This window comes from Ovis aries, chromosome 1 (assembly GCF_016772045.2).
Source record: "Ovis aries strain OAR_USU_Benz2616 breed Rambouillet chromosome 1, ARS-UI_Ramb_v3.0, whole genome shotgun sequence".
In the NCBI taxonomy this organism is placed as follows: domain Eukaryota; kingdom Metazoa; phylum Chordata; class Mammalia; order Artiodactyla; family Bovidae; genus Ovis; species Ovis aries.
In genome coordinates, this window is record NC_056054.1 from 228,011,910 (window position 1) to 228,564,408 (window position 552,499).

The 552,499-nt window shown below is 42.6% G+C and overlaps 4 protein-coding genes, 2 long non-coding RNA genes, 1 other non-coding gene and 2 pseudogenes across 22 annotated transcripts; 4 read left to right on the top strand and 5 right to left on the bottom strand.

Annotated features, from left to right (window-relative positions):
• The first annotated feature begins 50,098 nt into the window (after positions 1-50,098).
• Positions 50,099-94,598, top strand: LOC105611838 (uncharacterized). Its single transcript, XM_027963882.1, has 18 exons — positions 50,099-50,137; positions 51,972-52,345; positions 64,613-64,644; positions 66,534-66,578; positions 73,998-74,039; positions 74,385-74,414; positions 77,764-77,808; positions 78,937-78,978; positions 79,137-79,183; positions 79,280-79,329; positions 79,858-80,075; positions 80,189-80,439; positions 83,749-83,883; positions 86,620-86,758; positions 88,151-88,204; positions 88,462-88,542; positions 91,037-91,309; positions 93,120-94,598. The coding sequence occupies exons 1-18, from the start codon at positions 50,099-50,101 to the stop codon at positions 93,137-93,139; spliced, it is 1,917 nt and encodes a 638-aa protein (XP_027819683.1). The 3' UTR covers positions 93,140-94,598.
• Positions 94,599-100,563: 5,965 nt separating this feature from the next.
• On the bottom strand, positions 100,564-107,887 carry IL12A (interleukin 12A). 2 transcript variants are annotated; one of them, NM_001009736.1, is made up of 7 exons: positions 107,558-107,573; positions 106,791-106,942; positions 103,781-103,894; positions 103,384-103,425; positions 103,266-103,307; positions 103,022-103,165; positions 101,125-101,280 (listed from the first exon to the last, which is right to left on the bottom strand). In NM_001009736.1, the coding sequence occupies exons 1-7, from the start codon at positions 107,571-107,573 to the stop codon at positions 101,125-101,127; spliced, it is 666 nt and encodes a 221-aa protein (NP_001009736.1). The 2 variants fall into 2 exon arrangements, with proteins under 2 accessions (XP_012001722.2, NP_001009736.1); XM_012146332.5 differs by having other exon boundaries at positions 100,564-101,280; positions 106,791-107,887.
• Positions 107,511-136,072, top strand: LOC132658485 (uncharacterized). Of its 2 annotated transcripts, none has more exons than XR_009598175.1 (3): positions 107,511-107,626; positions 107,764-108,465; positions 135,247-136,072. It is a non-coding gene; the product is annotated as an uncharacterized LOC132658485 (long non-coding RNA). The 2 variants fall into 2 exon arrangements; XR_009598174.1 differs by having other exon boundaries at positions 107,527-107,639.
• Positions 117,127-118,071, bottom strand: LOC114112778 (small ribosomal subunit protein bS18m-like; annotated as a pseudogene).
• A 23,428-nt stretch (positions 136,073-159,500) lies between the features above and the next one.
• LOC105603649 (uncharacterized) lies at positions 159,501-166,310 on the top strand. Its single transcript, XR_001022896.5, has 2 exons — positions 159,501-159,659; positions 165,905-166,310. It is a non-coding gene; the product is annotated as an uncharacterized LOC105603649 (long non-coding RNA).
• An 11,774-nt stretch (positions 166,311-178,084) lies between these two features.
• On the bottom strand, positions 178,085-178,180 carry LOC114111201 (U6 spliceosomal RNA; annotated as a pseudogene).
• A 42,279-nt stretch (positions 178,181-220,459) lies between these two features.
• On the bottom strand, positions 220,460-407,063 carry SCHIP1 (schwannomin interacting protein 1). Of its 14 annotated transcripts, none has more exons than XM_042235034.1 (9): positions 406,997-407,063; positions 371,693-372,385; positions 255,732-255,850; positions 232,311-232,428; positions 229,797-229,994; positions 228,739-228,862; positions 226,137-226,230; positions 223,045-223,082; positions 220,460-221,100 (listed from the first exon to the last, which is right to left on the bottom strand). In XM_042235034.1, exons 2-9 carry the CDS (start codon positions 372,365-372,367, stop codon positions 221,018-221,020), a joined length of 1,449 nt encoding a protein of 482 aa, XP_042090968.1. In that variant the 5' UTR covers positions 372,368-372,385; positions 406,997-407,063; the 3' UTR covers positions 220,460-221,017. The 14 variants fall into 14 exon arrangements, with proteins under 14 accessions (XP_042090968.1, XP_042090952.1, XP_042090974.1 ...); XM_042235018.1 differs by lacking the exon at positions 406,997-407,063 and adding an exon at positions 373,524-373,638; XM_042235040.2 differs by lacking the exon at positions 406,997-407,063 and adding an exon at positions 372,910-373,072.
• Positions 404,597-470,303, bottom strand: LOC106990363 (cytochrome c-like). The gene is made up of 3 exons (XM_027963888.3): positions 470,221-470,303; positions 406,997-407,081; positions 404,597-405,010 (listed from the first exon to the last, which is right to left on the bottom strand). Exons 1-3 carry the CDS (start codon positions 470,301-470,303, stop codon positions 404,681-404,683), a joined length of 498 nt encoding a protein of 165 aa, XP_027819689.1. The 3' UTR covers positions 404,597-404,680.
• TRNAR-GCG (transfer RNA arginine (anticodon GCG)) lies at positions 425,264-425,335 on the top strand. The gene has a single exon. It is a non-coding gene; the product is annotated as a tRNA-Arg (tRNA).
• Positions 470,304-552,499: the final 82,196 nt, after the last annotated feature.

The following is a 552,499-nucleotide window of genomic DNA, read 5'->3' on the forward strand; positions in this document are numbered from 1 at the left end:
AGATTAGAATAAGGACAGTCCCTGAAGCAACTGTTAGTGGTGCCCACTCAAACACCATCCAGTGAGAAGAGTGCCTAGCCAGGGTGCAGGACAGAAATGACTATTGTAGAACTGGTCCAGTGAGTCACTCGTATCTGCTGGGACCAAGCCTTCAACTCAGGTAACTCCCAGCCCTTGCTCTGAAGCCATGCTGACCAAGTAACCACCATCACTTTGCTGACAAAGTTCCGTCTTGTCAAAGCTATGGTTTTTCCAGTGATCATATATGGATTTGAGAGTTGGACCATAAAGAAGGCCAAAGAAATGATTCTTTCCAACTGTGGTGCTGGAGAAGACTCTTGAGATTTCCTTGGACAAGTGAGGAGATCAAACCCATCAGTCCTAAAGGAAATCAACCCTGAATATTCACTGGAAGGACTGATGCTGAATCTGAAGCTCCAATACTTTGTCCGCCTGATGTGAAGAGCCAAGTCATTTGGAAAGACCCTGATGCTGGAAAAGATTGAAGGAAGGAGGAGAAGGGAATGACAGAGGATGAGATGGTTGAATGGCATCACCAACTCAATGGACATGAGTCTGAGCAAACTCTGGGCATAGTGAAGGGCAGGGAGGCCTGGCATGCTGCAGTCCATGGGGTCACAAAGAATCGGACAAGACCGAGTAACTGAACAATAACAACACATTGACTTCTCTTGCTTCTGGGGAACAACAGCTGCTTGAGCTGACATGCACATTGGACCACTATAGAGTTCTACTTCTCACTGGAAATTACTAACTGAACATGTACATCAGCTTCTGTGAACATGAGTCAAACTTCAGTCAAATCTGGGACCCTCCCAAGACTGAAGGTCTGACCCCTTGAGGCTGAAGTCAGGGCCTTGGGTCACTGTAAATCACTGCAAATCATGGAAAATGACACCTATGGGGCTGAGTGACACACCCACTTCCTTCAAATGCTTAAACCTAACAGCAAATGCTGGTTGGTTGATTCACTATCCTAGCGGGGAGACTTGGAGGAAGATCAGGTTTTACCTTTGCCTGCCAGAGCCTAAGCACCCTGTAATTTTAGCTGTCGTTGTTGTTGCCACTGTTTCATAAAACAGAATGACCAAGGCCATGACATTTGACAAGGGAAACCTAAGGACGATCATTTGAACAAACACATTTAGTCACAATCGTTATTTGGTGGGAAATGTCTTTGCTCAGTATTTGATGTTGTTTTCTTTCTTTTTTATGATTTTTTTTTGATGTATGCCATTTTTAACGTCTTTATTGAATTTGTTGCAGTATAACTTCTGTTGTTTATGTTCTGTTTTTTTTGGCCACAAGGCATGTGGGAACATAACTCCCAAGTGAGGGATTGAACCAGTACTCCCTGCATTGGAAGGTGATGTCTTAACTACTGGACCACCAGGGATGTTCCTGATGTTATTTTCAAAAGCTAGCCTTACTCATCTATTTTAATTCTTTAAAAAAAAATTATTTGGCTGCACTGGGTCTTCCTTTCTGCTCAAGGACTTTCTCTAGTTGTGGTGAGTGGGTGCTTCTCTCTCGTTGAAATGGCTTCTCTTGTTGTGGAGCACATGCTCTAGAGTGTGGGCTCAATAATTGTGGTGCATGGGCTTAGTTGCCATCAGGCATGTGGGATCTTTCCAGACAAGGGATTGAACCTATGTCCCCCGCATTGGCAGGCAGATTCTCAACCACTAGACTACCAGGGAAGTCCTACTGAATCCAGCTCCAATTCTGCAACTTCAACAAGAAGCTGTCTGCAGAGATGGAGCTGTCCACTGAAGTCCCTGTTTCATTGTCATATGGCTTAACTGTGCAGGGGTAGGATAAAGGTGTTCTGTTTTTATGTGTGGGTTTTTGTCACTATTTATATAAATTTTATGACTTATGTGAACTTGTATGTTTTATAGAAGTTCACTGAAACTATGGAGCCTCATTTATTCAAAGAAGAAATATCTACCTGAGTCCATGGAGACTGCTGTAGGTCACCTTGAACAATAAATTGGCCTTTTGAGGAGAGGACTCTATGCAAATGCATAAAGCTATACACTTGTGGCTAGAATTAATGATAGCTAATGAGTAACTTGCATTAAGATCTCTTCTCAGAATCATACAAGGGTATCTGTTTTTAGGCACAAAATTGGAATGAGCTGTGAAGATTAAAGAAAGTTCAGAATTGTCTACACTACATACTGTGTTCTAGGAGGGAAAAATTAGGATCAGGTTGAGTTAAATTACCTTAATTCTATTATCCAGACTATGTTCATTGGTAGACTCTTCCTTCCAATTGTAGACTAATTGAATATAAATCCCATTAAAAGACATTGGATTCATTTTTCATTTGAATGAAAGGAGCTCAATTTCCTACAAATCTGACTGCAGAGAATATCTAATACACCACTCAAAATGCTTAGAATTTGCAATTGAAATCCCAGAGGATACCAAGTCTCAGGTAACAGGTACAGGCACCCATGTGCACATGCACGTTCACGCGCGTGCGCGCGCGCACACACACACACACAGACTCACACTCACATAATGAGTTAAAATTGTAAGGCTTTACATTATGAAATAAATTAGTTGTTAGGATCTTGTTATTTTCTTATTATCAATTACAAACCCTCTGAATAGGAAAGTCTAATTTAAGAGCTTCCTTCTTTCCTCCTAGCTACTGGCTTAAGCTTATGAAGGATGCACTAAGGAAATACAGTTTAAGGTATGATTGTTAGACTTCAAACAACTGGAAGACACATAAAAGGGAGGATTAAAAAAACACATGCTAGGTCTTAGAGGGGTGGGATGTGGGGGTTGGGAGCCAGGATCAGAAGTGAGGGAATATATGTACACTTATGACTGATTCGTGTTGTACGGCAGAAAACAATACAATATTGTTAAGCAATTATCCTCCAATCAAAAAATAAATTAAAAGACATATTCTAATATTATCTAACTGACAGGGTATTAATGTGAAATCTAAAAAATACAACAAAATAGTGAATATAACAAAAACAAGCAGTCATAGATAGAACAAACTAGTGGTTACCAGTTGGGGTTGGGGAGTGGGAGGTACCAACTACTGGGTGTAGGATAGGCTCAGGGATGTACTGTACAACACAGAGAATATAGCCATACTCAAAATTACAATTTATAATAATTGTGAATGGAGTGTAACCTTTGCAAGTTGCATAAAAAACTAAAAAAAAATTCTTAATATAAAAGTCAAAAGATTGACGTTTTCACTGGGAGAATATTTGAAGAGGTAAAATCTTAGTATAAATATTGGTAAACTTAAAATTTACATTGACATCAAATCCTAGTGGGTAACACTATCACTTGCCACTCCGTGTCGTTTAACTTTCTTTTTTAATGTAAGATTTATGTTATAACAAAAGAAAAAAATACATATTGTTCTTTCATTCACCCATGAAGCCTAAAGCTGTGTCTCTTCTTTGAACATTTGTCACCAAAGTGTCTGAGTTGGACGTACAATTATCTAATGCTCTTTCCATATAAAGTCCTCCTAGGTCCCTTCCACTCAAACAGATGAAAGAGTTTCTATGTACATTGCTAGCTGGGACCCCACAGTCCTGTTCTTTGTTTTGCTTCTGAGTGAGTCATGCAAATCAGGATACTTGGGGTGAAGAATCTCTAGATGCCATAGACAGCAACTGAGTAGAGTTGCAGAATCCAGCTTGGATGATAATACATAAGTCTGGACTGTTTCACCCACTGTCTTGTTGCTAATCCACAGGGAGGCTAGACTTCTAACCTGGGAGTTGAGGAACAACTTCTGGTCCAAGTCCACAGTGTTCCTCTGCACCATCCTGACCCCTACACCATTTGCCCCAAACCTGGTAGGCCTTGAACTCCTGGGTGATCAGGGTTTCTCCAGCCTGAACCTTCACTTCCATTGCTTCTTGGCCCTCTTGGTCTTGTCCTTGACATCTCTGCCCTCCCTGCTCCTCTTTATTTCAGCCTTCACAAATAAGATCTTGGGAACCATGCTATCTGTTAAGATTGGGAGAAAAGGGACTAGCCTGTTTTGGGCTCAGAAATACTGGACAGATGTTTCCTTCTTTCTTGCCTCCTCCCCAGGAAAGGAGGAGGGAGTGTTTGAAATTTTATTTGGACAAGTGAAAATAGTACAAAAGCTAGTGAGGATTTGGGGATGAACTCTTGGAGACTTCTTTTAATTAATTATTGCCTGTGCTGGGTTGCTGCATAAGCTTTCTCTGGCTGCAGAGAGTGGGGGTTACTCTCTAGTGGCTATGCTTGGGTTTCTCCTTGTGGTGGCCTCTCTTGTTGCAGAGCACAGGCTCTAGGGCACATGGGCTGAGCAGCTGTGGCACACAGGCTTAGCTGCCCCGCAGCATGAGGGATCTTCCTGGACCAGGGATCAAACCCATGTCCCCTGTATCGGCAGGCAGACTCTTACCACTGGACCACAGGGGAAGTCTCTTTGGAAACTTGGCAGAGGGTCATGGGAGATTGCTATTGGATGGGAGGTTTGGGGCAGTGTCTCTGGTAGGTGGCTCAGGCGTGAAGAAGCTGAGAACAGGCTCCTTAGGTCCTGGGCTCCAGAAATGAAGAGAGCTTCTTGATTTCCTTCCTAGAGGTTTCATCCATTTCCCAAGCCTGGATGAGGGGCAAGAATCCTGGGAAAATCCTGGTCCTGGGTCTTCCTGTGGGTTTTATTTTTCAGGATCCTGAGCAACTACTTGTAGTGTTAGAAAGAAGGAAATCCTAAGGTGTGCAGAAGAGGAAAAAATTTTTCTCCACCTCTTGGGGTCACTGGCTGAGACTGAAAATTAGACGGATGAATGCAGATTAACAGGGGAAATGCATATGCATTTATTAATATAAGTTTTATCAGATGTGGACTCTTTTATAAGGAAATAAAGACCCAAAGAAACAGCCAGACCTCTATTTTATGGTAGGTTTTGATGAAGAGTGGGCTGCCGTGTATATATGATTGATTAAGGAACATGAGGTAATGATAGTAAACTGAGCGGAATGTTAGCAAGGCAGACTGGTTAGGATTCTCCTTAGCATCCCTTCATCTTTGAAGATTAGGATGCTTTTTTCCTAGACATAAGGAGAGCACTTCTCATGTGAGGGTTTTATGACTTGTTTCAGGGAAGAAGGGTGACAAGGGTTGGGGGACAAGGTCAGGGTGACCTTCTTGCTTCTGCCATTTTCTCAAACACCTTCAGATTAAAATATTAACAAAAATGCCAAGGTACCATATTTTGCGGAGAAGGCAATGGCACCCCACTCCAGTACTCTTGCCTGGAAAATCCCATGGGTGGAGGAGCTTTGGGGTAGTGTGTGCTGAACCCTAGCAGCAGTAATGACTTCCACTTCCCAGCGGTCTGTAGGATTGTCAATTGTGTCTCTAAATCTCCTCACCTTTACCTGACTCCCAATGGAGTGATCTTCCAAACGAAGTACCGTCAGGTGTTCATTGCCCAGCATTGTCCTAAACCACTGTCCCCTCTCAAATGCCTGCATCATGCCTCTAATGTCAACCAAGTCTCTTCATCACCCATCTGGCATGCCACCTGTCCTACGAGTCCAGAACTTTGTAAGAACCATTTCTATCCCTCTTTAGCCACAGACAGAAGAAAAGTTGATATCAGATATGATATTCCTGAAGCCAACCCCAGCTGTTTGCAAGCTCCCCTAACTCCTGACCTCCTGAGGGGAGTTCGCATTGGACTTTTCACTTTTATTCAGTGTGGAGCTTCCCTGGTGGTTCAGATGGTAAAGAATCTGCCTGCAATGCAGGAGAACCGGGTTTGATCCTTGGTCAGGAAGATCTTCTGGAGAAGGGAATGGCTAGCCACACCAGTATTCTTGCCTGGAAAATTCCATGGACAGAGGAGCCTTGTGGGCTACAGTCCATGGGGCCAGAGTCAGACATGACTGAGCAACTAACACTTCACCTTTTCAACAGGGGCCACAGGGGCTTCTGGGAAGTACTCTGTCAGCAGACCCCAAAGTCCCCTGCCACCACGGCCAAGGAAGGCTGCAGGGTAGGGCCTATTACTTCACTCCAGTTGTTCTCACTGATTCTTGGCTATTGCAGACTCCCCTACGAGGAATGCCTTCTGATCATACATCTGCTGGAAGCTTGAGCTCAAGTGTGCAGGGCCCATTTTGCACCCCTGAAGTTGTCAGAGCACACACGTGAGTCCTCTGGGGGCATTCAGTCATGACAGCTCCTCAGCCAGTCTTCACTTCACCAGGCAGACAAATTACTTTTATTTTAATAGCATTTATGCTTCGGTTCATTTCAATGTGATGTGTAACTGCTGAGCCACTGCAGAACTAATAGATACCGCATAACAACGTCCAAGCTTTCAAAGGGTTTAGCAGAAAAGTGCTTACAGACTCTTGAACGCTTCTCCAGCATTGCTGTTGCTAAGTCGCTTCAGTCGTGTCCTACTCTGTGCGACCCCATAGACAGCAGCCCACCAGGCTCCGCCGTCCCTGGGATTCCCCAGGCAAGAACACTGGAGTGGGTTGCCATTTCCTTCTCCAATGCATGAAAGTGAAAAGTGAAAGTGAAGTCGCTCAGTTGTGTCCAACTCCTAGCGACCCCATGGACTGTAGCCTACCAGGCTCCTCCATCCACGGGATTTTCCAGGCAAGAGTATTGGAGTGGGGTGCCATTGCCTTCTCCGTCTCCAGCATTAAGAGCATGTAAAGTGTTGAAACTATGATCATGGCATCATTCCCATCACTCATGGCAAATATATGGGGAAACAGTGGAAACAATGGCTGACTTTATTTTGGGGGGCTCTAAGATCACTGCAGATGGTGATTACAGCCATGAAATTAAAAGACGCTTACTCCTTGGAAGGAAAGCTATGACCGACCTAGACAGAATATTAAAAAGCAGAGACATTACTTTGTCAACAAAGGTCTGTCTAGTCAAGGCTCTGGTTTTTCCAGTGATCATGTATGGGTGTAAGAGTTGGGACTATAAAGAAAGCTGAGCACCAAAGAATTGATGCTTTAGAACTGTGGTGTTGGAGAAGACTCTGAGAGTCCCTTGGACTGCAAGGAGATCCAACCAGTCCATTCTGAAGGAGATCAGCCCTGGGATTTCTTTGGAAGGACTGATGTTGAAGCTGAAACTTCAATACTTTGGCCACCTCATGCGAAGAGCTGACTCATTTAAAAAGACCCTGATGCTGGGAAAGATTGTAGGCAGGAGGAGAAGGGGACAACAGAGGATGAGATGGTCGATTGGCATCACTGACTCAATGGACATGAGTTTGGGTAAACTTCTGAAATTGGTGATGGACAGGGAGGCCTGGCGTGTTGTGGTTCATGGGGTTGCAAAGATTTGGACATGACTGAGTGACTGAACTGAACTATACTGAAAGGGTTGAAGGGAGCAGAGACAGAAAGCTGGGGAGTGGATGTTTGGAAATTCACTTTAGGTTCACTGGGTATTTGATCCCAGGCAAGCGATAAGGATTGCTTCCATCTCAAGTCCAGTGCAAGGGGCCTCAGGAGAGCTACATGGGGGTCTTTACAGTTGGGTCACAGCGATCTGGGGTCAACTCTGGCCTGAGAAGTGAATCTCATTGCTGAATGATAGGCTAGCCAACAGCATTGTTGGTATGCAAAAGGGGGTCAGGTTGGAATCGGACGTCACTTACAGACCCTGGAAAGGCTAAGAACACACATTACCTGTGTGCCAAGTGTAGGTCACAACACTAGAGAGAGCTGGCATGAGTCATCTTTAGTCCTATCCCAGAGATCCAGTGAGGGGCAAACAGAGCTGAGAGGAGACGAGGGTCTGGTTGCATTCCTAGGGCCAGTTAATATCTTAGGTCAAGTACCAGTGGAAATGAGTTGAATTCACCCAGGGCAAGATAACTGCATGTTGAATAATCTATGCTTTCTTATGAGGGGGAACAAAGCTCTCTGAAGAACCCACAAAATATTCATGAAAGGAAGAATTGACTTTAAACCCCTGCCATATTCAAAAGCTTGGAGCCAGCAGATAACAGATCCAGTCAGCTCAGAACTTTCCTGTGACCCTAAGACCCTGAAGAGATCAGAAACTCTGGTGGGCTACACAGAGGAGGCAGAAACCATCAAGGCAGGAGCAAAGAAAAGAGAAGCACCGTCTTTCCCTACATCGAGACTTTCTGTTGTCATCAGATCCTGGGCAGCCACCTGCCCAAGGAGAAAAATTCAACTTTAATTTACATTGGAGTTTCACCTTGTATATCAGTTTACATATGTTAAATACTGAATTTGAGACTGGGTTTGTGACTTGAGAGGTGGACAAAGAAGTTATAGGACCTGCCTGACTTTTTTTTAACACGGGCACAGAGAGAACTAGTGTCACCAGAGAAATCTATAGAGACACAGCAAGCAAAATGAGGATGCTCTATGACTGCCATCTAGAAGTCCCTTGTTTTTAATGTGCCAGTAACATGAAATGCCTTGCTTCATACAGTCAGCATGCATTTAATGAGTTACACCTGGCAATGGGGAGACAAAGATGGAAGAGCCAGGGTCCTTGATCCTGAGGAGCTCAGTCTTGTCAGTGGAGTGGACATCATCCCTACAATGAGATGTAGAGACTTGAGTCATCTCCAACTGTATTGTATTTACTAGGGCTACACACAAAGGCTGAGAAGGCTGAATCAAACAGGGAACCCAAGGAGGCTCACTCTCTCCAAAGCTCTAGTTCATGGCACCCTAACTGAGAAGGACGCATCTCAGGATATGGGGTTTGCCATTATTTCCATCCTTATCTCCATCATGCTTAAAAGGTGCTTGCTCCTTGGAAGAAAAGCTATGACAAACATAGACAGTGTATTAAAAAGCAGGGACATTACTTTGCCGACAAAGGTTCGTATAGTCAAAGATACAGTTTTTCCAGCAGTCATGTATTGACATGAGAGTTGGACTATAAAGAAAGCTGAGTGCCAAAGAATTGTTGCTTTTGAACTGTGGTGTTGGAGAAGACTCTTGAGAGTCCCTTGGACTACAAGGAAATCAAACCAGCCAATCTTAAGGGAAATCAACCTTGAATATTCATTAGAAGGACTGATGCTGAAGCTGAAGTGCCAATACTTCGGCCACTTGATGAGAAGAGCCAGCTCTTTGGAAAAGACCCTGATGCTGGGAAAGATCGAAGGCACGAGGAGAAGGGGATGACAAAGGATGAGATGGTTGGATGGCATCACTGACTCAATGGACATGAGTTTAAGTAAGCTTTGGGAGATGGTGAAAGACAGGGAAACCTGGCGTGCTGCCGTCCATGGGGTCACAAAGAGATGGACAAGACTGAGTGACTGAGCAATAAGTGACAATAACTGACTTACGAAACATTATCTCCACCCTAGTAGGTATATAGTTTTATCCCCCTGTAGTTTTTATTTGTGTGTCCTGATGACTAATGACGTTAAACTTTTTTTTTTTTTTTTGATTTGCTTTTTGGTCATTGGTTTATCTTCTTTTCTGAAGTATTTGCTAGCTGATAATATTTTAAACTGAAAATTATGTTTTGAACAATATTCTCAAGATTGTTGATCACAGAAAAAGAGACAACTGAGAGTTCTCTTTTATTTTTTGTTATTTATTTATTTTTGCTGTGCTGCATGGCATGTGGGATCTTAGTTCCCTGACCGGGGATCAAACCCATGCCTCCTGCAGTGGAAGGAGGGAGTCCTAACCACTGGACCACCGGGGAAGTCCTTGGACTGCTCTTAAAGACCCAACTTTGCCATGCTGAAAATAGCACTACTTCATCATTTCAAGTTCCACTGGTTACCCCTGATGGTCCCTTCTATATGTCTACATTGAATTGGCTCACTTACTAATGAAATAATTTTTTATTAGTTTTGCAGGTGGATTGCATACCTGTTCTCTTCAAATGGGAAATTTTGCACAAGATGGAAGCTCTATGACCTGTTTGAACAAGTCTGCTTAACGTTCAGTGATTCTATAACCAGATTTTATTTTATTTTTATCTTTAGGGAGGATGAATATAGACGGGATGGAAGGAATTGAGGAAGGCAGGAAATGGTTAGAAAAACATCTCCTCAGTTTGAAATTGTCATTTTATGCTCTGGGGGCCTCCTGTTAGTTCTTGGCACTGATTTTGCTGTAGGCTTGGGTGCAATTGCTCTTCACTAGGCTCTAGAGAAAACTAAACAGATGAGGGATCGAGGTTAGCTGAGAACTGGGACATGTGTGTTCAGCTCAGCTGCCTGCCAGTGAACACATGCCAAGCTGGGTCCCTGAAGAGTCTGGAGTAGGGAGCAGGAAAATTGAAAAACTATTAGGAAAATACAAGCAGCAAGATAGAAGAAAAGGAAGGGGCTTACCAAGAAGACTTATTAAGGGAGGAGAGTGTGAGCCATGCAAATGGTAGGAACTTGACTGTGTGGCTGAAGTAGGGCAAAATTGTTTTGCTAATGATGGATAACCAACCAAGGGTTGGCAAAATTATGTATTCCAAATAGTTACAGAGGGACATTACAGTGGGGAAGAAGAATGTTTATCACAATTTCATGTGACTAAATATAGGGCTAGGAAAATTAAGCCTCAGTTCAGTTCAGTTCAGTTGCTCAGTTGTGTCCGACTTTGCAACTCCATGAATCGCAGCACTCCAGGCCTCCCTGTCCATCACCAACTCCCGGAGTTCACTCAAACTCATGTCCATCGAGTCAGTGATGCCATCCAGCCATCTCATTCTCTGTCATCCCCTTCTCCTCCTGCCCCCAATCCCTCCCAGCATCAGAGTCTTTTCCAATGAGTCAACTCTTTACATGAGGTGGCCAAAGTATTGGAGTTTCAGCTTCAGCATCAGTTCTTCCAGTGAACACCCAGGGCTGATCTCCTTTAGAACGGACTGGTTGGATCTCCTTGCAGTCCAAGGGACTCTCAACAGTCTTCTGCAACACCACAGTTCAAAAGCATCAATTCTTCAGCACTCAGCTTTCTTCACAGTCCAACTCTCACATCCATACATGACCACTGGAAAAACCACAGCCTTGACTAGATGGACCTTTGTTGGCAAAGTCATGTCTCTGCTTTTGAATATGCTGCCTTGGTTGGTCATAACTTTCCTTCCAAGGAGTAAGCATCTTTTAATTTCATGGCTGCAGTCACTATCAGCAGTGATTTTGGAGCCCCCAAAAATAAAGTCTGACACTGTTTCCCTAGCTACTTTCCATGAAGTGATGGGACCAGATGCCATGATCTTTGTTGTCTGAATGTTGAGCTTGAAGCCAACTTTTTCACTCTCCTCTTTCACTTTCATCAAGAGGCTTTTTAGTTCCTCTTCATTTTCTGCCATAAGGGCGGTGTCATCAGCATATCTGAGGTTACTGATATTTCTCCTGGCAATCTTGATTCCAGCTTGTGCTTCTTCCAGCTCAGTGTTTCTCATGATGTACTCTGCATAGAAGTTAAATAAGCAGGGTGACAATATTCAGCCAAGAAAATGTAAAAGGAATATCGAGGGAGGAAGAAAAGAACTTTCCACCCTGGTTTGACTCTGGGCTAAACTTCCGAGAGCACAGTGGCCACAGCTCTGGAATTCAATACTCCAGGAGTTATGCAACTTCTCCTTGGGCCACTGGAGAGTGGATGTTTTTGACCTTTGCCCTGGGCTGTCCCTGGTGACTGAGCAGGGCTAGTGGATCTCTAGTGTTTTGGGAAGCCCAGCACTCAGAGCTTCCTTTAGTAAAATTGTTTGTGTTTGTGGGGCTACAAATCATGTCTCCTCACTTCCACCTCAAGCAGGGTGCATGTGTGTGACCCTACTTCTAGATCAGTTAGACTCCTGGTCACACTTACAGTAAGCTATTTGTCAGGAGGTATTCTTAGGGCTTCAAGTATATTAATTCATTTAATCCTCAGAACAACCCAATGAAGAAGGTATATTTTACAGATGAACAAACAGAGGGCAAGAGACTTCAGTGACTCACTCAGGATCACACAGGTAGGAAGACACAAAGTCAGATTTGAACTTGGGCAGTCTGGTTCTTGTTGGCTGCAGGACAGAAAGAGAGAGAGAGGTTGTTTTAGCTTTTACAGCCTCTAAAGTGGGAACAGGCAAGAAAAGAAGGGGTTGGGACATATTGAATGAGTCACCTATAATGCTTGCCAAATCTGGTCAGTTTTCTGTGTTATTAACTGCTTCCTCCTTCCTGTCGCGGCTTTGTACGTGATTCAAACTGTTCTCCAATGTCAGACTCAGTGCTTCACGAACCTTCATCTTTTAGAAGTCTTGCAATTTCATTTTGCAATTGATTTCTTTGTAGTCTTCCTAGTCACAGATGTCATTGAAAATGGCAGATCCCTTTACAGTTTCTGACAGCTGATGAGAGTCTGACCTCAAGTCTTTGACTGATGGCTGATATGGATACTAGTGTGTTTGGAGAGGATGCTTGAGTGAGGGGTAATTTAAAGAAAAAGGCAGTGAAAGAGGGCTTTTTTTTTTTAAATTGTAAGATATTTGCTTTCCTACGTAACCTGGTATCCCATGTTCTTGTATAATGAGTACTAGGATAATGAGAATTCCTTGAATATAGCACAAGGTAACCTAACCTTGAGCTTTCCAGATGGCACTAGTAGTAAAGAACCCGCCTGCCAATGCAAGTGAGTTTGATCCCTAGGTCGGGAAGACCCCTGGAGAAGGAAATGGAAACCCACTCCAATACTCTTGCCTGGGAAATGCCATGGATTGAGAAGTCTGGCAGGCTGCAGTCCATGGAGCTGCAAAGAGACACAACTGAAGCGACTTAGCACGTATGCACACAGCCTAAAGCTTGATGCCCTCATCTGCCTTCAGGAGGTTATTCAAAGAATGTGGGTAACACTACCAGTGACGACAAGAAAAACCTGTATGTCTAAGTCCCGCTGAGATCTCAGGCTCATGCTTTCCTCCGCGTTCCGTTTCTGCTTTGTCCAGGCTGGGGCTAATGTCCATCAGAGTCCTTCAGTGTCAGCCACGGATTTGGCTCTTCCCAACCCAATGCTGCCACGTCAGAGAACCTGACTGCTCTTGCAGCCCCACTTCTGACTTCCCTGGGGACCCTCTGCCTTTTGATGCTGACAGGGGGTGTCTGTTGACTTGCTTGCGCTGCCTATCTAGTGAAGAAGCTTTCCTCCACTAATAATGTTTCACAACTCATAAAATCCTGAAATAGTGACATTACTCCCTTGGCCTCCTGCAACTCCCTGAAGATTCTGAAACAATTTCTCTCTGGGTTGATTTGGAAGATATTTGTGTGGGGTGGGGTCAGACAGTATCTTACTCTCTATTTAAAGATTATTAAAGTTAAAATCATGCCACATGCACCACACGTACACACACACACACGTAAGTATGTGTGTTATGATGTGTGTGTACAGCATGATTTTAATGTTAATTATCTTTTACACATGTGTATATGACTTATATATTATATATACATATTTATATTGTGTATATATTATAAATTTATATAAATACATATATACATTGTTAACGTACATATATATGTTAAAGGGCTTCCCTGGTGGCTCAGCGGTAAAGAATCTGCCTGCAGTGCAGGAGATGCAGGAGACATGGGTTCGATCCCTAGGTGGGGAAGATCCCCTGGAGGTGGGGATGGCAACCCGCTCCAGTATTCTTGCCTGGAAAACCCCCTGGACAGAGGAGCCTGGTGGGCTACGGTCCATAGGGTCTCAAAGAGTCAGACATGACTGAAGCGACTGAGCATGCACGCACGTATATATGTTAAAGATTTTATTTTACTCATTAATCAATGAAGGAACCAGATAGGCATTGTAATTCAAAGAAGAGACATATTTATAGACCAGAAATATTGAAATGAACATGTAAATGGAAGCAAACTGATTTTTCCACAGGGGATAGGGAAATCAATTGAACCTCTACCAGACAGGGCAGAATTTGCACATCTGTGTAAACCATCTTGCATTACTATCAATTACTTACAACTGGAAAGGTTGTAAAATAGCTCAAAGGCAATGAAAGATTAGAATCAGATAACCCAAGGGCTGTCCTCTAGATAATATCTAGCTTTCCAGTAAAGCACAGTTCTTTTTCTACAACCTCTAACTGAAGCACCATTTATATTGGGATAGCCTTAAATGCCAGGGTTTCTGGGATTAATACTGGCGCCAACACTTCTTTTTCCCTTCTTTTGTTTCTCTCACGGTCATTTGGTCCTTATGGAAACAGGGCTCCTGGAGACCTGCCTTGGCCTGCCAGGGTTCCAACGAGAAATGCAGAGGTTAAGCTCCTCTGGGACCCTTCCCTTGCCATAATGACAAATGCTTCATTTCTATTGCTGTAATGGGCAGGGGTTGAGCGGTGGTGCCGTGGATGTTGAAGCTTGAAGACTGGTGGGGAGAAGCTGCAGCAAAGACAGGATAGGATCAAGTGGCAAACCGTCTTCTGAGCCACGCTAAGGATTTCAATCTTGACCTCAAAGGCAATGGAGAACAACCACAGTCTTCTGAAAGGGTCAGTGAAGTGATCAGGGCTGGACCTCCTTAGATAACTGAAGAGGGCATGAAAGACACACCACAGTAAGAAAACTGAAGATGTTTCAGGAGATAGCAGAGGGAAGGTGAAATGGAGAGATAGCATGTCTTGGCTTGTGGAATTTTCTTGAATAAATGACTTTTAGAGGAATTTCTACGCATCACAAAGATACACCTCTCACTCTTCTCCAGTTAAAATAAATAAATTTATATTTAAAAAATAAAATAAAATCTCTCCCGCTGTGTCTTGCTATCCCTTCCCATCTCCTTAGGGCTTTGTTTCTTACAGCAGCCTCAGCCTCTGATCTAGGAGAACACTCAGCCACCAACCTCTGTCAGCACTGACTCACTCATGTTTCCAATGCTTAACTGCTGGGAACCATCCATAAGGAGGGCCCAGCAGTGTTGATGGCATCTGGTGGAGGAGCAGCAGCCTTGTGGAGGGGTTGACTGAATGGCCAAGGCTTACCCAGTTGCCTGGCCCACGTTGGAAGCCAGGTGTCTGGGACTGTGCCTGCCCTTGCTGGGAACCACACCATCTCGCTTCCATTCTGGTCCCAAACCTCCTCTTCTATTAACAGAAGAATCAGAGGGGCTGGATGTTACATGGGAGAGTCATCATTTTCTCTCTCAATTCTAAAATTCTGGACAGCTTTTCTAATTTTACTTACAATTCCCCAGAGCCATTTAGCAGGTTTGTAGGTTGCATCCTAGCTTACTTATTTTAGGAAATGAAGTTTTATATTTACGCTCAAGTTAGTCATCTGTTTTTTTTCATGAGGTGTTGTCTCCCAAGGTGCAGAATCTGAAATGACTATCAGTATCTTAAATGAGATGAAGGTGGAGAATAGACTAAAACAGGAATAGTGGTTCTTTTTTGGTCATCTGGCCAAGCAGTAAGACAGAAATCGATTATAAGTAATAGTGACTTTTAATTCATTGAGCTGACTTTTCCCTATGTTTTTGTTCAGTCGTTAGGTAGTGTCCAACTCTTTGCGATCCCACAGACTGAAGCACTCGAGGCTTCCCAGACCTTCACTAGCTCCCGGAGCTTGCTCATACTCATGTTCATTGAGTCAGTGATGCCATCCAACCATTTCATCCTCTGTCATCCCCTTCTCCTCCTGCCTTTAATCTTTCCCAGCATCAGGGTCTTTTCCAATGAGTTAGCTCTTCACGTTAGGTGTCTGAAGTATTCTCTTATTATCAAGATAAAACTCAAGTTGAAGATGGCTAGAGATAGGATAAATTTTAATTTGCAGAAGGGCCTTTTCAGCCATCACACAGATAAAAGATGGTTTCCCACCTAGTTCTCTGATTTATCTAGCTATTGATGTTATTAACTGAAATTAGAGATCCCCAGAAAGCCTCGAAAAGTGGCCTTTTAAAAAGTACATGTTATTGAGTGGGAGCGTCTTATACTCTTTCATATTCTCTGGGTTCCTGTTGAAACTTTTATAGTTAACACATGTGACAAGATAATGATACTAACTCCAGTGGTTTATGTATTTCCTTTGGCCTTGCTTTGCTAGGAGAATTTTATTCTTCCATAGTGTGTGAGTAAAAGAATAAAAGTTTGGACATCTGGGAAGACAGCCAAGAAATGTCGCCCAGAGAAAAACAAAAACCACGGGAATAAAAAGGATGACATTAACTAACTTCTGAGGAAATAGCACATTTAAGTGATGATGGGTAAGTGAGAAGCATTAGACCAGGGCAAGATTACAATTCAAAGTGAATTGTAAAGAGAAGCCTACTAGAAAGAGTTCCATGACCAAATACTTTCTGCAGATACTGAACTAAATCATGTTGAAACGCATATCATAGCACTTCTTGAACCATTAATATGTTAAAGTACATGATGTACTTCTAAGAGAAGCTATGATGTGTGGTATTTTCCAAATGTGTTTTATCACAGAATTTTTTTTTCTTGTAAAGAAATCTACTTTGGCAAACTCCATGCTTTACAGCATTGTTACAATAGCCGGGACATTGAAGCAACCTAAATGTCCATCAACAGAAGAAAGGACGAAGAGGATACGGTACATATATACAATATATGCAATGGAATATTACTCAACCACTAAAAGAAATGAAACGGAGTCATCTGAAGAAATGTGGATGGACTTGGAGACTGTCATAAAGAATAGCATGGCTTTTTAATTTCAACAAGGGATTCTAATTATCTGCTTATATATAGTTCTACAAAAAGATTTATTTCTATGAATAAGTTTATAAAAATTAATTTGCACAAATGAATTAAACATATCTCAGGATATGCTGTGATTACAGAGGAAAACAGAAGAAACAGGAGCAGGAAGAATTTTTCTCAGGCTTACTAGGCATTTCTTTACAGTTGAGGGTGCTATTTGCTCGGGCTGCCATGACAATGTATCATACACTGGGTGGCTTAAACAGCAGAAATTTATTTTCTCGTAGTTCTGGAAACTGCAAGTCCAAAGTCAAGGTATTAGCAGAATTGGCTTCTTCTGTCCCGTCTCCTTGGCTTGCAGGTGTCTTCCCCCTCCCTGTGTCTTCCTGTGGTCTTCCTTCTGTGCTTGTCTGTGTACTTTCTCCTCTTCTCATAAGGACATAGTTGTCCTGAAAAAGAGTAGCTGTGATGACTTCATTTTACCTTAATTATCTCTTTAAAACCTCATCTTGAAATACAGTCACCTGCTGGGGTTAGGATGAATTTTGAGAGGACTCAGTTCAGTTCCTAATGGCGTGTGCATGCATGCATGCTAAGTCGCTTCAGTCCTTCTCTGTGTGACCCTAGGGACTGAGCCCCACCAGGCTCCTCTGTTCATGGGGATTCTCCAGGCAAGAGAACTGGAGTGGGTTGCCATGCCCTCCTCCAGGGGATCTTCCTGACCCAGGGATCGAAACTGCGTCTATGTCTCTTGTACTGGCAGGCAGGTTCCTTACCACTAGTGCCACCTAGGAAGCCCTCAGTTCCTAACAGCGGGGTGCAAACATAAATTACCAAGAGCTCACTACATATTCTATCAAGACCATAACATTCTTTGCACTCTATCCCAATCATTCTTGAGCAGTCTTCTGAACCTAAGATGGTTTCCCCAAGAATGTTCCGACTGGAAGAAACCAGCCTCACAGCCAGAGATAGTCTCTTTGACCATCATATTTCCCAAGAAACTTAATACACATCACCTTGCTGGTTTGTGAGCTAATCTCTTGAAAGTTTGGCTGAGGTGCCTCAGTTTCCCTGGCCCTGATCACGCCTAACTGGATGGATAAAATATGGTTTTTAAACTAACAAAGCTATGGATGAGGTATTGCCCTGTGATGCTTCTACCTCTGGGGGTAGGGGGTGGGGGAGCAAGAGAAGGGAAGTCACCAACTGAAAGTCAGCTATGCAGCAGGGACTCTGGCTCACATGACCCGAATGGCATTGGACGCTTTACATCATTTTATGATCTCATGTATTGCCGGGAGCCAGCATGAGGAATTTCACCCGTGACAAGGTCATGCGGCAAGAGCTCTGATGGCAAGGATAATCAGATCTCAGGTTTTCCCCCTGGAATTTCCTGAGCATCCACCCCCCAAAAATAAGAATCTGCCGGCCTTTGTACTCTGCTTTTCCACTTTTCTGATATTCTCTGGAAAAAAGTCAACTCAGGGCTTTAGTCTTCTGCATTTGAAAGGGATGTTTCAGTTAAACCCCCTCTGATTGCTCTCTAGCTTGCCTAACAGGTTCCCCGGACCTCTTACAGCTTGTGAATTGCCTACAGCCCCCCAACTGCGAGAGGCACAAAGCTTAAAAGCATCTTAAAGATACGGAGCGTTTTCTAAAGAGTTAAAAATCATATTGGTGGCGGGTTTTCACTGTTGACTCAATGACTGCTGCCAGGCCTCCATATTCTTTATCTTTTAGGCACCTGGGAGGATGTTAATCAATGTAAACGGGATATGGAAAAGATATATAATAGTTTTGATGTTAGCAACACTAGACTTTTGAGTTAATTACTTTTCTCTTTGTTATATATCACTGCACTCCTCTTGTGTCCTTGCTATGTAAGAATGTAACTTTATTTAGTGCTTTCTGAGAATGGCACCAGACTTTGGGAAGATCAACACAAATAAGTCTTCTGGTTGACAAACCCTTATCAGAAAAAAGGCTGTAAAATGTTACTTGGCCCTTTTTGGCCAGAAGATGATGTAAATCACCTAAGACTTGTGTATACAGTTAGGTATGCAGAGAGAAAAGCCTGGTTTTGATAAGAGTCTGGACTGCTAACGCTGCATAACTTTGTGTTACCCATTGATCTCCATGTTTATCAAAAGTATGAAAAGCCTTCTAAACAATAGAAAACGGAGCCAGTCACTGGACTGGTTTCCCCGTGTCTCTCTCTCTCTCTCTCCTTTTCTCCCTTTCCCTCCCTCTCCTCTCCTCTTTAATTTCAGGCTGAATTCCCATCTGGGGCGCAGAGGCTCGCCAAGTCTACTTACTTGCCCTGGCTGTTAAGACCCGCGCGAAAGGGAGCCTAAGGCAAGGCACCCTTAGATATTCAAGTGAGCGCCGGTGGCCCAACGTAGATGGTGCAAATTCCTTGTCTGGAATTTTATTGGTCTTCCGGGTAATCCAAGTTATTCAGCCCTCTTCGTCCACTTAATTTTCCTACTACACTATTTCTTTCTAATCGAATCTTACATTAATAAATAAATAAGTTTTTTCCTTGCCGACTCCGTCCACCCTTCGAATTCCCTGGATCCACTGAGGCTGGACCCCGGCAATGTATTGCTTATAACATCTGCTTGAGATAAAAGTACTATTATTCCATCTAGATTTTAGATGAAGAAACAAAATTCTAAAGAAGATATTTACTACGGTCATACAAATAGGGAATAATTTGAAGCTTCCTGAGCTCTTATTATAATTTGACATAGTTTCTATGCTCTCACTTGACTTTATAAGGGAACATAAACTGTTTTTCTACCTTCTTAGGTTCTGTACCTCAGTTCAGTTGTTCAGTTGTGACCGACTCTTTGCAATGCCGTGAATCGCAGCATGCTAGGCCTCCCTGTCTATCACCAACTCCTGGAGTTCATTCAAACTCACGTCCATCCAGTTGGTGATGCCATCCAGCCATCTCATCCTCTGTTGTCCCTTTTTCCTCCTGCCCCCAGTCCCTCCGAGCATCAGAGTCTTTTCCAATAGGTCAACTCTTCGCATGAGGTGGCCAAAGTACTGGAATTTCAGTTTTAGCATCATTCCTTCCAAAGAACACCCAGGACTGATCGCCTCTAGAATGGACTGGCTGTATCTCCTTGCAGTCCAAGGGACTCTCAAGAGTCTTCTCCAACACCACACTTCAAAAGCATCAATTCTTTGGTGCTCAGCTTTCTTCACAGTCCCACTCTCACATGACTACTGGAAAAACCATAGCCTTGACTAGACAGACCTTTGTTGGCAAAGTAATGAATGTCTCTGCTTTTGAATGTGCTATCTAGGTTGGTCATAACTTTCCTTCCAAGGAGTAAGCATCTTTTAATTTCATGGCTGCAGTCACCGTCTGCAGTGATTTTGGAGCTCAAAAAAATAAAGTCTGACACTGTGTCCACTGTTTCCCCATCTATTTGCCATGAAGTGATGGGACCAGATGCCATGAACTTCATTTTCTGAATGTTGAGTTTTAAGCCAACTTTTTCACTCTCCTCTTTCACTTTCATCAAGAGGCTTTTTAGTTCCTCCTCACTTTCTGCCATAAGGGTGGAGCATTTTCTGAGGTTACTGATATTTTTCCTGGCAATCTTGATTCCAGCTTGTGCTTCTTCCAGCTCAGCGTTTCTCATGATGTACTCTGCATATAAGTTAAATAAGCAGGGTGACAATATACAGCCTTGACACCTTTTCCTATTTGGAACCAGTCTGTTGTTCCATGTCCAGTTCTAACTGTTGCTTCCTGACCTGTGTATAGGTTTCCCAAGAGGCAGATCAGGTGGTCTTTTCCACAGTTTATTGTGATCCACACAGTCAAAGGCTTTGGCATAACCAATAAAGCAGAAATAGATGGTTTTCTGGAACTCTTGCCTTTGCCGACTAAGGTCCGTCTAGTCAAGGCTATGGTTTTTCCTGTGGTCATGTATGGATGTGAGAGTTGGACTGTGAAGAAAGCTGAGCACTGAAGAATTGATGCTTTTGAACTGTGGTGTTGGAGAAGACTCTTGAGAGTCCCTTGGACAGCAAGGAGATACAACCAGTCCATTCTGAAGGAGATCAGCCCTGGGTGTTCTTTGGAAGGAATGATGCTAAAGCTGAAGCTCCAGTACTTTGGCCACGTCATGTGAAGAGTTGATTCATTGGAAAAGACTCTGATGCTGGGAGGGATTGGGGCAGGAGGAGAAGGGGACGACTGAGGATAAGATGGCTGGATGGCATCACAGACTTGATGGACGTGAGTCTGAGTGAACTCCGGGAGTTGGTGACGGATGGGGAGGCCTGGCATGCTGCAATTCATGGGGTCGCAGAGAGTCGGACATGACTGAGCGACTAAACTGAACTGAACTAAACTGAACTTGCTTTTTCTGTGATCCAGCGGATGCTGGCAATTTGACCTCTGGTTCCTCTGCCTTTTCTAAAACCAGCTTGAACGTCTGGAAGTTCACTGTTCATGTATTGCTGAAGCCTGGCTTGGAGAATTTTGAGTATTACTTTCCTAGCATGTGAGATGAGTGTAATTGTGCGGTAGTTTGAGCATTCTTTTCCATTGCCTTTCTTTGGGATTGGAATGAAAACTGACCTTTTCCAGTCCTGTGGCCACTGCTGAGTTTTCCAAATTTGCTGGCATATTGAGTGCAGCACTTTCACAGCATCATCTTTCAGGATTTGAAATAGCTCAACTGGAATTCCATCACCTCCGCTAGCTTTGTTCATAGTGATGCTTTCTAAGGCCCACTTGACTTCACATTCCAGGATGTCTGGCTCTAGATGAGTGATCACACCATTGTGATTATCTCGGTTGTGAACATCTTTTTTGTACAGTTCTTCCGTGTATTCTTGCCACCTCTTCTTAATATCTTCTGCCTCCGTTTGGTCCATACCATTTCTGTCCTTTATTGAGCCCATCTTTGCATGAAATGTTCCCTTGGTATCTCTGATTTTCTTGAAGAGATCTCTAGTCTTTCCCATTCTGTTCTTTTCCTCTATTTCTTTGCATTGATTGCTGAGGAAGGCTTTCTTATCTCTCCTTGCTCTTCTTTGGAACTTTGCATTCAGATGCTTGTATCTTTCCTTTTCTCTTTTGCTTTTTGCTTCTCTTCTTTCCACAGCTATTTGTAAGGCCTCCTCAGACAGCCATTTTGCTTTTTTGCATTTCTTTTCCATGGGGATGGCCTTGATCCCTGTCTCCTGTACAATGTCATGAACCTCAGTCCATAGTTCATCAGGCACTCTATCTATCAGATCTAGGCCCTTAAATCTATTTCTCACTTCCACTGTATAATCATAAGGGATTTGATTTAGGTCATACCTGAATGGTCTAGTGGTTTTCCCTACGTTCTTCAATTTAAGTCTGAATTTGGCAGTAAGGAGCTCATGATCTGAGCCACAGTCAACTCCCGGTCTTCTTTTTGGTGACTGTATAGAGCTTCTCCATCTTTGGCTACAAAGATTATAATCAATCTGTACCTAGGGCCTGTTATTTAAACTGACAAAAAACAGAATATTGGAAGAAGAGACAGATTTTTCTTAGTTTTTTACATGCATGGGATGCTTCCCAGATGGTGTTAATGGTAAAGAATCCACCAGCCAATGCAGGAGATGCCACTGATGTGGGTTTGATCCTTGGGTTGAGAAGACCCCCTGGAGTAGGAAATGGCAACTCACTTCTGTATTCTTGCTTGAGAAATCCCATGGACAGAGAGGCCTAGTGGGCTACAGTCCATGGGGTTAGAAAAGAGTCAGACACGACTTAGCAACTAAACAGCTTACACGCATGGCGGCTTCACAGAAGAGAAGTGGAAACCCAAAGACATGGTAAGATTTGAGGGTTTACATATCATTTTAACAAAGAGTGATGAACTGTGAAGAGTGATTAGATAAACAAAAGAGGGTTGCGGCTCCTTGGTGGGGGTTGTGGGGTGGTAAGTTGTGGGAAGCAAACTGGGAAATGAACAATAGATAAGAGTTTTTTAGTAAGATTTGTTATGCTGACTCTGACCCTCTCCAGTAATTAAGCTAGTTCTCTTTCTAGTTTGGGGGCAAGGAATATCCTTACAAAAGGAAATTTATGCCCTGATTTTAGGCAGAAAGGGAGAGGGCAGAGAGGTCTTTCTATTCTGACTGCTGTTTCCTAATTGCCTTTAGCATAAACTAATCAGAATAATCAGCTCTATGCCAAAGAGCTGTGTTTGGGGATGACGTATTTGGATCCCCTTCACTTTCACTTTTCACTTTCCTGCATTGGAGAAGGAAACGGCACCCCACTCCAGCGTTCTTGCCTGGAGAATCCCAGGGACGGGGATGCCTGGTGGGCTGCCGTCTATGGGGTCGCACAGAGTCGGACACGACTGAGCAACTTCACTTTCACTTTTCACTTTTCACTTTCCTGCATTGGAGAAGGAAACGGCAACCCACTCCAGTGTTCTTGCCTGGAGAATCCCAGGGACGGGGGTGCCTGGTGGGCTGCCGTCTCTATGGGGTTGCACAGAGTCGGACATGACTGAAGTGACGTAGCAGCAGCAGCAGGAATAAGAGGGCAGTGGTACCCCATTCCAGTACTCTTGCCTGGAAAATTCCATGGACGGAGGAGCCTGGTGGGCTGCAGTCCATGGCGTCGCACAGAGTCGGACACGACTGAAGCGACTTAGCAGCTGCAGCAGCAGATTCTACAACACTTAGAGTTGAGGTAAATGAAGGCAAGAAGCATCCAGGGTTACAAAGCTGATGAGATGAAATTAGATTCTAAATTGAGCTCTCTGACTTCAAACCCACTAGTGTATGGACCACATAAATAGAATTTTTAAAAATAAACTTTTAGTTTTAGAACGGTTTTAGATTCACAGAAAAACTGCAAAGAGGATACAGAGGGTTGTTAATTACTGCGTCCCTGTTACGAACATTTCACATCAGTATGGTACAGTTGTGACAAATGATGAATCACTAACGATGCATTATTATTAACTGAAGTGCCACACTTTACTCCGATTTCCTTAGTTGTTATCTAATGTCTTTTTTCTCTTCAGTGATCCCACCCAGGATGCAATATTACAGATAGTTGTCATGTCTCTTTAGGCTCCTCTTGTCTGTGACACTTTCTCAAACTTTCCTTGTGTTTGATGGCCTTGACAGTTTTGAGGACTGGTCAGGCATTTTAATAGAATGTCTCTCAATTGGGATTTGGCTGATGTTTTTCTGTTGACTAGACTGGGGTTATGTGTTTTGGGGATAGACCACAGAAGTAACAGAGCATAATTTTCATCACATCCTATCAAGGGTACCTACCATTAACATGACATCACTGTTGATGTTGACCTTGATCTTCTGGCTGAGGTAGCGTTTGTCAGGTTTCTCCACTGTAAATAAATAGACTATTTTATCTGTCTCTACCCGCTCCTCACCCCCAAGTTTGCTGTTCTTTCACTCCCACAGTCCTGCCTTGCTTTTGTCTTTCACGCTGTGTTTTCAGGTTACTCTACATATTTCCATTGTGCCCATGCAGCATGTAGTAAACGCTTGTCATTATACCATTTAGATGAGGGATTTGTTCTTGCTTGTGTGGGTAAGGATACGTGTGTGTGCACGTGCGTGCGTGTGTGTGCGTGTGTGTAGAAGGAAATAGGTGGCTTGTTGAGGGGTTTTTAATTTGATCTAAGGATCCCACTGACCAAAATTGTTGCCACTAAGAGGGCTGCAGGGCAGTACTGGAGCACTGGCCAGCAGAGGGTACTTAGCAAGTGACCAGACTGAGGCTCTGAGGGCAGACAGGAAGTTTAGAAACTAGAGGATAAGGTGGAGGAAAAGTTAGATTCTGTGAATTCTAAGGTCGCTTCTCACTTTGAAACTGAGGATCTGGAATCTGCAGGTAGAAAACTAAAACAAGTTCTCCTGTATCCACTTTCTTTCTTTAATAGCTCATCACAAGCTGAAGCATTCAAAAGAATCCCGATTCCTAGTCCCTGGAGGCATTTCTCTGGCTCAAGTCACTGATTTAATGAAAGTATAAACATTTCTTGTGGGAACAGATCCCAGCTCATTACTTTGCCCACACTTGCTTCCATGAAGTTCGGCCCTGTTTCTACTGTGTTTTCTACCGTTTTTCTGGCTACTTTGCATCCAGCTATGGCGAGATAAACAGCAGTAAAAGGTTTATTATTGATTCTCCTGGAGCTCTTTAGTAAATACAGGTGAGAACTCAGTATACAACCCCCTTTTTGGCCAAAGCTGTAATCCATTTCTGTATTTCTCTTAGGGTAAACGGGTCTGGAAAATTTTTTTCTTGCTTTGTGAACTTGAGAAAAATCACAGTTCGTTATTTGTATCTTTGGTCATTTGCCACAAGACTTTTTAAAAAATGAAATTTATGCTGATACTTCTTTTCAACCTTCTTTAATTAAACCCTATATGTTAACTTAATCACACTAAATATTTACTGTATCTTGTTGCCATATTTCCTTCTTCTTCTTTTTTTCTTGATAAAGTATCCTAACATTCTTCTATTCAACAGTTAACTTTTGCAGGTTAGCGACTTGCCCATTTGTAATAGGCATCTGTAATATGTTATTTTTTGCCTCCAGGTAGAAAATGAAAACTCTAGGAAGATTTCATCATGCCTCAATTTGTCTTGACTCATTTCTCCTCCTCGGAAAAGGAGAATTAAGCCTATTTTCCTATCAATTTTTCTTTGTTTTTCTGTAGTCCTATTTAAGAAAAAAAACTTTCAGTTTGTGCGCTGTCAATACCCTTGGGTTCACTTACATCAGCTTTGGCTGGGTTGATGTTTAAAACATTTTCAGAAGGGTAAATAATTTATTTGAAAGCTGGTGGAGAAAGGCACTAAAAAAAAAAAAATTAAACCGAGTGAGTGGAATTGAAGGAAAAAATGTTACTGGGAACCAAAATATGTGGCTTAAAGAGGAGGAGACGGTTCCATTTCAAAAGCGAAAGTAAATGTCACTTAAGCGTTGCCTTCATACATATTAATCTATGTATCTTGTTTGAGCGTATCCATGCAGATGCAAATACGTCTGAATTAGCAAACATGTCTTTAAAAGGTTGGTTTGAAGAAATGTTCCTAAGCTTTGATACTATCTTGTGACTTATGTTTATATCACATTACAATTGTGAACAGATTCACTAGCTCTGTAATGTAAATAAATATCACTCAGGCTCTATTTCCACAAGTTCTCTAGGATTTTGAAAAACTATCCTGCTTTATTTTTATTCTACACTCTACTTTGATTATGTCCAGAACGGCTTCTGCCGAATTTAACAAGGTTTTCTAGTTTCTAGCAACTTTCATGGAAGGCCTATCCTCAAAGTTCTGCAGAAAACATTCTTGTTGATAAGCCAAAAAAATAACCTGAGACCCTGAAGGGAGGACTTATCCCACTGAACTCAGAGGAAGAGCTAGAAATAAAAACCAGGAGGCTTGTTGGACTGTTTGTGAACCAATTACTCACACTGGGTGTCCACTAGTTCCTTAGTAGGTGCCACCAGGGCTGGGAAACTGGAGGGTGGACCCTGCCCCTTGCCTTCGAGAACTTACAATTTAGTATGCTCTGCTTCTCACTTTAGATTCGCTGGTAGCTCAGCTGATGAAGAATCTGTCTGCAGTGCAGGAGACCCTGGTTCAATCCTGGGTTGGGAAGATCCCCTGGAGAAGGAATAGGCTTCCCACTCCAGCATTCTTGGGCTTCCCTTGTCGTTCAGCTGGTAAAGAATCTGCCTGCAATGCAGGAGACCTGGGTTTGATCCCTGGGTTGGGAAGCTTCTGTCAAAGATTATTTATTTTTTAAAAAGTCCCAAAGACCTGAAAGAGAATATATATATATATATATATATATATATATATATATATATATATAAATATTTGTTATTTATTTATTTAGGTATCTGAATCACTTGGCTATACACCAGAAACTAAGGCAACATTGTAATCAACTATACTTCAAAAAAAGAAAAAAAAAATTCCCAAAGGATCAAAACTATTGAAAGGTAATGGATTTTACTGTATTTTATAACTTGGGGTCTAGCCTGTGAAAGGATAAAAGATGTAGTCAAAATCTGTTCAGCTCAAGGTTTTGGCTACAGCCTGGCAAACCCGAGGGAAGGAGAATTGGTTCAAATCTGTCCTCTCCCCTCTTTGCCTCCCACAAGACAGGTAGTATCCACCAGCCTCCTCTCTCCTTCTGCGGACCAACTATGGCCAAACCTGTCCTGAGTCCCCAGGCTCAAAGGCATCAATGCTGGATTGGGACCTACTTTGTCTGCCAGCTCTCCTGAGGCAGCAGATCCCATGCCTTATAGAACTTTCTGGATAGCCTTTTCAAAATACAGATTCCTGGGGACTTCCCTGGTGGTCCAATGGCTAAGACTCAATGCAGGGAACCTGGGTTCGATCCCTGGTAGGGGAACTAGATCCCATGTGTTACAACTAAGAGTTCCCATGTTGTAACTAAAGATTCCATGTGCTGAAACTAAGACCTGGTGCAGCCAAATAAATACATGTTTTTTTAATGTTAAAAAGCAAACCAACAAAAAAACAAAGCCCTAATGCTACCTAATGCAGAGATATTCTGCTTAAGATCTTCCTGGGACAGGGGCCTGGAAATCTCTATTTTGAAAAGTTTCTCAGACGATTCTGATGCTTAACCTGGTTCCAAGGATCGATGTTTCAAGGGATATGGCGTTTAGCAATCAAAGGAGTAAAGCTGAGAAAGCAGCTACCAACTCTTCTAGCAGGAACAGAGAAGGGAGATGTTTATGGGCTTGTTTAGCAAGGACAAATTTCTGTAATACTTGATTTCAAATTAAGCTGTGTTTGTAATAATAATACATCCACAGATTTAAAAAAAAAGTCAAATACAGGTTTGGATATAAAATGAAGAGTAACTTCCCACCCTACTTTTAGGAACTGGTCTGTTTTGTACAGGACAGAGGTTCTCCCTCCTGACTGCAGTCTATGGAGATCTGAAGAGATACACATGTCTGGGACTTCCCTGGTAGTCCAGTAGGCTAAGACTTCATGCTTCCAGTGCAGGGGGCGTGGGTTCAGTCTCTGGTTGGGGAACTGTAATCCCACATGCCACACAGGGCAACAACAACAACAACAACAACAACAAAAAAAAAACAAAAATACCCTGGCACAATCGAATAAATAGTTTTTTAAAAATGAAGAATTACAGATGTCTGGCCTCTTCCCTAGAATTACTGAATCAAAAGACCTGGGAATTGGAGCAGCTGTATTTTAAGCAGGTAATTTTAAAGGTAATTAAAATAACCTTGAAGGTAATTCTGACCTACAGCTAGATTTTCCCTCCTATGGTTCATATGCTCCTTTAGTTTATTACTTATGTATAACTTTATCAGTGTTTTTTTTTTTTTTAACTGGAAGTCTTTATTTTTAACTTACAATCCCTCAAATTCTGGCCTCTCATCTTGGTCTCTAGAGGGAATCCACACAAATCTGAGTAAGAACCTGCTTATATCACAACTGCTTTTGTACAACACCAAATCTTTTTGGCTCTAGAGGAAGCATCATGCAGGGAACATTTGTGAAAATGTGGTTGTGAAATCATGGCAATAGTAGCACAGCAACATAAGTCAGAGGAAAAGAAAAAAAATTTACCCATAAACCCTTCATCTACCCCTATAAATCAAACTACCTTCATTTTGTCTGTGATTTTTTTTTCTATCCTTGTAAGTGTGGCTATGTAAACAATGGAAAACTTGATGTGATTCTCAGTGTATGCTTGCATCTCCCAGAGGTCAGACCAAAATGAGTTGATATTTCCAGATGCTTAAGCAATTACCCCCAAATTATCTGGCTTTGAACATTCTAAAGAAATAAAAATATTTTTCAGACATCGTCTACCAGAAGCTAAATGTGGCAGTATTTTATTCTCAACTAGCTACTTAAAAATCCTCAAAGAATGTATTTTAAAACTCTTTCAAAAGAACATGTTTTCCCAAAGTGTCAAATCTATATTTTTTCTTTCTTTTATGAGAAGTTGATAAGTGTCAAAATAACGATAAAATGTTGGAAGTTTTGTCTTAAAGTATGCAGTTTGGGGTTTTTTTTGGCATTTGGTTTCAAATATGAACGTTTCAATTTATCTGCTTGTCGTTCCCAACAGATGAAAGTGACAATAAATATTTTTAAGACCTAGAATTTAATTTTTTCTTTATTGTTTGCAAGTTTTAGTATCTTTCATAATTGGAGTCTTCTGCAGTGTGCTTATGTTTTATTATCCTTGAACATATGGCTAAGCAACTTGACAAAACCCACAAGGCTTTTACGTAATGTGAGCCTCTGTGACTCCCTCAGGTTCTTTTTGGCGCCATCAATATTTCATTGTTTACCATTTACTTCATGGTTTGGAATGCTTCCTGTCCTCCTCCCAACCCCATAAAACTCTGCAGCTTAAGCAGCAGCTTCAGGGAATGAGGGAGGCAAGATTGGTTGGGGTCTTCTGAAACCAGAGGACAGGTATAGGAGCCTAAAGCTACTTTAAAATGAACTTGGACCTTTAAGCCCATGAAAGAGAGTTTTAGGAGTTGAAATATAGGAGACAGGCCATTTTATATTGTCTGAAAGTTATCTTCTGATTCACATGGAGCTTCAGTGTTGCTGACATAAAATTCTTACCCTCAAAAAAAAAAAAAAATTCAAACTGCACACAATTATGTTTAAGAATGTATAAGCAGGCTTCCCTGGTGGCTCAAAATCTGCCTGCCAAAGTAGGAAATAGGTTCAATCCCTGGTCTGGGAAGATGCCACATGCTGTGGAGCAACTAAGCCCGTGCGTCACAACTATTGAGCCCGTGCTCTAGAGCCCACGTGCCACAACCACTGAAACCCTATAGCCTGCGCTGCACAAGAGAAGCCACTGCAATGAGAAGCCCGTGTACCACAACCGGAGAGTAGCCCCTGCTCACTGCAAGTAAAGAAAAGCGCCCGCAGCAGTGAAGACCCAGTGCAGTCAAAAAAAAGAATGTATAAGCATGTTCTTGGCACAGATCTAAAAGCAATCAGTCAGTTCATTTCAGTTGCTGAGTCATGTCCAACTCTTTGCGACCCCATGGACTGCAGCACGCCAGGCCTCCCTGTCTATCACCAAGTCCCGGAGCTTGCACAAAGTCACGTCCATCGAAGCAGTGACATCATCCAACAATCTCACCCAATGTCATACCCTTCTCCTCCCACCTTCAGTCTTTCCCAGCATCAGGGTCTTTTCCATTGAGTCAGTTCTTTGCATCAGATGGCCAAAGTATTGGAGTTTCAGCTTCAGCGTGAGTCCTTCCAAGGAATATTCAGGACTGATTTCCTTTAGGATGGACTGGTTGGATCTCCTTGCAGTCCAAGGAACTCTCCAGAGTCTTCTCCAACACCACAGTTCACAAGCATCAATTATTTCGGCACTCAGCTTTCTTTTTAGTCCAACTCTCACATCCATATACGATTACTAGAAAAACCATAGCTTTGACTAGATGGACCTTTGTTGGCAAAGTAATGTCTCTGTTTTCTAATATGCTGTCTAGGTTGGTCATAGCTTTTCTTCCAAGGAGCAAGTGTCTTTTAATTTCATGGCGCAGTCACCATCTGCAGTGATTCTGGAGCCCACGAAAAGAAAATCTGTTACTGTTTCCATTGTTTTTCCATCTATTTCCCATGAAGTGATGGGACCGGATGCCATTATCTTAGTTTTCTGAATGTTGAGTTTTAAGCCAACTTTTTCACTCTCCTCTTTCACTTTCATCAAGAGGCTCTTTAGTTCTTCGATTTCTGCCATAAGGGTGGTGTCATCTGCATATCTGAGGTTATTGACATTTTTCCTGGCAATCTTGATTCCAGCTTGTGAATCATCCAGCCCACCATTTCGTATGACGTACTCTGCATAGAAGTTAAATAAGCAGGGTGACAATATACAGCCTTGACGTACTCCTTTCTTGATTTGGGAACCAGTCTATTGTTCCATGTCCAATTCTAACTGATGCTTCTTGACCTGCATACAGATTTCTGAGGAGGCAGGTAAGGTGGTCTGGTATTCCCATCTCTTTAAGAATTTTCCACAGTTTGTTGTGATCCACACAGTCAAAGACTTTGGCATAGTAAGTAAAGCAAAAGTAGACATTTTTCTGGAACTCTCTTGCTTTTTGAATGATCCAACAGATGTTGGCAATTTGACCTCCGGTTCCTCTGCCTTTTCTAAATCCAGCTTGAACATCTGGAAGCTCACGGTTCACGTATTGCTGAAGCCTGGCTTGGAGAATTTTGAGCATTACTTTACTGGCGTGTGAGATGAGTGCAATTGTGCAGTAGTTTGAGCATTCTCTGGCATTGCCTTTCTTTGGGATTGGAATGAAAACTGGCCTTTTTTAGTTCTGTGGCCACTGCTGAGTTTTCCAAATGTACTGGCATATTGAGTGCAGCACTTTTACAGCATCATCTTTTAGGATTTGAAACAGTTCTACTGGAATTCCATCACCTCCACTAGATTTGTTCATAGTGATGCTTCCTAAGGCTAACTTGACTTCGCATTCCAGGATGTCTGGCTTTAGTTGAGTGATCACACCATTGTGATTATCTTGGTCATGAAGATCTTTTTTATGGAGTTCTTCTGTGCGTTCTTGCCACCTCTTCTTAATATCTTCTGTTTCTCTTAGGTCCATACCATTTCTGTCTTTTATTGTGCTCATCTTTGCATGAAACGTTTCCTTCGTATCTCTAATTTTCTTGAAGAGATCTCTAGTCTTTCCCATTCTATTGTTCTCCTCTATTTCTTTGCATTGATCACTGAGGAAGGCTTTCTTACCTCTCCTTGCTATTCTTTGGAACTCTGCATTCAAATGGGAATGTCTTTCTTTTTCTCCTTTGCCTTTAGCTTCTCTTCTTTTCATAGCTATTTGTAAGGCCTCCTCAGACAACCATTTTTGCCTTTTGGCATTTCTTTTTCTTGGAGATGGTCTTGATCACTGCCTCCTGTACAATGTTACAAACCTCCGTCCATAGTTCTTCAGGTACTCTGTCTATCAGATCTAATTCCTTGAATCTGTTTGTCACTTCAACTGTATAATCATAAGGGATTTGATTTAGGTCATACCTCAATGGTCTGGTCTGGAGAAGGAAATGGCAACCCATTCCAGTATTCATGCCTGGAAAATACCATGGACCGAGGAGCCTGGTGGGCTACAGTCCATGGGGTTGCAAAGAGTCGGACACGATTGAGGGACTTCTCTTCTCTCAATGGGCTAGTGGTTTTCCTTACTTTCTTCAATTTAAGTCTGAATTTTGCAATGAGTAGTTCATTATCTGACCCATAGTCATTTCCCAGTCTTGTTTTTGCTGACTGTATTGAGCTTCATTTTATAAATTTAAGGGGCATGTTGTTTGGTTTAGTTCAGTTCAGTTGCTCAGTCGTGTCTGACTCTTTGCGACCCCGCGAGTCGCAGCACACCAGGCCTCCCTGTCCATCACCATCTCCCGGAGTTCACTCAAACTCACATCCATCAAGTCGGTGATGCCATCCAGCCATCCCATCCTCTGTCACACCTTTTTCCTCCTGCCCCCAATCCCTCCCAGCATCAGAGTCTTTTCCAATGAGTCAACTCTTCTCATGAGGTGGCCAAAGTACTGGAGTTTCAGCTTTAGCATCATTCCTTCCAAAGAAAACCCAGGGCTGATCTGGTTGGATCTCCTTGCAGTCCAAGGGACTCTCAAGAGTCTTCTCCAACACCACAGTTCAAAAGCATCAATTCTTCGGCGCTCAGCCTTCTTCACAGTCCAACTCTCACATCCATACATGACCACTGGAAAAACCATAGCCTTGACTAGATGGACCTTTGTTGGCAAAGTAATGTCTCTGCTTTTCAATATGCTATCTAGGTTGGTCATAACTTTTCTTCCAAGGAGTTAAGTGTCTTTTAATTTTTTTGGTTACTTGCCCAATAAAAAGTGGGATTTTTATTTTGTTATTTTTTCTAATAAAATTTTTATTTATTTATTTAATATTTATTTATTTTGCTGAGCTGGGTCTTAGTTGCAGCACTTGGGATCTAGTTCCCTGATCAGAGATTGAATCCAGGCCCCCTGCATTGGGAGTGTGGAGTCTTAGGCACTGGCTCACCAGGGAAATCCTGGATTTCATTTTGAAGTTGCTTTTGACATTCAATAAAAGTGTATTCTAATTTTCAGTGACATGGATGGACTTTGTCCCCATGTACTACATAATGGGCCTAAAGAGGCTAGCTTTCATGCTAATGATAAAACTCTATTGTTTTACTCTGAATCCTGCTCCTCATTAAAAGCAAATTGGCTTACAGCAAAGTGATTCAGTTATACATATACATATATTTATTCTTTTCCAGATTCTTCTCCCATATAGGTTATTAAGGAATATTGAGTAGAGTTTGCTGTGCTATATAGTAGGTCCTTTTGACTAACTACTTATATAGGTAGTATGGATATGTTTCTGTACACCTGAAACTAACATAATATTATGAATCAACTATGAAAAGTAAAAGTGAGTGTTAGTCACTTAGTTGTGTTTGACTCTTTGTGACCCCATGGACTGTAACCTACCAGGCTCTTCTGTCTGTGTGATTTTCCAAGTGAGAATACTGGAGTGGGTAGCCATTCCTTTCTCCAGGGGATCTTCCTGACCCAAGGATTGAACCTGGGTCTCATTCAACGCAGACAGATTCTTTACTGTGTGAGCACCAACTATTAGATCAGGTCAGATCAGATCAGCCGCTCAGTCGTGTCCGACTCTTTGCGACCTCATGAATCGCAGCACGCCAGGCCTCCCTGTCCATCACCAACTCCCGGAGTTCACTCCAACTCACGTCCATCGAGTCAGTGACGCCATCCAGCCATCTCATCCTCGGTCGTCTCCTTCTCCTCCTGCCCTCAATCCCTCCCAGCATCAGAGTCTTTTCCAACGAGTCAACTCTTCTCATGAGGTGGCCAAAATACTGGAGTTTCAGCTTTAGCATCATTCCTTCCAAAGAAATCCCAGGGCTGATCTCCTACAGAATGGATTGGTTGGATCTCCTTGTAGTCCAAGGGACTCTCAAGAGTCTTCTCCAACACCACACTTCAAAAGCATCAATTCTTCGGCGCTTAGCTTTCTTCATAGTCCAACTATACTCCTATACAAAATTAAAAATTTTTTTAATGGTTGAAAAAAAAAGAAAAAGTAAAGAGAGAGAAAGCAAACTGGTTTATTCCATGGTTCCTAGACTGGTACCTGTCTCCCCTAAGGCCCTGTTTCGTCTTGCAGGTCAGTGTTGAATCCACCACGCATGTTGCCGTCACTGTGTACTGATGGCCTAACTGCAGATATGATACGTGTTTCGTACTCAAAAATATTGAGTCCTCATACCAGGGTTGGATGAGTGATTGTCATACCTCAGCACTGTTTAGTCTTGATTATGCCGTTAGACATCTCATAGCCTTATTCATCTGGGGAGTAGGGTGTTCCCCAGAGGAACTCAGATCAATTGTCTGAAGCCTTCTGCTTTATTCCCATCAGAAACTCAGTGTCAGGACTTCCTTGGTGGTCCAGTGGCTAAGATTCCAAGCTCCTAATGCAGGGAGCCCAGATTAGGGAACTAGATCCCACATGCCACAACTAAGACCAGGCACAGTCAAATAAATAAATATTTTTAAAAAGAAAGAAAGAAATCATTGTCTATCTCTATCCTATTCTACAGCTTCCCACCCATAAAAAGGGGCTTTCTGGTGGCTCAGTGTTTAAAGAATCTGCTTGCAATGCAGGAGACCCAGGCAGATGCAGGTTTGATCCCTGGTTGGGAAGATTCCCTGGAGGAGGACATGGCAACACACTCCTGTATTTTGTTCTTGCATGGAGAACCCCATGGACAGAAGAGCCTGGGAGGGCTACAGTCCATAGGGCAGCAAAGAGTCAGACATGACTGAAGCGACTGAGCACGCCCGCATCCACATAAACAAGGGGAATATGTATTTGTGCATGGTACACTGTGGGGAGGGCATGACATTCTATATTTGACTGTTAGAATTGTAGACTTTTATTAATATAAGCATTTGATCATCAAGGCTTATTGTTACACAGCATGCCAGAAGCTATACAATACATGGCCCAATAGCCCAGTGGGAGATGTTTCCTGGAAATGTCTATTTTGATATCCTCTGTAGTAGATGTGACCTGGAAAAAAAAAAAAGAGCCAAAAGATGCTGGAACATACTAGAGTTCTACTCAGTCATGGATAGTCAGTTTGGTTCATCATTATACTGTATGACTAAAATGTCTCCCAGAGCAATACCTCTCAGGTTTGCAGATTCCAAAAGCTGAGCATACGGCTTTACTCTTTCAGGCGTCTGATATAGTCATGCTAAGAAACAATGTCCTTCTGTTGTTCTGAGCCTCTCTAGAGGCAACAATGCAATATTGGATTTCCCTTGTTGCATAATCCATTTATTCATTCCTCTACTCCCAGTTATTATTTCTCCTTCTCACCACTTGTCTTTATTTTAACACAAATTTTTCCAGCTTTTGAAAGGATAGTAGGTTCAGCCACTGCGCAGGTCCAGATTTCTGGCAGTAGTACCAGCTTATCCTATCAAGTGCCTCCCCTTAGTCCACCCCTGTTCGTATAGGGTATGGTCACATCGCAACATGACTGCACTCATTGTCACCTTAAATTTTACTAGATAGAGTGAAGGCACGATGCAGCTCATGAGGCCCTTAGGAATTCTGGCGCAAAGTTTTAGAAGGTATAGTTACAATTTCTTGCTTAAGGATCACGTCTATTTTATCCTGCTTCAATGACCCATGGTTGCACCCATGGTCCCAGAATACTGAGTCAGTTAGGAATAAAGAAAGTTGAGGTGATGTGGGGAATAATTGTATAGTTATACTAGCATCCTCCATATGCCCCTTCCCTTAACCAACCCCCTCCAAAAAAAAAAACAGAGGAAATCTATTGAGTGTGAGCACACACTCAGGAAAATACATGAAACCAGCTCTGCATACCGTTATCTCCCACAAGTTTTGCAGTAAATGTTTCAATTGTCCCTGCCAATTCTCTACCAAACCACTACTCTGAGGATGATAAGCAATATGATACATCCATTAAATATGATATCTCTTTGCACACTGCTGCACACTATGAGCTGTAAAGTGTGTTCCTTGGTCTGAAGAAACGTAACTCATTTCCTGGTCCAAATTGGTATTGTATCTTCTGCTCCATTCCTTCCATGGTGTTCTGAGCATTGACATCTACCACTGGGTATGCAAAGTCCAGCGTGAAGTGTCTATTTCCATCAGGACCTCTGTATAACCTCCTGGGGCTACTGGGCAGTGGCCCCATATATTCTACTTACCAGTTATACTTGAGGGTCTTCTCTCCGGGACTACGCCTCACAGCCGCCTGCAGTCCCTGTCTTGTTGGCAGACAGGACAGTTCTGGCTGGCCCTTTGTGCCTCTCAAGTGAAGAAGGATTGTGTAGACAGTCAGCCCATCTCAGCACTGCTGCAGCTCCCCCAGGGCCACTCATTTCATAGACCCAGTTGAACATCTTAAGAGAGTGCACCAAGATACCCACTTGTTGGTTTCTATCACAGTGAAATCTGGTAAACAGATTCTCCTCCTGGACATTGATGTGTCCTGTTTAATTGTGCTGAATTGTACTCAGTCGTGTCCTACTCTTTGTGACCCCATGGACTGTAGTCCGCCAGGCTCCTCTGTTCATGGGATATCCCAGGCAAGAATACTGGAGTGGGTTGCCATTTCCTTCTCCAGGGGATCTTCCCCACCCCGGGACTGAAGCTGTGCCTCCTGCCTCTCCTGCATTAGCAGGGAGATTCTTTACCTCTGAGCCACCTGAGAAGCCCTATGTACATATATAAAAGGTAATTAAAATCATGCCACACACACATATAAGCATATTATCAATCCAAATTATGGCAGTCAGCTGGTAAATCCAAATAACCCTGGGGCTTTACAGCAAATGTGAATTGTGATCCTTCTCACATGAAGGTAAACAGTAGTTGGCTCCTTTTTTAGACTGTGGTTAAGAAAAAAGCTGCAGATGACACTACTTTATTCAAGCCTTGATAATCTACTAGAAGTCTCTATGAGCCATCCAACCTTTTCATGAGCCACACAGGACTAGTGCACAGAGAATTTGTTGGCACCAGCACTCCAACTTCCAATATGTCATTAATTAAAGTGGAAATCGTTTCGTGTCCACTAGGCATCCAGTACTGTGTCAAGTTAACAGCCTCTGTGTGGGCAAGCAAATCTATGGGTTCTCATTTAGTATGTTCAAGTAATGAGAGCCAAAGGCAAACTTACATGCCTTCAGTTTTACAGTATAAGATACAGAAAGGGTTCCCCTGTCAGACGTAATATCCATCTCAGCAATACATTCAAGTGGAGGAAAAACAACCACTTCACATTAAGTCTGTTCAAACATTCCAATTTTGATCCTAAGTTTCACCTTAATCCCATCATTGCTGCATCTCCATATGTGCCCAAGCTAACTGTGGCCTTCTTTAGATTTTGAGCTCACCCAGAATATTTTGTGTCCACCTTCTGGTCACTTTACTCACACATATGAACATGGCCTTGGGTCCCCAGCTAGGGATCAGACCGAGGGACCCTGACCCTTTTTGTTATTCTTCACCCAGATTAATTTGCTGGCTCTAACCCCCAAGGATACAAAGTTGGGTTTTTCAATGCTGTCTTTGCCTTTCAGCTTAAAAAATTTCTTTAGAATTTTAAAACTAGAGTAAATAAAATGGATTTGTTTAGGACCCTTTCATGTTGGAGCACCAGCAGGAGTGCCATCAGTCCACTCAGCCTCTAGCAGTGCCTCATGTTTTGACCCCATCAGTGTCCTCCATATTCTTCCCATTTCTTAGTAACTTAATGAAGATTTCCACCTTGGTGGGACTAACCCCTTGACTATCCCTCTTTCCTCCATTATGCTTTTGTGAATGATTCCATTTTCTTAGACTAAGGGTAGTAAGTAAAAGTAAAGTCACTCAGTTGTGTCCGACTCTTTGCAACCCCATGGACTGTAGCCCACCAGGCTCCTCTGTCCATGGGATTTTCTAGGCAATAGTACTGGAGTGGATTGCCAAGACTAAGGGTAAGCTAAGATAAAAATTCTGATACGATTTCTGGGACTGTTGCTTGGTTTTGCAGAAGTAAGTTTATATGGGGTGCCTGTGCAAAAGGGGCTCTCTTAGTCATAGCATTTGCTATAAACTAAGTAAGGAGTATATTATGTGGACACACACCCCAGTCATCAGCCAATTCAGCATATGAGCTGCCTCATCTGGGGAGTTCCATTCAGCATTTAAGGAGAGGAGACATCAGTTAACATTCTCAGTGAATATAAACCGTGCAGTGGCTTTTGTCCAGTCTCTCAGTTTAGCTGTCCCTTCAGAAACAACCTACTGTTTGTTTAGATTATATATGGACCTCTGATTGTTCAGCCGTAAGCTATGGGTCCTGCATCAATCAAACGTGCCCTTATTCTCTGCAGCATTCAAAGCCAAGAAGACTGCTCCTAAGTTAAGTCACATGCATTGAGGTGGGAGCGGCTTCCCAAGTGGCCCTAGTGACAAAGAACCATATGCCAATGCAGGAGACGTAAGAGATTTCTGGGTCAGGGAATATTCCGTAGAGCATGGCGATCCGCTTCCATATTCTTGCCTGGAGAATCCCATGGACAGAGGAGCATGATGGGCTAAGGTCTGTATGGTCGCAAGAAGTCGAACACTACTGAACTGACTTAGTATGTACGCACGTTACCCATTTTAGTGAAAGTTCAGGAAGCTGATGATATTGATCTACAAAATGAAATTGCTTCTTCAGACTATATCCTTTGGTTTCATAGTTTCTTGGTTTTGCACAGCCACTTCCCTTCACCCTCTGGACTACTTCCTTTAGGGACTGTAGAGGTATTATCTGATGTGCCAGCAACATTTGTCCCTTTGGTAGTAGTCCCGAGGGCAGCAACCATAGCTCTGACCCACTGGGGCAAATCCAAGTACGGCACAGTGCCAGGATCTGCTCCTTTTACTTTCATTTTAGTAATTACAGGTAAAAATAACCAAGGGATTGTATATTTAATTTGTTTCTCATTGTTTTGCTCTTTTCCCCTGGGAATCCAGTTAGCCAACTCTCTGGGAATTGGATCTATCATCTCTGATTTCCATTTGTAACCTTTATCTCTGTAACTGACAGGAGTGTGCCTGGTATTTCATCTCTATTTTCAGAGATGAGGGAACTAAAGTGCAGAGAGGTTATGTAGCTTGTCCAAGGTTACACGGCAAAAGAATGACAGAGCCAGCGTTTGAAACCAGGCCTCTTTGACTTCATGGCCTTACCTTTAACCATTAGAAACACTTCCTTTATTAGCAGATTCTAAACCTTAAAAACTAGACTTGTGGACACAGTTGGGGAAGCAGAGGGTGGGACTAATTGAGAGAATAGCTTAGATACATATACATTACCTTATGTAAAATAGCCAGTGGGAATTTGCTGCATGACACAGATACAGCTCAAACTGGTACTCTGTGACAACAGAGAGGGATGGGATGGGGTGGGAGTCAGGAGGGAGGGGGAATTCAAGAGGGAGGGGACATATGAATGCCTGTGGCTTATTCATGTTGATGTATGGCAAAAACCAACACAATATTATAAAGTAATTATCCTTTAATTAAAAAGAAATAAATTAAAAAAAATTCTAATGCCCAGATTCACTTTCTAAGGAGACTGATTTAGAGATTTCCCTGGTGGTTCAGTGGATAAGACTCCACACTCCCAGTACCAAAGGGCCCAGGTTCAATCTCTGGTTGGGGAACTAGATCCTGCATACATGCAGAAACTAAGATTTCGAGCATCACAGTGAAGATCCCACAAGCCATAGCTGAGACTCAGAGCAGTCAAAATAAATAAATAAAAAATATCAAAAGAGCCTGATTTAATTGGTTGATTTCTGTCTTAGTCTTTTTGGGCTGCTTTAACAAAATACCATAGACTGGGTGACTTACAAAGAACAGAAACGTTCTGAAGGCTGGGAAGTCCAAGATCCAGGTGCCAGCAACTTGGCATCTGGTGAGAACCCACTTGTTTTTTAAAAAAAATTATGTATATATCTTAAAAATTTCTTATTGGAATATAATTATTTTACAAGATTGTGCTGGTTTGTGCCATACATCAATATGAATTGGCCATAGGTATACACATGTCTCCTCCGTCTTGAACTCCTCTCCCATCTCCCACCATATCCCATCCCTCTAGTTTGTCCAGAGCTCTGGGTTGAGCTCCCTGTGTCACACAGCAAATTCCCGCTGGCCATCTCTTTTACATATGGCAATGTATGTATTTCCATGCTCTGCCTCAGTTCACCCCACCCTGTCCTTCCCAGACTGTATCCACAAGTCTGCATCTCCATTGCTGCCCTGCAAATAGGTTCATCAGTACCATCTTTCTAGATTCCATACACATGTGGTAATATACGTGTTTGTTTTTCTTATTCTGACCTACTTCACTCTGCAACAGGCTCTAGGTTCATCCACCTCATTAAGACTGACTCAAATGCATTTTTTATAGCTGAGTAGTATTCCATCGTATATATGTACAACAATTTCTGTATCCGTTCATCTGTTGATAAACATCTAGATTGCTTGCATGTCCTAGCTATTGTAAAAAAGTGCTCCAATGAACACTGGGGTACATGCATCTCTTTCAATTATGGTTTTCTCAGGGTATCATATGGTAGTTCTATTCCTAGTTTTTAAAGGAAATTCCATACTGGAGAACCACTTTTTAGTTTATAAATAGCCTATCTTGCTGAGTCCTTACCTGGTGAAAAGGGTGAGGAAGCTCTTTGAAGCTTCTTTTATAAGGCAGTTAATACCATTCATGAGGGCTCCACCCTCAAGGCCCAATCACCTCCCGAAGGCCCCACTTCCAAATAACTGCACACTGGGGATTAGGTTTCAGCAAATGAATTTTAGGAGGACAGAAACATCTAGTCTATAGCAATTATCAGTGGGTTGCACAGCAACAAATACCCAGCACAGCCATAAATAAATAAATAAATATTTTAAAAAATTATTAGTGGGCTGAACAGTTACTCCCCAAAAGGTATATTCACTTCCTAGAACCTGTGAATGTAGCCTTCTTTGGAAAAAGCGTCTTCACAGATGCAGTGAAGTTGAGGATGCTGTGATGAGATCATCTTGGATTTACTCCAGTAGGGCATAATTCTAACAAGCATCCTTACAAGAGACATTCAGAGAAGAGAGACCTGAATAAGAGGAAAGAACCCTGTGAAGATGGAGGCAGTTATACAACCACAGCCCGGGAACATCTGGAGCCACCAGAAGCTGAAGGAGACAAGGAAAATCCACTCAAGCCTTCAAAGGCAACCTTCAATGGCAACCCTTCTGACACCTTGATTTCAAACTTCCAGACTCCAGAATTGTGAGAGAATCGGTTTCTATTGTGTGAAACCTCTGTGTTTCTGCTGATTTGTTGCACTCACAGGAAATTAATACAGTTGGGGCATGGCCTGGGCAGCATATGTTTTAATCCCTGGGTGATTCTAAGGCACAGCCAGGGTGGGAATCCCTGGATTAGGGAATTTTGGAAGCATGTCCCCTAGCAGTTTTCCTCAGCTCTGGGGGTAAGTGCTTTTTGCAATATTGTGGTGTCTTTTTACTTAAGCTTTTATTATTTTTTAGCAGAGCAAAAGGATAACAAAGTTTATGGTGCGTAAAAAGATACACAGGGATTCCCAGATGGCTCAGTGGTAAAGAATCTGCCTGCCAATGCAGGAGACGCAAGAGACACACATTTGATCCCTGGGTCAGGAAGATCCCCTGGAGAAGGAAATGGCAACCCACTCCTAATCCCATGGGCAGGGGAGCCTGGCTGGGCTATAGTCCATGGGGTCGCAAAAGAATCGGAGTCACTGAGTACTGAGTCACTGAGCACATAGGCACAAAGGGCTTTGCTCTGTGTGGTCCTTACTCAGGGGCTTAGGTTGACAGAGCCTGCACTGCCTAGATGTTGCCAGCGCCAGAGCAAGAGGAAGGAAATATGGAGAATTACATACTGATTCTTTTTTTTAATTTTATTTTTAAATTTATATTTTATTATTATCTAGTTGAAATATAGTTAATTTACTATGTCGTGTTGGTTTCAAGTGTATAGCAAAGTGATTGTTGTACACACACATATATCTATTCATTTTCAGGTTCTTTTTCCTTGTAGGTTATTACAAAACATTGAGTATAGTTCCCTGTGCTTTATGGTAGGTCCTTGTCGTTTACCTATTTTATGTACAGTACTGTGTATCTGTTGGTCCCAAATTCCTAATTTATCCCTCCCCCATCCTCCCCATACTGGTGCTTACATGCATCTTTTCCATTCATGTTTTATTGGACTGAGCAAGTCACACGGGCATCACCTGACCTCACAGGAGCAGAGAAGTGTCCTCCCTCCTGCTAGGAGGTAGAGGGGAACAGGAAGTGGGTGGACAATTGTAATGCCTGTCGCGCCCACTCTCACCCGGAGACAGCAGTGTGGTAGGGCTCACAAGGTGCCCTCTGCTGGAGGAGGATGAGCAACTGTCCCTTTTTGCCTGAGGAGTTTCCTCAGCACATGGCACTTTCTGTGCTAAAGCCGGGTGAGTTTCAGGCCAGTTGAGATAGTGGGTCACCCGTGCTAGATTCTACCTTGGGTTGCTCATCCTGAGGAGGGAGATTGGAGGCATCTCTCTGCCTGCTAATGCCTCATAAGGCTGATGTGGGGACTAAGCAAGACAACGCATGCAAAAGAGCTCAGCACTGTTGCCAACTGTAGTATAAAAAGCAGTAAAAATTGAGCCAATTCGTTGGAGAGGACCGTGATGCTCAAAGATTGAAGGCAAAAGGAGAAGGGGGTCGCAGAGGGTGAGATGGTAAGATAGCGTCACTGATTCAATGGACATGAATTTGGGCAAGAAGGCCAGGGAAGCCTGGCGTGCTGCAGTCCATGAGGTTGCAAAAAGTCAGACAAAACTTAGGGAGTGACCACCACCACCACCACCATTATTGTAAATATTCAACTGTATAATCAACTGCAGAGTGTTGATAATATTGTTGATAGTACCAAAGGGGATTTAAGATAATATATTTTATTTATTAAGTTTTGGCTGCACTGAGTGGCTTGTGGGATCTTAGTTCCCCCATCAGGGACTGAACCCATGCCCTTGGCAGTGAAAGTGCGGAGTCCTAACCTCTGAATTGCTAGGGAGTTTCCAAATAATATAATTAAATACTTGGCATAATCTTTAGGGAACAATAGGCACAACCACAAATGGCGGTTATTATCAATACGTATATATTCCAAATAGAAAAGAACCCCTTTCCCCACAAAAAAGGCAAGGAAATAAATGTGAATAAATATATTTCAGTTTAGATAGAATGGTGTTAATATGTATTTTTCATCATCTACTTGCAGAGCAGGGATTAGAAAAATAAAAAAAAAAATAATGTTTCCCTTCTCTACTACTGTAACTGAAAATCTATTTCCTTGAGTAGGCTATGCAAAGACATTTGACCTTGAGACCTTGCCCAATTTAGAACTCTGTTGAAAAGACTTTCACTTAAATGTAACATCAGTGACAAAGAAAGGAGGAGAATTAGTGGAATTCATAACAGATGATAAAAGAAACGTAGGTTGTGACCTACTGTTAAGAGACAGATGAAAGGAAATTATTGTGTTTTTCTTGAGGAAAATATAGAAGAGATTCATTATTTGAAAAACCCAAAATAAACATTGATTTTGAGAGCAGAATGCCTGAATCCTGGTCTTATCATTTTCCTGGTCCTTTAGCTGCCTTGGAACCTCCTTGGATTGGTCATAGGAACTTGTTGAAGAATGTGAAAAAAATGAGGATAAATAACAAATAATTGAAGTGGTCATGATTTTATTTCTTCAAAATAGTTCTGAGGAAACATGTAAGGCTTTCTCAGTTACTTCCTGCAGAAGACTCTGAACAATGAAACAACGCAAGGGTGATTAGTGTTCTCCATCTGGGTTGCTGGGGTTTCCTTTATTGCTCATTCATATGCAAATCATCACTGATATTAATTATTAGCTTATCTTGGTAATAGTTTTACCACAACGCAAGGAGAGAAGGGCGGTTGCTGATCCTGGGACCACTATCTTGGTGGGTGAGTCAGTTCAGATTGCTGTGTGTTTGTGGAATGTTACTAGAGTAATAAGGAACACCTTTTATTGGGAGAAAGTGTTACAGTTTTCAGTTTATCTTCACACATGTAAACTCATGTGGCTGTGGTTCCAGGGTCATAGGACAAGGGCTTGAAGCTCTGTGGTCTCAGCACTCTCAGGCAGGTCACTCTGTGTCTCTCTCTTTTCCAGTTTGTGAAATGGAGGTAACACTACTGTGTTCATCTATTGCATGGAATTGCTCTGTTAGCTCACATGAAAATATATGCCTTGCCGACTATAAAGTTCTGTGTCAATAGAAACTATCCTGTTAAAGATGAGGAAATCAAGGCTGAGAAATGTCCCTGCACTTGCTAACGGTGGCTGGGCAGGTGATGATAGAGTTGGACTCCACCATTCTTCTTAAAGAAAAAAAAAACATAGGGAGGGGCAGTCTGTTGTTTTGTTGGCCACCCAGCAGCTGAACCCTCTTGCCTATGTTTTGAAGATGCCCTCCCTCTCAGAGGCATAGCCCTCCTCTCATCATGTAAATGCTCACTAATTAAACTGAAAATGCTACTGCTTTACCTGGCCTCACTTAAACTGGGTGGCAGACTGTGACCTGGGCCCCAAGGTGGCTGTCCTCACTGAGCCCCTCTGAGGACTGACTTGGGTTTTGCTCCTGATGTTAACATCCCAAATTTGACTCTTCTGAAGGAGAGTCTGTGAACTAGCCAGTATCTTTATTTATTTAAATATTACACATTAATATTAATTATTAAAATAATAAAATTCAATATTAAATAATAATTTATTTAAAAATTTTATTTAGCTGCACCAGGTCTTATTTGTGGCACACGGGATCTTTCATCTAGTTTCCCCATAGCACTGGGATCTTAGTTTGCTGACCATGAATCAAACCCAGGTTCCCTGTGTTGCAAGGTAGATTCTTAACCACTGGACCACCAAGGAAATCCCATTCCTAGTATCTTTAAAACCAGTACGCCTCAAAGTGTAAGATGCACACAAATCACCATACGTGTGTGTGTGTGCTCAGTTGTGTCTGACTCTTTGTGGGCCCGTGGACTGTAGCTCACCAAGCTCTTCTGTCCACGGGATTTTCCAGGCAAGAATACTGGAGTGAGTTGCTATTTCGTCCTCCAGGGGATCTTTCCAACCCAGGCATCAAACCATATCTCTCGAGTCTCCTGCATTGGCAGGAGGATTCTTTACCACTGTGCTGTCTGGGAAGCCCTACAAATCACTGCTGCTGCTGCTGCTAAGTCGCTTCAGTCGTGTCCGACTCTGTGCGACCCCATAGACGGCAGCCCACCAGGCTCCCCTGTCCCTGGGATTCTCCAGGCAAGAACACTGGAGTGGGTTGCCATTTCCTTCTCCGATGCATGAAAGTGAAAAGTGAAAGTGAATTCACTCAGTCGCGTCTGACTCTTAGTGACCCCATGGACTGCAGCCTACCAGGCTCCTCCATCCATGGGATATTCCAGCAAGAGTACTGGAGTGGGGTGCCATTGCCTTCTCCGTACAAATCACTATATTACAATGTGGAATGGGACTCAAGAGCTCTGGATGGGACTGAGATTCTGCATTTCTAACAAGCTCCCAGGTGAAGCTGCAGCTGCTGCCGCTGTTGAGGACCTCACTTTGTGCAGCATGCTTTTTCTATTTTGTTTGCAGCTTAACAAATATCTTGACTAATACTTGTAGATTCTGTCATCAATAATGGGTGGGGGGGCATGGTTTATATACAAACCAATACTGAAACACACAAAAAGGAAAATTTTCAATTTTTCTGGGATGACAATTATTCTATTTATTCTATTGTTTTCTAGGGAAAAGGCTGGATGATGCTTAATTTTAAAAATTAAGGTGAGTCCAAATTGTGTTGAGTGATATTTTATTGTTTTGTAGTAGCCTTTAGAGCTAATTGAAGCGATGTATCCTAAAACTAGATTTGGAAACCATTCTGTGAGGTATTTACATCTTTGGGTGCATGATTAGAGTGGGGGTATAAGGGGTGTAGGAGGCAGAAACAACAACTTCCTGACTAAATTCACTTTCCCAGAATCTTTTCCTCATGCACTGTCTCTTTAAATAACTGAGACAAAGAGAATTCAGCTAGATAAAGGCAGAAGCAGAGTGCGTGTATGCTGAGTCGCTTTAGTCGTGTCGGACTCTTTGTGACCCCATGGACTGTAGCCCACCAAGCTCCTCTGTCCATGGGATTCTCCAGGCAAGAATATTGGAGTGGATTGCCAGGCCCTTCGCCAGGGGATCTTCCTGACCCAGGGATCGAACCCACATCTCTTGTGTCTCCTGCATTGGCAGGTGGGTTCTTACCACTAGCACCACCTTCTTGGGAAGCCAAGAAGCAGAGTAGCCCTCCCCAAATTATGGTAACAGGTAGATACAGGTAACAATAGAGGCCTAAAGACTAGTGTCTAAGTCATCTCAAGCTGCCATAACAAAACACCATAGCCTTGGTGGCTTAGACAGACATTACTCTCTCACAATTGTAGAGACCAGCTGATTTGGAATTTGGTAAGGGACAGATGGCTGACTTCTTGCCATTTCTTCACATGATGGAGAAAGACAGTTCTGGTGTCTCTCTTCTTACAAGGACATGAATCTCATTTTGGAGGCCTCACTATCATGACCTCATCTGAATCTAATTACCTTCTAAGGGCCCCACCACTTAATGCCATCACATCAGTTGGGTTAGAGTTTCAACATATGCATTTGTAAGGGGTAGGGAAACAGACATTCAGCCCACTACAACTAGATAAAGACTCTTCTAGATAAATGATTTAGCTTTGGTGCTAGGAGTCTGTCAGTTCTGGGCAGAGTTCCCTGTTACCAGTGGTGGCGTGTTTTTGCTGCAATGTACATGTGCCCGTGGGGAGCTTTGATCGACAGCAGAGCAGTGGGCAACACCTGCTTTCCTGTGGAGCCTGGAGGATGGCAGTGTTCTGTCAGTTGGAGAAGGAGATGCTTAACAAGCCCTGGGAGGCCATGGATAGTACCTTAGACAAAAAATGGATGCTCTGGTTCTAGAAAACAAACAAGGCAAGCTCCAAGGTAGCTCAGAACACAAGAGAGTATATCAAATGGACTTTAGGAAGAAAACCAAGAGTTGTGTGAATACACCAAGATTTCCCCTGGCTCATGCCAGCATCCAAAGAACATCTTACTGTTGGTTTCTTGGCTGCACGTGCCTTTCCAAGGCAGAAACAGAAAGACAAAAATCTACAACGCAGAGAAAACAGACATGGAGAGAAAACTGAGTAGTTTTTGCCATAATTAAGTCAGAAAATGGCTAGCCCTCCCTTATTCACAGCTTACATAAGCAATTCTCACTCTGGTATTGTAATATTTAAGGACTTCTCCAAGATGTCTTCAGGAAATCTCTCTTCAGATCTCTCTCCACTAACACCCCTTCTAAAAAATTTAATATAAATAAACTCACATTTTAAATCTGAAAACATACATGACTCACATACAAATTTCATATAGTACATTAGGTATCAAAATGAGATAATTTAACTATTTTAATGGAATAGAGCTAAAAAATAAATAGTGCTAATAATAAATAAAAGAATAGCAAAATTTGTAGCTAAGATGGATAGAGATTTGAGATATATTGTGGCATAAAAACAAATTGAAAAATAGTGCATATATCACACAATTTTGAGGGAAACACACACAATTTTTTAAATAATATATATGAAGATGTAAGGAAAATGGTCTGGAAGAGACATTTCCATCTGAGATGAGTAATTATCCTAGCAAAGGATTAAACAATAACAACTACACACAAAAATCCAAGCATGGACCTTACCTAGAGAGACCCCAAAGAACAAGCCCTATTTGGGCCTCAGAGAGAGAAGACACACCATTTTTGTGGATTTAATCAAATGTGTTAGGCAAAATCGTTCACCAATGTATTTACTTATTCTTAAAATTTTGAAAGCATCATACTTTTATTTTTCTTTATTTGGCTGTGTCATGAGCAGCATGCAGGATATTAGTTCCCCCACCAGGGATCAAACCTGTGCCCCTTGTGGTGGAAGCACAGAGTCTTAACCACTGGACCACAGGGAAGTCCCACACCAATATACTTAAATAGAAGCAGAAGGAGAATTATCTCATTGCCCTCCTCCCCACTCAAATAATGCCTTAGATTCCACTCTCTCAGGCAAAAAGAGGCCAAAACTAAAAAAGTGAAACAAAACAAAGAGGAAGAAGTTAGTTCTGGGTCAGGTCATCCCAGTCATTTGTGGGGCCCTGGGCTAGAGTACAAATGGACATCCACGTGTAGTATGTCTAAACATGTAAGTTATAAGTCAAGCAAACACGCTGTTACATGAAATATATTGTGTCTTCCTGCTTTGACAAATATTCCTGCCAAATGAATAACTGACAGGAGGGACAGGTCAAGCGAGAACTGTCAGAGCCGGACACCAGCAAGAGGCAGCATTTGGAGAGCCAACTTGTGGTCCGTGGGTCTTGTTCTTGGTTTTCTGCTGCTGGCCTGTGTGGCAAGGGGCTCTGTGCATGTGTGGACCACTAGGCTTGCACAGACAATCTCCATCTGCATCCCTTTAAACAGCTACATCTGGTCTCCCCTGGCCCTGCTATGTCCCAGCCTTGGAGAGTTGGAGCTGGTGAAGGTTGGACTGGGGAAAGGCCTATTGTGGGCCCTGGAAGAGAACTTAGGGCATTTGGAGAGGAATGTGGGATCTCTCTTCCCCTGAGCTTGGTTTAGAAGTGGAGACAGGACAAAAGCTATGGAAGGGCACATCCCTTGGGCCTCATGGACTCCTTAGCCCATGGCAAGTGTAATTGGATGACAGCTGTGGAAGGGTCCTCTGAAGCCAGGGTCCTGGGTTTGGGTCCCCTCTTACACTGATCTAAAGTCAGTGCTATTTTTGATTTGGGGATGTTCTGAGCTCAGGTCCTGATGAGTTAAGGGGTTTCAAGTGTCATTTTGATTATGTTATATATAGAATCTAAGTTAGTGAATCATTCTTTTCACTTTGTGCCAAACATGGATATTAAAAAATACAGGCAACATAGCCAGTATCAAGACTTTCATCTCTGTGAGAGATACCCAGGAGTGAATCAGAGACTGACAGATAAAACCAGCCCCACCTCTCTCAACTCCTCCTCTCATTTCACTGGAGTAACAGGCAGAATTGTTGACACTGTAAACTGTTTTCTCTCCTGCTTTTGCAGAGTGAATATGGTTAAATGTACCTTAAAGTGCATTCTACTGTACTGACTATGGGATCGTATTTCCTTTGTATTATTTTTTTGCTGCATAACAAATTACCCCCCAAATATAACAGCTTAAAACAACAAATATTTATTATTTCAGAGTTTGTGTGGGTCAGGAATCTGTAAATGGCTTAGCTGGGTGGTTGTGGCTCAAGGTCTGTCATGAGATTGTAGGCAAGCTGTCCACCAGGGCTGTGGTGGTCCAAAGACTCAGGTGAGGCTGAAGGATCCAATACAAGTTCACTCACATGTTTTTTTCAGGCTTTAGTTCATTTGCTTATCATATTATATCAGCCTCCTGGAAGCCAAAAAACTTCTGGAAGGTGAGAAGAGTCAAGTGACATAGTAACATTTGGAAAAGGGGACTTCAGATCTGCCAGATGCAAGGTAACTTCCAAAACCAGGGTCTGCCAACAGGTGCTGTGTTGGGCCACCTGGGGAGTTTATGAAAAATATACCAGTAGTATACACATCCTTATAGTTAATAACACTGTATTATATAATTGAAAGTTGCTTAGAGATTATATCTTAAAAGTTCTTGGCATAAGAACAAAATTTTTGTAACCAGGTGTGGTGATGGGTATGAACTAGACTTATTATGGTGAGCATTTCACATATATACACCTACCAAATCATTATATTGTACATCTGAAACTAATAAGATGGTGTATATCTAAATAAAAATTACCTGTTTCTAGGTCTACTTTTTTTTTTCTTTTGAAAGGAAGGTAAACTCAAGAGAGTTAAATGACTTGCTCAAATGCCCATAGCTAGAAAAGGGCTGAGCTGGGGCTGGAACTGAGTTACTGGGAGAAGGTAGCATACCAGCCTGGCTCCCCTCAAACCCATGTGAACATGAAGCCTGCCACTCCCTTGACAGCCAGGCAGCCCTGTGTGAGTTGTTATAGAATCTGTTTGAACCCCAGTTAGTTTATATGTGAAGAGGGTGTAATAGTTACTTTGTGCTGTTATTGTGATGACTGAGATATTTTTTAATGCTCCCTTGCCAAAGAACACTAGGAATATTTCCTATCGTTTTAAGAGTTGAATTTATTACTCATTGCACTGAGGGAAATGCATACCATGGGAAACCCTGGAGGTGTGTTAGTGAGAAGGTATTAGAAAATATTATTAAAGGATTTTTTTGTTAGCTGATTGCAGGGGGGCTCAGGACACCAGAGTTCATTCTACAAATGTATATCTTTGTAAATCTGATTCTTAGAAGGGCAGACCAGAGGGAAACTAAGGCTATAATTGGCAAAGAGGCCCTAACTGGCCAGAATGGCTGTGTGTCCACTGTGGCTTGGACGACGTTCATATTTTGTCTGTGTTTAGACATGATTAAGGAGTCTTGCTCTTGTCTTCGTACATCGTGGTCACAGAGGGGCCTTGTCTGATGCTGATGTTCTGAGAACTTGTTCATGTTTATGTCAAACAGAAGAACACCAAGGCCCAGTGATGGTACCAAGGCCGTCTCTTTCCCAGGTATAAACCATCTAGTCATAGTGCTGGACTCAGCTGGTGTTCCAGGCCCTGAGCCATGACTTTATTGTGCTCTCCCACACTGTCAGCACTGGACCTCTGAGTCACAGTGAGACAGACAGGGGTGTTCTGAGGTGCAGACATTTTGCAGGAAACTAAAAGACAGATGTCCCTTCAAAAGCAATGACTCCTTTTCTTCCCCAGCTTCAGGCATGCTGCTGCTGCTGCTGCTGCTGCGGCTGCTAAGTCACTTCAGTCATGTCCGCCTCTGTGCGACCCCATAGACGGCAGCCCACCAGGCTCCCCCGTCCCTGGGATTCTCCAGGCAAGAACACTGGAGTGGGTTGCCATGTCCTTCTCCAATGCGTGAAAGTGAAAAGTGAAAGTGAAGTCGCTCAGTCGTGCCCAACTTGTAGCGACCCCATGGACTGCAGCCTACCAGGCTCCTCCATCCACAGGATTTTCCAGCAAGAGTGCTGGAGGGTGCCATTGCCTTCTCCGGCTTCAGGCATGACATGAAGCCATTTCCATGAGGTCAAGGGTATTTCAGTCTGTGGAGAATTTCAGAAAGAGAAAAGATGGGGCTGCAAGGTGGAGGGCGCATCCTGGACTCTGCCTTAGCTTCCTTCCTGCAGTAGAGGTGTACTCTGCACTTACTGTGAGTCAGACCTGGGCTTGATGCTGTGACAGCCACCACTACGTGGAAAATAGACAAGCAAAGGATCACGCTGAGAAATGGGGTAAAAGAAGACAGGGTACCACAAGGACTACTGGCAGTCTAAGCAGTGGTTCCTATACTTTTCTGAATATTGGAATCATCTGGATCTTTAACAAATATGAGTGACTGGATCCTAGTGCACTAATCTAATTCATCTGGGATACCACTCTGAGCATTTTAAAAACTTGGAGATTTTAAAAACTCCCTGGGTAATCAAATGTGCAGCAAAGTTGGGAAATCATTGGTTTAGCCCATCCATCCTTATAGTTTAGGGTGGAGGGGCCGGGGTTATAAAGCTGTTTAACCATATGAAAGCTGCGGTCCCATTCTAGACACTTGGATTTAGATATAAAATCTGAAAATAAATTTCGATGGGCTTTCAGACCCTAGGAAAAGAATCTGGGAATTCCTCGAGGGAGGCGGGTCGTCTCGTGAAAACCCCCCAATCAGGGTGATATGAGCTCCCCGCAGAATGGCGCTGGCCCTGCTCTTTCACAGAAGCCCCGGCATTAGTGTCACCAAACCTAGCTCCCGCAGGGAGGTAAGCAAGCCACCGAGCGGCCGGTGTGCGCACGTGTGAGAGTGTGCCCGCCGGCGTGCACGCGCGGGGCAGCCGGCGAGAGTGCGTTTCCGTTCGGGAGCCCGGGCGGCCTCCGGCTGCGGCTGCAGCAGCGCGCCCGGCGCCCCCTCCCGCCCAGTCCCCTCCCCCGGTGGCTCTCGCTCGCCCTCGTCCCTCCCCCGGCAGCGTCCGCCGCCTCCGGGTGCGCAGGGCAGCGCACGGCACGCGAACCCCTCCTGCAGGCACCCGGGCGCTACTCGAGCGCCGAGCCCCGGGCGCGCCTGGCGCCCCCTCCCAGACGCCTAACGACGATGAGCCAAGACTCAGGGGTCGCGGAGAGCAGGTGAGCGCAGCCGCGGGGCTGGGTGGGGGTCGGGGTTTGGGAAGGAGGACGGGCAGAGCGGGGGTGGGGTGCGGCTGGCCCCGACATCGCCGCGTGGAGAAGGGGCTTTGCGGTCTTCAGCACCCTCTACCGCGGGCTCTGCTTTTCCCGTTTTCCGGACGGGGCGGGGGCTCCACTCCCGCCCCAGCATCCCCGCTCGAGCTGCACAAACAAAGCACCCTTCGGTGGCGGCGCCTGCCTGGCGCGGGTATGGAGCGTGGGGGTAGCGACTCGCCGTCTAGCCCGGACTCCGATTCCCTACCCGCCGGCAGGCCCCGGGCGGCTGCACCTGGGTCGGGCGCGCTGCTCCGGGGTCGCGCGCAGGTGCTCGCGCGGGAAGCGGTGGCGCGCGGCTCCGAGGCCCCGGGCGCCCGGCCAGGAGGAGGAGCTACGGCCGGAGCTACTGCCCCCTGCCGTCGCGGCTTGCCGGCGCCAGCAACCGGCCCCTCGGCAGCGGCGGCGCAAAGGCGGCAGCAGGTGGGCCCGATTTGTCCCCGTCCACCCGGCGGCAGCGTGTGGAGGGGCTGATCGCCCTGTGGCATCCCCTTTGCTCCCAGCGCGAGTGGACTCGCGCCCTTCCCGCCTCCGCGCTGACTCCCCGCCGCCCAGGCCGGCTTCTGCTGTCCTCGTCTGCTCCCGTCTCTCGAGCTTCAGCTCTCCGGATCCCCTGCGCCCACTGCACCCGGGTCTGGGAGGACTTGGGTAGTTTTTCTGAACACCACCGGCGCTTTGGCCCCTTGACTTTCAAATGGTTTGAGCCGAGAGCGGGATTATTTCCGTAATCCCCTTTTGCCCATGCGTGGAACACCCCCATCATCCCCCTGCGCCAGTCATCCCTTCTACCCTCCCATGAGCCCTAATAGTGTCTTTAGCACAGAAGGCACGAGATCAACATTGCTTTTAGGATATCTGCTGTTGTAAAGGTAGCCAATGCCTCTGTTTGTCATCAGCGTCCCACGTTCCTTTAAAGGCAGCCTCTCGTAACGTGGGACTGTGTATTCAGAGCTGGCTTGGGCTGTAGTGGTCGAGTTCTCCAGAGCTCTCATCTGCAGAAGCAGACTTTTGGCACTGGATGCAGTTTCAGCACAAGACACGTGACGGCTTGTTTGTGAAATGTATCCTTTAGGTAATTCTCTCATTGCTGTAAGCACATGCAGGAAGCCCGCCCAAAGCAGTGCAGAAACCCTGGGCAAAGATTCAGACTGCAGAGAACTTGCTTATGGGACAGTCCCTGCCACATCACAGTTTATGCACGATCAACTAGAGAATACGGAGCTTTACAATGTTTCACGACTTCAGTGTTTCGTGGATTATTCGTTGAACATTAGGCTCATAATCTTTTGGGAAGAAGGGAAGGATTTTTTTGTTTTATGTGTGATATATATATATTTTTTCTTTTTGCCTCTGTTCTTTAAAACACTGTTGCAATCAGGAAGACAGTGTCGAAAAGTTTGTTGTGGCTAGGTTCTGCTGTTGAATTTCTTGACATTAGCAAGAAATGTCAAGAATTTGCTTTGAGGAATTAGGGTGAACAGTTTCACCTTGGGTGAAACTGGGTCCACTTGGGTCATCAAAAACACTTCCTTAGAGATGGTCAGTTAGCAGGGAGACTTGCAAATGGTGGTTACAGTGAATTTTGAATCAATCAAATACAGCAAAAGTAAAGTTTTGTTCTAAAAGAAAAGGGAAGCGAAGTATAGTGTGTGAAATTAGCATGCACGGTTATTTACACAAACAAAGCAGAGCTAACTCAACTTCTTCCTACTCCTTCCTAGTTCAGTTCAGTCGCTCAGTCGTGTTTGACTCTTTGTGACCCCATTACTCTGAAATATGGGTCCTCCCTACCTCTTTACATAAAAGCTTGCTAGCCTGCAATCGCTGATCTTTCTGGTCTCTTCAGTAAAACTTACTAATGAGTCATTTGCTCGTTTCAGTGTGGCAGCAAAGTCTGTATAATTGTGTGTCAAACAAGAGGGAGGTGTAATTCTTAGTAAACTCTAAAGCACCCTACAGATGTTTGCTACTGTTGCTTGTAATTTTTAGTAGCTGCACAGTATGCCACTCTGATACTTAGTCATTACCATATTTTTTGCCATTTAAAATGTTATTACTGATTTTTAAATACTAAGGAGGTCTCTATATCTAGGGACTTCCCAGATGGCTCAATGGAAAAGAATCTGCCTGCCAATACAGGAGGTGTGGGTTCAATCCCTGGTCCAGAAGAATCCCATGGAGAAGGAAATGGCAACCCACCCCAGTATTCTTGCTTGGAAAATCCCATGGACAGAGGAACCTGGTGGGCTACAGTCCATGGGGTCGAAAAAGAGTCGGATATGACTTAGCAACAGCAACTTTATATCTAATTACTACATTGTTTCTGTCATTTATCCAGTGAACCTTTTTTTTTTTTTAATAGTGCAAACTATATGCCAGACAATGTGTTAGATGCTGAGGATGTGGAATCCTTTGCTGCACACACACACACACACACACACACACACACACACACACACACACTTCTCTTGTTCTCTAGTACACATACACACACACTTCTCTTGTTCTCTAGTACACATACACACACACTTCTCTTGTTCTCTAGTACACACACATACACTACTCTTGTTCTCTAGTATACACACACACACACACTCTCTCTCTCTCTCTCTTCTCTTGTTTTCTAGTTCCCAAGAGTTATAAACGACTTACAAAGTACAGTGTGCATGCGTGCTCCGTTGTGTCTGACTCTTTGCAACGCCATGGACTGTAGCCTGCCAGGCTCCTCTGTCCATGCGATTTTCCAGGCAAGAATACTGGAGTGGATTGCCATTTCCTGCTCCAGGGGATCTTCACTATTCAGAGGTTGAACCTGTGTCTCTTGCATCTCTTAGGCAGCACAATAAAGCCATTAATTTAGGTGTGCATCAGAGCAGGGCTCAGGGAGGGGAGTAGAAAGGGATCCCTTCAACTGGGCTGAGAAATGGGAATCACCCCACCTCATCCATTCTCAGTCAGGCGAACTCTCCTTCTTGCCTGCCCTGGGCACTTGTGATTTCATTCTTTTCCCTCTTCTTCCTCCTGTCCTTGACCCCTCACTGATAGAAGTGTTCCAATTGCCTCCTTTCTCCCTTAAGGCAGCTCAGTTCCAACTTTTCCTCTTGGTCCCACTTCCCTTTGGAGTACAGTATGCAGAGATTTTATTGACAGTTAGTTATAGGAGAAAGAAGGAAGTAGACTTTGAAACTGTTCACTGTAATTCCTGTCACCCCACAGCTACCATTTGGGCCATATCCCGAATGCAGTCATCTCTTCACTTTGCCCCCTACCACCCAGGGTCATTCTCCATTCATAAATGTGGCCCACAAAGCTAAAGGCCTATGTACTTTTCCTTTCCCATGATGCTGAAAACCCTTCCTTGAAGGGTTTTGTGTGCATGTACAGTCATACAGAAAACACAGCATTTAAAATGTACAGCTGATAAAATTATCACCAAGTGAACACATCTGTGTAACTGCCACCCAGGTCAAGAAATAGAACCTGGCATCCTAAAAGCCCCCGTCCTTTTCCTCCTCCTTTCCTATCCCTTCATCCCAAAGGGACCAGAGATAGTTTTGCTAGTTTGTAAACTTTATAAACATGGACTCACACAGCATATGCCCTTTTGTGTCTGACTTCTTTTGTGCTGTTGTGTTTGTGAGATTCATCCTCCCAGTTGCGTGTAAGCAGTTTTGCATTCTGTGGCTTACAGGACTATTTTATGATGGAATCACATTTTGTTCATCCATTTTTCTCCTGATGAACATGGCAGTTGTTTCCAGGTTTTGCCTGTTACAACTAATGATGGGTGAATCCTTTAGCCTTTTGATATCCAAAAACCTACCTGTTTGACCACTATTTTTTTTTTTTTTCCTGCTGGTATAACTGAAGAAAAGGAAGGGAGGGAATAGATGAAGGAGCCAGCCTGGAGAGCTAGGCCTGTGAATTTTTACCTTTGCTGGCACTAAATGTTTTCCAAAGCATTTAAGGCTGTGCTCTCATTCTGGGACCTGGACATAGAAGAAAAACGTGATGGGATGGCTTACATCCCAGGTGAACTGATTATAGGTGGTGGTTATGGGGTGCTTAGAATAAAGGAAACTTGGTGATGATGGGAAGCCTGCCCAGCTTGGGAAGTGTCCCTTGGGAGAACTGACAGCTGGTGGCTCATGATGCCCACATCTCTCCTCCGCCTTCCCTCACCTGTCTGCCACTTTCCCCTATGGAGTCTTTCACCCCCCTCCCCTACCCTTCCCCACCCCACTGCTCCTCCCCCACCCCAGCCTGGTCCCAGAGGGCTTGGAGTATAGGAGATCCTTCTGTCCCTACGCAAGGGGCTGTGTAGTTGGCTTCCAGATCTCAAGTCTGTGAAGACAGTTTCCTTGGAGTATGCTTTAAAGTTTCCTAGCCTCCTGAGGGGTGTTTGTCATCTGGTACTACAGCTTCTTGGGCAGGGAGGTCTGGCTTTTGTGGCCTGGAGACTGAGATTTTCTTTGGGGAAATGCTTGGATCTTTTGGGCTCAACCCAGGCAGTGTCTGAGCCTGTAGGCTATCAGGGTTGCACAGGGTCAAGCATTCCCCATGAGAGATGTTGACGACAGCAGATTCTGGAACCCTGCATTGTTGACTTCCTCCTTTGCGCTCAAACTTCAGATCTTCCCAAGAGGGAAGATACAGAGACTACTCGGTGGACCAGATGATCTCCATTCAGCATCCTGGGGTTGCCATAGGCTTGGTTTCAGAGTTGGAGTCTCTCCACCTCCCTGTCTTCCCTCACTCCTCCCTTTCTCCCTCTGATCACACTTGCTTTCCTCCTGTTCCTGGATCATGATCAGTTCCTTCCTGCCTCAGACAGAAGCTGTGTGACCTCTTCTCCCCCGGCCCCAATTCTTCTCTTGCCTATTCCTGCTTGTCCTTTGTGGCTGAATTTAAAGGTCACTTCCTCAGGAAGCTGCCCCCCTACCCCCACCCCCAATTCTTCAATCTTAGTCAGCACTTCCTTTCTCAGATGCAAGTAGACAGTCTTCCCCATCAGGCTGGTGGGTGTTTGAAGCTGCAGTGCCAGTTGCTTTATTCACTCACGCCTGGCACACAGTCCACCTGTGTTTGTTAAATGGATGAGTTGATGGGTAAACCAGGAGACCTGAGACAGGTTGTAAGATTGTCTCTGCTTCTAACTTGCTGTGTGGTCTTGGGTGTTTATTAGTTTCACCTCTCCCAGAGTGCCCTCCCTCTGTAAAATAATGCATCAGGCTGGAAGATCTTTATAGGTTCCTTTCCATTTCATTATTTTCTGAGTCTAACAGTGAGGATCCTGAGAGGTGGTAGCTTTCTCTGAAAATGCAAAAGCTGACCTTACCATTGAGGTTTAAGCGGTCTTAAGTTTCATGTCTGTTCTTAGCATGAGAGCTGCATTCTTCCCAGTTCACCATAGCCTGCTCTGGGCTAAAATGATAGCTTATATTGCTTTTATTGTGCTCTTCGCACATCACATACATTTTATTTCCTGATCTGTCTTCTCTTCCGCTAGTGTGCCCCTTGGGACCAGGTTCCTGTGTCACGTGTCACTTTTATATCCCCTCTGCTTATCACAGCAACTGTGAGTTGATTTCAGTTGATGAAAAGAGATCTGTGTTATAGAGAATAGTATTTTCATCCAGTTTATTCTCTGGAAAGTATAACTGTTTTATGATTATGCAGATTAACTTTAGTTTGTGACTAGCATAGACTCTTTTCCACTTTCTTAACCCATTTAACTTTTTTTGACGTATTTCCTGAAGGTTGATAGGAGCTAAAAGAAGTAAAACACTAGTTGGTTTCATTAGGGGAGGATTTGGGCCTCATTATAGGTTTGTGCACATGCATGCTCAGTCACTTCAGTTGTGTCTGACTCTGTGACCCTGTGCTGTATAACCCACCAGACTCCTCTGTCCATGGGCTTCTCCAGGCAAGAGAATTGGAGCAGGTTGCCGTGCCCTCCCCGAGGGGATCTTCCTGACCCAGGGACTGAACCTGTACCTCTTGTGGCTCCAGCATTGCAGGTCGATTCTTCACCTGAATCGACCCATTACGGGTTTAATTATGTCTAATAACTTTTTGGACTTCCCTGGTGGCTCAGACGGTAAAGCATCTGTCTACAATACGGGAGACCCGGGTTCAATCTCTGGGTTGGGAAGATCCCTTGGAGAAGGAAATGGCAATCCACTCCATACTATTGCCTGGAGAATCCCACGGACAGAGGAGCCTGGTAGGCTACAGTCCATGGGGTTGCAAAGAATCGGACATGACTGCGGGACTTCACTTTCACTTTCACTTTCAATAACTTTCAATATTTACTACAAGGTGACTCTAGTTGACAATTACCTTCACAGACAGTGGCACCTTAGGAACAGAGACTAGAAAGTACAAGTGTTTTGTCTTTACCTGCTTGGCAGAATTTTAAGCTTTTTGTTGTGAAGTGTACTGATAAAAGCTTGGGCTCTGCAGTCAGATGGACTGGGTTTGTGAATAAGTTACCCATGCCTTGTTTCCTCATCTGTGAAATGGGAATGATACTAGTTCAGCATCAGGCACTAAAAAGTTCATTGCAATGAGCCCATTGATGCCTGCCAGGTCCTTGGCTCAGGTTCGGGCACACAGTAAATACTTAAAAAAAAATTAGCTATTATATTATGGTTTATATGATAACATATTATATTAGTAATTATATATAATATATTAATTATTATATGTATTATGTACATATAATATATATTATATACTATAATGCGTATATATTATATATATTAATGTATTATATATATTATATGGTGTGCTACAGTCCATGGGGTCGTGAAGAGTTGGGCACAACTTGGCAACTGAACAACAACAATTATGGTTTTATTTTCACTTTAAGGATTGTTAAAATCTTTAACTGGAGAATTATTACTCAAGGAGGCAGATTTGATTGAAACCCTTCTGGCGCCTACTATCCACCTGTCTAGGCTGCAGTCAGGCCCAGGTGCAGAGGTGGGAGGAAGGCTCCCTCTGGTTGGATTTTACAGTGCCAAGATGCAGCGTTTTTCTCCTCCCACTAAGGGAAAGAGGCCTGCACTAGGCAGGGCCTGGGAGCTGGTAGGCATAAGGCATTTTTCTCCTCTCACTAAGGGAAAGAGGCCTCTACTAGGCAGGGCCTGGGAGCTGGTAGGTATAAGGCAGTGTTGACAGTACACCTAGTCATCACGATTGAGTTGGGATGAAAATATAAGGAATTTTAAAAGTGATACTAAGTAAATGTCCACTTCCATTCCCTACTGATCTTCAGCCCCTAAATTACACTGGGAACATCTGGAATGGGTCCTCCCTCTCCATGATTACTTTAGTTTTCCTTTTAACAAACCACATGGAAAAGCAGACAGGAAGAAGATGTGGGGCACTGGCATTCACGTGGCCTGTCAGAGAGGAAGAAAACCTTCCTCCACCCTTCTGGATTCTTCTGGTCTAAGGATTAAATTGACATGTGTCAGATTAAAGGAGAAAAACATACAAAAGTTTTAATAACTGGTGTACATGGAAGAGGGGCTTCCCGGGTAGTGCTAGTGGTAAAGAATTCACCTGCCAGCGCAGGAGACCTAAGAGAGCCCAGTTTGATCCCTGGGATGGGAAGATCCCCTGGAGGAGGAAATGGAAATATCTCCAGAGTTCTTGCCTGGAGAAGCCCATGGACAGAGGAGTCTGACAGGCTACAGTCCATGAGGTTGCAAAAGAGTCACGCATGACTTAGCAACAACAGCCATATATGGGAGATACCAAGGAAAACTTGAGTAACTCTCCAAAATGGCCAAATACCGTCTCACTGTAAATACCGTCCTCAGCAGGCAGACAAGGATGTTGAGGGTGGGGAGAGTCAGTTCTGGGAGGTCCCTAGGAAGAGCACTGTAAACCTGGTGAGGTTGTCCTGAGATTTCTGTCCCTGCCCTTTCACTGATAAGATACAGATTTGGACACCCTTACACATGGAGATTTCCCATACAAATGTTAATGTTTCTTCCAAAAGGCTATCTCCTGCTGGGTTTTCAATGTGTTTCCTTTGCCTGCTGTTTCTTAGAGAATAACCAGCTTAAAATAATTAATATGCCAAAGAGACATATTTTAGGGAAGCAGATTCTGTTACCGCTAAAGCAGATTCTGTTACGGCTAAAGCAGATTCTAGAGCCAGTGCAAGGGCTCTGTGGGTCCCCTGGGTTACTTTCTTCACTGGGCTGTGACTTTGGTGTAGCCCAGTGGGCGACTCCTTCACCTCGGGCTAGCCCCTTCCCCCGTAACTGTTGAGTGTTTTGATACAGAGAGCTGACCCTCTACCCTGCAGCCTCATTATGTGGTGAAAATAAAGGTTTTCCATAAAGGTTTTCTGGTTTTTAGCAGAAGTTCTGATATCTATGCACATGCATACACATCTGGAAATAAAGATAAACAGCTGCAGAAAGGGGACTATGAAAGGAACAGTCAAGAGAAGTTTGTCACTGTTTTAAGCAGACATATTTTTTACAGTAAGGATGTATAACTCTTAATACATATTCTCATCAGTCTAGTTCAGTTGCTTCAACTCTTTGCAACAGTTCAGTCATGTCCAACTCTTTGCAGCCGCATAGACTGCAGCATGCCAGGCTTCCCTGTCCATCACCAACTCCTGAAGCTTGCTCAAAATCACGTCCATTGAGTCGGTGATGCCATCTAACCATCTCATCCTCTTTCGTCCCCTTCTGCTCCTGACTTCAATCTTTCCCAGCATCAGGGTCTTTTCTAATGAGTCAGTTCTTCACATCAGGTGGCCAATGTATTGGAATCAGCATCAGTCCTTCCAGTGAATATTCAGGATTGATTTCCTTTAGGATTGACTAGTTTGATCTCCTTGCAGTCCAACGGACTCTCAAGAGTCTTCTCCAATACCACAGTTCAAAAACATAATTCTTCGGCGCTCAGCTCTCTTTATAGTTCAACTCTCACATCCATACATGACTACTGGAGAAAGCATAGCTTCGACTAGACGAACCTTTGTTGGCAAAGTAATGTCTCTGCTTTTTAATATGCTGTCTAGGTCGGTCATAGATTTTCTTCCAAGGATCAGGTGTCTTTTTAATTTCATGGCTGCAGTCACCATCTGCAATGATTTTGGAGCCCAAGAAAATAAAGTCTCTCACTGTTTCCATTGTTTTCCCATCTGTTTGCCATGAAGTGGCAGGCTTCAACAGTACGTGAACTCTGAACTTCCTGATGTTCAAGCTGGATTTAGAAAAGGCAGAGGAACCAGAGATCAAATTGCCAACATCCATTGGATCATTGAGAAAGCAAGAGAGTTCCAGAAAAACATCTACTTCTACTTTATTGACAGAATAAATTCTTCAAGAGATGGGAATACCAGACCACCTTACCTGCCTCCTCAGAAATCTGTATGCAGGCTAAGAAGCAACAGTTAGAACTGGACATAGAACAACAGACTCGTTCCAAATTGGGAAAGGAAAATATGTCAAGGCTGTATGTTGTCACCCTGCTTATTTATCTTATATGCAGAGTACATCATGCAAAATGCCAGGCTGGATGAAGCACAAGCTGGAATCAAGATTGCTGGGAGAAATAGCAATAACCTCAGATACACGAATTACACCACCCTTATGGCAGAAAGCAAAGGACTAAAGAGCCTCTTGATGAAAGTAAAAGAAGAGAGTAAAAAAGCTGGCTTGAAACTCAACATTCAAAAAACTAAGATCATGGCATCCAGTCCCATTACATGTTCTCATAATTACTTTTAAATTAAAAGGTACAGTGACTGCATTATAAGGGTATGAGTCTGGAGAAAAACGACGCAATGGCTGGCTTGTTCTTGTATGCATTTCATTGGGAACCATGTTTTAGTCTTTCTTAATTTCTTGGAACATTTCCTAATTTCAGGCTTACCACCACTCTCTGACCTTCTGAGCCAGAGGTTAAGATTAAAAAGTAAGAAGACTTGGGTCTGAAAATGAAAATGCATAGTTTTCGTAGGACATGGAGCTTGGGAAATACCAAATACTTGGGAATGTTTATCAGAAAAAACCTTGAGTCAGGGAGGTTTTCAAAATCTGGAGGCTCCTGACTGACTTGACTGAAGAAGGGAAAGGAAGGGACTAGCAGTCAGTCCACTGCTTTTGTTCTTTTCTTCCTCAGTTTTCTGTCACTGCCAGGGCTGGGGTCAGCCGGTGAAGTGGTGGGGCGTGAAGGAAGACATGGTCCCAGGGGCTTTGAAGTCTTAATGGCCCAGGGTCAGGTGCTCCTTTTCTGTTTGTTAGCTGTGTGACCTCAAGAAAGTTAATGAACCTCTCTGAGCTCCAGTCTCTGCATTTGTCAAATGGCCTTCATAGGCTTATTGGGATGAGTCAATGAGAAAATCCAGAAAGATTTTAAACACTCATAAGTGCAAATAACACCATTGTTGTTTTCTTCCTGGTTTTTCATTTATTCATCAGATTCTGATTTGATGGGCCCAGAAGAATGGTTTTTAGAAGGCTGTCTGAGAGTTCTAATGTCTTCAAGTCTACAACTTGTGAAACGCTGTTCCTGAGGGATAAGGAGCAGTTTGGGCATCATGGTGGAGGGCAGGGCTCTTACTTATATGCACAAACTCTACGTGTCCAATGGGGCACACATAGCTGAGCTGCATAGCTGCAAGGCTCCTGGCAGTGACTCTTTTCTGGGGAGGGTGCAGAGCGTGGTGTGTATATGTGTGTCTGTGTTATGCAGGGTGTGCTTGGGACACTGAAGAACATTCCTTCTGGGGGAGCAGGAAGGGTGGGCGACAAGGGAGAAGGGTGGGGGTCCATGCGTGCGGTGCCAGGGAGCTCAGGCCAGGAAGCAGTGAGAAGCCACAGAAGGGCAAAGACATGATAAGGTCCTGCAGAGGAACAGACCGAGAGAGTGAGACAGTAATTGTTAGAGAGTGCGAGAAGCTTGCAGGCAGGCAGAAGCGGTGTGCAGTGAGGAGGGGAGAAGTTTGAGAGGTGGGTTGGAGGAAGCATGGGAGGAGTCTGATTGTGCTGCTTGCCAACAAAGAGGGAGCAAGAGTTAGTGATGACTGAGAGGTTCCAGTTAGGTGACCTGGTGATTCTATGTGAAGACAGGTTGGGAGGATCAGGTTTTCTTGGAGAGGAAAAGGCAAGGACTAGTTTGTGCTGACTGTATGTAAAGTGCTGAAGTGACCCTTGGGCCTTAAGTACCTGGAAGTCAGGGAGGAGGCCTGGGAAGGGGTCAGAGATCTGGGATCTGAAGCTTTGGCCTGAAGGCGGGCCTGAGGCAGCGTGTGGAGGGCGCACTGAGGCGGTCTTGGGACAAAGCGAATCGCCAGGAGCTGATGGAGCTGGGAAATGAAGCACCTGGAGGCGGGAGAGGCCACCGAGCCGAGGGGAGGGAAGAGACCAGGTGAGGGACGCTGGAAGCCACCATGGAGCCTGTCACCTGCTTCATCGAAAGGGAGGTGGCCCCTAAGGATGGAGAGGGCCCCTTGGGTTTGTTGGGCAGGGGTCCTCGGTGTCTCTAGCTCGAGTGGTTTCCGTACGTGGGAAAAAGCAAAAGGCTGGTGGCTTTGAGTCTGGGGGAGGACGGGGAGTGGGAAGTGGAGGTGGGGAGTTCTCCCTTGAGACCTCCCGTGGGACTGAGCAGGGCAGAGCCGGGGTGGGGATGCAAACACCAGGTCAGGCAGTGGAAGGACCAGTTAATTGAATGGGGGAGCTGTCCAGGCCCTTGATTTCCTGGAAGTGCTCTATGGGAGGGAGGAGGCTGGAGAAGCAGGTGAGAAGACCTTGGAGCATGCGGGCGAGCAGCCCTCTGTAGGAACCAGGAGGAGGGACTGGAAGCCAGTGTGGCGGGGCGAGGTGGATGGATGGGCTGGAGACGTGCGGTGTGGGGATTCAGCGCAGTGACCCTGTGCACGGTACTGCTGGTACCCAGGGTGTGAGCGGACCGGCAGGGCTTCACTTGCACACTTCAAAGTCACCTCTATCCCTGTGGTTTTGAGTCTGATTGGAGTGGGGAGTGAGGGGGCAGGAAGAGCCTTGAGGAGGGAGAGAGTTATTCCACCTGCCAACATTTCTGGAGAAACATAGTATGATCATTTTGAAGACTTTCATAATTATTTGTATAAAATTAGTATCCGTTTATAAAACTGTTTTTCTCTTCTTGTTCTAGTGATGATCACCAAGGCTCTTTAGAAGAAAAAGGTATGAACTCTAAGTCAACATTGAGTAACTGAAAAACTTAAGCTGCACGGTGTGGAAATTTGCATTTTTAGAAAATGATTTCTTTATTCATTTTATTTATGGGCTGCAATTGCCTCATTACATTCATGCAGTCACCAGCTTACAGAAATGTGTTGAAATAATCAGTAGGTTAGGATGATGAGATAATGACAGTTTTTCAGAAGTTTCTTTAAGATTATTTGTCAACAGATATTTAAAACAATGAAATGTAAAGAATTCATACCTTTGTGGTTTTTATAACTTAAGAATAGAAAACAAATAATCTTACATCTCTTTCCTTTTAAACTCTGCCTCTAATGTTCTTTTTAACCTTATTTTAAATTTAGTAAAATAAGAATAGAGAAGTATTGTCAATGGAATTCTATAATTGTTCTATGCACGAGCAGATATTTTCTTTAGTACTTCAGTGTTATCATCAATTCTAGATACTTAATGAAAATAGCAACACCTAATTCTGTCCCTGAAACTGGATCAAGTAAAACCTCTGCTGTTAAAAGAAGGTCATGGTCTAGGTTTAGGGGTTGCTGAGGCTTGAGTCCCTTCTCTCAGTTTCTCTCTCTGACCAGCAAAGTACTGGCGCCTTCCTTAATTTCATATTGTCCTAATTTCGTTTGTCTGTTGCATGGTCTTCCTTGTCCTCACACATGCTATGGGCTAGGACATGGATTTTCTCCTAATTGCTGCAGAGTGCCCATCGCACAGTGGACAGTAAGTCAGCGAAGGGACAGTAGTCTCTGTCTGCACCGAGCGGAAGCAGTCAACCAGTAATCGAGCCCCTTCTGTTCACCAGCCTGGCATGGGTGAATGTTCCAGACAAATGAAATGGAAGAGTGCTAGGTCCATGAGCCATCTAATTGAGCATGGCATAAATACAGATGAGGGGCATGGTAACTAAGTGGCAGTCCTTCCCTACACAGAAATACTCTTGCTCTAGTTGATGTTGTTGGTAACTTCTGCAGCAGTTACCCCTTCTCCTTTACTATAATATCTCCATTCCCATGCACCTACACGGGCCTCAGCTCTTATCACTTCATCGCTGAATCTCTGCAGCAGAGTTTTAGACTCTCTGGAGTCTAATGCATCCTGAACAACAGTACCTCCCGCCCCCTCTCTCCGCTGCCCCCCGCCCAAAGTCCGCCAGCATCTTTGGGAACACCACGGCCCATTTCAGCTTGAAGCACTCATGTAATTCTGCATCTCCACATCATTCCCTGTAGGAGAAACACCCCCCAAGGCCAGTTCTTCTCAATTGCGTTTGAAGTCCTCCCTAGTCTGGTCCCAACTTATCTGAATCCTCACCTCTAACCTGTCTGTGTCATTTCACTAAATCAGTGATGGTTGTTTGCATGAGTTGACTGTTCAGTGGGAAAGGACTCTGAGTCTTTTCTATAGAAACACCATCATTTGCTCTTCAGTTACAAAATCTAAAACCAGGTGCTTTTTTTCCCTTTCTGGTGTCAAGTTACTTAATCACCAGGGATGTTTTTAGAGAGCAGCTAAGTTGATCAAAGAGTGCCACTCCTTTGGCACAGAACCAAGAGGTTGCCAGGGACCCAGCCAAAGGTCATTATAAAGTTTATTGGCTTTCTGTTTGCCTTCTCTTGGAAAAGGCTTAAGGTTGCTTGGTCTAAATCTTTTATCCTTTGAGAATATGGCCTTGCTTACCATTGGTAACTGGGTGTTAATTTGACTTTCAGTGCTGCTTTGGGTTTAAAGAGGTAATTCAGTTTATAGAAGAGGATACTTCTGTTATTTTTGGTTTAGCATTTTTTTTTTACAAAAATGAACACAGTCTTCTATTTTATCCTGGTATTTATACTACTAAACTTGATTTCTTTCTCAAAATTTAGATTTCCCCAGCCCCAACCTAGATACTTCAGGGGACTCTAAATCAGGTAAGAGATATGATTAACATTGGTAAATGCCCCAATGAAATTTTTATAAAATAGCCAATTTATCTCAAGATAAATAACAATTAATTTTTCTGTTTTACTTCATGCAATCTGTATGAAAGATAGGAACTTTCATTTTTCTACTTGAAAGAGCTGATTAAATTTTAAACTTTCATGGTTACCTAGCCTAGTGAAATCAGTAACTTAAAATTCAGTGATGAAGCTGTGCTTAATGAAACTGAGAATTTATCTGATGAGGCAACTGGACCATTTTCTAGATTGGTTTCACTAACCTAGTACAGGGTCCTCTGCGAGCCAAACCAGGTGGTGGATACTTGGCTGGGGTAGTCCTGGGAGGTTTCCCTGAGGAGGTGATGGTTGACTTGAACTCTGAAGGATGCATTACAGTAACAGCGCAAAGGTGGGGACAAGAGTTATCTGAGTTCAAAAGACTTGCAGGTGTAAATGTACATGTCCCCATGTGGGAAAGTGCACAGCGCTTGTTTGCAGAGACTGAAGAAGGTCAGATGACTAGAATCAGAGAGTGCGGGGAAGGGTGGCAGGGCCAAAGTGTGTCTGTAGAGACAGGTGGGGGCTGGATTTCATAGGACCTTTGGGTTAAAAAATCTTTTCTCCAGAGTAGATGTACAATGCCCAATAAGCACATGAAAGATGCTCAATATTATTTCAGGGAAATACAATTCAAACCCACAGAGATATGCCATTTCACAGCCACTAGGGTGGCTACAATGAAAATTGTCAAGGATGTGGAGAAATTTGAACCCTCATACACAAGCTCAACATTCAGAAAACTGAGATCATGGCATCCGGTCCCATCACTTCATGGGAAATAGATGGGGAAACAGTGTCAGACTTTATTTTGGGGGGCTCCAAAATCACTGCACATGGTGACTGCAGCCATGAAATTAAAAGATGCTTACTCCTTGGAAGGGAAGTTATGACCAACCTAGATAGCATATTAAAAAGCAGAGATATTACTTTGCCAACAAAGGTCCGTCTAGTCAAGGCTATGGTTTTTCCAGTGGTCGTGTATGGATGTGAGTGTTGGACTGTGAAGAAAGCTGAGCGCCGAAGAACTGATGCTTTTGAACTGTGGTGCTGGAGAAGACTCTTGCAAGTCCCTTGTACTGCAAGGAGATCCAGCCAGTCCATTCTAAAGGAGATCAGCCCTGGGTGTTCATTGGAAGGACTGATGCTGAAGCTGAAACTCCAATACTTTGGCCACCTCATGTGAAATGCTTTTCCAATGCTGACTCATTGGAAAAGACCCTGATGCTGGGAGGGATTGGGGGCAGGAGGAGAAGGGGACAACCAAGGATGAGATGGCTGGATGGCATCACCGACTCGATGCACATGAGTCTGAGTAAACTCTGGGAGTTGGTGATGGACAGGGAGGCCTGGAGTGCTGCAGTTCATGGGGTCGCAGAGAGTCAGACACGACTGAGCAACTGAACTGAACTGAACTGAACTGAACTGAACTGAACTGACGCTGCTGATGGAGGCTTCCCCAGTGGCTCAGTAATAAAGAACCCTCCTTCAGTGTAGGGGATGCAGAAGATGTGGGTTCAATCCCTGGGTTGGGAAGATCCCCTGGAGGAGGAAATGGCAGCTCACTGTAGTATTCTTGCCTGGAAAAAACCACCAGAGGAGCCTGATGGGCTACAATCCATAGGGTCACAGAGAGTCAGACACGATTGAACACCCACACCCACCCACACTGCTGATAGGAATGTAGATTGACACAGCCACCTGGGAAAACAGTTTGGTAGTCCTCAAATAGTTAAAGATAATTGCCATTTGACCCAGCAGTTTCTCTCCCGTGCATATAGCCAAGAGAAATGGAACCATATCTCTACAAAAGAACTTGTGCACGAATGTTCACAGCAACATTATTCATGATATTTGAAAGTTGGAAACAACCCAAAAGTCCATCAAGTTTTAAACTCATAAGCAAAATGTGGTGTACCCATTTGTGTTTGTTTGCTGCGACTGCTGTAAGAAAGGGCCATAGACTGGGGAGCTTAACCAGCAGAAGTATGTTCTTTCACATTCTGGGGGCTAAATGTGAGTCAGGATGTTGGCAGGGTTGGTTCTCTTGGAAGACTAGGAGGGAAGGTCTGTTCTAGATTTCTTTCCTGGCTTTGTAGGTAGCCATCATCATGATCTCATGATGTTCTCCCTGTGGTGTGTCTCTGGGTCTGAATTTCCCCTTTTTGTAAGGACACCAGTCATCTTGGATTAGTGTCCACCCTGATGACCTCATTTTACGTAAAAGTAAATACTTCTGTGAAGACTGTATCTCCACATAAGGTCATATTCTAAGGTGGATTATGACTTAAAATGTGAAATTTTTGTTGGACACAATTCAATATTATAACACCATACAATGGAATATTATTCAGCCATAAAAAAGAATGAAGTGGTGATATATACTACAACATGGTGAAACCTTGGAAACATGCTCAGTGAGAAAAGCCAGGTACAAAAGCCCATCTATTATGTAATTCCATTTATGGGATTTATCTGGACATTTATGGAATGTCTAGAATATGCAAATCTATTCAGGCAGGAAATAGAGTATTGGTTATCTAGGTCTAGGGGGAATGGGGACATTGAAAGTGGTAGTTAAAATGTACAGGGGATTTTAGGGGATGTTTAAAATGAAAAATTGATTGTTGTGATGGATGTACAGTTGTTGTTGCTGAATTGCTCAGTCATATCCGACTCTTTGCGAACCCATGAACTGTAGCCTTCCAGGCTCCTTGGTCCATGGTGCTTCTCTAGGCAAGAATGCTGGAGTGGGTTGCCATGCCCTCCTCCAGGGGATCTTCCCAACCCAGGGATCAAACCCAGTTCTCCCTCATTGCAGGCAGATTCTTTACCGTCGAAGCCACCAGAGAACTGTGAATATATGAAAAGCTATTGAGTTGTACACTCTGAATTATGTAGTGTATGGACCTCAATGTGGGAGACCTGGGTTTGATCCCTGGGTTGGGAAGATCCTCTGAAGAAGGAAATGGCAAATGGCAATCCACTCCAGTATCTTGCCTGGAAAATCTCATGGACAGAGGAGCATGGTAGGCTCCTACAGTCCATGGGATTGCCAAGAGTCGGGCACAACTGAGCAACTTCACTCACTCACTCACTCACTCACTCACTCACTCAAGGTTGTTATAGAAAAATAAAAAAAGTTATATCAGAAGAAAAAAATTCAAAGCTTGTCATCCAGGAAAAAAATCCATGTTTTCTTGAAAAAACTTAAACTCAAAAAACTTAAATCACAGAAATCACAGGGCCGTTTGTCCTGAACCATTTTCTGGGACTGTGGTCTTCGCATGCTTGATTTACTCCTGTGATTATGTGCAACAGAATGTATTTAGGACAGACAAGTAGCAAAAGTTGTCCCTCTAATTTGTTTCCTGCCCTTGTCATTTCTGAAAACAGGGCCACCTGGCAATCTTGTTGCCAGATGGGAGCTTTTATCTTTATATCTGGAAGATTAAGTATGAAGTGAAAGTGAAAGAAAGTGAAAGTGAAGTCGCTCAGTCGTGTCCGACTCCTTGCGACCCCATGGACTGTAGCCCACCAGGCTCCTCCCTTCCATGGGATTCTCCAGGCAAGAATACTGGAGTGGGTTGCCATTTCCTTCTCCAGGGGATCTTCCCGACCCAGGGATCGAACTCAGGTCTCCAGTATTCCAGGCAGATACTTTAACCTCTGAGCCACCAGGGAAGCCCAAGATTAAGGATATTTCCCCCTTTTTCATCAAGGTAATTTTGTACTGGTTTGATGATTACATCAGTTATCTTTATGAGGTTTCCGTGTTGCTAGTGACTAAAGACGATTGGTCCCTAAAGTTGTGCTAAGTACCCTTTGGTTTTAATGTCAAATAAAAAAGTAGGAGAAAGATGGTTTCGTAATAAGCGACCAAAATGAAGATTAGAAGGAGACTGTGCAAGGACCGCTGTCTAAGGAAGGGGGAGAAAGCCTGCTGCTGGCAGCAGTGTCTGAAGTTGAGAGTTAAAAATGCTTGAATGCAGAGTATGGTAGGTAATTCAGATTCTCGGGCTAGGGGAGAGACACTTGAGGTCAGAGTGGGGTGGAGCCTTCTCAACTGGATAAAGGGAGGCTGGTCAGGAAGTGTAGGTGGGAATCCCCTGGTGGTCCGGTGGCTAGGACTCCACACTTCAATGCTGAGGACCGGGCTTCTAGCCTGGGGAATGCACGGGGCCTGGGATTTCAGTTTGCCTGCTGCCACACTTCCTCTGTTCCCTTTCTCACCTTTCTGTCCTTCCTTTCATTTTTTTTTTAAGGTTTATTTTTAAAAGTTTTTAAAAATATAGTGGAATGAAATGGGTCAAAGGGGTGTAGGTTTTGTCTGCATCTAGGCTGGCATTCAGGACAGCTGGGTGTGGTGAAGGTGGAACCCACCAGGATGAGAAAATGAGAGAAAAGAAACTCAGAGTTCGGGGCTGTTTGCATGCTAGCTTCCCCAAACAGGGATCCTGCTGCCAGAGCTCTAACCTATGCAAACGTGGGGAGGGTTTAGGGCTGGGGGTAGCAGGCTTGGGCTGGCCTGTTACTAGAGTTTAGGAGTGTGACCTGTTAGTAAAAATTGCTACCCCTTAAACATCGTGACTACTGTGTATGAGGCCCCGGGCTGGTCACTCTTCACAGACATCTTATTTAGTTCTCAAATATGTGCCATGAGACAGAAAGATGGTCCTGGGGGCTTGAGGGGGCAGGGAAGCAGAAATAGAATAAGGAGTCTTAGGCCCCAAACCAGAGGGAAGGTGAATTGAAGGGATGGCCCCAGACTCTGCTTCCCAAGGACCTGGAGCAGAAGGTGGGCCTCACCTGGGGCTGGCCCAGGCAGAATTACATCCCTGCAGAGGTCCTAGGGGCTTCCTAGGTGGCGCTAGTGGTAAAGAACCCGCCTGTCAATGCAGGAGACATAAGAGATGCAGGTTTGATCCTTGGGTCAGGAAGATCACCTAGAGGAGGGCACAGCAGCCCACTCCAGAGATCTTGCCTGGAGAATTCCATGGACTGAGGAGCCTGGCTACAGTCCATGGGGTCTCAGAAAGTTGGACCCACCTTAGCACGCACGGGCGCACACAGATACACGCCAAGTCCCATACTGCGAGGGAACTGGCAGAGTAGAGACATGGTAGGGGCTGCTCGGCTCTTTAAATCTGGGCAAAGCATTTGTTCATTCACACAGTCATCACTCATGGAGCATCTAGGGATGGGTGTGGGGGGATCAGGGTGGTGAGACACTTCTCATCTGACTTGGTGTGGCAGAGGGAGTCGGTCAGCAGAAGTGACTTTGGGCTGGCTTCTCATGGATACCCGGGGGTCTGGAGGTGGGGTCTGGGGAAGGGCTATCCAGGCAGTGGGGTGGCGTGTCTGAGACTTGGAGGAAGGAGTGGCAGTCACGCTGGGTACAGCTGGGGGAACGAGGAAGTGATTATGGTGGGTTGGTTTTAGTCCATGGTTCTCAGCCCTGGCTGTACATTCCAGTTATCTGGGGCCCTTTACCACAAATGCTAGCCCCGATTAGTTAATCAGTAACCCCCAAGGAAGCCAGAATCCCAGGCATGGCTGGGTGTGTGTGGAAAGCTCCCTAGGTGGCATCAGTGTGCAGCCAAGGTTGAGAACCACAGCTCTGTGCTTCGAGCCCTGGAGGACCAAGGCCGTGTCTTACCACTTCTGATCTCCCAGCCCCTGCTTCAGTGCCTCGCCTTCCACTCAGGTGAACCTGCCTCCTCCTCCCCTTCTTCCCACTCATCCTATCCATCACCAGCTCCTGGGTGTTAAACTGCTGAAGCAATAAGAAGCATGTTTGCAAGTGAAACAGCATGGATAAGAATGCAAGTTCAAGCTGGATTACCCGAGTTGATATCTTAGCTTCCACTCCCTGGGTGGAGAATAGGGGTAGTGGGGCTGGTGGTGGTGGTGGTCTTACATGAGGAAATTAACTGACCTCAGCCTGCCTCATTGGGCAGTTGTGAGGGCTAATGTGTTAACATATGTAAAGCTCTTACATAAATATATGTAAATATAGATGTGCAAAATGAGTACATAAAGGTAGTTGATGAATACATGTAAATGAGTAAGTATATATACTGTATAGTGCCTGCCACATGGTGAACTCCCCAGAAAAGCTGCTCTTAGCTGCTCTATTATTGTTCTCATCTTTATTATCAACTCTTTTCTTTCCTCCATATAGCTGTTGCCCGTCCTTGGTTTTGGTTGGTAGTGTGTGTGTATCGAGGGACGATCTGAGAATCATATTAATAGCTTTCCACACACTTACTCAGGGGATCCCAAGCAGGGTGAAGCAGGAGGAGCAGTTGAAGAGGGCGGGTGAGGGAGAGCGAGGTGCCTCCGCTTGTCTGGTCTGTCAGGAGCAGGTCAGGGCGCCCTTGGAGGTGGGGGTTGGAATCCGCTTTGGGAGGTAGGTGATAGGCCCTTATGGGGCTCTCAAGGTAGGAAGAAGGCTGGGTGTGTGTGGGAAGTGGGGCCTGGGTATTAGTAGTTGGGTGGGCTTCCCTGGTGGCTCTGATGGGAAAGAATCCGCCTGCAGTGCAGGAGACTGGGGTTTGATCGCTGGGTGGGAAGATCCCGTCGAGGAGGGCATGGCAACCCACTCCAGTATTCTTGCCTGGAGAATCCCTAAGGACAGAGGAACCTGGCGGGCTACGGTCCATGGGGTGGCAAACAGTTGGACACGACTGAGCACGGAGCACGCACAGTAGGGCAGATGGAAGACATGCAGAGGTGGGTGGAGAACCAGAATAGATGGGAGAGCTGTGTGGACAGGAAGGGCTGGTAGATGCCTGTACCTCTGGGAACTATGGATCTGTCCCATGGGTCTGGGGTTAGTGGGCCTTTGGGGACATTGGGGAAAGAATTCCAAGCTAACTGTGGGAACAGAAGCCTGATTGCAGTGGACAGACGGGCTGAGTTGGGGGTGAGGAAAGGGAGAGAACGTTCTTGGGGTGCTTCAGGGAAATGGCATTTTGCATTACAGATTTCTGCACTGTTGTATCATTGAACTTGTGCATGGAACCTTCTAGATGCACAGTGCAGAGGCAAGATGGGAGCAGTAGAGGCAGGCCAGGCTGGATGAGACTTGGATGACACCCAAGTAAAGTGGTTATTGCAGCCGAAGTATGATTTGGGCTCATATTTAAGTAATTAAAGTATATTTCATCCAGCTCCAAAGAAAGATAAGCCTTCTTTTTCGTAAACCAGACTAGTTTGGGACTCAGAATGGAGTAAAAGGAGGAAATTAGTTGAGTTTGGGTCTGTTTTATTATATGTATAATTTTAAAAAATGGTTCCTACTTTTTTATTCATTGTGTGCTTCTGTGTATCCTTTTTTTTTTTTTTAAGGTGAGGACAGCAGTTTTGAGAGCGGTTCTGAAGCTGAATCTGGTGAGTTATCTGTGTATGTTTTTCTTTAATAACAGAATTCTAGTTAAACATGGACACCTTTATTTTTATTTTAATGTAAAGCCCATGTCACTGATATTGCTTGAGGACATAGTAATTACAAGTGTCCTTTTGTTGAAGTACCGAAAAGTACTTACATGGTAAATAATTTCTAGTTGGCAAGTAAAGTGGCAAAACAGGATGAGCTGAGGAAGAAAGACAGGAAATGGTTGCTATTGGTGAGAGGCAGACACTTTACCTATTCTTCCATTAGCCTGTGTGTTTTTTTCTTAGTTGTCATATGAATTTCATATGACATGATTTCAACCTTTTTTTTTTTTTTTGTAGATAATGAGGAGGCAAAACCAGAAAAAACAAGTGAGTATATCCTTCCTTCCTCTGACTTTCTTTTTTTGTTACTGAAAGGAAGAAAGAACGATAGGCTTTGAGATTTTTAAGTTGCAAGTTGCTTGTTCGTGATCTTTTTCCATGTCAGATTGGGCTCAACACTGGGAAATGAATAAGCATTTTGAAAATTTGAGCTCAGTACACTTGGAATACAAGGGATGTGTTCCTGGTCTGCACTGATGCCAAGACTCTGCGTGTGCGGCTTTGCTCTGTGGTTCCCAGAGGAGAAGAGATTGAGGGACTGACCAAAATCTACAGCCACAGTCTCTGCTTCCTCCCGTGGTGGGCGCTGCTCACAGTTAATCACAGACTAGACTGTTCACTGCTGAAAATGTGGTACCATTTGTGGTTTAAAGTTTCTGGCTTGCTGTTCTGGCTGTTTATGAACATCTTGAGTCATTAAACCACTTTAAAGACATAGATTCTAAATATAAAATTTGCTTTTGGTCTAAAGTTTCGTGAAATACTGAAGTTGCATGACTAAGCCTTTATTTTAACTGATTTTATTATGCTTTAGGATTTTTTGCCCTCCCAGTTCTTAGAATATAATCTGCTTATGAACACAAATACTTAACAAGGCAGTCAGGGGGTGTCTTTATAATATTTTAAAATAAATGAAGTCTTTTCACTCAGAAGTCCTGTATTTAATCTAATTCTCTCTGCAGTTTCCCAGTGGGGAACCCATGAAGGTAACTGTAAGCTCCTTGCAGTCATGTTGTGTATAGATAAGAACCTGTAGTCATTTCTGTATCACACTCATGCAGTTGATGTCACCATCTGATACCCATAAGGAATAATGTATGCCAGCCTTTCTACTTCCAGTCCTCCTTATACATAATAAGGATTATTTCATCCAATTAAATGCAATCAAAAAAAAATGCAATCAGAAGTCCAGCCTCCGTAGCTTGGACTAGAATAGAAATGAAGTCAGAGGCTCTTTCTTGGGATCTGTTCTTTGTTGTTCCTGGTTAATAACTGAGTAAATGGCCATGGAGACAGGGATCCAGAGGCAGGGCCCCCAGGGTCCTGGCAGCCAGGTTTGGCCCAGGGCCTCGTCAGGGTGGCAACCAGGTGGAAGGCATTTGGAGTCCGTGAAGCTCAAGATAGGCTCAGATCTGGATGGGAGGCTCGAGTCAGTGCTGTCAGACAGGGCACATGTAGGTCAGGGAGCTGCTGGACCTGGCCCTTGGCCATGTGAGACACCTGGATGTCCAAGGCTGTCCACAGGGCCCTGCCTTTCCCGGAGGTTAGTCTCTTTGTTAAAAGACCTTTTATCCTCCACCTTGGGGAAAAGGTCAAAAAGATACCCCCCATTCACTACCATTCTCAGGTCAGATGGGAGGACCAAATAGGCTACCCTGGGATGCTTGCTTCTCTCTGGGTGGGCCAACTGGCGGTGCAGGCCCACCTGTCATCCTTCTGATTGGATATACCTTCTGTTCTGAGCCCTGAAGTCACCTGAATCGCATGGATTAAAGAGAAGCCGAGAGTTATGTATTGGAGAGAAGTGCATCAGTTTCTCTGCTTTGGCTGGGAAGACCTGGTGGGAGACTGTGCTGGGCGGTTAGGCTTCTCTAATAACTCGTTTTCTCAGTTCCCCAGGCAAATCGCAAGACACAAAAACATGGGATGTGGGTGAAATGCAGTGTAGATGATAGTCATTAAATAATAAGAATTTTGTGATGCTTTTTAGGATAGCAACTGTGGAATAGGATTGAAAGATTTTCTGGTGCAGGACTTGGATCGGTGTTTCAGAACCTTCAGATCTATGGTATTCTGAGTCCAAAATTCTGAATACGTTTAGTCTCTATTTTCTATTTCATTTTAATGCTGTTTTTTAAATCTGGTTCTGTCTTGCAACCCCTGGTCCCCATGTAATGTCCTGAGAGCAGGCAGCTTGTGTAGCAAGGACTGGAGCCAGGGTCCTGGGGGCGCGGAGAGGAGGTCCACTGCTTCTGGGCATTGGTGGTGGCCTGGACCTTCCATGTGTGCTCAAGATGCCTGGTCTTACTAATGGGACTCATCCTCCCAAAGGTTCTTCAGATCTTTCAAATATAAAACCAAGTATTCAACACATTAGGTCATCTCCCAAGTGAAAGGTTATTGTCTGCTTCAGAATTATTAATGTTTTTGAGTTTCACACATCACCCATAGCAAAATAATAGCTAGCACTCACTGACTGCTTGCTGAGTACCAGACGCAATCCCTCAGTTCAGTTCAGTTGCTCAGTCGTGTCCAACTCTTTGCGACCCCATGAATTGCAGCACGCCAGGCCTCCCTGTCCATCACCAACTCCTGGAGTTCACTCAGACTCACGTCCATCGAGTCAGTGATGCCATCCAGCCATCTCATCCTCTGTCATCTCCTTCTCCTCCTGCCCCCAATCCCTCCCAGCATCAGAGTCTTTTCCAATGAGTCAACTACCCATAATTTAATTTTCTGTCTTTCTGGGGAGTGGTATTATGTTAATTCTCATTTAACAGATGAGGAAGGTAATAGACAAAGATTTCGTACGTAACTAAAGAGCCTAAACTCATGCAACTAGTAGCCAGTGTAGATAACAGGAAAATTCACCACTGTTCCCTTTCATAATGTATTTTTGTATTCTGCGATTCTAGTCATTCAGAAAATGAATGCTTACCAGGCCCTGGGATTAGTCCTTGTGAAACTTACATTCTAGTGGGGAGAGAGACAGGAAGCAGAAACACTGAGCTTATCATGGGTGAGGTGGTGAGCAGTACCCTGATGAGCATGAAAGGGGGAAGAGATGTGTCAGGCAGGCCCTGCTTTGGGAGAGAGGTGGGGCGTCATGAAAGCCGCTCTGATAAGGTGACATTTGAGCAGAGACAGCAGGGATGTGACTGGGTGAGCAATGTGGATATTCAGCCTGGGAGACAGTGATGCAAAGGGCCTGAGGCAGGAGCATGCTTTGGCGGGGAGAGTGGTTCAGAGTGACTGGAGGGCAGTAAATGCAGGGAGGCAGACCAGAGGCGAGTGGTGGGGAGCCAGTGGAAAGAGCCCACATGCTAAATCAGAGACTCTTACAAGACAGTTCCGGCTTAAACATGCCCAAAATCAGACGTCAGTTCCTCTCTTACTGCTCCGCTGATCTCTAACTATACTAACCTGAAGGGCTGATGCCAGTCAGGCTCTGTCTTGGGGATAACGACTCCGGCTTAGTTACCAACTTCTGACCACTCTGAGGGACTCTTCATTGGGGCCTGTGGCTGTCCAGCTGAGACACTGGTCTAGCTGAGGAGTGACTGGTGAAGAGCTCGTCCATGACCACCTGTGCCCTGAGCTCTTTTTGTCTCCGCAGATGGGGAACTAGGAGAGTCTTCCACCGAGGAAGCGTCTGCTCAGGGTAAGAGTGAGGCAGTGCCCTTGCCCTCTTATCTCCTCTAATGTATCCTGTTCACCCTGTGCCTGTGTGAGATGAGAGAGCTATTGTTTCAGTGTCAGAAGATCAGCTAAAGACTTAATGTGCCAACGTGGGGTGCATGGAAACTTTCACATTCAAGCTTATTTTCCTGCTTCATATCAGAGGTCCCCAACCCCGGGGCTGCTGTCTAGTACCATTAGGAACCAGGCCACACAGCAGGCGGTGAGTGGTGAGCTAGCGAGCGAAGCTTCATCTGTATTTACAGCCACTCTCCATCACTTGCATTACCGCCTAAGTGCCACCTCCTGTCAGATGAGCGGTGGGCTAGCGAGCGAAGCTTCATCTGTATTTACAGCCACTTTCCATCACTTGCATTACCGTCTAAGTGCCACCTCCTGTCAGATCAGCGGTGGGACAAGATTCTCATGGGAATACAGACCCTACTGTGAACTACCCATGGATCTAGGTTGCCCACTCCTTATGAGACTTTACTGCCTGATGATCTGATTCTGCCATGTGATGTGTTATATCATTATTTCATTATATATCACAATGTCATAAAAATAGAAATGAAGTATACAATAAATGTAATGCACTTGAATAATCCCAACCCACGCCCCTCCCCCCACCGCCCTCTAGTCCATGGAAAAATTGTCTTCTGTGAAACCAGTCCCTGGTGCCAAAAAGTTTGGGGACTGCTGCCTTATACCTGCAGCGAGACTCACAAACAGAATGTGTCATGTATTACCGAATCCACTCAAAGAGATGTTTAATATACGTTTAAGGTTCCTGTTGGGCTTGCCCAATGGTAAAGAGTCCGCCTGCAATGCAGGAGACACAGGAGACCCGGGTTCAGTCCCTGGGTTGGGACCATCTTCTGGAGCAGGAAGTGGCAACCCACTCCAGTATTCTTGCCTGGAGAATCCCATGGACAGTGAACCTGGCAGGCCTCAGTCCATAGGGTCCCAAAGAGTCAGACACGACTGAAGTGATTTAGCACAAGGTTCTTATTGGTGTGAAGCTGGGTGTGTGTGTGTAGGGGGGGGCTGGTTAACTGATTTACCCTGTGACTGACTTATGCCAATACATGTGTGACAATATCTTTTACAGTTGAAGAATGGGAGGATAAAGAATTGCCCACAAATAATTCAGGTATGAACTTACATTCTCCAAAATAGTCTCATTATTGCTGAGGGGGCCTATATCTTTGGATTTTGTGATATGGTCATATCATATATATTTGTCAAAAAAATTTTGTCTGAAAATGCCTGTCACATTCCTGCAAGTAAAATTTTTTCTCTATCATTTAGAATCTAATAAGATCCAAGCTCACTGTGAACACTGTAATGCTGAAAATGTGAGTATGTTTTTAATTATAAAGGATGATTCTTTAATTTGCTTTATTTAAGAAAATGACATTTACTTATATGTTATATCTGTGCTTTTTCTCCAGAAACACAATGAACTCGTGACCCCCAGGCTTCTTTCCCGAGGACAGTTTTTGTGAGTCATTGGGAATTGAGGAGACATGATACCATTAGTAATTTATCTGCCTATGTAAAAATAACCCCAAGTTGGGGAAACACAAAACAGCATAACTTAACTTCACACATTTTGTGTTCTTTCTTGGATTGTTTTCTTTTTATATATATATATAATTTTATTTATTTGTTTTGGCTGTGCCGAGTCTTTGTAGCTGTGCGGGCTTTTATCTAGTTGCGAGGAGTGGGGGCTACCTTCCTGTGGCACACAGGCTTAGTTGCTCCGAGGTAGGTGGGATCTTCCCAGATGAGAAATCAAATCTGTGTCTCCTGCACTGGCAGGAGAATTCTTTACTACTGAGCCACCAGGAAAAACCTTAGATTGCTTCCTTTGATTGTGATGCTGCTTCAAAATGTTATGGAGTTCTCTCAGTGCTTTTGAGTGAAATTAAACAACAAAATAAAATGAGTTAAAAAAAATTTTTTTTAAAGAAATCCTCTCCTACACAAACATCAGGACTTGACAGGTGTTCTTCTCTGTCCGATGCAGGCTGAAGGTGGATGGAGAGGGAACTTACCAGTGCACGGAGACTGGTCTGATATTTGAGGTTAACAGGAAAGTTGATATCAAGTATTGCGTCTTGTCCTGGAGCAAATATTCAGACCTCATTGAGAAGCCCTGGGCCGTCGGTGGACCCTTGTTTGATGTTAAATGTGACCCGCTCTGTCTTACCTCCATTCAGTTTCCACATTCCCTCTGCTTGGGTCGTGAGTACTTGTTTGCTAAAAGTTTGATTGGCGTGTGCATGTGTGGACGTGTGAGAGTATGTGTGCAACGTATGCAACGCCCAGAACACTAATTCACCTTCCTGTGTTAACAGACCGAGATACCAACATGACGTTCAAAGTCTTCCATGTTAAAAGTACTGGGGCCTCATTAGAATATACTGTGGACCATTCTGCAACCCACGTCAAATGGCGTGTGAGCTCTCTTTCTCCTGTGGGACCCGTTATTCAAAGCGAAGAGACGGTATTCCACCACGGGGCGGTGATTCTGTACAAAGCCATCGACCATAACCCGTCCTTGTCTTTCCGAGTGTACGTAGCAACCAATAATGAATCCTTCATCAAGGTAAAGCCAATGAAAGTGAATACTAAATGTTGAATACTGTGTGTTCAGACTTTATACAAGGTCTGGGTGATGTCTGTTGATTTAAGATCTGGTTGTCTCTGTTGGTTTAATTGTCTCCCCATGGTGGGTCTGATGTCATGCTCACTCACAGAAGTTATAAGATCAGTGCCAGGCCCTCAGAGCCATGGAACATGGGTGTTTATACATGTGAACAGCGTCGGGAGGAGAGCAGATAGGAAAATAGCTCTCTAGAGGTGGGTGTGGCATGATCCAGCAGGCCTGGCCTTGGAGACGGTTGCCTGGAGAACAGCCAAGGCCATCTGTTCTCTACAGCCTTGCTGCTGAACATGTGATTTGGGGACCAGGGAACCAGGAGCAGCTGGTTGCCGTCAGCAAGGGTGCTCCTTAAAATGCCAAATCTCAGCGTCGCCCCGACCTGCAGACTCAGAGCCTGCCCTGCTTAGTATTCCCAGGTGACTGGGACATTACAATTGGTGAGGCACCTGCTCTGGATATACTGGGGGGCCGTTTCGGGTCTTTGGGTCAAACATAGGGAGACTGGAGATTCCTCCTTGGCTTAAAGCTCTGCCAGTAAGACATACCTCATTAGGGTAACTCATTCCAGAATAATTTTTTGGATAAAAGTTGACATTTGGTTCATGGGTTCAACATTCTGGGTTTTGTAGCAGCAAATATTCATGAAGCACCCAGTATGTTTAAGGTAGAATGACCTGAGGGGAAGGGTTTGGATATTCATAATGGAACCCGTTTGCCAGAATGCAGAATAAATCTATGTTGTAGCCCATGTTCTGAACTATATCATTGAAAACAGAGGATCGAATCTCCGTTTATACCCTGACTCACTGTCAGTACAGTTATAATGACTTAGAGGTGGGTGGAGCACTGACAAAAGATAAAGCAGTGACTCAAAATTATCCTTTCAGATTCAAAATCGGGGTTTGACCGATGCGGAAAAAAAAAAGAAAAAAAGCATTCAGTTCAGTTCAGTCACTCAGTCGTGTCTGAGTCTGCGACCCTATGAACCGCAGCACGCCAGACCTCTCTGTCCATCACCAACTCCCAGAGTTTACCCAAACCCATGTCCATTGAGTCGGTGATGCCATCCAACCATCTCATCCTCTGTTGCCCCCTTCTCCTCCTGCCCTCAATCTTTCCCAGCATCAGGGTCTTTTCAAATGAGTCAGCTCTTCGTATCAGATTGCCAAAGTATTGGAGTTTCAGCTTCAACATCAGTCCTTCCAATGAACACTCAGGACTGATCTCCTTTAGAATGGACTGGTTGGATCTCTTTGCAGTCCAAGGGACTCTCAAGAGTCTTCTCCAACACCACAGTTCAAAAGCATCAGTTCTTCGGTGCTCAGCCTTCTTTTTAGTCCAACTCTCACATCCATACATGACTACTGGAAAAACCGTAGCCTTGACTAGATGGACCTTTGTTGACAAAGTAATGTCTCTGCTTTTTAATATGCTGTCTAGGTTGGTCCTAAGTTTCCTTCCAAGGAGTAAGCGTCTTTTAATATCATGGCTACAGTCACCATCTGCAGTGATTTTGGAGCCCAGAAAAATAAAGTCAGCCACTGTTTCCACTGTTTCCCCATCTGTTTGCCATGAAGTGGTGCCATGATCTTAGTTTTCTGAATGTTGAGCTGAAGGCAACTTTTTTACTCTCCTCTTTCACTTTCATCAAGAGGCTCTTTAGTTCTTCACTTTCTGCCATAAGGGTGGTGTCATCTGCATATCAGAGGTTATTGATATTTCTCCTGGCAATCTTGATTCCAGCTTGTGCTTCCTCCAGCCCAGCATTTCTCATGATGTGCTCTGCATATAAGTTAAATAAGCAGGGTGACAATATACAGCCTTGACATACTCCTTTTCCTATTTGGAACCAGTCTGTTCCATGTCCAGTTCTAACTGTTGCTTTCTGACCTGCATACAGGTTTCCCAAGAGGCAGGTCAGGTGGTCTGGTATTCCCATCTCCTTCAGAATTTTCCACAGTTTATTGTGATCCACACAGCTATTGTAAAGTATACTACTTTGTGAATTATAATTTGAGTTACAGAATTTATATCAAGCTACCCACTCCCAGGGGTTTTAGGTTGTAGTATTTGCATGCTTTAAAAATGTTATACAGATTATAACTAGCAATATGTATTAAAATGTAAAAACTTTAATAATAGATTTTTTTGTTTCCTCCTAAGAAAGCAAAATATGCTTCCTGTAATCTCACTAAAGATACTTTCAGTTGGGAAAGTAGCCTTCAAAGTGGTATAAAAATAACTGCACCTAAAGTATAATTCTTGGAGGAGGAAATGGCAACCCACTCCAGTATTCTTGCTTAGAAAATCCCATGGACAGAGGAGCCTGGTGGACTATAGCCCATGGGGTCACGAAGAGTTGGATGACTGAGCGACTGAACACACATACATATAAAGTAGAATTAGCATAGATTTGGAAAAAGCACTATTATTTAATGAACCTTATATTTTAAAAGTAAATTCAGTTAACTGAAAGAGCATTATCCAGACTTCCTGGGAAGCTGGGGTCAGGAGCTGATTACATCAGCAGATGTGGAGAAGGCTGCCATCAGGACAATGGAGAGCGTGGCATGGGGACGGCAGGATATCCTTCCTGGCTAGTGTTTTATTTTTACGCCTTCTCCAGTTGGTTTTTTTTTCCTGTGTAGGAAAAGATTTCCTTGAACTCTGTCTCAAGAAACCTAAATTTCATATTCAGCCATACAGCTACTTTACCAAAGGACCTTGGGCCAGAGATTACATTCACCTCTTGGGGGGCATTGGAACAATACATGTAAAATCGGGGTCCCCTCTAGGGCCATGTCAGAAAGAGAATTGTGACAGCAAGGATGGGAACATGTCAGGTGTGGAGCAGAGACAAACTTTGAGTCAGCTGGAACCACTTCCAGTAAAAGAGGTGCTCTCTGTTCACGTGATGGGCATGGAATTAGTACCCATATGCAAGTGCTCCTGTAATGTTCTCAGACCCTTCAGAAGCAAATTGGTGGTGCCACACAGGGTATAAGTGACACTTTTGGCTGTAGTGCTTTTGTGGGAAGATGTTTGGCTATGTGACAGGTGTGTAGAACAAAGGTGCCTCAACATCTGGGCCATTTTCCCCTTGTGATCACTGTGGGACATCCTCCCTGGCCGTCATTTCTGTAGGAGGACATGAAAATAATACAACTGGCACACACACTGCCCAGTTCTTGACTTCAACTCTCACAGTTGTTGGTGATGTATTTCAAAACCCAGACCTATTTCCACCTTTAGGATATTTCCAAGTCTATAAAGCACTCCTGTAAGAAATTCATGAAAATCGACAAGCCTCCGGTTTGCCAGAAGTTGCTGCAGAATGGGAAGAAGTACAGGCTGATCAGTGAGCCAGAAGCTGAGATCACCCCAGAGGTAGACACTGTAAAAAATCAACTTGGAGTAGCAGTGGGGGGAGCGTGTAGATTTCTTAGATAGAGCATTTTGAAGATATTTAAAAATAATGCATTTTGTTCTCCTTTTTTATTTCCCAGTGTCTAAGAAAGCAGTTGTTTTGTTAAACTTGCAGTTTATTCCAAAGATGCTGTTGAATTTCAGGGTTCATCTGCAGTCATCAAAAAATAGACTCTCCATTTCTCTTTCCCTTTGAAAAGGTTTTCAGTTTTCTTGCATTTTAAATGAAGTTATTCAAATAATTTTAGCTTCAAAGTAATACAAAACTGAAGTTTAAGTCATTAAGTCATGCAAAGCATTAAAGGTTAGTGGAAAAGAGTTGCTAACAAAGGATACTGGAATGCATTTGAAAAATAGTTATGGGAATAAATTGTTAGATTTGAAGCATTCACTGTACACACCACGACACTTGTAAGTGATTTTGGCTTGTCAGAAATGACTTGGTTATTTTTAAAGTTTATTTTCATTATGTGCCCTGGGTGTATGCCATAGCTTATCTAGTCTGGACATCTGTGTGGAAATTCCTTTGGTCTACCTCCTTTGTCTGTTTTACAGTTTATGAAAAGTTGAAAACATGTTTTGATTCCATTAAATTAAAAGTGGGAGGCAAGAGAGCTAATGGCAATGGTCCACGTTGCATTGTTTTATTATATTGGTATTATCAGGGCCTTGTGCCCAGTAGAAGCAGTCAAGTTGATGAGGACAGTCTTCCTTCCTTTTCAGTTTCAAAGCGTCTCTGCACATGCTTTGAACCATTTGAGCCATACAATAACACGGCTGAGGAAACCGGTGTGTAAAGCAGGCAGGCGCTCTGCCCAGGCCACACATGAGAGCCGAGCTCACCCGTGGCCCTGGCTCCTGAAGCTGCCATCTCCCCACTGGTTATCTGAGACGTTGATTTTCGTCCCTTCCATACCGATCAGGCCCCAGCAGGTGGCACATCAAGAGAATCACGGGAATCAAACTGCAGCCTTGTCTGGGCAGTGGAACTAAATGAAAAGGGTGTGCTTTTGAGTGGCCTGTGCAGCATAATGAATTTCCCTGGGGAGCTTTAAAAAAAAATTCGGTGGCCTGGGTCCCACCTCCAGAGATGCTGACTTAATTAGTCTGGGAATGGCCCAGGCACTGGACTTGTTAAAGCTCCCAAGGTGACTATAATGTGCTGCCAAGGTTAAGAGCCACTAGGAGAGGGAAGAATACGTATTGAATGGGTGGATGTTCCCAGAAAGAGACCGAGGGGATCCCAGGAGTTGTTTCTTACTAAAGATGTTGATAGCCAGAGGGCTTTAAATAGTCTGCTTTCTAGTGCATAGTCACATAGTTACTGTAGTCTGTCACTAACTGTGGGCTCCCTCTTAACCAAATTTCTGGCCTATAAAATGGGGATAATCGCCCAAGATTGCTGTAAGGATCATATAAAGTAATGGTTTGGGGCACTCCTGAGAGTTGTAAAACTCCGTGTAAATATAAGGTGCTCTTATTAGTTTTATACCATTAATGATTTGCTTAGCTGACATCAGATGTGCCTATTACCAGCCAGCCTGATAAGAGCTAGGAATTAAAAAATAAGTAAGTCACAGTCTTTTCCCTCAAAGATGCCAGTGTAGTGAGGGAAATGCTCCATTTATGTAGAGAAATAATTTTACTATAACATGGTGTTCCTTTAGAGATGAGTACCAAGTGCAGTGGGTTTCCAGGAAGGCTTTCTCGTGGGTGATGTTGGCTCTGGGTTTGAAGGGTGAGGGATTCCCTGGGAGAGACAAGCTTTCCCAGGCTGTCCTGGGAGAGGTGGCCCCAGGTGCCTAAGGAGGGCACGGGACCCTGCAACTGGGCTGAGCCGCAGGAGAGTTCGGGGGAAATGAACCTGGAGGGATTTAGGAGAGTGGGGGCAGGGGAGGCGCTGTCTCAGGTTTGTAGACCTTGGTGACTGACTCTTGGAAGGTTAGGAGGATAATACTGGTGACTTGAAACAGAAAGGAAGAGGAACAGATTAAGAGCATTAGTTTGTGATGGTGACACCCAGTGCAGTTCACTGATGTTTTTTTAAAGATGTGTTTCTTGCTAGCCAGTCTGGAGAGAAGCAGAGGCAGGGAAGCCAGGAGACAGTCGGATAGTGGCTAAGAGCTCAGACTTTGGAGTCACAGGTATGGATTCCAATTCCAGTTCCACCACTAAGATGTGGACTTGGGCAAATTCATTCACTTCTCTGGGATCCTTTATGCCTAAAATAGTGATAAAAGGATTTGTTGGGGGAAGATGGTGTTCAGTGAGGGAAGGTGGACACAACGCCGCACATAGTGTAAATGTGAAATCAGGTGGACAGATCGAGAATGATCTAAGAGAAAGGTGGTAAGGAGCTTAAAGTGCCTGGGAGAGGGTGGCTGATGGCTGAGCACAGGTTCCATTTGGGGAACAAGAAATATTGGAAGTCAGGAAAGGGCTGAACTTGGAAGACAAGGGCCATGGAGCTAGAAGCTTCAATGAGGTGGAAAACAGTTCTGAGTAAAAGTAAGGAGGGGCTGAAAGCAGGAGAGTGAGAAGAGGTGTGGTTAAAGAATGGATTTACAAGGTCAGAATTTCAGCGGGCATCCGCTGAAGCACTAACCCTTCTCATTGTCTTTATTCCTTATCTGACATTTTATGTGGTTAATTAATGCAACTTGTAAATTTAAGAAAACCACCTTTTTTTTTTTTAAGGAAATTGAATTTGTGGATGGTTCACTTTTAAAATTGAAAAGTTATATTGAAGTGTATCTGGAGCAACCAGTGGAGTTTAAATTACTCTTGGTTGAAATGGATTCTGAGGAAATTGTATGGAAGGCAAAATTGAGAGAGTGTGAGTATCTTGCATCTTGAATTAAAACTCTGTTTGGCACGTGGGGTTTGGGGAGGGTTAGGGGGAGTGGCTCGGGTGGAAAGCAAATAGAGTGTCTGTCCCATCACCATAACATCAAAAAATTCGATTAAGAGAAGCAGAGGCCCCAGTTCGTGGGACGGATGCACCGGCTCTGGTTCTCAGGCTCCCACTGTCAAATCCCCACATTCAGCAGGTGCACAGAGCCCATATTTGCTATTGAGGCTTTCTACTCCAGAAACAAAACCCAATCTAATCCATTTGGGATTCTGTCCTAGTTTAAGGTGGAAGCTTTTGTATAGGTGTGATTCCTGTTCTCAATATTATACCCTTAAATTAGCCAGTTTGAAACAGGCCCTTTTATCCAAACTACACTTACTTACCCCAGAGGAGTCCTAGTTTTGGGATTCTGTATTGGGGATTGTATTATTTAATTTGCTCAAATAAGTGAACCTGAAAGATGTTGCCTTTTAATCATAGCAAATGCCTCAGTAGTAAAGATATTTAATATGTATCAACCTGAATAACAGATGTTCTTCCGGACTAAATCTCTTTGCAGTTTTAAAGACCACCTTTTAAGACTGTTTTTAAAACTTAATTAATAATATTCTGCCTCATAAGATGGTTCTGGTTTCTATTATTTTGGGGAGGCCTATCCTAACGATGAATGGAAATTGCCCATCACTCATAAGACGTCTTCACTCAAGCGACCTGTGGAAGGCCTGCCCAACATATAGGCATCTGTTAGAGCGGGGCTGAACTCACGGGGCAGGTGGTGTCAAATCGTAATGAAGTTTCTGCAAAGAACCCTCCAAGTATACATAATGATAATACATATATGAGATTCTTTTACGTGTGTGTATATTTGTGTGTGTGTGTGTTAGTTGCTTAGCCATGTCCGACTTTTTGTGACCCCATGGACTGTAGCCCACTAGATTCCTCTGTCCATGGAATTCTCCAGTCAAGAATAGTGGAGTGGGGTACATATAAATACACTTAAAATTTAAAGATGTTATTTATTTTTTAAAAAATGTTTAAGGCTTCCTTCTCCATATGGCAGATGATGCCAATGTTCTATTTATAGTAATTTTAGATTTCGAGAAATGCGGAAGGAATGACGTTTCACCTGACCTCTGGGTGTGGCAGATACCATGTCAGCAGTATGCAGATGACTGAAATGTGGGAAACACTGGTCCCACCAGACATGCTGGAAGGAGTTCAAGCTCAGGGTATTTGCATACATACAAGTTAAAACCCACATTTGAATTTGAGAGAGATTACCAAAACCCTAGAGCTTCACGTGCTTTCACACATCGATGCTTTAATTCCAATTTCATACCGCCTTTCCGACTGCTGCTTGTTGTACCTTACCAGGTGACTGGGTTCAGCATCATCAGAACCAGAACATTTCAAAAAGCAGCACAAGTGGTAAGTGCTTGTAAGTGGACATTAAACTCGTCTCTTCCTTCCATCCACTAGAATGTTAATTCTGCTTTGCAAATCCAGTAACGTTCAGGATCTGTTAAGTGTTCCATAACTCTTAATCATCTGAATGAGTTTTGAATCCTTTTTTAATCTGTTCTGTCAGAATGATGATTTTTAAATGATTTTTTAAAAGTCCAGCTTGAAGATGGCTGGATAATAAAACCATAAGGGAAAGCCAATTTGTTGTTGTTTTTTTAAAGGTAACAGGCGACGAAAAATGAGTAGCAGCTTGCCTGATGAGACGGTCTATGATAAAAGAATGAAGCAGATTGACAGTTCAGGTTTGTAAAAATGTCCTCTGTGGCCATCAGTCACCTCCTCTGGTCTCCCCCAGGATGTTCATCAGGCACATGTTCTTCTTGGGTCAGTCTTCCTGGAGCCATATCCTGGGTGTGCCTGCTCTCCCAGCTACCTTCCCTGTGTCCAAGCTTCTCAGGCTGGGATAAAGGTCCTACGTGGTCTGCCCCAGCCTGCTTTTCCACCTTGACTGCCCACTCCTCCCCTGCACTTGGTGAAAGTAGAATTGGGGGTCGAGGGAAGGTCTTGCAGCCTGTAGGGTCAGTGGCTGTGGCCCGTCCATCTGTGCGTTTCCTATAGCACTGAGCCTGCAGCCTCTGATATAGACGATGAGTGTTCACTGAAGAAGTGGCTAGTGAGTGTGCATGTGTGCGTTCACTGACTTCTCAGTTATTAACTATATTTGCGGGGAGGGAGCCACCAGCTCAGTTATTAGAAATAAAGGTCAAGTTAATTTCTTCCATTTAAATGGCAGAGACCAAGGCTTGATAGCTGTGAAAATACAGTAGAGATTTAAGCACTAACAACAGTACTCCAAGGAGCCAGAAGATGGGGTATGTACCTAAAAATTCAAGTCCAACCAGAATTCACAAACTGAAGTTAGAAAACCCAGACTCAAATTACACAAGACAAGATCTTAAGGCTTTGGGGGCCTCATGTAGATGAACCCTTTCATCAAAATACCTTTTATTATTGTAAGAAGGTGTGAATCTAAAAGCAGATAAACTCTAAAGACTAAAATGAGATGTTATTCGTTTGGAGTTGAAGAGGATGGTGTATGTCTGATTTCACTGTTTGTCACTAGAGAATTGTTTATTATTTCTATTAAATGAACATCAAAATAAATGAGGCTCTGGAATTATTTTTAAAACCTAACCAAATTAGGATACATATTTCTTTCATTTTCATTGAGATATAGTTGACAAATAAAAATTGGATATAAGTACACAATGGGATGCTTTGAAGTGTGCATACATTGTGAAATATTTACCAATCGGATTAATTAGCACACCTATCACCTCACACAGCCACCTTTTTTTTGGTGGTAGAACTCATAAGACCTTCTCTTAGCAAATCTCAAGAGTATAGCATAGTATTTATTATTAACTGTAGTCATCATATTGTATATTAGATCCTCAAAAATTATTCACTTATAACTGAATGGGACACATAGGAAAATTTTTTCTTTTTGCAGTTATTTGGCTATTTAAAATTAGCTCCAAGAACAAGTAGCTAGACATAGAATAAAATGACCAAATACTACCTAGAAAATTAAGGATTCCCAGCCTTTTTAGAGTTGACAATGTGGTAGCAAATAAATTAATAATGCTTTACTTTTGTTTAGGTATTTTCACAACATTTTTAAAGATACTGAGTCATTATCCTGATAGTTTGAGGCTCAGCATATCACCATATTGCTTTTTAAAATATAGTCATCTCTTAACTCTGAGTCACTTTGAGATCTTGTTAAAATTTAGATACAGAATCTGACACAGTAGGTTTAGGGATGATCCTGAGAACTTGCATCTTTGATGGATGGATTCCCTGTGTGGTTTCTCTTGTAGCAGTTTGGGAGAGGAACACAAGCCACATGCGTTAGAAGACCACTAGGGGGCAGTGGCCATCCTTTAGAAACCATGCTTGAGTTAAGGGAGTTAGGGTTCAATATAAATGTTAGGTTCCCTTCATTAGACTGTTGGCTCTAGATGAGCAAAGTGTTATGGTTCTGGAGGAGGGGCAGGAAGGATTCTTCCTCTTACCCTCTTCTCATGGCACCTCCAGGGTTTGTAAGGCCTGATCCTTAATGAGACTCTACACCTGGTGAGCTTTGATGCATCATAGCACAACCATCTGAAAAGTGTGAACATAGAACACCCAGCTGGGGCTGGTATTTTGTATTGGGGCACTGGTTTGTATTGGAAACATAATCCCTTCCAGAATGATGACACGGTTTCTTAGTGAACAACAGATACTGATATTACAGACACTGTGCCCTGACTTTTCTGTGGATTATGCTCTTCCCCCTAATGCCAGGAGATGGCAGAATGGAGACTGCAGTTCATATCTCTTGCTGCCCTCTTTAGTGACCACTAAAGGTAGCACTTTGTATGTGAAGATGCAGAGATGGGCAAGGAGAAATGTATGTTTTTCTTTTTGAGCCACATAAATTATTTTTGATGCCTGATTTTTTTTTTCTCCTCCAGCCTAATTTGTGCAGCTTTGTAAAACAATTTCATTCCCTGAATCACTGAACTATCCTTGTGAGCGTTATACCCCAGTTCAACCTTATGTGTAATCATTCCCTTTTCTTCTAATAGTTTGGAAAGCAGGGATTTTTTTGGCACTTAAATTTATTTTAAAAGCAGTTGAAGTTTCAAATCATGGTATCCTTTTTTATATAAAGAGAATACGTTTTCATAGTCGATGACTATAAATGAAGTGTTGAGAGGAACTACTGAATTCTTCATGTGCTTTTAGATGGGGTGAAGACTAAAGCCCTGTTAACAGACACTCAGTTGTTTAACCTTGCTGAGAAGCTGGGGAAGGAGTGGTTAAAGATTGCCATTGCCAACCTGAAGCTGAATATTAGCGAAATCGATGCGATCCGGGAGAAGGAAGACAATGTTACGATCAGTAAGTTTAAGATGCTGAAGAAGTGGCAAGAAAAGGAGCAGAATAATGCCACAGCTCAGAATTTATGTAACTGCTTAAAAAATGTTGATTCAGTTGAAGTCCAAGATGTGCTGAGAGGTAAGCAGAATATCTGAGTCATTTACTGGGGGTCAAGCTGTGTCTTTGCAAATAGCAAATTTATACTCTAGAATGTGTTAGTCACCTCTAAGCTCAGGTTCAGAAGATTGTGTAAATGCTCCACAGTAAGCACGTGGGTCACAGTCTAAGTAAAGGTGATTCACGTGTGGCATCAGAAGAAGCATTTGAATACCATCTCAAGTGATGGCTAGGTTTGTGACCAAGCAGATTTGTTTTTCTTTTTAATTGACGTATACATGATACACAGTAAGGTACAGGTGTACAAAGTAGTGTTTCACAGTTTTTATAGGTTATATTCTATTTACAGTTCTAAAATATTGGCTATATTCCCTGTGTTGTGCAGTATATCTATGACTAAGCAAATTCCTTACCTAAAGCCTCTATATTCTCATCTGTCAAATGGATGCGAAACTTCCAATATCCTAGGTCTCTTGTGAGAATGAAAAGAGATAATGCATGTAAAAGCTCTAGGTTCAGGCAGTGAGACTCAGGCAAGAGTAGATAATGTCCTTTGTTGTTGTTCAGCTGCTCAGTCATGTCCGACTCTTGCAGACCCCATGAGCGACTGCATGCCAGGCTTCCCTGCCTTTCACTGTCTCCTGGAGTCTGCTCAAACTCATGTCCATTGATAATGTCCTTAACGGGAGACCTAACTGGAAGCCTTGAGCCTTCCAGACTTTCTGTGGTGTTGATGCAGTGCTCCACTTGGTGGCACTAGTGAGCCTCCAGCAGCAAAGATGGGAACAGAGAGCTAAAGCGAGTTGTTTCTGGTCTCAGTCCAGAAAACCACAGGGTTCCTTCCTTTGTTTTGAAGCACTTCTTTTTTTTTTTTTGTGGCTTGACTTAGCATATTGTTAGACCCAAGGTCAAACCAATTCACAGCTTGGATTTTTATTAATATGTACTGTTACCATGATTAACAAATGCTGTGTTACTTCTCAGAAGCAAGTCAGAGAGAGGTTTACATTTGGCATTCTATTCGGACTTTTTGTTCCTTAAAGAATGTAAAAGTGTGTCAGCCACCCCAAAAGCTTATATGAAAAGTTAAAGTCTGGGGTGACCACTCAGGATGATGTCAGGTGTGGAGGGCGAACTTTCTGAACGCCCCCACCAGTTCGGATGCAAGAGCTGCAAGGCAATAGAATAGCCAGTTTCAATATCAAATTTCTTTTTCTTGAATATGTTGAAATTATGTAAATCACCGAGGCCCACATGTGGAAATCTCCTTATTTGCATATAGGCATTTCTGCCTGTTGCTGTACTGGCCTCTGCTGTGAGAAGGAAACAATCATAGCCTCTTCCATCAAAGGAAGGCTTGGAAATCTGACGTCTCACAGATCCTGTAGAATGGGTGGTTATTTGTCGTTTTGTTTTTATCTGCTCTTCACTTTGCTAGACGCTTGACTTGCCGCCACATAAAGCTGAATAAGGATTTGTGACATTTTTTGGCAGTGAAATGGATCATAAAAGCTTATTAGTCCAACTTGTCATTGAATAGGAGAAAAATCTTCAGTAAGTTACAAATGAACAAAAAGCCAGAAATTTTCCAGTGTTTTCTGCCTACCTGTAGTCAAAATATCTGGGTGATTGACTGACTTTTGTGTCTTTATCAGGGCATTTTAGTGTCTTATAACTGCAGCCTTAAAAAATTGGACTGGTTTATCTTCATCTCAGGAAAACCCAGCCACTCCAGCAGTTCCTTTTTGAAACGGACAAGTGACTTTCTTTAAACGCATGTGCTCTTTCCCCACAACAATGAATCCCTGAATTTGTTTCTCTCCCTTGTTAGGCTTCTTACAGGAAACCTGAGGTTTGAAAGATGAGCTGGAAAAGGAAGCCTCAGGAACTTCTGCCTTTAAAGACTGTCTCCGTGGTAATAAGGCACAGACTTCGGGACCTAGAGCTACACAGCCTGTGGAAGACCACTTGCAGCTCACATTATTCAGGGGCAAAGGGAATGTGAAATATTTGGAAACCTTGAGGAGGAGAAAAAAAAACCTCTATAATATCAAGAATTTTTTTTTGGTACCTCCCACTCTCACCATCCCACCCGGCTTCCCCACCCAAACACATACACTTATAAAGGGTGCCTAACATGACTCAGCAGTCAGGCGAGAAATGTGGTAATTTTCCTACTGGAGTCTGTGAACTATGAAATTCATATCAAGCGTTTGGAACATTTTTTTTTTTAGCAATTAGGTGGTGGAGTACTTAAATTGCACCGATTTCACTTAGCTTTTTTTTTCTCGTGTCACTAATGAGGAAGAGAGGTTCCTATTCTTTCAGCTCCTACACAGTCAGATACGCACGTGCTGCGGGGTCCAGTATGTCTTTTTATGTGAGGTGTGATTTCCATGTCTTATTACTAACCAGTCTGGCTGGTGGTCTGTTAAACCATTAAATCAATCATGTTACCTGGCCCTAGGGTCATTAGAAAGGATTATAATCCTCTCCCCATCCATGTTGGTGCAAACACTCACAGGTGGTGGCCTCATCTCACTGGGGAAGTTCACCTGGGGCCATCGTCAGAGTCCCTGAAGATTTCATCAACCTTCTGAAATCACCAAACACTGCATTTCTTGACCTTGACCCTGGATTGTTTACTTCTGGGAGAGTTGTGGGGGTGGCAGTGCGGGAATGCCACTTAGAAATAGCCTTAGTCAGGACCAAGGAACATTGTCATCTCTTCTCGAAGAGGACTTGCCCCAGGGAATCATGGGCCATATTGGCTCTTGTTACTGGGTGAAATCTTTGTTTTTTAATGTGTATAGATATTGTCGCTCTCCCAGAATCATGCGTGTGGTGATTAACATTTTGGATATGTTTTGTTAACTTATTTGAAGAAACTATAAATTACCATTAGTCTCCTGTAGACAGTAGCTGAAGAGTAAATTCAATCTTAATGAATTAATCAGAGAAACATACTTTAATGCTTTGCCTGTGAAGAACAAATTCATTTTATAGGGAAGAACGTATTGATATTAATGATCAGGGATCCAGTGGAATTCAAATCAGTGTCACTTTATGAGTTTTTTTTTTTTAATTGTTGTGTATTTCAGGAAACACATGGAGTTTTAACATTCAGAAGTGTAAAATACTTAAAGGTCTTGACTTTTTAAAGTGTTTATTATTTTTTGTAAGTTGTTTTCCAAAGAAAATCATAATTTCAGAGGTGCTTTGTATATAAGCTGGTTTCCTAACAATTTCCAGCCTTTTTCCTACTGTGGATAAAGGGAAGAACAATAAATCTGCATTTGTACAGTGCAAATGTGTCTTCTTTGTGTTATTATTTACTTACAGATTACTGTGTCTTCTTTGTGTTATTATTTACTTACAGATTACTGTGTCTTCTTTGTGTTATTATTTACTTACAGATTACTTTTTAAAGCATCATCTCACTTGATTGTTATTATCTGGGCTGTTTGGGCATTAGGTGGTTTTGCTCCCAGACCCAGTTCTTGGAGTAAAGTTGAGTGAGGGTAAAGCAGGGGCAACTAACCCAGGAGTTTTCACAGATTCAGGAGCACCCCCACATCCCCTAACCTTTCTCCCTCCAGGAATGACTCCAGGAATGAGTGTTCTCCCACCTGTGCATAGGAGGGTATTTTTTATTTAAAACCAGGTGTATTCATAATGAGCTCCTTACCTGTGTGTCTCTGTTAACAGGGTTTTCCTGCACATTGGGACATGTTTTGTTATTTTGGGGGGCGGCTTTAGGGGACAGGCTTTCTCCCCTGCTTTGTCAAGTAGAAGTGTTTTCCCTCCATTTTCTAAAGAGGACACCGTCTTTGCTGAATTGAAGTGTGTTCTCATGAGGATGGTTGTTTTCAGCAGTCGGTCCAGCCTGTTGCCATTGCTGGAAGTCCTCAGGGTGAAGCAGCCTGCTGCTTGCTGAAGGTGGCGATCCCAACTGCTGGGAGTGCCTCTCTTCCAGCCTACACACCAGGGTTTGAGGGTTTCTGATAATGGTTCTGTGGCTGCTGCTACTCAACAGAGGCCCTGGGGTAGAATTCTGAGTGCAGAGTTCTGAAGTTCTTCCTGCCTTTTTTAACTGAGACCTCCAGCCTGGAGCCTCCAGAGGACTCAGATCCAATCTACTCCAGTCATGTTGTAAATTCCTAGTTAAGCAGCCTTGGAGTTAGGCTGCCGTCTTTATTCTGCAGAAGTCCATTCTTGCTGTGCGCTTTAACCTTTGGCATGAGCTTCATTTTTAGAAGGGGGTCTTATCTGTGCATTTATAGCAGTGTTTTGTTTTCAAGCAAATTGGGAAATCTTAAAGATGGTTTGTGACATAAAAACTGGAGGGAGGGGCTTGGATGAGTTCCATGTTTTCTTTAGCTGGAGGACCGTTTTGTGAAAGGAAGTCTCACCTGGAAGCTACATTGGTGAAACATTCAGAAGTGGCGCTGCTCTGGTTCGGGGGGTTACTGAGGGCTGATGCGGGGTTGTTGAGGCGCCCTGCTGGACCCCTGACTGGCTCCTGTTGAGTAGTGTGTGAACGAACCAGCCATTGAGATGACTGCTGTTGAGATGGCTGGGTCTCTCGTAGCTTGTATCTATGACATCTGCAGTGGGAAGTAACCCCATTTCCAGTTCACTGGTAATACTTCCGTGGCACATTGTTCCTGATGGGCCGCAGAGTCCCAGACCATAGATATGTCAATTACTTAAATCATCCACCCAGAGCATGTGACAGCTGATGCTCCATCAGCCTGGGTTCCAGAAGAGAACAGCAGAGCAGAGCCCCCAGCCGATCCACAGTGAGCCTGTTCCTCAAGCAAGAAATAGACCTTTGTTTTAAGCCAGGAAGCCAAAACTAGGAAGAGCCTTGGTGACTTTTACCAGTGTTCTCCCATTCTGAGCAGGTATAATTGTTTTGAGCCAAGAGAACATATGCATTTAAAAATTTTTTCATGTGATTTTTAAAAGACTTTCTTATTTATTCATAGGTTAAAAATGAGAAATGTGGGAACTCATGAAAATTTGCCTTTTTCTACCATTTTTAAGTGCCAGGGCCTAAGTACACAAATACATGAGTGACATGACCTTTCCTGTACTTGTGTCTCTCACAGTGTAGTGAGGGAGAGAGAAGCATAAGTAACTTTAATGCTGTTTGCATGGTTATGATGACTTACTGTGACCCGAATTATTGTTTAGTTGCTAAGTCGTGTCCAGCTCTTTTGCGGCCCTATGGACTGTAGCCCACCAGATTCCTCTGTCCATGGGATTTCCCAGGCAAGAATACTGGAGTGGGTTGCCATTTCCTTCTCCAGGGGATTGACCCAGGGATCGAACCCAGAAGTCTCCTGTGGCTTCTGCATTGCAGACAGATTCTTTACCACTTAGCCACCAGGGAAACCAGTGACCTGATTATGAGAAGCAAAGGATACGGGTTGCAAGCACAGGCCAGAACCAGGCTGCCTGGGCTCAGATCCCAGCGTCTATTACTGAGTAAGCCTCTATGGTCTCTTGCTTTATTTCCTCATCCATAAAAAGAGGAAGGCAATGGTGCCTCCTCACAGGGTTTTTGAGAGGATTCTGTGCATTTGTGGTATAAACACTTGTAGAAACACGCTTGGTACTTAGTAAGCACGGAGTAAGCATTAGTTCCTGTTGCTTCTAGAAAAAGGTTACTTAAGTGTATTGTCTCTGATGTTACATTGATGTCATAATTTATACTCATAATTTAAATATCATACTAAAAGATACATACAAATAACTAAAAGTTTTGAGTTGTTCTGACCTAATACATGCCAACTGAAAAGTTGATACAATTCAATTTTTGAAAAATATGGTTGGACTTTCTTCCTTATTTAAAAGTTTTCTCAGTCAGCTCAGAATGCTACAACAAAATACCACAGACTGAATGGCTTAAACAACAGAAGTATGTTCCTCAAAGTTCTGGAAGTCGGGAAGTCCGAGGTCAGGGTGCTGGTGGATTTGGTGTCTGGTGAAAACTTTCCCAGGTTTGCAGCAGGTCAATTTATTACTGTGTCCTCACACTGGGGTTGGGGGAGACCTCTCCAAGTCTCTATTTTTTTTTTTTAACTTTATTAACACAAGCCTTTTTTTTTTTTTTTTTTCTTTTGCCACACTGCAAGTCACATGGGATCTTAATTCCCTGACTAGGGATCCAACCTGTGCCTTCTGCATTGGAAGACAGAGTCTTAACCGCTGGACCGCTAGGGAAGTCCCCTCCGAGTCTCTTCTTACAAGGGCCCTAATCCCACTATGACCTAACCTCCTAAAGGCCTAATACCATCACACTGGGGATCAGGGATTCCATATATGACTTTTGAAGGAACGCAGACGTTCAGTCCACAGCAGTATTGTAGGTGCACTTTGCCTTAAAACAGGAAGCCACAGTTATGCTAGCCAGAACCAACATTTAGTCCTCAACCAGGGACAACTGCGTGGCCCAGCTGACACAGCCACAGGGACTTCTGGCCTCTGTCCCTTCTGGCTTTAGACAAAGCCGGTGTTCTCCTCTTTTGACTCCCAGGCTTTCTTTCCTCATTAGGGTGTCTAAGGCCCTTGTGCATCTCTTGAATTGTAACATACCCACCTGTGGCTATCTGGCCAGATCACTCTGCAGAACTGACCCCCTTTCCCCAAAGCTCTGGGCCTTCAGTGGGCCTCTGTCAGCTGTTTTTTTATGTTAATTCTCAGATTCAGTCATTCTTATTTCATTTTTAAAAAGTGATCTGTTACCAAATTTCTCTAATGAGCTAAATCTGATGCCTAATTTTAGGAGGGGCCTCAGGCTTCCTAAGTTACTTGCTCCCCACCCTCTGCTCTGGGAAGGTAGAAGCCTGCTTGTTTGCCATCGTGTCTTGTGCCAGACCGTCTCCTCTGCTGAACTCCCCTAGTAGGCAAACCTGGCAGGACAAGGCCTCACTGAGGTCTTCAAGCAAATGATCTAACAATTTTAAAACCTTGGTGTTGAGTGCAAACTAGAGGCCAGCACTGTACTGAGTCATTCAGTCTTCACAATAGCGCTGTGAAATAGGGCTACAGTTTTCTGAATTTCACAGATGAAAATAGCAAAGAGCAAACCCATTTGGCCCATCACCAAACCTAAGGGCTAATAATCATGATCAAAAATTGCTTCCATTTATTGTGTACATATTACATGCCAGGTGCACTGGTAATGCTTTGTAGGAGTTGCTGCATGTAACCCTTGATCTGATCCTTTGAGGTAGGTTCTAGTATTATCTTCACTTTTTAGGGGTCATGTGCCACACAGCTTACAGGATCTTAGTTCCCTGACCAGGGACTGATCTGGTAGCCCCGGCAATGGAAGCACACAGCCCTAACAATTGGACTACCAGAGAAGTCCCTATCTTCACTTTTTAGAAGAGAAAATGGGTAGGGAGAGGTCAGACCAGCATGGTCACGTCATACAAGTTGTAAATGGCAGACTAGGCTTAAATAAGAAAAACCAGAAAACTGGTCAAGTAGTGAAGAATGGACTTTGTTGTGAAGATATTTCTTGGGCTAGTGATGTTTTTGAAGGATGAATTGAATTGAATTGAAGTTGCTCAGTCGTGTCCAACTCTTTGCAACCCCATGGGCTGTAGCCTATCAGGCTCCTCCGTCCATGGGATTCTCCAGGCAAGAGTACTGGAGTAGGTTGCCATTTCCTTCTCCAGGGGATCTTCCCGACCCCGGGATCGAACCCAGGTCTCCCGCATTCCAGGCAGACGCTTTAACCTCTGAGCCACCAGGGAAGCCCATGGTAATTTCTGGAACCAAGGAGACACCTGTGATCCTGTGTATAAAGCCAGTCTATAACAAGTTGACAGTCTTGTCTGTCCTCGTCTCCAGGCACAGACAACCGGCCAGACAACCTTGCCATTCCAAGGACTGGAATGGGCTGGGCTGGGCTGGGATGCCAGCAACTCAACGGCACCGGTCCATCAAAGCCACTGAGTTCTTGCCATGATCAAAGCCGGCCGCCCCAAACCTAGTACTCAGAGGCAGGAAACTCCTATCTGTGAATCACCTGCTGGCCGTCCAAGCTTGAGGAGGAGTCCCTAAAGAACAGGAGGCATGTGATGGGATCTTAGCTTGATGATTTCTATCTGATTGTACATCAATTTGGTGGGGGGAGACTCTGAAAAACAAGTACGTCTCTCCACAGGTGAGGACCTGTGGTGGCCATATACACTCCCCTCCCTGTTCACTGGAATACGAATTGAGTTCTGAGGGAAGGATTCACCTGAGAAAAGACAGGGGGGACAGGGATGGACTCTGAATATTCCATTCTTTATGGCCTTTTCATATTAAGGAAGAATGCGATTAACAGAGTTCGAAAATTACATGGTATTCCATCAGGTAAATCTTTAAAAATTCTCATTGTTTAAAGAATTAAAAAGCACATCTCTCAAGCCAGAGCAAGGCTATTACCCATGTGCCACGTGGAGCAAGGCTATTACCCATGTGGTCTGGGCAGGAGTTCTATATCATTCAAAGCAAAGGGAGAATTTTCTTATTGTAATTTAGAAACAGTTCTCCCCTGAGAGACCAAGGGGTCACAAAAATTAGAATAATGTAACTAGAAAGCCTCTCAATGATGCTTTTCCCAGTTGGAGGATGCTATTATGTATTTGGCTAATGCACAGTGTGTTACTGAGCTGTGGTTAATAGGGAAAAACATTTTTATGTGTTTTAGAGTCAGATGTTGCACAAAAATAATAAAGTATATACTCACAGGCTGTAACTTCACTCAAACGGCCTCAGAATTAAAGTCTATCAGGCTTACGAGGCTTCCTTTAAAATATGAGGTTAAAGGACTTCCCTAGTGGTCCAGTGGTTAAGAATCTGCCTGCCAATGCATGGGACATGGGTTCGATCCCTGGGTCTGGAAAAATTCAGATTACACGCCACACAGGAACTAAACCCACTCTCCCCAACTACTGAGCCCGTGCTCTAGAGCCTGTGATCCACAACAGGAGAAGCCACGGCAAGGAGAAGCCTGTGTACCGCAGCTAGAGGGTAGCCCCTGGCCACTTGCTGCAACTAGAGAAAACTCACACGCAGAAACCAAGACCCAGCAGAGCCAATAAATAAATAATAAAATTCTTAGAGATGTTACAAAAATAAAATATGGGATTAAAGGAACTAGTAAGTGGGCAAGGATATCGTGGCATTCTTTCTAAGGTGATTGTTTTCAAATTTCACCAGTTTTCAGTTTTCCCACAATGTGTATTTTAGCATTCAAAGCATTCCAATCACATTAGAAAAACAGAATTACTTTTTCTTTTAATTCATTCATTTTATTTTTAGAACAACATAAGATATATCTCAAATCCACTTGGCAATAAATATCTTAATAAATATAACATAAATAAATATAAATTAGTTCACATGCTTTCATGAACATAAAATTATATAAATAAATACTTTAAAATAAATTATGTTTGAGTGTTTGTTTCTACAAACACTTTGGTACTAAAATAGCTTATAATTCCTTCTCTTTTAAAGGGAGAAAAAAGGAAACACGTTCTGTGAGGACATTTTCCCTCATCAATTTGCTCATGAAAACTTATGAAAATAACTTATGCCTAGTAAATACGAAATAGACTTGATCAAAAGAATCATGTGGATAGAACAGTCACATTCTGCAAGTCTGGAGAGATGACTCATGGAAACAAGCATGAGAATTCTGTCCAGCTTCAGTAGGGACAGGTCTAGCCACCCCCTCCCCAGTTCTTAACCCATGCCCTATTACAATCTCTTTGGTTCCAATTTTTCTAAAAAATGATTTGAAGGTTAGGAGAGACCTCAGCATTCTAGGAAGAACTCAGATAGCTCATCATTCTGTCGATGGTCACCGCACGAATTCTGAAGGCGTGAAGAAGGATGCAGAGCTTGACTTTTGTCTTATAAAAATCCAGTTCTTCCAGGGAGGGTTTCTGTGGCACAGTCTCACTGTCGAAATTCAGGGCCTAGGAGAATAAATATTGAGCATGTCATAGACGGTATTCCAAAATTAAAACGTTCATCTGTAAAAACGGGTGAAGCCAATACACGTCTCAGAGCCTGCAACCCACTCCCTCATCCCTTCTCCTAAACCCAATGCGAATCCACTCCCAGCCAGATGGGCAGGCAGAACCTGAGAGAAGAAGTGCTCATTATCCAAGCACATGGATCTTCAGTGAGCTCTGAAAAGACCCTGAAAGCTATTTAGAAAATCATCAGTGGGAGTTGCATTTTAGAAAGGAACAATTCTGTTAAGAGACATCTGCTGTGATATCCAATTAATTTTTGTACGTTACATTAAGAAGCTATGTCCTTTTCAGAACAGGGAGGTGATGGATTGCTACTGATCAGAAACTGTCTGTCAGTATCAGACCTGCTGACTACAGATACTCAGTCGTCTGAAATAAATAAATCTGGCACTGGGTCTCCCAGTTTGAGCCCTTTAATTTGATAACACAATGCAAGACCATGTGTGCGCAGTTGCTCAGTTGTGTCCGACTCTTTGTGACCCCATGGACTCTAGCCCATCAGGCGCCTCTGTCCATGGGACTATCCAGGCAAGAATACTGGAGTGGGTAGCTATTTCCTCTGCCAGGGGATCTTCCTGACTCAGGGATAGATCTTGGGTCTCCTGCATTGGCAGTCAGGTTCTTACTGCTGAGCCACTTGGGAAGCCCATATATTTGCACAACGTTCAGCACTTTTGCTTGTACTTCCTCACAAAAAGTCTAAAAGAAATGTAGAGTGGGTCATCACCCCATTTCACAGAGGAAGAAACTGAGGCACAGAGGTGCAGAATGTCTGGGCATAGTTGTCTGATTACTGGTGGAACTGACTCCATTCTTGGTCCCTGAAAATAAAATGTCGTCTACAGCTGTCTAGATGGTAACATTCTTTGATACTTGCATGATGTTCACTGCTTTTCAAACAAGTAATTTGGCACCAAAAAAAAAAAAAAAAAGAAAAAAGAATGAATGACATAAAAATAAATTTCTTTTCAGATAATCATTCTTGACGCTGTATTTATCCCATGCTCTGGTCACCACAGCAGCACCCTGCTCTTTCTTAAGTGGTTATTTCTATGTTTCATATTAGCATCATGTGTTCTGGTTATTCAGGAAATTACAAAGCAAGTTCTTGTCTCTGAGTAACACTGTGGACGTCCCCAGGGCATTTCTTTCTTTCATCCACATTTTGGTTCCGGATGGGTCCTATCCAGGCACTAGACTAGTATGTCTTTACTAACAGTATTTGCAGATGTGCATGCTGGCCCCTGTCAGGTACATCGCAGAGGTTTTAGAGATGTGTGAGAAGATGAGTGGAGTGGAATCCTTTTTTGGAGGTTTAAATACTACCTCTGCCATTTCCAAGCCGTGTGACCTCGGACAAGCGAATAACCCTCTAAGCATGGGATTCTTCCTTTCCACAGACCCCATGTGGTTGCCGTGGGGACAGCACACATATGAACATCTTTGCCCAGAGCCTGGGGCACATCGCATGATCAACAAGCAGGAGGCTGCTTTCCTTCATGTGATCGGCTCATGTTGCCCTCTCACTAGAGGGCGCCCTCAAGACTGTCTCCCCTACTATGTAACTGGCTTTGAAGGGGGCATTTCAGGCCTCCCTCAATCCAGGAAGGGCTGACAGTGGAGCCTTTCATCAGGGACCCTGGCTGGCTGTCTTAGCATGAAGGACGGGAGGTCTTACCTGCATTAGCTCAGCAATAGCTGCCAGCATGTTCTGGTCTAGAAAGACTTGCCTCTTAGGATCCATCAGAAGCTTTGCATTCATGGCCTGGAACTCCATGTGATACATCTTCAAGTCCTTGTAGATACTTCTAAGGCACAGGGTCTGGGTGATACAATGAAGTGGGGAAGGAACCATTGAGATGGGCTAAAAACATCCCCACCTACCCCAACGTTGCATTTGAAGAAAGAATCTTGTGTCTTACTGTCATAAAAGAGGTCTTTCCAGAAGACAGACAATGCCCATTCTAGAAGAAAAAAATAATGAGATATCAATGATATGAATTCATAATATGAGCTGAAACTTTCAATTTTCTGACTTACAGTTATTAAAGAGGTCTCTCTGGAAGCCAGGCAACTCTCATTCTAGAGCAAAAAAAAAAAAAAAAAAATCACACATCAAAAAGATACTAATTTTTAATATAAATTTTTTTGACTTCTCAAATATATCAAATTTTTTCACTGTGGTAAAAAACTCACATAACTATTTATCATCTTAACTATTTTAAAGTGTATAGTTCAGTAGTGTTATGTATATTTCACACTGTTGTAAAAAACCACATATTTTTACACATTTTGTTTCAAGTTGAACTTCTACAGTGGCGCCTGTTGCCATCCCATGAGGACAGAGCCCAGAAGCATGCACATTTTTGGAAGAAGATGAGGTCTGATGTACAGCCCTTAACCATGTTATAAGCTTTGGGAGGAAAATCCTCTATACCGTGGCTAATTCCAGTGGTAAACAGGCCTCCACTGTGCTGGTTTTATCTTTGGTGATATCTTCATGATCAATCTCCTCAGAAGTGCAGGAGTAAAATTCTAGGGTTTGTCTGGCCTGTGAAATATAAAAAAAAAAAAACTCAGCTTATGATATTAATAAGGCACCAGGCTCCCCATAACACTGGCACCAAAGCAAGAGTTGGCTGCCTTTGACTGCCATCTCTGACCTGTAGAAAATTCAAAGTCTTCATAAGACCAAAGAAACTGGTCATTGACACTCTCTCCCTCTCCCTCCTCTCCTTTTGCTTACAACATGTTTCTCCGGATGATATGTTTTTCCGTTATGTAAATACTATAAATCATTTCAACAGGCTGTGCTAATCAGCCTCTACACCATGCTGGGACACTTGCTTCTGGTGAAAACAGTTTATTTTCCTTTTGCCAAAGCATCTGTGTTTTATGAATATCTTTTTCAAATATAGCTTCTAGAGGGGGATTGTTAAGGTCACCACTTGATGGATATAACAAGCATGCAACCGTGAAAACAAGTGGAGATTTCATGTGTGGTATACACACACACACACATCATCTTACAAGCATGCTGAACACATTTATGAAATTTAGCTTAATAAGCCAATGATTTGTTGATTGAAGATCGAGATCATTTTTCCATTCAACAAGCCTGATATATGCTATGCTAGGTACTAAGGACTGTGAGAAAGAAGGGGACTGCATTATTCCCACCAGGATTCCCAGTTCAGCTGTGGAGACAGGCCAGTGCCCCAGTGACCAGGGGACACGCCGGCAGGTGAGAAGGGCTGAAGTGAAGGGTCAGAGGGCTCTAAGAAGGGAGTGGAAAGAGATGAAAAGGTTTCCCAGAGATGGGACATCCTCAGAGGAGGGGGATCGTCAGGCAGAGGGAACAGCATGGGCCTTGAATCAAAGCTTGAGAGTACAGGACACGTGTGGGCAACAAGTAGCAAAGCTTGCGACCCTGTCTGGGGTAGGAAGAAAAATGCCTCCGCCAGAGATATTCACCTCCCAATCCCTAGAACCTGAGACTATGTCACGTTATGTGGCAAAGGGGAATTAGGTTGCAGATGAAATTAAGGTCGCTAATCAGCTGACTTTGAAATAGATTATCCTGGAGTATCTGGGTGGGTCTAGTGTAATCTCTGGGTCCTTGTAAATGGAAGAGAGAGGCTGGAGAGTCAAGGTCAGAGAGATGAAGCCTGAGAAAGACTCATTTGTTGGCTTTGAGGATGGAAGGGGGCCACCAAGGAATGTGGACTGTTTCTACATGCTGGAAACGGCAAGAAAATGAATTCTTCTCTAGAGTCTCCAGAAAGAGATACAGCTCTGCTGACACCTTAATTTTAGACCAGTGAGACCCATTGTGGATGTCTAACCTCCAGGGCTGTATGATAATAAGTTTGTGTTGTTTAAAGCCATTAAGTTTGTGGTAATTTGTTACAGCGGCAATAGAAAATGCTCCTGGAGGCCTGAGCAGGTTGTAAAAAGTTAGATTTGCAACTACACTGCAACAAGAAAAAGAAAAAAGTCTCCAAATAAGACAATACTTTTATTTCTGTGATAATTGCCTTCCTTTATTCCAAAATGAAACAGTGACTGTCTATATTAGTACGGCATTGTTAAAAAAGATGAATCTATGAAATAGTGCCTGGCATACAGTAGGCACTCAATAAGTAATTTTTAAATGAAAAAATGAATAAATAGAGCAAAAAGGCAATGTGAGTCCAACTACTAAAGTTCTTCAAATCTTTTCAGGAGAAGCTAGACATCTGGATTCTTATATGACAGGTCTACTTTTTCAATGACATCAAACTCAAAAATTAAAATAAAATATAAAAGACACTGGCCAAACTTTACAGATCTGTGGGCTGGATACGGCCTCTGAATCACATGCATTTGCTACCTCTGTTTTCTCTACAAGTAGCCAGCTGATTTGTTCTGGCAAATTTGACACAGGAATCATATTAAAAAATCAAATTGAGTTCTCTGATCTTCTGACCTTTGGTGCTGCCTCTGGGAGGAGGAGAGTCAAATTTTTCACATGAAGCATCTATTTAAATCAGAGCTCCTAAATTTTACCCATATCATACTTTTCTTTAGGAATCAAAGGACTTATCTCTTCAGTTTTCACTTGGTGAGCTGCCTTTTTAATTAAGATGGATTGAACTGTAAGGAACAATGGTCAGCCCATTATAAAAGGTTGGAGGTGGGGAGAGTTCCTTAAGGAGAACTTGTGGCACTGAGCTTACTTTAAGATATTCATAAAGCAACAAGCTAGAAATATTCAAGAAAGATTTACTAGAGAGCAGGAAGGTCAAAGGACATCTTTTAAAATATCAGTTTAGGCTGTTGCAGCCAAAGAAATAGATGTTGGAAAGTTTTTAAAGGAAGAAGAAAAAGAAATTTTTTGCATTAAAATATGAAAGCTAAAAAAAAAAAATGACTGAAGCTTTAAATAAAATTAGATAACTCGCCCTCTAGAAAAGGAAGCCTGGACATGCACTGTCACAAGCCCCCAGAAATGTGTTACTGTCAACAAACAGAGCCACCAGACTGGAAGCTGGCGAGGACTGTGTGGGGCAGGGCCGATTCATCTTGGTAGCCCCCAGAGCACAGAGGCTGCCCCTAATAACAGTTTCCTGGATTGATAAGTTGTCAGAGGAAAAGTGTGGGCCTGACACAATTCCATCTCTGTTGGCAGGCTACAGGGAACACTGTAAATATCCACTTTCCACTGTGTAGGCACAGCCAAAACGAATGCCATTGTAATTTATGACCTCTCCTGCCTTCTCTGGAGACACAATTTCATTGAGACTCTTTAGCTAATAGTTGAGCCATTTGTAAAGTTCCCTCTTTCTCTCTTGACAGCTCCTGATTAACTTCCACAATTTCCCTGCAGTTCCTTCAGGTGACCGGGGTTCAGAGATGTCCCTTCACTAGACAGACTGCAGTGGGAACAAGGACAATGAAAAGCTCACCTTCTGCAGCGTGTTGCTGACGGCCCTCAGCAGGTTTTGGGAGTAGTCAAGGCAACTCGTTCCTGGGCCTGCTGTGGTGGTGGGCAGGCTCCTGCCCAAACTGAGGTGGGGCAGGTGGTGGAGGAGAACCAGGGTGGATATGAGGAGGAGGCCTGCAAGGGAATCCAGGGGAAGAATGAGCAGGCCGGCCTCCACCTTCCATCTCTTCTGGACATCTCCGCCCATCTCCTTCTGGGCACCAACCTCCCACTGATCTTTCAGCAACTAAGAGATGACGAATTAAGCTCTTGAAGGGCAGTGCTCTGTTCTAGGGCTGGAAACCAACTCACAGACACTATTGCCTTGTGAGTTCAGACCAGGGTGCAGGGCAGAGTTCACCCAGAAAAAGTCTCCATTTCAGGAGGAGGGAAAGCGAGGCCAGGAGGGGAAGCCACCCACTGTTTAGAGACAGCCTTGCTTTGAAGCCGACTAGCTAGGATCTGTCTTTCCTCTTAATGGTGTCGCCAAGGGAGCCTGGGCAAGAAATTATCTTGCGGGGCCTCAGTTTCTCATCCTTGAAGTGGGGCGGTTGTAATTTATGAGCTCCTGGGGCTGTACCACAGTTAAAAAAGAGGATGTCTTATTGGGCGCAGGATAAGCCCGCAGTGTCTCCCCGCGTCCTTCCTCCTCTGCACGAGATTGCGGTCTTCCAGTCTCCACGTAGCCCATCCCAAGTTTCTGCCTCCCGGCCGCGGTCCCCCAACCCGAGCGCGAGGCTGGTTACTCACTGCGAAGCGGGCACATGCTGAGCGGAGCGGCGAGGACGCGGAACCGAGCCGGCAGCTGGACGCAGACGGGTGCGCGCGGCAGGTGAGGGTGGTGGTTGGGAGGCCAACCCAGGGGTCACATTTTTATAATTGCCCGAGGCGCGGCAGGACTTTCCCGGGACTCTGATCTCTTGCTTGCTTTCTCTCTCTGTCTCTCTCTACATCAGCTTCTCGATGACACGTGGAGTCTAGCCCGCGGGGCTGGAGCGCTTTCGGATTAACTCCCCGTGCGCCCGGCCGCAGTCGTTCCGGGACGGCCCCGCCGCCTCCGGCCTGGCCCAAAACGAAAGTGAAATTCGGCTCAGCGTCGCGGCGCGGGGTCCCCGGGCAAGCCCGACCCCTGCCTCACCCTCCTCGGACGCCCCCCGCCCCCAGCTACCCAACCCTGGCCCCGTCGCCCCGCAGCGCCCCCTCCCGACGGAACACCGAGTAAGGCCACCCCCTGTCCATGCAAATTTAGGATGAGATCTGACCTCTCGCCTAGTTCTGGATGCGGGTAGGCAAATCATTCAATCATCATTCATTTTTTTCATATAGTCCACGGTGTGCCAGGGCGACACTGAGGGGCACCCAGCAGTGAACTGGTCACTTTCGGCTCACTCCCACACCATATCTGACTCAATGTGTTTTATTCTTGGGTACCATCTTAAATACAAAAAGGGGTGAAACCAGACTGGCTGTGCAATAACTACTCTTAGAAAATCCGGTTTCTTACAGCGTCCAGGAGAGAATCGTTAGAGTTTAGTGGGATGGATGTACAGAGTCCTGGGAGGAGAGGTCAGAGAAAGGTCCTTTCATCAAGGAGCATTGGAGTTGAGGAGGCAGCAAAAGTGCCCAGAAGGAGGGAGCTGCGGCCTGATTGTTGACAGGTGAGTAGACGTTAGACCGCTGCGGGTGAAATGGGATGCAAGTTCTAGGTCGAGGGAACAGGGATCAGACACACGGTTGGGGAAGGTAGAGGAAGGGGGTGATCTAGCACTCCTGTACAGTGTGTGAGGCTGGGAAGGGTGAGGGTGCTGTGCTTGAGGGCAGTAGGGTCCCTGCTGGGAAGTGTACTTTCTGCTGAGAGGGTTTTAGGCAGGAGATGCGGTTGCATTTGCATGATGGGAAAATCAGCAGTAGTGTGGAGGATGGGGGCTTCCCTGGTGGCTCAAAGGTAAAGAATATGCCTGCAGTGGAGGAAACCTGGGTTCAATCCCCTGGAGGAGGAGGGCATGGCAACCCACTCAGTATTCTTGCCTGCAGAATTCCATGGACAGAGGAGCCTGGTGGGCTACAGTCCATGGGGTCACAAAGAGTCAGACATAACTGAGTGACTAACACACACATACACATGAGGGATGGGTCGCAGGGGTCAGGAGTGGAGGGCATGACCAAGCCCTATTCAGATTGGAGACTCAAGGGTGGGCAATGGAATCCTCAGGATGGGGAGGGACCAAGACTTGGTAACTCCTCAGCTGAGCAGGATAGGAAGGTGCTAAGGATGGCTGAAGAGAGGTGGTTATGGTTCCTGCACAGGGGTTACTGTAAGAGGGGAGTGAGTTTGGAGGAGACACTGAGAAGTTCCATTTTGGATGTGTTGGGTTTGAGGTTCCTGTGGGACTTTTCAGTTCACTCATTTCTACCATGAGCGTTAGTCACCCTGGGTATGTATGAAAGGGAAGGGTGTGTTTGATCATCCACTCAGAGCCTCTAATGGATCTGACTGCACTATGGCCCCAGGACTTCAGTGTCCAATATCCACCTTTGGGCAGATGCACTCATGTTGTAGAGGGATAAGCCTTTTGGAGTACAGGAGAGAAGAGTGGTGCTTCCTTTGAATCCCTGTTGAAGTCTGGATGGATGAGGTCATAGTAAGCCTTGAGATGTTGCCGTGAATGCAAGGCAGGGCCAACCTTTACTAAAGATGTGGTGATGAAACCAATTAGGAGAAAGCTGTGTTAACCTCTTCTCTGATTCCAGCTCTCTGCTTTATTGGTATCAGTCTCCTTAGCAGATCATCTGCTATGAGGTACCCACCATAGGGACTTTTAGATGTGTGTAAAATGAGACCAACAGTTGATCTCTAAGGCTCCTTCCAACACTGTGGTCTAAGAATTAGAGAGCAATGCATTGTCAGAAACAGTTGCATCTGCAGGTTGTGTGAAGCAAATAAGGGGTGCTGAGCTGTACTGTTGCCATAGGGATTTAGGATGGAGTTATGTATACTTGAAGTCAGAATGAAGTCAAGTTTAGCTGAGCCATTTCTCCTTTGGGAGGGCTGTCTCCTATGAAAAAGAATTTCTGAAGCGTAAATGAACATAGGGCCTATGCTCAGAATAGATTCTTGGCCACCAGACATTGTTTCTAACCTGTACTTTAGTGAAACAGTTCTCTGATGTGCTGCACATTCTGTAGCCAAGATAAAAGGACAGCTTTCTTCTGAGATAACATTACTTTTCTATAAGAGACATTCTTTGCCCGTGATCGCTATTACATGGTGTCTAGCACTATATTGGAAGTCTTGGCCAATGAGATAAGGAAAGAAAAAGAAATGAGAGATTTAAAATTGGAAAGTAAAAGACAAAATCTCATTATTTACAGTTGATATATAAAAAAACAACAGAAAGAATAGATCAAATACTAAACTAATAAGAGAATTAATCTGTACAGACTCTATCTATAAACTTCATTGGATACAAATACTAACTTTCAAAAATCAACCAAATTTCTTTACATCTGTAACAACATTTTATAAAATATAATAAAAATAATGTACCAGATAATAAATAGACAATAATAAAAAGAAGATACCATTCACAATAGCAGCCAAACTATAAAGTAACTGCCTGTTGATGGGGAAGCAGTACATGGACTCTAGACTGTTTGAATCCAGGTTCTGTTAGTTACTTGCTGTGTGTTCTTGTGCAAATTACCTATCTGTCTGAGCTCAGTTTCCTTATCTGAAAAATTATGATAATAAAGGTACTGTAGGGTGGTTGTGATTATTACACGAGTTAATGTAAGCATAAAATCATCTTTAGGGAAAATTCAGTCAAGAACATAGAGTGATTTAATTTAAATGGAAACGCATAACCTTGGGTGGAAGATCTTAAGATACAAATAGCTCAAGTCTCTTTTAGTTAATTCACATATTCAATGCAATCCCAATACAAATTACAAATAACTTTTCTGAGGAACTTAATAATAAGCCTAATCTAAAATATATAAGAATAAAAGCCCATGAATATCTAAGTTAAACCTGTAAAGAAATAATAGAGACAGGCAAATAGCCCTACCAGATATAAAGATATAGTTCAGAGCAATAGTAATAAAAATAACATTTGGCAATAGGATAGTCAAACGCACCTTTCAAACAAAACAGAAAGTTATAGACAGACTCATATGTATGTATATGTAGTATAAAGGTATGATGGCACTTAGATCAATCAGGGAAGCATGGATTGTTTAGTAGAAAATGTTATCACACACAAGTGGAGCCACTTAGAAGTAGGTTCAAGACTAAATGTGAAAAGTAAAAGTATTACAATAGTAGAAGAAAATGTAGGACACTATCTTCATCATTCAAGAGTGGGAATGGCCTCTTAAAAACACGAAAGCCCCAAGCCGTAAGTGAAACACTCATAGATTTGATTACATAAAATTAAAAATTTCTGTAGTATGATTTCCTGTTAACTATGAACAAAGTTAACAGATAGCTGACAGACTGGGAGAAAATATTGTGCAGTGTCTAAAACCAACAGGAAAGTATAGACGGTATAGAAGTATAGAAGACTAAAAGTCAGTAAGAAAAATAAACCCCAATGACAATGGGCAAAACTTATGAACAGGCAACAATATACAGAGAGGAAACATCAAAGGCTAACCAGCTTGAGGAGATGCTCAAATATAGTATAATCTGAAAACTACAACAGCAAAGAAGAATAATGTATCACTTTGACCTTTTAGACCACCAAAAAAAAAAAAAATGAGTACATTGGACACTGACAAGTGTTGGTTAAAATGTAGGATCCTAGGTTCTTTTATATAATGCAAGTAGGCTGATGCAGCTATACTGGAGGGCGTTTTGGCATCTGGTTCCAGTTGGCTTAAGTATATGCATACCTGATTATCCAGTGTTCTAGCTTGGGTATACATCCTAAAGAGATATAGATGCCAAGGTCCATGAAAGGGCGTGTATGAAGATGTTCATACATGTTAAGTCATTGGTTGTAGTGGTGGGAGTTGGAGACCATCTAGCTGCCCACCAGTGGGGAAATGAATAGATAGAACGTGAGGGATCTGCTTCCTGGAGTATTCTGCAACATTTAGAAGTAGTGGACACATCAATATGAGTATATCTTTAAAACGTAATACTAGGTAAAAACATAAAGATAAAACCAGAATAAGTTCTGTGTATAATACTAGACACAGACAGTTAAACCTCTTGCAGTCAGGTTTGTTTAGGAATACAAAAAAAAAAAAATTGGATTTTAGAAAAAGAAAAGGCAGCATCTCATGATTAAACACAATATTTCTGCAGCAAAATGTAGGAATGGGTTACATTAAGTGGATAAAGGCTACAAATAGCCTCATGTCCCATGCATCAGATTTTGCTAAGTGAGTTTAAGGAAAAACTTTTGGGGTCCAGAGCTATGAGGTTTCAGAGTTGTGGATAAGCAATGGCAGACTTGTGTTTACTTTAATGAGAAGAATATATTCAAAATGGTACATGTTATACAAGGACACTTGCAAACAAATGAAATGTGTTAAAAATATTAGGATAGATCCCACTGAGGAGTGATGAGATGAGAATGAGGAATGGGGATAAAAAATATATATAAATATAAGTATGTGTGTGTGTTAGTCTCTCAGTCAGTCTGACCCTTTGCAACCCCATAGATTGTAGCCTGCCAGGCTTCTCTGTCCATGGAATTTTCCAGGCAAGAATACTGGAGTGGGTTGTTTGCAAACTTTAATTGTAGTTTGGTACATTCAGATAGTTTTTCTATTAGTCATTCTTTTCCCACTGAGTTTGAGCAGTGGACCAATCTGAGATCTCATCTAATAGATCCATCACTGGTAATCAGAGGTCTTTTCAGATATTTGGCAGAATGTTTTAAGGTCTTGTATCACTGTTTCTCAGCTGGACGTGGTCTTGTTCCCCAGAGGACATTTGGCAAAGTCTGGAAAATTTTTTGTTGTTATGATAGAGACAGGGATTGCTACTGGCATCTAGTGGGTGGAGAAATGATGCCACGTACTACTCAAGATCCTATAGTACACAGGATGGCTTCTCCCACCCCCAAACTGAAATAAGTTACACTGTCCAAATTATCAGTGGTGCTGGATACCTGCAGCTGTACCAAATAATCAGTAGTTGCTCAGACTACGTGCCTTTGTTGTTATTCTCCTTGGGAGACAAGTTCACAGTCATAGGCTCTGAACTGAAGACTTAGCACTGTATCTTTGGTGCCATGATTTAGAGTGGCAGCCGATTCTTGGAAGAAGTGAGGTTCCAAAGAGGTTTGTGATCTGTGTGTCAATGTGAATCTGTAAGTAGGTATTGTAAACACCAGGGTCCTTCATAACATAGTGAGGAATTTGCTGTCAGTTTTCCTGAAGTTCTGTTCTATAGAGATCATTGAGTTTGAGCATAAATCAGGTGGTGTTCTCACGCCTCACCTGACAGAGTGGGGTCCAGTACAGCTCTGCTCCTGAAAGGTGACCTGTCAGGGTAAGAAGCAGAGCCTTATATTCCTGTTACGTGCCGAAGGATTGATGCTTTTGAACTGAGGTGTTGGAGAAGACTCTTGAGAGTCCCTTGGACTACAAGGAGATCCAAACAGTCCATCCTAGAGGAAATCAGTCCTGAATATTCATTGGAGGGACTGATGCTGATGCTGAAGCCCCAATACTTTGGCCACCTGATGTGAAGAACTGACTCATTGGAAAAGATACTGATGCTGGGAAAGATTGAGGGCAGGAGGAGAAGGGGGATGGCAGAGGATGAGATGGTTTGGCATCACCGACTCGATGAACGTGAGTTTGAGCAACCTCCAGGAGTTGGTGATGGACAGGGAAGCCTGGTGTTCGGCAGTCCATGGGGTCACAAAGAGTCTGACATGACTGAGCGACTAAACTGAACTGAACTGAATAGGCAAGCTTCAGGCATGACATGTTAATGAGGCTGGTTCCATGGAGCAATTATTTTTTGGCAGTGAAGTGTTTCAGCAGCAGGGAGAAAAGTAGTGAGCTGAGCCAGAAAGACTGACTTTGCATCTACGATCAAAAGACCTTAATTCTAGCTGCCTTCTGCTACTTGGTAGCTGTATAAACTAAGACAGGCCACTGCCTTTCCTAATTTTCATATCTGCAAAATGGAGATGGTAATGCTTGGTTGCCTAGTTTAGTCATGTGGATCATATTATATCTATCAATCACCAGGTAAGTATTTTGTAAAGTTGAAGAGAGTCATCACTATGAAATACCACTACACAGTGAGAGGAGTAGTTAAGATTTTTGGATTAAGGCACAGGGTCACTAGTTTCTTCCATAGCTGCCTCTTGGCACTCTTAAATGTTAAGTGGCAACTTCCCAATGAGGGGAAAGGGGAGTCCTAACCGTTCATAGTATTGTTTCTATAAGCAACATTTATATGTTATCATACTGTCTTCAGTTCAGTTTAGTCGCTCAGTCGTGTCCAACTCTTTGCGACCCCATGAATCGCAGCACGCCAGGCCTCCCTGTCCATCACCAACTCCCGGAGTTCGCTCAGATTCATGTCCATCGAGTCGGTGATGCCATCCAGCCATCTCATCCTTGGTCGTCCCCTTCTCCTCCTGCCCCCAATCCCTCCCAGCATCAGGGTCTTTTCCAATGAGTCAACTCTTCACATGAGGTGGCCAAAGTACTGGAGTTTCAGTTTCAGCATCATTCCTTTCAAAGAACACCCAGGACTGATCTCCTTCATAATGGACTGGTTGGATCTCCTTGCAGTCCAAGGGACTCTCAAGAGTCTTCTCCAACACCACAGTTCAAAAGCATCAATTCTTCAGTGCTCAGCTTTCTTCTCAGTCCAACTCTCACATCCATACATGACCACTGGAAAAACCATAGCCTTGACTAGATGGACTTTTGTTGGCAAAGTAATGTCTCTGCCTTTGAATGTGCTATCTAGGTTGGTCATAACTTTCCTTCCAAGGAGTAAGCGTCTTTTAATTTCATGGCTGCAATCACCATCTGGAGTGATTTTGGAGCCCCCAAAATAAAGTCTGACACTGTTTCCACTATTTCCCCATCTATTTCCCATACTGTCTTAAATAACCTCAAAAATACTGACAGTGGTCTTCAAGAAAAAATTTCCAGAAAAGATGTTATTATTGCTCATTGATGCTCCAGAATAAAGGTTTTTATGAATATTATTGCAAATTTTTCTGGAACTTGAGATAGTTTAACAAACAAACAAGCAAAAATGATACGGCTCCTGGCCATTGCAGCCTCATGCCTGATGAGATCACCTGATGCTTAGACATGAAAAAGAAAAAGATGATAAATTTGATTATATAAAGAACAAACATTTCTACAACAAAAGGATACCATAGATAACATTTAAGACAAATGATAACCTAGAAAAAAAACATTTGCAACAGTATGTGACAGATCAAGGGCTCATCTCCTTAGTATATGAGTATGAATATTAAAAAGGAAAAAGTCAACAATCCAATAAAAAAATGGGCAAAGGATATGAATAGACATTTTGAAGAAAGAAAAATATAAATTACTTAGAAACATATGACAAATAGCTGCACTTAAAATTAGATAAATGCAAATTAAAATGATTAGATATGGTTTTTAGCCTTATACTTCACAGAACTAAAAAGTTTGATGATTTATGGGTATGTTGAAATTGGTTGCCATATTATGTTGGTGGGAGTGTAATCTAGTGCAATCTATTGGAAGCATTAGTTGGCCATAGCTATTAAAATTAAAAAAATACACATGTACTTTTGCTCAGCATTTCTATGTCCAAGAATTTATCCTATACACTATTTGCACATATTGGAGAAGGAAATGTCAACCCATTCCAGTATTTTTGCCTGGAGAATCCCATGGACAGAGGAGCCTGGCGGGTTACAGTCCATGGGGTTGAAAGGAGTTGGACACAACTGAGCTACTAACACTTTCACATATATATGAGGACTTAATTCCATGGAAAGTATTATTTTTAATATCAAAGACCTAGAACACTCTAAATGTCCATTAATAGGGGCTTATTTCATTAAAAGATGGTTCGTCTTTTCAATGGACTCTTCAGTGTAGCTTGAGTTAGATTTTTATGTGTGATAGGAACAATCTTCATTATATGAAAATTCATGTGAGGAAATTCCCTAGCAGTCCAGTGGTTAAGACTTCACCTTCCAATGCAGGGAGTGTGGGTTTGACCCCTGGTCAGGCAGTTAAGATCCCCCAGGCCTCGTGACCAAAAAATCCAAAAGACATAAAACAGAAGCAGTGTTGTAACAAATTCAACAAAGACTTTAAGAATGGTTCACATTTGAAAAAAATAGTTATGTGAAAAATCAAGGTTCAGGGACTTCCCTGGAGGACAAGTGGTTAAGACTCCGCACTTCAAATGCAAGGTGTGATGGTTCTGTCCCTGGTCGGGAAAATAACATCCCACATGCTGTGAGCCATGGCCAAAAAAAATAATTAAGGCTCAGTGTCCACTGTGTAGTATGCTTCTGTTTGTGCAAGGAAAAAGTATATACTTATATATTTATACGCACATATGTATGTATACATAGATGTAGGTGTAGTATCAACATAGACCTACATTCATAAGAGCATAGAAAATCAATCAACCATTTCCACTAGAGGAGATTGAATCTTTGAAGTACCGAGAAAATCTGCTTTTTATTGAATAGCCTCTTTATTGTTTGAATTATTTAACATTCAAATATATTGCAGCTTTATTTATTTTTGTTTTGCTTTATTTGTCTTTTAAAAGGTCACCTACTGGCAGGTGAAGTGAACTTCCCAGAGAGCTGCTGGGCCCATTCTGATAGCTCTTAAAAACATTTTTTAATTGAAACATTTACACTGTTGTGTAATCTCTGGGGTTTCTCAGGTGGCACAGTGATAAAGAATCCACCTGTCAATGCAGGAGATACTAGAGACTCGGGTTCCATCTCTAGATTGGGAAGATCCCTGGAGAAGGAAATGATAACCTACTCCAGTATTCTTGCCTGGAAAATGCCATGGACAGAGGAGCCTGGTGGGCCAGAGGTCCATGGTGTCACAAAGAGTCAAACACGACTGGGCACACATGTGCGAGCATTCAGTCCATTCATCATCCATCCATCCCTTTATCATTTCACTCTGTTTTGAAGAATACTCTGCACATGTGCTACACATCTTTAGATCTTCTCTTTCAACTATTATGTGACTCTCTTTCACTGGCTGGAGCCTTTCTAGCCTCTGGCCTGGTACAGTGGAAAGACCATGGGCTTTGCAGAACTGATTAAAAATCTAAACCTCCATCACTTTCTTTCTTTTTTTTTAATTGCAAAGTAAGTTTACTGATGACAACTTTATATAATTTACTCCCTATATTTGATGTTACAAACTTTAGGGTCTTTGAGATATGCAGGATCCTTATATGTAACTGGCATGCTGCTGCTGTTGCTAAGTCGCTTCAGTCGTGTCCGACTCTGTGTGACCCCATAGACGGCAGCCCACCAGACTCCCCCGTCCCTGAGATTCTCCAGGCAAGAACACTGGAGTGGGTTACCATTGCCTTCTCTTACTAAGAACCCTGCTACTGCTGCTGCTAAGTCGCTTCAGTCGTGTCCGACTCTGTGCGACCCCAGAGACGGCAGCCCACCAGGCTCCCCAGTCCCTGGGATTCTGCAGGCAAGAACACTGGAATGGGTTGCCATTTCCTTCTTCAGTGCATGAGAGTGAAAAGTGAAAGTGAAGTCACTCAGTCGTGTCTGACTCTTAGTGATCCCATGAACTGTAGCCCACCAGGCTCCTCCATCCATGGGATTTTCCAGGCAAGAATACTGGAGTGGGGTGCCATTGCCTTTCTCTCCATGTAACTGGCATAAGCTTCTATATTTGAGCTCTCTTAATTCTTTTTGTGATTTCTTTTTATTCCCACAAAGACCTGTTATGTGCCTCCCATATATGCATCCAGTAAATGGAGACATAAACTGGGATAAAAGTTGTATATTCTTATAATCTACATGGTTTCCACACAAGATATAATTTTTCAGAGGCTCTTTATAAGGATTTTCCATTGGAGCAGGCAGGTCCTCCTTGCTTGTTATCTTTTTGTATTGTGAACAACTTCTTCACAGCACTGCATGAGTCCCGGAATTTGTGAGGCAGACAGCACCTGTCACGAAAGGCGTCAACTTTCTCCTCCCTAGCCTACTGCAAGAGCTACCACAGAGGCCATGGTTCCTTGCTCCTCCCCTTCCCTCCATCATTTTCTAACTGTACAGTTTTTGGTTATTTCATTAACTTTTCTGAACTCCTATAAAACAGGAAGAAAAACACCTACCTGCTGGGATTGTTGGGACAATTTATTGGGATCATGTACATACAGCTGGGCAATGGGTGAGGCCCTGTAACACAGCAGCCTTGCCCTTAGTATGTTAGAGCATGTTGCTAGTTTCCTTTTGTGGGGCTGGTTTCTAAACAGTGATTGATGAGGCTTTAAATAACCCCTGGAGGGCCCATCACAAGCCCTATTCTTCAGTGAGTAGAAGGGCTGAGGTTAGTTTTTTGATGCTGTATGGCCCCTCATGTGGAAGGAAACAGAATATTCCTAGTTAAGACAATCCTTTTTTGATTCTTAAAAAACAGTGAAATTTTCTCAACATACAAGACCTGAAAAGCAGGCTAGCTCGTACTAGCTTTTTAAAGTCTCCAAATAGTCATTTTTATAGTTTATATAGTCATTCTTCATGTTTATTTTCCATTGTTTTTTATTCCTCCACATTTTTATGATCTTATACCAGAGACAATTGTTCTTTCTGCCTAAAGGGCTCCTTTTAGATTTCTTTGTTTTAAAGCACAGGTTTGCTGGCAACAAACCCTCTTACTTTTTGTCTTAAATGTCTTTATTTCGCCTTAATATTTGAAATATACTTTTGCTTGGCCGTTATTTTCTTTTAGCGTTTAGGAGATGTTATCCCAGAGTCCTCTGGCTTCCATTGCTTCTGTTTCTCATTGTTCTCCTGAGGGTAATATGGAAGATAGTCTGACTGATTTTAGGGAGGATTTTCTTTTTTTGTCTTGTTTTCCTAAAAATTTGGTTATACTATTCCTAAATGTGTTTTCCTTTGTATTTATCTTGCTCAAGGTTTGTAGTACTTCTTGAATCTATAACTTGATCCCTTCAAATTAATTTTGAAAAATTCTCAAATATTGCCCCTATTGCTCCAATTCAGTTTCGCTCTAGAACCCTTCTGGAATTTTAATTACACATATGTTTTACCTTTTCGCAATGTCTTACATATGTTTATGCTATTTTCTGTATTTTTCACCTTTTTCTTCTTTTTTTGATTTGAATGCTTCCATTTGGGTATTTTCTGGTAAACAATCTTCTGAATCGCTAATGCATTTTTCATCTATCTAAACTGTTGTTAAATTCATTTATTGAACTTTAATTTCATCTGTCTAAACTGCTATTAAATTCATTTATTATATTTTGCAGTTTTGGAATTTATATTTGGCTTTTTATTTTTAATGCATAGATTTCAAATCTCTGATGAAATTCTCCATCTTGTCATCTATTTTCTTGAACATGTTGATTACAGTTATTTTGCATTCTGTGACAGATAATTCTAGTGTCTGGATCGTCTCTGTATCTGTTTCTATTGTGTATTTTTTCTCTTGCCCCGCCCCTTTGTATGTCTGGTAATTTTTGATTGGATGCCAGACATTGCTTATGAAAAGTTGTAAAAACTCTCAGTGATGTTAACTCTGGCAAATGGTCAGATTAAAAGCAGAATACCTTAAATTAATAAGGGAATAAGCTGACTGGAGCTTGGGTTTACAAGGCTGATCTGTATCTATTTACCCTTATTTCTAGAATGTAGTTCAATCATTCAGGAATGATTCAATCAAATCAGGAAGTGTTTACAAAACCCACTCTGCTTTGCTAGGCTCTGAGTGCTAATGTTTATTTATCCAGCACTATGGTACTGTCTGGAGAAGGCGATGGCACCCCACTCCAGTACTCTTGCCTGGAAAATCCCATGGATGGAGGAGCCTGGTGGGCTGCCATCTATGGGGTCGCACAGAGTCGGACACGACTGAAGCGATTTAGCAGCAGCAGCAGCAGCATGGTACTGTCATTAGCTCTGTTTAGCTTCTCAGTCTCTTAATAGCCTTTTGTTTTTCCTCTCTAACTCTTAGTCTCCTCTGCTTACTAATTGGCAAATATGTAGAGGCAAAATCTAGATAATTCTATTTAAATCAGTTCTCTGCACTTTCGTTCCTTCCAAAATTTTAGCATCTCAAGTCCTGGTTGTTTCGGTGGCCCTGAGCTTCAATATTTGTCTCTCCAATGAGTCTGCCAAAACTCCTGCTCACCTTTTCTGCTTTTTAAAAGCCATTCTCTGCTCAGCTTCTCTACCCTCTATCCATTATGCATGTGAGTCAGCAGATACTCAGTAGGGATTGTAGAATATCAGGTTTATCCCAGTGAGTTTGCCTTCTTTTAGGGATATTGACTTGACTCTTCAAGCCCTGGCTACCTCAGTGGCTCTTCAATGTTTTCAGACAATAACATTTTTTTTTAAATTTAGTTCTTCTAGCTATTTTCATAGGAAGATTTTTTTTTTTTTTTAACTACAAGCCAGCCTGCCATGGCTAGAAATAGAAACCAAATAGCCCTTTTAAATACAGGGTCTGCTAGGCATTCCGAAGTTAAAGCTTAAATTCAGAGTGATTATGACAACAGATGGAATTCTTCTTTTTAAAAATAATATACTATCCTTGGCACTAGAAGAGCTGTGATGAACACAAAGTAATAGGAATGACCTTTGGGACTTCCCAGGTGGCGCTAATGTTAAAGAACCTGCCTGTCAATGCAGGAGATATAAGAGATGTGGGTTAATATATAAGAGACCCCTGGATTGGGAAGATACCCTGGAGAAGGAAATGGCAGCTCACTCCAGCATTCTTGCCTGGAGAAGTCCATGGACAGAGGAGCCTGGGAGTCTACAGTCTGTGGGGTTGCAAAGAGTTGGACATGACTGACGCTACTTAGCACAGGCTCCCCTGGTACCCCAGCTGGTAAAGAATCCACCTGCAATGCAGGAGGCCCCTGTTGGATTCCCGGGTCAGGAAGATCCCCTGAAGAAGGCATAGGCTACCCACTTCAGTATTCTTGGGCTTCCTTGGTGGCATAGGTGGTAAAGAATTCGCCTGCAGTGCTGGAGACCTGAGTTTGATCCCTGAGTTGGGAAGATTCCCTGGAGAAGGGGATGGCTACCCACTCCAGTATTCTGGCCTGGAGAATTCCATGGACAGAGGAGTCTGGAAGGCTACAGTGTATAGGTGGCAAAAAGTTGGACATGACTGAGCAACTTTCACTTTCAGTTTTCACTTAGCATAGCACAGCATATAACATAGGTATTACTACTATCATCCCCATTTTTGTAGATGAGGAGATTGAGGAACAGGACATCTTAGTGAGTCACTATTTAGCAAGGAACGGTACTGGGATTTGAATCTATGTGGGCTCTGATATTCTTAGCAGAAGCTTAGAACTTTAAACAAGTCTTTTGGACTCTGTGGGAGAGGGCGAGGGTGGGATGATTTGGGAGAATGGCATTGAAACATGTATAATATCATATATAAAACGAATAGCCAGTCCAGGTTCGATGCATGATACTGGATGCTTGGGGCTGGTGCACTGAGATGACGTAGAGGGATGCTATGGGGAGGGAGGAGGGAGGGGGGGTTCAGGATGGGGAACGCGTGTATACCTGTGATGGATTCATGTTGAGGTATGGCAAAACCGATACAATATTGTAAAGTAATTAACCTCCAATTAAAATAAATTTATTTTTTTAAAAAACAAGGTTTTATTATTGAGAAGGTAATATGATAATCTTTCTCTTCTATAACAGATAATGAGAAATATACAGAGACCTTTATACCATAGCATCCTTCAGGAACTCATTGCATCCTTCTTTTCCATTTGTATTGCCTGCATGCCTTGCACAGAGATGGGCACATGCAGAATCACAATAAAACCTTCTGATTTCCTGGTTGGAGCTGAGATCTGAAGTTATATTTTATCATTTGTCCTCTTGCTTTTCTTATGTTACTGTTAAGAATTCAGCAACACACATGGCACTTGTGAAAATGAAGTTTAGGGTTACGCAGTATGATTGTGTAGGCCAAAGAGATAGTTTCGAGCAAAATCTACCCTGCACTTTGCTTGTCAAACTAAGTGATAGCCACTGCAGCAAGGAAGAAGGAGTGCCTTTCTCTTACTCAGATTCTGGACAATTCTAAGAATTTTTCCTTGTCTATCTCACAAAAGGCATTACCCATCTTTTCTGGGCAAAACAGTTGGACAGAAAGACATCTAAACCCAACTGCTTGTTATCATATACTTCTGTTTATTTGGGACCCACTGCAAGGGAAATTTACAGGGTCTGATAACACTGATCTCAGAGCAGGGAGAAGGAAACTAGGACAGGGAAACACTGGCCATATTTGTACTTCAGAAAGGGAAGAGTTGAATCAGTTTTCTGTCCCCAGATGCTACCTTTGGTATCAGACCAGAATAGATTTCCAGAGAAGAAACTCCAGGTGAAAGCAGCAGTCAGGACCTTTTCTGATATCCTACAATTTCATTTCCTCTGTCGTTTTCACAGCATGAAATGCCCCAGTGTTTCTTTCCTAATCAATGGTGTAAATTTACCCAGCGTCAAGGAACTTCAAAGAACTTGGTGGTGGTAGTGGTTTAGTTGCTAAGTCGTGTCCGTATCTTGCGATCCCATGGACTGAAGTCTGCCAGGCTCCTCTGTCCATGGGATTCTCCAGGCAAGAATACTGGAGTGGATTGCCATTTCCTTCTCCAGGGGATCTTCCTGACCCAGGACTCAAATCCAGGTCACCTGCATTGCAAGCAGCTGATTTACTAACCGAGCTATGAGGGAAGCCCGAGGAACTTAAAACTGTATATTTACTCTACTGATAGTAATAGCCTTTTAGACAGTGGACACAGAGTACTATTGAGCAGTTTCTCTCCATCAGCTGAGAACTAGTGTTTTCACACCCAGTAAATATTTAGCTCTATAGAAAGATTAATCAAATATATTCCCATAAAGCACTTGAAATTTATCTATTTTGGATTAAATAGAGCTAAACTAATTTCCTGCACCAATTTTAGGATATCTATCTAATATACAAGTTTCTACAGTTGATTTCATTTATTAATACCTTGGGATCATCTGAACCAAAGAGTCTGAGAATAGTCAAATTAAAAACTCACTGAATTCTAAGCAAAGTTCCAGAGGACCTTTCAGATTATTAAATAATTAGAATAACTTTTTCTTTGCTAAGTTTTTCAGGGACTTAAAAAAAAAAAAGACATTGATCTCTTTTGAGAGGCTATGACCAAAACATAATAGATTGAAGGTTATGAGGTCTGTTTATAATGATGAATTACAAGGCTGTTTATGTTGATTCCTTCTTTTGCTGGAAAAAAAAAATCCAAATTTGAGCCATTGACACTTAAATAAATATTTCCCTTGGAAAAATAAAGAAGAACATACCATTGTTAAAATAACATATAGAGGGTAGATAACACCTTTCAGTAGACCGTTTTTGCTTCCAGGTGGAAACCAAATAGGTGAGTATTTTTAGAATACTGAGGCTTTGTGTATGGATACAATAATTGAGTGACTTCAGCTATTTCAACAGGGAAGCTTGGTACTTTTTATGACTGTGTTTAGGGGATTTTGCACCCAAATATTGCTCTGGTTAGCAGTAATTTGGGGAAGGGTGATATTACTGGTTACTGGTAACATTGACTGCTGCTGGTATTGACTACCTGATACATTCTAGGAACTGTACTAAGCAATTCTATGTTATTTAATTTAACCCTCACAACAATTCTTTGAGCTAGATAACCATTACTATCCCTGATTTACAAATGAGGACACTGAGCTTTAGTGAGGTTAAGTAACTTCCCTAAGATAGTAGAGCTGGGATTTGGACCCAGCATCTCTTTGCTACTCTCTTAAAATACTGTGGCATGAGCAGGATGGTTGAGAGTAACGGGAGGGGAGTGTAAGTTAATATAAACTTTTTGGAAAGCAGTTTTGAAATACTTATCAAAAGACTTTTAAAATGTCATATGTTTGACCAAGTAATTATACTTCTGAGGGTCTAGTTTAGGACATTGTTTAGAGATTTAAATAATGGTTATGTATATGGATGTTCACTGAAACATTATTTATAAGAGTTTATAATATAGATTGAACACTAATGTTCTCTAGCCCCTACTAATTGTAATGGACACATAATATAAATTATGACAAAGGCATAGTTGGAACATTGTGTCTCTTTTAGTAATAATATTAAAAAATGTATTTGGGGGAAAAGGTTCAGAATTTGTTGTCAGGTGAAAAAGAGAGATGTAAAACTGTACATATATAGTATGACCATAGTGATGTTTAGAAGGAAGGAAATCCAGCAAAATGTCATCTGTGAATAATGAATTATGAGTAGTTTTTATTTTCTCCTTTATGCTCTTTGATATTTAAAATATTTTTCTAGAATGAGTACAAAGTACTTTCATAACCAGAAGAAAATGCTATTATTAATTTTGTTTAAAGAACAGTAAATTCGCCAACATTGCAATTTCCATTGTCAGCAAATCACCTTTTTTCTTTGAATTAAAAAAAAATTCTTTTGCTCTTAGTCTTATTTTTTGCTGTGCAATTTCTATGCTATCACTGGAGAAGAAATCCTTATCCTAGGCAGATAATTACCTTGGGAAAGAGTAAAGCCCTGTGTTTACTCAAACCTTGCCCTAAACACTGTCTGTCGGTGCTCTCCTTGTGTCCAATTCTTTGTGACCCCACAGACTGGGCCCATCAGGCTCCGCTGTCCATGGGATTCTCCTGGCAAGAATAGTGGAGTGGGTTGCCGTTTCCTCCTCCAGGGGATCTTCCCGATCAAACCCATGTCTCCTGTCTCCTGCACTGGCAAGAAGATTCTTTATCACTGAACCACCTGGGATCCCTAAAGTATTTATTGGGCTGCTCTGGGTGTTAGTAGTGGTATGTGGGATCTAGTTCCTGGACCAGGGATCAAACCCAATCTCCCTAAATTGGAAATGTAGAATCTTAACCACTGAACCACCAGGGAAGTCCCAAGCTCTCTTTGGACGCATTTAAATCCCCTGAACCTTCCCAGCAGATGGTAGGGAGACACCCAAAGGCAGGGCCCAGGGAACTGTAATCAAAGTGCATCAGAACTGAAGAACGTGGTCAGAATGTGTCCACTGAAACGGACACTAATCAAAATAATATGATAGAGCTTCTTCCTACAAAGCAAAGGTGCCTTCAGAGGAAAATTGTGAATATTCTTTTGCTTATCCAGCATATATTTATAGATCACCTTCCATGTTAAAAATTCTGTGTTAGGAGGACTTGGGAAAGTTCATATGGATTTAAATCAGCCGTGATGAGCCCACGAGGCTGCCTGAGTTTTTATTAACATGATAGAGCTCTCCAATCATGGGAGCAGGGAATCTCTCAGCTTAGTTAAGATGCCAGCAAAAAGAGTTTTCAGATCTCATTGAAGTTGGGAGATATCCTAAGACTTCATAATAAGACCTGCATAATGGACGCTTAAATCACTTTCCATATACATAGTCCTACGTGTGTTCCATCCTTGCCAGACCCTAGTCATAAGTGGGAAAGTGGAGTTGGGAGAGGGGAAGAAGGAATGCAGACATCCATTAAGCAGTGTTTAGTGAATAGAAGACTGAACAGTGGTAAAACACAGCTAAAACAGACCCAGTTCCATCCTTCTTCTCCATTTAGTAGTCTCAGGCTAGAGTCTCATTCCTTTAGCCAATATCATAATGAGTTGGAACACCTCTACAAGTGCCCATCCCTAATTCTCTGGTCTGACCTGGCCACCTCTCCATCTGGATTTCCCACCACTCTCCCTCTTGTTCCTGTCTCTCCAGAGACACTGCCTTTTTGGCCATGATACATGCCAGCCGTGTTCCCACGTCAGATGTTTTGGCTTCCCTGTTCCCTCTCTGTACTGCTGTCCCCACGGGCATGCGCATGTCTGATATCCTGTCTCTTCCTAATAGTCCCTTCCCCACCATCTTATGTAAAACACTCTATTTCCTCCCCTGACCTCCTGGGACTCTCCACCCCTGTACTCAGTTTTATTGTGCTTTTGTAACACCACTATTTGACAATATATGTTTAGTTTTTTGTTTATTGTCCTACATTAGAATGTACATTCCATGAAGGCAGAGACTTTGTCCATTTTATTCACTATTGTATTTCCAGCACATAGAACAGTGTTTGGTACATAGTAAGTGCTCAAAAAATAGTTATTGTGTAAATGAATAAACATACTTTTCTGGAGGGTGGTTTGGGAATATGTGTCAGAGCATAAAATGATATATACCTTTGATCTAGCTAGTCCAACTTCTTAGATTTACATTAAGGAGATAATCATACAGTTGAAAAACAATATACACAATGAAGTTAATCACAGGATTGTTTAGAGCAACACACAGAATGAGAATCCAAATATCCATTAGTGGAACCTTGTGATAGAGGCAAAATGATTGACATCATTATGTGTAGATCAATATTTATCGGAATGGAAAAATGTTCACAACATATTAGGGGGTGAGGAAAATTAGCTCTGGAAGAGCTTGTATGGAATAATTGCATCTAATAAGATTCTATCATACTTTGTATGTATCTGTGTATAGAATAATGTGAGGGCAAGTATTCACCAAAATAATAACAGTAATCTTGGTGGCTGGGAGTGGGATTTGGGGTAATTTTTACTTATCCTGTATACTTTGTGTATTTTTAAAAATAAATGACCTTGTATATTTCTGAAACAAATTTAAACAAAGTTAATAGAGCTCTTCTATAAAGTTTTTTCTACTTCAGAGTCGATTTTAGTTTGCCCTGTGTCTCAGTAGCGCCCAGGTGACTGACTCGCGATGCCTGAAGAAGTACAGCAGGTTCATCCCGGTTCCTGCAGGAATGGTTCGCTGAGCTTCTAGATATTTTGATGCCTTTTCCGCATAGCCCTGCCACTGCCCTAATAAACACTCCTTCCTGGTTACACGGCCCTGATAGCAGCTGCCTCCCTATTCCTGCCCCCTCCTGTCTGTCTTCTCCAATGGAGCAAACTATAGTGGTTCCCCATGACCACAATGGACTCCGCACTCTGGGCTGGTCATCCGGAGCCGTCCGCGGACACAGCCCCAGCTTCTTTCCCTAACCTCGTCCTCAGCTACTCCATTATTCTGCCATTTCATCTGCCTGGTGTCTTGGGCTGTGTCCTAATGCCAGCCTTTCTTTTTCTCTGAAATTCCTTCTCTTTTGGCCCATTTCACCTTTGTCTTTTTCAATCAAAACCCTACAGAATGACCTTCCAGAAAACCTATAGTACCTAAAAATCTGTGTTAATCCTTTGCCTCTTAGGAAGTGAGTTTCTTTTGGTTTATGTAATGGGTACGTATGACTGGTAAGCTCTTCGGAGGCAGGAAGTAGCTTATGCTTCCTCACATTATGCATTGAATCTGTTTATTCATTCAGCAGATTTTTGTTAAGCACCTGCTGTTTACATGACCTTGGGCTAGGTTCTTCTTTTTTGTGTGTGTGATAGGTTCTTGAAGAAAACAGTGAACACACAGGTACTTCTAGTCCAGGATGCCACTATGGAGGGCCTTACTCATCTTCAATCTCTTGAGTGATAAGCTTCCTTATAAACTGCACATCTACCAGTAATGCAGATATGCCTTCAACAAGGGAATGGTTTGTAAGGAAGAGGGATCAGTAACTTACACTTGATTCTCTCTATTACCAATAAGGACTAACAGAAAGGTTTTTGAAAAGAAATAGTCTCTTCTCTTGGTCCTTCAGGCACTATAGACCCTAGACTGTATAGAAGGAAACCTTCATCAGATTTCTTTTTTTTTTTAATATGTGTTTGGCTTTTTGTTATTACTATGTTTTAATAAACATTTATTTACTTATGGCTGTGCTGCATCTTCATTGCTGAGCGAGGGTTTTCTCTGGTTGCAGTGAGTGGGAACTACTCTCTACTGCAGTGTGTCAGCTTCTCATTGTGGTGATTTCTCTGATTGCAGAGCATAAGTTCTAGGACTCATTCAGTAGTTATGGTGCATAGGTTTAGCTGCTTTAAGCATGTGGGATCTTCCCAGATCAGGGATCCACCCTGTGTCTCCTGTGTTGGATTCTTTAATCACTGGACCACCAGGGAAATCCTCCATCAGATTTCTTGATGAACAAAGTCTATTGAACCAGGCAAGCTTCCTGCTGAAGAGAGGACTGTCATAATACTAGAAGTGAGATCCTGAATGTTCCCAGACCTTTGTGAACTGTCAAATGGATCATTCTAGGATATAATTTCCTCTGTGAACTGGAGCAATTATGTAATATCATACCATGTACTTCCTAAGTTTTTCATGATATTAGAAACCATGAGGTTAAATTTAAGAATGTTGAGTCTACTGGTTTTTTTTTTTTTTAATTTAAAATATAAAGTTATTAGGTTTCCCTGGCAGTCCAGTGGTTAAGACTCTGACCTTCCATTATAGTGGCAAGGGTTCAATCCCTGTTTGGGGAACTAAGATCCCACATGCCTCACAGTGTGGTTAAAAAAAAAAAATTGAAGTTATCATCAATAAGTTGGAAAAGTTGCAAAAATATGAGTAAGAAATCAAAGATCTCAGCAGCTAAATTAATGAAATTCACACATCTCAGTACTTACCCTAGGTGTTTTAGGGGGATTCTTGGTCAATAATTCCCCTTGCTTTGCCAGGCCACAAATTAAGTAGTTAATTCATTTTATTGAGAAGTAAATGAAAGATTCAGAACTCTGAGAGACAAACATAATTTAAAAGGCATTTTCAATAGAATCCCTTTTGCTCTCTACTCAAGGTAACATTAAATATTGATCAGTAATGTTATTGCTAGATTTTTTTTCTTTTGTCTCAAAAGTCTCAATGGGTATAGTTGTCTAACCCCTTTCTTTAAAACCAAGATGATTCTCAATAGACATCCAATTATGACATTTCCTTTCTCATTTAGACGCTGAAAAGTCAACATTATTTTAATAGAAATATCACAAAGTAGCCTGTATCTGCAATTTTTGAAGACAGAACAAATGTAGGATTTTTCAAAAGTATCTTTTTCTCTTTTTCTTCTATTAGGAAAAATGGCCATAAAGATGACCATGTATTATATTTTTAAAATTTTTTGTTTTTTAATTTTTACAATGTTGTGTTGGTTTCTGCCATACAACAAAGTGAATCAGCCATAATTATACATATATCCTCTCTATCTTGAGCCTTCCTCTCTTCTCCCCATCATATCCCTCTAGGGCATCTCAGACTGGGCTCCCTCTGCTATGCAACAACTTCTCATCAGCTAACCATGTATCATTATACATGACAGTGTGTATTAGGGCTTCCTTGGTGCTCAGATGGTAAAGAATCTGCCCGCAATACAGGAGACCTGGGTTCAATCCCTGGGCTGGGAAGATCCCCCAGAGGAGGACATGGCAACCTACTCCAGTATTCTTGCCTGGAGAATCCCATGGACAGAGGAGCCTGGTGGGCTACAGTCCATGGGGTGACAAAAGAGTCGGACACGACTGAGCAACTAAGCACAGCACAGCAGAGTGTATGTACACATTGATGCTACTTTCTCCATTCGTCCCACTCACTCACTCCCTTTCCTACTATGTCCACAAGTTCATTCTCTAGACCTGAGTCTCCATTTCTTCCCTGCAAATTGGTTTATCAATACCACTTTTTCTAGATTCCATATATATATGCATTATAGACTGTATTTGTTATTCTCTTTCTGACTTCACTCTGTATAACAGGCTCTAGAAGGATGTAAATATTGGTATTCTTTAAGAGGCAAAGGTCAATAAAATAGACAGTTCTCTGGATCACTTTCCTAACAATGTGGGTTGAAGCAGCCAGGGTGGGTTTGGTGGCTACATGGGATTACGGATCAGGCTTCTTCAGTCTTCTTGCTACATCATGACTTGCGGCTTCTACTCTGTGGGCCAACAGGACTGTTCTGGCTTCAGTCAGCACATCTGCATTTCAGCTGGTGGGAAGGGGATAGATGGAAGGAGAGAGCGCACTTCTCTCTGTGAAGGGTAAGACCCCAAATTTGCATACATCATTCTAATCATTCTATTTACCTCCCACTGGCCAAAACTTAGCCACATGGCTATACCAAGCTACAAGGGTGGCTAAGAAATATCAACTTTACTTATGCGGCATTATGATGAACTAAAAACTCTATTTATGTATAAGAAGATGAGAATGGAAATAAGGGGACAACTGGCAGTCCCATTCCCATGTATAAACAAGAAGGGAAAGGAAAGAAAAATGAAAATTGGAGAAGTTAAGAAAGGGAGAAAGAGAAGGAAAAGTCAAGGGTTGTTTTGGTAAAGGTAGACTGTATTTTATGGTGTTTTCTTATTTGCTGTTGTTCAATTGATTCTGGTTGTCCAAATTTATTTCTCGTCGCTGCAATTTGCAATGCTATATAACAGACTTAAACTTCTTTTTATCTCTTTTTAGTAGCTCTTAATTATGGAATTCCTTTCAAAGAATAAATATTTGTGAGTGCTTTCTACAAACCTGAAACTGTAGTAGGTATCAGACATACAGTGAAGAATAAGAGAGATGAGTCCCTACTTTCCAAGAATGATATGAAAGCATGAGGTGGGGGAACAGATACTAACTGAGTAATGGAAGTGATGAATGATAAAAATGAGGGGCACAGGGAGCTATGGTAGCATAAGGGTAAGCACCCAGGCTTTGCTGGGGAGGGAATGATTTCTCCTCTTAAATGCCTTTTGAGTAAGACACCCACAGAAGCCTATTAGAAAGTGAAAATTATTTTTCACCTTTCAATTCTTTTGATCCCAAGAATGTTACATGTGAGCATGCTAAGTCACTTTAGTCATATCCGACTCTTAGTGACCTTATGGACTGTAGCCTGCCAGGCTCCTCTGTCCATGGGATTCTCCAGGCAAGAATACTGGAATAGGTTGCCATGTCCTCCTCCGGGGGATCTTCCTGACCCAGGGATCAAGCCCATGTCTTTTATATCTCCTGCATTGGTAGATGGGTTCTTTACCACTAGCACCACCTGGGAAGCCTAGAGGCTAAATAGTCAAGTCCATTTACTTGAACCTAATGAAACAACCATGTCGTCAGTATCCACTGTGTCTGAGATACTGGACCAGACACTCTGGGGGCTACAAAGGAGAACAAGAGAGGGTCTCACATCTTAAGTAGCTCATGCTCTAGTGAAGGAGATAACAGTGCAACTCAAGGCATTGTGGTCAAAAGCTACGGTAGAGATGTCCACGAGGCCTAAAGGGAAAGGGAGATGAATGCTAACTTGCTGTGGGCTCAGTTTCAGGGAGAACATGTCATGCTAGCTAAGCCTTGAATACTGTGATTTGGTAGAAGGGTCTTTTAGGAGGACACAGCTGGAACAAAAGGCACAAATTGCAGGATATGTGTAAGGACTGACCTTTAGTCAAAGGTAGCTGCTGGAGTATTGGGGACAGAGAGTTGTCATGTGACCCTAGACGTGGAAGGTTAGAATAGATGCAGGGAGGCCTGGATCACAGCACTAAGGACTTTCTTCCGTAGGCCAGGGGAATTTGATAATCAGTTGTACTCTGCTTTTAGATGCTAACCACAGAGAGGGGAAATCTGAGGCAAGAAAGCCAGAAGGGAGGGCTTTAGTTTTTAATTTTATTTTTTATTTTGGGCTGCACTGGGTTTTCGTTGCTTCACGGGCTTTCTCTAGTCGTGGTGAGCAGGGACTGCTCTGTTGTGGTGCATGGGCTTCTCCTTAAGGGGGCTTCTTTTGTTGCAGAGCACAGGCTCTAGAGCATGTGGGCTTCGGTAGTTGTGGTACATGGACTTAGTTGCCCCTCGGCATGTGGGATCTTCCTAGACCAGGGATCAAGCCCATGTCCCCTGCATTGGCAGGAGGATTCTTAACTTTTGGACCACCAGGGACCTATGAAAGGTGGGCTTTAAAATGTAAGGATGAAGGAGAGATGTCTTAGTGAGGGGCTGAGCATCTGTTTGGATGTTTGCAGGAGTGAAGATGGGGAGGAAAATCACAGAGGAGAAGAAAAGTCTGAAGTTTTAAACCTGAGCAATTGGGAGGAGGTTGCTGACATTTAGTGCTTCAGGGAAGAAAAAGAGACAAGAAGCATTGGCTAAACACTCCTGGCTGTCTGCCCAACAGCCATGTCACTGCTCTTCACAGAGCCTGATTTTGTCAAATGTCAACCATTCTCAGCCCCTTAGGAGTGTCCTAATTGGTGTAAGCCAGTCAGCTCAAGGCATTGCCCCTGCAGACTGTCAATGGTTTAGGGGTGGACATGGCCCTTAATTGGCCCTACCCTATTGAGTGCATATTCCAGGTTTGGGAACGCACACTTCATGTAGCAAGTATACAGCAGAGTCAGGTAGCTAGACACTGAGATGGAAAAGGGAAGCCCCAGGGAACTGAAAAGAAGGTGATCTTAAAGAGAAAAGAGCAGAGGAAATCAACCCCATCAAGTTGTTTATGAGCCCCCTCACCCTTGACCTGTACATGTATAGACCGGGCCCTAAATGAGAACTGAACTATGTGACAGGCCACCATGCTGGTCTCACGCTGGTCCCTGGATGGCACATACAGTAGCCCTGCAAACTCAGAGAATTCAACTGTCATTACAATCGCAACCCACAGAGGACTGGTCAGAACCTGTGACCTGAACCCAACCAGATCAATTGCCTGCTAAGACAGAAATATAAAAATGCTCCATAGGATTTAAACAAGATCCTGAGCCTCATTACCTAAAAATCAAAACATCAAATCTACAATCCAAAATTACCATCACACAAAGAAACAGGGAAATGTCAACTCACAGGAGACAAGGTGACAGAAGCCAACAGATTATGGAATTATAACTTTAAAAATTATTCATTTATTTATGGCTTCGCAGGCCTTCTCTAGTTTCAGAGAGCTGAGGCTACTTGAGTGGGCTTCTCATTTTGGTGGCTTCTCTTGTTGCAAAAGATGGGCTCAGTAGTTGTGGTGCAGCAGCTTAGTTGCCATTGGAGAAGGAAATGGCAACCCACTCCAGTGTTCTTGCCTGGAGAATTCCAGGGACGGTAGAGCCTGGTGGGCTGCCGTCTATGGGGTCGCACAGAGTCAGACACGACTGAAGCGACTTAGCAGCAGCAGTAGCTTAGTTGCCATGGGGCATGTGGAATCTTCCTAGACCAGGGACTGAACTTGAGGCCCCTGTACTGGCAGAAGAATTCTCTTTTTTAAAAAATTATTTTATTTTTAATTAGAATATAATTGGTGTTGGAGAAGACTCCTGAGAGTTCCTTGGACTGCAAGGAGATCCAGCCAGTCAATCCTAGAGAAAATCACTCCTGAATATTCATTGGAAGGACTGATGCTGAGGCTGAAACTCCAATACTTTGGCCACCTGATGCAAAGAATTGACTCATTGGAAAAGACCCTGATGCTGGGAAAGACTGAAGGCAGAAGGAGTAGGGGGCGACAGAGGATGAGATGGTTGGATGGCATCACCGACTCAATGGACATGAGTTTGAGCAAGCTCCAGGAATTGGTGATGGACAGGGAAGCCTGGCGTGCTGCTGTCCATGGGGTCTCAGAGAGTCGGACATGACTGAGCGAGTGGACTGGACTGAGAAGATAATTACTTCACAATATTGGGATGGCTTCTGCCATGTCTCTCAGTCGTGTCCGACTCTTTGCGACCCCATGGGCTGTAGCCTACCAAGCTCCTCTGTCCATGGGATTTTCCAGGCAATAGTACTGGAGTGGATTGCCGTTTCCTTCCCCAGAGGATCTTCCCAACCCAGGGATCGAATCTGGGTTTCCCGCATTGTAGACAGACACTTTACCATCTGAGCCACCAGGGAAGTCTGTCATACATCAACATGAATCAACCATAGGTATAATATGTCCCCTCCCTCTTAAACCTCGCTCCCACCTCTGTCCCATCTCACCCCTGTAGGTTATTACAGAGCACTGACTTGAGTTCCTGCATCATATAGCAAATTCCCACTGGCTGTCTATAACCACTGGACTACTGCGGAAGTCCTGGAATTATAATTTTTACGTGGCTCTTATATAAATGCTCTAAGAAGTAAAGGTAATCATTCTTAAAATGAATGGAAAGATAGAAAGTCTCAGCAAAGAAATAGAGGATATAAAAAGACCAGATGGGAATTTCTGAACTAAAAAAAATAAAGAGCCAAAATAAAAAGCTCCCCAGATGGACTGACTAGCAGAATGGATATAACAGAAGAGTCAGTACATTAAAAGAAAAGTCAATAAAAATTATCCATTACGAATAACAGAAAAAAAAAAAAGATTTGGCAAGGGTAGGGAGAGCATAACCCCTCTTTCTCCTGTGGGAGTATATCAAAAGGTCTAACATTCATGTTATCACAGTCCCAGAAAGAGAGTAGAAGAAAGAAACTTAAAAAATATTTGAAAGAATAATGACTGAAAATTTCCTTAATTTTGAAAATGAGCAACAGAAATACAGGATAAAGAACAAGGCAAACAAAATGTCATAGAAGACAACCAGGGACTGAAAAGATTCTGGTCATATGAATGCCCACTACTGCTCCTTACTTACTGTGAGACCTTGGGGAATTTTGCTTATCTTTCTGAGTCTCAGTTTTTTCATCTGTAAAATAGATAGAGTAAGACCTACCTAAAATAAGGCTATTGTGAAGATTGAATCCAGTGTTCTAAATAAAAGATTTAGCACAATTCCTGACTCACAGGAGGTGCTGAATGAATAATAGTTTTTAAAAAAGAGAAACAGAGTGGGCAGCAAAGAAGCCGAGGATGATGAGGACTGAAAAGAGACGATAGGGTTATGCACAAGGGAGATGATCACCTGAGATGATTTTGGTAGCATGACCAGAGCAGGAAGCAGACTATTGTGAGAGTCTGAAGGTGAGAGCTAGAAAGATTGCTTGCGAATCCAAAGTTGGTGGACTATTCCTTCCTTTTTCAAGACGGAGAATTTGATCCTGTTTCTTTAAACTGAAGAGAAAGTGCCCAAGAGAGAAAGTGATTAATGACTAAGGAGAAAAGTAGGACGCCTGATAGCACATGGCCTTGGAGAAGACAGAAAGTAATTGGATCAAACTCACAGTTGTTTTTGTGTGTGTGTGTGTGGTGCGTGTGTGTGTGTGTAAGTTTTTGTTGTTGCAATAGCTTAAAGCAGAAATAACAAGCTTATTATAAAAGGAGGTGCATGGTTATCATGGTTTGCTTATTGTTCTAAAACAGAAGCTCCAGTACTCTGGCCACCTGATGAGAAGAGCTGACTCACTAGAAAAGACCCTGATGCTGGGAAAGACTGAGGGCAGGAGGAGAATGGGTAGCAGAAGATGAGATGACTGGATGGCATCATCGACTCAATGGACATAAGTTTGAGCAAACTCTGGGAGATAGTGAAGGACAGGGAAGCCTGGTGTGCTTCAGTCCATGGGGTCACAAAGAGTTGGACATGACTGAGTGCCTGAAGAACTAAAACAGAGATTCTCAGTCCTTTTTCACAGTATGGTTCTTGGAGAAAATGATAATATTATCATATATAATGATAAGATATATTGGAATAAACCATAGAAGGCTGGAGACAATCTTCTATAGCTTGGTGAAAAAATTTTAGTGTGTTTTTATATTATACAATTATGATAATAAAATTAAAATGTAATGTATTAGGGAAGATATTCAATATTGAATTTATATAAAACTTCCATGTAAAATAGTCTTGAATTATTTACCTAGAAACGTAGGCTTCCTTCTCTGAACATAACTTTAAGATTATATGCCTGGACTTCGCTGGTGGTACAGTGGATAAGAATCCGCCTGCCAGTACAGGGGACATAGGTTCAATCCCTGGTCTGGGAAGATTCCACATGCCTCGGATCAACTAAATCCAAATGTGCAACTACTGAAGCCCGTGTGCCTAGAGCTTGTGTTCCCCAGCAAACGAAGCCACTGTAATGAGATGTCTGTACACTGCAACGAAGAGTAGCCCCTGATCACTGCACCTAGGGAAAGCCCTCACACAGCAATGAAGACCCAGCACAGCATAAATAAATAATATTTTTAAAAAGATTGTATGCCTGAGTTATCAATATCTCTTTGTGTTGACTTTTTAATGATCACATCTTATCAGTTAACATGAATGAGAAATTTTGTTCATAGAATTTGCTAATTTTAAATATTTAGTTTTTAACCTTTAAAATGTATAACAGCTGCCAAGAGAATCTAACAGCTCTTTCATTCTTTCATAGACAAATGTGATACTGAAATTTGCTGTAATGATGCAAATAGATTTTTCAAATCAGTGTAGCTTTTTTGTATCATGTGCTTCAAGAAGTGATGAAGCTCTTTAATGTGAAGAGAAAGACTGGTGTTATCTGAGCAGTCACCTTGCAAGTAGTTTGAATGTTGTTAAAATAATCCATCGGCACAAATACGTGGCTGCATCTCCTGTGTGTCAGGGCCAAGATTTCAAGCTGCTGGCTGGTGAAGTGCCTGCCCTGAGCCCCTTTGGTCTGTGATCTGGGCCCATGGGCACTTGGTACCCAAACCCTTCCAGCAGCTCCATGATCCCAGGGCTACAAGGCAGAGATGTGCTCTTCCCTGGATAGAAGGCACCCCTTGGGTTGGTTTAACAGATTGGCACAAAGCAAGGTGTGTGGGATGTGGCCGGTTGTGCTCATTGCTAATAGTGATCTCATAATCAGAATTGTTCTGCTTGAGATTCTCTCTTGAGTCTCCAAGGAGCCTCTTGATTGTAGGTGACTAGCTACAAGTGGCCGCACCAGACCTTCCCTGACTGATGCAGTCAGTATTTTACAGAGCACCTGAGTCCCACTCTCAGCGCAACAGTGGATGGCACGAGGCACACCATGGAAAGCTCCAGTCTAGAAAGCCCAAGGAAGAAAGTATTGACATTAATAAAAGAGTGAAAAGAATGACTTAATATATGAAAGATACACATATATAGGGGGCTTCTCAGCTAGCTCAGTGGTAAAGAACCTACCTGGCAATGCAGGAGATGCAAGAGACACACGTTTAGTCCCTAGGTTGGGGAGAGCCCTTGGAGTAGGAAATGGCAACCCACTCCAGTATTCTTGCCTGGAGAATTCCATGGACAGAGTTGCCTGGTGGGCTATAGTCCACGGGGTCGCAAAGAGTCAGACATGACTGAGCGACTGAGGACACCTGTATACACGCACACATGCACATATATGTTAAGATAAATATCTGAAAATTACTGGATTTTCTATTTACTAACAATAACTAGTGATGAAACACAATGAGAAAAATATTGCATTCCCAATAGCAACAAAAGAGATGAAATACCTAGGAATAACTTAACAAGAACTATGAAAGATTCATATGAAAAAATGACAAGATTTTACTACAAGATATAAAAGAAGACTTCAATAAATAGAACCATACTGTGTTCTTGGATGGGAGAACTGAATATTATTAAAAAAATGTCAATTTCCTGCCAAATTAATTTATAGTTATAATATAACTCCAATCAAAATCCCAATAGGGTTATTTTTGGAATATGACAAAATCATTTTAAAATGCAGCTGGAGGACAACAGGCAATAGTAACTAACATATTTTGAGAAAACAAAACAAAACAGGTGGATGGCAGAGAGGGATTAGTTTTCCCAGAAAGTGAAAGACAACAGAAGAACAATAATACTTTCAATTTGTTTCTATTACTAGTATAGTTTAGTGAAACAGAATAGATAGGCCAGAAACAGACCAAGGTTCCATCACCGGGTAGGGAAGATGCCCTGGAGGAGGGCATGGCAACCCACTCTAGTATGCTTGCCTGGAGAATCCCATGGACAGAGGAGCCTGGAGGGCTATGTCCACAGGGTCTCTAAGAGTCCAACATGACTGAAGCGACTTAGCACAGCAGGGCCTGAGTTCACATGATGATATGATGATGATAAAGATGGTGTCACAGAAAGGACTCAAGTGGAAGATTCTCCGATGGAGGGTGCTAGATATTTATTGGTGTGGGTGGGAGGGGTTGGAGAAAGGAAGGGAGAGAAATTGTTCCTTAATGTGTGTTTCTGTGCACAGAGTCTTCAGCTCGAGTCCCATGCCCCACTTCTCTCCCGAGTCCTCACTTTCTCCTCCCTAGGATGAGAGGAGGGAAATACTTCACGGATGAATTCCGAAGAAGAAATAGAGTGTTAAGTGGCCCAGGCTCCTCCCCTCTTGGATCCGCTGGGCTGCAGACAGCTGTTCTGCCCTTTCTCTGTGGCCCCTTATTGAGGAAGTTCTTGCTCCTGTCCGAAGGGAATTCACTGGGGTCTAGCACAACGCGCTTCCTAGGTGGCGCTAGTGGTAAAGAACTTGCCTGCCAAAGCAGGACACATAAGAGACTAGGGTTCCATCCCTGGGTCTGGAAGATCTCCTGGGGAAAGGCATGGCAACCCATTCTGGTATTCTTACCTGGAGAATCCCATGGACAGAGGAGGCTGGTAGGCTACAGTCCATAGGGTCTCAAAGAATTGGACATGGCTGAATTGACTCAGAAGGGCCTGAGTTCACGCGACTCCAACAGTTTAGTCCAGGAGTGAGGTGTGCTAAGTCACTTCAGTCGTGTCGGACTCTTTGTGACCCCATAGATGGCAGCCCACCAGGCTCCCCCGTCCCTGGGATTCTCCAGGCAAGAACACTGGAGTGGGTGCCATTTCCTTCTCCAGTGCATGGAAGTGAAAGGTGAAAGTGAAGTCGCTCAGTCATGTCTGACTCAGCAACCCCATGGACTGCAGCCTACCAGGCTCCTCCATCCATGGGATTTTCCAGGTAAGAGTACGGGAGTGGGGTGCCATTGCCTTCTCTGAGGAGTGAGGTGTATTAACAGGTTATTCTGGCCGTTTATCTAAAATTACATGTTCTAGTCAGCTTTACCCAGAAATAAAGAAGACAACATCTGGCTGCATTGTGCATTGTGTCTTTATCCCTTAATAGGTTTCCAACTCATGATAGGGAAAGGATATTATTTGTTGATCCAACTAAAACTCCAAAATTGGACCAAATGGTTGACTGTTTGGGGGGGAAATTCATATCATAGCACATGCAAATATATGAAGAATAGCTTTTATAAATGACAAACTATTAGAAACACAAACTGGAAAATTATATAAAATTTCTGGATCAGAGAAGACTCTCCATGGTTACAAACAAATGCAAAGATCCCAAAGGCAAAGATACAAAGCTCTAACAAGATTTAAAAATGGTGTGTACATATTAAGAAGAAAAAAATGAATGAAAAGGCTATTTTCAAGCCAGAAAATTATTTCTAGCAAACATTACACACAATTACTGCAATAGATTTCTCAATAACAGAGACAAAATGACCAAGAACATGAATATCTCAACGGATGAATGGGGAGAGATATTTAATAGGCAATCCACAAAAGGAAAAGTACATATAGCTAATGAATATATGAAAAATATCGTATCACAAATGATCAAAGAGATGCAATTAACATGAAACACTATTCTTTGTGTATTCAGTTGAAAAAAAAAGATAAAACAAAAATACTAGTACTGGCCAGGGTATAATGAAGTGATCACTGTGACTAATAGAAGCATAAATCAATACCTTTTTTCTGAAAAGAAATTTGGCTACATTTATCATGAGTCTTAAAATGCTTAGAACTTTTGACTCCAATAAATCTAGGAATCTACTGTTAAGAAATTGCAGAAATGTCAAATAAAGATTTATGTGCCTAGGCTTTTATGATAAAATAAATGGAAAAACATATGTAAGTCCCACATTAGTGAAAGTAAGTATATTATCATAGAATATTATACGACCATCAAAATTAATCTACAAGGTACGAAGTGCTTTAAAATTACCTAAGAAACTAAAAGACATCAACAACAAACTTAAAACCCTATTGAAACAAAATCATTTAAGTCTGCTTGTGAGTAGATTTAAAATTCAGCAAGATTGCCTAAGTTAGAAGTAGGTGAGGGAAAGAGGCCAAAAGAGTAGGGACAAAATAGAGTTGGAAAGAACCTATTACAAAAATGAAAACAATTGCTCAAGTCTGAACATTGGCTGTGGTTGGGCAACAAGTCTGACTCTACACAGATACAAAAGGGAAAGATGTTTTGGAACATCACACTGTGGAATTTGCTAGGGAGGCAACTTGAGATAAATACAAAGATTGTTGTTAGTTGCTAAGTCCTATCGAACTCTTTTATGACCCCATGGACTCTAGCCTGCCAGGCTCCTCTGTCCATGGGATTCTTCAGGCAAGAATACTGGAGTGGTTTGCCGTTCCCTTCTCCAGAGGATCTTCTTGACCCAGGGATTGAACCCATGTCTCCTGCTTGGCAGGTGGATTTTTTACCCCTGAGCTACCTGGGAAGCCCACAGAGATTGTTAGTCATGATTAAAGTCACATATGAGGTCAGCAATATGATTTTGTGGAGGATCTCCTTGGCAGACCTCTGTGATTTTTCTCCAGCGACTCTCAGCAGGTTGAAAATATCAGAAGCCAGAGCATCAGGGGCTGAGAAAATGACTGTTGGGTAGATTCAAGTTTGAAAATGGACACAATGAAGGTGGGAGAAAACCAGGGTGGTAAAAGCATCTGGGGTGCTGGGTTAAGAAATCATTTATTAAAAAAAAAAAAGAAATCATTTATTCACTCAAAAAAAGTTGCACTTTTGGACACATACTGTGTGCCAGGCACTGTCCTAGTGATTCTTGGACACATCAGTGAACATAATTTTAAGGTCTCTCTATATGAGAGTGGGTGGGGAGGGGACACAGCATAAATAATAATCACAATAGCACTGCTATGCTCAGTCAGGTCCGACTCCTTGCGACCCCCTGGGCTGTAGCCAGCCAAGCTTCTCAGTCCTGGAGTTCTTCAGGTAAGAATATTGGAGTGGGTTGCCAGTCCATTCTCTAGGGGATCTTTCTGACCCAGGGATAGAACCCTGGTCTCCTGCATTGCAAGCAGATTCTTTACCATGTGAGCCACCAGGGAATCCCCAATAATCACAAGACATGTGCATAATTAAGAACAACAGAAGTGACTGGGCAGAGTGTAGGGCACTAGGAGTGTGGGCTAGGACTGGGGAAGGGTGTGTGATCCGGCAGTGAGACTTAGTGGAGGTGAGGGCTGAGTCAGGAAGATGCCTGGACCACCAGAGTCTGGAACAGGCAGTGAGGAAAGAGAGATGAGACAGGGACCTAGGTCTTAGATGGAGAGAGTGAGAAGGGCTGGGCACAGTTCATGTGGGAAAGAGAGAGAAATCACAAAGCTGTCCCAGGAGTGGGGAATTCCTGAGCTTGGAATCTTAGCTATTCACAACTCTTAAGCTCATTTTCCTTACAGAATTATCAATATGTTAAGATTTTCCAGTTACTCTTTTCTTTCTTTGTTTCTTCTTGTTTGACTTTTATAATGGCTGAAGACTCTTTACTTAAATATAGGCTAGGTTACCCCGACTCAGTTTTGGTTTAACAAGTTCAGAACAAGTCAGAAATTTCCAAGGGAAAATTCTTCAGGAATACGATTTGATAAATACCTGATGTCTCCAAACATCTTGAGAAGAATTTAGAAGACTGATGGAAAATGTGTGGTCAAATTGTTAGAAAGCATGTTGGGAAATAATCAAATAAAAATAGATAATTATTCACTTTAGAGGATACACAAAGCTGTACAGAAAAGGGCATATAAATCATAGTTCAACTTCTGATTCAGTGTGAATAATGTCATCAGAATGAGTGAGCAAGAGGAACTCACTAAGGAGGAGGCAGCGGTCAGACCCCACTCAGACCCAGTGCCTGGGAGCTGTCTGAACCATGCACAAAGGGGAACATGGGCCAGCTTGGCACCAAAGCAAGAAAGAGTCTAATTCTCCCAGTATAACCACCACTGGCCTGCCACCCTTTACAGAGATTTCATTTGCTTGCTAAAGAATTGGTCCAAAATGGCTTGCAAAAAATATCCCAGCGAGTTCTTGACAAACCCCCAAATGGGATTGGAAAGAGTTAAACAGGATTGGATTGTCAATAAATGATATGTAAGAACATCAACATAAAAAGCTTTCATGTCTGTCTCAGTTATTTAATCTCTGACAGTTCAGATGTTTATCTTCCCCGACTCAGTGTTAATAAACACTGACATCTGAAGTGAAGTGAGCTATTTCCACATTCTTCAGAAATGGAAATGGAGGTGTTGAGGGAGTGTAGATGAATTCAGCTCTTTTTAGCTATTTCCAGCAGGAAGTTGGTCCAAATAACCTGTGACATTACCAGAAATAGGAGAGGTTGCAAGGGTTTTTTTTTTACATGAAGTGAGGATTCCAGGGGGAATAATCAGAAGTTTTCTTAGAAGAAAAAAGTTACAATGGATGATAATGGAGGGAGATGGTGAAAGATATTCTAAGGAATATAGAATTAAGAATATGTGAGATACCAGAAACCAAGAGAGGCTTGCCTAATGGACTATGGTTTAGGGGTATAAGGAATTATGGTATTAACTGGTCTCTAGCTTCCAGAGAGGAAAGGCAAAGACCCTCAGTGATATCAGTCTAATAACTGGTCACACTTAGAGACTGGGGCTACAGGCACCATCTTTACTGGTAATACAGCAAAGCTCTACAAATCCATGATTCTCTGTGATCCTGGGGGCTCCTCTTCCTGCAAGATTAGGAAGGGAACTCTTTGGTTCCAAGAATGCTCATGTCTTGCAAAAATTAGCAGTGGTGCTTACTGGCTTGGAAGTCTCTGTGTAGTCGTTGTAATTTGGGATACTGTCTATGATAGGAATAATGAACATCACCCATTTAAAAAGACTATTCATTTTATCATTTCAAGTAGTCGTAGAAGTTTATAGTTATAACTTGGTTTTATTTCACATCATTGTGGCCCCTGTGATGTACGAAATGCTGAAATTCAGAGAGAAGACAACCTCAATTATAAATTTCCCTAGGGGAAAATAGGTTGTGCTTTTTAATGTAATTACAGCTATATTCACATATATGTATGCTCAGTCATTTCTGACTCTTTGCGACCCTGTGGACTGTGGCCCATCAAGCTCCTCTGTCCATAGGATTTCCCAGGCAAGAATACTGGAGTGGGTTGCTATGCCCTTCTCCAGGGGATCTTCCTGACCCAAGGATCAAAACCATGTCTCTTGGGTCTCCTGAATTGGCACACCGATTCATTGCCACTAATGCCACATATACAGTAAGAAAATCCCTAAGAAAACATCAACTATTGACAGTGAATTTTTCATTGTTCCTTCAGAAGTTTCTTTGCTTTCTAAAATGTATACAATAAGCATAAATTATTTTATAATATAAAACAACAAAGGTAGTCTTGGAACAGAAACACAGAACTTTCTTCTCTACAGCTGAATCAGAACAATCCCCAGATTCTCTGTCATGCGGGATAAGAATGCAATTACACCATAATTTTAAAATAGAAAATACTGAAGAGTAAGTTCTTGGGATATGGGAGGAAGTGTCTTCAGTTCCTAGGTGTTGGAAATAAGGTCGAACGCTAGCAGTTCACAGGAAATGTGGCTGCTGTCTTGTCTACAAGAATTCGGTTTGCCTGGAAGTAGTCACCCATCAATTGTAAGCTACCCCAGATTTATGAAATGCAGAAGAAGCTTTGATTGCTTCACTCACTTTGTCTGGAAGGTTCTTCTGGATAGGAGCCCTGACCTTGTCTTGGTACTGAAAACCAAGAGAGAGAGTGCAAGCCTAACTTTCTTCTTGCCTCAGTCTTGCTTTATAGATGCACTTGATGGAAACATGTTCTTCAGGTAAAGTGTAAATATTTTAAATACTCATGGGTCAGACATTACCAGTGCTTTAATTTTCAAAAATTCATTTATTTTTAGCTGTTCTGGGTCTTCATTGTGGCGTGCAGGCTTAGCTGCCCTGCAGCACAGACAATCTTAGTTCCCTGACCAGGGGTTGAACTTGTGTCCCCTGCACTGGAAGGCAGATTCTTACCAACTAGACCACCAGGAAAGTCCACCATCACTGCTTTCAGATCAGCTTTTGGAAATGAAAATTTCAGAGTCCTATTTGGTAAGATAGAGGGTTCTACTTTGGTTCCCTCCAGCAATTCAATGAACAGCAGTTATATTAGGACCTTTACAGTTGACTTGGCTCTGTATCGTCCTAGTGACTTTAGGAGAATCACCTTGGTCTCTGCTTCTGACATCTGGTTGCTTCTCTTCCAGATGACCCCCAATATTTTCTGCCTTCTCCTATCCATACCCTCGGATAGTCCCCTCCCACTCTGTACCAGGTAAATAAATGGGTATTTTAATGTATATTCTATATGCAAGAAACTGAGCCTCAAAGGAGTTAAGTACCTAGATTAGTATAATGGGCTAAAGCTGATATCAAACCCAAGACTTAGTTCACCTTCTCATGATGCTATTCCTTGAAAGGAGAGGAAATGAAATGAATGAAATCAGGTGTTTTCCATTGATTCAAATGGTTGCTCACAGGGTTAAGCAGTGCTCTCCCGCTCAGTGGCAATATACAAACACATATTTACCCTTCAAAATTCTTTTCAATTAAATACATTAATGAATGATGTGTAACATCAAGAGGCATGTGTACCTTACCTCCCATCCTCCTCTGTCTTTTTAATTAATCAACCTACCCCCTCTTATGTTGGTACAGAGATAGATTTACATAATATCCTTGTTGCCATGGCTGATATTGCCCTTTGTTAGTTAACTCTTAAAGGGGGAGTCCTGTAAAAGCCTGTAAATGACCGCATGAATTATGCATAAGGGCTCAACTCAAGTCATGCATATAAAATGGGCATTAAGATCGCAACCTTTACTATCTTATCCTTGTGTAAAGATCTCCACACAGGGCTTGCTAGCCTAGGCTGCAGCTCTCTCGTGGCACAAAATGGAGTTTGATTTATTGGTTTGAACTAATTTACAAAATGGAGACCAGTAACCAAGAAAATCAAGTTGCATAGACACAGTTGGCATCAGGCAAATGATAATTATACACTTTTTAAAGTTTCCTTGTACCTTGTAGAGCATTATATAAAATTCTGTGGGCACAGTGAGTGATGAAATCTAATTCCCTTTCCTCCTGCCCAGCCAAGAAGAACCAGTTTGAGACTGGTGAATGGATATGCTGGAAAGTTCAGAAGGTACTAGAGGAGATTCATATTCAAACGTCATCTCCTGTTCTCCAAACTTAATCTCCGTGAAGCCTTTGAAGATCAAACTGAGGGACAGTCCATTGCTAACTTTAGAAAGATGGTGATACAATTAGTTCAAACCCATCTTCTTACGAAATGCTTAGGCTCTTAAAGATTCAAGGATATCTCACCAACGGTGTCTTGTCTGTTCTTTTGTCCGAGACTCTTAACTAAACTCTGGGCTTCCCAGGTGGCACTAGGGATAAAGAACTCACTTGCCAATGCAGGAGACACAAGAGATACAGGTTTGATCTCTGGGTTGTGAGGATCCCATGGAGGAGGAAATGGCAACACGCTCCTGTATTCTTGCCTGGAGAATCCCATGGACAGAGGAACCTGGCGGGCCATGGTTTGTAGGGTCACAAAGAGTCAGACACGACTGATTGACTTAGCATGCACACTAACTAAACTGTAGCGTGGCCTGTTGGAAAAGGGCATCCTGGCGTGGTTTGATTGGATCTTGTTTGGGAGAATTTGGTTTTGTTTTTCAACCTAAGTATAGCTTGTTGATGCTTTCTGATGACGGTAATGGAAAAATCAAGATTTGGGTCAGCTGGCAAGCATGCCTAGTATAAGCCATGGCCATCCTCACCAGGCTTCCTGTCCCTGATGTGGTCTCCCTGCCTCCCTGCTCACTCCTGCCCATTTCCACACAGCAGCTGAAACCACCGATGGCTTCCTGTCACACTTAGCAAAAAGTCCAAGCCGCTCACCCTGGTCTGTGATGCCTCTATGATACGGCACCCCCTGGCTTTCCTAACTAATGTTGTACTACCCTCCCCTTGCCCATCACTTTCCAGCCTCTGTTTCTTTTCAGTTTTTTGAACATATTAAGCTTGCTTCTACCTTCGGCCTTGTTCCTTTTGCCTGGCATGACCCCAATGCCATGTCATTGCCTTTCCAGCTCCTTCCTGTCATTTCCATTTCTTATTAAAAGTCACTTCTCTGGAGCACCCTTCCCTGACGACTCAATCTGAATTAGTAATTTGAGCACAGAACTTGGTTTCATTTTCGTCTTATTATGTCCTGAAATTTCCTTGTTTATCCAATCTATTTTCGTGTCTGGCTTTCCCCTACCAAACTATAAGCTCCAAAAGCAGGAACCTGCTATGCGGAGCTCTGGCTGGCACTAGCAGACGCTCAGTGTTTGTTGAGTGAGCAAATGAATGAATAAATGCCTTTGCTTTCGTTTGCATCAGTCATTTTGGAAAAATATGTTGGTCTCTTTTGATTTGAATTGAGTTCAATCGTTTTGTAAAAACTAATCTTTCCCGGTTAAAATCAATTCATAGTTTAATAAAAACAACTACAGGAGCCAGCTCAAGCTTCCATAAATTAGTGTGGGCTTCCCAGGTGGCTCAGTGGGTAGAGAATCCACCTGCAGTGCAGGAGACGCAAGAGATGCCAGTTCGATCCCTGGGTCGAGAAGATCCCCTGGAGGAGGGCGTGGTAATCCACTCCAGGATTCTTGCTTGGAGAACCCCATGGACAGAGGCGCCTGGTGGCTACAGTTCATAGAGTCACAAAGAGTTGGATATGACTGAGCACACACCTCTCACATGTACAATTCAAATCTCTGACTCAGATGCTTGCAAGCACCATTCGAGTTACAAAGACTGGTTCTGAGACTGCCTTCCTTTGCCTTCGTGAAGGCTCCAATGACCCAACACAAGTCCTGTGTTTTCTGTAAGTTTATTGACCCACAGGATTGCTGTCCTCCTGAACTCCCTCCTCCTTTGATAGTACTGAGTATTCCACTCATCATCCCTTAGAGATGATAATTAGCTATTAGATAATCTCTGCTCTGTTGAGGGGTGGGATTTGCAGGTAGGTTGGTAACTCTTTGAAGATGGCATGAGGGTCTTTGTCCCTTTCTTTCTCCTGAGCTTCTGTCTTAGACCCTTTCACACTATGCTTGTCCTATGGATAGTCTGTTGACCTGCAGAACCCAACTCCAGTGGCTTTTCCTCCAGCTTCGTTTATTGTTAAGTGACTGTCAACTCTTGGCAGTGGTGGGGTCCCAGGACAGTGTGCCCCTAGTTTTGGCCATGATCTATGGCAGTAGGCAGGGCAGAGTTCAAAGTGGGGATTGAATAGTAGAGTGCTTCCCCTTTTCCTTGTGGTTGAGAACACCCAGTGAGTGAAGTCATTCTTAGCTAGAAATGGGTTGTAAAAAGGCAACAACTAGATTCCTTTATCTCCCAGAATAGCTTTTCCCGAAAGAGGGAGATCTTTGCAGCTGAGGTAAAGCCTAATTTTAGCTGATGCTGCTGAGCATCATTTGGGCACCCTGGACCATGACATTCTCCCTCCATAGCCAGGGACCCATGAGCATCCCTTGCCAGATAAATGATGAAGCGTTAACAACTGACTCCAGACATCTTCTTCCCTTGGAAAGGGGTTTGAATCTTGAAATAAACCATGTCCTTAGTATAAAGATACGTGTTGCAGTCCGTGGGGTTGCAAATAGTTGGATACGACTGAGCAACTGAACAACAATAAAATGGTGAAAATCTCACTTTTCTTCACAGAAGACAAAATTTCCTCTCTCCGTAGGAAAACTGTTACTCTTAAGTGATTCTTTTTTTAAAGACATTTGGCAGGAGGGTGGGCATCTGAGTTATAATCTTAGGTCCTGGCACTGTCTTCTAAGGAAGGTACGTTCCAACAATTAAAAAAGCACAAGGACAATTCCTTTGCCCAGCTCTTTCTCACTGGCAAGGTGTTTCTTCTCTCCTACAGATTAATCCTTTCATCTTAAAAGCCTTTCTGCCTTTCTGTACTGTACTTTTATTAAAACATAACTCTCCCTGACAGGGATGGACCCAAAGACGTCCATCAAGGGATAGGTTATGGATGTGGTCCTTCGTGTACGCTGCTTGGAGTCCTGTAATAATATATAACAATCCTATAGTATAGAATTGACCACATTACTTTTTTCACGATTGTCATCCCACCAAGTAGACAGGGACCCTAGAGAGCAGACACCTTATCTTAGCCATCTTTTCACCCCCAGGGCCTAGTCCAGTGCCTGGCACACAAAGGGTCCTTAAGAAACATTTCTGAATGAATGACCCACAGCGGTAGATGCTTCCGCGTCTAGAAGCCAGCTGGACTGAAGAGTATCACACAGATGCCAGCACAGAGTAGCGGGGAGGGGTCTCCAAAAACAAAGGGAAGAGGGCCCCAAGACCCCAGAGTCGTCTGCCCGTGGTGACACACAACGCAGACTGTAACGAGGAGAGCGGCCTCAGTAGGGAGAGAGTGAAGCTTCTTGAGAGACGCCTCTGTCCTACTGACAAGCCCAGGCCCCTCCTTCTGTGACTGTGACGACTGAGTGAAGCTGTTTCATCTCCTCACTCATCAGTAAGATTCTTCCTTGGCTACAGCATTTGGCGTGTGAATTCTAAAGATAACCCTGGGAACAACACCTTCACTAAACCGAGGGAATTAATCTGGGCTTCAGGATGGGCTGTGCCTGAGATAATGGCAACTTGATTTTCTCAGGTCAAATCTCCCCCTGAAAGGTGAAAACCGTACTTCCTTGTCGACCCCATGCTGAGGGCTGAGGCTGGTAGTGGCTGCTGCCCGGCCACAAGACGGTCCCCATGGTGCATAGGATGATAGAACAGTGGGCCCCTGTATAGCCACCCCCACCCCATGGCTTCCCACATGGAGTGAGCCAGGATCCTGGGGGCTTGGCTGGGATGGATTGTCCCCTAAAGCACAAGACAGTCAGTGTCACAGTAGGCATTTCAAAACAAGTTTCCAGCATGCTGTCAAGATGCGTACTTGTCACCGAGCGGTGTGTGGGTTCCTCTGGCAATTTTCTTGCTAGGAGCCATTGCTGCTTCTGTGATGACAACAGCAACAACTAATCTTCTTAGGAAACACTCAGTTTGTGCGAGGCATAGTTCTAAACAGCTGTGCACGCACATGTGTGCACGTGTGCTCAGCCCCTTTGTCGCGTCTGCCTCTTTGAGACCCCATGGACGGTAGCCCCCCAGGACCCTCTGTCCATGGGATTCTCCAGGCAAGAGTACTGGAGTGGGTTGCTGTTTTCTTACTCCAGGGGTATCTTCCCAACTCAGGGATTGAACGCTCTTCTCTTGTGTCTCTTGCTTTGGCACGAGGATTCTTTACCACTAGTGCCACCTGGGAAGCCGCAAGTGATCGTTCATGTATGAATTCACCTAATCCTCATAGCACCCCTGTGAGGCAAGGACTGTAAGCTTCCCGATTCACAGATGGGGACAGATAAAGATGGGCACTGTTTCAGGGCTGTATCTTAGGGGTCCTTTTCCTATTTGAGAGCAATGTTTGTACAACAAGGCTGGGCTTTTGGGTTTCCCATCTCAGGGAATCTCTGTCTGCCTGGTTCCACCTCCTGCCTGGCTACCCTCTTTGTGGCCCCCTTACCTTGACCTTTCATTTCCACTGAATGTCTGACAGTCAATTCTGAGTTCTGAGTGCCCTGGGCTCATATCACAAACCAGCCCTGCCTCACCCCAGCACACAAAAAGCTGGCCTCTGGGATCCCTGCCTGGGCTCCTATGGGTGGTTCCACAGGCTGCTGGGCTCCAGAGGTAAAGCGCACGGTGGGGCAGAAATACCAGGTCCTCTTGGGAAAGCAGATGCGCAGCCGCGGGCAGGGCTTCCTGTGGAGGCAAAGGACGCACACGCCCGTTCCATTTCTATCATGGGGAGTGCTCTCCAGCTGCTGAGGCTTTGGAGGACAACCTCAAGTTCATTGCATGGGCATCAAGTGTTCTAATATTGGATGGAGGACTTCCTTAAAATTGGCCGCCTCCGTTACTGCCTGCCTCTCTTCTATACAATCTAAATCTGGACTGACCTCCTACTTGTTCTTTTAGACTTTATTTTCAGGCCGTCACAGACTTAAACACACATGCTCACTGATTTGGCTGCCTCAGGTCTTAGTTGCATCACGTGGGATCTCCGTTGCTGTGTTCGGGCTCTAGTTGCGCTAGGCAGGCTCACTGGCTGTGCCTTGTGGACTTAGTTGCTCTGAGGCATATGGGATCTTACTCCCCTGGACAGGGATTGAACCCATGTCCCCTGCATTGGAGGGCAGATTCTCAACCATGGGACCACCAGGGAAGTCCCTTCATAGACTTTTTTAAAGAGCAGTCTTAAATTCGGTGCAAAACTGAGTAGAAAGTACAGAGCTTCCCGGTCTATCCTCTTTCCCTGTGTATGCCCTTCTTTCCTCCACTATGAGCATCCTGCACCAGAGAGGTACATGCGTTAAAATCAGCGAACCTAGATTAACACACCGTGATCACCCAGAAGCCATAGCTTGCATTAGGGTTCACTCTCAGTGTTGTGGTCTGTGGGTTTAGATGACTACTTAATGACATTGTCCATCACTAACAGTATTGCCCTAAATAACCTCTGTGCTCTGCCTGTTCATCCCTCCTTTGCCCTAAACCGTTGGCAACCACCAATCTTTTTATCATCCCCAGAGTTTTGCCTTTTCCAGAATGTTATAGAGTTGGAATGATTCAGGATGAAGCCTTTTCAGAGTCAACCTTCTACTTTTCATCTTTCTATTACTTCCTTTCTCAGACCCTTTTCAAATTCAAAGTTTGGGTCCTTGGTCGTCTTGGGTAGTCACATAGTGAGCACAGCCGGTAGGGCATCTACGTAAAGAAAAAGACCGGGGAACACAAGGGATCTTCAATGGCCAGAAATTCCCCTCCCACTCTACCTTCTGTTGAGACTGCCCTTTCAGTTAAGATTTTGAAGTTCCCTGTTAAAATACAAACGTGGTATCTGAAGGGGTGATTATTATTAAATTATTAAACAATAACATACTGACTCAATAGCTAAAGGATAACAAGAATCTGGGTGAATGTGCCCAAAAGGTAGGGCTTCTGGGAGCCAAGGAACTGACTAAGGAGTTTCTTGGGTTTGTGTAGTTGCACAGTCTGGACGCCTGGAAAAGTGGAGAAAGATAGAAAAATGTGTTGGTGTCATGGAAGGAAAACACACTTGGGAGTCAAAGAACAGAATAAAGTATTCCCTAGTATCTTAGTTATCTATTTCTGTGTTGCAAATTACCCCCCCAAACTTAGCGGCTTGAAAAAATAAGTATCTCACAGTTTCTATGCATCAGAAATTTGGGAGCCACTTAGCTGGTAGGTTCTGGCTTACAGTCTCTCGTGAACATGTAGTCAAGATGTTAGCTGAGGATGCAGTCATCTGAACACCTGACTGGGTTTAGATCCTTTTCCAGGGTGGCTTACTCACAAAGCTTTTGCTAGGAGCCTCTTTGCTTTGCTGCCTGTTGGAGGGGGGCCTTAGTTCTCTCCACAGGGCTGCTTGAGTGGCCTTACAACATGGTCACTGACTTCCCCAAGGGTGATGAGGTCAAACAGGGAGAAGGCCACAATGCTTTTTATGACCTGGTTACTATATAGTCATTTCTGCCATATTCTTTTTTATTAAACATCAGTTACTAAGTCCATTTCATGCTGAAAGAAAGAGGAATTAGTAGATTCTACTTATTTTAAGAAGTAGTTTTGGAGAATCTGTGGACATATTTTAAAACTTCTCTATTTTTTTTTTTTCATGCTGTATGTATTTACACAGCCAGAACTCCTGGAAAAGTGGAGAGAGAGAGAAACGTGGTATAGTGGGGAGGATAATCTATTTGGCATCGAAGCCCTGGGTTGAGTTCTGGCTTTTCCATTCACCAGCTGGTGACTCCTAGGAAATCACCAGTACTCTGAACCTTCCTTTCCATTATCAGAATTAGGTGGACAATATGCCTTCCTTACAATCTGTAAGCCTTCTAGAGGCTGAGTGTGATGTGTGTGAAAATCTATTTGTGCATCATAAAATGTTGCGCAGACTTACGCTGCTTTGATTTTTTATTATTACTATTTTTAATTTTGGCCACTCTAGTCTGTTTTAGTGTGCAGGCTTTCTGTTGTGGTATATGGGCTTTTCTTGTTACAGAATACGGGCTCTAGAGCATGCGCTCAGAGGTTTCCATGCGAGGGCTTAATTGCCCTATGGCATGTGGGATCTTAGTTCCCCAACCAGGAGTCAGAACCATAGCCACTGCACTGGAAGGTGGATTTTCAGCCACTGGACCACCAGGGAAGTCCCAGCTTACTCTATTTTCATATTTGGGCTGGTTTTACATGTGGTAAAGCAAAATTTACCCTCTTCTCTTATGGGCAGAACCCAAACATCTGCCCCTTTCTCATCATAAAGTGATGGTCACAGAGTTCTTACCCAGTTTTCTTTCAGGAGCAGGGTTTTAGGTTTCAGGGAATTCATGGGGTTAGGGCTTCTTGTTACTTCAGTTCAGTCAGTTCAGTCGCTCAGTCGTGTCTGACTCTTTGTGACCCCATGTATCGCAGCACACCAGGCCTCCCTGTCCATCACCAACTCCCGGAGTTCACTCAGACTCATGTCCATCGAGTTGGTGATGCCATCCAGCTGTCTCATCCTCTGCCATCCCCTTTTCCTCTGGCCCCCAATCCCTCCCAGAGTCAGAGTCCTTTCCAATGAGACAACTCTTTGCATGAGGTGGCTAAAGTACTGGAGTTTCAGCTTTAGCATCATTCCTTCCAAAGAACATCCAGGGTTGATCTCCTTTAGAATGGACTGGTTGGATCTCCTTGCAGTCCAAGGGACTCTCAAGAGTCTTCTCCAACACCACAGTTCAAAAGCATCAGTTCTTCAGCACTCAGCTTTCTTCACAGTCCAACTTTCACATCCATACATGACTACTGGAAAAACCATGGCCTTGACTAGATGGACCTTTGTTGGCAAAGTAATGTCTCTGCTTTTGAATATGCTATCTAGGTTGGTCATAACTTTCCTTCCAAGGAGTAAGCGTCTTTTAATTTCATGGCTGCAATTACCATCTGGAGTGATTTTGGAGCCTAAAAAAATAAAGTCTGACATTGTTTCCATTGTTTCCCCATTGTAATGGGACCGGATGCCATGATCTTCGTTTTCTGAATGTTGTGCTTTAAGCCAACTTTTTCACTCTCCTCTTTCACTTTTATTAAGAGGCCTTTTAGTTCCTCTTCACTTTCTGCCATAAGGGTGGTGTCATCTGCATATCTGAGGTTATTTATATTTCTCCCGGCAATCTTGATTCTAGCTTGTGCTTCTTCCAGCCCAGTGTTTCTCATGATGTACTCTGCATAGAAGTTAAATAAGCAGGGTGACAATATACAGCCTTAACGTACTCCTTTCCCTGTTTGGAACCAGTCTGTTGCTCCATGTCCAGTTCTAACTGTTGCTTCTTGACCTGCATATAGGTTTCTTACTCTTTCCCAAATTCCTCTGGAGGCCTGGGTGAAACATTCTATGAAGACTTCAGTCCCATTTCTTGTAGAAGCAAGTTGAAGACATCTCTAATTAGGATCAGATAGACTCCAATTCAGAAAACAGATGCATTTTTGTACCAACAGAACATTTTATATAGAACCCATTCTCCCTATTGCTAAGCCATGCTTTATTTTCCGTTTAGTTATGTGATAGCAAATTTTCATTGAAATGATATAAAAACAGATTTGTGTGTTGAGGATGGTGTAATTTTCTTTCCTTTAACCTCATTTCCATTGGTTATTGCACCCTTTTTAAAAGAATTCTTTGCGTTTGAGTCACTAAGCACTGAAAACTGTAGACCTTACACAACAGACTGGTTCCAAATAGGAAAAGGAGTCCATCAAGGCTGTATATTGTCACCCTGCTTATTTAACTTATATGCAGAGTACATCATGAGAAACGATGGGCTGGAAGAAGCACAAGCTGGAATCAAGGTTGCCGGGAGAAATATAAATAACCTCAGATATGTAGATGACACCACCCTTATGGCAGAAAGTGAAGAGGAACTAAAAGCCTCTTGATGAAAGTGAAAGAGGAGAGTGAAAAAGTTGGCTTAAAGCTCAACATTCAGAAAACGAAGATCATGGCATCTGGTCCCATCACTTCATGGAAAATAGATGGGGAAACAGTGTCAGACTTTATTTTTGGGGCTCCAAAATCACTGCAGATGGCGATTGCAGCCATAAAATTAAAAGATGCTTACTCCTTGGAAGGAAAGTTATGACCAAGCTAGATAGCATATTCGAAAGCAGAGACATTACTTTGCCAACAAAAGTCCGTCTAGTCAAGGCTATGGTTTTTCCTGTGGTCATGTATGGATGTGAGAGAGTTGGACTGTGAAGAAAGCTGAGTGCTGAAGAATTGATGCTTTTGAACTGTGGTGTTGGAGAAGACTCTTGAGAGTCCCTTGGACTGCAAGGAGATCCAACCAGTCCATTCTAAAGGAGATCAACCCTGGGTGTTCCTTGGAAGGACTGATGCTGAAGCTGAAACTCCTATATTTTGGTCACCTCATGCTAAGAGTCGACTCATTGGAAAAGACCCTGATGCTGGGAGGGATTGGGGGCAGGAGGAGAAGAGAACGACAGAAGATGAGACAGCTGGGTAGCATCACCGACTCAATGGACATGAGTTTGGGTAAACTCCGGGAGTTGGTGATGGACAGGGAGGCCTGGTGTGCTGCGATTCATGAGGTCGCAAAGAGTCGGACATGGCTGAGTGACTGAAGTGAAGGCTTGTAATGATGTCAAATGATGTGCTTGTTCCAAGGGACCCTGTGATTTCCACTTTTACCTCCTAAAAACTTTCTGTGTTGGGAACGATCTTGGAATTGTAAAAGATTGTAGACATTTAGATTTTATGGAGTAATCTGTGAAATCAGTTTTAGGAGTGTAGCCATTCAAACAAGTATCATCCAAAATATTTTCTAGGTGGATGGTTAAGAGGGAAGGAAATACATCTTGAAAACTGGAAATGGGCTCCTGCAAAATTCACTGTAACCTTTATATTTCAACCAGGCCAGAACTACCAACCAATCAGGACTTCCCTGGTGGTCCAGTGGTTAAGAATCTGCCTTCCAAAGCAGGGGAGGCAGGTTTGATCCCTGGTTGGGGAACTACGGTTCCACATGCTGCAGGGCAACTAAGCTTGTGTATCATAACCAGAGAGAAGCCCAAGTGCTTCAGCTGAGACTCGACACAGCTCTCCCTCCCCCCACCAAAATCTACCAGCCAATCATGTGTGGCTTTCTCTGTGTGATGACTGAATGTGAGTCTGTTTTTTAGGGTCTTGGTCCACGTAACATTTCCACTCTTTTGGAACATGATGGACCCAAGCAGACTGAGCCCAGATTATCTTTAGGGCAAGTCTCCCCTTCAACCCAGTCACAGGGGATTCCTGTTATCTCAAGGTACTTAACACTCTTCCAGTAAAGTCAGTTTAAATTCTCTAGAAAGTATTTAATAATGGATGATAGATATATTTTTTAACCAAAAGATTGGGGAAAGTAGAGGAAGATAGGGATGAGTATGGCTCCAAACTGGAAATGATTCATTTCCTACACAAGCCCCTTTCTTCACTATGGCAGAGATTGCCAATTGTCAAAGGGTCAGATCTTTCCCTTTACTCTCCAGAATCTACAGAAACATGCCTCTAGTTTTTAATGGAATAATTTAACTTCAAATATTTATTTATTTATTTGGCATGCCAGTTCTTAGCTATGGCCCACTGGGTCTTTGATCTTTGTTGCAGCACATGGGATCTTTAAGCTATGGCATGTGAACACTTAGTTGCACCATGTAGGATCTGTCTCCCTGACTAGGGATCAGGCCAGGGTCCCTTGCATTGGAAGCATGGAGTCTTAGCCACTGAACCCTCAAGGAAGTCCCATGCCTCTAGTTTTTAGCTGGACACAAGGTCATCCAACATCACTTGCAGCTAGGTACACTGTGTACTGAAGTTCTGCGTGGTGGTACATTAAATAGAAATAGGGTCTGCACTTCCCAGGAAGTTTTCTTGAAAAGTGGGGCTCTTGCTCCTCCCTTTTTCCTCTTCTAGTGACTGGAATGCAGATACGATGGCTAGAACTGGAGCTGTCATCTTGGATTGGGAGGTGATGTTAGAAATGGGAACCACATCCAGCAGAGTCATAGAATAAAAAGAGCCAGGCCACCCTTTAACCTCCACACATCCACTGAAAGTTTGTCCAGCTGGCATCTTTGCCTCAACATGTTGCCTCATGATGCTGTGACCATAGGAAGAGTGTTACCTGGTGGTTAAGAATGCCAGCTTTCCAAGTCAGGTGATTTGGGTTGAAATCCTGGCTTTATAGCTGTGTGACCTTGGGCCAAAATGGCAACCCACTCCAGGATTCTTGCCTGGAGAATCCCATGGACAGAGGAGGCTGGTGGGCTATAGTCCATAGGGTTGCAAAAAGTCAAACACGACTGAAGTAGTTTAGCACAGCACATGATCATGTCGTGCCAGGTGACAGATTCTTCCCATTTTGCATACTGGTACATTTAAGTCAGAAATTTAGATAGGGCATATCAGGACAGTTGGTCTCTGCTATCTGGTGTCTGGGGCCTTAGCTGGAAACTCATAGGCTGAGGGGGGTAGCTCTGCAGCTGGGGGCTGACATCATCTGAAAGTTCCTTCACTCCCACTTCTAGCTGTTGAGGCTGGCTGGCAGCTGAAACCTCAGCTGAGACTATCAGCCAGAGAACTGCACACAGCTTCTTCAAATGGCTTGGGCTTCTTCTCCATGGTGGTTATACTCCGACAGCAAATGTCCCGAGAAAGACAAGTGAAAACCGAATCACTTTGCTGAAAAAGTGAAAGTCGTTCAGTCATGTCTGACTCTTTGCAAGCACATGCCATGTAATTCTCCAGGCCAGAATGCTGGATTGGGTAGCCTTTCTCTTCTCCAGGCAGTCTTCCTAACCCAGGGATCAAACCCAGGTTTCCCGCAGTGCAGGCAGATTCTTTACCAGCTGAGCCACAAGGGAAGCCCACTTTGCTGACCTAGTCCCCGAAGTCACACAGCATCGCTTCTGTCACATTCTGCTCATTGAGACAGTCACACAGCCCTTCACCCTCACCCCCCAGGTTCTAGGGGAGCGGGGCTGGATGCCAACTCTGATGGGGCAGTGACAAGGTTCTGGTAGAGCATGTGTCCTTGGAACTATTATTGGAGCTAATTTTGGAAAAGAGAGTGCCATACTGTCTTAAGCTTCCTGTTCTTCATCTGCAAATGAGGATAACCATATCTACCACATAAGGTAGCAGAGACACTGAAAATATGTAATCAGGAGTATAGCCTGGACACTTACCAATCACAACAGTCACCAGCATGAGACCTTTAGTCTAGAGGACAGTCCTGGATGTCCCCAGAGAAAAGGAAGGCTGGAGAGAATGTTGTGAACATGGGAGGAGGGCTGTCACTCAGTGGTCGCAGGGCAGTGCATACTTCACCAACCAGTAAAGAAGTATTTCAGGACTTCCCTGGTGGCTCAGATGGTAAAGCATCTGTCTACAATGTGAGAGACCTGGGTTTGATCCCTGGGTTGGGAAGCTTCCCTGGAGAAAGAAACGGCAACCCACTCCAGTACTCTTGCCTTGAAAATCTCATGGACAGAGGAGCTTGGTGCAGGCTACTGTCCATGGGGTCACAAAGAGTCGGGCATGACTGAGCAACTTCACTTTCTTAAAGAAGTATTTCAGTAGCTTAAAAATCTACTGAAGGCTGAATGTCAGCTCTGCTTGTAAGGTTGTTTCGAGGATTAAATAAGACACTGCATATAAAGTGCTTCAGTTCAGTTCAGTTCAGTTCAGTCGCTCAGTCGTGTATGACTCTTTGCGACCCCATGAATCACAGCACGCCAGGCCTCCCTGTCCATCACCAACTCCCGGAGTTCACTCAGACTCATGTCCATCGAGTCAGTGATGCCATCCAGCCATCTCATCCTCGGTCGTCCCCTTCTCCTCCTGCCCCCAATCCCTCCCAGCATCAGAGTCTTTTCCAATGAGTCAACTCTTTGCATGAGGTGGCCAAAGTACTGGAGTTTCAGCTTTAGCATCATTCCTTCTAAAGAAATCCCAGGGCTGATCTCCTTCAGAATGGACTGGTTGGATCTCCTTGCAGTCCAAGGGACTCTCAAGAGTCTTCTCCAACACCACAGTTCAAAGGCATCAATTCTTCGGCACTCAGCCTTCTTCACAGTCCAACTCTCACATCCATACATGACCACTGGAAAAACCATAGCCTTGACTAGACGGACCTTAGTCGGCAAAGTAATGTCTCTGCTTTTGAATATGCTATCTAGGTTAGTCATAACTTTTCTTCCAAGGAGTAAGCATCTTTTAATTTCATGGCTGCAGTCACCATCTGCAGTGATTTTGGAGCCCCCCAAAATAAAGTCTGACACTGTTTCCACTGTTTCCCCATCTATTTTCCATGAAGTGATGGGACCGGATGCCATGATCTTAGTTTTCTGAATGTTGAGCTTTAAGCCAACTTTTTCACTCTCCTGGCACATGGTAAATAAACAGAATAGACAGCAGCCATTATTGTTATATCTGGTTTTGGTACTTTTCCATTCTAACATGCAATGTGAAGATTAAAAGCTTAAAAACATGAGACCCCTCTGTATTGTTTCTCTTTCCTTTAACATGAGGACTCACTGTCTTTACCTCCCCATGAGCTTATAGGCCCTGTGAACATCCAAGGTCTTTGACAAAACAAATGGATGACCTTTTAATGGATAGATTTTTTTTTAAGAAATAAGGAGCCTGTTTTTTTTTTTTTTTTCCTTCTTACTGGAAACCATGAGTCAATGATAGCATTGCTCTGTATAAGTCTCTTCAACAGCTGTACAAAGCTTGAGATTTTCCTCCGTGTTTTGGTTATGCCTTGTCTGCGAATTGACCTGGTGACGGAATAGAAACAAAAGAGTATTGCCCGGCTGTAATTTCAGAAGGGATTTCTGTGGCTTCATAGAGAAGTGTGCTTTGCACCATGGAACCTCATATCCTAAATTTAGAATAGGCTGAGAGAGACAGAGTTCAGAGCTGTAGTTCCTCATAGCATAGGAACCTTCTTTAATAATGAAATTAGGCTCCCAGAACCTGACTCACTAGCACATTTCCTGGACATGAAAGAGCTCTCCGGAGCTGGGCTGGCAGATATCTGAATTCTCTGGAAAAAGGCTGATTGATGGTGAAGGATTTTCCACAATGCTGGGGAGCCACATTTTCTTCCACATCAGCTGAGAAGGTTCAAATGAAAGCTGATAAATGCTGACAGGAAGGAAAGCTAACTTTAGCTTTGCACAGCTACACAACAGTCTAGGCCAGAACACCCAGATATCTCCTTTGTTCTGTCTCTGAGCCACTCCATAGTTCTCTGGGCTGCTATTCAGTGTGTTTCTGCTGCGGGAGTAGGCTCCACACTGTTCCTGCCGGAGTCTGGTCAGACCTGCAGCCATGATCTTCTCCACCCTGAGGCAGTCTCTGGGATGCCATGAATGCTGGGATTTCACCCTGTGTGGACTGAGGTGTGTGTGCGTGTGTGCTCAGTTGCTCAGTTGTATCCGAAACTTTGTGAGCCCTGTAGCCTGCCAGGCTCCACTGTCTATGGGATTCTCCGTCCGTGGGATTCTCCAGGCAGGTATACTGGAGTGGGTTGCCATTTCCTACTCCAGGGGATCTTCCCAATTCGGGATTGAGCCTGCGTTTCTTGAGTCTCCTGCACTGGCAGGTGGATTCTTCACCATCTGAGCAGCTGGGAAGCCTGTGTGGACTGAGGTGGGAGACAGTAACTCCCCCATAGCTCCTGAATTAGTACAGGAAGGGTGCTGTACGACACTAAACTCCCCTGGGCAAAATTGAGGGAGGGACTGCTGAAAGGCGGTGTGTACGTGGCACCCGGAAATTTGCTTCCTCACCTGTCTTCACTGGTTTGCGGTGTGGCACTCCACCGTCTTCTCGGGCTTCTAGGTGAGCTCCTGGGCCATCAGGGTTCTCCTGGAGTGGCTGGGTCTGCCTCTGCCCATTCCTTCTCCGTTTTTCTGTTTGTAGCCCAAACACGGAACCCTTCTTCCTCTCCCAGGTGTTATTTATTTGCTTTCACAGGCAAATAACTGGCCTCTTGGCAATGCGCACTGGGGCCACCATATATGAGATGGGAACACGTATCTCCTAGTTGTTTTACTGTGACCTGGAGACCTTCACTTAACCCTGTTAATCAGAGGAAGACGAATTTTAATTGGGTTCTAATCCAGTCATCCACTATGAAAGCAAATTTCATTAACCTCTTGGTTAATGAAAGGCCTTAACAAAGCTACACGTACTTCACCCAGCTGATCTTTACTGATAGCAGATTCATTCTCTTTTATTTATTTATTTTTTATTCACCAAACACTTACAGAGTACCTATTGCATACAGGGCACTGAGTTGTGGGGAGGCAAGGACAGTAAATAGTTCCAAGCACGAGGCATCCCACTTTGGTGAGAGACAAATGGAGAGATGAGGTGGGGGCAGAGTGGGGTCACTCACTCAGCCTGGGCTCACTGGAGTCTGCTTCCCAAACTCAGCGCCCCCCTGGCAACATGATCAGAAACTTAAGACCGTTGGAAAGCTTTTTTGGTGGGTAGGATAAAGCGTTCAGGAAATAGCTGCTCGTGTGTTTTCTCAGCTCCTGAGAACCACGGAGAGAGAGGGGATCTTGAAGACACACAGAACAAACCTGAAAAGCTCTCAAATGTCTCCACTGAGCTCCGCCAGGTGGGCAGCAAGGAAAACTTTGGAAGGGTTTCTGTTTAGTCCGGTCATTATGGAAACTCAATAGTCTACATTTTGAAGAAACTTTTTATTTCGAAGATCAAAGCCAGTGTTTCTCAAGTGTTTTTAGAGTAGGATTTCTACATCATGTTCCAGTAACCCTATATATTTAAAAAATGATTTCCACCTGAAACTTGTTTCACAAGATAATACTTAAACTGTGTGGAATGCACTCTATTTTCTCTCTTTTTCTTTTCCCTTCTCCTCCCTTCCTCCTCTCTCCTTTCCTTCCTTCCTCTCTTCCTTCTTTTTCTCTTTCCCTCCTCTCCCCATCTCCCTCTTCTGCTGGTAACTACCCACTTAAATAATTTAACAGATAACTAACGAGTTTTTAATGCTCAGCTCTAGAACCCTGAGGGCTTCCCTGATAGCTCAGTTGGTAAAGACCATATCTTTGGCTCTGCCCATCATGTCTGCAAGAAAGGCACTTAGAGGTCAAAGTGGGAGCCCTGGCTGGGACAGGAAGGCTCACCAGAGCAACATTTTGCTGTGCACAATTGAGTGAGTTTATTTTTCTTCCTGTGACTTTTGAAGCTTTCAAGATTGGCTACAGCAGCTCTTGCTGCACCATAGAACAACTTTTTTTCTATAATCCTCAGAGCTTTCTGAACCTAATAAATCTAAACACTTGGAAATGACTTCAAATTGTTAATTGGAGTCATTTTAGAAACATCATCAATTAGTTCATGCTCATAAAGAATACTCAGCTCACATTTAATAGTGTTATTTCTTGGATCTGAGTAGTTGTTAGAAAAACCCTATTCAGTGTGGTTCAGTGGTTGGGGTTCCTGCTGGAAGTCAGACATGTCACTAAATAGATGGTGCCCCAGTTTGTTCATCCATTAAATGGAGGTAATAGGGGAGCTCCCTGATGGTGAAGTGGTTACGACTGCACCTTCCAGTGCAGGGGGTTCAGGTTAGGGAGCTAAGATTACATATACCTTTCAGCCAAAACCCAAAACATAAAACAGAGACAATATTATAACAAATTCAATAAAGACTTAAAAAATGGTCCACATAAAAAAATCTTTAAAAATAAATGGGGTCAATAAGTCCTGCTTTCGTAGGAGTGTTGTGAGAATTAAAGGGTAGCAGGCTGTCATGCTCTTCACAGAATTCCCGGCTTAGGGCAGGTGCACAGTGGTAGCTGAGGTTCGGTAGTGCTGCCCCCCAGCAAGCCGACTCCAAACTCATCGCCGTATCCACCTTGCTCAAGTCAGCAGTCCCTGCCCATAGCTCTAGGAGATGGTTTTGCTGAGATATATACTAGGCATATTGAGATTTCTTTGTTTAGACCCTGCTTGATTCCCCCTAGATGACCTGCCTCACTTGTTGGAAGATAGGAGAGCACTTGACTACAACAAGGAAGTGAAACTCTCCACTGCTTTTCAGAAGGATGCATAAGTGAGGCTGTCCCTATGCATGCATACTCAGTTGCTCAGTCAGTCCGACTCTTTGGGACCCTTTATTGACCATAGCCCACCAGGCTCCTCTGTCCGTGGGATTTTCTAGGCAAGAATACAGGAGTGGGTTGCAATGACCTTCTCCAGGGGATCTTCCCAACCTAGGGATTGAACATGGGTCTGTTAAACATCTCTTGCATTGCCAGGTGGGTTCTTTACCACTAGTGCCACCTGGCACGTCCCCAGACTTCCCATAACTATCTATTTTTGTGGGGATGTCCTCCATGCAGAAGACTCACCCTTAAGGGAGAGACACAGACAAGACTCCCAAATGTGACTGAGTTTGGATTAAAGAGTGACAACCATGATCTGTGATTTGGGAAAGGGGAGAATGGGGACAGAGAGGGAATCCCATGGACAACTGAAACCTGGAAAGCATTTACTATAAAACATGTATTTTGCACCTACTGTTCACACTACCCTGTACCAAAACACACAGACCACCAAGAGCTTGCTAACTAATTGAGAGTTAAAATACATTTGTAGATTCACTTTCAAAACTGACGAGAACTCATGGGCCACTGAAGAATGAGGCTCCATGCCTATTATTTTTATCACAATGCGTATGTAATGCATTCTGGACATTTTCCAGATAGGCCCCATGGAGGAGGCTGGACTGAAGCTGAGTCCTCCTAGGGATAAACTCCAGATGAGTGAATAGGATGAGGGGAAGACCATAAAGTCGAAGAGAGTGATTTGGGGAGAAACTGAGTGTCCCAGTGGGAGTAGAATGGAGCACAGGGGTGTGCACATGTAAGAAAAAAGATTGAACAGTTAGACAGGAGCCAGATTGTACTTGCTACCCAAGGTGCCTTTTACCCAGCTGTTTCATGTTCAGCCTTTCACCAGATTGCTAACAAGTAATGGAAGGACCAGGGCTAGATTAAGGTCAATCTATGCAGCCATGAAATTAAAAGACGCTTACTCCTTGGAAGGAAAGTTATGACCAACCTAGATAGTATATTCAAAAGCAGAGACATTACTTTGCCGACTAAGGTCCATCTAGTCAAGGCCATGGTTTTTCCTGTGGTCATGTATGGATGTGAGAGTTGGACTGTGAAGAAGGCTGAGCGCCGAAGAATTGATGCTTTTGAATTGTGGTGTTGGAGAAGACTCTTGAGAGTCCCTTGGACTGCAAGGAGATCCAACCAGTCCATTCTGAAGGAGATCAGCCCTGGGATTTCTTTAGAAGGAATGATGCTAAAGCTGAAACTCCAGTACTTTGGCCACCTCATGCGAAGAGTTGACTCATTGGAAAAGACTCTGATGCTGGGAGGGATTGGGGGCAGGAGGAGAAGGGGATGACCAAGGATGAGATGGCTGGATGGCATCACTGACTCGATGGACTTGAGTCTGAGCGAACTCCGGGAGATGGTGATGGACAGGGAGGCCTGGTGCGCTGCGATTCATGGGGTCGCAAAGAGTCAGACACGACTGAGTGACTGAACTGAGCTGATGACCTAAACACAGACCCACAATGATGCCTCCTTGGGTGGTCCATCACTTGAAATAAAGGATCTGTTACATAAATCAGCTGAGGAGTTAAATGCTAGTCAGACCTAGCTCTTCTGTTTATGCTGGACGGAATGAAGCTCTCCCACTGTGAGATGGAAACAAATGACCTATCTGATGACACCTTCAAATCAGACTTAAAATTTAGTCACTTGGTGAGTCAAAGAAAATTATTTTTTAATGATTTTGATTGAAATTGAGCATAAGTGGATAATGACAATTACAAAAAATTCAACTCGGATCTAGAGGGGCAGTGAAGAGTTAAAGGCATGAGCTAGAGGTGCCCTCTCCTTCGGGCAATGAAGGACATGCTAATTTTTGCTTCATATTTAATGCAGGACTAAAGAGAACAAGAAAAAGAAGAAAGGGCATGGGTACTTCCCCAGGCTTATGTAAGGTTAACTGGGAGGGGATGGCTGTGAGCATATTGAGGCATTTTTGTCCCCAGGTGTGACCCAGGATCTGTCACATAGAATTCACATGAACAAACATTTATTGACTGTCTACTATGTGCCGGTGTTTCAAACTAGCAGTAAAAAAATGACCAAGACTGGGTCCTTCCTTGAAGGTATTCATAGCCTGGTGAGGGAGGCATGCAGTGAGTAGGTGAAATATACTGTGATCACAAATAAGATAGCCCCGTCACTGACTCAATGGACATGAACTTAAGTAAACTCTGGGAGATAGTGAAGGACAGGGAAGTCAGTCCAAGGGGTCACAAAGAGCCAGACATAACTTAGCAACTGAACAACAACAAGGAAATGGTGTGTAGGCTGCCTTTGGAGGAGAGGAGAAAGCAAAGGGTTTTTGCTAAGAGGAAAATAAAAGGCATTTTAGGCAAATCTGACTCATTGAAGGAGATCAATGCATACTTGTTGAATGAATGGAGTGATTAAAGAGCATGTGGCCAGGCATAGCACAATGCACTAGCATAGGGTAATACACACACAATCCAGAGGGAGACAGTGCGTCATTTGCAGTAAGTTTCATACACAAGGAAACACTAAGAAAGCCAGGCCTGACCTAAGATGTGTACTGCTGCAGAAGTTGTTGCAAATGGTTTCCCTGTACAGCATCCTGGTAGAGAACTAGTTAGTTAGGTATTTCGGTTGGCCCATCAATAGAAAGACATCAAAGGAGCTATGAAAGCACAGGTGTTCATAATTCTAGTGAAAGGATTGGCTGGATACCAATACAAACTCCAGATTTTATATGTTTATATCTATATTTTATACACATATTATGTATATATTTTATATGTGTATGTATGGATATGTTTTGTATGTGTATGTATATATATTTGTATATGTATAAATATGTATGTATATGTAATGAGGCTTCCCAGATGGTGCAGTGGTAAAGAATCCGCCTGCCAATGCAGGAGACTTGAGTTTGATTCCTGGGTCAGAAAGATCCCCTGGAATAAGAAATGGCAACCCACTCCAGTATTCTTGCCTGGAAAACTCCATGGACAGAGGAGCCTGGAGGGCTACAGCCCATGGGGTTGCAGAGAGTCAGACATGACTGACCAACTGAGCATGCACAGAACGCATGTATATATAATATGTATATATCTTATGTACAAATACATTTTTAGGAGCAATATATGGAGCAATATAGAATCACATTATTTTGCCCCATCCTTCCCAAGGGGGATTGTTTCAGAGTTGAGAGGTCAGCCAGATGTACAGGGATGGAGCGTTGCTAGTTTTCCTGGGAAAGGACTGGCATGAACGTGGCCAGGCTCATAAGAATGCGTGCACATTGCTGTTTTCGCAAGGCCTTCAGGGGCTTTTCTAAGAGTCTTTCCCCTGATCTCATGACCATGTTTACCGTGTGCTTAGTTGGAACCTTCTCCCCACTGCTAATAATATGCCTTGTGTTATGTAATAATGTAATAATATAGCCCCTCTCAGAGCACTAGTATTCATATTATCGCATCTGAAACTGACAGAAGCCCTTGTTCTGTGCTTTCTTTTTACAGATGCAGCCCAGATCTCTGCACTTTAAAAGGCCTCTGCATTGAACAAGCCTGTGTGACTTGGCCAGGAAGCCACAGGGAGATGCAGATGCCAATACACATGGAAATGGGGCTCCTTTTTTTTCCCTAAAGAAAACAGGCTTCATTTTTCCTTAGTGCCACTGAAACGAAATGCTTGAGCCTGTTTTTATATGCAGAAATATCCCCAGTTCAAAAAGAAATAAAGTTAATTCAAGAAGCAAATGTCCACCTACAGGTATCTGAAACAAACATGACCAGGTAACCCAGATTTCAAAGGAAAAATCCCAATTGCTAATGCTTAGTAATTGTATAGCTGATTTTATATAAATATAAATTGCTAAATTTCTTTGAATTTTGCCTAAATAAAGATGTGTTGTACGCCACTAAATGTGAGACACAAATCATATAATGATTTATTATCAGATTTTATGTCCTAATTTTTGTTTTTGAAAAATAGAGTCACCATTCTTAAAGGAAAACAGTATCAGCCTTCAAATTAGTGTCCTAAAGTAGACTGACCCCAAACTGACTTCATCAGGAACCAGACTGGTATAAGGCAGGGCTATATCTTCAGACCACAGCAAAACTCAGTGATGGACACTGGGGTACAACCATCAAAGCAGTGTGAGGCTAAACCACATAGGGACTGGTCCAGAGCTCCTTACCCTGCCTGTGCCTTCCAAGAAGGATTACTTCCAGATACGAGACATAAGCCAGACTTACAGGTATAAAGAGATAGAACCCAAGGCTATCAGAACAAAAGGGATGAGGGGTTAAACAGATCACTGTGGTAAGGCCATTTGTCCATTATGCTAAAGAATATCAGACATTTAAAAAATTTTTTAGAATTTTAAATTTGTTCCTAAATTTTTAAACAAGTTCTTAAACTTGTTACAATTATGTGTGAGATAAAAATAAGTTGGCTCTCATAAGAAAGAATGCCATTTGACTATTTGTAGCAACATGGATGAACTTGGAGTGGAATAAGTCAAAGACAAATGCTGTATGGTATCACTTATATGTGGAATCTAGACAATAAAGCAAAGTAGTGAATATAACAACAACAACAACAAAAAATGAAGCAGACTCACAGATAGAGAGAACAAACTAGCGGTTACCAGTGGGGAAGGGCAATACGGGGTGGAGGAGTGGGAGGTACAAACTGTTGGGTAGTCTCAAGAATGGATTATATATGTGGAATATTGCCAATATTTTATAATAACTGTAAATGGAAAATAACCTGCAAAAACTGTATTAAAATGTTTATTTTTTCTAATTTTTATTTTTACTTTATGTTACTTTACAATACTGTATTGGTTTTGCCGTACATGAATCCACCACAGGTGTACATGAATTCCAAAACACGAACCCCCCTCCCACCTCCCTGCCCATAACATCTCTCTGGGTCATCCCCATGCACCAGCCCCAAGCATCCTGTATCCTGCATCAGACATAGACTGGCGATTTGTTTCTTACATGATAGTATACATGTTTCAGTGCCATTCTCCCAAATCATCCCACCCTCTCCCTCTCCTTAAAAATTTAGAAGTTTTCCAAGTGATTACAAAAACAAAGTTGGCTCTGAGTGAAAATATGAGAATCATTACAGTGAGGAAGGTATGTAAACTTCAGGGCAAAGCCATGAAATAGGTGTTTCTTTTGGCTACTCTAACACCTTTCCAATTTCATATTTTCTTTCTGCTCCTGATCAGTAATTTCATGGTAGATAAACTGTTGTTATAATTAACTGCAAATACATATAAAGCACAGATGCATGAAAAGTTGTAGCTTCTTTACATTTATTGGCTAGGCATTTATATATACATATATATATATATATATAAATTTTCAGGCATACAGCATTATGCTTTGACATCTGTATACACTAAAAAGTGATCAACACAATAGGCCATGAGTCTTGTTACTATGGCTGAAGGAGGTCAGCTGACCTCCTTCAGCCATTTCACCCACTCCCAATCCCCTTCCCTTCCAGTAACCATTAATCTGATCTCTGAGTTTGTTTTTGTCTTGTTTGTTCATTTGTTTTATTTTTAGGTTTCACATATGATTGAAATCATATGGTATTTGTCTTTGTCTGTCTGACTTATTTCACTTAGAATAACTTCAAGGTCCACCCATGTTGTTGTTAATGGCAGGATTTCATACCTACTTTCTGGCTGAGTAGTATTCTACTATGTGTGTATACCACATCTTCTTTATTCCTTCATCCATTGATGGACACTTAGGTAGTTTCCATAGCTCGACTATTGTAAATAATGCTGCAATGAACATAGGAATGTATATATCTTTTCAAATGAATGTTTTCGTATTCTTTGGATAAATACCCAGAAGTGGAATGCTAGGCCATATGATAGTTCTATTTTTAATTTTTTGAGAAATCGCCATACTGTTTTCTATAGTGGCTGCACCAATTTTCAGTCCTGCCAACCACAGATGAGGGTTCTCTTTTCTCCAAACCCTCTATAACATATGTTATTTCTCGCTTTTTCAGTAATAGCCATCCTAACAGGTGTGAAGTGATATCTTATTGTGGTATTGGTTGGTGTTTCCCTGATAATTGGTGACATAGAACATCTTTTCATGTGCCTGTTGGCCATCTGTATGTCTTCTTGGAAGAAAAAATATCTATTCATATCTGCTGCCTATTTTTTAATTAGATTTTTGTTGTTGTTGAGCTTATGAGTGACTCGGGCATTGTCTCAGCATCCGCAGAAGGCAGGAGGAAAGAGATGTCTCATGAAGCAGGAAAAATTGAGGCACAGCTATGTTGAATGCTATCTGGCACTCCAACTTGTAGGAAAAATAACCTTCAATTTAAAGCTATTGCATGAAAATCATACTGACGTTAAAACTTTAGGTACTCAATTTTAGTTGAATCAGGTATTTTTGGCTAGAAACTAGCAAAAGCAAATCACCAAAGAGATTATTTCTTGGGATTCAGCCAATCACTTAAGATCTTTAATGCATATGGCTCCTCTCAAGGGCCATCATTCTCTCCTGTGGTGCTCCTTTGGGAGACTACATATAAAACTGATTCCACAGCTAGGAAACTCTCTTTTGTGGTTTGGAGGAAAATATGCAATATGAAAAATAGTCATTTATTCTTTAAGTAGCTTTGGCTTCAAAGATATGACTGGTAAAAACAGTAGATAAATCACATTGGAGGGGAAAAAGAAAATAGGTTATCATTTCCCAAACTGGGCTCCTCTGTATAATAGTGTCTCCGAAATGTTGATTGGTGTTTAGTGAAAAATAAGAGAGGGATCCCTGTGGCAGTTCTGAGCAAATTGTCACCCTCTTGGAGATTTGTAATGCACATCAGCACTTTAACGGTTTTGAGAAGACCTGTAGATACTATTTAATTCACATATTCAATCAACAATACTTATTGTATATTTCTTGTGCGTCAGGTACTTTCTGGGCTTCCCTGGTGGCTCAGCGGTAAAAGAATTCGCCTGCCAGTGCAGAAGACTGGGTTAGGAAGATTCCCATGGAGAAAGAAATGACAATTCATGCCTGAAGAATCCCATGGACAGAGGAGCCTGGCAGGCTATAGCCCATGTCGTCCCAAAGAGTAGAACATGACTGAGCGACTAAATACCAACAACAAGTACTTTCTAGGTACTGAGACAGGGTGATCAACTTAGCCCCAGCAGTTCCCCTGCTTACATCTGACTATGCAATCCTGACGTTAGCGTAATCCACTAACAGGGCTTGTTGCTAAAAATGCCATTTATGAGACGTTGGCTGGGTCTCCCTAAGCTTATGTGAGCCTCCAGCCAACAGCACTTGAGGCTTCCTCCCTCTTGAGAATACAAACTTCTTCAGGGAGATGAACTGTGGAGCTGACAAATAACATTGGGTGGGATTTGCCCATAGACTGTCAACTGTGAAACCGAAGATGAGATGGTAAAAGAACTTGGGCTGAAACAAAAAAGAAAACCAAAATTTCAGGACAGCTGAATCATCCATCCAGAGGCCCTGTGGAGACTCCAGGTTTGAGGCAACCGAATGGTATCTTAGGAAACCAGACTCAAGTGGGAGGGCTTGAATCCAAATGTGAGAAAAGCCAACAGTTCTTAAAATCTTTGAGGCCTGTTTATCATCATTTTTATAAGGCACCTATGACCTTGGCCAAGGGGAAGGAGGGGACTTTTAAGGACAGAAGTGATAGCTGAGAGAATGTGGCTACTCGTATGAAATCTTGTATTTTACTAATGATCTCATATTCTGTTCAACAGGGATCAATATTTGTTTGGCAGCTCTTTTGAAAAAGGATAGCTAGAAAGATAAAGTCATAGGATCAGTGAAAAGTATGTGTGGCCTTGAAACACAAACTCCCAGATTCTCTGCATAGCTTTGGGAGCAGAGGATAACAGTTGGGGAAGGGTTACAGGACTGAGTGTCTAGTTATGTGTATTTTCTCATTTTTCCCCTGTGGATCTGAAAAGACCTTACTCACATCTTCCACATAACTTTTAATATATCTGATGACTGTTATCAAATGCCCTGCTCCGCAAAGTCCCATCAGCTTCCCCAGGCTTTTCTTCTTCAGTCTATTTATTCGGACTAAAAAACGACCTCAATTTCTGTAGCCTTCCCACACAATGATCACTTTTCCAGCCCATTTATCATTTTCATTGATCACCGAAGAATCTCTTGGTTTCCAAACTTATTTAGAATCTGGACTTCCCCAGAACTGGTCTATGCAAGTCCATCTGCATCAAGAGGCACTCTTCTGTCAAAGCCCAGGGCCTGGGTGGACTCCAAACCCCACTTGAGATGTGGTGTTAGAGGTGAGAAGATGTGCTTCCAGGGGATGATATTTATTTTACACACATCTCTAAAAATAACTGCTAGTTTCTTGCTTGAAAAAGGATGTTCAATCAACACATGATTATATTTACACGTCAAATTTTCATCAGCCTTTTCACAATGGCCTTTCAAGGGAAAAGACTGATGGGAACTTTTGAACACTAACACCTCATTTCTTTCTGAGGGTCTTCTGAGGATGGAGCCCAGGCAGACCCAGAACACTATGCTCCTGAATCATTACTTTATGGGACGACCCTGTGGGTTCAGTGATTGAGAATCCACCTTGCAATGAAGGAGACATGGGTTCCATCCCTGGTCAGGAACTAAGATTCCCACATGCTATGGGGCAACTAGAAAGCCCATGAGCCACAGCAAAGACTCAGCACAGCCCCACCCCACCCCCCAAAAGATTTCCTTGGTGGTGCAGTAGATAGGAGTCCCAATTTATCTACTGCCAATGCAGGAGGCGAGGGTTCGGTCCCTGGTCTGGGAAGATTCCATGTGCTGCCGATTGGCTGGGTCATTGCGAAACAGCTGTTAAGCTCAAATTCTGGAGCCTGCAAGCTGCAACTACTGAGCCCAAAGCGCTGGAGCTATCAAAGTCTTAGTGGCTGGAGCCTGTGCTCCATAGCAGGGAAAGCTGCAAGGATGAGAGCCTCCCGCACTGCAACAAAGAGTGGTCCCCCTCTCGCCGTAACTAGAGAAAACCCGTGCACAGCAGTGAAGACACGGTGCAGTCAGAAATAAAATTGGAAAAAAAAAAAAAAAAGGAATTCTCTCTTTCTGTCTTGGAGACCTGCCTCATGAAACCCTCCTTCCTGCAGAGCAAGAGGAAATTCCGCTCACCCTGACTCCACTCACATTTGTGGGATTTTTCATTTTCCTCTTTCCGAGGTAACTGTCTTTCTTCCAACCAACCCACTCTGTGTTGGCACCTCTTCTTTATTTTGGTTTCTGAGATCAGTGCGGGTCCTGCTCTCACAGGGGGCCCCACCCCCACCCCATGAGCTCACAGGGCTCCGCCTCTCTCACTTCTCTCACCGTTACTGCTAAGCCCTGTGGGGTTTTTAAACCCTCAGTGTTGAGTAACGAGACTCTGTCCGGGTGGTTTGTTGTGAGAGTAATGCTGTTTCTGGAGAAAAGGCTCAGTATTTTGGTCTTGCTATTCATACCTGCTTGAGGCCAAGAGAAAATGAAAGTTTGTGTTTACCCTTTTATGAGAAACGCCCACAAACGCCTCAAACCTCTTCCTCAAAGGCCCCGCTCTGGTTCCCTCTGGTGTTCACTTTCGAGAGGGAGTCCCTGACCTTTACGGAACTGGCTTCAGTGAAGAGCTTCTACCCTTTGAACATGAGTCAGGAGTCTCATTTTCCAAGAGCTCCAGCTGACTGAGATCTCTGAATCCCTCTTTAGAATTCAGCCCAGTCAGGTCCCAGGGCTTCTCAGTCTTAGTCGAAACGTCCAACCTTTACTCAAGCCAGAGCTTTGACCCTCCTCCCTGTGGAAGCTGGGTCTTCAAACAAAGCCTTTCTGAGGAAGTGACATATGAGCTGAAGGGCCAGATCACTTGAATCACAGCCAGAGAAATGACGAAAGGTTAGCCAGACACACTCTTGCTTACATAAAATCAAATCAAGGCCTCCATTGTCTTCATAAATCCAGCTTTGACCTTGGTCTACAGCTCTCTGTAATCTCTCCAGCCTTTCTTCACATTCCATGACCATCCTTTCCACATATTCTTCACAACATGATTTCTCAAAAGCCAAGGGCTTCCTCTCGTGAAGGCCTCGGCATATATTCTTCTCTCTACCTCGAATACTTTAAAAAAGAGATTTATTTATTTTCTGGCTGTGGTGAGTCTTCATTGCTGCATGTGGGCTTTTTCGAGTTGTGGTGAGGGGGGGCTACTCTTCTTTGTGGTGCAAAGGCTTCTCATTGTAGTGACTTCTCTTGTTGAGGAGCACAGGCTCTACAGCACGAGGGTTCAGTAGTTATGACTCCCGAACTCTAGAGCAAAGGATCAGGACTTGTATGGGGCACGGGCTTTGTTGCTCTGTGGCATGTGAGATCTTCCAGGAGCAGAGAATGAACCTGTTTCCCCTGCATGAGCAGGCAGATTCTTAAACCATTAAATCACTAGAGAAGCCCCTCAAATACATTTTCACCCATTTCTCCTTCCTTTTACTTCTGCTTAATTCAGTTCAGTTCAGTTCAATCGCTCAGTCGTGTCTGACTCTGCAACCCCATGGACTGCAGCACGTCAGGCCTCCCTGTCCATCACCAACTCCTGGAACTTACTCAAACTCATGTACATTGAGTTAGTGATGCCATCCAACCATTTCATCCTCTGTCGTCCCCTTCTCCTCCAGCCTTCAATCTTTCCCAGCATCAGGATCTTTTCCAGTGAGTCAGTTCTTCGTATCAGGTGGCCAAAGTATTGGAGTTTTAGCTTCAGCATCATTCCTTCCAAAGAAATCCCAGGGCTGATCTCCTTCAGAATGGACTGGTTGGATCTCCTTGCAGTCCAAGGGACTCTCAAGAGTCTTCTCCAACACCACAGTTCAAAAGCATCAATTCTTTGGTGTTCAGCTTTCTTTATAGGCCAACTCTCACATCCATACACGACTACTGGAAAAATCACAGCTTTGACTAGACAGACCTTTGTTGGCAAAGTAATGTCTCTGCTTTTTAGTATGCTGTCTAGATCGGTCATAACTTTCCTTCCAAGGAGAAAGCATCTTTTAATTTCATGGCTGCAATCATCATCTGTAGTGATTTTGGAGCCCCCCAAAATAAAGTCAGCCACTGTTTCCACTGTTTCCCCATCTATTTGCCATGAAGTGATAGGACTAGATGCCATGATCTTTATTTTCTCGATGTTGAGTTTTCACTCTCTTCTTTCACTTTCATCAAGATGCTCTAGCTCTTCTTCACTTTCTGCCATAAGGGTGGTGTCATTTGCATATCTGAGGTTATTGATCTTTCTCCCAGCAATCTTGATTCCGGCTTGTGCTTCCTCCAGCCCAGCGTTTCTCATGATGTACTCTGCATATAAGTTAAGTAAGCAGAGTGACAATATACAGCCTTGATGTACTCCTTTCCCGATTTGGAACTAGTCTGTTATTCCATGTCCAGTTGTAACCATTGCTTCTTGACCTGCATACAGATTTCTCAGGAGGCAAGTCAAGTGCTCTGGTATTCCCATCTCTTTCAGAATTTTCCACAGTTTATAGTGATCCACACAGTCAAAGGCTTTGGCGTAGCCAATAAAGCAAAAGTAGATATTTTTCTGGAACTCTCTTGCTTTTTCAATGATCCAGCAGATGTTGGCAATTTGGTCTCAGGTTCCTCTGCCTTTTCTAAATCCAGCTTGAACATCTGGAAGTTCATGGTTCACGTACTGTTGGAGCCTGGCTTGGAGAATTTTGAGCATTGCTTTACTAGCGTGTGCTGCTGCTGCTGCTAAGTCGCTTCAGTCGTGTCCGACTCTGTGAGACCCCATAGACGGGGGCCCACTGTCTCTGGGATTCTCCAGGCAAGAACACTAGCGTGTGAGATAAGGGCAATTGTGCAATAGTTTGAGCCTTCTTTGGCATTGCCTTTCTTTGGGATTGGAATGAACACTGACCTTTTCCAGTCCTGTGGCCACTGTTGAGTTTTCCAAATATGTTGGCATATTGAGTGCAGCACTTTCACAGCATCATCTTTTGGGATTTGAAATAGCTCAACTGGAATTTCATCACCTCCTTTTGCTTTGTTCGTCATGATGCCCACTTGACTTTGCATTCCAGGATGTCTGGCTCTAGGTGAGTGATCATACCATCATGATTATCTGCGTCATGAAGATCTTTCTTGTATAGTTCTGTGTATTCTTGCCACCTCTTCTTAATATCTGTTGCTTCTATTAGGTCCATACCATTTCTGTCCTTTATTGTGCCCATCTTTGCATGATATATTCCCTTGGTAGCTCTAATTTTCTTGAAGAGATCTATAGTCTTTTCCATTCTATTTTGCTCCTCTATTTCTTTGCACTGATTATTGAGGAAGGCTTTCTTTATCTCCTTGCTATTCTTTGGAACTTTGCATTCAAATGGGTATATCTTTTCTTTTCTCCTTTGCTTTTCACTTCTGTTCTTTTCACAGCTATTTGTAAGACTTCCTCAGACAGCCATTTTGCCTTTTTGCATTTCTTTATCTTGAGGATGGTCTTGATCCCTGCCTTCTGTACAATGTCACGAACCTCCGTCCACAGTTCTTCAGGTACTCTGTCTATCAGATCTAATCCCTTGAATCTATTTGTCACTCTGTATAATCATAAGGGATTTGATTTAGGCCATACCTGAATGGTTGAGTGGTTTTCCCTACTTTCTTCAATTTAAGTCTGAATTTGGCAATAAGGAGTTCATGATCTGAGCCAGTCAGCTCCCCAGTCTTGTTTTTGCTGGCTATATAGAGCTTCTCCACTGGATCATCGAAAAAGCAAGAGAGCTCCAGAAAATAAAAACATCTATTTCTCCTTTATTGACTATGCCAAAGCCTTTCCAATAAACTGTGCAAAATTCTGAAAGAGATGGGAATACCAGACCACCTGACCTGCCTTTTGGGAAACCTGTATGCAGGTCAGGAAGCAACAGTTAGAACTGGACATGGAACAACAGACTGGTTCCAAATAGGGAAAGGAGTACATCAAGGCTATATATTGTTACCCTGCTTATTTAACTTATATGCAGAGTACATCATGAGAAATGCTAGACTGGAGGAAGCACAAGCTAGAATCAAGATTGCCGGGAGAAAGATCAATAACCTCAGATATGCAAATGACACCACCCTTATGGCAGAAAGTGAAGAGGAACTAAAGAGCCTCTTGATGAAAGTGAAAGAGGAGAGTGAAAAAGTTGGCTTAAAACTCAACATTCAGAAAACTAAGATCACGGCATCTGGTCCCATCATTTCATGGCAAATAGATGGGGAAACAGTGGAAACAGTGTCAGACTTTATTTTTTTGGGCTCCAAAATCACTGCAAATGGTGATTGCAGCCATGAAATTAAAAGATGCTTGCTTCTTGGAAGGAAAGTTATGGCCAACCTAGTCAGCGTATTAAAAAGCAGAGACATTACTTTGCCAACAAAGGTCCATCTAGTCAAGGCTATGGTTTTTCCAGTGGTCATGTATGGATGTGAGAGTTGGACTGTGAAGAAAGCTGAGCACTGAAGAATTGATGCTTTTGAACTGTGGTGTTGGAGAAGACTCTTGAGAGTCCCTTGGACTGCAAAGAGATCCTACCAGTCCATCCTAAAGGAGATCAGTCCTGGGTGTTCATTGGAAGGACTGATGTTGAAGCTGAAACTCCAGTACTTTGGCCACCTGATGCGAAGAGCTGACTCATTTGAAAAGATCCTGATGCTGGGAAAGATTGAGGGCAGGAGGAGAAAGGGATGACAGAGGATGAGATGGTTGGATGGTATCACCGACACAATGGACATGAGTCTGAGTGAACTCTGGGAGTTGGTGATGGACAGAGAGGCCTGGCATGCTGCGGTTCATGGGGTTGCAAAGAGTTGGACATGACTGAGCAACTGAGCTGAACCAATAGAGCTTCTCCAACTTTGGCTGCAAAGAATGTAATCAACCTGATTTCGGTATTGACCATCTGATGATGTCCATGTGTAGAGGCTTCTCTTCTGTTGTTGGAAGAGGGTGTTTGCCATGACCAGTGCATTCTCTTAGCAAAACTCTGTTGGCCTTTGACCTACTTCATTCTGTACTCCAAAGCCAAATTTGCCTGTTACTCCAGGTATTTCTTGATTTCCTACTTTTGCATTCCAGTCCCCTATAATGAAAAGGACATGTTGAGCTTCCTTGGTGGCTCAAATGTTAAAGAATCTGCTAAGATAATCTTTGCTAATTCTTCAGATCTTAGATTAGATATTTCTTCTTTCAGGAAGACTTCCCTGACCACCCAGTTGGAGCTATGTTCTGTAGCCCTGTACTTGTTAGACCTTGTGATTGCTAACCCACTGGACTGTGAATTCCTTAAAGGCAGGGGTCATATTTGCCTTATTCACACCTTGATCTCTGACATTGAGCACAATGCCTGGCACATAGTAAAGGCTCTGTAAGTATGGGAACAACGATGGCTTGAAAGCAATTGTGAGATTCTGAAAGCAGCTGCAGAGTTTGGAGCCTTTTCAGACCAATTTCCCTATGCTGCAGGAGTATGAGTGGTGCTGATACTGATGCATCTGGGACATGGAAACCTCAGCACCGAGGAAACCAAAGTCTGTTCCTCTCTGGCAGCAGGAAGGAGCTGTGAACATGTACTGATGTGGGGGAAGAGAGTGTCTCCGCAAGCACGAATTGAGGCTGGCAGGCTTGAGGCCTCTATCTGGATGCCACAGGTCTGCTCTTCCCAGGGCCAGCTGGAGTGCTTTGCCTGGCAGCCCGCTGCAGGGGGCTTTGATGCCACATTTCGCAAGCTGCCTGGATCCAATCAGCAGATCTGTCTCAACACATCTGTTGACGTTCTTCCTCTGAAATATCAGCCCTCACTGAATACTGATGATTTGTCCTTTCAAAGTCAGGTCAAGGGCAAAGGAGGCCAAAGGATTTGAGAGAGAAGGGCGGAGAGGGCTTAGCTGGGAGGGAGGCCAGAGGTACTGTTTGCTTGGTTTCCATTGCCTTGGGGCTTTTCTTTGTGACCAGAGATGCTGGGAAACCAACCACTTCAGCCTGATAAGGGTTGGAAAAATAGAGGACAAACTCCTCTCTGGTGTGTCCTCAGAGTTGCCACTGATAGCATCTCTGCTGTCTTACTCAAGACAGGGCCAGATCTGGCCTGCCAGATGATTGGGGGACCATCCTCATCGATGTGGGGAGAAGGCTTGCAGCCTGGCAGAGGGGCCAGCATCCTACTCTCTGCTCAGTGAGGCAGGTTCAGAGTGTGGATGCTGAAGCTAGACTATCTGGGTGTGAAGACAAGCTCTGCCGTTTCTTCCTGGCTATGTGATCTTAGGGCTTCCCTTGTGGCTTGGTGGTAAAGAATCTGTCAGCCAATGTAGAAGACGCAAGAGATGCGGGTTTAATCCCTGGGTCAGGAAGATTCCCTGGAGTAGGAAATGGGAACCCACTCTAGTATTCCTGCCTGGGAAATCCCATGGTCAGAGGAGCCTGGTGGGCTACAGTCCACGGCGTTGCAAAGAGTCAGACGTGACTGAGCACAAACATGTGATCTTAGGTACATTACTTAAAAGTTCATTTTTGTTTTGTACCTATTCCACATTTTATCTTCCATCTTCCTAACATACATTTTATCTTGTATTATGTATAAAAATATGGAATGCTTCAAGAATTTTCATGTCATCCTTGCACAGGCGCCATGATAATCTACTCTGTATCTGAACAGAGCAGGACCTGATGGTCCTTGCAGCCCCTCTATGTCCTCTGCCTGCCTTTTGTGGTGGAAAACTTTAGTCAAAGAGTTAGTTTAATCAGAGAAATGAGGACATGTAGAAAAGTGGAAGTGTTAGTCACTCAGTCATGTCTGATTCTTTGCAACCCTGTGGACTGTAGCCCACCAGGCTCCTCTGTCCATGGGATTTCCCAGGCAAGAATACTGGAGTGGGTTGCCATTTCCTTCTCCAGGGGATCTTCTCAATGCAGAGGACATGTAAAAACAAAGGAAAACTGTTGAAGGAGACCAAAAAATAATAATGTACTCATTAAGCATAGTCAAGAACCTTTAGTTCCTTCTCAAAGACTGTTGATAATATTCTGGTCCATATCCTGAGAGCTGTCTTATAGATACTGAAACCCCAGGTGGAAGAAGTTAACTACCTGATAACCAGACTGTACCCATGACATAAACTGCCACAATTCCAAGAACTGGCCTCAAAGAAATGGGAACAAATGGACCTTGGAACTGAAGATTAACTGTACCTAAAACAATCAAGATGACGCTGTTCAGACCACTGATGACCAGTTTGAAGATGACTGTCAGAGTCTACTGTGCTGCCTCTGCATGTAGTCCCCCTATCTCACCCCACTTTCCAGCATCTGAAATAAAGCAAACTTTCCTTTCCACCAACCTGACCTGTTTATTGGCTTTTGAGCAGCGAGCAGCCGGACACCACACACCTTGCGGTAACATATCGTTCCAATTTTAGTATATGTGTTGTCGAAGTGAGCACCTATTTCACGGTTTTAAAGTCTTTAGAATACTGCCTGACACCTAATAAATATGGAAGCAGCATTTTCAGTTGTAAAATTGGAGAACTGGACCCAATGAACTCCAAGAATCCTTTCAATATAAAATTCATAACCACTAACATTGTAAATCAACTATACTCAGTATAAAATAAAAAAACCCAACAACTCATAACCTGCTTGAGTTCAAGTCCTAACTCCACCATATAGGATTTCTCAAGGCCAGGGACTGGCCATACCTGGCTCAACTTTGTCCACTCCAAAAGGCCTGGGCCAGTACCTGACACGTAGTAGGTACTCAGGACATTTTGAATGTGTGCATGAACTGTTTGGTGGGGATCCTATAAAGAGGAGTAAGGACTTGTATGGGGACTTCTCTGGTGGTTCAGTGGTTAGGACTCTGTGCTGCCAGTGCAGGGGAGTGGGTTTGACTCCTGGTTGGGGAACTAAGATCCCACATACCACTCTGTGTAGCCAAAAGATAAAAAGTAAAATAAAGATTAAAAGAAGACTTGTTATGAAGCATAAGTGCTGCTCTAACAGCTGGACTAACTGCCCAGGAAGGGCCCTTCATGAAGGGGATGAGGCCTTCTGTCCTAACAGCTGGATTTGTGGTCTTGAAGAGCTCTGAAGCCGTGAAGAAAAGAGAACCAGAATTCGGGGGACCCAGAGAAAAAGAGGAAACTCACAGTTCTCTATGGTGTGGGCCTTGGAACAGGGAAACTGGCTCCAGCTGACCTGGAACCCAGCTGTCCAGCAAAATGGTAAAACTAGTGGCCCTGCTCTACTCTATTGTGTGCCTTGGGGCAGAGCACATGCTATGTCCGACAACCAATGTTAATAAGCTGGTCAATGAATGTTAAAGCATTTCTCACAATATGGAGAGAAGGGATGGCTGCGGGCATGCTCAGTCGCTTCAGTCCACGTCTGACTCTTTGCAACCCTATGAACTGCAGCCCACCAGGCTCCTCTGTCCATGGGATTCTCCAGGCAAGAATGCTAGAGTGGGTTGCTGTGCCCTCCTGCAGGGGATCTTCCTGACCCAGGGACTGAACCCACATCTCTTGCATCTTCTGCATCGCAGGTGGATTCTTTACCCTCTGAGTCACCTGGAAAGCCCAGAGATGGCTAGTTGTTGTTCAGTTGCTCAGTCGTGTCTGACCCTTAGTAACTCCATGGACTGTAGCATGCCGAGCTTCCCTGCCCTTTCCCAGGGATGGCTAGATGCATCTCTCAATATATTCTCTCTTCCTTTCTAAGGAAGTCAAATTATGTAATTTCTCCACAGAAATGTTTAGTTATGGAAGTGCTTTGAACGTACCTTTCCATTCGCAGAACACCCCTGCAGGGCAGAACCCTTCCTTCTGCCAGTTTTGGAGATTTGATTCACAGTGGTTGCTAAGACCTCCTAACTAGTTGATCTCAGATTTGCAGACTGTGAATCTTGTTGTTTTTCTCTCTCCTTTGCCTCCCAGTGTGCGCAAATCTCCAAGATTAATATGAGACCTTTCGGATGACTGAATAAGGAAGAAATCTGGAGAACATATATGTGGGGCTCCAACGTTCGATCTGGCACCACTGCTACTGTTTACTGGAGACAGAGCACGAGGACCCAGCACTGGCTGGCGCAGCTGCAAACCCTGGAAGGTGTTCAGGTCACCCATGAGTGAGGTGTTTAAGAGGGTGCTGGCTACTGAGACAAGGTAGATGTTGAGGTCACAATAGGCAAATTCTTCTGTAGGAGGGAAAGCACTAGTTTTTCAGCTTGTTGCAAGATCTTGATATTTAATGCCTTCATAAAGAAAAACGTAACTATATCACAAATTTGTTTCATGAATGTATTTCCCAAATGTTTCTCAATATAGTTTCTTTTGTAATGCTGTGAATTTTATTTTATGCATTTAAAAACCTTAAAGTGATCTATACTTTTACTACGCTATCAAATGATGCAAAATAGGTTAAGAATTCTTGAGCTAGAGGGAGATTATATGTGAAACTAACCAAGTTTAAGCTTCAAGGTCTTTCACTTTACCATGGTTTTCTGGACTCTGTTCCTAAACTTCTATTTGTCACTTTTTATTATTTTTTAAAATGATTCCAACATTTGTACATGTTTCACACTCCATAGTACAAAACTTTTATCCACGAAGCATTTAGCTTGGTAGTGGGCACATAGTAGGCATTCAATAGCAATTTTTGGTAAATAGGTTTTGGGAAATTTATTATTCTTTTGGTATTAAATCCACTGTGGTTTATTATACTTACTGATGTTCAGATTTTGATCTTTTTTTTTTTTTTTGCCAGTAAGAACCTCTTCAATTTGGCTTGTTGTTTAGTCGCTAAGTCATGTCCAACTCTTATGTGATGCCATGTACTATAGACCACTAGACTCCTCTGTCCATGGGATTCTCCAGGCAAGATTACTGGAGTGGGTTGCCATTTCCTTCTCCAGGGGATCTTCCTGACCCAGAGATTAAGCCTGCATCTCCTGCATTGCAGCCAGATTCCTGACCACTCAGCCATCAGGAGGCCCCTCAATTTGGTAACTGGGTCCTTTTATAAAATTGTATCTTATAGAAATATAAAATGCACATAGAAAATGTACCTATCATTCAGAGTATAACTCACTGAATTTTCACAAATTTGGTTCTGGGAAATTTAAATCGTCCTTGAAATGTATCTTGAAATCTTGCAGACCACAGCTTGATCTCTTCCACTCTCTGTGAGGGCTAGGGTGTGGGTGGTTGGGGTACGGACTGACTACAAAAGTGAGCTTGGAGGGCTGAGAGATGAGGAAAAAAATCGTGATGGAGAGAAAGCCCTGGAGGAGAATGTGTACAACTGCTTCTCATTTGGGGCCTCTAGCAGCGCAGACATAGGTGTCTCTAGAGAGTATCCTCTTAAGTTTTCAAGGAAGATTTGAGAACTTGGTTTGAGGATATGAAGCCCAGCATGAGTGGAGAGATCTTTTACATTTCTTCACAAGATCTTCACCAGCCAACTCCATACCCCATGCTGAGCATTGTCCCAGGTGCTTAGGGGCTATAAAGTTGATGCAGGTATAGTCCCTGACCTTGAGGAACTCCCAGTAACTGGGTGCTATAGTCAGGATTTGAACCCAGGCCTTCTGACTCCCTGTTCTGTGTTCTAAATTAACACTATGTTGTCCAGTTAGAAAATGCACAAGTCAGCCTGGAGCAATCAAGAAAGTCGTCTAAGAAGAGGTGTCATTTTTTAGCTGAGTTGAATTCAGTAAGTGAACGAAGAAGGAAGCCTGTTCTAGGGAAACTAAACAATATGTTCAAAGGCTCAAAGGTGTAAGGTGAGAAAGGCATATTCAAGCAACTGCAAATTATGGGGAATGGCAAAAAGTAACAATAATAATGATGAAATGAGGGTAAAATATGCATAGGAAGTAGGAGGAGATGAAGCTGGGAAATAAAGTGGGGCCCAAACCATAAAGACTCCAAGCTACTTTGCAGTGTGTCTCAGTGGCATTGATCAGTGGCTGATGTTTCAGGCAGGATGATGGCTTCATCAGCACTGTGATGCGGGGTACTGGGGGATCTTCCAGGACAATGTTTCCCAAGCCCAGTCGTTTACCTACTAATGTAACCATTTTTTCTTCTTTGAACCCACTTTTTCTCTAGCCTTTCTCACCATGGTAAATGGTACCCACAGATTTCTGTGCCTTGGGTCAAATATCAAAGGTTAGTTATCCTTGATTCCTCCTTTCCTGCACCATCTCCATCCAACCCATCAACAGTTCTTTCTGTTCTGCCTCTAAGATGCATCCCAAGTCTATTCATTGTTCCCCACAGCCATCATCTCTGGCCTGGATGACTGTATTTGCTTTGTCATGAGCTTCCTGCCCTCTTGCAGTCTAGACTCTGTGTGGCAGCTAGAGGGATCTTTGGGAAAATCAGATGTCAAAGCCCTCCTTCAGTTCAGTTCAGTTGATCAGTTTAGTTCAGTTCAGTTCAGTCGCTCAGTCATGTCTGACTCTTTGCAACCCCATAAACTGCAGCATGCCAGGCCTCCCTGTCCATCATCAACTCCTAGAGTTCACCCAAACCCACGTCCATTGAGTCAGTGATGCCATCCAGCCATCTCATCTTCTGTTGTTCCCTTTTTCTCCTGCCCCCAATACCTCCCAGCATCAGAGTCTTTTCCAATGAGTCAACTCTTCACATGAGGTGGCCAAAGTATTGGAGTTTCAGCTTCAACATCATTCCATTCAAAGAACACCCAGGACTGATCTCCTTCAGAATGGACTGGTTGGATCTCCTTGCAGTCCAAGGGACTCTCAAGAGTCTTCTCCAACACCACAGTTCAAAAGCATCAATTCTTTGGCACTCAGCTTTCTTCACAGTCCAGCTCTCACATCCATACATGACTACTGGAAAAACCATAGCCTTGACTAGATGGACCTTTGTTGGCAAAGTAATGTCTCTGCTTTCGAACATGCTATTTAGGTTGGTCATAACTTTCCTTCCAAGGAGTAAGCGTCTTTTAATTTCATGGTTGCAATCACCATTTGCAGTGATTTTGGAGCCCCCCAAAATAAAGTCACCCACTGTTTCCACTGTTTCCCCACCTATTTCCCATGAAGTGAAGGGACCAGATGCCATGATCTTAATTTCTGAATGTTGAGCTTTAAGCCAACTTTTTCGCTCTCCTCTTTCACTTTCATCAAGAGGCGTTTTAGTTCCTCTTTGCTTTCTGCCATAAGGGTGGTGTCATCTGCATATCTGAGGTTATTGATATTTCTTCCGGCAATCTTGATTCCAGCTTGTGCTTCTTCCAGCCTCAGCATTTCTCAGTTGCTCAGTCATGTCCAACTCTTCGCGACCCCATGGACTACAGCATGCCAACCTTCCCTGTCCATCACCAACTCCTGGAGCTTACTCATACTCATGTCCATCAAGTCGGTGATGCCATCCAACCATGTCATCCTCTGTCATCCCCTTCTCCTCTCGCCTGTCTTTCCCAGCATCAGGGTCTTTTCCAATGAGTCAGTTCTTCGCATCAGTGGCCAAAGTATTGGAGTTTCAGCTTCAGCATCAGTCCTTCCAAAGAATATTCAGGACTGATTTCCTTTAAGATGGACTGGTTGGATCTCCTTGCAGTCCAAGGGACTCTCAAGAGTCTTCTCCAACACTACAGTTCAAAAGCATCTATTCATCAGAGCTCAGCTTTCTTTATAGTCCAACTCTCACATCTATACATGAGTACTGGAAACACCCAAGCTTTGACTAGACAGACCTTTGTTGGCAAAGTAATGTCTCTGCTTTTTAATATGCTGTCTAGGTTGGTCATAGCTTTTCTTCCAAGGAGCAAATGTCTTTTAATTTCATGGCTGCAGTCACCATCTGCAGTGATTTTGAAGCACAAGAAAATAAAGTCTTTCGCTGTTTCCATTGTTACCCCATCTATTTTCCATGAAATGATGGGACCGGATGCCATGATCTTCGTTTTCTGAGTGTTGAGCTTTAAGCCAACTTTTCCCCTCTCCTCTTTCACTTTCATCAAGAAGCTCTTTAGTTCTTCTTTGCTTTCTGCCATAAGGGTGGTGTCATCTGCATATCTGAGGTTACTGATAATCCTCCCAATAATCTTGATTCCAGCTTGTGCTTCTTCCAGCCTGGCATTTCACATGATGTACTCTGAATATAAGTTAAATAAGCAGGGTAGCAGTATACAGCCTTGATGTACTCCTTTCCCTATTTGGAACCAGTCTGTTGTTCCATGTCCAGTTCTAACTGTTGTTTCTCGACCTGCATACAGATTTCTCAGAAAGGAGATCAGGTGGTCTGGTATTCCCATCTCTTGAATAATTTTCCACAGTTTGTGATCCACATAGTCAAAGGCTTTGGCGTAGTCAATAAAGCAAAAGTAGATGTTTTTCTGGAACTCTCTTACTTTTTCGATGATCCAATGGATGTTGGCAATTTGGTCTCTGGTTCCTCTGCCTTTTCTAAAACCAACTTGAACATCTAGAAGTTCACAGTTCATGTACTGTTGAAGCCTGGCTTGGAGAATTTTGAGCATTACTTTTCTAGTCTGTGAGATGAGTGCAATTGTGTGGTAGTTTAAGCGTTTTGGGGCATTGCCTTTCTTTAGGATTGAATGAACACTGACCTTTTCCAGTCCTGTGGCCACTGCTTAGTTTTCCAAATATGCTGGCATATTGAGTGCAGCACTTTCATAGCATCATCTTTTAGGATTTGAAATAGCTCAACTGGAATTTTATCACGTCCTCTAGCTTTGTTCATAGTGATGCTTCATAAGGCCCACTTGACTTTGCATTCCAAGATGCCTGGCTCTAGGTGAGTGATCACAGCATTGTGGTTATCTGGGTTGTGAAGATCTTTTTTGTATGGTTCTTCTGTGTATTCTTGCCACCTCTCCTTAATATCTTCTGCTTCTGTTAGGTCCATACCATTTCTGTCCTTTATTGTGTCCATCTTTGCATGAAATGTTCCCTTTGTACCTCTAATTTTCTTGAAGAGATCTCTAGTCTTTCCCATTCTATTTCTTTCCCCTATTTCTTTGCATTGATTGCTGAGGAATGCTTTCTTATCTCTCCTTGCTGTTCCTTGGAACCCTGCATTCAAATAGGCATATCTTTCCTTTTCTCCTTTGCCTTTAGCTTCTCTTCTTTTCTCAACTATTTGTAAGGCCTCCTCAGACAACCATTTTGCCTTTTTGCATTTCTTTATCTTGGGGATGGTCTTGATCACTGCCTCCTGTACAATGTCACGAACTTCCTTCCATAGTTCTTCAGGCACCCTGTCTGTCAAATTTGATCCCTTGAATCTATTTGTCACTTCCACTGCATAATCGTAAGGGGTTTGATTTAGGTTATACCTGAATGATCTAGTGGTTTTCCCCACTTTCTTCAATTTAAGTATGAATTTGGCAATAAGGAGTTCATGATCTGAGCCAAAGTCACCTCCTGGTCTTGTTTTTGCTGACTGTACAGAGCTTCTCCACCTTTGGCTGCAAAGAATATAATCATTCTGATTTTGGTATTGACCATCTGGTGATGTCCATGTGTAGAGCCTTCTCTTGTGTTGTTAGAAGAGGATGTTTGCCACAACCAGTGTTTTCTCTTGGCAAAACTGTTAGCCTTTGACCTGCTTCATTCTGTACTCCAAGGCCAAATTTGCCTGTTATTCCAGGTAGCTCTTGACTTCCTACTTTTGCATTCTAGTCCCCTATAATGAAGAGGACATCTTTCTTTGGGTGTTAATTCTGGAAGGTCTTGTAGGTCTTCATAGAACTGTTTAACTTCAGTTTCTTCAGCATTACTGGTAGGGGCATAGACTTGAATTACTGTGATATTGAATGGTTTGCCTTGGAAACGCACACAAATCATTTTGTCATTTTTGAGACTGCATCCAAGTACTACATTTCAGACTCTTGTTGACTATGAGGGCTACTCCATTTCTTCTAAGGGATTCTTGCCTATAGTAGTAGATATAATGGTCATCAGAGTTAAATTCACCCATTCCCGTCCATTTTAGTTCACTGATTCCTAAAATCCTGATGTTCACTCTTGCCATCTCCTGTTTGACTACTTCCAATTTGCCTTGATTCATGGACCTAACATTCCAGGTTCTTATGCAATATTGATCTTTACAGCATCAGAGTTTATTTCAATCACCAATCATATCCACAGCTGGATGTTGTTTTTGCTTTGGTTCCAGCTCTTCATCCTTTCTGGAGTTATTTCTCCATTCTTCTCAGGTAGCATATCGGGCACCTACTGACCTGGGGAATTCATCTTTCAGTGTCCCATCTTTTTGCCTTTTCATACTGTTCATGGCAAGAATACTCTCAAGGCAAGAATACTGAAGTGGTTTGCCATTCCCTTCTCCAGTGGACCATGTTTTATCAGAATTCTCCACCATGGCATGACTGTCTTGGGTGGCCCTACACAGCATGGCTCATAGTTTCATTGAGCTAGACAAGGCTGCGGTCCATCTGTTGAGTTTGGTTAGTTTACTGTGATTGTGGTTTTCATTCTGTCTGCCCTCTGATGGATAAGGACAGATCCTCTTTACACCCCTTAAAAAACAGCTTCTTGTTGTCCTTGGAACAAGATCCAAGCTCCTCATGGTGGCCATCAGAGTCCCAGCCCATCTCCAGGAATCTCAGACTTAGTTTACTCACCCTGCTGTTTGCAGGCCCTGGCCAGCTGGCCCTCTGACGGTTTCTAGGACTTGCCAGATTCTTCCTGACTAATTATTTTGACTTCTATTTCCTCTTCCTAGAACATCCTTCCTTGAGTGATTCTGGTCACCTACTTCTCGTCCACTTTCCAGCCTAAATATAATTTTTAGAGGGGCCTCCACATACCTCTTAAAGTTATTCATTATCACAGCACATGGTGCCTTTCTGTCATAGTTCATTAGAAATAAAAATAAAAGAGACCTCCCTGGTGGTCCAGTGGTTAAGAATCTGCCTTTCAATGCAAGGGACACAGGTTCCATCCCAGGTCAGGGAACTAAGTATGATCATACATGTCATGGGGCAACTAAGCCCAGGTGCCCCAACTACTGGGCCTCCAACTACTGAACTCATGCTCTGCAACCAGAGAGTCACATACTGCAGGAAAGATCCTGTGTGATGCAATGGAGATCTCATGTGCTGCAACTAAGACCCAACATAGTCAAATAAATTAATTAATGAAAAAATTAGTTTAAAACATATAATCTTTCCCACCTAAATGTGGCTTATTATGCTTACTTATTTGAGGTCTGTCCTATCCTGAGAGAATGCCTATCCTTCACCATGGTGCCCCTTGGCCTCCCACAGGGGCTAGAGACTGGAGAACTCAATAAGCATTCGTTGACAAAGTGACCGAATGAATAAACCAGTGTAATTTATTCTTTCAGAGCAAGACTTCTTTCTTGTTTCTCTCTCTCCTTCTAATAAGGGAAGTGATGCTAAGTGGAAAAACAAAAAAACCAGCTTATTTCCCCTAGTCTCCTCCTTTTCCTTGGCCACACTTCACTTACTGGTTATGGAGATAAATTTCTGAAGCTATTTTTTTCCCTAAGGCACTCTTCAATGTGCTGACTGCTGAGGCCTAAGGTGACAGCTTATCAAGTCTAGGAGGTGTTGCTTGTCAGAAAACACCAAGTCAGAGCAAGAGAGTAGAAATGAAGTCAACCCATTGTTCCATGCAAATCCCAGAGTAGAAGGGATAGGAGAGCCCGTCTTGGGCTCAGCTCCTTTGTTGTATAAATGAGCAAACTGAAGCTTCGAGAAATCAAGGAAACAAAATCTTGTCCTGTTTCTCCTGACTGTCCCCCCATCACCACCTCTGCCTGCCCCTAGTAAGAACCTGGATCTGCATGAGGTCATCATTCTGTGGTCTGTTCCTCGCAGGGTCTGTTCTGATAGAGATGCAGAGGGCTGTGTTGTCAACAGCCTGCTTGTCCTTCTTGAGCAGTTAAGGATGTCTGACATCTTGGAGAGTCCTCCACAAATTTGGTTCCATTTTCATGAATTTAATGAGACTTTGTTTTCATTCTCAACCCAAGTCATGCCCTAGAGGTTAATGATGTTTCTAACTCTGTGACTTACAGTGTAGGTGTACGACTTTTCTTCATGAATCTTCAACTTACTTCTTGCAAGATCTGAGGCAGGGACACTCCAGGCAACTTGAGGGTCTCACATGACTCGAGTGTCTCATGGACCTGCAGGTATTCTCTGTTGAACTCCCACAACTAATTTGAATTAGTTGTCAAGATTAAAAATTGGGTAATTTTATATAATAATCTGAGATTACAGCCTCTCCTGGAAAAATACAAATACCCAGAAGTTCTGGGCCACAGTTCTTCATGGTAATAGTTGACTGGAGGTGGGGAGAGGTTGCCCCACATAGACCTGGGGACACTCCCTCTTTTAACACAGAGTCACCCCCACTCTCAGTTGCCTTACATACAGCTGGCTTCATTCTCTTACTTGCTCAACTGTTAATTGTGTGTGTGTGTGTGTGTGTGTGTGTGTGTGTTTTGAGTGTGCAACCCCTAGACTAGCTTTCCCACAGAATTCTGGATCCTGAGGTCTACTGTCACGGTCATGATGATGTAGACCTTCACACAGCATGTTCCAGCCTCGGTCATCCCAGGGTGAAAACAGCTCCCAGGACCACGGCTGGTGCTCTGCACTGGAGTGTGGTTATTAGGTGCTTTTGCCAGAACAACTGTGAAATCTACAGCAAAAGTTAGTCCAGAGGGATTTGGGGGAAGGATGCAGGAGAAACTCAAGATAAGGTGTTAACTATATTAAATTAGGAAAAGGATAGGTTCAGAGAGACTTCCCCCCACCCCTGCCATGCTCATTTACTGAATATTTTTAAAGGTCTTACTATATTCCTGGTACAAAGAGCTAAAAATATAGGTCATTCCCATCTACTTTCTTCCATTGTTATCTGCTTATGGTCCTCCCACTCTTCTGACATAGCTCTCTCAAAGGGCATTCACAGTCTCTGCCATGGACTGAACTGTTCCCCCAGCCACTCACCCAAATTCACATTTTTAAGACTTAACCTCCAATGTGATGATATTGGAGATGGAGCCTTTGGGAGGTAATTATGTCTAGGTGGGATCATGATTGTGGGCCACCAGATTGGTGAGTTTATAAGAAGAGATGCTAGAGAGCCCCCCCTGCCCACAACCCACATACTACTATGCTATGTGAGAAGACAGGGAGAAGAGAGCTGTCTGCAAACCAAGAAAGAGCTCTCACTAGAACCTCACCATGCTAGCACCGTGACCTTGGATTTCCAGCCTTCAGAATTGAGAGAAAATAAATTTGTGTTGTTAAACCACTCATCTATGATGTTTTGTTAATTTGGGTATTCTGCAGCCCGAGCTGACTGAGGAAGGGGGAAGTTCCATCCTTGATCTTATCCCTTTTGCTCTGATGCTTTTTTCCTGGGAAATTTCATCTTTTTCTAATGGTTTCAAACTCTTTTCTGAGCTCTAAACCCATATCTCCATTCCTCTGTGTGTGTGTGTGTGTGTGTGTGTGTGTGTGAAGTTGAGTCATGTCTGACTCTTTGAGACCCTATGAACTATAGCCTGGAAGGTTCCTCTATCCATGGGATTCCTCAGGCAAGAATACTGGAGTGGGTTGCCACACCCTCCTCCAGGGGATATTCTTGATCCAGGGAATGAATCCGTGTCTCTTACGTCTCCTGCACTGGCAAGCAGGTTCTTTGCCACTAGTGCCACCTGAGAAGCCCAGCACCAACATCTCCACTCACAGACATGTAAGCCACAATGACTCAAATAAACCACTGCACTTCTGCCCATGAATTGATCTCCCTCTTATGATTTTGCTTATTCATGTCACCCTTGAATCTATCTTTCAACCTAGAAACTTGAAGTCATACATGATATATTCATTAGATGGTTGTTTTCTGAGCGCTTACTATGTGCCAGGAATTGGTTTAAATGCCAAGGGTACAGTAATGTGCAAACTTCCCCATCCTCATGGGGCTGCCATTCTGGGGGGCTGCTCCTGCCCCCATGTCATGTTGGTTTCTATGTCCTTGGTGCTTAAAACCTCTTCAGTCGGATCCTCCCCATTCCCTTGTCCCTCACCCCTGCTGCTTTCCTCATCCTCTCATCACCTCTTATCTGGATGCTTCATGGCTTCCTAACTGGCCCCTGATACCAACCCGCTGCCACTAGCCACCAGGTTGACCTAGAAAAGATCAAAACTACTCCACAGCCAAAGACTCTATCTCCCTTTCCGCCAAGGAAAGGAACCCTTTTGTTTGGTTTAAGGCACATTTTCTTTTCTGATCTGGCTTTTTCTGACTTCTCTAGCATTTTTCCTATGAAGTATGCAATATATATGGACTAGTACTTATGGTGTAAATAATCAAGGTGAACTTTTTACCCTTACCCGAACACGTCAGGTTCTTTCCTGATGTTTCATTATCTTTGCATTCACTCTTCCCTCAACCAGCAGGGTCCTTCCCCTACTTCTTCTTGGCCTGAAGTTTGAAGACCCGGTTCTCTTTTTAAAAAATTATTTTGGCTGTGCAGCACGCAGCCAGCAGACTTTGTTGCAGCACGCAGACTTCTCTAGCTGAGGGTATGGGCTTAGTTGTGGCATGCAGGATCTTAGTTCCCCAGCCAGGGATCGAACCTGTCCTGCCTGCACTGGAGGCACCAGGGAAGTCCCTTGAAGAGCCACTTCTGATGCTATGTTCTTTCTGAAACTTGCCTAATTTTTCAAGGTTGTTTTCAAGGCTAGTTGCTCCTATGCCTTTCCTCTTCCCTTCCAAACTCCCACAGAACTCTGTTGGTGTACCATTGAAATGCTTATTGAATTCTACTCTTATTATCTGTCTACCTGCTTTGAGGACAGGATCCATGTCTATTTCTAAATCTCAACACCTGCATCTGCCACATCATTACTAAAGATGCAGTCTCCCATCTCAAAGAAACTTTCTCCTGATAGAGAAGCCAGGCCTGGGTGCACACATCTGGGAGTCCATGTCAATGCTGTATACTGTGAGATTTGTTCTTAAGTATCTCAAGTGTTTGCTGATTTGAGAAGAGGAACTTTTTCTCATTACACCTTTTAATTCGTTTCTTCTGGTGGGTTCCATAGGACTGTGCATTAGTTTCCCACGGCTGCTGTAACAAATATCTAAAAGCTTGACGGCTGAAGACAACAGGAATCTATTCTCATGGTTCTGGAGGCCAGAAGCACACAATTGGTACCGCTGGGTGGAGATGAAGCTGTGCGTGGGGCTGCTCTCCCTCCAGAGGCCTTGTGAAAGGATCAGTTCCTCAAGTCTTCCAGTTTCTGGTGGTTCCTGGTGTTCCTTGATTTGTGGTTGCATCATGCTAATCTTCAGGGTCAGTCTTCACATCCTCCTCTGCTTTGTCTTCATATTGCCTTCTCCTGTGTGTATGTGTAACCTCCCTTCTGTGATATAAGTGATTGTATTCAAGATCTACCTGAATAGTTCAGGATCAAATCCCCACCCCAAGATCCTTAATTTAATCATATATGCAAAAATCCTTCTCCAAGTAAGACATTTATTAAATTCCAGGGATTAGGACCTGATATCACTGGAGGCCATTACTAGGCCTAGGAAAGAACGTTCCAATGTTGGTGTGTTCAGGAACTTTTAGTGTTTGTCTGAAGAGTTGCCTTTTCTTATACAGGCAATTAACAGTTTTGTGTTTTCTTACTGATTCAAAGAATTTTTTTCCCCCTGGCTGTGCCATGTGGCATGTGTATCAGAGCTCCCTGATCAGGGGATTGAACCTGCACCCTCCTCCATTGGAAGGTGAAGTCTTAACCTCTGGACAACAAGGAAAATTCCTCAAAGAATTTTATTCTTCCTTTTCATTTTCTCTCCCACTTTCTGTGTACCACCCTCTTTGCATTCTTCTTCTTTTTCTTCTTTTCTACTTTACTTTGGTCTTATTTTCTTATTTTTAAATAATTCAAATAATTTTCAAATAATTCTTTTCCTTTTGTGTTTGTAACAGCTTTATTGAGACATAATTCACATACAGTTTACCATTTCAGTTGTAAAAGTCAACTGAAACTATCACCCTTGGTGGCTCAGTGGTAAAAAATCTGCCTGCCAGTGCAGGAGACACAGGAGACAGAGATCAATCCCTGGGTTGAGAAGATCCTCTGGAGAAGGAAATGTCAACCCACTCCAGTATTCTTGCCTGGAGAATCTCATGGACAGAGGAGCCTGGTGGCCACAGTCCATGGGGCCACAAAAAGTCAGAGGTGACTGAGCATGCATGCATGCAGCCACCATCACAATCCATTTCAGAACATTCCTCATCACTCCAGAAAAAATGCTACTTATCCTTGAGCCATCCGTCCTCAGTCCATACCTCCCCACAAGCCAAGTCAATGGTGCAACCTTACTTCAGCTTTTCTTCTTTGTTTCAACCTTCTCTCTCTCATTTCTGCTTCCTGAGATCTTGTTCCAAATAAACTACTTACATGCAAGCCTGTGTCTCAGGCTCTGTCTCAGGGAAACCCAGAAGACAGTTTTGTCTGACAAAACAAGTTGGTAGCCATTTAAAAAAAAAAATTCTATAGTAGTTATTTTTTCTTTTTTATTTAAATTTTTAATTTTTGGCTGTAGCATGTGGGATATTAGTTTCCCAACCAAAGATAGAATTGGGGTCCCCTGCGTTGGAAGTGCAGAGTCTTAACCACTAGACTGCCCCAGAAGTCCCTCTTACTTTTCTTGGTCACTGTAGTCAGGACTTTATTTATTGTCTCTTTGAAGGATTGGCTTTTAGTTTTAATGATCATCATTAACTTCTACTGTTGTATTTATTATTTTTTCCTGCTTTCTTTGAGTTTGCTGTGCTGTGCTGTACTTAGTCACTCAGCCATGTCCAACTTTTTGTCGCCTTATGGACTGTAGCCCACCAGTCTCCTCTGTCCATGAGATTCTCCAGGCAAGAATACTGGAGTGGGTTGACATTTCCTTCTCTAGGGGATTTCCCCGGCCGAGGAACCAGGGTCTCCTGCATTGTAGGTGGATTCTTTATCAGTTGAGCTACCAGGAAAGCCTCTCTCTTGAGTCAAAGGCTTCCTGAGTTAACTCATTTATTTTCTTAAAATGTTTTAATATATGAGATATTCCAAACACCCAGAAAGCCAAAAAACACTCCCCATTAATATATATGTAATAAACATCAATGTAACTAAAATCTGGGAACAATTCTGCACTTAATTCCAGTGTGTGGGGATCTGGGAGGAGGGTTTCCCACACCAGAACAAAACTCTCCAACACCAACTGAATGTTCAGCAATTCAACACAATTCTTATACTCTCCACTTGGAAAGAGCATCAGATTCCACAGGTTAAGGAATTCAGTCTCATAAGAATGCCCTCTCCACCCCCATTGCTTCAGATGCTGCTTGTGACTATAGATGGGAGTTTCAACACCTTCCTTAGGTTTGATTAATTTCCTAGAGCAGCACAGAACTCAGACATTTCACTTACTAGATCACCAACTTATTATCAAAGGCTATAACTCAGGAAAACCCAGATGGAGGAGATGCATGGGGGCAAGGTATGGGAAAGGGCTCAAAGCATCCTTGCCTTCTCCTGGCACACCACCGTCCCCCAATCTCCACGTGCTCACTGATGTGGAAGCTCTCTGAACCCTGTCTTTTGAGTTTTTGATTGGTGGTTTTGTCGCTTAGTCGTGTCAGACTCTTGCGACCCCCAGGCTCCTCTGTCCATGGGATTCTCTAGGCAAGAATACTGGAGTGGGTTGCCATTTCTTTCTACAGAGGATCTTCCTGACCCAGGAATTGAACCAGGGTCTCTTGCATTGCAGGCAGATGATTTACCAACTAAGCTGTGAGGGAAGCCCAAAGGCTGGCTTGTCAGGAGTGGGATTCGAACCCATGCCTCCAGAGGAGACTGCAATTGTAATATAGTGCCTTAGACAGCTTGGCCATCCATCCTTGAGTCTTTACAGGGGTTTCATTAAGTAGTTATGATTGATTAAATCATGGGCCATTGATAATTGATTCAAGTTTTAGGCACTGCCCCTTCCAGGAGGTCAAGGGGTGGGATTAAAAGTTCCAACCATTTAATCCTTTTGTTGTTATTCTCTGGTGAGAAATCTCCCATCCTCAGGTGACCCAGGGACTTTCCAAAAGTCACCTTATTAACATAATAAAAGACATCTTGATAGCTCTCAACACTTGTGAAACTCGAAGGGTTTTAGGAGCTCTGTGCCAGAAACTAGAAGGAAGATCAAATGTATATTTCTTTCTATAAATCACAGTATCATGCCTAGATTTTAAAAATCAGATTTTTTCAATCTTATTGACTGAAGACTTCTTGTTTATTAATAAAAGCATTTACGACTACGCATTTCCATACAAATATGACATTCATTGCACCTTGATTTTTGTTGTTTGGATTATCTTTTGTTTACCAATATTTTGAATTTTTCTTGCAATTTCTTCTCGTATTCATACATTATTAGAATGATGTCTTTAAAATCCCAAGTGTATTTTCTCCCTGTCTTTTCATATTGATCTCTAATTTTATTGCTCTGTGGACAGAGGATATTAAATCTATTTTTTTATATTAGTTGATATTTCTTTTATCGATTTGGAAAAGATGCTTATGACATATTGTTGAGAGAAAGCATCATGTTAAAACTGATTGTACTGGGCAGAAACAGTGTGTACATGCTTGCAGGAAGAAAGGGAATTTAAGCCCAAATATTTATCTGCCAAATAGTTATAGCCAAAGTGAAAGGAGACTATGAAAGGTGTTTTTTTTTTTAATGATTCATTTCACTTCTTGAACCTTCAATAATTTCTGCAGTGAACATATATTCTCTTAAAAAATTAAAAAACAGTTTAGAGTTTTTAAAAAGTATCTTTCCTTGTGAAAATAAACTCTGCCATTCAAAAAACTTAAAAACAGAGAAATGTGTACTATAGAAAGTTCTTTCTCAATTTCTAGGCATACAGAGCATGTGTTTATTAATGTTGAAAACGGTGTTATATGTAAATATATGTATTACTTATGTATATACAGATATTCCTACAACTTGCTTTCATCCCTTAAAATTACATTGTGGAAACTTTGCTTCGATATAGCAGGCTGGCCACATGGTTTACACACTTATTCTCCTTAAATCTCATTGAAATGACAGCACAAAGGTATCCCTAAAGAGACCAAATCATGAAAATAATTTTTGAAAAGAGTAATGAAAAATAAAACATAAAGAGTCTCAGGAAATGGTGATACCCAGGAAGGTAGGGAGAGGTGGCAGGGGAAACAAATATATTATATTTGGGGGAGCAGATAACCTCCACTTCCTTCTTGGCTGCAGTCAAGAGTTTATTCTTTAGAAAAATGGATCAGGGATGCTCTTAACTTGGGGATACCAGACATAAACATGTCTCCAGGATTTAAAAAGTGAAACAAAGAAACACTGTAGAACAATACACATGTACTAATCCCTTGTATGAATTTCCTTAGTGGTTCAGTGGTAAAGAATCCACCTGTCAAAGCAAGAGATGGGGTTTTGACCCTCGGGTCAGAAAGATCCCCTGGAGAAAGAAATGGCAACCCACTTCAGTATTCTTGCCTGAGGAATCCCATGGACATAGGAGCCTGGTGGGCCTCAGTCCATGGGTTTGCAAAAGAGTCAGACATGACTTAGGGACTAAAAAACAACATTAGGCCCAGTAAAGCTTACGGAACATTGATGGGAGTTTTTCCAGCTGGCTTTGAACCTTAGAGAAAGAAAGGTCTTGAAGCATTCTTGCCATAGGCTGCACCAGTTCACACTGCCACCAAACGGCCACTGAAAGTGGAAGTGTTAGTCACTCACTTGTGTTCAACTCTTTGCGCCCCCCTGAACTATATACCCTGCCAGGCTCCTCTGTCCATGGAATCCTCCAGGCAAGATTACTGGAGTGGGTTGCCATTCCCTTCTCCAGGGGATCTTCCTGACTCAGGGACTGAACTCTGGTCTCCTGCATTGTAGGCAGATTCTTTACTGTCTAAGTTACCAGGGAAGTCCTAGTCTTAGCTATTATCAATTATTCATTTTTCTCTTTGCCAGTGTCGTGGGAATAAATGTATCTAGCTCAAGTAATGTCTATTATTAGTGAGGTTGAGGGTCTTTCCATATTATACAGTCATTTGTATTTCTTTTATAAATTGCTTATTCTCTTCTGTCATTTATAAATTGAAATGTTAGTCTGTTTCTAATGATAAGTAAAATGTTTTAAGATGTGATTATGTCTTTTTATGTGTCATAAATATATTTGGATACAGTTTTAAACAGCTCTTCTTTGTGTGTGTGTTCACAGCTACGATTTATTATGATAAAAGGATGCAAAGCAAAATCGGCAAAGAGAAGAGGTACATGGGACAGAGACCAGAGGAAACCAGGTGTTGGCTTTCAAGACTTAATTCCATTGGAGTCACTGAACCCATTAAAATTTCTCCAGCCACAAATTGAGACAACAGGTATGAATGTTGTCTACCAGGGGAGCTCATTAAGACTCAGTGATCAGGGTTTTTACTGGGAGTTGGTCATGTAGGCACATGCTGCCAGAATTCCAGACTCTTAGAAAGAGGACAAATATTCAGGGTAAGCCTCACTGTTGGCACGATGAAGCACTCTTGTTGAAAGAATAATTTTCTAGTTATTTTAGTGCTGTTAGTGATGCTGAGTGTGTTTTGGGATAGTCACTAATCTACCAAGTCTACAAATTTACACCAGAATGAAAGAATGTAGCAAGCTCTTTCTGAGTACTTATTCTCCTAGAAATGTGTCCCCACACTGGCTTAGTATGGATTGGTAAAATATGAAAATTCTCCTACTCAGGCTCTTAAATCTTTGAAAGCAGAGACTATATTCTTCTTAACATTTTTAGTAAAAAAACAAAGCATTTGAATCATAATTTTTCCTTTTTTTAATTTTGTCATCGAAAATACAAGTTGCATCGAACACACTGACATATATAATTTTCTTTATTGATTAAGAGTCCTGTGAGCTTTTGGTCTTAAGAATTAAGTGCATTCAGTGGTAGGTTTTTGTGGCCTCTTTGAGTTCTCTGGCACCAGCAGTTAGGAAATGCTGAATTATCTGGTCAGCGAATAATAGGATAAGAATTAGAACAGATAATGAACAGCTAACCTCTATAGTGAAAGTGAAAGTCGCTCAGTCGTGTCCAACTCTTTGCAACCCCATGTACTATACAGCCCACAGGATTCTTCAGGCCAGAATACTGGAGTGGGTAGGTGTTCCCTTCTCCAGGGATCTTCCCAATCCAGGGATTGAACCCAAGTCTCCCGCATTGGGGGCAAATTCTTCACCAGCTGAGCCACCAGGAAACCCACCAGGGAAGCCCCCAGAGAAGCCCTGAGCCTCTATAAGCAGCAACAATGTGGCACTGTCCAAGGTGTGCTACATGCATTATGCCCTTTATTTCTGAAAACAACCCCATGGGACAGGTACTACAACGACCCCTATTTTCCAGATGAAGGAGTAGGTGCTGGGAGGGCAGTCAGATTGTCCAGGCTCATGCGGTTACCTGGGCAAGAGCAAGTCTTTGAAAGCAGGCAGGCTGTGCTCATCGGCCACACTTGAATCCATTACACACACACACTGCCTTCTGAGCGCTTTGTTTTATTTTATTTTGATTTGATTGTCTTCACCTTTGTTTTCTCATTTAAACCCATGTGGTGTAGATCTTAGTTTACATGGCATGAAAGTGGGAAATCAATGTAAAGACTCTTAGTGTGTTTAACACTGAACTCTCCAAATAGCATTGGCCGTATGTTTCTAAGACATTAAGAATCACTGAAAATATTCTGTGGTATTTCATGTAGCCCTAAGCAAGAACTGAAGTCAGATTTTGGAATAATTATAATTTTGACCCATACCCAGAATATGAAATATATATATATATATACACATATTAATATATATGTATACATATACATAGGGCTTCCCTGCATAGAACAAAATATGTCAGTCCCCAAATCAAGGAAGAACCAAAGAGCCTCTTGATGAAAGTGAAAGAGGAGAGTGAAAAAGTTGGCTTAAAACTCAACATTCAGAAAACAAAGATCATGGCATCTCATCCCATCAGTTCAGTTCAGTCGCTCACTCGTGTCCGACTCTGCGACCCCATGAATCACAGCACGCCAGGCCTCCCTGTCCATCACCAACTCCCAGAGTTTACTCAGACTCATGTCCATTGAGTCAGTGATGCCATCCAGCCATCTCATTCTCTGTCATCCCCTTCTGCTCCTGTCCCCAATCCCTCCCAGCATCAGAGTCTTTTCCAATGAGTCAACTCTTTGCATGAGGTGGCCGAAGTACTGGAGTTTCAGCTTTAGCGTCATTCCTTCTAAAGAAATCCCAGGGCTGATCTCCTTCAGAATGGATTGGTTGGATCTCCTTGCAGTCCAAGGGACTCTCAAGAGTCTTCTCCAACACCACAGTTCAAAAGCATCAATTCTTTGGTGCTCAGCCTTCTTTACAGTCCAACTCTCACATCCATACATGACCACAGGAAAAACCATAGCCTTGACTAGACGGACCTTAGTCGGCAAAGTAATGTCTCTGCTTTTGAATATGCTGTCTAGGTTGATCATAACTTTTCTTCCAAGGAGTAAGCATCTTTTAATTTCATGGCTGCAGTCACCATCTGCAGTGATTTTGGAGCCCCAAAAAATAAAGTCTGACACTGTTTCCACTGTTTCCTCATCTATTCTCCATCTGGTCCCATCACTTCATGGCAAATAGGTGGAAAAACAATGGAAACAGTGAGAGACTTTATTTTCTTGAGCTCCAAAATCACTGCAGATGGTGACTGCAGCCATGAAATTAAAAGACGCTTGCTCCTTGGAAGAAAAGCTATGACCAACCTAGACAGCATATTAAAAAGCAGAGACATTACTTTGCCAACAAAAGTCTGTCTAGTCAAAGCTTTGGTTTTTCCAGTAGTCATGTATGGATGTGAGAGTTGAACTATAAAGAAAGCTGAACGCCAAAGAATTGATGCTTTTGAACTGTGGTGTTGGAGAAGACTCTTGAGAGTCCCTTGAACAGCAAGGAGATCCAACCAGTCCATCCTAAAATAAATCAGTCCTGAATATTCATTGGAAGGACTGATGCTGAAACTGAAACTTCAATACTTTGGCTACCTGATGATAAGAACTGGCTCATTGGAAAAGACCCGGATGCTGGGAAAGATTGAGGGTGGGAGGAGAAGGGGATGACAGAGGACGAGATGGTTGGATGGCATCACTGACTCAATGGACATGAGTTTGAGTAAGTTCCAGGAGTTGGTGATGAACAGGGAGGCCTGGCATGCAACAGTCCATGGGGTTGCAAAGAGTCGGACATGACTGAGTGACTGAACTGAACTGAAACAGTAACTTCTTTCAGTCCTACAGTCTTCTCTCAGAATTCTAGCTGTGCACAGTCCTGTATGGGGTTGTCTTTTGTCCTAAGGTCTTCATCTTTGGACTTTCCAGATTGGGGAAGGGTTCAGTTCTCAGCTTTCAAGTGACAAAAGGAGGTTTTACTACTCTATCTGTAGTTAAGACATTTTTTTTTTTTTCACTTCTGTTTTCTTTTCCTAACTGGCTCATTTAGCACATCAAGTTGCTTCTGAAGAATCAAGACAATCTGTATGCTGAGTGATGTTCAGTCACCTCCTGAGTAGCAGGTCTGGCTGGCACAGTGATGTTGAGTCCAGGCTCCCTTCCAAAGGCATTGTTATTTATAGGAGAGTGTCCACTGAAGCCAAGGATCAATGCTGCTGGAACACTAAGAAGCCAAATAGAAGTAAACTGCTCATCTTAAAACCCAAGCTCCAGACTTCCAGTAGGGAAAAGTAAGCAAGTCAGCAATCATCTCCCTAGAAAATAATGATAAAATGAGAACAGCACCCATTTCAGGGCTCTGGAAATTGACTAAAGGCAAACAACAAGCTGGAAAGTGTTTTGTTTTGTTTCTTCTTCATAAAGAACTTCTATATCTTATTAAGAATAATGGAGTTCTTTGGCATTCTTGCCTGGGACTGCTCCCAGCCAGTCCTGTGCCAGCTCAGTGAGAAGGTTCTAGCAGGACTGGACATACTGAAAAAGCCTGCAGCTTCAGTCCTGGTGCTCATTAGCTCAGTCATGTTCAACTCTGTGAGAACCCATGGATTCTAGCCCACCTGGTCCCTCTGTCCATGGGATTTTGCTGGCAAGAATACTGGAGCAGGTTGCCATGCCTTTCTCCAGGGGATCTTCCTGATCCAGGGATGGAATCTGCATCTCCTGCATTGGGAGGCGGATTCTTTACCACTGAGCCACCTGGGAAGCCATTAATGCTGGAGGGCATGCAACTGAGTTTCGGTAGAAAACCCAGCCCTGGTTGTGTTAAAGGAATGATCCTGGTGGCAAGTGAACAAGGAAAGCCAGCACTTTGTTGACCTGAGGCTGCAGTCCAGGAAAAAGCAATATTATGGGTGACAATCCAGGCATTGAATAGGGAGATCCTAGAAATGAGACACTACAGAGCAGCTTGAACAATTACCCCAGATCCCCCAGCTGTCTTCTGAGCATGTGCAGGGCAGGGTGGTGGGGGATCAGAGGTGATACAAGCTATTCACCCATCCCCAGCTAACTGATGTCATGAACTTGCAGAGATGTGGATGGGCATGAGAAAATCTTACTGGGTTGATAGAAATGTTCTAAAACTGGATTGTGGTGCTGTTTGCTCAACTCTATAAATTTATCCCAAATCACTCATTTTATACTCAAAACAGATTTTAAGGTATGTGAATTACATATACATCAATAAATCTGTTAAAAACATTCAAGTTCTAATAAATACCTCTAAAAAATGTTTTATTTTCTTTTGGTATATTATAACACTTCAAAATTAACTTCTGTCAGACAATAATCAACTATTTTTGGCAATAGGTATTGGTCATCTACAATGAATTCTTCAGCACTCTGTTCTGCTAAAGAGCTGAGAAGACTTTAAATACCTAAGATCATCAATACACAAGGCTCACTTGAAAACCATATATTAAAAAAGATGTAAGCTCATAATGTGTCAACATTTATTAAGCTTGAAGTTTGCTACAGAGGCTAATAGTCATGCTATTTAAATTGGACTACCCTCAAGGAACATACACTGTAACAGTTGTAACTTAACATATAAAACTATGTTAAAGGTAAATGTTATATTAGTATTACTGGGGTGGGGCTGGGGAAAAAAGATGCAACCAATAATACTTGATAAATTATAAAAGACCTATTGCACTCACTACTGAATTTAATCCTTATAACAAAGGATTTGACAAAGGGCCAGAAAACTTGTTCAAGATTATATACCTCATGCCCAAGCTGAGATTTGAATCCATGTGGTTGATTCTCAAACAAATGTTGGCAGGTATCTGGGTAATTGGTACTCATACACCATTAAGAAGGGCATGAACTGGTAAATTTTCCAAGGAAGATAACTTGGTCATACCTATCAAATGACAACTGCATATGGTTTTTGTCTGGAATTTCATTTCTAGGATGTTTGTATTATAGTAGAAAAGGGCATCCATTAGAAATTAGTTAAATTAGACCCAATTTATAAAATGGAATCCTATTTAGTCATTAAGAAAGAGATGTATCTGAATATAGAATATGAGTAGCATTATCTGCAAGATACATTATTAAGCTAAAAAAAATAGCTGTTCCCCACACTTTTTGTATGCGTGTATTGTTTAAAAGGGACTGTCTGCCTAAAGAGATGGGGGAATTTTGAATACTGTCATGAAGCCAATTACACAATTTTAAACTGAGGTCTGTGGTTAATTTTTAACTGGTGCCTGTGGTTTCCATATTTGCAAGCAGCAAAGTAGTGAGTTGTCAACTAGGATATGGGACTGCCTTGTAATAGTGATGGGTTTTACGGTATTAGTGTTCTTGAATTCAAGTTAGTGTGCCCAACACATAGTGAAATGTCAGTGTTTGGAGCAGAGAAAAAAGTCTCTTGAAGAACTGAGCAAGGAAGACTAGGTGGTTCGTGCTCAAAAGATCCAAACTCCGGCCTGGGTTTTAGGGAAGAAGTTTTTATGGGCAAAATGTGGGGGGAGGGCTGCAGAATGTATAACCCTCCTCTGATTGGTTAGTGGTGAGGTATACTAACAAGGTGGTGTTCCAGGAATCTCAGTCATCAGCCTGCTGGTTCCTACTTGTCTGGGAGTCCATGTGCTTGTGTTCAGCCTGAAGTTACCATCCTTCACCAGGGTGGGGCCTTAGTTCCTGAAGAGGACCTCAGAAATATGTATCAGATTGCTCTCCCCTCATCCTCCACCCTAGCCTATGAGCAGCTGGGACCTTGGCCCATCACTGCACTGGTGTTGCTTTCTGCATCCCCTCGCTTCCCTAATGAGTAACTGAATCTGCCCTTTGGAAATCAGGGAAGGTCTAAGAGGCCGAAGCCTTTATCCTAAAAACAGGAAAAGGGACATGGAAAGGTCTTTGTGCTCAGGGTTTTATTAGTTAGAAGGAATTCTTCCTAACTTTTCTTCTTAAATTCTGGAAGCACTTTTTTCTGATTTGGCCTACCTACATCTTCACAGTTAGAAAGAAACTTAGAAATATAGTAGCTCAGTATTTAATAACAGCAGGATTTCAGTCTCCTAATGAGTCTTATCATCAATTTTGTGGGTCACAATTAATATTATTTCAATCATTAAAAATATAAAAATTAAGTGATATGTAAAAAACAAAGTATCAGACTACATCATATATAAAAGGCTGCATTTCATACTTGGAAACTTTGCATTTTACAATATGTTTTGTGTGTACATATATGTATTTGTGTGTAGCATGTGAGTTCATGTGTGTGTGTGTGGCTTGCATATGCATATGTTTTTTGTGTGTACATTTTTGTGTGTGCTATGTGCTTATGCATATATGTGTCTATGTGATGGTTTAAGTGTATTATTTACTGTTGTTGCTGCTGCTAAGTCGCTTCAGCGGTTGCTGCTAAGTCACTTCAGTTGTGTCCGACTCTGTGCAACCCCATAGACGGCAGCCCATCAGGCTCCCCCATCCCTTGGATTCTCCAGGCAAGAACACTGGAGTGGGTTGCCATTTCCTTCTCCAATGCATGAAGGTGAAAATTGAAAGTGAAGTCGCTCAGTCGTGTCCAGCTCTTAGCGACCCCATGAACTGCAGCTTACCAGGCTCCTCCATCCATGAGATTTACCAGACAAGAGTACTGGAGTGTTGTTCCTGGGCTAAAAGCTTTAAATCTATTGTCCTAGTGCAAAATACCTTATTTTGTGGGTAAAGAAATGGAGGCTCATACAGGCTGTGTGACTTGCCCAAGATGAGTAACAGGGCTAGGATTCCTGCTCCTGTGTCTAGACTTACAGGTTTCCTCCTTGCTACATCTTATTTCATAGATGCCTCTGTGGCCAGAGCCACTGAAGGACTTTGCAGAGGGGAAAGGTAATTGCATTTGCTTTTCTGAAAGAGCATAAGGAATGATGTGCTGGATGGATTGGAGGGACCATTGTGGAGGCTAGAACTCTCGGGAAGGTTTTATATCAGCCCTGACGAGAACTTGGGACTCATTCCACTAAGGCATTTGCTCTAGGCCTGCAGAGGAGGAAAAAGGTGTGAAATGGATTTAGAAGGCAGCCATGACAGGGCTGGGCTTCCCTGGTGGCTCAGGTGGTGAAGAAGAAACTGCCTGCAATGTGGGAGACTTAGGCTCAATCCCTAGGTCAGGAAGACCCTCTGGAGAAGGGACTGACTGGCTACCCACTCCAGTATTATTGCCTGGAGAATTCTATGGACAGAGGAGCCTGGTAGGCTACAGTCTATGGGGTCAGCAAAGAGTCAGACACAACTGTGAGACAGCTCACTAACATGACAGAATCTGGTGATGAATTTGAATTTGAAGTGGTTTAAGAGAAAGAGTCAAGAAGTTCCAAGTTTAAGGCTGGAGTACCTGGATAAATGGCAGGGTTGTCTGCTAAACAAGAGAAAATAGGAGCGGGAGCAGTTTCAGGGGCAAAGATAATGAGGATGGGCTTGAGATATCTTGGGAAGCTTTGAATACAGACTTCCAGAGGGGTGAGAAATCCAACTTGGGACATGGGAGCGAGCTCAAGAACGGAGTGCCTTACCTGGGTGTCATGTGAAATGATAACTGTGAAATGATCTCTTTTTTGGGATTTGCCGGTCCCTACCCCTGAGTGTGGTTTCCAGGGTTTCTTATTGGAAAGCCATGAGCAGAAACTTCTCACGGCACATCACCTCAATCAAACGCCACAGAAATGCAAAATGAAACCACTGGGGACACACCCAGAAACCAAACCATCAAACCCCTCTCAGAAGCTCTTCCTTTATTTACTTCTTTGGTTTCCATTTGTACCAGAATAATAAAACAACTCTTTTTTTTTCTTTTACTTGGAACCTCTTTATTCAGCCACCGGGGACTTCCCTTTTGTGGGGGCAGCACCCATCCCAAGGACTTACCCCAGAGACCTCAAAACAGAAGCAATTGCATTTCCACTCCAGCTGCTCTTTCTCTGTCTAAGGAATCTTCCTCACCAACAATCCTGCTAACCATTTATGGGAAATTTGGCCTTGGGGCTCCATTTACAGATATTAAATTCACAGTGAAACTGTAGAAGACTCTCATTCATTAGAAATTCCATTCATGCTCTCCAAGCTAAAAAACAGAAACCACATTTTGGGTTGTAGAAGTAGCCACTTTAAATGACCCAATTAACCAATTGTTTCTGTTATGAGATATATATTTTTTTGTGAATTCCAAGGGAATTCATGAAATAGCAGGAGAAATATTTTCTTATTTCACTTTTTATATAGATGCTAAGGCTTTGTTGGGAACTTACAGGGGTACAGGGCAGGGACATTTCTCAGTGGCAACTATCAAACTGGGGCAATTTTAAAGAAAAGTAGATGCAGGTTTTACCTGAATTGAAGGTATCCAGAGATTTTCCACTGGCCACAAATATAACATCTGTCACTGACTGGATTCATGAACTTGACAAACTGCTTCCCCTTCCCAGGCTTAAATTTTCTTCTTTAAGAAAAGGCAAAACGTTCTTTCCACACTAGCCAGAGAGGGGTCCATATGGCGGCATGTTCTGGGCTCCTGCTTGTAACTTAAAGGGAGAATTTCACAATATCTGGAGTCCTTGATGTCCTGCAAATGAAGGAGGGGGATGTCCTCAAATCCTTCACAGAGGAACCCACTAAGGAGCACTAACCCTGACTTCCAAATGGAACAGCATGTCTACAAAAGGAAGAGTAATGGCCCATTACCTGGCGTGCTGCAGTCCATGGGGTTGCAAAGAGTCGACATGACTGAGTGATTGAACTGAACTGAACTAAACTGAACTACCTAATTAATCTGAAGTGGACCTGGGAAAAACTCATGCCATTGTTGATGCTGAAAACCCAGCTGATGCCAGTGTCTTCTGCTCCAGGAATGCTGGCCATTCAGCCAAGCTGTGCTAAAGTTTGCTGCTGCCATGGGCGCGACTCCCACTGTGGGGCACTTCATCTGCTCCTGTAAGCATCACTGACTTACAGAGTAGAAAGCTTCTGCCCTACCTTCTGTGGCGACAGATCCTAGGGGTGACCACCAGTCTCACAGAGGAGTCTTATGGTAACCCACTTACTGTTGCTCCAGGTCACCCAGACTCCCCAGTGCTGTGTGGGCACTGCTGCCTCTGCAGCAAGAGGGGAGCTCCCGGGGTCTGATGTGGCCATGCTGGCCCAGGGGTTCTGTGCCTGCGCGGCTCCATCTCAGGTGCGCACTCATGGGAGGTCAAGCGCTGTCTCTGCTTCTACAGGGATCATGAAGAGACTAAAAATGAAGAGTAGGCAGCTGTGAAAAGGCTGAGACTCAGGAGGAATTTCAGGGTGAATGAATCGCTCCAGGTCCTGAGTTTATTTCTACTCAACCCCAAGTTGCAGACGGGTCTGCAGGGACAGGGTCTGCAGGCAGAGGTGGCCTCGGTGCCTTCCCGCAGCTCCTCCTGGAGGACCACGGCACTCTGCCCGCCTCTGAAGGCTGGTCTACAGCTGCCGCAGCTCAGGCCACTGACCTGGGAGGAACAGCCACAGTGGTCTTACATGGCTCCTTCACATACTCTTAAACAGAAAACGAAAATAAGGCTGATGGAAAATAAACAGTTTATTTAAAAATAGAAGAGAAGGAATCAGCTGGTTACTGAATTTTCTTCTAGATCTAAAAAGGCTTAGATTTTATGAATGGTTCTACAGTAATTCCCCTTTAAAGGACAATAGTGTCAGACATTTTGGAAACATAAGTACAATTTCTTTGACTTGCAATTACACTCAGCTAATTAGTCAAATTTGCATGGAGAGCCTGTTATGTGCCTGGTACTCTGCCTGGTGCAGGGGAAACTTAGGATGAAGGTCCCAGTACCCTCTGCCCTTGCAGGTTACAGGGGAGGCAAGACAGCAGTATTTGAGGATCAGCGATAGCCTGAGCTTACCATTTCTGACTGCCATGTCCATGCCATGTCATGCTCAGTGTGAAACAGTTTCAAATTCTGATAATTTATTGTCTGTCTCCTCCACTAGTGTGGAAGGCAGGAATTTTGTCTTTTTTGGATGCTGTTGGCCCAAGAATTGGAAGAATGTCCACATATTGTTGATGATTGACATACAAGGTATAAGGATGGGGCACAAACTTGAAGGATATATTTAAAAGTGGTAGAAGAATGAGCTAACACAGTGGTCTTCAAGGACTTCCCCGGTGGTTCAGCAGTAAAGAATCTCCCTGCAATGCAGGAGCCGAAGGAGACGTGGGTTCTGTCCCTGGATAAGGAAGATCCCCTGGAGGAGGAGGTGGCAACCCACTCCAGCATTCTTGTCTGGAGAGTCCCATGGACAGAGGAGCCTGGTGAGCCACAGTCCATAAGGTCGCACAGTTGGACACAACTGAAGTGACTCAGCATGCACTGTGGTCTTCAAACTGCAGTATGCTTATGCCAAAAGGCTTTACAAAGACTTTCCAAGAGATGGCTGGGCACGGATAGCTTTAGGGAACCAATTTCTAGATCCTCAACTTCCCTATGAGTCATTTCTCAAATTTGATCTGCCTGAGGGGCACCGAGAAAGTTGTCCTGCTGGTTTCTTTTCCATCTTCCTTTTTCCAATCTTTCTCCTCTTACTTAACAAATGAATGGCATTTCTCACCAGTCTCACTGAGACACATTCCCCCATGTGGTAAAAAATCACCTGTGAAGAAACCTGGGTGGTATAGGAACAAGTATGAAACAGTATATAGGTCTAATCACTGGCTAGCAATTTGTTGCAAGCCAAGGGGTTTCCAGCACTTTGCTGTCAACGATATTCAAGAACTAATGGAGTTGTCATCTGAAAGATCACTAAAAGTAATTTTTGATGATAGACCATGGCAAGTTTTTGGCATATAATTCAAAGGGAACTCAAAGAATTGATTGACAGCGACATACAAGACTCCTTCCACTCCTACTCACTTAATTATGAATAGGCGTTTTTCAAGATTTACATCCTTAAATACAAATAATGGGAATAGAAATGATGGAGAACTCTGTCTCATTCTATCAATAAGTAATGTTTATTGGTAGATACATGAATTAATTGGAAAAGACCGTCTCAATAAAATGGCCATTTCCAGTACAATTTCTCTTTTTAGTCTATAATTGTTCATCAAAGTTTATAATATAATTTTGTTGCTTTAATTAACTGATTAATAATAATAATTGTAATAGTAACAAATATAGAAGAATTTTGTTACTTAAAACTTTGTGGTCACAGGAAACTTAAAAATTTAAATTGATATTTATGTGTGAAGAAGTATGATAGGGTGATAAATAAAACATTTTAAAATGTTTAAATGTCAATAAAACATTAAAAAAAAAACCTAAAAATATGTTAGTACTAAATTTTAAGAGGAATTAAAATGGAATATAAGTTCGAGAATGAATAAGGGGCTTCTCTGGTGGTCCAGTGGTTAAGAATCCACCTTGAAATGCAAGGGACACCGGTTCGGTCCCTGGTCTGGGAAGACTTCACATTTGGCAGAGCAACTAAGCTTATGCACCACAACTACTGAGCCAACACGCTAGAGTCTGAAGAGACACAGCTACTGAGCCCACACGCTGCACCTCCTGAAGCCCGAACACCTAGTGCTTGCGCTCTGAAACAAGCGAAGTCACCGCACTGAGAAGCTCACACACTGCAGTGAAGAGCAGGCCCTCTCACCACAGGTAGAGAGAGCCCAAGTGCAGCAACGAAGACCCAGCACAGCCAATGAGCAAAGAATTGTAAGAAACAATAAAGCATAGCTTACTCACCTATCTTTTTAAAAATGTATATGACAGTCAAATGGACTTGGTATTTAAATTCTATTGGATACATTTAAAAGATGAATTCTACTGGGTATAGCAGATATATATTTTTCATTTATTTATTTTTAATTGAGGGCTGATTGCTTTACAATATTGTGTTGGTTTCTGCTATACACCAACATGAATCAGTTATAGGTGTACACATGTCCCCTCCCTCTTGAATCTCCCTCCCACCTCTCATCCCATCCCACCACTCTAGGTTGTCATGCAGCCCCCGTTTGAATTCCCTAAAAGAAACATTTTAAATGTTTATATTTAGAAAGTTCTGGAAATGATTTTTTGGCAATTCCTTAAATATATGATGGACAAATTTTGAAGTAACTTTAAAAATGTATGAGGAGGGCAGGGTTTTAACCATTTTTCTGGGGGCTCTGTGAGTGACTAAGTTTGAAGACCACTGGGCTAATACTGTAAGTGTGACATTCTAATCCTGGCTGCACAGTTATTATCAACTCTTGGGAAATCCCTTCTTAATCACTCTATATCCATTTCTCTTTCTGCAAAATAAAAAGCATACCTGCTTGCTTTCCCTTATTCTCAGGAATGTTCTGAGATCATATGAGATAATGAACTAATGAAAAAGGTCCAGATTATTTCCTGAGGGCAAGTTGGACAACTCTGGGAAGTTTCAATAACCTTTTCAGGTTAACAGGATACTGTTAGTTCCCCAGAAAACATAAATGAAAGGTATTCTTATTACTACCTTGACTTTACTGTGGCCTCCCATTTCCCCTGGTTTAGATTCAGCGGTTGAAACTTTGCGAAAGAGATCTAACATCATTACGGGGTAGTTTCTGCATCACTGGATCACAGGATTAGCAAGAAGGGACCCTAACTCTATTTCAGGGCTCAGCCCAAGGTTTGACTCTAATGGTCAGTAAGAGAAATCAAAAACTACACAACAGGAAAGCCAACAAGACTAAACTCTCTTCCCACAGGTATTTTTAGCTCAGAGAACATTGACTCAGGTTCTGAGTGTTGTCACTGTTAACACCTATTCAGGTGACTGAATAAAAAGCCTTGAACATCATGCAGACAGTTTCTATTTTATATATGGGTGACAGATTTTAAGACACTGAGCAAATGTTACAATCAGATGTTTCTTAGAAACATTACAAGATCACTCAGCCATGTGGAGGATGGGTTGAGGTGATAGGAACAGGGCCACAAGATCAGAGACGAAAGTACAGTTAGGACTCCTTCTATCTTGACAGAAATCTGACTCAACTAGTATAAGTAAAATGGGATACTATTGACTGCTATAACAAAATGTCCAGGGGTGGATCTGGCTTCAGGCTAAATCCAAACTCATATGAAGGGTTAATAGGGTAGCAGAGATGTGCCTGCAAACGGGTCTCTCTGGTCAGGCTGAGCGTCCTTGCATACGAGGCATTCTGCCAAAGAGTCTGGACACAGCCTTGAGTTTAATGGGCCCTTGCAAATGAGGGAGCATTCCCTTCTTGAGATAAGAAGGAGATGAGGGCTTTGTGCAGACTCTGCAGTAGACAGAGATTTCACTCCCCTTTGCTATACGATAACATGTATGCACCTGCACTGTACTGAAAAGGCTTATTCTTACAGTCTGGAATTCTGCCTAAGGAGGGCTTTATAATAATAAACTGGGCAATTAGTTTGCCCAGTTGTTCCTCTGGCCAGAGTGGTGTCCTGTCTGTCTTTTGTATGTCTTGTATGTTTTACGTCATTTCACTAATAATCTCCAGAAATCTCCTACATTCATAGGATGTCATCAAGGTTTTTTCATTCTCCGCCACCACTGCTTGACTCTGCTGCTCTCCTTAGCTTCTTCTTTCTTTAAAAAAAGTTTAATTAATTTATTTGGCTGTGCAAGGTCTATCTGCAGCATGCGGGATCTTTAGTTGCAGCCTGTGGGATCTAGTTCCCTGACCAGGGATCAAACCCAGGCCCCCTGCCTTAGGAGCATGGAACCACTGGACCACCAGGGAAGTCCTCTATCCTTAGGTTCTGATGCAAGCTCTCTCTCCACATAGTATACAAGAGGGATGCCAGGCTTTTATTTTCTCAGTTGAGAAAGTTCAGTATCTGTATATCAATTCCAGGGAAGCTTCTGACTGGTGCTGCTGGGGTCACATGGACATTAATGAGACCATGGAGGGTGGCAGAATGGGTATTCCTTTGGGTTTGACTGCCTAGGTCACTTTGGTGATAGAGGAAGCTGGCAGCAAGTCTTACAGCCTTGGCAGAACCACATAGAGTTGTCAGAGAGATCCCCAAAGAAGCCAGAAGAATGGTAACATGCACTGAGAATACAAAGGCCATAGTTATTAATACCACTGACTGAAAGAGCAGCATCTGATTACAATAGAATACTGGAAATATGAATGAGAAGAGGCACCAAAGAGATTTGGGATGTAGGTAAAGTTGACATCAAGACTGGTTTTTATTGACTTGATCTAAAACAAAATAGATTTCCATCTTTGGCAACTACCTGGAGATTCTGCCACTGGGAGGAGGAGTTTCTAGGTTTTGGTAGCCAGAGAAAGTTAAATAAATATGGAGAGATGAATATATGTGTTTGTTGCTCAGTCACGTCCAACTCTTTGCGACCCCATGGACTCTAGCCCACCAGGTTCCTCTCTCCACAGAATTCTCTAGGCAAGAATACTGGAGTGGGTAGCTGTTCTCTTCTTCAGGAGATCTTCCCAACCCAGGGATCAAACCTAGGTCTCCCGTATTGCAGGCAGATTCTTTACTATATGAGCCACCAGAAAATATATAGATTAGAATATATAGACAGGGATATAATTAAATATAAAGATATTTATTTGGTTATGATACTTTTTTGGTTCCTCAAAAGAATCTGAAGCAACTTACAGGGATTGGATCCCCTGGAGAAGGGAGCAGCTACCCACACCAGTATTCTGGCCTGGAGAATTCCATGGATTGTATAGTCCATGGGGTTGCAGAGAGTTGGACACGACTGAGTAACTTTCACTTCACAGGGATAATAAAGTAACTTAAGAGTTAAACCATCCCAAGTTCTTAACTAATTTGTCATATGTGGGCTTCGGAACTTGGAAAGTAAAGTTTCATTGTTCAGTCGCTAAGTCAAGTTCAACTCTTTGCAGCTCCATGGACTAGCACACAGGCTTTTCTGTCCTCCACTCTCTCTCAGATTTTGCTCAGATTCATGCCCATTGAGCTGATGATGCTATCTAACCATCTCATCCTCTGCTACCCCCTTCTCCTTTTGCCTTCAATCTTCCCCAGCATCAGGGTTTTTCCAATGAGTTGGCTCTTTGTATCAGGTGGCCAAATATTGGAGCTTTAGCAATAATCCTTCCAGTGAATATTCAGGGTTGATTTCCTTTTAGATTGACTGGTTTGATTTCCTTGCTGTCCAAGGGACTCTCAAGAGTCTTCTCCAGCACCACAGTTTGAAAGCATCAGTTCTTGAGCAGTCAGCCTTCTTTTGGACCAACTCTCATATCTGTACATGATGAATGGAAGAAACCATAGCTTTGACTAAAAGGACCATTTGACTAAATGGTAAAGCTATCATTTTCCTAAAGACCTGGCACCTCCACTTGCAGTGTCGTGAGACTGGTCCATGTTTTGGATGGTTTGTATGACCGGCCTGGAAAGTGAAGCCAAAGGAATTCCCAGTGAAAACGCTTTCATCTTGAGCCAAGAAGCCTGAGTAACTTTGAGCTGGGAATGACCATAAGTACTTGTCTCAGAAATCTGAAATGGCCCTAAGATTTGGCTTTCATTTTCTTGTGTGATGTAAGAGCAATGCTGCTTGCCCAATTAATTGGTGGTAGAGGAAAATCCATGCAAGCACCTGAAATGAAAGTAATTTGTATGAGAACTTCCTGCTTTCTTTGAAATTCAAAATTCTGAGGATGCGTGAGTATATTTGGCCACAACTTGTATGTATAGAGGCTCTTAAGATATGAAATCAAAACAACTTCGATGCTTTAAAGGAGCAGTTAACTGCCTCAGATAAAAGTAACTTTTGAATGATTTTATAGTCCAGAATTCTTGACAATGAGTATAATTTGGGAAGTGATACACATATGTGTACTTTTGCAAAGAGGAAGTGGGCACTGAGACTTTTTAGTTCCATGAGTTGAGGAGGGCATTGTTGGTATGATATTGGCACACCAGTTATGCAGATCAGGGGACTGGGCTGATTATAATGGAAACAAGAAATAGAGAAAATAACACTTGAAAGGGGCGCTCAGGGCTGGTGCACTGGGATGACCCAGAGGAATGGGATGGGGAGGGAGTGTGGGAGGGGGGTTCATGTTGGGGAACACATGTACACCCGTGGCAGATTCATGTCAATGTATGGCAAGACCACTACAATATTGTAAAGTCATTAGCCTCCAATTAAAATAAATAAGTTTATTAAAAAACAAAGAACAAAAGGGGCAAATGAACATCAAATTTCAAGTGTGGTCAAAAGGGGAATAATTTCAAACTATTATGTTTTATTTTTTACTGTTGGATTGACCCCTTCCTTTTAAAGCCTATTAATTTGTATTTCATGAGTGACTCTTACAAATACAATCTTGCTTAATGTTTGTGAGGGAAGAAGCCCTCAGATCAGCTTGGAAAGTAGAGGAAATGCAGATGAGGTTTTTAACTGTTTATGTATTGCCTATAGAACTCAGAAAACCTTAGCAGTTCAGTTCCTGCAAGGCTGCCTTTGCTAAATTGCCAAACCCCTTCTAGGCCTCAGAACTCCTTCAGGTGGGCCTGGCGCTGAGCTTCAGTGAGTCCCACTGGAGCCTGAAGAATGTCCTCAAGAGACACTGTGGGTCCCCTGCAAGGCACGCCAGGCAGTTCTCTAACTCTGACTCTCACAGAGGAAACACCCACAGGAGACGGCCTGGCAAATGTGTTCCAGCACCGCAGAGTCGTCGTGGGAAGGCCTGCGGCAGAGGCGCCGGGGTCTGCAGACACTGCCTCGGCCCCTAGCTGCTCGCTGAGGCGTTCCCACCGTCTGTCCTCACGTTCGCCTTTCCTGCTCTGGGCCTCGGCCCTGGAAGTGAAAGCTGCCGTCTCTCTGAAGACCCAGCACCACCCCCCAGCTCCGCTTGCCTTGTGGTGAGACTGTTTGGGAACTCCGAAAAGACTCATGTTCTGTTTTCCTCCCACTCTTAGTTTAGCCAGAACTGCAGGGAGTCGGATTTATTTCTCCGGTATGAAATATCCCCGCACGGAATTATTCTTCCTGAGGCGTTTATTACTTCCCTTAGAAAATTAGCCTGACAGAGCTGCCTGGCGCCCCGCTCTCAATCTGATTTGCATCTGAGGCAACGACACATCTTAGAATCAGCCTCCTTAAGCAGCAGGGACACGAGTCCACATTACTGGAAAGAGGAAACGGATGCTTTGTGATAAATAGTGAAGTCCTCTCTCTCTGTTGCCTGTGAGAGTCCACACGTTGAACTCTCACATCTGAATTGCTACTGAAGTGAACCCATAGTTGTCTTTCAAATGTCATTTCTAGTATGTGGGGGATGCTCTGTGACCTAAAAAGCCCCCTCACAAGGTGACTGTAATTTCTACTGAGAACTAACAGACATCTGGAAGGAAGTAACTTTATGAGGCAGAAAATTAAAGAACTCACTTGCAGCCTTGTCTATACTTTACCAGAATCAGGATACATGCTACTATTGTCTGCAAAGCCAGAAAGCAAATAAGGTATTGATTGAATATAAAAGAAAAAAGTCTCCAGTAGTAAATAATCACTGAGAAAGTTTGAATGCCTAGCCTGGTGGGTGAAAATAAAATCTGTTTTACCGTTAGTACTGCTCTTCTACCTTGTGCTTTTAATACAGTGTGCAGAGCAGTGGATTCAGTAGTTTTAAAAACAAGGGACACGTTATGAACATAGGCAGAGCATTGTTCTCAAACAGGGATGTTCAGAGAGAAGGATGCTATGGCAAAGCGTTACTTAAACTAATTAATTAGTCTTGGTAAGTCATTTCCTACCAAAGCTACGAAATGAAAGGACTATTTCTGAGGAGTGAGACTTTTCATTCTGCGGAGCTAGGGCGTTGCAAAGAGTCGGACATGACTGAGCGACTAAGCAGAGAGAGAGACCATTAGTTCATAAATTATTAAATATAATACTAATTTATACCAACAACTGACTATAAGCCTCAATTAAAATATCCTGGAAAACTCATTACCCATCAACCTATCTCATAATGAATATGTCATATCCTATTTAGAAACAAATGAACGTCAGTGCAAAAGGTAATTGCATTTCTAAGCATCAGAATTCAGCTGGGGTGGTAATGGTTGAAGCGTGGTGCTAAGGACTGCAGACAACCATGGCTTTTCCAGAGGATGCCAAAGTAGTCTCCTGTAGTCACTTGATAAACATTTGTGTTTCTGACATCATAATAAAATCCAGGTTCTTTTTTCTGGCATGAACTGATTGTTTGCTCATGATGAACCTTATTTTGACCTGATCTGGTTTCTGTCCTGGTGGCTAAAGGAAAATATAGACTGGACGACAGGATTTAAGCTGAACTGAAGAGGTCCATGAATTGGGTGAGTCACTGACCTAGAAGAGATTTTCTAGAGGGAAGAAGCAGAGCCTCTAGCAATGTGGCGTGGCGACTAAGAAAATGGAATTTGTCTTCAGAGACCTGGCTTGTGTTCCAGATCTCTTGTAAAGGACTATGGCTGTCCTCGTTAAGGACTTGCATCAGCTATGGTAATGCTAGTTGTGGTGACAAAGAGACTTAATGCAGTATAATGGCTCAAACATAGTCAGAGTTTGTTTCTTACTTCTGCAACCACCTGAGGCAAACCCTACTCTACAGCAGGCAGCTCTTGTTCAGTGGACTCAGGAACCCCAACACCTTCCATATGGTGGCTCTGCCTTCCTCTAGGTCTTTGGGATTGTGGCTGGTGCAAGGAGAGAAAAAGCATGGAGATGGCAAGTCCCTTCTTCAAAGCCTTGCTTGGAATTAAGACACATCATACGTATTTCACTCCATTGGTGAAAATCAGGCATCAGTTATAGCTATATGCAAAGGGATGGTGGGTCTGAAACCAGTCTCTGTTTAGCGGCTTCCTAGGAACAACTCTGTTACAACTTTGTAATTCTCTGTAAGAACATGGAGGAGAGGGATGAATTTCAGCAGATGAATTACCTGCCAGAGGGCTGTCTGTCAGAGACAGCAGAGATGACATTCTGCGGAAGGAAAGTCTTTGGGATCATAGATCCAAAACTTGAAAAGGGAGGGACTTAAGGAAGAGTCAACCGAACAGGGGGTTTCAAGCTTGAAAGCAGTGAGATTAAACCTGAGTGAAAGTCAGGCCAAGGATCTCCTCCCGAAGCTAAGAGGAGGGGTGTTAAGCATCAGGAAGAGTAGGGTCACACCCGTTAGCAAAAGCACTGAGAGGGCGGGTCCCAGTGGTCAGCATTTCGCTTCAAGAGAGATTCTGCCTGCTTCTGTGCTGAGGGCTACCGTTACAAAGATGGCTGAGGTTTGCCTCTACCCTCAAAGAGGAAACAGAGAAAAGTCGGTATTCAGGAAGCAGCTGATAATCCTTGGAGCCTAAGTGTGGGTATATGTGTGTGTGTGTGTGTAATAGACAGAAACAGTTGCGTCAAGGAAGTGACAGCTATGTGCTACAAATGAATTGGTGTTAGTCAGATTGGGGGTGGGGGGGTGGCCCAATTATTTTTTAAGAAATTGAACTTCTCTACAATAGACTCATCTGGTCTTCCCCACCTTAATTAGCTCTCTGTACTCTAAAGTGGGCTTCCTAGGTGGCTCAGTGGTGAAGAACCTGCCCCCCAAAGCAAGAGATGTAAAGAGATCCAGGTTTGATCCCTGGGTCAGGAAGATCCCCTGGAGGAGGGCATGGTGACCCACTCCAGTATTCTGGCCTGGAAAACTCTATGGATAGGGGAGCCTGGCAGAATACAGTCCATGGGGTCGCAAGAGCCAGAAATGAATGAGCACACAGCACGCACTATGAAGTATCTAAACAAAACACCAAGTAATAGGTAAAGAAAAAAGGAGGTAATCACAGAATTAAAGCACAGGAGATATAACTACATTCATGTTTATTGCATCACTGTTTTTAGCGGTGGAGATCTGGAAAGATCCTTAATGTCCATCATTAAAGGGAATGACAAGTAAAGTATATTCCATCATACTGGGCATTACCATACAGCTTTTAAAAATAGCTTAGGTCTGTATGTACTGATTTGGAAGGGTGTCCAAGGATAAAGCTGGTTGCAAAGCACTGAGCTGTATGTGACCCCACCTTTGTATAACAAATCAAAACAAAACCAAAATGTGTGGATCCACTTGTACAGGTGCTGAGAAAGGTGTGTAAGGATACATTTGGAGTTGTCCATCAATATTTAGAGGAGGGAGGGGTGCTGGAAGATTGAAGTGAATTTCTTCTTTAAGCATCTGCTTTATAAATGAATGATTAATAAACAAGAAAAAAAAAAGCCTACAAGGATGTGTTAAATCTCAAAACTGGTAAAATACAGAATGCCTCCTAAACCTATTGGGTATCTACTGGGTGCCAGGGGCTTCCCAGGTAGCTCAGTGATAAAGAATCCTCCTGCCAATGCAGGAGGCCCAGGAGGTGCAGATTCAATCCCTGGGTTGGGAAGATACCCTGGAGGAGGAAATGGCAACCCACTCCCGTATTCTTGCCTGGAGAATCCTTCGGACAGAGGAGCCTCGCAGGCTGCAGTCCAAGGTGTTGCAACGAGTCAGACATGACCGAGTGCACATGCACACACGTGCTGGGTACCAGTTATTTGATGGAGACCTTTTTATTCAATCTTTAGAGTAACCCAAGAGATCCTATGTGCAGGAAGTAAACTAAGGTAACATAGAGCTTTAGTGACTTGCTTAACGTCTAATTACTGGGAAGACAGTGGAATCAGCCTTGTGCCCAGTCCCTCTGTCCCCAGAATCCATGCATTCTCACTTACACCTCTTTCTCTTAAAATTGGGAGGAGAGGCAGCCCAATTTTTAGGTCAGGAATTCTAGCATCTACCTGAGCCAGGTAAACTAGTAAGAGTCCTAGCTAATGCATGGAGGGGTGACCTAGAGCAGATAAGAATCCTTTCGGGAATAATCCCAGTCCTTGCTGAAAAAGCAAAGGGACTGAAAATTTTCAAAGAATCCTCTTGGAGGTGAGTCACTTGGTGACGTCTCTACCAGGGGTAGGGAAGTGTGACATGGGACACTGGTACAACTTCTTTTGAGGGTCTTCGGGTAGTGGGGGAAACTTCTCTACTTTCAGCTGGCTTTGCCCCCAGAAGTGTTTTGAAGGGTCCCTGTGGGTGTAATCTTCTTTTTTTTAAATTTACTTGTTTATTTAGCTGTGCCAGGTGCTAGTTGCAGCATTTAAGATCTAGTTCTCTGACCAGGGATTGAACCTGGGCCCCCTGCATTGGGAGCTCAGAGTTTAAGCCACTGGACCACCAGGCAAGTCCCTCTTCCTTCTCAAGTAAGGGGATCTTCAGTTATAATTATGGGCTTCTAACAACTGAAGGGTTTCAAGGCTATGAATTTCTTCAGAATGTATTTCAAGCCAGAGAGACTGCATTGCTTAAGACAAAGAAAGCTCACTTCTAAATTTTTATTGGAAAGGGCAGTTCTGACAAGGATTTAAAAAAAATGAAGATCGTCTTTCTTGGTGGGCCAAGTTTTAGTGTCAGGATTTCAGGTTGCAGGTGTCACTGTAGGAAGTTTAGGTCACTGCACCTCTCTCACTTGGGCCCAGGCATTTTTGTGGCACTCATCCTTGGTTGGCTTTCCCCCAGAGTTCCAAATTAATAGGAATATACTAATAGATACTAAAAATGATTTAAGAAAAGCTAAAAAGAAGGAAGTTCAAGGCCATGGTTCTTAACATTAGTGTCACAAAGGGAACTTGAATAAATCCTGATGCCCACGCCACATCCTGGACCAATTAAATCAGTGTCTGTGGAGGTGGGATGCAGGTGCCCGTGGTTTCTGAAGTTCCCCAAGTGACTCCACTGTGCTGCTGAAGATGAGAACCACTGGCTTAGTGACTAATATCCTCACCCAGCTGGAGCAGCAAAGCTCCAGCAGCTATGCCTGGATTTTCAGGGCTGGGGTCACCTCAGGGGAGTGCTGAGCCAGTGCAGGGCTCTGGGGCTCATTAGAGACCTTGACAAAGGGAAGACTTGGGGCTCCCCCTGCCAGCCCAGTGGTGAGCACCCTGCTCCACTCAACAGTCAACTCTGAAAAACCAAATATAATTATGGGCTGCATTATTTTTTTATTCCAAATGAAAATAATCTGATTGAGACCCATAAAGAAATGATGAGTGTTTCAATGTAAGATGGCCTATTTTAATAAATAAGAAGGCTCTGAAACCTGGCAACTCTTGAATTACTTAATACTTATCGGAATATTTTTAAAAAAGGAAAACGGAAACAGTGGATTAACCTTCTATCTTTGGATTAGATCATGGACCTTATAGTGAAAACAGGTGGTCTGTGGGTGGTTCTGGAATGCTGACTGCTCGTCTCTGCTTTAGTTTATGATTCTCTAACACCTACACGGACATTCGCTGATGACATTGATTTTCTGAAGTGTGTTAGTCGCTTAGCTGTGTCTGACTCTCTGTGACCTTATGGACTGTAGTCCGCCAGGCTCCTCTGTCCATAAAATTCTCCAAGCAAGAATATTGGCGCGAGCAGCCATCTCCTCCTCCAGGGGATCTTGCCAACTCAGGGATGGAACGTGGGTCTCCTGCATTGCAGGCAAATTCTTTACTGTCGGAGCCACTGAAACTACCTACTGAGGAACACTCTGTAATTGCGTTAGACTTGGCATTTTTCTTCAAGTGACCAAAAGAAGTGATCGAAATGTGGAAAATGGCACCAATTAGCTTGGGAAAAGTGTAAACGCAGGTGTCATTTGTTCACGCGGCAAATGCGGTTGGGATGCAGTCACTGGCTCTGGCCAGTCCAGCAGCTATTAACTCATGCGTATGTGTTAGGTGCTTCAGTAGTGTCTGATTCTTTGTGACCCCATGAACTACAGCCCGAGAGGTTCCTCTGTCCGTGGGATTCTCCAGGCAGGAACTGGAGTGGGTTGCCATTTCCTTCTCCAGGGGATCTTCCTGACCCAAGGATCACACTCACCTCTCTTACGTCTCCTGCATGGGCAGGCAGGTTCCTTACCACTGAGCCACAAGTGTTGAAATTACAACAGATAACTTTAAGCAGGAACAAACGTGCTGGCTCTGATGTTGATATTGCCTTCTTCGGACCACACACATGCACACACACACTCACACACACTCGCACACAGGCTCCCAACACTCCACAATCTTCCTGGCAATTCCCTGCATTGCCTGTTCTCTGGAGCCCTTTGTTTTTCACTGATAAAGGCTTCCCAGTGCGCGATTTCAGTTGAGGAAGAGTGAAGACAGACATATATAGCCAGCGTAGGGCTTGCTAGTGAGCAAAAAGACATATCCTATGAAACAAAGTTTTAATCTTTATTTTACATATTTATACATAAAACTTTTAAGGAACCCTCTGAATCCAACAGAATGTTAATAGCACATCTAAAAATGAACTTCAGGTAGTCAACATTCACAAAATGTTGAAAACTGATTAAAATATACATATTACGGAGAGCTACAACTTCACTACGAGGCAGGCATGTATTTTTTGACTTGGATAGCACCGTCATTTACAGTTCTTCTTTAAAACTACAGTGAAGAATGACAGCAGTCAATGGTAAAATACTGCTCCAACTCATAATCTCTAAACAAATAAAAATAAAGTTAAAACTACCCTCTTTGATTAATCATGACTTGTGGTGGTGTAAGTACTATACATTTTTTTGTAACAATATTTTATTAAAATGCCTGATATTGAGTGGCACAGTAAAAAAATTAAAATAAATTAAGAAGCAAAGGCCAATCACTGGACATTAAGCTTCAGACATTATCAATGACTAACACTGATATTTGTTTGTTTCTGTGCCACCTTTAGCAACAGCATTTTTACAACCACAGAAGCAAAAGAAAGTCTAGCTTGTCCTCTGGTTGGATGGCTTCTTTTCACTTTGCAGGCATTTTCTCGGCCAGGTGCTTCTGTTGACTCTCGGCATGTCTGTGGAATGAATAACACAATTATTTAACGCTGAGGAGGAAGATCCAAACTACTTTTCCACTGGCAGCTAAAACATCCTCCATAGTAAAATCATGGGAATCAAGAAACAGTACTTAATTCAAAAAAAGAGAAAAAAAGAAAAAGAAACAGTACTTATGAGCCTTCTTTTGATTTTTTTCATGGCAAAGCTGCCTGGCATGCAGGATCTGACCAGGAATTGAACCTGGGGCCCCCTGCATTGGGAGCATGGTTTTAACCACTGGATCCCCAGGGAAGTCCCTAACTATGGATGGTGATGGATCTTAGTTGTCCAACCAGGGACTGAAGCTGTGCCCTCAGCAGTGAAAGGGTGGAGTCCTGACCACTAGACTGCCAGGGAATTCCCTTCAATTTTTATATTCTATGTATGATTCCTTTTATCTAGTAAGTCACTGGATTAGCCTGAGACATGTAGATGCCATTTATCTTTGAGAAGAAAAGTGTCGTGTTTAAAAACAAAAAGGGAAAATTAACTAGGATAATTTATTCAGCAAATGTTTAATATGGCCTTCTCTGTGCCAGGCACACTGCTTCTGGTGATGGGGATTTGGTGGTGAGCAGACAATGAACTCTTTGTTCTCATGGGGCATATATTTCAATGGAAAGAGACAAGAAAGGAACAGACAGCAAACAAGGAGACAGCAGACAGAAAATAAGTGCTAAGCAAAAAAGTCAGAACAAGCTATTGTGACAGAAAGTTAACTGCATGACTACTTTATCTAAATATGCACAAAGAAGCAAATTTAAGTATTAACAAGGCTCCTGTTAATAATACAATAATCCAATATCATTCTTACAAAGGTTAGAAATGTCTTTAGAACAAATGATAGGCTTTGGTGGATGAAAAGAGTATGTGATACTCTTCCCCCCCTCAATTAGTCCTAAGGGCATGACTGGGTCAGTGAGGGTGGGGACAGGGCTGGGTAAACTTTCTTACTCATCAAGTCCTATCATGGCCTGTGAGCCCAAAGGCGGCCAACCCAGCAGCTGGCCAGTGGAGATGGAGACAGGGGAATGGCCAAGCTGTTGATATCACTCAAATAGGCACTAATCAAACGTCTTCTGGGAGAGTGGTAGGGTCTGAAGGCTGCAAGAAATAAACGTTTTGAAGGATGATCTCAGGAAATTATAAATTGGGCAAGAGAAAAGTTATCTAATGCTGTGCTTTCCAGCTGTAATCAAAGGTTCAGGGGCGATTTCTGTGTACTGCCTTGACTTGGGCAGTCAATGACATCAAGCGTAACTCACTGGTATTAATGATGCAGAATGTTTCACATCTATGGCACAGGGAAGACAAACCACAAATATTTTCAGAAAAGGGAAGTGACAGTAGTGTCCTTGCCACATGCAGCAGCCCACAAATAATATTCCCATATTCACTGAACACTAAAGGGACTCAGGAAAAAAAGGTAACAATAGCACTGTATCCCCAAGAAAAATCATGCCTTTTAGCAGATCATCTTTTTTAGGTGTGTAAAAGAATCTTGATTATTTTCATAAAGTAGCTCAAAGGCCTCACTTGAACAAACTCAGCTCAAGAAATATTTTGATACCCAGTGGCTAAGATTCCATGTAGCTAATTAAATTATGGTTCTTATAGCAGCTTTAAATATGTATCTCTTTGTGTGAGTGTGTTGTGCAAACCTACAACATGAGGTTTTCTGAGAGACAAGGAAAGAACAGATAGGTAATAGCTTCAGAAAATATTGAAAGTTGGGTGTTATTTTTGAGACACCCATACAAGGGTGAATTTCACTAAAATTTTAAACAAAGGAGGGAAAGAGTTTCAGTTTATAAAACTAAAAGGTTCTCATCAACTATTTATATGAAAGTCTTTAGTAGAATTAATTTCACTCAAGCCCTACAAGAACTCCTTTACATCAACAATCACTTTTGAGGACTTACTATGTGCTTGGCAGCCCCTGTCTGAGGCTCTGAGGACTCTGAAATGAACAAAAATAAGCATTGTGTCTAAAGCTGAAGATCTAATACTTTGGCCACCTGATGTGAAGAACTGACTCATTGGAAAACACCCTGATGCTGGGAAAGATTGAAGGCAGGAGGACAAGGGGGTGACAGAGGATGAGATGGCTGGATGGCATCATGGAGTCAAAGGACATGAGTTTGAGCAAGCTCGGGGAGATAGTAGAGGTCAGGGAAGCCTGATGTGCTGCAGTCTCTGGAGTCGCAAAGAGTTGGACATGATATAGCGACTGAACAACAACACAGCCAGGCTGGGAGAGACAGCAAACAAATATAACACAATATGATCAGGCCCCACTTGGGAGGAACGCAATGCTGCCAGAAGCACAAAGAGGGTCCTAGGTCAGTCTTGGGGGTTCAGGGAGCACTACTCCAAAGAAGTATCTAAACCTGTGGTTTTCGAATTAGGCCGTGTATTGGAGTCATCAGGAAAGCTTTAAAAAACTTCTAATGCACAGAAGTCCCTGTCTCACAGAATAGTTAAATCAGAACCTTTGGGAGTGAGACCCAGGCATCAATATTTTAAAAGCTCCCCAGGTGATTCCAATGTGCAACTGAAATTGAGAACCATGGACCTGAACTGACACCTGAATGGTAGGAGCTGGACAGGTAAAGGGAGGTGAGCAGGGCTTCCTGGTGGCCATGCTCTCAGCCTCTGGGATCTGGCAGCAACATTCTGGCATGGCCACCTTTGGGGAAGTTGAAGTATATTTAGATTCCACCCCCCATGAGCAAAATTATATTTTTGCAGCCAGAAATGGACATAGAAACTACTCCCCACCTGCTCTTGTTTCAAGGGTTCCTCCAACACCTTTAAATAAGTGACTCCTCTCCTCTAAACCCATGGTTCTGCCCTCCCTGTCTCCCACCATCATACCATCTGCAGTATAAACATAGTACAGTGCAGACCTAAGTAACAGCTGAACATTCTGAGGAAAGGGAGGGGCCTCTGAATGTCTTCTTTGCACCAAGGAGTGCCAGCACTGCTCTGAGGGACAGAGAAACTGTCCTCTGTTACCACTGGCAAGTCACAGAATTGATGAAAGGATTTACATATTTTTCAGAAGATGCATGTCCTTATACAGTTCACTACTGATTTCCCAGAATCTTTTTTTTAAAAAATAATTTTATTTATTTATTAGCTGTGCTGGATCTTTTGTTACTGCTTGTGCTTTTGTCTAGTTGTGGGGAGCAGGGGTTACTCTTTAGTTGCCTCGTGCGGGCTTCTCATCATGGTGGCTTCTCTTATTGTGGAGCACAGGCTCTAGCGCACTGCTGATGCTGCTGCTAAGTCGCTTCAGTTGTGTCCGACTCTGTGCGACCCCATAGACGGCAGCCTACCAGGCTCCACCATAGGGCACTGGTCTGCAGTAATTGCGGCTCACGGGCTCTAGAGCAGAGGCTCAACACATGTGGCTCAGGGAATTAGTTGCTCCGAGGCTCCTGGACCAGGGGTTGAACCCCCGGCTCCTGAATTGGCAGGTGGATTTCTTTACCTGTGGGCCACAAAGGAAGCCCCTGATTTCCCATAATCTTAACCCCTATATGCAAAGTTCTTAGCCAAAAAGGGAGGTGTCTTACAATTGCTGGTGCAGTGCCTGAATATATCTGTAGGGGGCAGTAACAATACTTGAGTGGTACCAGCTAAGACGGTATGAGAAGACCTTCTGGTTTTTTGTGTGTTTTTGTTACGAGCAATGGCAATAACATCCAAAGCATACAAAACAGAGTGCTGCCCATAGGTCTTTAAAAACAAGCTTTAAACATAGTTCTGCAGTCTTCATTTTGTTACCTGAGCTATTTTTATAACATTGCATTTGGGAAAATATTTTACGCAGTGTCTCACACAGAGAAGAGGTCCCTGTGGTGAGTGCTGAGAGCACTGTCACTACATATGTTGTCAAGCTTCCCTTGGATGGTTCTGGATCACATGGTTAATTCCTTATGTTATTGTGACAGCAGTTTTCTTTCTTTCTTTGGGAGCCTCTACTCTCTGAATACCATTTCTGGGATTAATAGTAATTGTTGCCTTGTGGCTTAAAGACTTCCTATAAACTGACTCAGAAAAGGTGTCATAAGACCGTAGGAATGCTCACAGTATTTTCATGCACTTCACATACTTATTGTGAGAGGCTTTTCCACGAAGGAAATGACAAAGAAATGCAAGATCTTGACCAGCATTAGTCTAGTTTCCCTATTCCCCAGGGAAGGAGGCATTCTTCACCTCTTTACAGAGAGGGGGCCTGGAGCCAGGCCCAGCTATAAACTCAAGTCTTGGAGTCTCCCCATGCTGAGAGCAATCTGGTGGAAAGATGCTGTGGAAAGATGCCAGGGTCCTTGCCTTCTGGGCATGGCAGATGTCATCAGGAGTTGGGTCAGATAACAGCAAGTGCCACTTGGGGGCACCCACCATGTGCTGGAAGCATGCCAGCATGGAAGGGCTTAGGGACAACTCCCCAGAGGATGGTCCTTCAGGATAAAGTTCTTAGGCCAGAACTGCTGACCAGATTGAGGTGGGGGTGTTCCAATGCACTGACAATCCATCACGAGGGGAGAATGGTTGAGAAGAAGCAAAGCATTTGGGTGGGAGCAGTTCTGGCTACTTGCACGCATGCTCAGTCACTCAACCATGGCCGACTCTTTGAGATCCGTGGACCGTTTCCCTCCATCTAAATAGCTGACACCAGCAGAGATTAGGTGAGTTACTCGTGGAAGTAAAGGAAGAAATTCTCGACAGCTCCATGTGTGTGTCAGTCCCTCAGTTGTGTCTGACTCTTTGCAACCCCATGGACTATAGCCCTCCAGGCTCCTCTGTCCATGGGATTCTCCAGGCAATAATACTGGCGTGGGTTGCCATTTCCTTCTCCAGGGGATCTTCCTGACCCAGGGATCAAACCCTCATCTCCTGTGTTGGCAGGCAGGTTCTTTACCACTAGCGCCACCTCACTCCTGCCTTAATTCTTAATTCATCCCGGGCTTCTTTCCTTCTTTGGGAAGGGTGAGGCCCCACTGACCTGGTCAAGTCCTCGATGTCCACCAGCATGGCGTCCTGCTCCGTGTGCAGCTCATCTCGGATAAGGAGCAGCTGGACCAGCTCTTCATTCAAGCCTGGGATAAAGGAAAAAGAGCAATAGAAATAGATAAAGCTGCATCAAAGTCAGGATATGAAACTACGTATGGACCATTGTATGTGTACCACACACACACACACATATATACAAACAGCTAAACACAGTAGGAAAGTATTTTTGCTGAAATGTTAGGGTTCTCATTAGCTTCTCAGAAGCTCAGAAGTCACCCATTTGAGAGCACTAGTTTGCCTACTGATAGACATGTTGGAAGAAAAGGAGTATGAAGTAAATCCAGTTACATTCACATTAAAGTGGGAAAAGAAGTGGTTAGCTGTTAGGAAAGTAGCTTGTTAGAAGACGTGGGAGTTTATTTTGAAGATATGTAAAAAGTCTGGGGCATGTCGAGTTTTCCACTGTTCATCTTCAGAGGGCTCCAGCCACACTGAGAGCTGAAGGGGCCGCCGCACCTGATGGGCACCACATTCTAATGCCCAACCGGAGAGGGAGGGGCCCAAGGATGCTCAAAGGTTACCTGGGGCCACGAGGAGGAGCAGCCCAACGTGCAGGCTGTTCAAAGAAAGAGTAACATCTAAAGATGTGGGAGAACGAAATAGGAAAGACCTGAAGAAATAACACCTGGTGTCCAGGCAACAGGTGCTGAGGAAAAGACTCCTTAGGATTTATACTGGGAATACAATAGATGGAAACATGGCTCGTCTTGCTGAAATCTGTGCACTGGGTTAATCTGGCTTCTGCCATTGGAAAATATAAACAATCCTGGGGCTGCTTCTTGCTTTTTCCCCTCATACTGACTTAGAACAAAAGCTTCTAGGTCTGAAAACGTGGACACGTGGGGAGAGCATTCACTTGGCAAGAGCTCTATGCCCAGCAACAAAAGAAAGGAAGAGGGTACTCAGCAAGGTCCTCCTTGAAAACGCTGGATTCAGACCTGAAATGATGCATTTACCTGCCTTTAGTTTAGATTTGTTTCCAATTTTAAAAAGGAGAAAAAAAAATCATACAAAGAAATCTAAAACTTCCTCTACTCCTGAAAAGGACTAGCTGGCAATGTTATTTAAGTCTAAGGAAGATATTTCGATGGTAAGAGATCAGAAAGCCTTTTAAATCCTTCAAAGGAAAATACTCCTAGTAATTTATTCTCAATGAAAATTAAAATGTAGTAGAACTTCAAAAAAAATCCTATGAATCTATAGTTTCCTAATTAAAATGTAAACCTTTTCTTTTGATTTTAAAATACTGAAGGTATTGGGTTAAGAGGTTAAGACTCCTTGCTTGCACTGCTGTGGCTGTGAGTTCGACCCCTCGTTGGGGAACTAAGATCCCTCATGCTGCCTGGTGTGGTTGCCCCACCTCCCCAAAATACTGAAGGTATTAAGTTGCCACTGCGCCTTCTCTTTTTTTCTAGTGAGTTCTTAGGGCAGCCTTCTATATTGCCATAGCACATGGGAAGGTCTTTTCTATATGAAGTTTAAAATTTTTTATTATGGACATTTTCAAAGTGATATAAAAACAAAGAGACTTGTTTAATGAATCCCCTTGCCCTATACATCCAATCAGCTGCAAAAATAATCAACTCCTGGCCAGTCGTAACTGACCTTTCTCCCCTTCTCCAGTGAGGTCATTTTAAAGTGAATTTCAGACATCCTATTGTTTCATACATAAATGCTTCACGATGCATCTCTAAAGACAGGGCTCTTTTTTTTTTTTAATTAACATAACCATAATGCCTTTATTGTACCTGAATAAGTCAATACATCTTTAATAAAACATTTAGTCAGTGTTTGAATTTCCCCACTTGGTTCCCAAATGCTTTTTTATAGTTGGTTTGCATTGGGCTGGCATGTCTCTTAGGTGGTTTTAATCTATCAGCCATGGACTTTATGGACTCATATGTTTCAAGGCTGGAGGGTGAGAGTTCATCTGGACTCAGCAAGATGCCCTAATGACTGAGCTCTCTCTGTTACTGGCCCAGCACGCGCCCTTCTCTGCAAAACCAGCTGAGTGAATGCCACTCACGCACCGCAACTCCCTGCACACTTCCGGTAGAGGTCCTTCTTTATTCTGGGGGTAAAAGGCCCACTCCTTCTCACCCTAAAATTTTCACCTATCGGTCCTATACACTTTCGCCACCTGAAGTCCCACAACAGAAGCTGTATTGGATCTGATGAGCTAAAATAAATGTATATACAAATAAAGCTGAGCATATAATTGTATATGTATAATGCATATACAAATATATATAAATATAATAAAAGACCTGGAACTACTAAACTGTATTCTACAAACAGGTGTTGTGACCCAAGTATACGCCAGGCACTGTGCTAGAAGCTGGGGATTTCAGATGAATAAAAAGGACCTTTAATCTCTGTGAAAGTTTCTCAACATTTTGTAGGGAAAAAACAAAGGAAAAAAGAGAGCATCGATTCTCTTCCTTTCCTTGCAAGGACATAGGAGGACCCCAAGGAAACGTGATATCCCATATTTAACACTTTAAATCCCATTTTCCAGAGTATCTTACACTTACTTTCTATCTGGGAATGGAGATCATTGACTATCACTTGTAGCTGCCCAATAGTCATGTCTCTCAGGTCAGTGGGCTTTAAACTTCTTTTCATCAAGCATTCACTTATATGAGGCAAGTGTGGCAGCTGAAGACACAAAGGGAAGAAACAGAGATGAGAGCAGAGCAGTAAGCATACTGAATACAGGACCAAGTTTTCTCCTAAAAAACGCACCTTCATTCACCCACTTCAGGGTCCTCACTGAAAAGCTTTCCCTGTCTGACTTTTCCAATGCAAGGCCCTCCATTCACACATCACACATTCTCAAATGTTATCAGCATCATAATGGGACACTACTCAAATCAAAAGCTTTTGGACTGGTCTACAACTTAGTCAATAATTAGATCCACAAATGAATTACCAGAGAGCTCAAGCAGTATCACTTACATAGATTAAATGACTAAGATCCATTATTTATTAATTTATAGCATGCTACAAGCACTGTGCCACTGTGCCAAGCACTACACACTTTTTCCACTGAATTCTCACAATCATGCTCTGACACAGGTGTTATTATTATCCCCATTTTGTAGATGAGAAAACTGAGACTTGCCCAGAGCCCCACAGTAGATCAATGGCAGGGCTCGTCTTAAGCTCCAAAGGCCAGGACCTTTATCCACCATATCATACTGTCTTCACTCAACAGTAGGAACAAAGAGTTAAAGCAATCGTGAGTTTGCCACAGCAACGGGTTCTTAAACTGAGACCGCTTTAAAGGAATTAAAATATTCTCACAACAGCTAATACTGCCCCGAAGACACAGAGTAGATAGATATGAATGGGGAGCAAAGTTTATGTTTGTGAAATCTGTAGCTTATGCATCCTTCTGTGATACAGTAGGAAGGAAAAAGAAACAGACTTAAAAATTTCTCAATGACGTTTTACACAGTGCCTTCTAGAAACCCAAGTTTGCATAACTCTGGGAAAGGACTGTCAGCCTCAACCATTTGCAGCCACCACTAGCCAGCCAGCCACCACACGCAAGCCCCCAGTCAGTTGCGTTTCGGCGCTCGCTGCTTACGAGATCAGCGACGGGAGACTTCTTCCTGTTCTGTTTTTCCACTTCTACTTGCATTTTGGCCATTGGTTTGGCCATGGCAAGGGCCATTTTGGCTTCGGCTTGCAATTTCTTCTGCCTTGTGAGGAAATCCATGTCATCCAGGGATTCGGATTCTTCTTCAGTAGTGTCTCTATCTGAATAGGAAGAGCTCTGTTTGCTCTGTGAAGGGAAAAAAAAAAAACAGCACCTGAGCTTTGTGTGCTGGGTACCACCTATGAGGATGGACTATAGCCTTCCCTGAGCCCTCTCTCAGCACAGCCAAGAATCCCCTCCATCAACACAACTCAACTCTTGATTTGATCTGTACCAATCACAAATAACTTTTATTGAATGATTATTTATTTACCATTAGCATTTAGTGGGTCAGGAAATTCCCCTGGAGGAGGGCATGGCAACCCACTCCAGTATTCTTGCCTGGAGAATCCCATGGGAGGCTACAGTCCAGAAGGTCAAAAAGAGTCGGACAGGACAGAAGCAGCTTAGCACACAGCATTTAATGGGAATAATGTGCTAGCATTGTTCTGAGTTCTTTGCATATTACTTTTTGCATTTATTTTCTACTTTACATTTAATAACTGTATTTCAATATGATTATTTTTTACCTTTTTAATTAATTTTCATTGGCATATAGTTCCTTTACTATGTGGTGTTGATTTTTGCTGTACAGCAAAGTGAATCAGGTATATATGTGTGTTTGTGTGTATGTGTATATATATATATATATACACTCCTCTTTTTCAGCAAGTAACACTTTCAAAGGTAGTTTATCTCCACAGTATCAATAAAAGGCTGATTTTAGCATAAAAAGTAACAGAATAATAGGGAGAATATATATTTATAACAAACTTGAGACTTTTCTTTGATTCTCACTCTCAAAACTTTCTTGAAGTGAACAGACTACAGCAAACCATTTCACCCAGAGCTAAGATGGTGTGTTACTCCCCGAGTGGACAGGATCTCAGCTATCCAAAGAAGTTCTCATGTGGCACTGTACTCAACAACTAATTCAGTTTCCTGTTAGTTGGTCTTCGATAAGAAAGGTGCGGGACAGACCTCCCAGAGAGGAAAGACATTCAGGAACAAGCACTCAGGATCATCGAGTCATCTTTTATAGATGTGTGCAAGGAAAAGTGTTGTTTAGTTGCTAAGTCGAGTCCCACTCGTTGCGACACCATGGGCTGTAGCCCGCCAGTCTTCTCCATCCACAGGCAAGAATCCTGGAGTGGGTTGTCATTTCCTTCTCCAGGGGATCTTCCTGACCCAGACATCTGACCTTTGTTTCCAGCTTGGCAAGCGGACTCTTTACCACTGAGCCACCAGGGAAACTCCGCAAGGAAAGTAAGCAGTGCTTAACTCACATTATCTTGCTGGTTTTTCTGAGCGGTATCTTTTAAGTGCTAGCCCTCCCACCCCCTGTCAGGACTCTATCCCCCATCTTTTAAAATGTGTCCACTGCTAGTCTATGCTCATATTTCTAAGACCAATGGGGAAGAATGGTATATAGCACATTTTCTATTTTTTTATTTACCACATGCAATTCTTTTTTTAAAATTAATTTTTATTGGCATATAGTTGCTTTACAATATTGTGTTAGTTTCTGCCCTATAGCAAAGTGAATCAGCGATATGTTTACATATATCCCCTCCTTTTCGGATTCCTTTTCCATTTAGGTCACCATGGAGCAGTGAGTAGAGTTCCTTGTGCTATACAGTAGGTTCTCAGTTATCTATTCCACACCTAGCAGTGTATATATATCAACCCCAATCTCCCAAATCATCACCCCCTCTTTTTCCTTTCCCCTCCAGCATCCAGATGTTCTCTACATCTGTGTCTCTATTTCTGTGCTGCAATAAGATAATCGATACCATTTTTCTAGATTCCACATATATGTGTTAATAATATATGATATTTGTTTTTCCCTTTCTGACTATTTCAGTCTTATGACAGTCTCTAGGTCCATCCACGTCTCTGCAAACGGCACCATTTCATTCCCTTTTATAACATATTTTCTTTTATAATTTTTAGGGTCTATGTGATTTTCCTGATGATTTAATATGAAAGTAGCTGCTAACTTTAACAAAACTTATGTGTCCTCAGATCACAGTTTTAAGTTTTCAATCACTCAAATTTTAGGAGCATCTCACATTAAGAAGGCCTTCCCCAATGGCTCAGACAATAAAGAATCTCCTGCAGTGCAGGAGACAGGGAGATCCCCTGGAGAAGGGAATGGCCACCCACTCCCATATTCTCGCCTGGAGAATCCCATGGACAGAGGAGCCTGGTGGGCTACATACAGTCCACGGGGTTGCAAAGAATCAGACACGACTGAGTGACTTTCACACTTCACATGGTAAGAAATGTCGCGAGACATCTCGTTTTAAATCTCTGCAATGTTAGTTCCTGATCAACAACAGAAGAGAAGCTAAGTGACCAGGAAAGCACACTCTGAACCTCAGTGGCAGCTCGGAGACTCACCATGGGAGACAAGGGGGTGTCCAGGCTGGTTTCGGTCTTGCTGTCATCAGCATCGCTGTCCTTATCACTGCCGCTGTCGTTGACAAAGCAAATCTGCAGGTTCATCCCACTCTGCAGGCTGGGCAGAAGCAAATAGAACACTAATTCCACTCGGCTATTTGTTACCCGGCAGCATCCTCAAACAGTCTGGTTTTGCTAGAGAAAGTAGTTTAATGTGTTCTTCACGGGGAGCAGTGAGTGATCAATATTATGTCTAGTTCATAAATGGTAACTTCTACTAGAGGATAAGAAAGATACATTGATGAACAGTAAGGTGATAACTTTTAACTCCTATTGTAGTAGCTTTTTTCCACACAGAAATTCATGTTGTTTGAAAACTAATTTCAAGCCACATTATAGCACCTGGCACAATACCAAACACATAGTTGGTACACGATAAAAACGTGTTGAGACACTGAGTTTACATTTTTGTCGATGAAGATGAATGGATCCTCAGCCAAACAGGGCTGCCTGGTGTCATCTAATGTCCTGCCTCACGGGGACAATCCAAAGATGCTCATTAAAGCCAGCATCCCGGGGCGAGAGCTCTCAGAAAAAAAGACTCGTTTTTTTTTTTTTTTTTTGCCTCAAATAGAAAAAGGTCAGCTATCAGACGAGTTGATCTTTGCATCTCTCACAGTGACAATAATGCCAAAGCTTATTTGGTGTTAGGAAAATATTATTTGAGGCAGTTGCCAAAAGTCTACTGAGGGAGCTCATTTATGTCATTAAGGAAAAAAAAAAAAAACCACACCAGAGGTTCACCCTAGAGAAACTTAAGGAAGCTTCCAACCTAGTTATAAAGGCACAACGCTGGAACACAGCAAGGCTCTGCAGACCACCTGGCGCACCGAGCCTCAGAGGCAGAGATGTCTTGGGAGTTCATTATGTTTGTGGCGAATCCGGGAGGCTCCAGGAGGGATGTTTCTGGAAATGTGGTCACAAAGGGCCGCCAGGCTGTGTATCTGCCACATACACAGCCAGGCTGAGGATCCAACTCTGTGTCCTAATGCTCATCTGAAGGCGAACATGTTTCATGACTGTTGACAACAAAGAGTTTTTCAAGAAGCACTTTCTGTTTTCTATTTGAGGCTAAAAGAAGCATCCCTGGGGTCTCCAGCCTGTGTGTAAGCTTTGAGAAAGAAAAAGCAGAAGGAAACTCCTTAAGCAGCAGGGGGTCCTAAGGAGGGTAGTGTAAGCCAGGTTTAGAACAGTGGATGTCGAATCTGCTCTGGCATTATTGTCACACTGAGAGACACAAAGATCAACTCGTCTGATAGCTGACATTTGCATTTTTTAAAAATTCCAGTGGGTAGGGATGCTCTGTACAAAATGCTCAGATGACTCACTTGAAGCACTTGTTTGATTGAAAACAATACAGAAGTCAGAAAAAGTACTGATTTAACACAGGCACCACTGTTACGTGCATGTACTGCCACCTGTTGTTAACTTCAGTGATTACTGAGAGTTCCAACTTATTTCCCCAGGAAGGAAATGCAGCCTTTCTCTCCGGAGGTCCAATTCTGTTGCTCCCCACCTTCCTGTGCAGGCCAGCAGAGTCAGGCCCAGGGCTGGCTGCAGAAGGTGACAGGTTCTTCTGTGATCAGCTGAGGGTGCTTGGAATCAGCAGGACTTAGGTTTGAATTCTCACTTCATTCCCTAAGTACAATACTCAATCTGTATCCTCATCTGTAAAACAGGGTGTATAATTCAGTACTTTGTAAGAAGGAAGCTCCAATACTTTGGCCACCTGATGCAAAGGCCTGACTCACTGGAAAAGACTGGGATGCTGGGAAAGATTGAAGGCAAGAGGAGAAGGGGATGACAGAGGACGAGATGGTTGGATGGCATCACCGACTCAAATGGACATGCGTTGGTGGACTCAATGGATTCAAGCAAACTCCAAGAGATAGTGGAGCACAGGGAATCCTGGCGTGGTGCAGTCCGTGGGGTCACAGAGGGTTGGATGTGACTGAGCAATAGAAAGATTGAAGGCAGGAGGAGAAGGGGACAACAGAGGATGAGATGGTTGGATGGCATCACCGACTCAATGGACATGAGTGAGTAAACTCTGGGAGTTGGTGATGGACAGGGAGGCCTGGCGTGCTGCAGTCCATGGGGTCGCAAAGAGTTGGACACGACTGAGTGACTGAACTGAACCGAGTGACAGAACAACAAAGAAAGATGAGAGGATTTAGCTCAGAGCTGGCATAGGACAGGTGCTTTGTACACAGTCATCCTCCTCTCTACTTTCTGAAAGCCTACACAAAGGAACACAGGATTTTAAAGGTGATGCAACTTTGTAAAGAGGCCCTTGAAGTCACATACTTGAACACCTGGCCTGTCACGGCAATTCCTGATACACAACTGACTCTCTGAGAGCGTCCTGAGCTGACTTGAACTGTTAGGCAGCTTGAACATTTATTGAGATGGAACTTGTCTCCTTTCAATTTTCTTCCATTAGAATATTTTTTTTTCTGGAGTAATCTAATATGTTATGGTTACCCTTTGATCCCATATAAATTAAGCTTTAAAATTCATTGTTTGTAGTTGGTAAAAAATTTTTAAAAAGTCAACCATTTTTAACAATAAAACTCAAGATCCATGGATTGGACAATAGTGGGAAATAAAAGTGCAAATTAAAAACAGACATATTTTAAAATAAAGACATTTCAAATTAAACCTAATTTGAATCTAGAATTATATCAGTTCAGTTCAGTTCAGTCGCTCAGTCCTGTCCGACTCTCTGTAACCCCATGAATTACAGCACGCCAGGCCTCCCTGTCCATCACCAACTCCCGGAATTTCCTCAAACTCATGTCCATCGAGTCGGTTATGCCATCTAGCCATCTCATCTTCTGTTGTCCCCTTCTCCTCCTGCCCCCAATCCCTCCCAGCATCAGAGTCTTTTCCAATGAGTCAACTCTTTGCATGAGGTCGCCAAAGTATTGGAGTTTCAGCTTTAGCATCAGTCCTTCCAATGAATACCCAGGACTGATCTACTTTAGAATTATATATATTTCCTATTTATAGAATAAAGTCTTGAAGAGAAGATGATACTACATAAACAGATTATAAACACACAAAATTACTGATAACACAGCAAAATAAAGTTTAAAACATCCAAAGAAATACATTTCATTCTGCAGAAAGCTTGATCATAAATTCTGATGTTTTGCCCCCAAACTGACCTTTGTGCTAAGGACCTTAGACCTAAATCAACCATCCCACACAGCGTTTCTAACTCAGGAAAGGCAAAGAAAAAAAACAGGGAAGGATTTAGTAGTTGGAGCAAAGTGAAAAAAACACCTCAGGTAGAAATTCAGAAAATCGCCTTAGTAACACATTATCACCGTGGGAAACTGCGCAGACCTTCTTACAGGGCGAGCCTAATAATTCCTTGTAGCGGTAATCATCAAGAATGTTACTCTCAGGAAAAGGAAATTATATGACACAGCAGCTAATAGTTCAGCGGGGATTTTAGTAAAGACATCTTAAAACAGACTCAGGTTTCAAGGAGGATTTGTTTGCCTTCAGCCTTTAAGCAGGTTTAAGATGAAGGCAGCTTTTAGGAAGACTCGACTGCAGCTCCCAAGCAGCGGCCAGGCTGTAGGGTGAGTGGGCTCCCCTGGTGCTGCTGAGAGTCTCTGGGCTGCAGGGTCGGGGACCATGACCCCTGTTCGGGGCCCCTTCCCACCTTGGGGAGGCATGGCCGCCCTGAGGCTCTTCCTCTGGCTGCCTGGAGCCCAGGCCTCTGTCCTCCCCACTACTGTGGGGCCTCACTCACAACAAGGCGACACAGTCTTGGGGGATTCCAGCAGTTGGGGGGCTAATTTGCCTGGATCTCTCCAGCACAGTCTGAGGTGAAAACAAAACTCCGTCCTCTTCTTGTTAATTAGTGTATAATTGAAAGCATCTAATTCGAGGTTACTTGATGTTTGGAGTGGTGCTTGGCAGACTGGTACGTGCAAAAAGCTGCTTGACATGTGTCTTGCCTTGGATTTGATTTCTGGAAGGTCTGTGTCCTGGTCACCCCAGGAACTGCTTCTCCTTATGCCACGAACAACCACACTGTTGCCCAGGGTTACTGACAGGGAGCCAAGCGCCTGAGAAGGGGCTGTCCTAGATGAAGAAGGCCCAGAAATGCAAAGAAATAAAAAGACTAAGTGTGTCTTCTGGACGTCTCTGTGACTTCATGTGGCTTTTTGAGTGCCAGTTCCTATCACCCAGAATTAGGAAGGCATCTAGTTGAGAGGCTGTTCAGCCTCAGTGTCCTCTTGGCATTTATAGTGAGGGAAACTGTTACTTGGGACTTCCTGGGTGGCTCAATGGTAAAGAATCTGCCTGTAATTCAGGAGACTCAGGTTCGATCCCTGAGGGTTGGGAAGATCCCCTGGAGGAGGGCATGGCAACCCACTCCAGAATTCTGCCCTGGAGAATCCCTGTGGTCAGAGGAGCCTGGCGGTCTATAGTTCATGGGGCTGCAAACAGTCCAACATGACTGAGTGACCAAGCATCCCATAGCATTTACATATATAGGGCTTCCCAGGTGGCTAAGTGGAAAGAATTCCCGTGTAGTGCAGCAGACCTGGGTTCAGTCCCTGGGTCAGGAAGATCCCCTGGAGGAGGGCATGGCAACCCACTCCAGTATTCTTGCCTGGAGAATCCTATGGACAGAGGAGCCTGGTGGGCTACAATCCATGAGGTCGCAAAGACCTGGACATGACTGAAGTGACTAAGCAGCAGCAAACTGTTACTCAGAAAATGTTTGCACTGATTTCTCACTACCATCACCAGACGTATTATGAAATAACACACAGAACTGAGAGAATGATGGAGTAGCAAAGATCTTACCTCCTAAGAAACTTAGCTATCTGGTGATAACATTTGGTAGAAAGATAATACTTTTTTTCTTTTCATAATACAAGGAAAAAGCCAGTTCACTCCCTGGAAGAAGTGATGGCTGGTCCTAAAGTCTGCTGTGATTCTACTGGGGGCAGCAGCATTGGAAACCCAGCCTTTGCTCTGGCCTTGGGTTTCGATGACTGAGAGTGGGCTGATGTGATGGCCAGCTCCAAAACCCAGAACTAATTTGGTGTTTCTCGATTTTAGAAACAGGAATCTCCCAGCACCAGCTGAAACTGCCCGCATTCACACAGAAATGTTTAAGATTCTTCGGTGCTATACCCTACACCACTCCTGAAACTTCACTTGTACAGCTGCATTAAGTGTGAGTTTAAAAGTATGTTCACTACTTTCTTGCCCTGGGTTGAACAACCATCTATGGATTATGGGCAAGCTGTGCTCAGTCACTCAGTCATGTCCAACTCTTTGCGACCCTATGGACTGCAGCCCGCCAGGCTCCTCTGTCCATGAGATCTTCCAGGCAAGAATACTGCAGTGGGTTGCCATTTCCCTCTCCAGGGATGGGCAAGACAGGGGTTACTTAAAGAACTCAGATAACTTGCCCCCGATCTGTGACAGCCTGATTATTAAAATGTCCCAATTCTTCTCTTCCCTCTGTCTGGTCCCTCTGTAATAAGACTGTGGCTTCTCCATCCAGAGGTAGAGTCTATTTCCTGATCCCTGGGCTGCCCTTCTGATCTACTATGGCCAACAGCGTGCAGAGGAAGTGATGGCGTTAGCGTTCTGAGTTTCCCCCTGCGGGGAAAGCTGCCACTGCCCAGGTCCAGCTCGGCCTGCTGGCAGAAGACAGACTTTGCAGCACAGAGCTCAACTGGCAATTGTCCCAACTGAGGCCCCAGGCACCTGAGAGAGCTCAGTGAAGAGCAGTAGAGGCACCTTGCCAACCCATAGCTGACCACAGACCAGGAGGAAGCCCCATGTGCACCCAGGTCTGACCAGCAGTAGAAATCAATGCTTATCATCTGACGCCACTGATGTGGGTGGGTTTTTATTATATATCATCACTGTGGCAGCAGATAACTGGTGAAAGGTTACAGAGCAAGAGGCTACAGGCTGTACCTCCAATGGCCTTTCCCCCATACTGCACTTAATCTCAGGTGTGGATTTATCAAGTCTTGCCTGTGATGGCAATATAATTTTAAGTGCATATACCTCCCGTTGTTGTTTTTTGTTTAGTTGCTAAACCGTGTCCGACTCTTTTCTGATCCCATTGTCTGCAGCCCACCATGCTCCTCTGTCCATGAGATTTCCCAAGCAAGAATACTGGAGCAGGTGGTCATTCTCTTCTCCAGGGGATCTTCCTGACCCCTGGAGCAAACCCGAGTCTCCTGCATTGGCCTGCAGATTCTTTACAGCTGAGCCACCAGGGAAGCCCATGTACTAATCCTGTAGTTGCCCATAATTTCAAGGCAACTGTATGGTTTCCTTAAGAAACAGAGTAAAAGGGAACTTCAAAACGCCTAGGCATTTCAAACATGCATTGCTCACCTTCTGTCCAAAACCACTGTGGTTATGAGAGCCTCTGGCTTTGCTGTTACTCATTGCTCAGTATGTGAGCAATCCCAGACTAGCAATCCCAACTAGTCTGTGGCTGGGCTGTTAAAATATATTACCTCTATTTATTTTAATGGATCTTTGATGCATTATTCAAAGGCTTTCTACATAAAGCCTTTCTATATTTGCTGTTGTATGAGAATTTCAAAGGAGATAGACTATAAAATGTATGCTGTAATTAACCAAGGATAGCTATAAACACGTTTCACTTTTCTAAGAATTTGTCATGAAGAAGGAGTGGGGGAACACCTGAGCTCTGGGTAAGTTTTAGATACACAGGGTGTATGATGGTGTCTATACAGGATGCACTGAGGTGGGTTAAAATGAAGCGCTGCTAGGGACTTCCCTGGAGGCCCAGTGGTTAAGACTCGGAACTCCCACTGCAGGTGGCATGGGTTTGATCTCTGGTCTGGGAACTTGATGCTTTTGAACTTGGTGTTGGGAAAGACTCTTGAGAGTCCCTTGGACAGCAAGGAGATCCAACCAGTCCATCCTAAAGGAGATCAGCCCTGAATATTCATTGGAAGGACTGATGCTGAAGCTGAAACTCCAATACTTTGGCCACCTGATTCGAAGAACTGATTCATTTGAAAAGACCCTGATGCTGGGAAAGATTGAGGGCAGGAGGAGAAGGGGACGACAGAGGATGAGGTGGTTGGATGGCATCAGTGACTCGATGGACATGAGTCTGAGCAAGCTCCGGGAATTGGTGATGGACAGGGAAGCCTGGGGTGCTGCAGTCCATGGTTTTGCAAAGAGTTGGACAGGACTGAGCGACTGAACTGACCTGAACTGGGAACCAACATTCTGCATGCCATGCAGCATGACCAAAAAAACCAGAAAAAAATTGTGAAACACCTTTGCCATTTCCCAAACCTTGCTCTTCACTCTTCTTTTCCCTACTGACTCTTTCATATTGACATTTACCATGAGATTTACAGAATTACTATTCAGAAAAGGAAAGGCAAAGTTTCTGTTTCCCAATGTTATTGTGAAAGTATACTATTTCTTATTTTACTTTAGTGGGACTGTGTTAACTTCCTTTTGCTAAAGACTGTGTAATGCATGGGGTAATCATTTGACTTTTAAAAAATTTAAAATTGAAGTATAGTTGCTGTACAGTATTATATGTTACAGGAGTGTAATATAGTGATTCACAATTTTTAAAGGTTATACTCTTCTTACAGTTACTATAAAAATACTGGCTCTATTTCCCGTTGTACGCTACATCCCTGTAGCTTATTTTACACCAAATAGTTCGTACTTCTTACTCCCCTCCCCCTCTGATGCCTCTCTCTCTTACCGCTCCCCACCGCCATCTCTCAGAGGTACCCAATGTGGTAACCACTAGTTTGTCCTCTATAACTGTGAGTCTGTTTCTTTTTTGTTATATTCACTAGTTTGCTGTATTTGGTAAGATTCCACATATAAGTGATATCATACAGTATTTATCTTCCTTTGTCTGACAATTTCATTGAACCTAATGCGCTCCAAGTCCATCCACGTTGCTGCAAGTGATAACATCTCATTCCTCCTTAAGGGCTGAGTTAAGCTGACTTTTTGAAGAGTGATATTCATACAACAGGTTCAAATACTGCTGGTCTAACATATAACATCACACACACAGTGATGCTTGTAAGTATATCAGAAAAAAGGGGGTGTTTAACTATTCATTCATTCATTCAGTGATCAGGCAAGAACATCTCTGAAAACCCCATAGCACTGGTCAGCCAGTGCTGAGCCTAAGACCCCCACTATTCCTCTCTTCCCCACACCTCCACAGGCCAGGACACAGGCCTTCTAGTTCCCTACAGTCCCACCTATTGCCTTTTATCTGGGCAACCTCATTCCTTCAAGCTTCTTCCTGGCCCCTGCAGGCATTTTATAGTTCATGACCCCTGTATTGAATGGATGCATGGAAGTAGTTGATCTAGGAAGAGAAACCAGGTCTTTGAACAGGTACCAAATGCTTGGATCATTAAATCACAATATACAAACAGAAATGTGGAATATATAAAGCACTGGGACAAAACTGAAAAACACTTACTAGACACTCCTTATCCTACATATGAGAAAAGAAACACTTTCACTTAACCTGAACGTTAATTAGCAAGTAAGGTGTTAACCGAGAAGAGTGAATGAGCTGGGAGCTAACTGCAGAAGAAAGGCCATTGGCCACTGGAGGTGGGGTGAGCAAATGCAGAGAGGGATGGAAAGCCGACCCTCCAGCAGTTATGTGTCAGAGACGGTAAGGGTTGTTTCAAACTGTGTGCTAGAGACAGGACTGGGGGACAGGGCCATCATGTCTCTTCATGTCCTGTCCTGTCCTGACCCCGCATCTTACAGGACTCAGGCTTCCGGGGGTGGGAGAGTGTGGACGGCCCTCTCTGGGTTTTCTTCTCCCAGTTCCGGGCAGACCTCTTGTCTTCTCTCTTTTCTAACGCTCGTTAGTTCTGGACCTTCCATCTGTATGTGTTCACATGAGGGCTGGTGGGCATCCAACTCCACAGAGTCTTCTCACTACTTAAGAGGCTAGGGGTGGACTAGCACTCACCAGCTTTTCTCTGGTGAAGTGCCAGCCTCTGGAACCTAGCCTGATTCTTCAGGGAGCCATAAACACCTGCATTCCTAAGACAGCTGCTGGTTCTAATTCCACATCAGTATCCAGTCCCTTCACTAATGACCACTTACATGTAATTAAATTTGGAATTATAGGGTCTTAATGTTAAAAAATGCATTTTCACCAGAAATATTTTCTGCATGAACTGAAGACTAGAATGAGACCTCTTCTGATACTGCAATAATGATGGAATAAAACAGTCATCTCTCCTAAGTGCCAAATGTGGTACACTTTCATCTTAATTAAAGCCAAATGATTTCTAAGTCATCTACATCCTCAAATACAAAGTTACCACTTTTGAGCATCTACTATGTTGTAGGCACTTAATAAGTATTATCTCTAATTCTCAGATACACATAAAACAAGTATGATGAACTCCACTTTACATATAAGAAAATCAAGGCTCACAGATTAAATTATACAAGGTCACAAAGCTGGCATTCTATTATAAGAGAGTGTGGTGAGAAGCCAGGCACTTTAACAAGGCTAGAATAAATTCATGAATGGAAGAATAAAAGACAAGATGAAAAAATAAAAGCAAAACAAAACACAAAAAATGGGGAACAACTTCAATGTCTAACGATAAGCGATTCAAGTATATTATGGTGAAATACATGATTGGCCATTATGCGGCTGGCAAAAAATATGAACAGTTATGAAATGGGCAAATGGTCTTGATGTATTGTTAAGTCAAAAAGAAAAACCAAACTCTAAAACAATAGGTATAGTATGATTCCAACTCTGTAAACAAAAATGTGGAGATACATGTACAGAAAAAGTGGCAGGAAATACACCTAGATATTTTTTGATGGAAGAAATTCAGCTGACTTTTAACTTCTCTCTTTTGAGTGCCTCTAAATTGCCAACATCCGCTGGATCATCGAAAAAGCAAGAGGGTTCCAGAAAAATGTTTATTTCTGCTTACAAAGCCTTTGACTGTGTGGATCACAAAAAACTGTGGAAAATTCTGAAAGAGATGGGAATACCAGACCACCTGACCTGCCTCTTGGGAAACCTGTATGCAGGGCAGGAAGCAACAGTTAGAACTGGACATGGAACAATGGACTGGTTCCAAATAGGAAAAGGAGTACGTCAAGGCTGTATATTGTCACCCTGCTTATTTAACTTCTATGCAGAGTATATCATGAGAAACGCTGGGCTGGAGGAAGCACAAGCTGGAATCAAGATTGCCGGGAGAAATATCAATAACCTCAGATATGCAGATGACACCACCCTTATGGCAGAAAGTGAAGAACTAAAGAGCCTCTTGATGAAAGTGAAAGAGGAGAGTGAAAAAGTTTTCTTAAAACTCAACATTCAGAAAACTAAGATCATGGCATCTGGTCCCATCACTTCATGGGAAACAGATGGGGAAACAGTGGAAACAGTGGCTGACTTTATTTTTCTAGGCTCCAAAATCACTGAGAAGACTCTTGAGAGTCCCTTGGGCTGCAAGGAGATCCAACCAGTCCATCCTGAAGGAGATCAGTCCTGGGTGTTCATTGGTAGGACTGATGTTAAAGCTGAAACTCCAATACTTTGGCCAACTGATGCGAAGAGCTGACTCATTTGAAAAGACCCTGATGCTGGGAAAGATTGCGGGCAGGAGGAAAAGGGGATGGCAGAGGATGAGATGGTCGGATGGCATCACTGACTCGATGGACGTGGGTTTGTGGACTCTGGGAGCTGGTGATAGACAGGGAGGCCTGGCATGCTGTGGCTCATGGGGTCGGACACGACTGAGCGACTGAACTGAAGTTGCTATGTGTGGGCATTTAGCAGGATTAAAAAAGGAAAAGGAGAGAAAATGGGTGAGTTGATTAGCATTTGTTTGTTGGAGAAAGGTGAGTAGGATTAGATATTTGACAGCTGGAAGAGGACCACTGTGTGTGTGACTCAGATGGTATCTATGCAGAGACCATGACTCACACATGAGTCAGGCTGGCTTTTGTTTCTGGCAGGGGGCCGAGGTGGGGGTGGTGCAACATCCTCTTTGAGGGCAGTGAGAAACGTATCTTCTTGCAAGTGGACATTTCTGTGGATGGATTCTTTGATTCAACTGTTGTCATCCCTCCCCAGCCTAGCCCTAACCTCCTTCTCCTTTTTGCATCTGCACAAATAACAGACTCTTAAGCGATGGATATACATGTAACTGTTTGTATTTTTCTTTTTTTTTGAACTTTGCCTTAAAAAATTTTTTTTTTTTGACTGTGCCACACTGGGATCTTAGTTCCCTGACCAGGGATCAAACCCATCTCCTGAAGTGGAATATCCCTTGGAGTTGAAGCATGGAGTCTTAACCACACGACTGCCAGGGAAGTCCCTCACTGAATTTTTAAAGCCAGCCTGCCTATTGATTCTGCTCAGCCCAGGTGGAGTTTAAACTTGTATCTGCCTGACCTACTGATGATTTTCAGCTGCTGGAGCTCAAGTTCAGCTCATACCCCTTCCAGACCTGTGATAAGGTCTGTGCTGCTGCTGCTGTTTAGCTGCTTAGTCATGTCCAACAATCTGCGACCCCATGGACTGTAGCCCACAAGGCTCCTCCATCCGTTAATACTGTAGTGGGTTTGCCATTTCTTCTCCAGGGGACATTCCCGACCCAGGGGTTGAACCCTCATCTCCTGCTTGGCAGGTGAATTCTTTACCACTGAGCCACCTGGGAAGCCCTAAGGTCTGTGAGGTTAGGTTAAAGATAGGGCAGTTGAAGACTCAGTGCCTGTGGATGTTTTTGAGTGGTATGCTTGGATTTGGTGCAAATTTTAACTGCAAATTCTTTTATTCCCTTGAACATTGAATTACTGCTTTCACCACTTTTCATGTTTATGTTTTAAAAAACACTGGGGCTACCATTTAGGCTTGGTCCCATAGTAAGCTTTATCTCAGAGACTTTCTGTTTCATGATTTAATTTGTGGTCATCTGATTCCATTCAGTCATTGGGAGAATGCAGTAGATTTACTGAATTGTGCTAATTCTGTGACACTTGGTTATTCATCTTGGGCCATCTTTTAAAGCCTGGATATGTCTCACGATCTCAGTCACCCACATAGCTGGCGGCATAACTGTTCTACTAGGCAGTAGTCCCATTAGCCAACAAACCGTATGAGGACCGATAAGAAGGAGGTAGGCTCTGGAAGTTGGCTATCCATACCTTCTGAAGGAAACATGCAGAATGGGGGTTGGCTTGGAAGGTGATATGCAGCAGCTCCTGATGGCACAAGGGGTGACACTGCGGGGAAAGAGGGACACCTCCAAGGGAAACTGGTTAAAGGAGGATTGAATTGTGAATGTGAAAAGGGTGTAGGACTACCGTAACCAATTTCCCCTTTTCTTATTTTTTTGTAAGCACAAAAGACACATGTGACAAAAATGTATATCCAAATAAACCTGAAAGAGGTTTTCAATAAAACAAAAATTCTGGAATTCCCTGAAAATCCAGTGGTCAGGATTCTGAGCTTCCACCGCAAGGGACACAGGTTTGATCCTTGGAAACTAAGATTCCACACGTACAGGGCACAGCTCCCCCTGCCCCCCTGCTGCCCTGATTAACAACAAAAAAATAAAATTCTATGCGTTAAGGAGGCATGTGTCACCATTTAACTGACAGTGATTTTCTGAAATATCTTGCATGGGTTTTTAATGCATGTGATAATCTGATTGAGCTATGGTTTTTCCAGTAGTCCAGGATATGAGAGTTGGATCATAAAGAAGGCTGAGTGCTGAAGAACTGATGCTTTCAAATTGTGGTGCTACAGAAGACTCTTGAGAGTCGCTTGGACAGCAGAGAGATCAAACCAGTCAATCCTAAAGGAAATCAACCCCAAATATTCACTGGGAGGACTGTTGCTGAAGCTGAAGCTCCAATATCTTGGCTACCTGATGCGAAGGGCCAACTCATTGAAAAAGACTGATGCTGGGAAAGATTGAAGGCAAAAGGAGAAGGGGCAGCAGAGGATAAAATGGTTAGATGGCATCACTGACTCAATGGACATGAACTGAGCAAACTCCAGGAGATAGTGAAAGACAGAGGAGCCTGGCTTTCTATAGACCAAGAGGTCACAAAGGGTCAGACATGACTTAGCAACTGAACAACAACAATCTGAATGAGAATAAAGGGGCACAAAAATTTTGATAACAAAATCAAACAAAAGGATTGTGTTAAACCTCCAGATGACAGAGCTCCTTTGCAGTCAGTGAGGCTTTTTTCTCGTAGCAGCGAGTGCTTATATAAAGAAAGTTTCAAAGAATCTGGTCCTCATATAAGCTGTGTGTGTCCAGGTACATGGGAGGGACCATAGTCTGTAGGGAGTGCAAATGGCAATAATAAAGTCATGATAACTTGTCAAAGATGATGCGCCAATGAAAAATCATTTCTAGAAGTTCTTTTAATTAAACATTTGGCTGTCCACTGGAACCATTTTTAAATATAAAATGCCAGCCCTGTGGCCTTTTTCTCCCCATCTCCCACCCTTCTGCAGTAGCTCTGACAATTGAATTCTCACTGGTGATAATAATAAAATTCATAAGACAGAGTAGAGCTAGTTATGCCTCCAGCAAGATGTCAAATTTCACTTGCACAAAATTAATTGCACCTAATTAAACTGGGGTCATTGGCATTACCGTAAAGTGAGGCTATTTATTAGACAAAGAAAATTTCACAAATATCAATTTGCTGTCCTTTCAGGTTTGTAAAAGAGAAGAATTGCTTACATAATTAAATTTGTTTTGCCATTTTAATAGTATTAGTCCTCAAAAGATCCTCTTCAAATTTTCCTTTACTTTTGAAATTGTGTAATATTTTAGAATACTGGAGGTAATTCTTGGAGGAGGGCATAAAAAATAATAAGAGTTTTCTGCAGAGTACCCAATGACTTTTCAAATAGTATATTAAAAAAAAGAATTTGTAAACTATCATTTGCAATGGCATGTACCTTGGAATTACTCATATGAAGGAAATTCTATGCAAATTAATAGTGTGCTTGTGTGAGATTAATATGAAGTTTAAAAGATATGTCACACGTTATAAATAGGTTGCTGGAGTATGTACCTATTACTTAAGGAAAGCAAATTTCACTGCATTAGAATAGGACAACCTCTTCTCACCCATGCTGGGTATATATGACCACTGTGCTTACTTCTAGGAATTTATGCAAACATTATTACTGTCAGAGACCAAAGGATGATTTACTTTACTGGCAAAATGATGCTGCTTTGACCTGTGATTCCATGGCAGATTATATATTCAGATTCTCAATTCTGAGAATTCAAAGCTCCTATGAATCCAGTTTCTTTAAAGGTGCTCTGCTGCTGCTGCTGCTAAGTCACTTCAGTCGTGTCCGACTCTGTGCGACCCCATAGATGGCAGCCCACCAGGCTCCCCCATCCCTAGGATTCTCCAGGCAAGAACACTGGAGTGGGTTGCCATTTCCTTCTCCAATGTATGAAAGTGAAAAGTGAAAGTGAAGTCACTCAGTTGTGTCCGACCCTCAGCAACCCCATGGACTACAGTCCATTAGGCTCCTCCATCCATGGGATTTTCCAGGCAAGAGTACTGGAGTGGGGTGCCATTGTCTTCTCCAAAAGGTGCTCTAGATCACTGTTATCTGTCCCACTAATACAACTCTCTGGGCTATATAGTGCCTCCCTTCTCTCCCTCCCCTCCACCTGGCCCAAACACAAAAGAAGGTGGTGAGTTATTTTATTGGTCTTGTCTCAGTCATTCACCAATAAACCTGCAAGAACAAGAAAGAAATGCATTTTGATTTGGGGATGTTAGAATGGCTGAGACAAGTAAACAGTAATCATTATTCAAACCAGCATCTCAAAAACTCTCTGGGGAACTTCTGTTTTTCATAATCTTCACACTGCATGGAGAGAGGGGTATATAACCTTTTCTAGGTTACAACATCCCACTGCATATTTTATGAAATAGACTACATTAAATTGTAATTATATTTATATGCGTGTAAATAAAATCTGAGCTTCCCTGTTGGCTCAGTGGTAAAGAATCCACCTGCCAATACAGGAGCCTTGGGTTGGATACCCACAGAAGATCGGGAAGATCCCCTGGAGAAGGAAATGGCAATCCACTCCAATATTTTTGCCTGAGAAATTCCATGGACAGAGGAGTCTGGTGGACTATAGCCCATGAGCTAGAGATGGCTTAGCTACTAAACAACAACAACAACAACAACAAATAAAATCTATCTAGGGTAAGGGAAGAAGAAGAGCAGGGGTCAGATTTATTTTGTGTCTACTCTGAGAAAAGGAGAATGGAAAAGGCAGAAATAGCTTCCTCTACAATGTCCAAACAGGGTGTCCTGTTTGAAAGATGAAAGATTTCCTAGATGTCTATTACTAATGACCACTTTGTCTTGTATTTTCATAGCAGCCAAGCCAGTTTCCATTCCTTTGATATTAATAACATTATGCTATGTAAACTTAGAATCCAAAATATAATGCTGATTCAAAATTAATTTGGTCAATGAGAAAAATTTTATAGCAAATTATACTAGTCATAAGAGAAAATGAATATTTTTTGAGAACATGAGTAATTTCTTAGAAAGCTTATTTCAAAAATAGGTAATTCGTTTTCCTCATTTCCTTTTAAGCTTTTAGCGGAAGCATTTTCAAATAGAAAAAACCGACAAAGGTCATACGAGCTCCATTTGAAAAGGCTGATTATGTGTGGATTAGCAAATTTGGAAGAAAAATATGGCACTTCCTGTACTTGCCACCTTTCAGTATAAGTCAAATTTAATTACTTGAGTTATGAAGCAATATCAAAAATTCTTTTGCTGCAGTATTGGGCATGAAACGTCTTTATGGGATTATAGTAAGCCTAGCTTACGTTTAATAACTTGTCATTCTTTTAAAAAGTGCTTTAGGAGATAGCACCAATTAGAAAAATTCAGTGGGGCTGAAACCCAAAGGCCAACTGAGAAGGACTTACATTTGCAGTAGCAGCTTCATAAGCACGTCTTCCCAAGGGACCTTCATGCCACTTCACAATTTCTCACATAATAAGTATGAAGTTAATTTTTACAGGTAGTCACACACCCTTTAAAATGCATACATAGAACTCTATTATTTTGCCAAAGGATCCTACTTAACCAGGTAAGCCCTGCCTTAAAAGAAAGCTTAGCACTTCAAAAACCCGTTGCTTGGTCAATTAATTTTAAGTCCTCAGCATCATTTAGAATTGAGTACTGAGCTCCGTAAAGTAGTAAATTCATCTAATATTTACCTGGTTTTGATTATTTAACTAATTCAGCACATGTGCTTAGGCACATTTTCGAGTGCCACATCCTGACCTCAGAGTTCTAACATCCATTAAGTACTTCTGTAACGAAGAGGTAAGGTATTTCCAGCTTAATGAAGAATTTCAGGAACTGTAATACATTAGAACATTAATTCTAATAGGGATGAAGAATATGGGTTACACAATTGCAACTGAACATCTCCTCAGGCTTTTCTCCTACAGTATTACTGAGCAAAGGGAATGGCAGTCAGTCTTTGCAGACTTAAAATTTACAGGGATAAAGTGATATTTCTTAGAAACATTAAGTATCACTATTAACCATCATCCAAAAAGTCATCATGTTCTCAGAGAGGATGATCTCATCCCAGGATGAAAACATCTGAAAGAACAGGATATAAATAATCTTCCTTATGGCGAGTCAACAAGGGTAGCTTGTTCCGAGCTCCTGTGAAGTACATACGTGTTTAGAGAGCTGTGCCTCCAAAGGGCGTGGATGACTCACTGATTCTCAAATGATGCTCTGCTAGAAGAGTGTCAGGTGGGCTCTGAGGGTTTACAGGGGAGGGGTGGTGAGGGGCAGTGAGGGTGGAATAGAGGGGCACTGAACGGAAGTGGTGGGGGAGGCATATTCTGGGCAGGGTTATCCCAACCCCTCTCCTTCAGTCCTCCTGAACCAGAGGTTAGCTTTGTTTTACACACATGGTTTCAGCACACAATTTTATCTGCAAAGATATTTCTTCTATTAAAAATAATGAAAACCTTTTGGGACTTCCCTGGCAGTCCTGTAGGTTAAGACTTCGCCTTCCAGTGGGTAAGGGGGCAAATTAGATTCCTGGTCAGGGAGATCTCACATGTCTCATGGCCAAAAAACCAAAACACAAAACAGAAACAATATTGTAACAAATTAAATAAAACCTTTAAAAATGGTCCAGATAAAAAAAAATCTTCAAAAGATAATGAAAATCTTTATGAGACATCTAGTTACAAATGGCATATGGAACACAGGTATTTATCTACTCTCACTTCTGAAATCCTGCTGTTAGGGAAAGCACACTGACTGAAACCGCCCACCCTAGCCAGGCACCATAGTAACCATTTGCATGAGTTGTTTTATGACAGGAGATCCTGGTAAGGAATACGGAACTAATAAGCCACCACCAACCGGAAGAGTTCAGGAAAGGTCTAAAGGAGACACCGCGTGTCCGTCCACTTCCCAGAATCCCTCTCGCTACCGTCCATCTTGGCTGAGCGATGCATGCGCCACCAGGAAAGACACTGAATTAGAGTGATTGGCCAAAGACCACCCAGAAACTAATTCCATCACCATAAAACCCGAGACTGCGAGCCATGCGGCAGAGCAGTTCTCCTGGGTTCCCTTACCCTACTGCTCTCCACCCGGGTGCCCTTTCCCAATAAAGTCTCTTGCTTTGTCAGCACATGTGTCTCCTCGGACAATTCATTTCCGAGCGTTAGACAAGAGCCCAGTTTCGGGCCCTGGAAGGGGTCTGCCTTCCTGAAACACTACTAAAATAATATAAAAGGAAGAAAGAAAGGTATAAACCTACAGGGATGAAGAAAATGGAAAAGGAGACAATGGCACACAAGAGAGTTAGGGAAAAAACAAAACACAGATGGATGAGCGGCGTCTGACTTTATTTCAATTTGCTACATGCCTGCAGGGGTGGCTGGTGGAGGAAGCAAGTGCATTTTCACGGCAGGATCCTGGAAATGCTCAGGTACATCTGAAGCTGGGAGAGTGGGGTAGACTGTATGTGGAGGAAGATTGATTAAGCAACTGAAAGAAAAATCTGGACCTTCTAACTTGCCCTGTCTACCGGTGGTCTGGCAGAATGAGAAAGTATACTACCCAGAGAGGCTGAATCAGAGGAGTTCCAGGCTGGGGCTCCCTCAGGCACAGCTGAGGCGGCAATGAAAGGCCTTATTGAAATCACGGGAATTAAGTAAATAACGAATCGTCGACCATTAGCCTGCTCGAGTCTTACTAGCAGCCAGGCTTAAAATTCCTTAGGACGAAGTTGGAGAGGTTGTCTCTGGGTAACTTACAGCCCAAGAGAAAAGAGATTTAGATACTTTAAATTGGATTCATCCTAACAAAATAGTTGTGTTTTCACCTGACCATTCTAAACTGAAGTTTGTGCGTGCGTGCTAGGTCACTTCAGTTGTGTCCATCTCTTTGCAACCCTGTGGACTGTAGCCCACCAGGCTCCTATGGGATTCTCCAGGGTGAGAATACTGATGTGGGTTGCCATTTCCTTCTCCAGGGGATCTTTCTGACTCAGAGATGGAACCGGTGTCTCTTACATCTCCTGCATTGGCAGGCAGGTTCTTTACTACCAGCACCACCTGGGAAGCCCAAAGTGAAGTTCATCATTCATTAATTCAGTAACTATTCAGTGACTGACTATTAGACACTATCTAATAGTTATGACGGTGAACAAAACAAAGATCTGCTCTCTTGAGGTTAATATTTTAGTACTAGAGAAAGACAAAGAACAAGTTAAAAGCATATTTAATACAATGTCAGGTAATGATAAGGGTCACAAAGAAAAACGAATCAGGGTAAGAGGCTGGGTGTTCACTTTCCAACTGGGTGATCAAGGCATGTCTCTGAGAAATCAGGATATGGCTAACAGGCCCTAACCAGAGAGTTTAGTGTTAGGGCTTGGAGCTAACAGCTCTTAAAGAGTTTTATACCTAATTATTAACAAAAATGAAAACAAACAAAAAAATAAACTCAGAAGAAAAATCGTGGGCCTACAGAAATCAGAAGAAAACATTTTGAACAATTTAACTAAAATTAATACCTTTAGTGAATAAATCCACACACATATGGACACCTTATCTTTGACAAAGGAGGCAAGAATATACAATGGAGTAAAGACAATCTCTTTAACAAGTGGTGCTGGGAAAACTGGTCAACCACTTGTAAAAGAATGAAACTAGATCACTTCCTAACACCGCACACAAAAATAAACTCAAAATGGATTAAAGATCTAAATGTAAGATCAGAAACTATAAAACTCCTAGAGGAGAACATAGGCAAAACACTCTCAGACATAAATCACAGCAGGATCCTCTATGATCCACCTCCCAGAATTCTGGAAATAAAAGCAAAAATAAACAAATGGGATCTAATTAAAATTAAAAGCTTCTGCACAACAAAGGAAAATACAAGCAAGGTGAAAAGACAGCCTTCTGAATGGGAGAAAATAATAGCAAATGAAGCAACTGACAAACAACTAATCTCAAAAATATGCAAGCAACTTCTGCAGCTCAATTCCAGAAAAATAAACGACCCAATCAAAAAATGGGCCAAAGAACTAAATAGACATTTCTCCAAAGAAGACATACGGATGGCTAACAAACACATGAAAAGATGCTCAACATCACTCATTATTAGAGAAATGCAAATCAAAACCACAATGAGGTACCACTTCACACCAGTCAGAATGGCTGCGATCCAAAAATCTGCAAGCAATAAATGCTGGAGAGGGTGTGGAGAAAAGGGAACCCTCCTACACTGTTGGTGGGAATGCAAACTAGTACAGCCACTATGGAGAACAGTGTGGAGATTCCTTAAAAAATTGCAAATAGAACTACCTTATGACCCAGCAATCCTACTTCTGGGCATACACACCGAGGAAACCAGAATTGAAAGAGACACATGTACCCCAATGTTCATCGCAGCACTGTTTATAATAGCCAGGACATGGAAACAACCTAGATGTCCATCAGCAGATGAATGGATAAGAAAGCTGTGGTACATATACACAATGGAGTATTACTCAGCCGTAAAAAAGAATTCATTTGAATCAGTTCTGATGAGATGGATGAAACTGGAGCCGATTATACAGAGTGAAGTAAGCCAGAAAGAAAAACACCAATACAGTATAGTAACACATATATATGGAATTTAGGAAGATGGCAATGACGACCCTGTATGCAAGACAGGGAAAGAGACACAGATGTGTATAACGGACCTTTGGACTCAGAGGGAGAGGGAGAGGGTGGGATGATTTGGGAGAATGACATTCTAACATGTATACTATCATGTAAGAAATGAATCGCCAGTCTATGTCTGACGCAGGATGCAGCATGCTTGGGGCTGGTGCATGGGGATGACCCAGAGAGATGTTATGGGGAGGGAGGTGGGAGGGGGTTCATGTTTGGGAACACATGTAAGAATTAAAGATATTAAAATTAAAAAAAATAAAAAAATAAAAATAAAATTAATACCTTTAGTGAAATGAGAAAGCATGATGTGAAAAATTTTGAAAACATAAACAAAATGGATAACTTCTTTAAAAATACAACTTACCAGAACTGACTTAACAAATAAAAAGTATGTACAATCTTAAAATCACTTAAAAAACGGAAGCAGTTAAATCAAACGTACAAAGTAGGCACCAGGCCCAGAGGGTTATACAGGTGAGAAACAGCTCATTCCAATATTATGTACAATGAAAACAGCATAAAGAATCCAACAGAAATTTGAACATAAGGCCCAAATAGACATACCACAGAAAATAAAACAAAGAGAGTTAATAAGCATGATGAAATACCATTGAATACATATGCAGTTAAAAAATATAAAAGAAATTAGCAATATTGAGTGTTAGAAAGGCTATGGATCTATAGGATCTTTGAACTACTGCTGGTAGGAGTGTAACTTGTGCAATTGTTTTGGAGAACAGTTTGGCATTATTTTCTAAGTAGGAATATTCCTGTATTTTCCTAGGAATTCCACTCCTAGGAATGTACCAAGAGAACTTGCACACAGATGGCAGAAGACATGCACAGGGATGTTTAGAAGCAGCACTATTTATAAGAGCAAAACCTTTGGAACAACTTTTGAAGCAAGCCAATGCCTTTCATCAGAAGAGTGGCTCCATGAATTGGGATGCATTCACACAGTGGAATGTAACAGGGCACGCCAACTATGGACTGGCAAAGGGAAAAATGGGGCAATTAAAATTTCAGAATAAAAAATAAAATTTCTTAAGTAATCATAGCTTACTACATGGCTCAAAGTGAATAATATACAATCTTAATAATGTAAAATCAAACAGTTATTTTACCCCAAATTCTGAAAAAATTACAGGGGGAGGATGGGGGGATATATAGATATGTCTGTGGGAGGGCTGTAAAAGAGAGTTAAACCCCAGCTTTCTGTTATTTGGTAGTCAAAAGATGGCTTAAAAGTAAAAGCTAAGAAGATCAGCATTTTATTCAGAGACATAAACACCAGCAATAGCTAAGGAGTTAAACACTATTATTTCTGGAGAGTGAGCTAGGATAGACAGGGATAGGAGCAAGGACTGTTACTTTTATTTTGTGTTGTTATTATATACTCTGTAGTTAATTCTACTTTACTTTTAAAGCCATGTAACACACACACACACTTTGATTCTGAAACCCAGACCTCCTCCCATTTGGACCAGATGGATATGACATGGCTGAGCAGAGAGATGGGATTTCTAAAAGAAAACTTTTGGGGGCTTTGGGGAAAGAATAGTAACAGAGATCTAGAAGACCATCTATGGAGTCTACTCTCCTCATTTTACAAAAACGAGGAAACTGAGGTATGGTAAAACTAAGTACATTGTTCAAGTCTCAGAGTTAGAAGCTGACTAGGATGAGCCCTCAGATGTCCAGGTTCCTAGGCCAGAGTCCTCCTGCCACTTCCCACTGGGAGGGGAAAGAGGTGCTTCTACAGCAAAGGCGAAGGCTTCCAGCTCTGAAATGACATATGAAGAGATCGAGGGAATCCTCTGAGCCTGTGCTGGCCCCACACCCACCGAGGAGGACATGCCTGAACACTGTGTGGCCAGGTCTCAGCTCCTGACTCCAGGCACTAACCCACTGGCAGTAACTCCTTATATGCACACATACAGAAGTATGAGGCTTACTGAAAGCCAGATAAAATAGATACCAAAGTGTCTAATTCTGGACCTCATAGGAAGGAAAGAGTGGAAATTAACTGGCTGAACAAATGCATGAATGCTATTATTTGTCTCCCATACTTGGTTTATCATGGTAAGAATACCTAGTATTTATATAGGGGATATCTGCTCTTAAGAGAGTCCAAAGGAAGAGAGATATTTTGACAAGAAACAGATATCTGGGGAGGGATCAAGAGAATGCTGATGCATCTTCAGTTACTACCATCTTTTAAAAACAGTGTTCTCTGTGCTTTCACCACTTGGAATACCTGTACTCGTAACAGTTAATTTTGCAAACTGTCTATACCCTCTCAAACAAAGTGTGACCTATGGACTGGCAGAGGAACATCAGCTGGGAGCTTGTAAGAAATACAGAATCTTAAGCCCCACCCAGACCTACTGAATCAGAATCAGCATTTTAACAAAATCCCCATGTGACACATTTGCACATTAAAGTTTGAGAAGCTCTGGTCTACAGTCCTATTTTCCAGGTAGAATTATAATTTTAACATATTTTCATTGGAATCAGAAGCTATGCAAATAATCAATGATACCCTGAAATCAAGATTAAAACAAAACAAAACAAAACACCTTGCAAGACAGGTTAAGCTAGCAGTAAATGTTCAATGATCAAAGTGGGAATTGTATTTCTCAGTTACCAGTATTCACTGTTATCAAATGCATTAGAGGGGTGAGTCTGGATGTTTTGGGATTGCTTAATGGCAAATCTGGTGGTCTGCCACACGTTCCAAACATCAGTCGGCTTGCTTAAGAGTGTAGCTTGATTTCCCCATCACAAAGTAAAATCAGTACTGTGTCTAAAAATGAAATATAGAAATCTGACCTCAAATGGGCCCCAAATCCCCAAAATTAAAACCCAAAAAACCAACCCAACAAACAGGTGGGGAGAGATCTGTCTAGCACACAAATAAAGGTGGTAGTGTTATGGGGGGAAAATACTCAAGGATTTAAAGGATATCTCATTAAACATACAGTCAGATGACAAAATCCATTAGGTACATATTAAAAAAAAAAATCAATTCAAAACAGCACTCACCGGGAGGAAAGGCTTGGCTTCCCGCTTTTGCTACAGCTGGTATAAATTCCTGGGCCATCATCAAAGAAGCTTCCCAGTGCCAACTTCTGTCGGATAGATTCCCTCTCATTTTTCTGTGCCTAAAATTTCAGGAAAATAAAACATGCCGATAAGCAGGCACATACATCACAACCAGAGGCAATCTAACTGCTAGGTCTCTTAGAACTGTAATATTAGACAAAAACAAAATAAAACAGGCCACAGCACAAGAGCATTTGAATTAATAAGAGCTGAAATGCAATCTGTCATTCCTGACTCCGAGTCTGTGAGTTAATTTCAGTTCTTCAGAGCCCATTACGATCACTAGTCTAGGAAATCACCCTCATGGTACTAAATGGTAGTCATCAGGATGGAACTACAGCTGACTCTTGAACAACATGGGTTTGAACTGCTCAGATCCAGTTACAGAAGACTTTTTTCAATAGTAAATACTATAGTACTTCACGATCCATGACTCGTTGAATCTGTGAACCGCACACAGGCATGGCTGACTATAAGTTACAGGCAGATTCTCTACTGTCCTGAGGGTTGATACCCCTAACCCCTTGTTAAAGGGTCACCTGTAGATTATTTGGTGCTTTCATCTTTCTTCTTACCTGCTAGATATGACAAGAGTAAGAGAGTAAAGGACAAGCACTTTGTCCTAAATCAAATCGCTTTTATCTTAAATGAGGGCTCATGTCTTTTGCCTTCTTTACATGGTCCCTTTCAGGCCACTTTCTCTTTGGCAGGAACATTAATTCATTCAACTGACAGGCACCAAGCCTCTATGAGAGGCAGGAGCCATACTGTGACGCTGGAAGCACGGCTCAGGATGGATAGACAGAGCCTCTGCCCCTACCCAGCTTACAGTCTTGGTGGGGACATTTGTTTTTGTTCAATATCCTGATCTCACCGGGTTTAGAATGTGAGAAATCCTAACACAGTGCTTGGAATAGCTGGAGGATTCTCACTGGACCCATCTGTTTCATATTTTGAAGGGAGGTCAGGTCCATGTGCATAGGAACAGAATTTGGTAAACTACACTACTGGGATAATTTGGATATGTTTACAACCCTTGGTTTCCCATAAAAGTCCCATAAAAACTCACCATGCTGAACTTCTAAACCCTTTAAACAACAGGAGAGGAGATTAGACATGATTTCCTTAGTTAAAAACAAACCCACAAAAAACAAATATAATGAGTTGGATATCCTGGGGTGAGAATGAGATTTAGGTTTTCTGTTTTTGTGGGGTGAGGGGGGCTGTGAGAAGCACCATTTTAAGTTTTGAGCAGGGAGCTGAAGACGATGCTGACCAAATTATATTACACAACACAACTCAGGTGATGGGGTGTGGTCACAGAACACCCCATCACCCTGATTCTCCCAGGAGGAGGTCCTGGAGCCACATTTGCTGCCACCAGTACCCACAAGTTACAGAGGAAGCTCTGATCCACCATCTGAGCATCACTGTCACAGTAATGACATGTACAACCTATCATAAGGGCAGGCTGAAAAATGGCTTCATTTCATCCCCAAGTGAAGGGCAATATACTATAGGCTAAGGAGGCTATTTACATGGTAATTACTAGTCACATGTAGCTATTTACGTTCAAATTTAAAATTAATTCAAATAAAAAATTCAGTTTCTCCAGTCATACTACTGCATTTCAAGAGCTCCAGAGCCACAGGTGGCTCTAGCAGATACCATATTGGAAGCTCAGAATAAAATATACGACAGCGCAGCCCTGCTAAGACAGCGTTAGCTTCAACAGTCTGCATCAGAATTTCCTGTAGAGACTTAAAAATGCACATTCCCATCACTTCTGAGCCGTCTGGCTAAGATCAAGTGTAAAATACACACTCCTAGTCTCTAGCACCGGATATTTAGTTTCAATAGGCTTTCCTTCTAGTTCAAGGAAAGCTCATCCTTATTTTCCTTTTCTCTAACATTTAAAAATTCTTGGACACTATAACCATTCTTTCAACTTTCATATTTAGCAATTATATTTAAATCTATCCATCTACTCAGATATCTTCCTATTTTGTCACGTATCCATGGAATTGTGTCATACTAGCAGCTATAGAGTGTGCGTGTGTGTGTGTGTGTCATACTAGCAGCTATAGAGTGTGCGTGTGTGTGTGTGTCTTACTAGCAGCTATAGAGTGTGCGTGTGTGTGTGTGTGTCATACTAGCAGCTATAGAGTGTGCGTGTGTGTGTGTGTCATACTAGCAGCTATAGAGTGTGCGTGTGTGTGTGTGTGTCATACTAGCAGCTATAGAGTGTGCGTGTGTGTGTGTGTCATACTAGCAGCTATAGAGTGTGCGTGTGTGTGTGTGTGTGTCATACTAGCAGCTATAGAGTGTGTGTGTGTGAGACACAGCCACAAGATGAACAATTCTTCGTACAGTTACAGATGTGATGCTGATCTCATCTGATTACTGGGCTAGTATAGCACTGAGCCCTGAGAAGGTAACCACAAGGCTGTAAAGGGAAGTAAAGAATGCTCTTAATTTCACTAACCACTTGCAACTGTATTTTTGGAAACCTTAGTTAAAGCAACCCACCCTTCCAAATATGCGGGGCTGGTACTTAACTGGTGATCGTCCTGCCAAAATAGAACCACACTTGACATCTTTACTTAAAACAAATTCACTTCAAAATCCCAAAATCTGCTATGCAGATTTAACATAATCAGTGAACTTATTTCTGAATCCATGTAACAGACAAGAGAGATTATTACTTAATGTCCTCTACAGTCAGAAAACTGTTGAGTGGAATGAAATATCCAAATATAAAATCGGTAGATCATAAATGAGTGTTAATGACCAATATTGTCCAACATTATCCTGGGGTCTGGAAGAAGTTGTCTTTACAGAAAACACCTATCCCGGGTGTAAAGGTGTTAATATACCCTTGATTCCATGTCTGTCTCTCCTGATTTACTTGGTATGTTAAAGTGATAGATAGTGGAGAAGGTCTTAAAAATATTCTTATCCATGTTAATTCCAATTTTAATACCAGAATACTTAATAACTGTTTAAAGAGGTCTGTTTTATAAATGGGTAAAGAACTTGTGGTACATTTATACAAAGAAATATTACTCAGCCATAAAAAGGAACAAATTTGAGTCAGTTGCAGTGAGGTGGATGAACCTAGAGCCTCTTATACAGAGTGAAGTCAGAAAAAGAAAAACAAGTATTGGATATTAATGCATATATTTGGAATCTAGATAAATGCTACTGATAAACCTAGTAGAGAACACACTTGTGGACACAGTAGGGGAAGATGAGGGTGGGATGAATTGAGGAAGTAGCATTGATACACACACACACACACACATATACTATCATGTGTAAAGTAGTGGAAAGTTGCTAAATAACACAGGGAGCCCAGGCAGGCACTCTGTGATAACCTAGCCGGGTGGCATGGGGGAGGGGAGGGAGGTTCAGGAGAGAAGGGATATATATATATATATATATATATATAAATATATATATAAACTGATTACATTGTTGTCAGAGAAGGCGATGGCACCCCACTCCAGTACTCTTGCCTGGAAAATCCCATGGACGGGGGAGCCTGGTGGGCTGCAGTTCATGGGGTCGCGAAGAGTCAGACACGACTGAGCGACTTCCCTTTCACTTTTCACTTTCATGCATTGGAGAAGGAAATGGCAACCCCCTCCAGTGTTCTTGCCTGGAGAATCCCGGGGACGGGGGAGCCTGGTGGGTTGTCTATTGGGTCGCACAGAGTTGGACACGACTGAAGCGACTTAGCAGCAGCAGCATGTTGTTGTAGGGCAGAAACCAACATAAAATGTAAAGTAACTTTTCACCAATTAAAAAAAATAAAATTTAAGAAAATGAAGAGGACTATTTTGTAATACACAAATGTCCCCTCCTTATCCTCTTCTCTCTCTGGATCAAGAAAAGTACAGGGGCTTCCTTGGTGGCTCAGTGGCAAAGAATCCACCTGCCAATGAAGGGGACATGGGTCTGATGCCTGAGCTAGGAAGACCCTACACGCCACAGGGCAACTAAGCCCAAGAAACACGACGACTGAGCCTGTGCCCTAGAGCTCTGGAAAGGCAACTCCTGAAGCCTGCGCCCTAGAACCTGTGCTCTGCAACAGAAGAAGCCACTGTAATGAGAAGCCTGGGCACCAAAATGAAGAGCAGCCCTCACTTGCCACAACTAGAGAAAAGCCCATGAAGCACTGAAGACCCCAAACAGCCACAAATTAACAAATAAATAAAATAATAAATTAAAAAAGAAAAGTATGAAGAATATAAAAGTCGCCATAATCCCACCACTGAGACACAGACCACTGCTAACATTCTGGTATATTTCCTTTTAGTTTTTTTCTAATCTTATGTGTATATTTTTCTCTTTTTTATAAAATTGAGATCACATTGTTTATTATACTTTGAGAACGCCCTCATTCATTCAAAATCCTTTAAAGATACAATTGTAAATGGCTGCATGCCATTCTATCCTCTGGAGTTATCTTCTATTGTTACCCATTTGGGTTGTATCCAATTAAAAATGACATAGAAGCTAGCATTTTTACATCAGTCCTTGCCCACATGTCTGATTATTTCCTCAGGATAAGTTCCTGGAAGTGGAATTACCAGATCAGCTGAGGGTGAACATTTGTTGAGGCGCTTGACACATTTTGTCACATTGCTCGAGAGGAAATCTGTTCCAATTTACATGCCCACCAGCAACGTGAAAGGGTGCAGCTTTCACTATATCCTGGCTAACACTGAGTATTTTCACTTAAAAAATGCTATCGTTTTTAATTTGATGGGAAAAAGGGCTATCCTTTTTATTTTCTTTGATTACCAGTGAGATGAAATATTTACATTTTTTCAGTTAACATACTAGCTTTTCTGGAAACTACTTACTATGAGTTTTGCTTATTTTTCTATATAGGTCTGAGAGTTCTGCAGATTTTATAGTAAGCATATGATTCATCTTTTTGAGTTTGCAACCTAAGTGTTACATAGTTCAGTCAATAGTGCACTCCGTCTGAAGTGTCTGCTGGCTCTGTGCTTGGAAAATCCTTCCCAGTCCAGAAGTAAGGGCTCCCACTTGATGTTGGAGGATTCAGTGAGAAAACTTATGTGAACTGCTTAGTAGCAGTGTCACGAGAGTGTGTGTTCCTCGGTTCTTTGTCTCGTAACAACAAAGATTTGGAGCGACGGACATAAAAGCCCTCTGTGCGTCACAGCTCTCGGGTCTTGGACAAACCGTGTTATAGCTCTTAGGCAAATCAGTGTTACAGCTCTATTTTATTTAGAAGATAGCAGGAGAATCCATCCTTGAAGCGTGAGGGCATGCCAGCCCAAAGACTTGAAGGGAAGAGAGTGGAGGAGTGTGTAGGGGAGGGGGAGACAGAGAGGGAGAGAGAGAGAAAGAGCGCACGCACGTGGGAGAGGGAGAGAGACAGAAAGTGCTTTGGCTCCTCCTTTTATAAGTATTTCCTCCCCCCGGGCCTGCCCTGTGCAAATTGGCCTCAGCCAGGAGTGCTGTTTGTTCTGCCTGAAGTCTTCACTCTGGTCCTCGGACCTTCTTTTGTTCTATTTTTGCGGGCTTTTCCCCTCCTTGTCTTTTAGCCACCACCATTTTGGACTCCTTTTCCCTATTCTACCTACCTACCAGTAGTACCTGCCCTATGGTAATGTAAATCTGCAGTAAACAGTAGCTGTTATGATTAATCCTCCAACCATTCTTGCTCTGAAGATGGAACAGAGGCTGAAGGAGGGTTACCCTACTATTAGATAGAAGAGCAAGGATTCAAGTCCATCTTTCTGGGGCCACATCTCCCGGCCCCTCTTCCACACGGATTAGTCGAGTGTCCAGGCGGACACCAAGCTGGAGACAGATATGTATCAACTTCTTTCCTGAAATGGATGTGACGCTTTCTCAGAAAAGGAGAACACACCTGACTTTAAAACATACACTCTGCATGGCTAATCATAACCACAAACATTTACAACACAAACATCTTCTCATTGGAGCCACTCTCTTGTCATCACTGCTCAATCTTCCTTCTGGAACAAATGTGATTCCTAACATTTCAAATTACTATATTCAACTGACTAGTAAAACAGTTTTTCTCTTAAACTTCAACAATTGAAACCCAATTTCCTTCCAGTTGCCCACATGTATAATGTATAATGTGTGTGTATGTGAAATGGAATATTCCTTGCCATATCAGTAAACAAAGGATACCATAGTCCTCAGCAATTGCGGCCCTCTAACATGAGTTGGTGAGCCTTGAGGAGACTCAGGAAGGAAAGAATTATCTGCCACCTAGCAGCCATCAGACTGCAGCCACTCCCTACGCTGAGCCCTAGGGAAACTCGGGAAGTGAACTGGCCCCAGGTAGCTGAGGTGCATATCAAAGGAATGATTTGAGTGAGCCTAGACTCTAGCATCTTCCCATATACAGAAAAGTGCTAAATTCCTTAATTTGGGATATCTGGTTTTCTTTAATTAACAGTCATCTTTTGCTGTTCAGCTCATCTGCCCTTTACTGCAAAACTTTTCTTTTTAATTGAAGGATAATTGCTGTATTGCATTGGTTTCTACCAAACATCAACATGAATCAGCTGTAAGTTTACCCATTTCCCCTCCTAACTGAACATCCCTCCTGCCTCTCTCCCTATCCCACCACTCTAGGTTGTTACTGAGCCCCAGTTTCAGTTCCCTGAGTCATATAGCAAATTTCCATTGGCTGTCTATTTTACATATGGAACAGAACTTCCCCTCAATGCCTCCTTGGAGCAGTTCTCTCAGGGTTACTTGAGATGCTGACTACTGGGCTTAAAGTCCTAAAAATTCCCACCAAATAAAACATAACTCTCAACTTCGAGGTTGTATTTTTTAGGTCTCCATGTGTGTGCACGTATAGTTCCGAGGTTCTTTTGTTCTCTAAGGAATTATACCTGTAGGGCAATTATGTCCTCTAAGCCACCAAAGCCCAAAGATGCCCCAGGGTGGAGAGCAGCAAAGTGCACAGGAAAAGGAGGAGGCTAGCACACTCTCCGACTGTGTTTATGGCAAGTTGAGTCACGTCCACTCCTAAAACAGCCTTGGGAAATACAGTCATAAAACCAAAGTGAGACATCTAAAATCGATGTTGCTAGCAAAATGCAAGAGGGCACCTGAGGAGGAGCGGCTCATCACTATGAGACAGAATGGCTCCCACGAACCTCATCAAGAGTGAAAATGCTCTCACAGATTCACCACTGTCCAGTCACAGGCAGTTTTTGTCCTCGCCTGTCACCGAATTTCCCACTGCCACCCTCTGAGCCTGGGCAGATAAGGCTCAGAGTGGCTTTTGAGGGCATCCCGCGAGCAGAGATCTCAGAACATGGACCACTGAGCCCCCTCAACATTCCAAACACTGGGGCTCAGCCTTTCCCATTGTGTTCTGTTGTAATTCCCCAAACTCGACAAGAATCAAGACGAGTGTTTGGTAAAAGTAGTGCTCAGTCATGTCCAACTCTTTTGCGACCCCATGGACTGTTCAGTTCAGTTCAGTTCAGTCGCTCAGTCGTGTTCGACTCTTTGTGACTCCATGAATCGCAGCACGCCAGGCCTCCCTGTCCATCACCAACTCCCGGAGTTCACTCAGAGTCGCATCCAACGAGTCAGTGATGCCATCCAGCCATCTCACCCTTGGTCGTCCCCTTCTCCTCCTGCCCCCAGTCCCTCCCAGCATCAGAGTCTTTTCCAATGAGTCAACTCTTCGCATGAGGTGGCCAAAGTACTGGAGCTTCAGCTTTAGCATCAATCCTTCCAAAGAAATCCCAGGGTTGATCTCCTTGCAGTCCAAGGGACCCTCAAGAGTCTTCTCCAACACCACAGTTCAAATGCATCAATTCTTTGGCGCTCAGCCTTCTTCACAGTCCAACTCTCACATTCGTACATGACCACTGGAAAAACCATAGCCTTGACTAGAAGGACCTTAGTCGGCAAAGTAATGTCTCTGCTTTTGAATATGCTATCTAGGTTGCTCATAACTTTTCTTCCAAAGAGTAAGCGTCTTTTAATTTCATGGCTGCAGTTACCATCTGCAGTGATTTTGGAGCCCCCCAAAATAAAGTCTGACATTGTTTCTACTGTTTCCCATCTATTTCCCATGAAGTGATGGGACCAGATGCCATGATCTTCGTTTTCTGAATGCTGAGCTTTAAGCTAACCTTTTCACTCTCCTCTTTCATTTTCATCAAGAGGCTTTTTAGTTCCTCTTCACTTTCTGCCATAAGGGTGGTGTCATCTGCATATCTGAGGTTATTGATATTTCTTCCAGCAATCTTGATTCCAGCTTGTGTTTCTTCCAGTCCAGCGTTTCTCATGATGTACTCTGCATATAAGTTAAATAAGCAGGGTGACAATATACAGCCTTGACGAATTCCTTTTCCTATTTGGAACCAGTCTGTTGTTCCATGTCCAGTTCTAACTGTTGCTTCCTGACCTGCATACAGATTTCTCAAGAGGCAGGTTAGGTGGTCTGGTATTCCCATCTCTTTCAGAATTTTCCACAGTTTATTGTGATCCACACAGTCAAAGGTTTGGCATACTCAAGAAAGCAGAAATAGATGTCCTTCTGGAACTCTCTTGCTTTTTCCATGATCCAGCGGATGTTGGCAATTTGATCTCTGGTTCCTCTGCCTTTCTTCTCCCCATGGACTGTAGTCTGCCAGTATCCTCTGTCCATGGAATTAATTTTCCCAGGCAAGAATACTGGAGTGGGTTGCCATATCCTCCTTCAAGGGATCTTCCCATCCCAGGGATTGAACTTGTGTCTCCCTGCACTGGCAGGCAGATTCTTTCCATCTCCAAATGTGGCCCATCCCAAGTTCTTTTCATACTTTCTTTGGGATGTGGCTGCACCCAGTCCTTACATACCTGTTACCCACACCCCTCCTCTGATCCTGTCTTTGTCTCTTTCAGTTCTGTTCACCTTGCTTGTAGTGTCTGGTCACTGATGCAGGAGCTACCTAGTTTTCCACATGCTGATCTTATAAATTTATAAGCACAAAATTGCACATTTCTAAACTTTATTTGACAAACTATTTTTGTGAGGGCAGCTGCAGGCCCACCAGGGTTCTCAGAAACACACAACATCCTGTGCCTAAGCCTATAGCCAGCTGGTGCTCAGGACACTGCCAGCAGCTGCTTCCTTCTGACCTCTCCACAGATGCTGGTCCCATGGAGCCAGAAAGCGCCTGACCCAGAGGAAGGGGTTCCTTAAACTCCCTAAAGCAGGAAGACACGTAAGGAAGCTTGGCTTAGAGAATCAGGGAGAACAGTTGATGCAAATGATTCAGCGGCACTTTGGGAACAAAGGCAGATGTGAGCTTAGGCGCAGTGACAACCTGAGTCTGGATGGGATTCAGTTATGGGGAAGGAAGTAGGGGAAAGGAAAGCATTTCTCCCTGGTTTGTTGTTTTCCATCTCTTTCCTGAGTTGATCTTCCCCTCCTCCCCAGCTCCATGGTTTCCTACTTCTACCTGTTCACTATGGGAACAGAAATGGCCTGTTATTATTGGATGTGCTTATTTTACCATGCTGTCTCAGTACAATTCACTATAAATCCTGTAAGATACCACTTCCAGCAGCCTCCTTCCTGCCTTGCTAAGATTGTTAACTCTGCCAGGGCTTCTTATACCTCAGGGTGCATACCAATCACCTGGGGACGTACATTCTGATTTAGGGCCGGGCTGGAGAGCTTGAATTTCTTTTTCTTTTTTAAAATTGAGGTATAGTTGCTTTGGGCTTACCAGGTGGCACCAGCGGTAAAGAACCCGCCTGCCAATGCAGGAGATGTAAAAGATGCGGGTTTGATCCCTCGGTTGGGGAGATCCCCTGGAGGAGGAAGTGGTAATCCACTCCAGTATTCTTCCCTGGAGAATCTCATGGACAGAGGAGCCTGGTGGGCAACAATCCATAGGGTTGCAAAAAGTCAGACATAACTGAAGCGACTTAGCCCACGTGCAAAGCTGCTTTACAATGTTGTGTTAGTTTCTGCTGTACAATGAAGTGAATCAGCTCTATGTATAAATATATCCCCTCCCAACCCCCCCTTCCATTCCACCCCTCTAGGTCACAGCGGTGAGCTCCCTGTGTATGTAGCTACTTCCTACCAGCTATCTCTTTTACGATAGTGTGTATATATATATATATATCAACCCCCTTCTTGAGACCTTGCATATCTAACACGCTCCAGGAGTTGCAAGGAGTTAGGGGTCACAAAGAGTCAGACACAACTGAGCGACTTCCCTTTCACTTTTCACTTTCATGCACTGGAGAAGGAAATGGCAACCCACTCCAGTGTTCTCGCCTGGAGAATCCCAGGGATGGGGGAGCCTGGTGGGCTGCCGTCTATGGGGTCGCATAGAGTCGGACACGACTGAAGTGACTTAGCAGCAGCAGCAGCAGTAGACTCACAGAAGGTCCTCTCTCCCTCTCTAAGCTCAAGAAGCCTCCAGGCAGGAATGTTCTTTCTCCATCTTTCACCAAGGTGTCCCACATATGTCTCCGGAAATGTCTGTTAAAGTGATGATATAAACATTTTCCACCAATGGGGAAAAGGAAAGCAATGTGCCATTGAGGATAAACCTCCTGAGAGCTGGCAGCTGCATTATTCCAGGAGCTGATGAATACCCTGGTCCCCCAGGGCCCAGGAAGAAACTTGGGCTGTAGGGACCTTGCTGTGAAACCAGCATGCCAAATGGGGAACCGCATAGGTGGGTGCCAGCACAAGGTGGTCCTCTCTCTCTGTTCACAAGTTTCTTTAAATCAGTAGTGCTCAAATTTGATTATGCATGAGAATCACCTGGAGGGTTTGCAAAACCATACACTATTTCTCTGATTCAGAAGGTCTGGGGTGGGGTTGAGAAAGTGCATTCCTAACAAGATCCGAGATGCTGCTGGCTCAAACACCTTGAGAACCATGGCTTTAAATACCTGAACCGATCAAGGAGCTACACAGGGCACAAAGCTGGTACTTCCTCAGTTGAGCACAGCTGTGTTCCCTGTGGACTGTCCAGATTCCAAACCCAGGTGCACTGCATTGGTAGCTGTCTGCTCTCTGTCGAGGCCTTGACAGGATGCCTGTTTTGAAGCAATTAATGTGCCCGTTGCTTCAGTACAATCTATTGACTAGTGATATCTGGCATCATTGCTATTAGCAGCATCTACCAGGGAATGCAACTGGGATTCTGGAGCTCCCTGCAGAAAAGAACTCTTTCTTTAGGAGAATAATAGTGACTCTCATTTCTCTCCTTAAGAAAGGAACTTTTACTCTAAATTTATAGGCAGCATTCAAGTGCGAAGGAGTCTGAGACTTTTAAACATTAGGAACCAGAAGGGACAAACTATTTGTTAATTCGGAAATTTTTCTTTTAAACAAAAAATAAAAACAAAACCCCCTAAATATTGATAGCATTTTCTAATTATTTTCTCACTGAAACAACTATGGGTTTGTCACAAGATCAAAATATGAACACAGCATTCTGTAAGAATACAGGTTGTATGCTTTTGAATGGCAAGGGCAGAAATACTTGCTCTGGGCAGGTTATTTCAAGTTCTTGCATCTGATTTCACTCCCTGGGAAGGCCTTTACGATTCTTAGCGGAAATGTAAGTTAAATAACCAAGTATCTTCCCATTGTATCACTGAAATGGATATTAAATCTGGGTGCTTTTTTTCAGTTTGTCTTTCAGACATTTTCTATTTCTGACACTTACACTAAACAATCCAGAAAAGTTTCCTGAAGTGCTGTTGAAATCTCTTATCTTTGCATCCCTACACTGATCTGCCTAAACAAGTCCTCTGGACGAGATGTCAGGCCGAGCTGTTGAGCAATGTTAAGGTCTGGGTTTGGCTTGCTCAACACCAGTACTCAGGAGAGAGCTGCCCTTGGATCAAGTCCAGGACAGGTATCCAAGCAGGGCCCAGGAGCCTCCTGACACCTATTTTACTTAAAAATTTGCCAACAGCAAAAGTGTTGGGATATCAGTCCAGACGATGGAGATTGTTTTCTTTTTTTTACTCTTGGTTAATCCTGAGGATGGTTTGGCCTATTTACTGCATTCCTTGTCCTCCAGCTGTTGGGAGTGGGTATCAACGAAAGAAGGCAGCCAGAAATGCTGGGTGCACCTTGAGCTCTCTCCTTTTCTCAAATGACTGCCCTCAGAGACTACTTTTAACAGGACAGTGTTATCTGGGACTCTATTTTTAACAGGCACCGTCTTACAAGTCTGTAAAACCATCTCGGTCATTCGGTATCAGTGTCAGACCACAACAGTTCAAAACACCACTGCAAGGTGATGGAACGGCCGAACTACACTACAATCAGCCACAAGAAGCTGGGTCCCCTACCTCCCATGTCAGGGTGGGCTGCCCATGTGGGGGGGTTGAACACGTGCATGACCAGGAAGGAGTGCAGGAGCCCGGAGCAGGGCAATCACAGCCAGGAAGACCCAAGTTAACCTCTTCACTGTGACACTTAATAGTGCAAGTTATGAAAACACTTAAAAGCCTCAGTTTCTTTTTCTGAAAAAAAAAAAAAAAAAAAGGGATAAAGATACCTTATTTTTTAGGTTGTATTAAGGATGAAATAAAATACTATATAGAAAGTACTTGACCCAGTGTCTGACCCAGAGAGAAACTCATTAAATGGTCTAGTTGTTAATATTAAAGGGAGGGATGGGGTAAATTGCTGAGAAGAGTGGAGAAAGGGATGAGCGAGATCCAGAAATGTCCAGGACAGATCCATAAAGACAGAAAGTGGATTAATGATTGTGGGGGGGGGGTGGGTAGGAATTAGGAGTAATTACTAACGGGGACAGGCTTATTTTAGGAGGGGAGCTGATGAAAACATTCTGACTTAGATAGCGGTGGTTTGTAGAACCCTATGAATATAATGAAAACCATCAAAGTGTACACTTGGAAATGCGAATCTTAAGGTATGTGAATTGTATCTCAGTTAATAAATAAACTGTACTCTCCCTCCCACAAACTGTGTGTGTGAGTCTTTTTTAAACTGAGACAAAATCCACATATCATATATCCAAAAAATTTATGGGTTCTGAAAGAACTCATTCCCTGATCACGCTGGCTCACCGAGGTGTACCAACCAGGTGATAAGATGCAAAGAAGCCTGAACGAGGAGCCAAGAGGCTTCATATTTACAAGACCTAAAACCAATCCTGCCAGTTTCTCCCGTGAAAGAAAAGGAGACTCTGGCCCACAGAGTGGAAGAGACTGTTCCTGGGGGGTTGAGGTGGGGCCGTCAAGGGTTCAGTAACTTAGCGGAGTTCCTCAAGCGCATTCAGCCTCACAGATAGGAAGACGTGAGGGTGCACAGAGGTCGACGGCTGCTTTTCCTCAGTAATTGCGTGGGGCGGGCAGAGCTCTCGTCTGGAATGGCAGCTGGCATTCTGTGTTCCTGTTTATTGCAGTTTATCTCAAGCAGTCATTTCCATTCACCTTTTTAAAAAAACATGAGGCGCAGCTGTGGCTTCACTTTAAATATTGTTCCTTCCAGCCTTTTAATTTTTTCACAGGCTCCTCCCTAATCTTTCACCATAATTGGATGCACCACACTGGAGACGGCACCCCGGAGAAACAAAGCCTGGCGAGCCGGCTTGCCCATCCTCCAACCACACACGGCTGCGGCTGCGGCTCCTTCTGCCAGGAGTAGCCTGGGGACAGAAAGCCAGGCCGGCTTCCCTGTGTTTGCTCTGCTCTGGCATGAAGTGGGAGCCAGTCCTCTGCTGTATTTCATGTTAAATTTTCTTGATTTCCCCACCCCTCCCCTCCACTGGTACAATTTGGATCTATCCCCTGCCCTGAGATGGCATGGGCTGTGCCTTTTCTAGGTCCACATTGGCCATTTGAATGTCCTTCCAGGTGGCATCAATTTCAGGGCAGCTTATTTGTGTACCTCCCACGTGGACTGTAAGCTCCCGGAGGGAAAGCCCAACCTCCCTTCTGTGATCCTGGCCCGAGCACAACGCCAGGGACCCACGAGGGCTCTTGGTGAGTGACAGCTGAAGGAATCAGGACACTGACCTGTGTGCCTTTGTGTCTTGAAGACAATGGGCTGTGTGACCAAAGGGCCATGTGACCAAAGGGCCAGAGGCTGCTCAGAGCAAGGCAGGGCCATAGTGGACTGAACGTTCACACCTCAGATTCTGCCAAGGTGTAGGCTTTCCTTTCTAGATACTCAGCTACGTTTTCCGTTGAGTACAGTCTTACTACTGTTACTGAATAAACCAGAGGTCCTAAATGAAACATCTTTCTTACCAACAGGACCTTCCCCAAGGAAACGAAACAGATGCATACTCTTTTCCTTCCTCTGCCTGGGTGGAATCTAATTTCAGTCGTTGTAAATGACCTTTCCTCTGAAGGCTGTTTGCCTGACTTTAAAACAACCTTGTAAAATAATCCCTTTACACAGGGCGGTATTTATTAGTGCAACTGGTATAGGAAATTCTATTGTACCCAGGCAGGGATATACCAATTTTCAAATTGTTTTGGACAACTGACCTCAGAATATAAGGAGGTGAAACAAGAAGTTACTAAAACTTTTGCTTTTGGTTATATTTTAAACATGTTAGTTTTGAAAATACCTATTTGTGTACAGCAGTCCTCCACATCTACAGATTCTGCATCTGTGGATTCAACCAACCACAGATCAAAGATATTTGGAAAAATACTTCCAGAAAGTTCCAAAAAGCAAAATATGAATTTGCCATGCATCCAGTAGCTATTGTATAGCATTTACATTGTATTTATAATTATTTATACAGCATTTACACTGTATTAGGTAGTAGTAAGCAAGCTTCCCTGATGGCTCAGTAGGTAAAGAATCTGCCTGCAAAGCAGAAGACACAGGAGACGTGGGTTCAATCTCTGGGTCAGGAAGATCCCCTGAAGGAGGAAATGCCAACCCACTCTAGCATTCCTGCCTGGGAAATCCCATGGACAGAGAAGTCTGGTGTGCTACAGTCCATGGGGTCACAGAGTCAGACATGACTGAGCACTCAGAGGTTAGAGGTGCTGTAAGTAACCTGAAGATTGTTTAAAGTATCCAGGAGGATGTGTGTGTTACATGCAAATACCATATCATGCTTGAGCATCCTGGGATTTTAGACTCTGTGGGGATCCTGAAACCAATCCCCCGTGGATACCAAAGGCCTAGTGTATACATTTCATACACACAAGATGGATTTTTACAGCAGTGTATGTGTAATTATGGGGCTTCCCAGGTGGCACTAGTGCTAAAGACGGCCTGCCAATGCAGAAGACATAAGAGACTCAGGTTCAATCCCTGGGTCAGGAAGATCCCCTAAAGGAGGGTATGGCAACCCACTCCAGTATTCTTAGAGCTTGGAGAATCCCACGGACAGAGGAGTCTGGAGGGCTATGGTCCATAGGGTCTCAAAGAGTTGGCCACAACTGAAGTGACATAGCATGCATGTGTAATTATGAGAGGGATACGTGTATGTTAATGGCTTGGGTTCAAAAACATTTTACTGATAAATATGAGATTAAAAAAAGCCTGCAGACTATTGCTTTATGGCATCTAATTATCAAAGTTTTCTACTTAGTAAACCAAACAGCAAAAAAAAAAAAAAAAAAAAAGAAAGAAAGAAAGAAAAGAAAGTTAGAGGGGGAAAAAACTTAGGAAGGTTCTAATTAGGAAAAGTGATTTTTATTTTAGGTAACTTTCTTATCTTTTGTGTTTTAAAGAAGGCCTATATCATCTGGTTTCACTAGACATTCTTAATGAAATGGTTAATAGTTTTTTTTTTTTTTAAAGCATAATGAAGCCTTCATAGTTCCATGATATGTATACATTTGAAAGCACTTCGCCTGAGAAAGGCAGATAAAGCTAAAATGACTAGAGAACGACTCTCAGATTTAGGGTCCAGAGTGACACATACTGATCTCTGGGTGTTTCCACATCTAGAAGTTTCATCTCGTAGTCTTCTATACTAACCTCTCAGATACAGTTCCTCCTAAAGTCACTCGTGGTGCGTTACCGCCTTAGTGAGATAAAGGGTGATACAATGCAACTCTCTTTTGTTGTTGCAGAGGTGTTAAAGCTACTTGAGCATCTCATGTTTGACACTTCAGTCAGTATTGTTATCACGGAGCCCGCAGATCATGGTTTAGTCATTCCTGGCATCTGGGCTCTCTCTGTTTCTAAGCAGATAAAACTACAGTGGTCATTACTTTACTGTTACTGCAGTAGCAAATGGTAGGTCTTTCATTTCTCCTAGGTGAAAACCGACCCACACTTTCCTTTTTGAGAAACGCTGTGACAAAGAAAATGTGACCAGTCCTTTGGCACTGAATGCAGAGGCAACATGAGACCTGTGTACTTGTTCTACTGGGCTGGGAAAGTGACTCTGACTTCTGAGCATCCCAAGTATCTTTTGCACACCCACTTCCGGCAGGAGGGGACATCAGAGAAGTGTCAGGGTTTCAGGACTCTGAGCATTTATCCTCTCGGGCCCTCATTTCCTTTTGGGGATCACAAAGGACAAAACCCACACAGAGCAACCCTGTAGGTCATTTAAACCTCTTTTACAACTTTAAGTTTCACTTTCTGAGAAAGAAAAGAAACTATCTGAACTGCCCTAAGAAATAAAGGATATACTTAAACAGGCCCCATACTCACACACAATTATGTATATAAGATCTAAACTGCCATATTTTACATTATTATATATAAAGATCTATTAAGACAGATAGATCTTCTATCTCAATCTAGGGGAAAAAGAGTGACATATTTGATCAAATTAAAAATTTAGGAGCAAATTCTACTGTTTCAGGTCATCTGCTTCTGAGGGAAAGAGGTCTTTCTTTCTAGGCCCTGATTTTTCATACTGTGCTGTGTCGTGACCTACACTTGACTTACAGGAAATAATAAGGGGGAAGGACATAGTGTTTAGCCTTCTGTGGACAGACAAGTATATACTGGTAGTTTAATTTCATGACCTCACCCATATAACTAAAGCTATTTTTACTTGGGGCTATTATTATGAAACTATTACCATATAAAACATACCAAAAATATATTTATTGACTTGCAAAAGAAAATGCAAGCAAAGAATTAGCAGATACTGTACCAGTTTTTTTTTTAAACCCCACACTTCTCTTAGTAAAACTTCATAGTTTTCATTGTTTAAAAAGATCAATCTGAAAAAAAAGGTCAAACTTAGAAAGATGGATTAAACATGCTAGTACTTATTTCTTGCAGGTGAACTGTCAACATGTCAATAATTTAAAAATTTATTCCTTTCATAAAAAGCCTAACTAGAAACTAAAAGCATAAGAAGTTTTCTTCAACTTCAGGAGAACAACATGTGTATTCTAGCTACTGCTATAATATATTAATGAATACAAGCTGAAAAAAGCAGAAAGAAGGACTCTCCCAACTTAATGCGTTCGATTCTGTGCATTGAGCTTTCTTGAATATATTATGGCAATGGCCACCAAGTGTGGAATCAGGCCACTCCTCAAGGGTTATCATTCTCCCAGTTAGAAAAATGGTCTGATTGTTTACAAACAAAAGAGCTCTCCCTGCTTACCTTTTTATAATTCCCCTCCATATCCAATGGGGATTCTTGACTGATGATGTCATCCATTCCATCACTGTCCAAATTCATCCTTTTAACTCTTTACAATTGAGAAGTAAGATCCCATGAATCCTGACAGGCTGATGTGCCGTTGCCCAGGACCCTGGTTCCCGCTCATGCTGACATGGAGAGCCAGCTAAGAGTCTGTGTCCGGCTGTGTGTGACCTTGCCCCCTTCTGTCCCAAAGACACCGCCCCAGCCGGCCTCCCTGGTCTGTTCCGCGCTCCGGCACAGGGGCAGCTGCTGTTCTCTAAGGCTTACTCTGCCCTGACACTTGGCTGGTTAAGAGTTCAGCCTTTCCACATCTGCTGTCACCTTCTTCCCCTGAGCGATCCTGCCTGGATGGCTCTCCCCAGCACCTTCTCTACCCTCAATCCAGGAAAAGCCAATTTAACCCCTGAACTTCCCGCTTCAGGGCTGAGTGTGGATAAGAGTTCTGGAGGAAGCCAGCAATCTTATTCTGAACTAGGGATAGAGTGTACGGGATAAAAATAGATGCAAAGCCCTGCCTCGCAGACTTCACTGGCGAGTTAAAAGCTGGGTATTGCATGACAAAACCAAACAGTATAATTTAAAAGTTAACCTGTAAGACAGATGTTTGCCTTTCCCCCCTTGCCTTTTTCCTATAACCAATCATTTCTTCAAATCAAATGTGAAAGTCTCATCTTCAGGGAGAAACCACAGCACAAGAATGAAATTCTTCTCCAACATAGACAGGGACCCCTCTGCCCATGGAATCATTGCTTTGTTCTAGTAATATAGGCAGGAGAAAAAGATCCATCAACTTTTCTCTAAGAGCCGGTGGCGGGCTTTCACAAAAGAGGACGTTCCTTGCTGCTGCTCTTTCTACCCTTTTCCCATGGCTTTTGGCTTTGTTTACTGGCTTTACGTACAGAGAAGGAAAAGGCCCACAGCTGCAGGATGTTTTGATGCAAGAAGCAGGCAAACAAGTGCACACACAAACACACGAGCCTTGTTATCAAGTTACTACGGCCATAAACTAAAATATACACGCAGTATTGTTTTGAAAGTTACTGTGTGCAGGAGAAACAGGTCAAAGAAGAATTCAAGGGCCAAGGCTCCATTTAGCAGCATAATCTTACAGTCTGACAGGCTTAGACAGGAAGCAGTAATTGTACCAGTCAATAGGTTTTCTAACGTGAATTCTTGACCAGCTTCAACGCTGTTAAGAACAGAGTTCTAGGGCAAAATGCTGCTCAAGATAGCTTTTGGCATCTGTACCTCTGCTGACATGCTCACATCACTTTAGTATTTTCTCTCCACAAATTAAAAAACTAAAATTAATTTGTGGAAGACTTGTAGGATAAAGTTGTCTTAATGTGGTTTTCTGTAGCACTATTTCCATAAAGCAAATACTTTCCTCTACAGCCCCTAACTCAAATCCAAACCCCTGCTTAACTCTACCCTCATCCCCCACCCCAGGTCCTGAGACTGTCTTGCGCCTTTGTCAGACAGTCTGATGGAGTTGTGTCTCCCAAGCCACGCTTGTCTTTGGGCAGGCCTTCTCCCTAGCAGAGACCTCCCCTGTTTTAACTCTCCTCCAGACCCCAGGACCCTTGCTCTGGACAGGGGTCCCAGTACACCCTCCAGGCCTGAGAGGTCATGCTGGTCACTGAGTGCTGCCATATGGTGGGTGTTCCCAAAGCCAAAGAATTTTCCAGAGGTACAGCTTTGGGGTTAAAATAACAGATGCTTGACTTTGAAGGACCCTCTGCATACTAATCTCTGCCAAAGGAGGCTAGTTAAAATGAAAGAAGCACGCATCTTATTACATGATATATATTAACATGCTTCCCAGACGGCACTAGTGCTAAAGAACCCGCTTGCCAATACAGGAGACATAAGGGATGTGGGTTCAATACCTGGGTTGGGAAGATCCCCAGAGAAGGGAATGGCTACCCACTCTAGTATTCTTGCCTGGAGAATCCCATGGACAGAGGAGCCTGGTGGGCTACAGTCCAGGGAGTCATAGAGTCAGACATGACTGAAGCAACTTAGCACACATGGCATACCCTTTATTGGGGGTTGCTACAGGCTAGGTACTTTACAGGTGCCTCTTACATTTGTCTTCAGTCCTCGCAGGAACCCTCTGATGTAGATATTATTATCAAACTGCATTTCACAGTGGAGTGAGAAACCAGTGAGGCTAGTGACTTCACTTTCACTTTTCATTTTCATGCATTGGAGAAGGAAACGGCAACCCACTCCAGCGTTCTTGCCTGGGGAATCCCAGGGACGGCGGAGCCTGGTGGGCTGCCGTCTATGGGGTCGCACAGAGTCGGACGCGACTGACATGACTTAGCAGCAGCAGCAGCAGCAGCAGCAGCAGCAGAGAATTGCCCCAGCGTGGCAGCTTGCTCACGGTCAGGCCAGAATTTGAAACACAGAATTTGCTTCTGTGGCCCATATTTTAAATGGGTGTGGAGACTGCCTCCTAATGGCTGCCCCTCTAAGAAACAACGGTACCCAACAATAATCAAACGTAGCTTTTAAAAATGATATCACATGCTGACACTATTTTCTAAATCACATATCTGTAACATTCAGCATGTGTCACAGCTATCTCCTGATGATCAGACCTGAAGGAATGAAATAAAAACTCCTTCATCAATAGTTGTGACTTCACACACTGTACAGGGAACTTTCCTTTCAGGTTTACCCTACTGCTTTTAGACTGATCATGGCTTTTCTCTAACACCGTTACAGTTTCAAGCCTTTCTCTAAGAGGGCAGAACTTTGTGTTATTCATCTTGTTTTTCCCACAGCATCTAGACACCACCTCCCACATGTTAAGTGGACGATGAATAGCTGTTGAATAGATGCATGCACAGAGGAGAAAGGTTTGGGCTGCTTACAATGATTCCTTGGAATGCTGTCCATGGAGGAAATATTAATAGTTTATATGAGTGCTTTTCAACTGAAATCTTTTTTGGAAACCACATACATGTAAGAGGGAAGTAAACATGGGCCTGCTCAGGTTGAAGGAGGGGGCCTACCATGAATTTCAGTGATTTCAGCCTCTTACCTAGGTTAGCATCTAGCCCATTTAGCTATCCATAATCAAGAGCTAACATGCATGTGATCATAAAAATTTATTTATTTATTTGGCTGTGCCACGCAACTTGTGGGATCTTAGTTCCCTGACCAGGGATTGAACCCAGGCCATGGCAGTGAAAGTTCTGAGTCCTAACCATGGGACCACCAGGGAATTCCCAATAAAAATTTAGATATTACAAGACTTAGTAAAGTACATAAAACTATACATCTAATTATTATCTTTTGACTTTAATTTTAACATGCACGCACACATGCTAAGTTGTTTCAGTCATGTTCGACTCTATGACCCCATAGACTATAGCTGGCTAGGCTCCTCTCTTCATAGGATTCTCCAGGCAAGAATACTGGAGTGGGTTGCCATGCCCTTCTTCAGGTTTTAACAAGGTGGCCTTAAATATACAGTTAAAAGGACTGAACTCTCAATATTAACTATGTATATGTATAAATATATTCAAATTAATTTATATGCACCAATAATATATTGACCACATACATATATGTGTGTATATATATATATATGCATATACATTTATCGGAGAAGCCAATGGCACCCCACTCCAGTACTCTTGCCTGGAAAATCCCATGGACGGAGGAGCCTGGTGGGCTGCAGTCCATGGGGTCGCTGGGAGTCGGACACGACTGAGCGACTTCATTTTCACTTTTCACTTTCATGCATTGGAAAAGGAAATGGCAACCCACTCCAGTGTTCTTGCCTGGAGAATCCCAGGGACAGGGGAGCCTGTTGGGCTGCCGTCTATGGGGTCACACAGAGTCGGACACGACTGAAGCAACTTAGCAGCACATTTATAATCAATTACCTTTGGAGAAGGGCATCTCAAAATCCAAGATGAAAATTTCCCAGCTATACAACAGGAACAAGGGTTAGTCCCAAGAAAGTAATAAAAACCATTCTCCTCCTCTACCCCCTATATCTTTTCTTGGCAAAAGTGATCCTCTACTAAGTACTATATAGAGACAAGTGATAAAACACCTTCTTTTAAAAGCTGGTCTCCAGTGGTGATGAATGTATTTTGCGCCCTCCCTAAGTGAGTGCTCAGGACACAGGCTCGTAGCCTAGATCCATTCCAGAAGGAGCTGTGTCATTACTATCTGGATGGCTTGTGCCAGCTTAAAATATATCCTATCTTCATGTCACATGGACTGATCTTTGGTGCTTTCTAGAGCTTTGCTCTGTGTCCTCTAGCCACAGCATCCACATCACCTGGGAGCAGACAGGAGTTCCCACCCCTGACCTATTGAATCAAAACCTGCAGTCTTACAAGAGCTCTAAGATTTTTGAGGGTACTTTACATTTCAGAAGCATAGCTCGAGACCTTGAAAAAATTCAGTATAAGCCATTATCTTATTTTCGATCATATTTCTAGGCTTGGTGGTAAGACACAGACTTTACATGCTTGGGATCAACATTGTAATTGATTTCACTTCCAACTGGTTCAAATGAATACAGGAAATGAAAAAACAAAACATCACCTTAGAACACTTGAGCTGAACTTAATGTTTGGTGGTTTTGTAGCAGCCATGCACAAACAAGAGAACAGTCAGTCATGACCTTACAGAGAATTTCTCCTGGTTTCTTCTTTACCAGGCTTCCCTGGTGGCTCAGACAGTGAAGAATCTGCCTGCCATGCAGGAGACCTGGGTTCGATCCCTGGGTCAGGAAGTTATCCTGGAGAAGGGAATGACTACCCACTCCAGTGTTCTTGCCTGGTGAATCCCATGTATAGTGGAGCCTGGACATGACTGAATGACTGAATCTTTCATTTCCTCTACTGCTGCCCTCTCAAAAATGAACTCTGCCTGCAAAACATGGGGCCAGATACTAATGCTTCCTCTTAGAAAAGGTACACAGAGCCACTTACAATCCCTGAGGTTGAAAGGGCCTCTGCTTACCCCCCCTGCCATGAAATTCAAGGACCAGAATGGAGAGCTTCAGTTTCCTGTCAAGCCATAATTTGAACTGTGAGGCGCATTGGTCACGTGAGCTAATGCTTTTAAATGATCATTATCGGCCACTGGTGGAAATTATTGACTCTGAGAACACAGACCGCATTACTGGGAAATCACTTATGCCCTGTCAAAAGATCTTCCTATTCTTATTAATGGAAACTCTTATTTCATCCTGATTAACCCTTTAGCTTTCCACCGCCTCTCCTCCAGCCTTAGCCTCCAAATTCCATGTGCTACACAAACTGACACTGATTTATAATCTTTATTAAAATTATTTTTTTCTTCTGTGCAGTATTTATCTAAATTTGCTTTGCTTTTCAATTAAGGTATTCTGATAGCTAGATAAACCATGAAAATCTGCATTTTGTTTTGCAGAGGACTTTTCATTGTAGATTTAAAATGTTAAACTAATGGCATTGGGAGTGTGCAGAGGAGGAGGTTAAAACGTTGGAAGGGACAGAGTGTCAATCATTTATCCATATCAGAAAAAGGGAGGACAACAGGCATCAAGCTTTCCACCTATCTGAAGACCTGAGTATGAGAAACACCAACTATGGTCACTTGGCTGGCAATGGCACAGCTTCAGAGGGGGACCGTAGTTAATGCCCTCATTATGTTTTTCTGTGCTCTTAGCATTCTTTCCCCCTTAATGGCTCTCCTACGCTGATTGTCACTAGGCCTTTGGATGACTGTTTTCTTCTGAATTCGAGCAATTTTGTCAAAGTCCTTTCTATTTCAGGAAGCTTGGTAATTTCTGATGCTTCCACACAGTGCTCAGGGGAATACTAAGTACATCAAGATTTCACATTTTCCCTTGGTACAGAGAATATAAATAAATAATGGAATACGATGCTATTAATCCTGAGCTTCTGCATGTGAAGTCTTAGTTACCCAAGACTGTGTGTGTGTGCGTGTGCGTATATGCACGTGTGTTTGTGTGTGTGTGTGTGAAGGTGAGGTCTCTGCTCTCCATGCAAGCACTGACATGTATCATAGCAATGTGCCCATTTCCTTCCAATCCCCCACCACCACTCTCTTTCCAAGAGAAAATACTAGACTTTTGGCTTAAAATATGCATTGCACATTTATTTCTTAAAATCATTTGATGTCTAAATCATGATGTTTGAGGCTCCCAGTGCTACTTTAAATAGGAATGATGTGCTTGTACTAAATTTCTGTTTCAGATCAGGCCCATACTGAAACCCTGTTAAAATGATTTTTTCCCCTCCCATCTGCGTACTTATCACTGTGCTCCTTTTGTGGTAAAACATATACATTATATTTTCAGATATACGGCCTAAAAACAAGTACAGATGAATTTATATCCAGAACTATTTTCTTAATTTTTAAGGTGATAAACATGTTATTCCCTCCTCAGACAAACACACTGTATCTCAACAAGGCAAAATACAACTGTACCCCCAGCCAGGCAAAACAATGAAGACAAAGTATTCCTCAACACTCCAGGGAAAAAAATTCTCCAATCAAATAAAAACCTATACAACAAGACATAAAAATAACTTTATTGAACTTTTATTTTACTCATTTATTTTTCATTGAACTTATATTTTAAAAGCCTGTATCAAACAGTACACTAAATGCTTTGAAATTCCCCTTTCTACTAGGACAGTATATTTTTTTTTCCCTGCTGTGGATGAAACTAGGCTTAAATTGAGTGGAATCTTAAATAAAGTCAAATTTGATACCTTGTTTTCTCATTCACAGGAAGAGGGGACTGGAAAATGAGCCCTCTCTTGGCCTGGCGCCAACGGGGACAGACTATATTTCCTTTCTTTTGTTAACCAGTAAATAACCCACTAGAGAGACTTCCTTGGCAGTCCCGTGGTAAAGACTCTACGTTTCCAATGCAGGGGCCGAGGTTTCCATCCTTGGTCAAGTAACTAAGATCCCACATGCCATTCACAGAGGCCAAAAAAAAAAAAAAAAAACCCACTAGAATCGGCATGGAGGTCTGTTTACTACTTTCTCCCAGCAAGAGCTTCTTAAGATATCTTGATGTACTACTTAAATTGATACACTCCCTAGTTTTATCATTTGAGACCAATATAGGACACCTTTCATTCTAGGTGATGGGTACAATACTTCAATTGGGCGGAAACATCTTGCCCAAGGAATATTTGGTGTTTCAGGAGGCAGTAAAATGATCCCTCTATATGGTAAGAAGATTTATGAAAACTTTGCAAAATTCAGTATATTAAGAAAGGTGTCTTGAGGATGACTACTAGCTTCCACTGACCACTAGTGTTTTGAAGAAGTGCTTGGGACAGACCACGAGGTTCACCTTGGGGAACCTCTCTTGGTGAAGGAGAAGTAGGTGTGGCGGTATATTCTTAACAATTGTCTCTGGGAAGGGTGGGGTGTGTGTCTCTTTCATTTTGTTCCTTGCACAATGTCCCTCATCTCAGCACATGGGATGGCAACTGGGCAAGAGGCTCATAAGCCACATACGAGGAGTAGAAATTTTCATACTTCCCGTATTTTCTTTAGGATAAATTTCCAACTCCTTTGCCTGGCATTCAAGGCCTAACTATGAGAACTTCCCTGGTGGTCCAGTGGCTAAGACTCTGATCTCCCAATGCAGGGGGATCACCATCACCCACTCCCAGTTGCAATGCACAGATCTGAGCTCCTCTCTGGTATTATGAAGCAAACTCCTCATCCTGGGGACTCAGAACAGGACCAACTGCAGAAAATCCAATCAGTCCAACACACATTTACGGAACACACACCTTTCTTATGGAATACACAATCTGTGTATAGGGCAGGAAATGAAAATCAGGCGTTTGTCCTCAAGGAGCCCGTTTTCTAACCGGGGAGGCAGACTTATATGTCACTAGCTGTAAATGGGTTCTTATAGAGGTAAAAACAAAATGCACTGAGAAGGAGAAAGTTTCCTGATGGAAGTGACATGAGCCTCAGAGTGCATCAGCTTGCAACAGGCAGAAGCAGGGACACGGGTGGCAGGGATTCCAGGCTGAGGCAGCACAGCAAAGAAAAAGGACTGACGGCTGTGTTGGGGCAGGAGGACAAGGTGGGGAGGGAGGAGTGTTTCTGTCCAGGGTTCAGATCATGGCCTTTTTTTTAAAAAAATAAATAATTAATACATTTTTAGTATTTATTTATTTATTTTGCTGTGCTGGGTCTTAGTTATGACACAATGGATCTTCAATTTTCAATGTAGCATGTAAGATCTTTAGTTTTCAGCATGTGAATTCTTAGTTTTGGCATATGGGATCTAGTCCCCAGGGATCAAACCCAGGCCCCCTGCATTGAGAACATGGAGTCTTAGCCACTGGACCACCAGGGAAGTCCCCATGATTAGGCCTTAAATGCCATGCAAAAGTTTATCCTAAAGAAAATGGGGAAGTATGAAAATTTCCACTCTGCTTCTTCAAGATCAGGTGTGCATGTGAAGAAAAGTCTCTTTATGCTCCCAAGGGAAGAAAAAGATGAGAGTCATTCACATACCATTTTACATTTTTTCTCTTTCATTTCTACTGGAGCTGAGAACATGAGGGTATGGTTTATATCTGTAGTGGTCATAAAGGAATTTAAGCAACGGAAAGAAAGGGATAAAAGTGTGTCACTGGTTTTATATACAGATTAATCCCCAAAACTGACTGCAGGAAAAGAGCAGAAAATCTTTGGGAGTTTTTAAGCAAAATGGACCCTTTGACCTAAGCTTGTGCTTTCAAGTTAACAGTATTTTGACACTTTCTATCAGAGATCGTATAGAGGAATCTGGTCTCCTAAAGGCTGCCAGGCCCGAAGCTGTGGGCAAGGCTCTTTCCTGAAGAGACTGGCTTTTTCCCAAGACTGGAAAATGGAGGTCGATAGCTCTGTCTTTTAACACGGCTACAACTGAAAATGACAAGACGTGCCTCAGTAACCTCTGTGCTAATGTAAATCCTGCGAGGGAGAAAAGTACACAAAGATGACGACAACCTGAGAAACTTTAAAAATAAAACAACCATGAAAAATTCTGCCGGAGAATTTCTCTCTGAACATCCCCCCCCGCCCTGGCCCGTTCCCAGATGAAGTTGTTCATAGCATGGCACATCCATCCACCTCCAACAGGGGGTTCAAGCTCTAGGAAGCAGTGAAACTCTTTTTCAAAACAATCATCTCTTTGGAAAAGTTATACCTGAGGATCAGTTATACTCTCTATATCAGCAATAAATAACTGGGAAGTGAAGCAATGCATGGTTTCCTGGGGCTGCTTTATAATCTTCACTGAGCCCTTTATGTAAACATTGGGAGAAAGTGGCTCTTGATTCACGGTAACTGACTTGTTGATGCAGAAAGGTGGCCTCTGGCAGGGACCTGCCAACTCTCATGCCAGGATGTTAACAAGAAAAAATACCATTTCACAGATGAGAAAAGTAACAAAAAATAAAGGGATAATCTGATTCTAAGACACTGAAATCAGGGCATGTTGATGGCAGGGAGTTGGAATAGGAATAGGATTGAAAATCATCCCAGTGGCCATCAAAGTGTAAGAAACCACAATGCTATAGAGTGTTTACAGTGCCTTTTTTCTTACTCAATTTTACATATAAGTCACATCTGTCCGTATTATTTGAGAGCTTGTTCTTAGCACTGAGAGAGCAGATGGACACAAACCTAAAAATCCTTGTCCTCGCGGAGCTTCTGTGGAGTAAGGAAGACAGAAAATAGACAAAAATGTAGTCTGATAGGCTTCCCAGGTGGCACAGTGGTAAAGAATCCATCTGCCAATGTAGGAGATGTGGGTTCAATCCCTGGGTCAGAAAAATCCCCTGGAGGAGGAAATGGGAACCCATTCCTGTATTCTCACTTGGAGAATCTCATGGACAGAGGAGCCTGGCGGGTTATAGTCCATAGGATCGCAAAGAGTCAGACGTGACTGAGCGACTGAACACAGCCCAGCCCATGTAGTCTGATGGATGGTGATGAATGCCAAATATAAAATAAAGTGTACTAGAAAGACTGGGATAGAGTTGGGGAATTGGAAGTTGACACAGAAAGTCCAGAGGAGGCCTTCACAAGAAGGTGACAAGCGAGAGTAAGCGGTGGGGGTGGCCAGCAGGACCAATACCTGATGCCTGGGTGAATCTGAATTTCAGGTAGAAGTGAACAATTTTTTAGTATAAACATGCCCCAAACAGGGCAGATTGCTTGCTAAACCTGCAACCACCTGGGCTCCCTGGGGAGGAGCACATACCAGGCAGGAGGGACAGCAGATCCAGGAAGCATGAGAAGAGGGGGTGAAGGGGCGGAGGGGGTGGGAGGGGAGAGGAATCAGGGGTGAGGTGATGTAAGACCCCTGGGGCCCCTGGTGGGATGTGGGCTTTTACGCCGAGGAGGAGAATTATGACATGGTTGCAGGCTCTGATTTCGGTCTTGAGAGAGCATTTGGATTCTGCGTTGAACACAGACCACAGAGCAGGGGCAAGGGCAGTAGTCTCGAGACTGCTATTGCTCAGAAGATGATGATGGTGACGACAAAGCTAACAGCAACACACACCCAGACATGCGCACCAAATTATCCAACTAAGTCTGAGGGGAATGGCCTCCGAAGCCCCGCCTCTGTGCTTCCACTGAAGAGGGTGTGGGTTCCATCCCTGGTCAGGAAATGACCATATGCCAAAAAAAAGAAAAGGGAGGGGACATATGATACCTATGGCTAATTCATGTTGATACTTGGCAGAAAACAACAAAATTCTGTAAAGCAATTATCCTTCAATTTAAAAAAACAAATAAAATCAGATTTAAAAAAAAGACACTGTGGTGTACATTATGGATGAAAGGAATCAGTCCTACAAATAAATTCCTTCTACTCACTAAGATGCTAATCTAGGGACTTTTGTTTTAACCGCTCTACTATCATCCTTAAGAACAGATAAATAAATAAGCAAGCCTTCATCAGAAAAGGGGACATTTCTAAAAACCATCATTGTTGTTATTACCAGAACTTAGAGGAACTGCACTTTCAGAATCTGTGGTGTCAGGTGGGTTCTGAAACTAAGGTTTCCAAGTAGGAGTGAGACATGGCTTCAAGGCTAGTGTTTCTTTATTTGCTGAGTTATGAACAGAGGGAGACAGACACATAAAGTTCTATAAAACCCCATGGAGATGTAGAATCTATTGCCTATGACCACCAGCCTAATGGACATAATTTTATTCTAAAAATAAGCAATAAATACTTCAAAAACTATTGAACACACAATCAGTGTTATATATTGTAGTTCATATAAAAGAAAATCAATCCTCCAGAAGGCTAAAATACCCCTCCCCTCCTGATGGCACTGCTGATATCTGACCAATCTGTGACTTGTAAAACCAGTGACTCCATGTTCAACCAAATGAAAAGATATAGGGAATAATCTCGTAGCATCTTGCCTTCAAAAAAATGACATTACATAGCTTCTCGAAAAAGCGAGCAGAAACATGATTTTAATTATTATAGTAATTTAACCACCTGGAGCCACGCCATAGGTGGGTTAGTCTCTCCATAAAAGTCAACACTCTCCACTCCCCCACTGTATTCTGTGTAAGTTTTGCTGTTTCCTCAGCATCATGACCCTTTTCTCATGCGTGGTAAGAACTCCTATGAAGCATAAATCTTGTTATCTAGGATCTATGGACCTAAATGGACTATAAGATGAAAATACTGTAAGACAAGCCCACAATTACAAAATTCCAATTATTAACCAGAGAAAAAAGTGGGTAAACATATTTTCTAGGCATACATTACTTAGCTGAGAAACGACTGCTGTGAGTCTTGTGAGATGTACTATTCTGCCCGCATACATTCACTACTGTGAAATCCGACCTTCTGAGAAACACCTGCTGGTCTCAGGTATCTTACCTCACACAAGGAAGAGGCATTGTTAAATTAGAGAAATGGTCCCTTGGAGCTTCTAAACTCGGTCAGTTGAGTAATAACCTGATATTGACTACTCAGGACTTGGACTAGCCGTGCTTACTGCTGCAGAGAAATTTCTCTGAGAACCTTCTCGTTGTCTGTTTACAAGGAGGATATTTTCAGTGTTGCTTCCACAGTTCGAGTCACACTCTAGAACTGGTCTTTTGAGATCCTCTAAGTGTTTACTTCGAAACTCCAGACAGAAAATTAAGGACAGAGATGAGTACATGTTACTAAAAATTTCCTATTTGGAGTTTTTTTTACGCATGTTGGTACCTTAATTCTTATTTACTAGTCATTTAAAACAACATACTAGTAAAAATAAGTTTGGAGAGACAAGTGCAACTTTAAATGTCAAGTGCATACCAGCTGGTGTTTGAAAATTTCTTAGATCATCAATTATTACTTCCGATTTACATAATTTCCTTCAAGATAATCCTAAAAACTGTGCCTCCTATGCAATGAGCAAAAATATTTTTCCCTTTTATCTATGTGAAATTCCACCCAGATTTTTCTTCTCCAAAGCCCCTTAAATTCAAAGTTGAATGCGATTTCTCTTATTTTGCAGAGACATACAGAATGTGCAAGACACAGATCACCTCAGCGGATTTCACATATGCTTTAAAGGCCAAGAAGCAGAGTTTTCTGCCCCATTACTCCCCAGAAAATCTAATTACAATTCAGATACTGTATGTGATGGAGGCCAGGAGTGTAGGATGGCAAAATCCCGTGAAAACCCGGAAAGAGGCAACCTGCTGCTCTGGACGAGGAAGGCCTCCTCTCCCAAAGGATGCCGGCCTCACGATCAGGCTTTAAATCTTACCTGATACGAACAGTTCTCCTGATGTACCATCTCAGTGCATCCTAGGGAGCAGACCCCAAAGCAGGACTGCTCAGCGAGGCTGCGGAGGGAAAGCGCGGAGCATCCACTGGCTGAGAGAACGCCCTGGGAAGGCAGGGGCTCCCCGCAGATTAAAATGGATGCTGTTTCGCTGATCAACCTGCGCAGTGGCACTGCCTGCGCTGGGAAGCGCGCAGCGAGCCGAGCTGCTCTCCTCGGAAACCAGCAGTAAGGCTTACAAACATGGAGCTAGGACCGGGCTGGGGGAGGGGGCGCGCTCATCACTGGCACAATCAGCCAATTATATTATCGGCACAAAGAAAAGGATCAGTCTGGGGCTGGTGTGACCTTCTGGTGCTTTATGAAGGCAGTTAACTGATGTGGAAACATTCTAGTCCTCATTAAAGGGAAAAAGGCCAGCGAGGGAGAGGGAGAGAGGCAGACACAAATCAATGTTGCAGTTGAACATTTCTAACCTCCGGCATCATCCTTCCTGCCCACTGATGTTGCTTGCCTGGTGCTTATGAAACGAGAGCCCTTAAGGATCATTTCAGAACTTTGAACAAGCGAAAGGGAAAACAATCCATTCTGAATTTTGACACCGAAGAGGTGTTCTCTGTGTTGAGTGTTTGTCAACTTTATAGCTAAAATGAGGGCCTTCATTCTTTTTAAAAATATTATTTTGGAATTCTTTTGATATTCTGCCCATTTTTGGTTCTTATCTGCTTTTTAAGTCAAACAGAGGAAGATGAAATAATTATTCCCATAACTTTTTAGGGAGAGGGCTTATTAAAGTATTAAAGTCGGTATAATTCATTTCATGAAAATGAAATTAAAGGGCAAGTTTTTTTAAGGCCATATATATATATATATATATATATATATATATATATATATATATATAACCCAGTGCTATGACTTGAATATATAGACACCCTCAATATATACAGCAATATGATCCTAGAAACAGACCATTCCATGTAAGTGACCATAATAGAAAGGATTCTGGACTTCCAGATAGTAATCAAAGGACACACAAGTTGGACCATACATATCTCTGGTAAAAAGAGGAGCCAGTTTTGGACTTCTTCAGGGCCGTTGTAGGATTTTAGTTTATAAGGAGGAACAACTAGGCCTATAAATTCTTAAAGCTTTAATGATAGAAAATTTAAAAAATAAACACAATGAAATTTCCCTGTCTATATTTCTCAGTTGCCATAGGCAACTCGTTTTGTTGTTTCTTAATAAAAACAAATGGTTCTCAAAATGATGCTCAAACAAATGGAACCCAGTAAAATCTTGACTGCATTTAAACCAAGTTTAAAAACATTCTTAAGCTATTTTGCTATATCTATCTTCTTCAATACTCTTTTTAATAACTGTAAAGTCTTCATTATGCTATTAATAAGAAAAACAAGTGCTGTTGCCTGATGAGTGGGATCCACACATTTGACAAGTTTTCATATCAAACTCAGTCTTAGGGAGTGCCGAGCGTTTGTGTTAAGGATGTTTGGCGAAATATTTTTAATTTTATAACTTAACAACATTTCTGTTGCTTGGAAAGAGAAAAACCTATTTTTCTGTATGTTCTTAATTTTCATGACTTGAGATTCTGACAGGAGAGAAGTTGGCTGAGTTCAATTACAGAGACACATTCACAAGCCTGGCTTCAGCTTCCTGGTTAAGACAGTGGAAAGGCGACAGGAAAGACCCAGCTGGTGATCTCACAGGCTGCCATTTCCGCATAGGCTCATTGGGTTCCAAGGAAAAAGCACTCTGGACACGCACCCTGCCAAACTCGAGGGCCTGGAATCTAGGAGATAGCTAGGCCACTAACATGTACAAGACCTCTTAGGCTAGCCTGTTGGCAGGTGGTCCAATGAGAGCTTGATGAACGAAGCTGACAGCTGAGCTAGATGGTGAGTCTTCTTAAAAACAAAAGAGGACAGAAAGTCTTCAGCGAAAGCAAACAACAGGCAATATATCCCCATCCTAAATTTCATTCCTCCCTCTTGAGCAATCAATCCATATAGGACAGAGACAGAGGCTGCTTTGTGGAGTGCCTTGCTATACAACTGCGCAGATGAAGGCTCTGGAATCTGAAGTATGTGCAAGGAAAAGTAAGCCAAAGTTCCTTTGCAAGGTAGCAAATAAGATGAAATGGAAATCTTATGCTTGATATAGAAGGCACAGTCGCAACTTTCCAAGACAGAACAGCTTTACTCCAAAGGCTGCTAAAACTTTACTCAGGTTACTACTTTGACAATCTAGGACCCTAAGACTCAGGAACATGCTTTCAAGCTATACAAGGCCTAAAAAGTTGCTTTCTGGACTCTGTTCTCTTCTGAAAACTGAAAGCTTTGGAATATATTACATAAACTTCTAAAGACATTTATCATGTGTTGTTTAAAAAAAAAAAAAAAAAAGCCTAAACATGATCCCACTCTTCACAGTTGCTGTTCCATAAATAGTGGAAGTGACTCAGAGGAGTCACTATGAAAGCTATGGGGAGAACAGATTTCTGACAATTGTCTCCCAAATCCTGTCAAAAAGCCCTCTCAAGAGGTATAAACAAGATTTTAAAAAAAAAGGAATATATCAAGCAAGCTTCCTTCTATAGTCATTCATTGGAAAGGACTTAGTGTTATAATTTAAATTATGATTTGCTAGTACAAAAAACTAAACAGAAATCAGCTATTCCAAGAACACATAAGCTAGAATAACTTACCAAGATACAGTAACATTTATTATTTTTGGACTAAAAAATATTGATGAACTGTTTAATATACTTCTGTATGTAGCATAGAGATGCTTTTTGTTTTCTTCTCAGGTCTTCACAACTTTTCTTCCCAGAGAAAGTATTGGGTTTCAGATTTAGATGGGGACTTCAGAGATAAACTGTTATTTCCCAGATATGGACACTCAGGCCTAAGAGAGTGGTGACATGCTCAAGAACATAAATCTTCCAGCAATGGCAGTAAGAAGAAAAAAAACCCTCCAGATTTTCTTGTGAGTGAGTCCATGTAAAAAATGCTAAATGAGGGCCACAGGATTTGAAGAAATAAACCCCTTTTGACTGAACTAATGTCAGTCAATGGCCTTGAAATCAAAATCTATGGTAAGGTAAGAGAGAGGCAGCAGGGTGGTTCGACCTAAAACTGAATTCAAGGTATGTTTTAAAAGAAGAAAAATTAGACTATTGCCTCATTAAGCCACTTTTCCTGTTTCTTCCACTAAGCAAACTATTATGTCTTTAAATCCTGAAAAGTACTTTTTCATTTGTGGCAATTAATAGCAACAGAATGAAGATGACCAGCAGACACAGGAAAGATGGTCAGCATCACTAATCATCAGGGGTATACAAATCAAAATGATAATGAAATATCACTTCACATCCATCAGAATGGCTGTCATCAAAAAGACAACAAATAACAAGTGTTGGAGAGGATGTGGAGAAGGGAACCCTTGTGTACTACTGGAATGTAAACTGGAGCAGCCAGTGTGAAAAAGAGTATGGGGAGTTCTCAAAAAAATTAAAAATAGAACTACCATGTGCTGTGCTGTGCTCAGTCACTCAGCCATGTCCCACTCTTTGCAACCTCATGGACTGTAGCCTGCCAGGCTCCTCTGTCCATGGGGATTCTCCAGGCAGGAGTACTGGAGTGGGTTGCCATGCCCTCCTCCAGGGGATCTTCCCAACCCAGGGATCGAATCTAGGTCTCCCGCATTGCAGGTGGATTTTTTAATATCTGAGCCACCTGGGAAGCCCATGTGATCCAGCAATTCCACCTCTGGGTATTTTCCCCAAGAAAATAAAAACACTAATTCGAAAAGACATATGCACGCTTATGTTCACTGTAGTGTTATTTACAATAGCCAAGATTTGTGTCCATCGACAGATGAATGGATAAAGAAGCTGCAGCGTGTATATATACACATATATATATGTATATATATAAAACTCAGCCATAAAAAAGAAGGCAGTTTTGCCATTTGTGACAACATGGATAGATCTAGAGGGTATTATGTTCAGTGAAATAAGTCAGACAAAGGCAAATCCTGTATGATTTTATTTATATGTGGAATCTAAAAAACAAAACAAATGAACAAACAGAACTAAAGAGAAACAGACTCATAGCTACAGAGAGTAAACAGGTGGTTGCCACGGAGAGTGGGTAGGGATTGAAAGAAAAAAAAGGTAACTATATGAAGTAATGAATGCTAATTAGCTTCATTGTGGTGATCGCATCACAATGTATGTTAATAGGAAACCATCACATTGTACACCTTAAATATATACAAATTTTGTCAATTATACCTCAAGAAAGCTGAAGAAAAGATTAAAATAAATTTTTGCAATGGGAACAGAATGACGGGGTGTTTCAGATAGTAAATATAGTGGTAAAAAGTCACATCATCTGAGCATACAGTTTCAAGAGTGAACTACTGGGGTCAGGGACTGACTTGGGAAAGGTATAAGAGAACTTTCTGGCACAAGCTGAATGACTTGAAAGGGCTTGGCTTACAGAGGAGTATATGTTGTCAAAACCCATTGAATAAAACATTTAAGATTTGTACATTTCATTGTATGTCAAATGTACCTGAAAAGAATAAAAATGATCTGGTTAACGATATGCAGCTGAAGTATTTCGGGGGCAGTTTAGTGATACCTTCCTTTGAAATGCATCAAATAAATGAGATGAATGAATGGAAAGATAACTGGAAAGCTGTGACAAAGCAAGTTTAGTAAAACAGTAATTGTAGAATCTGGATGGTGCATAAATGAATAGTCACCTAAAAAACTTTTCAATTTGAAAAGCTTTGTAATGAAATATTATGGAAAAAAGGAAGGTATTGGGGGGATGGGGAAGATGAACAAGAAAGTCATTGTTTTAAGCAATAACTTTTAAGCTTTTCCTTAGGAACTTGCAGAAAGCAGGTAGACATTGTATTGGATTGGCTCCCCCCACCCAAAAAAATTATTAAGGTTTTTCCGTAAGATGACACAGAAAACCTGAATGAACTTCTTGGCCAACCCAGCATATAGTGTTACGTTGTGCCTTTTCACCAGGTAAGGGAAGAAAAGGAATTGTAAGGAAAATTGACCCTGTCCACATCAAGGGAAATTGGGTCCTTGGATGACTTGCCCAAAGAAGATCACAGCCAGCATCACTAATGACAATAAACCTCAGAAAATGGCTTTACAGTTTACAGAGTACTTTCCTGAACATTTTCTTTGACTCTTACAACCTTGTAGCTGAAACAAAATCCTGTTATGTGCCATGGGAGGCAGTGTTTCTGCCCCCAGGGAGTTTGGTGAGGGAAATAGGGCAGTATACAAATGACTATATATAGTGTTGAATGAGTAAAGTGCTACCAAGGAGATTTTGTTGTTTGCTCACTAGGAATTCAGAAAAGCAAGAAAACACTTAGCTAGGTTAGCTGGGAGACTGTAATAATCTTGTTCATTTGGTTTTCTACTTCTTGAGTCTATTTTTTCTATTCCTAGATTAATGTAACTTTCCTTAGAACTTAATCACGGTTAGTTAATTCAGTACTATTATCCCCAACATTTGAAATAATACTTGGCCTATAATAGGCTCTCAATATTTTCAAATGAACAAATGAATGATTCTGACTTTCAGAAAGTTACTTCATTGCTCTTAGCCTCAGTTTCCTCATCTATAAACCAAAGATGTTAATTCCTGGTTTATTGGGTTGATGACATGATAAAATTAGAATAACATGTAAAACAGCTCTAAGGGGCCCTAGAAAGGAAGATTTCCACCCCACCCCGCCTCCGTCTGAATTAAAAGCAACAACAACAGTCCAAGGAATAAAAAGAGGCTGGAAGGATGGAGGTGATAGTGGGAATGGAAAGTTGAAGACAGAGATGCATTTCATGAGACTGTGAAAAATACATTGACGGAACCTAGCCAGTGATCCAACCTGGAAGAGTGAACAGTTCTGAGGTTCTGAGACCACTGCTGGAGTAAACTTGGTTCTGTGAAACCAAACAGAGAAGTTAGGAGGAGGAAATGATTCTGAGGGATTGGGTTGCAGTAGTGGTCTTTTATTTTCCACCATAAAGTTTTGAGTTGAAGGTGCAGGAGGTAATGGGGGTTCAAAAGAGAAGTCAGGCCAACAGAACGTGGGGGGTCTTCTGCAGGGATAGGGTAGTTGCAGAAATGGATTAGATGAAGGGAGAGATTGAAGAGAAAGGACTAATAAGAAACAGAGACACTGCTATGTTGGGCACATCAATCCCCACAGAGCTGGGGTGGGAGGTGGGGATTAGACTTGTTAATCAGCTGACCTTGAGACAAGGAGATTACTGTGGGTCAGCCAGGGCCAAGTGCTATCACGAGGGTCCTTATAAGGCAAAAAGAGGGGGCAACAGAGGAAGAACCAGAGAGATGGCAGCATGAGGAAGACTCTGCCCAATGCTGTTGGCTGTGAAGACAGAGGAAGGATCCCAGTCCAAGAAGGCTGGAGTCATTTGGAAGATGGAAAAGGCAAGAAAGTGGATTTCCCCCTAGAGCCTCCAGGAGGTGACAGACCTGCTGACACCAGTGAGATTTCGTAGGGACTTCCAACCTCCAGAATTGTAAGATCATAAATGTATGTTTATCTATTACAATAAATTAATGTATGACAAACCTAGACAGAGTATTAAAAATCAGAGACATCACTTTGCCAACAAAGGTCTCTATAGATAAAGCTATGGTCTTTCCAGTAGTCATATATGGATGTGAGTGCTGGACCATAAAGAAGTCTGAGTGCTGAAGAAATGAAGGTTTTGAATTGTGGTGCTGGAGAAGACTCTTTTTAAAAAAAATATATAAATTTATTTATTTTCATTGGAGGTTAATTACTTTAGGAGATCCAACCAGTCAATCCTAAAGGAAAATCAATCCTGAATATTCATTGGAAGGACTGAAGCTGAAGCTGAAACTCCAATACTTTGGCTACCTGATGCAAAGAACTGACTCATTGGCAAAGATCCTGATGCTGGGAAAGACTGAAGGTGGGATGGGAGGAGAAGGGGACGATGGAGGATGAGATGGTTGAGTGGCATCACCGACTCGATTGACATGCTGCTGCTGCTGCTGCTAAGTTACTTTAGTCGTGTCCGACTCTGTGTGACCCCATAGATGGCAGCCCACCAGGCTCCCCCGTCCCTGGGATTCTCCAGGCAAGAACACTGGCATGAGTTAGAGCCAACTCCAGGAGATAGTGAAGGACAGGGAAGCCTGGCGTGCTGCAGTCCATGAGGTAGAGAAGAGTTAGACACAGCTTATCAACTGAGCAACAACAAATACATGTTGACTTAAGTCACTGAGTTTGGGGTGATCTTTCACAGCAGCAATAGACAATGAACACAGTCCCCTAGGGTGAAAGCCAGTATTCAGAGGGCAAGAGGAAGGAAGGGGGTGGGGTGATAAGGTAAGAAGAAGAGAAAAACCAACACTGTGGGGGATCAAAGGGAGAGAGCTCCACGGCTTCAAATACTGCAGGGAAGCACAACCATAGTTGTTAGATTTGATAACTGGGAGGTCTTCAGTTTCGCTCGAGAATAATTTCAATACTAGTGTGTCAGGGGGAGAAACCAAGTTACAAGCCATTAAGAAGTTGAAGGACTGAGTAGAGAGCAGTTTGTAAAGAAGGTTGTGGATAAATTAGAGCATCAGGTTGATAGTTTGAGGATATAATGGAATCAGAGAGGTGGTTGTTGTGCCTGATCTGTAAGATACAGGAGATCCGAATATCTATATGGGCATCAGGGAAGGAGCCGGGAAGAAGGGAGAAACTGATTATGATAGGTGGGAAATAACTGGAAAGACCAGATCTGGGATGAGTTCGATCAGGAGCACATAACAGGGCTTCATTTAGCCTTGAAACTAAAGATATGGGGAATGAAATTACAAAGAAATGTTGAGTAAAGAGGAGCCTGTAGTGGAGATGAGGAAAGATGGAAGAGCACAGACTGGCATCTTGATTGGGTCCTTGATGGAAAGACCTCAAGGATAGGGAGGCTGGCTAGAATGGAATCAGAGAAGGTGGATCAGTGTGGGAAAAGCTCTTCCAAGATATCTTGTAGAAGGCGTTGCTGTATTACTTGAGAATATTCTAGAAATGCTGACTAATGCTATATAAGAATAAGAAAAACAAATGGGATAGATGAAACCTATAAGATGTGTTAAGTACAGACAATGAAGTATATAAAGGGTTGTCAGACAGATGAAATGTGCAGGATTTAGACAATGAGGCAGAATTCATCAGATGTGATGTATTAAAGAGTAAGTTAGTAACCTGGATGCCTTAGTAATTCAAGCTGAACACAGAAAGGGATGGAAAGACTAGAGAAGCACCTAATATTCATGACATGCTAAACAACCCCCAGGCCCTCAATATTCATTAGATTTTACACTGCCCACTGGTGACACACATTCTGTCCCTATTTGTCCTCTGCCCAAGAGATACAGTTCCACAACTGCTCATCAGGTGAGGGAGCAAGTTGCAGAGGGAGCCGGAGGGACTTGCCCCATGTCTCTGATCAAGCAGGCTGTGTGTCGTTGGCAGACACTTTCTGTCTAACTGGGCCTCCTCTCTGAAACTCAACCCTGGCTTGTGACTGTATCATTAACAGGGAAGGTGGTTGTGGCAGAAAGGTTGGATACACAAATATCACCTAATCCTAGACTCAGGCAGTGCAGTCCTTCACATTCCTGTACCATATCCTAAGTAGGATTCTGGGACCACTTCCAGCTGGTGCAGGGGAGGGGCTTTCCCCACACCATGTCATTCTTGGATACCAACTGAGTATCCTACAAGTCAACTCAATTCTGACACTCTCTACCTGGAGACAGCATCAGAGACCACAGGTTAAAGGCTCGATCCACATGACTGTCCCCCCTCCCCATTTCAAATGCCAGTTCCAAGTCCAGGTTATTACTTGCACTTCTGACCAACGGGCTAGAGATGGGAGGTTCAAGCAAACCCCTCCTTGGGCTCAATTAATTTGCTACAGCAGCTCACAGAATTCTGAGAAACATTTTGTTTACTAGATTGCTGGTTTATTATAAAAGGATATAACTCAGGAGCAGGTGGTGCTAGTGGTAAAGAACTCACCTCCCAATGCAAGAGATGTAAGAGACATGGGTTTGATCCCTGGGTTGGGAAGATCCCCTGGAGGAGGGCATGGCAACCCACTCCAGTATCTTTGCCTGGAGAATCCCATGGACAGAGGAGCCTGGCAGGCTACAATCATGGGGTCACAACGAGTCGGACGTGACTCAGTGACTGAGCACTCACGCATAGGCGCCATCAGATGGGAAAGACGGCACAGGGAAGATGTGGGGAAAGGCTCAGCTTCCACGCCCCCTCCACCAGCACTCCACTCTCCCTAAACTCCCAAGTGTCCATCAGCCTGGAAGCTCTCTGAACCACGTCCTTTTTGGATTTTCATGAAGGCTTAATTTCATAGGTGCAGCTGATTAAATCACAGGTCAGTGGTGATTGATTCAACCTCAAGTGCCTCTCTCAGGTCAGGAGGTGGGACTGAAAGTTCCCACCCTCTAATTCTGTGGCTGACCCTCCAGGCAACTGGTTCCCATCCTGACCTATGTTCAAAAATCACCTCACTAACACAGATAGCAGGAGATGCCTTTATTACTCTCATCACTTAGGAAATTCCAGGGGTTTTAGGAGCTCTGTGCCAGAAAGGGAAGAAGGCCTAATCACAGTATCACACTAAGTATGCCAGCTCATCCCGTCTCTTTCCCTTGCATCTTGATACGCATTTTAAATTGATTAAATAAGCTGTGATCTGAGCATCTTAATTTGGTCTGAGACTTCTTGGAGGAGGGCCTGGTAGTGGACTTGGAGGCTACAATTGCACCAAGGTCATTTCCCAGAGAAAAGGATGCTTGGTATTTGTATTGTCCACAACTTCTTCCCACGTCCTCTGAGCCCCCAAAATGGGAGAGAGACAAGGGTAAAAATAGGTTGTAATTTTTTATCCTTATAAGAAAATTACCTGAGAGTCTTCCAAATGTACATCAATTAATCTACTCAAAAGTTTTTACTATTCTGACAATGGTTCCACCTGTGTTTATTATTTCAGATATTAAAAAAATAGTTGCTTGAGTAAATTGTTAGCGTGAATCAATTGCTGTCACTTTTAAGTATTCAAGCTTGCTTTTCAAAAGAAAACTCACATATAAAACAAACCAAAGAGTTTCCAATCAGAATAAAATTATTTTTCATTCAAATTGATACTATTTACTTATTAAATCCTTAACTGGGAACATGAGACTGTTTTTTTATGTACAAAAATTTGAAAATAGACTTTACAAGTCAGTGACAGTCTTATTCCAACTGCATGCTCTCTTTATTTTGTTTGTGCCACACCAAGAGAATCCTGTTTCACACAGATAAGTGGTTGGAAATGGTGACAGTCCTTCATAATAGCTTATGCTGCAATCCCCAGATAGTCTTCATTAAACATGTCCAGGAGTTTGAAAGCAACATCATAAAACATTTATTTCAAAACTGATTTACTAACAACATACAGCAACTGCTCACATTCCTTTTCATAAACAAGATAAGACAGAGTACTCAGATTGACACTAGGTCATCAACCTGGAAACAGACCTCTTCATGTGATACACTGGGCATTCACTTGTGATTTGCACAATCTACCTATTAGGCTTGATGTGGGAATGTGCCAAAAAGATGCGTAGACCTAACCTGACTCTGAACTCAGCTGGGCCTCTCAGACAGCCCAGCTCATTTTTCCTACCTGGACATGAATTTTCAGCAAGACCAGTACGGAGCCACCAACTTTGTGGTAAATGACACATTTACAAGTTCAATTTTGAGGACTGTAAAAGACTGCTTACCCTGGCATGATAAATTAATATGCTGACATCAGAAAAAGTGGGTGGAGAGTTCTTTGCATAGATATGAGGGAATGAGACCCTACAACTTGGGCTGAAATGTCGTTATATACTTCTTACCATGGCTTTACAGGAAAACTCTTCTCCCAGTGCCCAGAGCCTCACAATTTCATTTGTTCTCTGTTCTGAATTACATTCACATCTCAGAACTCTTTCATTTCCACTTTGATTTTTTAGGGGCTGAGGTGTTCAGCAGTTCACAGAATAGGAGCAAATGAACCTCTAAAAATACCTCCTGCAGCCCTGGGGTTTCTGCAGACACATCTGAAACCTGAAGCATCAGGTGGTGCTATAGCCGCTGCCTCCCTCTCCCTCTAGAATTATGAGATGGTTTATATTTCAGTACATCTGCCAAAGCACTTGTTTATTGGACCCAGTCCTAGTCTTCTCCCCATAGTACTCTTGGCCAACGCTGCCTGAAATTCACACACTGCATAGGAGTCAGTTATTGAAGAAAGATAGTAACAGATTCCTAGATAAATTTAGGTGAAGTCTATATGGTTTCATCCCAAATTGTGCCAATGTTTATGGACCGTTTCTTTTAGTCTCCATTTAGTCTCTGACTTTGGAGTCAGAGAGAGCAGCGGCAGAAAAAGTGAAAAGCAGTATAAACCTGCCAGGGTTAACACAAGACCTTCCAGAGAAAAATAAGCTGGTTCATCAAGAGGGGCCAAGCCAGAACTCACACAAAGTGTGTGTGTGAGTGTGTGTGTGTGTGTGTGTGAGAGAGAGAGAGAGAGAGAGAGAGAGAGAGAGAGAGAGAGAGAGAGAGAGAAGTAAGTTGGTTCATCAAGAATGGTCAAGCCAGAACTCACACAAAGTGTGTGTGTGTGTGTGTGTGTGTGTGTGTGTGTGTGTGTGTGTGTGTGTGTGTGTGTGTGAGAGAGAGAGAGAGAGAGAGAGAGAAGTTAAGTTGGTTCATCAGAATGGTCAAGCCAGAACTCACACAAAGTATGTGTGTGTGTGGTTTGTATGGGTGTGTGCAGGGGAAGAAGGGAGCACACCTCCCTTCAGCCCCTAATAGAGTTAGCAATATAAGTGCATTTAGCTAAAGCAACAGGAGGTCCCTGACCACAAAAAGGACTGTTCATTTTTCTCAGGTGGTAGTTGATTTAAAACCAGACTCAGTATAGGGAAGGGAACTGACCCTCATCTTGAAGAAAGGTGACCTCTAGTGGACAAGTGTGTTTTGCAATCAGTTCAAACTGAATAGGATTAGAAAACAAAAATAATGTTGAAATTATGCTCCATTGTCTTAGTGAAATTTCAGTGATATTTTTAATACTGACTATAAACATAAATACATAAGTCTTCACTAATAAAAGAATGTAAATGTCACACTAATGTTAATATATCCAAAGTTACAACCTAGGCCATCTTTGATGGTTTCCAGAATGGATGGAGCGTTGAACCAGGAGTCATAGGCCTGGATTCTGGGCTTGACTGTGCCTCTGATTAGGTGTATTCTCTTGGGCAACTTTATATATAAGAGCCTCTATTTCCTAATCTATGCTGCTGCTAAGTCACTTCAGTCGTATCTGACCCTGTGCGACCCCATACACGGCAGCCCACCAGGCTGCCCCATCCCTGGGATTCTCCAGCCAAGAACACTGGAGTGGGTTGCCATTTCCTTCTCCAATGTATGAAAGTGAAAAGTGAAAGTGAAGTCGCTCAGTCATGTCCTAATCTATAAGACGGGTTTATTTACAAACTATCATCTCCTTGCACCCTCTCTCTTTCCTTCAGGCCATCAGGCTGTTGTCTTCTAAAATTAAGTTTATTTTTTATGATGAGGCTTTCAAATCAGTATCAACAGCAGCAACAAAACAAAACCAAACTAATATCACATTATATATTAGCACTGGGTAGTTCCACAAAAACTGTTTGCTTTCAATTTAAGATCTTTCCTAATATAAATGTTATGAAAGGTAATGATTTTTAACTTTTCTTCTTACATTGACTGTGGGAAAAAGCATTTCAAAAGCTAAACACACTAGATCATGAGTTTATTATGAAATTTTAGTTTACTTTGAAAGTTAGAGCTACTATTTTCAAAAAATTTGCTTTATAAAGTAAAAATAATAAAAAGAAGGAAAACATGATAATTTACGAGTATATATCTCTTCTGAAAACTACCTGCTCACCAGCTGACATATTTTCCTGCTTCATCACTGAACACAGGACAGAGCATAATAATTCAGGATTATACTCAATATAATCTCTAAGGAACTATTTAATATTAAAATTCTTTAGTGCTCTTTAAATCTTCCCCCCCCTACCCCAACACAAGAGTTGTGTAGAAAGGCTACTAGTTATAATGAGATTTAATACTTAAGAGCTTCCTCAGGTAGATTCTCTAACCAGCTTTCCCAGGGCCAGGTAAGCAGCAATCTGGAATGGTTTTTATCATCGTTCTCATTCCTGCCCCTTAAGAGAGGTATTCAAATGATTTTAGTTGCTAAAAGGTAGGAGAGAAAATGCTGGTCTAAAAAAGTGTTTTGAAGGATAATAAAATGCTAGAATATCTATGAATTATTACATTAACTTGCTTTATCTTAAATCTATGGAATTAAGAAATTTTCTCATTTTATAGAAATAAATTTTTTCAGAGCATAAATCTACTGGTTTGGAAATTGTGCTGCTCTGCTCTGACCAGTAGATGAGGGGTCAACTTGTTAAGGGTTAAGATTAGTCATGGGTTCATGAGAAAGACAAATTACATAGGATATCACTTACTGTGGAATCTAAAAAACACACACACACACACACAAAACAACACAATGATACAAATGAACTTATTTCCAAGACAGAAATAGATCACAGACATAGAAAACAAACTTTCGCTTACCAAAGGAGAGCAGTGGAGGAGAGGGACAAACTAGGGATTTGGGATTAATAGATATACACTACTATATATAAAATAGATAACCAACAAGGTCCCACTATATAGACAGAGAACTACATTCAATATCTTATAATCACCTACAATGAAAGAGACTGTAAAAAAGAAATATATAAACATATATTATATTTAATATATACAACTGAATCTCTTTACTATACACTTGAAACTAACACAGCATTGTAAATCGACTGTATTTCAATGAAATTTTTTTTAAAAGCTCAGTCATGGATTACTCCTAAGCAATAAATTTAATCTGCACATTAATCCCAATTCCCTAATTTAACCAGTTTTCTTTTGTGAATCGCAAAGAGCATCTCTTTCAGACACATAAGCAGGGTCAACAAAACGCCCACTTCTTGTTGAGTGCTAGGACTCTTCCACTATGCTCGTGCGTTCATTATTTACTAAGAAAGCCAAGACAGAAATTAGCAGTCCTTCCACGATCTGGTGCTTCCTAGAACACCTGTCTACCTCACCCCGATCTCTCTCTCTCCTCATGTGAGATGATGCTGAGGGAAGGTGGAGTTCGCTTGCTCACTTTCCTACCATTCAATCAAAAGAGGGAAAGAAAGGAAAATAAACGTGATCCATTTTGTCCAAACACCCATGTTTCCTCTGCTCCTCTCATGGCCTCTGCCCCCAGTGTAACTTGAGAAACAGCTGAAAAAGCTCACAGCTGCTTTGCAGACAGCCTGCTCTGCACTCTGATGGTTCCAGCTACTTGTGTTTTGTTTTGAGGTTTTAGGAATCAAATTCGCTTTCCCAAGAAGTGATTTCTTCACCAGAGCCGTCACTACAACCGAGGTGATCAGACCTTTGACCCTAATTTTAGATGGCATAAATTTATAAAACATCACTTTCAAAGAAGTTTAGCTTCGTTCATTCACCCAGCTGCCCCCTATCTCATAGTCTCCACAGCCGCATACTTTCTTGATCTCGTTCCCAAACTGTTATACAAAATTAAGCGTCTGTAGACTTCCTGTTTGTGAATGAAAAATCCTTCTGAAAACATAAATCAGATTATGTCATGTCTTGGCTTAAAATCTTTCCGTGGTTTCCTACAACATTTAGGCTGAAATTCTCAATCCCTAACATTGCCGGTCACAGGCCCTGCTCCACTCTCCAGGCTTCCCCTGGGCCTCTCACCTTCTTGCTTACTTAGCTCTGGGCACACTGGCTGCCTTTCAGTTTCCTAGAAAATCCAAGGTTGCTTCTGTCTCAGGCCCTTCTCAGGAGCTGTCTCTCAACCTGGAGTAACACCTCTGGATTCAAGTTGGAGGCCTTTCCTTAGCCCCAAGGCTAAATAAGGTCCTGCCTCAGAATCTGCCTGCAATGCAGAAAACCCTGGTTTGATACCTGGGTCAGGAAGATCCCCTGGAGAAGGGACAGGTTACCCATTCCAGTATTCTTGGACTTCCCTTGTGGCCCAGCTAGTAAAGAATCCACTTGCAATGTGGGAGACCTGGGTTCGATCCCTGGGTTGGGAAGATCTCCTGGAGAAGGGAAAGGCTACCCATCCCAGTATTCTGGCCTGGAGAATTCCATGGACTGTATAGTCCAGGGGGTCGCAAGGAGTCGGATACGACTAAGCGACTTACTTTCAGATTCACTTAACACACCGTGTTTTCGTTTCAAGAAATATTTATTTATTTATTTGGTTGTTGCGTCTTAGTTGTGGCACACAAGATCTTCCTTGCATCAGGCAGGATCTTTTGTTGCCGTGCACGTACTCTCTAGTTGTGGTACGTGGGCTCACGTGCATGTTGGATCTTAGTTCCCTGTCCAGGGACTGAACTCATGTCCCCTACATTTCAGGGTGGATTCTTAACTACTGGACCACTAAAGAAGACTCGACACCGTGTTTTCCTTCTTAGCACTTTATGGCAACCCACTCCAGTATTCTTGCCTGGAGAATCCCGTGGTCAGAGGAGCCCGGCAGGCTACAGTCTGTGGGGTCGCAAAGAATTGGACACAACTGAAGTGACTTAGCACACACACACACAGTGTGTAAATATCTGTTAACTTGTGGGGTGTATAATGTTGATTTCCTCTACTGAACTGTGTACTTCATCCAGCTTGTCCATCCAGCATCTAGCACAGTGCCAGGCACACAGCAGGTAATCGATAATGGAAGGAAGGAAGGAAGGAAGGAAGGAAATCCTTGAAATTCTCTTGTATTAGGCCTTGGGATCCAGGGCAGGACAGTGCCTGCAACTAGCTGCTCTTAGTTCAGTTCATCACTGTGGCAAAGCTGGTGAAACAGCCACTTCTTCATCCCAAGACAGTGGGGGAGGCCTCCCCTGTACACTAAGTGGCTGATGGCCAGCTTGTGAGCTAAGCCGGGTGAGGCATTCTGGCTGCATCTCCCTCCTTGTGAGCAGTGGCTCAGAGGGGACCCTCACCTTGTAAATTTGCCTCAGAAACAGGACCGACTGTGCCAGCTGGACCTGAGAGAAAAAATAATCATTTACAGCTCCCCATGGAAGGTTAACACATTCTAAAGTGCATTCACTAGACTACTACCCCCAATTGAATTCAAAATTAAATTTTAAAAAAAGGAAACAGCTTAGCGGATTTTTTTTTTCCTCCCTTCTCAATTTGCCACTGGCAACTTGTGCATCTAAAAATAAAAAAGATATTGGTAAGTGTACAAAGTCAGAATTCTTACATTTAAGGAATGACAAAGTGTCCCAACTAGTTTCCCAACCAAAAGAATAAGATGCAAAATGACCAGTAGGAAGGTGAGCTGGGTTTGTGAAAGAATGACATTTAAAAATTTGCCTGCCTCCCAAGGAGGTTTAGGCTGGAGGGAGAAAAAGCACAGAAAGAAAAAATAAGCACTTTTGTTTCCTTAGAGAAAAACAAGCAAAAATGACAGCTTAAAAACAAGCAAGAACCTTCAGTTTGGGTTGTGGTTTTACAGAAAGTATTCTACTGTTTGAAGAAGAAAAACTGGATATGGCTTGAGTCTACCTAATCCCAAAGCATGCTCTTCGTAGAAAATACCTCCTATTCCACAGTACAGCAGCATCGCGATCTCCACAGTAAAGGTGCTACCCAAGTTTCAGGATTCCAGGCACTGGCCTGCCCTCTCAGTGATGAACTAATTGTGAATCAGAGTTGAAGAATGGATAGAGTACAGCTCATGCATACATCACTTCAGTCACATCCTACTCTTTGCGACCCCATGGACTGTAGCCCACCAGGCTCCTTTGTCCATGGGGTTGTCCAGGCAAGAATACTGGAGTGGGTTGTCGTGCCCTCCTCCAGGGGATTTTCGACCCAGAGATTGAAGTCTCTTATGCTATCTGCACTGGCAGGTGGGGTTCTTCACCACTAACGCCACCTGGGAAACACATAGTACAGGTCTGGCACCGCAGAATCTAGATAACTTGAGCAGGTGCTTCATTTAGCACAAATCGCCATAATCCAGGTTTGATGTCTTAATCTGTGTAGAGACTTTGCTTTTCACAGACAGTGAGAGAATGAGGCAGATTTGCCTCTACCCCCAGGTCAATAACTGGAATGCACACCCTCCCTGCCCTGGTGTCTCTTTCCTTCCTTCCTCTAAGGCCACTGCTCTAAGATGCACACTCTACAGGGAATGGATGTCTCCAGTAAAGCCAAGAGAGTTCCTACAAGCAAGAGAGAAAGGCTCTCAGGGAAGGACTCAGTACTCTATTTGCTGTGATAATAATTGAGTCATGCTTCACTTGGAGTTAAAAATAACTTTAAGATTTTCAGTGCACTGATACATGGGGGGCAATGAGAATAAATGAAGAATCCTTCTGTAAGTGATGCTGGTTCTTAATGTTGAAAAAATATATGATTAAAAATTGGGTGTTCATCCAACGTTCACTGCAGCAGTTTGCAATAGCCAAGACATGGAAGCAACCTAAATGTCCACCAACAGAGGGGAGGATGAAGAAGTTGTGGTATGTATATTAATGGAATATATTATTCTCAGCCATTAAAAAGAATGAAATAATGCCATCTGCGGCAACATGGATGGACCTAGAGTGTGTCATACTGAATGAAATAAGTCAGACAGAGAAGGAGGTGTTGCTTGATACCCCTTCCATGTGGAATCTAAAAAGGAATGATACAAATGAACCGACAAGACTAAAAGGGACTCACAGACTTCATGAATGAGCTTACGGTTGCTACAGGGAAGAAAAGGGGAGGGGATAGTTAGGGAGTTTGGAATGGACATGTGTACACTATTATATTTAAAATGGATAACCAACAAGGACCTACTGTATAGCACATGCAACTCTGCTCAGTGTTATGTGGCAGCCTGGATGGGAGGGGAGTTTGGAGGAGAATGGATACATGTATATGTATGGCTGAGTCCTTTCACTGTTCACCTGAAACTATCATAACATTGTTAGTTAATCAGCTATACCCTAACACAAAACAAAAAGTTTAAAAATATTGGGTGTGCCTAAGATTTCAGATGTATTCAATTATTTTCTGATTTACAAATGATATAGTTAAGGTGTTTTCATTATTTTCAAATTACCCATCACTGAAACGTTGACACTTGGAGGGGAAGATAAATCCAGTGGCCTGACTCTTCCATGGCTATTTTTTACCTGTTATTTGTTCTTTAATCACAGGGCCAGCTACATACTCTGTGGGACCCTGTGAAAAATGAAAACGAGGACTCTTTGTTCAAAAATTATTAAGAATTTCCATATGGCAGCAGCAGAGCATGAAGCCGAGAGCCAGTGCCTTTGAAGTCTGGGGCCCTGTGTGAACTGCAGAGGTCACACAGCCATGACGCCCATCCTGGGTGGCAGAGGAGGGGTGAAGGAACCAGACATATAGACATTTCCTTTGAGATTTCCATTGGTTCTCAGACAAAGAAAAGAGTATCTTTGATTTTGGCAGGCGAATATCAATGGCAAGATGAAACTTCCCTCAATAGGAGAGGAGATGAAACTTAAGAGGCTGCTGAGAAGGAGAGGAGAATGACCTTGACCAAGCACACATCACATGCCGGCTGGCCCTGACATTGGCGCTATTCTTTCTCGATCCAGCGTAGGATTGAGTCCACACTACAAAAGCAGAGTTAACTGAGGTCAGTGATGGGTTTAAGCTCAGCCGCTTCAAGTTTAGAAAGAGCAGGTTAAGAGATACAGACACCGGGACAGCTGGGGCTATTCTGTACTGGAGGAGATTTCTCTCCTGACTCACATCCTCCACCTAAGGCCACTCAGCCCCACCAAAGATATCAGCCCAAAGACTCCAGAGGTCTGTGTGCTCTGGGCAAGAACTCACCCTCTGCCTCCAACATGAGCAGCATCCCCCTCAGTGTTGGTCTTAGAGACAGACCATCAACCTTACTGAGAGGTCTTTTTGCTCCTAGTCATGTTCCTTCACCCCTCAGGGCATCCCTCATCGACCTGTATTCCTTTCTGTATGGCTCTCTAACCCCCATCTTGGGCCAGCTCCTCCCCCTGCCAAAGTCCCCCACAGCCTTCCCGGGGGGCCCCACTTCACTGTCTTGCTCTAACAGGCACTGTCTCCCCTATAGCTCTTTGAAGTGGCAGCTCTTTGCCTTCCCACCTCCCTCTCACTATTGGATGGTCTATTGGATGGGTGGTGTCTTCCTATTCTCCTCCTGCTTCCCGACCCCTGCTGCTCTCCCTGACACCTGCTCAGGCTCCTCGGTCACTCCTAGGTAGCCCTCCAGGTTATAGTCACCTATTCCTCCCCAGGTGACTCTGCCTCAAGCCTTAAGGAGTTCCTCTTCTCTGTGAGTCCTGTCGTATCCTAGGAATTTCCATGTTTGCTAAACAATCCCTCTAATATCCTGACCTGTAAATTCCTTGACTGCTTCTTCCATTTTTTTTTTTTTTTCCTGCTTTTGGCTGCGCCTCGGGGGATGCAGGATCTTAGTTCCAGGACCAGTGATGGAACGCGCTGTACCCCTTGCAGCGGAAGCTTGGAGTTTTCCACCACTGGATGGCCAGGGAAGTCCCTCTTCTTGCATTCTACCTCAGTTATATCTACTCCCATGCTCTTATCCTGACCTTGCCATCACTGATCAAGCCTCCTATTCTCCAACAATCTCGCCTCATCACTCTGGCTGACTCTCTAGTATTCCAATTTCAACAATTCTTCCACTGCACTGGGCCCTACACCCCATTTCTTGCCCACCTTTCTGCCATCCTCTTTCCCTTTACATCCTCCCTTCTCTCTATACACATCTTAAACTCCATGGCCCATCGTTATAACCACCAACTCTCTCCCTGACTCTCACTTGCCCCTCTCACTTGGCACTCCTTTGGTTAAATTCCAACTGTGGATAACTCAGCTCTTTGCTACTCTGTGCTTGTTCTCAGGCTGATATTTGTGGCTGGAGAAAAATACACAAGCATACCAACTGATCTCACTTGAAATTCATGACCACTAACCCCAAGGGCGCCTCGCTGCTGCCTGGCCTCCTCTGTATCCCCCCGTCCCTTCACCCCCACACTCCCATAGACAACCACAACCCTCCTTCAGAGAGTTGTCCAGATTCACTGTCTACAATTTCTTTCTGCCCTCTCTTCTCTTTTGAACACCCTCCAGAGAGGAGGCTCTTGTGTACCCGATGCCACTGAAGTGGTTACATCTTCCTAAATACCAAGACCAAGTCTCAGTCTTTCTCATGCCACGTCAGTGAGTAACAGTCAATACTGTAGGCTTCCTAGACAACATTCTCTCCCGGGTCTTCTCCTACATTAAAGGTCTGTCCTCTGTGGATTCCTCCTCATTTCTTCAACCTTTACCCACTGGAGCTGTGCTGTCCAATATGGTAGCCACTAGCTTTGAGTGGTTATTTGCATCAAATTATCATTTTAGTTCCTTAGTTCGTAAGTGCTCAATAGCCGCACCTCATGGCTAGTGTACTGGATGAAGTGGATAGAGAATGTTTCCATCATCACAGAATATTCTATTGGGCAGTGCTGCACTAGAACACCCAAGGCTCAGTCCTTGTGAAGGAGGAAACAGAACAAGAACAGGCTCTATCTTGAAAGCAGGACTCCACCTGGGCCGGATTGTGGACTTTAAGCTATCTGCCCAGTATCTATGGAAACGACATACCAACTGGAAAACCAGGCCCCAGGGCTCCCCTTGGCCTAAAAGAATACCCTAATTAATACCCTAATTATCTGTGTAACCAAACAGAATCATACATTCTATTATGCTTATTGGGGTATGACCACAAGCCCATTGATAATTGTCCACTGTTAACTACCTAGGCTTAAGGCATGTGAATCATGGGTTAACTTTGATTGTTATGTTTCTTTTTCCTTTGTTCAGACTAGTTTCAGGGAATTTTGGGGAGGTGGGTTTGGGCACCTAAGCTTAGGGTATATAAGGTTTTTCACAACAACTGGTTGGGGTCCTTGGCAAAGAGGAGACTCCGCCTTGGGCCCGCTGGTGTAACAACTGCACTCCATTATCTGCGCTGTCCTTCTGAGTGAGTTTGTTGCCCAGAATGCGTGGCTACAACACTTGGGCTTCTTCTCCATCTGAACTCCCTCTCCTCAAAATGTCAGCCAGCCTCTTGGCTGGTGGACTCCAACACTTACACATCTAACCTGGACCATTTCCTGAATTTCACATTCCTTTATCTGACTGCCTACTCACCAACTCCACTTGCATGTTTAATGGGTATCTTACTTTTATCAGTCCTACAGTGAACTCCTGATCTCTTCCAACCCCTGACTTCTGCAACTCTTCTACCTGGTCTTCCCCATTTTAGTAGCTGACAGCTCCATGCTGCTAGTTCATCAGGCCTAAACTCTGGAGGTCATCCTTGACTTTTCTGTGCTTCTCACACCCCACTACCCACCAGCAAATCCTCTTTGGCTGAACCTTCAAATACACGCATTTCTCACAACCACCATTGCTACCATTCTGCTGTGAATCATCACCATCTCCCAACCCAGATCTTTTACTCAGGCTTCCTGCTTCCATCCTTCCAATTTCTTCCACCTTGGTCTACCCTCAACAAAATGGCCAGAATTAATTCTTCCAAAGGATAATCTGAGTGCATCAGTTTTCAGGTCTGCTCAAAAATCTTCTCCCAGCGGGAACAGGAGCCAAACTCTTGCTCGGAGCCCAGGAGGCCTCTGTCCTCTGCCTCCCAGCCCTTGGGGGACAGGTTCTTCCCTTTACCTTCTCAGTTTCCACCACAAAGCCCCCATTATTAGTCCTTGATCAAGCTAAACTAAGCACTCTGCTTCTTACGCTTGGAGCTCTCTGCCCCATGTGGCCTGTGACTTACTCTCATACTTTCTCCAGGTTTCCCTTCAAATGCTTCCTTAATGGTGAGGCCTTATCTGACCCCCCTATCTAAAGTCATGGTATTCTCACCTTTGTGCCACTCAGGGAACTAGATACTGCATGCCACAACTGAAAAAATAAGGATCCCATATACTGCAATGAAGACCTGGCACAGCCAAATCAATAAATAATAAAAAATATATATATAAGTACTTATTTGTTTATTGTTTAACTCCTGGTATCATTTCAGCCTTAGGACTTGAAGGGACCATTTTGTTTACAGCTGTCTCTAACATGTAGAAAATTGTCTCACGTGTGCCAGGCACCTCAACAAACATTTCTTGAATGAATGACCAAACAGAGGCACACATTTTCATCCCTTTCTTACTTTTCTTCAGGTTTTAATTATGTTGCTCTAATAACTACCTGTACCCCTTTGTGGTAAGATCCATTTCAGATAGAACAAAAGCTAAAGATTTTTAAAATATTCTATACTCTATTGATAAATTCATTTGAAAATATATATACAGACACATTTTTCTTTAAGTTGTCTGTAATTATAACTTTTAGAAGTTTTAATCATTTCCTCTCAAAGGAAGGCATCATAATTTCAAGTGTTTAGTCTTGGTGTCTGATTTACCTTTAAGTGGCAGAAGTCACTCATGTTTATTCTGATTAAGGTAGGTGCAGGGGGGAAAGGTAAGAATACCTCAATTCTAGAACTGGTTTTGCTCTCTTACTCTGAGAAAAACACTTTCAAATATAGAACTCACCTTGGGGTTGCCCTGCTAGAGCCACTTAAGTCTTTTTATAGAGCATCCACCTGAGGTCTGGGCAGAGAGTTCTGAGTGACCAACAGTAGAGCTGTGCAGGTTGCCAGGTGTGTGACCCTGGTAAGCATCACAACCTTCATTCAAACCTGGAAATAACTGACTGATCCCAACTATTGATAAGACTGTCTTGCCCAGAGAGAGAGGGTTCCCAGGAACTGATTACCTGACCCATCTGCCCCGAGGGTATGGGTACCAGGTATGGGAAGCCGCTTCAGTCTTGTCCGACTCTTCGCCACCCCACTGAGTGTAGCCCACCAGGCTCCTCTGTCCATGAGATTCTCCAGGCCAGAATACTGGAGTGGGTTGCCATTTCCTCCTCCAGAGCATCTTCCCAACCCAAGGATCGAACCCGCATCTCTTATATGTCCTATATTGGCAGGTGGATTCTTTATCACTAGTGCAACCTAGGAAGCCCAGGTAGGGTGGAGTTGGGGGTTAAGCCCCACCCTGAGGCCCAGCCTCACCTAGGAGACAGGAAGAAAAAAATCACATGTGGCAGAATCTGCAGGTAAGGGTGCTGCAGGCACCAGCTCAGCCCCTCTTACACCACTGGCCTGCAGAACAAAAAGCAAGAGACAGATTCTAGACAGCCCCCCAGACCAGGGCTTAATCAAGAGGATAAACTGTAGCCCTGTATTTTCCAGTCTCTGTAAATTCCTTGGGAAAGTAAAGATTTCTCTGCTATAGGAACAACCATTTCCTTAGGTAGCAGTTTAGGGATAGGAAAATGTTTGCTCAACTGGAGTGAACATGCAAGTGAAGGTCAAACAGAGAAAGAGCAGAACAATTACCTTTTGGTGATGGAGGGTCTCCTCTGTCTTGTTTGCCTTAGAAGATGTATGGATATGGGCCAGAGAGAGTGAGGTGGTTTAAAATCTGTCCACAAATTCTCTGATACTCTCCCCTTGAAGAGGCAGAGCCTCATTCTCTTCCCCTTGAGTATGGGCTGGACTTAGTGGCTTTCTTTTATAGAATAGGAAAAAAGAAAAAAAAAAAAAGCAGAAGGAACACAGAGACTAGGTTAAGAAGCACAGATTTGTTGTCTCTCTCTCTACCTCATTCACCTGCACTGGGGGAACTTAGCTACCAAGTTGTAAGAACCCTCAAGCAGCCTATGGAGAAGGCCACATAGTGGGGAAGGGAAGCCTTCAACCTCCAGCTCCGTGAGTGAGTCCCCTTGAAGAGGACGCTCCAGCCCCAGTCAAGCCTTTGGATGACTACAGCCCTGTGGACATTCTGACTAAACCTCACCAGAGACCCGGAGCCATAGCCACTTAGCTAAGCAGCATCCAGATCTCTTTTGTATGTGTGTGTTAAAGAATTTTTTTTTTTTTTGATGCAGATCATTTTTTAAAAAGCCCTTATTGAATTTATTATTATATGGCTCTGTTTTATGTCTTGGTTGTTTGCTGCCAGGCATGTGGGATCTTGGCTCCCTGACCAGGGATCAGACCCACACCCCCTGCACTGGATGGTGAAACTCTTACCCACTGGACTGCCAGGAAAGTCCTGCTCCCAGATTCCTGACCATCAGAAACTGTGAGATAATAAATATGTGTTGTTTTAAGCTATTCAGTTTTATAGTAAACTGAAAGGGATGTGTAACTAAGACAGATAAGGACATGAAAAGCCCACATAAACTTTTCTTGTGTTTAAGTTAAGAACCTATAACATATAATTTTGTTAATGAGGAAAAAAAAAGTCTTCAGCTGAGAGGAAGTTAAAGGACCTGAGAGGAAGCACAGACTGGAGCAGACCTCTGGGCCAGCCATGCCCCATCCTTGGGCGGGTAACTGGGCTCCTCCAAGCCTCAGTGCCTCCTCGCAGTGGGGTTAAGAGGCCATGTAAGATCATGAGTGCCACGTGCTTGGCGCAGCTCCGATGCTGAGAGACTGATGGCAGTGACAGGGGTCCTGCCACTCCAGGCCGCCCTGCACACACACAAAGGCCCAGCAGACCCCAGACAGTGCTCTGCCCATGACTCCACACTGCCCCTTCCTAGGGAAGAGGACACGAACCTGAGGTGATTAAGAAACAAGAGAGGAGCAGGGAGAGATGCTGGTGACAAACGTTCAGGAGGCTTATAAGTTTTCAGGCTTGCTGCACTACTGGCGGACTCTTCCCACTTTGGTTTCGACTCTCAGTGTTATCAATCCCACTTTAAAGTATCCCTACGCCAGTCTATGTCTGACGCAGGATGCAGCATGCTTGGGGCTGGTGCATGGGGATGACCCAGAGAGATGTTATGGGGAGGGAGGTGGGAGGGGGGTTCATGTTTGGGAATGCATGTAAGAATTAAAGATATTAAAATTAAAAAAATAAAAAACTAAAATAAAAAAAAAAAAAAAAAAAAAAAGTATCCCTAGCTATTGTTTACAGCTTTTCAACTGCTTTTTAACTTCAGCATGAGACACGGTACACTCGCTGGGGGCCACGTGATGAGAGTATTGGCGCTATTACCCTGGTGTCAAGTGCTTTTTCCATTGAGCGTCATTTGAGGATGAGTACAATTTCAACCCAGGGTTCCCGTGTGGCTCAGTGGGAAAGAACCTGCCGGCCAATGAAGGAGACACAAGAGACATGTTCAATCTCTGGATTGAGAAGTTTCCCTGGAGGAGGGTATGGCAAACCCACTCCAGTATTCTTGCCTGGAGAATCCCATGGACCAGAGGAGCCTGGCAGGCTACATTCCATAGGGTTGCAAAGAGTTGGACAGGATTCAGCACAGCACAGCACAAAAATTTCCACCCAATTGCAGCTTACCCCTTTACACACTCCTGTCCTATTTGAGTGTGATATACACAACTTTGCAAACCCTCTTTTGGTGCTGACCACTGCATGATTTGCTTGAATTTAGGATGTTTGCTGAGACTCCAGTCAACTTCAGGTGCTGAAGGTCTCATCATCAGATGAATGTGACAGGGTTGCATGCTTATTTTATTTTTTAAAAAATATCATGAGGATTTATTACATAACTATTTTTAAAAATATTTATTTCTTTATTTATTGGCTGTGCTGTGTCTTATTGCTATGTGTGGGCTACTCTCTAGTTGTGGAGAGTGGGGGCTACTCTTTACTTGGGGTGCACAGGCTTCTCATTGTGGTGGCTTCTTTTGTTGGGGTGCACAGGCTCTGGGGCTCACAGGCTTTAGTAGTTGTGATGCAGTGGGGCCCAGGTGCCCTGTGACATGTGGAATCCTCCTGGACCAGGGATCGAACCTGTGTGCTCTGCACTGGCTGATGGATTCTTAACCATTAGACCACCAGGGAAGTCCTGTAAGTTTATTTTTAAATTCAAAGTTTCTGGAAGGTGGCATACTGTGGTGTATGCATATAAAAAGGAAAACCAAAACAAGTGGAGTACTGGAGCGAGTCTGGAAGTCTGTGCCTGAGACCATTCAAGAGTCAAGGCTTAGAGGCTGTGACTGGCAGAAGTCCTGCCCGTAGTAAAAATGCAATGTCAAAAGCACAATGAGGAGTTTAACCAGAAGGTGACAGGTTACACTCAATTCCTCCTCTGTTGTCATAAAAAAACCTTTCCTTGAAAAGATGTTTTAATCCACTCAGTTGCTCACCCTAGGGTCACAGGAGTTAACTTAAATCTGATCTAATCAGTAGTAAGAAGGCTTTTTTTTTTTTTTTTTTAATAGTAATCCATGAGGAAAGCAAGCTGAATTGTAGGCATTTTTTAAAAAGTCACCCACAGAAGTACAGATATGGGCCAACACCAAAACGGCTGCACAAAAGTGGAAAAATTACTTTAAATGCGGCTAAGCGCTTCTTAGAGTGACTTTCTTTCCCTGGAAACAACATGCAATTCAGTGTCCATGCTGCTTTGTGTGACCCTTAAGGTATCAGACTCTGCCACTCTGACTGGTCAAACTCATTGCTTGATTTTCTCTCTAAACCTCACCAGCCAGGCATGGCAATCTTTCTTAATCCACAAAGAAATAAATTTTTTTTTTTCACTCGAGTATGGGTTGTATTTTCCATGTTCATGGGCTGCTGTCAGCTTAGTTTTATCCATCATAGATATTTAATTCCTTCACTTGGGGCACACATAATCTACTGAATGCTTCAGATAAAGCGGTCATATTGACAGCGGAAGGAATAGAGATGAAATAATACAGAACCTCCTTCTCAAAGTGCAGACACGTACATAAACAGACAAGTATACTGTACATCACAGATTTATTCTATTTATACATAATTTATGTCACAGGTTAGGGTACCTATCCAAGTCTAGAGAAAGGGGGAGTCAGGAAAGGTTTTCTGTAGTTGGTGATGGCTGAGCTAAGTTTCAGCGATGAGTGGGAATTAACTGGGCCAGTAAAGGACAGAGTAAACAGGATGGAGAAAACATTTCAGGCAGAGAGTCCAGCAGAAGCAAAGGAATGGAAGCTAGAAACAGCGCGAACCAGGCAGGTCAGAGAGATTGCTTTCTTAGAGCACAAGAGAGGAGCATGAAATGAGGCCAGAGACGAGAAAGACTCATATGGGAGGTCTCTGATGCCACATTTAGATTAGGCTTTGGGCTTCCCTGGTGGCTCAGACAGTAAAGAAACTGCTTACAATGCAGGAGAGGCAAGTTGGATCCCTAGATTGGGAAGATCCCTTGAAAAAGGGTATGGCAACCCACTCCAGTATTCTTGCCTGTGGAGTTCCGTGGATAGAGGAGCCTGATGGGCTACAGTCCATAGGGTCCCAAACAGCTGGACATGACTGAGCGACTAACACTTTCACTTTTTCCTGAGGAAGTCATTAAAGGATCTGAGCAAGAGACCCACCTGAACAGGTAAGACAGGTAGACTAGGGGAGGGATTTAAAGAGTGCAAGGCTGGAGGTAGGGAGACCAGGTGGGAGAAGCTATAGCAGCTAGATTGAGAATTAGCAGCATTTGCAGGATTGGGGCAGTAGCTGCAACAGGGAGGGGAATGATTTGAGACACATTTAGAAGGGAAAACTGGCAAGACTTGGTGACTGATTTATTCCAGGAAACGAGCGGGGAGGAATCATGTGTATGTTGGTGGTGGCCACTGCCATTATCTGAGATGAAAAGTACTGGCATAGACTCAAGTTAGAGGAGAAGATGACGATGAGTTAGTCTGAACATGCTACATTTGAGAAAGTTTGTATACTTTATTTATTCTCCCGCTGTCTTCAAAAAGTAAAGGAGTGTTGGACATCTTTAGGAGTGGTCCAATGATTAAGACTCTGTGCTTCCAATGCAGGGGGTGCAGGTTCAATCCCAGGTCAGGGAACTAAGACTCCATAGGCTATGCGGTGCAACCAAAAAAAAAAAAAAAAGTATTGCAAAAAAGTAAAGGAGTATGTAAGCTAAATTTAACTTTGATCTAAAATAAAGGTAACAAATGCTGTGTTAAGGGACAACATCACTGATCCATCAGAGCACCCTGTTCACACAGCCCAGGCACAGCTCCAGCATCCTTCTCAGCACACTGCGCTGTCCCCACAGGGCAGCCACCATGCTTCATACAACATGGCGGCCACTAACAGTCCAATGGAGAGTGCGTGCATTGGAAGACGCCTCCTAATCTAAAGGCTCGAGAGAATATCATTCTTTAAAAGTTACATACTATCATTTGGAGGTACCCTTGCCAAATTTAAATATGCAAGACTACACTGATCTTCAGTAGCAGGGTCATAGAGAAGTCATAACATATTCCTAGGGGCTTCCCTGGTGGCTCAGATGGTAGAGAATCTGCCTGCAATGTAGGAGACCCAGGTTTGATCCCTAAATTGAGAAGATGCTCTGGAGAAAGGAATGGCAACCCACTCCAGTATTCTTGCCTGGAGAAATCCATGGACAGAGCAGCCTGTACAGTCCATGGGGTCGAAAAGAGTCAGACACAACTGAGCGACTCTCTCTCTATCACACACACACACACACAACATATTACTGAGAGATTCCTAACTTAGTTTAAGGCCAAGGCAGTGCAGACTATGGTGATTAATAGAAGTTAGTTTAAAGTTTATTAACCGCCTACTCTGTGATGGGCCAGTGCTTCTTGATATGATTTCAGTAGGTCACAAGCCTATTAGATGCTCCCTGGAAGGTGTCAGGAATGGGCAAAGATCTTGCTGTTCAGGTAAGATGATTTGAATTTCATCCCCCTCTTTGAGATCACAAGGCACAGCAGTGTATTAGAGACAGAGAAATCCTACAGTAAAGAAATCCACTGAACTAATTTTAGCCTGGTATCATCCAGAGTTATTCTGGCCACGGAAGCCTCCTGTCACATACTGCAAGTGAAATTAGGAATATTTCAATCCTCATAGCATATCCATTTTCCAAATGAGGAGCAAAAGCTCTAAAATCCTAAAGGAGGAAACAGAACAGGCTCTATCTTGAAAGAAGGACTTGGGCTGGACTGCGGACTTTGAGCTACACATCCAGTATCTATGGAAACGACATACCAACTGGAAAACCAGGCCCCCATTGCCTAAAAGAATACCCTAATTATCTGTGTAACAGAATAGAATCATACATTCTATTATGCTTATTGGGGTATGACCACAAGCCTATTGATAATTGTCCACTGTTAACTACCTAGGCTTAAGGCTTATGAATCACGGGTTAACTTTGATTGTATCTTTCTTTTTCCTTTGTTCAGACTAGTTTCAGGGAATCTGGGGGAGGTGGATTTGGATACATATGCTTAGGGTATATAAGGTTTTCACAAAAACTGGTCGGGGTCCTTAGCTAAGTGGAGACTGTGTCTTGGGCTTGCCGATGTAATAAACTGCACTCCTCTATCTGCATTGTCCTTCTGAGTGACTTTGTTTCCCAGAACTCATGGCTACAACAATCCCACCAGCAGAGAGTGGGCTAGGGAGATGTTAAATTCAGATCTTCCTTTCCAACTTCAGGGTCCAATTCACAGGATGTCTGATGGCTGGGGCCATATGCTCTCAAGGCCAAGGCTGCCTTATCTGCGTTACGTATTCACTTTATAAAGGACCTGTCAGGGTGAGCTCCAGCATTCTCTTGCGGCAGTACCCACAGCAGGTGGGTCAGCCAGGTTTTCTAGAGCATTCTCTATTGAGAAATGGAATATTTTCTGCCATATCAGTAAACAAAGAATGTCAGACATCAGTAATGGCAGCCACCACAGAAGGTGTGCCGGTGAGCCCTGAAGGAACTCAGGAAGGAAAGAATAGCTGCCATCTAACAGCCATTCCCTACACTCAGCCCTGAGGAATTCAGGGTGTGAAAACAGGATACTGGCCCATAGCTGAAGTGCATATCAAAGGAATGACTTCAGTGAGCCTAGACTCTTGCATCTTCCCATACAAAGAAAAGTGCTAAATTTCTTAACCTGGTATATTTGTTTTCTTTAATTTCCAAAAAAAAAGTTTGACCTTCAGACCACCTGCCCTTTGTTGCAAAACTTCTATATAACCTGGCTCTGCCCCATCTCCCTCCTCTGAGCAGTTCTCTCAGGGTGACTTGAGACGCTGCCTTCCGGGCTTGGGCTTAAGTCCTAAGAATTTCCACCAAATAAGACACTGTTGTACAGTTGTTAAGCTGCATCCAACTCTGAAATCCCATGGACTGCAGCACACAAGGCTTTTCTGTCCTTTATCATCTCCCGAAGTTTGCTCAAACTCATGTCCATTGAGTCAGTGATGCCATCTAGCCATCTCATCCTCTGTTGTCCATCCCCTTCTCTCTCAACTTTTAGATTACATATATTTTTTCTGTTGACATTATCAAGGCTGATACCTCACTTTGTCTTTAAAAGCCCTTCACCATCTGCCCCCTTTTTTCCAGGCTTTTAAAAACGATTCCATTTTCTCTGCTGCATCTTTGAGAGAAGCTACAGCCTCTAGGCCTTTGTTCATGTTGTTGCTGCTGTCTGAATCATTAGGGATCATTTGATGCAGTTGGGTTTCCCAGGAAGTGGACTCAGAGGTGAGGATCACAGCAGGACCTTTATTGAGGCACTCTGGGGATCAGCCCCTGTGAGGGAAGAAAGGTGGCAGGACAGGACAGAAAAGGAGGTTCAATTCTGACACAGCTGCTGCAAAGGTCTCACTGCCCCTGTAAGAGCTTGGAGCTGGGCTGGCCCTGGAGAGTTGACCCAAGCTGGGAGAACTGGGTCTCCTCTTCAACGAGACATTGGATATGGGCTGTCCCAAAGAGATATAACCTTGGGGAAGGCAGCTCTCTTTGGCCAAGGGCACGTAGGCCAATACTCAAAGAGGCTCTCCGACGAGAACTGTCGACTGCCAACCTTCCCAGCAGCATGGAGGTGGGGAATGAGTGCTTCATTTCTGAAGGGAGTGGGTGGTGTCCTGGATCTGGGCTGCCTGAAGGTATCTTCCACCTTGTTCAGGTCATGCTTCCTACTCACTTACTCAGGACCAGCACCTGTCCACATCCTATATATGCCAATAGAACTCAGTGTCTGAGGTGTGGGCTCTGTTATACTAACTTTACTTTTAGCGTGTTTCATGGGTTTCATCTCCCTACCTAGATTGCAAAGACCATCCACATTTTATATTTCTCTTGTATCCTTAGCAGTGTTTAAGAAAGTGATCAATAATGTAGTGAAATGTAGTGAAATAAGTAAGGGATGTGGAGCCTGAAATTCTAATTTTAAATCCCAGAATTGCCACTTATAGATGTATGAAATTACATATAACACTTATAGTTTTGTGAATCTTAAGTTTCATCATTTATAATGTGGGAAAATAGACATCTTTATTTTATCCAAGCTCCAGGGTTGCTCTGAGAACAGTAAGATGGTGAACTGAAGATGCTTTGTAAACTAATAAACTAAAACCAGTGTTTTCCAATGTTGCGTACTAGACACCCGTTAAAGGGAAAAAAATATTGAACCAATAACTGTAAAACTAAGCATAAATTCCTTATGCTAATCATACATAAAATACAAACAAATTTACAAATAAATATAAATAAAAATGATATACAATCAATTTCAATGAGCAAATATGGAGTTTTTGTGACAGATGCTGCTGCTTTATTGGCTTTTATACATATGGTACTAACTTCAAGGCAAGCTTCATTTGGATTGGAGATGCCTATATTCTGTATGCCATGTAATAATTCCATTTTCTTAACACTTGCCTCCATTGTAGCCACTGTAAAACCTGTCATTTATACAGTGAACCATTGACATTCTTTGACCTTCACATAGAAATATTTATGTATGTTAAGTCCTCTTCTATTCCTTTAATTTTCTATCTCATTTACCCATTAGAACATACATCAGGATTTCAATTTAGCTGAACAAAGTCCATAAAACAATGAATTTTAAAATTAAGGGACAAAAGAAGTGTGAGATTTATTTACTGAAAACTACAAAATATTGCTGAGACAAATTAAAGAACCCTAAATAAATGGGGAGACATTCTATATTCATGGTTCAGAAGACTCAATATTATTAAGATGGCAATTCTCCTCAAAGTGATCTATAGATTCAACACAATTCCTATTAAAATTCCAATAGGCTTTTGGCGGAAACTGACAAGCTGATCTTAAAATTTACACAGGAAATCAAAGAACCCAGAAATACCTAAGCAATCTGGAAAAAGAACAAAGTTGGAGAACTTACACTTTTTAATTTCAAGACTAACTACAAAGGTACATTAATCAAGATAGTGTGGTACTGCCATAGGATGGACATGTAGATAAATGGAACAGAATTGAGAATCTAGAAATAAACCCTTTAATTAATATATTTTGAAGTATAATTTATATTTTGTGTTAGCTTCTGGTATGCAGAGAAGTGATTCCATTATATATATATAGTACTCAGGGCTTCACTTGTGACTCAGACGGTAAAGAATCTGCAGCAATGCTGGAGACTGGGGTTCCATCCCTGGGTCAGGAAGAACCCCTGGAAAAGGGAATGGCTACACATTCCAGTATTCTTGCCTGGAGAATTCCATGGATAGAGGAGCCTGTTGGGCCACAGTTCATAGGCTCATGAAGAGTTGGACACAACTGAGCAACTAACACTTTCACTGAGCTCAGTCGCTATATATATATATTCAGTTATACACATACAGGAGAAGGCAATGGCACCCCACTCCAGTACTCTTGCCTGGAAAATCCCATGGACAGAGGAGCCTGGTAGGCTGCAGTCCATGGGGTCGCTATGAGTCAGACACGACTGAGCGACTTCACTTTCACTTTTCATTTTCATGCACTGGAGAAGGAAACGGCAACCCACTCCAATGATCTTGCCTGGAGAATCCCAGGGACGAGGGAGCCTGATGGGCTGCCATCTGTGGGGTAGTACAGAGTCGGACACGACTGAAGCGACTTAGCAGCATACACATACAACATTCTTTTTGGCTTCTTTTCTATTATAGTTTATTACAAGATACTGAATATAGTTCCCTGAGCTATATAGCAGGATCTTGTTTATCTATTTTATATACAGTAGTTTTTATCTGCTAATACTAAACTCCTAATTTATCCTCTTCCCCCCTGCTCACCTTTGGTAACTATGTTTCTTTTCTATGTCTGTGAGTCTGCTTTGGTTTTGTTTATATGTTCATTTGCATCATTTTTTAGATTTCACATATAAGTGATATCATATGATTTTTGTCTTATATTTATAGTCCACCAATTTTTGACAAGTGAAAAAGTTGGCTTAAAATTCAACATTCAGAAAACTAAGATCATGACATCCGGTCCAATCACTTCATGACAAATAGATGGGGAAACAATGGAAATAGTGACAGACTTCAATTTTGGGGCTCCAAAAATCACTGCAGATGGTGACTGCAGCCATGAAATTAAACGATGCTTGCTCCTTGGAAGGAAAGCTATGACCAACCTAGACAGCATACTAAAAAGTAGAGACATTACTTTGCCAACAAAGGTCCGTCTAAGTCAAAGCTATGGTTTTTCCAGTAGTCATGTTTGGATGTGAGAGTTGGACTATAAAGAAAGCTGATGGCTGAAGAATTGATGTTTTTGAACTGTGGTGTTGGAAAAGACTCTCAAGAGTCCCTTGGACTGCAAGGAGATACAACCAGTCCATCTTAAAGGAAATCAGTCCTGAATATACATTGGAAGGATTGATGCTGAAGCTAAAACTCCAATACTTTGGCCACCTGATGGGAAGAACTGACTCATTGGAAAAGACTCTGATGCTGGGAAAGATTGAGGTGGGAGGAGAAGGGCCCAACAGAGGATGAGATGGTTGGATGGCATCACCGACTTGATGGACTCGATGCATCTGAGTAAGCTCCGGGAGTTGGTGATGGACAGGGAAGCCTGGTGTGCTGCAGTCCATGGGGTCGCAAATAATTGGACATGACTGAGTGACTAAACTGAACTGAACTGAAACCATTAGGGGAAACTACAGTCTTTCAACAAATGTTGCTGGAGAACTGGATATCTGCATGCAAACAGATGAATTTACACACTTCCCTCATTCATAAACAAAAAATGAACTCAAAATTGACCAATGTAGGGACTAAAACTATAAAACTTCTAAGAGAAAATATAGCTCTTTTGTGGCTTGGGTTAGACAACACCAAAAGCATGATCAATAAAAGAAAAACAAAGAAAAAATTAGACTGCATCAAGATTAAAATTTTGTGCTTAAAAAATTAGCAATAATAGGGACTTCCTTGGTGATCCAGTGGTAAAGACTCTGTCTTGCCAATGCAGTAGACACAGGTTCCATCCCTGATCCAGGAAGATCCCACATGTCGTGCAGCAAATAAGCCCGTGTGCCACAACTATTGAGCCTCTGCTCTAGAGCCTGGGATCCACAACTGCTGAGCCTATGCGCCTCAATTACTGCAGCCTTTGCACCTAGAACCCTTGCTCTGCAACAAGAGAAGCCACCACAATAAGAAGCCTGTGCACCAAAACCAGAGATTAGCCCCTGATCTCCAAGACTAGAGAAATCAGTTGCCTGAGCAGCAGTAAAGACCCAGCACAACGAAAAATAAACAAACAAACAAACAAAATTATACAAAATATACAAAATTATATAATAATTATGGACAAGCCAAAGTCCTAGAGAAAATATATGCAAATATTGTTTTTGACAAAGGGTACACATCCAGAATATATAAAGACCTCTTACAAATCAATAAGAAGACAAACCAGTTTAAAAATGGGCTAATAATTACATGAAACAAGATTTAGCATCATTAGTCATTAGGGAAATGTGAATATAAACAAGAGACCGTTTCATGCCCTCTAGAATGGTAGAATCAAAAAGACAAAATAATTATTGGTGAAAATATGGCAAAACTAGAACCTTTACACATTGCTGATGGGAATGTAAGATGGTGCAAATACCATGAAAAGCCTGTGAGTTTCTTTTTAAAAAAAATTAAACATTAATTTACCATATGACTGTAATTCCATTCCTAGTATCTACCCAGGAGAGATAAAAGTATGTATCACAAAAGATCTGTGTGTACTTTTAGCAGTATTATTCACTATGTCAAAAGAGTGGGAAAAAATCACGTGTCCATCAATTGGTGAAAGGATAAATGAAACATAGAGCAACCATATAATGGGATCTTAGTGATAAGAAGGAATGAACTATTGATATATGAATGGAGCTCAAAAATAATAAGCCAAATGAAAGAAACCATATGCAGAAGATTGCATATTGAATAGTCACATTTATATGAAATGTCCAGAAAAAGCCAACTTATAGGGACAGGAAGCAGATCCATAGTTACCAGGTGTTAGGAGTGGGATTGGAAATTGACTGTCAATGAGCAGGTAGGATATTTTGAAGGTGATGGAAATTTTCTAAATTTGGATTATGGTGATGTTTGCACAACTTTGAAAATTTACTAAAAATAATTGAATTGCACATATAAAAGAGGTAAAGTTTTATGGTATGTAAATTATATCTCAACTTTAAAAATGAGGAAGCTAGTGTTCCCATATAATAGGATGTTTGCAGATAGTTAAGTCCAGGGCTATTATGACGCTTTTTGTACTCGCTAGAGACCCAGCCTTTTCCATCTTCAGCCATCCCTAGCATGTGTTCTTGCCCTCGTGGTTACAGCTTGACCTCTGTCCAAGGAAGAATAGGAGAAAGAAGAGAGCGTACAAGGCATTAGCTGCTACACTGGCCACCTTTAAGGATCTTTTTGGGAAGCCCCACCCAATAGCTCTCTTACATATTGCTGGCTAGAACAGTATCTTGTGGCAATTCTTAGTTTCAACGAAGGCTAAGAAATGTAGTAGTTGTTGTTCAGTTGCTCAGTCGTGTCTGACTCTTTGTGACCTCATGGACTGTAGCATGCTAAGCTTTCTGTTCTTCACCATCTCCCGGAACTTGCTCAAATTCATGTCATGTATTGAGTCGGTGATGTCATCCAACCATCTCATTCTCTGTCATTCCCTTCTCCTTCTGCCTTCAATCTTTCCCAGCATCAGGTTCTTTTCTAATGAGTCGGCTCTTTGCATCAGGTGGCCGAAGTTTGGAGCTTCAGCTTTAGCATCAGTCGTTTCAATGAATACTCAGGGTTGATTTCCTTTAGGATTGACTGGTTTGATCTCCTAGAAGTCCAAGGGACTTTCAATTGTCTTCTCCAGCACCACATTTCAAAGGCATCAATTCTTCGGCACTCAGCCTTTTTTATTGTCCAGCTCTAACATATGTACACGACTACTGGAAAAACCATAGCTTTGACTATACGGACCTTTGTAGGTAATGTTTCTGCTTTTTAATAAATGTAGAAAATTGGAATGTAGAAACGTAGGAATATTGTCAAATCAGGAAGAAAGAATGAGTGGATATTGAGTAGAGCAGCTAGCCATCTCTGGGGTGGAGAAACACTTCTTGGGGTCAGTGAAAACACAAATAGAACCAGCACTGTTTACATAATTGAGGAAGACTCAATTATAAAGTGATAATCCAGATGATCTAAATACTTGTTATTAATCGTTTCTTATCCAAATGAAAACAAAAACAATCAAATTCTCAGTGAAAACACAAGCGTTCCAAAGAAACTGTTACTCTCTTGAGAAATAGTAATGCTGAACAAATGTCTATTGTTATTCGTATTTTTATTTCTAAGACAAAACGTTGAGAACGGAGCCACTTGGAACAGTAGAAAGAACAGCATCCTTCAGTTTGGAAATGTCTGGATTCAAAACTTGACCATCCTCTTTTAGTGTCTATGCCTTAGGCAAATGCCAAAGCTTATCTAAGCCTCAATCTCCTCACCTGTACAGGTAGCATGACGATACCTCCTTCACAGGGCTACTGGGTAGAGGTGATAAGCCTGTAGGTGCAAAAGCACTTGCCAGTGCATTAACCTCCCTCCTTCACAGATCACACTGCAGAGTGACACAAGGGTGCCTCACGCACCCAACAAAGAAGATTAAGCCCTATTTTTTTTTCCTGCCAAAATTAAACAGCTGTCTCAGAATTCTTCAGCTATGGTTTCCCCGTATTTCTCAGGATGAAAATTTTTCTCAAGAGAATTCCTAACTAAATATCATCTATTCAACACACACACACACAAGCAATTACAACCGCAGGGTGTGGAACGGGGAGGGGAAGAGCAAAAAGCCAAGCCAAAAAATACACGTAAAGCAAACAAAAAACAAAACCAGGGACTTCCCTGGTGGCCCCCTGGTTAGGGAGGGCCTGCCAATGCGGGGGACCTGGCTTTGATTCCTGGTGTGGGAAGATTCTATATGTCGGGGCGGGGGGGCGTGAAATCTATGCACCACAATTATGGAACCTGTGTTCTAGAGCTCACGTGCTGCAACTAGAGAAAGTCTGCATGCAGCAGTTAAGACCCATTGCCGCCAAAATTAAATAATGAAAACAAAACCAAATCAAAGCAAGCACCCTGAAGATAAAAGTTAACCTGTAGAGAACAAACTTTCAAAAATACTTTCATTTTTGTACCCAAAGTGTTGTAACCTTCCTAATAGAATTAGGAATGTTATTCATACAGAATCAGAGAGAGCACTTAGAAAAAACACACCAACTACATTTATGTCCTTCAGTTCAGTTCAGTTCAGTCGCTCAGTCGTGTCCGACTATTTGCGACCCCATGAATCACAGCACGCCAGGCCTCCCTGTCCATCACCAACTCCCGGAGTTCACTCAGACTCAATGTCCATCGAGTCAGTGATGCCATCCAGCCATCTCATCCTCTGTCATCCCCTTCTCCTCCTGCCCCCAATCCCTCCCAGCATCAGAGTCTTTTCCAATGAGTCAACTCTTCACATGAGGTGGTCAAAGTACTGGAGTTTCAGCTTTAGCATCATTCCTTCCAAAGAAATCCCAGGGCTGATCTCCTTCAGAATGAACTGGTTGGATCTCCTTGCAGTCCAAGGGACTCTCAAGAGTCTCCTTCAACACACCACACTTTAAAAGCATCAATTCTTCAGTGCTCAGCCTTCTTCACAGTCCAACTCTCACATCCATACATGACCACTGGAAAAACCATAGCCTTGACTAGACAGACCTTAGTTGGCAAAGTAATGCCTCTGCTTTTGAATATGCTATCTATGTTGGTCATAACTTTTCTTCCAAGGAGTAAGCGTCTTTTAATTTCATGACTGCAATCACCATCTGCAGTGATTTTGGAGCCCCCAAAAATAAAGTCTGACACTGTTTCCACTGTTTCTCCATCTATTTCCCACGGAGTGATGGGACCGGATGCCATGATCGTTTTCTGAATGTTGAGCTTTAAGCCATCCTTTTCACTCTCTTCTTTTACTTTCATCAAGAGGCTTTTTAGGTCCTCTTCACTTTCTGTCATAAGGGTGGTATCATCTGCATATCTGAGGTTATTGATATTTCTCCCGGCAATCTTGATTCCAGCTTATGTTTCTTCCAGTCCTTAGCACATTAAAAAAGTGCGAGGCCTGTGCCAGGTACTTGGGTAAGCAAGGGTGCAGGTGGGTCTGCTGGCACGAGCCCCAGGTCACCCATTACTAGTCCATTATTCATACATCAGTTTGACAAAACCAACAGAGATCCTTTCTCGTCTCTTTCTCCCTGAGGCACAAACACAGTTTAAAAGAGGAGACTGTTCATAGAGGCTGATTGGGGTCAGTTTGCAACTTCAGTTGTTGCTTAGTCGCCAAGTCATGACAGACTCTTTGCGACCCCATGGACAGTAGCCCATCATGCTCCTTTGTCCGTGGGATTTCCCAGGCAAGAATATTGGAGTGGGTTGCCATTTCCGTCTCTTTGCAACTTTAGTGGCTTTTTAAAAGTCAGTTAAACACTGACTGGATATAATCTATATTTCTATAAGACCACTAGGTATCCCAAAGGAGAAGAACAAATCCAAAGCAGAACTGTGAAATTTGCCAACTGAATGCTAAAATAATATTTAGTACCCATCTTCATTCTCTTCAAAATATTCCATTTTCTTAATAATGATAGCCTCAACAATAAATAGCATTTCTTTTACTTAAGAGACAAGAGAGGGCTTCCCAGGTGGCGCTAGTGGTAAAGAACCTGCCTGCCAATGCAGGAAGCTGTAAGAGACACAGGTTCGATCCCTGAGTCGGGAAGATCGGGAGGTGGGCACAGCAATCCACTCCAGCATTCTTGCCTGGAGAATCCCATGGACAAAGGAGCCTGGCAGGCTACAGTCCACAGAATCACAGAGTCAGATATGACTGAAGAGACTCAGCATGCACGTACACATGAGCCAAGAACAGGCTAGCAGAACTGATATACTTTAGGAGACAAGGATACAGTCTGTTTTTTCGAGTCCCTTTGTATCAGTGATTTAATTTTTTCCCATCCTGTGACCCATGTTCCCATTTTGCTTTTCCCTGTGAAAAGAGGGAGAGAAAGACTGTGTGGGACTCCTCTCAGGGAGGAGATCTTGCAGGCTGCGAGTCAGCAGAGGGCCCCGGACTGAGCGAGCACAGCTTCCCGTGGTGCGCAGCAGCTGGCCTGCCAAAACCCACAGCTGTCGGGGCTTCCACAGCTGTGGCTGCCACCGTTTCCCAGAACTCGCTCCCGGAGCTTCGACTGCGAAATCCTATCTATCCTTTCGTGCCCTCCACTGCTGAGTGGCAGTTCATTCTACTCACAGGTTTGTGCAAAAGACCTCTCATCCTGCAAGCTGTTGTGTGTACAGTTGAATCAGAAGTCAATGAAAAGCAAAACAAAACAGAACCGCATTCTATTTTCTTGAGAGCCATCCTGTATTATGAGCACTTTTTTGCTTTTCCTTTCCACCCTTATCCCAAAGTGTGGAAGGCAGAAAAAGCCCTGTGACCCAAACACACAGACCAAAGAAGGGGCCCATCTGCTTTGTCAGCAGATCAAGAGAGCTCCCAGCAGTTGTGCTTGCTGATCTGCATAGAAGTCAAATCAGTTTTCTCTGCTATCCTACCACGTAGCGACCATTGCACATCACAAAGCATGTGTATTTGGGGTTGTTGGAATATTTTCATATTATATTATGTATATATCTCAAACACAATTTTGGTAGCTTAGTTTTATTATTGTGAATACAATTAGGCTGATCTATTTGATCTTTGTAAGCGAAAGCAGTGACTAGGGTAGGGAAGAGTAGAGCTGAGCAACATCTGGGTTCTTCACTAAGCATCCAGGCTTATGTGCTTGGCATTGCGGACTTCGCAGCCAGGTTCATCCTAAGAGAGCACAGCCTCCATTTAGGGAAGCAGACACATTTTGAATGACTGTTCGCAGGTGTGACAAGGGTTACAGAGTGTGCCCCCAAGGTGCGAGTCTGCAAGGTCAGGAAGGCCTGTATATCGGGTCTTGAAGGGTCTTTGGAACAGTTCTAACTAAAATCACATATTTTAGTGATTACAGTTTGCTAAGTGGCTTCAGTCGTGTCCACTTTTACAACCCCATGACTGTAGCCTCCTAGGCTCCTCTGTCTATGGGATTCTCCAGGTAAGAATACTGGAGTGAGTTGTCATGCCCTCCTCTAGGAGATCTTCCCAACCCAGGGATCTAACCTGCGCCTGTTACTTCTCCTGCATTGACAGGCGGATTCTTTATCGCTGAGCCACCTGGGAAGCCCTCTCATTTTACAGGTTAACTCAAATCTCTGGATCCTCCCTCCAGTGCTCTACTCCAAACACTAGGGGTCAGCAGCCTTCCAAAAGTCATGAGGCGGCTAAGAGCCCCAGTCCTGGGGTGCTGCTGGGGTTGTAGGGGCTGATTCTCAGAATAGGGAGAATCTAAACGACACTGCGGATGCCTTCCCAAACCCCACTCCCAGTCTTTTCGTAACAATCTTAACTTTTATTTGCTCAGCTGCTCTTGCAAAGTCCAAGTGCTTGGGGGAAACTGATCTGAGAGAGGGATCTGTGGCTCCGCCTAAGTGAATTTGGGGTTCCCTGGTAGCTCAGATGGTAAAGTGACTGTCTGCAATGCAGGAGACCCGGGTTTGATCCCTGGGTTGGGAAGGTCCCCTGGAGAAGGAAATGGCAGCCCACTCCAGTATTCTTGCCTAGAAAACCCCATGGACAGTGGAACCTGGTAGGCTGCTGTCTATGGGGTCGCAAAGAGTGGGACACGACTGAGCAACTTCACTTCACTATCCCCAACTCCACAGGATTGGTTCAAGGATAAACAGGTGACCCTATGTGGGCCAACAGAGATTGAGAAGTAATTTTCTGTGGATGATGGGCAAGTAGCTTTCTTGCTCTTCTGGGATTGCTTCTGTTAAGTCTCCCTCCCTCTCCTTTTCTCTCTCCCAGGATTAAGATGAAGAAATCCCAAACCTTAGAGATATAAACACCAGATATAAACCTGGTGGTAAACCACCAGGTGTGGAGGCACAGCTATAAGATGAAGGTAACTGGGAAAAAAAAAGAGTTGAGTGGTGAAAACAGACACTTAAAAAGCAAAAAACCCCAGGGACAGAACAGAGCCCCAGTTTTTTGTTACTGACCTCATCTGCTCAGCCGTAAGCAGTCTGTACCCTCACTGCTTTCAAACAGTGTCATTTCCTACAGTTGACTCTACTGAGGTTTTATCTAGTCCACTGGTTCAGTAAAGAACCAATGAGAGGGTTGAGGGGTCTTAACACAACTCCGGGCATCAGGAAAAGTTGACCCCAAGACCCTACTTTTCTTAGACTGTTACACACACACACACAGAAAAACATTGAAGGGGTCCTAGTTCCTTCTTGTATTTTTTAAAGATGAGAGGCTACGGTGACAAAGTGTTTAGATTTTTGGAGTCCATCAGACCCAAATTCAAATCTCAGGAACTCCCCTTACTACTTATGTGACTCTGAGCTTCTATGTTTGTTAAGTGATAATGAATAAACCCTACCTTTCAGAGTCACTTTGAAGTTTAAGCATAGTAACGTGTAATGGGCTTGGCATTCAAAGAATGGCTGCTATCATTATTATTTCAAAATTCCTTGAGTAGAAGGAGCACTCTGGCAGAAAAGCAGCCAACTCTCTAAACATTCTTCTCAGTGTATTTATAGTCTGCCTTCCCAATCAAGGGGGTCTGCATCCTCGGATCTTGTATTATGTTCACAATCCACTATAAATGACTATGGCACTTGAACACTGAGGATTTTGGTATTGGTGGTAGGTCCTGGGTACCAATCCCCTGCAGAAACCAAGGAAGGACTGTATTTGCTTCCCACCCATGATGAGATTCTCTGGGTGTATGCTTACTGATTTTATTTTATTGCCCTCCAAAATCACTGTGGATGGTGACTGCAGCCACGAAATTAAAAGATGCTGGCTCCTTAGGAAAAAAAGCTATGATAAGCATAGACAGTGTATTAAAAAGCAGAGACATCACTTTGCCAACAAAGGTCCAGATAGTCAAAGCTATCGTTTTTCCAGTGGTCATGTATGTATGTGAGAGTTGGACTGAGTGCTGAAGAACTGACGCTTTCAAACTGTGGTGCTAGAGAAGACTCTTGAGAGTCCCTTGTACTGCAAGGAGATCCAACCAGTCAAACCTAAAGGAAACCAATCCTGAATATTCACTGGAAGGACTGATGCTAAAGCTGAAGCTCCAATACTTTGGCTACCTGATGCAAACAGCTGACTCATTGGAAAAGACCCTGATGCTGGGAAAAATTGAAGACAGGAGAAGAAGGGAGATGGTTGGATGGCATCACTGACTCAATGTACACGAGTCTGAGCAAACTCTGGGAGACAGTGAAGGACAGGGAAACCTGTCCTGTGTGCTGCAGTACATGAGGTCGCAAAGAGTCAGACACGACTTAGTGACTGAACAACAACAACGTTTACTGATGAGATCAGTTGGCCAAGAACTTTGAAATCCATGTCCCTTGTACACAGTCTGTATCTATGTCAGGCAGCACAGGCTTTGAAATGGAAGCTGACAGTTTCAGACAGTCATTGCAGTTTTGGAGTTAGTGATTTACTGATGATGTAATTCCTAGGTAGATTGTGCTAAAGCAGCGTGAAAAGGAGCTACTAAAAAATAAGATTATTGTCATCTTTGAATTTTTTAAATACATAGGCTCCTAAAGATTTCTATCATTCATTCAGAGTAGAAGTTTAGGACCTACATTAGCACATCTGTTCCAGGATTCCTGTCCTAGAGCAAGTGCACAAAGGTATTCTAGAACAAAAGGTGGATCACAGTCAATCTGTCTCTTTTCCATTCTTTCTGTGGCAGAAAGTCCTCCCCAGTATCCGTTCTCTCTCTCTTCCTATTGACAACATATGTCCCATTTCCCCATCCCTTCGCATAAGACCACGTAATCCATACTCCTTGGCACCCGGGTGTGTGTGTCCACAACCACGTGACTGCATTCTGGCTAAATGGGTCTAAGCAAAGATGTCATGTGTGACTCCTGGAAAGTGCCCTTAAAGGATGAGAGATGTGCCCCTCCTCTTCCCCACCAGCCACACTATGACATGATAGTAGGTGTTTCAGCAGCCAAGCTGGAACCACAAGGCACAAAGTCATGTATTGAGGATGATGGAAGAGCAAAACAGAAAACGAACAGTCATCTTGAAACTGCCTTAGACGCCTGACTTTCACACTTGTTTTTACATGCATGAGAAATAAAACACTATCTTATTTGAGGCTCCAGCATTGAGTTGTATTTTTTTTAATCACTCGTTGCAAAAAACCTAATCTGAATGGACACTTGTGTATATTGATTGTTTGTTTCCTGCGTGCATCTGTGATATCAGAATGGCACTGTGTCTAATATGACACACCACTTACAAAGGGGATGTGGACTCATCAGTGATTTCCATCATACTCCCCAAATCCCACTCACATCCTACAGAATGAATTCTATCCACGGTATAACATCAGAAAGGTCATCTCTCAGACATGGAAAGAAATACAGATTTTTTTTTTTTTAAACCAAGAACAAAACCTTTTGTTTATTTTACAGAAAACCCTATCTATTCAAGATGACTGCTTTCTATTCAAGATGACTGCTTTCGCCTACTTTGGCTGGGAATTTTATGAAATGAAGACTATTTTCTTAGGGACGCAAATGCTCAGTATCAGTTAAAAGTATAATACTTGTTACTTGCAAGCATCAGTTAGATACAACGTAGTAAGAGAGGGTGAGCTTCAGACAGTGGTCAGGGGCCTTGACTTCAGATCTAGGAGCACTTTTAGGCTTTGCCACTTACTTGCAATGTGACCTTGGTAAGTAATACAACCCCTCACTAGCTCCAGTTTCTTTATCTATAAAATGAAACCTCTTTCAGTATACTTGTAAAAAAAAAAAATCAAATAAGCTAATATGTTCAATGCACCAAGCACATAAATAGTGCTCTAATAACAAATGCTTCTTTTCCTTTGCTCATTAGTTTTTTATTTGTTAAAAAAGAGAGCCTATGGAGTTTAGATCAGTAGAACTGTTACCGTAATAAATTCTAGTCTCTAAAACTTATTGGTTTTATAACTCTATTGGACTTGTTACTTAAGAGTGAGCTTCTTCACCTGTCAATCAGGTTTATAACAAGTGTGATATCATTAATCGTAGCAATAACAATTGTTGGCATGTTGCATGATTATCAAGTGTGAGGCACTGCACTAAACCTTTTATTATTTATTTCAGTGAAACTTGTTTTTTTCTTCCTCCTAGAGAGGTTTTTAAGAATGTAAGTAAAAATAAGCTTGTGATTATAAGGATACAGTATATAAAAGAAATTTATAAAATTGTAAGGAACATATAAATACAGCAATAGTATTGATCAAATCAAGTACTTCTTTTAGAAGAAAATACCTTAATTTTAGAAAGGAAAATATTTCACTCATAAAAGGAGGTGCAAGACATTTGTTTCTTCATAAAACCTGTATTAAATTTAAAAAATAATCTAAAGCTACATAATGCCAGAGTAGAGGCACCTATTTACATAACTGGTTACAGAATATATTGATTTTCTTTCTTTTATACTTGAAGTAGTCCTTTGATTCATTTGATTCAGGAAAAACTATCTGACAATTCCTAGGGAAAAGGTATTATGTACTCATATGTAGTGCGTATTAATGTATATTTAATATATCTGCATCTACTTTCTCTGTTTTATTTATAAATAAATGTTTGTGTTCCATAACATATGTTTGTAAATTGACTAGAATTTAGAAGTTTCTCCCTTTAGAGAGAAACAGCATTGGCTAACATCCCCAACTGAAAATTCTTTCCTATACAAGAAAATCCTTGCATAAACAAACTTATCTTTATATATAACTTTTATATAAAAGCAAGAACATTTTAGCTAATTTGGGGTCACTCCTTTTGGATATAATGGACTGTAGGACTCAGTGGGGAGTGAAAGGGTAGAAAAGCAGATGCCAGAAGTGGAGGTTTTTGTGGGGCAGCCTTGGAAAAGATCAAAGGAGAATTCAGCCCACAGATAATTTTAAAAAATGGACACAATTGCCAACATTTTAAAACTGGAATTTTCACATTAAAAAAGAAATCCCATGACTTGCACTTCTGCAGAGTCGCACACAGCTGACAGCACACAGCACTGTCTGGGCCCCTTTAGATGAAGCCTACTTTCTCTGTACCTGTGGCAGGCAGGGTGAGGAGGGCTACTCCCCTTAGTTACAGACCAGCCTGGCCTGTACTGAAGACAGATGAATCTTCACAAATGGTTTAAGGTGTCTGAGAGTGCACACACACACACACCTCTGCCCTGTGAAAACGGAAGGTCATGGGCAGAGAGCAACAACGAATGAATGATCTGGCATGGTTCAGTTCCCCTTCTGTCACCGGGACCCTCTTGGCCCACACCAAGACCACACGCGTTGAAGACCACACGCGGAGAACCACTGCCCCACAGCCACACAGCAGCAATTACCATAGCGGTCTGTATTCCTCAAACCCAACGGACTCATTGCCAAGTTCACCTTCCAGCACCAGAAACCATCTGTGTAACATAAAGCCAATAATGATATTCTGCCCCGAAGGCGTCTGAGTCTGTGAGCCTGGCCTTGAGTCGCTCTGAACTGGTCCCCTTTCCATGTCTGTTAGTGGAGGAGGAGCACCTGCAGGGGGAGCTCCTAGAGGAGGTCGGAAAACTCTGGCTCGTGGGGCTCAGGTGTGTCATTCTTGTGATATGAGATGTCCGTCTGTCCTGTGCACTGGGAGGCTGGCCTGAGAAACACCCACTCAACTCTACTGACCTCTCCGTGTAAAAGCGGTATCAGCAAGGTGGGCATCGATTCGGTCATAAAATCAGAGAGTTACGCATGCTTCATTTATATCCCCTTGTGTTATATGCTTAACAAAGGGAGGAGCTTTGTTCACTACAGGACCCTAGGCAGTCAGAATGGTACAGTACATGGTACATGATAGATGCTCAATTGATGTGTATGGGATAAGTGAATGAATTCTAGAAGCCTCCTCTTTCTAAGACCATGCCTCCATTGTCTGGCACCTGGAAGACCTCAACTGCCATTCAACTGAATTGGACCCCAGACCTCAGCATAGCTCCCCCTCATATCCAATCTCCACTTTGAGTTATCTTTCTAGAATCCAATCTCTGATATCTCTTCACTTAAAATCCTGCTATAGGGCTTCCCTGATGGCTCAGTGGTAAAGAATCTGCTTGCCAATTTGGGAGACATGGGTTCGATTCCTGATCCAGGAAGAGCCCACATGTTATGGAGAAACTAAGCCTTTGCGCCACAACTACTGAACCTGTGCTCTAGATCCAGGGAGCCGCAACTACGGAGCCCACGGACAGCAACTACTGAAGCCCGCACGCCCTAGAGCCCGTGCTCAGCAACAAGAGAAGCCACTGTAATGAGAGGCCCGCACAGCACAACTTGAGTGCAGCCCCCACTCACTGCAGCTAGAGAGAAGCCCATGCAGCAACGAAGACCCAGCACAGCCAAAAATAAAATAAATAAAACTGTAAAAAGAGAAAGTCCTACAGGAAGCCCATGTAGCAACGAAGACCCAGCACAGCCAAAAATAAAATAAATAAAAGTGTAAAAAGAAAAAGTCCTACAAATGTTCTTCATTATTCTTAGGACAAAGTCAAAGTTTTTAAATGAGGCCCCTGGCCATCCTGCCTGCCCTGGCCAGCCTTACTGAGTTCCTCTGCATGCCCAGCGGCCTCCTGCACACCCCTCCTTCCCATCTCCACCAGGGTGGGTGCACACTCCCATCTCATCCATCAGCAATCAGCATCTGTCTTCCACATGTTCTCACCACCACCCTTCATTCCCTCACTGTGCTTACTGTGCCCTCTGTCAGATGGTCTGTCTGCAGGCTACACTGTCCGGTTGTCTTGTGACCCTGGTCACTTGCATCCCTGGCCTCTAGCTCATGGAAGGTCTGGCACAAAAGAGGCAGTGAGGAGACTTTCACTGGATAAATACATTCTATTTTGCGCTGGGTTCGGTGCCATGTGCTTGGTAATCCTCCACTTCTCGTGGACGAGAAAGCTGAGGCTACAGAGGCTAAGTCATTGCTCAGGTTCAAGTACAAGTCTGTGGACCTGAGCCTACTTCCTTTGCACTGTGCCACGTGGTGGCACCTAGCCACCCCAGCAGCTCACTTGTGCCTGATCTCACCCCAAAGCACTCACAAGAAAGTTAACCTTACCTCAGCAAGAAAGAATGCCACCAGGAGCAGATGGAATGTTTGCTGTTACTCAGGAGTGTGAGTGTTGCTTTGAACACCAGAGCAAAGGAATGTAGGTCAAATGATTGCCCTGCCCAGTATCTCCCTCTATTACCCAACTTTTCTCATCCCACATGTGAGGCCACAAGTGGAAGATAGCTAAATGGAAAATTCTAGAAGCTTTGCAACTATCATGAAAACAAAAACTCATGAAATCAAAGGAGGGATTTTAAAATCACTTTCTGTTTCAGCTTATGATTATTCTAATACAAAAGTTCAGATTTATTCATTTGTTAAGAGCCAAGCAGGTATACAAAATCACAGCAGACCCCTAAAAACATAAGTCCTGTTTAGCTATTATGAAAATAAAGTAAATATGATGGTAAAGAAAAATATATAACAATAATTATGGGTCAGATATACACATCACAAGTTAATCCTCTAACAGCCCTGAAGTTATACACTATCAATGTCTGCATCTGTAAAGTCTGCAAAGCACAGAGAGGTCAAGTAATTTGCTCAAGGTCACACAGCTAGATGGGACAGAAAGGAATAGATCTAGCCCAGCTGCCTCCAAAACCTGTTCTAGGCAATAGCAACTTTCTAGTTTGTATAATACGAATATAAATTACAGTCTCTAATACCTAGTTTTATATTTTTAAGAAAAATGTAGTACAGAATTAGTCTAACAACTTTCCAATACTAATTGTATCTTACAAATGTGTTGTCTACAAGAAGAAACTTCATAAAGTTGATGCCATGTTTAATTTCTTTTACGGGAAGGAAGAGAAAATCCTTTGGCGGAAAAATTTCAAAGAAAGTCTTAAGAAATAAGTGGCTGTAGGAGTTTCACATTTTAACCTAAGAGAAATGTAAAGACATCTAATGAAACCAAGTTTTACAGTGACTTGCTGGTTAGTGTTATTAGTGGGGCAAAATAAATATCCAGGGTCAAAAGCACTCGATGACCTTACTACCATATCAATTCTATGTTGCAGACACGGGAGCAACCATTCCCTCCCATCAATTTAGAGGAATTAAAATAATAGATCTTCAAGTCAATAATTTTTAAGAGTGTGGGGTTGAACTAGCAGCTGTGGATCTCCTGAGCAGCAGAAATCCAAACACCAAACAAAAGAGAAGACAGTTAGTCATGGAAAAATGGTTAATTCAGTCGCTGATCATATAAGTCCTTGTTCTAACTGAATGACATCATCTGAAAGCAAAACACAGTGATGCTTGTCCAGAAAGTTCCAGTCATTTCCCTCCCTGACATTCAGAGTGCATGGTTTGGGTTTTTAATCCCCTTTCATGATTTCATGGCCTTGGTATGCTCAGAGTAATTATTACGTTGCTTTTCCATGGTTAATGCAAGACTTCTTTGTCACCGAGGTGTGCTCTAGATCAGCACTTTGCTTTAGTACATGACTGTCAACTCTCTGCATGGCAACGTCTATTTCAAAACGGCAAACCTCCTTTACTATGGTTACCATTACTTACAAGTGTCACACAGAGGGAGGGTTGTAGTGAAACAAATGGTGTGCCCCCTGCCACCTCCAGGTGCTGTCACCCCCAGGTGCTGTCACCCAGTCATGCTATGGTCCATCTCTGCCTTCCTCTGGGGGATCCAGGGAGGATGCAGGCACGACACTCAGCCCTAGCAGGTCTCCTTTGCAAGAAGTTGTGCTTTAGAGACTCAGTGGATTCCAATCAATCACTTCATGTCAACCAATAACCCATCACCTCTATACACAGCCCATCTCTCACTACATTCTAATGATTCTCCATGCTTTGCATCACTTCTGTTTCCACCCTTCTCTCTTCTGCTACCACCTTCTGTCTTAGTTCAGGAGTGGGCACTTAGGACACTTATCCCCCTGCAAGAATCACTCCCACCACACCAGATGCCACTCCCTAGAACACCCCTCACCTTCCTCTGCCACGCTGTTCAGAGAGATCTTGCCGAAAATCCAAATTTGATGTGCAGTGGCTCTGCCTGAGTCCAAACACCTCAGAGAACACAGAAGACCCCTGTGATTTTTCTTTCCCCTACAGCCTTGTCTGTGGTTCACCAAACCTTTGGTCTTGTTAGATACATAGGGTCTGCTTCATTTAAAATGGAGATGGCCAGGCTCTAACCTCAGAAATTTTGATTCATTACACATGCTAGAGGCCCGGATTTTGCATATCCGGTGCTTCTAATATACATCTGATACAGCACAACCCTGGGTAAACACTGTTCCTCAGCATCCTTCTTGGTTCCTTCCACACAGCCTACTCCATGGCCAAATGCTCACCAGTGCAGCCTCTCTTCATAATTCTCCATGTGCCATTTCCTCCACCTGGAATGCCTTCTCCTGCATCCTCCTGGCCAATTTGGGAAGATTCATTACTTTTCCAGACCCAATTAAAGATTCTTTGCCTCTAACCTACTCAGATGAAGTACTCCTTCCTTCCTTCCTTCCTTTGGGCCACCACTGCGCCTAGCTCATCACACTGACTACCCCACACTGAGATGGTATACATGAAAACCAAAGATACAGTTTCCAATCCCAGCTCTGCCCCTTCACTAGCTGTCAGTCCATTTGGATTGTTGTGGCTCAGACGGTAAAGAATCTGCCTCTAATGTGGTAGATCTGGGTTTCATCCCTGGGTTGGGATGATCCCCTGGAGAAGGGATTGGCTACTCCCTCCAGTATTCTTGCCTAGAGAACTCCATGGACAGAGGAGCCTGGTGGGCTTACAGTCCATGGGGTTGCAAAGAGTTGGACATGACTGAGAGCAACTAACATACACACACACCATAGAATGGGTGATAAACAATAGTCACTTATTTCTCTTAATTCTGGAGGCTGAGAAGTCCAAGATCAAGGCGTCAGAAGATTTTGGTACTTGTTTTTTAATTAAAAAAAAAAAAATTAAGCCACACCCACTGGCATGTGGGACTTTAGTTTCCAGACCAGTGATCAAATCCATGCCCCCTAACCACTGGGATGCTATGGAAGTCCAAGACTTCCTTCTTTGAAGGGCCCTCTTCAAAGAAGAGTGTGTGTGTGTGCGTGCTAAGTTGATTCAGTCATAATTGACTCTTGGTGACCCTATGGACTGTTGCCCTCCAGGCTCCCTCCAGGCTCCTCTTTCCCTGGGATACTCTAGGCAAGAATACTGGAGTGGGTTGCCATGCCCTCCTCCAGGGGATCTTTCTGACCCAGGGATCTAACCCATGTCTCCTGCAGCTCCTGCACTGCAGGCGGATTCTTTACTGCTGAGCCTTCAAAGAGGGTTTTTGCTATATTCTCAAGTGGCAGAGAAAGGAGTTCTGGTCTCTATTACTCTTCTTATAAGGGCACTAATTCCATCGCTGGGGCTTCATCCTTAGTCTAAACTTAATTAGCTTCCTAAAGCCCCACTTCCTAATATCATCATATCAGGAGTTAGGGCTTGAACATATGAATTTTGAGGAGACACAAATATTCAGGCCATAACAGCAGCTGTGATATCTTGGAGGAGTTACATAATATCTCTAAATTTCATCTATAAATAGAGCCAAGAACAGTACCTACCCCACTTAGCTGTTGGTAACTATCCTAGTAAGTTAACATTAGGGAGGAAACTAAGGCAAAGAGATTAAGTAATTTCAAAGATCTCAGGTGGTTCAGACAGGAAAGCGTCTGCCTACAATGCAGGAGACCCAGGTTTGATCCCTGGGTCGGGAAGATCCCCTGGTGAAGGAAATGGCAACCCATTCCAGTACTCTTGCCTGCAGAATGCTATGGATGGAGGAGCCTGGTGGGCTACAGTCCATAGGAGTGCAAAGAGTCGGACATGACTGAGTGACTTCACTTTTCACTTTCTTGGGATTAGCCTCCAGGCAGTCGGGTTCGTGCCCACATTCTTAACTAACTGGAGACCTGTTTTCCCTACAAGGAAATGAACTGGCTAAGGGAGGAACAGAGGTTTGTTGAGCTGCCAAGTGTCTAAGTTTGGTTCTGTTTTACTCAGAGGTCACAGAGTCTTCAGCAAACTGTTTGGCATAAGAACTGGGGTGGAGCTGGTAGGATGAGCTAATGGACTAACTGGCTGTGTCCACATCTCAGCTCTATTGAACTGTTTTCGAATCCTTTACTCAGCTGCCACACTCCCCATGTCTTCCCATTCTGCTTCACTTCTGCAAGACCAAACTCAACACCACTTCTGCATTCAGATGTGAGAGCCTTCCCAAGAATCAAGTCAGAATCTCTGTTGGTGGGTCCCAGGTACTGGTATTTTTCAGAAGCACCACCCACCTTCTACCCATTAGCCCAGTAGGCAGCTAGAGTTGAAAACCACTTCCAGGAGCTTCCCCCTCCCTTGGGCAGCTTCTGGCATCTCAGGATCATCTTTTTGTTGAGACCTACCATTCTATTAGGATCCTATTTACTGGCCTCGCATAGGAGTTCTTCATCATTTTTATGTCAAGAGGACCTCTTTGAGGCCTGTGGACCTCCCACCTCCCCCAGGCCAATGTTTTTCACATGCATGTAGTAAAAACATATGATTACAAGGTAATCAACTATATTAAAATACAACACATTGACCACTAGGGGTGAATTCTTTGACCCTGACTTAAAGGTCAGGAATATTGTTCTCTTGTGTCTAAGGACCGAGTACACATGCGGGGTTCAATAAATGCTTGTTGGAGAAATGAATTCAAGTATAAGTTGAGGATCACTGTTTTAGTAGCAGAAAAGAACCCTATCTGAAGGACAATATACCATTTAAGAGCTGATGAAATTCAAATGTTATGCAATTTATTTCTGAAACAAATTCCCAAGGCATCTGAAAAAATTTTAAATTGGTAGTCTTCTAAAAAAAACCAATAAAATAAAAAGTTTGAAGATGGTATCATCACCTCCAGCCTTTGCAAAATGTTATTTATTTATTTATTGCCTATCAAAACTGTAGAGAAGGAAACTGTGGCTAACTCTGGGGTCTCTACTCAAATAGGAAAAGTGGGAGGATCTGAATTTTTTTCCTGTTTCGGTAAGCAGAATAATGGTGTCTCCCAAACATGTCCATGTCCTAATATAAATGTTCTTATATGCCAAAGAGATTTTATAGATGTGATTAAGATACTGGGATGGTGAGAGTACCCTGAATTATCCAAGTGGTCCCAATGTATTAATAATTACAAGATCCTTATAAGAGAGAGGCAGGTAGAGTCAGAGCTGCTGCTGCTGCTGCTGCTAAGTTGCTTTAGTCGTGTCCGACTCTGTGCGATCCCATAGACGGCAGCCCACCAGGCTCCCCTGTTCCTGGGATTCTCCAGGCAAGAACACTGGAGTGGGTTGCCATTTCCTTCTCCAATGCATGAAAGTGAAAAGTGAAAGTGAAGTCGCTCAGTCGTGTCCGACGCTTTGCGACCCCATGGACTGCAGCCTACCAGGCTCCTCTGACAATGGGATTTTCCAGGCAAGAGTACTGGAGTGGGTTGCCATTGTCTTCTCTGAGAGTCGAGGAATTAGATGTAAAGACAGAAGAAAAGGTAGAAGTGATGTGGGACCATAACCCAAGGAGTGCAGGCAGCCTTTAGAAGCTAGAAAAGGCAAGGAAATACATTCTCCTTCAGTCTCCAGAAGAACTGACCTTGCCAACAAATTGATTTTAGCCCTGTAAGGCCATTTCAGACTTCTGGTTTCCAGAACTAGAATATAGCAAAGATGTGATGTTTTAAGCCACCAAGGTTTTGGTGATTTATTTATTATAGCAGCAGTAAGAAACTAATGCATTTGCCATGTGTAATTAAGTAATGAAATGGCCAATAAATACAACATAAAAGAAAGAACCAAGCATACACGTTGGCTTGATCCTTTGTGCTCAGGTTTTTCAATGCTGGTGGCTTATCAGAACCTTCCCAGATAGATAGATAAATAGACCACACAGACAGACACAACACAACAAGCTAAAGCTAGGGTCCCAACTGAATCAGAATCTTAGGGTGGGATGGGAGATGCCTTGGGTTTGTATTAAAGGCTCTCAAGGGATTATGATACTCAGGGAGAGCTAAGAATCTTGCCCCATACCAACAAAAGTAGGTTAGGATATAGTTTGTACACAGCCTTTTTCAAACAAAATAAATATATACTATATGCTATTTATAAACATTCTCATTAATTCTTATAACCATTGTGAGTCAAGAAGACAGCAAATATAAAATGAAAACAAGCAGAGAGAATAAAGTAGTCAGCCTATAGTTACGGGCAAATCTCTGACATAGTTAAAAATAGAACTCAAGTTCCTTCTAAAATGTCAATTTGGTGCTATAGTCACTGGAATAGAATACATCTCCCTAACTCAAGTCCACATCGAATCTCCATTCTGATGAACAAACTCTCAACCATGAAGTAAGTATGAAAACCAAAGACCTAAAAACTGATGAAAGTATGAGAGTTATTTCTTTTTCATTCTTTTATTAAAATCTTATAAACAATAAACCAGCCACTCAAATTCTTTCTGGAAGTAGGAAAGGAAGTTAAACAGATCCTAAACAAACTAGTAAGTCTATAGATTTAAAAAATTTTAAAGAAAAATCTTCTAGGCCAATGACAACTAAAATGCTGATTGTGCAAATGAAACACAAATAACTAAATAATGAATACTTTGCTGTTGAATTTAATAATGTCTAAAAAGTCTACCAAAACTATGAATTATTACCAACAATAGTCAAAACAGTAAAAACATGTTACCATTTATAGAACACTTACTATGTCCTAGACACAATCTCAAATGCTTTGCCACATATAATTCTTCAACAACCCTGTGACATTAGTGATTATCTTCCTATCATAGATGAAGCAACTGAGCTTATCAGGGTAAGAAACTTAGGTGGTTGAGCTGGAACTCAAAGCCAAGCCTGTCCTAAGCCCAAAGCTCTTCTCACTGCCCACCTCCTCTGCCTCCTTGCCTTCAGGATACAGCCTGTCATTGGACAAGCCCTGCTAAACGGTCGTTCAGCTGAGCTGAACCCAACACAAGGACGGCATTATCACTGCCAACTCCAGCATCTCTGAAATGAGCAAACAAAGGAATTGTAGCAAAAAGTGATGCCCATGGAAATCTAATCTTTAGGAGAAAAATGATTCATTTTCTAGACACAAGATAGACACACACGCAAGAATGGTTTTTATGAGAACATACTTTTATACCCAAATAAGAACGAGACTTAAAATCTCAAGTGAAATGATAACATACACAGTCATTCTAGTCTCCAGGAAACTTAAACATTAAAAATAAATTGAGATTGAGGCTCCCCTGGTGGTCCAGTGATTAAGACACTGTGTTCCCACTGCAGGGGGCAGTGGTTTGATGCCTGGTTGGGGAACTAAGATCCTACATGCTGCCTGCTGTGGCCAATAAATAAATAAAGAAATAAACAGGGATTTTTCTTTCCCTCATTAATATAGAAGTTTCCTAATAATGACTGGGGAAGCATCAGTAAGATCAGCTAAACGGATTAATAGATTTCCTCCCTTGTTCTTGGAGATCCCTCTAGCACTAACATTACTCTCACTTGAGACACTGTTTTTTCATAGAAATAAGTGAATAAAACAGAGTAAAGACCAACATAGCAAGGAAAGAAAACAAAGAAAGCCACGGAAGGTCTCTGCTCTAGGAGGCCTAGACTGAGACTCTGCAAACCACACCTCATGATCCTCTGCCACTTGTCTTCTCGCGAGATCCTGTCCATGGGGAGCCTGGCCAATGGGAGGCGAGAAGCATGTGCTCGGTGAGGTCAGTTCCTCCAGTGGCTACAGAGCGCCACCCCTGGGGTGGTCTCCTGTGATCTGACTGTGGCTGCTCCCCAACTATGAGCCCAGTATGCTCCCCAAGGTATGCCATGTCCTCCAGGGGCTGTGCCTTAACCACAGGAGGCACCTCCCAGGAAGATTCTGGTAACACCATCTCTGCCAGTTTGTGGTGTCCGTTCTGGCTGCTTCTTGCAGTTACACGTCTCTGGGTTACCTTGCTGTGCGCTTTTTGCTCGGTCAGCCTCCCTTCACTCGTGTAACCAGTTCCCTGTATTAAGTCAGTTCCTTGAAATTCCTAGATTGCCTTCTGTTTGCTAACTGGACCCTAGACTAGTGAGATTTCCAGGTGGCACTAGTAGCAAAGAACCTGCCTGCTAATGCAGGAGACTTAAGGGACTTGGGTTTGGTCCCTGGGTTGGAAAGATCCCCTGGAGGAGGACATGGCAACCACTCCACTATTCATGCCTGGAGAATCCCTTGGACAGAGGAGCCTGGCAGGCTGTGGTCGAAAGCGTTGCAGAGTCGGACACGACTGAAGCGACTTAGTGCACACAGGCACCGAATCGGTAGGACAAAGAGACTGAAAGCTGAGACTGCTCCTGCGTTTGCCATGTCGCTGAGATTTGTGTGGATATACTTCTGATCTGCACTGAGATCTGGGGACAGTAACCCAGGGGCAGCTCCCACCACCTGCCCTCACATCCGAAGGCTATTTATTCAGAAAGACTGGCTAGGTGAGTGGGGTGATGGCAATTTAGCCACAGATTTCTAAGAACAACCTTTAAGGGTCTGTCTGTCCACAAAAGACCAAACTTTTCATACCGAGGAAGGCAAATGCAGAACTCTTAAAAAAAAAAAAAAAGAAGAACACAAACAAATAATATAAACATAATGTTTTTGCAACACAATTCAGTTCAAAGGTCTGTATTAAGCCAAGAATCCCATTCTTAACTATTAATAAAAATCTAAAAATAGCACAATGGAGGCAGAAAGCCAAACCTCAGGGGAAAGTGGCTCCTAAATGGACATGGAAGATTTTGAGAATATGAAATGTGTAACTGTTTTTTTTTTTCAAACTCAAATCCCCGTAATGTACAAAGAAAGGTGGAAATAGCCTTTGAAGCAGAGATTGTAAATTCACTCAAAGTACAATCATGAAAGGCTACCCAACATATAAAGGACACACACTAACCAATTCTAATGCTGCCCAGTCTTCTCTTTCATAAAAACAGTATGTGTTATAGCTAATGAAAAGTTACTATGAAAAGTAAATTTTTAATGATTTACTACAAGTATTTCCAATCTCTGTGGACTTTGAGCCCCACTGCTGAGTCGAGTTTGCAGTGCAGAGAGAAGCATTCTTTCAGACCAGTACAAACAAGCTATCCACTTAGGGCATCCATTCCTTAAACAATAGCCCTGTCTTAATCCTTGTACAAGGTCCAGGGAGAGAAGGCCTTGGCCACAGGACCCTGAGAACATGACTGACCTTGTGGTGAGGAGACTGTAGCAAACAGCCAATCATTCCTATTCCCTGGCTCTGATTCTCCAGTTCCCTCTGATCATTGCTCATTGTTCCATGAAGTGGCCCTATGGGAGACTACCCCTCCCAAGCAGATACAATCATTCTAACCACTATGGTGGTTAATATACATCCTTGCACTGATGTTTTGCACAGCAGCTTTGTAATCTGGTTTCATTTGGGTCCATCCCTGAGAAATAAAAAACCTTTCTTATGATCACAGAGTCAGTTTCTGAGCCATGAGGCGAAGGGACAGCCCCTGGATTACACGAAGCATTCTCAAAGTGTGGTCCCTGCATCAGCAGCACTGGCATCACCTGGGACTTGTTAAAACTGCAAATTCTTGGGCCCCATCCTAGACCTCCTGAATTAAGGGAACGGGAGCCAGCACTCTGCTTTAACAAGCACTCCAGGGATTCTGATGCCTGCTTAAGTCTGAGAGCCATTAAATTGAAATGACATAGTCACTTGGGGGTGGTAGGAGGGGACTGATGGTTAATTTTATGTGTCAACTTGGCTAGGCCATGGTGCCCAGTTGTTTGGTCAAATACCAGTCTAGATGTTGCTATGAAGGTTTTTTGTTGTTGTTGTTGTTTTTTAAGATGTGATTAAGATTTAACTTCATGGCTTTGTGTAAAGCACATTACCCTCCACAATGTGGGACAGAGTCATCTAATCAGCTGAAGGCCTTACAAGAAAAAATTCTGGGGTCCTCTGACAAGGAAGGAACTCTGTCTCCAGACTCCCTTTGGACTCAAAGTTCAAACATCAACTCCTGGTGGCCTGTCCTGTAGATTTCAGACTTGGCAGCCTGGACAAATGTTATTTCCTTAAATCTGAAGATAGATAAGATAGCTAGATTGGAAGACAGACAGGCAAAAACAAACACATCCTATTGGTTTTGTTTCTCTAGAGAACCCTGACTAATATAGGGTGTTTCATAGGCTTAATGTATGTGTCTATATAAGGACTTGGAGAAGGAAATGACGACCCTCTCCAGTATTCTTGCCTGGGAAATCCCATAGACAGAGGAATCTGGCAGGCTAAACAGTCCATCGGGTTGCAAAGAGACAGATATGACTAAGCACTACAAAAGGACTAGGATTCGATTCTACCTGTTTCTTCTAGTACTGTATGCTCAGTGCCCAGCTTATAATAGGCTCTTTCTATGTATATGCAGATGGTGACTGCAGCCATGAAATTAAAAGACGCTTACTCCTTGGAAGAAAAGTTATGGCCAACCTAGATAGCATATTCAAAAGCGGGGACATTACTTTGCCGACTAAGGTCCATCTAGTCAAGGCTATGGTTTTTCCAGTAGTCATGTATGGATGTGAGAGTTGGGCTGTGAAGAAGGCTGAGCACTGAAGAATTGATGCTTTTGAACTGTGGTGTTGGAGAAGACTCTTGAGAATCCCTCGGACTGCAAAGAGATCCAACCAGCCCATTCTGAAGATCAGCCCTGGGATTTCTTTGGAAGGAATGATGCTAAAGCTGAAACTCCAGTACTTTGGCCACCTCATGCGAAGAGTTGACTCATTGGAAAAGACTTTGATGCTGGGAGGGATTGAGGGCAGGAGGAGAAGGGGACGACGACAGAGGATGAGATGGATGGATGGCATCACTGACTTGATGACGTGAATCTGAGTGAACTCCAGGAGTTGGTGATGGACAGGGAGGCCTGGCGTGCTGTGATTCATGGGGTCGCAAAGAGTTGGACACGACTGAGCCACTGAACTGAACTGATGTGTATATATATATATATATATTTTTTTTTTAATATGTACTTATTTTGGCTGTATTGGGATTGCTCAGCAGTGTTTGGGCTTACTCTCCCCATAGTGTGTAGGATCTTCGCTCCCCAATCAGGAATCAAACCTGAGTCCCCTGCACTGGAAGGCAAATTCTTAAGCACTGGACTGCTGGGGAAGTCCTTGTTTCTATATTTTTGATAAATGTATGATCTGCGTTAAACTCACTGGGAAAGGGAAGTGGATAATTTGGCTCTGAGAGGGGGCTCTTAGCAAACAGTCAACACTGTTGGAGGACTCTTGCACTAAATTCCGATGAGCAATAAACCTCTCCTCAGGAATCTTCTAGAGTATATAGATGAACCAACAGGAAATCACATCAAGGAATTGTGTTTAGTGTTTCTGAGTTTAATTTCTTACAAGTGAAAGCATGCTCAGCACTCAGCAGGCCATTCTTAAGATTCTGTTCTATCCACAGGAGCCACTGGTTTAAGTACTATGAGCACAGTGACTGCATCTTGTCATTTCTGCTAGGCCTTGTATCTCAGTAGATTTTTATCAGTACACTGCTTTTCTGGAAAGAGTAAAATTGAAAACTTCACCTCAAATATTGTCTGTTTTAGCGTTTCTGCCCCAATACATCAATCTAGAAAGTCTTTTTAAAAAAATGTCCTTTCCTGGAACTCAGGGACAAGGATGTTCCCCCTCTACTTCCATGTTAGCCACTCAGCAGGGCAGCTAATGAAGAATGAAGGCAGGGCTTGGTCTCCAGGTGAAGCGAACTATTCTGAGCAGGGGTCAAGTCATCTTCATTAAACTATTTTTTTTTAATGAATAACATTTATTAAAAATTATAATATGTGCCTAGCAAAATTATATAAGTTAGACAGAAAATAGATGAAGTTAAGGTGTTCACAGACCTTTCTTTCTCTGGAGAAAGAGCAAAGATGTTGATTAATTTCAGATTTTGATAAGCATGCTTCCCTGGTGGCTCAGAGGTTAAAGCGTCTGCCTGCAATGTGGGAGACCCGGGTTCGATCCCTGGGTCGGGAAGATCCCCTGGAGAAGGAAATGGCAACCCACGCCAGTACTCTTGCCTGGAGAATCCCATGGAGGGAGGAGCCTGGTAGGCTACAGTCCACGGGGTCACAAAGAGTCGGACACGACTGAGCAACAAACTACTACTACTACCATTTTGAAATCTCAGGAATGGTAATTCTATCTGCCACATGAAATCAGAAAAAGTAAATGTTCCTTGGCTAACCTTCTCCATCCCACCTACTGAAGCCCAAGTCAAGTATCACGGGAACTATGCCACATGTTCCATGCTGACTGGCCAGCTGAGACTGGGCTGAGGAAGCCTGGTCCCAGTGCACTAGGGAGACAGGAGGACTCTGGGCTAACAGCTGCCTCTTCAACACAGTAAGTCCTCGGTTGAATCTCTGAAAGCCCAGTTAAGCCACAAAGGTGTGTTTTGGGAGGAGAAAACACTAAGAATTAGTCTGTTGGATTTGCTTTCCACTCACCTTAAAAACAGTGGAAACAGTGTCAAACTTTATTTTGGGGGGCTCCAAAATCACTGCAGATGGTGACTGCAGCCATGAAATTAAAAGACCCGTACTCCTTGGAAGAAAAGTTATGACCAACCTAGATAGCATATTCAAAAGCAGAGACATTGCTTTGCCGACTAAGGTCTGTCTAATCAAGGCTATGGCTTTTCCTGTGGTCCTGTATGGATGTGAGAGTTGGACTGTGAAGAAGGCTGAGTAATCAAGGCTATGGCTTTTCCTGTGGTCCTGTATGGATGTGAGAGTTGGACTGTGAAGAAGGCTGAGTGCCGAAGAATTGATGTTTTTGAACTGTGGTGTTGGAGAAGACTCTTGAGGATCCCTTGGACTGCAAGGAGATCCAACCAGTCCATTCTGAAGGAGATCAGCCCTGGGATTTCTTTGGAAGGAATGATGCTAAAGCTGAAACTCCAGTACTTTGGCCACCTCATGTGAAGAGTTGACTCATTGGAAAAGACTTTGATGCTGGGAGGGATTAAGGGCAGGAGAAGAAGGGGACGACAGAGGATAAGATGGCTAGATGGCATCACTGACTCGATGGATGTGAATCTGAGTGAATTCCGGGAGATGGTGATGGACAGGGAGGCCTGGCGTGCTATGATTCATGGGGTCGCAAAGAGTTGGACACGACTGAGCGACTGAACTGAACTGAACACCTTAAAAACATAGAATTTGAGGAAAGGGATTAATCATTTCGTTAGGGGAAGCACACTGAAACTGTGCACCCTGGTCAGGCCCTTTAGTAACCATTCACATGAGTTGTTTTATGACAGGAGATCCTGGTAAGGAATACGGAACTAATAAGCTACCACCAACCGGAAGAGTTCAGGAAAGGTCAAAAGGAGACACCACATGTCTGTCCACTTCCCAGAATCCCTCTGGCTAGCATCCATCTTGGCTGAGCAATGTGTGCGCTACCAGGAAAGACTCTGAATTAGAATGATTGGCCAAAGACAACCCGGAAACTAATCCCATCACCATAAAATCTGAGACTGCGAGCCACATGGCAGAGCAGTTCTCCTGGGTTCCCTTACCCTACTGCTCTCCACCCGGGTGCCCTTTCCCAATAAAATGTCTTGCTTTGTCAGCTCATGTGTCTCCTTGGACAATTCATTTCCGAGTGTTAGACAAGAGCCTGTTTTTGGGCCCTGGAAGGGGTCCCCCTTCCTGCAACAATTTCAGTGTGAGTCCATTCAGCCCAGGAGACACTCAGCCAGGGGAAGACTCTGGGGCAGGGTCCTCCACAGGCTGACAGTCACTCAGATCCCGGGGTCTGAATATACAGCCCTGAACCAAATGTGTGTGAATGTGTGGGGGTTGAACAAGGATTGGAAAATCAGAGGAAGGTGCCTCAGCAACTTCCAGGGTTTGAAAGACAACCCAAACCCAAAGAAACAAAACAGGCTGGAGGTTAGGCAAAAGCTCATTTTCTACCTTCAGCCCAGATGGGAGCTATTTTGAAACAAATTCCAGGTATTTGCTGCATCATTTAAACATCTTAGAATAAAAATAATTATATCGTGTATGTGTGTTAGTCGATCAGTTGTGCCCACTCTTTGCAACCGTATGGTCTGTAGCCCACCAAGCTCCTCTGTCCATGGAATTCTCCAGGCAAGAATACTGGAGTGGGTTGCCATTTCCTTCTCCAGGGGATCTTCCCCACCCAGGAATTGAACCTAGGTCTCTTGCATTGCAGGTAGATTCTTTACCTGAACCTTATTAACAGAAAAAATGAAATGAAAACTATTTTCTTACAGAAACCAAGCAAAACATCTCGTTTCCCTCCCCCTCCCCCCATAGAAGGACAGAAACAGCTAATTGTATGTTCTCAATGGCCAGACTGTTTAAAATAACAATCAAAGGTACACACACAAGAAAGCTATAGACGATGTATTGAAATTTCCTAATCACGTGAGTATCACAGAAATAAATCTGATGATTTCAACCAATCTGTTTCATAGAAACCAAGGAATCACTGTCAGTGTAAGAATAAGGCATTCCAGTGCCAGACAGCTCTTTTGTTTCTGCAAGAAGCAGTGTTCAGTGGATACCCTGGATGTTTTGTTAAAACTTCCGACTAACATCCTCTTTATTATTCAGATTGATTAGGAAAATATATTTTTCTTTTGACAGAGTCGGGTTGCTTTTTAAGGAATTACTTGTTTCAAATTACATCCTTCTCTTGAGCCCTGGAATTTGACACCTCATGCATAACACACTGCTTGTGGCTCCCCACCTCCCAACAGGAAACCGTGGCCCCGTGGGGATGACTCTCTATTTACATTCAGCCTCACACATCAGCATTTACCAGTGTGAGGCCGAGGGCTGTCAACTCCTGGCTCCTAGTCAATATTTAATCACTGTGCAGTTATGGAGGGAGAAGGAAACATTCCATCTCCCAATAACATGCCTTTAATATGAAAAAAGCTCTCATTACATTTATGGATGCATGGTTACACTTTTCAGAAAAGCTATCAAATTGAGAAGTTGCACAACTGCTCTGATATGGCATTTTAAGTGTATTGCCTTTGGTGGGTGGATAGATGACCTGAATAATACACAACTGTGATTTTTAAAAAAGCAATATGGACCTTCGAGTTCTCCCTAAAACTTCTTTCTTTTTTAATGGGTGAGAGTGTTTGGAGAAAAAAAACAAAACAAAACAGGCAAACCTTGTCTAGTTCATTACCTCTAGCTCTAGTTCAATCTCTAGGTAATAAAGCAAAGGAGGTATACTAAGGAGAAAATTCAGATCGGTTTTGTGATTTTTACTTGGTATTAAAGCATTTGCAGTTTTTAAAACGTCTTTATTGAATTTGTAACAATATTGCTTTTGTTTTATGTTTTGGGGGTTTGGGCTGAGAGGCACGTGGGATCTTAGCCCCCTAACCAGGGATCTGAACCTGTACCGCTGCATTGGAAGGCAGAGTCTTACCCACTGGACCACCAGGGAAGTCTGAAGTTTTGTTTTTGATGGAGATGTATAAACAATTTTCTCAGTCCCAGCACAATGCTATGAAGCCATTTATTTCTCCATCAGTTTTTAGGATAACTGAAAGAACAGAAACCATTGGTTAAAGGAATACAGTGATGGAAGCCAATGGGAGGTACCCATGTTACAAGGAATCCTCTGGCTGTAACCTGACAAAACATCTCCTATTTCTTGTGTAGCAAATGGGCCTGAGCTGGAGACGTTTTTACCATTTAAATGAGATCTGCCGTGTTCCACAGGGAAGGTTCATGCATTACTTACAGTGTCAAGATGAAAGGAAAACTGCAATAAAGGTGAATGCTGGAAAGTGAATCACAGTAATAAGTATTTAAAATGCCTTAGCTCAAAGGCACACAGTTCTTCTTTTTCATCTTTCTACTAACCAAGGACTAGATGAACAGGTGTGGACTTGTTCAACTTGATGATATGTGGCAGGAAACATTTTCACTTCAAAGTTGCAAACCCTATTTGACAGTTCAACAGCTTTTCATTGTGGGTGGGTAGACAGAGGATTAAGCTTAACCTCACCTCATGGTCCTGCTCAGACATGGTAATTACCCTACAGCTCCTAACCAAGGCTCCAGATCCAATCATCTCAAGTTGGATGGTTGGGGGAGGGGAGGGGTTTCTCTAACCTCCCTGGTTGTTGTTCAGTTGCTAAGGTATGTCCAACTCTTTGCAACCCCATAGACTACAGCACTCCAGGCTCCTCTGTCCTTCTCCAGAGTTTGCTCAAATTCATGTCCATTAGTCTGTGATGCTTTCTAACCATCTCATCCTCTGCTGCCTTTCTCATTTTGCCTTTAATCTTTCCCAGCATCAGGATCTTTTCCAATGAGTTGGCTCTTCACATCAGGTGGCCAAAGTATTGGAGCTTCAGCTTCAGCATCAGTCCTTCCAATGAATATTCAGGGTTGATTTTCTTTAGGATCAATTGATTTGACCTCCTTGCTGTCCAAGTGACTCTCAAGAGTCTTCTTCAGCACCACAATTCAAAAGCATCAATTCTTTAGCCCTCAGCCTTCTATATGGTCCAACTTTACATCCATAGATGATTAATGGAAAAAAATCATACCTTTGACTTTCCAGACCTGCCTGCAGAGCATTGTGGGGATTTCTGAAAGGAATTCCTAGGATGGAGTGCTCACATGGCCAGCATCAGAATGCCTGACCTTCTACCCGGAATCCTGTGATCATTTGGCATGTTATCATTTCTACTCCATCCTGGGTTAGTGTGTCTAAAGCACAAATAGTTCACTACGAAAAAGGCTGGGACTCCTGTTTTTAACATATTCCCAGCCCACAGCATCCAGCAGACCTGAGCAGAAAACTCACCAATACGCCAACTCCTTTAAACCAAAATACTCTAGAAGTTTCTGGAGCCTGAGAAGTTTAACATTAATTCACCTTGGAATTTAAGTAGTTTCTTCCCTCTTATTTTCCTAAAAGGCTCCATTCCTCACTGTACCCCCATTCTCTGGGTCCAAGGAAATGGCATTTCAAATATTGCCTCTTTTATTAAACTCCTTATAGCATGAGCAGTTCTAAAATTTATTATAGGAAAATTGCAAGGTGATTTTATTGTGAAAAAGATGGCTTTAAGAGTGGTGGTGGAAAGTTCCAAAAGTGATGTACAGACTCAAAAGGCTGGGATGTTTGCTGAGAAAGAGAGTGATTTTGGTCAGGATCCTCCTGGCTGATTTCCATGTACCTTTCCAAACTCTCTCCTGCTCCACAGCCCTTCCACCTGGGTAGCTCTTGCCAGTCCCCCTTGTGCAGGGCTCCCTCCTCCCCAGATCCCCATTCCACTGTCCTCCCCCACTGCCTCTGCCCCCTGGACCTCTCCTGCATAGCACTTACCTTGAATATTAAATAACTAGCTGAGTAAGTTGCTTAATGCCCTCCTCCCTCACCAAAATAACAATGCCATTCGGGCAGGATCACCGCTCTCTTGAGCAAACTCCATGAGCTTGGGCAAATTCTGGGAGATAGTGAAGGTCAGGGAAGCTTGGTGTGCTGCAGTCCAGGGGTCATAAAGAGTCAGACATGACTTAGTGACTGAACAACAGCAACTTCTCAGTGTCTAGCACAGCAGAACTACTGAGTGAATGACTATTACATGAATAAGTACACAAATGGGCAAAATCAAAATCATAGAATGCAATGTGTTCAACTTCACCATATCCAACCTTGTCCCTCTTCCTGGTTCTTCGGGTGATGGTCTCTTTTAGAACTACTGGCACAGATAAAGCCACTGCTGAATGTGGTCTCAGGATTTTTGGAGAGAAAGCTCTCTGGGTGCATTTCCTTGATGGTAAGGGCTCCTGAGGCTCCCCATCCATTTGAGTTGCCTGAAACCTCCGGGACCCCCTCATCCCATTCTATGCATAAAATAATTTAAGAGGAGCCACTCACTCAAGATTGAGTGTCAAGGGAGTGAGAATGCACAGTTTTCTCTCCATGAGCTTCCACTCAACCAGAGGGTCATTACGTCCCCTCAAGCCAATACGCTGGGTGAGTTTTTGACTGATCCTTAACAACTGGATAGATTTGATGATTAAATGTAAGCACAGAGGGTGGGTGGTAGGGACCTTTAAAAGAGAGAAAACAAACATAAAGCCACACATTTATGTTCAAATGAATTCCGAATTAATTACTTACTTAAAGTTTCAGCTTATGAAAAATTCTCAAATACAAACAGGTGGGCATAGTAGATATTCTATATCACAAGATCACACATAGTTAGATGTGGTCATAGCCATCAGGAAAAATAAGCAGCTACTGTGTTATGGAAAGTTAGAGGGGCTACATTCCAAACAGTTGGTGTAGTGGTTTCTAGCTGAAGTGGAAAGCACATGGCCCTTGGAGCCCAAAGAATGTGTACTAACTCTGTGATCCCATCACATACTTCAGGTGTTTTCTTTTTAATATTGTTTATTTATTTGGCTGCATTGGGTCTTAGTTGCATCTCGCAGGATATTCGTTACATCATGTAGGATCTTTCATGGCAGCATGTGGGCTCTCCACTGGAGCATGTGGGCTTAGTTGCCCTGAGGCATGTGGGATATTAGTCCCCTGACCAAGGATTGAACCCACACCCCCCCGCACTGCAAAGTGGATTCTAACCACTAGGCTACAAGGGAAGTCCCTACTTCAGGGCTTTTTTTTTTTTTTTTGTCTATAAAATGGGAGTAACAGTGTTCACCTGGCCCCATTGTGCATTAGGCAAATACACGAAAAGCTCAGTGCCTGCCCAATAGGCACTCAATAAGTAACAGCTTTGTTTTTCTCATTAAAACAGGTTTAGGGCACGTCTCTGCAGTTCTCAGAGAATCATGGTCTTCTTCAGCAGAACCTGCACATTTGTGTTTTTATATGATTTATGTGGGTCTCTGCAACTCAACTGCAAGCTCCATGAAGGCAAGAAGCCCAATGACATGACAGCTGCATGTGAGCTTCTGCTCATCTCTATCTCCCGCACCCCAAACACAGCAGCCCCTCAATATACAGTCACTGACTGAGTAAAGCTTAGCTCTGAAGAAAAAAATAATGACATATATTAAGGCAAGTCTTGGCAGACATCATATTGTAGACTTCTCACTTCGCCAAAAAGTTTCACAGAAGCAATTTTAAAATATAGCTTTTGCTCCAAAAGGAATTCAGAAAATTTACCCTTTCAAAGCTCAGAGACTCGCTACACTTAGACAACGTAAAAGCACAATTTCTATAAAATAAGAGGTGTCGAGAAGACAATCTTTAACATTCAATGAAAAACATGAGATTTTTACCATAATATTAGTTGTTTTTTGTCCCTAGTCACAAAGAAGCTACTATTACTATTCTGGGTCAGGTCTGGACACTAACTACTTCCTTATATACAGTCTGAGCTGCATCAAAAGGACACATCAGTGGACAGACCTAGACTGTCACAGAGAGCAAAATCAGTCAGAAAGAGGAAAACAAATATTGTGTAATAACTCTGGCATGTGGAATCTAGAAAAATGATATAGATGAACTTACTTGCAAAGCAGAAATAGAGATAGAGATGTAGAGAGCTAATGTATGGATGCTGGGGTTGGGGGAGAGGATGGGGGCTGAGATAAATGAGATTGACATATACACACTACTATGTAAAAAATATATAACTAATGAGAACCAGCTGTGTAGCACAGAGAACTCTATTCAGTGCGCTCTGTGATGACCTAAATGGGGAGGAAGTCCACAAAAGAGGGAATGTATGTATGTATATGTATAGCTGATTCACTTTGCTGGACAGCAGAAACTAACATTAAATAATTATAGTCCAATAAAAATTAATTTTAAAAAAGAATAAAAAACAAAGGACACATCTGGACTGGCATCAGAGGGCACCCTTCAGCTCAGTGTTTGAATACTGGTTCTAATATTAATACCACCAGCCATAGGTTGAAGCCCTATGTGGTCCAGTTAGGTTTGCTCCTTTCCAAGGTCACTGATGCTCTTCAGGGTTACAGATGCTGACTTTACTTCTGGCCAGTCACCGGATAAGTGGGTACCATGGCACCAGGGCCAGAGATGTAGAGGGAGGGCAGGAGGAAAAGATGCCCTGAGCAGATTAATCATGAGGTCTTAGTGTAGGTGTCAGTGTGGCCCATTCTATTTGTAACACCATGAAAGTCTTTCACTTTGTGTGGTTATTTCCTTACCTATAAAAATGGAAAGAACTGAGAGCCCAGTGTGAGTTACCCTTCCCTTGGACCAGCTGAGCTCTAAGGTCCATCCCACCTTTGATATTCAGTGATTCTGTGAAAGACTCAAAATACCTTAGAGGCATGTGCTTAGTGCTACCGGGCCTACAACTGTCATGTTTGAATCTGAGTCGTAAGTTTAGAGACTGCTTTTTAGTATCAGTTTGTTGTTGTTGAGTTGTGTCTGACTCTTTGTGACCCCATGAACTACAGGATGCTGGGCTCCCTTGTCCTTCACTCTCTCCCAGAGTTTCCTCAAACTTATGTCCATTGAGTCGGTGATGCCATCCAACCATCTCATCCTCTGTTGCCCTCTTCTCCTTTTGCACCCAGTCTTTCCCAGCATATCAGGGCCTGGTTCTGGGACTGATGAGCTGGTTCATCAGTTAGAGTTCCTGATTTTAAAGCAATAAGACCAACCCTAGCTGACTTAGCTCACAGAATCAACAGGAGATGGACACTGAGAAACTCAGGGAGGTGGAAAAGATAGGGAAGGTGAAGCCATGGCCATGGTCCCCTTGTGGGAGGGGTTCAGCGGCTGTCACCAGCTCAAGGAGGCCTCCCACTGCTCCTGAGGGCCTCACAGGGAATGCACTAGACCCAAAGTCCCAGGGGACCTCCTCCACTTGCAACAGTGTCGGGGAGGGAGAATCTGGGCTGAGGTCTCTAGAACAGGAGTCAGCCACTTGCGATTGTCCTCCCATCAAAATCACACACAACAGCAAAGAGTTAACTCCCTAAGGGGAACATAGGTGGTATTAGGAAGGGTAACTCATGCCAGGCAAAAAAACCCCATGTACATCCACCAGAGGAGCAAGAACCTAAGAATACAGAGGTCAGTGATGGCTGTATGTTCTGTCTTCGAGCATAGTGTCCAATGAATTTCAAAGGAGTACATAAACTGAAGCAGTGGGTCAAAACAATTTTGATCTGAAATACCCTGTGATAAACCATAATGGAAAAGAATATAAAAAAGAATGTCTGTATGTGTCTAACAGACACTTTGCTATACAGCAGAGACTGGTACAACATTGTAAATCAACTATACTTCAATTTTTAAAAAAGAAAAAAAAAAAAACCATTTTGGTCTGGAGAACACACAGTTTTCAACTTGATTATATGGGTTCTACCAAAAGAACATTTACTTAGTAGTAGCATAATCCACAATACACTGAACGTGTAATTAACAAAGAATTCTGGGAACTCTGAAGAAAACTTAAGAGGAAATCACTGAGCCTGTCAGCCAAACCAGGCCACCCAAAGGCAGGGAATGAGTAACCAGGAAACCCTCCTTATGAGAAGTCACTGAGTCACAGGGGCATCTTTCTATGGCTGAGAAAACTATGCCTGGAGCCCATTACCAGTTTAGTTTTGAAAATTCAGAGTATTCAAGCAGTCCGCAAATATTGATCGTTCTCATATGCCAATTTTCTTTCCTTTTTCATTTTCACAAGTCTCAAACCTCTTTCCTCACCATTTTTGGTCTGTGAAATCCCCAACATGTTCCTCATGACCCTCCCTCATTTCCCATCTTGAGTGGCCTGTGTCCCCCAGATCCCTTACACCTCTTTCTAGTCAACTCTAACTTGCTCCCTTCTGCTGGAATGTTCCCACTGCGGGCTCACAGAGCCTTTACAATTCCACCAGACCCTTTACTTTAAAGAACGAGACTCTCAAGCCAAAATGCTGCTCCCTCATTAAAAAAACAAGTAAACAAAAGATTCAGAAGTTGGCGAGCCAATAACATTCCAAAGGACAGTGACAACTTGTGGCTGGCCACAGCCCACGAAACTAGGCGATGGCTCAGGACAGCCCCCAGCCTCCCGCCTTCCTGCTTGGAGGAGCCTCCCCTCCACAGGCCTGTGTATATGTTTCTCTCTTCACCTGGCTCTCCTGTCCCTGCATGACACAGGCTTCCTCCTTCAGAGGAGAGACAGAGAGAAGGCAGCCTCATTGGAAGAGAAGCAGGGAGTCCCATCTTCAAAATGCATTTACAAAGCAAACACACTATCAGAACTTGTTTGAGTTTCAAGTTTGCTTGGGATGACTTTGTGGGAGCCGAGGGACAATATGAAGCACTTGACTCTCCCCTCTCTCCTCAAGCCACAGCCTATATGTTATTTATTAGCTTTGTTGGGTGGTTTTAATACATACTTCTTAATTTTTAAAGTGAATATAAATCCAATTAAAGCCTGCAGTTTAGATAATAATACTGTGCCAATGTTCATTTCTTAGTTTCGACAAATGTACCACAGTTATAAATGACTCACACTCACAAACTATTATGTTTGAGTAAATATTAAAAACAAATGTATTTCTCTTAATAATTATATATATATGTATATTATATATAATATATATTATATACAATCTTAACATCAGGGGAAGTTGGTAAAGGATAGTCAGAAACTGGTACTATCTTTGTATCTTTTTAACATCTCTGTAAATCTAAATTTAATTCCCAGGTAATAAGTTTGTTTTAAAAAAGCTAAGTGAACATTTTCTATTTCCTTTTTCAAAGGAAAGTGAAGTAACCACCTCAAACTTGTCTCATTTGTTTGAAATCTGTTGACTTTGGACATAAAGCCAATAGTTCTAAAGAGTAAAAAAAAAACAAAACTCTATACTTTCAATAGGTCCTCCTAAATACTATGTAGTAACAGCTACAATTAAATAAAAACTCAAAACAATTCAGCAATATTAAAGTTTCATTAGATTCTATATAACAAGAAATTTTATTAGAACTCACCCCTACTGTCACCCCTTGGAATTAAATGGTCTCAGATGAGTTTCCAGAAGATAAAAGAACTGAGGCCACATATCCTGCAGTGTGTCTGGGTCTGTAGGCACACACATGTTTATGCTTAAGACAATCTGTTCTTAAAGAGCCCTTCCCTTTTCATCCTTTGCAAATAATGAAATACCCCAAATCCAAATAACAAATCAATTCTGAACTGCTTTGAAGATGAAAGAGAAAAGAAAATTCTAAGTAATGGAATGTATATAAAAATAAAGTGAAATAGAGGAAGGTGTGTAAGGTATCTTTTATTTTTTTTCTCTGGATGTTACTGCTTTAAATTACTTTAAGCACTGAAAGTGGGGGAGGTGTTTCTCTGGTGTCAGCAAATCAGGCCAACACTCCTTCAGGAGTTTTCCTCCCCAAGATCTCTCATTTCTAGACCCTTATCAAATTTTTCAGCAAGTTACCCTCATCTCATCCCCACATCAGGTAAGTCATCTAATGTCTTTGGCTGTCAGTTTTCTTACTGAGAAAATGAAGGGATTGGGTTAAGAGTAGGATGGAAAACTGGTAGCTCAAGGGCACCTTTTGAACTGCAGATCTGCTTCTTAATTCCACAAAACTTGTCTTTATTTAAAGTTATTTGCAGTGCATTTAGTATTCAAAATGCATCCATGCTCAGTTGCTCAGTCGTGTCCCTCTGACTCTTTGCAACTGTAGCCTGCCAGGCTCCTCTGTCCATGGGATTTTCCAGGCAAGAATACTGGAGCAGGCTGCCATTTCCTTCTCCAGGGGATCTTCCTGACCCTGGGATCAAAGCTGCATCTCCTGTGTCCCCTGCATTGGCAGGTGAATTCTCTACCACTGAGCCACCTGGGAAGCCCCAGTATCCAAGATATTTTTCTAAAAATCTGGGTCCTGGGTTTCTCCTGACATATCAGAGCTCTGAGACTCTGCCTGGCACAGCAACGAGTTGGGAGTATGAAAGAACAGCTGTCTTCTGTCCCTGGGACCCATCCTCCGCAGCTCTCATTAGTTCCCAACGTGGCCTCTGGAAGCATTAGAATTTGCTACCTTTGCTATGGAGTCCCTTCCAGCTCTAATATTCACATTTTCAGTGTGATTGTTTACTAGAGAGTTTCAATTTGCTTCCAGAGTACTAGAATTTCTGCAGAGGTCTTATATGTCAGTACAAGCACAACCACTATACATTTGCTTTGTTGAGTTTCTATATGAAACACAAGAAAAATACATCTAATGAAAACACCATACCATAGGAGAGCCAGTATTTAGAAAAACTTAAAGTTACTGCTGCCTAAAATTACTCTTCTAGAGTGAGCTCTTACTTAAGGGCTATTTGGGTCAGAGAGTAGGGCCACTGTTGACCAGATGACAACTCTAACAGGAGATGAATGGTTACATAATTTATGTAATTTAAGTATTTAAAAATAAAATCCCAGTGGCCTTCTCTTACTCCTCACAAAACCAATTTCGGAGTGGAAATAAAAAGAACAGAGCACTTAAGATGTTGTTACTCATAATAAAATGTCAGACCAGGTCAAAATGGACCCAAATTATGTAAGATTGCACAAAGAAAAAAAATTGTAATTTTCATAAGTGGCATAATTTTTAGCCACCGGAACCATGAGGAGAAAAACAGAAGGCTATGTTGGTTTTGAAACTATTTGAAAACATGTTATTTTTATAGGAGTGGAGATGAGGCCTTAATGTTCTTTTCTAAGAAGACACTGTGCCAGGTTCCCAGAGGCCCAGACCCTTCTTATTTTAGAAGGAAGTTGAACACTACTCTTTCTATGGATGGAGAAAAGGAGGTACGAACTCTTATGCTTCCGCACTTGACATTTAAAATACCCCAGCCTTTCATAACACAGCAGCTTTTCTGTTTTTATTTTTTGACGCTTTAACCTCAAATCTAAATTTACTACACGGCTAGAGATCTCAGGAATTATTAGGAAATTACCTCATTCCCTTTAAATTTTTTTAGACAGCAAAGTTCTTTCCATGTATGGCAAACAAAGAAGGAAACAGAATCAAGTTACAGAATCAAGAAGCTGCTACAACCTACCTGTTATTTTGTTCGGGACATGTCTACAGCATACTAGTGAGCAGGTGGGCCCTGACCACAGCTAGCTGGCTGGGAGAATGCCTGTCCTCAGCTCTTCATCACCAAGTGGTCCATGAGGGAACCTAGCAGGGACTCTGGACACCAGAGGTACCCAGGACAGAGGAGCCACTTTCTTACCGACTTTGCACTGGTTCTCAGACAGGTCATCTGCACAGGTGTTAAAAGGGAAACAGAGGCAGGCTGCAGATCACAGTGGGGAGGGGTGTCCTGGAGGAGGAAGTGATGGGTATATGCCGCTGTGAGGACAATGATCTACCGGCCTGGCTGATGGGTGTCCGGGAGATAGAGGCAGAAACTCCGTCTTCTGGAGGCTTGCCTGTGAGGCTGCAGAAATGGTGCTCTGCTCTGCTCTTCCTCAAAGATCTTGAAAACAAACCCCAGCCACCTGGGCAAATGGAGCATCACCTGGAAAAGCCCAAGTCCCCACACTTTCTTGATAGAAGCTTTTTGTAACATTTTGTAAAAAAGAAAGAAAAAACAGTCAAAAAGTCTATGAATAACTAAGACATTATTTCTACAAGGAAGAGTTCTGAAGAATCAATCATATCTATTAGGACATGGGTAATAAAACTCTTGAAGTGATGAATTTGCAGAAATCAGTTGCTGACTAATGCATTGCTCCCTGTAATCCATAAAAATTGAAGCTTTTTTTTTTTTTGTATACTGTGCTAATGCCCCAAGGAAGATTCACAATCACTTTCATGAGCCATAAATATTAAGAAAGATGTTGAAAAGTAGAAAAAGAGAGAAAGATGAACATGATATTGTTGATGATGGATATACCAGAAAGGCCATTCAATTACAAACATAAAATATTTGGATGGAGGTACAGGGGTATAAGTAAAATGGACATATACAAGAGGTAATTATTAGGAAATCTGATATACAAAGCTAGATTGAAGAAAACTGGTAATTTTTTCACTTCCAATAAGCTTTGGTTTAAGAATAACCTCATGCCACTTAAACATAACTAAAAAATATTTTAGTTACAAGTACTTAAATAACCATCAACCTGAACAAGGGGCTGAACAAGACTGGTCAAGTTCATTCCTATCACCTCGGTGTTCCTAACCTAAATCATCACCTTTTGAATCACATATACTTTACTGAGAAAATACCATGGAAGTAGGAAAAAATGAGAATAACTTAAATAACACAAATATTACAAAACAGGTCAGGAGGAGAGAACAAAATTAGGTTAAAACATTTATGAATGAAAACAGAGCAAAGCAAGTGATAAAGATGGGTGAAAACACATGCTGGACATAATTAACAAAGAAATATACAGGAAAATAACAGAAACACTCGCAAAAGTGAAACAGCAATCAGACCAAACCAAAACAAAGCAGACAAACAAGAACATTTGGAATAGTGAGCACCCTTAGGGATTTGATGAAGCTTGGCAAGTGAAGGTGAATTATCACAACTCTTCTGGACCTGACAAGAATAAAGAGTGATGGCTCAGTTCTACAGATTTAACTGGAAAAGTAAGAAACATCATACAGGCAACAGAAAAATCCAAACACATCTCCCTTCCCTGACATCCATTTTTCTACTCCTAGTTCTCGCCCATATTCTAAAGAAGCCAGAGTCCTAATGGAGACTATTCCATGGGCTGCTCCTGAACTCCATAAATGCCTTTATTTCTAGTCTTGTTCTTGGTTTTTGTCATTTTGCTCTATTGGAGGCTCATAATAAATGATCACTTGAAACTCTGTGCTGTGCTGTGCTTAGTCGCTCAAGCTGCATCCGATTCTTTGTGACCTCCGTGGGCTGCAACCTGCCACATTCCTCTATCCATGGGAATTCTTCAGGCAGTATTGGAGTGGGCTGCCTCCTCCAGGGATCTTCCCAATTCAGGGATCAAACCCAGGTCTCCCGCACTGTAGGTGGATTCTTTACCATGTGACCCACCAGGCAAGCCCAAAACTCTCTCTAGACAAAACAAAATCAGTTTCAAAACAAAATCAATCACCTTGTTGAGTGAGTCACAGAGAGGTCTTCTCTCCTCTATCTTTTTGAACACAGGCACCACCTCACAGCCCAACAGTCAATGGACAGATTGTAAACAGAAGTGATGTACTCAACGGTGAGCCCTCACCCTCGCAGCTTCCTCCTCTGTCTCCTGGAGCTCAGGTGAGTCCTTGCAGGGTTCTCAAGGGTCAGTTAGCCCTGAACCCATGAGACGAGAGGACTGTGTGTCCCCCAGTGCTGGAAAGGAGGGTGGACAGTCAGAGGAAGGTATTTACAGATGAGAAAGGACAGGAAAAAAATCTGTCAGCTCAAGGAGAGCACTGTTCTGTTGGTAGAAATACACACAGTAATTAGCTAAATTCTGAATGGAAGAGACCAAGTTTATAATTGTATTACAATATGGGTTTTAAAAAGAAAAAGAGAAAAACAATAAAATGAAACTTTTCTATCAGGTGATAAAAATTAGAATCTACTTCTAGTCGTGAAGCTTTTAAGTGATGAGGCTGGATCTATCCTCCAATTAAGTTGTGAAAAGATTTTCTTTAAAAAAAAAAAAAAGATAGCGGAAGGGGACAGAGTTCATTAAAAGTGGAAACTGTGAGCCAGGTGACCTGAGACGGGTCAGTCCTGGGTTGAGGAAGGTAGGTGAAGACGTTTAATCGTCATAAGCCTGTTTCCTCCTCTGAAAGCGGTGAGGGTTTGACGAGTTGAGCTCTTAGATCCTTTCTATCTTTAAAATCTTACTACTTTTCTATTAAAAATGCTCAGTTTCATATTTGACACTCGAATTTCTCCAAAAGCTGTGTGCAAAATAATCTCCCAGTGACTGACAGTATAAAAGCAGTAAGTGTATAAAGCATCATCAGTCCTAAGAGCTCAAGGAACGTAAAGCAGCTAAAGAAAAACATCTGCAAAGGCCCTTGTTGTTTTAAAAAAAACAAAAACAAATCTTAGGACTGAATTTCAGAGGTAAGGAAACCATTCATGTCTTTGGTGCAAAGGTCCAGGAGTAAAAACAAATTTCTTTTAAAATGCAAATGTAATATCACAGAGTTTAGAGAAGCTCTTAAGGAAGGACCTGGAATTACTATTATTAGGACTATGACTAATTCATAGTCCTATGAATTAGCTCATAGTATAGCAGCTTTGAGCAAATTTAAAAACTAAACAGGTGGTACAAAATGCATTAATACAGATAACAAGCATCCATCAAATGGCTGCTGCTGCTACTAAGTCGCTTCAGTCGTGTCTGACTCTGTGTGACTCCATAGACGGCAGCCCACCAGGCTCCCCCATCCCTGGGATTCTCCAGGCAAGAACACTGGAGTGGGCTGCCATTTCCTTCTCCAATGCATGAAAGTGAAAAGTGAAAGTGAAGTCGCTCAGTCATGTCTGACTCTAGCGACCCCATGGACTGCAGCCTACCAGGCTCCTCCGTCCATGGGATTTTCCAGGCAAGAGTACTGGAGTGGGGTGCCATTGCCTTCTCCAATCAAATGGCTAGTCCTCAGAAAATGCCCAACCTTATATATGTATGTGTTTGAAGGGGTGGAAGGATTTAAAATAGTGGGGCAGACAAGAGATATGCCCACAAAAAGAGAATGCCTGGAAGCAGAAATTGACAGATCTGGTCTGAGTTTTGCCGGGGATGAGCTTTTGAAAGCCTAAGAATGAGAAAGTGGAACTTAAGTGGAATAAGAAGTTCAGAGGAGAAGTTGCTCAGAGCTGAGATGATCAGGTATGGCTTCCCAAAGCGGTGACGCCCTAAGTCACCCAAGAGCTGTCCTTGGGGAAGACAGTGCTGGGCTGTTTGGTGGCCAATAATGTGTGGTCCTGCTATAGAGGAAAGGGCTCGTGCTGGGCCTTCCTGGGAATGAAGTCACAAGAAATACCAGGCAAAGGATCTGGAGTTGAAAGCGCAGGCTGAGCTAGAAATGGATGGAGGAAAGGGATGCGATGTCAGTGGGGAGATGCTCAAACAGCTCTAATGTGTGATGAGCATATCTGCATCTGTTTTTCAGATCTGCACCATGACTGTTCCTCAGAAGGTTCTAAAGGACCATGATGTGCAAACCAACTGGTGGGCATAGATTTCCTTTAATCCAACTACAATATTTTCCAAAGGTTCTTCTGCAGCCGGGTGAACTATCTGATGGTAGCTGAAATACACAGAGCCTGAGAACCTATGGTTAACCTGCAACCTATTTTTTTTTTTTGGAAAAGCCAATCATATTTCTTTCTTGAGTTACATGCTAATGGATAGAGCAGCCTTGCAGCTCTTAAATAGGAATCAACATAAATTAGAAAAGCAGACAGTGATGACACTAAATATTTCAAAGTAAGGTGATACACAGAATACAGTCAGCCCCAATCATTTCCAGTTATGGTTTTAAAAAAAAAGTGATTGTAATACGGTCACATCGTGCTAAGAAGGATAAATGGTAACTGCAAACCACTCAGAATGTTTTCACTGTGGTGTCCCAGGCTGAGGAATCACATAACTTATTAAATACAAACTTTACTATATTTTGCAGGAATAATAAAGATGTCTTAATTTAGCCTATAAAAACAAGAATTCATGTAATTTAAATATAGCCTAAGTAACTAAGGAAACAAACTACTTAGCCATTCAAAGCTACTTTAGCAGTGTCGTTGATGGAGGAGTAACTGGGTTGTAATTCTTACAGAATACACTGAAAACAACCTGTAATTAGTACTATTGTAGGAAGAAATGTAGGTAATTTAAAGTTTGCTACTGGTTAATAGTACAAACAAATAAAAAGAAAAACTGCTTTCACGTACTTTGGAAATAACTTCACCAGGAGAATCTACTTTCAATTAACATGTCAATTAAAATTATTCTTATCTTCTCATTAAAAGAGGGAAATGCACCTGTCATAGACAGTAAAAAAATAATAAAACGGCGATTAAAATGTTTCAGGTCTACAATTAGAATTCTAATTTTAAAACGAGTCCTTTTCTTTTTCTGAACAATGAGTATAATGACTGCAGGTTGGATATAAGATGTGATCCTGGTATTTTGCTGGGGTTTTCTCTTAAGGCAGAGGGGAGCAGTTACCCCAATCACCTGAAGAGACATGTCCCGCCAGTCCCCAAGAACATAGGAGGAATACAGCAACTGGTGGGAGAGGAAGCCAACATCAAATTGGGCAACTTCTTTAGAAAACAGGCAACTTCTCAAACAGTTAAACACACACCTCTCATACGATCCAGTCATTCCATTCTTAGGTATTTTCCCAAGAGAAGTAAAAGAATATGTTCATGTAAAGACTTGTATGTGAATATTCGTAACACTGTTATTTGTAATAGACAAAAACAAACAAATAAAAACAACCTAAAGGTCCCTCAACTGGGCAATAGAGTATATCCATAAAATGGGACTCAGCAATCAAAAGGAATGCGCTATTAACACACACAGCAACACAGACGAAGCACAAAATAATTATATGCTGACTGAAACATGTCAGACAAAAAGATGAGTGCATACTATATAATTCCTTTTACATTAGTTTTAGAAAATGCAAGCTAACTCATAGTGATAGAAATGAAATCAGCGGTTGCCAAGGGACAGAATGGGGGGATTACAAAGCAGCATGCATTTACTCCGGGGAGTGAAAGATAGGTTCATTACCTCGACTTTAGCCATGGTTTCACTGGTGTACACATAAGTCACAACTCATCAGACTGCATACTTTAAATGTGCAGTTAATTGTATGTCAATTCTGCCTCAATAGAGTTGTTTGTTTGTTTGTTTTTAATAAAAAATCAAAAGGAGAAGTCAAAGGGAGAAAAAAGGAGTGACTTTCCAGAGGTAGAACAGGCTCAACATGAAGTATCACAAAGCCTGAAAAAATTTCACAGAAAGACCATTGAGAAAAAGGAGTGAAGTTGTACTCCATTTAGGAAGAGGAGTAGGTTGAGGCAGTGGGCACCCCAACTCCACCTGGGGTGATGGGGAGACAGAAGAATGATACTGTGACAAACTAAGGTCCTGGAGAAGCAGGAGAAAGGGAAAGCCGACCACTTGGCAATGTGTTCAGAAGAGGGAAACAGGAAGAGAAATTCAGGTTTCCCTAAGAGTTGTCCATACCAGTTCTCAAAGAGTAGGCAGGAAGACAATGGGCTTTCCCGGTGGCTCAGATGGTAAAGAATCTGCCTGCGATACGGGAAACCTGGGTTCAATCCCTGGGTTGGGAAGATCCCCTGGAGGAGGGTATGGCAACCCATTCCAGTGTTCTCACCTGGAGAATCCCCATGGACAGAGCCTGCTGGGCTACAATCCATAGGGTGACAAAAAATGGAACATGACTGAGTGATTAAGCTGGAGAAGTCAACAGCACCCCACTCCAGTACTCTTGCCTGGAAAATCCCATGGACGGAGGAGCCTGGTGGGCTGAAGTCCATGGGGTCGCTAAGAGTCGGATGCGACTGAGCGACTTCACTTTCACTTTTCACTTTCCTGCATTGGAGAAGGAAATGGCAACCCACTCCAGTGTTCTTGCCTGGAGAATCCCAGGGACGGGGGAGCCTGGTGGGCTGCCGTCTGTGGGATCGCACAGAGTCAGACACGACTGAAGTGCCTTAGCAGCAGCAGCAGAGCAATTAAGCACAGCAGAGCGATTAAGCATAGCACAGCACAGTGAACATATGGGGGCAGGACTCACATAACTTGGTGTTCTAGTTCTGGGTTGCGTGTGGCCCTTGAGTTTACCAAGAGCCTTTACACACCTGCAGGTGCAGGGCAGGACCATGAGAAACACAGGGACACAGGATGGGCGTGAGGTCTGGCCAACTGAAGGGGGGACTTCGGGGAATAGTTCTGGTTGTTGGATGGAACCTCACCCCCTACCCAGCCCCTCCATAATGCCAGGCATTCCTGGGGCCCAAGGGAGCTACTGGGGATAAGGCAGTGGAGTAAAGTGCCCTCAAGGCTCTGACATCAAGGTGAGGGGCTGGACATTGAGGAGGGGCTGGGCCATCTGAGGCCATGCAGGTTTGTGCTGGAATGGCTCAGAGAAGACAGCAGGAAGTCAGGTCACCAGAGGCTCCTTCAAGACTCCCCAGGCCCCTCCTGTTCTGACACCAAAGACAGTTCCCCGGGGTATCCACGTTCCTCCCCATCCACTGGCAGCAAAAGAGATTAGCTACTTGAAATGGTCACAAAGTTAAGGTGAGCCCTAGGTTTTTCATCCTACCCAAACACTATGTTTTTAAATTTGCCTCTAAATCTTCCCTAGATTAGAGACAGCTGATTGTCAACACATCTTTGCAGTCTCAGTCCTTCGTTTTGAGCCTGTCACCGTAGGTGAGAGGAAGAAAGGGGCATGAACAAGGGTGAGGAGGCTGTCACTGCTTTGATGGACAGAACTCAATATTATTCCATTGAAACCAAACCAACCAAAGCCCGTCTGTGAGAAGAGACTCATAAAGTCATGGGATTTTGATGATCTCCTAGTTTACTTGTCCTTAACACTGAGGAAACACAAGAGAGGACCTGCCATTAGGAAACCCTTTAAGTTATTTCAGAAAGGTAGAAGCTCTTTCCTTTTATTTCAATTAATTTTAAGCAAAACCCCACAACTGGAGAAAGGAAAAAACCCCAATCTAGCAATAGAAGAAAGAACAAAATCCCTTTCATGATTTTCTTACTGGGGTCTTCTGCAAATCACCTAACCTCTCTGGGGCTCAATTTTCTCAACAGTACAATAAGGGGACTGGTTTTTAGGTCTGGGGCATGTGAGTCTTATAAACACTTCATTCATTCAATATTCAAGAACTAACACAGATACTAGGTTACAGCAATAAAACAATGCAGGCTAGCCCACTGCATTCCAACTGGATTCTAAAAAGACCAAAAATGAAGAACTGAATACGATCATGTCAGGCAGTGACAAGCACTAAGAAAATACACAAGGAGTGCCTGGGTAGAGGGTAGAGTGCCTTACGCTGCACTTGGGAGGGGGCTTAGGGACAGCCTCTCCGAGGAAGTGAGTTGAGTACAGTCTGAGATGATGACAAGGAACCAGTCACTCAATTCCACACAGAGCTAACCGCACAGGCAAAAGTCGAGAGGTGGGAATAGCTTATTTAGGTCTCCTCACAGAGGAAAAAGAGGTGCCCTTCTTTTTCATTTTATACCCTTCCTCTCAGTACTATGTATTAACTCCGCTTAAATATATTTGCATACAGCCCTGTTTAAAAATGATTTATTTATTTATGGCTGTGCTGGGTCTCCGCTGCTGCGCGGGCTTTTCTCCAGCTGTGGAGAGCAGGGGCTACTCTCCAGCTGCGGTGCACAGGCCTCTCATTGCAGTGCGTGCATGCTAAGTTGCTTCAGTAGTGTCCCACTCTTTGCAACCCTGTGGACACAGCCCACCAGGCTCCTCTGTCCATGGGATTTTCCAGGCATGAATACTGGAATAGGTTACCATGCCCTCCTTCAGAGGATCTTCCAGACCCAGGGACTGAACTCTCATCTCTTACATCTCTTGCATTGGCAGGTAGGTTCTTTACCACTTGCTTCTCTTGTTGCAAAGCACAGGCTCTGGGGTACACGGACTTCAGCAGTTGCAGCACATGGGCTCAGTAACTGAGGTTCCCAGGCTCTAATGCACAGGCTCAGCAGTTACAGTGTTTGGGCTCAGTTGCTCCGGAGCATGTGGGATCCTCCTGGACCAGGGATTGAACCTGTGTTGAACCCGTGTCTCCTGCATTGGCAGGCAGATTCTTCACCAGAGCCACCAGGGAAACCTGCATACAACTTTTTATGTTATTTATTTTTTACTGAAGGATAATTGCTTTACAGAAGTTTGTTGTTTTCTATCAAATTCCACATCCACCTTTTAAGGAGGTGCCCATCACTTCATGGGAAATAGATGCGGGAACAGTGGAAACAGTGTCAGACTTTATTTTGGGGGGCTCCAAAATCACTGCAGATGGTGACTGCAGCCATGAAATTAAAAGACGCTTACTCCTTGGAAGAAAAGTTATGACCAACATAGATAGCATATTCAAAAGCAGAGACATTACTTTGCCAACAAAGGTCTGTCTAGTCAAGGCTATGGTTTTTCCAGTGGTCATGTATGGATGTGAGAGTTGGACTGTGAAGAAGGCTGAGTGCTGAAGAATTGATGCTTTTGAACTGTGGTGTTGGAGATGACTCTTGAGAGTCCCTTGGACTGCAAGGAGATCCAACCAGTCCATTCTGGAGGAGATCAACCCTGGGATTTCTTTGGAGGGAATGATGCTGAAGCTGAAATTCCAGTACTTTGGCCACCTCATGCGAAGAGTTGACTCATTAGAAAAGACTCTGATGCTGGGAGGGATTGGGGGCAGGAGGAGAAGGGGACAACAAAGGATGAGATGGCTGGATGGCATCACGGACTCGATGGACATGAGTCTGAGTGAACTCCGGGAGATGGTGATGGACAGGGAGGCCTGGCGTGCTGCAATTCATGGGGTCGCAAAGAGTCAGACACGACTGAGAGACTAAACTGAACTGAACTGAACTGAACTGAAAAAATAACACTCGATTTGAGCAGTTCCTTCAAGACAGACTTCTTCCACACCAACACCTTTGTGACTCTCAAGCTTCTGTCCCCAGGGTTATAAATTCTCACACTTATTCCAGGCAGAAGTAAACAGGATTTTAATCAGTGTTTTCCATACTTTTATGACAGTGACCCACAGAGCAAAAGAAATCTTACACTGTAACCCAGTGTCTACATACAACTAAAATAAAACTTCAAAAAAAATCAGTCACTGTAGTACATTCTATTTAATTTTATTTTTTAAAAATGTGATAAGGTGATTTCAGGCAGAACTTACAGCTTGATAATCCCTATTCTAACCCAACAATGGCTAGTAGTTTTGTTCAAATTTTTCCAAACTATAGAAAAATGCAATATTCAACAACCTCAAAGGCCATTTCCCCCTCCCATTTTTCCTGTACACGTACTTGCTTTAGAGCAATGGAACCCAAATTTCTGTGAAAGAAATGCCCAGAGGGGACATCTTCAGGAGGGTGAGGGAAGGAAGGAGGAGGAACCCACACAAGCAAACCGTTTACTAGGTGAGGAGACAAGACACCTCAGGTTTCAAAGATGGCCCAAGAAGGAAAGATTCAGTCTCCACAATAGCTAGAAAGGAGTGTGTGTGTGTGTGTGTTGGCAGAGGCAGGTCTGTTAGGTGAGCCATTAGATTTTAAGTTCCTAGAAGGAAGTCAATCTGTATCCCTACCTTGCTCACCATAATTCCAGGCCTCTGTGGACACATGTGTCACTGCAGCCCTGGGAATCAGACTTTGAATTTAGCACAGAAGTCAGGAAGAGTCCCTTGGACAGCAAGGAGATCAAACCAGTCAATCCTAAAGGAAATCAATCCTGAATATTCACTGGAAGGACTGATGCTGAAGCTGAAGCTCTAATACTTTGGCCATCTGATGCAAAGAGCTAACTCATTGGAAAAGATCCTGAGGCTGGGAATGATTGAGGGCAGAAGAAGGAGGTGACAGAGGATGAGATGGTTGGATGGCATCACCGACTCGATGCACATGAGTTTAAGCAAATTCCAGGAGATAGAGAAGGACAGGGAAACCTGGCATGCTGCAGTCCATGGGGTCCCAGAGTCAGACATAACCTAGTAACTGGCCAACAACAACACAGGTGCTCAAGAACATTCTGAATAATGGAGCTCATTGTCATCATTAAACCCTAACTTTGCATGCATAACCCAATGATTACATTTTCCTGGAATGTAAAAATGTCAGGCCATAGTAAAGGAAACTTATTTATCTCCAAGTCACTGTTTAAGTCCAGGGAGCTTAATCAGATATTTTTTCTCAGCACTAAGTGGGAGAAGGATGTTTTGAATTGCAATATACAAGAGCAAGTACTGGCCGTAATGGAAAGATTCCGAGTCTGCTAGTGGCCATGGTAAACAGCTGGGATTAAAACGAGTGTGTTAATTTAATAGGTACTTTCTCAAGGGACACTAACCAATAGGCTCTGTCAGCCAAGAGCTGTCTCTCATAGAAACCATGCCAATTTCTCTGTGAAACACAGTTACTGTCCTTACCCCTGAAGTCATAAGTGCATGCACCCAATTTCCAGTAGCCCTGGGGCAAGGAAGCCAAAAATTACACCTGCAAGCAAGCATTCTCCCACACTGCCACACAGCTGCCACACACAGAGAGACTCTCACTTAAACTGTGTACCCTTCAACCCCACGTACGATTGTCATTAATGATTTCAAATTACAACTGTTGCTTTCTCCCGAAACAGTGATAAATAGAGGAGCTACTCTCATAACGCTGTCCTTTTAAGTCATTTATCTGCTCTCCTCTCAGGGGCAAAAAGAGATGTCGAGACAAGTGTGAACCTGCCAGAGCTTCTTATAGATGCAGCCCCCCTTCCCTCCCTCTTTTCCACTCTAGTACCCTTTCCTCTCTGAGTTTCCTGAACTGAGGCACAAGCCTCTGGTAAGGAACTGCAAGTGGCTCCTTATCAAAACTAGGAGGGATTCACCGGACAGTGGGGTGAGTCAGCCAACAGAGGAAAGAACCACTCCCTTATCCTAGCAGGTCAACAATAAGTCGGGTTTCAGAAAGGAAAAAAGTCTGAGTAGGGCGGTCAGCCCATTCCAATTCCGGAGCATCCGCACACACGTCAAGAGGGAACAACGCGTGCTGCCTCACCGGAGGTGTGGGCAGGCGAATGCATGCTTCTGCGCAGGGACAGCCTATATATGGGCGAGACATCAGTGGCAGCGAAGGGAGACCCGCCACGCCTGACAAAACCACGAGTATTACGACTTGAAATATCACCCGCAGGGTACCGGCTTTGGTGCCAAAATCTCCCCGGATTTATTTTCAGGCAAGTGACTCACAGTCTCGTCTCCATAAGTAATTCCATTAAAATGAGTCGCCAGTTCCACTAACCCGACTTTCCGTTGCCCTCTGTCTGCCCCTCCCTCCTCTCCGCCCATCCTGCAAACCCAGACAGCTCAAAGACTGAGCAACCGTACCCCGGGGAAGCAGAAGACAGCCTCCCCGGCCCGGCCCCCACCCTCGCGGCTGAATGAATGGGGCCGGCGGCTGGCGCGAGCGCGGGGAGGGAGCGTGCGGGCCGTGCGCGGGGTGGGTACGTGTGTGCGCGCGTGAGCACGCACCCCGGCCAACTTACGGAGGTGGAGTTGGTCCTCGTCTGGCCTTGGTTCCGCACCTCCTGCTCCCGGAACTGCAACCCAGCCAGATGCTTCTCCAGCGCCTCCCAGTCCATAGGGGGAACCGGGGGCTCCTCGGGGACGCACGTCCCGCTGTCCGTGGGCTGAAGGCAGAGGCCCCCGGCCGCCGGGCCCCGGCCGCCGCGCCGGCCCCCTGCCGGCTGGGGCTTCTGGACCGCCCGGCGCGGGGCCCGGGAGCCGCTCGGCCGGCCGGCCACCACCACGTTGCCATTGTGCCTGAGGTCCTGGAGCTCGTGCGGGTGGAGGTTGCCGTTGGGCACCGGGGGCGGCATGGCGGTGGTGGCGCTCCTGCCCCCGCCGCTGCGGGTCCCGGCGCTCACGTCCCCCGGCTCCCGGGCCGGACAGCGGTCATCCCTGTACCCTCGCTCGTGGCGCCCGTCCTCCTCTTCCTTCTCCTCTCCGTCCTCCTCCGGCGCCCACTCATCAATCACCTTCTTCTGGTAGACCGGGAAGGGCTCCTCATAGTCTTCCAGGGCAGACACCAAGTCCAGGCTGCCCCCCGGCGACGACGAGGATTTGCACTCGGAGCAAGGGGTCACTTTGGTGGAGTTGGACTGCGAACTGGCGCGGCTGCTGTTGCTGCTGCTGCTGCCGGCGTCACTGCCTAGATCCATCCCATCCTCTCGGTAATCCTGGGGGGAGGAGGCAGAGAGAGTGAGCCGCTGACCGAGCCTGCTCCGGCTGGCCGCCCGCCGCCCGCCGCGAACGCCCCGGCCCAGTAGTGCCCCGCGCCCGTCAGGCTGGAGGTGCGCCCCCGAGAAGGCGTCGGGGTGGGAGCCGGCACGGCTTGAGGCTTCCCTCATTGCATCCTTTCCCCTGCGACGAGCGGATTTCCTCCGGACTACTGACCCTCAAATCAGCAAAGGGGGTGCCCAGGCGCTGGTGCGCAGACTTTTCATAACAGGGGCCCCTAGTCGCGCGTGGACTTTTTTAACCATTTTGTGCCGGGTGCGCCCCCGCACCCCGCTCCAGGGATTCTCCGACAACCAGACACTTTCCCAGAGAATTCTAATTCCCTGGGGGCGGGCACCAAGAAGAGGGTGGGCGGCTACTAAATTCGCACCTCGCGCTAGGCGCGGAGACCACCCCCTACCCGGCCCCGCCCCGCCCCCGCCGGCGGCCGGGAGGCCGGCTCCGCTAGAGAGCTGAGCTTTACTTTCTAAGGAACCGCAGGCAGCTCGGAGGTCTCACTCCCGCCTCCGCGCCCCTTGAGCCAGCCCCGCCTCTGCTCGCGGGAAGGCTCCGGGTGGGGGGCCCTCTCGGCTCCCACTGGGCAGGGTGGCTCCCGCCGCCCCCGAAGGTGTGCGGGGCCGGGGCGCGGCGGCCGTGGCTGCAGGCGCCGCCGCCGCCCTGGGGGAAGGAGGACGCGCCCTGCCGGCGCGGAGCGGGTCCCGCCACCGAGCATGCCCAGAGGCTGCCGGGCGCGGCGGAGTCCGCTCTCCCGGCTTTCTCGGCCGCAGGCTGGGGCGGGAGGCCGGGAGGGGACGAGGTTGGAGGGGCCGGGAAAAGGCCCAAGGGAAGGGGACTCGGGGGCCAAAGGGACGCAGACATGGCCACTTAGCAGGGCCGGCTCCCTGGGGAGAGTGGTGAATTTTAACCCCCCCAAACACACTCATATTTCCTGCGCGCGCCTCAAGCCCTCTCTGCGGGGTTCACTACCCCGCCTAAACCTCCCGGCACCCCAAAGCGCAGGCCCCTGCCTCCGAAACCCACGCGGAAGTCCCCGGGTGACCCCTTGCAGGACCTCCCTCCCCCTACACGCGCACATACACGAGCCCATGTGGGAGCCCGAGTGACGTGTGCTCCGTGGTCATGCACCATCATTTCCCTTCCACCTTCCTCCTCGCCGCTTCCTCTCCCTGCGCCGCCCAGCTCCTGTCGCCTGGCTCCAGCCTCCCCTTCCAAGTTCAGGCTGTGGGTGGAACCTGTTGCTTTAGCACGCGTTTTCTTTCCCTTCCTGGCTGCTCTCTGAGAATGACCTATGAGACGTGTGTGTATGAGGAACAGAGGAGTGCAGATGGGACTAGTGTCTGGCATGGAGGTGGGGAATCTGTTCTAAAGGTCTGGGCATGCCTCCGAAGTCCGCCTTGGCCACCTCCAACCTAGGAGGCATTAAAGGAGGGGAAGAGGTGGGTGTCAGGTCACATGCCGCGTGGCTTGGCTTCCTTCAGGTTTTCGGAAAACCGAGTCAAAGAAACGTCTGCTGGGTTTTTCAAAACACTGCAACGGCGTTAGTTTGTTAGCTCATCCTCTTTAGGAACAAGGTTCTATGAAATGAAAGAACTGACACTTGGGAAAAGGAGTTGGGTCACAGAGCATCTTTTAAGGATTGCGAGTTTCCTGTGAAGAAACTGTTAGCCAACTCTGGGGAAGAAGGAAATGCCCTCTTTTCTGATTATGAAAAACAGTACTTGGAACTTAAGTGTTCTTCCACAGGCAAAAAAACAAAAAATGATACACGAGGTGATGGGTGTAACTAGGTGTAGGGGTGGGGGGCCCCATATATATAGGGTCCCATATATATATATATATAATTTATAGATATGAAATCACCATGGTGGACACTTAAAACATCTAATAATTTTATATGTCAATTGTACTTCAATAAAGCGGGAAAAATTTTTTTTAAGAAAATGAAGAACAAGAAAAAAAATCAGTGCTTAATTTTACTACAGATTGGGGAAAACCAGTTTCCTTGAACTTCCAGATTTGGGCCTGTTACTAATTATTCCCTGTGAATTCTAGTCTGGACCAAGCCACTACCCTGGCTTGGCACCCTCCAGATTGAGAAAAGGGGGAATGCTTGGAATTCTTTAGTAGGGAGTGGCTGCCACCCTGACATTTCTTCCAAGTTCTAAATGGGAGAGACCCTTTGTTTAAGTGATTTCTGTGCAATGAGACTCTTTTCCTCTCTTAGGTGGGCTTGAGCCAGGGAAGATAAGCTAATCTTTTTACTTGTCTGGAAGCAGCTATCTTATTTATGAATAACAGGAAAGGGGCCTTCTGGTCTGTCCCGTTTACAGCTCTTCTGTAAAATAGGACGGAATATAACTTAAAATGTCTTTTATGGTAACGTCTGTAAACAGCCTGCCTTCTGCTCCAAATATGGTTTGATTTTGAGGTTGCTGTGGAGCCCTGGGTCAGTGGGCTGCCCCCTGCGGAATAGAGGTAGCCCTGTGAGTGTCCAGAGATAGGAGCAGGACACACTGTGTGCTGAAAACTAGGGAGCTACTTTTCAAGTCACCATGTGAAGGCTTAGGTCAGAAAAAGCTCGTGCTCTGTGGCAGGACACAGGTAGACAGACACATGTTGATCAACTGGGGTGATAAGAGAGAGCTGTGGTCTCCGTCCAATTTTCAAGCATCAGGACCTCCTCAGCCAGCCCTCCAGACTCCCTCCTGGGTTCAGGCTCAGCCCCCTGCTGCCCAGATGGTCTGTGTTCAGGGAATGCAAAATGACGCCTTAGCAAAACATTTGGCAAGATAGATCCCTGCCAAAAATGCACGGCATTTCAAAGCCAAATAGAAACATCTTTGAATTATCTGTCCTTTAAAATTATTTTCTGACCAGATATTCTGGATCAGATGGGAAAGTACCATCCCTTTTTTTTTCTCTTTTCTCTTCATACAAGGTGCCTAGCTCGCCCAGTTTGCATTTTGCTTCCAGCTTTCCATCTCCTGCCAAGAGCCGTCCCACTTTGGAATGTGAAACCCTGCCAACTGCTAGGCCCGGCAATAGTCTACAGATATGTCCAATGTGATGAAGAAATGACTTGCAAAATGATGGAAAGGCCCTGTCTTCCCGTTTACAGGAACAGTTCCTCAAGTCAGGGGCTTGGGGCTTACAGACTTAGATTTGTCCCCTGCAGCCTCTGTAAATTAGTTGTCAGACATGTGAGTCAGGTGGGTGTCATCCCAGACCAACGCTTTCAGCCCCATCAATCACCAGGGTTCTGTCCCCTCTCAGTGCCCACTGCTCCCACCCTAGTCTAGACCACTGTGTCCTGAAATTACTAAACACTCTCCCTACCAAATCTGCCCATTCTGTACAAGCAGCCAGAGTGCTTTTCTAAAATGCAAATCTGAGAGATATTCCTGGTGGCGCAGTGGTTATGAATCTGCCTTCCAATGCAAGGGACTCAGGTTTGATACCTGCTCAGGGGAACTAAGATCATACGTGCCATGGGGCAACTAAGCCCATGTGCCACAACGAAGATGCCACCACCACCTCCACCCCCCCCCCCCCCCCCCCCCCCCCCCCCCCACCCCCACACACACACCGTGCAAATCTGAACAGCTCTCTCCTGGCTTCATTAACCAGGGCTCCTTACTGCTCTTAAAGGAACTGCTTCCTGTCCAACCTCCCCCAACTTCTTTTGGTTAATTTCTACTCATCCTTTAAGTCTCAGCTTCAACGTCACTTCCTCCTGGACAGTTTCTCTGATTCTGTGTGCTTATCGGAAGGGGATCATATGACTTTACCATGTTCCCATGATACTTCACTTATCACATAAGCTATACCCAAGTTGCTGTTTAATTGCTGATCTTTATTAGACTAAAAAAATCCATGTTAGATCAAGGCCCAGGCCATACATACATATAAAAATATTAAAAAGTTTCCTCAAACTCTTATTTTGTAAAATCCTATCCTAATCCATTTAAAACAAAATGTGGTCACATTTCACCATTGACTTTACAACCTCAAATGGATCAGAGTTTGGGTGTGAAAAAAAGACTCTAAATTCTATAAAGGGAGAGGCTATTTCTATCTTGTTCCTGGTAATTGGAATGGAATAGGAACTTGATTGATATTTGCTGCTGGAATTATTAATAGTTACATTTAATCCTCAAAAGCCCTATTAAAAAAATACAACACCTAGTATCTCCATCTATAGGTAAGGAAGCTGAAGACAGTTAGGTTAAGCAAATAATGCCAAAAGCTAGAAAGCTGGGTGGCAGAGCCAGATATTGATTCCAGGTAGCTGGGCTTCAGAATCCTTACCCTTAGTCACAGAGCTAAGAGCTCAGCATCCCCTGGTCCAGATACATATAGATGAATTGACTAAGCAAAACTGATTCCTTATAGCCACCTCAGTGAGTTCTCTGTCTCCTGACCTGCAGAGGCTCTTTGCACAGTGTTTATGTCTATACAGAGAACAAGGCAGCTGGCAAGAGCAGCTGTTCCCCTCTGCACGTACGTGCTCCAGTCAACATCCTCAATTGTCAACAAGTTCAGCAGTAATCAGCAAGTCGGAGAATTTCATTGTCTAAAAGGAAGAGTCTAGACATCACAGAAAATGAATTTCACATTATTATAAACTCCTTTAAGAAGGCAGCCACCTGAGATTGAGGTCTTCATTTTGACATGGATAGGAAACTGGAATAATACTTATAGGGTCTGGATGAGATCACCTTCCTTAGAGATCAGTGCTATTTATAGGATTCTAATCTGTAAAGGCAACATTTGCGAAAAGACACAACTGAAATATTTAAATCATAAGGAGTAAGAATAGATGGGGGAAAGATTTATTTGCAAAATTTCCAAACTAATTCTGAAGTTATCAGCCCTAATGCTGAACCTTCTCTAAGTTGTGGCATTTAGAGTAATAAAGATGTGGCTAGCAAAGGGGTTTGTATTTTATCTTTATTACATGAATTACATGCAAGTCACATGCAGTACACAGATGCTCTCTTGTTTGATCACCTGAGTGTGACTGTATGGGAATATTTAACGGCACTGTGGGGTGGAGTGTCCTGAGTATAGAACATCTGGGCTTTCTTTCCTGCAGTGTCTCTAACCACTTTTGTGACCTCAGCTTCCTCATGAAGAAGGTGGACTGCCTGCTCCCAGTGTTAAGCAAATAGTACGAATTAACTGACTGAATGATTAAGGGAATGCACTAAAAGGCTTCTTCTAGCTTAAGAACCTTTTAGAAATGTCTTGCCTCATTTTATCACTTTCCTACTTGGGAAATACAAAGTTGGTTCCTCCAGCAGTTCAAAACCAAAGTCTATCTCCCTTAGGTAGGTTGAATACATGATGTGTCTCTTTTATTTCTGTAGGGCAAATGAGTTGATTTAACTTATTAGTCTGTGATGAAGCTATTTTGGAGATGGTTCCTATACACACCTAAAATAATTTTTTTTCTTCCATTTATAGAGCTATGCTTTAATGAAAAAAATGCAACTTAAAAAAATTATCTGAAATATTTTGATTTTATAGCAAACCATGAGATTGCATTTATTTCCTGTGCTTTCCTCAGTAAAAATGAAATAGCAAAATCTAGGCAAAACTCAGCTCATCAAAGATAGCTCCAATGACCTATTTTCTAAACCTGAAACCAGGACACTTGGTTTGACAAATACTACAGCACTCACAGAAACTAGGTGAATGCGTGTTTGAGATGAGGATTACCCTGAAAAATCTGTAGGCATCGGTGAAGAAAGCAAGCCTAACTGTAGCAAAGGGACAGCATCTTTATCAGAGAAAACTGACATGGAATGTGTCAGTCAGGACCTCAGCATATGGCCACACAGACTTGCCCTGAACAGTGCCAGGAGGATTGTGAACCCCACCTCAGGTGCCTACCAGGAGGGGCCATTTGGTTCCCTTCGAATAGATGACAATATCAATGATGCCCTCTGGAGTTGTTCAGTACACAATAGTACACATAGGCTCTGTTGGAAATTCCACTGGTAGGAAATTTCTTCTCTGTTGACACGATTAAAAGAGGAAGGCTGCTGTTCTTTTCCTAATCAAGGCATACCACAGACTGGATGGCACGAACGCAAATTCAACTTGTCGAAACCCTCCAGCCTTTCTTTCCCCAGACGTTTTCTGTCATCAGATTGTACTTTCCATAAGTTCCTAGCACTTGTTGAAAATGCAAGTCTGTCAGCAACTCTGAATTTCTTTTTTTGAGCTTTATTGATGGGTATTCGTACGTGCTAAGTTGCTTCAATCATGTCCAATTCTTTGTGGACTCTATAGACTGCAGCCTGCTAGGCTCCTCTGTCCACGGGATTCTCTAGGCAAGAATACTGGAGTTGGTTGCCATGCCCTACTCTAGGGGATCTTCCTGACCCAGGATAGAACCCACGGCTCTAAATCTCCTGCCACCTGGGAAGTCCACTGAAGAGTATACATTACATAAAAGGATGTTTAGGAAAAGCTGGGAAATTTTGTAGACACACTGCCTGAGCTGAGGAAAGCATTACAAGTGATGGGCACTGAAGCCCACTTGCCCATCACTTGATGAAGTGCTGAGAAAGTGTATACCTTAAGCTTCCCTGGTGGCTCAGTGGTAAAGAATCTGCCTGCCAAAGCAGAAGACATGGCTTCTATTCCTGGTCTGGGAATAGATCCTACATGCCACAGAGCAAGGAAGCCCATGTGCCGCAACTATTGAGCCTATGCTCTGGAGCCCGGGAACCTCAACTACTGAGCCCACGTGCTGCAGCAGCTGAAGCCTGCACGCCCTAGAGTCTGTGCTCTGCAACAAGAGAAGCCACCACAATGAGAAGCCCACATACCGCAACTAGAGAGTAGCCCCCAATCGCCACAACTAGAGAAATCCCCCACGTGGCAATAGAGACTCAGCACAGCCAAATATACATATATATATATATATGTGGAAGTGAAAACTTCTGGCCACTTCTTGACATAACATTGGAAGCATTCTAAAATTCGAAAGTGGCAGCTGGCACTGTCAGTGTAACGTGAGCAAGAGGAGTGCATTGGGAAGTGGAGGGAGGTGGTGAGGTGGGACAGGAGAGAACTCTTCCAAGAGACCTGACTCTGCCTCTGTCTATGCCCAACTCTACAGTTAGGAGCAGGGTGGTCCCTGCAGCTCTTTGGGCCACTGGCCTCATCATGAAAGGAGAACTGTATGAAATCATCAGATGCCTCCAAGGGTCAGGCAGGTGAGGCAGATGAGTGAGGATGGCAGCAGGGGCAACAGGAAGTCACAGGTTGAGCCGCTGAATCACTGAACAGCACAGGGCCATCTGAATTAAAATTCAGGACAAAAAGCAGGTTTATCCTCAGTTTGGGTAAGGAATCCACCTGCAATTCAGGAGACCTGGGTTCGATCCCTGGGTTGGGAAGATCCCCTGGAGGAAGGCATGGCAACCCACTCCAGTATGCTTGCTTGAAGAATCCCCATGGACAGAGGAGCCTGGCCAGTCGCAGTCCATGGGGTCACAAAGAGTCGGACATGACTGAACAACTAAGCAAAGTATACATCCTCGGTTTATCCCTGGATCACCACTTGGACCTCTGCTCTGAGACCTACATCCCGAGAATTCTAAGTCCATATGAAATGAGTTAAAGAGGCCATACATCTTAGCTTGTACAGGACAGTCCTGCTTTATACCTGCTGTCTTCGCTTAATTATTACTGGCACCCTTCCTTACTTTCAATAGTGCCCAAGTTTCCATGATAAATTACATGATCATCCCAGTTAAGGGGGAATCGTCAATGACTAAATGTAAACTTTGTGGAGCAGTATTTCTCAGATCTGTCCAGACCTTCAAGTGAAGTTAAGCAGGTTGGGTGGCACTGTTCTATAGGTTATTAATCTAAATAAATTTACAAAATAGTGCAACAAAAATGGTTCAGTAAAAGCATTATGACATGAATTTTAAAATCATAGAAAATATATGCTGCTGCTGCTGCTGCTAAGTCACTTCAGTCATGTTTGACTCTGTGCAACCCCATAGATGGCAGCCCACTAGGCTCCTCTGTCCCTGGGATTCTCCAGGCAAGAATACTGGAGTGGGTTGCCATTTCCTTTTCCAAGGCATGAAAGTGAAAAGTGAAAGTGAAGTCGCTCAGTCGTATCTGAACCTCAGTGACCCCATGGATTGCAGCCTACCAAGCTCCTCCGTCCATGGGATTTTCCAGGCAAGAGTACTGGAGTGGGTTGCCATTGCCTTCTCCGGAAAATATATGAGAGGCTACCAATTTGTGAAAAGTGTTCAGCTTCACTAGTAATCAAAGAAAGGCAATTTCAATCATAATGAGGTAAAATTTTGCCTGTAAAAATGTTTAAAAATTATTTAGAATGACAGTCAGTGTCAGGATGGGTGTGATAGAAGGAATACTCATATATGGTTAGTGGGGTTATAAATCGGCTGAGATATTATATGACAATATCTTTTAAATGTCTCTACAATATTTATACTCCATGATCTGTTAATCAACAAATGTTTATTGAGCATCCATTACATGCCAGGCACTGAGAGATAGAGAGCTAAAAGAAATAAATACTAATTGCCCTAAAATGGAATTTCACTGTCACAGAGAAAAAGACAATACAGAAGGGAAAAAATGTAACAATTTGGATTATAGTTTGTAATAAGTGCCATTCTAAAGGAGATCAGTCCTGGGTATTCTTTGGAAGGAATGATGCTAAAGCTGAAACTCCAGTACTTTGGCCACCTCATGTGAAGACTTGACTCATTGGAAAAGACTCTGATGCTGGGAGGGATTGGGGGCAGGAGGAGAAGGGGACGACGGAGGATGAGATGGCTGGATGGCATCACTGACTCGATGGATGTGAGCTTGAGTGAACCCCGGGAGTTGGTGATGGACAGGGAGGCCTGGTGTGCTGTGATTCACGCGGTTGCAAAGAGTCGGACAAAACTGAGCGACTGAACTGAACTGAATAAGTGCCCCCAGAGTCCCTAGCTATGACACCGAGAGCACATGGGGGTCGTGGGTGTGTTGGAGGAGGGTCAGGAAACAGGTTGGTCAGCTGAAGAGGGAGAGAAGAATCTAATAGGCAGAGGGAGCATCTTGGACAAGGTTTTGAGGTTGAAAGAAGCTTAACACAATTAAGTAACTGAAAGGAAACCACTGGTTGGAGCCAGAGAGTTCAGGGAAAGTGGCAAGAGGAAGTGGAAAGGTGAGGAAAGGTTGCCATGAAGATCTTCATCCTAACAGCTACATAGGGGTTATAAAAACAGGCTTTTTTTGGCACTTTCTCCATGGTGAAGGATTGCATGGGGACAGGATAGAGCAGGACAAGAGTAGATACAGAGAGACTGATTAGGAAACAAATTTAGCAGTCCAGGAAAGAGATGGATGTGGCTCAGGTGAGAGCTGGGGAGATAGGGTGAAATAGAAATACTGAACATATATTTCCATGATCGAATCAACTGGATCTGGTGACTGAATAGATGGAGGTAGTGAGGGAGAGACGTCACTAACAGTTTCCAGGTTGTTATCACGGGGAATTTAGTGCAAAGGTGATGTCTCTTAACTGAAACGGGCAGTTAGGAGGAGGGAGTTTGGGCAGGGGAGCAGAAAGAAGGGAAACATTGACTCCTTTTTGGACATTTTCTGTTTGAGATGGTATAAGACATACAAATGGAGATCACAAGAAGGTGTTTGGCTATGCAGGACTGGAGCTTAGAAGGATGATCTGGGGCTGGTGATGTAAATACGGGAGTTGTGGCTTATAGATGTGAAAGTTTGATATACGTGACATTGGAGACAAACAGAGAGAGAGTGAGAAGAGACCAGTCTCTAGCCCTGGGAACTCCATCATTTATAGATCTTACGGTAAGAAGAATGGGGTTTATAAGGAAGACAAGGAAGAGAATGGGGGGGGAGACAATAGTTACTCTTTAAAAAATGTAGCCTAAGGACACAGAAATGAGGATCTGCATTTACGAATAAAGATGCTCATTGTGGCAAATACAATAGTGAAAAATTAGCTTCAACCTAAATGTCAGAAAATTGGAAGATGTTTAAATAAATTGTGACACATTCATTCTGTGGAATAAATGCAGTCAAGTAAGATGCTGTTGAAAACTGTAACATTAAATGAATAAAGGAGGGTATACTATTATACACACAATGTGATCCACATTTTAAAAAATTAAATGGATATATACCTAGAAAAAGATGTAGCCAAATGTTAATGGTGGTTAACTCTGGAAGGCAAAATTACAGGTGACTTTTTAACATTTGTATCTATTTGTATTTTTCAATTTCTTTACAATCATCACGGAATAGGTTGTATCATTTTTTCAAACTAGAAAACAAATTATGCATATTTATTTTATTTAAAATGAATTATTCTAAATTTTTTAAAGAATCCCATTTAAATGATTGATCCAATGAGACAGAATTTATTTATATAAATTCTGTGATGAATCTTCATATAAAATAATTTTATAGTTTTATAAATTGCTTATTTAATTAAATAATAAGCAAATAAAAATAAATTTAACTAATTAATAAATAATGAGTAAATAAACTCCAGGGGACAGTGAGGGATGGAAGGCCTAGGGTGCTGCCATCCATGGAGTTGTAAAGAGTCGTACATGACTTAGTGACTGAACAACAACAAAATGGCTTATTAATATAAAATTTTTGAATATAAGATTTTCTTTCAAAATACAGGTTGAATCAGCACACTTCTGAAAAAAAAAGTTTGAGACCATAATGAATGGAAGCAGGGGCTGGCAAACTTTCCCGGTAGATGGCTGAGTAGTAACTGTTTTTGACTTTGTGACTCATACAGTCATACTGAATGTTACTTTTTTTTTTTTTTTCTAAGCAACCCTCTAAAAATGTAAAAACTCCTAGTTTTCCGGCCATACACAACCAGGTTGCAGGCTTGATCTGGCCTGTGGACCATAGTTTAATGACCTCTGGAGTGAAGGATGAATATGATAAGAACAACACATAACGGACTTCTTGGGTGGTCCAGTGGTTAGGAACTGCCTGCTAATGTGCAGGACACAGGTTTGATTCCTGGTCCTCCATTAAAAACTAACATAATATTGGGATTGAATGTTCAATTGTTAAAATCCTAGAACCAGTTGGGATCTATTTTCAACAGGAAGCAGAATAAACAGAAAAGATCCAAAAGTGTGTCTAGTGTGTGTGCGCCCAGTCGTGTCTGACTCTTTCAACCCCGTGGACTGTCTGTGGGATTCTCCAGGCAAGAAAACTGGAGTGGGTTGCCATTTCCTTCTCCAGGGGATCTTCCCGACCCAGGGATTGAACCTACATCTCTTGCATCTCCTGCACTGGCAGGCAGATTCTTTACCACTGGAGTCACCTGGAACAAACTTTAAAAAGAAAGTCTTTATCTTTTTTTAATGGAAAACTGAACCTATACAAATACATCACAACGTTGGTAGTTTTACCTAGAAAGTAAAAGCTAAAGAAAAATTTCTTATGAAATGGATCTTTTCATCATTCTATAATCCTAAGTTTTGGTGCCATGAGGGGAGTGTTGCTGTTGTATCCAGGAATCTATTCATTTGTTCAAGTCATAAACCTGGGAGCCATCCTTGTCCCTCCCATTTGTGCTTCACCTCCAGTCACCAAATGATGGAGCTTCCCTGGTAGATCAGCTGGTAAAGAATCCATCTGCAATGCAGGAGATCCTGGGTTGATTCCTAGATCCTGGATTGATTTCTAGAATCTGCAACATATTTATTCTAAGGTTATATTATTTGAGCTTCTCTGGTGGCTCAGATGGTAAAGAATCTGCCTGCAGTGCAGCAGGAGACCTGTGTTCAGTCCCTGGGTTGGGAAGATCCCCCGGAGGAAGGCAGGGCAACCCACTCCAGTATTCTTGCCTGGAGAACCCCCATGGACAGAGGAGCCTGGCTGGCTACAGTCCATGGAGTTGCAAAGAGTCAAACACAACTGAGCAACTAAGCATAGCACAGAGTGCTGTTAATGCTCCAAGCAGATCCGTGTTCCTGGCCCCTACACCCACCCCCCAGCTGCTGGGAATATTGGCTTATGAAGGCTCACAGCTATCCTCTATGGTGCAATTTATCCCTCTGCCTTCATCAGGCCAGATAGACCATCTGATCCACATGCTACTTGGCATTTCTCCTGCCCCATCCTGCTCCTCTCACTTTCTTACAGGTTTATCCCTTGATAAACCACTTGATACGAAGAACTGACTCATTGGAAAAGATCCTGATGCTGGGAAAGATTGAAGGCAGGAGAAGAAGGGGACGACAGAGGATGAGATGGTTGGATGGCATCACCGCCTCGATGGACATGAGTTTGAGCAAGCTCTGGGAGTTAGTGATGGACAGGGAGGCCTGGCGTGCTGCAGTCCATGGGATTACAGAGTCAGACACAACTGAGTGACTGAACTGAACTGATCTGAAATCACCTGCATGCAAATTCTTGTCTCAGACTCTGTTTCTAGGGAACCTGACCTAAGACGTCAAGATCCCATGATTCTGCTTCTTAATATATTTGGCTTTCTGACCACTACGTGTGCTTGGAGAAAGGAGACAGGACTGGGTTATTCTTATAATTTTATTCTAATCCAGGAATACATTTCAAAATTTACTGTATGACATCAATAACTTTTATGAATACCAGGAAATAGTTCTTATAAAATATGTAGTAATGATCCGGTAAACAAAAACACCCATAAGGACAGACAAAGAGCATAGGAGAGATTTAGCTTTTGATTGAATTTGATAGAATTATTGCTCGTATTATTTGTACTAGTGAGTGGAAGTAGCTCACTCCAATATTATCAGTTTTGCTAATTGTTATTGATTATATTTTAAAAACTGTACTAATAATCAATAGTCTATAAATAATCTTTTATTATAAGGCTTTTCCACTTTATTATACTGTAATAGTTTCCTTGGTCCTTAATATGATGTGATTATTTGCTGACTTGGAAGAATACCTTTATTAGAATATGCATATGTGTTCAATTTATCTTCTCAATTACACCTACATTAAAACCTTCCAAATCAAGTTTGCAAAAACAGACAAACAACAGAGCCTATATGGCTTGTGATCTCCTGCACTATTGCATCTGGTTAATGATGACAATAACCTTCAAGAATAAGCAATCAAAGGGTTCTGTGTGTGGCTCCCAGGGAAATGCACACTGCAGTCCAAGGGCTGGATCCAGAGTAAGGTGAGAGCTGGAAGCATGAGGAACACAAACCCCCTGCAACATCCAGGGAGATGGTATACGAAAGCACAGAGTTTCACCAATAGAAAGTTAACCGTTTTTCATTCTTTCCTTTAAAGTGATTTTACTTTTCTTATTCTGGAAGAAGGAAATCAGCTGCTTCTCTACTTTCTCAATGAAATACATTTTGCTTCAGGTTATTCATAGTTACTCTCAACTGACAAATCTATTATGAAGAACGAAATCGACCATTCTTTCGTTTGATAATCACTGAAACTGAGTGTTTAGTGCTCAGGTAGCCATTAGCTCAGTTGGTAAAGAATCTCCCTGCAATGCAGGAGACCCCGGTTTGATTCCTGGGTCGGGAAGATCCCCTGAAGAAGGGATAGGCTATCCACTCCAATATTCTTGGGCTTCCCTTGTGGCTCAGCTGGTAAAGAATCCGCCCGCAATGCGGGAGACCTGGCTCAATCCCTAGGTTGGAAAGATCCCTGGAGAAGGGAAAGGCTACCCACTCCAGTATTCCGACCTGGAGAATCCCATGTACAGTCCATGGAGTCACAAAGAGTCGACAGCAACTGAGTCACTTTCGCTTTCACTTTTCAGCCACTATCAGTGAATAAATTGCTCATCAACAGAGACTCAAATGCTCTTTTCCCCTCCTCACTTATTTCTTGGGTTCAAAAGAAAACAAAAGAGAAACCTCTGAGTATGCTGTTATTTAAATAGAGGCAAGTCCAGATTGCTCCTGGGATTCCCAGATGGTATAGAATCTGCCCGCAGTGCAGGAGACCCAGGTTTAATCCCTGGGTCAGGAAGATCCCTTGGAGAAGGGAATGGCTACTCACGCCAGTATTCTTGCCTGGAGAATTCCATAGACAGAAGAGCCTGGTAGGCTACAGTCCATGTTGTTGCAAAGATTCAGACACAAGTGAGAAACTAACACACAAACACACCAGGTTATTCCAATGCCTATAATGAGTCTATTTCCTGGGAAGTTCTTTTCACTCTCATCAAATAATTCAATGAATGATAATCACGTTCCTCAACCTGAGCATGGGCATCTCAGACTCCTGAGCATGGGCATCTCAGGACTCCTCTCCCCACTCAGTGGAAGAGTCAGGCTCTTCCCTCATGTGGATCTGGGCACAGGGCTGGAGGGTGGCTGGGTTGGTCTGATCTGGCAGGGGTGGACAAGGGACAGAATCTGGGTCTAGACTCTTGTCCAAGGCACAGTCACTTGGCCACCACCTCCAGGATTTTATACCACCTCTGGCTTCCCAGTGAGTCAGCAGGTAAAGAATCCTCCTGCAATGCAGGAGACGCAAGTGATGAAGGTTCAATCCCTGGACTGGGAAAATCCCCTGAAAGAGGGAATGGCAACCTGCTCCAGCATTCTTGCCTGAAAAGTCCCATGGACAGAGGAGCCTGGCGGGCTACAGTCCATGGAGTTGCAAAGAATAAAACAAGACAGCATGCACACATACCACCTCTACTCCAACTTATAGAATATTTTATGCTAAATCAATTGTTCAATTACATTCATTGAAAGGAGAAACTTTATATTACTATGATAAATGGAGTATAAGTATTACGTGCTGAAATAGAAGTATACACATATGACATTTTATCAACTTAAAAATAATTTTAACACCTCTGAAATTGAGATGTATCTTAGAATTAATGGCATCTTACAATTATAATTGGCAACATCATATTTTAGTAGCACATAAAATAATGATGTGTTTTACTTATCAGTGATATATTACATTTGATGAAATATAGTAAATTCTATAAAAACAATGTTATTGAACTTTTAAAAATGAAAAGTAAAAGTGACAAATGAAAAACAGAATAAATCAAACTGACTTATAAAATGTGTGGCCGGGGATTTCCCTGGTGGTCCAGTGGCTAAAACTCTGCACTTTCAATGCAGGGGGCCCAAGGTTCCATCCATGATCAGAGAACTAGACCCCACATGCCACAACTAAGAGTTTGCATGCCACTACTAAAGATCCCTGCATGCCACAACAACAACTGAAGATCTCAGGTGCTGCAACTAAAACCCAGCGCAGCTAAAAAGCAAATAAATAAAAGGTATGGTTGAATATAAGTTTCTTGTTGGTTATAATGGAACTTTTGGGTCAAAATAACTAGAAATCCTAACTGGATTTCTAGTTAGGATTTCAGACAAAGATAATGATCCACATCAATGAGACAAACCTGTTAGCTTCCATATTAACCCACTAAAAATGTGAACTTGAATTGGGACATGGCTATGTGCATGCTAAGTTGCGTCAGTAGTGTCTGCTTCTTTGCAACCTTATGGACTGTAGCCTGCCAGGTTTCTCCATCCATGGGATTCTCCAGGCAAGAATACTGGAGTGGGTTGCCATGCTCTTCTCCAGGGGATCTTCCTGAGCCAGGGATTGAACCTGGGTCTCTTATGTCTCCTGCATTGGCAGGTGGATTCTTTACCACTAGCACCACCTAGGAAGACCAAGGATGTGTTAAAACAGCTCAAAAATATTCAACTATTTTATCTGTTATATTTAAGTTTACATATACATACTCAGCAACTTAAGGAAGTGATATTTCAACATATCACTTAATAAAACACAGAGGTACCTGTAAAATTCAGCATGTGGGAGACCTTCCCTCTTGGTGTAAGCCATGGTTGTCTATGCTTCTAATGGGCACGGCCGAGGGTTCCATTATTGAGGGCTTGGAACACTTATGATTATGCCTGAGCACCGCACCCCTGATTTATGAGGTCTAGGTAAGCTTGAGTCCCGTGACAGCACTACATTTGTTTCATCCTAAGCAATATTCTCCGAAATTACAGGTTTTATGTGCTCATTCCCTTCTGCCAAATATATATGAATGTAAATACAAGACTGTCAAAAGACATTTGTCTGAGTATCACCTAAAAATTACTGTGTATCACACTTTGGGCAACACTCATCTTGATGGAACACCAAGTAGAAAGGACTCAGTGGAGACAGGGACAGTTGGGTTACAGCTAGAACCAGGTGGGTCAGGTGGGGTGAAGAAGGCAATTAGGAGGCAAAAAGCCTGCAGGAGCTGTCCAGGACCTAGACCTCTGGAGAAGGCCCTGGAGTAGGGAGGTGCTACCTTCAGAAGACAACAGCATTCATTTTTCTATTTCTCTGTTCATTCATTGAAATATCTACCATGTACCAGGCACTGTGCTGGGTTCTGGAAAGAAATTGTTGAAAGAGGTCAAATAGCTCACAGCGTAGAAAGGAAATGAACAGCAGTGATTACAGTTGGGTTTCAAAGTATTAGGGTGGGTGTAGACAAAGAGTACAGTGGAAAAAAGTATTGGAAAGGGGCATTTAACTCAATGTGGACTGCCCAGGGAAGTCTTCCAGAAGGAGTGGTGCTTGAATTGAGTCTTGAGGTGTAAGTGAAAGTTGCTGAAATCCTCCAGATGCCAAATGACAGAAGGATACCCCCATCTCAGACAACAGCGGGGTCAAAGTTTAGCAGGTTGTTAAGAAAGCATGATCTGTCACCCACAAATGAGATATGTTAATATAACTGGAAAAGAGAAAGTGAATATCAGAGGATGGTAGAGGAAGAAGCTGGAAATGGTAGGAAATTACAAGCTGGATGTGAAGGATACTGAACTTGACCTTGAAGATCACAGACAGACCTGAGGGATTTTAAGCCAGAAATGGTTGGATTATATGTGTGTTTTATGTGTTGACTGATGCTGAGGAAAAGTAAATTCTGTATAAAACATAACCTGAAGGCCTTAGCCAGAGTGCTAGACAGTCAGCACGTAGAGATCTGTGTCATGTAAAAAACTGAAGTATGATCAGGACACAGGACTGTGGGCTGCTAAAAGGGTGTGAAAGGGCAGATGATTAGCACTGCGGATGTGAGGTGCTGAAGGAGCCCCACATAGGCAAGAGGAAATCTCCCAGGTGAGAATAAGAGTTTGTGAAGAAAGGAAGAGAAGGAGCCCGTGCTAACTTTCACAGTGAGCCTAGAGGGCTGGCTGAACCTCCAGCAGATGACAGTGACAGGGAAGGCTGGAGAGTGTTAGAGGCATTCCCTCTCTGTATATCCGGAGATAACCCATTGTATCAACTTTTACTTATATATCTACATTTTATGTATATATTTCTTTTTTTTTTTAAGTTTTTATTGTGCAAACACTTCAAACTTTTACATAATCGAGTAGCACAACGAACCCCATGTATCCATCACCCGACTCCAACAATTATCAGCCCACAGTAATCTTATTTCCTCTATTAGCCTTCCACTGGATTATTTTTGAAGCAAATCCCAGACATCATACCTTTTTAAAACAATTATCTTTATCCTTAACCCAAACCTGTGTCAAAATCATAGGATATGACGAACTTTGTGCTATGGCTAATTAAAAAACACTGAAAATTAACAAATACAGAAGCAAAGTCTACTTACTCTCTAGTAAAGAGAAATTAATAATAAGACAATATAAACATGATGATCAGTTATTTAGAGAAAGGGGTAAAACAGAATAATTTAGAAATAATGCTAATCTGGTAAGCAAAGTTACTAGTAAAATCCTACAACCTGAATTAAACTAATGAGGTTAAATATATGCGCAGGAAACAGAAGAAAATTGATTTGAAAATGTGTATACTAAAGCATCAAAGAAATGAGCTATTAAACTGGAAAAGCAGAAAGACCTGGGCTGACGGTGGGATAGGGAAACAGATTAAGTGTAAGTTGGAATGTAGCCTAGCTCATTTAAAAGAGATCCCAATTAATTCTTTCATGCAATAATTACTGAGTGCCTACCACGTGCAGGGCACTGTCATGTCTCTGGAATGTCACCAGCCTTTAGTAAACCATCTTCGCTGCTTAGAGGAGGTAACAAGTGACCCAAGGGCAAGCAGCTGCGTGTACCTGATTCTGCCTGAACCTCATCCAGATTCTTTATTAAACACCTGGCTTCTTGAGAAATAGAGGCAACTGGAAGGGGTTCAAAGGAGTGGAAAAGAAAATAATTAGAGGAAGAGGTTGGTTTTAACAGAAGGATCAAAGGAACCAAATATCAGGAACTTGGCTAAGCTGGGGGCTCAGGGAAAAAAATGAGCTATCTGAGGCATGTAAAGAGTGAAGCTACATAAGAAATATTGAGGTGGTGCAGAGGGCATAATGGAGAGCCTCGGACAGAGGAAGAGAGGGAAAGGCAGCGGCCGGGGGCAGGATAAGGCACTCAGGAGGCCCAGGGCTACAGACAGCACATTCTGACATCAAGTGGGACTCTGTCCAATGGATACAGAGCGTGGGCACTATTTTTAACCTTTCAACTTTAGAAAAGAAACCGTTCTGAATCACTGCAAACCCTGATGTGCAGCATGGGAAGGGAGAGGAAAAGGTATTTTCTCTCAAATGTAATTCATAGATAAGTTCTAATGCTTCTCACTCCTACGATGGTTTCTCCAGTCAGCAAAAGTCTTACCAGGGACGGCAGAGAGACAGAGTATTAGTTCTCTGGTTAATGTTTTACCTTTTCACTTAAGGTCTTAGTGACCTTATTTTGGCAACTTTTTTGGTTCTTGATCAGTTTCTTTCATTCAGACTCTGGGTCTTTATTTTTGTGGAAGGAATTACTTTTTAAAAAATTTTAAAATACATCATAAATACAAATCAGGGTCTACAAGCATTTATGTAGAGTTTAAAGAATAACGATGAGATGAACACCAGCATTTCCCATCTCTCCAATTAAAGTCAGATCCTTCTTTGAGGCCCTCTGGGTATCACACCTTGATCACTTTTCTTCCTCTGTCTCTTCTTTCTATTCCTTAACATTATCCTAAAAGTTAGCTTAACCCCTTCCTTAACATTTTACGATAGGGTATGATCCAGAACTTAGCTAAACTATTCCAAGGTATTGCTACCTCAGCATCCAATGTTTTGGCTAAGAGGCCTGTGGAGGGGGTGGGGGGGTGGGCTTAAACTGATGCCAGCCCCTCGTGTCATCAAGCACATTCCCTGAATAACAGCTTGTAGACTCACAGCAAATGTCTGCTTCTGATATAACTCCCCAGCAGCCAGTGATACGTCGTCTTTCACCTCCCAGGGCTTTCCCCTTGTGCACCCCTTAGATAAGACCCCCAGGAGCTTACCAAAAAAGTGAAAGCGAAGTCGCACAGTTGTGTCCAACTCTTTGCAACCCCATGAACTGTAGCCTATGAGGTTCCTCCATCCACGGAATTTTCCAGGCAAGAGTACTGGAGTGGGTTGTCGTTTCCTTCTCTAGGGGATCTTCCCAACCCAGGGATTGAACCCGGGTCTCCAGCATTACCAAAACCCTGCCCTTTTTGGTTCCAAATAAGGCTTATTACTGTCATCATGTCTCTGGGTGTATCATGGTCTCATGGTGGGCTCTTCTCCACTCTCAGGACAGCACTGCTGCTGCTAAGTCTCTTCAGTCGTATCCGACTTTGTGTGACCCCACAGACGGCAGCCCACCAAGCTCCTCCATCCCTGGGATTCTCCAGGCAAGAACACTGGAGTGGGTTGCCATTTCCTTCTCCAATGCATGAAAGTGAAGTTGCTCAGTCGTGTCTGACTCCTAGCGACCCCATGGACTGCAGACTACCAGGCCCTTCCGTCCATGGGATTTTCCAGGCAAGAGTAATGGAGTGGGTTGCCATTGCCTTTTCCGCAGGACAGCACTACTGAAGGCCAAACAGACTCAATTCTTTCCACAGAGGACAGAAAAACTAAAAAAAAATATAACTGAGTTCATGACATTGGCTACTCAAGTTGCTTAGACAGGTAGGTGGATGAACCTGAAGTAGCACATCACTACACTGAAGTTGGAGATTTACTTTATTTTTCCCTGTGGACAGTACTCTGGAAGAAACTCTCATTCAATACCCCTCAGAAATGCCATTGGCAATTCCACATTTCCGGGGGCAGGGACTTCCTGCCCCAGCCCTGCAGAAGCATCCGTTGGGCAGCAGGCCTGGTGCAAGGAAGTGGCACAATGAACTGCATTTCCCTTTTCCTTTTGACCCCTTTCCTGAGGCTGGAGTCACCCGTGCATGGTCCTCCCTGATTACACTAAAGCTCATCAAACAGTTGGCCACTGCCCAGAAGTTTTGCCTCTGCACCAAATCTCAGTCCCCTCACATCGAAACTCGTGAAACTGGACCAACAGGGGTTTATCAGGCTCTGGACCACCTCTGCTGGCAGCCCCAACCTCCTCCTTTCCTCCCAGCACCACATCAGCAAGGTTTTACCATTTTTGGTGACTTGGCTAAACAGGGCAGGGGGTTCATCCTATATGACCTTTCCTATGTTCTTTAGCAATTCTAATTGAGGCCAGGGTGATTATGAATTTTAAATAAGTGAAAGGATCAAAGCTGATGAAGACAAGATGCAGGCAGTTTTAAACTTTCTGATTTTTTTTTTTCTGCCTCCCTAAGAACAGCTTAAAGAGGCATGAAGCTATGAAGTAAGGGATCTGGAAACTTCTACTCAGCAATTTTATGCTAGGTTTTTACAAATATAAGACATTCCATTAAGGCTAGGTAACACTCTAGTATTTCTAAAATCCTGTGAAATTGGTGTATCTCAGTGGAGACATAGGGTATTAGAAACTGTGATGTCTGAAAATTATTGCTATAATATCTAAAATTCCCTCTTCTCTCTCTTTTTAATTCCAAGAAGTCCAAGATCTTATGGGCAGAATATATGGCTTTTAGCAAAAGCTGCCTCTTGAGGTTTGAACTGGCTCAGGCTCATTCTTCTCTGTTTTTAGATCCTCTCTAGTCATTCATTCAACAACAAACATTTACTAAACATCTAGTAAGTAAGTGTCAGGTACAGTGCTAAACCCTGGAATTTCTAAGAAAAATCCTGACATTGGTACCTCCTTTTGAGGGTGAGAGGTTTGAAGAGCTAATAGAGAAAGAGATGCAAGTAAAGAAATAAAGAAAAGCAGTGGTGTTCTAGGTGTGCCAATGGGAGCATTCTCAGGAGCCAAGGGGACAGCATGGGGACAGTTATTAATTCAGGGAGAGAGAGAAGTAGGAACTGGGTGAGGTGGATGGTTTGTTTTGCAAGAGGCTTTGCAGAAGCCATGAAGACCTTGAACTGAATAATGAATTACACTCTCAGTGCACATCAGAGTCTGAACAAACTTTTGATCAACTCTTTTTCAGAAGCCCAAGAAGCTGACCTTGTCCAAATTCACATGGCTGGGACAGGATCTGTTAATGTGTAACATTTGCTGTCTCCCTTCCATTCCATGGTCCTTGTTCCCCCCCTTTTTGCAGCCGGCTGTGAAGGGCCACTTTTGCTGGACCACACTTGTGCCCAGAGGTGAAGACAAAGCTTCTTCTTCCTTGGTCTTCACAGTTCAGTGAGACCACTTGCCTTTTTAATTCCTAGGAGTTTGGTTTATATAGACTGGGTGTTGGGTTTAAATAATTCATTTGGGGATGGGCGTTGGTCCAATCCACTTCCTCTTTCTCTTCTTCAGTTTCATCTCAAAATTGGAAGGCAAGATGTGAGTCTGTGAGTCCCTGGCTCCACCAGCTCTAGCTGGAGCCTGTAGTGTGGTGTTTCACCTTTCTGCATCCAGTCCCGTGTTTGTTTGGTAATACCTCTCTCTGCTCTGAGGACACAAGATTCTGGTGGAAAGACCCACCACCTGACTTTCACACTCAGTGGAGCCATTCACTGGTATGAGATGGCCTTTCTCTTCTGCTCCTCCATCCCTTCAGCTCAGCCTGGGGGCCAGGGTGCTTCTCCCCCCAGCTGTTGGAGAACTAGTTCTTCTGCAGGTGAGCTAATGGGTTTCTGTGTTGTGCTTTATGTATCTCTGCATTTGCAGGGACATTGTGGGGGCAGGGCAGTGTGGGGGCACTTGCCATGAGGGGACAGGAAGAAGAGATGGCCATGAGCTGAAGAAAGAAGATAGCAGCGAGGGGAATTCTCTAGAATTTTGGAAGCTGAATTGCCTCTGTTGGGGAGTAGCTGATGCACCTGAAAACTATTTGCAAGACTTTACTGCCCGAGTAAAATTAGTACTGAAATGCCTGGAATCTCTTCAAGAGATTGTGATGTTCACTTAATGTTCCTCTTCTGGCAGAAAAAAAGGTGAACTCGGTTATTCATGTGATTAGGCATCAGTTGTATAAAATGCTGTATGTAGGCTAATTCCTATTGACCCTTCAGAGAGAGAAATCACATATTGTTATTCAAGAAGCGCATGTAATTTTATCTCTTTTTACAAGCCCAAATCAAATAGATTATTTCCCTGAGCTATGAACAACTTGAAATGCACATAGATCTTCTAGGTTAAAGAGCAAGAGGATAAGGAGTTGCATTTGAAAGAGCAAAGTCTGTAATTTGGTGCCACAAAGATTCTGTTAAATGGCTAAAGAGGAAACCAGCAGATTCCAAAACTGTAAAAATTTTAAAGGAGAAATAAAAGATAACAGGGTTTCTCTGGTGGCTCAGTGGATAAGAATCTGCCTGACAATGCAGGAAACATGGTTCCATCCCTGATCCGGGAAGATGCCACATGCTGTGGAGCAACTAAGCCTGGGCGCCAGGATTGAGCTTGGGCTCTGGATCTCAGGAGCCAGAACTACTGAAGCCCATGTGCCCTGGAGCGTGTGCTCCACAGCAAGACAAGTGACTGCCGTGAGAAGCCTGTGCACAGCAACTGGGGAGTAGCTGCCCTTCACCATCACGAGAGAAGAGTCTGCGCAGCAACAAAGACCAGCATAGTTGCTTAATCTCTCAGTCATGTCTGGCTCTTTGCGACCCCATGGACTGCAGAACACCAGGCTTCCCTGTCCATCCTTGTCCATCACCAACTCCTGGAGCTTGCTCAAACTCCTGTCCATCATGTCAGCAATGCTATCCCACTATCTCATCCTCTGTCGTCCCCTTCTCCTCCCTCCTTCAATCTTTCCCAGTATCAGGGTCTTTTCCAAGGAATCAGTTCTTTGCATCAGGTGGCCAAAGTATTGGCGTTTCAGCTTCAGCATCAGTCCTTCCAGTGAATACTCAGGACTGATTTCCTTTAGGATTGACTAGCTGGATCTCCTTGCAGTCCAAGGGACTCTCAAGAGTCTTCTCCAACACCACAGTTCAAAAGCATCAATTCTTCAGTGCTCAGCTTTCTTTATAGTCCAACTCTCACATCCATAAATGACTACTGGAAAAACCATAGCTTTAACTATATAGACCTTTGTTGTCAAAGAATGTCTCTGCTCTTTAATATGTTTAAATATGCTTAAAGACCCAGAACAGCCATAAATAAATAAGTAAATAAATAAATAAATAATTTTAAAAAAGATAACGGGGGTGTCATGGGAAAAAACATTTTATATTTACTTACTTAAGTCTTCTTGAAGGTAGAAATATAGGCTTAGCTAAAAAGTTCGTTTGGCTTTTTCTATAACATATTGAAAAACCTGAATGAATATTTTGGTCAAACCAATACTCCTCAAAACCATTGCTGTGACTCCTCTGCCCAGGCCACAGTTGTACTGCCTCTACTCTGGATTACTGAAATAGCTGCCTGTTGAATCTCCCTGCTTCACCTCTGACCCTCACAGTTCACCTGCCTCTCAACCAAAATTATTTTTTATTTTTATTTTTATTTTCTTTATTTATTTTTTTGGACAAGAATCTTCTTTATTCAAAATTATTTTTTAAAGATCATCTTTTAACGCTTACAGTTCTCCATGAGCTTGTCACTGTACACAGGATAAATTTAAGCTTCTTACCCCAGGGACTCCTCAGGCTTTCTCAACAGAGACTGTATGTGGAGGACAGGAAGAGCAGGACAAGTCTCTTGTGCGTCCATCCACAGCAGTGAAAGAAGTTTAGCATCCCTGGCCCTGCCCACAAAAGCCAACAATGCTCTGTCCTCAACTCTGTATTTTGCATCCAAATCACCAGCTGCACATCCTCACACAGCATCTAGGCAGGGGAAGGAGGGTGGCATCACCCCTAGCTGAAAATCCCCACTAGGCTACCTGATCTGGTGCCTCCTACCTCCAACCTCAGGATCTCTGCACAGGCTCTTTTCTCTGCCTGGACTGTTCCACTCCCAGACTAGCCATATTTGGCTCCTTTTCCACATTCAGTTCAGTTCAGTCGCTCTGTCGTGTTCGACTCTTTGCGACCCCATGAATCACAGCACGCCAGGCCTTCCTGAGGAGTTCACTCAGAAACTCCCAGAGTTCACTCAGACTCATGTCCATCGAGTCAGTGATGCCATCCAGCCATCTCATCCTCTGTCGTCCCCTTCTCCTCCTGCCCCCAATCCCTCCCAGCATCAGAGTCTCTTCCAATGAGTCAACTCTTCACATGAGGTGACCAAAGTACTGGAGTTTCAGCTTTAGCATCATTCCTTCCAAAGAAATCCCAGGACTGATCTCCTTCAGAATGGACTGGTTGGATCTCTTTGCAGTCCAAGGGACTCTCAAGAGTCTTCTCCAACACCACAGTTCAAAAGCATCAATTCTTCGGCGCTCAGCCTTCTTCACAGGCCAGCTCTCACATCCATACATGACCACAGGAAAAATCATAGCCTTGACTAGATGGACCTTAGTTGACAAAGTAATGTCTCTGCTTTTGAATATGCTATCTAGGTTGGTCATAACTTTCCTTCCAAGGAGTAAGCATCTTTTAATTTCATGGCTGCAATCACCATCTGCAGTGATTTTGGAGCCCAGAAAAATAAAGTCTGACACTGTTTCCACTGTTTTCCCATCTATTTCCCATGAAGTGATGGGACTGGATGCCATGATCTTCGTTTTCTGAATGTTGAGCTTTAAGCCAACTTTTTCACTCTGCGCTTTCACTTTCATCAGGAGGCTTTTTAGTTCCTCTTCACTTTCTGCCATAAGGGTGGTGTCATCTGCATATCTGAGGTTATTGATATTTCTCCCAGCAATCTTGATTCCAGCTTGTGCTTCTTCCAGCCCAGCGTTTCTCATGATGTACTCTGCATATAAGTTAAATGAGCAGGGTGACAATATACAGCCTTGACATACTCCTTTTCCTATTTGGAACCAGTCTGTTATTCCACATCCAGTTCTAACTGTTGCTTCCTGACCTGCATACAGATTTCTCAAGAGGCAGGTCAGGTGGTCTGTATTCCCATCTCTTTCAGAATTTTCCACAGTTTATTGTGATCCACACAGTCAAAGGCTTTGGCATAGTCAATAAAGCAGAAATAGATGTTTTCTGGAACCCTCTTGCTTTTTCCATGATCCAGCAGATGTTGGCAATCAAGTCTTATCGTAAATGTCACCTCCTCAGAAATATCATCCCTGGGTCACCTCTTCTAAAATAGCAGTACACACACACAGAGTCACTCTCACTATGAATACTTATCATGCTACACAATTTTCTCCTTTGTTTACTTGTTTATTGTCTGTCTCCCCTCTCTAGAATGTAAGTTCCATAAGAACAGTCTGTCTTGTTTGCTGCTATACCCCCAGAGCCTGGGGATAAATTTTTATAAATATTTGTTGATTGAATAATAGATGCTATAAGGTTATTTTTCATTTAACCACATACATAATACATACTGGGAAGAAGCAGAAAAGCATTATCAAACTCATTTTTTAGATAAAGTACCAAGACACTAAAAATAACACGTCTCACACTGAATATTAGTGATGGAGGGAGGGACAAAACCAGAAATGCCATTGCCTCCTTATTAAGTCACAGTGGATTATTCAGGACATGGCGATCTGTTAGGTCACAATGAAAGACATATAACACAGAGTTGTTGGTGTTGTGTAGTCTGTTAGTCATGTCTGACTCTTCTGTGACCCCTTGACTGTAGCCCACCTATCTCCTCTCTCCATGGGATTTCCCAGGGGAGAATACTAGAGTGAGTTGCCATTTCCTTCTCCAGGGGATCCTCCTGACTCAGGGATAGAACCTGTGGCTCCTGCATTGGCAGGCAGATTCTTTATCACTGAGCCACTAAGCAAGCCCCTATAACATACAGAGACATACATAATTAATAAATTCTCTTGTTTCTACCACTTTGAGGCTAAATGTCCATTGTGGCTACTGCTATATGTATATTAACTGGATTTCATTTTACTTTACAAGCTATTATACCTTTTCAAATATAGCCTCAAAAATTTAGATTCACCCTTTGGAGAAGGAGATGAAAAAGGAAATGTTTTATTGTTCTCTGTGAAACAAGTCTGAGTACCCATCTCTCATCTGATTCTAGTAGCTGACAAAACTGATCCACGAACAAGGCATCACATGGGGCATAGCAAACACACGGCACCTGGGTTCTTTCTCCGCTCCTGCATCACAGCAGGTACAGCTCACCAATCTTAATACCTCCTTTTGCTGAGCACCCATTCCATCTGGGACTCTCAACCGAGTGTTTCTGGCAGCAACTAGCAATGAACTGGAGTTGACATACAAGTTAAACATCTATTTGCCAGCTCTAGAATAGTGGAAAGAGTAAATCTTTCCAGATCAATCTGAATGTGAATACCACATTTGCTCTCTGGCACCTGTGAGATCTTGGTTACTTTCTTTCTGTTGATCTCATAATATCAAACTTGTAGGGTTGTTGGGGAAAATTACAAATAATTGCAGTAAAGTGTTTATCACCATGCTTGTTACAATTAGAATTTGCTAAATAGCAGCATAGAACTGTGGTGAGGAGAAGGCTTTGTTTAACCCCCAAGAATAGAGAGGAGATGTTATCTTGGAAGTCAGGAGGTGGTGCAGGTTACTGGAAACAGTAGATTGAGACTGAGAGTTGGACTAGGTGAGTGGTTCCTAAACAAATTGTACATAGGCCCCAGCTCAGATCTGCAGGTCGGAAACTCGGGGTGGATCCCAGCATTGTGTGTGTTAACAAGCCTTGCTGATGCATGCTCTCTCTAGTTTGGGAAGCACTGCAGTAGGGAGAGGGAAAGCAGAGATGGATAGATGTGGTACAGTCAAACAAGAAGCATGCGTGCTCACCTGGTGATTAATCAGAGAGGAAACAGGAAGTGCCTCCCCTAAAAGAAGATGTGGCCATGGGCATGCCCCACCCTAGCAGCCGCTTCCACAGATAGGATAGCAGTTTGCTATAACCAAGGACAGACTCAGAGCTCACCAAGAGAGAATGGGTTTGTAGTACAAAGCAAAGGAATAGCTTCCCAAACGCAGCCCAGATGCAGGGAGATCACAGACTGGAAACGGAAAGGCTCCTTCTCTGAGCAGAGGAAGGTGGCCCTTGTTCTTGGTGGTTTCAAGGGCAGCTTTGACTGAAGGCAAGCAGCTGATCTAGACACTTCCTCAGGCTCCCCCAGCTTGGTAATTTCATGAAAGAATTGCATCTGACAAGCTCAAGATGCCTGGGGGCAGTGGGAAGGAGGGGGCATCAAAGATGGGTCAAGAGATCCAACACCATGAGGATTTCTCTGCTCCACCTGCTCAACCTACACCATTGCATTCCCCCATTCTAACTCTTGCTGCCAGTATACAGACACAGAAGTACCTCTAGTGGGGTCAAAGTTATAAAATACTTTCAGAGAATGGAGTCTATCCAAAGCCCTGTGTGATCCAGCAGATTTTAAACCTGTCTTCCAAAGTTAACCCCTGAAGCATGATCTAGGATGGCCTCAGCACCAACTTCTCTTTGGTTCCACCAAATCAGAAACCTTAGTTTTTATTAAAAGTTCAATTTACACATTCTTGGACACTACTCATACTTGCAGATTGGTCTAAATGGTATAGACAAAGTCTATGACCAGTGGCAACAGTAGATAGAAGAGCTATACAAAAGAGATCTTCATGACCCAGATAACCACGATGGTGTGATCACTCACCTAGAGTCAGACATCCTGGAATGCAAAGTAAAGTGGGCCTTAGGAAGCATCACCATGAACAAAGCTAGTGGAGGTGATGGAATTCCAGTTGAGCTATTTCAAATCCTGAAAGATGATGCTGTGAAAGTGCTGCACTCAATATGCCAGCAAATTTGGAAAACTCAGCAGTGGCTACAGGACTGGAAAAGGTCAGTTTTCATTCCAGTCCCAAAGAAAGGCAATGCCAAAGAATGCTCAAACTGCCACACAGTTGCACTCATTTCACCCACTAATAAAGTAATTCTCAAAATTCCCCAAGCTAGGCTTCTAGTAAGTGAACCATGAATTTCTGTTCAAGCTGGATTTGGAAAAGGCAGAGGAACCAGAGATCAAATTGCCAACATCTGCTGGATCATCAAAAAAGCAAGAGAATTCCAGGAAAACATCTACTTTTGCTTTATTGACTATGCCAAAGCCTTTGACTGTGTGGAACATAACAAACTGTGGAAAATTCTGAAAGAGATGGGAATACCAGACCACCTGAGCTGCCTCTTGAGAAATCTGTATGCAGGTCAGGAAGCTGCAGTTAGAACTGGACATGCAACAACAGACTGGTTCCAAATAGGAAAAGGAGTATGTCAAGGCTGTATATTGTCACCCTGCTTATTTAACTTCTATGCAGAGTATATCATGCGAAATGCTGAGCTGGATGAAGCACAAGATGGAATTAAGATTGCTGGGAGAAATATTAATAACCTCAGATATGCAAATAACATCACCCTTATGGCAGAAAGCAAAGACCGAAAGAGCCTCTTAATGAGAGTGAAAGAGGAGAGTGAAAAAGCTGGCTTAAAACTCAACATTTAGAAAACTAAGATCATGGCATCTGGTCCCATCACTTCATGGCAAATAGATAGGGAAACAATGGAAACAGTGAGAGATTATATTTTGGGGCTCTGAAATCATTGCAGATGGTGATTGCAGCCATGAAATGAAAAGATGCTTGCTCCTTGGAAGAAAAGCTATGACCAACCTAGACAGCATACTAAAAAGCAAAGACATTACTTTGCTAACAAATGTCCATCTAGTCAAAGTTATGGTTTTTCCGGTAGTCATGTATGGATGTGAGAGCTGGACTATAAAGAAAGCTGAGCACTGAAGAGTAGTGCTTTTGAACTGTGGTGTTGGAGAAGACTCTTGAGAGTCCCTTGGACTGCAAGGAGATGCAACCAGTCCATCCTAAAGGAAATCAGCCCTGAATATTCACTGGAAGGACTGATATTGAAGCTGAAACTCCAATACTTTGGCCACCTGATGCAAATAACTGACCCATTTAAAAAGACCCTGATGCTTGGAAAGATTGGAGGTGGGAGGAGAAGGGGACAACAGATGAGATGGTTGGATGGCATCACCGACTCGATGGACATGAGTTTGAAAAAGCTCCGGGAGTTGGTGATGGACAGGGAAGCCTGGCTTGCTGCAGTCCATGGGGTTGCAAAGAGTTGGACACGGAACTGAACTGAACTGATGGCCGATGTCTTATTATTAAAGAACAAGGACATTATTAGAAAATGTCAGGCATTCAGATCCAACATAATTATTGAGTATCGGCACTTCCAACTTTCCTGTTCTTCCCACAACCATGTGTGTGAGTATTAATGTCATTCCCATGAGGCAGACCATGGACCTGAGGCTCAGATACATAAAGGAACTAGCCCAGAGTCTCACAGCTGCTTTAAGTGGCCAAAAATAGATCCTAAACACCAGTGTCCTGACAGAGTGTTAATCCACCACTAGAAGACTGGCTAAAGGGGTGACCTACCCTTATTTGAGTTAAAAATGACAGCTCTCAATTCCCAGCCAATGCATGTGCTGTGATTTGTGTTTCCAATGGAATGTTTCTGCTGCTGCTGCTATTTATCACCACCTTTCTAAGCTGGTGGAAGGAATGTTTTCAATTTAACATTGTGTCCTACACACAGCCCCATTGCAGGTATGGCAACCCTGATCTTAAATGGACTGCAGTGAATGATTAAAACTCTGAGAATGGCACTAACTATGTTCTTAAAGACAGTGGTAGGAATGTGTTAGGAGATTTTACTGAAAGTTAGTAATTGGTTATTACTGAACCACTTATAAGATGTGGCTTCTAATAACAACAATAACAAAAATCCATTAAAAATGCTGTTTAAACTTGCTTTTGGATAGGCCACCTTTATTGAAATTCTAAGGTGGTTACCATTGTTCTTCACGCGTATGAACTATCTTTGTATGCATGCGTGGTTAAGTTGTTTCAGTCGTGTCCAATTGTTTGCCACCCTACAGACTGTAGCCGGGCAGGCTCCTCTGTCCATGGGATTCTCCAGGCAAGAATACTGAAGTGCACTGCCCTCCTCTAGGGGATCTTCCCGACCCAGGGATCAAACCCACGTCTCTTATGTCTCCTGCATTGGCAGGCAGGTTCTTACCACTAGCGCCACTTGGGAAGCCCATGGATTATCTTTATACCATAGGGAAACAACCAAATATTCATATTTCTGAACACAAAATAGGGGGAAGTGAGTTTGATTTAAGAAAAACTTCTGAGCAATGAGCCTGGTTAATAATTAGGAACGGATTTTCTAGGGACTTGGGCATCCTTTCTTGAAGGAGGGTGGGGAGAAGGGGGTGAAGTAACAGCGATTCTAAAGTTGTGCTAAAGGGCTGGTTTCTGCTCTCAAAACATTTCCTCCTCTGCAAGGAACAATACAGTTTCCTAAGTCATACAGAAAATAATGAAAAATAATATTTATGGAGACTCTACTGGATTACAAGATTCCTCTAATTTATTTATGATCTGTGGTTTTGTTTTTAATTATCTGAAGTCTTCAGTTCAGTTCAGTTCAATTGCTCAGTCGTGTCTGACTCTTTGCGACCCCATGAATCACAGCACACCAGGCCTCCCTGTCCATCACCAACTCCTGGAGTTCACTAAGACTCACGTCCATCAAGTCAGTGATGCCATCTAGCCATCTCATCCTCTGTTGTCCCCTTCTCCTCCTGCCCCCAATCCCTCCCAGCATCAGAGTCTTAGGATCACATAATTTATAAATTTTTGTTGATTGTATATCTCCTCTAATGTTTCTAACAAGTTGGCCAAAGCACCATTGCCAATCACATATGATAATTCTACGATTATATGTGTTTTGGAATAGCAATTTAAAAGACAGTCCTGAATTATAACTTTAGTTTGACTTAATAAAGAATTCAAAAGCAACGTTTGCCACTATAGCTCGTGAAGCTAAATTTTAAAAGCATATGACCTTGTGTATGTACTAAGACAATTCAGTCATGTCTGACTCTTTGCGACCCTATGGATTGTAGCCTGCCAGGCTCCTTTGTCCATGAGATTCTCCAAGAAAGATTACTAGCGTAGGTTGCCATGCCCTCCTCCAGGGGAACTTCCCAACTAAGAGATTGAACCCACATCTCTTATGCCTCCTGCATTGGCAGGTGGGTTCTTTACCTGCCACCTGGGAAGCCCAGGTGACCTTACAGATCACCTATGAAATAGGAAAATAATTAAATATTCTTTCTATGCTTTATACATGAACTGCACTAAAATGCCTTTCATTGAATAAAAGGCAACATTTTAGGTACAGGGGATTTTAATTAAATTGGTAATAGTTAAGACCAAAAAGATAAAGTGGACATTACCAGCTTATCTTCAGCCCTTGCCTTTAGCAGGCTAATGAATACAATGTGAAACACAGGTGAGTCTTGCTGTTCTATGACACAGTGAAGGGATATCCTCCATATTTAAATATATTAATGTAATCAGTTATATAAATTTAAATGTAAAACCAGTTTCCTATAGGTTTTGAGATGGCATTCACCATCTCTATAAAGAGCTGACCACTACTCATCAAGTCCAGTCATGTCTTTAGAAGGGGAGAATGGAGACAGTACTTGCTGAACTAGCATTAGTATCACAATTCAAAAAGCTGATCATATTAATTTAACCATGAGTCAGTCTATATAAATCAGGACTATCCAAAATAAATATCCTACCAGCTATTCATGATTGGAATGCTGCTATATGAGGTTTATTTAAATGTGGTACACATAAAAAAGCTCATGAGACATTTCTGTTTTGTAATAAACAAGGCAATGCACAACTATTACTCATTAGTAGCTTTTCTGAGATAAATTATTAAGTCCGCCCTTTCTGCCATCTTTTTAATGCCCATGAAGATCATTTTCGTTCCACGAATGTACTTCTTGGGATTCTCCATATACCCCATCCGTGTCTCCTCTCCCCAAGAGATGCCTTTGTTCCTGTTGGAATCTGTGTAAGAAAATCCAGGGGCCTGACCTGTCTTTTGCCCAAAAAGACCATGGAGATTTGGCTCAATCTTGTGCCTGCCTCCCTTTTCCATGGTATGGCACTGGACACACTTCTGAATAAAAAGCTTCTTGTCCTTTTCCACATTACCCGCGTTTAGATCATTCTCTTTTCACAATGTCCTGCTCTCCAAGTCCAAGGACATGCAGGTCTGAGCCTACGTCCCGGTAGGTTCCTCTAATTCTGATGATGCTGTTAATTATTTACTCTCTTTACAAATAAGGAAACCAAGGTTCGGACTGGCTGTGTAACTCACTTAAGGTTATGGAATAAATGACGGGACTGGAAAATTTAACCCAGATCTGCTCAGTTCCAGCAACAATGGATCTTTCCGTTTCACTGGAAAGGCCCTACAGAAATGCCTAATTTAATGGTGAGGAAACCGAGGCACAGGTGAGATGTCCTCTAGTTGATGTGTGATTGAGGGTCAATATGTGAAATGTTCAGGAAGCCACATCTTTTCCCTTTTAACACTTTGATTTAGCTTATATAAGGTCACAGTCTGTTACTTTTAGAGATTTTCCAGCTTTGGGGATTAGACTTTGTTTTTCTTGGCAGTGTTCATATTTGAAAGCAGTATATTCGACACTGCTTTCTGGATTTAACTTGAAACAAACGAAGTAAAATTATACTCACACTCCCTGCTCTCTTCCAAATTATGAACTCAAAATTTAACTTTCTGCTCAGGACATCAGCGTTTCGGCAAGCGAAAATTCTCACTTTGCCCAGCCATCACAAGTGAGAAAAGAGCAACTCTTGCACTAACAAATCCTTGTTGATAAACCTTTTTGTCATGGACATTCTGTCTTTAGAAAACAAGTAGATAGAGCACTTGTTAGTTAATAATAAAACAAATTCTTCAGTGACTACTCAGATGAATATTTTTTAGAGGCATGGGGTATGTAAGGAATTTTAATCCAGCCTCCAGGTTCACTCCCCCACACAACAACTGTAGAGAAACCTCTGGCCTCTGAATGATGAATGGCCCCAGACTCAACCAGGAGGGAAGACAAGGCCAATCCTATAATTTGGCATCACTCTTTTTAAAATTCCTGGGTGGACTTCTATTTTGGCTGTAGCTGATGAATGGGCTCAGTTAAAGAGCTTTGCATACATTGTAAAATGGCCATCAAGAGTTTCTCCTCTTATGCCATCCCGTCTCTTTTCATCCTATCCACAAAATCCCAACCTCAATCCCCAACTACATCTCAGCCTCTCACAGACACACTTCTGCTGGCACATCTCTAGCTGTTAAAAAGTTCTATTCATTAATTTCAAATTAATATCTTAGGGGACTCCAGGCCATGGGAGAAAAGAAATCAGGAAACTGAATTAGTAAGTGACAGAGCAGTAAGCAGCTTAAAATGAGACTTCTTGCAGCTCTTTGCCTGTGGATGACATAGAATTTCTGAGCTTAGAAAAGCTCTTTTCTCTGCAGGTGGTACTGTGGGGATACCAAGATGCGGTTCCATGATCATAGATCACAGTCTTATCCATTTGTTTTAGTCTCTACTGCAATACTCCACACAGCCCTCCCCACCCCCGCCCGTGCTCTGTGCAGTCAAATCCTACTTGCTAATCAGCCAGGCTGAATGAAGGGTTAAGGCTGCAGCCTTCCATGCCAGCAGACGCTGCAAACATTTCACGTTCACTTTCTAGTCAACCCTGTAGCTCCATCTCCTGTAAAGCCTTCAGCATTTGCAGAAGTATTATTTCCTCTCACCTCTGTCTGGCTTAGACTTGCAGCTGACCAGGTTCTACAGCTTAGAAGTCCAAACTCACCCCTGCAGGGTCTTACCTAGAATCTGTCCCTCCTCCCCTGCTTGGTCCGGAAAGCCTCAGGGCCTCCTGTAACCTTGATGCTGCCTCCCCACTGGAAGTTGAAAGCATCCTCCTTGGCTGCATTACTGCACATTTTCCTAGTAAGCTTTTAGTAAGCTTTTTTTTTTTTCCTTCAGCTCAAACTTCTTCAAACAACACCATCTCTATTGACCCTGAATTTCTCTAGCCCTCTGTAAGGGCATTTCCAACTGGCTAGGCCAGAAGAGAGACTGTAGAGGGCAAATTGGGGAAAGAAGGTTTGGAAACTCACCTGCACAGCTGCGAGGAGAGGAGCAGACACAGGATGGGGCTGCCTGCAAACTTCCCAGGGACCATCTGCAGCCAAATCTCTTGGCCTTAAAGCGACAGGGCGCTTTTCACCATATAAGGAAAACAGTTTCACTTGTCTGCTTTGGGACCTGTTTGGGCAAAGCAGCTCCTTCTCTGGACATGGCAGAGGCTTAAACCGACTGGAAAAATCTGGAGCCTGTCAGTTCAGGAGGATCTGTACATAGTAGGCAGCTTGAAAACTGCTGGATAAGGTACACGAATGGTATTTGGCAGGCCATTTTGAAGACTGGAAAACCCTTTATCTGGGGCTTGCCCCCTACAGAAAGGGTTTACAGTGACTGGGAAGTCTGCCTCAGTGACAGGAAAGGGTTCTGCTCCTATTTCAGGTTTGGCTTCCTAGAAACAAACCAATGATCTTGCTCATCTCAAAAAGAAGAGGCAATTGGTCCTTGCTTCCTTCAACACTCAGAAGAGGACAGCAAAGTAGTGGGTCTTGTGGTCAGAGATTTTGGTTGTTTAAGATACTTTAGCAGTGCTTCCCTCAGAACGAGGGAAATGGAGATGATTTTGTTATTTCAGCTCAGCTGGCAGAGGCCCTTCCTAAACAGACACACACACAGATCTTGACCAAGGACACCTCCACTCCTGAGCACCCCTTTCAGTGCCCCTTGGCTGAAGCCCACAGCTGAAGTCTGAGGAGCACTTTTATCTTAACCAGCAGGGATAAGAATGTATCTTAGCAAGAGCAAACATTTTCTGTTTGGTACAGAAAATGTTTGAGGTGTATTAAAAGAAATTATAAAATGTTAGATTCTGAGGAAAAAAAGTGGAGCTTAATCTAGTTATCACTTGGATGGTCGTATTTTTCTATTTTTCCTTCTTTTTTGCTTAATATATTTAATGAATTAACTTAATTTTTAATTGAAGTATAGTTGATTTACAATATTATGTTGGTTTGAGGTATAAAACATATAAGATATATGTATATGTATGTGTGTGTGTGTTTATGTTGGAGAAGGAAATGGCAACCCACTCCAGTATTCTTGCCTGGGAAATCCCATGGACAAAGGAGCCTGGCGGGCTCCACAGGGTCACAAGAGTCGGACACAATTTAGCGACTAAACCACCATATATATATCTGTATATATGTACATACGGTTGTATATGTATATATGTGTGTGCGTGTGTTAGTCGCTCAGTCATGTCTGACTCTTTATGACCCCATGTACTGTAGCCCACCAGGCTCCTCTCTGTCAATGGAATTCCCCAGGCAAGAATACTGGAGTGGGTTGCCATGCCCTTTTCCAGGGATTGAACCTGGGTCTCCCGCATTGCAAGCAGCTGATTCTTTACTGTCTGAGTCACCAGGGAAGCTCATATGCGTGTGTGTGTATATATACATTCTTTTTCCTTATAGGTTTTTACAAAATAATGACTTTAGTTCCCTGTGCTACACAGTAGGTCCTTTTGGTTTTATATATATTAGTGAGTATATGTTCATCTCATCCTCCTAATTTATCTTCCCTGCTCCCCTTTGGTAACCATAAGTTTGTTTTCTATGTCTGTGAGTCTGCTTCTGTTTTGTATATAAGTGCACTTGTATCATTACATACCCCCATCTCCCCAACACACACACTTTTTCTTCACTGAAACTAAATATCGTTTCTTTATTGCCAGCAGACTACACCTAATATTTGGTATCTGTATCATAGATTTTGGATTAAAATATATATATATATAATTTGGCCCTTGATTCTATAGTATCATATTACCATCATATTTCACTTTCTTACATAGATTTTGAGTCTTTAAGGACAAAGGTCACTTCATATCCTTCTATACCCTGCTTAATACCTAGCATGGAAGAAGCATAGAGCAGGCAGGGAAATACTTGTTGGATTAAATCAGTTGAATAGGACCCAGGGTTTTGTATAATATCTACCTAGTTTTATGAATAAAATGTGTTTTTACTAAAATTATTGTTGTTAAATAAAGCCATGATTTCTTTTCGTGATCATCCCTTTTATATCAACTACTGTTTGTTTTCCATGCCATCACATTTTCTTCAAGGGGAAAGGTTAAAAGAATTTCTTTGAAAGTAATCGTTGTGATAAACTCTTTGACCTAGCAATCTATTCTTAGAAAATTAATCTAAGGAAATAATTAAACAGAAGCAAAACATCTGATAAGTAGAGATATTCATTACATTGCTGTCTGCAATAGCAAAAGCAAGAGATGACCTGAAGGCTCCAAAGTCATTTATGTTGATACATCAATAATAATAGTTCACATTTAATGATTGCTTACCATGTACCAGGCACTGTTCTAAGCACTTTAAGAAAATTAATTTATTTAATCATGACAAACCCGTGTGGTTGGAGTTGTCATCAACCCCATTTTACAGACCAGAAAACTAAGGCACAAAGGTTAATAAACTTACATTTGAATTGAGGTGCTTTGGCACTAGCATTTAGACTAGCAGCATCCTAAACTCAAGGAGGGCACGGTAATCCAATCCAGTGTTCTTGCCTTGAGAATCCCATGGACAGAGGAGCCTGGCAGGCTACAGTCCATGGTATCACAAAGAGTCAGACATGACTGAAGTGACTGAGAACACACGCACTCATCCTATGCTCTCATCAGGACTCATTGAGCATAATAGGCATCGAGGATAGCCAGAGTAATAAAAGTAATCAAATGGCCTTCACATAGTCATTAAAAATAATAATTATGAAAGCTCTATACAAGCTTGGAAACATGCTTATGATATAAAGTTAACTGAAGCAGAAGATAAAATACCTATGATTATAACTAGTGTTAACTGTCTATAAGAAATGGAAGGCCTTATGCAAAACAGAAAACAGTTATATAATAGTTTTAGACTATGATATGATTTCTGTAAAATTGTCTTAAATGTTATTTATTATTTATGGTTTTCATTTTTAAATTGATAAGAATTAATATTTGCTACAAATACATTGACCTTGGCATTCTTTTGGCTCTAAGCCTGTCTAAATGATGCTATCAGCCTAGATTAGTGAGTGCCAAGAGGTTCTTTTATCCCAGGTGCTATTATCCCAGGGGAGCCCTCTGCCAGCTGGGTGATTCACCACACCTGGGGAAGGGACCTGTATGTCGCATCCCCACACTACTGTTCAGTCACCCTTGAATTGACTGTATATCAAAGTATTTTTCAATGTTTTCTCCTAGTATCTTATGATTTGTGGACCTGCACTGGAGGCTCAGTGGTGAAGAATCTGCCTGCCAGTGCAGGAGATGTGGGTTTGATCCTGGGTTGGGGAGATTCTCCGGAGAAGGAAATGGCAACCTGCTCCAGTATTCTTGCCTGGAGAATCCCATGGACAGAGGAACCTGGCAGGCCACAGATCACAGGGTCTCAAAAGAGTTGGACATGATGTAGCAACTAAACAAGAACAAGGATAAAGCTTTATCTGACAGTGTTGTTCAGGAAAGAATTCTAACTTCCATTTTTCCTTATGTAGGAAGGCTTCCAGTGAGGGATTCTAAATCTGCTAATATTTATCAGTAAACAAACAGATATGTCTCAGAAGATGGGCTTATTCTAGGATTAAAGAGGGCAACTTCAGTGTAAATTGACTAGCAATTAAGACATTATATGTATTGCTTGAAGCCATTGAGGGTTGTATGAAATGAATATATTTATACCTTATAAGGTACTGCAAAATCAAACAAGTTAAGCTCTAAAAAACAAACTGAAAACTTGCTTCAGGAGGCATTAATATTTTTATAGTTTTGACCCACTAATCATATTTTCTTTTCTAAAATTGAAGTGAAACTCTCATTTGTGTCTGACTTTTTGTGACCCAATGAACTATACAGTCCATGGAATTCTTCAGGACAGAGTACTGGAGTGGGTAAACTTTCTCTTCTTCAAGGGATCTTCCTTAGAAGATCCTAGGGATTGAACCCAGGTCTCCTGCATTGCAGGTGGATTCTTTATCAGCTGAGTCACAAGGGAAGCCCAAGAACACTGGAGTGAGTAGCCTATCCCTTCTCCGGGGATCTTCCCGGATCTTCCCGACCCAGGAATCGAACCAAGGGTCTCCTGCATTGCAGGCAGGTTCTTTACCAACTGAGCTATCAGGGAAGCCCTTTCTGAAATTAGATCAGAGATATTCTCTCGTGGGAGAAGGGAAAAGAAAGAGGGAGGAGGGACTTCCCTGGTGGTCTAGTGGCTAAGACTCTGAGCTCACAAAGCACTGGCCCGGGTTTGATCCCTGGTTAGGGTACTAGATCTAAGACCCAAAGCAGCCAAATAAATAAATAAATATATATATATATATAAAGGAAAGGGACAGGAGACCATGTGATTCCAAAATTCCAAAGGCATGTGTAAATAAAGATTTAATAAACTTAATAACACGTCTAAAGGAAAGTAAAAGTTTTTTTCTAATAAAATGTTAATAATGTAAACTAAAATTTCATAAAGCTGTAGATTGAGAAAATTTATTTAATATTCTTTTCAGCTAAATACATATCACATAGTATTAATAGTATGTTACCCCTTTTGGGAAAGAAAAAGCAAGTATAACAAAACCGAAACGAACAAAATAAACTAAACTACAGGTTGAGTAGTAGGTATTAATCCATCTGTGGTCACAGATCCTTTGCACATGATGGTTAGAAGCATCAGTAAAGAATATAATTTTTCAGGTATTATCCTTATGTTCAAGCTTAAGGTGAAGCTTATTCTTAGGAATGTCAAAGTTATGTGTTTTTTTAAAAAATTACATTTATTTTACAATTTTATATTTGTTTTTCTAAAAATATATGAAGATGCTGATTGTAAAAGTGAAAAGGGAATGTTTCTGCCAAGTCCCTTATGGTTTGTTTGAGCTCTTTTTTTTCTGAATATATAAATGAATATTATTGATATTTGGGGTGTACATTCCAGCCCCTTGTGAGTCCATGCTCCTTCTGAAGGTGGGAATTTACTCATTCTTTGACAAAATTTGATGAAAGTCTATAGTATCCTGGGCTTAATGCTGAACCCTAAAGTCTCAGCAATCATGACGATTACAGTCTCGGGGGGGAGAGAGACCAATAAAGAAATAAAGGAGAAAATGTCAGGCAGTGATAAACTCCTTGATGAAAATGCAATATGTGAAGGAGATAACTGTGTTGCTTAGAAAAAAGATTTTCTGAATTCTTGACTTTGAGGCTGATATCTTTCTTCTTAGTTTCTGTAGCACTCTACCTTGCAAATGGCTGGTACTCAATCAATATTATAGAATCATGTATTTATTTTTGAAACATCGACAAAAATTTCTATTTTATAACTTCATTGATTCAGAGAGTAGAATTTATTTTTTAATCTCCAAATCAGATGGCATTTTCAATGGCTTTTTTTTTAAGAATTTTTTTGATGTGGACCATTTTTAAAGTCTTTATTAAACTTGCTACAGTATTGTTTCCTTTTTTAAAATGTAACATTTGTTTAATTTTAAAAAGAAGGCATTGTCAACTCCAAGCAGATTGTTCTAAAGGAATTCCATCAACTTCTTTTAGTCATGCTACAATTTTTTTTAAAATTTTTATTTATACTTTATTTTACTTTACAATACTGTATTGGTTTTGCCATACATTGACATGAATCCAAGCAATGATTCTCAAAGTGCAGCCGGGGTCAACAGGAGCAGCATCTCTTGGAAAAGCCTTTGAAATGCAAACTCTCGGGTCTGACCTCAGCCTACCAAAGATATTGTGGGACTTGCCTGGCTGTTCTCCCAGTGGTTAAGACTTCACCTTCCAATGCAGAAGGTGCAGGTTCAATCCCTGGTCGGGGAGTTAAGATCTCAATGGCCTTTAAATGTAAGCTTCCTCTTCTATGTTTCTGGTATATTGCCAGCTGTCATTTATACTAGTTACAAAAGAGCAAATGCAAATAAAATAAAATAAAATAAAGTCAAATTCTGGCCAAGAAACATCTGCTAAACAGTTGGCATTATTCTTAGATGGCCTTCTCTTCAGGCCATTTTGGAAACTCCCTAGTTGTGCTTCTGTAAAGGGTTGCACCTGGGGAATGGCACGGAGGCTTTTATGAGGAGTGCTATTACAGGCTTCTTGCCAGGGCTGAGAGAGGAGAGGCTGTAGCAAGCTCTATTTTATAGTACAGTGAGGTTAGCCATTTACTGTTCCCATAAGCTATTTCACTTGCAATAAAGGTCAATGGGCCTTTTTAGGAAGGAGAGCTAGGCCCCTGTCTAAAACGGCCATCTTCTTCGACAGTCAAAAAGACAGGCTGCTTTAGATTCTTCTGGAAAGTGGCAGGATGTTTATTTAGCTGGAAGAGTGGTTCAATATGACCAGCTGATGAGCAAGGCAATAAGAGTTCACCGACTTCAGGGGGGAAGATTTAAATTCTAAGGTAGCTTGACCGCAAAGCTAAGCAGGGCATGGCTCACTATGGGTCTGGTTGCTACCTTGACACATGAACTCTGCCAACAAATACATTTCTTACTTGGTGCTCTCTATCCTTGGATTTTCTGGGAAGCTTATGTCATAAACTACCATGGTTTGCAACCCTTGGCATCTGCAAGTCCAGTGTGGCAGAAGCAGTTCCATTAACAGTGTATTTTTCTTTCTTTCTTGATAGTTTTAAAGAAAAAAATCAAATTGGGTGGGTGTTTCTTTGAAGATAGGATAGGATACTGGGCTGCGATGCTTTTGTTCACTATCTCCTAAAGAAAATTTGAAAAACTATGCACCCTCCTTCAGTTTTATGTTGTAATGTAACACATTTTATCAAAACCTTGAATAGTAGCAAAGGGTATAATTTATGGTCCGTTGTCAATACTGGCTTTTTCAAGGTGATGTGTGTGTTTGGGGGGGGGGGTGTAGTGTACACGTGCATTCAGTCTTGTTAGACTCTGCGATGCCATGCACTCTAGCCTGCCAGACTCCTCTCTTCATGGGATTCTCCAGACAAGAATATTGGAGTAGACTGCCATTTTCTCCTCCAGGGCATCTTTCCAACCCAGGGATCGAACCCGCATCTTCTGTGTCTCCTGCACTGCGGGCAGATGCTTTACCACTGAGCTGCCCGGGAAGCCCTTTAAAGTGATTTTTGCTTAACTTGTTATAATAAATCCAAGAGAATGTAAATACTATAGCAAACTGATATCCACTATCATCCACTGAATAATAGTTGCAATTTTACTTCTTTTTGTTTTCTCCTTTTATTTTTATTTCTATTCATTTCCATAATTTTATCCTAATAAAATTCATTTCTTTGTGATTAAGAATATTTATTTAACTATTTCATGCACATAACAGTGCATGTGTGCTAAGTCTTGTCCGACTCTTTGTGAGCCCATGGACTCTAGCCTGCCAGGCTTCTCTCTCCATGGGATTTTTCAGGCAAGAATGCTGGAATGGGTTGCCATTTCCCACTCTAGGGGATCTTCCTGACCCAGGGATTGAACACACGTCTCTTGTGTCTCCTGCATTGGCAGGTGTATTCTTTATCAACTGCATCACCATACTTCTGTATAAAAATAAAGTGAAATTAAAGCTTTTTAAAAATAATCTGTGGTCACGAGATCTGTTAAAACAAATCATCTGGATTGAGTTATCATTACAATCATTACTGGAAATACCTGTAGCAGAGACAATGTGTGTTCACCACATCTTCTCTTTTTGGAGGTACAGGAAGTTTATATTTCTTAGTTTCCCATTGGGAGTGTGAACAGAAATCATGTATTGTTTCCTGTTCTAGTTAACAGTGAGTTGAGCTCTATTTCTTTCTCTCTCTTTCCCTTTCTGTGTCTCCTTCAGTTTCCCTGTTGGAATCCTAAAACTCTGAGATGGCAAAGATGAGAGATGGAAGCATAATTATCTAGGATCCCTTTGGAGGAGAATCACCAAAGAGCCTCCTTGTCTGAAACTGCACTGTGATATAAAATTAGCAATACACTTTTGGTGTGTTAAGCCGTTGAAGTTTTAGGTATATTGGTTACTAAGGTAGCTTACACTATCCTGATTAACATATGCCATAACTGATCAAAACAACATGGATATATTACAACTTTTGATAGTTAATTATTAAGAAAAATAATTTTTAATTTTTGAAAATGCATCTCAATAAAAACACCAAGAAATGTTGTTCATGTAGATGGAAGTAGAGGTAGTTAGAGCATGTCTCCCAGTTGAATTATATGCATGTCTTAGTGCAAATCACCACAATGAGATTTTGTAAAATGACAGAAACACTACAGGAAAGTTGAAATAGAAAAGGATTTCTTAGGCAGTCAATTTAAGGAACAAGTTATATAAAATGTAAAGATCTGGAACTTAACTCCCTAAAAAATCTCTATGCCTATATACCCCTTTGAAAGTCTCTATTAGTGTCCAGAGACACCTGTATTCCACATTTAAGACACACCTAGGATAGAGGAAGAGTCAAGGGTGGAGTGTCCCCTGACCTGATCCTCTTTTGGCTGCTGACCTTCACCCAAATCCTTGGTCTATCTTTTTCTACTCTTCCTTCTGACTCCCACTAGCTCACAATGAAAAGCATCCTGATGAAGATTAAAGTCTGTAACAGACGGAGAGTTATTTTAAATCAAAAAGAAAAATATGATTACTTCAGAAAAAATGGGCAAATGATCACAAAAGAAGAAATACAAAATCCTAATACCCACAGAAAACATTAAAGCCCACTTGGAATTCATAAATATGCAATGTAAAACAATAAGATACCATTTTGGAAATACAACTGGAAAAACTAACCTTTAGTGATGGTTGGGAAGAGAATAAGTTCTAGAGAGCAATTTGGCAATATATGTCAAAACTTTTTAAAAATTATATAAAAAAAAAATTATATAAAGTTGAGCTAGCAGCCCACTTCTGAACATTATTCTAAGAAATAATCATGAATAGGTTAAAGGAAAAAAGATTCAGCCTTGAGCTTTACCACAGATTTTTTAGCCAAGGTTCTTTTAGTCACAAGTATTAGGTTGCAAGGCATCTTTCATTTGACATGCCTATTCTCTTCTACATTTTCTGGTTCTCTTAGTTAAAATTCTTGATTGATTTAGACTGATTACTTGCTGAGTGCCAATTGATTGGCTGACTTCATCCAATCAACCATCGTTTGTCTGGGAAGAGAAGTGTCATAGGATACCCAGAGTTACTTCTTCCAGGGGCTATTTGTGGAGTAAGGGCTAGGTGCTCCATGCTCCATAAGAGACCGGGAATGAAATCAGCATAACCTGTCTAGAATGGTGAAGAAGAGGAATCACTTAAAAGCCCAGCCCAGGATATGAAGTGAGCTGTGACACCATGAAGTGAGATGATCATCAAAACTGTTCTTACAGAAGACTATTCCAGAAGACATAGAAACATATTTCTGATATATTTCTATTTCTAGAAGAAAGAACTTGTTGCAAAGAGAGTAAACAGGCTCATCGTATTTTTTAAAATGTTTACATTTATAAAGAAAGAAAGTACCATCGGCTGAATTCATGTTAAGAGGACTGAACGTCTGTGTCAACTACCCTGCCCTCCTCCTCATTCTAATATTGAAACCCTAACTCCCGATGTGATGGTATTTAGAAGTGGGATCTTTGGCAGGTAGTTGGGTTTAGATGAGGTCAAGAGGGTGGAACCCCCCCCCCCAGATGGAATTAGTGCTCTTAGAAGAAGAGGAAGAAACTAGGGTCTTCTCTTCCTCCACCACCTGAAGATACAGCAAGAAGGGAGTTATTTGCAAATCAGGAAGAGGGCTCTCACCAGACACTATGGAACCCGTCTTGGACTCCTCAGCCTCTAGAACTGTGAGAAATACCAATAAATATTTGTTGTTTAAGTCAGTCTATAGTGTTTTTGTTAGAGTGGCCTGAAATAACTAAGAGATAAAGGATATAAATCAAAACTACAGTGGTAGAAATATTTGGATGGTGGGATTACTGATTATTCCTTTTTTAAAGAGAGTTTATTTTTATTTAAAAAAATTTTTGGCGATGCCCTGAGGCATGTGGGATCTTAGTTGCCCGACCAGGGATTGAACCTGTGCTCCCTGTATTGGAAGCACAGAGTCTTAACCACTGGACTGCCAGAGATGTCCCAGTGATTATTTCTTATCTTTATGAAACTTGTTTTTCTAAATTAATTAGTTAACATTTAATAATATTTTAATAGAAAGACATTAAGTTTTGGGGGTAGTTCTCCAATCTCTTAAGATAATTGAAAAGGAAAGAATTAAAATCTAAATTCTGGATGAGCTAAGGTCAAGGATTCGGACAAGAAGCTGCAAAACATTTACCTGATTCCTGGCACACTGTACATACATAGGCTTTGTTCATGAGCAACAGCAGATCCTAATGGCTGGAACTGTGAAAGGAAGAGATGCTACTGAAAGGACCACCTCCACTGCTCTTTCTGGTCCCCACTTTCCTCCAGGAGCATGGATGTGAACTCTAAGGCCCTTTAGTTATACTGTATGATTTTACATATGAAGACATGTAAAAGGGAAAAGAGAACTACACCCAGAAATAGAAGCCCCAGATCTAGTCTGATTGTTCACTAGTTGGGTTATTTTAATGAGGCTACTAAACCTCCTTGAGCCCCCTCGGAGACAATAGTAGGAAATCCACTGACCTTATATACTTCTTGTAACAACTGAATGAGATAATATGTGAAAGTGCTTGAAAAAAATGATATGATACAAATGTGCACATGCATATATACACAAAATGTGTTTATTACAAATACCTATGTGTATATATTACACAGCTGTGGATATAATAATCAGAAGCTTAGTTCCCTGACTTGACCTTGACTAAGTGTAAATAAAATGACAGATCACTGTGGACTTGATGAGATGCCTTGAGAAGGAAATGTTCTGTTGATCCAAATATTTTGAGAAGTGTTGGTTATTACTCTTTTCCATAAGACAGAAAAGAAAAAGTTAGAGAATATTTACTTTCTGGTTAAAAGAAGAGCACAATAAACAAGGACTATTTTTGAAAGACAACCTAGGGGAACAAAGGTCTTATTTAAATTTAAGTATTTGCCTACATTGTTTCAGAAAATAATAAATGATAGTTCCTCTCTTTTCATGTTTACTGAGAAGACGCACTAAGGTTTTCATATATTAGCAGTGAAAGTCGCTCAGTCACGTCCAACTTTTTGTGACCCCATGGATGGTATAGTCCATGGAATTCTTCAGGCCAGAATATTGGAGTGGGTACCCTTTCCCTTCTCCAGGGGATCTTCTCAACCCAGGGATTGAACCCATGTCTCACACATTGCAGGTGGAGTTTTTACCAACTGAGCCACAAGGGAAGCCCAAGAATACTGGAATAGCCTATCCCTTCTCCAGAGGATCTTCCTGCCCAGTAATTGAACCGGGGTCCCCTGCATTGCAGGCGTATTCTTTACCAACTGAGCTATCAGGGAAAAATATTGGCAATAAATACAATTTCCTATACTGTACATTTTTTACAAGCTTTGTGGCAATCTCAGACTTTGTGGTTAATGGTCAAATGTTAGCAATATTAGCAATAAATATGACCATTAACCACAAAGTGAGATTGCCACAAAGCTTGTAAACCATGTGTGGTATAGGAAATTATATTTGCTCACTTGGCTATAAAATATGTTATAGGAAATTATATTTGTTCCCAGACTGAATATGAACTCTTTGCTGTGGTTAGTAAGTCCATTCTTCAGTCAACAGACTTACCAGTCCAATTAAACCCCAGATATATGTTGGATAGATTCTCACATGAGTCCAAATGCTTCAAACACTTGATTCTAGCTTTCTCTTGGTAGATCATCTGAAACAAAGGTGCTTCTGGAAGAGTCAAATTCAAATACGATGAAGTCTGATTTATTTCACAATGTTATTTGAAATTACATCTGTGGAGTGACAGTGGGAAGTGAGAGGAGAAAAACAAACTTCTACTGTATGAACCTGTGTGTTGAAATATTGTTTGTTTACGCAGTTACTACATTTGTAACAGTAAGCTCATTTTAACCACTTTGAATACAGCACAGCACTATACAAATTGTTATTCATATAAGGGCTGACGGGGAGGAAGTGAAGTGTTAGTTGTTCAGTTGTGTCTGACTCTTTGCAACCCCATGGACTGTAGCCCGCCAGGACTTCCTCTATCCATGGAAGGAAGTCTCCAGGCAAGAATACTGGAGTGCGTTGCCATTTCCTTCTCCAGGGGATCTTCCTGACCCAGGGATCGAACCCCAGTCTCCTGCGTTACAAAGAGATTCTTTACTGTCTGAGCCACCAGGGAAGCCCCTTTGGGGATAGGGGAGGGCATGGAATGGTCTCTTCTTCCATGTTCTGAAGTGGACCAAAAACTGCCATCCAGTTGCTTGTCCTGAAGCTGAATCTGTTCATAGATGTATTTTATCAACTCCCACATTATCAGCCTGCCTGTTGGTATTCATTTAAAATGATTTAATTACCAGCATTGAAAAGCTCAGTTGATTTTTGTGTCAAAATAAAATGTGATGGATAAAATAGTTACTCTGCATGCATTCCACACACCCCTCTTCCCTGACCCTCTCACCCCCAACCCCAGAGGCCAGGCAGCTAAAAATGACATTTCTAAGTTGGAAGGGACTGAGTTTCAGCTTAGACCAATCAGATGCACACAGAGGAGATGTAAAAGGCAGAGGCCAGTTGCCCCTGGTGGCAGGCTCGATCAAGGATGCTTTGGGCTTTTCTGTAACAGAGACCGTGTCAGCAGCTTTGCGGGGACCTAACAGGTGAGGTATGGCTCTGGGGCTGGCAGTGACTGCATTCACAGCCATCTAATCTCTAGGCTGTTCCTAGAGCTAACAGTTCAGGGAAAACATCCAGAATTCCCATCTTCCCAGCTGAGCCAGAGTTGGCAGCCTCCTCGGGGGTGGGTTCTTCATTGTTCTTCTGGCGGTCAGCCCTGGAGGCCCAGCTTGAACACACTGTAAGGACCTAATTCCCTGTTTGAAGCTCTTTGCCCTTTGTGCTTAAAATAGCTGGGGTGGTTTCTGTTTTGTGGAACACAACTCTAACAAATACACAGGAATACGAGGAGTTCTGACCACGTCCGGCCCTGATTCTGGTTATAGTAACAACAGGCTGGCAACGAGCAGTGGCCTGTAGGCTGCATAGGTCCCACCATGCTTTAGAGAACCTCCCAATGGGAGGCCATTTAGAAAATGCCATTTTTACTATACTTGTAGTGCGTGTGTGTATAACAGATGTCTCATTTTCCTTAGTTATTGTACCTTCCTGGGCCTTGTTAGGATTTTAGTTTGCCACTTCACTAATCTTTACCTAAAGCTTGCTGGAAAACTATGTTTTATTTCTTAAAGGGCATAATTCTTTCATTTCAAATATCCTCCAAAATGCCCCCAAATCAAAACCAGAATGCTGTATATCTAAAGAGCATCATTTAGGTCCCTGAGAGAATTGCTTTTATTGAACTGTGAAACTGGTTGTATTGTTAACCCTAAGAATGTTGAATAAATTGTAATGTCACCTCTATGACAACACAGTGAAGAAGTGTCCTTCAAGTCAATTTTATCTTACAAGCATGTAATAGATCAGGTTTTGCTCTTTGCACTGGCTGTCAGAAAGGTAAGACCAAAGGCCGCCTGAGAGGCTGGATTCTCAGCGCGTACATGAAATCACACTCGTATGTTGTGTAGTAACCCTAGCTCTGATCCTGTCTCATTGTTACTACTCTGGTTTCATCTTCATCTGGATTTCTTCACATGTTAAGAAAAATCCTACTGTATTCTGTTTGAATACAAATCCCTTACAATTATACAGTGGTAGTGAGAAACAGATTCAAGGGCCTAGATCTGATAGACAGAGTGCCTGATGAACTATGGACAGAAGTTTGTGACATTGTACAGGAGACAGGGATCAAGACCATCCCCATGGAAAAGAAATGCAAAAAAGCAAAATGGCTGTTTCAGGAGGCTTTACAAATAGCTGTGAAAAGAAGAGAAGCAAAAAACTAAAGAGAAAAGGAAAGATATACCTATTTGAATGCAGAGTTCCAAAAGAATAACAAGGAGAGATAAGAAAGCCCTCCTCAGTGATCAGTGCAAAGAAATAGAGGAAAACAATAGAATGGGAAAGACTAGAGATCTCTTCAAGAATATTAGAGATACCAAGGGAACATTTCATGCAAAGATAGGCACAATAAAGGACAGAAATGGTATGGCCCTAACAGAAGCAGAAGATATTACGAATAGGTGGCAAGAATACACAGAAGAACTATACAAAAAACATCTTCATGACCTAGATAATCATGATGCTGTGATCACTCACCTAGAGCCAGACATCCTGGAATGTGAAGTCAAGTGGGCCTTAGAAAGCATCACTAGGAACAAAGCTAGTGGAGGTGATGGAATTCCAGTTGGAGCTATTTCAAATCCTGAAAGATGATGCTGTGAAAGTGCTGCACTCAATATGCCAGCAGATTTGGAAACCTCAGCAGTGCCACAGGACTGGAAAAGGTCAGTTTCCATTCCAATCCCAAAGAAAGGCAATGCCAAAGAATGCTCAAACTACTGCACAATTTGCACTCACATGCTAAAGTAATGCTCAAAATTCTCCAAGCCAGGCTTCAACAGTTCGTGAACCATGAACTTCCAGATGTTCAAGCTGGATTTAGAAAAGGCAGAGGAACCAGAGATCAAATTGCCAACATCTGCTGGATCATTGAAAAAGCAAGTGAGTTCCAGAAAAACATCTATTTCTGCTTTATTGACTATGCCAAAGCCTTTGACTGTGTGATTTACAACAAACTGTGGAAAATTCTTCAAGAGATGGGAATACCAGACCACCTGACCTGCCTCTTGAGAAATCTGTATGCTGGTCAGGAAACAACAGTTAGAACTGGACATGAAACAACAGACTGGTTCCAAATTGGGAAAGGAGTACGTCAAGGCTGTATATTGTCACCGTACTTATTTAACTTATATGCAGAGTACATCATGAGAAATGCTGGATGAAGCGCAAGCTGGAATAAAGATTGCCAGGAGAAATATCAATAATCTCAGATATGCAGATGACACCACCCTTATGGCAGAAAGTGAAGCACCAAAGAGCCTCTTGATGAAAGTGAAAGAGGTGAGTGAAAAAGTTGGCTTCGTGCTCAACATTCAGAAAATTAAGATCATGGCATCTGGTCCCATCACTTCATGGCAAATAGATGGAGAAACAGTGGAAACAGTGGCAGAGTTTATTTTTCTGGGCTCCAAAATCACTGCAGATGGTGACTGCAGCCATGAAATTAAAAGATGCTTACTCCTTGGAAGAAAAGCTATGACCAACCTAGAGAGCATACTAAAAAGCAGAGACATAACTTTACCAACAAAGGTCTGTTTAGTCAAGGCTATGGTTTTTCCAGTGGTCATGTATGGATGTGAGAGTTAAACTATAAAGAATGCTGAGCACCAAAGAATTGATGCTTTTGAAGTGTGGTGTTGGAGAAGACTCTTGAGAGTCCCTTGGACTGCAAGGAGATCCAACCAGTCCATCCAAAAGGATATCAGTCCCGAGTGTTCATTGGAAGGACTGATGCTGAAACTGAAACTCCAATACTTTGGCCACCTGATGGGAAGTACTGACTCATTTGAAAAGACCCTGATGCTGGCAAAGATCGAAGGTGAGAGAAGAAGGGGATGACAGAGGATGAGATGGTTGGATGGGATCACTGACTCAATGGAGTTTGAGTAATGGAGTCAATGAGTTTGACTAAGCTCAATGGAGTTTGAGTAATGGAGTCAATGAGTTTGAGTAAACTCTGGGAGTTGCTGGTGGACAGGGAGGCCTGGCATGCTGTGGTCCATGGGGTTGCAAAGAGTCACACACTACTGAGTGATTGAACTGAACTGATTCTGTTTGAAACCCATTGTATTTTTATTTTTTTAAAGCATTCTTTACAAAAAAAATTAAAAAAAAAAAATTCACTTATATTAGGCTGCGTTGGGTCTTCATTGCTGCACAGAGGCTTCTCTCCATTTGTGGTGCTCAGGCTTCTTGTTGCGGTGGCTTTTCTTGTTTCAGTGTGCAGCCTCCAGAGTGCAAGGGCCTCAGTAGTTTCGGCTCCTGGGCTTTAGAGCATAGGCTCAGTATTTGTGGTGCAAGGGCCTAGTTGCCCCGTGGCACGTGGGATCTTCTTGGACCAGGGATCGAACCTGTGTCCCCTGCATTGGCAGGCAGATTCTTTACCACAGGACCACCAGGGAAGTTCTGAAATCCATTTAAATCCTTGTTGTAATATGTGGGAGAATAAATATTTAAATAAACTGCCTCTACTTTCTCTGCTCTATTCCTTGTAATGTGTCTACTAGACTCCTGTTCTCTCTGCCTTCATGTCCTTAAAGCATGTATTTCTGTCAAAAACTTAATGGATCAAGGCTATTCATGGGTGTGCTTGGGATTCTGCAATCTAACAAACATTCTAAAGATGCGGTCAATCTGAATACTGAGGCACCTTTTAGCAAAAAGCAATTTGTTCAGCTATTATTACTGAATAAAAAACCCAGGAGCTACATATTTGACTGTCAGTTTACATGTGTAAACTAAATGCAAGATGCAGTCTTTGGGGGAAACAAATAATTACACTTCTTTTGATGACATAAGGCCAGGAAATATCTAGCATCTTATCTATCTTAAACTAGTCTGCTGTTTTCTTTTTTAATTAAATGTTTTATTTTGAGATAATTATAATTCACATGCTGTTGTAACAATAATATGAGTGATCTTATGCCTTTTACCCGGTTTCCCCCAATGGTAATATTGTACAAAACTCCAGTACAATATCACTGCTAGGATACTGGCATTGATACAGTCAAGATACAGAACATTTTCATCACCATGAGAATCCCTGGTGCTGTCCTTTTATAGACACTCCCGTCCCTTCCAACCTTACTCATAACAACTACTAATCTTTTCTTCATTTGTACACTGTTTTCAGTTAAAAAATAGCTAATCACTTAAAAAAAATTGGGATATAGTTGCTTTATAATCTTGTGTTAGCTTCTGCTATACAATGAAGTGAATCAGCTATATGGATACATATATCCCTTCACTCTCAGATCTGCCTTCCACCCCTCATCATCCCATCCACCTAGGTCAAACTGCTGTAAAGCATCACCTCACACTGGTCAGAATGTCCATCATCCAAAAATCTACAAACAATAAATGCTGGAGAAGGTGTGGAGAAAAGGGAACCCTCTTGCACTGTTGCTGAGAATGTAAATGGATATAGCCACTAGGGAGAATAGCATGCAGACTCCTTAAGAAACTGAACATAGAGCTATCATAAGACCCAGCATCCCATTACTGGGTATATGTTGTTGTTCAGTCACTAAGTCGAGTCCGACTCTTTGTGACCCCATGGACTGCAGCACATCAGATATCCTTGCCCTTCACTATCTCCTAGAGTTTGTTCAAATTCATGTCCATTGAGTCAGTGATGCTATCTTATACTGAGCTAATCTCTTTTGACGGCATAAATGTGCATCACAGGTAACTGCTCTTCACTACATCACCCTTTGCCCACTCCCATCTGCCCTTTTCTAACCTACTCTGTACCTGAGAAGGCCAGCCTTTGAAGATTACATCACCCAGGCTCTCTTGTTCTTTGGTTTCCAACTGGGGTCACTGGAGGCACTGGCAGAAGATGGAAGGGATGGGAGAAGATAAATCTAAGAATAACTACCCCTTTGTGCACAATCCTTTCCTCCTGAGGCATGGGGAAAAGAGGGGAAGGAGAAGAGGGAGAACCACCACAGAGGAGCAAGCACCCAGATGAGGAAATGGATAGAGACCTTGACCCGTAGAGGTGCCTGCCTTCAAGGGTGAAGGTACTTGGACAATGAATTAATTAATGACCTTGAAGGACTGAAGATTAGGGAGGAGAACAGAATCCATTTACAATTGAGACTGAATTCTTTGATCTAGGAAAAAAATTCCTGACCTGGATAAGAGTAAGATTTAATTAGATTCAAATTAAAAAGAAGAATTATGGGATTTCTTTCATAACAAGTTTGTGGACCATGGTTCTCACTCCCGACCATGAATGGTTTTGTGCTCCCAGCCTCAGTGTTGGAATATCTAGTGTCTCCAAGCTACTAATTAGCAGTTTAAAAGGTTTTGCCTTTAATGAATAAGTTGTCATTGTGATATTATGGTTTACTTATGGATTATAGACAAAGTTTAATAAACACTGGGGCTTCCCTGGTGGCTCAGAGGTTAAAGCGTCTGCCTGCGATGCGGGAGACCTGGGTTCGATCCCCGGTTTGGGAAGATCCTGTGGAGAAGGAAATGGCAACCCACTCCAGTATTCTTGCCTGGAGAATCCCATGGATGGAGGAGTTTGGTGGGCTACAGTCTATGGGTCGCAAAGAGTCAGACACGACTAAGTGACTTCACTTTCACTTTAATAAACACTATGTATTAGGCTTGGATTAAGCATTTTACTTTCGTGGTTTCATTTATCTTAGTCAACAATCCTGTGAGATAGGTATTTTCCTAATTTGACAGGTAAGAACTCTTAGGTGCAGAAAGCCTAAATAACTTGCCCAAGGACACACAACTCGTAAGTGAAAGGTATGGAATTCAAGTCTATCTTTTAATAATTAAGGCTTCTTGTCTCTCGGTGAGTCATACTGTTTTCCACCAGAAAATGGGAAGACAGGGCTGCTCTTTCCAATGACCTTGCTTGCTCTGCCCTTCTCCCCTCTCCTGGATATCTCCTACTCATCCTTGATTAACAGTCATATCCTCAGGGAGCCATCCTCACCTTCTTGCCCTCTTGAAAGCTCTCACAGCACTGTGGATTTCTTATTTGCAGCACCTGTCACCACTGAAATTTATATTTGTTCATGTGATCATTTGGTCAATGTCTGTCTTCTCCTCCCTAGACTGTCAGCTGCATGAGAGAGGTCATTTTGCCCCATTAAATCTCCAGCATTTAGAAAACAGTTCTTGATAGTGAGTGATCAATACATGTTTATTGGTTGGTTTAATAGGTCCTTTTATCTTTATTTCGTAGAGTTACAGATTCTCAGAGTCAGAAGTCACCACAACTTCTAACTAACCCACATTCATCTGTAAAAAGTCCTGTAGAATTATTCTAACCAGCTGGTCCACCAACTGTTCTTAAAGCATCTTTGAACCATGCTGACTGCTAGTGCCATTGTTCAGGGAAACCCCCCAGAAAAGCCTTCATCTAAGTCTTGTCTTTGAGCTGCCTATGTCCAGTGTGCCTGGGATTATCCTCATCTGATCATTCTGTCCCCATTCTATGGAATGTAAGTACATCATATTTAGTACTCAGGATAAAGATCTGAACTTTATATGTTTTCTGATCACATTTATTAGACTCTAAATTAAGATGCTTTTGAACTATGGTATTAGAGAAGACTCTTGCGAGTCTTTTGGACTGCAAAAAGATTGAAGCAGTCAATCCTAAAGGAAATGAGTCCTGAATATTCATTGGAAGGACTGATGCTGAAGCTGAAACTCCAATACTTTGGCCACCTGACGTGAAGAACTGACTCATTGGAAAAGACCCTGATGCTGGGAAAGATTGAAGGCAGAAGGAGAAGGGGATGACAGAGTATGAGATGGTTGGGTGGCATCACCAGCTCGATGGATGTTAGTTTGAGCAAGCTCTGGGAGTTGGTGATGGACAGGGAAGCCTAGAGTGCTGCAGTCCACGGGATCACAAAGAGTAGTACATGACTGAGTGACTGAACTGAAACTAAGATTCTAACTTTATCTCCTCTATGGTTGATATGGAGTTTGAAGAAATCTTTAACTTTTATTTAAAATATGTATAAGAGGGAATTCCCTGGTGGTTTAGTGAGTAGGACTCTGTACTTCCAATGCAGGGGACATGGGTTCTATCCCCGGTGGGAAAACTAAGATCCTGCAAGTCTTGTGGTGCTGCCAAACAAAATAAATAAATAAAATAAATAAATAAAATAAAATATGTGTAAGAAAGTAATTATTTGATCACTGTCCAGTATTTCCCAAGTCCCTGTGCTGGGCCCTTCTCTTCCATGCCACTCTACTTTCCAGCATTACTGGAAGCCAAGGATTCTCATTCCCTCTGCTGAGGGACTGGTATGAAGCTTACAGGTATCTTGGATAGTAAAAAAAAAAAAATAAAAATTACATTGGGAAGTATTGATGGAGTTCAGTAAAGACTTGAAAGTGAAAGTGAAGTAATGCCCTACTCTTTGCGACCCATCAACAGTAGCCTACCAGGCTCCGTTGTCCATGGGATTTTCCAGGCAAGAATACTGGAGTGGCCTGCCATTTCCTTCTCCAGGGGATCTTCCCAACCCAGGGATCGAACCCAGGTCTCCTGCATTGCAGAGAGATGCTTTACCGTCTGAGCCACCAGGGAAGTCCAGAAATGAGGTGTAAGTAAATGTGCTTAGGTTGGACAATCCACAGGTAGTGAGAAGATGCCTGTTGATAGAAGGATTAGCAAAGCAGCTCTTTTCTTTTTCTTTAAAAATGTCTTTTATTGGAGTATAGCTACTTTACAATGTTGTGTTAGTTTTTGCTGTTCAAAGAATTGAATCAGCTGTAAGTATACAAATACTGCCCCTCTTTTGGACCTCTCTCCCGCCTTGCCCCATCCCACCTCTCTAGGCCATCAGAGAGCACTGAGCTGAGCTCCCCGTGTTATGCAGCAGCCTCCCACTAGCTAGCTCTCACACGCAGTAGTGTATGTGTGTCAATGTTTCTCTCCCAGTGGGCCTCACCTTCCCTTTCCCCTCTATGTCCACACGTTCATTCTTTACAAGAAGATGTGGTATAAATACGCAATGGAATATTACTCAGTCACAAAAAGGGAAGAAATTGGGTCATGTTGGTGACTTGGCCCTTCATCTAATCTCTTTCTGTTTCTATGTCACGGTCTCTGGGCTCTCAAGATGTCTCTTTGATTTGCAAAAGCCTGCTTCAGAGTTACAAAGCTGAACATGTACCATTCTTTTCTTTTATTCTCAATCTAATCTTTCTACTCTCTTTGAGATAATGTGGCCAAATGAAAGAGAGTGGGAGGATAAAAGGACAAAATTAATTTTTAAAGATATTATCCTGTTATAATTGTATTGCTGCGAAGCCCTATCTGTATTTGTGCCATTTCTTTTGGCCTCAAGAACAGGATTCAGATATTTTTAAATGGAGGTATTTTTGGTGTTAAAGAAAGAGATTGTTTTCTGTAAAGGAAATTTCCATTTTAATTTCCAAAAGAATTGCTCAATACAAAAATATTAGCAAAGTGTTGGACACAACTGAGCGACTAACAGTTTCATTTTACTGTACCAGGTCAGCTACAAATCTTGGGTGAAATTCATTTCAGGCTGTTGGCAAATAGCACTTATTGTCAAGCTTTAACTCAGCTTTGCCTCTACTATGTGCTCTCAGGTTGATAAGGGGAAATGATTGTGGAAAGAGAACATTTATGGAAAAAGACTTTGAAAACCAGTTTCCTTTCATGCAAATGGTTAATGGAATAAGATTTTTAATCATTTAGTCTAGAAGCACTCTGGAATTCTACTTGATTCTGCTGCTCGAGTTCTTGAATCATTTGATAGTTTATGGATATTCCTCCTTTCCCTCTCCAGTCCGGGCAGAAATGTACTACACTGGGTTCTAATCATTGGCTGCATTAAGATCAGAGGTATGAAGGTCCCAAAAAAATGGCTCCTCCTTAACACCTTAGCACTCAGAGAATGGCAATCAGAATAAATGTGTATACTTTGTCAACTATACTGACAATTATATAAGAAAAGCTTTCCATCTTTGTAAATGGAAATGCAAGGAAAATTGTATCATTGGCTGGCTTTCTTCACAAACCTGCTTGGTAAGTCTACTTGTTATCACAAACTTTTGCTATACTTTGGTTTGGAAAATAATCCTCTCATTGAATTGCAAAAAATACTTTAAAGTTTTAACATGTATAAATCATGTGTAATAAAGTTTATGTAGTTGAACTTCAGAAAATTAAGTGCAGGAATACCATTGCACTTTTAGTTTCAAATGCTACACTCATTTTCTGAAAATTTCAAGAACTAATCAGAAATTAACATCAGGTTCTAAATTCACCTGTTAGAAGAAGTCTGGACAATTTATGTTTAGAGTGCATTTCCGGCCCGCCCCCTCCCCACCAGAATTCAACTTAGCTTCTTGCTCTTAGTGACCGGCTCTCTCAAATGTAGAGAGTTCTGCCCACATTTGAAGTTAGGCTATGACTACATAGGTAATTACTTTATAGATGCTCTCTGCTTAACAGTAAATAGTTTTTCCCTTATCCATGTAGAACGCTTATATGTTATTTGCTAAAAAGATCTCAAAAACATTATAAACATGTAGGTTGCCTTTGTGAACAAAATCAGTTTCCAAACTACTCTTCTACAGAGTAATCTGGTCCAATTCACTGTAGATAGGTTTATATATTTAGTATTTTTCACTTGTAGTCAAAGAAACCTCAAGATCATTCCTGACTGTGGCGGGTCTCCAGCAGCTTTATTAGTAATGCTGGGGTTTGTGTTTATTAAAATAATTAAATATCTTATCTTTATGTACAAAGAAATATTGTTGTTGTTTAGCCTTAAGTTGTGTTCAGCCTCTAAGTTGTGTTCAGCTCTTTTGCTCCTCTGTCCATGGGGTTTCCAAGGCAAGAATACTGGAATAGGTTGCCATTTTCGTCTCCAGAGGATCTTCTGACCCAGGCATCAAACCCTTGTCTCCTGCACTGGCAGGCAGATTATTTACTACTGAGGCACACAGGAAGCTCTTACAAAGAAGTATCAAGGTATAGCTTATAAGTGCTGTGAAAGCAATCATTGGTATTCAAGCAAACCACCTTGTCTGTGATTATTTGGTAACAGTCACAGGTTTCCATTCCTCCAGCGGCCAGGCAAGTGTGCGAGGCCGGCTGGCTGCAGACTGGCCACCGGAGAGGTATGCGTTCTTTCCAAAGAGAGTAGGGGTTTATTTCTTTACTAATGTTTTTCAACTTTGGGTGTAGTTGCTTTACAACGTTGTGTTCATTTCCTCTGAATCAGCTATACGTATACATCCATCGTCTCCCTCTTTGACCTCTCTCCACTCCCACCCTCTGTCCCACTGAACTAGGTCATCGACTAGCTCCCAGTGCTGTATAGCATGTTTCCACTAACTATCTGTTTTACACATGGCAGTGTTTATATGTCAATCCCAATCTCCCAGTTAACACCAGTCCATACCAATCCCTCCCACCGTACTGGTTCCACACGTTCATTCTCTACAGTTGTGTCTCTCTTCCAAGCACAGGGCTTCTTAATATTGACAGCAGCCACACAGAAAAGTGAGTCCAAAATGCTGTCTATCACATTTGCTGGTTCTACTGGAGAACCCTCAAACTCAGATTTCTATTTGAAATCTCTGGATTAAAAACAAAAATGGCATGTGGGTCAATTGTCCTCAGGCTACCTGTTTTTAGACTCTGATATACACCTGTATTAATTCATTGCTTTGCTTGTTTACTAAACAGACTAGGATTCCCTTCATGACAGATCATGTCTTAGCAGTTTTGGTTTTCCCAAAGCCTAGAGTCTAGTGTCTGGCACGTAGACAAATATTTGCTAATAAACTGAAATGATCTCTAGATAAATGAGGGCCAAAGAAGGGTGCTTTTTTTTTTTTTTAGAGCTGGACAAAGCTATTAAATCTTGTGGACACTTTGGAAAGTTAAACATTCACAACTATTATAAACCATGTCCATCCTTTTTAGCTATCTGCAGACTTCAAAGCTCACTTCTATGGATGTGTTTTGTCAAGAGAAGATTAGGTTTGGCTTTATGTATGCTTTTGGAGAAAAAGATAGACAAAGAGTCTTAAAGAATTTGTGTAAGAAGATTAAAAGAACAGGCATTGGCTGAAATCCCATTACTATTTAGATTATTATAATTTGTTGGGATATTAAGAATATTATGGCTGAATTAACAAATTACTTTGATTTAGTCAGAATTTGCTCACAAAGTGAAAACATGATAAAATGAAAAAGAATTCAGAGGATTTCTTCAGTTCCTCTAGTGCTCTGAAAACTGAGGTGATGAACCAAGGACTCAAGGAAACTGACCAGGTGCATGTGTAACTTCGGCTGTGATTTTTTATAATTCCCTTGCCATTGCTACAAGTGGGTAGGTAAGCCCTCTCAAGTTTGGGCTTCCCTGGTGGCTCAGTGGTAAAGAATCTGCCTGCCAATGCAGTACACACAGGTTCGATCCTTGGATGGGGAAGATCCTTTGGAGGCAACCCACTCCAGTATTCTTGACTGGAAAATCCCATGGACAGAGGAGCCTGGTAGGCTACAGTCCATGGAATCACAGAAGAGTCAGACATGACTTAGTGACTAAACAACAAACCCTCTTAAGCTCCTGAATTATCCAAGTCAACATTGTCTTATTTCCCAACTGGGACTTTTAGGGAATTTGTCAGGATTTTGCAACACCCTGACCTTGAGAATAAGGCACCTCCAGGTGGGGATTTGGATTGGGGTGGGTACTGTTATTGGAATTAGCCACGTTGTACAGATGAATAAATAGAAGTTTAGACATGATAAACCTAGACTTCAGTCTAGATCAGTCTTCATCCAAAGAACATGCTAGTAACCACTATACCATTCTGCATTCTGATTCTTACACTTTCAGAAGTCTGGCCCATCTCCTGACTACTCCTTGCCCTGTGCTACCTTATGTAAGTAGTTCACACAAGAAAATAGAATGGGAGGCAAAAAAGATCAATCAGGATTAAAAGGGTTACTACATTACCTTTCAAACACAATAAAAATTATTAGAAAAATGGAGAAATCTACAATTGTAATGAGGGATTTAAAAATTTATGTTAAAGAATGATAGATCATATTGAAAATGTGGAATCTTTTGAAGAATCTTGCATATAGAAAATATGCCTCCTTTTCAAGTTATTTAGTATGTATTAGTTTATATAGGAAAATGAAAGTTTAAATATAAATTATTACAAAATCAAGATCATACAAAGCACTTTCTGAAGACAGTGCAACTAAATATCAATTTATCAGTCAAAAATTTCCATTTATTTGAAAATTTAAAAATCAGACCTAAATAATTCATCATTCAAAAAGGACCCAATGTTGATAGTGGGAGATTTTGTGTGTGTGGGGTCAGGGGATACATGGAGACTCTACTCTCCACTCAATTTTGCCATGAACCTAAATGTTCTCTAAGAAATAAAGTTTGTTAATATTTAGAAAAGGATACACACATGTATTCTCACAATGAAAATGATGAAAACTTTGGGGTTGAATGACATTGAAAGTCTGTCTAAAATAGAGAAAAAATCAATTATTTCCTCACTAGACAGCCATGACCACTCTACAAAATCTTGTGTATATTCTGTTATAGCAAATGTTTACTCTGCCAAGCTTTGTGCTTAACGTTATTATATTTAATTCTCATAGTACCTCTATGAGATAAGAACTACAATTATCTTTATTTTAAGATGAGAAAAGATTGCTTTGCTCAAACGTCTAACAGTGGGAATTAGCCTTACATAAAATCTAGGTTTTCTAATTACCTACCATCCATCATCCATATGGTCCACTACTGCCTGAGCATGCATGTGTGCTAAGTCGCTTCATTTGGGTCTGAGTCTTTGTGACCATATGGAAAGTAGCCCACCAGGCTCTTCTGTCAATGGGATTCTCCAGGCAAGAATCCTGGAGTGGGTTGCCATGCCCTGCTCCAGGGGATCTTCCAGACCCAGGAATCCAATTTGCATCTCCAATGTCTCCTTCCTTGGCAGGTGGATTTTTAGCACTGTACCACCTGGGAAAGAAACCTTTCTAAAGAGTGGGCGTGGTTGCCTCTGAGGCCTTCACCATGTGAACTGAGATGACCTGGCATTGTAGAACACCAGCCCCAAGAACAGTTACTGTATTTCCTAGTTGTGAGTATCAGCCATGTGAGATCCCCGCCTGGTGCATCTTCTCCATTTCTTCTCTGAGAAAGCTTCTTTGATGTGCTTCTCATGAGCACAAGCCACTTGCCATGTGTTTCCTGGGATCCCTTTCCATTGTCTTATAGATACTTTCACTGTATTTCCTCATGCCACCGCTAGGTAGCATTTTAAGAATTTCCACATAGTCCTGCTGCACCCAGCTTTAATGATGAAGACTTAGAGGGAACTCTGCTAAGATTCTACAGGCTACCCCTGTCACTGTTCAATGTCCAATCTTTTTTTAAAAAGCATTTTTAAAAATTTTTATTAAATTTTTTTTTGATTGCACTGGATCTTTGTTGCTGTGTGCGGGCTTTCTCTAGTTTTGGCGGGGGCTTCTCTCTAGTTGCGGTGCCCAGGCTTCTCACTGTAGAGGCATCTCTTGTTGAGGAGTACAGGCTCTAGTCTCATGGCCTTCAGTGGTTGTGGCAACGGGCTTAGCTGCTCCACAGCACGTGGAATCTTCCCGGACGAGGGATGGAACCTGTGTTCCCTGTATTGGCAGGTGGATTCTTATCCACTGTACCAACAGGAAAGTCCCTTATGTTCATTCTTGCTGCTCACCTTGGATGTGACACCTCATACAGCCACAATTTGAACAGTCTTCCAGCACCATTTCAGTTTTCCTGAATACCAGACCACCTTACTTGCCTCCTGAGAAATCTGTATGCATGTCAAGAAGCAACAGTTAGAGCCAGACATGGAACAACAGACTGGTTCCAAACTGGGAAAGGAGTCAAGGCTGTATATTGTCACCCTGCTTATTTAACTTATATGCAGAATACATCATGTGAAATGCTGAGTTGGGTGAAGCACAAGCTGGAATCAAGATTGCTGGGAGATATATCAATACTCTCAGATATGCAGATGATACCACCCTTATGGCAGAAAGTGAAGAAAAACTAAAGAGCCTCTTGATGAAAGTGAAAGAGGAGAGTGAAAAAGTTGGCTTAAAACTCAACATTCAGAAAACTAAGATATGGCACCTGGTCCCATCACTTCCTGGCAACTAGATGGGGAAACAATGGAAACCATGAAAGACTATTTTTGGGGGGCTTCAAAATCACTGCAGATGGTTACTGCAGCCATGAAATGAAAAGACACTTGCTCCTTGGAAGAAAAGCTATGACCAACCTAGATAGCATGTTAAAAAGCAGATGTTACTTTGCTGACAAAGATCTGTCTAGTCAAAGCTATGGTTTTTCTAGTAGTCATGTATGGATGTGAGAGTTAGACTATAAAGAAAGCCGAACACCCAAGAATTGATGCTTTTGAACTCTGTTGTTGAAGAAGACTCTTGAGAGTCACTTGAAATGCAAGGAGATCAAACTAGTCAATCCTAAAGGAAATCAGTCCTGAATATTCATTGAAGGGCTGATGCTGAAGCTGAAACTCCAATACTTTGGCCACCTGATGTGAAGAACTGACTCACTGGAAAAGACCCTGTTGCTGGGAAAGATTGAAGGCAAGAGATGGTTGGATGGCATCACTGACTCGAGGGACACGAGTTTGAGCAAGGTCCGGGAGTTGGCGATGGACAGGGGAGCCTGGAGTGCTGCAGTCCAGGGGGCTGCAATGAGTCAGACACAACTGAGCAATTGACTCCCTTGCCCACCTCTCAAGTCTGCACTTTTTGTGATAAACACCCCTGATTGCTCCATATAACTTTCCTCCCTGAGTGCTACCTGCTTTTACTGGGTTCACACCAACCCTCAGAGTGGGGCCTAGCCAGAAATCCAGATCTAATGTACTGGTTAGGCTCACAGGCACTGGAAGCAGGCGGACCTGGGGCTGAAATCAAGCTATAGAACCTTCTAGATGTCAAGTTATCAACATGTACTGTGCTTAGTCACTCAGTCGTGTTAGACTCTTTGCAACCCTGTGGACTATAGCCCACCTGGCTCCTCTGTCCATGGGGATTCTCCAGGCAAGAATACTGGAGTAGGTTGCCATGTCCTCCAGGGGACAGAGGGATCGAACCCAGGGATCTTTCCAACCCAGGGATCGAACCCAGTTGTCCCACTTGCAAGTGGATTCTTTACCAACTGAGCCACTAGGGAAGTCCCAGAGTAGTGGAGTGGGTAGCCTATCCCTTCTCCAGGGGAACCTCCTGACCCAGGAATCAAACTGGGGTCTCTTGTGTTGCAGGCTGATTCTTTACCAGCTGAGCTACCAAGGAAGCCCTGTTATCAACATATATAAGTGTAAGTTTCATCTTCTATATAATGGGACTATTATTATATGGGTTTGCTATGAAGAGTAAATGAGATAGAGCAAATGCCTAGGCCAATGCCTGGCCCATGGTAAACACCCAAAGAATGGAAGCACTAATGTTAATGTTATCATGTCCCCATGGTCATCCTATGTCTCTAGCCCTTTAGTTTTCACCAGCCGTGGAGACATAGTCAGTATATCAAAAAATGGTATTTAATAGAGAACAGATATAATAAAACAATGAGGCAAAGTCAAATTTAATAAAGTCTACGTAGTTTAAAGTAATAAAATGTTCCTCAGGGTATAATAACATTATAAAATTATAAAGATAGAAGGGGGTCTTAAAAGTAAACAAATCCAATCCCTCACTTTATGTATGAGACCATGAGACCCAGAAAGGTTGAACAACCTTCTCCGAGCTCCTCCGCTGACTGAACAGGTGTGTTGCAGTGTGCATCCGTGCCTGCCTTTGGCTGGGATGGTTTCCTCTACTATGTATGTTCTTGATAATGGTGCAGTTGAGATTTATCTTTTGGGCTTGGCCTAATGACTGGGATTATGATACAGAAATAGAAAATAAAAATCCCTCGGTTGTACCTTCTAGGCTTTCCAATGAAATGGAAGAATCTGCAGGAACAAAAAGAGACCTGCTTACAAAGTATTGGGGACCTAGTCTTTCAGTCATGGAGCCCATATTTGTTCCCCTTACCAGCAGACAGGGTTTGATTCCAGAGTATGTGTTCCTACATTTAAATGTTATGTTCAGTAAAAGAACAAAAAGACTCAAAGAGTTCCTTGCAAAAATAATTAGAAAATTACTATGATGATACACAAGAGGAGTTTTGTTGTATCCTTGCATTCCAGAACTGTGAGGTTAGAAAGTAGGAAATGGAAAAACAAGACCCTATGACAGGCCACTGCTGAAAGTAGGCTTGGGTGGTGCCAAACATCAGGTTTAAAGGTTGCTCATTGTTGTTTCTCTTGAACTATTCCTTCGATCTCTTTGTCTCTTGCTAATTATTATGCCTAGACAAATATGATTATCAAATTTTAATTGCACCATCACAGGCACCTTATAAATGAAGATAATAAAATAGCAATTGCAATCTGCTTTGGTAATTTTTGGACTGTAACTGTGCCTTAATTTGTACAAATGAAATGCATTTTGTTTGTCTTCAGAGTAGTTATTATTATATCCAACTCTGTTTTCAGATTACCCATTCCAGCACTGTTTTTCTAAAAACTTTGTTGGTGCATACTAATACCATAATAATTTTTATCTTTCAATATTTATATTCAAGCAGTTTTGCCAATTAAACTTGGTTGTTATGCACACTGTTTATTTACTTATTCACTCACTCACTCATTCATTCAATAAAATGATCAGAGTGCCTACTCTCTTTCAGGCACAGTATTAATCCCCTGGTGATACAGAAGTAAATAATAGCACCATACTCATTCTTTTGGCTTTAATTGATCACAACCCATATGCTGGTGACTTTCAGATCTCCATTTCAAAACTTGTCTTCATCTTCTCCTCTGAGTTTTAGGCCCATGCATATTCAAATATCTACTGGACAATTTTACTCATTTATTTTCCTCAAAATCTATGTGTCCCAAACTGAACTTATTTTTTTTCTCTTAAAACTGCTCTTTACATGCAAACATTCCCAATTATTAGAATGATACCTATGATCCTAATCTAGAAATTTGGGATTATCTCTGACTGCCTCTCCCACATGTCTTGTTTTCTAGTAAGTCAATGAATCCTGTCAATTCTACCTCATAAGCAGTTTTAAAATTTGTCTACATTTCTTCCCCCCTACTGGTACTTCTACTTTCACCTGCTCTCATCTCTCACTTGGATTAGTAATAGTGTCCTCATTTGTGTCCCTACATCTAACCTCTTTCTGACCTCCCAGCCACTCCACTCTCATACGTTGCCCAGCAATCATTCTAAAAGGTGAGTCTGATCATGTCGCTCTTTCCTTATAACTGATCAATGGCCTTCCTATTATTTGGGGGGTAAAACCCCAAATTCCATAAACAAGGTTTCTGCAGTCTTCTGCTAGCTGGAGCCTCTACCATCTCTCCAGTGTGGTGCCTTGCCAGTCTGTTTCCATTTGTAGTGAACTCGTTTCCCTACCAAGGCCTGTGCGCTCTCATTCTTAGGTCTTCTGTGGGCTGACTCTCTTCCTGGATCATGCCTCAGCCTCAACTGAAGGAAGGCTCACTGGACAAACCTTTTCTGACCTTCTGGCTTGTGTTAAGAGCTCCATAACTCACTGATCCTTCTTCTTTCTCTCTTATGGAGACACCCATTTTCTTGTTATTTCTCCCTTTTAGACTATAAGAACTGGAGAGTAGAAAATTTGTCTAAGCTGCCCACTATTGCATGAAATATAGTCAATAAATATTGGTTGAGTAAATGAGACCGACAAAATAAATGTTATCTATGATTGAAGCCCTAATAGAGGTATTCATAGAATGCTAGGGAACCCAAATGAAGGACGTGTGCTCTGGGGTTAGGATTCCACGAACACATATACTGCTCTGAGCACAGTGCATAACACACAGTAAACTCAGTTTGAAGGACCACACAGTAAACTCAGTTTGAAGGACCGGTTAGATCAGTGAGAACTAATATGGCTTTCATGGCAAGTTTTGCCACCCCAAGGTATGCCTCTTTGGCAAATGGTTACTTTGAGTTGATTTTTTTGAGAAACAGCAGACAGAGAAGAAACTTTGAAAACAGAGTAGAAGTTACCCTTCCGTAAGGAAAGCTTGGGCTTTCCCAATGGCTCAGCGGGTAAAAGAATCTGCCTGTAATGTAGGAGACACAGGAGATGCGAGTTTGATTCTTGGGTTGGAAAGATCCCCTGGAGGAGGAAATGGCAGCCCACTCCAGTATTCTTGCCTGGAAAACCCATGGACACAGGAGCCTGGTGGGGTCACAAAGAATCGGACATGATTAAGCATGCACACACAAGGGAAATTCATATGTATAGAGAAAATCTCCATGTATTAGGGTCTCTCTTTTTTTCCCCTTTCCCTACCAGGGAGAGAAAAAAGACTCTAAACCACCAGATGAATGGTGATTTTTTAAAAAGGTAGATCTGCATAATGACCCTCCTGCTCAAGGTTATCTCCCCATCACTGGCCTCCCTCACACCATTTTTTTTAAGTTTCAGTGGTGTTTCAGCTTGAATTCTAAAGCCGCATTTTTCAGAGTTATATATTTTCCCCTGGGTATATCTCATCTATATGTAAGATATATATGTTAATAAACTTTTGTTTGTTTTTATTAATCTGTCTTTTGTTACAGCTCAGAAGTTAGATGGATAGAGGGAAAATTAAGGTTTCCTCCCTTATGATGAGAAGAAGGGCATTCCAGGAGGAGTCAGCACAGGTAAAACAAGGCAGGTGTGAGTAGGCTACAGGAACTACTCACTGTTTTACACAGTTGGAAAAAAGAGCACAGGTTGCTCGGCAAGGAGGATACAAATGGAGGCAGGATCTGATCATAAACTATGTGTTATAAAACCAAGGAGTTTGAATGTTATTCTGCCAGCTGTGGGATTCAGGCCAAGAAATGACATATATTTTGGAAAAAACTCCACGGCTGCATTTGGAGGGAGGGATTTGATGGATGGAGGTAGGGGATTCAGTATTGGTGGATTAGATTCGACTAATCAGTGAGGAGGTTAGAGCAACACTTCAAGCCAGAGGTGATAAAAGCCTAAATAAGACCCTGATGCTGGGAAAGATCGAAGGCAGAAGGAGAAGAGGGTGACAGAGGATGAGATGGTTGGATGTTATCACCGATGTAATGGACTTGAACTTGGGCAAACTCTGGGAGATGGTGAAGGACAGGGAAGCCTGGCGGCTGCAGTCCATGAGGTCACAAAGAACTGGACAAGACTTGGCAACTGAATAACAACGTAGGTAGTGGCAATGAAGATAGGACTTGGCGATCGAGGGATAAGGAAGGGTTAGGGAGCAGGGAGGGTCTTGGATCATTCCTAGGATTCTGGTTCCGGTGAATTCATGCATGGTGTCACTTCTTTGAGAGATCAGGCTGGTTGGAGGGGAAGATGAAGAAGGTAATGGCTTATATGGGATATGGAGACACTTGCCAAAGAAGTAACAAGACAGTGGTTAGATTCCCATATCAACACCACAGGAGGTGGCCAAGGAGGCTCAACTCTGAGTCCCAGACTAATTCCCTGAACACCATCAAGTCCTCAACTATTTAGACAAAACCACACAATGTCTTAGATTTCCTTGTCTCTTGAAGACTTCAAAATTCTCAGTGAAAAGAGGAATAAAGGAAGAAAAAATGAAAACGACCTATGGGTGAAGTGGCCTGATAGGTGTGAGAAGCTGACAGGTAATATTGAGGTGAGAGTGAGGATCAAGTGGTGATTTATTTGGCCAGATGAAAGGACACGGATAATAAGGAAGAGTGGGGACTCTGAAGGAAGGATCAGCAGTAGGGCAGGACCTGAGGATGTAGGTGAAAGCTTGTAATGGAAGAGGAATACATGGCAGTGGCTATGTTGAAGTCATTGTAAGTGTTTGGTGACTGAGAATGACCTAAGCTGTGAACCTTTCTCTACGACTGTTCACTTTGCTGTGGGTCCTTTTCAGACCTCCATTCAAGGCACTTAAGACAGGCTCAGCACAGGGCCGGTAGTGCCTTGTACAGCCCCTTTCATATCGCAGGCACTCTACAAATAACTTAGATCATGGCATCCAGTCCCATCACTTCATGGGAAATAGATGGGGAAACAGTGGAAACAATGTCAGACTTTATTTTGGGGGGCTCCAAAATCACTGCAGATGGTGATTGCAGCCATGAAATTAAAAAACGCTTACTCCTTGGAAGGAAAGTTATGACCAAGCTAGATAGCATATTCAAAAACAGAGACATTACTTTGCCAACAAAGGTCCATCTAGTCAAGGCTATGGTTTTTCCAGTGCTCATGTATGGATGTGAGAGTTGGACTGTGAAGAAGGCTGAGTGCCAAAGAATTGATGCTTTTGAAGTGTGGTGTTGGAGAAGACTCTTGGGAGTCCCTTGGACTGCAAGGAGATCCAACCAGTCCATTCTAAAGGAGATCAGTCATGGGTGTTCTTTGGAAGGAATGATGCTAAAGCTGAAACTCCAGTACTTTGGCTACCTCATGTGAAGAGTTGACTCATTGGAAAAGCCTCTGATGCCGGGAGGAATTGGGGGCAGAAAGAGAGGGGACGACAGAGGATGAGATGGCTGGATGGCATCATCGACTCAATGGATGTGAGTTTGAGTGAACTTGGGAGTTGGTGATGGACAGGGCCTGGCGTGCTGCAGTTCATGGGGTCGCAAAGAGTCGGACACGACTGAGCGACTGAACTGAACTACAAATATTTGTTGGATGTATTCATAAATGAACATCAAAGGTGTAAACAGTGGTTTCCTTTAGGAGGAATTCAGGTCACAGGAAACTGGAGCCAAGAAGCCCTAGAATTGTTGGGATGGAGCTTGTATTTTACAGTGAGGACAAGTCTTCTAATAACTTGGTGGCCTGTTAATTGCACTACCCAGCAATCAGTCAAGTGTTGGGGCCTGCTGTGACAGATACATCTAGCCCAATGAACCAGTCTATCAGGAATCAGAAAGCAATTGAACAGCTCAGTTGGAAGGGACTGAAGTGCTGTTGTGTGAACCCCAGATACCTGGTTTCAAGGAAAATTGAGCTGAAATATCCTCTTATTCTATAAGCCTCATCTCTGGAATTAGCAGTGGGCTCAAAAAAAGACTTCTTTCTTGAACCAGTGACAGGTCTCTTGCTCAGTTATAAACTTGGTGGACTTGGATTATTCAAAGATGTGATCATTTAATAAAAAAATTTTTTTAATGTATGTTTTTTTAATTGGAGGATAGTTGTTTTATAATATTGTATTACTTTCTGTTGTACAGCAAATTGAATCAGCCGTACTTTTATACTATATCCCTTCTTTTTTTGGATTAAAAAATATGAAGTTCTCATTACAGAAGTGTTTAACTACAATGCTTTGGAATTGGAAGCCCTTCAAAAGACTCTGTTGATTCCAACCTTAAAGGTTAAATATATCATGACATGATGAAAAGGAAAACTTAGGTTTTACAGGAAAGACCTTATTGAAACACAGGTGTGTGTGCACCTGCCCATACTCACCTATTTGTACTCACCATGGGCCTGAATTTACTAGCACCAGGCTGAAAAAGGCACAAAGCGAGGAGTCTAGTGAGATACAGCTGTCGTTGCTGTGGAAACCATAGCGCTGATCTTCATGACACACGTATGTACCTTCACCTATAACACTCTGTAAATGACTTAATAATGGATGGATTCACGTTTTGAAGACAATCTCTAAAACTTATTAAACTGAAATCTTAAAAAATGGCAAGATTCTGTAGTTTTGTTTCTGTAAATTTCAGCTCTAGGTGAGTTTTTTTTCTTATAGCCAAAGCTCTGAAAATTGGAGGATTTTGTTATTTCCCTTAAATGCAGATGTACAGAACTGAGGCTGATTCCATAGGACTGATGTGGGCTATATCAACAGTTACAATCAGAGGTAGGCTAACAAAATCATGGACATTTCAGTGTATTCTTAATGTGTTTTCCAGTTGGTCTTCAGGAACATTTCAATCCTAGCTGAAAGAGGCACTTTATTCTCTAGTCTAAAACTTTAATGGTCAGCACACCAAAAGTGTCAGCTCAATTACATTTGTTGAGACCCAATTAATCCTTTCTGATGACTTTATCTACTTGGTTCGTATCCAAGACTGCTGGCAGGAAAATAATCTCTGTGTTTCTTTCCAAATACAGATTTCACATACTTTCTCTTTATATATATATACTTATCCTCAAAGGAAAGAAAGATCTTAGAATCTGTGTGACAATAAAGTTTCTGCTTCAATGAAACCCAAATTATTTTGAATAACATTAAATGCTATGATATTTTTAGGTGATGAGTAGAGCCATTTTTGAATTGTCTATTTATGGTATGCATTCTTATTTAAAAGCAAAACCCTCCCTGTTGACATTTAGGGGTGACATAATCATGGTAACAGTATATCCCTCTTAATCTTGAGATTAAAAGAAAATGGATGGACTTCCCTGGTGGTCCAGTAGTTAAGAATCCACCTGCCAATGCAAGGGACGTGGATCAATCCATGGCCTGGGAAGATTCCGCATGCTGTGGGCAGCTAAGCCCCTGCGACACAGCTACTAAGCCCCTGCACAGCCTCTGCCTGTGGTCTACAGTAGGAAAAGCCATTGCACTGAGAAGCTCAGGCATCGTAATGAGAGTAGCCCTCACTCGCAGCAACTAGAGACAGCCCGCACAAAGCAATGAAGACTTAGCACAGCCAAGTATAAATAAAGAAAGTAAACCAATCTTTCTAAAACAAAAGAAAATGGATTTTATCTCCATAGCTACCAGACAAAGTAAACTATATTTTTGTTCCAAATCTTTAATTATCTCAATAACACTATTTTTGACCTGTGTTATGGACAGAGGAGCCTGGCAGGCTACAGTCTATAGGGTTGCAGAGTTGGACACAACTGAAGTGACTTTGCACACACACACACACACACACACACGAGAGATGCTTGCCAACGACATGCTCTTGAAACCCATAGGCTGATTGAAGCCTTATATAACACAACTCTGTGGTCCACACATTTTTGTCACAGGATAATTTTGTTATCCTTTCCTGGTGGCTCAGATGGTAAAGAGTCTGCTCACCATGAGGGAGACCCAGGTTTATTCCCTGGATGGGGAAGATCCCCTGGAGAAGGAAATGGCAATACACTCCAGTATTCTTGCTTGGGAAATTCCATGGATGAAGGAGCCTGAAGGGATACAGTCCATGGGGTTGCAAAGAGTCAGACATGACTGAGCGACTAACACACACAATTTTGTTATATCAAGTTCATTGTTACACATACTGTCTTTTTATAGAGACTGGATAAGAAATGTTGTTGATGAAGCAGAAAAATATTTTGAAATATTTACTGACTATATGTTTCCTTCTAAGTACTTTCCTTTTACCCTCACCCTGAGAGAAATTCTACATCTTAGAGAAGGGAGAAGACAAAGAAGCTGGTAAAAACAGAGTCATACTCTTAGCTTTGAGTTTTCAAAGACAGTCTTCAAAGCCAGAGCTTTCAACTCTGACAGCAAGATTCTTGATAAGAGAAACATTTTCATTGTTATCATTTGTCTGTGTTTTTCACTCCAAAAGTTTTGAATATCAAGACAAAGCATGGAAATCTCAGAGCATAGGGTTGAGAAAATATACACAAAACAGAAATAATTCTTACATAAGCACAGAATATTTTCCCGCAATATGAAAGGGACTAAAGCACTTCTGGGATGGATGAGAAGTTTAGCAGAGAGGGAGAGGACAAAGGAGAGCTCCTTTTCTAGTTCTGCTTGAGTCTGGGTAGGGAGGCTAGTGGGGTCACAAAAGACAAAATGGACAGAAAGTTTGGATCTGACTGTAGAGGGGATTTTTGCCTGGCTTACTGTCTGGGAAAATAGAGCTCCCTAAGTGAGGTTTCAGGCAGAGAGGACCTGAGGCTGTCCCAGGTCATATGGCCCCAGAAGGTGGTCCAGCAGCTGGGAATTCTCCATGTTTTCTACAGGCACAAGCTAGGACTTATGGTCAGGATGAACAAGAGTTAGCTGAGGGAACAGTGTGCAGAAGTGAGTGAGGGTGCTTTGATAGTGTGTACAGTGAGGAGAGAGGCCAATGAATGCCTCAGGAGGGGAGAAAGCAGGGTTAGAATCCAGAATAAGATAGAATACCTCACAGGCCAAAACATAGGCCACAGGACTAGAAAAAAATCAATCCTCATCTCAATTCCCAAGCAGGGTGGTACCAAAGAATGTGCTAACCATTGGACAGTTGCACTATTCTCCCATGCTAGTAAGGTCGTACTTAAAATCTTGCATGCTAGGTTTCAGCATTATACAAACCAAGAACTTCCAGATGTCCAAATCGGGTTTAGAAAAGGCAGAGGAACCAGAGATCAAATTGCCAAAATTCGCCAATCATAAAGAAAGCAAGGGAATTCAAGAAAAAACATCTACCTCTGTTTCATCAACTACACTAAAGCCTTTGACTGTGTTGATCATAACAAACTGTGGAAAAGCTCTTAAAGAGGTGGGAATAGCAGACTATCTTACTTGTCTCCTGAGAAACCTGCATGCAGGTTGAGAAGCAATAGATAGAACCCCGTATGGAACAACTGATTGGTTCAGGATTGAGAAAGGAGTACCACAGGGCTCTCTGCTGTCACCCTGTTTATTTAACCTATATGCTGAGCACATCATGAGAAATTCTGGGATGGACGAGTTACAACCTGGAATCAAGATAGGTAGGAGAAACATCAACAACCTCAGATATGTGTGTGAAAGTGAAAGTGAAGTAGCTCAGTCATGTCCGACTCTTAGCGACCTCATGGACTGTAGCCTACCAGGCTCCTCAGTCCATGGAATTTTCCAGGCAAGAGTACTGGAATGGGTTGCTATTTCCCTCACCAGGGATCTTCCTGACCCAGGGATCGAATCTGGGTCTCCCGCATTGCAGGCAGGCGCTTTACCACTCTAATGGCAGAAACTGAACAGGAACTAAAGAGCCTCTTGATAAGGATGAAGGAGGAGAGTGAAAGAACTGGCTTAAAACTAAATATTAAAAAAAAACTACGATTCTGGCCCCATTACTTCATGGCCAATAGAAGGGGAAAAGGTGGAAGTAGTGACAGATTTCCTCTTATTGGGCTCTAAAATCACTGGGGATGGTGATGGCAGTCATGAAATCAGAAGATGATTGCTTCTCGTTAGGAAACTTATGACAAACCTAGACAGTGTGTTGAAAAGCAGAGATATTACTTTGCCGAAAATAGTCCATATGGTTAAGGCTATGGTCTTCCAGTGGTCACGTCCAGTTGTGAGAGCTGGACCATAAAGAAGGCAGAGTGCGAAAGAATCAATGCCTTTGAACTGTGGTGCTGGAGAAGACTCCTGAGAGTCCCTTGGACAGCAAGGAAATCAAGCCAGTCAATCTTAAGGGAAATGAACTCTAAATACTCATTGGAAGGACTGTTGCTGAAGCAGAAACTCTGGTATATTGGTCACCTGATGCCAACAGCCAACTCATTGGAAAAATCCCTGATGCTGGGAAAGACTGAGGGCAGAAGGAGAAGAGGGCACCAGAGGATGAGATGGCTAGATGGCATCAATGATGCAATGGACAAGAATTTCGGCAAACTCTGGGAGACAGAGAGGGCCAGGGAGGCCTGGTGTGCTGTTGTTTATGGGGTCACAAAGAACTGGACACAACTGGGCAACTGAACAACAACAATAGTGAGGAGAGAGGCCAGAGTATGCCTCAGAAAGGGAGAAAGCAGGGTTTGCATCCATAAGATAGAATACCTCACAGACCAAACCACCATCCAAGGATATGCAAAACACTGGAACTTACATAGTTCTGAGTTACTAAGTACTGATGACTGAATATTTACCTGGAAGACACTATGTATTACCTGGAGACGTAATCAATACATTTCAAACTCTCACATCAACAGAAATAGAGGCAAAGGAGCTAAGTTCAATTATGGAGAAAAAGGCATTTATCTTTCTATACTAATTATTGTATTTTTTAATCCCCAGAGACTCTATTTGACGCTTTTAAAAAACTTCTTTGACAATTTCATCGGTTCATGATTCTTTCAGATAATTTTCAAGCTTTAAAAATTTCTTTGACTATAACAAAGTATTTTTTACTTTTTTAAATAACCTGAGTGTGGTAATCCCAATATCTGAAAGTTTCTGAGTATCCGAATCTGCTGTCTGTTCTTCCTACTAGTTTTTTTTCTTTTCTGTTTTTATTTTTGGCTGTGCTGGGTCTTCATTGCTGTGTGTAGGCTTTCTCTAATTTTGGTGAGCAGAGGTTACTTTTCATTTGCGGTATGAGGGCTTCTCATTGGGTGGCTTCTCCTGCCACAGAGCACAGGCTCTAGGCATGTCGGCTCCATAGTTGTAGCGCTGAGGCTCTGTAGTTGTGGCTCATGGGCTCAGAGTGCAGGCTCAGTAGCTGTGATACACGGGCTTAGTTGCTCCACAGCACGTGGGATCTTCCTGGATCATGGATCAAACCCATATACCCTGCATTGGTAGGCAGATTCTTATCCACTGCGTCACCAGGGAAGTCCCATGTTCTCCCTACTAGTTGTTCTTCCTGCCGCCTTGCTTTTTTTGTGTGCTTGGTTACCTTTGATTCTCTGCTGTTCATACCACTTGAGCACGTATATGCTGAGGACTCTCACAGGCTCGATAACATGATGCTAACTTCCTCTAGAGGAGGTTTGCACTTGCTTCTTTTGGGGGCTTGGGTAGACAGTCAGGTATCATTCTAAACTAGACTTTGGGCAGTGATACAAATTTGGGGCTGCACATTTTAGGCTTCAAATACTCCTGTGGTTATAGTCTTTTGGGGTCTGGGTGGGATTCCTTTTCTTCCTGCTCTGATCTGTGCTGGGCTAAAACAACTGTTTTCATAGCTCTCTGATAGGGGTGGGAGGGGATGAACTGACCTCTGGGGTAGCCCATTGTATTTCACTGTAATATGGGCTTCTCCTATTATACTCTCCACAGTCGGGCCCTGGGATCTGATTTCCATTCTTCTCACCCCAGGAGTCCATTGAGGCCACAGCTCAGTTTCATAGTCCAAAAAGGCAAATGCCCTTGGAACAAAAGCAGCTTCAAGTGCTTGGCCTACTTTTCTTCGTTGTCATCTATTCTGAGCCTGGTAATGCCTTGCTAATGTTTTGGCTTACTGATGCCTTTTAGTGAAGATGAAAGCATATTTTATTCAGTACTTTTAGTGATTTTCAATAGGAGAATTGGCCTGAATAAATTAGCTCAGCATTGCTGGACATCAGAAGTCAAGCTTGAGTTATATGAGTGTGAAGTTCATGCTCACTAGATCTATGATGAGATAAAAAAAAAAAATTGTTCTCGACTCTGGAATGGATAAGGAGAACTGGGATAACTTCCCCCTTTAAAAAGCTTTTGGTAGTTTTGGCAAATAAAGCAAATTGTTTGGGTAAGTTTGGGAATTTAAACAAGCTCTTTTTGTAAGGATAGTAGAGTCACTTAAGGAAAAAGTATGAGAAAAATTGAATGGTGACATGCTGATTACAGAATTAAAGAATTGCAAATAACTGTCATTTGCTTTTTCCCCTTAAATTTTGGGTCTCTGATTCTAAACACAATCTGAAACATAAGTATGAAGCGGACAAATTATTGTTCAAAGTTAATTTTCAAGTAACCAGAAAATAAAACCCCAAAGTTTTTACATTAAGACATGAAATAACTTTGTCATGAATTTTGGGTCATGTTTTCTATAATGGAGTTAATTAATTATTTCTACTATGAAATTTGAAAGCATATAAAACTAGGAGATCAGGTTCCTATTGTAGAATTTCTTTGTGGAGGGGGCATAGACATAAAAATGTAAGCTCCACAAGGGGCAGGAAATTTGTCTGTTCACTACTGTATTTCCAGGGCTGAGCGCAGATCCTGCTCTGGAGCAGTGGCTTGATAAATGTGTGTTGTATGAAGGAAATAACTGAGATAGGTATAATTTAACAATGAGAAATTGTTAAGCCCACTTGCCGTGAGCTGATCTGAGCTCTGAATGATACAAACAACCCTGAAGGTTAGATGAGATCCAGCTGCATCTCAAGGAAGTTTTTTAAATTTGATGCACAGACTATGGACTGTCGATAAGGAAGCCTCGAAGTGGGAGAGATGGGCAGGGGTTTCACACAAAGAAAATGGAAGTGTTTTCAGATAGGGAATTGATGCAGGAGATTTAATCTAGGACAGTGTTGTTGCTGTTGATGTTGTTGCTTTTAATTTATTGTATCCACAAGAGTTTTTTCCCCAGATAAATTTTATGAGGAAGTACAAGTGAAGGTCTGGTTGGAATGGAGATTGAGAGCTCTAGAGCCAATCTGTTTTCCCCAGTGACAGCCCCTTCTTGTGTTCTCAATGGAACCACGAGAGAGCTTCTCTGAGTAGTCTGAAGGCAGCTTATTTTAGCCCAAATAGACAATTGATGTGGGGAGGAGCTGGGGACAAGGTCAGTGAGAAGGCATTGAAAAGGCAGGAAGAAAGCCTTTCGTCATCAAGGGAAAATCTAAATATAATGAGGTGATTCAAAGGAGCCATGCTACATTTATTATTTAAATGTAGATCTTTAGGAGTATTCCAAAAATGATTGAAGGAAAACACAAGATGTCAGGACATCAGTTGACAGACAGTTCTAGTAACCTAAGTATGAGCTGTGAGGCTCTGAACTTCAATGTTCATGTGAATACCTAGGTAGCTTTTTTAAAATTCAAAATCCTAATTCCTACTTCCAGAAATCCTAAATCAATAGGTTTGAGATGGGGCTCAGAAATATGAATTTTAATAATCATCCTTGATAGTTCTGATGCAAGATCAAACTTTGAGAAATACAGTTATAACTGAATATTTCTCATTTTTACTTTCCTCCTCTTTGTTTATTTTATAGTTAAAAGCTTATTAGGCACCTAGAGATTATCATGGTAAGTAAAATAAGTCAGAAAGGCAAATATCATATGTTATCACTTATATGTGCAATGAGTCATAACAAAGAATGAACTGATGCCATTTGCAGAAACATATATGGACCTAGAGACTGTCATACTGAGTGAAGTAAATCAGACAGAGAAAGACAAATGTTATATCACTTATACGTGGAAGCTAAAAAATGGTACAAATGGACTTATTTATATACCAGAAAGAGAGTCACAGATGCAGAAAACAAACTTATGGTTACTAAGGGAGAAAGAGGGTAGGTATAAACTGAGAGATTGGGAATGACATATACAACACATTACTACATATAATAGATAATAAGAACCTCCTATCTAGCACATGGAACTTGAATGTAATGACCTATATGGGGAATGAATGATTTATATGGGAAATAACCTACATGGGAAAAGAAACCCCAAGAGTGAATATATGCATATGTATAAATGATTCACTTTGTTGTATACCCGAAACTGACACAACATTGTAAATCAACTTTATTCCAAGAAAAATTAATTTAAAAAAGTGTATTAGGGACTTGCTGCTACTGCTGCTGCTAAGTCACTTCAGTCGTGTCCGACTCTGTGTGACCCCATAGACGGCAGCTCTGCCGTCCCTGGGATTCTCCAGGCAAGAACACTGGAGTGGGTTGCCATTTCCTTCTCCAATGCATGAAAGTGAAAAGTGAAAGTGAAGTCGCTCAGTTGTGTCTGACCCTCAGCAACCCCATGGACTGCGGCCTACCAGGCTCCTCCGTTCATGGGATTTTCCAAGCAAGAGTACTGGAGTGGAGTGCCATTGCCTTCTCCGATTAGGGATTTAGAGATTATCAAACTAAATGAAGTAAATTAAAGACAAATATATTATATCTCATATATGTGGAATCTAAAAAAATGATACAAATGAACTTATTTACAAAATGGAAATAGACTCACAGACATAGAAAACAAACTTACATTGCCAAAGGGGAAGAGAGGTGTAGGGATAAATTAGGATGAACAGACACTCAATATTACATATAAAATAGATAAACAACAAGGACCTACTACATTGCACAGGGAACTACATTCAGTATCTTACAATAACCTATACTGGAAAAAAATCTGAAAAAGAATATATATTTATATACATATATGTATGTATATAACTGAATCACTGTGCTATACACCTGAAACTAATATATTGTAAATCAACTATAGTTCAATTTAAAAAAGTGTATTAGGAATAAGGAGAAAGGAGTGACTTAAGTTAGCACCATCTTAAATTAAAGGCATCAGTTCAGTTCAGTTCAGTCACTCTTTGTGACCCCATGGACTGCTGCACGCCAGGCCTCCCTGTCCATCGCCAACTCCCAGAGTTTACTCAGACTCATGTCCATTGAGTCGGTGATGCCATACAACCATCTCATCCTCTGTTGTCCCCTTCTCCTCCTGCCTTCAATCTTTCCCAGTATCAGGGTCTTTTCCAATGAGTCAGGTCTTCGCACCAGGTGGCCAAAGTATTGGAGTTTCAGCTTCAGCATCAGTCCTTCCAATGAATATTCAGGACTGATTTCCTTTAGGATAGACTGGTTGGATCTCTTTGCAGCCCAAGGGACACTCAAGAGTCTTCACCACCACCACAGTTCAAAAGCATCAATTCTTCGGCACTCGGGTTTCTTTACAGTCCAGCTCTCACATCCATACATGACTACTGGGGAAACCATAGCCTTGACTAGATGGACCTTTGTTGGCAAAGTATGGCATCAGTGGAATACACAAATAAAATAATGGTTTGAATGTCAGTTGTGAAATTTGAGCCCAAAGGGAATTTAATAAAGAATGTGTTGGTAGAAATAACTCCAGTTGCCAAAGGACCCCAGCTCAAGTAGGGTCATGCTCAGAATGCCTGCTTTGTCAAGTGTGTGTACCAGATGGTCAGTCCATTCCAGTCATTTTTCTGTGATCATGTTCTCTGAGGCTGTCTAGAAGAAGTACACAGTTTCCTTTGAAGATCTAGATTTCCAGAGATTTAGTATGTACCCCAGTCATCTACTGGTTTGAACTTATCATCCACAAATTCATTTAAACTCTTTTTGATATATATATATATATATATACATATGTACATATATGTATATATGTATAGTAGTTCATTGACATCACTATAACCCTAATGTAAATGGGCATGAATCAAGCAGCTGAATTCTGATGATATGCACCAGCCACTTTCTCATGTTTCTGAGCTGGAGCCAGAGGTCTTTCCTGAAGTCATTTCATGCTCTATTGAGTTTCCTGGCAATTATTCAACCTTAGCAGTGTCTTCTTTAGAAACTCAGTAGTTTCCCAGGTGGCTGAGTGGAAAAGAATCTGCCTGCCCATGCAGAAGACCCAGGTTTGATCCCTGGGTCAGAAAGATCCCCTGGAGTAGGAAATAGCAACCCATTATAGTATTCTTGCCAGGAAAATCCCATGGACAGAGGAACCCGGCGGGCTACAGTTCATAGGGTCCGCAGAGTCAGACACAACTGAGAATGCATGCATGCAGTCACTTTATATGGCAAAGAAAAGGGAAGGAGAGAAAACTAATATTTACCGAGGGCTCACTGAGTACTAGGTCTCTTACATGTTATCTCATTGAGAGGTTGGATTATTTTTACTTTAAAGATGAGAAAACTGAGGCTCAGAGAGGATAAGTCACTGCAGTTGAGAGAAGTGAAGTAAGTCATTAAAGATTCCTTGCAGTAGGACCACAGAGGAAATCAAATAGGAAAGGAAACAGAAAGGAGCAAGTTTTGAACACTGGTGGCCATTGAGAATGTCCCCAGCTATTGAGAATAATGTGTATGCTCTGCTGGAGGGCGTGGGCTCCTGTGGAAGCATCTCTGTGCAAGATCCAACATTCCTTTCCTGGAGGCTCCAGACAACAGTCAGAGAAGGCTTCAGGCTACTCCCTGTGCCTGCCTGCTCAGTTGCTTCCGTCATGCCCAAGTCTGTGAGACCCTGTGGACGGTCGCCTGCCAGGCTCCTCTGTCCATGGTTTTCTCCAGGCAAGAATACTGGAGTGGGTTGCCATTTCCTATTCCAGAGGATCTTCCCAACTCAGGGATCGAACCCGTGTCTCCTGTAGCTCTGGCAATGCAGGTGTATTCTTTACTGCTGAGCCAGTCTTCCCACTATTTCTCTCAGTTCAGTTCAGTCACTCAGTCGTGTCTGACTCTGTGACCCCATGAATCACAGCACGCCAGGCCTCCCTGTCCACCACCAACACCCGGAGTTCACCCAAACTCTTGCCCATTGAGTCGGTCATGCCATCCAGCCATCTCATCCTCTGTCGTCCCCTTCTCCCACCTTCAATCTTTCCCAGCATTAGGGTCTTTTTAAATGTGTCAGTTCTTTGCATCAGATGGCCAGAGTATTGGAGTTTCAGCTTCAGCATCATTCCTTCCAAAGAACACCCACGACTGATCTCCTTTACAATGGACTGGTTGGATCTCTTTGCAGTCCAAGGGACTCTCAAGAGTCTTCTCCAACACCACAGTTCAAAAGCATCAATTCTTTGGCACTCAGCTTTCTTCACAGTCCAAATTTTACATCCATACATGAGCGCTGGAAAAACCATAGCATTGACTAGATGGACCTTTGTTGGCAAAGTAATGTCTCTGCTTTTGAATATGCTATCTAGCTTGGTCATAACTTTCCTTCCAAGGAGTAAGTGTCTTTTAATTTCATGGCTGCAGTCACCATCTGCAGTGATTTTGGAGGCCAAAAATAAAGTCTGACACTGTTTCCACTGTTTCCCCATCTATTTCCCATGAAGTGATGGGACCAGATGCCATGATCTTCGTCTTCTGAATGTTGAGCTTTAAGCCAACTTTTTCACTCTCCACTTTCACTTTCAAGAGGCTTTTTAGTTCCTCTTCACTTTCTGCCATAAGGGTGGTGTCATCTGCATATCTGAGGTTATTGATATTTCTCCCAGCAATCTTGATTCCAGCTTGTGTTTCTTCCAGTCCAGTGTTTCTCATGATGTACTCTGCATAGAAGTTAAATAAGCAGGGTGACAATATACAGCCTTGGCGTACTTCTTTTCCTATTTGGAACCAGTCTGTTGTTCCATTTCCAGTTCCAACTGTTGCTTCCTGACCTGCATACAGATTTCTCAAGAGGCAGGTCAGGTGGTCTGGTATTCCCATCTTTTGAAGAATTTCCCACAGTTTATTGTGATCCACACAGTCAAAGGCCTTGACATAGTCAATAGAGCAGAAATAGATGTTTTTCTGGAACTCTCTTGCTTTTTTGATGATCCAGCAGATATTGGCAATTTGATCTCTGGTTCCTCTGCCTTTTCTAAAACCAGCTTGAACATCTGGAAGTTCACGGTTTAGGTATTGCTGAAGCCTGGCTTGGGGAGTTTTGAGGATTACTTTACTAGAGTGTGAGATGAGTGCAATTGTGTGGTAGTTGTAAAGACTGTAAGGACTGGGTACAGCCTTACCCTTCCAGAAACTATCTACTCCAGACCCTCATTTTATAATTGGAGTAGCAATGGGGCAGAGGTGGTAGTGATTTGCCCAAAGTCACAGAGAAAGATAGGAGCAAGGTTGGGAGCAGAACTCAAGCCTCTTAACCCCTGAGCACCCCCTGTGCTAACCCAAGACAACATGGGCTTCCATTTGCTCCTCTGAAATTCTAGCTATGAAATTAATGGATAGTGGAGAGACACTTTTGAACAGGAAAGATGAGGAACTCATCCCTGAACTAGCAAGACTTCAGTTGGAGAGAGCTGTTAGAGCAGAGCTTTTGCACCAGGTACCAGGGAAGCTGAAGGTTCCCTTGGATAGATTCTGTGAGCTCCAAGAATTCTTTTTCTTTTTGAAAAATATTTATTTACATATTTAATGCATATTTATTTATGTATCTTTGGCTGTGTTAGGTCTTAGTTGCCATGTGTGGGCTCAATTGTTGCAGTGTGAAGGCTTAGCTGCCCCACGACAAGTGGGATCTTAGTTCCCTGAAAGTGAAAGAAAAGAAAGAAAGAACGTGAAGTCGCTCAGGCGTGTCTAACTTTTTGTGACCCCACGGACTCTAGCCCGCCTGGCTCCTCCATCCATGGGATTCTCCAGGCAAGAGTACTGGAGTGGGTTGCCATTTCCTTCTCCAGGGGATCTTCCAGACCCAGGGATCAAACCTGGGTCTCCCGCATTGTAGGCAGACGCTTTACCATCTGAGCCACCAGGGAAGTCCAGTCATCAAACCTGCATCCTCAGCATTGGCAAGCAGATTCTCAACCCCTGGACCACAGGGAGATTGCAGGAAGAGTTCCTAATGGTCAAAGTCTGGAAAAGCTAGATTAAAGTCAAGTAAGTTCCTTTTCTGAAAGACCTCTCAGAGCCTTTAATATATAAATGTGATACTAAAACTCCAAGATCTGTCAAGTACATTTGTGGACAGGCTCCCCTTCTCACAGTCCCCCCACCTCCTTTCCCTGCCCCAACACAGAACCCCTATTAGGAGCACACTGGAAGTTCTGTGGAACGTGGCTAGTTGGGTAACATCAAGTTATGACAAGTCAAGTGACTCAACTGGAAGAGTTTTTCAAAGTCCAACATCCAGCAAAAAGAAGAGTGGAGAGAAGTAATCCAGAAAGAAGAGAAACGTCCACTGAACAAGTAAACTGCGGTACGTCAGTGACTTAATGAAATATTCTTCAGGCACCAAAATATGATAATTTTGGGGATGCCAAGATAATGTGGATAATTTTTGTAGACTATCATTAAGCAGGAAAAAACCCTAAAAATATAAAATTTTATCTACGCTATGATTGCAACTGTATGAAAAATTACATGTGCTTGTGATCAGGAACTGGAAGAAAATATGAAATAATAAAATCAATCTTTATTAGGGACATAGACTCACCAAAGGCTTAAGAATATTCTATTACTTTTGATGATGTTAGTTTTACAATAAAAAAGTAAGATAAAGAAACATCACCTGAGAATCAATTCCGCCTTTTTCTTTTCATTAGACTTTTTTTTTCTCCTTCTCATTCTCTGGGAACCCAAACCTTTTGCAGGATTATAAGAAGTTTGGGGAAATGCTGTTATGCTTGCTTCTCCCACCAATGATAAAAAGGGAATAAAGAAGAAAAGTCTCATTCAGCTGTGCAACTCTCACTTGCTGCAAGGAAGAGAGTAACCCAGACCTCGTGTGACATGTGGTTAACACAGCACCTGTGCACCTGTAGATCAGGAGACCCTGAGGGATCAGTGGCCATTTCTTAATGCACCCAGTGTTCTGCCCTTTTCTTTCAGATCAATTAGACACGTGAGTTAAAAGGCCAAAATTCTGAAAGCCGATATTTGGAACATATGTAGCTGTATATTGGCTTTAGGATCTTTAGTTGTGATTACAAAAAAAAGAAAAGTTTACCTTCCTCTGCAATTTTCTGGAAGAGTTTGAGTAGGATAGGTGTTAGCTCTTCTCGAAATTTTTGGTAGAATTCAGCTGTGAAGCCATCTGGACCTGGGCTTTTGTTTGCTGGAAGATTTCTGATTACAGTATCAATTTCCGTGCTTGTGATGGGTCTGTTAAGATTTTCGATTTCTTCCTGGTTCAGTTTTGGAAAATTGTACTTTTCTAAGAATTTGTCCATTTCTTCCACGTTGTCCATTTTATTGGCATACAACTGCTGATAGTAGTCTCTTATGATCCTTTGTATTTCTGTGTTGTCTGTTGTGATCTCTCCATTTTCATTTCTAATTTTATTGATTTGATTTTTCTCTCTTTGCTTCTGGATGAGTCTGGCTAATGGTTTGTCAATTTTATTTATCCTTTCAAAGAACCAGCTTTTGGCTTTGTTGATTTTTGCTATGGTCTCTTTTGTTTCTTTTGCATTTATTTCTGCCCTAATTTTTAAGATTTCTTTCCTTCTACTCACTCTGGGGTTCTCCAACCAAACTCATTCTATGAGGCCACCATCACCCTAATACCAAAACCTGACAAAGATGTCACAAAAAAAGAAAACTACAGGCCAATATCTCTGATGAACATAGATGCAAAAATCCTCAACAAAATTCTAGCAATCAGAATCCAACAACACATTAAAAAGATCATACACCATGACCAAGTGGGCTTTATCCCAGGGATGCAAGGATTCTTCAATATCCGCAAATCAATCAATGTAATTCACCACATTAACAAATTGAAAAATAAAAACCATATGATTATCTCAATAGATGCAGAGAAGGCCTTTGACAAAATTCAGCATCCATTTATGATAAAAACTCTCCAGAAAGCAGGAATAGAAGGAACATATCTCAACATAATAAAAGCTATCTATGACAAACCCACAGCAAACATTATCCTCAATGGTGAAAAATTGAAAGCATTTCCCCTAAAGTCAGGAACAAGACAAGGGTGTCCACTTTCACCGCTACTATTCAACATAGTTCTGGAAGTTTTGGCCACAGCAATCAGAGCAGAAAAAGAAATAAAAGGAATCCAAATTGGAAAAGAAGAAGTAAAACTCTCACTGTTCGCAGATGACATGATCCTCTACATGGAAAACCCTAAAGACTCCACCAGAAAATTACTAGAACTAATCAATGAATATAGTAAAGTTGCAGGATATAAAATCAACACACAGAAATCCCTTGCATTCCTATACACGAATAATGAGAAAGTAGAAAAAGAAATTAAGGAAACAATTCCATTCACCATTGCAACGAAAAGAATAAAATACTTAGGAATATATCTACCTAAAGAAACTAAAGACCTATATATAGAAAACTATAAAACACTGATGAAAGAAATCAAAGAGGACACTAATAGATGGAGAAATATACCATGTTCATGGATTGGAAGAATCAATATAGTGAAAATGAGTATACTACCCAAAGCAATTTACAAATTCAATGCAATCCCTATCAAGCTACCAGCCACATTTTTCACAGAACTAGAACAAATAATTTCAAGATTTGTATGGAAATACAAAAAACCTCGAATAGCCAAAGCAATCTTGAGAAAGAAGAATGGAACTGGAGGAATCAACTTGCCTGACTTCAGGCTCTACTACAAAGCCACAGTCATCAAGACAGTATGGTACTGGCACAAAGACAGACATATAGATCAATGGAACAAAATAGAAAGCCCAGAGATAAAGCCACACACATATGGACACCTTATCTTTGACAAAGGAGGCAAGAATATACAATGGAGTAAAGACAATCTCTTTAACAAGTGGTGCTGGGAAAACTGGTCAACCACTTGTAAAAGAATGAAACTAGATCACTTTCTAACACCGCACACAAAAATAAACTCAAAATGGATTAAAGATCTAAATGTAAGATCAGAAACTATAAAACTCCTAGAGGAGAACATAGGCAAAACACTCTCAGACATAAATCACAGCAGGATCCTCTATGATCCACCTCCCAGAATACTGGAAATAAAAGCAAAAATAAACAAATGGGATCTAATTAAAATTAAAAGCTTCTGCACAACAAAGGAAAATATAAGCAAGGTGAAAAGACAGCCTTCTGAATGGGAGAAAATAATAGCAAATGAAGCAACTGACAAACAACTAATCTCAAAAATATACAAGCAACTTCTGCAGCTCAACTCCAGAAAAATAAACGACCCAATCAAAAAATGGGCCAAAGAACTAAATCGACATTTCTCCAAAGAAGACATACGGATGGCTAACAAACACATGAAAAGATGCTCAACATCACTCATTATTAGAGAAATGCAAATCAAAACCACAATGAGGTACCACTTCACACCAGTCAGAATGGCTGCGATCCAAAAATCTGCAAGCAATAAATGTTGGAGAGGGTGTGGAGAAAAGGGAACCCTCCTACACTGTTGGTGGGAATGCAAACTAGTACAGCCACTATGGAGAACAGTGTGGAGATTCCTTAAAAAATTGCAAATAGAACTACCTTATGACCCAGCAATCCCACTTCTGGGCATACACACCGAGGAAACCAGAATTGAAAGAGACACATGTACCCCAATGTTCATCGCAGCACTGTTTATAATAGCCAGGACATGGAAGCAACCTAGATGTCCATCAGCAGATGAATGGATAAGAAAGCTGTGGTACATATACACAATGGAGTATTACTCAGCAGTTAAAAAGAATTCATTTGAATCAGTTCTGATGAGATGGATGAAACTGGAGCCGATTATACAGAGTGAAGTAAGCCAGAAAGAAAAACACCAATACAGTATACTAACACATATATATGGAATTTAGGAAGATGGCAATGACGACCCTGTATGCAAGACAGGGAAAGAGACACAGATGTGTATAACGGACTTTTGGACTCAGAGGGAGAGGGAGAGGGTGGGATGATTTGGGAGAATGACATTCTAACATGTATACCATCATGTGAATTGAATCGCCAGTCTATGTCTGACGCAGGATGCAGCATGCTTGGGGCTGGTGCATGGGGATGACCCAGAAAGATGTTATGGGGAGGGGAGGTGGGAGGGGGGTTCATGTTTGGGAATGCATGTAAGAATTAAAGATTTTAAAATTTAAAAAATAAAAAAAAATAAAAATGAAAAAAAAAAAAAAAAAGAAAAGACTTTTTAAAATTTTCAAATACATATTTTTGTATTACGCGCTCAGAAGAGAAACAGAATGTTCTTCTTCCCAGGTCATGCTGTTCATGTGTAAAAAAGAGTATTCATCACTGTAACAAACAGCTTTAATAACAGGAGGCGAGGCAAAGCTTATACTAAGTGTGAAAACATCCCCATTCTCATGGAGTTTATAATCTAATGGGAAGACATACAATAAAGCAGTTAAATCAGTGAAGTAGTCCATGCATGCCGCAAGGAGAAAAATGAAGCGCAGAAGGGAGATAGGCTATGTGAGAGGGAAGGTCTCAGAGGAAAGACGGCATTTCAATAAAGTATCTGAATGAGAGAGACTGGTGGTGGAGTACTCCAGGCAGAGGTGCTGAGTAAGTTAGCCTGGTGTGAGAAAGGAGAGCAAGGCAGGGGAGGGATGAGGCTGAGGGCACTGTTGCTCTCAGTAAGTAGGGAGGGACTGGTATGAAATGGGACAGTTGTGCATTAAGAAAGTGCACACTTCTATAAGCAGATGGACAATGTGGAACTTCTCCTGAGCCCTGTACTCCTGGAAAACAGTGATGGTTAAGAGATCTCCCTCCACTTCTGTGTTCCCGAAAATGGCTTACTGCCAAGAACCACCCTTCCCCATTTGACTCAGATAAGGCAGATGATGATTCCCTTATCCGCCTTACGGACACGCTCTCCCAATGCCCATCTTGTTTCATAACTGACTAGCTGAACCATTTGTCTCCCTGTTCCTGACTGATGGAGACTTTCTCACAGAAGCATCCCAAGTGAGAATATCACTTCCTCTGCAAGTCCAAGGAGAAACCACGATGCCAAGATGGTCTGATTTTCATATCTGGGGTATTCTCCTGATTGTGGTTTGAAGAATAAAAGCGTTTTCTTCCTCACTCCATTAAAAAAAAATCTCTGACAGGGTATTATATTATAAAACTATAAGAGGAATATCCCCCCTCATAACACATGTTTGCCAACAAGCCCTCTCTAAATTTAAAATGAACTCTCTTGGGTTGAAATCACCTTGATGCAGACTTGAAGAGCAGAGCCAGGCATGATTTGAATTTAATTAGTGAATTCTGAAGTCATACTCTGTGAGAATTAAACTGGGGCTTAGAGGAAATAGTTCATCAATAGAATCCTTTGGGCAATGTTCACTATCGAGAAAGTCAGTTTCTCCTCTGCCAGTCAGTGCCATCGATCCAATAAATAATTAAGTTCAAATTGCTTTATTTTCTTTTACTGGGATATTTACTATATGGGATATTTTACTGTATTGGTCTTCATCATAAACAGATAATTTATAAAATTAAAATATATTTTGTCAATGTTAATAAATTTTTGCTAATAAAAATTGAATTTTCAATTTCAATAAAAAGCAAACATTCTTATCTATGTTGTTCTTAAAATATGTCTATAAGAGCAGACAGCTGAAATTACTCACTGTATTCAACTAAAGTTTTTTAGATAGTCTTTGTAGTCGAAATGGTGAAAAGGAAACTATCAGTCATTCACACTGTAGTACGAATTAGTGTTTGCAGACTCCTTTTGCTTTCACTTGGATAAAATCATCTTCAGTGAGGAAATGGAACTTTATGACAAAGTTGTGGGTGAGTGGAGAATAGGACAATTTATGGAGATGCAGATTTGGGTGAGAAAGCTGTTGTCTAGCAGAGATGTTGGGTAGCTAGAGATAGCACAAAAGCTATGGGTTCAAAAGGGGAGATGAAGTAGACATAAAAGGCAGATAAGATTTACTGGGTAATGTTCCTGCTCCAATTCCTGGAGCTTTCACAAGTCTGTGAAATAACTAGAGTTATAGGAACATATCTGACAAAGATCCTTCTTTCAAAGATGGACTTTGAGCAACCCCAGATATACATACTGAGAATTCTCTGTGTCCAGTATAACTGAGGGACTGAGACGTGATCAGGAAGTAGATTAGCAGGTTGTGCAGACCTAAGTGATGCTATAAAAAGGGGATCCCTCCAACACTGGAGACTTCACTAGGGACTCCCACTCTGCAACACTGCTGGGCCCCAGGACAGGAGTATAGATGGAGGCCCACTCACTGTATGTCTAAATATTTAGAAGTTGTCAGGCTGGTAAACTGTTAAATAAATATGTTCCATCCTCCTATCTTACGAATATACCTTTGTAACTATCTGGAAGATTAGGCTCAAGTGTAGGATTCTGTAGTACACAAAGAGCTGGCTCACTGTTTCTCAGCCTGCAGCCTGACTCAGTTCTGTTCCTGCCCTGCACCCCGGGGCCTTGTGTGTATATATATATACATACCTCTCCCAGCCTCCCCTCTTACTGTACTATATGTCCAAATTTTGTCCACATTCCATGTCGACAGCCCCCCTCCACAGGTCACTCCTCAGGCCTCTGAGCACACACCCTGGTAGGTCAATCTGCCCATGGGGGTAGGACATGGGGTAGAGGTCTGTGTAGGTCATGGATGTAGATTTGAGCAGGAAATTCTAGGGTCCTGAGAACCTGAAGCACTGCACAGAAGGGAGGACTTGGGTTCCAAGTGGAAAAGGCCCTTTGGTTCCATGAACTTCTTGCTACGAGAGGTGGGAGCTGTGGCTGGGAATGTGGTTAGAAGATGGCCAGAGAGGGATCCTCTGAAGCATGTGGGCCTAAGGCCAGTGCTGTTGGTATCATAACAGACCTGGTAGGCATAACCCCACTGCAGATGCCTCTATCGTGTGTGTAGCTTGTTTGCTTTACACTTAGTAATTCTTTAATAAATAGATTTCATTCTGTAATGTGGATTTAGTTCTTCTCAAGGAATCCATATTATTGACCCTATATAATCTTCAGTTAAAAGTGTTCCTTCAGGTTGGAGGGAGGCTGGATGGCTGAACAACTATGGAGCACACGGCCCAAGTAGCAGCTCTGGTGGGTGGCTCAGTGGGTAAAGAATCCACCTGCAGTGCAAAAGACTGCCTGCAACGGTGGAGCCACAGGTTCAATCCCTGGGTTGGGAAGATTCCCTGGAGAAGGAAATGGCAACCTACTCCAGTGATCTTGCTTGGGAAATTCCATGGACAAAGGACTCTTGTGGGCTACAGTCCATGGGATCGCAGAGTCAAATATGACTTAGCAACTAAACCACCATGCTTGATTCTAGTGTATTCCAGCTAGCCAGTCACACCTTCCCATAAACATCCATTCTTCACTCCTAACCTCTTGACACGTGGTTTGAGGGTCTAACCACAGCTAGAGATACTGGCAAGGTTTTTCTGCATTACCTAAGAAATTTCTTGTGCTAAAGAAATGTCTACTTAAAGAGCCGAAGTTTCACAAATGATTTGTATCGTTTGTTTTTTTAAGGGATATGAAAAGAAAATCTTTATCGAGGATTCAGGCCAACTAGATAATATTCTATATAATGAAAAAAGAAGGCTCCTCACCATAGGGGATCTCTAAAGCATTCATTCTGACAGTGAAATAGAACATTTCTGAAATACTCAATGAGTTTAATTTGCTAAATAGTAATTAGCTATGATTTAAATAGAAGATTATTTGAAGAACTGAACAGAATAACGCTGCTTATCTAAAGCATAATCTGAGTAATTGCCTTCTCTCGAACTTTGATGTAGATAGAAGAAACTAACATCTGTTTCTATGGAAGATTATTTTTGAGAGGAACAATGGTAAAGAGTAAAGCCTTTGAGAGCCTGGTCTCCTCTGTAGCTACAGAAACACTTAGATTTCATATGTAAATATTAAGTTACCCTTCTGTGCTCAGACCTGACTCCGAGATTTCCATCATGGGCAAGAGAGGGCCAACCTCACTTAAGTTCTTTTTGTAAAATCTGTTTATGGTTGCATTGGGTCTTCGTTCCTGCACACAGGCTTTCTCTAGTTGCAGCGAGCAGGGGTTACTCTTCCCTGAGGTTCGTGGGCTTCTCATTGTGTGTAGAGAACAGGTGCTAGGCACCCAGGCTCGGCAGTTGTGGTGCACAGGCTTAGTTGCTACATGGCATGTGGGATCTTCCCAGACCAGAGGTGGAACTTGTGTTCCCTGCTTTGGCAGGCAAATTCTCAACCACTGGACCACCAGGGAAGTCCTGCATAAGTTAAAACTTCCAAGCAGAAGGGATTTCTGATTTCTCTTCAGTGTGCTGAGGAGGATTTCTGTGAAAGTAAAACTGGCAGTAGCTCATAAGGGAATTTGTTTGGGGCTTTCAGCATCCCTGAACTGCTCTCGACAGAGCTGTCCAAACCGATGGTACTGACCAAGGCCATGCAGGCTCAAGAGCAGCTCCCTGGCCTATGGTGAGATGTCCCCAAAGATTTCACACTGATCGCATTATGTCCCTTTTACTTTGTGTAACTTTTTAAGAGTGTGAGAAATAAAGTCTGTGATCTAACATACCCTCAAGCTAACAAACTCATCATACATAGCTGGGGGTTGTGTCACCCTTTGCTACTTTCATATATATGAGTGATTCAGGGAAGCTTTGGAATATATCTGTAGCTGCGCTTCTTCTTAACTTACAGACTGCGTCATTTAATAAAGGCCATTTCCCCCATCATTACCACCAGCCATTACAAACATAGGGTTTTGCAGAGCACAGAGAAGCTGTGCTGCCCTGTAATCCTGACAGTCTTTCAGTCTTGGAGAGGAGATACGTAAGCATGTCAAACCCGTAAGTTCAACATTTCTGTCTCTGCACATCTAAGGATGTACAGATCAGTTGCCTCTCTGCTATTTCCTCCAGCTTGACCTCTGCTCTTTTAAAGCCCTGAAGCCGGGTCCTCTGAAGCACAGATCCACCAGAGCATGAACCCATGTCTGTGATGGGGGCTTTGCTCTGGGCTCGTCTCGTCTGATCTGGGGTTGCCTCAGCATTGTCCTCCTCTTCCCTCCAGCTGGGAAAAAGTCACTTCCAGACTTGAGCTCCTGCTATCGCTGTGTGCTTGTCCTGGTCTCTCCTTGATCCCTGCTGCTACTCCCTACAGAGTTATCATTGCCAATGAGACCCGGGTGTGCTCCAGGGAGCCCAGGCACTGCTGTGGCATACCTTATTTGGAAACCCGCCTGGGCTTCCCTCGTAGCTCTGTTGGTAAAGAATCTGCCTGCAATGCAGGAGACCTGGGTTCGATTCCTGGGTTGGGAAGATCCCCTGCAGAAGGAAATGGTAACCCACTCCAGTGTTCTTACCTGGAGAATCCCATGGACAGAGGAGCCTGGAAGGCTTTAGTCCATGGGGGTCACAAAGAGCTGGACATGGCTTAGCGACTAAATCATCACACCACAGCCTCTGGGACTGAGTTTTCCCCTAGGTTCTCATTTCCTATTCTTGCATGAGTATATCATTCTTTCCTCTTTCTCCTGGTCTCAATTCAAATCAACTTTCCTAGAGATAGCTTTTCCCAGTTCTTTCCAGAGGTTTGAATCCTGACCCCATATCTAAGGACAATAGACCAGGTCCTGCATGTGTGGACAGGTCTCCCAAAGACAGCTGCTAGAAGTTTGGCCTTGACTTTCAAAGATGGTCTGGGTCCCCAGTTGTTATGTCTCATTTACCTGCTCAGTTCAGTTCAGTCACTCAGTCGTGTCCAACTCTTTGTGACCCCATGAATCACAGCACGCCAGACCTCCCTGTCCATCACCAACTCCCGGAGTTCACTCACACTCGCGTCCATCGAGTCAGTGATGCCATCCAGCCATCTCATCCTCTGTTGTCCCCTTCTCCTCCTGCCCCCAATCCCTCCCAGCATCAGAGTCTTTTCCAACGAGTCAACTCTTCACATGAGGTGGCCAAATTACTGAAGTTTCAGCTTTAGCATCATTCCTTCCAAAGAAATCCCAGGGCTGATCTCCTTCAGAATGGACTGATTGGATCTCCTTGCAGTCCAAGGGACTCTCAAGAGTCTTCTCCAATACCACAGTTCAAAAGCATCAATTCTTTGGGGCTCAGCCAAAATTCTCCAAGCCAGGCTTCAGCAATACGTGAACTGTGAACTTCCTGATGTTCAAGCTGGTTTTAGAAAAGGCAGAGGAACCAGAGATCAAGTTGCCAACATCCACTGGATCATGGAAAAAGCAAGAGAGTTCCAGAAAACATCTATTTCTGCTTTATTGACTACGCCACAGCCTTTGACTGTGTGGATCACAATAAACTATGGAAAATTGTTCAAGTGATGGGAATACCAGACCACCTGACCTGCCTCTTAAGAAATCTGTATGCAGGTCAGGAAGCAACAGTTAGAACTGGACATGGAACAACAAACTGGTTCCAAATAGGAAAAGGAGTACGCCAAGGCTGTATATTGTCACCCTGGTTATTTAACTTATATGCAAAGTACATCATGAGAAACACTGGACTGGAAGAAACACAAGCTGGAATCAAGATTGCCGGGAGAAATATCATTAACCTCAGATATGCAGATGACACCAGCTTTATGGCAGAAAGTGAAGAGGAACTAAAAAGCTTCTTGATGAAAGTGAAAGTGGAGAGTGAAAAAGTTGGCTTAAAGCTCAACATTCAGAAAACGAAGATCGTGGCATCTGGTCCCATCACTTCATGGGAAATAGATGGGGAAACAGTGGAAACAGTGTCAGACTTTATTTTTGTGTGCTCCAAAATCACTGCAGATGGTGATTGCAGCCATGAAATTAAAAGATTCTTACTCCTTGGAAGAAAAGTTATGACCAAGCTAGATAGCATATTCAAAAGCAGAGATAGTACTTTGCCGACTAAGATCCATCTCGTCAAGGCGATGGTTTTTCCTGTGCTCATTTGCCTGCTGGATGCGCCAAATATAGGCAGTGGGAAGCAGGCCTGTGTGCTCTACCTGGGCTGCCCAGCTGCCCTCTCTGGGCACCATCTGTAAGCAGGCTAGTCCTCCTGGGCCCTCCACAGCCAGCCAGTGGCTTAGCTCAGTGCCCCTCCCCAACACTTCCCGTCCCAGTTTATCAAAGGCCTGTGGTGATGCCTTGTGCTAAACTTATGACATAAAGAAGCCAAATTTTACATAAATTTGTAGGTTACATTTAGTACGTATATGAAGGTAAGGGCTGATGAAGAGAGTTAAACTTTGTGAGAGCGTGAAGCGTGTTTATGGCCCAGGGCAGATTTTGCAGAGGAGACACATTTGTTCCTTAAAGGACCCAAGAGGCGTTTTGGTAGAATTATGTGAAAAGCATGTTTCAGGTAAGGTTGGATCAGCTCCTTGGAGAGGATTCAGCAAATAACTCACAGCCCCAGGCCCCGGGTAGGAAGGATTTGAGGAGGACCCTGGGTCAGCTCAGCACTAGCATCCAGAGGGCAGGGGCATGGCTTGTTCATTATCGTGTCCTGTGCCCAGCACATTGCCCTGAGCATGCTTGGCACTGGGCAATACTCCTTTACTGAGCAAATGCTAAATAAGGCCCGAGCATGGTGTCTCTTATGTTAAAGCCATTCCTTGGTTGGAAATAGTAAGTATGTGGGTGCTAAGTCACTTCAGTCATGTCCGACTCTTTTCGACCCTATGGACTGTAGCTTGCCAGGCTCCTTTGTCCATGGGATTCTCCAGGCAAGAATACTAGAGTGGGTTGCCATTCCCTTCTCCAGGGGATCTTCCCGATCCAGGGATCAAACTGAATTTCTTATTTCTCCTGCACTGGCAGGCGAGTTCTTTACCACTGGCACCAACTGGGAAGCCCTGGGAAGCAGCACATTAGATGGTAAATAACTTTCGCCCTCAGCATTCTCTTCTGATAAAGGCTTATCACTGGCTTATGCACTTCTGATGATATGCCTTGTTCTCTTCAGGAGACCCAGGAGGATTTGCAGTAAGGATCATTTGCCTCCCTGAGGAAAACCCTGTCCATTTGGCCTGGTTAGTTACCCACATGAGAATTTTCTGAAGGTCTTCCCTGCAGGGAACCACAGTTGCCTGACATCACTAACAAGAGATCCACAATCAGGTCACCAAATAGGCCTGAGCTCTGTCCTTCAGAGACATTTCATCAGTAAAAAAGGAAGCAATTATATCTGCACCCTCAAGTTAGGAATTAGTCTATGGCAGGATAGACATCACAGGGAGCAGGCTTCCCTGGTGGTCGCGTGTTTAAGAATTTGCCTGCCAATGCAGGGAACATGGGTTCAGTCCCTGGTCTGGGAAGATTCCACATGCCTTGGAGCAACTAAGCCAGTGTGCCACAGCTACTGCGCCCATGCACCCTAGAGCCTGCGCTCTGCAACAAAGGGCAGGCCCTGCTCAGCTGCTCCACTAGAGAAAGCCTGTGCAAAGCAACAAAGAGCCAGTACAGACAGAACTAATACATCTCAAAAAAAAAAAAAAAAAGAAATCACAGGGAGGTGTGCTCATCGTGTGGAGGAAGACAGCGTGTTCAGGACTGAGGGGACATGACCTGGGGCAGGATCACGCAGATCACTCATGGGGGCTCAGTTACATGGCTGGTGGAGACTTTGCAACCCCATGGACTGTAGCTCACTAGGCTTCTCTGTCCATGGGATTCTCCAGGCAAGAGTACTGGAGTGGGTTGCCGTTCCTTTCTCCAGGGGATCTTCCAGACCCAGGGATGGAACCTGGGTCTCCTGCACTGCAGGCAGAGTCTTTACTGACTGAACCAACACGGAAGCCCAGTGTCAGTGATAACTGAGTGAATTAGCAGAATTGAAAAGCTGTTTCAATTTCACTGTGGTTGCAAAACTTGGACTTTGTGTGTTTGAGAAGGGATGGAAACAGTAGTGCAACGGAGAGTTATAGACACTTCTAAACACCTCAAAACGGAGAAGGTAATGGCACCCCACTCCAGTACTCTTGCCTGGAAAATCCCATGGACGGAGGAGCCTGCAGTCCATGGGGTCGAGAAGAGTCGGACATGACTGAGCGACTTCACTTTCACTTTTCACTTTCATGCATTGGAGAAGGAAATGGTAACCCACTCCAGTGTTCTTGCCTGGAGAATCCCAGGGACGGCGGAGCCTAGTGGGCTGCCGTCTATGGGGTCACACAGAGTCGGACACGACTGAAGTGACTTAGCAGCAAACATCTCAAACAAGAAACAAAAGGAGAAGAGCAGATTCTTGTTACATTTTCCTTCTCCTGGTAATAAAAAGCCTAAATGGTTTCTGAGACGCTCTCTCTTCCCCCAGGTATTTATGGGAATGAACTCTCCTGTTGCACAGGAACCAACAGAACCCACCACCACTTCCATGACCCTGGTGCCTAGGTCAGGTGACTATATGTCAGAATCCCACTGAGGGACTTTCATTTAAACTTTTTTCTTTTGCTTTAGCAACCTTGCATATAGGATGCTATTTCTTTTCCTTTCTGAAAACGAGAAAACTGAGGCCCAGTGAGATTCAACATCCCACCTAGGTCTCTCACAGAGCAGAGTTCCTCAGCTGTGACATTCCTGGAATTTGGGACCAGATAATTTTTTTCTGGAGAGAGAAGGGACTGCCCTGTGCATTGCAGGTTGTTCAGAAACATCCTTGGCTTCTATTGGACTTCCCCGATGGCTCAGTTGGTAAAGAATATACCTACAATGCAGGAGACCTGGGTTCAATCCCTGGGTTGGGAAGATCCCCTGGAGAAGGGAATGGCAACCCACTCCAGTATTCTTGCCTGGAGAATCCCACAGACAGAGGAGCCTGGCGGACTACAGTCCATGGGATCACAAAGAATTGGACATGATTAAACAACTATCACATTCATTTTGGCCTCTATTTGCTAAATGCCAACAGCACCTCCCTGGGTTGTAACAACAGAAAATGTCTCCAGACATTGCCAAGTGTTGCTCTGGGGATAAAATTGCCCTTGGATAAGAATCACTGTTCAGGGGGCTTCCCTGGTGGCTCAGATGGTAAAGAATCACTGTTCATAGCATAAGTGGTTAACCTAGGTTTTGAATCCAAAGCTACCTACAAACCTGACTCTTTGCTTAGCTAGAAACTAAGTTAACATGTAAGCATCAGCACTTGTGTGAAGAGACTGCCTTGCAAAGCAGTAGAATGATTCAATGTACTTTGGTTGTCCCAGCAATTAATGTCAGTTTCAAAATAAAGGAGCCGATAACATTAACAGCTAACATTTATTGAGTGCTTACTATGTTCCAAGAGGTGTGCCAAGCAGTCTGTACTTGTTTGCCCATTTAATCATCTCCAGAACCTTGTAAGGAATGATATGCCTGCAGACTCAGCATATAACAAAGTAGATTCAGAAAAGGAAATTTTGCCATGGCAGCATCATGAGAGAATTCTTCAATGACTAATAATTTTTCAAAGTTCAACTCTGGAGTCCTTGTAAGATATTAGATTTTAGTGACATTTGCAGTTCCAATTATCTTCAACTATGGAATGTACCTGGCCAAACTTGAGCTGTCAAAAAAATGATTGCTCTCAACAGTTTTCATGAAGCCAACCAATTAGTTGATAGGATCGCACATCCTTCTTGGTACTGGGCTCTGTCATGGTGTAGAACTGCCTGTCACCCCATCAGTGACCCCCTCCCAGGAGAGTGAATGAAGCCTGTTGGGGAAAATGGAATAAGTTCAAAACTGGCTCCCTACATTTCTCAGACTCTTGGTTCCTTAGCACTCTCTCTCCTAAAAAGCCATGGATTTTGAAAGTGTTTTCTATTTCTAAGTCACAATCCCAGAAAAAAATGTGATTATGAACTCATTAATTTGAGTTCAGGCAATGACTTAACAATAATCATTTCGAGGGAAAATTCAAGTTCAATGTCAGTGGAAGAAAGCTTAGGCATCAGTACCATGCTCCAAATAAACAAAGGCTGACTCAGAACTTGGCTTAATAACTTGGTAACACACTGGACTGTGCTATAGCTCACATAGAGAAGAATTCTGACCTATAGGTCAATTATCAAGCTGAAAATCTTTATTGAGTTTACTGCTGTGTGGTGGTTTGTGGAATAAAGTTATTTGAATGTGGGATGGAGAGAAAGAAGGGCCTGGGAGAGTGGGGCTGGGATGCTAACTCTAAAGCAGAAGACAGCTGGACAATAAGAAGGAGGAAAAGGGGGACAGAAGGGAAGTCAACGAGAAGATGCCCAAACTGGCTGGGGTGGGGCCCACGCTGTCCAGGTGCAGGCTGGGAGGTCTCCTGAGCCTTGACACTGCTCATGACTCTCTTATCACCCTTCCTCCAGACAGAAAGGGTTAATTTGGCATGTGTAGAATTGACAAGGAGCTTCCTTGATGGCTCAGTGGTAAAGAATCTGCTTGTAATGCAGGAGACATAGGAGACATGGGTTTGATCCCTGGGTTGGGAAGAGATCCCTGGGCTGGGAAGAGTTCCCTGGAGAAGGAAATGGCAACCCACTCCAGTATTCTTGCCTGGAGGATCCCATGGACAGAGGAGCCTGGCGGGCTAAGTCCATAGGGTCACAAACCATCTGACATGACTGAAGCGACTCAGCAAGCACACACTGAATTGATAGGTTGTGGTAGAAGATGTGGTGGGATGGGGATTTGGGAATGGGACTGAGGAAAGCTTGAAGTGTCAGGGAGGGGGGCTTCTGGGGAGCGTGAGGACTCCTATGGCATCTGAGGCTCAGCATGGCCTGCTCCTTCGGGCAGCATGGGCTGGCTTTGTGCACATGAGATGGGAAAGCTGCACAGCGCCCTAGGCTCAGAAAGGCCCACCCTTGGCTTAATGTTCTGCTGTCACTCTGCAGAATTCTTACGATTTCTGAATGACAGTCCCCATATTTTCATTTTGCACTTGGATCTGCAAATTATATAGCTGCTCCTGGGCGGCAGTGACCATGCTGTCCTAATATGTCCTTGTGACAAGGCATCTCTGGGTTGCTCCAGGACCCAAGGGAGGACGGGGCTGTTTAGGAGGGGGCTCGTGACTCAAGGGCTGCACACAAGGCATTGTGCTGAAAGTTCTTAGACAAAAACAGTGACGCATCCTATTTCTCTAACTCTGAGGTAGCATCAAACCAGATATTCCACTGGCTTAGTGGCAGCTTTTTCTTTTTTTTTCCTGAGAAAAATAAACGCATTAGCTGTATAGATAAAATATCCAGTCTATACTGATTTAAGAAATACTAAATTGTAAAGCATAAAAAAAAAGGTCACCTTATAATGGCAAAAATACAGTTTACAACATGTTTTCATCAACCCTGTGATTGAATTCTGTACAGTAAAAGGAAGCATTCACCTTGACCTGGCTGCTCTCTCTTCAGTTCAGGGCCACTTAAATCCAATGAAACATGTTTTGTGGAAGAGCAATTAAGGTGCTCTTTTATCTGTGATTAGTGGCAAGATGTCAACAACTAGACGCTTAGGCTCTGAGATCTAACTTTGATGATGTTGAAAATTAGTGAGGGGACTTCCCTGGTGGCCCAGTGGTTAAGAATCCACTTTCCAATGCAGGGGACATGGGTTCGATCCCCAGTCAGGGAACCATAATCCCGCATGCTGCAGGGCAACTAAGCCCACATGCCACAAGGAAGAGCCCACGTGCTGCAACTAAGACCTGATGCAGCCAGAAATAAACAAAGAATATTATTTACATATTAAAAGAAAATTAGTGAGAAGAAGGCTTATCCTTGTCCTGGGTTTGTTTATTCTGCTTAACTTAGGCAGACCTACTAATTTTAACACTTTGCATGTTCTAATCCAGCTGAGAAGCAGATGGATGCACCTGTATAGCCAAGACTCTGCCCTCAAGTGGAGCACAAAGTCCCTTTTCCAGATACAAGCTTTCCCTACACAAGATCATTTTTCTGGAGTTTTGGTTGACATCCTCCCATAAGGTGAATGCCTCTTTAGCTGTTCAGAATGTGTGTCCTGATGAGTCTCTCTTCCCCAGAGAGCCCCTTATCAAGGAGCTAGTTGTTCACAATAGACACTGACTCACCCAGGTTCACTTATGACAAGCTCAGGCACCAGCTTCCTCTCTTTGCCTCTTGCCAACTCTGACTTGAGAAGATACACCCACTGCTTCCTCCCAGGGCTGGAGGATACCATGCAGTGGAGTTTCCTCTGAAAAGGGTCCCAGCATTTGTTCCTTACCATCCATCACCACGAACGCATTAAAACATTACCTGAGCATCTGATGTGGTGTCATAGGATTGTTTAATACTTGTATTTACCCATCTGACCAAACTGTGCCAAAAGCCTGCTTTGTGCAGGGAGCAGAGCAAGGGAGACAATTTGAAAACAAAATGAAACACATGCTTTGACCTAAGATGGGGTGAGAGGGCTTTTAACCTAGTAGAACGGAAAAGATCTGTGCCTAAATGTCACAGTTATACCAAGGAAACCCCTGCTTCCAGTGATCCACTCATTTCACATCATTATGTAGAATCTACCACTTCACAGCTGGGTCCTCTAGCTTCCTATGTATAGCTCAGGGAACTCATTGCTCTGTGGTGACTAAATGGGAAGGAAAACCAAAAAAGAAGGGATATCCACACTCTTCCTGTTATAGTATACAGTCTACTTACAGCCCAGTTCTATGGTGATTACCACTGATTTAATATTGTCAGATTAATATTGTATGTATGTATTTCTAGGCAGATTATCATTGGGTCATTAGATTTTGTTTTTAATCGTTGAAAATGTGCCACCTTCTAAGGGAAAAAGTATTGTTTTAAAAATAATTTGAATAAAAATAAAAGCCTTGTTGCTATTAAAAAAAAAACAAAAAAGAGACAATATATGTGTACATATGGCTGATTCACTGCTGTACAGCAGGAATTAACACAACATTGTAAAGCAACTATATGCCAACAAATAATTTTAAAAAAACGACCTTCCTATTGGATAGGCACTGGGTTCAATGCTCTTTATATAGTGCTGTGAGCAGAAGGCTGCCTCGTAAATACTTAACAGCGGCAACAATACTAATGATCCATTTCCTATTTCTTTTGGTCAAAATAAGCCTAACTTTCTTTGAGTCATCTAAGAAGATAGTTGTGAATTGGCATCCATACTCGAGCCCGGTGGCTCAGACAGTGAAGAATCTGCCAGGAGACCTGGGTTTGATTCCTGGGTTGGGAAGATCCTCTAGAGGCGGAAATGGCTACCCACTTCAGTATTCTTGCCTGGAGAATTCCATGGACAGAGGAGCCTGGTGGGCTACAGTCCATAGGCTGGCAAAGAGTACAGGACTGAGCAACTAACACTTTCACTTTTAAGAAGAAGCCTGTAATAACTGTGATGATGACAAAACTCCAGCTACTACTACAACAACTACTGACGACTTTTCAGCATCTCCATGTGGCTTGCACTCTGCTTCGTTTTACACACATTGTTTCCTCTGTAACAACTCTGCAAGATACTGACCACTATCGTGGTTTCCAGGAAGAAGCAATGACATGTCGGAAATTTGAGTCGCTTGCCCCAGGCACAGGTGCCTTCACAAGGCCCTATTGCCGCCCTTCTTTCAGTGAGAACTGGGGTCCTCCGCGGCCCCTCCTCCCGTGGGAGCACTCAGGGACGATTAAAGCTCAAGAACTTCGGGAGCATAGAGGAAAAAGCCTGAAGGAGGAGCTGGAACTGTCTTACTCAAAACGGAAATTGCACACACTGGGGTAGAACCGATCAGTTCAGTTCAGTCGCTCAGTCGTGTCCGACTCTTTGCGACCCCATGAACCGCAGCACGCCAGGCCTCCCTGTCCATCACCAACTCCCGGAATTCACTGAGACTCGCGTCCATCGAGTCAATAATGCCATCCAGCCATCTCATCCTTGTCGTCCCCCTCTTCTCCTGCCCTCAATCTCTCCCAGCATCAAAGTCTTTTCCAATGGTCTCATTAAAAATATATATATTTCTTCTCTTGGGTAAGCACTAGCATTCTGGAACAGCCAGAGCACGCACTTGCTTGTAAAAAAAGACCTGTAACTTTTTTATTTGAGAAGTCTAGTGGCACAGAGGGAGGAAAAGGGAGAAAGAAGTTCTCTACTGAAGAAAGAGGAAATGGAGAAGGAATCAATGAGGAAACATTCCTAGAAAATCCATTTAGTAGCTTGAACTATTTAAAATAGCTCCTCAGCTCTTCTCAGCTGACAGGAACTCTGGGGTCTGACAACCTGAGGGGAGTATCTTCAGAGAAGGCCAGAGCCCCAGGCCCTACAAGAGGAATGTCAGGTGCAAACTTGACGTCCTGATACAAAGGCCCTCGTGTCAGCCCAGGTGAAAAAGGACAGGGTTAAGGAAGATAGTGGGACACGCCATCCAGCCATTCCTCCAGCTGTTCCAAGTCCGTTGAGCTGTCACGTCAGCTCATGAGAAGGCTGCGTACTTGAGGCAGCTACTTGCCGTTAGGATAAGTCAAGTTCGGTTAAAATAACTCTTCCTGGTTTCAAATAGGGAAAGGAGTACATCAAGGCTGTATATTGTCACCCTGATTATTTAGCTTCTATGCAGAGTACATCATGAGAAATGCTGGACTGGAAGAAACACAAGCTGGAATCAAGATTGCTGGGAGAAATATCAATAACCTCAGATATGCAGATGACACCACCCTTATGGCAGAAAGTGAAGAGGAACTCAAAAGCTTCTTGATGAAAGTGAAAGTGGAGAGTGAAAAATTTGGCTTAAAGCTCAACATTCAGAAAATGAAGATCATGGCATCCAGTCTCATCACTTCATGGGAAATAGATGGGGAAACAGTGGAAACAGTGTCAGATTTTATTTTTGGGGGGCTCCAAAATCACTGCAGATGGTGACTGCAGCCATGAAATTGAAAGTCGCTTACTCCTTGGAATAAAATTATGAGCAACCTAGATAGCATATTCAAAAGCAGAGACATTACATTGCCGACTAAGGTCCGTCTAGTCAAGGCTATGATTTTTCCAGTACTCATGTATGGATGTGGGAGTTGGACTGTGAAGAAGGCTGAGCACCGAAGAATTGATGCTTTTAAATTGTGGTGTTGGAGAAGACTCTTGAGTGTCCCTTGGACTGCAAGGAGATCCAACCAGTCCATTCTGAAGGAGATCAGCCCTGGGATTTCTTTGGAAGGAATGATGCTAAAGCTGAAACTCCAGTACTTTGGCCACCTCATGTGAAGAGTTGACTCATTGGAAAAGACTCTGATGCTGGGAGAGATTGGAGACAGGAGGAGAAGGGGACGACAGAGGATGAGATGGCTGGATGGCATCACTGACTCGATGGACTCGAGTGTGAGTGAACTCCGGGAGCTGGTGATGGACAGGGAGGCCTGGTGTGCTGCAGTTCATGGGGTCACAAAGAGTCGGACACGACTGAGCGACTGAACTGAATTGAACTGAAAGGCCCAGTGTGTGTAAGGCTTGAGGGATTCAAAGAAGATCCAATCTAGTGGGGTCTCACTGATTTCCCCTCTTCAGCCCAACATTCGCAGCCGCACTGTGGCACGAGACCTTTTGTCCTTAGTCAGTATCTGTCCCAAAGAACCTTCTCTCTCACGGTCTTGGGCCCAAGGTCCTCCCAAAAGGTCCTTTTCCATCTTTTCTCTTAAAGCAGCATTTTTGAAATTGTGAAATAAAATAGAATTTTTTTTAAAGAAAGCAAATGGAAGTGATAATATGAGAGTGAAGCATGCATGGTGAGAGTAAGAACTGTTTTGTGAAATTTTGTTCAGTTATATGTATTCATGTGTAAAATACATTTCTCACTGTGGGTCGTAGTATGAATAGTTGGAAAAGCTCTGCCTGTGGGGGTGCTCTAACTTCCCCTTTCTCTGCTTCTAGTCAGAGGCTTTTACAGAGCCCTTTTTATAGAGCCGTTCTGAAGGTCACTGTGGCCTTGTGCCTTCCTCTGAGGCTCAACATTTCAAACTCAATACTCCTTCCTTCCAGAGGCCAGCTGATCCGTGACAAGGACTTTGGTTCCTGTGTATCCTGTGCCTGCTACCTGCACCGGACCATCCCCTCACCCTCTACCCACCACACACACACACACACACACACACACACAGGCCTGTGGCTTGAGGCTCCAGTCTTGTAAGAACATTGGATGCCTTGACCATCCATGTAAGGGTGATTCAAGAACCCACCATATATACATGTCCCTCTGCATTTGCAACAAAACTATTATCAACCTGATAGCCATTTCTTTACAATGTCACCTGCTGGTTGCCAAGGCTTGCCTGAGAGGGTGAAACCTGAACATTGCAGCAGGTCAAGGGCACAGAGGCTGGACATCTTTCAGGATTTCTCCAGAAGGTTCCTCACCCTGGCCTCCCTAACCTGTTTTCTCATGCCTCCTTCTTTGGGCATCTTAGGTGTAAGTCTGGTATTTAATCCCGGCCACAAGCTCCAGCTCCTGTTTCAGGCTTCTGTAATAAAAACTAATATACTGAGGGCTTACCATGAACCAGAGGCTATGCTAAGCACACCATCGTTATACTCCACATACTGTCACAGCAGATCATGCGCATATGTTACCTCCATTTTACAGGCAAGAAAACCGGAGCCATGCTAAGCGGATGGCCCAAGGCCAGCTGGCGCTTGAACCTGGCCCACTGGCTTCCATGCCTGCAACTTCAACCTCTACATCATGTAGGTTTCATTGCATGTATCTTTTGAAGCTCTGCCCCCTCACCCCTGTCTAGCCGTTGTTGCCTGGCCAAGATAGGAAAACTAGTTAGCTTCATTGTGATGTGTTTCTTTAAGGACTGAGCGTCAGGAAAACAGGTGTGTCTCCTAAACATCAGGTATATTTTTACCCACCAGCTAAGAGTAATATAATTGTATTACCCTGTTTGGGGGCTTCCCAGGTGGCTCAGACAGTAAAGAATCAGCCTGCTAGTGCAGGAGATACAGGTTCGACCCTAGATTGTGAAGATCCTCTGGAGAAGGAAATGGCAACCCACTCCAGTATTCTTGCTTGGGAAATTCCATGGACAGAGGAGCCTGGTGGGCTAAAGTCCATGGGGTCACAAAGAGTCGGATATGACTTAGCAGCTAATCAACAGCGTACCTTCACCTCTAGGAAGCTCAAAATTAAGTTTAAATATAATATTTATAGTGTGTGTGCTAACTGTAGACTTGGCATAAATCCTTTTTCACTGCTTTACTCTTTCACTGCCGTTTATGTGAACGTATGTACATGTATATTTGTGAACAGATGTACATGTAATTTTGTAACAGGGAAAGAAATACACAAATAAGCATTCTATTGTTTCAGAAAGAAAGACACCTAATTGTCTTGAGCATTTGAATTACTTTAGGAGAAGACTTGATAATATCCTTATAGAAAATTATGGACAACAAAGTCTTCTATTCTTGTTTTGCCTTGGGGGAAAAAACAGATGTACCGTATTGTGTTTTACTATTTGCCTCGGCAAAACCTGGGGGATAGTTGGCAGGGCTGCCACATACAGCTGTGCACATTAGGCCCTGCCCATCACAAGGGGATGCCATTTACACCGTGGTCTATGAAGTTGCTCAGTGTGCAACCTGGACCTCTGTGTGTGTCAGCTCAAGGAATTTAATTACACTCATGCTGTTCTCTGCTTTTCATCAGCTATGTACTCTCTGGGACTGGATTTGTCGGAAGAGGAGGTGGCTGTGGAGCAGGAAGGTATTCCGTTGCTCCTGTTTCTCTTCCCAGGCAAAACTATTCCTCCTGGTTTGGGCCGAAGTCCTAGGAAATGTGGGTGATGAGGAGAGCTCCCCCTCCCTCTGTGAAACAGTGGGGAGGCTGGGGAGGAGGAGAATGGGCCTCAGGAGATGCTATACTGAGCAGGCAATCAATCATCTCACAAGCTCTCTCGAGTTTCTTCTGGCTTTATTTTGGGCACTAATTGGAAATGTCTGCTCCTTCATCGAGTCTGTTTTCTCACTAGAAAGGAAAGAAGGTTCCAGCAGAGCCTGAGGATGCTGAGAAGGATGTGATAACTTTTCAAACCATTGCCATTCTCCACTGTTTCTCCTTTCAGAGTCTCCCTCATATGGTCTGTCAGCTGCAAGGACAGTCTTCTCATACTGGGCTCCCGTCTCTGGAGACCACCAAACAGGGGAGGAAGCAGATTTTATTAGGGTGTCAAACGTGTGGCCTCTTTTTATTTATTGTTAATTAAAAGAAATCTTTATTTTTTCCAATCTTGAATGCATGCTAAGTCCCTTCAGTCATGTCTGACTCTTTGCGACCCTATGGACAGTAGCTTGCCAGGCTTCTCTGTCCATGGAATTCTCCAGGCAAGAATACTGGAGTGGGTTGCCATGCCCGCCTCCGGGGGACCTTCCCATCCCAGGGAGTGATTGCACATCTTCCGCGTCTCCTGCACTGCAGGAGGATTCTTTACCACAGAGCCATTGGGGAAGCCCTTTTACAACCTTATTAAGGCATAATTGACAAAGAAAATGGTAAGATGTTGAAAGTGTATATGGGAGGGGTGTTTAGGGAAGAATGGATCCATGTATACGTATGGTTGAGTCCCTTCCCTGTTCACCTGAAACTATCACAACATTGCTAATCAGCTGTACCCTAACACAAATAGAAAGTGAAAAAAATGTATATGATGGTGATCTGATATGCAAATACATTGTGAAAGGATTCCCACACCTAGTTAATTAACACATCTGTCACCTCACAGATTTATTTTCTTCTTTGAAGAGAACATTAAAGTTCTGCTTTCTAAGCAAATTTCAGTGATCTAATATGGAGTCATCAACCATAGTCACCATGTTATGCAGTAGATCCTCAGACCTCATACATCTTACAGATGAAAGTCTATACCCTTTTCCTAATCTCTCTCTATTTTCCCCTGCCTCCCATTACCACATTTTTTATGAGTTTGACTGTTTTTAGATTTCATATATAAATGATATTGTGTAGTATTTGTCTTTGTTTGGCTTATTTCACTTAGCATAATGCCTTCAAGGCAACCATACCATCACAGATGGGAGGGTTTTCTTCTTTCTCATGACTGAATAATATCCATTATATTTATGCACCACATCTTCTTTATTCCCTCTTTATTCCCTTCTTTATTTCCATTGATGAGCACTTAGATTGTCTCCATTATTCATTACTATGAACAATGCTGCAGTGAACATGGGGAGCGCAGATATCTCTTTGAGATCTTGATTTCAATTCTTTTGGAGATATACCCAGAAGTGGGATTGCTACCCATATGGGAGTTCTGGGCTTCCCCGTTGGCTCAGGGGTAAAGAATCTCCTAGCATTGCAGGAGAGGCAGGAGACAAGGGGTTTGATCCCTGGGTCAAGAGGGCATGGCATCCCGGAGGGCATGGCAACCCACTCCAGTGTTCTTGCCTGCAGAATTCCATGGACAGAGGAGCCTGGAGGGTTACAGTCTATGGAGTGGCAAAGAGTCAGACACGACTGAAGTGGCTTGGCACATATGCATGGTAATTCTATTTTTAATTTTTTGAGAGTCACATATTGTTTTCTACAGTAGCTGCACCAATTTACACACCTACCAACAGTGTACCAGTGTTCCCTTTGTGGGACAGAAGGGACTAGTTCTGCCTTAATCCTACAACACTGGCCTTATCAGTCTTTCAGGGATCATAACTAATTACTTAGAAGAAGTTTATTGTTCCTGGAAATGATGTGAAGGCAAAAAGACCCCCACTGAAAAAATAATTTTAAAATTGGCTCTGGTTTAGAGGAGCAGTGGGTCTGAGTCCTTGAGTTGCACATATTGTGTTTTAATTTAGGCTCCAATACATGACTTTGGGCAATTTACTTCTCCAAATCTCAGTTACTTCCTCTGCAAAATATGCAAAAGAGATAATAATAATAATAATAATTTTGCATCATAGGATTGTGATGAATATTTGAAGAGGTAATGGCAAGGGAGACACTCAAAGCAGACATCCAGTCCATGAATAATAGAAAGAAAGAGAAGTGTCAACCCATTTGGGGAGCTCTGAGGTATGTGATACTGGGGATGTGGTCAGCTGGTCTCATGGAGATTTGGTTTCTATATGCCTCTTCTGTGGGCTTCCCTTGTGGCTCAGCTGATAAAGAATCCGCTTGCAATGTGGGACACCTGGGTTTGATCCCTGGGTTAGGACAATCCTCTGGAGATGGGAATGACTACCCACTCCAGTATTCTGGCCTGGGGACTTCCATAGACTGTATAATCCATGGGGTCACAAAGATTCAAACATGACTAAGTGACTTTCACACACACTCACACACATGCCTCTTCTATCTCAGCCATTAAGTCATGTACAAGGGCAATTTTGACTTCATTTGATTTTCAACTTATATGCTATCTATAAAACCTAAACTCCATTCCTGAAGATGTGATCCCACCATAAGTGCTAAATAAATGGTGGTTATCATTATTAAAGATTGCCCAGTTAGCAAGTGTTCAAGGACTTGTGTGAATAAAGATGATATTTAAACTTTAAAAAATAGTTCCGTTAGACCAAAGGGAATATGGCTACTTTATTTCTTTTTATAAAAAAATAGTAAGAATTATATATATATATACACATATATGTATATACATATTTAAATTTTTATTGGAGTATAGTTGATTTACAATGTTGTATTGGTTTCTGCTGTACATCAGAGTGATTTAGTTACACATATATCTACTGTTTTTTAGATTCTTTCTCATGTGGGTCATTACAGAGTACTGAGTAGAGTTCTCTGTGCTATACTGCTGCTGCTGCTGCTGCTGCTTCTGCTGCTAAGTCGCTTCAGTTATGTCCGACTCTGTGCGACCCCATAGACAGAAGCCCACCAGGCTCCGCCGTCCCTGGGATTCTCCAGTCAAGAACACTGGAGTGGGTTGCCATTTCCTTCTCCAATGCATGAAAGTGAAAAGTGAAAGTGAAGTCACTCAGTTGTGTCTGACTGTTAGTGACCCCTTGGACTGCAGCCTACCAGGCTCCTCTGCCCATGGGATTTTCCAGGCAAGAGTACTGGAGTAGGGTGCCATTGCCATACAGCAGATTCTTATTAGTTATCTATTTTATATATAGTAGAGTTGGACACGACTGAAGCAACTTAGCAGCAGCAGTGTATATATGTCAATCCCAATCTCCCAATAATCGAAGTATGAAAGTTTTATTTTTCTTCACTGATGCTTACTTGTGTCCCTGTCTCTCCTATCACTTCCCCCATCCCCTCGTTCACCCCCCAGCACTTTGTAAATTTAATCTAAAGGAAGTTGTTACTTTGGGACCCACTTCTTTGACTGTTTAGTTGATGACTTAGTTTGTGCTAAATGGAAGTTTACCATTCTAAATGGAAGTTTACCATCCATGTGCTAAATGGAAGTTTACCAACATGATGTTGTCTGTGCAAAAAGGCCTTTCTGTTAAGAGACATGGAGACATGGTTGCCAGGGGCATGGGCAGTCTAGTCTTGAGCACTAGAAGACAGATGATGTCAATTACAGATCATTGTTACTAAGGCATAACTAAAAGAGAGTTGGTTATCAACAAATTGCCTCTTAGAGTAAAACTTTCCCTATGATTAGCATGTGACTGATGACAGAATGTTAGTCTAAACCAATGATTCTCAATCCTGGGCCCATGTCAGATAAAAAAAAGTGTTAGTCATTCAGTTATGTCTGACTCTTTGCAACCCCTATGGGCTATAGCCCACCAAGTTCCTCTGTCCACGGAGTTCTCCAGGCAAGAATACTGGAGTGGGTTGCCATTCTCTCCTCCAAGGGATCTTTTCGATCCAGGGATGGAACCTGTGTTCCATCTTTACTGGCTGAGTCACCAAGGACACCTTCCAACCCCCACAAGTTAGAACTACCTGACAAACTTTCAGAAAACACTAGTGCCAGGCCTGACTCCCAGATTTAATTGACTCAGGATGGGGATCAGACACCTGTATTGAAAGTCTACCAGCTGATTCTGTTGTGCACACTAAACCTTTCAACATGGTTTATACTCTAAAATCACTGGAGGGCTTGTTAAAACACAGATTTCTGGTCCCACCTGAGTTTTCGATTCAGTAGATATGAGAGGGAGCAGAGAATGTGTATTTTTAACAAGTGCCCAGGTGACACTGGCAATGCTGGTTCCAGGCCACACTTGTACATACAGTGGCTGACAATCCACATTTCAGTTCAGTTCAGTTCAGTTCAGTTCAGTCGCTCAGTCGTGTCTGACTCTGCGACCCCATGAATTGCAGCACGCCAGGCCTCCCTGTCCATCACCACCTCCTGGAGTTCACTCAAACTCATGTCCATCGAGTCGGTGATGCCATTCAGCCATCTCATCCTCTGTCGTCCCCTTCTCCTCCTGCCCCCAATCCCTCCCAGCATCAGAGTCTTTTCCAGTGAGTCAACTCTTCGCATGAGGTGGCCAAAATATTGGAGTTTCAGCTTTAGCATCGTTCCTTCCAAAGAACACCCAGGGCTGATCTCCTTTTAGGTGTCCTCAAAGCCTTGCAGTAGTCAGGGTTCCTCAGAGAAACACAACCAATTGGATGTACAGAGAGATAGATAGAATATACAGGAGATTGGTTATAGGGATTGGCTTACACAGTTGTGGAGGTGAAGTCCCACACTTGGCCATCTGCAAGCTGGAGAACCAGGAAAGCTGGTGGGGTAATTCAGTCTAAGGTCAAGGGCCTGTGAGTGAGGGACCAATGGTGTAAGTTCCTGAACCCTCAGGCCCGAGAGCTAGGAGCTCCATTTCTGAAGACAAAAGAAGACGAAGGTTCCAGCTCAAAACCCAAGACAGAGTTCATTATCCCTCCTTGGCTTTCCTGTTCTATTGGGCTCTCAACAGACTGGATGATACCCATCCACAGAGGTGACAGCCATCATTCAGTCTACTGAATTGAATGCTAATCTCATCTAGAAACATCCTTGCAGACACACCCAGAAATAATGATTTACTAACTCTCTTGGCATCCCTCAGGCCAGCCAAGTAGACACATAAAATGAACCATCACAAGCCTAATTTTTTCCTTTCATTGATTTCGTATTCTCTTCTTAACCCCCTTCCCCACTCACCGATTCCTTGAAGTGAAGTGAAAGTTGCTCAGTCTTATCTGATTCTTTGTGACCGATTCTATACAGTCCATGGAATTCTCCAGGCCAGAATACTGAAGTGGGTAGCCTATCTCTTCTCCAGGGGATCTTCCTGACCGAGGAATCGAACTGGGGTCTCCTGCACTGCAGGTGAATTCTTTACCAACTCAGCTATGATCAATTTCTTATGTTCCTCTAATAAATATATGTGTTCCTTCCACCTTGTGTGTGTGCTAAGTTGCTCCAGTCATATCCAACTCTTTGTGACCCTATTTACTGTAGCCAACCAGGCTCCTCTGTCCATGGGATTCTCTAGGCAAGAATGCTAGAGTGGGTTGCCATGCCCTCCTCTAGGGGATCTTTCCAACCCAGGGATTGAACCCATGTCTCTTATGTCTCCTGAACTGGCAGGTGGGTTCTTTATCACTAGCTCTACCTGGGAAGCCCTCTGTCTACCCTACAGGTCTCTGAAAACATTTTTCCTTTTGCCTGGAGCACCTTCCCTGTCACAAAACACACTTCACTGAGAAAAGGCTGTAATTCAATTTTCATTGACTTGGCATTAGGTTTCATCCAGCAAACATAAACTGTGGAGCTTGTACTGAATTTGTTAATGGAAATATTACATTGTTGTAAGTATTGTAAAACACTTTTACGACATGCAATTTTTCATTAAATAAGGTTTTATTTCCTACATTGATGTGAGTACAAAAATAAACTAGGGCTTTCCTTTTTTTTCAACCTTGGGATGTTATAATACTTGAAGTCATTATAAGCCTTTCTTTTGCTAAAATCCATAGTTTATAAGGAACACATAAGGAAATAGAACTGCTATAGTACTAATAGTGGAATCCCAGATGTGACATGGGGGCAGTATATGTCAGTATAAGTAAACATGAAGCAGACTGTGGGTCTCTCCACCCTCCACCACACCAGCCAGAGACTCATTTCTCTCATGGTGACTTTGCCTCCAGGGAAAGGTGCTGTGCTGAGTGGGGCAGAGATGAACACAATGTCTCTTTCTCCTGTGGTTTCCCCGGCAGGGTTTCCCAGTCAGTTAGCACCTTATGACCCCTTCTTGGCTCCCACTGCTTCCATTAAATCCTGTCAGAAGGACCAAATGAAACGAGACAGACAAATAAACCTCAAATGATGGAATAGGAGATACCATCCAATTTGAACTTTTTATTTTCACACTGAGTTAGTGATTTTTAAAGTAAAGGGGACTCTTATAAGGTCTGTCAAAATGGAGGTCTAAAGCAATTACTTTTGCACCTTATACCCCACTATAGCTTGTTGAAAGGAATAATTTTGATGTGCTTTTTGTGAGCAAGCTGCTCAAAAAATGTTATTAAAGCATCTCTCATCTATCATATCTATCCCTCCTGTTGCGATTAAACTGGCTTTAATTTTCCTGACCCAGGGTTTGTCCATCTGGAAACAATCTGAAGTGGAGAATTAGTATCTGAAAGACTGTCCAAATGCTCAAAACTGCTGCCACACGTCATAGTTACTAATGTGTCAGTCATCGTGGTGATATGTATGTATGCGTATCATACACACACACGTATTACCTTATTTAAGCTTCAAAAACCACTGTGAATAGGTCGTATTTTTATCCTATTATTTTCCCCATTTTATATGTGAGGAAATTGAGGTACATGGAAGTTAAGCTGCATACCTCAGGTCAAGGAGCTTGAGTCAAGATAAGAACTCAGACAGTCTAGAATCTATGTGCTAAACTACCACCATTCTAAACAGCTTCTTTGGTTATCTCCATCTGTTTAACCAAATGGTCATGTGATGAAAAGGAAAACAGTAGAGTGGCTCAGACAATAGAATTTTCACTTTTCCTGGAATTGTGTTGTTTTTATTTAGACTGGCATCACCTGGTCTTCTTTCTACCTTTAGCAAGGGCCACATTGAAGCAGTGCTGTGGGGGATGTGTTTCTTGGGTGGAAAGGTTGTAACAGCCTGTTGGATAAGACCTTCCTGGGATCTACTGGCAGGTGGGGACTAGGAGTGGGATTCCTTTGTCCTTGTGATATACTTGATCAGAAAGACCCCATCTGACATCAGCAAGCTCAGGACTAATCCATAGAGATGCCCCTCTTGATCTGAGTGTAAATTAATATTCTTGAAACTATTCACTTAAATTTAACTCAGTTGGATCTGCGGTAGGATTTTTAAGATAAGAAGAGAGTGGAAAGCTTGACTTATCCTAAGGCTGTGTGTGTGAGTGTGTTGTGTTAATAGGAAGTCTGGGGAGGGGTTGAGGGGGAAGTTCTGGGGTGAGCTCTGACGGGAAGTAGAAGACTGATGGCTGCAAGGGCAGCTGAGTGAGAGGAACCCCCTCTTGTGTGACCTCTACTTCCCAAGAAGCTATCTTTTATGCAGTTGAGGAAAACACTTCCCACACCTGGATCCATCTCCAGGATCTTTTGTGTTTCTAACTTCTGAACAGTCTGAAAGTTCCAATTTAGTACCTTCTCCAGAAAGCATGCTCTGATCATTCTCATGCCCTCCCTTCTCTAATCATCGCTGAGGTTCCCTCATCATTGGCTACACTGAGTTCCCACGAGAAATTCTCTACAAGTTCAGATCCTCTGTTCTGAAGAGCATCCTAGATGCTCTGTAGGTCTGGGATGCACCCCCACACTTTAGGAATCTTCCCCAAATGAATGTTAGTTATCTTGATAGGCAGTGGTGTGCTGGTAAAAGGAGAAGGCAATGGCACCCTACTCCAGTACTCTTGCCTGGAAAATCCCATGGATGGAGGAGTCTGGTAGGCTGCAGTCCATGGGGTCGCTAAGAGTCAGATACAGCAGAGCGACTTCACTTTCACTTTTCACTTTCATGCATTGGAGAAAGAAATGAAAACCCTCTCCAGTGTTCTTGCCTGGAAAATTCCAGGGACGGTGGAGCCTGATGGGCTGCCACCTATGGGGTCGCATAGAGTTGGACATGACTGAAGTGACTTAGCAGCAGTGCTGGTAAACTGGTTTGCCAAAAATATGTATGTCAATAAAAATTAGAAGCCTGGGTTTTCATAATGTTAACACTCCCACCATGACTCATTTCAAATTATAAGCAATTTAATAACGGTTTCATGAGATTCTTGAATATAGTGAACAGGACATCAATATTAGGCAATTAAAAAATTCATATTTCCTTTAACTCAGAAATTTCAAGATTTATTTTACTGATATGTTTTCCTATATAGGCAAAGATCTATTACAAAGGTATTTGTAATAACAAGATACTAGAAATAATCTAAATGTTCATCAATAGGACATTAATGAAATACATTATAGAAATTCTAATCAATGAAGTATAATGAGATTAAAAAGAATAAGGTGGATTCATATGTACCACTACAAGAGACTTCCCCAGACTTGCCCGTGAGTGTCCAGGAGTCTCTGGTGGTGGTGTAGGTCGGTGAGGTCCTGCTGCAAGGTCGGGGGTGCTGAGTGCAGCAGTGAACGCATGGGACCGTTTGAAGGAGGTCACCATTGTGTTCATTACCTCTACCATAGTTTGGCCTCAGGTCAAACAACAGGGAGGAAACACAGCCTGTCAACAGAAAATTGGATTAAAGATTTACTGAATATGGCCCCACCCATCAGAACAAGACCCAGTTTCCCCCTCAGTCAGTCTCTCCCATCAGGAAATTTCCATAAGCCTCTTATCCTTTTTCATCAGTGGGCAGACAGAGTGAAAACCACAGTTACAGAAAACTAATCAAACTGATCACATGGACCATAGCCTTTTCTAACTCAATGAAACTATGAGCCTAGCCACGTAGGGTCCAGAGAAGGCAATGGCACCCCACTCCAGTACTCTTGCCTGGAAAATCCCATGGATGGAGGAGCCTGGTGGGCTACAGTCCATGGGGTCGCTAAGAGTCGGACACGACTGAGCAACGTCACTTTCACTTTTCACTTTCATGCATTGGAGAAGGAAATGGTAACCCACTCCAGTGTTCTTGCCTTGAGAGTCCCAGGGACGGGGGAGCCTGGTGGGCTGCTGTCTCTGGGGTTGCACAGAGTCGGACACGACTGAAGCAACTTACAGCAGCAGCATGTAGGGTCACCCAAGACAGACAGGTCATGGTAGACAGTTCCGACAAAAGGTGGTCCACTGAAGAAGGGAATGGAAACCAGTATCCTTGCCTTGAGAACCCCATGGATAGTATGAAAAGGCAAAAAGATAGGACACTGAAAAATGAACTCCCCAGGTCGGTAGGTACCCAATATGCTACTGGAGATGGGTGGAGAAATAACTCCAGAAAGAATGAAAAAATGGATCTAAAGCAAAAACAACGCCCAGTTGTAGACATGGCTGGTGATGGAAGTAAAATCTGATGCTGTAAAGAGCAATATTGCACAGGAACCTGGAATGTTAGGCCCATAAATCAAGGTAAATTGGAAGTTGTCAAATAGGAGATGGCAAGAGTGAATATCTATATTTTAGGAATCAGTGAACTAAAATGGACCAGAATGGGTGAACTGAACTCAGATGACCATTATGTCTACTACTGTGGGCAAGGATCCCTTAGAAGAAATGGAATAGTCCTCATAGTCAACAAAAGAGTCCAAAATGCAGTACTTTGATGCAATCACAAAAATGACAGAATGATCTCCGTTTGCTTCCAAGGCAAACCATTCAGTATCACAGTAATCCAAGTTTATGCCCTGATCAGTAATGCTGAAGAAGCTGAAGTTGAATGGTTTTATGAAGACCTACAAGACCTTCTAGAATTAACCCCCCCAAAAGTTGTCCTTTTCATTATAGGGGACTGGAATGTGAAAGTAGGAAGTCAAGAGATACCTGGAGTAATGGGCAAATTTGGCCTTGGAGTACAAAATGAAGCAGGGCAAAGGCTAGCAGAGTTTTGCCAAGAGAATGCACTGGTCATAGCAAACACCCTCTTCCAACAACACAAGAGAAGACTCTACACATGGACATCACCAGATGGTCAATACTGAAATGAGATTGATTATATTCTTTGCAGCCAAAGATGGAGAAGCTCTATACAGCCAGCAAAAACAAGACCAGGAGCTGACTGTGGCTCAGATCATGAACTCCTTATTGCCAAATTCAGACTTAAATTGAAGAAAGTAGGGAAAACAACTAGACCATTCAGGTATGACCTAAATCAAAACCCTTACGGTTATACAGTGGAATTGACAAATAGATTCAAGAGATTAAATCTGAGAGAGTGCGTGAAGAACTATGGATGGAGCTTCATGACATTGTACAGGAGGCAGTGATCGAGACCATCCCCAAGAAAAAGAAATGCAAAAAGGCAAAATGGTTGTCTGAGGAGGCCTTACAAGTAGCTGAGGAAAGAAGAGAAGCTAAAGACAAAGGAGAAAAGGAAAGACATACCCATTTGAATGCAGAGTTCTGAAGAATAGCAAAGAGCGATAAGAAAACCTTCCTCAATGATCAGTGCAAAGAAATAGAGGAAAAGAACAGAATGAAAAAGACTAGACGGATGACCCAGAAAGATGTTCTGGGGAGGGAGGTGGGAGGGGGGTTCATGTTTGGGAATGCATGTAAGAATTAAAGATTTTAAAATTTAAAAAATAAAAAACTAAAAATTAAAAAAAAAAAAAAAGAAAAAGACTAGAGAGCTCATCAAGAAAATTAGAGATACCAAGGGAACATGCAAAGATGGGCTCCATAAAGGACAGAAATGGTATGGACCTAACAGAAGCAGAAGACATTAAGAAGAGGTGGTAAGAATACACAGAGTGTTAGTCACTCAGTCATGTCCAACTCTTGCAACCCCACGGGCTGTAGCCTACCAGGCTCCTCGGTCCAAGGGATTTTCCAGGCAAGTGTACTGGAGTGGGTTGCCATTTCTTTATCCAAGAATGCATAGAAGAACTATACAAAAAAAATCTTCATGATCCAGATAACCACAATGGTGTGATCACTCACCTAAAGCCAGACATCCTGGAATGTGAAGTCAAGTGGGCCTTAGGAAGCATCACTACAAATAAAGCTAGTGGGAGTGATAGACTTCCAACTGAGCTGTTTCAAATCCTAAAAGATGATGCTGTGAAAGTGCTGCACTCAATATGCCAGCAAATTTGGAAAACTCAACAGTGGCCACAGGACTGGGAAAGGTCAGTTTTCATTCCAAACCCAAAGAAGGGCAATGCCAAAGAATGTTCAAACTACAGCACAATTGCACTCATCTCACACGCTAGCAAACTAATGCTTAAAATTTTCTAAGTCAGACTTTAACAGTACGTGAACCATGAACTTCAAGCTGGATTTAGAAAAGCCAGAGGAACCAGCCAAATTGCCAACATCCATTGGATCATAGAAAAAACAAGAGAATTCCAGAAAAAAAATCTACTTCTGTTTTATTGACTAAGCCATAGCCTTTGACTGTATGGATCACAACACACTGTGGAAAATTCTAAGAGATGGGAATACCAGACCACCTGACCTGTCTCCTGAGATATCTGTATGCAGTTCAAGAAGCAACAGTTAGAACTGGACTTGGAACAACAGACTGGTTCCAAATTGGGAAAGGAGTACTTCGAGGCTGTATATTGTCACCCTGCTTATTTAACTTATACGCAGAGTACATCATGAGAATCGCTGGGCTGGATGAAGCACAAGCTGGAATCAAGATTGCAGGGAGAATATCAATAACTTCAGATATGCAAATAACACCACCATTATGGCAGAAAAAGAAGAACTAAAAAGCCTCTTGATGAAAGTGAAAGAGGAGAGTGAAAAAGTTGGCTTAAAACTTAACTTTCAGAAAACTAAGATCACAGCATCTGGTCCAATCACTTCATAACAAATAGATGGAGAAACAGTGGAAACAGTGGCTGACTTTATTGTCTTGGGTACCAAAATCGCTGCAGATGGTGACTGTAGGCATGCAATTAAAAGACACTTGCTCCTCTAAAGAAAAACTTTGATCAACCCAGACAGCATAATAAAAAGCAGAGACCTTACTTTGCCAAGAAATGTCCATCTAGTCAAAACTATGGTTTTTCCAGTAGTCATGTATGGATGTTAGAGCTGGACTATAATGAAAGCTAAGTGCCAAAAATATGATGCTTTTGAACTGTGGTGTTGGAGGAGACTCTTGAGACTCCCTTGGACTGCAAAGAGATCCAACCAGTCGATCCTAAAGGAAATCAGTCCTGAATATTCATTGAAGGAGTGATGCTGAAGCTGAAACTCCAATACTCTGGCCCCCTGATGTGGAGAACCAACTCACTAGCAAAGACCCTAATGCTGGGAAAGATTGAAGGAAGGAGGAGAAGGGAAGGACAGAGGATGACATGGTTGGATGGCATCACTGACTCGATGGACATGAATTTGAACAAGCTCCGGCAGTTGGTGATGGATAAGGAAGCCTTGCCTACTGTAGTCCATGGCTCCACAAAGAGTCGGATACAACTGAGCAACTGAACTGAACTGATATGTACTTCCGTGGAAACTTACAACCATTCACAGTAAATGAAAAAAGGAAAATGTGGGTATCATTTCTGTTTAAAGAAGTGAGGGGAGACCTGCATACCTGTTTGCTTTTTTTATGTATGAAAAATTTTCAGATGGATGAAAAAAGGATGGCTTCCCTGGTGGCTCAGATGGTGAAGAATCTGCCTGTAATGCAGGAGACTTGCAAGAGACCAGGGTTTGATCCGTGGGTTGGCAAGATCCCCCAAGATGGAAATGGCTACCCACTTCATTATTCTTGCCTGAAGGATTCCATGGACAGAAGAGCCTGGCAGGCTACAGTTCATGGGGTCATCAAGAGTTGAACACGACTGAGCTACTAACACACACACACAAACAGCACACACACATACAGACACACAGCTTAAAGGATAGAAGGCTAGGATTTTGATTATATACCTCTTTGAATGGTTTGATACTTTTAAAACAAGTGCAATTTTTTTCTCACTAAAAATCAAGCAGAGTAATTTCTTATTTTCTTTATTTTTTAAATCAGAAAACAAGTAAAACTGCTCAGGTGATTCTGATTCGTGCTGGGTTTAGAGCCCTACAGCTTTGCCCAGTCATGGTTTTTGCTGCAGTTCATGTGAGTTAGGTTGTCTCCATATCTAGATGCCAAAGTCTTCAAGCAAGGGCTGCCCAGCCACTGAGTGCTATGACTTTGGGAAGTGTACTGGGCATTATTTTCCTTACTTGTAAAAGGAAGGGCTTATACCAGGATTCAGGGATGGTTAACTCAAAGCTTTCAGGATCTGTTGTGAGTAGTGCCCTGCAAAACTGCAGAAGCACAGCCTCATCATCCAACCCTACCCCTTATACCTACGAGAAACATTCCAATTCGAATTAAACAAACACTATGCCTGCTACAAAATACATTTCACTTGCAGGACACCATAAATTAGATAATCCTTAATGTCTTTCTAGACTAATAATACTTGCCATAGATATTATTATACTGTAAGATATTAATAAATAAAATATATGGCTGCTATATACTTTATGATATATATGATAATGGTAAGATAATAATTGTGACAATGATGATGATCATGGTGATAATAATAATAAAAGCTCAACTTGAAATCAGAAGCTCTGAGCTCAAGTCTTAATCTTGAGTTGTGAAATCTCATCTCATCTCTCACAAGTATATATATTTTAAAAAATACACACATATATATATGTGCTCAATCACTAAGTCACGTCCAATTCTTTGTAACCCCATGGACGGTAGCCCACCAGGCTCCTCTGTCTATGAAGCAGGTTGCCATTTCCTACTACAGGGGATCTTCCCAACCCAGGGATTGAATCCACATCTCTTACACTTCCTAAATTGGTAGGCAGATTCTTTACCACTGCACCTCCCCATTTTATGTATACATATATGCATATATTATATGTATATGTGTACATATACCACATATTATACAGATTATATATTTTATAATTATATGTATACATACATATCATAATTACATATTATATGAAAATATATATGCATTTACATATAAATATATTTTATGGTATATGTATATATGCATTTTCATAAATCAGTGTCATAATATTTTCTTCACTGGATTTTTGCAATATGACTGTGAAACTTTCTAGTACAGACTTGGCACATAGTAGGTGCTTAGTTTAAAAATCTGAAAATGTTATTTGATTATGGGCATGGTCTATTTTTAAACATTGTGTAAGTGAAGTTGCTGTCGTGTCCGACTCTTTGTGACCCCATGGACTGTAGCCTACCAGGCTCCTCCGTCCATAGGATTTTCTAGGCAAGAATACTGGAGTGGGTTGCCATTCCCTTCTCCAGGAGATCTTCCTGATCCAGGGATTGAACCCAGGTCTCCTGCACTGTAGGCAGATGCTTTACCATCTGAGCCACCAGGGAAGTCACTTCAATGTGTAAGATGTTTAACAAAATTTATTCCTATAATTTACACATAGCTGGGCATGAGCATGAAAAAAATTTATGTCAGTCCTTAATATATGGAGAGATACCTATATGGAAATTGTGTCTAAAATGCATAGAAATGATTACATCAATTATGTGGGATAAATAAGGAAATAAGAAAGGAAATTCAGCTTCCATATAGTTTAATCCTTACAGAAAGATGTTCTGACTTTCGAAATCTGAAATTTCAGGTGACTTTTGATGAAAAATTGTTGCCCCCTTAACATCTGTCTAGAGTCCCCTACTCCTGCCTTTTTATAGCTCAGCACATATCAACCAGAGTCTGGGTTTCCTTGTTTCCCTCACCCGCTGGGCTAAGAGTTCAGTGAAGAGTGCTGAGCTTTATTCATATCCACAGAGCACTCTTCACAGGACCTGAGTATACACTCACTATACAAAAGGATACAAGGGTGGGTGGGTCAATGGAGGGGTAGATGAGTGGATGGGTAGGTGGGTGGGCACATGGATGGATGGATTTCCCTTTTCCAAGCTGCAGACTGCTGCCTGATTCTGTAGGCTGATTCCTCTACTATTCTCTTTGTTTGAATCTCTTTGGGACAATTTCTAAGACAACCTGCAGCAGATAATTTATGGATTGACTCAAGCACCTATTGATTTATTTTCGCTATAGTATTTCTGAAAGAAAACTGTAAATTCATGATCTTCCTGAAGTTTAGTCTCATCCTAGTCATTTAAATTCTCATTCTTCATTCATTTGTGCCTTGATTTCTTTTAAAATATTTTCTTCCTATACTGTCCAAATATATTTATTATATGTAAGTGTGTATATGTTATATGTATATGTATGTGTGTTATATGTATATGTGCATATGTGCCTTCCCTGCCTGCAATGTGGCAGACCTGGGTTTGATCTCTGGGTCAGGAAGATCCCCTGGAGGAGGAAATGGCTTACCCACTCCAGTATTCTTGCCTAGAGAATTCCATGGACAGAGGAGCCTGGTCTGCTCCCCAGTTAACTCAAGGACTTAACTGGACTACAGTCCATGGGATTGCAGAGAGCTGAACACAACTGAATGACTAACACTTACATGAATATATGCATATGTGGGTGAGTATGTATGTACATATACATATATATGAAGTGTATATCATATAGCTCTAAAAGAAATTCAGTGTTATACACGTTAAAGCATGGCAATCTATGCACAGCTGAAATAGACTCAACGTAGACATCTTCAACATACTCAGCTATGTTTTCAATAGAAATTTAAGGAAAGAAAACAACAGAAAAAAGATATTAAAGCAGACATGTAGCTGTGTTGGCTTTTATGCCTGGCCTCCTCCCAGTCATCATCCGTACTCTGAGCTTCCTTTGAGACCACTCATATCCAATCCCCATCTTGGTTTGCGTGGTGGCGATAAGAAAAGAGTACACTAAACCAGCTGCCCTCCGTGCTGTTTCCTGCTTTCCTTTCTTCTCAGTGACTGTTCCTTCAGGATTTGGAGATTCGAGTTCAAAAATAGACTTTAATTCACTGGGCATCAAACATTCAGTTTTAACTCTCCCCAGCAGCTGCCAGAGTCAGAAGGAACTAAATGTGATGTCAAAAGATTTCAATATAATCCCCTCAAAATGACTAGATGGTGTCCTGTGTTGCTTGAACTTGTGTTAACTCTCCAAATGCAAGGTGATCAGTGGACAACACAATATATAATTCTGTCTTTCCTGAAGCCTCCCTCCCCTGTTTTTCATGCTTCAACCTTTTGCAAGAAGAAAAAAAAATGGTGTCTTATTTGAATTATTTATGCCACTTTCTGTTCTGCCATTTCCAGCACACATTTGAAATCATTAATATGTCATGACTTTTCCTTCATCTAGCCTTCTCGGATTTTTTAAAATTGTGAAGCATCACAAAAGGCATTGTGAGTCATTAACAGAATATTATTTTTATATTTTTAGTTCACTATTTTCAGTATTCTTCACACAATTTTACAAGTACTGAATGTTCAATGAGGTAGGCCCTGAGAATTGTACCTGTTTAGGGGGCTGTTGTGAACAATTCTGCTAGGAATACAATGGCACTTTGAAAGGAAGCCGTGTGGTTTGACAGTGCTTGGAACAATGCCACGTGGGTTAATGTCTCATCCACTTGCTACAGTCTGCTGCTGGTGTTGCTAAGTCACTTCAGTCGTGTCTGACTCTGTGCGACCCGATAGATGGCAGCCCACCAGGCTCCCCCTTCCCTGGGGTTCTCCAGGCAAGAACACTGGAGTGGGTTGTCACTTCCTTCTCCAATGCATGAAAGTGAAAAGTCAGAGTGAAGTTGCTCAGTCGTGTCTGACTCTTAGCGACCTCATGGACTGAATGAAGCCTACCAGACTCCTCTGTCCATGGGATTTTCCAGGCAAGAGTACTGGAGTGGGGTGCCATTGCCTTCTCCGTGCTACAGTCTGGTAACTGTTAAAAAGAAGATGCACCATTTGGATATCCTGAGAACCCAGACTCATCCCAAGGATGCTTCCACTCATTCACTGGCAATCTCCCTCCTCTGATAAGCTTTCCATGTGCCCAGTCTGACACAAACAGAGAGCAGGGCAGGCATGTGCTCTGTCCTCATGGAGCTCTACTATCATCAGCAGGATCATCGCAGCACAAGGGATCCTAAACTGCACCTCAAAGCATGAGATAGCAGGTCACTGGAACTAGGAACAACTAGGTGTTTGGCTCATGCAACTAAAATGAAATTATTTATCGAGACGGAGATGATTATAGGAAGACAAAATTGGTGGAGGAAAGATTAGAAACTTGGTTTGGAGTTTGATATGCCAGGTAAAGATCGAGTGAAGGTGTTGATTAAGCAGTTGGATATATGCCAGGTAAAGATTAAGCAGTTGGATATGTGAACCTGGGGTTTGGGTGAAATGTCTGAGGGGCCAAAGTGAAGTAAGTCAGAGAAAGATAAATATTGTATGATATTCCTTATATGCAGAGTCTAAAAAGAAACGAAGCAAATGAACTTACTTACAAAACAGAAATAGACTCACAGACTTAGAGAACTAAATTATGGTTACCGAGAAGATGGATAGTGGAAGGGATAATTAGGGAGTTTGGGATGGACATGCACACACTGCTTTATTTAAAATGGATAACCAACAGGGAGCTACTGTATAGCACAGGGAACTCTGCTCAGTGTTATGTGGCAGCCTGGGTGGGAGGGGAGTTTGAGCAAGAATGGATACATGTATATGTATAGCTGAATCCCTTTGCTGTCTATCTGAAACTATTATAATGTTATCAGCTATACTTCAATATAAAAATAAAAAGTTAAAAAAAAAAGATGTGTTTGAAAGCAGTCAGCATATGGATGGATTTAAAGCCATGAGACTGGACCATATTCCCAAGAGAGTGAGTGTGGACAGATAAGAAGAGAGGCTCAAGGACTTAAGGGAGGCAGCCCAGCTTATAAACATCAGAGAGACTGGAAGGAGCCAGAGCTATTAGGAGTCAGATGGAAGCAAGTAAACTCAGGGCATCATTCTGTCCTTTAAGCTATCTCAGGTCATTCTCAAAGTTTAATATGATAAGAACATCAAAACAGAATACATAAAAATTGGCACATTGACTTGATTAGGTGTTTAAGGGATTTTTCGTCAGTTAAAAAAAAATAATTTTATTTATTTGGCTGTGCTGGATCTAAGTTGCTGCTCAGGCTTTGTTTTCAGTTGTGGCAAGTGGGGACTACTCTCTGGTTGTGGTGGCTTCTCTTGTTTTGGATAACAGGCTTTTAGAGTGTTCGGGCTTCAGTGGTTGTGGCACATGGGCTGTAGATCACAGGTTCAGTGCTTGTGACTCATGGGCTTAGTTGCCCTGCAGCATGTGGGATCTTACCAGATTAGGGATCAAACCTGTGTCTCCTGCGTTGGCAGGTGGATTCTTTACCACTGAACCACCGGGGAAGTCCTCATCAGTCTTTTTTTTTTTTAATGCCTGCCATTTCCCACCTTTCTCATTGACTTGAGAATCTGTCAATTCTCAGGTTTGACAGACTCTCCAGATTCTGATTTAGAGTGACTCTACAATGTTGTCATCTGGACATTGTAATCAAAGATGGGAGACCATGAAAAAGATGGCTATCATGTCTTCTCTCTGAATCAGAAAGAATGTCAGTGTTCGGAAGTACAGAGTTTGATGAAACAATTCACACATCTCCCATTATGATGTTGGGACTCTTATTCACCTCCTGTCGACATGGATAGGCAATTTGCTGCCCTTCCAGGTAACTAACTGTGGCAGGAATTGGGCCAGGCACCACTCTTGAATATCTGCCAGACTTTAGTGGCATTAGCCCAGAAGTCACTGGTTCTGCTAGGACAATCCTGGAAACAAAATGGCCTTTGAGGAGCCTTCCTGATTCCATATGTCTGTCCTGGGTTCCAGCTCTGTCTCCCTGAGAACAAACTTGTCACCGTGGTAACTGCATCCACATAACGCATGCTGCCAAGAGCTCCTGAATCCTTTCTTTGCTTCTTTCCCAATGTTAACACTTATTAATTGAAAATCAGATCTCACAATTAGCTTGTCTTCAGGAGGCCTGTATCTCTCTTTAAGTTCAAAATAGTTTATTTTGCAGCAAAAAAAATAACTGATTCACTATCCAATCTATAATACCCACCCCAGGAGGCTAATATCTCTTTTAATTCCCACTGTTGCACTGATGACAGAAAGGTTCAGGACCCTCAGCATTATTTCCTGAAGAGTTAAATGACATTCAGGCAGCAGGAAACGTCTGCCAATAAAATCAAAATCTAAACTGGTTGCCTTTTATTATCACTTAAATTATTCTCTCCACTTGACATGGATTTATTGGTCAGTTTAGACTCTGTGACAGATTTGGTTGTAGTCACACGGAGCGTGACTAACAGCCTTAACTACAAGCCTGTAAACGGAGTGTGATGTACGTGTACATTATCACCATCTAATAATATCTGTGGGCTAATTATGTAGAGGCTAAAGTAAATGAACACCACAGTGGTTGCCATGCACAAGCCCAAGGAGGGCAATTAATGCTCTACGGCAGCTGACCTGGGCCATCAGGTAGGGCCAGGGTAGTGCTGGAGGTCAGCGCTCTATCCTACACCGTTTATTCACTCCGTCTTCGTTTGAGGATGGTCACTGGCATCTCTTTCTTAGTGATTCCTAATTTCCTCAAAGTTTATTTCAGAATAATTGATGTAATGTTTATGGCTCTTTTTAATATGCATAGGCTGATGTGGTAATACATGGGGAAGCCATTAAATTTCTAGTGGTTTATCTGGTGGTTTACCTTGAGATTGACATTGTGCTCAAGGAAGGACCCCGCCTCACCCCCCACCCCCACCTACACCACACGCTGTTAGCAGGATAAGGTGGGCCATATGACTCAGAGTCCCCGGACGTCACTGGAAGGAGGTAGGTGAACACAGGGGGCCACCCAGGCTGTGTGGATGGAAGGCAGCTCTGGAGCCAGAGGACCTAGGAGGCATCCTGCCCCCCAACTCTCTGAAGCTGGTTGACTGGGCAGCTGACAAACTTCTCTGAGTTTTTAGCCTCTTCATCTGCAAAATGGAGACCTTACTGTCGAGACTTGAACAAGCTAATAAAAATCATTTTAGGCCAGGTGTTTTATAGTCGATTTTCATAAAACCTATGACATAGATAAAATCGTCATTCCCATCTTAAATATGAGGCAGCTCAGGTTCAGAGAACTGAAACCCCTTGCTCAAAGTCACAAAGTATGTAAGTGGTAGAGTCAGGATTTGAACCCAGAGCCCATTTGCTTAACTATTCCGCTGTGCTGCCCTGGGCAGGCAATATATGTGACTGGCAGCAGAATCTTCCTGTTTTATGGGAGGAGACAGTCAGTGGGCACTGGGGTGACATAAAGGGCAGGGGGACATGACCGGGCCCACCATTTCTGGTCAGCACTGCTGTCACTAGCGACAAATCAATGTGTCACTTTGAATGTGTGCAGATTATCTCTACATGATTTATGAGGAATTTTGTGGCTTAAGATAGTCATAGGCCATGTTGTAAAGTAGCTTCATTTTTGGGGGAGACAGTAATTGAAATTGGAGTGTCCCTTAGCTCCATCCATGCCCACACTCTAACCCACAGAAACCCGACGTATTCCTCCTACCTTCCTGGCATTCACAGACACTCAGCCTCACCTTCCACTTGCTTCTCTGCCCCGTCATGCAGACCTGTATCCTCAGCTTATGGGCACAGGACACATACAGGCCCTGCCCCCAGAGAGGAAGGAGGCTGAGGCTCAACTGTTCATCAGAGGTGGAGGCGGCAGGGCTCATAGACAGTGCATTGTGGACCAGAAACTGCTAGATCTGAAAAAGACTTCAGAGATCAGCTGGGCCAATCACCTTGTTCTATAGACGAGGAATCTGAGGTCCAAGGGGACCCAGCAAGTTCAGTGGGTCTGCAGAGCTGAATGACCAGTGACAACTGTGCTCCAGGAATGGTGCGCCAGTGAACAGGAGGGGTGAACGGGGCCACAGTGGGGGAAGAGCTTAGCGCTCCATAGAAAAGGTGGTTCGTTATCCACCCCTGTTCCCTAACTCAGAAGGTAACTCAGTAGCCAGAGTGGGGGATTTCTCCAACATCTCTAGTCATTTGATTAGGACTATCTTCCTAATTGTTTATGTTGGCAATTTAAAGAACCAAACCCTATAATTTAAGAGAGATAAAAGCAGGAAATAGTGACTGACACCAAGTATGAAAAATAATTTCCCAATGATGGTATATTTTAGACTTCAGGAAAATTTGAAAGTAGACTTTAATTGATGATTTTTATAGAGGTAAGAATTAATGATCATTAGAAGCTAACCCTCAGTAGTTAAAGGCCACCCCATCACCTCCGCTCTGTATCTGCCATGGCTTCAGGCTTCATCTCAGACATCATTTCCTCTGAAAGGTCTACTGCGTACCATCATTGCATCCCCCTGCCCCCATCCCTGGGGTCACTTTCCTTCCTGTCACCTCTGGTATGTCCTTCGTGACACTCACAGCGCAATAGGTTTGTCTATGTATCTCTTTCCTTGTTTCTCCCTCAGGAATGTGAGCTTCCCTGGGCCACAAACCACTTCTGGCAGACACTCAGCAAAAGCATGGAACAGGTTTCAAAACCTGAAAATTAGTAGTGACTTCGTTGGTTCTATTTCCTTTTAAGTGGATGTACTTCTTAATATGGCTATCACTACATTAAATGTGTTAAAGACCACCTCTGAATGCCTCAGCAAAAAATAATAAATGCAAATAAAAATCTTCCTCCAGTAATGCCCAATAAATGTATTGAGGATTCTAAGAGATCCTAATGAACACGGTAGCCTGAATAATGAATAAATTGCCTCTGCAAATAAGGACCAACTTTACAAGGAAGCAGCACAAACACAGTTTACTTAGTTTCTTAAATTGTAACAGGTATATTTTTCCTTTACTTAAGGTAACATTTTGAGTAGTTTAACAATAAAATGCTTTAGGCTTTTACTTTATGGTAGAGATTTAGTAAAAGAAAAGCTTGCTTACTAAAAAGTAATAGAAAATAATAAGAAAAATTGCATCTAATGTTTTCATAATTATACAATTTGCCTTTTACCTTGCAACTGCTTTTTACAGAGGCGCTAATGGAAATCGTTAAACCTTTCATGCACTTACAGAAACAAAAATGCATTTTAATGTGGTTGAGGTAATAACCAAACAAGAATGTTGTTAGTAATAACAGTACTGAAACTGCTCAGGACGCTACACTCTTACCAATAGGAGAAGTGATGGTCTTTGTTATAAAAGGTTTCCAGGAGGTTGGCTGTCTATATTATTCACTTGTGGGAGACTCAAATATGTGCTGACATTTCAGGATTCATTGATATACTTTATTAAAAAATTCTTCCTATTTTTTAAAAAAGTTTCAGTCATTTGAATTGCAAAACTAACACATTTTTGCAGTAGTTCCAATAGAAGCTAAGTACCTGTAGAAAATTTATAGTCTTAACTTCTTCCCGTTTCTACCCTACATGTATTAGATGCTACATATTTAGGTTACAAATTTCATCTTTTCTCCTTTGCTTATATAAATGTAAACATTAACCACAATAATAAAAATAATAGCAAGTAACAGTCTTGTAGTGTTTAGAATATGTTAGGCATTTTTTTAAAGGATAGGATATATATTACACAATATATGTAACCCTATGAGATAAGCATAAGTTATCAGCCCCATTTTGTAAATTAGGAAGTTGAGGCACAGAGAGGTCAAGTAATCTGTCAAAGGCCACACAGCTAGTGTGTGGCAGACGTGACATTCAAACTCATGTAGTCGTAATTACTAAGCTACACTGTCTCCCACACTTGGCTTTTCTGGTTGTCTTTATATATAAAAGGGCTTATATCATATGTGCCCTATAACTTTCACCTACCTAACAAATGTCACTGACCTCTTTTCAGTCCAATGAAGATAGATCCAAGGTGTTCTGGTGGGTGGTGGCATTGCTTTCTGTCACATGGACATATCATACTTTATGCAACTATTCTGTGATGCACATGTAGATTGCTTCAATTTTTGGCCATTATGAACAATAAACAGCTTTAAACATAAATCTGTGCACTATCACTTTTATTCTTCTCAGAATTGGACTTTTGGGAGTCAAAGAATATGCACATTTTAAACCCTAATAAATACTACCTGTTTATCTTCCCCAAAGGTTGTGAAAATTTATATTTCTACCAAGAGTGAATCAGGACCTTTCTCATTACCTAATATAAATAAAAATAATTTTATGAACTTGTAACTTTTATAACAAATCTTTGTTTTATAGTTTTTGGTATTATGTCCTATTTCTGAGAAAATATTGGTGGGTTTGTCACAAAATGATATAAACACAAGTGAAATAATTAAAAGGTGTAATGGCAGTTTAGAATTTTCCCTTTTCTCCCTGATTTCAAATGTAGAGTTTTTGTTTTCTCCTGCCAATAGTGTTCATTTCTTATTCACTCTTTTCCATCTCTATCATGCTCTGGGGAGGACTAAGCGGGCACAGACCACCATCTGTCCTGGATAGTTTACACCAGATAATTTCTCAAAGTCCCTTCCAGCTCAGTGATTCTCTCGCCATACGAATTCTTTAAAAATCAAGTTACAAAATCCAGGATGGCTTGTGATTTTATAAAGCTTGTGTGCGGTTCCATAAAAAAACGTAGCCATGCTAATAAAATAAGTCGAGTGTACCTGTGTCTTGGGAAAATGTAATTTCTGGAAACATGACAGGAACCAGAACGATACGGAGGTTGCATATTCAGGGATGGTTTAGATGACACAGGATTCTTGGATCCTTTCCACTTTGGCCCTGGTTTCCTGACTCAAAGGACACTTTGAATATAAATATATTAATCAGAACTATAACACACTGATTAATTTTCATTGAGGAAAGTGTCCCTGAAATGGGCTTCAGTAAAGTCAGTGTGAATCTGTTCATCAATTTTCCCCATGATGTTGTTGCCTCATCTCTATTTTGTTTAATTTTTATTTTATTTAACTGAAGTTGTTTGTATTGGATTCAATTCTTTTCCATATAAATTAAACAGATTTGACTCATCAGTTTTCCTCTGTATAAAACTGTACTGATACTATCTTCTATCATTGTCTGACAGCCATAATTTCTGCAAAGTTCTTTTTTTGAGTCTATGTTTGCAGGTCTGAATTTGGTGATGAAGATTTGGTTCTTTTGCCAGCTTTATTCAATATTAATTTTACACTGTAGTTTAAGCCATTGTCAAGCCATTGATGATTCTTCAACCATTACATTTACTGTATCATGGATTTGAATAAAAGACTAATGGTTTGCACTCATCTCCTAGCTAACCCATGATAATATTGTGAATACTTTGGTGATAAAGAGAGAGCAATAGAAAATGGAGACTAAGAGAGACAGATGTAAGAGACCAACTTAGTCCTAAGGAATCATTGCTGAGTTCTTGAATGGACAGAGGGGCTAAGACAGCTTACAGGTATAAGGTGACAGAGACAATCACCCTCGGGATCCAATGGCTAAATCAAACCTCCCTGTTGCATTGCTGCTGAAGTGAATGCAAGGTATCTAAATGTCTAACTTCTCTCCTTAGAATCCCGTCATCAGGGTTCTTGGCCTCTATTGTTGTTCAGTTGCTAAGTCATGTCCAACTCTCTGCAACCCCATGGACAACAGCATGTCAGGCTTCCCTGTTCTTCGCTAGTTCCCAGAGTTTGCTCAAACTCACGTCCATTGAGTCAATGAGGCCATCCAACCCTCTCATCCTCTGTTGCCACCTTCTACTCCTGCCCTTAATCTTTCCCAGCATCAGGTTCTTTTTCAGTGAGTCAGCTCTTTGCATCAGGTGGCCAAAGTATTGGAGCTTCAGCTTCAGCATCAGTCCTTCCAGTGAATATTCAGGACTGATTTCCTTTAGGATTAACTGGTTTGATCTCCTTGCTGTCCAAGGGACTCTCAAGAGTCTTCTCCAGCATCACAGTTCGAAAGCATTAATTCCTCTATGCTCAGCCTTCTTCATGGTCCAACATGTACAGTCTCGCATCCCTACATGACTACTGGAAAAACCACAGCTTTGACTATATATAGTTTGGCCTGTATAGTCAAACCCTATTCTGTCTGTCTTCTATCTCCAAGAAGTAAACAAGATGGAGGTGGGCATTTAATTAGGATTAGTTTCAGGTACCAGTGACAGAAGGTCCAAAGTAACCAGATAGAACTTCTCTCTCACCTACAAGAAATTGAGGGAGGTAGTGAGGAGAGTATTACGTGGACCCTGAGAACTGGAGTGGGGAAGGGTTGTTATCTGAAAGAGGAACCCAGCCCCAGTTAGAACCAGCCTGTCAAAACTGACAGAAAGTGAGAGGAGAGAGATTCTGAGCTCGCTTTGCTAGCATATTCTACTGACAGAATGTTGGTGTAACTGAACCAGAGGACCAGGGAGCCTGGCGGAAACTGTCCATAGGGGTAGGGTCTGGGGGAATAGAGAAGGGAAGCAAGAGAACAGAGAAAGACATGGAATGGATTTGGGTGTGTTTGTGTGTAAATCCAGCATAAGGCAAATAGACATACATGGATAACGAGAAAAGACAGTGCTCAGTGAGCACTGTAATAAAAGTATCAGTAGTTCTGACAATATTCTCAGCTACTATTTTCAAAATATTCAGCTATTTTCAGTTAATTGAATTTGTTGTTATTTAGTCTTTCAGTCATGTCAGACTCTTTTGGAACCCCTTGGACTGTAGCTTGCCAGGCTCCTCATGGGATTCTCTGGGCAAGATTACTGGAGTGATTAAATAGTTATGTTCTAAACATATTCCAAGCAGTATCCCATTCAGTCCTCAGGACACGATTGTGAGGTAAGTGTGTTGTTCATATTTTAAGAAATGGGAAACCTAAGCAGAGATGTAAAAAACTTGCTTAAGTTAGAATACAAATGGTAGACACAGAGCTCTAAACTAGTCTGCTGGGCACCATCATGGTGATCTTACCCATGGTTTTGATTTCTGTCCCGTGGGTCAGCAGGAGCACATGACTTCCAGTAGGGGTGCGAAGCTGCCTCACTCTAACTTCCTGTCAAGGACAAGGCTGACGTTCTTTCCTCCCATTTTTCAAAGAAGGGAAGTTGGGGGCTGGGAGAGGAGAGGTGCGTGCTAGGGGTTCTGTGACAATTCCAGTTTCTCACCTTCCATCCTGTTCCCTTCAGGAAGCTCTTGCAGCCTATTTAGTGTCTTGGCAATCACTTTCTGAAAAAACTGAGCAGGTCAATCTCATTGGCCTGGTAGGATTTAGTGGAAGAGTGGTTTGCCTCTTATCTGCTTCATTAGCTTTCTTCTGGGCAAAGACCTCTGGATAAATCAGTTTCTCCATGACCCTGAGGAAGTAAAGCCTGTTTGTTGGCCCAGAGTTGGGGAGTGGGGTTAGGGGTAAGGATCAGGGGAGGCAATTTTTGAAGAGAGAAAATTTAAATTAGTATAGTCTTTCTTGCTTTGCAAAGAAACCAAATTGGAAGAGATTGGGATTTAGATTCTATAGTTTTCCATTTCTGTTTCTATCAGCAACTATATCAATTTAGCTTCTAGACAGCACATAGGAAAATGAACAATGCTGAACAATTGTATTATCTCCGACCAGTCCAGTGGGTAAAAGTAGTAAAAAGCATTGGAACATTAGCTATAATGGCTTTCCAGGGCAAAGTGCAATGGCTACAAAGACACACAATTAGCAAAGTCATTTATTCTGACAGACACTGCTGGCCAGCACTTGAAACAGGGACAGAGCTCTCATGGAACTGCTTCTCCATAGATGTTTACTGTTATTGCTGAAAATGCTCACAAGCACATGTCCTGCTAACCACAAAGAACCTGAGAAGGATCTACATTCCTTTCCCCCACAGCTCTGTCTCTCCCCTTCTGTTCAACGACAGAGTTCCCAAAAGATCACTAGGCACCTGATCTCCACCTCACTTCCCATCCAACTCTCAACTCCCTGGCAGGTTGACCATCTCCTCCTCCAGCTTCCCCATCTCACCATTGAACTCATTGCACTTGTGACCTTGCTTGACTGTGGAAGCATTGCCATTGTCCACCACTCCTTTCCATCTGAATTTATCTTTCCTCTTGGCTTTCTCTGACAACTCTCTCTTCTGATTTTCCTGTCTTTCAGCTTTTTCCCCTCATGCTAACTTCTTTTCTCTCTGTCTATCCATTAAATGTTGATTGACTTTCTGGTTCTTTCCTTGACTGTTGTCTGCTAAGTTGCTTCAGTTGTGTGCAACTCTTTGTGACCCCGTGAACTGGAGCCCACCAGGCTCCTCTGTCCATGAGATTCTCCAGGCAAGAACACTGGAGTGTGTTGCCATGTCCTCCTTCAGGGGATCTTCCCAACCCAGGGGTCAAACCCTTGTCTCTTATGTCCCCTGCATTGGCAGTCAAGTTCTTTACCACTAGCGCCACCTGGGAAGCCCCTATCTTCCTTTAACACCCTCTGTATATTCAGTCTTGCTGCCCTTATCCTCTAGTCTGCACCCAATAGTCATGCAATAAAAGCTTCCAACCTCTAGCCCACATCTCTCTCCTGTGTTCCAGATCTATCTAGATACCTAACTTCCTTCTGGGTGCAGCAGACAATGCTGGTAGTCTCCCCAGACACTATGGATCCCTTTTAATATTTCTGTGTGTCATAGTGCCACTCCCCAACCTGGTCTTATGCCCTATTTTCAGAGGGGTGTCCTCAGATTACCAGAGCAGCTTTGTGTACATGCATGGAGAGTTTATGTGTTCCCTCTACCCCCACCCCAATCTGCCCCATTGTAATTCTTAACCAATGACTGTTGGGTCTAGAGCATGAAAACCTAGGTCCTTTGTGTTGAGTGGTAGTTTGGGTCTGCAAGAAAGCAGATGTCAAGATGGTTAGAAGTACAAAGGATTATTGAACATAAGAGAGCAAGAGTAGGCAGAGAAAGCCAAGAATTGATCTGACACTTGTGGAAGGTGAGAAAAGAGGAAGGAAGATTGGGCAGAATGAGCCTCTGACTACCACCAGGTGCTGAGAAAGTCCAGTGCAGAGATTGTTCATAGAGGAGTTGCGGAAATGGTGACATTTTTCACACCCATATCTCCTCTCCAATCCTACTGACGTGGATACTAAATCATCTTTTTGCAGTGTTATGACAATGGGTCCCCTCTAGGATAATCTGCCCCAATCCATCCTCCATACTGAAGATTTTGAGCTGCCTAAACACACAGGGGATACAGGGTGGAGGAAGAATCTAAATTCCTAGAAGGGCACAGTGGTGATTCTGGGGTTGCAAGCAATCCTTCCATTCTGGAGTGTGAAACAGAATTTACCTTGAGAATAGCATATCATTCTGTTCTGGGAAGAACATTTTGAGTTGTGTGTTTTTGTCTTTTTTCAATGATGTAGATAGAAGGCAAGTCAATTCACCATTTTTGTAGATGTCAATGGGATGGAAACTTTCTGACTCACCAAAGTTCCAGGTTTAGAGTTTGCTGCTGAATAGAACAGGCAGCATTTCTTGTTCCAGATAAATGTAATCAGAGGGCCAGGATGGGGTAGGGGAGGTATTAGTTGCGGGAAGGATCTTTCTCAAGTCTGTGTTTGAGTCATGGCTTCTCTAACTCTCACCTATGTGAACTGTCTTGTCCTCTTAAGCATTTCTGAAAATGCAATCTATCTTAACCCCTTTCCCCCATTAGAATTGTGACTTATCAGGTAAAACAGGAAAAAAGATCAAGGCAATATTTGGTTAAGGTTGAATTCTCTATCTCAAACTTTTGGGGGTTGCTGGCCCAACTCTGCTTTGAGTCAGTGAGGTGTCAAGATTCAATTCAATAGCCTCATTATAGTCTCTGTCCTATTAAAAGTGTTGGCCCCTTGGGGGCAGGGTTTTTGTCTGCTTGAGTTTATATTCCCCAGAGTTTTTAGCATATGTCAGGCTGATAATCTGCCTCTTGCTACCCCATGTTTCAAATGCTTATATTTCAAGTGCCATAAAAACAAGCAATGAACTCAAAAAAAGTAAGTCAAACGCGGAATATAATCTTGTGAATTTGTGAAATAATGAAGCTAGCTTTTAATTTGGATTTAGTGGGCATTATTCAATGGTGGGCTACCTTGTTTACTTTTGGAGCAGTAAGTACCTTCACAGACCTGTTTATTGATTAGTGTGAGATGAGCATTGTAGCTAATCTTGTTTCAATCCTTCTGTGGCCACCAGTACACAAGAAAACTGGTTCATGCAAAGCTCCAAATGGGCAAAGAGAGAAAGATCAAAAAGGAATGAGGTTGATGCATTTGTTCAAAAGCATTACAGATAGTTTGAACAAAGTAGAGAGGATAATCACTTGTAGAAATTTAGTCCGTAACATGTGCCAAGGTATTTACATAGTTCCTGATTGGTGACAAACCAATTTTAACATGCCCGTAGGCTGTAGTGATGAGTCAAAGCATGCAAGGTGAAATTTAATGGGAACAAGTGAAAAATACCATGCAAAAGCCAGGGAGCTGTAGGTTAACTCAACAAGACAATTTAAGAGATTTAGTTGCTTTGAAGCTCAATAAGTCAATAATGGAATTTTGCTGCTGAGAAAACAAATTCTATCTTAGAGTACAATACTAGAGGTACAGTGCTTGAGAAAAATGAGTGGATGGGTGGTAGTTTCTGGGAGTGCATCAAACCATACCTGGAATACTGTGTTTAATTCCAGATGCGGCTCTTTCAGGTGGACATTAGCAACCTAGAAATGATCTTATGCGGAGTGGGGCAAGTGAAAAAGAGTGTGGTCAGAATCACTGCAACCATTATCAGCAAATGGAGCTATGGTGAAGTGCTCCCTCTGCCCCTAAACAGAGAAGGTATGGAAGTAAGATAGATCTCTTAGGGTCAAATCATAAAAGTCAACACACTGGATGAGGAGAGATCCTAGGCCCCCATGAAACAGTATATAAAGGACTGTGTATATATGTTAATATCCATTAAACAAACCTAAAGAAGAAAGGCTTCCCAGGTGGCACGAGTGGTAAAGAATCCACCTGCAATGCAGGACACATGAGATTCGGGTTTGATCCCTAGGTCAGGAAGATCCCCTGGAGGAGGGCATGGCTACCCACTCCAGTATTCTTGCCTGGAGAATCCCATGGACAGAGCAGCCTGGCAGGCTACAGTCCATGGGGTCACAAAGAGTTGGACATGACTGAAGTGACTTAGCATGCACACACAAGGAAGAAAGCAACAATTAGAGAGGTGGAACATAGGATGAAAAGGAGTCAGAGGAAATGATCAGAAAACCAGCCAATTCCAATCTAGGGTAGGAGAAGTCTAAAGTAATGGAGTTTTGTAGAGAGTCAAGGATATTTCTATTATGATGCAAAAAATACAAGCAGCTCTTGTAGTCTAATGCCATTAAACATTCAAATCCTCTGTTCCTGTGTCCTGACTTTGTGCTTACCATGCTATCTTCTGATTGCAGATTGATTTCCTACTAGACTCGCCTACAGGGAGAGAAGGTGCCCGTGTGCCATCTGAGTATTCTGGCGTGACAGCACTAGCTCTCATTGTAAATGAGTCTGTTGGCACTCTGTGCATCTCATGGGCTTGGCTAATTCGAGTCTGCCCTAGAGGGTCAGAGCCACTCCTGTGTGCTTACACAATCTGGTTTTAGAAATTGCAAAACTGAACCAGGCTCAGGATAATGGCAATTTGCCGTGGTAACAAATTTCAACTCAGTGGGAAACAAGAAATTATTCTGGAAATCAGAACAGTAACCTTCTTGTGAACACCTGCAGCAGGTATTGTCCTTTGATACTTAGATATTGTTCCACTAAATCTTGCCTTCTCTCCTTGAAGGGGCTGAAGTTGATTCACTTTCACTCCTGTATCCGCAGGTTCTGCGTCTGTGGATTCAGCCAAGGATGGGTTGAAACTTTCAATCCACAGTTGGTAGAACCTATAGATAGTGAGGGCTGACAGTAAAGGAGTTGAGCATCCCAGGATTTTGGTATCCTCAAGGGGGTTCTGGAACCAATCCCTCGCAGATACAGATGGACGACTGTGCTTAGCATATGGGAGTTTCACCAGCCAACCAAAAGCCTATCTCTGACCACCCTCGACCTGACTGACTACCACTCTTCTTCAGGCTTGGCTCTTACTCACCTTCACATCCCTCTACTCCACTAAAACCATCAAGACTAGCCCCTTCCTCAGCAGTCTCCCCACCTCCACCCAAGAGCCACATCCACTGAGCAAGTCAGCCATCTCTCCCGTTTCCTAAGTCTGCACAGCACATCTCACACTCTCCCCTATTTCTGCTCCCAGAAACAGTCTCCCACCTGACAAGTACCTCTAGCTTGCTGACTTCCCTAAGATGATCCAAGATACTGTCTCTCTTAATAGCACAGTCTGTAACCCATGGGTAAGTAGCACTCTGTCCCTGAGTCCTACTCAACATTTCATATCCCCAGATACTACATTTGGGTTTTATTTCCATTATGCCTTCGAGCATCTGAACTTCTCCTTGGCTGGGACAGGTTATAGGGTGGTGCCCTCCGCAGAGTTCTGCATGTAGATACACTTCACCTAATGTTTGTTCATTGACTGGCTACATTAACTCTGTGTATGTGCTAAGTTGCTCTGACTCTCTGTGACCCTATGGACTGTAGCCTGCCAGGCTCTTTCGTCCATGGGATTCTCTAGGCAAGAATACTGGAGTGGGTTGCCATTCCCTCCTCCAGCAGATCTTCCTGACCCGGGGATCAAGTCTGTGTCTCATGCCTCCTGTATTGGCAGGCAGGTTCTTTACTGCTAGTGCCACCTGTGAAGCCCATATTAACTGTACCATTTCAATAATCTATAAATATTTTGGAGAAAGTTAAACAGAGATGATATGACCCAAACCAAATCCCTTATGATTATACAGTGGAAGTGAGAAATATATTTTAGGGGCTAGATCTGATAGACAGAGTGCCTGATGATGGAGGTTCATGACACTGTACAGGATACAGGGATCAAGACCATCCGCATGGAAAAGAAATGCAAAAAAGCAAAATGGCTGTCTGGGGAGGGCTTACAAATAGCTGTGAAAAGAAGAGAAGCGAAAAGCAAAGGAGAAAAGGAAAGATGTAAGCATCTGAATGCAGAGTTCCAAAGAATAGCAAGGAGAGAAAAGAAAGCCTTCCTCAGCAATCAATGCAAAGAAATAGAGGAAAACAACACAATGGGAAAGATTAGAGATCTCTTCAAGAAAATTAGAGATACCAAGGGAACATTTCATGCAAAGATGGGCTCAATAAAGGACAGAAATTGTATGGACCTAACAGAAGCAAAAGATATTAAGAAGAGGTGGCAAGAATACACAGAAGAACTGTACAAAAAAGAGCAAGCTTCAAAACCCAGATAATCACGATGGTGTGATCACTCACCTAGAGCCAGACATCCTGGAATGTGAAGTCAAAAGAGCCTTAGAAAGCAGCACTATGAGCAAAGCTAGTGGAGGTGATGGAATTCCAGCTGAGCTATTTCAAATCCTGAAAGATGCTGCTGTGAAAGTGCTGCACTCAATATGCCAGCAAATTTGGAAAACTCAGCAGTGGCCACAGGACTGGAAGAAGTCAGTTTTCATTCCAATCCCAAAGAAAGGCAATGCCAGAGAATGCTCAAACTACAGCACAATTGCACTCATCTCACACGCTAGTAAAGTAATGCTCAAGATTCTTCAAGCCAGTCTTCAGCAGTATGTGAACCGTGAACTTCCTGATGTTCAAGCTGGTTTTAGGAAAGGCAGAGGAACCAGAGATCAAATTGCCACTGGATCATCAAAAAAGCAAGAGAGTTCCAGAAAAACATCTATTTCTGCTTTTTTGACTATGCCAAAACCTTTAACTGTGTGGATCCCAATAAACTGTGGAAAATTCTGAAAGAGATGGGAATACAGACCACCTGACCTGCCTCTTGAGAAACCTATATGCAGGTCAGGAAGCAACAGTCAGAACTGGACTTGAAACAACAGACTGGTTCCAAATAGGAAAAGGAGTACATCAGGTCTCTATATTGTCCCCCTGCTTATTTAACTTATATGCAGAGCACATTATGAGAAATGCTGGCCTGGAAGAAGCAGAAGCTGGAATCAAGATTGCCGGGAGAAATATCAATAACCTCAGATATGCATATGACACCAGCCTTATGGAAGAAAGTGAAGAGGAACTAAAAAACCTCTTGATAAAAGTGAAAGAGGAGAGTGAAAAAGTTGGCTTAAAGTTCAACATTCAGAAAACAAAGATCATGGCATCTGGTCCCATCACTTCATGGGAAATAGATGGGGAAACAGGGGAAACAGTGTCAGACTTTATTTTGGGGGGCTCCAAAAAAACTGCAGATGGTGACTGCAGCCATGAAATTAAAAGACACTTACTCCTTGGAAGGAAGGTTATGACCAACCTGGATAGCATGTTGAAAAGCAGAGACATTACTTTGCCAACAAAGGTGCATCTAGTCAAGGCTATGGTTTTTCCAGTGGTCATGTATGGATGTGAGAGTTGGACTGTGAAGAAAGCTGAGTGCCAAAGAATTGATGCTTTTGAAGTGTGGTGTTGGAGAAGACTCTTGAGAGTTCCTTGGACTGCAAGGAGATCCAACCAGTCCATTCTGAAGGAGATCAGCCCTGGGATTTCTTTGGAAGGAATGATGCTAAAGCTGAAACTCCGATACTTTGTCCACCTCATGCGAAGAGTTGACTCATTTGAAAAGACCCTGATGCTGGGAGGGATTGGGGGCAGGAGAAGAAGGGGATGACAGAGGATGAAATGGGTGGATGGCATCACCGACTCGATGGACATGAGTTTGAGTGAACTCCGGGAGTTGGTGATGGACAGGGAGGCCTGGCGTGCTGTGATTCATGGGGTCGCAAATTGTCGGACACGACTGAGCGACTGAACTGAACTGAAACAGAGATGAAAAGGCGAAGGAAGGTGCAGCTAAAGTCTTTGTGCATTGAGCGCTATGCTCTGTGAACAAGAAATTATACGTGTCATGCAATGAACCTGACGAAGGAGTGGATGGAAGTTTCATTTAAGGGGGCAGGGGACTTGGGTAAATTCTATCACTCTTCCTTAGAACACAGCAATGCAAAGACCTTGGTAAAAGTATTTCCATTACCATTATTCATAGTAATAGTATTTCTATATTGACATTAAAGTTTGTTTAGCACTTTACAGCATAAGAAGGGAGATTTACATGTTTTATCTCATTTAATCTTCCTAGTAAATCATGAGATCACCTTTACCATGCTTTGCCATTTTACATATGGGGCCACAGAAGTTCTGAAAAGCTAAAAATTACTGAATTACACTCAGTAAATGGCAGAGATGGGATTCAAAACCAAGTCCTCTGGCTCTAAATCTCCACACTATGTTGCCCACAGCTGCACTGCTCACACAAGAAAGCTGCAAGAATGAACATTGTTTGGAGCCCCAGCTCAAGTTGAGATTGTGATACGAATCATGTAATGTAAACTTATCACAAAATAATTTCCTTCTTCTGGTTTAGTGTGGATTTCTTTTGTGCCACAATAAAATGTCCACAAAGAATTTAGCACCGATAGTTTCTTTCCTTAGAGATGGTCATTTATTTCTGCTCTCTGGCAGGCTAGCCACTGTGGAGTGTGAGCCTTTGGGTATTTCCCAGTGTGTGGCACACAGCACATATGCTACGTATTCCGGTGAATTACACTCACTTGGGAGCCAAGACAAATGTCAGACACACTTCTGTAATCTACACTTGCAGTTTTTCTGAATTTCCTTGGAAACACTGCCCTATTTGGGTGTTGTTTCTGAGATAGGTTATGGGATATGGCTGTCATTTTCAAATGAAGATTTGAAAAGAAAAAAGCTCAATTCGTATCCTGCCACGGAAAACCATTTAAACTCATCTCCATGAAATTCATGTTAAAATTTAAGAGCATAACTGTACTAACTCAGAGAAAATAGACAGGAAAGCCTTTTGCAGAGTATAGCTTTATGCAAATATGGGAGGATGTTACAATTATTAAAACTCACACAGAGGTAAATCTTCACAATCTATCTTTGCTGTAGCAAAAATCATTAATGCTGAATAATTAATCATCCAAAGAAGACAAAGCTAAATCAATGATAAATGTCTCTAAAAGCAGAAAAAAATTTTCTGTCAAAATTCTAAATTGGAGGGATGAAATAGATACAGGAATATAAACTGGAACAGAAAAAATATTCATTTCATTATTTGATGGAGATTCAATGCCTACTGAAGGGCTGGGGCTTCCCAGGTGGCTCAGACAGTAAGGTAAATGATCTGCCTGCCAATGCAGGAGAGGTGGGTTCTACTCCTAGGTCGGGAAGACCCCCTGGAGAAGGAAATGGCAACCCACTCCAGTATTCTTGCCTGATAAATCCCATGGACAGAGGAGCCTGGTGGGCTACAATCCATGGGGTCACAGAGTCAGACACAACTGAGTGCCTGAACACACCATTGAAGGGCTGCTATATGTCAAGTACTTTTAAGGTATTTTTCACACTTTATCTCTCAATCACTTCTCCCAATAAATCTATGAGGTAGGCTTTAAGAAAAAAAAATTTTAATCTAGTTTTTGGTAAAGTCATGGTGCAGCATGTGGCATACAGGATCTTGGTTCCCAGACCAGAGATCAAACTTGCACCCCTCGTAATAGAAACTCAGTGTCTTAACCACTAGACCACCAGGAAGTCCCTTGGAGCTCATATTTTAAGGCCTCTTTTTCAAGGTCCCATAAATAGAAAAACACCAGAATCTGATTCTAAGTCAAATGTCTGTCACAATGACATGCCACTTTCTGAACAAATTAAGCAGATTTAACCATTTTCTCTCTAATTCTGGCAAGAACTGCTTCAGAACTGATTAACCTTGTATGTGTTTATGTGTGCAGGAAACTATGAGCTGGAGAGGCTGATCTTTTCACAACATTTACCAGTCTCCATAGAAGCTCGGAGTGTGGGTCTTCCTGGCCATGCAATCAATGGTCAGGGTTGTGTGTCTCAGGGAGACAGCCTCTCTGCACTTCCCATTTCAAGGCTGTACCACCTTTCCATCTGACATTTCTGAGGAATCTCCTTTCTTGTGTTGGGGCTTAAAGATTACAATTCACGCCCAGGCTTCTTATAAATTAAGGCAGAGAGTTGCAGAAATATCATCTGAAGATATCTGCTTTTCTTTCATGTATACATACACACTGTCATACAGAGTCTAATCTGGCCATATATGGATAGAAAAACTCATGTTCCTGGCTTTCCTCTCAGGAATAAGATAAGGTTTAACCCCAAAGATGGAGGCCAGAGGATTACCCAGAACACCCAGTGGAGAAGATTAGACTTGAACCCCCTAGATGCAGAGATCTGCATTGTGGGATTGACCCTGAGAAAGGGATTTGCGGCTCAGTCATACAGTGGCTGGTAGAATCAGGATTAAAGTGCCTCAATTTCTCATTTCTCCCTCAGAGCTTGGATAACTTCAGACCCTGGGAATCGACGTTCCACATGCTGGAGAAACAGACAGGACCGCACAGACTTTCTGTTGTTATTGTTATATTGTTTTCAAGCTGTTTTATCTTTAATCTCCAAAATATAAGGAGCGTCAGAGCAGCATTTACTTCTTTGAAGTTAAATAAAATTATGCAAGTGTAGGAAATTACCTGTATTAGTCAATGAAAAAATATTAAACATTAACTCCAGAGATGATACTATGCTAGGCACTAAATGGAGGGAAAAAGGAAGAAACGAATCATAATCTTTAGGGTTTTAAAAGAGTAATATATATATTTTCCATTTAATGGGGAGCTGCAACGTTCTGGGCACTGTATTAAGAGCTCTATAAATACTCTGTCTTCACAACAAGATTAGGAGGCAGATAGTGTCCTATTCTGCAGAATAGGAAGCAGACTCAAAGATTAAGCAGGTTCATTGTTCAAGGTCATACCCAGCTAATGATGGGGTGGAGACTAGAACTCTGGTTTAAAGTCCTCTGAAGGCTCTGTCCAGCATGTCATACTGTCTTCCAACTTATATGGATAGACTGATGTCTCCAGAAAGTACTGTAATGAAATAAAATAGAGTTTCAAAAACCATAAGCTCATATGTTCTCTTTTAATGTATAAATTATTTGTATACTGATTATAAAAGAAAAGTGAAAGCGAGTTGCTCAGTCGTGTCCGACTCTTTGCGACCCCATGGACCTATCAGGCTCCTCTGATCGTGGGATTTTCCAGGCAAGAGTACTGGAGTGGGTTGCCATTTCCTTCTCCAGGGGATTTTCCAGACCCAGGGATCTTCCAGACCCAGGGAGCTGGGTCTCACCGCATTGTAGGCAGACACTTTTACTGTCTGAGCCACCAGGGGAGTCCTATACTGATTATAAAGATGCTATCAATCCTGTTTGGATTAACTGCCAGAATTCTAGGACACATTGTTTAAAATAGCCTTGCTGCTACTGCTGCTGCTAAGTTGCTTCAGTTGAGTCCGATTCTGTGCGACCCCATAGACAGCAGCCCACCAGGCTCTGCGGTCCCTGGGATTCTCCAGGCAAGAACGCTGGATTGGGTTGCCATTTCCTTCTCCAATGCGTGAAAGTGAAAAGTGAAAGTGAAGTCGCTCAGTCGTGTCCAACTCTTCGAGACCCCATGGACTGCAGCCCACCAGGCTCCTCCATCCATGGGATTTTCCAGGCAAGAGTACTGGAGTGGGTTGCCAAGATGCTATCAATCCTGTTTGGATTTAAGATAGCCTTAGGGATGACAAATCTTTGTTCTCTTATCTTTAGACAAAAAAAAAAAAAAATCACTTTGGTTATAATCATTTTGGTTTTAATGGATCAATCCATTGAATGAATTAAGTGATTAAGCCAGATAACAGAATTTTTTAAAAAAAAGGAAAGAAAATAAAGGATGATCATAAAGTAATGAGAATGTAACTAAACTTCCCGGAATGTTGGATTCTGAACCAGCATCACTATCCTATTTTCTTACCTCATATGCACGCATGTTAAAAGAAAAAAAAGATTTACCAATAAGAAGGAGATCCTGTTTAAGATCCAATGAGTGGAAGAGAAAAATGAGCCATGACAGAGCAATTGTGGAGGGCTTGGATAGGTCAGGGATCTTACTGAAAACCACTTGATCTGACATTACTTGCCTTGTAAACTTGACCCTCAGTTGCCTCTTTTGTTCACTAAAAAAAAGCAAATCTGATTGCTTGGAACAAAAATATCAAAACTCAGAAATTTTAAAAATTAAAATATTTTCAGATTTTGAATAATAAGTGTTAGGGATTATAAAAGTTTAGAAGGGGACAGATTAATGATGCAAACATCTGGATCATTCAGAAGAGTCAGCTCTTTAAATCAATTGAGTAGGGAATTCAAGATGATTCACAAGTGTTCAGGAAGACTACTTCAACTTCCATTTCTATTAATTTAAAAAAATGTCATCCTTTTGAAGTTTCTATTTTTGTATATATTTTATAATCTATGTAACCTATTAGTTCATTATGACATGAATATAATAAATAAATATCACACACAATATATAAATATAAGAATATATCTATACATTAACTGGGGGTGGGGGGTGGGGGCAGGTGTGGGCTTCCCTAGCTGCTCAGCTGGTAAAGAACCCGGCTGACAATGTGGGAGGCACAAGAGACAAGGGCTGGATCTCTGGGTCAGAAAGATCCCCTGGAGAAGGAAATAGCAACCCATTTCCAGTATTCTTGACTGGAAAATGCTAGGGAGAGTGGAGCCTGGCAGGCTACAGCCCATGAGGTTGCGAAGAGTAAGACATGACTGGGCATGCTCAGACATACATTAATTGATGAGGCAGCATGTGATCAAAACTATGGCACCCCTGCTCCAGACTGTCAAGAGAAACTGAGTGGGACATGCACAGAATAATGCTACCACTGGCAATGCTTTAGGTGATTATTTTTATTCTGTAATAACCACAGAGGTTGTCTGGAGAAGGATTTTTAGTGCTTCGATTACTTGCTACCTTAGAGTCTTTCTTTCTGCACTGTGATTTTGGACTTAGGCTGATACAGCTGCAGGAGCCATCCTTGTTGGGAAAGTAGGTCATTGCCCAATGTGCTCCATTTGGGGGTGGAGAAATATGATTATGACCTAAGTGAGATACACAAAGCAGAGTACAGCTAACAAGACCCTTGGTCTCCACGGCTGAGACTCATGCTGAAAGACGTGGTTTCATTGACTGGTGTTGGGAAAGTCATTTGGATGCCAGGTGTGCAATGCCAAGCAGGAAATTAAAAAGTTGTAGACTGACTGTTAGAGCTTAAAGATCTTAGAGGTCATCTGATCCACACTGTCATTTTACAGTGAGGAAGCTGAGGTCAATAGCATTAGAACTTAACTATGTTGTTATGTAAGACTCTTGTCTTTAATGCAGGAGACAAGCACAATCCAATGTTTTTTGGGCCAGTCCAACTCTTGGCTGGGCTTAGAAGGACTTGTACCTGAGACTAGGAAAATGTTTTACCTTACAAGGAATGCAAATTTCACATGATTTCAGTTTCAGTTGTTGCTCAGTCATGTCCAACTCTTTGCGACCCCATGAACTGCAGCACACCAGGCCTCACTGTCCATCACCAACTCCCAGAGTCCACCCAAACCCATGTCCATTGAGCGATAATGCCATCCAACCATCTCATCCTCTGTCGTCCCCTTCTCCTCCTGCCCTCAATCTTTCCCAGCATCAGAGTTTTTTTTTTCCGGTGAGTCAGCTCTTTGCATCAGGTGGCCAAAATATTGGAGTTTCAGCTTCAACATCAGTCCTTCCAATGAACACCCAGGACTGATCTCCCTTAGGATGGACTGGTTGGATCTCCTTGCAGTCCAAGGGACTCTCAAGAGTCTTCTCCAACATCACAGTTCAAAAGCATCAATTCTTCAACGCTCAGCTTACTTTATAGTCCAACTGTCACATACATACATGACCACTGGAAGAACCATAGCCTTGACTAGATAGACCTTTGTTGGCAAAGTAATGTCTTTGCTTTTTAATATGCTGTCTATGTTGGTCATAACTTTCCTTCCAAGGAGTAGACATCTTTTAATTTCATGGCTGCAATCACCATCTACAGTGATTTTGGAGCCCAGAAAAATAAAGTCTGACACTGTTTCCACTGTTTCCCCATCTATTTGCCATGAAGTGATGGGACGGATGCCATGATCTTCGTTTTCTGAATGTTGAGCTTTAAGCCAACTTTTTCACTCTCCTCTTTCACTTTCATCAAGAGGCTCTTTAGTTCTTCTTCACTTTCTGCCTTAAAGGTGGTGTCATCTGCATATCTGAGGTTCCTGATATTTCTCCCGGCAATCTTGATTCCAGCTTGTGCTTCTTCCGGCCCAGTGTTTCTCATGATGTACTCTGCATATAAGTTAAGTAAGCAGGGTGACAATATACAGCCTTGACGCACTCCTTTTCCTATTTGGAACCAGTCTGTTGTTCCATGATCTACATTAGCATATTTTTCCTCTATTTATATATGGAAATTGTTATAAGGAGATAATATTGAAGAGACCACATTGTGATATCTGTAATGCTTCAAACATACACAGCAAACATAGGAAACAAATTCAAACAGCAAATTTTGATCTTATTCTATGAGTATAAGCCATTTAGCATTTTATTCATCCTCTCAGGGACAGAAATATTAAATATTATAGAAGTGTCTTATAATGGCCAATGTTGAAATTTTCTCAAGCATTTTTATGGCTAATCCTTGGGAAGTGTTCCATATATTTTTTATTGACAGCAACTGAGAACATAATGCAATGATAATTCTCAAAAGGAAAATGTTAATTATTTAACTCTGTATGATTTTTCTAGAAGGAGTGCTTTAGCCTCTATGTGTTTCATCAATTCATACATTTGATTTCCTCTAAGGATATCCAGTCTGAATTTCTGCCTCTGCAATACCACATGCATTTCCCAGGTCTCCATTCCCCTTGTCTGGAATGTCCTTCCTGCCTAGCTAATGTCTCTATTTCCTTATAAACTTAGTTCAGGGGTTGCCTTAGAGACCTTCCCTTGGCTCTTTCTTTGCAGAGACCAGAATTCTTCCTCTTTTGGGGTACTTTTATTATGACATTCCTCAGGCTTTGTTGAAATTAGCTATGGAATTGCCTACTCCTTACACTAAGTCTTGAATTCCAGGGTTACAGAGAGATTCTTTATCTCTACATCTTCAAGGCCTAGCAAGTGGTAGCTCCAGAATCATATAATTAGAGAAACAAACTATTTTTAGAATCTTATTAAAGAACAACTAAAAATATCCCGAAGTCTTATGAAGACTGGTTATATCACAATTTACTATTTACTTCATATAATCAACAGTTCTTGAATTAAATAAGCCATTCAGTTGCTTCAAAAGAGACATCTTGCATTTTATTCATATCAAATAGTGTGATATCAGTAAGTTAACTCTGCTCAGAGCTTCAGATCAAGCTGAGAGAATTCTAGGTAATTACCTTCAGAGAACATGAGTAGCTAAAACTACAACTAATAAAGTATTGGAGAAGTAAAATAATACTCTGGCCTCAGTCTCTTCCTTGAAAATTGTTTATTTTGGTCTGTTTCTCTCATCTTACATTAATATCTATAGTTCAAAAGGAATTATTGCTTTAATATACTAGAGTTCTTTTTTTGTCCTAGGCAGCCATGAAACGCGTGCTTTAAAAATGTAGTCCCTTGATAAATTTGTTTCATGTCAATTTCTTTCTGGAGGAAAACTAAATGTTTTAACCTATGATTCCATGTTTCTGATCCTGCTGGGTTGGCCCATTATAGATGCCTATCACTTCTACATATAAATTAAAGGAAAAAAATAGCTATAAATTTTATGACCTAGATAAAAATCATATTCCTGTACAATCTTTCATGCTTATAGTTTGATACTTTCTTAGGTTCTGAGAATTGATTTAAAGAAATCTAATTTCTTCCTATTTATGGATTTCTCTCTGTTTTTATTCTTCAAGTAGCTTCTGCAGGGAAAACAAAGACTTGCCGGTGTGATGCTGATGGTTTGATCCTCTTGTGTTAATTTAAACCTAAACAACTATTGCAAAATTAAAATACTGCATATGAAGGCTCAATATTTTTCCCCCAAAGAAAAAGTTTTAGCATGAAGTCTGACTAGACTAGACTCCACTATACTCCACATGCACCTACAGAACTAACAAACCATAACAAAGAACATACTTTAATCGTTCTCTCAAACATCCATTATGCCCATGATAACTTTTTCCAAGAAAAAAAGATAGTCTTATTCTTGCATGTTTATTTCTAAGTCCCTTTGTCCCTCCAAAGGACCAGATTTGTGATTATGAAAAGGTCCTCACTAAGTAAATTATGATGTGTTAAATTTCAATAGTGAATAAAGTCAAGAATAAGAAAGCAAGGCTTAGAAAGGAGAATAAATAATTTATGGTGTTCCTTTATTCATTCACCCACTCATCCAGAGAAAGCAGTGTCATACACAGAGAAGAGGCTGATTCCCAATCTCCTCTCAAGGAACTTACAAGATAATAGGGAAGGAGAGGCATGGCCAAGAGTAACTATGCCTTAGACAGGAAGTCATGTATGCACGCCAAGTCACTTCAGTGGTGTCCGACTGTTTGCAACAACATGGACTGTAACCCACCAAGGCTCCTCTCCATGGGATTCTCCAGGCTAAAATCCTGGAGTGGGTTGCCATTTCCTACTCCAAGACAGGAAGTCATATTTCTGTATACACAGACATGGCCCTATCAGTTGTTCAAACATTTAAACACTCCAATTCTGATGGGTTATGACTACTCCCCAGGTCCTCCAGGCATCCCTCTTGTCCCTCAGATCCTAGCCAGAGATCCCCTTCCTGTTACCTCTCTCACAGTCCAGCAGATAATGGCAGAATGCTTGTGCCAACCAGGAGTTCTAGCTCTACTCTTGCTTTGCTGGGCCGTGGCCAGGGCAATTCCATTTGTAAAATATTTGGCTAATCATGCTCCGATAAGTGATATGAAGAGGAAATCAGATTGACTGGAAAGTAACTGAGGAAATACTTGAGACTCCATTTTGAAGCCCAGGCTTGGGGAATATCTTCGGAAAATTCTGGCTTTTATGATACAAAAACCAAGGTTGTATGCTGAGCTTACTACTAAAGCATGTGTACTTTAATAGCTCAGGTGGAGCCTCTCAAAACACAGGCATGGAAGTTTAGTTTCTTTGTCTGCCACCCGTAATTTTCAGCTTGTGTTGTCAAATTTGCATTTGAAGCTGCTATTAAACCACAGCATCAAAATAACGATGACAGTTGCTGCAGAATATAAGAAATCAAAAGGAAAGGAAAAAACTCAACCTCGGAAGAGAAGAATGGCTCCAAATGCGGTAATTACCCAGAGCCCTGAAGAGCCTCATTCACATGTAATGCATACTTCACATGAGGGAGGAAGTGCTGTACAAACAAATCTGCACAGAACCTACAATTCCATCCGCCCAACACCGGGCAGGAACTGCTTCTACGTCTAGACAAGAGTGACTCAGAAAATATAAGTAATCTGGTGTGGAGCAAAGGGACTCAGGAAAATCTGTCAAAATCAGCATGGAAGTCATAACAGAAGGAAGATAAATTTGGTTTGTCTTTGTTAAACCAAGAGAGGTGGGTCTTTGCTTCTAATTGTTCAGCAATTCCTTTGTTTATTCTGGCTGAAAAACTTTTTGATTCTTACAGACTTTGATGAGACCTGATAAACTAGTAAGTACATAAATATCGGGTGGTGGTGGTGTAGTTGCTAAGTCATGACAGACTCTTGCAACCCCATGGAGTATAGCCTGCCAAGCTACTCTGTCCAGGGGATTTCCCAGGCAAGAATACTGGAGTGGGTTGCCAGTTCCTTCTCCAGGGAATCTCCCTGACCCAGGGCCTGAACCCATGTCTCCTGCATTGGTAGGCGGATTCTTTACCACTGCTCCACCAGGGAAACCCTAAGTCTGTCTAAACCCGAATAATACATGTAAATAGGTTTTACTTTCACTCTTGTTTTTACTGTACCAAACAGAATGAAAGTAAACCCATCCTCATTTCTACCTTCCAGAGGCAACCTCTTTTAACATTTTTCACCATCTTTTCCTTTTGGAATATATAGTCCCTTCACAATTTCAACTAGCATGTTGGTAGTGCCATTGCTTGCTTGGCCAGTTTTGAACCAAGCAGAATGGATCTCCTAAATGCTCCCATATCCTATTCTCTTCCTGTGTTGCAATATTTAGTTAAACAACAACATATAGTTAGTGTTACATTTTTGTGATTAAATGTTACTGCTAAAGTAAAAAATGCGCTTCCTTGGTGGCTCAGCGGTTAAGAATCGACCTGCCAAACAGGAGACACGGGTTCAATCCCTGGGTTGGGAAGATCACCTGGAGAGGGAAATGGCAACCCACTCCAATATTCTTGCCTGGGAAATCCAATGGACAGAGGAACCTGGGAGGCTGCCTTCCATGGGGCTACAAAAGAGCCAGACATGCCTGAGCACCTGAGCATGCACGAGTGTTCTAAGATTACAGCATTGTTTTTTCAGGAGTTAAGCTGCCATTTCCCCTCATACTTAAGCTCAGGCTCATCTATGTACTATTATCTCCCCACTCCAAATTTTTCAAAGGATCTGTCAAATCTCTTGTACCTAATATTTTCCAAATATGTAATCACTATCAGATAATCTAATTTCTCTAACCCTCCCTCTTTAATGGAAACTTTTCTCCCATAAGCCTCTGCATTGCTGTTCCAGTCTTGCCTGTTCTCTGTGAACCTGCTGTGTGCTAATATTCAAGATTTCCCTATATCTTTCTTTTTAATCTGGATCCCCCGTTTCTTGTTCCCCATATCTCTCTTGCCTTTGATTTACTCCTTTATTATTATTTTTGGTTGTGCCATGCAGCATGCAAGATTTTAGTTCTCAGATCAGGGATCAAACCCATGTACCCTGCAGGGGAAGCATGGAGTCTTAACCACTGGACCACCAGGGAAGTCCTAGGTTTAGTCCTTTCTATTTCCAAAAATAAATTCTCAATATACTTCCTCACCATTAGGATTTCCTCGTCACACCCAGTGTTCTGAAAATTCATGAAAGCATGCCTTATTGACGGGGTTCTTCTTTCCTCTCTCTCTTTCATTGATTGTGCTGGCCATCAAAGGTACCTTTCAATCTGAAGACGTGTGTTGTCCAGGTCTGGGAAATTTTCATGTGTTACAGCTTTTATATATTTTATATAAAAACAGTTTTATTTTGTTTTCTCTTTTGGGACCTTTTACTAGTCAGATGTTGGACCTCGTGAATTGGTCTTCTAACATTTTTTATCGTTTGTCTCTTATTTTTAATTTCCTTTTGTTATTGCTATTCTTTTCTCTGGAAGATTTCCTCTACTTTATCTTCCTACTCTTCTATTGAATGCTATTATTTTTGGTTTTAAATTTTCAGGATCTTGTTCTCTGTTTCATTTTCATAGCAACTGTGGCAGATACATCTTAAGATAACCCAATGAGTCACCTTTTAATCAAATATCCTCCCAGGCTTCCCTGGTGGCTCAGTGGTAAAGAATCAACTTGCCAGTGCAGGAGACACAGGTTGCATCCCTCATCTGGAAACATCCCACATGCTGTGGTGCAACTAAGCCTGTGTCCCAGAACTATTGAGCTTCTGCCCTAGAATCCCTGTGAAGGAGGAAACAGACAGAACAGGCTCCATCTTCAAAGCAGGACTCCATCTTGGGCAGGACTGTGGACTTTGAGCTATATGCCCAGTATTTATGGAAACGACATACCAACTGGAAAAACAGACCCCCCTACCCCCACTGCCCTGCCGATGGAAGAGCCCCAGGGCTCGTATCTAGACTCTCCATTGCCTAAAAGAATACACTAATTATCTGTGTAACCAAATCGAATCATAAATTCTATTATGCTTATTGGGGTATGACCACAGGCCTATTGATAATTGTCCACTGTTAACTACCTAGGCTTAAGGCATACGAATCATGGGTTTAAGGCAAATGTATCACAAGTTAACTTTGTATCTTTCTTTTCCTTTGTTCAGACACTAGTTGCAGAGAATTTGGGGAAGTGGGTTTGAACATGTGCACTTAGGGAATATAAGATTTTCACAAACACTGGTCGGGGTCCTTGGCTAAGAGGAGACTCTGCCTGGGGCCCGCTGGTGTAATAAACTGCACTTCACTGTCTGCATCGTCCTTCAGTGAGTTTGTTTCCAGGAATGTGTGGCTACAGCACCTGCTCTGCAACAAGAGAAGCCACCACAATGAGAAATCTGTACATCACAACTAGAGAGTAGCTCTCACTTGCTGCAACTAAAGAACAGCCTGTGTGCACCACTGAAGACGTAGCACAGCCAATAAAGAAACACATTAAAAAAATTCTAAGATTAATATATATATACATATAATCTGCTCCCCCCACCCCACCCAGCTCCTTGAACTTGGGCAGGTCCTTTGATTTGCTTCTAGCCAACAAAATATGGCAAAACCAATGAGAGGGTCCCTTCCATGATTAGGTTCTATCATATTGTAAATGTAGAAGTTAGACTGCTATAACTACATTGTGCTATATACAACTACGTTTTAGCAGAGTTGAGTGAGAGATTCACCCACTGGCCTTGAAGAGGGACACGGCCGTTTGGAGAGGGCCTATGAGAGCACCACCTGGCAAAAAACAGAGGTGGGGCTTTAGAAGCCAGCAGCAGTCCCTTGCTGACAAGACAGCAACCACGAGACATTGAATTCTGCCAAAAACCACATGTGCTTGGAAGAGAACTCCAAGCTTCAAAAAGGAAGACAGCTCAGGTGACACCTTGATTGCAATCTGCAGAGAACCCAGTTAAGCCATGCCTGGACACTTGACCCATGGAAACTTTGGAATAAAAAAAATAAGTGCTATTTTAACCTATTAAACTTTTGGTTATTTGTAATGCAGTAGAAGATAATTCATATAGCAACCTACTATTCTATCTCATGGTTGCAATTTATCTTCCTTTGTCTTCCTGAAGATTTCTTTACTTTCATAATAACAAGCTTCCTCTATGTTTTAGAAAAGCTTTAATTGTTTTCATGTTGGGGGTTTCCACAAATCTCTGATAAAAATTGGGTGAGAGTTCATAATTAAAGAAAGGAACTAAAAGCTGCTTGAAAGTCTTACTGATCATGAGTGATATATAAGTTTTTGTTATTGTTGCTGTTTGTTAAGGAATTCCAAATTATAGTAATTACAGGCCTTTCTCTGGGGCAATTTCATTTTCCAGAGATAAAATTCTAATTCTCTGCCTGGTGGTCAGTGTCTGGTTGCTGCGTTCTGGAGACAGAATCTTTCCATCTTTAGTTCTGAGCTTTACACTTGACCTCCAAAAACAGACAAGCAAAAAACCCTGATTTTTATTTCCTGCTCATTTCTGTGTCAATACACTTCCTTGGCTAATTTTAAGCTACCAAAGGGACATGGATGTGTGAACAGAGTTGGGAAGAGATGTGTACTGCTGGCTCTTGAAAGTCATTACGCACTGCCTCTAGCATACCACTGGGTCCCAGAATCCAAAGTGTCTCCCATTTCAATTTCCCCAGAGAATAAACTTCTAAATATTGATGTACTGTATGTGTGTAGGTTGCTGCAACAGAGAGTTGGAAATCACAAAGGAGAAAAATAAATGGGAAATGAGGGCCTAGTGTAAAAATTTCCAGTGTCCCAATGCTTAGTTCAATTCTGAAATCACAGACCTTAAAAAGAATGAAATGCCAGGCTATATCTGTTAAGCTTTCTTAGACATAGGAGAAGCTTTTCATGTTGGAGCTTGTTCTCTGGGACCATATCCGATGACTGAAGGAATCCAGACCCAATCGTTTCAGCATAATCCTCAGCCCCTTATTTAGATGTCTCACACATGTACCCCTTAATAGTTCAGGAACTGTCAAATTAAGGGTTAGCATCTCCCAGATTTGTAATCTTAACCTGTCTTCCTTTGATATGCAAAGAGCATCATCAACTTAAATGACAGATTTACCAGGAGCTCTTCACACCTTTTTCCTTTCCTAGCAGTTTAGTTGGCTTTTCAGCCGAAGGAGGTCACAGCAAAACTCTCAGAGAACAAAGCAGCGCCCCCAGGTCCTTGCCTCATGATCCCATTCCAAGCCAGGGCCCAGTTCCAAAACTTTTGTTTCAAGTTTGAGAAGAGCTAAGATACAACACAATACTGTTTTTCCTTTCTCTCTGACAGGGTGGAGGGCCGCAGGGGGCCAGAGGCCAGTTACTAAGATAACAAGACTAGCTTCTCTCCTTTCCTTAAAGTAAAAGGGGAATGATCTTGGCAGCACCCTGAGGGGTAGGGAGTCCTGGGAAGAAACTGGCTGGTGTTCCAATCCCTCCTCCTCTCTACTGGAGGGTTTCTGCCTGATCCTTCTAATCTCCACAGAGTTGGCCAGGCCAACTGGGAAGCTGCATTCCAGCAGGGGTAGTGGTGCCTCTTTGAAGCTGGAGGCTGTGGTTGTCTTGCTCTGTGGGAGGCTGCAGGGCAGAGCTACAGCTCTGCCAAATGATCAGAATAATGGAGAGCAGGGCTGCATCCCTTCCAGGAGAGGTTTCCTAGGACAGGAGGACACAGGGCTGCCATTTACAACCCTCTAAACAGACAGGTCGCAAGGTTGTTGCCTGGCCCAGTAAAATCCAGATGCTGTCCTTTGCATTCTCAAGGTATTTTTGTTAAGTAGAGAAAGCATAGATGTCCCTGTCTTACCATATTGACTTTCTATATTGCTTTTTCTTTTTTGAAAGGTGAAATTTAGAGTTTTTTTGGAAAAAAACTACAGAATATTTGTCAGAAAATATAGAGAATGCAAAAGAGAGAGAGAGACTACCGAGGGAAAACAATTATTAAGATCTTGAAATATTTTTCCAACCACTTTTTTTACACTAAAGTTTTTTTTTGTGTGTGTGTGTGTGGTAAAATTCACATAATATAAAATTTATCATCTTAACCATACTTAAGTGTTACAGTTCAGTGGCATTAAGGGCAATCACAATGTTGTGTAATCATCACCCCAATTTCCATATTTTTTCATCATCCTCAACAGAAACTCTACAACTATTATAACTACTTATCTTCAAATCCCTCCAGACCCTGGTTAACCCTAATCTATGGTCCCTTTCTATGTATTTGCCTGTTTTAAATAGCTCATGTAAGTGGCATCATATAGCGTTTGTTCTTTTTTGTGTTTGGCCTATCTCATTTAGCATATTTTCAAATTTTATTTCATGCTGTATCATGTATCAGGACTGCATTCCTTTTTATGGCTGAATAATATTCCACTGTACGTATTTACCATACTTTATTTATCCGTTCATCTACTGATAGATACTTGGGTTGTTTCTATCTTTTGGCTACTATATATAATGCTGTTATGAACGTTTGTTTATAAGCATCTGTTTGAGTTCCTGTTTTCCATCCTTTGAGTCTATACCTATAAGTGGAATTGTTGGGTCACATGGTAATTTCACATTTAAGTTTTTGAGAAAACATGAACTTTCTCCCAAACAGCTGTACCATTTTATATTCCCACTAGCAATGCATAAGGGTTCCAGTTCTTCCACATCCTTCCCAATACTTGCTATTTTCTTTTGCCTTTTTTTAATGACAGCCATGCTAATGGAAATAAAGTGATATTCCACTGTGTTTTTCATTTGCATTTCCCTAATGGCTGATGATGTTTACTTTCATGTGCTTACTGGTCATTTATATATTTTTTCATGGAAATATCTACTCAAGTCCTTTGCCTATTTTTTTAATTGGGTTGTTTCTCTTTAGTTTGTTTCCAATCAACTTTATATATATTTCTTTCCCTTTAATTCCACAGATGAGATCATACAGCATGTACTTTTGTACCCAGATTTTCCACAAAACAATCAAAATAATTGAGCAGGACCCCATAGGGCTTTCCCAGGACAGGCCTTTCATCATATCCTCTGGTTCCTCTCTGAAGTACCCAGATAACAGTATTTGATGCACATTCCCCTAATTGTTTGGCGATATGGGCCCCTCCCCTTTTAACTACTGGATGACTATAAGCACATAGCCCCAGGCCTCCTGGAGTCCAAGGACTGGTAATATGAACTGCTGTGACACCAACCTAACCAAGAGCACATCAGAGAATTGTGCATGAACTGATCACATACCCTGTGACCCACCCTCCCCTGCCTGGCCTTTAACAAGGAAACCCTTTATGGAAACCCTTTAGGGAGCCCAAGGCTTTCAGGGCAAGAGCCACCCATCTCCTTGCATGGCACTGCAATAAACCTTCTCACTTTTGGTTTGTTTGGAGTCACTGTGTGTCAGGCACACGAATTCACACTAACATTAAGATGGCTTATTTTGTGTGTTTTTCCATTCTATCACATTGTGCCCATGAAGGGCAATGACCAAGTTCATATCTCAATCTCATGTTTTAGTCAAAGGGAAATTACAATGTGCAATGCTTTTTCAAGCCTCTGGGTCTTTGCACATTCCCTCTGCTTGCAACTATCCACCCAACTCTCTTCATCTACTTCAGTTCAGGTCAGTTCAGTTGCTCAGTCATGTCTGACTCTTTGTGACCCCATGGACTGTAGCACGCCACACTTCCCTGTCCATCACCGACTCCTGGAGCTTACTCAAACTCATGTCCATCGAGTCGGTGATGCCGTACAACCATCTCATCCTTTGTCATCCCCTTCTCCTCCTGCCTTCAATCTTTCTCAGCATCAGGGTCTTTTCTAGTGAGTCAGTTCTTCTCATCAGGTGGCCAAAGTATTTGAGTTTCAGCTTCAGTATCGGTCCTTCCGATGATCATTCAGGACTGATTTCCTTTAGGATGGACTGGTTTGATCTCCTTGCAGTCCAAGGGACTCTCAAGAGTCTTCTCCAGCACCACAGTTCAAAAGCATCAATTCTTGTGCATTCAGCTTTCTTTATAGTCCAACTCTCACATCCATACATGACTACTGGAAAAACCATAGCCTTGACTAGACAGACATTTGTTGGCAAAGTAATGTCTCTGTTTTTTAATATGCTATCTAAGTTGGTCATAACTTTTATTCCAAGGAGCAAGCATCTTTTAATTTCATGGCTGTAATCACCATCACACTGATTTTGGAGCCCCCCAAAATAAAGTCTGTCGGTGTTTACATTGTTTCCCCATCTATTTGCCGTGAAATGATGGGACCGGATGGCATGATTTTAGTTTTTTGAACGTTGAACTTTAAGTCAGCTTTTTCATTCTCCTCTTTCACTTTCATCAAGAGGCTCTTTAGCTCCTCTTCACTTTCTGCCATAAGGGTGGTGTCACCTGCATATCTGAGGTTATTGATATTTCTCCTGGTAATCTTGATTCTAGCTTGTGTTTCTTCCAGTCCAGTGTTTCTCATGATGGACTCTGCATGGAAGTTAAATAAGCAGGGTGACAATATACAGCCTTGATGAACTCCTTTTCCTATTTGAAATTAGTCTGTTATTCCATGTCTGGTTCTAACTGATACTTCTTGACCTGCACACAGATTTCTCAGGAGGCAGATAAGGTGGTCTGGTATTCCCATGTCTTGAAGAATTTTCCACAGTTTGTTGTGATCCACACAGTCAAAGGCTTTGGCATAGTCAGTAAAGCAGAAGTAGATATTTTTCTGGAACTCTCTTGCTTTTTCGATGATCCAGCGGATGTTGGCAATTTGATCTCTGGTTCCTCTGCCTTTCTAAGTCCAGTTTGACATGGAAGTTCATGGTTCATGTAGTGTTGAAGCCTGGCTTGGGGAATTTTGAGCATTACCTCCCTAGTGTGTGAGATGAGTGCAATTGTGTGGTAGTTTGAACATTCTTTGGCATTGCCCTTCTGTGGGATTGGAATGAAAACTGACTTTTTCCAGTCCTGTGGCCATTGCTGAGATTTCCAAATTTGCTGGCATATTGAGTGCAGCATTTTAACATCATCACCTTTTAGGATTTGAAACAGTTCAACTGGAATTCCATCATCTCCACTAGCTTTGTTCATAGTGACGCTTCCTAAGGTTCACTTGACTTTGCATTCCAGGATGTCTGGCTCTAGGTGAGTCATCACACCATTGTGGTTATAGGGGTCATAAAGATGTTTTTTTGTATAGTTCTGTGTATTCTTGCCACCTCTTCTTAATGTCTTCTGCTTCTGTTAGGTCCATACCATTTCTGTCCTTTATTGAGCCCATCTTTGCATGAAATGTTCCCTTGGTATCTCTAATTTTCCTGAAGAGATCTCTAGTCTTTCCCATTTTACTGTTTTCCTCTATTTCTTTGCTTTGATCACTGAGAAAGGCTTTCTTATCTCTCCTTGCTATTCTTTGGAACCCTGGGTCCAAATGGGTGTGTCTTTCCTTTTCTCTTCTGCTTTTAGCTTCCCTTCTTTTTTCAGCTATTTGTAAGGCCTCCCCAGACAACTCTTTTGCCTTTTTGCATTTCTTTTTCTTAAGGATGGTCTTGATCAATGCCTCCTGTACAATGTCACAAACCTCCATCCATAGTTCTTTAGGAACTCTGTCTATCAGATCTAATCCCTTGAATCTATTTGTCACTTCCATTGTATAATCATAAAAAATTTGATTTGGGTCATGCCTGAATAGTCTAGTGGTTTTCCTTACTTTCTTCAATTTAAGTCTGAATTTGGCAATAAGGAGTTCATTATCTGAGCCACAGTCAGCTCCTGGTCTTATTTTTGTTGACCGTATAGAGCTTCTCCATCTTCAATTGCAAAGAATATAATCATGCGCATTTCAGTATTGACCATCTGGTGATGTCCATGTGTAGTGTCTTCTCTTGTGCTGTTGGAAGAGGGTGTTTGCTATGACCAGTGCATTCTCTTGGCAAAATTATGTTAGCCTTTGCCCTGCTTCCTTTGTACTCCAAGACCAAATTTGCCCATTACTCCAGGAATCTCTTAACTTCCTACTTTTGCATTCCAGGCCCCTATGATGAAAAGAACATGTTTTTTGGGTATTGGTTCTAGAATGTCTTGTAGGTCTTCATAGAACCATTCACCTTCAGCTTCTTCAGCATTACTTGTTGGGGCATAGACTTGGATTACTGTAGTATTGAATGGTTTGCCTTAGAAATGAACAGAGATCATTCTGTCACTATTGAGATTGCACCCCAGTATTGCTTTTCAGACTCTTTTTGTTGACTATGAGGGCTACTCCATTTCTTTGAAGGGATTCTTGCCCGCAGTAGTAGACATAATGGTCATCTGAGTTCGACTCATCCATTCCAGTCCATTTTAGTTCCCTGATTGCTAAAATGTCAGTGTTCACTCTTGCCATCTCCTATTCGACCACTTTTAATTTATCTTGATTCATGGACCTAACATTCCAGGTTCCTATGCAATATTGCTCTTTACAGCATCAGACTTTACTTCCATCCACAGCTGATTGTTGTTTTTGCTTTGGCTCCATCTCTTCATTCTTTCTGGAATTATATCTCCATTCTTCGCCAGTAGCATATTGGGCACCTACTGACCTGGGTAGTTCATCTTTGAGTGTCCTATCTTTCTGCGTTTTCGTACTATTCATGGGGTTCTCAAGGCAAGAATACTGAAGTGGTTTGCCATTCCCTTCTCCAGTGGACCACGTTTTGTCAGAACTCTCTACCAGGACCCGTCTGTCTTGGGTGGCCCTACGTGGCATGGCTCATAGTTTCATTGAGTTAGAAAAGGCTGTGGTCCATGTAATCAGTTTGATTAGTTTTCTGTGATTGTGGTTTTCACTCTGTCTGCCCTCTGATGGAGAAGGATAAGAGGCTTATGAAGCTTCCTGAGGGAGAGACTGACTGTGGGGGAAACTTCATCTGCTTAGTGAGCTCCTGTTTATCTTGCAAAACCCAGCCTTCCCTGACTTAAGACAGAGTTGACGACTCTCTTTTTTGTTTCATCTCCTATCCTGTGGCGCTTAGTGCTTTACTGTCTGTCTCGTCTCCGGGTCTGTGAGGTCTGCCCTTAAGGGCAAAGTGCATGTCTTCTTGGCCGTTGCATCTTTACCATTTCAGGGACCCTGGAACATACCAGATACGTAATAAAAGCGTGTTGAATACTGAGTGAAGCAGATATGGAAATTTGTTTAAAAAACATACAAAATTTCTCTGTAAACATAAATGAGGCCCAGTTACCCCCTTCTGTACAAGCATCAGGGAACAAAAGTAACTTACTCTCTTAAAAGGCTGTACAGTTTACAGAGTGCTTTCACATGTTGTATTTTGTCTAATCTCTACAACAGCTTTGTTAAGGAAGTGGAATTTGCTTCACTTTATGGATATGTTGCAGACAGAAGTCAATTCTGACTCCATGCTGAAACTGTTCCTTTGACTTGCTTTCTGTTACTTTTGTTATTATAATCATACATGATGGCCTGCCTTAGAGAGTCCTGCTCCTCTGCCTGACTGTTCAGCTTCCCTGGTGGGTTCAGCTGGTAAAGAACCTGCCTGGCAATGCAGGAGGCAAGGAGACATGGGTTCAGTCCTTGGGTTGGAAAGATCCCCTGGAGAATGGAATGGCAACCTACTTCAGTATTCTTGCCTGGAAAATCCTGTGGGCAGAGGAGCCTGGTGGGCTACAGTCCATGGGGTCAAAAAGAATCAGACACCACTAAGCAACTAACACTTTCGTTGCCTGACTGTTAAGCTAAATGCCTTTGCTCATAACCCGGTTCACCTGTAGATTGCAGGAAGAAATTAACACATCCCCTGTCTGAGGCTTGTCATTCTAGGAGATATTTGCAAGATCATTGGCCTTTCTGCTTTGTTTCATCACCATTCCCATCTCTGTCCCAGAAAAGAACCTGGCATCTAGACTCTGACAAGATGGTTACTTTGAGACATTAGGCTGCCATCTTCTCAGACAGCAGGCTCTCCAAATAATGTCTTATTCCTTACCTCAACAGCTTGTCTCTCAGATTGGCCTATTGTGTGGTGAGCACTTGGTAACAGATACAGAGTCTTAGGGAGGTTGTGATTGGGCCAAAGTCAAACATCTGGTAAGTATTGTCCTGTAGCAAACCACTTCTATTCTGGAAATTTTACTCTGCTGTAGATTGGAGGTACAAACAGGCATCCTATAACCTTTGTGCTAACTGCCCAATCCCCAAATAAATAATACTCTTAAGTCCTGATTCACATAGATTTTGACCACTGGCTAAGGCCAGCTTCTGCTGCTTCTACTCCGCTTGACCAAGCCTTCTCACTATGAACTTTATCTGATGAGTTATCAGACAGCAGCATAGCAAGCATATCTTAGTGGGAAGAATGTGGGTTTCTGTGCCAGATGGACCAAAGTGAAAATCTTGGCTTAACCACTAACCAGTTTTTATTTCATGGGCAATTATTTCATGTCTTTGAGCCTTGATTTGTTTATCTGTAAAACAGGGATTATAATAGTTGTAATATTATGATTTATAATGAGAAATGTATATTTGGTCTTCATCTCAGTTCTGGCACAGAGCTCCTAAAATCTTTGACATTTCCTAAACAGTAAGGAAATGGCAACCCATTCCAGTATTATTGCCTGGAGAATCCCATGGATGGAGGAGCCTGGTGGGCTATAGTCCATGGGGTCGCAAAGAGTTGGACAGGGCTGAGCGACTTCATTTCACTTCAAACAGTAAGAACATTGAAAGTGAAAGGAATGGCTGTCTCTTGTTATTCATAAGCCCCTTTCTGCCACCCCAAAGTTTATGTTAATGAGGTGACTTTTGAAAATACCCTAAGGACGGGAGCTAGTTGTCTGGAGAACCTACCATGTTATTCCAGGGTTGGAACTTGCAATCCCACTCCCTAACCTCTGAGGAGGAGGGCACAGCCAGATTTTAAATCAGTCACCAATGACCAGTGATCTAATCAATCATGCTAATATAATGACACCTTCATAAAAATCTAAAAGGATGGGTTTCTGAGAACTTCCAGGTTGGTGGAACATGGAAACGTTCTGAGACAGTGTGCTTAGAGAAGGCATGGAGGTCCCTCACCCTTTCCCCATGCCTCATTCTATGCCTCTCTTCCATCTGGCTTTCACTGAGTTATATCTCTTTATAATAAACTGGTAATCTAGTAATTTCTCTTCCTAGAGTGCTTCCTTGGTGGCACAGGGGTAAAGAATCCTCCTGCCAATGCAGAAGATGAAAGAGACACAGGTTTGATCCCTGGGTCGGGGAGATCCCTGAAGTAGGAAATGGCAACCCATTCCAGTGTTCTAGCCTGGGAAATCCCATGGACAGAGGAATCTGGTGGACGACAGTCTATGGGGCTACTGAGTCAGTGCTACTGAGCATGCAGGCATGCTTATTCCTTATCAACCTAGTAATTAAACTGTTCTGAGTTCTGTAAGAAACACTAGCAAGTTAAACCCAAGGAGTGGATACTGGGAACTTATGACTTATAGCCAGTTGGTCAGAAGGACAGATGACAATAGGACTTGTAATTGGCATCTGAAGTGGGGACACTCTTGCAGAACTGAGCCCTTAACCTGTGGGATCTGATGCTATCCCCAGGTAGATGGTGTCAGAATTGAGTTAGATCATGGGACACCAGTTCATGTCACAGAATTGCTTGATACATGGAAAACTCATACATCTGATGTCACAAATATAGTAGTATAGTTGGTGAGAGTAAAGGAGAGACACAAAGGAGTGTGTTTTCTTCCCTTTAGAACTGTATTTTTCTCATAAGCTTGTTGGGGGATTAGATGAGGCATGGTGTCCTACTAGCACACACTGAGTTCCAAGTAAATGTCGCTTTCCTGCCATTCCTCTGCCTAAGGCCATCCCTGTGTATTAAATCTATTCGCCTCATCATGCAGCTTGAGTTTTATTTTTTTCAAGGACTTAAATAGATTTTTAGAAGAACTTAGAAGATTCTTTTCTCCTACAATGACTCTAAGAAAACTATAGTCTGTAATTTCACTGATAATGACAAGAATCCACTGCCAAACGACAGCTGATTGCCAGGGCTGCCTTGCCTGGAACATTTGCCAATCTTAAAGCATGGACAAAAGGGAGGGCAGGAATGCAGTCCAGGAGACCAGCCTTCTCAGAGACTCTCTCAGGAGAGAACCACATGGCAGCCTATAGAATACCAGGACAAGAAGACATCCTTGAAGCTGAGAGGTCTCACTGATCTGCATGCAAAAAGCAAACTATTGTCTACACCCCTGGGCAGACTATATTACTTGCTAAGTTTTGTTCAGTAGAGGAACTTTAACATTTTGGGTTTATTCCTATATCGTACACTGGGTCATTCACATCCCAGATGAGCCCTGGTGGACCACAGATAGTTAGGGAGATCCTGTCTGGTTGCGCCTTCCAAGAAACACAGGTAGGAATGAATATCAGATTCCAGGTACTATCTGAGGCAGTGGACTAAAGAGCATGTGGTCCCTGAGGTGACATAAAGGTGGACTCAGCAAGGTCTCATTCTTTGATTTTTTTTTTCAAGGTTAAAAATTCCAAAGTTGGGAATCCTTCAGTCCTGAGTTGTAGAAGGTGCTATACGTGTGGGATGGGGCTTTCCTGGTGGCTCAGTGGGAAAGAATTGGCCTGCTATGCAGGAGACAGAAGAGATGCATGTTTGATCCCTGTGTGGGGAAGATCCCCTGGAGTAGGAAATGGCAACTCACTCCAGCATTCTTGCCTGGGCAATTCCATGGACAGAGAAGCCTGGTGGGCTATACAGTCCACGGAGTCACAAAGAATCAGACATAACTTAGTGACTTAACAAGTTTGGTGTAGAGAAACATGATCAGTGTTCACAGCCAACCGTCATGGAGGGTTAGATAGGTAGGTAGGTAGGTAGATAGGTAGGTAGATAGATAGGTTAGGTAGATAATGTTAACCCAGGAGTGATTCTGAGAGCATCTCTCTCCTGGCCCACCAAAGACAACCTTGCCTTTTCCAGCCCTTCTGTCCTCCATCCTTTTGTGTCTGGAGTGAAGCATGGTGGGTCCACGTGTTAAGGTGCTGAGCAGAGGAGGGGCATGTCACAGGAAGACAGATGTGAAGCTTGTGAAAGAGAATGAGTTTTTTTCTGGAGGGTGGGGGTGGGGAGGAGGTGAGAGTTGAAGAGAAAGGCTTTGGAGCAGCTGTGGGGTTGCAGCGTAGTGAGCTCATAAACCAGCTCTCTGATAACATAAAAGGAGACTTTCCCAGTCCCACGGTATAAATACTTTTACTACGGCTGATCACAAGCTGCCAACATGAAGTCAACTGGCTAGAAAAATTCAGCATACCACCCAGTGGGAAGAAAGTAAAGAGAAAAGAAAAGCTTTAGTATTTTAATCACCGTTAAGGTTCTTTGAGAAACAAGGCTGAAGAATCCTGTTACCTTGAGCTCCTGAACTATGTGTTTGAATTATAAGGCTATCCTGACAGGTTCAAATAAATTTCGTGGGTAAAAAGGGCAACTCTCAGAAAGAAAGGGGGAGAGAGACCTAAGCTTGTTGAGTGCTTATTACGTGTCTAGTGTTTCATGTACTTTATGGCATTCACATCTCGCAACAACACTAGACCAAGTATGACTGGTTTCATGTTACAGGTAAGAAAATGCAGGTTCAGAGATTTGAAGTAAGTTTCCTAAAGTCATACCTCTAGAAAGTATGCCTTGTAGGACCTGAATCTGTTCTGTCTTTACTCCAAACTCAGGGTCTGTTCACCATCCTGTATAACCTCGGGCTTTCCTGGTGGCTCAGGTGGTAAAGAATCCGCCTGCCATGCAGGAGACAAGGGTGCAGTCCCTGCATGAGGAAGATCCCCTGGAGAAGGGAATGGCTACCCACTCCAGTATTCTTGCCTGGAGAATCCATGGATGGAGGAGCCTGGTGGGCTCAGAGTCAGACACGACTGAGCAACTTACACTGCACAGTCTGTTCCACCGTGACCCACAGCAGAAGTCCAGCATGCAGCATCCAGAGGGGCCACTGCATCATCTTCAGTTTCCCATTCATTATTCCCACTAAGAGGATACTTATACTCAAAACCTCTGTTCCCATGTAATTGCCTTCTCTCCTCTTCTTCCCCTCTAGCTCTCGTTTTATTCCAAAGTCCAACATACACTGTTGTTTCAAGAGCACAACTAACTTTCATCTTGATGTGAGAGTTTTAGAAATACAAACCTTGCATCAGGCAGAACCTGTGAATTTCCACTCAGGCTACTCAGGGAGCTTTCCCCAAAGCCCCCAGTCCTGAACATACCTGTTAACTGCTGTGGCCCATAAGCTTTTGGTCTGAAAACTCTTCTAGCTATTTCTTGAGACTCTAAATCTCTAGATAGTGGTTCTTCTTATTTGTTAAGATCAAGCTTGCTTCTTGAGTCCAACATGAACTCTCATTTGTGGTAGTTTTTTCAATCTCTGGGTAAGTAGATACCTATTTTTCTTCTACTCCCAATCTCCATGGCCTTAGGCATCACTTTTTCAGTGGGTAAGTCTGTGGTCCATTGATTTTGGATGAAACACACATCCCTGCATCTGGCTATTATTCTGTTTGCTTCCAGCTTTTTGTTCTCTGTGTGTTTCCTCTCTAATTACCCCGCAGGAGTTTTCTATCCCAGATACAGATCACCCCTGTATTGGATCACTGCCATGTTGGGAGGATCTGGATCCTGCACTATGGTATCCCCAGTTTGTGGTTCTTATTAGATGCCTGCAAGTTAGAGGAAATCATTCGCTTGTCTAGGGAAAACCTCATGAACTTTCATCTTGTGAAAAGCTAAAAAAGTACCCAAATGAGTATTCAGAAAGGCAGAGAGTTTAGGTCTGTTAGAGTATGGCTCTGCAGTCACAGGCTACTTAATTTTCATACCATTTAACAGCTGATGAATCTTCAAATCTCATGTTCTTAATCTGTAACATGGGACTATTAACAGAATGTAGCTTAGAGGATTGCTGGGAATATCAAATGCAATAACACATGCCTAATGCTTAGCACAATGCTGGTTAAATTAATACCAACCATGATTATAATTGTTTCTCAGGATGCAGCCCATAGATGGTATTTCACAGGGTGTCCTTGACATATGAGATGATCAATAATCATTTATGCTCATTTTGCCTTGAAACATCAAGTTTCTGCCTCACAGGAGCAACCCGACCCTCCCTCAGCCAGGAGATTTAGACTCAGGTGGGAGAAGGCAGTGGGGAAGGACTTTTCTTACTAGCCTAGGGTTCCAAAGTTGTCTGTCTGAAGTGGGGAGAGAGTGTGGGGTGTGGGTAGAAGATATTCTTTTTGAATCAAAGCAGAGCTTAGATGTATCCTTAGTAGGATTTTCTGGGATAGCAAATTATATTCTCCCTGTAGAATGGAGAATGAAATGGCAACCTGCCGGGAGCCACCACGGGAGATCCCACCCATGACAGGGTCATGTGGAAGAGAACTGTTAAGCAAGGCTTCAGAACTCAATGGGCTCCCTAGGCTTTCTCGAACATCTACCCCAAAACCAGAATCTGTCTGTTTTACTATTTCATGACTTTCACCAACTCCTCTGACATTAACAGGGGGCTATTCCTGACCACTTTTCTCTGGAGAAAATCAACTTAGGGCTATAGCTAATAAGTCTCCTGGACACGAGAAGAATATTTCCAATCAAAACCCCTCTGTTAGCATTTTAGCTTGCTTGGCACATATATCCAGACTCTTGCAGCTACACATATGATTATTTACAGCCTCCCAACTGTGAGAGGCACAGAAAGCCTAAAACATAGAGCCTTTCAAAGAGTTAAAAGTTATTAGAGTAGTGCTAATGTAGGATTTCATTATTGGGCCAATGCTTGTTGCTAAGTTCCCATATCTCTTATCCACTGTGCACCTGGGAGTGCATTAGTTAACATAGTTGGAAAGTAAGAAAAACAAGTGTAGCCTTGAAATTAACCACATCAGACTTTTGAGCTAATTGGTTCTTTCTTGTAACTCACTGCACCTTTGCTTCTCGAGAATGTAACTCTGTTTAATACTTTTTGAGGCTGACATAGATTAGAAATATAAGAAAAAACATTTCAAGGGAAAATAAGTTTTCTGGTTGAGAAGCCTTTATCAAAAGAGGGTCATAAAATGTTCACAGGCCTCCAAGGCCAGAAGATAAAGTACATAATATTGTTTATGGGAGAGGTTTGCAGAAAAAATCCTGGTTTCGATAAAGAAAAGACAGATGTAATGTTTGGGCTGACTCTGTATGACTTTGCATCTTTCATTTCCCTCTACGTACAAGTAAAGGTATAAAAGACCCTTTTGAAAATAAAAACAATGGGCCTCGCTTGAAGAAGCTTGGTCACCCCCTGTTTTTCTTTTTTCTCTTATTTTCTCTCTTACTTTCTTTTTCAGGCTGATCTCTTGGAGCATAGAGGCTCCCTGCGTTCACTTATCTGCCCGGGTTTCTAAGACCTGAACGGGAAGACGTTCTGTGTCTTCACTCCCTCGGGAGACTGGGAAGGCACCTGTGGCCTCCGTGAACAGGGCAAACTTCTTGTCTCAAAGTTTTATTGACTTTCTGTGTAAACCAAGGAATATCAGCCTCTTTCTCTCCTCTGTTTTCTTATCTACAATATTCTTTCCTTATCTCTCTCTAAATCATCCGCCAACGCTGTTTTTCCTTCAGGTTCCCCTGGATCCTGCGGGGGCTGGACCCCAGCAGAAACCCACTCCAGTATTCTTGCCTGGAGAATTCCATGGATGGAGGAGCCTGGTGGGCTGCTGTCTATGGGGTAGCACAGAGTCAGACATGACTGAAGTGACTTAGCAGAAGCAGCAGCGGCAGCATTCTTTAATGGAAAACCTTCCAAATTCCAAACCTTGAAAAAGCCACAAGCTAATAGCACCCTATAGCGTGGACCTAAAATTTACATTTCCCAATGAAGACAACATAGTAAGCAGTTGCCATGTAAAGTGGAAAGCTATTGTTTTAGTGTTTCTCTTTTATCACTCAAACACTATGGCACTAAATAAATACTTAAACAAAAGAAGTACATATATACATCTCAAGTTTCTCACTTCAAAAACTGAAGATTCCATCCCCCTGCAACTTTTCATACTCCGTTTGAGGTTTTGTTCATATGTATTTATTATTTTTACATAATTGTATCTATGGCATAAAAAATTTTTGCATTTTGCTTTCTAAAAACCTATTACATGATGAGAATTTTCAAATCAACTATAACTTAATATGTATTATTTATAATACCTGAATATTGTTCAGTTGAGATAATTGACAATGGTTTGATCAATGTTGGAGAAGGAAACGGCAACCCACTCCAGTATTCTTGCCTAGAGAATCCCATGGATAGAGGAGCCTGGTGGGCTATAATCCATGGGGTCGTGAAGAGTTGGACACGACTGAGCGACTTCACTTTCACTTTTCACTTTCATGCACTGGAGAAGGAAATGGCAACCCACCCCAGTATTCTTGCCTGGAGAATCCCAGGGACAGGGGAGCCTGGTGGGCTGCCATCTATGGGGTCGCGCAGAGTTGGACACGACTGAAGCGACTTAGCAGCATGCTCTTTCTAGGGCTTCCCCAGTGGCTCAGCTGTAAAGAATCTGCCTGTTATGCAGGAGTTGCAGGAGACGCAGGTTTGATCCCTGGGTGGGGGAGATCCCTTGGAGGAGGGCACGGCAACCCAGTCCAGTATTCTTGCCTGGAGAATCCCATGGACAGAAGAGCCTGGCAGGCTACAGTCCATGGGGTCACAAAGAGTCAGACAGGACTAAAGGGACTTAGCATTCATGCATACAGCTGTTTCTAATCTTAAAATGATGCTCTAAGGAAGATCTTTGACTATGTATGTATTTCTATATATGTGATATCTTTGTGCATATATATATATATATATATATATATATATATACACATATATATATATATATATACGGCTTCCCAGGTGGCATAGTGGTAAAGAATCTGGCTCCCAATGCAGGAGACACAAGAGACTCAGATTTGATTTCTGAGTCAGGAAGACACCTTGGAGTAGAAAATGGCAATCCACTCCAGCATTCTTACCTGCAAAATTCCATTGACAGAGGTGTCTGGTGGACTAGAGTCCATGGGGTCACAAATGGCTGGACACCACTGAGCATGCATATGCACATATATACACCCACACATTCACCCATATATTTCCTTTATTTGCTTTATTCCCTCGCAAACAATTCTTATATTTCTGATTATTGACCCAAAGGACAGGAACATTTACATAGAAGTCAATATTTTAGAGCATTCAACTTGTGAGGATTAATGAAATTACAAAGATCTTTAAGATCTTGGGGTAAAGTGAATTCTCACTGTGCTATAAAACTAATCCATTACTCTGTGAAACAAAGCCGTGTCCAGCTTCCAGGAAAATCACCAGAAACAAATAGCATTTCCTTTCAGCTGAAGCAGTTTTCCTTTGCCTACAGAAGCTATTGTTTATATAATTAAGTTAGTTTGAAATTGGCTAAGCCCTTTAACCTGGAGTGGTGCTATTCCAGGCTGACAGATGTGTTGCTGCTGTGGGTTTGGACTCATGCCCGAGGGCCCCATTCGTGTTTGGTCAGCGGGTTCCTCCCTGGCGCTTGGGTGGCACACTGCCTACTAAGCAAGCAAGCCCGTTAGCTCGCTGGGCCCAGGCCTGAAGCAAAGTGGGATTCTGGGAAGGCTGACAGAAAACAGGGCTGCTTTGGGGTCATCTCCCAAAAACCTCTGGAAGAGTTCATTTCTCACTTCTGTGATAAAATGGGATGCTGCTGAGATGGGGGGAAGGGTCAGAGGCTGTGCTGGCGGCCTTGCAGCTGGGAGACAGATGTCCTTACTAAAATACATGCCTGCACACCCCTTCTGTTTCAGCTGCTTTTTTCAAAAGAAGCAAATATAGCTGTTACCTTATTAGAAAATGAAAGGATTAGCAGCCTCACTGGGGGAACACAATGGTTTCACTCCAAGCTGGCTTTACCCCAGGTTCCAGAGGTACCAATGAATAATGTGAGAGAGCGCTGGAGACTATTTACATTCACTGCAGTGTGGAAAGAGTAAGAACCCTAGATGCCTGTGAATAAGTTTTCTGCTCCTCAGAAACCCTGAGCCCTTTCAGCCAAGTACTCGGGAAAGGTAGTCCTGCATTTTTGTTTGAAGTTCTCGAATCATCTCCCATTATAGCATCTACTATAATTGGGATTGACACAGTTGTTGCTTCTCTGGAGCCTGTGTAGCTCTTGCTGATTCCTGCACTCTCGTCACCTTCCTACTTGTCATAGAAACTTCCTCCCGTGAACCTGCAGGTTTTATGGTGACAACATGGGGTATACCTGCCAAAAAGACCCCATGTCAACCAGCATTCTTTATCACTTTACAGAACTGTGCTGGTCCTCCAAATGGTGAGTAACAGGTGACTCAGCAGAGATGTTGAGTATTTGCTTACTTAAATGAGAATATTAAAATGTGATATATAGTCTAGCATGATATATAGTCTAGCATGTTTGTGCAAATAGCAGAAAATACAAGCTTACAGGTATAATCAGATTGCCAGGTTAACTCCATACTTAGGTTGCGTAAACGATGCCATGATATGAAGGTTTAAAACAGGAAAAGTTTGAAGGTACAACCAAAGAAAGAAAAAGGTTTGGCTCGTGTCCCTCCTTGATTCTGCTAGTTTCCTGACATGACCAACTGCTCTCTCCACTCAGCAAGACGCCCATAGGCACTGCCACCCATGATCACAGAGAATGTGCCAGGCAGGAGGACAGAGTGGAGCAAAACACATTCCATATGCATGTATGTGTGGCTGAGTCCTTTCACTGTTCATCTGAAAGCATGACAGTGCTGTTAATTGACTATACCCCAGTACAAAATGTTTTTGGTGTTAAATATATAAAAATGGGCTTCCCAGGTGGCACCAGTGCTAAAGAACCCTCCTCCTGCTAATGTAGGAGATGTGGCTCGATCCCTGGGTCGGGAAGATTCCCTGGAGGAGGGAACCTACTCTGGTATCCTTATCTGGAGAATCCCTTGGACAAAGGAGTCTGGTGGGCTACAGTCCACAGGATCACAAAGAGTTGGACACAACTGAAGTGACATGGCATGAATGCAAAAAATAAAATTTAAAAATAAAATTAACTAATTAATTTTTAAAAAAGAATGCATAAACATGTTCCACAGAGCCTGCTCTGCCTCCAGTGGCCCCTCCTCGCCTCATCCCACAAAGTATATTATTTTCCAAGAATTACAGGGTCAGTTCTTTCACAGTAGCTCAGGCATGAAAGCAGAGAAGAGGCATGGTTGCTATGGTACTTTTACTGTACATCTTTCTAGTCCCCACAAAACTCTGACAAATGCAATTGTCTGTTTCCCTCCCCAGCTGAAACTGGGCTTTATGCCTGCCATCGTTTCCAGATGAATTAAATCTTCAAAGAAACATGCTTTGTCACAGAAGCAAGCATGACCTATCTTTGTAGTTCTGAGTATCACGTTTCTCTTCCCCTCTGTTCCTCAGTTCTTATTTTGGACTGAAACAAAAGCTCTGATAAATAGGGAACAGGCAGTGGCACTGGGGATACATTTTAATAGTTGCAAAGTTGACAGGACATGCTTACACGTTTTGTCTAGGGTGGCTTTCACATACAGGGTTATGCTTCAAAATTAAATTAATCTCCAATGTTCTATAAGGCAGAGAGTGAGCACAAAGGATGAGAACTCTCGTGACAGATACGGATCCACCTCCAGCTGATTTTGTGATCTTTGATCTTACAGCGCATGGCCTAGACGCAGTCCCTGCACCCATCCATAAAGTGGGAAAAACATATCTCGTGTTTCCTGAGATACAGAGTGCTATGAGGATAAACTTGATTTTATTTATGCTTTTGCTACTTGGCGAAGAACTGCTTTATATCCTATGGATTTAATGTTTTAGTATTCCCCCACTTTCAAGTTTTATTTTGAAGATAATAAGGCAAACACCAAACATTAGAGACCTCAAATATATAATGTTACACAAAGCACTGCCATTTGTTTGCTTTTTCCAGGCCCAATAGAACTAGAAAGCAGAGCGTAACAGTTCAGTCATGCTGCAAACTTTTGGACTGCAGCCTAGATTAAAAAAACAACAACAATACCAACAAACACAAAGGGTACCGTTTCCCCAGCCACAGAAATCTGTTTTATGGGTTTCTAATAAATTCTTGGCAAATGAAAAGTATGAAGCAATCTGCAGTCTTTGTTTGGCAGAGGCCAAAGGTTATCCATTTACAGGGATAGAAGATGTTTTTCCTCGAAAGAGATGGGTACTGAGGTTGGGAAGAAAGAGGGAAAAGTGTGCATAGCCCACTGATGCTGGCGGCTTAACAGGGTGTCTCTCTCAGGCTCTGCTAATCCCTCAGCTTTCATAAGCTTGGGCAGGAGCAGGGGTGGGGGGACCAAAGGCAGCGCTTCAGGCTGCACCCCAGTGGTGAAGGCTGCCAGGTGCGCATGGCTGCATCCCAAAGCGCAGGGGTCCCTGTGAACTGATGGTCAGAAGATTTCTCTTTATTTCCAGGCATTACAAGGGAAGTTTATAAACCAGGTTATTGAAAAGCTCCAGTCTGTTGCTCTTCATGGGCATTTTTTTCTTTTCTATTAGAAAACAGGAGAGAAGAAATAGATTAACATTTTTTAAAAAAAGGAAAAAAGAACAGAAAAAAGGAAAACATCCAAATGCGTTTTTTTTAAAAATCCAAAGATAAATGTTGATGGAAACTTTACTTTCTGTATTTTCTTTGTTAATTGAAGAGCTCTCCATGGTTGACCTGGTATCAATTTAGAGCTTAGCCTACCAGCCCTGAAGTAAATCTGCATACATATTTTATTGAAAGTCACCTTTAAAATTGCTGAAATGGCACTGTTTACAGTGCTAAGGAATGCTGCAAAGAGAGAGGAAGGAAGAGTACCAGAGAGAGAGGATGTGATTCATTTGGCCAGTCCTATGGATGGGCAGCAAGATTGCTGGGAGAAATATCAATAACCTCAGATATGCAGATGACACCACCCTTATGGCAGAAAGTGAAGAGGAACTAAAAAGCCTCCTGATGAAAGTGAAAGAGGAGAGTGAAAAAGTTGGCTTAAAGCTCAACATTCAGAAAATGAAGATCATAGCATCTGGTCCCGTCACTTCATGGGAAATAGATGGGGAAACAGTGCCAGACTTTATTTTTTGGGGCTCCAAAATCACTGCAGATGGTGACTGTAGCCATGAAATTAAAAGACACTTACTCCTTGGAAGGAAGGTTATGACCAACCTAGATAACATATTCAAAAGCAGAGACATTATTTTGCCAACAAAGGTCGATCTAGTCAAGGCTATGGTTTTTCCAGTAGTCATGTATGGATGTGAGAGTTGGACTGTGAAGAAAGCTGAGTGCCGAAGAATTGATGCTTTTGAACTGTGGTGTTGGAGAAGACTCTTGAGAGTCCCTTGGACTGCAAGGAGATCCAACCAGTCCATTCTGAAGGAGATCAGCCCTGGGATTTCTTTGGAAGGAATGATGCTAAAGCTGAAACTCCAGTACTTTGGCCACTTGATGTGAAGAGTTGACTCATTGGAAAAGCCTCTGATGCTGGGAGGGATTGTGGGCAGGAGGAGAAGGGGACGACAGAGGATGAGATGGCTGGATGGCATCACTGACTCGATAGACGTGAGTCTGAGTGAACTCCGGGAGTTGGTGATGGACAGGGAGGCCTGGCGTGCAGCAATTCACGGGGTCGCAAAGAATCGGACACGACTGAGTGACTGAACTGAGGGATGGGCAGCCTTGGTGGTGCAGCTTCTGGGATACCATCAATAGGCCACGAGCATTTGCCCGCTGTGCTGCCAACCCAAAGAGAGCTTGTTAAACCAGGGTCAAAGGTTAAGGGGCTCCTGGCCAGCATTCATAAGTCTGGAAGACTTCTTGTTTGGGTTGTACTTCCCCAACTCAACAGATAAAGTTCTGCTCCAGTGCTAAATTTACCATTTTGGCCTCTAAAAAGATGGAGCATTGGTGCCAGGGTGACCTTAACAAAATAAAAGTAAATCAAGAAGAATATAGCATACTAAATAGTTTCTCCATCATAGTTGAACATCTTGTACAAATTTTCCATTTAGATTTTAGGAGTTTCCAAGGAGCTTAATTACACACAGATCAGTTTCATAAACATATGTGTATGTTCAGTTGCTCAGTTGTATCGAATTCTTTGTGACCCCATGGAGCCCACGAGGCTCCTCTGTCTGTGGAATTCTCCAGGCGAGAATGCTGGAGTGAGTAGCCATTCCCTTTTTCAAGGGATCTTCCCAACCCAGGGATCGAACCTGGGTCTCCTGCATTTTGGGCCAGGCTAATTGTTTACCATCTGAGTCACCAGGGAAGCCCATACATATGTTTACATATATACTTTTTCCAAATAGTTGAAAGTATGAAATAGACTCTCATTTCATTCTGTGTGTTCATGCAGTTTATGCCTTCAAATGCTTTTAATTGAATAGGTTTGTAACTAAGCCAAATACATCTACCCAGTGCATTTATATAGAATTAGAAGTTAATGTTTGAGTGATATTATGGAACTGAAGGGTAAAAATTAAAAGACCTGGGCAATATTGATACTATATTCCATCTCCATATAAAGATTCTCTGGTGCTTTGAGGTCATGTTACTTAATCTCTCTGAGCCTTAGTTTCCACATTTTTAAAGTGGGGATTTTAACATACCTACACGGAGCCATTGTGAAGATAGAATAAGGTGCATAATCCAGAGGAAAAGCTCAGTGAAATGTCATTGCTCTAATTATGATTGGTGATTGCTATTCCTCTAACACAATTATGAGCTGACAATTTACTAGGGATCTCTACTTCTGCTTTTCACATTTCCAAATTGTGACTGTCCCTCTCCCTGTTCATACACTGGATGATAACAAAAATCAGGGGGAAATGGTGAGCTCTTCCAAAGCCATGAGTGGGTGATTATAATGCCGCTCATTATATTTCCAGCTCTGTGTTTTCTGGGCACATGGATGAAGGCACTTTTTGATTTTATTTATTGGATGGGATCACATGACATTTACTTGTTGGTATAAGACTTCAAAAGCTCCAGTGCTGTAACTCAGCTGCCCAGTACAATGGGCATGTACTGTAATGACAGAAATGTTTTCTATCTACACTGTCCCACAGAGTAGCCACTGGCCTTTTATGACAGTGAGTATTGGCAATACGGCTAGTGCAACTGAGAAATTAACTTTTATTAACTACTTTTAATTTAAATTATGCAGCCACATGTGGCTGGGCACCATGATAATGGATAACATAACTCTAGGCTGTGGCTGTTCCATCAGCCTAAATCCAGGAGTGAGGACGTGATGATATAGGGCCAAGCCCCAGTCAACTTGGGACATATAGTATCAGGAAAAAACAAGCCTCTGTTGTTGTCAGCCATTGAGGTTGGGGGGTTATTTGTTACAACAGCGTGGCCTAGCCTATCCTGACTGATGTAACCATCCAATGGAAGGTATTGTTACTTTTATTAGAGTCCAATATTGACAAATAATGAATGGTTCCTCAGCCACTAGTCCCCCTGTAAGGCACTATGCCTAATCATAGAGATGCTGAGAGGAATCATCCATGACCTTGGTCCTTACGGGGCTGATGAACTCCTTGATAATCTCTGGTGTGGTTATTAAGCTCCATCAGAAGATGAATGCTGCTACTGCTGCTAAGTTGCATCAGTCGTGTCTGACTGTGTGACCCCATAGACGGCAGCCCACCAGGCTCCCTCATCCCTGGGATTCTCCAGGCAAGAATACTGGAGTGGGTTGCCATTTCCTTCTCCAATGCATGAAAGTGAAAAGTGAAAGTGAAGCTGTTCAGTCATGTCTGACTCTTAGCGACCCCATGGACTGCAGCCTACCAGAGTCCTCCATCCATGGGATTTTCCAGGCAAGAATACTGGAGTGGGTTGCCATTGCCTTCTCCATCAGAAGATGAATAGGCCTCCTTTGTTGGATATGAGAGAAACCATCAGAAATGTTACCTTATCCCAACGCTTGGGAACCCCAGACTCCTCATAATATTTTAGGTCAACTTTCAAATAAGGGGGATGTGTAGTTAGTCTTTAGGAGAGGACTTATTCTCTGTGTTTCCACATTCTCACCACTTGACAGGGAAAAGAGAAATAACTCTAGATTTGATGGAATGGATACGGATTGCAGTTAAAGACTGGAGCTGTGGGGCGTCTGCAGGTACAGAAACAGTGCTACCCTAGAATTAGGCACTGCCCATCAACAAGAAGGGCTTCCCTGTTGGCTTAGTGGCAAAGGATCTGCCTGCCGATGCAGAAAATGCAAGAGGCGAGGATTTGATCCCTGGGTCAGAAAGATCCCTGGAGGAGGAAATGGCTACTGACTCCAGTATTCTTGCCTGGAAAGTCTCATGGACAGAGGAGCCTGGTAGGCTATAGTCCATAGAGTCACAAAAGAGTCTTCAAGAAGCTTCTCTCAACAGACAATTTTATTTTTACACTACAGTGTGTATACATTAAAAACATTTATTTTGACATGGTGTTCTGTTCTTTCAAGCGTATTTTTATGATTAAATTTTTTCTTGGTAGATGCTGTCATCACTCACACATTCACACACGTTAGAAATCTGGGGGCTATCCTTGACTCCTCAGCTCCTCGCCTCTCACATGCCGTCAGTTCTACCGTGTTCACCTCCTTCTTCATTCTGACACCATTGTCACAGCCCTTGCATGTGCTCCTGAGCACTGCCCCAAGGTTTGGCTGAGGGGGATGAGGCTCATCTGCATGCCAGCCAGTGCGGCTCCACAGCCCAAGGGGACGCCTTTGCTTGTGATGTCCAGAGGGAGCGGCATTTTCTAAATCCCAGAAATGAGCCAAGTCGGCCAACTGCAGCTCTCTCTTTGGCCTTAGTTTGACCTCAGTGTCTTTCACTCTGACCAATGAAATCACTTCCTAATCTGCCTCCCAACTTTTGGTCTCCTCCTACAGTCCCTGCTGTAGCCAGAGTGATGGCTCACAAACAGCTTTGATACTGGCACTCTCTTGCCTGAAAACCTAAATGACTTTACTGCCCTCAGAAAGCACACACTTGTTAAGGTGGCCTGGAGAGAGACCTGTGGTGATGTGGCCTTGGTTCCCTCCAGCCTTTCCCTCCCTGTCTTCCCGCACACTCTTCTCCACTCCATCAAACATGATCTGAACTCCTCGTAGAACCTGACCAGGTCCTGGGATCTCTGTCCCTCTGTATCTTCTGCCTAGAATCCCCATCCCCCCAATACCTGGGTTGCTTTGGGAACTTTCTTATTTTGAGACTCCGCCAGAGCATCATGTCTTTGATGAAGCTTTTGCTGAACATCCGCAAGAAGAGCTGTCCTCTCCTCTTTCACACCATCACTGAACTTACTGGAACCTGTGCATTTCAAGTTCTCCAATTTGTCTGAACTCTTTAGGGGCAGAATCTGTCATGCCTTCTTTCACTTCGTATCCCCTGCCCTGAGCACAACCAGGCAGGGAGCGGGTACTCCACAAATCTCTGTTAAATGAATGAATGTCCATTTCATTATTAGGGGCTGAATGCATAATTTTTCAGTGAAACGTCACATAATTGAACTTATTTTAAAATTTTAAGCTTCTGCCACACCTTTTCTTTTAAACATAGTGGTTTAAACTACAAAATTGCCTTTATGAACTTGGTTACTTTCAAAGACGTGTTAGAGTGGCAAAAGGCTGAACTGGAAGGAATTGGGATGAAGGAAGTTTAATTGAGTATACTGGTATTTTTCCATCTCCCTTCTTACCTGATCCTCCCTAAATGAAAGTGCAAAGAACAATACTGTATTAAGTTTAAAGAAATAAGCCAGTTGTGACCCACAAATGAAATGAAGAAAACAAGATAAGAACATTCATCTAGAATTTTTAAGGGACACTGACTCTAAAGAGCAATTAAATTGTAGTCAAACAGGAACAGAAAACTTTAAGATGAGAAAATAAAACCTCATGAAAGAAAGGACATATTACGATGTAATCTGAGAAATCAGGATCTTAAAATTTATAGTTGCAAGGGAGATCCTTTCACATTAAACAGAAAAATTCATGCCTAAAGTTCTCATTCAGGTGCTGCAGAAAAGGAATTTAGATTTCTCTATGTAACCCTTCTCCTCCCAAAACCCAGGCTGCACTGCGTAGGCTTTGGAGCCACACTCCTTGAATTCAAATGCTGGGCCTGACATTCCTTAGCTGTATGGCAACTTACATGAACCCCAGTTTCCTTATCCATAAAATGGGTATAATGATGGTATCCCACGGTGTTTTAGTAATGATTAAATATATATATGCTTGGAATAGTGAGTGTCTCACTAATGATATTACATGATACTATTTTATTATTATTTGAGGGCCAAAATAATCAAAATTTTCAAAGCAATGCAGCTCCAATGGTCTATTCTCTGAGCCTTTTTTTCTTTTATAAGTGATTCTTCAGGAAATCCAAGGTTTTGTTTGCATGTTTAGTTTTACATAATCAAGTATATTATATACACAAATAGTGAGTAAAAGTAGCCAAGTTTGCTTTTTAACTTCTTTTTGATGATTTAGAACTCCATCCAGCCTGGGAGAGAGGATTGCTAGTAGAGCTCTAAACCAGGATGTTGATCCTTCAGTCATGGGTCTTTTGGATTGTTCTAACCAGTTTGTTCTATGGCAGCAACTTTTAAATGTGTCCTTCTTACTCTGCTAAGAGGTGTCAAGATGCACCCTAAGTTCAACCTGTAGGTCATGTCAGAAAATGGAAATTAATTGAAGACTTGCAAATAGGGATATCTTTAAAGATGTTTAATGTTTTAACTGAAATTGAACATACATGCCAAAACTAGAGAAAAAACATTTTATACAAAATTAACTTAAAAAACTTATTGGTTATTTAATTAACCCAATTTTACACTGATGATATGATTAGCAATTCTGTTTGTAAATTGACTGAATGTGCTTTATTATCTTATGATTGCTCTGATTAAAGTATCTAGTTCAATATAAAGTATAACTTAAATACTCTCTCTGGCCAGCAATATGAAATATGAAAAAAAAGAAAGTTAAATTTTGAGGATTTCACCACAAATACTACTAGTTGTATAAATCTGTGTCTGTTATGCTTTATCTTGCAGAATTCAGAAATGAATTAAGAATGAGATTTCCCCACCTCAATGTAAATCAATATTTTGTTATTTATCAAAGTGACAACATGTTTTTATGATTTTAACTATGTTATTTATATGATTAATTGTCTAGGTCTTATTTTGTGTCCCCAAATTTTTTTGTTTGGGTCTATTTCTGACTTACTTTCGTGATCTCTTTATTTATACTGACTTAGAATTATGTTTTTTAAAAAATTAAATAATTTGATAGTTAACTGGTTAATCAAAGAATCATATAACTTTAGAAACAAAGAGATTTGTTTATATTCCAACATCTTCATGGCTAAGGACATAATTTGTGGCCTTTCAGATATCCCATGTCACTGGGAGAGAGTTTTTGGTGTCAGCTGTTTTGACTCAATATTTTGACCCCAAGGACATTTTTAACATAAACATTTCAGTTAGAATTACACCAACATTAAAAAATTTGGTTCAAGAAAGCACTTTCTGGAGTGAAAATCATTAAGACAATTTAATTCCCTGATGAATTTTCTATAGAGTGCATTTAATGGTTTTCCATATTTTTCCACTTTCCTTTTAATTTTACTAAAATTATTTTCACCAGAATCAATTCTTCCATTTAAATTTTATGTCAAGTATTCATTTTTGTCATTAATAAGTTATTTCTTAAGTGACTATAGCTTTGGCCATAATGAGTTTTCTCTTTTGGTCATTATTTCTACAAAGTTCAATTTTCTTGGGTGAGTTTTTTTTTAATAAATTAATTTATTTTACTTGGAGTCAGTACTTTACAATATTGTGATGGTTTCTGCCATACATTGGCATGAATCATACACAGGCATACATGTCTCCCCCATCCACAAACCCCTCCTACCTCCCTCCCCATCCCATCCTTCTGGGTTGTCCCAGTACACCAGCTTTGAGTGCTCTGTTTCATGCATTGAACTTGGACTGATGGTCTGTTTCACATATGGTAATATACATGTTTCAATGCTGTTCTTTCAAATCATCCCACCCGTGCCTTATCCCACAGAGTCCAAAAGTCTGTTCTTTATATCTGTGTCTCTTTTGCTGCCTTGCAATATAAGGTTGTCATTACCATCTTTCTAAATTCCATATATATGCATTAATATACTGTATTGGTGTTTTTCTTTCTGACTTACTTCACTCTGTATAATAGGCTCCAGTTTCATCCACCTCATTAGAACTGATTCAAATGTGTTCTTTTAAATAGCTGAGTAATACTCCATTGTGTATATGTACCACAGCTTTCTTATCCATTCATCTGCTGATGGACATCTAGGTTGCTTCCATGTCCTGGCTATTGTAAACAGTGCTGCAATGAACATTGGGGTACAAGTGTCTCTTTCAATTCTGGTTTCCTTGGTGTGTATGCCCAGCAGTGGGATTGCTGGGTCATATGGCAGTTCTATTTCCAGTTTTTTAAGGAATCTCCACACTGTTCTCCATAGTGGCTGCACTAGCTTGCATTTCCACCAACAGTATAAGAGGGTTCCCTTTTCTCCACATTCTGTCCAGCATTTATTGTTTGTTGACTTTTTGATAGCAGCCTTTCTGACTGGCGTGAGATGGTATCTCATTGTAGTTTTGATTTGCATTTCTCTGATAATGAGTGATATTGAGCATCTTTTCATGTTTGTTAGCCATCTGTATGTCTTCTTTGGAGAAATGTCTGTTTAGTTCTTTGGCCCATTTTTTGGTTGGGTCTTTTATTTTTCTGGTATTGAGCTGCATGAGCTGCTTTTATATTTTTAAGATTAATTA

Excerpts from the sequence above, each read along its gene's own strand:
- SCHIP1 (XM_042235018.1), bottom strand. The coding sequence starts at position 373,577 with ATGATGGTGCATGACCACGGAGCACACGTCACTCGGGCTCCCACATGG. Across the intron at positions 223,083-226,136 it reads GACATCGAGGACTTGACCAG|AGTCCTCAGAGCCTCAGACA; the intron begins GTCAGTGGGGCC and ends TGTTCATTTCAG. Across the intron at positions 221,101-223,044 it reads CAGGGGCTGCCAAGCACATA|ACATGCCGAGAGTCAACAGA; the intron begins GTAAGTCCTCAA and ends TTCATTCCACAG.
- LOC106990363 (XM_027963888.3), bottom strand. The coding sequence starts at position 470,303 with ATGGTCACTGCCGCCCAGGAGCAGCTATATAATTTGCAGATCCAAGTG. Across the intron at positions 407,082-470,220 it reads GGGACTGTCATTCAGAAATC|GCCAAGAGATTTGGCTGCAG; the intron begins GTAAGAATTCTG and ends TGTCGCTTTAAG. Across the intron at positions 405,011-406,996 it reads CTCTCCTCGCAGCTGTGCAG|AATGATCTAAACGCGGGTAA; the intron begins GTGAGTTTCCAA and ends TTGTGAAAAGAG.
- LOC105611838 (XM_027963882.1), top strand. The coding sequence starts at position 50,099 with ATGAAGCCTGCCACTCCCTTGACAGCCAGGCAGCCCTGT. Across the intron at positions 66,579-73,997 it reads TTCAGGGGACTCTAAATCAG|GTGAGGACAGCAGTTTTGAG; the intron begins GTAAGAGATATG and ends TTTTTTTTTAAG. Across the intron at positions 77,809-78,936 it reads CGAGGAAGCGTCTGCTCAGG|TTGAAGAATGGGAGGATAAA; the intron begins GTAAGAGTGAGG and ends TATCTTTTACAG.
- IL12A (XM_012146332.5), bottom strand. The coding sequence starts at position 107,015 with ATGGGCGGAGATGTCCAGAAGAGATGGAAGGTGGAGGCCGGCCTGCTC. Across the intron at positions 103,308-103,383 it reads GAGAGACCTCTTTAATAACT|AATGGGCATTGTCTGTCTTC; the intron begins GTAAGTCAGAAA and ends TTTTTCTTCTAG. Across the intron at positions 101,281-103,021 it reads CTATTGCTGAGCTAATGCAG|GCCCTGAATTTCGACAGTGA; the intron begins GTAAGACCTCCC and ends TTATTCTCCTAG.